Source organism: Eubalaena glacialis, chromosome 18, assembly GCF_028564815.1.
Source record: "Eubalaena glacialis isolate mEubGla1 chromosome 18, mEubGla1.1.hap2.+ XY, whole genome shotgun sequence".
Taxonomy (NCBI): domain Eukaryota; kingdom Metazoa; phylum Chordata; class Mammalia; order Artiodactyla; family Balaenidae; genus Eubalaena; species Eubalaena glacialis.
The window spans coordinates 17464085-17942751 of NC_083733.1; the positions used below are offsets into that span (position 1 = coordinate 17464085).

Here is a 478667-nt window from a genome sequence, read left to right on the forward strand (position 1 = left end):
CATCTTCTTGGTCTGCTGGCTTTCCGAATAAAGTTGCTGTTCCTTGCCCCAACAACTTGTCTCTTGATTTATTGGCCTGTCATGCGGTGAGCAGTAATGAGCTGGGACTCAGTAACTCCTTCTGCCTATAAAAGTCTTTTATTTTGTACAGCTCCTCGGAGCTCCTTTCTTCGTGCTAGATGGGATGCTGCCTGATTCATGAATCATTAAATAAAGCCAATAAGAGCTTTAAAATTTACCCAGTTGAATTTTAAGTTTTGGTGGTAGTGATGGGATCTGAAGAAGACTCCTGATGACTTCATAGACAACAAGAAACACACGTGTTGATATCCACAAATGCTTTGAGGTTTTTTTTTTTTTTTTTTTGGCCACGCTGCGCGGTACGTGGGATCTTAGTTCCCTGACCAGGGATTGAACCTGTGCCCCCTGCAGTGGAAGTGCAGAGTCTTAGCCACTGGACCGCCAGGGAAGTCCCTGAGTTCTCTTTCTTTGTCACTGTTTCTGAGGGCCATGGGTAAGTGCCTCTTGATACGAGCTCCACTCTCTGCATTGAGCTCCCGGTCTAACTGGCTTTCCAGTCCAGGATTCATGGGTTGATCTAGACTGACAGGAGTCTCTAACAGAGCACCAGTCCTTAGCCCTTGGTTAGTCTGTGGTCCCAGGACACAGCTTAATGGGTCAGTTTGAGCTGACACCTGGAACCCAAGTCCCCAGCCCTCAGTTAGTCTGAGGGCTCAGTTAGTCCCCCACCCCTTTTTTCTTTAAATTTATTTATTTATTTTGGCTGCATTGGATCTTCGTTGCTTCGTGCGGGCTCTCTCTAGTTGTGGCAAGCAGGGGCTACTCTGTAGCGGTGCGCGGGCTTCTCATTGAGGGGGCTTCTCTTATCGCAGAGCACGGGCTCCAGGTGCGCGGGCTTCAGTAGTTGTGGCACGCAGGCTCAGTAGTTGTGGCTCACGGGCTCTAGAGCACAGGCTCAGTAGTTGTGGCGCATGGGCTTAGTTGCTCCACGGCGTGTGGGATCTTCCCGGACCAGGGCTCGAACCTGTGTCCCCTGCATTGGCAGGCGGATTCTTAACCATTGCGCCACCAGGGAAGCCCGTTAGTCCCCTTTTGTTGGGTTCTGCTGGTTCGGTCTGTAGTTCCACTTTGGGAACCATTTGTGATGAGCACCTAAGGCCTTCTCTTGGCCAGTCCACAGTGCCATCTCCTTGGTTACTGCAGTGTCCACAGTTCCATTTCCTTGGTTACTGTTGGTTTCTGTTAATGTGCATATGGGGTAAAGGAATAATAGATCTATTGTTAATGGGCATCTTGAAGCCAAAACCACAAAATTGGTGGGCACAGGTTGAGCACTTAAAAGCTGTTAGAATGCTCGCCATCTAACTGTAAGAATCCTGTGTTAAGATAAATTGGTCATGGAATGGGATAGGTCAACACTAGGTCACCTGCCACCTCAAGAAATTTTCCATACAATGAGGTATATTGTAAAACACCACAAAATCCCCAGCCCTGTGGCACATCCCTCTTAGGTATTAATTTGGCTCCAAGAGACCCAAGGCTTAACTAAAGAAATGAGATCTTCACGTTTCAAAGAATTGAGCATGCACCACCTGGCACAACTGCTTGTTTTATGTCTAAGAACTGTGGTCCCAGAAGCTGTAGATATCTACTAAAATGGCAAAATCTTACTAAGGCAATTTAGAGTTGCAATGGCCATTATGGGCAATGTTCTAATTACACAAGTTTTTTCACTTTACGAAGTGCACTTGAAAGAATGGAACACTTATTTTTTTTTTTTTTTTTTTTTTTGGAACACTTATTTTAAGTGGTATGCAGAAGGCTCGGAAAGGCTTTAAGATTCCAAAATAACTTCACTGAAAGAGTCACTGCAAAAGGCTAATGAAAAATTAAAGGTGCAGTAGGTACTTAAAACAAAAGACTTTAAGACTGAGGTAGCTTCTACTACTCCTCTCTATCCTCCTTTCCCTGAGTACTCACAGTCTATTAGTCCTCTATCTGAATTGCCTTTCCACTCTGAATAAACTATAAAACTGTAACAAAAGTCGACCAAGTTAGTGACCTCACAGCTGCAACCAGTTCCAAGACCAGAAACCTGAAACACCTGGGACTCCCTCACTGCACCCTCCTAGGGGTCCATCAACAAAACACTGGCCCAGAATTGGTGTCTCATTTGCAATCAACCAGGACACTGTAAAAAAGATTGTCCTCAAAGGTTTTTGTCAAATCATTCTACACCAAATTGAATGGCCCCCATATCCACCCTTGAAGGAGGCCCCCAAGAGGGTGTCTCCCATGTGGATGGGACTCCAAGGGATTCTCTGGTAAACTCTACCAGTTATTCCCTTAAATATCCAAGGGGAAACTAAAATTAAAATTGGCGAAAAACCTTGCCAAATTCTGGTAGATACCTGGGCTACATTCTCTAATTTAAGCCCCATCTGCCCTGGAGCCTGCAGATGGGATCCTGGGAAAACTGACAGAAGTTGGCAAAAGATAAGAATTCTTACAAGAGCCAACTCTCCTGGATCTCTGTAGTGCCCAGTCAAGAGAGGAAGGTAAAAGTCCACGTTGTCCCTTCCTTTCCAAATTTAGACTCTCATGAATTTGGTTTTGAGGTACCCATTGGTTACTGATCTCTCTCTCTCAGGGACAGCTGTTGCCTTCTCATTTGTCTTGTTTTGTCCTGTGAACTTGGCTTGGCTTTCTGTCTGGTTGTCAGTCATTGCATAAGCAGGAAACTCAACCATCAGGTTGGGCGCCCCAAAATATGACTGGGCAGAAATGTGGGTTTCACCCTGTTTTCAGCTAGACATGGCAGACAGATGTGGGTTGCACTCCATTTGCAGTGAGGATCCTACCGACTATTGGCAACTCTCAAGAGAATTGTCTTTCTCTCTTTGGGCTGTCTTTGGGAAGGTTCTGGATCTTGGGGGATGGAGGGGGGAGTACCCTTTGCACTCTCTTTGGAGACTCCTCTTGCATCCAAGTGGTTGTTTAATACTGACAGGAATATTTACTCTCTGTGCCGGCTGAAACCTGACAAAATATTTGAAAGGATTTTTTTTTTTTTAAGCAGCGCTATGGTCAGAATTGGCCAAAACAGAAGCTGATATTCAGAGCCTGATAGGAATTTTGTGAGTGTTTTTTTTTTTAAGGCCTTTTCCCCTAAGCTAAATGAAACTATGTACCCAGGGGGAAAGAAAAACATCCCAAAGACAAACAGCTCTAAATCTAGAACATAGGAATCCAGGAACCTTTTGATTTCCATCTTAGTTGAAGAGCTTCTCCTTGCTATAAAGAAGCAAATTAAAGATAATGTAGTTGGACGGGTGGATCAGACCCTTGGTGTCAAACAAGATGCAACCCAATTTTTCCAGGAATTAAAAACAACTGTCCTTGTATTGAAAATTGGGTCTTTACAAGAACTGAAATGCAGCTCTAGAAGCAATTCAAAGCCCACCTTTCCTTTCTACCAATTCCCAAACCTCCCCTATCCATCTTAAAAGACTTGTAGATATTGTAAAGCATCTGGACTTAGGGAACAAAAGTCTTTCTTAGTGAAACTTACATTCTTTCTCTGTGCCTTTTGAGATGGAAATGTTCTACCTGGTCTCCTCTAGGAACCAAGGTAATTCTTATCAGAAGGGGGAAAAAGGTTATTTGAAAACTAGGCCCATGAAAAATCTTAAAAATCTTCACCACAAGTATTACTGAAAAGCTTTAGTTATCTGAGCAGGACACCTTAACTTATTCCATCTGCCAGAAATACAATTTGGATCCAATTGTTTTATTTTAAACTAGTAAAATTTGCATTATTGTACCTGTCCCATAGCTAAAATTATAAAATGAAATCTATAAGATCCTATTTGCATCTGTCTGTATGTTTATGTATGTCTATATGTTATAAATGTGTAATTTTTTTCTACCGCCAGATGGTATTATTTGTAGCGTTCTATTCAAGTTCCTGTGGTCTAGGATAATCTTTGGTAAATAAAAGCTAGTTTGTTTGTGGTTTAATTAAAACAGGCATGCCTTTAGAGTTGTCAGCATTAAATATAATACTTTTATTCTACCTAGGTTTATTAAAAGCAAAATAAGTTCATGTTATCTCTGTTACAGAATTTGTCAGCAAGTAAAAGAATTTAACATGATGGTTAGCTGTTTAATGTCTCATGAAATTTTCTTGAGCAATCTAAACATAATTTTTAAGAAAAAGTAAATTAAATAGATGTAAGATAAAATTTTAAAAATCCTCAAAAAATTAAAAATAGAGTTGCCATATGATCCAGCAATCCCACTCCTCGGCATATATCCAGACAAAACTATAATTTGAAAAGATACATGCACCCGTATGTTCATAGAAGCATTATTTACAATAGCCAAAACATGGAAGCAACGTAAATGTCCATCAACAGATGAATGGATAAACAAGATGTGGTATATATACACACACACACACACACACACATATATACACACACAGTGGAATATTACTCAGCCATAAAAAAGAATAATGCCATTTGCAGCAACATGGATGGACCTAGAGATTATCATACTAAGTGAAGTTAAGTCAGAAAGAGAAAGACAAATACCATATGATGTCACTTACATGCGGAATCTAAGATACAACAGAAATGAAGATATCTACGAAACAGAAACAGACCCACAGATACAGACTTCTGGTTGCCAAGGGGAAAGGGGCATGGGGGAGGGAAGGATTGGAAGTTTGAGATTAGTAGCTGCAAACTATTATATATAGGATGGATAAACAACAAGGTCCTACTGTATAGCACAGGGAACTATATTCAATATCCTGTGATAAACTATAACAGAGAAAAATATGAAAAATACATATATGTAAAACTGAATCACTTTGTTATACAGCAGAAATTGACACATTATAAATCAATATACTTCAATACAAGTTTTAAAAATTTATAACTGACCTTTTCAACAATAATTATGCTTCACAGTATGTGTACTTAAAAATAGTTTCCAGGAATTCCCTGGCGATCCAGTGGTTAGGACTCCGTGCTTTCACTGCCGAGGGCCCAGGTTGATTCCCTGGTTGGGGAACTAAGATCCCACAAGCTGCGCGGCGCAGACAAAAAAAAACAGTTTCCAAAATCTTTTTGGTACTTGAAACCTTGAAGTTATGCTGAGATAAGTTAAGTGATGGATATTCATTAAATATCTAGGTCATTTCCAAACAAGATAAAATGCTGGAACATTAATTACTGGTGTATCCACTTTTGGTTTTCTTTTACAGAGAAACTAAAAATATTTGGGTCTATTAGTAAATATCTTGTGTGCCACATAGAAAAATTTACTATGAGAAAGAATATACTTCTAGAAATTATAAAATGTATTCATAAATTTGCCAATCCATGGAATACTAGTGTAACAGACAGTCCACAGTTGCTTACTTCTTAGTTTCAGGAGGAATAAAAGATTCTAAGGGTTAAAAATTCTAATCAATATATGTAATTAAAATGACTTACTACAGCCATTATGAAAAACACTATGGTGGTTCTTCAAAAAGTTAAAAATTGAACTACCATATGAAACAGCAATCCCACTTCTAGGTACACATACAAAGGAATTCAAATTAGTATCTCAAGAGGATATCTGCACAACGATGTTCACTGCAGAATTAATCACAATAACCAAGATATGGAAACAACCTAAGTGTCTGTCAACAGATGAAAGGATAAAGAAGATATAGTAAATATATACAATGGAGTATTATTCAGCCATGAGAAAGAAATACTGCCATTTGCGACAACATGGATGGACCTTAAAGGTATTATGCTAAGTGAGATAAGCCAGACATAGAAGGACAAATACTGTATTATATCACTTACATGTGGAATATCAAAAAACTGAACTTGTAAATACAGAGAGTAGAATAGTGGTAACCAGGGGCTAGGGGGTGATGGAATTGGAGAGATGTTGTTGAAGAGTACAAACTTACAACCAGGAGATAAATAAGTTCTGGAGATGTAATGCACAGCATAATGATTATAGTCAACTCTACTGTATTATAAATTTCAAAGTTACTAAGAGACTAAATCTTCACTGTTCTCAATACAAAAAGGAAATGATAAATATGTGACGTTATAAAGGTGTTAGCTAATGCTACTGAATAATATTGCAATACATAAATGTACCAAAGCAACACATTGTACACCTTAAACTTACACAATGTCAATTACATCTCAATTTTTTAAAATTTTATTTCTATTTTTATTTTTTCATTTTTTGGCTGTGCCACACGACATGCGGGATCTTAGTTCTCCAACCAGGGCTCGAACCTGCTTCCCCTGCAGTGGAAGTGCCGGAATCTTAACCACTGGACCACCAGGGAAGTCCCTCAATTTTTAAAAACTACTTAGAAAAAATAACAGTTAAAGGGAACAACTGTATGAAAAGTAGATAAGGAAAGTAAAATGATTCATTGTTCCAGAATGAGAAAAAGGAAAAAAAAAAACAGGACAAGATCTGAATGGACATAAAAAAGTTATGAGGTTTATAAAAAAGGAATCCTGGGAAAGGAACTTTATGTGTAGTCAAGCTGGCTAAGATTGGAATGAATTTAAGTTTTTCTAAAAAATAAGTTTTAATATCAACAGTACACTGGTGCAAAATTAGAATTTAGTTTTCTCTCTGTTAAAAGAAAAAAGTTTTATTGGACTTTTGGTCTGCTTTTGAAAGATTGTGGAAGTTTCCTTAAGTCTTAAGTAATCTGCCCAGACAGCAAAGATTTTGTGTCTTACCAAAATAATTTACTGTGCATGTTTTCTTAAGTAATCAAAGACCTGATAAAGACAACACTGTCTTCTCAAAAGAGCTAAGTTTTGTTTACACTTAGGTAAATTTCTGTATTTGCCTTTAACATCATCTATTGTCATTTTGGTTAAATAGATAATTCACTATTATTTCATAATGATCTGTGATCCTATTTAATCAAATGTTCAAACCTTTTGACATTTTCCCCAAATCAGATTCTAAACAGAACCACAGAAGACCCAGAATCGCCAAAGCAATCCTGAGGAAAAAGAACAAAGCTGGAGGCATAACCCTCCCAGACTTCAGACAATACTACAAAGCTACAGTAATCAAAAGAGCATGGTACTGGCACAAAAAACAGACATATGGATCAATGGAACAGAACAGAGAAACCCACACACCTAAGGTCAATTAATCTCTGACAAAGGAAGCAAGAATATTCAATAGAGAAAAGATAGTCTCTTCAGCGAGTGGTGTTGGGAAAGCTGAACAGCTGCATTTAAATCACTGAAGTTAAAACACTCCCTCACACCATACACAAAAATAAACCCCAAATGGTTTAAAGATAAATATAAGACAGGACACCATAAAACTCCTAGAAGAGAACATAGGCAAAACATTCTCTGACATAAATCGTAGCACTGTTTTCTTAGGTCATCTCCCAAGGCAATAGAAATAAAAGCAAAAATAAACAAATGGGACCTAATCAAATTTACGAGCTTTTGCACAGCAAAGGAAATCGTAAACAAAATGAAAATGCAACCTATGGACTGGGAGAAAATATTGGCAAAAGACGTGACTGACAAAGGATTAATTTCCAAAATATACAAACAGCTCATACAACTCAATACAAAAAAAACCCAAACAACCCAATCAAAAAACGGACAGAAGACCTAAGTAGACATTTCTCCAAAGAAGACATACGATGACCAAGAGGCACATGAAAAGATGCTCAACACAGCTATCAGGGAAATGCAAGTCAAAACTACAATGAGGTATTACCTCACACCAGTCAGAATGTCCATTATCAAAATATCTACAGGGGACCTCCTTGGTGGTCCAGTGTGTAAAACTCCACGTTTCCACTGCAGGGGGTGTGGGTTCGATCCCTGGTTGGGGAACTAAGATCCCACCTGCCACGCAGCGCTGCCAAAAATATATATATATATGTATATGTGTATATACATATACATATATATATATATATATACACACACGTGCATGCACACACACACACACAAATAATAAATGCTGGAGAGGGTATGGAGAAAAGGGAAACCTCCTACATTGTTGATGGGGATGTAAATTGGTGTAGCCACTATGGAAAACAGTACTGAGGTTCCTTAAAAAACTAAAAATAGAGTTGCCATATGATCTAGTAATCCCACTCCTGGGCATATATCCAGAGAAAACTCTAATTTGAAAAGATACATGCACCCCAATGTTCATAGTAGCACTATTCACAACAGCCAAGACATGCAAGCAACATAAATGTCCACTGACAGATAAATGGATAAAGAAGATGTGGTATATATATATATATATATATATATATATATATATATATATATACAATGGAATATTACTCAGCCATAAAAAAGAATGAAATAATGCCACTTGCAACAACATGGATGGACCTAGGGATTATTATATTAAGTGAAGTAACTCAGACAGATAAAGACAAATATCATATGATACCACTTCTGTGGAATCTAAAAAAAATGATACAAATGAACTTATTTACAAAACAGAAACAGAATCACAGATATAGAAAACAAACTTATGGTTACCAAAGTAGAAAGGGAGATAAATTAGGAGTTTGGGATTAGCAGATACAGACTACTATATATAAAATAGATAAACAAGAAGGTCATACTGTAGAGCACAGAGAATTATATTCAATATCCTGTAATAAACTATAATGGAAAAGAATCTGAAAAAGTATAGAATGTATACACAAATTACTGAACCACTCTTCTGTACACCAGAAACAAATACAACATTGTAAATCAACCATACTTCAATTGAAAAAAAAAAAAAAAAAAACTAAATGTAGTCTTTTGAGCTCAAACTTACTTTAAGGCTTTCCAAAAGGGCCCAGGAAAATCTAAAGGATTTGTCACTCACTGGATAAGATGTTGAGCTAATTATATTTATTTGACTTGTTACATGGGAAGCAGTATCAAATAAGAAGTGATGTTAAACCTTCTTAGATTATATTTGTATGGATGCATGTTATTAACATAGGTATTTTAGAAATTATATGAAATTCTTAGAAATCTGTTATATCCTAGTACATTATCAGTCCTAATTCCAGTTATGATCTTAAAATTTTGTATAGCACATAAATAACCAGATTTCCTTGTCAAGTCCATTATAATAAACTCTCATCCAATCTTTAACCAAGGGCATTTTAAAGTCTTTTGTCACAGACAGTTGTTTTACTCTGATGCTTTGCAAAAAAGTCTGATTCATGAAAAGGACCCTAACAAGTACCCTTGATCACTAATACCTCGGTCAAATTACAAGGTGTTGAAGCTTGGGTGTATATTTCACGACTGAAGAAGGTCCACCTGACATCTGGTCCTGTGCAAACAGTGGAGACGTCAAAATCAAATTGACTAGGAAGAGAAGTAGCCAACTTCAAGGTGGACTGCTTCCTCCCAAGCTGTCAGATCAAGAACATTTCCACAACTCAACAACAAAAAAACAAATAACCCAATCAAAAAACGGGCAGGAGGGACTTCCTTGGTGGCACAGTGGTTAAGAATCCGCCTGCCAATGCAGGGGGCATGGGTTCAAGCCCTGGTCTGGGAAGATCCCACATGCCGCGGAGCAACTAAGCCCATGCGCCACAACTACTGAGCCTGCACTCTAGAGCCCGTGAGCCACAACTACTGAAGCCCACACACCTAGAGCCTGTGCTCCACAACAAGAGAAGCCACCGCAATGAGAAGCCCACCCACCACAACGAAGAGTAGCCCCCACTCGCCGCAACTAGAGAAAGCCCGTGAGCAGCAATGAAGACCCAACACAGCCAAAAATTTTAAAAAATAAATAAATAAATAAATAAAAATGGGCAGGAGTCCTAAATAGACATTCTCCAAAGAAGACATAGAGATGGCCCAAGAGACACATGAAGAGATACTCAACATTGCTAATTACTAGAGAAATGCAAATCAAAACTACAATGAGGTACCTCCTCACACCAGTCAGAATGGCCATCATTAAAAAGTCTACAAATAACAAATGCTGGAGAGGGTGTAGAGAAAAGGGAACCCTCCTACACTGTTGGTGGGAATGTAAATTGGTACAGACACTATGGAAAACAGTATGGAGTTTCCTCAGAAAACTAAAAATAGAATTACTATATCATCCAGCAATCCCACTCCTGGGAATATATATATCTGGACAAAACTATAATTCAAGCACCCCTATGTTCATAGCAACACTCCATAATAGCCAAGACATGGAAACAACCTAAATGTCCACTGACAGATGAATGGATAAAGAAGATATGGTGTGTGTGTATATATATATATATATATATATATATACACACACACACACACACACACATGAATAATGGGCTACTCAGCCACAAAAAAGAATGAAATAATGCCATTTGCAGCAATATAGATGCAACTAGAGATTATCATACTAAGTGAAGTCAGAAAGAGAAAGACAAATACCATATGATACCACTTATATGTGGAATCTAAAATATGACACAAATGAACCTCTCTACGAAGCAGAAACAGAGTTACCACAGAAGAACAGACTTGTGGTTGCCAAGGGGGACAGGCGTGGGAGAGGGATGGATTAGGAGTTTGGGATTAGTAGATGCAAACTATTACATATAGAATGGATGGACGAGCTCCTACTGTATAGCACAGGGAACTATATTCAGTGTCCTGGGATAAACCATAATGGAAAAGAATATAAAAAAGAATGTATATATATGGGTAACTGAGTCACTTTGCTGTACAGCAGAAATTAGCACAACATTGTAAATCAACTATACTTCAGTTAAAAAAAAAAAAAACAGAACATTTCTTTCCATTCTTCCTTCCCTCTCTGTCCTTTTCCCAAATCTTTTTTTATTTTTGGCTGCACTGTGCAGAATGTGGGATCTTAGTTCCCTGGCCAGGGACTGAACCCATGCCCCCCTCAGTGGAAGCCCAGAGTCTTAACCACTGGACTGCCAGGGAAGTCCCTCCTTTTCCCAGTTCTTACACCATGAAGATCTTTATGATTCTTTTGCCTTGCTCTGGCCTGGAAAGACAATGCCACTATTCACATATCTCAGGCCATTGCAAAGGGGGATAATCAAACCTCCAAATGACTGTTAGACTTGCCATGCTGCTGGGGATCCTGTAGTTCTACCCATCACAAACGTCTCCCTAATTTCTTTTTTTTTTTAATTAATGAATTTATTTATTTTTGGCTGCGTTGGGTCTTTATTGCTGTGTGCGGGCTTTCTCTAGATGAGGTGAGCGGGGGCTACTCTTCACTGAGGTGCACGGACTTCTCATTGCAGGGGCTTCTTTTTGTTGTTGTTGTTGTTGCAGAGCACGGGCCCTAGGCGCGCGGGCTTCAGTAGTTGCAGCACGTGGGCTCAGTAGTTGTGGCTCGCGGGCTCTAGAGCACAGGGTCAGTAGTTCTGGTGCACGGGCTTAGTTGCTCCACAGCATGTGGGATCTTCCCAGACCAGGGATCGAATCTGTGTCCCCGGAATTGGCAGGCGGATTCTTAACCACTGCGCCACCAGGGAAGTCCCCTCCCTGATTTCTAATGCCTCAGTTTCTCTGGAACAAACTTAGCTCCCTCTCTATTGTGTCACACCCCCTAGCCCTGGGGTCCATTTCCCTGACTCTGGTTAACAACCCCAAACCTGGGGAAACTTGCATCCAGGCTTCATACAAAGACACAAGGTAAGGGTAACCAGAATAAAACTGCCTGTGCAGTCTACAGACCCTTAAATTTTCCTGGTTGTCACCTTTCCAGTCTCAATCACGGACTCATACAGAGATTACCAGGAGGCATCATGATTCAAACTTTGCTTCCTTTGGCAGATCCCTACTGCCCAGGCTAAGAGTAAGTACAAATGAGGCTATGATCAAGGATCTCTCCTTAACTCTTGAAGATATCATAGAATCTGCTGCTAAAGCAATATCTGCCCAACAAAAATCCCTAGACTCTCTGGTCAAAGTTGTTCTTGATAATAGGAGAGTCCCTGACTATCTTTTGCTGAGCAAGGAGGTAATTGTGCTGTAGCCCATACCACTTGCTACACTTGGACTGACACTTCTGGGAAAGTTGAGACTCAGTCACATAAGACCATTGGATAAGCCAGTTGACTTTAAAAAGTGACTCCTTCTGGACTTCCCTGGTGGTCCAGTGGTTAAGAATCCACCTTCCAATGCAGGGGATGTGGGTTCGAGCCCTGGTCAGGGAACTAAGATCCCACATGCCACAGGGCAACTAAGCCTGCATGCCACAACTAGAAGAGCCTGCACGCCGCAATTAAGACCCGACGCAGCCATAAATAAATAAATGGATAGATAAATATTTTTTAAAAAGTGACTCCTTCAATAGGGTCTTTCTTTGACTTACATGATTCTGATTGGTTTGGGTCTTAGGGACCGTGGCTCTCAAATGCACTCCACTCCTGCTTATAAAAATCATAGTTGTCTCCTGGTGTACTGTATTTTCTCAGAAGTTTTTTTTTTTTTTTAATTTATTTTTTATTTTTGGCTGCTTTTGGGTCTTCTTTGCTGCACGCGGGTTTTTCTATGGTTGCTACTCTTCATTGTGCGCAGGCTTCTCATTGCGGTGGCTTCTCTTGTTGGGAGCACAGGCTCTAGGTGCACGGGCTTCAGTAGTGGTGGTGCATGGGCTTCAGTAGTTGAGGCTCACGGGCTTCAGTAGTTGAGGCTCACGGGCTCCAGTAGTTGAGGCTCACGGGCTCTAGAGCGCAGGCTCAGTAGTTGTGGCACACGGGCTTAGTTGCTCCGCGGCATGTGGAATCTTCCCGGACCAGGGATAGAACCCGTGTCTCCTGTATTGGCAGGCGGATTCTTAACCACGGCGCCACCAGGGAAGCCCTCAAAAGTTTTAAATGCATATTTGCAACTGCTAACCACCAAGCTAATGATTTCCCTAAGACTAGAATCTCAGAAGAGGATCAAAGTGAAAGACCGACTTCAAGAAAGTGAACACGATACAGCATTGTCAACTGTGAATAAATACCACACAGAGACTCAGCAAAAACTTCGAGCATTCCAGAGTTTAGTTGGGAGTAGCACTAAAGCCTGAACAATTTTTTTTTTTTTTTAATCACATCTCGCAGGCTGAGAGTTTGATCAAAACGAGGCATTGTTTAAAACAAGACAACAGGGACTTCCCGTTTCTGAGGGCCTAGAGTGGAAGCATCCGGGAGCGGCTGTTTCCCTCTAGGTTATTCTTTCTTCAGCTGTCTGGAGGGCACCAGTACCTCTCCTGAAATACTAGGGCGAAAACTATTTCCTGATTTTCTAATTCTACAGAATGTTCTGTATTTATCTGTAACTTAGACAAAAAAAAGGGGGGGAGCTAGTGAGGGAAAATGGGAAGATGTAGATCTTGTATAACTAGTATTAGCCTACCCAGTTAACCAAATCTCGAGGTGAACTGAATCATCCAGAGAATTTGTTTGCAAGTAACAGATGCATCCAACTGGCAGCACATTCCTTGAGGAATTCAGTGAGCCCAGAGGGTAGAAGCAGAATGCATGAAACTATTTAAGAGTCTGCCCTTATTTTATTTCCAATAGGTTTGCCTTGATTGCTTATTCTTCCTGCCAAAACGGTCATGTGGGTAAGATGTCTATTACTGCTAGAGATCTAGACATGCTTTACATTGACGTGATGAACCACAATCCCTTTCTTTCTGTGCCAGCTTTATCTTTTTTGTTATTAAGTTCTATGTTGGTCATCAATGAAACTGCAAGTTGACAGAGTACAGTTTGATCTGAGAGGTTAGTAAAAACTCTTGGTTTCAGATTGGCCTGAGTATGAAGCCAGAGAATTGTAGGAATGTCAGAGCAATAGATGGGGACAGAGTTCAGCCCCCGAGAGACAGGATGATCTGGCCACCAGAATGTACTCTCCACAAAGACAAAGATTTGTGTCTCTTTTGTACACTGATATATCCCAAATGCCTAGAGCAGTGCCTGGTGTGTAGTAGGTGCTCAATAAACCATGGTGGAGAGGCTGAGAGGATGGGTCAGTGAGAACATTAGCATTTCAAGGTGGGGAAAGAAGGTTGGCTAGTGTGGATGTGGGGTGGAAACAGAAAATGTAGGATGGTGGAGAAGGCACAAGGGCTTTCAGGACATAAAGAAGTGACAATGGATTGGGGGCATATCACTTAGGGCCTGAGATCTGAAAGGGAACCGGTGCAGGGAGAGAGAAGCACTAACAAGATGTGCTTAGCTGTGTTAGATGGTCGCTTTTGTCGATGTGCAGGATAAGAAAAACTGAATGATAAACCAGAGGTGCTGGTAATAATCCCATTTGTCTTTCAAGACAGCTCAAATGGCAACTCCTTCTGAAGGCCTTTGCTGAGGGGTCAGCCCTGAAGTGAACAGTTTTCCTCTATTAGTTATTAGTGTATGTGTCTTACGCCTTTCTTAGGGTAAATTTCAAGAAAGTAAAGCCTGTCATGTAGCTAGTTAAATGGCAGGAAGGGAAACTGAACCCTCCAAGTCCAAAAAAACTCAGATTTGGCTGTGAAAAATGACTTGGAAACAAGCGACTCAGGCTTGTGCTTTGGTAGTAAATCTCTTTCTTTACCCTTATCTCTGGCAAATACACATGACCGTTCTGTTAATTGCGAATGAATGCTCTGTTAATTGCCTATTCATAGCCTTTGACCATTTTTCTACTGGGTTGTTTTTAAGAATCTATATATTCCAGATACTGAACTTTGTTGGTTATATTTCTTGCAAATATATTCTTCCTGTTTGTATCTCGTCTTACTTTTTTCTTATTTTTGAAGGTAACTGTCATGCCTATACTGTAGTTAGTAGATGGTAAGCTCTTTGAAAGCAAGGGATAGATGTCCTGATTTTCTCATTTTCTAGGAAGTGCCTTTATGTTTTACTGCTTACAAAATGCTTGTTAGGGCTTCCCTGGTGGCGCAGTGGTTAAGAATCCGCCTGCCAATGCAGGGGACACGGGTTCGAGCCCTGGTCCTGGAAGATCCCACATGCTGTGGAGCAACTGAGCCCGTGGAGCAACTAAGCCCGTGCACCACAGCTACTGAGCCTGTGCTCTAGAGCCCGCGAGCCACAACTACTGGAGCCTGTGTGCCTAGAGCCCGTGCTCCGCAACAAGAGAAGCCACCGCAATGCACCATAACGAAGAGTAGCCTCCCACTCGCTGCAACTAGAGAAAGCTTGCACACAGCAACGAAGACCCAATGCAGCCAAAAATAAATAAATTTATTTTAAAAAATGCTTGTTAATGTTGATAAGTGAAAAAATATATATATATAAATAAAAAATATATTAATATATATATATATAGGTAAGGAGTAAGCCAAGAGAATAAAAATTGACAAAGCAGTATTTAGTAAACACTGATGTGACTAATGCAAAGATAAATCACAAAGAAAATGCATGTCAGAGCTTAATACACTCACATCGCTCTCAGTAGCGTTCAGTCCATGAGTTGATAAGAAAGGGGGGTCGGAATTTGTTGAGGCAGCCTCAGGAATTCCTTTCCATTTTCCCAGGCAGCGTCAGAAGCAGATATATCACTTCCGTAGCATTTAAATCCTCATCAAATTTATATTCCACCAAATCTGAGTTTATGGAGTCTGAAATGCCAGGACCAAGCTTGGAAATCCTCTTTTTTGGCAAGCGCCAAAAGCTTGCCTGAAGCTTACACGTGGCTGAAGCTTACACGTGGCTGAATTTAAGCCAGTAGGAGCTGCCTACACCAGGTGTGGTTAATACTGAAAGCAGGGCGAGAACTGAAGGCTTACACATCCCTTTCTAGTTAATTTTCTTCAAACAATACCAAAAAAAGTTGCAGGTGCATTCTCTCCCAGTTCCACCCACAGTCGCTGCTGTTCAGAGTTCTTAAGGTATGAAATTGTGGCACCAATTTTTGGGAGAACGGTGGTGGTAAACTTCCTTGCTCTGGTACTCCTCCCCACGCCCTACACGTTGTTGCATAGATTTATCTATGTCTATATATTTTTAAATTATTCCAGCTTCACCACTTAGTATGTACATTTGGGTAACTGCTTAAGGTTTCTGTGCTTGTTTTCCCATCCATAATATGAGGATACTAATTCTGTTTGCCTCATAGGGTTGCTGTGACAATTGAAAAAGAATACAAAGCACTTAGAACAGTGCCTAGCATGTAGTTAGCACCCTTTACATGCTGTTATTGCAAAAGTAAAGCAGGTTCCTTCTAACAACTTTATTAACACAAAGAAGGCCCAAGAAAAAGTTCATCTTTCCCCTCTGCCTCTACCCTCTTGCTATCTCTTACTTACCTAAGGAAACTAGTAACGGTTTCATGTGATCATTCCACATCTTTTTTTCCCCTCATACCAATATACTGCAAATCTACCTACATATATGTAGTTTCTTTTTCTTTTTTTTAAATAAAAGTGGATTCACATTCACTCATTTTATCATTTAACGATATATCCTGGATATCTTTCAGGGTGACTGTGTGTAGCTAACTCATTCTTGTTAAGAGCATAATATTCTGTAGTATGTGTGTATCGTAGTTTATTCAAATGTGCTCCAGAAATAGATAATCGGGGTTATATCTAATTTTTGCCAATGACTAGAATGGTTCAGTACACATCCTTGCTCTTCCATCCTGATGCTTTCAGTCTGTAGGACAGATTCCCCAAAGTTGGAAAACTAGATCAAAGATTTATGTGCCTTTAAAATGTTTAAAGATTCAGCCTGATTACTTTCCCCAAAGGCTGAGGCAACTCATATTCCCACCAGCAACGTGCCAGTTTTCCTGAAATCTTAATTGCCCTTGATGTTATTTGTCTTAAATTGTTTTGCCAATTGATCGGTAAATAATGATGTCTCATTTTATTTTATTTATTTATTTTTTTGCTGCACCACGTGGCGTGTGGGATCTTAGTTCCCTGACCAGAGATCGAACCCGTGCCCACTGCAGTGGAAGTGTGGAGTCTTAACCACTGGACCACCAGGGCAGTCCCATGATGCCTTATTTTAATTTGCTTTTCCTTGCACGCCTGACAGGGCACCTTCTCATTTGTTTATTGTTGTTTGCAATTTCCTTCCCTGAATCATGTGTTCATATCCTTGACTTTTTCTTTTATTGCATTGTCTTTTCCTAATAATTTGTAGGCATTCTTTGGGATTTTAACTCTTTGTGATGAGTTCTGGATATCTTCTCCTGATTGTCTTTTGATTCTGTTTATGGAACCTTTTGTTAAATACAAATTTTTGATGTTTATGTGGCTTTATCTCTCAGGCTTTTCCTTCATGGTTTCTGAATCTCTAGTCTTTCTTAAAAAGTAGCCTCTGTCCAGAGGTTATACAAATTCTCCCTTTCATCCCATACTATTCTTTTTTTTTTTTAAGGTTTTTAAAATAACATTTATGTCTTAAAAGTTAACATGTGCATAATAGGAAACCAAAAAATATTAGAAGCAAAAAACAAAGTTATCCATAATCACAAATAGTTTACCGTTTGATGTGTCCTTCTAGGTCTCATTTATGTAGGTAGCTACACAACTAAGCATCCATTTTTATGTAAATAAGACCATACAGTTATGTATCATGCTTTTTCACACATCACGAATGTCTACCATTTCAAAGTCCCAAAGCTATGAGTATTTTGACAACCAAGAATACACTACACCAACTCAGTCTGGAAGGGAAAAATGTAATCCTGCCTTACTTGGCAACAAAAATTTCATAAAAGACAAAAATGGCAACAGGCCTCTAGATAAAGATATTGGCAAGAGTTATGATTAAAATACTGCAGTCCCTTAATGTTCAATTAAAAATGAAACATAAAGCAACAGAGTGCACAAAGCATCCTATACTATTCTTTTTTTTTTTTTGGTGGGTTGTTGTTTTCTTTTTCTTTTTTTTTTTTGAATTTTTGAATTTTATTTTATTTATTTTTTTATACAGCAGGTTCTTATTAGTCATCAATTTTATCCACATCAGTGTATACATGTCAATCCCAATCGCCCAATTCATCACACCACCACCACCACCCACCGCCGCTTTCCCCCCTTGATGTCCATACGTTTGTTCTCTACATCTGTGTTTCAATTTCTGCCCTGCAAACCGGTTCATCTGTACCATTTTTCTAGGTTCCACATATATGCGTTAATATGCGATATTTGTTTTTCTCTTTCTGACTTACTTGACTCTGTATGACAGTCTCTAGATCCATCCACGTCTCAACAAATGACCCAATTTTGTTCCTTTTTATGGCTGAGTAATATTCCATTGTATATATGTACCACATCTTCTTTATCCATTCGTCTGTCGATGGGCATTTAGGTTGCTTCCATGACCTGGCTATTGTAAATAGTGCTGCAATGAACATTGGGGTACATGTGTCTTTCTGAATTATGGTTTTCTCTGGGTATATGCCCAGTAGTGGGATTGCTGGATCATATGGTAATTCTATTTTTAGTTTTTTAAGGAACCTCCATACTGTTCTCCATAGTGGCTGTTATCAATTTACATTCCCACCAACAGTGCAAGAGGGTTCCCTATCCCATACTATTCTAATAGTTTCATTTTTTAAAATGTAGATCTTTAATCTGCCAGCAAATTGTTGCTGTTTGTGGTGTGTTAGTGGGATAGTTAAAACCCAAAACTTTAATACAATAGACACGCTGAAAAGCACACAAGTTCTAAGTGAATTTTCACAAACTGAACACACACTTGTGTAATCTGCACCCAGATCAAGAAACAGAATACGGCCAGCACCCCAAAAGCCCATTTGTCCCCTTCCAGTCACTATCCCCTGATGGAGGGTAACTGCTATACTGACTTCTAACACCTTACATTAGTTTTCTAAGGGGATAATTTTATTTTCATGCAGATGGCTGCTTAAGTATGCCAACACCATTTATTAAATTAGCCACTGTTTTCCCAGTGAGTTAAAATGCCTCCTTTGATTGTTGGTACTTGTAAGGAGAAAATATATTTTTTGATGCAGTGGATGGATTGCATAACCCAATGTCTAACAAAGTCACGTCTTCCATTATGGATCCCAGCTGGGCTCCCCTGTAGCCAGAGCTTTGCTGGTTGGTGACTGATTTTCTCCATGTGCCTTGTGTGTGTCTAAATAGTTAGAAAAGCACTGATCCTACTGGCCCACTCAGAGAGGACATCCTTCAACTATGCCACGAAGGAGGCCGCCGTAGAGGCTTTGAAGAGGAAAGGATGGGAGGTCACTGTGTCGGACCTATATGCCATGAACTTCAATCCCGTCATCTCCAGAAACAACATCACAGGTGGGAGCAGCTCTCCCCTTGAATTAGGTCTTTGTGGAACTTCTCGCCTGTGGGTTCTCTGGCCCCGCCTTGGCCCCTCTGGGTCAGCCTCTCTTTTTCCTCTCTGCAGGTAAACTGGAGGACCCTGGGAACTCTCAGTATCCTGCCGAGTCTGTTCTAGCTTATAAAGAAGGCCGTCTGAGCGCAGATATTGTGGCCGAACAAAAGAAGCTGCAAGCCACAGACCTTGTGATTTTTCAGGTGTGGTTAAGACATCAAAAGGAGTGTTGGGACACTTGCGTTCTTTTTGTCCTAGACCTGGCACCTAATTAGCTATGTAATCTTAGGAAAGTTAACAGCCACTTGACCGCATTCTCTGTAGAGAAGGGTGATTACTTCAAAGGCCCAGTATTACACAGATTTACAGATGTCGTGAATCCGGCTGTATTATTACTCTTTGAAAATACGACTGTGATGGCAGAGATGACATGTGAGCCTTGAGCTTTTTTTCCCCAGTATGTTTAATCTTTTTCTTCAGTTAGTTATTTCTTGTGGAATCACTCAAGTTTGCAATTCTCCCCCGCCCCTGTCTCCATAAGCATCCTGAAAATAGTTTGTGGAGCTGCTATCTGGAGGATTTGGACTCCATAGAAAGTTCAATTAATTAATTCCCCTGAAGGGTCACTGAAAACGAGATACCTGAATTGGGCAGAGAATGATATTCATGTCCCCGTGGATACCCTGCAGAGAGTACATGGAGCCACTGCCACCAGTGGAGATGGAAAGCACTGCCTTCTTATTCTGTAAAAGAAAAGTCATTACTTTCCACATCTCCTTGGTGACAGGAAGTTAATGAAACAGCCCCAGGGAAAAGAACACAAAGGTCCCCCTCCCATCTGCTGTTTATGTTACTTCATACATTGGCTCCTCTGAGCCTCACAGTATGACTCTGCAGAAGTACCAGCCTGGAAGATGGTACACAGAGGGGCAGGCCCAGGATTCCATACTCCTGGGTGTGGCAAATCAGGTGAAGGTTGTCATGGTAACACAAAATCAGTGCTGACTGCTGGTGTCTAGGTGGAGTTATTTGTTGTTTTTTTATCTATCTCCCCACACTGCTAGGCATGTATCTAGGCTTGTAATCCAGGAGGTCTCAAAATGTTTCTTGTATAGTTTTGGGTGTCTGGAAAATGAAGACAGACTGACTTTTTTATTATGGACAATTTCAAACATACATAAAGAAGAGAAAATAGTAAAATGATGCATCCACCATCCAGCTTTAACTCTCAGTATCCCCTCACCCCTGTTTTTTCCTGGAGTATTTTAAAGAAAATCCTGAACATCATGTCAAAATATCTATAAAAATATCTATTAAAAATTTTGGGAGAGACATGCGTCTCTCCCAAAGGGACCTGGAGCCTGATTTTGGTATCTAATTGTGCTCAAAACTCTGCCTCAGGACAGAATCTACCTAGAATCCAGGTGTTAGAAAAAGCAGAACCATCAACCTACCCGGAAAGGTCCCTTGTCATACACGGCAGCATACGAGTAAGCAAACTCCCCTATGAGCACTCGCTCAAACCAGCCTTTCAGGATGGCAGGGACTCCAAACCACTGCAGGGGGGACTGTGGGACAGAGGACAAAGAGGTCAGATGGGGAACACCCCCAAAATAGACTTAGGGTGCTTAGCTGCTGCCCATGATGTCACCGAGGGGCAAACTTTCTTCAGGACCTGTCATCCCTTCTGGAGGAGTTAGCACATTCAAGAAAAGAAAATTTTAAAGAAAAGAAAATTATTGTCCTTGGTCAGTCAACTTGACACTCCTGTTTCTGCCTAAAAATACAAATATTGGGTGGGTGTGAAGAAAGCCACATGCAATAAGATTTGCTTCTATGGAATCACGTTTGGCAGCAAAGTCTGAACAGCAAGGATTGCAGGCAAAGTTGGCTTCAGTGTGTGTTGTCTAAATCAATATTTTCCCAAGAGCTTGCTTTTGTGGGTGTGCTTTCAAAAATATGAAATCTGTACCTTGTGCTCACGGATTTAAAATCCTATCATTTAGAATAAACAGAACCACTCACATATGCAAACAAATGATCAGTGTGACTTAAGTTCATCAGGGAATTGCCATGAGAAAGACCTATTGGGCCTCTTGTCCTGGTAAAAGCTAAGCAAGGACATACCAGTATTTCTTCTTCTCCTTGACTCACTTAAAGGCAATGACAACAGGAACATGCGCAGAGGTTAAAAAACAAAACTAGGACAGAGAAAAAATTTTTAAGACTTGATAGTTCTCTCTTTGAAGGGTGGTTGACCTACAGGAAAGGGGATAAGGAAGTAGAGTTTTAGGACACGACTGAGAATGAAACCTGTATTCTCACCCTGAATCTGCCAGTAATTTGCCTCATCAGTAAAAAGAGGGGCTTGAGGTATCTCTAGTAGCTTCTCACATTCTCACATTTATGACACTCCAATTGTGAGGGGCCAGATCTGCAGCTTTTAGGATAAATGTGCAGGTTGTTTAGGCAAGTAGATTTGGTCCCTTGTGAATGTTCTACAGTCAGGGCTGAAATAGAATTGGTTGGTTTGCCGGGTATTACAAGTTTACTCCCTCAAGTTGTTCTTGGAGGGACTTCCCTGGTGGTGCAGTGGTTAAGACTCCGCGCTCCCAATGCAGGGGGCCTGGGTTCAATCTCTGGTCAGGGAACTAGATCCCACATGCATGCCGCAACTAAGGGTGTGCATGCCGCAACTAAGGAGCCCGCCTGCTGCAACTAAGACCCAGCGAAACCAAATAAATAAATAAATATTTTTTAAAAAAAGGGGCCACCTATAGGATTAGGGAATTAATATTAACATTGGAGAATAAATGGTAAGAATAATTTATTAAGACTTGTCTAGTAATGTGGGGAGGCAGAGAAATGCACATGTGCATGCCTTGGCAAGGGTCAGCTGCCAAGAAGCTGAAACTCACCCTTAGGTAATAGAACTTCGGGCACTTTTGGCAGAGAATGCCAGGCTGGCACAGGTTCAAGGTTTTCTTCATTCAAAGAAGAGCACAGCTGAATAGGCTAAAATAGGTAACAACTAGGTACAGAAAGCACAAGGTGAGAGGGTGGAGCTATGAACTAATTTTCCAGGGTGCCTCAGGCCTCCACATCAGGGTATCCTGTTGGGAAACCCAGATTAACTTTTGTTGTTTGTATATGGTACAAGGTCTGTGGGGTTTGATCTGTGACTCACCTCTGTGCTTTGTGTATCCCTAGAGTGGTACTCTGCATTTCTGTGGCTTCCAAGTCTTGGAACCTCAACTGACATATAGCATTGGGCACACTCCCAAGGATGTCCGAATTCAGATCCTGGAAGGATGGAAGAAACGCCTGGAGAATATTTGGGATGAGATGCCACTGTATTTTGCTCCAAGTAGCCTCTTTGACCTAAACTTCCAGGCAGGATTCTTAATGAAAAAGAGGTACAGGATGAACAGAAAAATAAGAAATTTGGCCTTTCAGTGGGCCATCACTTGGGCAAGTCCATCCCGACGGACAACCAGATCAAAGCCAGAAAATAAGATTCACAAGACTTGATTTCCTTCTAAAATATAGCCAAATCTAGATTTCTTTCTTGGGGTTCCTTGACTTGCTTTAGTTTTTAAGATTTGTGTTTTTCTTTTTCCACAAGGAATGGATAGAACAGACTATATTCATACATTTTTGTATAGTTTTGTTAAACATAACCGATTCTATTTTTTTTAAAAAAATTTATTAATTTATTTATTTATGGCTGCGTTGGGTCTTCGTTGCTGCGTGTGGGCTTTCTCTAGTTGCAGCGAGTGGGGGCTACTCTTCGTTGCGGTGCACGGGCTTCTCATTGCAGTGGCTTCTCTTGTGCAGCACGGGCCCTAGGCGCGTGGGCTTCAGTAGTTGTGGCACGTGGGCTCAGTAGTTGTGGCACGTGGGCTCAGTAGTTGTGGCACGTGGGCTCTAGAGCACAGGCTTAGTAGTGGCGCATGGGCTTAGTTGCTCCACAGCACGTGGGATCTTCCCGGACCAGGGCTCGAACCCATGTCCCCTGCATTGGCAGGCGGATTCTTAACCACTACGCCACCAGGGAAGTCCCAAATGTAACCAACTGCTATCATGGCAAAATCTGATTAGGCTCAAAAGGCCTCTCAGGCTTAGGATGTAAAGCCAGAGAGAAAGGTGTAGAAAGATCCCAGACAGTATTCTTTAAGGTCCTCTACACAATTTAATTCCTCTCTTTAGAGATACATTTTTAGGAATAAATCTGGCTAGAGAGCATCCAACTCCTCAATGATCTATTTTTCTTTTAATTACCTCTCTGTGGTTTATGGCAGAAGGGAATTGCTCAGAGAAAGAAATGACGAAATCTGTCTGACCTAAGGGACTTGTTTAGTAATTACTACTCTCTGCTTGTTTGTGATATATATTGGCTTTAATTACTACACAATGACTATTATGCCTAATATGAGTGTCATTCTCCTTCAGCTTTTGTTGTTTCTATACAGTGCACACAGACATCTTGAAATGAAAAGCTAAAAAAAACCTCTTTACTTCAATCTTCTAATTTAATGTCTGCAAATAAACCAACACCTCTAAACACTACATCTGCTACAATGAATGAATTCATGAAAGGAAACAGTACTCCCAGTACCTAAAAACAGCTTGCCACAAACAGTACTTTACTTCAGATCCATATAACTAAGCTTCTGGAACTTTTTCCTGTATCATTGCTAAACTAATGACTTGCCTTTTAAGGATGTGTCTTGGTTTCATGAATTTAGGGACAAAATTGTAAGCCTAGAGTTTCGTTAACTTTGGTGAACAATTTTGGCGTAACGTTCTAACTTCTTATTTAAATGATTGAGGTGCATCTCTACTCACTGTTGGTATAACTTAAGTAGAAAATGATGAAAGAACACCCTCTTGTGGTGCATAGAAAGAAAACATGAGAAAATGATGCAAAGCAAGGTTGCATGAAACTGGGAACAGCCTCTTACCTGCCAAGGAAATGATAGCGTCAGGCTGGAGAACCTCATGTGCCAGATGCCAGCAGGCACTGGGTATTCTTTCCACAATATCCACAATGGCAGATGGCTGGGTGCTTCAGTTTGAAAACATTTGAAAATATTTACTGTTGCCTTCATCTTCACTGCAGTTTTATGTAAGTTTCTAAAAGTTCCAAATGAAATAAATAAAATCCATTTCTACAAAACAGACCCACACTCACTGGTTTCAGAGAAGCTAGTGACAGAGGCATTCAGGCAAAAGTGGAATCTACTGGGGAAGAAGCGATCAGAGGATTCAGTGATAAATTGTGGCCAGAAGCCTATATGGTGACTTGGCTTGACAGCTTGCCCAATAGGGCTGCTTCATTCTGAATGGCAAGGGAACCTACTAAGATTCTCTCAGGGAATTTAAAGGACATTTAAGGAGATCCAGGAAAGAGAGTGGTATAGAAATCAAGAAAAACACAGAATGCAATAAATAAATGCCAAGGAGCAATATTTATTCTGATTTGCCTGATTTATTCTGATTTATCTAATCAATGGGCCAGGCATTCTTCTAGGCACTGGGAATACAGCAGACAAAAAACCTTGCCTCATGAAGTTTGCATTCTAGTAAAGAATGATAGAAGAACAAATGTCAGTCAGGTGGTGATAAACGCTAGGAAGGAAGAGCAGGGTAAGAGGGTTAGAGATGGGATACGAGTTTTATACAGGGTGGTCAAGAAAGATCTCTCCTATAAGGTTATATTTGGGCAAAGCCCTGATAAAGTGAGAGAGTGATACATGTAGGTCCCTGAAGGAAGAGCATGCCAGGAGTGATGTGAGTGCAAACCCATGAGGCAGCAGCATGATCAGTATGCTTTAGGGAGAGCAAGGAAGTTAGTGTGACTAAAGCACAGAAAGCAAGAGAGGGATAGGTCAGACACAAAGCTGGAATCAGACCACAAAGGGCATTACAAGCATTGTGAAATGTAGAGATAGGAAGTCACTAGAGGGTTTTGAGCAGAGGTGTAACATATGACTTATGTTTAAATCTGGCTGGTATGTGAAGAATCAAGTATAAGGGGTAATGATAGAAGCAGGGAGAATTGTTGGGAAGCTGTTATGACAATCTAGGCAACAAATGCTTTGGATCAAAGTGATAGCAATAGATGTATTGAGAAGTGGTTGGATTCTGGAAGTATTTCAAAGGTCAGAGTAACAGGATTTGATGATGGATTGGATCAAGGTCAAAAAACAAGCCAACCAACCCTCAAAGGTATTTTGGCTTAAACAATTGGAAGAATGGAGATTCCATTTGCTCAGATGGGGAAGAATCTGGAAAGAGTACTGGCGGCAGAAGTTGGGAGTGGGAAGGGGAGAATCAAAATTTCACTTCAGACATGTTATTTCTGAGATGCCTGTTAAGACTGTCAAGTAGACAGTTCGATAATAGGAACCTGGAGTTAAAAAAGTTATGGCTGGAGATATACATTTGGAAATTTTCAACACATAGTCTATAAAGCAATCTGACTGGATGAGCGCACCTAAAAATTGAGTTATGATAGAGAAGAGATCTGATGATTGACTTCTAGGGTTCTCCAATGTTAGGAGGTCAAGAAGACGAGAATGGAAAAGGCCAGTGAAGCAGGAGAGATGAGTGCGGTGTCCTGAAAGCCAAGTGAAGAAAGTGTTTCAAAGAGTGTCATATACTGTTGATAAACTGAGTGAAACAGCCCTCAGAATTGACTTTTGGGTGGCCATTGGTGATGCTGATGAGCTATTTCAGTAGAGCAGGGTGATAAAACCTGATTGGAATGGGTTCAAGAGGATGAATGAAAGGAGAGAAAGTGGAAATAGTATGTATGGGGGATGTGTGGTCAAAGAAAATTGTTTGATATTTTTAAGAGATAAGGGACATTACAGAAAATTTATATACCAGTGGGTATGACTCAGAGAGAAAGGTTTTGATGCTGGAGAAAGAGGACAATTATATATGTATATGTATAACTGAATCACTTTGCTGTACACCTGAAACTAACACAACATAAAATCAACTATAATCCAATATAAAATAAAAATTAAATTAAAAATAAAAAAAAGAAAGAGGACAATTAAAGGAACAGGAGCATGTATTTGAAAAAGCAAAAGGATATGGATCCAGTGCACCAGAGGCAGAAGAGCAAAGTAGCAACAGGACTGGTACACTTATTAGGCACATAGCTCCTGTATGCCAGGAACTAAGTAGTTTTACACTGATTAATTTACTTAATTCTTCTAACAACCCTAAGAGGATCATTCATTTTTCTTTCCACTTTATAAATAAAGAAATTGAGGAATGGAGAGGTTAAACAGTAGGTATAGGAGCCAGAACTTCACCCAAGCAGGCAAACTCAAGACCCTATGCTTTTGGACTTCCCTGGCGGCGCAGTGGTTAAGAATCCGCCTGCCAATGCAGGGGACACGGGTTCGAGCCCTGGTCCAGGAAGATCCCACATGCCTCGGAACAACTAAGGCCGTGTGCCACAACTACTGAGCCTGCGCTCTAGAGCCCCCAAGCCACAACTACTGAGCCTATGCGCCCTAGAGCCCGCGTGCCTAGAGCCCGTGATCCATAACAAGAGAAGCCACCACAATGAGAAGCCCGCGCACCACAATGAAGAGTAGCCCCCGCTCGCCGCAACTAGAGAAAGCCCGCGCGCAGCAACTTAGACCCAACGCAGCCAAAAGTAAATAAATTTATTAAAAAAAAAAAAAAGAGCCTATGCTTTAAATACTATACAGGCAGGGATGATGACAACATGAAATAGAGCACAAGAGTATTAATCAATTGTCTTCCTGAGAGAAAGACCATTAAGTGTTGCTGTCGAGAAACTATAGCTGCTTTTATACTTCCAGAGTCCTTCTGTGTCCTGAGCAGGGATAAATGATGTTTGGTTCTTTTACAGGCCTAATTATATGGCTGCTGAGAATTGTCTGCTCCTCACAAGATAATACAGCAGGACTCTTACCAGCTTGGAGTAAAGCAGGACAGCTATCTCCCTTGTTCTGCACACTGTAACTTAAATTATGTAACCCAGGATTGCATCAGCCTTTCCGGCAGCCACTCATATGCAGTCCCATTTTCGGATCAGTCTTTTTGCCCACATACGCTGTTTTTTGGACCCCAGTACTTTTGATATTTATACTTATTTAATTTCATTTGGTTTTTTAAATAAATTTATTTATTTATTTATTTTTGGCTGCATTGGGTCTTCGTTGCTATGTGCGAGCTTTCTCTAGTTGCGGTGAGCGGGGGCTACTCTTCATTGCGGTGCGCGGGCTTCTCGTTGCGGTGGCTTCTCTTGTTGCGGAGCACGGGCTCTAGGCGCGCGGGCTGCAGTAGTTGTGGCATGAGGGCTTAGCTGCTCCGCGGCATGTGGGATCTTCCCGGACCAGGGCTCGAACCCGTGTCCCCTGCATTGCAGGCGGATTCCTAACCACTGCTCCACCAGGAAAGCCCAATTTCATTTGGTTATTACTCCTTTCCAGTGCTGCTGAAGTCAATAAATGCCAAAAGACAACTTTTAAACATATTTAGAACAATGGCAGCATTGTTGTCACTTTAGACTCCTAAAGTGACAACTCATTTAGATATATACATTTGGATGTGTTAAAAAATTCAGTCACTTTCACAGAATCAACAGACACTATATTTGATAAGAAGGTATAAGCATACTGTTTAAAGCAGTGCTTCTGAAGCTTCAGTTATTTACATATCACATACATGATATTCATGTATCACCTGTATTAGTATTTATTTAGTATTTGTCTTTGACTCACATTTCCCCACAGTCTAGTAAGTAGACACATTATATATTTTTCTAATGTACATCCAAACCTTATATATATATGTTTAAAAATAATGTTTACCCATGTATCACCTGAAATCATTTTGGGTACCACTAGTGATATATGTACCACATTCTGATATATATAGATGTAAATTACTTACAGAAAAATAAAAAGAGATTGCCTCTGGATGTGGGACTGAGGGCTGGAGAGACTTGGTTTTCATCAAAAGTACCTCCATAATACAAGATTTGTCACCACATGTATATATTGTTTTACTAAACATGAAAATTTAAACTACGTAAAACAAACAAAAATTCTATTACACTAAGTCACTTGGTACACTGCCTGGTACAATGTAACTATTCAAAAATATTTCTATATTTCATACCTTTTCCTACTGATTTTTTAAGTTCAATCACATACTCATGTCGCTCAAAACTGACATTCACGGATATGACTTCATTCATAAAATCTGAGGAAAAAAGACAGTTAACTACTACAAAATGAAAACTTTCAATGTTTTATTTTTGACTGCAGCTGTTTACAGAAATATAGTTGCAAGTATACAAATGTTCCAATAGAAGCAAAATATCTTTTTAATATTTAACAAGTTATCACAGATAGCTAAAAACATAGATGCAAATGAAATTCCCTCAGAGAATAAACTGAAAATATCTGGTGTCAGTGCTCTGAAATCCCAACTATGAAAGCCATATACACAAAAATGTAACCCTTACTTACATCATTGCAGGACAATGGAAGAAGGCAGTTCAGTGGTTGATCAGTGTGCTCAAGCAAATAAAATTAAATTAAAAAATTAAATGGCAGAATGGTAGCTAAACCACTTGAGAACAGGTTAATAACTGTAGTATATTCATTAAAAGACTAAGTAAAAGAAATGAATGAAACAGTAAAAATTGTCAAAAAAAAAGTAATAAATACTTGGAGCTTATCAATTCAGTGTAAGGGAACAAGGTGAGCAGATACATTCATTAGATCGAAGGAAATTAGCTCAATATCACTGGAATCAGTTTGTCGCTATGAAAGCCATAAACACTTCCATGCAGGACAGTTCTTTATTGGACACAGTCTGATTCCAAAGCCACTCTCAAACATCTGAGGTGTGTGTGTGTGTGTGTGTGTGTGTGTGTGTGTGTGTGCTGTCCTGAGGTTCGTTAGCTAAAATAATAATAATAATAATACAAACTATTTCAAATCAGGCAAGTTACTTCTGGAAAAAACAAAAAACAAAACAGAGTGATACGGTTAAACACAGAGCCTTTAAAGGAAATATCACAAGTCGGAGTTGAACAGAATTGTGGTATGGTATAATGCTTTGGATATACAAATACAGTATGCAATAAAGTGGGGAAGAGGGGAAGGGTAACAAGAAAGGAGGAATGTAGCTAGAGCATCTCCCAACAGCTTGCCTATGTATTTCCAGCACCAAAGTTTGCAGAGTAAGCCACTTGTATTTCCACCGCTAGTTTTAAGCAAAGACAGCAGTGGTGATTTTCATAAAGTGAGTATACAATTATTTTCATTTTGAAATGTTCACTATTCTTACATGAGTTTATTAATTGGTGATTTGTAAACACCAACAATTATGGAGGTACTGAATTATACAGGGAGATTAAAATGAATGAATAAATCTACTTATCTTATGGTTAGTTTACATTTAACAGGATGCATATAACTGGGAAGGGAGAAATGCTCAAATTAAATAATACAGTGTCTTGTTTAACATCTCATCTGAAGCATAAGTTACAAGGATAGTTATATTTCTAGTGCATCAATTCTCATACAAAGCAAGCTATTTTAAAAGATTTATCTATTAAAAAAAGAAATTAAATAAGGTGCTTTGTTGATCTGGCTAGCTATGTTGTTTAATAGCTCAGATACAAATGTAAATATAAGGAATGACAAATAATTTTGTTCTGAGAGTTGGTCTAGCTGGGCCAAAATTGTGGTCTGCTGGTAAAGTAAGAGGCAATGAAAAGAAAGCTTTTATTATCACTGCCCACAATGTATCCATTTTATGGATAAACAGGAGACTTTAGCACCCGTCAATTGTATTAGCTACTTAACTGTCATAATAGTTAAAATAAACACAGAACATTGCACCTATATATTTAAATCAGTCATTTAATGTAAACTTTTAAGTGGTATGAAAATGCCAAACTAAGTTAACTGAATTATCAATAACTAGACTAATTGTATATGTACATAAAATATACTGTATTTCTATAGGCAGTACTGAGAATAAATTATCATTGCCAATAAATGATTATAGATAACCAAGTTAAATTGAATTTATATTAAAAACAATGTATAACTGTGTCTGTGTGAGTGGGAAAAAAAAGCCCTTTCTAGATCTTACTGTATACAGTTTACACCAGTGGTTCTCAAACTTTAGCATGTATCAGAATCACCTGAAGGGCTTGTTAAAAAACAGATTGCTGAGTCCCACTCCAGAGTTTCTGATTCACTATGTCTGGGATAAGGCCCAAGATTTTGCATTTTTAACTAGTTCCCAGGTGATACGGATGTTGGCTGGTGGGCTGAGGACCACACTTTGAGAACCATTGGTTTATACATACTATATACGTAGCAAACTATATACTATAATGCTATTAATATGAAACAAAAAATATAGGAAGAGGGCTGGTTTTAATTAACTCTCAAACATATAATTAGAAAGCTGAACATTTTAATGTTTCTAAAATGATTTTCTGAAGTGTAATAATTTCCCCTTATAGTCAGTCACATTTCAAAGTCTTAAGTCCTACTATACATTTTAGAGAATATTCCCATAACATACCAAGTTGGCTATCCAAAATAAAAAGGGACATAAATATTCTAAACAGTTAAGATATACTCATCAAGAAGGAATCATCACTATACAGCATTCCTGACTTCTTTGGAATGATTAAAGTGCATAATATCATTAGGGTATTGAGAATATTGCATAAAGGTTTGCAGTCTTTAGTGCCACTAACAGTCACGGAAATACTCACATGGGGAAAGCAGCTCCATCCCTAAGCTAGTACTCTCCTGACCTGTTTGTTGCTGATGGCTCTTTCTTCAGGCACCACCACTATGGTAAGGAGCTGGAACACAGGCAAAATTAACAAAAAACAGAGGGATACTCAATCCAACTGTATTTGGCTGCAAGGAATTATTTTAGTTCTGGAGGGACTCAGATACAATTTCATTTCCTTTGACACTATTTTTCATAGGCAGATTTCTAAAGTTCTGATGGACAAGAAGTACACTATAATGAATTACTTGACTCCGTATGGTTAGAAAAATTGACCTTACTAAGCTTTACCTAAACTATGTGTTCGTGATTTATTTTCACCCATCTTATAATAAAGATCAGGGAAGGTGCTTCAAACACTTCCTCTCTGAAATTTAACTATCCACATTTGTGTACATAGTCTCACATATAGTAAAATTTTCGATAGCATTCAGATAAGACCTATTATTAGTTGGTCAAGATGAAGACAAATTTAGCTAATTTCTATAAAGGCTAAATAGTATAATTTTGTGATCTTTTACTTAGCCTCCTTCAAAGAAACAATTCTAGCTATGTATCTTTTCTGTTCCTCTTATGCCAAAGGGCATTAGAAAGTTATGAAGTTGTTTCTATGGTGATCAAGAAATGGAGAAAAGAATGACTAAATAGAAAAAATGAAAGTTGAGACTATTAAAGTCATTTGCTATGTGTTTTTGGCAACAATGAAAAATGAAATTACAAGAAAGGGGCACTAACATGGTAAAAAGGCACTTTTCCATAAGCATTTAATCTAGATATAAAATATTAATTTAAAAAAATTTCCTGAAAGAGAAAGTGGAGTAAAAATAGAATTTTATTAATAAATGAGGCTAGAATGACACGAAAACAAATGGGGATTAAAGAAGTAATTAGAGTACTGGGACAATTCGCAAATGATATTCTAGGTATTATTCTGATATTTACTACAGTATGAACATTATCTTCATGATATAGCTCTAGTGACACAAATAAGCAGAGAAGAAAACCTTTTTTTAATACATGTTGTGAGATTCTAAAGCTGATGAACGATATACAGTCTCTCTCTCTCTCTCATTAAGGCTCTCCATATAACCAAAGGCATGCAGATATAATGTGGCTGTCTTGGTTAGGGATGAAGCCTGTGGTCATGAAGCAGAGTAAAGCTAAAAGGTCTCATATAATTTTCAATTAATTAGAAAAAAAATCAACTGGAAAACAGATACTAGAACAGAAATTCTCACCAGAAAGATGAAACATTCTCAAATTACTCCTAGTGAATATTTATAAACCATGCTGAATTTGAGATTTTGATTATTAAAGCATTTAATTTCTGGTCTATAATTGTTGATGCATCTAAACAGATTTCACTTTTCCAAAATAAGCATCTATAATGGCTTAAATGGTCAAAAGGAATTATTATCTTAGTTCTGGAGGGACTCAAATATAACTTCTTTTCTCATTCCCTTTGACACAATTTTTCCTCGGCAGATTAACTGAGGTTCTGATGGGCAAGAAATGCACTATAATGAAATTCCCAACTACAGCATATACAGTATTACAAAAAAAAGAAAGGAAGGAAGGTCCCTCATTAATACTGCTTCTTTAATAAACAAAGCCCTTTAAAAACCTGTTCTAGGGAGACTGGCGAAAACAGATTTGCATTGGTTACATAACAACATGATACTCTATTTGTAATTAGAGTAAGGTAACATGATAAAGCTCAGAAGCAAAATATGACTTCTAATTATTTTCTCCCATGTTGGTGTGGATATATAATGGAATGACAATAAGGAATAAAACACACACACACACACACACGCACACTCATGCAGACACACAGGTAAGCTCCAAGCATTAATGTGAGTTGCTAAAAGCAAGAACAATTGAATGTAACAATAAAAAGGAATAAAATGTGGTTTATAGTTTATTTAGGTCCTTCTGCCATAAGTAAATTTAATAAATTGTTGTTTCCAAGGCCTCTGTTGGCTCATGGAGTCTCTCCTATATGTAGATATAACTTGTAACAGTAATCTTGAAACTGCGTTATTAGCACAAGTATCAACCACTGACTACTAAGCTAACTCTTCAATAAGACGAACACTTTTTGTAACCAAATAGTATGTTCTGAATGCTATACTTAACATTGACCTTTTAGGGGTAAGGAACACTTAACAATGTAAAAAAAAAAAAATCCATCATTATTGAATAAGAATATGGTATCTTAGCACAGCCCTTGTACAAATAACCACAAAACTTATGAAAATAAAAATTGGGTTTTCTGCCTCCATCCAATCAAACCACTACAGTTCAGGTGTATGTTCTGTTCTAAACTTAGATACTATAAAACAGAAAATTGGTCCCTGGTGACTTGGCATTGGCAATCAGCATTTTACAATGATAAACTTCTTGCTAAATAACAGAAGTCAGCACCCAAGCCAGACTTCTTGCCACCACTTTATCCATACAGCAGTGTTAACATTCTAACTGGAACCTGATGAACAAATAGACTTCCTGAGTCTCCTGTATAATCTCCTGGGAAAAAATTCAGAAAACTCAGAAATAAACTTACAGCATTTTATTTCTACTTCTTATTTTTATACCAGTGGATAAGCTTACTGACATGAGTCAACCCTCTGCAGTTAAGAGTTTTACATTTTAAAACTGAAGCACTGGATTGTGTGGTCCTTCTCATACCCTGAACTATACTGGGTAAATTTTCCTGATGGGGTGGGGAGAGAGAGATATATTGAGGAAAATGCTTTTGGTTTAGAGAATTTATAAAGTAGCTCTGGATATTACAAGATGGGGAAAATGTTATTAAAATTACAAACATGGGTTTTTTTTAGTGTCTTTATAAATAAAAGGCATAGACTACAGAAAGCCAATTAATAACAATAACAACAATAATAAAATATTAAATATATAGTGAGCAAAGACTGAATGGCTCATTCTTGTGAAACTCCACTTGACACAACTGCCTGGATGGGTTTCCTTACTCTAACGTTTTGCTGAGTGAAAGATCCAGCGAACACACAGTGAGCTGCCTTTTAGCCCACTAATCACATCAAGGAACCGCCTGATGGAATGGCCACAGATGAAAAGGTCATTTGTTTCAAAAGATACTTAAATACTCAATAGAGACATAACAAACCCCCCCTCACTTTTATCAGACGCCACGTTGTGGTAGAACATCAGACAAACTCACAAATTTACCACAAAAATGTGTGGCAAAAAAAGAATAGTTTATATATATGTATATATATAAATTTTCTATATTTATGCCAATGTACTCACTCAGTACAAATAGCAAAATAGTATACCATTTCCTAAATACAAAATATAGCTTTCCAAAAAAATGAAACACACATTAGATATAAACCATCCAAAACTTGAACGATTGAAAACTGTATTCAAAATTAAATGACCCAGAGTAGGTCTCTTTCTGAAAAGTTCCCTTCATATCGGCAAGAAGCCTGTACTACTGAAAACATAATTCAATGCCTCTCAATCAGAGAGAGAAAGAAAGGGTTGGGGGTGGAGGGAAGAATAAATGAGAACAAAGAGAACAAACAAATTAAAGAAGAGCACAAAGAACCAAGGAAGACCATCACAAAAAGGGGGAAAAATCTGACTGTATAAACAAAACCAACACCACAATTCCACAAAGTTCAGCTAAATGTATTGGATAGAAAAAATGAAAATAAAAAACAGAATTGTAGCCTTCAACAAACAATTAACAGGCTATTTTTTGTACACTTAAAAAATAAATGAAACGGACAAGAATGCCAAAACATCTTATCTACATATAGAAGCCACACACAATTTGGCCTTAAACTGTATTAACAGCTTTCTACATGCCAGAAGGAGAGTAAGACATAAGCATGTGTCCAGACAACAGGTTGTAGAGAGAAGCAGGCATCCCATGGGTGGTGAGAACACCCAAATCTGTATAACTAATGCTACAACTGCAAGTTCTGGAGTGTGTTATTTTGCTCTCTATAGATGTAACACAAATTAATTCTTTATATTAAGTCAATGATATGACCCTGTAAAGCCTAAGGCTTGTGGGAACCATCAGATAAGTGACCACTTCAAACTGTAAAGCACTGAGGTGACAAGTGAATTACACTCACTGCAGCTCAGGGAGAAGTGATGTTTCAAGAAATTTTAGTTTGTCTTTTTTTTTCAGATTAACATTTACACTGTTTCCTATTAGAGGGAAAAATTTGAAGACTTCAGAACAGCACCGTTCATGGAAAAAAAATGCATTGTTTCTTGTTTCTCAGGAGTCAGCTCCCTTCATTCCTGAAAGGATACCCCCCGGCCTGTGCTGCAGGAGTTGCTGGGTTACCCCAGATCAAAGTGGTCTTTTCATTTAAGTTACTACAGGATCACAAAGCTAGTAGTATATTACTAATTGTCTAAAATAAAGTGAAGAAGAGGAGAAGAATAGTATCGCTGAACATAAAAAGGGAATACCAGTTCAAGACTGGGATAAGAAGAAAACAGACTTGAATTACTCTGTCAGTTTTAACTATTGTAGGAGGATATCAGAACATAATTTACCATATATTATCCCCTTCATTTTTAAATAGAGCAAGATGTTTATATTTTTCTATGCACAGTTATGGCTAAAACCCTTAACAGAAACACAGAGAATTAACAACTCTCTGAAAAATAAAATCAATAGCATTCCAGCTGTTCCCAGTTTGTAAGTGTGTTGTCTGTGATAAAGAGTCCTCTTATCTGTGTAGAGCTCTTAATACAGCTTACCTGTCAGAATGTTACCCCTTCAGTTTCTCTATAAAAACTGAATAAAGATTGCTTCACTTTGGCCAATAGCTGTGCTTTTTATATTGAAAAATCACAGCCTAAGTTATGATTTGAACTTTTCTTTTTCAAAAGCCACTACTTGACTAAATGCAGGAAAGATAATCTGAATGAAGAACAAAAGTAAACATGAAACATGAATTATTTTCTAATAGCAATAATAACTGAGTGATCCAGCTTATCAATTTAAACTGTATTTTTAAAGAAATAATGCCTAGGAAAATAGCAACAATTAATTCTGTCAGCTGGAAACTCAAATAGATTCTCAGTCATCACTGTTATTAGGAATATAAAATAAAAAGATGTTAACAATGGTGGTTAATCACTGCAATAGGCAGCATAGGTGTGCTCTTTTGCAGTCAGAGTAAAATCCATCCATTTATTCAATCACAGTTTTTCATATTTTGTTTTCTTTTTAAAGTAACAGTTCAATAATCCTCATGGAATCACAAGATCTCAGGGTATCTTGAAATCAGGATTTTCTTCATGGAATTTCTAAAAAAAAGAAGAAGTTTAATATAACTCAATAGGGATGGAAAGCCTTTACAAAGTTCCCGTAGCCCTGAATGATCCCAAAGTATATTAAAGTACTACAAATGATACTTTATCATATTTATACTGTCAGACTTTTCAGATTCAATATTATTTCCTGAGGAATAGAGATATGAGACATAATTATATCTGATATATAGTACATTCATCAGATGTTCTGTCATTCCAAGGAAAAGAAGCTTAGAGCCAGAAGGAATGCCCAGTATTAACAATATGACCTAAGCTATCATTCAGAGTAATTTATTTAGGGTAAAAAAGTACCATCTTGTGAGAAAGCCATATTTTAAAAGATCAGAGTCCTAACAGTATTATTACTTAACTCAAATCTGCTAAGAATAATAAAATTTATTGATGCTTTTCAATAAGAAGCCAAAATGCAATACTCACATATCCAGTTAAAAGGAGCCAGTTAAGTTGTTCCCTTGGTTTTGCAATGAAACAAGCAAATCAATCTTTTCAATGTTCTGATTGGTGTTTATAGAGGATGCCAGTGGAGAATTCTCTGGCATTTGCTGAGAAAGAAGTGTTGTCACAGGTGGCTGGCCCTCGTTTTGTGGTTGGCCTGGCTGACTTATGGCCATCAACTGATCTGGCAATGTAGCTGGTCCAGAAGTTAAAAGCTGACTACAGTCTGCAGAGATATTTAAAATAGAGAAGCTACCTAATTAGTTATTTTCTGTTAAGATTCATAAGAAGGTATTTATTAGTGGCTGGGGTAAATTCATTACTGTGTTTGCTCATTATAGAGTTAAAAGCGAGGCACCTGACAGCCTCCAAAAAGGTTCTCATTGAACAGTAGTAGAATTCATCCTAGGTTTCCTCTAAGCAGTATAAAAATACAACAATGCTTAGTTATCACCATAAGTCCTATATAATTTCCTTGCTATATAAACATTTAGAGAAACATGGTTTTCTACCTCACTGGAAACTACTTACTTTAATTGGCTGAAAATTTTTCTGTCATTCTTACTTCATTTTCCTTTCAAGTTTATATCTTAAAATGGCAAACACATACATTTATATATGTTACCACATTTAATCCTTCCAATATCCTTTTCAAGTATGTAATATTACCACCACTTTAGATGTGGAAATTGAGGCTCATGCAGGTCAAATATCCTGTCTAAGGTCTCAGTCTGTAAGTGGTATAGCTGGGATTTGAACTCAATTCTGTCTAACTACAATCTGTGCTCTTAAAACCACTATGTTGTGCTTTCTTCTAGTAATAATAATGTGACCATTTCGACCAATAACATTTAAGAAATGAGAAATTAGAGTTTCTTACTATTTTGAATGCCAAATAAGAACATTCCTGAAGTCTGCTGAGAAGAGCCAGGAGAATTTTGTAGTTGGTTCATTGTGCCTCCTGTAGTGTTGTGAAATAAAGTAGCCTGTGGTTGAGGTGAAGATGTGGCTCCTTGGATTCCAGGCATGTTGTTCTGAGGGGAATAAAGGGGAGACTGTTGCATGTCTTGTTGGTTTATACTGTTCTGCAATGCAGACATGGATGCTGGAGAAAGGAAGAGTGTTACTTGCTGTTCTTGAGAACTGGGTGACCCTTGGACCAACTGAATCTGAGGAGAGCTATGGAACAAGGAGGTCTGTGATGATTCGGACTGGGCAGGACCTGGGTTCTGAAGTGAGGAAACTGTGGGCTGGTTCTGAAATTGCATGGGCTGCTGTTCTTGATTCATTGGGGCCATATTATTTTGTTGATGAAAAATTGACTGGTTCTGCTGCTCTTGATTAGCCATTGGATTTTGACTTGGGTTGAATATCATGTTTGGTGGTGGCTGCTTCTGAGATGCCATTGGAGCCATGGTATTCTGATTGCTGAATAAAATGCTCTGCTGTTGCTGCTGCTGTTGCTGCTGTTGCTGCTGCTGCTGCTGCTGCTGCTCCTGGGATGCAGAGTTACTCTGGATGGCAACCATTGAGTGCTGTGACTGGAAGATTGTTCCTTGTTGGTTTTGAGGCATTGGATTAGGAGGAAGGGAGCCCAGGGAAACCTGAGGCTGAAATAGACCTTGCTGGGAGGGTTGTGCCTGTTCTTGGGAAAGCATAGGGGTCTGGATGTGTGATATTGGAGCCTGCTGTTGGAATGCAGCTTGCTGCTCAGTGTTTGATGTTGACTGAAGTGGAGAAATTGAATTCTGAGCTGCAAAAAATGAAATCTGTTCTTCTTGGGCTACTGTGTTAGTTTGAAGATTATTCATTGTACTCTGGGAAAGAAATATGTTGGCTGACTGCTGGTCTTGAGGAACAGAAGAGCCCTGTAGCACAGCCATGGTATTTTGAGAGTGAAACATTGGAGGCTGCATTTGTTCAGAGGAGGTTGTAGAAGTCTGACTGTGGACAATAGGACTTGGACTATGAAAAATAGAACCTTGAGTTTCCTGGGAAAGGTTCTGAGCATCAGCAATAGGATTCTGAGGATGAAAGAGTTGAGCCTGTGAATGAGAAGACTGCTGCAAAAAATTCCCTGATTGGAGTGACATCATCTCATTACCTTGCTGGAATAAACCATTACCTTGCTGCTGGGTACCATTATTTTGAACGCTTATCATACTTTTTGTAGATGAAAAAAGGCTAACTTGAGGTTGACTGTCCCCACTATGTTGCATTTGGACCATGGTCTGAAAGACACTGTTCTGAATCTGTTTTGCTTGTGCTCCAGTTTCTTCTCCATCTGCTGAACTTGATGTCTGAAACATGGTAGTGCCAGGAGTTGCAACCTGCTGTGTGGTGGTTGTAGCAGTTTCATTTCCAGAAACTGCAGGAGGAGAAGAAAACAATTCACATTGCATTTGCATGTCCTCATTGGCTGATAACGCACTCATCATATGAGAAGTCTGCTGGTAAACTGGAGACTGCTGAAGGTTTCCATTTGCTGAAGCAGTTGAAGGAAATAGCTCTGACTGAATCTGGGCAGCTGCCTGGCAGATACTCTGTTGCATCTCTATCACCATTGCAGCTGATGATTCCATCACTTGCTGTTGCTGTTGTTGCTGTTGTTGATTAGATAATGTGTTTTCATTCTGTGGGTGAACACTTTCAGCTCTTCCAGCTATTAAATTATCTGGTCTGGTATGGACTGCTGGCTCTGTTGAGGAAAACATTCCAGGGCTTACGCTATTTTGAATTTGACTGACTTGTTGAAAAATGTCTGCACTAAGCTGTTCTTGAACATTCTCATTACCATCTGGAGCAGAAAATAAAACTGAAGATAACTGTTGTTGTGCCTCTAAAACTTGTTGGACCAAGTCAACATTTCCATTGCTGCCACTAGTAGTACTGCCTGTAAAACTTCCTGCCTGCAGCTGTTGAATTGTATTCTGTAGCTGCTGACTCACACTATTTGGTGATGGGAACATATTTGATGAAATCTGCTGCTGTAAAGTCTGTGCTTGTTCTTGTAGTGGTGACTGCTGCTGTTGCTGTGATGCCTCAGTCAGGTGTGACAAATTAACCACTGTACCATCTGACTGTAATACCTCTCTAGACTGAGTTTCTCTTGTCTGAAACTGTGTAGCCTGCTGCAGTAGTGCATCACTGTTGGGCAGCTGACTAGAAGCAGAAACTGCTGGAAAGGTACCAGGCTGTGAAATGTCCTGTGTTTGGATAGTTGTCAGGGTCTCTGGGTTGTATGCCTTGGGCTGAATCTGTTGTTGCTTTTCGTTTTCAGAAGGTAAGTGGGAAGATGATGATGATGATGAAAAAGACCCATTTCCTGCTATGTTAGAGATATTTTCTAATGTTTGTTGAGTGGATCCAACTGTCTTTGTAGTCTAAAAAATAAAAATCGCCAAATAACATGTACATATAAATATTAAATGAGCTCATATGATACTTCAAAAATTATTATTATTATAAAAACATATGCAGGGCCAATTTTCCCCTCTATATTATTATTTGGAAAACAGGTGTAAGACTGTGATTCTCAGTGATAACATTATGTCTTACTGTCATCGGGATTTTTAAATAAGTATTATAAGCAAAGATAGTCAAACAAGTAGAAGTAGAAGAATAATCAGCTGCCGGAGAGTAAGAACACAATAATTCTATGGTTCATGAATTAATAGCCAATTTAAAAATATCTCCATTTGTGGATCACTGGTAACATTATTGGGAGGGGGGAACAAAGGAAAAATGGAAAAGGAGTTATAGGAAAAGACTGGTGGAGAAAAGGAAATAAAATGTCTGTAGTTTTGAAAATGCTAAAACCAGTACTTTCATTAATACCACACATCACAAAGGTCTAGCTAATGTATTAATTCCTCCCTTGTCAAAAATGTATATTGGCGTATAGCTGATTCACTTTGTGATACAGCAGAAACTAACACACCATTGTAAAGCAAGTATACTCCAATAAAGATGTTAAAAAAATGTATATTGGAAGTTGCTTTGCAGGCTATTTTATTTGAATATAAAATCATTACTCTGCAAAGCAAAATTCATTAAGTGAATCCGAAGAGAAACAGATATAAAAGAAATAGGAGAAGTAAAAAGCATAAATATGGGGAAAAGAAATCAAACTACTCAAAATATAGCAATTTTTATATTTGAGGTTAACACGTGGGGCACTAGTCAATGCAGCTCACCTTAAAAATAGGGGAAGATCTTTTCTCTGCTGTTACTTCCATTGGAGTAACATCTTCACTCTTAATCACACTGCTTGATATGAGTGGAGTGATCAGAGCATTAGGAAGAATATTTACCTTATCTAAGTTACATCCAGCAGTTTTCATTGCTGCACACACATCAAAAAAAGAAAGAAACGTTTAAAATCACTGAAATCATCAACTATTTCATTCTACTGTGTGTTGACATTAGTCATGATTTAAACGTCTATTTTTTGATGCTATGATGGTAGCATGAGATACAAAACTGGTGTATCAAAATGTGCCCTCTTTTTTTTTTTTTCTTGGTCATGCTGCGCGGCATGTGGGATCTTAGTTCCCTGACCAGGGATTGAACCCAGGCCCCTTGGCAGTGAGAACGCGGAGTCCTAACCACTGGACCACCAGGGAATTCTCTGCCTTCCCTCTTTTTAAGTAGCAGTGCCCTGAGGACTCCTGCTAAGAGCCTGAGACTATGAGTTAAATATCAACAATTGAGCATTTCAGTTATCAAGTGATACTCCCCAGCACCCTTCCAAGGTGCCCTGAATTAATACACTGCTTAACATGATCATCATATATTATAGGATACAGCTTGGAAATCTCCAGGAGGTTCAAGCTACTCAATTACAACTGTTATGTTCTCCTCTTACTATCTGGCTGCCTGGCAGTATAAAGCCAAACTTTTTAAAGGCCATAGGATTGTCTGAACATTTCTTTCCTCAACAAAACTCAAGCTTCTCATTAAAAGATGCCACCAATTAACCCAACAGATTTCACTTTTCTAAATTAATGTCTTAGAAAACTTGAATTTGCCAAGTTGACACATGAACACATTTCTCTTTTAGATAGTACTTAAACTTCTGAAAAGAAAAAATTTTAAGTCTTATTTTAGGTTTACCAATTAAATTTCCAAAGCAAAACCAGCAAGTATTTTTCTACTTCCATCTACTTCCATTTTCAGAAGTAGTTATAGATTAACAACCAAGGAAAGGCAATACATAGCAGATAGGTAAGTTCTACCACTTCATTATAACTATTTTCCCCCTTGATTCTCTTTCTTCTTTTTTGTCTATTGAAGCCTGCCATTGGCACTTAGTGGAGCATACTGATAATCACTAATGGCAGTCTTCTAAATTGAACACATAGCCAAATTCTGATCTAAAAGTTTACCACTACTTTGAGACCCTGTGTAAAGAAATATAGATTCCCCAGAAGGCTCAGCTGTTAAACTTCTTTTTTTATTGAATTATAATTAACATACAATATTATATTAGCCTTAGGTATACAACATAGTGATTTGATATTTTTATACATAGATTTCTTAATTTGATACTGAGAAGAAATCCTGGCTACAAAGAGGGTTTTAAAATGGAATATGGTATATGAGCAGGATAGTTATCTTTGTAAATATTTTGATTTCAAAATATCTGAAACCTTCTAGTCTTTATTCAACTTGTCTCACAGCCAGCTGGCTAGAAACAATTCCTATGGAAATTGATTATACTGGGGGAGGGAAAAGTGCCCATTTAACTTTCCATATTCTATGCTTTATTACTCTAAGAAATGAATTACTTACTCATGAGTTCTCTGGACCTATTTTCACCTAGATACTATCAATACCAATATGATTCAACTCACAATCCAATTCTGTCTGAGACAAAGCTTCAGATCATGCACAGGGCAGGCATTTAAAAGTAATTCAGGCCCACCCCACAAGACAATTTGAAAGACCATTAGTGTTGTCTTACGTTGATCCTGTAATATCAACTGTTATTCTTGCTTTTGAATTCTATTAGAATGTGAGTTCCATGAAGGCAGAGATTTTGTTGTTGTTGACTGATGCATAGTAGGTAATCAATAAATATTTGTTGAATGAAGAAATGAATGAATGAATTTTACTTTTCCTTTATCGTAGTCAATTTAGTTTGTTGTGGGCTATTTGGTTAATCTTATAGTGTTACATATTTTCATTAATAGTATTTCTGGCCTAAAAATTTTCAGTATCTAAAAACAAGTTTATATTACATTTCAATTAGAAACTGCATATAAATACCCATTGACAAACAAATGCATCACCTACACAGTTACTGCTTAACAGATCTATATGCATATTTGCCCCAAATTTATTTAGGGAATAATTCTCTCCCTCTCCCTCCCTCTCTCTCTGTCCCCCCTCCCCTCCCCCTCCCCCCCCCCCTCGACCTCACTGCACGGCTTGTGGGATCTTAGTTCCCTGACCAGAGATCAAACCCCGGCCCACGGCAATGAAAGCCCAAGGCCTAACCACTGGACAGCCAGGGAATTCCCAGAGAATAATTCTTATTAGTGTGATTTTTCTTCTTCTGGAAAGTGAGAATAGGTGGAATAAGTTGAGCAGGAGTCTTTTACTTCTCCTAAGGAGACTATTCACAAATAGGTATGTCTACTAGCATAGACAAACAAGGAAAGGACTTTTTGTCTAATGCTCACTCAAAGATACAAGTCTTTCTATGGCCATATGCACAAAGTCTTTGTATGGCCAATGATAATTTAGTTTTCTGAGCCCTATTCTAGTCTGCTTGTTGTGTTAGCTTTGCATGAGCTCCAGCTGGAATCCTGCTGGTGCTGCCTGCAGGAGTGGAAGGTGCTTCCCTGGGCTGCCTGGTGTCATTAGGTGGGGGTGAGGGGTGCTGGACCTGCAGTAGGGAAAACCTTTCTCCTGGTATGTTCTCTGGTCTCCTGGTACTAATGGGGTTCCCATTATATCACTGTTGGTGCTGCTGGGGAAGGGAAGCAACTACATGGGCTGTCTTTTGCCACTGCGTAAAGGTCAAGAACTATGGGGTCTGGGCTGCATAGCTCTCTGCCACTGGGTAGAGGTTTGGGAGACCCTGGTCTAGTTTACCTTCTGCCCCTGGATTGCCTTCTGCCATTGGATGGATGGTTGGGAGACACTTGGTCTGGATCTTACTATGGCCCTGGTGGAGGGCCAGGTGCTGCCAGGTCTAGGTCTCTCTCCACTGTTGGGGGAAGGACAGAGACACACAGGGCCTACTGGTACCACCAGTGCAGGTGGAGGGGGCCTGTGTGCTGCTGCCTGCTGTGGGGTGGAGGATGGGTTGGCCCCCTGGGTTCTGCCCTTGCCACTCTTGCAGACATACTGACCTGCTGCTGCTGGCACATATGAGTCCTGTGTTTTGGGCCTCCTGGTTCCACTGTTGGCAGATCAGGTCCATTACTAGTTGGCGGATGTGGGGAATGGGGTAGGCTAACCCTTCCAAATTCTGCTGTTGCTATTGCAGGTTTGGGTAGGGGATGGGTTGGCCCCCAAACACTGCTAATGGGTCAGCTGCTGTCACTTGGTACGAGTCATCCCACTAAGTCTCTACTGGGCTTTCCCTTTCCTGATCTTTTGGCCAAAGAGAACAGGCTTTTCACGCTTATTCATAGATTTATTATTTTGTCTATGCCTGTTGCCAGTTCTGAGTTGCAACTGCTGCCCAATTCAGATAAATGGGAGATAAAAAGAAAACCAGGTAACTCACTTGCTGTTGTTCTGTAAATTCTAAGGTCTTCAGCCAGTCCTATTCCTTCTTTCTATATTTCAAAGTCCTTTTATACTGCTGAGTATTTCCAAGGTTTTAAGTAGATTTAGAAAGGAGGAACAGGGAAAAGTGAGTCTATACTATCTCCCCCACCACCCACTCAGGAGAAACAGCTTTATTCGGACTGAGAGTTGGAGATGAGAGGAGGACCTGAGAGAACATACTGAGCTAAGGAGTAGAGATTAGTTTCCAAAATGGCAGTCAGAGCTCATCAGCCAAATGGGCTCCACTTCCCAGCAGCCTTGCAGTAAGTGCAATCAATAAAAGGCCTGCTGGGAAATGTTTATTTGCCACTAAATCACCCAAGCATGCCACAATTACAAGAAAGGTACAGGTTGTTTTTTTGGTTTTTGTTTTCCATAATTAAATTTCCACAGCATCTCCCTAATCAAAAGTATTACAAAAAGAAGTAAAAAATCACATTTTACAGATCTTAGACTTGTCTTCAGCATTTTGCTCAAATTTCACCATCTTCAAAAAGTAAAACTCTTGTAAAACTCATCAGCTAAAAGTTCTATCCAAGCAGTGAGAATACGGCCTTTGCTAGCCCATGGCAATTCTTTTCCCATTTTCCCTAGCCAGTTAGGGTTGAAAAGCAGAGTGAGGCTCAGATTGCAGGGGTGGGGAGGGGAGAGACTCAAGGGCTAATTTCCCCCAGTACAAGATGGCATCTGAAGCTTGACGGGAGAGCACAACTGGAGGGACTTGAGGGAAGGGTCCAGGCCCTGTATTCAGTCAGAATCACTGCTGGAAGAGGAGGAGGAGGAGGAGAAATGCTTGCCATGTTTGTGGTGTTTGTGCTTCTTTTTGTGAGCTTTCTTCATTTCCTTCTGCATCTTCTTGTCGATCACCACTCCTGGTCCTACCATGCCAGGAGCCAAAGGATTCACAGGATGCATGCCAAGGGCAGGTGGTGGGTATGCAGGGGGGTAAGGACCTGAGGGTTGGCATCCTGGATACGTGGTTGTGGCACAGGATGACAGGGTCCACCAGGGGGAAAAGCTGGATTCCCCTGGGGTGATCCTGGGGGAGTGGGAAAGGGGCCTGGAGGAGAGGTAGGGTTGGCAGGTGGTGGATGGGCAGGATTGCAACCTCCAGGGTACCCGATGTTAGGGGATATGGATTTGGCCCTGGCTGCCCAGCATTGGGATTCCATATGTTCAGGTGTTTCCTCCGATCCAGGAATGGAGAAAGAAGGAAACTGAGGAATCCAGATGTCCCGTCACCTTTACACCACCGCCTGGGCTAAGTCTACACTATCTTGTCTCAGAACCCACAACTGTATCTTAATGGACTTGCAAATAATACTAAATGGCTTTTAGTATCTTTTCTTCCTACATTTTCACTATGTATTTAATGAGCCCTTACAAAGTTCCAGGCACTGTTCTAGGTTATGCGGATCCAGTGATGAATAAGATGGATAAAGCCCTACTACCTGGAGGTTACATTTTAGTGAAGGAGGAAAAACATACAAACAGTAAAGTCTGTACTACCTAGAAGTTGGGGGAGAAGTTTTAAGCCAATTCAAAAAATCCAGAAAGTAAATTATTATTTTTTATTTTGGCCATGCCGCATGGCCTGCGAGATCTTAGTTCCCTGACCAGCGAATCAAACCCGGCCCCACAGCAGTGAAAGCGTGGAGTCCTAACCACTGGACCACCAGGGAATTCCCCAGAAAGTAAATTAGACAGACATATTTAACCATCCCAATATCAATTTGAATTTATGAAGAATACTGTTATTGACAGTTTATGCCAAGTAATTTTTTAAAGAGTGTTCTCCTTCCATCCATGCCAAATAATAACAATTTTGGAAACTTAGAACAATCTTTGCTAAGTTTGTTGTCATCAAGCAGCACTTAGGTCATATACAAATACATTTGGTTAAAATATGAATTAAGATTTATAAGGGATGGAAATAATAGAGTAAAAAGAATAGAGTTTTGGGGGAAATCTAAGTTGCAACCTCTGTCAGTTTATTAGCTGTGTGACCTTGAGCAAATCACTTAACTTCTCTAAATTTTGGTTTATTTACCTGTAAAATGAGATTGAACTATATTATCTCTATGATTCCTACAAGCTCCTAAAACTTTTCACATAACTGCAACCAGTTAGAGAAAAACATATGCTGGCAACTATTTTTTCACATTCATCCAATTAACCACTCTTTACAAAGCTAAAACTGAGAGACTGCACATCAATACTCTATCCCTGGGTCCTAAACCTGCATCACAGAGGTTTTGAATGATCTGTCTAGAATTTTCACTTACATCTTCCTGTACATATATAGATATAGAAAACTTTCTGCAAGCTGTTAACAATAGTTTACACTGTACACTTTATCTTATTTAATTTGTATTACTTTTGTGTTAATATATACACAGTTGGGTAAAACTGAAAAATGAATCATGATGCTTTACCACTAGCCTTAATATCTCACTGAGCAGTTGTGCAGTTATCCCCCTTACTCTCCACCTCCCCCTGCAAACCCTCCCCAAGGAATGAGAAACTTGTTGCAGAGCGAAAGCTTTCAATGTCTGGCCTTAATGTCATATTTGTGTATCAAGTTCTAAATCTTACTGTAATTGATGGCTATTTTAAAGAATGTTATGTGGAGGATTATGCCATAACACAAATTTGAAAGTCATTTATGTTGCTCAGTCTTCATCATTAAAGCATACCTAATTAAATCTCTCAGAGGGCACCTGGGCATTATACCAAAGCTCTGATTTCAAGGGATCACAAAAATAAGCTATTTGTCAAGGGAAATTCCTACTTGAAAGCTATTGTTGGTTTAACTGATCAGGAATCTCCAATTAATAATACTGTATTTAAAAATGTCAAATGAAAAATTTTAACTGATAAGATAGTTTAGTATTCAATTTAATTCTATATCTTCATAAAATTATTTTACATGATTTCAGTTGATAAAATTGTCAAAATAAGAAGGTCTGAATTGTGAAAAATAATAATATATGTATGTGTGTTTCTTACCCATTTTTTAGGCTTGTAAGATTTTGATCAAATGACTAAATCATTTTATTACCAAAAATTAAATGTAGCATTTAAAACCTTTTAACCTTCACTATGAGAAATTTCACACTGGATTACATTAGGGTCCCACCAGCCTGATACTCTATGAAAGAAGCACGAAGGAATTTTTGGAGAAAAGCAGGAACACATCAAAGTTGGCAAAGGACAGACCACAAATGTCCCTGACTTTCTCTAATGATTGACTAATTATGGTATTATTCATCTAATAAACATCGTTTGAATTATTATTGCTTAGATGTTACCTTATACACTAAAGCTCGACCTGTCTTTTTAAATTCCTCTATGGAATCTTGATTTCCTCATCTGTGAAATGACAATCATAAATTTCCTACCTCATAGACTTTGGCAGATTAAATGAGATAATGCTGGTAAAGAGTGTGGAATGCTGCCTAGTATTTAATATATGTTTGAGAAACATTAGCCATGGTTATCCCTAGCAGAGACTTGTAAATTTTCCTGTAGTTAAATCAGATAATTATGCACTTACTTGTGCATAATTCCTAATTAATCTATTTTGGAACTGTTGATAGAAATTATAATGGCAAGCTATACTGAACTGAATATATATATGAATGCTGAATTTTACTATGACAATAGGAAAAAAAATCCACTGTATTTGATAAAATGTATTAAGCATATTATACCCCTTAAAAATATAAGTATACAAAATTTTAAAATTTAACTCATATGAATTTCATGGCAGAAAAATATAAGTAAAAGCTAGAATTACAGGAATAAATCAATGGCCATTATGCAATTGACATCTTCATATGTAATGGCACAAAAGCATCATAATTGAGAAACACATTATAATATCCTGAAGATATCTTCATTTTCTGTTTGGAAATAATGGTGTCAGAAGAAAGAATGGTACCTAAAGAACCTAAAGCAACTTTTTCAAATGCCAATAGTTCCTATTTTGGTCTCTTTAGTCTCAATGTCAAGTACTACTCTTATTGGCAGCAAGAAGCTTTATAAAGCTATTTTATATACATTATTGTACTCTATATATACTTTTAAGATTTTTAATATTAGGGAATAAAAAACAAAACAAAACAAAAACTCCTCTACTCCAACATATGTTAAAAAAAGAAGTTGTTTATATGGTAAATGAAGGGAAATATCAAGTTGGGAAGCAAATCTCTGCATTCAGTAAAGTCAAACAAGTATTTATTTTACAATATGGAAGATAACCTGCTAAGTGTTCCAAGTGCACAAGAGAAAATAAAATAGTAAGGTTTGCTAGAGAAAATATATAGCATCACTAATTTACAATTTTTGAGCAGAATTAACTTGGTACCTTTCATGGCCTCTTCGAAAGAGCAAGGTCTTGCCGGACTAGATATTTCCTTCTTCACGTTTACATTCAAAGCAGCAGCTGCTGCTATTAAGACAAACAAAAAGGATTAATGTATTTATTTAAACTTATCCTAACAAAACGTGTATCTTAAAATTCTTTAACTGGACTATCTTCTCACAAAGCACTATTAAATTATTTGTTTAGCAGAAATTCTAGGTTCAGATGAGTTTTTATAATCACCAGTCTACGCTCTAAAATGCAGCAGTCTCCCAGTGGGCAGAAGCATATGCTTACTTATTAAAACAAAATAAAAACAACCGCAACTTCAAAAAATCTTTTTTGTAACAGTACACATATTGATATGAGATGAGAAGACTGATATGAGATTTTTTAAACTTACCAAATATACTGTAACACTAGCATGAAAAAAAAATTCACCATTTACCTACATAAATGATTTATTTAAAATAATACTGATTCAGAGTCAATTGAGCTAAATTTTTTTAAAAACTGTGATGAATATACAAAATCTATAACATGATTATTCTTTTTAGCAAGCCTTGGAAAATATAATCTTTGCTATTATTAATGGAGAATTACTACACTACTATATCTATACATATCAAGTACATCTACTATGAAAACTTTAAATTTAATGAGCGTGAGAGTAGAGATCAGTTCTAAATGGTAAAGTTAAATAAATTCCAAATAAACAGGTTTTTACTTAAAATGACTGTTTAATAATTTTATTTAAATAGATGTTAATTTCTATTTTTCATTGTATTAATTTTATTTATTTATTTTATTTATTCCCTAATTTATTCAAAATGGGAATTGAGTCAACTTATTTTCAATTTATTCTTCACATGACAATGCAAAATGATGGTTATAGAGAATATAAAGAGATAGTTGACTGTGAATAAAGAGACAAAATGTACACACCTCCTAAGAATGAAGTTAAAAAATTTATCTAAGCATGCTGTGCTGCACATGAGGTCCAACAAATGATAATTTGAATGAACTATCAATTGAATGAAATTATCAATTGAATAGAATTGATGAGAAAAGAAATCCATAGACAATTTTAAAGCATAACATTAATTCTAACAATTACAGATTTAAAAATGGAAACTAATCTTTGAAAAATTTTTAAATTTCTACTTTTAAAACAAGTTTTAGTCATTTGTCTTTAGAGCAACAAAAAATTATGAATAAATATTTTACCCTCCATTTCTTATAGCAATTACTACTGCAGAGTCACTGCAAAAACTAAGGAGATTTCTGTGTCTTAATAGATGGAAGTAAAACAAATTAATGGCTAAGCAATGCTTCAGTGACTAACTGGCAATGAAACAAAGGTTTACGACTCTGCAAAGTAAGTGCCTAAGAGCATGTACATGCAATGTATTTTTGGCAGTATAGACTCAGAAGGCTTTAGAGGGGCTTGTGTCTGGCAGAGCATGCAGAGCCAGCCAGTTTATGTACACTTGAGCCCCTGCCCCAATCCTACTTTTAGACCGTGTACCAAGTATACAAGATCCCAAAATTTTCTGCACAACTACTCTATAGACCATGTGTGAAATCTTAGGCCTATAGGGTGAACAGAGCTTACGACACTGGCCAGTGCATCAAGGCCCTCCAGGTAGAGGATGGAGCCAGGAGAGGGAAAAGAAGGATGCCAGCCTGGGGACTCCTCTTTCTTCATGTTGTCATATCCCAGTTTGGACCTCCAAGCAGTTTGAAAATCCTCAATTCGAATCTGGCCTTCCAGGTTATTATGAAGGTATTTTGGTTAAATTAGGAGGATAGAATATACTTTATTTAATTATTTGTTATTTTTATCTATAACTTTTAAATATTTAGACAAAATGGTGTAGCAGTTGCCATTTCTACTCTTGACTCACAAAAATTATGCTGGGCCTTGTTCTAGCTGTTACAATTACTATACACCACTGACTATTCAAATGTTTAACCACAGTCCCTGGATGAATCATAAAAGCAATTAGTTTATCATAATGAGACGGTGCAAATTTTCTATAACCAAGTTTTCCTGAAATCATATTCTCTCACATGAACACCTAAAAAGAAGCTCACATTTTATAAAATATAAAAAAGTGAAATTGTGGGAAGATTCTTTAATTAGCTATATCATAAAGGCAGAAACTGAAGCATTGGATCTCACTATAAAATTTGCATATTATATATTTATTCAATTAAGAGTTTCTGAGGGCGACTGCTATCTATGATATATACAGTACAAGGGGGAAATACTTAAAAGAATAAACGTATGTTAGGGATTGCCTAAATGTGGCCAAATACAGCCAATTAGTGTAGGCTTTAAAACAGAACACTTAAAAGCTGTTTTATTTGGCAATTTATTAAAGGGAAATTTTTAATAATCAGCATTCATTACTAAGAAATGAAGATTCATAGTGCTGATGCTAAGCACTTCAAAGTCCTGAAGTTCTTTATTATTGATCATAAAACCAACCAAAAACAACAAAACCTCAGTATTTTCAGGATGGCGAAAACTTTAAGGCTATTCCCCCCCACACACACACACACTTCCTTCTTCCCTTCCCACACAAATATTTTAATTACTGTATGCCATTTTTCTCCCCCTATGAGCAAACTCCTCCTCACATAAATACTAAATGTTAATATTCAGTAACTAGCAGTTACTAAAATGCTTTAACTACCATTAGTTTTAAATCAAATTTTCTTGGATTTTTGAGGCCTTCTTAGAAAGAAAACAATCAACTATTTCATCTTTAAGTATAAACCAATATCCTCTTCCCTAGTTTTGTTGAAGCCAGTATATTATTTCCAAACTTTGTCTTTTTCTGTCTGAGATTTCTACTTGTGATCTTTTGTTCTGAGATAAATACTAAAAGGATTTCATTAGTGCTATACTGTGGCACACTTTTGTAGCAAACTGGTGGGAAATAACCAATGTTGTGAAACTCAGACATGATTAAAAAGAACAAAAAGGGAACAGATCGCATTAAGTGATAGAAAGTAATTATCAAGACTAGTTATAACTCTGTCCTAGCGACTGTTTCCATCACTTTTGTTGCCAGGGCTTTCTTTCCTTGCTACCATTTTTCACTTTGTACCGCACTGAATCCTGAACTATTTGGGAATAACATATTGGTAAATGTAAAGATATGGAAGAACTTCTACCTCTAAAGCATGCCTGAGATAGAATGGAGTAAACCATGGTAAGCATGGCAGAAACCAAGCCTAGGTCAACAAAACATGTGAAGAGTTTCCATTTCCAAAATGTTCTCTCTGCTTCTCCAGGAAAAGCCTTCTCTTCTTCAGGCAACTAAACTAATGTAGGCAAAAAACTCTTAGGACACTTCTTACCCAGAGATCTAAATTTATAAGCAACTGCTCTGGTTTCTTAAGCACCTGTTTTACCTAAATGCTTAAAATTATATATAAAATATTTATTCACCAGAAGTCTTTGATATTTTTGATAACACAAATTAGAAAATGTTACAGGCATATGATTCTATTTGTGATATTATCACTTATCATTCCAAGCTATCTCTCACCTCTCCCAAAATGCATCCTATAAGCCAGCCAGACTAAAAACTATCAGCAGTTTCTCAAAGTCGTCACTTTCGCCTTTCTGCACATAAGAGGTACTCAATGAATGGTAATTCTTACCAAGGAGTAACTTGTATGACAACTCTGGAGAGCCTGACTTCAGAGCATTTCTAGCTTTTCTTTTATTATTAGAGCATAAGGCAGAAACAGTTCCCTTAATATAAGAGTAAAAGCAGTGTTTGGTGCCCATCTTCTTAGGAAATAATGCCATCTTCAAAAAATACTGATATCAATTCATCTTAGCACACAACTTTCTCTTTTAAGTTGGCTGGTCTTTTTCATATTCTTCCAAAGAAATAGAAGTTAATTATTCCTTTTGATTCAGAACTTTTTATTTTGACATACCTGGGTCTGGAGTGTAAGTGAATGGCTGAACATCATGAGATCTTCCAGCATTGGTCACTACGTATATTCCGACTGATACTGGCAAAGTTATATGTTGGTCATGATATGGGGGAACCTTCACAATAAGATGATTCTAATTGAAAGAAAATTACAAGAGTCAGAAAAGAAGTAATGTTTAAATTAAAATTTTGAAATAAAATATTATAATTAAGTACATTTCCTTTTAGTTGTAAAGTTTAAAAATTCTGACTAGGGGAAAAAAACGTAGTATTTAAAAGCTCAGGTTCACGGGCATCAGGACATTAATCTTAAAACTGCTTTTAAGGTAAAATACCAATGTTTTACAATGGCTTACAAGGTCCCTGCCCTGTCAACTTTATCTCATTCCCCTTCTCCTCCAGCTTGTTACATTCCAGTCACACTGACCTTCTTACACTAACACAGTAAATTCATTCTTTTAACACACTAAATTCATTTTTACCTCAGAGCCTTTACAACTTTCTGTTCTCTCTCACTGGAAAACTCTTCCTTTACCTCTTCAAATGGCTAGTTCCTTACCCATTTTCAGGTCTCATTCAAATGTCATCTCCTCAGAGAAGCCCTCTCTGACCATCCTATTTAAAGTAGCACCCCTCTCCAATCTGACCACATAATCTTGTTTATTTCTAAAACAGCACTTATCACCACCTGAAATTACTGTGATTATCTGCTTGTTTTTTGTCCCTCTCCAACCACAAGAATGTAACCTCCATGAGAACCTAGGATGTTCTGTTCTTCATTCTATCTCCATGGTTAAGCACCTCACACAAAATATACTCAAATATATTTGTCGAAAAAAAGAATGAATATATATTCAGGAAAAAAATATGTCCACCAAGCATAATGTCAGTTACCATATGTTTTGTAAACCTTAACAGTGAGATGTATCAATACTTCGCAATGCAGTTCACTGCTTCCTAACAACTTTAATTCTCATTTAAAGTCAATAGGGTTCAGTTTACCCAAACCTCAGTAGATTAAAGTCATTTTTTTGTATGTGAAAATAGTGGTAGAAGCATCCTTTTAAGAGAAAGGAAGAGTTCCATAAATGCTTCAGCAGCACTTATTCTTCTTAGAAGACACAATGAACCACATTTGACTTGTTCTCTTCTTCCCTAGTATGTTATAGTATTGGGAAGGAATATCAAGGGGTAGTGATTATCCTTTTTATACTGAGTATGTGATATGCAGGAGGCCAATGGTGATAGCTGAGGATGAAGTGAATGTGATGACATTTTTTACTTAGTTAGACTATGGTAGTTGGTTGACTCAGTTGAATAGAACATGTGACAAATGAGGCCAAGATTTTGATTTTTGAGCACTTAATTTGTTTCTAAGCCATCTTAAAACACTCTCTGAAATAGTCACATTATACATTTAAAAATAGCTTCTTATTTATGGCATTAATAGAATGCTTCCTGAGTCCAGTTAGCCATCTCAAAAAAAATCACACTTTGAGAGACTGCCAGAAGCAGAGAGGAGCAGACACATTTCAGGAGACCACCTAATCTCCTGAATTCCAGCAAAGCAGAGTAAGTGCCAGCTCTCTTCAGCTCCTGGATTAGGCCCTGAGGCTGCAGAGAAAACTCAGAATAAAAATGGAGAAAGTGACATTTCAGGCTGAAATTACTAGACACCTCCAGGAAGTAGAGAAGGTAAAAGAAACCCAGGGAGAAGAACTGCCCTCAGTCCAGTGTGTTAAACCTTGGAGCAACCATGAGATTAGGAGTTTCCTACAAGAATGGGAACTCCTTGAAGATGAAGAGTTAAAGAAGAATTATCACATAGCATCAAGAATAATTGCCAGGCATCTCAAGCAAAGGGGCATAAATAAGAGCAGGAGAAAATGTCTCCAGATGTTAATAAACATGCAGGACTTATATTGGACCGTTCATGAAGCCAACCAGAGACCAAGGAGTGAACCCTTGCCATGTCCTTATGGAGAGGCCCTTCACAGGATCCTAGAACACAGAGGGGGAGAACAAGGACTTCTCAGAAGTGGCTGATGTCCCACCACCCGAGTACCAGCCCCCTGCGTGTGCCATCCCTGATTGCTTTGAGGAGCTGCTTGGGCTCCCCCACATATGATCTACATAGAGGATCCTCAGGTACCCAGATGGGAGCCCTGGAACATGTACCTTCCACAGTCAAGTCCATGCCTGTTTCCTGCATTTCTCCCCCTACACCCTGGCCCCCAGCAACAGTGGTCAACTCTCTCTGACACTGAGTCAGATTGAGAACTTAACAGTTGGAACCTGGATCCCAGTTTGATTCGAAGGACAGACAATGGACTAGCACAATTCTATACACTCATGACTTCTTTTTTCCTAGCCCAATGTAATGAGGGGAAAAAATGTGAAAATAAATGACTGTGACCCTCAAAAAAAAAAAAAATCACACTTCTAATTCAGGTGGAAAAACATATATAAATGTGTGTACATCCACAGGTATTAGGGGGCAAAAATCTGAATGCACATACTCAACTGCACATGAGGCCATCAAAAAATGTACCTGCAGTGATCCAACTTCTAAGAAACAGAATCTTAAAATCTTGCCCACCTTCCTTTGTTTAAACACTGCAACTACATCACAAAGCAGTCCTACCTACAGTTAAGGAGATGGTTGAATGGATGGACTTGTGAAGTATCTTCCCGGTCTTAAAATTACATATTTGGCAAACTCAATAACTGAAATTATTCTTCTGAATAAAAACTTGTTTCTTGGTAATTAGTAACAGAATTAGTATCTAAAAGTCAGATGCATATTTTATTTAAACAAACCTTTTACTCCACTTGCTTTGGAGAGCGTATTTAAGCAAATCTAATTTGAAACCTTTTATTTATTTTTTTAATTTATTTTATTTTATTTTATTTATTCTATTTTTTGGCTGCGTTGGGTCTTCGTTGCTGTGCGTGGGCTTTTCTCTGGTTGCGCAGAGCAGGGCCACTCTTTGTTGCAGTGTGCGGGCTTCTCATTGTGGTGGCTTCTCTTGTTGTGGAGCACGGGCTCTAGGTGTGTGGGCTTCAGTAGTTGTGGCACATGGGCTCAGAAGTTGTGGCTCGCGGGCTCTAGAGCGCAGGCTCAGCAGTTGTGGTGCACGGGCTTAGTTGCTCTGTGGCATGTGGGATCTTCCTGGACCAGGGCTCAAACCCGTGTCCCCTGCATTGGCAGGCAGATTCTTAACCACTGTGCCACCAGGGAAGCCCCCGAAACCTTTTAAAAGCCAAATGAACCTGTTTTCATACTAATTCTTCTTACTTCCTCAATCTGAATCCAGAAATTCTACAAGTGATTTGAATTAAAAACTAAGTAAATTGTAGGTAGTGATAGTAAGCTTTTTAAAAATACTACTCTCAAAAATTAAGAGCAATTAACTACCACTGAGCTAGGAGTACAATACAGACAAAACATACAACGGATTGGGAGACCTGTGGAGCAGGCAGAATGTTCTCTGAGGTAAAAAGAGAAGAATATCTGAAATTTAATTTCTTCATCTTTTAAAAATATTTATTTATTTTGCTGCGCCGTGTTTTAGTTGCAGCATGCGGGATCTTTTAGTTGTGGCATTCGAACTCTTAGTTGCAGCATGCATGTAGGATCTATAATACTTCCCTGACCAGGGATTGAACCGGGTCCCCTGCATTGGGAGTGCGGAGTCTTAGCCACTGGACCACCAGGAAGTCCCTGAATTTTAATTTCTTAGAAAAATCTGCTTGGATTCAAGGTAACGACTTTCTTTTTTCCAGCAGATAATCTTTTTCAGAGCTTATAAGCTCTGAAGTGGAAATGGTCTGATCAACAAGTTATACAAGAAATCATAAAATGCCAGAGTTAGAAGGAACCTCAAATAATCTAGTAAAAGAGTTTATCTTATGGATTAGAAAACTGGGGCAAAAGAGAGACTTGTCTTACACAGGTAACACAGATTGTTAGTGACAAAGCAGGTACTAGAATTTCAGTTAAGACTAGTCTAGCAGACATTATCTGATGGTAAATGTGACAAAGGAATGGCTGCTGAGTCCTACTATCTCTTCTTGACAGCATGTAGTAGCATAGGCTAGAGGAGAACATTCTGCATAGCATTTGTCTAGGTATACAGGAAGCTCCACCTTACATGATACTATGTAGTGAAGAATTAATTTAACTCAAAGTGAGGTCTAGTCTTTTCCCTTGGCTACTGGGAGGTGATCTCTAGGCCCCTAGAATGTCCTGTCTGACAGAAGTATCTTTGTTTGTTTAGGGGCTTTGGCCACTGAAAAGTCTAACAATGTAATTTATGAAGAGAGCTTTGAAACATGTCATATCATTTCCAACCTCTGGGGGAACTGGAGACTAAAGGTTAGCTGCACGGGCAGTATGTGATCCAACACAAATAAAAACTCTGAATACCAATAGCTTGGATGAGCTTCCTAATAGGCAGTACTCTGTATGTACTGCCTATGTTGTCACACATCAATGTGCTGAGAGGGTAAGGAATCCCTGAGGACAGGAAGCTTCACCTTCAGGACCCTCCCAGACCTTACTTTATGTGTCTCTCCCTTTGGCTGGCTCTGATTTGTGTTCTTTTGCTTCTCTGTTCTTTATGAACTGTACTTATACATACCAGTCTTCTGCATATGCCTTATATCTGATTTACTCATAAGTTTGTCTTTCTCTTTTGTTAGTTTCAACTTCTATGAGGTTGGTCTTATCTGCTCTACATACTAATTCTTAAGTCAGTTCTTTATCCTTGTTTTCAAACTTTTTTCCTTGTTATTTGGAAAACAATATATAGCAAGGTCCTATAAATATAGACCCTTTAAGTGTAACAAGTAGCGCTTCTGAATGCAAAAAGGTAACTAACAAGTATAAAACACCTGGCACATAGCAGGTACTCAATAAATGTTTCCCTTTGATTTAACTAAATAGTACGTTAAGATAATCCAAATCCTCAGAGCAAATAAATATTAGGAAAGAAATCTTTCGTTCATTAACAATGGTAATTTGCTAATGCTCTTAACTTTTTCAAATAGAGAACTGTCATTTCTAGCATCAGTGGAATAAATCTATTTCAGTTAAAGAAACCCAAGAAAGAAAATTTAAATGATTTACATCAACCCCATATAAAGAAGAAATCTGTTAATGCAGGAAAATTTTGGAGCAAAACTCAATTTCTCAGAGAGTAAACAATCAAACTATAAAAAGTTTAAATTATACCTGATGAAATAATTCCATGTCGATTTCAGCTTCCGACTTCCAAGAGTTTTCATCTGATTGAAATAAAAACAGTGACTTACTAAAACTGTGAAAAATTTTTTACTTTGTAGCTACAACTATATCTTTATAACAAAGTGAAACACGCAACAATTTCTAAGGCAGTATTGTGCCTACTTACCAGAAACATTTTCTTGGAAAATAACTTTAGTTCCTTTCAGAAAGTTCTTGCCGATTAAAAATACTTCTTCCTCTCCTTTCACTGAACAGCTATGTAAGCTCTTCTTTAAGATTTCTGGCACTCCTGCTGGCTGAGCTGTAGATATATATAAGCATTCCATAAAAAGAACCACCAACACTTACTTCTTATCTAAAATCAACTCTCAATTATCCAGTTCTATAAGTTGTCTTTGTTGACCCCTGAATTTGACTTCTTTTATTCTGCATATTAAATTTTACCATAACAGAAAGCAAAGAAAAAACAGAAAAGTCTGTATTAATTTTTAATAACTATTGTAAGATTTTATAGGGATGGATTAATGTCTGTGATGACATTTTAATTTATTAGATGTCATCTCTGTTTTCTCATTACATGAACAAAAAAAAGGTGTAAAGTATGAATTTGGTCATGTTTTTGTCTTAATATTTTTAAAAAATTCAATTTAGAAACAAATTTATCTCACAATCCTAACCTTAAAAATGTCAGCTATGCTATGCCATTACAAGACTTTTGAGGCAATGTGAGCCTATGGGTGGTATTGAGGGCATCTTTAAGGATCTAGACCCAGGACTCAGGCCCTAAACCAGAAGAACACCTGAAAACAGACTGAATGCAATTCAGAGTAATTCTTTCTACCAGGGTATCTCCTGGAAGTAGGATACCCTGAGGTTAAAGATAAAATGCACTTGTTTTTCAATTACAAAGACTAACTAACCACTAGTACAATTAACAAAGAGGTTGACTAGTACTGAGCAGGAGCCAGATCTAAGAAATTGTAACTGGCCTACCAACTTCCTCATGTCATGATTTCCTTAAGAAAATTTAATATGTACTGCTTAGTAAAACAGGTTCCAAAGTAAGCGTATCTGGGAATTACTGAGTTAAGCAAAGCTAAATGAACAATAGGATTTCTCCAAGCATTTCACATTCTGATGTACACTGTAAATATCCAAGCAGTGGGTATAGTACACAGTTCCCCCAACATATTTGACTCCAGAAACATTCTTCCATACTGACGCCTAAGGACTAGTTTTCCACCAGAATACTCTCTGGGATACTGGTTAATGCAAATACATACCTTTTAGGTACTCAAAAACCTGCTTCCTTAAGATTAAGCACTTTGAAATAGAATACACTATTTGTTGTTTTAGTACACCCTAACAACATATATACTGCAAAGGTAAACTTTAACATGGCTGTATAACTTATCAACTTCTAAATTAATGAGATAGTCTATTAAACTTTAGGAAAAGTTTAAGTTTTTTTCTCATTAAATACTTACATATTTAATAGTTAATTTTATCTTTACAAGAAAGTAATATGGGAAATTATCCTTGTCAAAATATTTACTGCCCCTCTTTCCCTAGGCCTGCCATTCCTTGTGGGAAGGCTCTTGCTCCACTCAACGTCATTCTTGCTCCACTCATGTAAGGACTGGTCATGTGACTTGTTCGTATAATGAAATGTGAACTGAAGTAATGTGCCACTTCCAGGCTTTAAGAGCCCCACGTGGTTCTACCATCTTCCTCCACTACAAAAATGGCAATATCCCAGAAAGGGGCAGCTTCTAAAGCCTGGTTCCCAGAGTGAAGAAAATGGAGCTGCTTCCAAACTACACCCAATATTATCATAAAATGAGGAAGAAGTAAAACTTTGTTGTGTAAGCCACTTAGATTTTTTTGGTTGGTTGTTACTGTAGCACCGTTTAGCCTCACTTGTTAATACAAACAAGTATCTTATCCTAATTCAATATCTGAATGGCAAATAATATTTTCAGCCATGTCTGAGTTTAAAAGAAATTGTGATTGTATAAACATATACACTGTCTGGAACCCACAGGGTTAATGTATGAACAGAATGGAAACAGTTACTGGTCGTACACTGGTAATTACATACCCTTTTAAAGAATTAAGTGAACTTAATTAAGTGAATTTATAACTTTTTGGAGTAACACTGGAACTAGATGCTTGTTTTTATACGACATTCAAGAAAAATATGATAAATATTATTTTGATTAGAAAACAATAAGAGGTGCAAAATTATATGCACATATTGTATTAACAAAATGAATGGAAAGTCTATAACCTTTCCCCCCCACTTTCAAAATACTATATGGAAATTCCACTTCACTCATGATTATCAAAACTTTTTTCCTACCTCATTTTTCCTTTTATGTATTAAAGGCTTAAGATGGCCAAATGAGGCCCCTCTGAAGGTACAATGTGTATTTATCTTTTATATATTTGTATTTACACTACACAAAGAACTAGTCTGTTCAAGATAATTTAACTTCTAACTTTTGACCTTAAAAGGTCTTTTCTATTAAAAAGTTTAATGGTTACCTAACAGGACATACTCCATACTAAACAGAACTGAAGTCAGGATTATTTACGCATTAACTGTTTTATTTTTATCTTTAAGTAATTAGTAAGCTGACTCTTGAAAGTGATCACATTGCTTTAAAAAACTGTAACAAAAAAAGCAGGCACCTTTCTGGTATTATAAAAAACAATGTGCTTTTAGATGCTGTTCAAAAAATAAAGCTGAGGGACTTCCCTGGTGGTGCAGTAGTTAAGAATCCGCCTGCCAACGCAGGGGACACGGGTTTGAGCCCTGGTCCGGGAAGATCCCACATGCCATGGAGCAACTAAGCCCGTTCGTCACAACTACTGAGCCTGCGCTCTAGAGCCTGCGAGCCACAACTACTGAGCCCTCGTGCCACACCTACTGAAGCCCGCATGCCTAGAGCAGCCCCTGCTCACCACAACTAGAGAAAGCCCTCGCGCAGCAACAAAGACCCAACACAGCCAAAAATAAAAAAAAATAAAGCTGAAAAAAATTAATGAACATCTGAATACTGAACATCTGAATACTGAAAAATAACAAAGCAAATATTTCAACCTGTCAAAAGAATTAGTAAGGCTTTTTAATGTCTGTGAAGAGAAGAAAAGTTTACTCAATGATATTACCCCTTCTCTAAAGTTGTGGAAGAGCTAGAAATAAGGAAAGTAGGAACTCGTTAAATTCAGTAAGATTTAATACAATAAGCATTAGTAAGACAAAATCTAAAATACATTATATTGAAGAAAGCTATGATTAATTTTGCCATATTAAAAAAATTATTATAGAAGGGTGGATACTAAAAAAGTATGAAAATTGATATTCTTAATTTGATCTAGTATGTATGTATTGTCTGGAGACATCTAAAGGTGTGAAGAATATAAAAGGGGATGATTCTTCTATCCCCTTAACAACAAACAAAAAGACAGTGGATCCAATGGCCACTGTTAAACCAACAAGTAGAAGCAGGACTGTTTTTCTAAGGTCACAAGGCACAACATGAATTCTGGCATTAGGCCTTCTTTCCATTGAGTGTCTCTAGATGGAAGATCATGTATCTGTTTCCTCTCCTCCCTTCCACCTCTAGAACCTTTTGGCCCCTCTTCCTTTTCTACCTCCCTCTCATCTTCCTGTTTCCTTCTACCTCCCATTCCAATTCTAACCCTTCTTACTAACCTATTTCCTTTTTACCTCTCATTCTACCCCAACTGCTCAAACCTGCCAAAAAGGTTATATTCACGGAAATAAACACAAACCATAAACCCATAATGGAACATAGAGTGGCTATGGTCATGCTCAAAGTATTAGATCATATAAAAGAAGAACTGCACATGCCCCACTAAAATTGAAACTCCATCCTAATAATATTCAAGTTGAGACATATTGTGATTTATAGTAAATTAGCACCTAAATTAGAAAAGCTTTATAACTCAATAAACCATCTACAGATTATTTATTCTGTCCCTATCTGAACACAATAGAATGGACATGGAATCTAGAAACTTTAAAAGCAGCATATTTATAACTGAACATTATCCAGAAATAGCCCAAGGAAATACTAGTATCAAAACAAATTTTTCGTAATAATGAAAAATAGAGAAATCCAAATGAGCTCTCTTTATTTTTATTTTATTTTTTAAAAAATTTTTGGCTGCATTGGGTCTTTGTTGCCGCGCGTGGGCTTTCTCTAGTTGCGGTGAGCGGGGGCTACTCTGTGTTGCGGTGCGCGGGCTTCTCATTGCAGTGGCTTCTCTTGTTGCGCAGCACGGGCTCTAGGCGTGTGGCCTCGGTAGTTGTGGCACGTGGGCTCAGTAGTTGTGGCGCACAGGCTTAGTAGCTCCGTGGCATGTGGGATCTTCCCAGACCAGGGCTCGGATTCTCAACCACTGTGCCACCAGGGAAGCCCCAAATGAGCTCTCTTGAGATCAGAAAGATATTTACTACTTTCTTTTTAAAATTAGGGTGTTTGCCAAGCTAACGTAGGGGTATAGTCACTTCTGAGATGAATTAGAAAGGAAGGGAAAAATAAGATTTACCAAGGGTGAATAATTTGACAAAACTAAGCTACAATTAAATAACAAAGGCTTTGTAGGTATCCTGGGGGTACCAAGGTCATAATACCCATAACGACCCAAAAGGAAATTCAAGTGAATGGAACTCAGTCTCTTCTGCTCTTTTGAATTCAGAAGCAAGGCCAAAGAAAATAATAGTTAATGAAAATCTTAAGGGATGTACAAAGGAAAAAGTTTTCCTATTTATTACTTGTAATAATACTCATTACAGGGAAACCAGACTATATCTTGAAGCACATACAACATGACTGAATTTAAATACACACACACGGACTTCCCTGGTGGCACAGTGGTTGAGAATCCACCTGCCAATGCAGGGGACATGGATTCAATCCCTGGTCTGGAAAGATCCCACATGCCACGGAGCAACTAAGCCCGTGCGCCACAACTACTGAGCCTGTGCTCTAGAGCCCACGAGCCACAACTACTGAGGCCACATACCACAACTACTGAAGCCCGTGCGCCTAGAGCCCGTGCTCTACAACAAGAGAAGCCACCGCAATGAGAAGCCCGCGCACTGCAACAAAGAGTGGCCCCCGCTCTGCGCAACCAGAGAAGAGCCCATGCACAGCAATGAAGACCCAACACAGCCAAAAAAAAAAATTACACACACACATCATTTACTTTCTATGCCAAGGTTAGCAAAGTAAGAATTTCATTTCCCACTATACTATAATACTTTAATTTGTAATCAGAACTCCAACTGCTATATATTTACAAAGTTCTGCTTACCTTATTGTTTCTTACATTCTAATACAAAACACTTAGAATCACAGCGATTTATCACACTATGAAGATGCTGTGAAAATCCTGTGCCTTTGCAATTTACTTCAGGCAAACTGTTCAAATTACTTTTTTTTTTAAATTTATTTATTTATTTTTGGCTGTGTTGGGTCCTCGTTTCCGCGCGAGGGCTTTCTCTAGTTGGCGGCAAGCGGGGGTCACACTCCTCATCGCGGTGCGCGGGCCTCTCACTGTCGTGGCCTCTCTTGTTGCGGAGCATAGGTTCCAGACGCGCAGGCTCAGTAGTTGTGGCTCACGGGCCCAGCCGCTCCGCGGCGTGTGGGATCCTCCCAGACCAGGGCTCGAACCCGTGTCCCCTGCATTGGCAGGCAGATTCTCAACCACTGCACCACCAGGGAAGCCCCAAATTACTTTTTAAATCAGTATAGGATAAGAGGAAACTACAAAATGCTACATTCCTTTTGAATTTTATTAGAAATTACCCACCTTTAATTTAACCTAGAAAATTTAACTATAGCTTTGAAAATGTTTCAAATTTTTCATGATCACAAGCTGGAGTATGAAAAACAACTGATATTTAGAGATATCAAAAGATTAATAGAAAAGGAAAAAAATTCCATATATTTAATATCTCCATATTTTCTTACTTACTACATAAAATCGGAGAAGAGGGTGTTTGCAGTGTCAAAGTGGAGCCATCTTTCCTTGTGATATTAACTCGAAAAACCAATCTGGCACGAGTGCTTTTTTTCTTGGAACCAGCAATTCCTATTCTGGCTTCAACATCAGCATTCCTCAATTTCAATATCCCTACGCAGTCCACCCTAATACAGAAAAAATATATTAACTGATATTTTCTGTTGTATAAATAGCACAATATTCTTAATCAAACAAGTTTTCTTTTTAAAAATAATTTGCTTCCTTGTTAATTTTTGAGTATGTAATATAATTATATGGTTCCAAATTCAAAAAACAGAGAAGGGTAAGTTCTGAATATTCATAACTTCTCATCTTGTCAACTTTTCATTTATAATAATAATGGAAAAAATAGTACAGAATTAAAATCACTATTTCAAAATCTGAACGTAAGTAATGGTGTAAAAGAGGTATTTTTGCTTTAAAAAATTAAATTTATCCTCTTTCTTTTTGCACCTAATTCAGATATTAAAATAGAGAAACGGATTTTACTTGAAAAAAATTAGTAACTGTCTCCCCCCAAAATGTTAACGCTGCACAGCCATTAAAACATATGTTATAAATAATATTTAATGTTATGGGAAAATGCTCATGATAAGTGAAGAGCAGGTTACAAAGCAGTGAGTAGAGTATCATCGCAATTTTATCAGAAAAAAGGATGGAAAAAATAAATGTCAAAACAGTAATTAGTTCTATTAAGTTGGAAGCTGGCGTTTGAGGGGTATGTTTTTAGCTTTTTATTACTACTCAATTTTATTGAGATTTTTATTAATCTGTATTTTCAACTTATAAGGAATAATTACTATTTTTATAATCAGTAACTCCCTATCTTCCACCATATACATTTATTTTTACAATTTCAAAAGTTAAAAATAAATAACCTTCACTAAATATGTTTCAAAATTTCCCTTTTCCAACTATACTCTTACTAACTTATTCAAAATGGTTTTCCAAAAAAAAAAACAAAACAAAACAAAACAAACCTGAAAACCAAGTAGAGAAAAGTCTTTAGCTATCCAATACGGATAATTACAAAACAGGTCTATCCCATATCAATATTTGCTGCTGTTACGGTTACCGTTAGAATTAAAGGTCCTTAATAAAAGGATTAAGGAAAGAAAATTAATTTAAATCATTTCTAATATATTTCAGGAAATGAAAATGCATAAGATGAAAAATAGGTAGTCTCAGGACATAATTTTTTTTTAACATAGGAAAACAGAAACAGAAGGTAAATTTAGACCAGCAATATGCTTTTTCATACCAAGATGGGTCAAGGCACCATGAATGATCTCTGTCAGTTTCTACTGCAAACACTAACAAAAGAGAATTTAGGAAAGCAAATCAAATTGTTTGTAATTTTATTTTTTAATGTTAATATTATTAATTCCAACATATAAGTCTGTATTATTTTGCAAAAAGCCAGCATTCCACCTGCCTTTTATATCCTTGTCTTTCACTATGGGAATTCTCTAGCAAAGGGCAAAAGAGTTCGTTTTCACCCATTACCATTCTGCAATAAACTATTATTTTTATTTGTTATGTTTAAAACATTTTAATACAATACTCAACATCTTTTATACATTAGAAACTAAAAAATTTTCCTGCCTACTGCAAAAGTGTAATGAATTAACAAAAAATTTTTTTACTAAGTACTCACGCTAGTGTCATATTGTTGCTCGGATCAAGGCCGACTTCTATAACAGTAGTGCCTTCAATGTCCACTTCTTTGCAGGGAGTTGTATTTCGCCCAGTTACCCTGCAGGCCTGATAAAATCCATGTGGTTTCACTCGACCAGAGTCATTGCCCACAAACACCTGCAACACTACCGGCTCATTATGGCCTTCCAGCTGGAGTGAGATAATATGGAGCATAAACACTAATCAGCATTTCAAATAATCTAATTGTAAAATCAAACATTTAAGACCAAGTCCTATATTATTATATTTATAACTGGATTCAATAAAGAAATAACAAGTCTTCCAGAAAAACAGAGGTAAAATATTTTCATAAAGGAAAATTGGCTAAATTTTTGCAGAAAACTCTAAGTTTTAGTTCTGCAATAATCACATTTTAATTAAAATTTTAGATGTTTAATGATAAATTATCATTTGTAATTAATTTGTACAACCAGATGAGAATGAATACACAATCCTTTAAGGTATTTATAAATTTACGGACTGCCAAAGCACGTGGGTCACTCAGGATTTACCACCACCACTAATGGAAAATTCACTAAACTGTGCTAGTGGCATCATTATCATCATCATCAAATGAGAGTACATCTACTAAATTTTTACTCTGTTAAAGCTGTTTGAGTAGGAAAGTGTTTGAAGTGCAGCTATATAAATACTAGGGGGATGGAGCTCATTTTCATAGACTAGATACATATATACAACATCACAAAATCCTGGGCCAAAACATTATGGTCTGAAAAACTGCTGGTTCAAACCAGGACCCATGGGTCATTACAGATCTCTAGCAAGCCTTCATAAATTAAATTATAATTTGTATGCTGAAGAATAAATAAATATTTAAAAGAACACTTGGGAACAAATGTTTCCAATGCTGGGTCTTGATAAGGTTTGTAAACACTGAAGCTGCTAATACAGAATGCAGAAAATCACAAAATAACTTGTACAATCCACATCAAAGTGCTTAAAAAAAACTCATATCTTTTCTATCCGAGAATAACTGTATCTCTGTATCTATGGGTATCATCATAATGAGTCAAGCAGCAAATAAGCAGTCTACCCAAATTGTTAGCAGTACCTTAGAACAGTGTCTGGCACATAGAAGGGTACGGTATTTGCTGAATGAGTGAATAAATAAACTTTTAAGATCAGCCAATTCACTCCTTATCACAGGCAATTAATCTAACTACTTCTGCAGACAAGTATTTAGACAAAGCATAACTTAAAGCCGGAGCAATTAGGTTAAAAATATTTACCAAACTATCAAAATGTCTGGTTAGACAAATATTTATACAAAGCATAACTTAAATTTCTCACTTGCCTGTTACTTGTTCTAAGATTGGGGGACTGAAGAAGGATTGGTGTGGTGAGTAGTAGAGGGGTAGGAATGATACTGTACATGTGACTATTAACAAACCGTATAATGGTCATGAGTAAGCTTCTTGATCCCAAGTTTCTACCATTATTTCTTTCAAGGGCTTCTTTCGTATAAAACGAAAGGCAGTTCAATTAAATATTGTTCAGCTAACACATTTACACAAACTGTATTTACAAGAATCTACCATGTGACTAGCCAAAATTCCTCCCTGTTTAGTATTTTGCAAGGGGTAGGAACATTTGTTAAATAAACATCCCCTACTCCACTTCTTTTGGTTTGTCTTCGAAGAGAAATAGTCTTTTTAATAAGGTATCCCAGGTGCTAAAATTTAAGTGCCCCCTCTTTTTTCTTTTAGTCTAAGTTCTGAAAAGATAAAGACTCAACTGATACCCTGTTTTTTAAACTGAAGACTTAAGTTACCTATCAACCAATTCTTTTCTGAGCTGAGTGGTCCTGATTGCTTTAGCCATCTCAAAAACCTTATTTTCCAAGTCCAAGATAATTTCTACAATATTTCTTTGGACTCACTTTAAAATTTCTTCTTAAATATAAGGTTTGGGAAGAATCTAAAACAGTTGCTACCAATGTCAAATATAAAGGGAAGATAATTCATGATTGCCATATATTTTACTTGTTAGAACACATTTTCATCTCTCCTTTCATTTAAACTAAAATTCAAAGGACATCAGAGTAATAATATTTGGCCTATAATTCAGTCAGACTTTTACTTTAATTTCTAATATATACAGCTATTAGTTTTATTTTAGGCAGCTCTTTTCTGGTTAAAAACAAAATAATAAGTAAAAGTAGATAAAATTCTTCATATATTGCTAACTAAAATAAGTACCTTTACTGTAGGAAAGCCTTGCTGTGTTCTGTCCTTTACTGAGCCACGACTACCCTCAGTTAGGTACCGAGCTCTGTGCTGGGTCTCAGGTTGTACAACTATCTTCAGCTCCTTTCCCTCACTTTTAACAGGATACTGTCCGCACAACATAGGGCTCTTCTTTACTCCTGTTCCTTTTTGGTTTTCCAATGTTCTGAGAAGTCAAAGCACAAAGTGGAAAAAGTATCAAAAAGAGTTTTCTACAAAAGTCATCTAAGATAAAGGAAGAAAGGGAATAGGCAATAACATTAAAAACAACTGATTATCTTACTGACAAAATAAAAGACAGCCTGAGGGACACTACATTCCATAAGTATCTTTAAAAATTTTGTAATTAAAAAGAATGTATATATGTATATAACTAAGTCACTCTGCTGTATAGCAGAGATTGGCACAACATTGTAAATCAACTATACTTCAATTAAAAAAAGTTGAAAATAAAATTTTGTGATAAAGTTGGACAGGGATGACAAAGAATGCATATGTGTGGCAGGAGGAAGGAAGACTGAATGCAATAAACCAAGAATAACAGGAAAGACAATAGCTAATGTCACTATAACCTTTCACATTGCACTTCATTCAAAATAAAGTTTAAAAATTACATATATGTGTGAGTGTTACATAAAGCTACAAGATTACTATTATTTTCTAATAGGACTTACAAAGCAAAAGAAAAGTGGGGGTAGCACAAAGACACAAACAAACAAAAAAACACAAAAGGCCTTAAAGAAACTGAAGGAACATGTACATATTCTTTTGGATATTTTCCTCAGTACATCAAACTGAGAAAATTATACTAAAAAAAAATCAGTGATTCAATTTTTATTTGGAAATTAGCTTTACTCTAAACAATCTTTCCCAGAAGTTAAATTTTTCAGAGTATTTTAATTTGTGATTAATTAAATAATTAAAGCCCTTAGCATATAAAAAATTTATAATCTGGGCTTTACAGATAGGCAATCTAACTTATTTTTTTAAATTGGGTTTCTAATGTTTATTTGTATATCATGCATTTGCTATGCAGAATGCATGTTCAAAGAAAAATATTTCAAATGGTGGTTAGGACTTCAGGTCAACACATTTAATCTGAAGTACTGTAAATATGTGATAAAAATAAATAGAAAACAATATTATTAGTTTAAAAAATTACCTATGTATATTTAAAAATAGAGTCAGGGCCTATAATGCTTTCTGTATGTCTTTCCCAGTCCTAAGTTTACACTCACATTGAAAATAAAGGAGCCAAGAGATGACTGTGGACAAAATCCTGTCCAAAAGCAAACAGGTCCTAGGAGAAATATTATGACTTCAAACATAGAGGAGCAATGGTGGCTAAGCAGCCTTAAATCTAGCTCTAATGTTTACCTCTTCATTTCTAACCAAGTTGTTGACTCAGTCACATCAATAATAAAGAGGGAAAAGGCTATGTTCTCAATGGAATTTGGGATTGGGGTGAATCCATGGCTAGGATGCAGTAAGGTATGCAGTAAGACTGACTGGGTGAGAGGGAAGGGTTCTGAAGGGAAGTACTTTGCTCAATCATCTTCATATTCCCTAAACCTTGCACAATTCCTGAAACAAAAGAGGCTGAAAAAGTATTTGTTGATGAAGGCAAACTTGTTGATGAAGTTTGACATAATTAAGTCAAAGATTACCTGTGTAAGTAATTTGAAAGGCCCTGGAAGAATAAATTCTATGAACAAAAGTATCAAGTCAAAGTCAGAACAAAGGGCAATAAATCCTATTTTTTCATCATTCTGGGTAGAAATTCAAATATTTGCACTGAATACAATGTGCAGTACTTTGCATACAAAATTCTATAATGATACTGTTTTATACTCATTAAAAAAAATCAAAGCAAAAATATTCACTTACTTAAACTATGTAAAAACATTCCCTAAATATGCACTGAAAGGGACTAAAAGAAAAAACAGCAAAATCTAATAGTTGTATTGATTTATTAGATTATAGGTTATTTATTTTCTTCTATTTTTCTGCATTTTTCAAATGTTTGTAATTAATATCTATTAATTTTATAATAGAAAAGGGAACACTTTACTCTGAAATATAAGGAAAATTTAGCATATCATTAATTTGGCAAGATGTGGCTTTTGTATTCATTTATGCTGGCCAAGCTAATATTTATGAGGGTAAATAGATGATATTGAGTTTTACTACTTCAATAAAACAAAATATTTCACTTGGGATGAAAACTTTAAGTTGATACAGTATACACATTATGGCTTAAAGAAGAATAGCACATGTAATCAAACAATTTCTGAAATGATACTTTTAGAAGCCCTTAAAACTAACTTTATTCTCTAGGCTTAAATGTAAAAATGGAATACATACATATTTAGATCCCTACCTGTGTAAAACAATAAAAACATCAACTAGTTCTTAGAAAAGCAGTCATTCAAATTACTAATTTTTAATGCATTATGGCTTAAGGAAAAAACAAGAAAATAGCAGCTAATTGTATGGGATTTTACTTCTAAGTGACTATCTAAAAAGAAAATCCACTGTCTTGGAATATTCTATTCAGAACTTAAAATGACACTAATTCCTTTGTGCTGCACATCCTTCTGGTTGCCTGTCACAAAAATAATTTTCACTATAAAATGCCTAAAACAGGTTTCACGTGCAGGTGACATCATATCTTAATTTCTAGGAATATCTAAAGAGACATTGGCTACTGATTCTCAGGACATTTAGGTGAAGAATTAAGAAAAATATGGCTAGGAATGTTTAAATACTGAGTAGTTTTTAAAAAATGATTTTGTTTTCTTAATAAACTCTTTCATATAACATTTTATTTATACAAAAATGCTATTTCCATCTTGAAGATCAATAAAAACTGCTGTACTCAACATATTTGAGGGTACATTTTCTATAATTTAGCATTATATAAATAGAAGTTTTATGGCAAAATTTCTTTCATGTTTCTAACATCTTTCTTATTGAAGAACATAGAACTTTAGTTTGAGATCCCCTTAACAATTGTTTTCAAAGGCCTATTTTTCTATATTTATATATGGTTTTATCCTTTCCTTAATATAGTTCTTATAAATTCAAAGTTTAAACTTCTTCTATCATTTTCATATGCTAGTGTCAAATATTTTTCCATTACCTAAGAAGCTGGACATTTCTTCTGCTGCTTGATGAGTTTCTGTTCCATGAATTATTTCATGAGAGATTTTGTCTTGACAAATGTTATTATACTTTCCCTGGGTAACCTCAAATCATTTCTAAGATATATCTATCATACAAAAGCAGAAGCAGAAAAGATGGAGGTCAAGATATCTCTTTAACAGCAACTGCAAATCATGTGTGTTGACCAACTGTAAGTCAAAATTTTATTTGTTCTTCATTCTGAACTTTAACATTTATTTCAATATAAAAATGAAAATCTCTCTTACGGAACTTAAAAAAAAAAAAACACTTTCTCCACAGAAGCCCGAATAAACACATACCTGTATTTAATGATAGACACATATGAGCCTTTTAAATCTGTGCTACTGCATTTCAGAGCATTTTTCTATAGGTAACAGTTCTACAGATATTGTTGACTCTGCTAATGGCAACACTTTAGGAAAGGGTATATGTTGTTTTCTTTTAGATAATTTCCTAATCTGGACTTTCTAAAAATGAAAAATATTTAAATGTGCATTTTAATTTACTATTATCACCCCAAAGGAGTTTTAAATGAGAGTAGAGAAGAAAGTAGTATAGAATAATCATTACTTAAATGGTAGATATTACTTTAAAAATATACTGAGAAAATATTTAAGGACAAGTTTAATACACATTAAGAATATTCTCTATAACTCTCAACCAGATTTTTAACTTAAAATATACCAATGATGTAATCAAATAGTGAAACAATCAAAAGCATCTCCATCATATTCTGTGACAACCTGAAATTGTAGGAGATCCTGGGTCAATTAAAGGACCATACATACCCTGCCACCCAAAAAAGTAATCTCTCAAGATCCAGTGAGTTAAATTCTATCAAACTATGTTGAATATACTGTAGGAAAATCTAATCAAAAGTCTAGCAATTAAATGTTACAATAAAAGTATTAAAGGAATTAGAAAGTTAAAAATAAGTCATAGTATTCTGTACTTCAGAAGTGAATATTCTGTAATATAGCTATTGAAATATATTTAGTGAGTGTTGTGAACTGGCAGAGATGAATGAAAACTCAAACAGGCACCATGATCCTGTTCTATCACCCTTTAGATATATAACCCAGAATCACAGAAAAAAAAAAAAGTGATACATTTATTTTTTTTAAAATGCTGAATTGGCATAATACATTAAAGAAAAAGCTTAAAATAAATACATGAATCTAAGTTGATAATCAAGCTATCAATTTAGTTTTTCTTGTTTTCATCAAATAAAAGAAAAAAGGGAAATAAAGTCTAAAATCTTCACAAAAATGGAAAATGACTGAATCATATGGGGAGACAATGTGAAAGGGAATACAAACTAGCCCTCTGTAAATGTTTGTTTTAGCTGGAGTCATTGCATCACTAGTTATTTCTATGAATAAAAATATTTTAAAATTCTTTTAAAGTATAAGTCCATTTGAAATTAAAAAATTATTTCTAAACAGATTATTTTCATTTTCTACTAAATCATACCCATACTAAGATAACTACTGGTAAAATCTACTGGTATTTTATTTTCTTCTCTAGTGAAACCTGATAATTTTAAGTTAAAATTTTCATGTTATTTCAATGATAAAACTAGTATCTTTGCTTTAGATGCAAACTTGAGCTGAGCAATTAAGAAAAATGAGGAATGATTTATTTTTTTGTTTTGCATAATGGTGAGAGAACTTTAAAAAAATGTGAATACCAACCCATTTCCTGCTTTTGAGTTGCCTTTGTTGTCCGTGGTAAGCTGAGAAAGCACATAGTGAGGTGCTTTGGCACTGTCGGCATCAAATATATCCATATTAGATTCTTCACAATCTCGTCGTTTGACCCCCGGCCTCTGCTTTGGATTTCGTTTTCGTGATTTACGAGGTACCTCAGTGTTATCATTGTAGGAACTGGTGCTCATGTTACTGAAGTTGGAGGGGGAATCCTCCATCCACATACTGCAGCTCTGCTCAGATTCCAATCCACACCCCTCATCCTGGCAGGACATCCGACTGTTATCCAGCAAGTCCTCAGGTGGTGGTGAGATGTACAAGACTGTGTGCCTCTTCGGTGTTGATGGATGCTGCTGAACTGTGTTACTGGTTAACTGCTTTTCACTTACCCCTCGGTTACTTACCCCCAAGGCTGAGGAGCAGCTCTCCACTTGCATAGCCTTGCTGTCGGTGACTGAGGTAGAATAAATGGTAGGGCTGGAAGAGGTGGTAAAGGAGCTGCAAGCACCGCCCATGGAGGAAGAGGAGGGAGCTGAAGAAGCATCTGCAGTGTACAATTTAAGAGTAAATACACTATACATGTTTTCACCTATGCTGGCTAGCAGTCCCATTGAAAATGTGATTTGTGAACTGATTGTTTTTCCCCAAAATGAATAGTTGGAATTTGGTTAAGTTTTAGAATATAAATGCTTCAAGCAATACAAGGCCTAAAAAATGCAATTTTTAAAAATGCCCAAATAGCATTATTTTACTTGTGTTATAATTGATAGATTTTTAAAAATCTAATTTAATGTTTTAAGCTGTAAAGCAAAAACAAAGCTTTTATTGCCTCAGCTGGATAGTTCCACTGAATTTTAATCATTTAAAATAATAAAAAAAAAACCCCAATATGAAATATATGCTTGTGGTCCACATTCAATGCCAATTAAATAATTCATTATAGAATTTGAAAAGTGGGACTGTGCTTAGCCACAAAATATTAAAATAAGTTTCTAACCTATGAAGCAGAGAACTACAGGTCATTTTTAATGCAGACACTCCCTGCTTCAGAGGCAAATCCTGGAATAAAAATATGAGAAAATAAATGAGAAAAGAGCTGCTGATTATTCCAGATATCAATTATAAAATGAGAAATAAATAGAAAAAATATATAATCAACTGAATTGGAGGCAAAATGGAACTGGTACCGTCACTATGATTGTTTTAAAATCTACAAGAATAAAAGTGAAGAAAGTTTGATTTGGAACATGCTGGGCTGTAGAAGATAAGCAAGTTAACCACTGAGGGTCTCCAGAAGTTGGAAGTGGCAGTTCAAAACCATGATCTCTAAAATAAATAAATCCATCCTTTATGGCAGAATGAAAAACAGAAGAAGGACGTATTATTGGATGGATTTTTCTTATTGGCAATTGGTTACCACTGTCCATTTCCTCTCTCTTTAAAAGGCCTCCTTCATTTTAACTATTAAGGGAATTTCTTCAGATGAGTAACAGTAAATTTTATTGGCTGAAGCCTAACAAAAAAGAGTTAAACAGAAAAAAATCTCTGGAGAGAACCAGAATTAGTTCTTATAAAAAGGTTTTTTATAAAACCATTTACCTATTATGCCTAACAAAAAAAGTCAAAAGTAGATCTTTTCAAAATGTGTGGCAACTGGCATAACAACTCATTGAAAAATACTACTACTAAACCCTTAACAACATAATATCAAGAGGCACACTAATAATGTTAAAGTTGGAAGTTGTCAGTCCTATACAATTTTATCTTGTATAAGATAAGGAAAGGTTTACAATCATAAACACATACAAAAATGAAAATAGGTAACGTGACAAACAACTAAAAATATGTTTAAATCTAAAATTAATTTTTATCTATAGCCATGTATGCTACTGTTTTAAAGTGGTGTGATAAACTTAAAACTGTGATGTGCAGTTATTGGAACTGCAACATCCACATCAATTATATAAAGAGTGAAATGTCAGAATGCCAATGTTTCGATAATCAAAAGCCAAGTGCCAAAGATCTATTTTTAAATTGAAAACATGCACCAAAACACTTAAATCATTTGAAAGAACTAAATTCACCCACAATTTTTCATTGCTGTCAAGGCTGAAGAGCACAGTTATTAATATTAGCCATCAATAATGAAATCTACATAATGCCACATGGAAAGACTTTTCTCAACTACCATGAGTTAAAGCACTTAGAGCATTTAGATGATACCAGTTCCATTTTCCAGTTTGTATCCTTGTCAAATGCAGTAGCTGAAATTGGAAAATTCAGTCACTTTAAACTGCATTCCAATTTAAAGAAAAATTTTTATCAATTTCGTATCATGCATTAATGCAATGTTTTCTTAGTAAATAAATATTTTAAAGGATTTGTAAAAACTACAAAATCTAGATACTAATGTCAGTGACAGTTTAAGAGCTGATTTGTAGCCACTTTGGGTTTAAATAACAAGGTTTTTCCTTATTTTTTGAAAAATATTACAGAATTCATTTTAGAAAAAATAGAGAAGGTATTATGTCTAACATTCCTCCATCTGTTCCAACTATTGGCAAAAAAGAAACTAAACGTCTTTGTGTGTATGAGCCTATGTTCATCATTTTCAGAGAAATACAAGTATGCAGCATGCAGTATTTGCAGTGGAACACACAAAGCATGCAGCATGAATTCTGTGAACTTGTATTTCTATAAAGCAGCTTTCCCCCACCCACTCTTTTTGAATCTAAGTACCATGCACATGAGAATGCAGAATATGAACATCTCAGGGATCCCTGTCCATGACAGACGGAAAGTTAGGTGAAATGTAATCATGAACTCAAAAGCAAGTTATATATTTATGAATTTAATATGCAAGATATAACCTAGCATTGCTCTTTGAAGTATGTGTGATTTTATCTTGCAAATCTTATTTAAAAATCATGGTTATAAAACCCAATTGATATAATTGTACATAAATATCTGTTCTGGGACAGGTATGCCAAACTGTGATCTCATACCCTACATAAGTTAAAATATTCTATACATTTTCCTTTGACACCTAACACACATTATGAATATTTTACCTGCAGTTTCCTGGATATACTTACTAAATAAAAAAGTTCATTAGCACAAAACTATAAAGCTGAAAACATAAACTCTGTCAAAAGACAGTAGTATCATTTAATTTTAAAAAAATTACTTTTTAAAGGTTACCTCAGTTTGATCCTAAATTACAAAGGTTCTACTCATTTTAAGAATATAATGAATATAAGACAAATTTTTTAAAACTATAAAACTCTTTACAATAGTATCATTATCCCTCTGATGATGATGAAAATGGTGTATAAGACCCTTCACATAAGCATGTTACATTCTGGTTAGCAAGACATCACCTAAGTGCATTAATAATGCCAGGTGAGGTGGTGAAGTAATAAGGGATAAGAACTATGGGCCCCTAGAGAGTATGGACAACATCTTTCTCACCTTAGACCCTCCTGACACCTAACATACTATGACTTGCATGTAGTAAAAATTCAATTTTTTAATTAAATTGATTTATGAGAAGCCAATATTTGATACGTATGCTGAGTTACATTAAAGTTAAACTGGTAAATAAATGTACCAATGTGTTCATAATGGACACATATCAGGTTAAAAAAAAAAAAAGATTTATACCTTACTATAATAGCATTAACGGATACAGGGAAGGTTCAGAAGTAACTTAAGAGTTTAATGGTAACTACTCACTATTTCTACAAAGAATGTGCTAATAACTTTCTTTCTTGAAACATACATAAGCCAAATTACCTACTTGTGTATTAATCCATAAATTCACTAAAAATAACAAATTCTTAATATTATCTATTAAAAAGTAAATGCATAAAATAATAGCAAGAACATTTTAGATTTCTAAACAGTAATTTGTCATTTCCAAGCATTCCCAGAAAAGCACAATGAATTCCTGGGAATATTAGAAATGTTCTTAAAATATTTACAAAAACGTTTTAATCTATATATTACTAAATTTCAAGAAATAGCTTAACTGACATTCCATAGAATTAAAATGCTAATGTAATCCTGCCTCCTCTATATATTCCTTTATAAACAAAATATGCTAACTACCCCTCCCATCCCTTTTTGGTTTTGAATGTCCATCTTTATCTGTTAGGAATGTAGAGACTATGTTTAATTGCTGCTTATTAAAATAAAAAACTCCAGCATAAAAATGTTTTAATAATTGCTTTCATTTTCTCACCAAGCAGAATAGTCATAATGTATTCTATTTTATAACCTTATAATTTATTTGTTTTTTAAATCCCTTACCAATCCTTCATAAAGTTGAAAGTTTCTTCCTCTTAAAATTATTTTCTCACCTAAGTAATGTGTGAATAAATTTTTATTGATTATTTATTTTATGAAAAAACTTATCTTTGAACTTAAAAGAATTTTATTATTTTTTATATTTTTATAAGATTTTTCTTTCTTTTTTTTTTTTTGATGTGGACCATATTTTAAGTCTTTATTGAATTTGTTACAATATCGCTTCTGTTTTATGTTTTGGGGTTTTTTTGGTCACGAGGCATGTGGGATCTTAGCTCCCAGACCAGGGATCGAACCCGCACCTGCACTGGAAGGCGAAGTCTTAACCACTGGACCGCCAGGGAAGTCCCCAAAAAGAATTTTATTTTTCCATAGCTTTTTCTGTGACCACAGAGAGCATAGCAACACCAAAGAGAAAACTGATAGACCATTTTTATAACTTACTGACAGAAATTTATAAGCTCAAAAGAATAATTTTTAAATTTATAAGTGAAGAAAAGCATCACATCTACAGTGTTCTATATCTAAATATAAAAATTTTAGATTTATTAGATTTATTAATTGGCAGTAGCCAATTACTAGGCCAAATGCCAGTAATGATGGTGAACTTAAACTGTATATTTGGCTTCTTTCAAGAATTGATGTAATCATTAAGGTTCACTATGAATATTCAAAGCACTTGGGATAAAAAGAATAGCAGATAATATCTTCCTGGATATTACAGAATTTGCAAGTGCAGTTTACCCTTGAACAACACAGGTTTGAACTGCGTGGGTCCACTTATTCACAAATTTTTTTTAATAAATACATACTACAGCACTATGGAACTTGTGGTTGCTTGAATCTGTGGATGCAGAGCCAAGATAAGGAGGGATGAGTGCAAAGTAAGTAATACATGGATTTTTGACTGTGCTAAGGGACAGTACCCCTACCCCCCTTGACCCCGTGTTGTTCAAGGGTCAACTAGATTATTAATTTGATTGGAAAGATGAAAATGGAGTTTTAAATGGTACCACATACAGAAACCCATGTATAGTTTATATACTGCTTTCTTAAACTGTATTTTAAAATTAAGAACTATTAGTTCTAGATTTGTAAACGAGAAATTATTTAAATTATCATTATCATTTTAGTGCTTTAAATACCATAAAAAAGAGATGATACTTTATGTGGAACTAACTAAGCTTTTAACAGAAAGCTTTGAAATTAGAAACATTCTTTAAAGTCCTCAAAAGAAACAAATACCTTTCACTGATTTAAAAAAATATGACAGAAATGACATTTAACTAAGCTTCCAAGATAAAAATGTGGTCCTTAGCATTTAAACATGCACTTATATTTTATAACTTCTCAACATAAGTGCAAAATCAGTTGAGTTACCTTAAAAAAGCTGTAAAAATTGGCAAGTGTGCTAAGTGAACCAATAGTGGAACGGAGAGGGAGTAAACTACTGACTGTTCAGAAAATAATAATAAAAATCAACACAGGTCATTTCGAAACAATTTCTGGTCTAAAACCCTTACTGTTCAGCCTCAGTAATTCTTTTTAAGTATTTCCATTTTTCTTACTGGTAACAATGACTTCAAATCTAAACATTTGTCTGATAAAAGTCACCAGATACAAGAACATATTTTCAGATCAAAGAAGAAAGATATTGAGAGAAAAAAATTATAAGGCCAACGTTCACGTTGCCAAGGGATTGAAAAATCTAGAACACACAAAGTGGCTGCAAACCTGCTTTGTCAACACCTTACATGCCAACCTTCGTTTTCTACTTTTCTTCTTCTTCTTCTTATAATATTAATGTAAAGTTTAAAACTTTACAAAAAAGTTTTAGTTTCAATCAGTATCAATCCACTATTTAGAAACAAAAAAAGAAAGGAAGGAAGGAAGAAAGAAAGAAAGAAAAAAGACTTAAGAAGAAGTCTGAAAACGAGACCGACCTATACCCTGGGTGAGATTGGATGGGTTAAATGTCTCTGGCACTATTTGTCTTCACTATTGACAGACACTGTCACACAACCCACCACACGATGCCTGTCTCTGAATGGCGAAGCTAGAATGCAAGTTAAGTGTATTAATAGAAAAAACAACTAGCATCCCAGCATATAAAATAAGCAATCCAGATTACTTTACCAAAAAACAAAAATAAAAACAAAACAAAAAAACCAAAAAACAAAAATTGTAGGGTCGATCCATTTAATTTACATGTTTAAAACAGTTCCAATTTCCCATTTGTACTTTTCCCACCCAACATAAGTTTACATGCTACAATAAGCAATGTTTTAAAACAAACTTTAAAAAATTAAATTATCAACATCCAAATAAATGCATGTGGGTAAATTTCTTATTCAAAATTTTTGTTAACTCATATTCACCAATTTGTTCTCCTGCTTACTAATGCAATCTAATCCATAAGCCAGAATGTTCTCTCTAGGTGTTTTTAAACTGTGCCTTTACCCAAATTCCCTTAAGTGTAAGACGATATGTTCTGACCAATACACTCAAGCAGTAAAAAAATATCTGCATTTTACCAGCAAAAGAGTAGTTTCATTTCTCAGGCCAACTTCCAAACACTTCCACATCCCACCCCCTCCAAAAAAGTTACTAATTTACACTTTTTAAAATTTTTAAAAAATTTTTGGCCATGCCACACAGCATGGGATCTTAGTTCCCTGACCAGGGATCAAACTCTTGCCCCTGCATTGGAAGTGAGGCATCTTAACAACTGGACTGCCAGGGAAGTCCTAATTTACTCTTTCAAATTAGATATGTTACTGTACATAAAACGTTTGATCCTAGAGGCTCTATTTAAAAAAAATAATTAGCACTATTGCTGAAGCTGAAAGGGTTGCTACTGATTTACTAGAGACCATCTTTCTCTCCTCCAGTCCATCAAACTGCCAGTCATAGATCTAATACTACACAATAATTACTCTCCCGCTTTTAATCTAAATTCTCCTAAAATAATTATTTTTACCTTGTCTGAGTGCCATTAATAAACATTCACAGAGTATTTATTAAAGAATGTTTCCTGAAAAATAAAATGCTTACAAAATTTGTAAGTGTCCTGACAGTGAGAGCAATGTTTTAAATATATATTTTGTCCTATTCAACCCTAAGTATTTAATCACAGTGTAAAATAGGTACTAGGTACATATTACACAATTTGTTTTTTAAATCCTTTCCTCTTGGAAGAGAAAGATGCTTTCTATCATCCAGTGATTTAAGTACTACAGGGTAGCATCAGTCACAGATACTGGGTGAAGAGACTAAAAAACCCAGAAAGAATCCTCACTCTCAAATTACTTAAACACAAAAGGGAATAACTATATTAGCTGATGACTACATTTATTGTTGTCAAAGACCCCAGGAAGAACAGGGTTTTTTTAACAAAAAGACAGCAATTATACTACTTGAAAAGTAATGTTTACTTTAAGACAAAGAGAGAGATTACCACCACATTAACTTAAGAACTGGAGAGAAAAAACAGTTCTGAGGGATGCTATTTGAAGGTCACTTCAATGCTTTATCATATAATACATTTTAAAATAGTTTAGATTAAATAATAAAGGCATTCCTGCCAACTCTAGTCCAATGGCTTCATATTTCTTCTTTTTTAGAGGTGACCAAAAAAGGGAAAATAGTATTTGTATCATTAAAATCTTCTGATATAATAATTCAGAATGGTTTTACAACTGGATCTGGATTACAGTGTACATTAGATCCAAATGTAGATAAAATGTCTAGACAAAAAACAGAAGTCATAAATTGCTCTACTAGAAGTTCTGATAATTGATCACGCAACTTTATCATTTCATTTTTTAAAAAGTGGGAAGAGAATTCTAGGAAGAATACTTAATCAGTCAACTTTACAGAATCATCCCTTTGGGAAGTGTCTGTTCTCCCTATGATTCATCATCCTCTAGCAATGCTTCTTTTATTTACAAGGGCTCCTAGTGAGAGAGTGTCAACATTAAAGAGTAAGTCAGAAAGGAAATCCCATGGCCCATGTGTTGTCTGATATGCAAAACTTCAAAATGAGGTAAAAAACAGACTGAGAATGGAAAGAAAGAAGCAAAATAAAGCTAAAAAACTTGTTTTTATAAAAATAAGATCTATTTTTTAAAACCTTACTAACAAATGAAAGGAGAAATCCATGTGGGAGGGAGGTCAATGTTTACCGAAAGATCACTGATTATCAGGCAGTATTAAGTATTTTACATATTTACCTTCATAATAACCTTAAGAAAAAGTTGTTGTTACTGTCTACTTACAGGGGTAATATGAGAAATTTACTGAACTTCCACAAGATTCTGTCTATATGATAGAAATGATATGATAGCAATCAGATTCAAATTAGGTCTTTATGATTCCAAAGCTCATGCTAATTTTATTATATTTCACATATGGGAAAAGAGAAATAATGTCACAGAAACAGGTGAAGTCTTTTGTTGTATCCTACCCTAATCAATTCCCCTCACTCCAGTCCCAGCTGGAGTGTTTTTATACAACTTTATTACTATTATTTATACAACTAATTATTATAAAACAATTAGTTATGGCAATACTTTCTGCTTATTATCAATCTTATTGGTAGCATAAAAAAAGTAAGCCCACTTCTATGCATTAATTTCTTAATGTGAAATTCTACAAAACACATAAACAAAAAAAGAAATTGTGTCTATTTGATGTATGTAATTTGTCTATGAATGGCTGAGAATCTGTGTGCAGTTTTAAAATGCTATTCTATAGACTAGGGTAATATAAAAATCTGCTTATTCTACCAGAAAATGAAAAAATCACAATATTTATAAAAGTTGCTAAAAATTAGTAAGAGGACCAAAAAAGGTAAACATTTAGGGAATAAACCATTAATAGGCCATGTGTACTTTTTTTGTCAGTGAAAATTTATAATATGGATAGTCTCCTGAATTGGTAATTGTTTCTGAATTAACCATTATGGCCCAAGTTTGCTGATGCTTTCCATTCTAATAATGCAGATGTTAGTAGTATACATCTATACATACGTACATACACACATATTTCTATATGTATAAATGTATGTATTTAGATTTACTATGTAATTTTAAAAGTCAGAATGAGGAGTAGAGTTTTTAAACATGTTGCTTACTTGGCAACATGTTTGTAGCTAGGATCTGACTTCCTTCTGGAAGTGGTCCAGTTTTCTAGGAAAAGTAGGAATGACCATATGGAATAACCAAGATCAATTCACACTTCAGCTCACAACATCAATATGTAGGTTACATAGGTGAATTACTTTTCCTGTTAATGGGCTTTGGGTTTAATCTTCGGAATATATACTACATAAATGGCCAAAATTCTGAAATATCTTAACCTAGTTAACCCAGGAGAGCAGTCAAAGGCAAATTTGCTCCTTAAATTTAGTCAACTCAAGAAAATAAGAATTACATAACTGCAAATATCTTCTAACACTAGTAAAGAAGTTACAATAAATTCAATGGGCTAAGTACTCTGTTGCTGTAAATAATTTTTATAAAAAATTTATATTCTTCTAGAAATAATATTCCTATTTTGTAGATCCTGAAACTTGCAGAAGAGAAGAAGGGGTATGGCTTTTTCAACTCAATATCCTACACACTGCCTAGTCCAGGATCTTGTGTTTCCCTAATTGAAATGACAGAACATTATGCTAAATTCCCTAAAGTATAATGGCAAGGAGAAAAGAACTTAGACCTTAGTGGGAAAGAAGAGAGGTATCTTGTGCCTGGAAGGATTGAGATATGATGATATGTAAATTGTCTAGTACAATTCCTATCACATAGTAGGAACTCAAAAATGATAGCTTATATTTTCTTCAACTCAGTTTTTGTATAGTTTTGTTGTTATGGATGGTCTACAAATTCCTATGATTTTAATTTAGGTGATTAAGGTGTCTGAAGTATTGGGATGGCCAAAAAGTTCATTCGGGTTTTTCTCTAACATCTTATGAAAACCCGAATGAACTTTTTGGCCAACCCAATAAATTAAAGCATAGCTGTTCTTTGATTATAGGACATTATTTAGTTCTCTAGTGTCCTCTCCTATGGTGTAAATAGCACACAGTTAAGTTCTTTCAGTATAGAAAATACCTGTTGGGTACTTGCTGTAAGCATAAAATTCAAAGCACTATTTAATAAGTCTCTTCCAACAGAAAAGTTTATTATATGGATCACTTGATGTAAAATTATTAACTTTAATTACAGCCTTTAAAAACTTTTGTATGTGCTTTATTAGTGTATATACCCATACATGCTAAAATCTGCTACCAAGTATTCATGTACTGAGATTATATTATTCCCGAACAGGACTAATATATAATTTCTGAAAGTAAAATAACAACTTTATGAAAACAAACAACAAAAGAATTACTAACTAGTTATTCCTAAGATTCTCTGGCTGAATTATAAAACCTATGGTTTGATTAATTCATTGTTTATTTCAAGAATTAGAATTAAAAAATTTTAAAGAAACCTGAAATAATTACCTTAGCAAAATATTTTGATATAAACTAATAAACATGATGCTACATCCCAAGATGAGGACAAACAAATAGAATTTAGGATAGAACAAGAAAATAATTTGATTTCTTAAAATGAAGATTAAAGTTCATTGTTCACTTCTGTGAAAGACGCCCTATTTTAAATAAATTAAGACAATCTAAGGATAAAACTGTAAACATATAAGTAGATTTTTAAAAATACTTGATTGGTATGTGAATTATACCTCAATAAAGCTGGTATTTAAGAAAAATATCTGCCGTATCTCTTTTCAAAAATCCAAAATTCTAGTGTAACTGTTTGTTTTAGTTCTCCTTAATAATACTTATATTTTAGTTCCTTCCAACCTATACTGTAGGATTAAAGAAACAAACAAAAAGAATACTTTCACAACTTTCATTTCTTCTTGGTCAACTCCTTATTTTGCCAGAATTTGTTATCAATTCATGTAGATAACTTTTTTTTAATAAGTGATCATTTTTAAAAATATTTATTTATTTATTTATTTATTTGGGTCTTCGTTGTGGCGCACTGGCTTCTCTAGTTGCAGTGAGTGGACTCTAGAGTGTGCAGGCTCAGTAGTTGTAGCACGTGGCCTTAGTTGTAGTATGTGTGATCTTAGTTCTCCCACCAGGAATCGAACCCCGGGCCCCCTGCATTGGGAGCGCAGAGTCTTAACCACTGGACCACCAGGGAAGTCCCTGGATAACTTTTTTGTGTTAGGAAAACGGTCTCTGTCTTAATTACTAAGAACCTACAATATTCTTCAGAAAGTCTGTACTTCTAAAACTTTTATTCATTTACATATTGAACCTCAAACTCCTAAGAAACTTTCTAGTGGGACAAAAACAGATGTCTTTTAAAAATGGGGAAGAGTACAGATTTCAGACTGTTGATTTTCAACTACACCTCCCAGATTGTGACACTTGGCCCTATGGAGAGGGGAGGAGTTGTGAGGAAGTAAACATCTTTCCCCCATTCCCAACCCTGGGTCTTACCAGATAAAAGATGTTATTAATGAGAGTATGTAAAAGTGTGAATAGTGTAGAGGCAGAAAAAAGGTTTAAGAGACATTCTTTTTACCCAGTATTCTGGATTGTGGATTAGCAGCATCATGTTTACTCATTCCTTCAGTAATACATAAAGGGAAAAAAATCTAGATTGGCGAATCTGAGAAACACATTTTTAATAATTAAATAATTTAAAATGTACATGAACACCTATATGCCCAGCCTCTAAATTTTAAAATTTAAATTGATTTAGAATTTGTGAAACACAAACCTTTATGGCAGAACTAGAAGTCTGTTCCCACCAGGCCCTCATACCTGATAGCAGCCAATCCGGCTCCTTCAAAACTCTGAAGAATTAACTACATCAAGAGTCATCATTTTTATGCATTTCATATTTAAACAGCAAATGCTATAGATTAAAAAAAAAAATCAAAGAACTCTAAATTAATGTATCTTTCCCTAAACATCTAGTCTTTTGGCCAGGAAACACTGAGTAACTGGTAATTTACTCCAAATCTCTCTTTGACATCTATGTCACCAAGGACATTAATATGTCAAATAAGAAAAGTAACTCTAATTATACATACTAACTGATATCCCTACTATAACTATTCGGCAATTTAAACTCTCTTACCTATAATGTTACATGACAAAGACTCTATTCTACCAATAAGACATTAGAATTCTAGAATAAGACTAGGTTGGTTAAAAGTAAACATGTGCAAAAAAAATTACAAATGACTTGGTTTTAGATCATAGAGACTTTCTGTGTGTGAATATATGAAAATTATCAAGGTCACCTCCTTACTCTCTTCACAATCTTTACAATGTCAATAACTTCTTGATCTAATAAGAATTCATTACTTCAGAATACTTCCTTTGGTTAATTCTTATTTTCATGATTTTTCAACTCAAAGCCTTCATTCTAATTTATCTGGAGAGGATTATGGAGGGAGGGAGGGAAGGAGGGACCTTCAACATTCCATTAGTGACTCAAATTCAAAAACTTTCAATATTTATATATAAAAACTTCTAAAATTGAGTTTGGTATTATTTCAAAGGAAGTGTCATTCTTTTTCCAAACCTAGCTAACATTTTTTCAGCTTTTAAAAGGAACTGGATCTACTGTCAACAGATGTTAAAAAGCACAGAAGAAACAGACTTTTAGTTCTATACAGATTCAACATGTCTTTAAAAAAATCTCAAAAGATACAAAAGAAATCAGTTAGTCAATTTCTACCTGTGGATTTAAAGTGAAATATTTCATTAAAATTAAAAAATATATATTTTATTATCTGATAACTATTTTAAAACTAGATTAAATATTTAAATTCCAGAAAAAATATTCAGTGCATATAAAGTGAAACCAGGTCATCTTAACAATTCAATTACTAAAATGTTCACAATTAAATCCACAGAATCTGTTAGAAAATGTCTGGCAACACATGAACAGTGAGCAGGGCTGGTAAGTTTCTTGGCCATGTTTAACGTTTTCCTGCCCTCAACCAGGAAGGCTGCACATTGCACTATACAGCTCAGGGGAAAGATTGGTACACAAGGTTAATTGGACTTAGGTTAATGCAAATAAGAAAAGTACCCAAAGTTCTACTATAGTACCAATATCCTCATTTAAATCACAACCTTCCGCTTCACTGTTCTTTTTGAAACAAAAAGAATTTACTGAAAACAATGTTCTGATGGATTTTAAGTACCATTTTAAAAGATGAGAGGTATCATATTAGGCAAGAAACCTCTAATTAGTAGGACAGATGAAACTTCAGAGTATATATATAATTTTCTAACTTTTTTAAAACACCAAACACACTTAGTAGTCTATAAACCCAACTAAAAAAAGAATTACAGTTGGGCAATCTAATATTACTGAAAGCATTCTTATTAATTTATCACTGATCAAGACATTTTTCAATTAGCTTGTCTGTCAATCTTTTAACTCAATCAAAATTTGAACCAATTTTATATAAAGTGTATGATTTGAGAGCTGATTAAAAATGAACTTGATAAATTTCAAACATTACTTTCCATACTTTTTCACTGATATAAGAAAATGTCTTTATATAAATATTACATTCAAACCTTCCATTTACTTTCAACTGAATTTAAAATAAGTATAAAGTCACATATGTTTTTAAATGTAGGGAAAAGGTTATAGTAACATGCTACAAACAGAAAAGACACTTGAGTGCTTGAGTCCTTTTTTCAGATTATACAAAATAAAACATTTTCCCCTTTGAGCAAATTTTTTAAAATAATTGTTTTATAGAGACTCAAATATAATTTTCTATCCATAGCTTGGTATTTAATAACCCTTTTATGTGCAGTCAACAAAAGAACTTTAAACTTGTTCCCATAGTTGAAGATAAGGCCCATTCTGGGAGATGGCACTAACAGATGTGCCAACGTGAAATTTTAAGAAATAACAGTTGTATCAAGAATATTGTATTGAAAGTTTTTAATGTTAAAAGTATGTAGTTTAAAACCTCCTAAAACAAACCCTCAAATCACACTCTTTGATATGAATTTTGCCAGCACTGTTCATGTTGACCAGATAATACTTTTTTTTTTTTTAAGTAAAATGAAATGCATACCAGCAGCAACTACAGCTGGAGGAGGCGAGCCTGCCTCACCACCACTTGTCTGACTCATTGATGCTACAGATGGTTCTCTAGATGGAGGTAACTGTAACTCCTTTGGGAGAAGATCATAGACAGATTCTGTTGGGGGAAAGGGAAAAAACTTTTTTTAAAAAGAGTATAAGTCAATAACCTAATTATGAGCACAAAATTAATGTCTTTTCACTCATAAGAAGAACTATATTATTCATACACACACACTAAACTTCACATAACTACTGTTGTAAAAATTATTAGCAAATATTTTTCTTTTATTATATACTTTTATTGAACTGAATAATGAATTTTCCATTCATTCTAACCCCTGTTTTCTTCTTGGCTTTATCCCTCATGCTTACAATGATCTACAGAAAAAGTTATTAAAATTTTAAAACTGTATAAAACTAGACAGAAGAGATGTCAAATAACCCAAGATGCTCCAATATCTTCCTTTGAAAAAAAAGAGGGTAACTTATCATCCTTTACATATGATGGTGTATATCAGCTTTAAATTGGCTTCTCCAATTAGACCACTAGTCTACTGCTCTTTTACTCAGCACCTTTATCAAATATTTTAATTTGCTATCATAATGCATTTTTCCCTCCTAAAGATAAAAAGAGGAATGTTATGGCTCAAGGAACTACTTCTTACTCTGAGGTATCTCCAACTCTAGAAAGGCACAAGTATAGGATACTCTTAAATCAGAAAGCACAAGTGCCTATATTAGATTATGATTACTTTTCTAACCCAGATTAAAGAGTACTGTATCTTTTTAATATATTTTATAATATTCTAATTGTCCATAAAATCAAATTTACATCTACTATTTAAAAATTATTTTATAGTTATTATTATATGGTTTTTGGACAGAAATAATTATCAAGATATCCACTAAAGGTAGTAGAATCAATGTTGGAAGAAACTTCAAAAGACCAGTTAGAATCATATGTTTATTTTCTAAAGAATCGAGGCACAGAGTTTAAGGGACTTGCCTAGTATTCTAAGAAAAGCAACATTCCAACAATTAAAGAAGATTATTAACTATTTGTACTAAGTGATTAAAAAAATAAAGGTAGCACTGTAAGACATTTTATCCTTGGTAGCAAACAATACTGTTAGTTAACTGATTACTGAATTCATAAATACTTTGATCCTCCCAGTTAAAATATGTATCCTGACTTTCATGTGGATACGAATAAGAAAGAATATCATGAAGGAAAGCTAAAATTAGAAGTTGTAGTATTAAATGATCTTCGTTCACAGTAAGGAATCCACTTAAAAATTTTTCTTTCAAAAAACTATTACCTAACACTTGAAATTTTCATCTTCAAAGCATTTAGCAAATTTTACATCTGTCTGAATATAATATGCCCTGACTAAAATTTTTCAGCTTGTTAAAATGTTGCTAAAAAACTTAAGTAGATCACTTCCATCTTTCAAATAATATAGGGAGGATAGTACGGAGAACCTAATTAAAACAGAAATGCCACATCATCAAACATAGATTTTAATACAATTAGTTTTCTCAATCCATGTTGAAAACGAGACCCTTATACATAGAAGAAAAGCATATTCAAGACCTTTTTTTGGGGGGGTGTAGGCAAATAAACAAAAAGGAAATATGAAAATAAAAATTAGCTTAGATAAAAAGAGAAAGTATCTACCAAAATGCATTTATGTCAAAGGAAAAAAAACTTAACCTCGTAAAAGCCCCATCACTAACCACATTTCACTTTCCCAAAGAAGGACACAGAGTCTAAATTAGAGGTATAAAAGCAATGTCAATAAAAATACATTGGAAAGTAACTAAATATAGAACTTGTTATATCTCAATCTTCCCTATAGCCTACCCCCAAACCAAAGTAATAAGCAAGTCAAGTGGAAGGTGTAGGAAGCATGGATTCATTCCTTCGCCAAAGGTTATTTTCTGATTAACTGACTCAACTATTTGGAAATTAGAGAAGTCAGAAGTTTCTTCCTATCTATCCAAGGAAAACAACAGGTAATACAGTCCTTACCATCACAGGCTCTGACTTCAGACAGAACTGTGTTGGCTCTGCTACTTTAAACAACTTCTCTAAGACTTAAATCCTCACTGAAACTCTTCTTTTACCCCATTATCTCAAAGAGATTCCCTCCAAGATATAACTGTACACCACGACCACATACATTGGTCTTACTCTCAAGCCTGCTTCCCATAAAACATAAAAAGATTAAAGGGATATAAATTATGCTGTTAGTACTATTGTCCTTTAGTCCTAAATTCAATCCAAATTAAACACTTATACAGACTCCACTAGCCAATGAGAGAACTCCTAAACAAGAGCATAGGTCCTTTAAACCCATGAAAACAACAAATAGTCCTCCCTCATGTTAAGTTGCCATATCTATTTTTCTTGTGTTAGCTTTTAAATCAGTTAAATAGATAAGAGAGGAATGAAATTCTAGATTTATAAACAAAGAATATGAAGAAAGAGAATGGGAAATCTGTAATGGAAAGGCAGTTTCCTGAGAAAAGACTTCCTTAGAAAACAAAACTGTAACCTCTACTACATTTTTTTTAAAAAACCTACTAGATTTTAAAAGAATCTACTAGATTTTTTTTTTTTTTTAAAGAGAGAGAATGGTTACAAGGTTTCTTTTTGGGGTGGTAAAAATTCCAAAATTAGATTATGGCAATGGCTACACAACTCTATAAATATAAATAACTAAACACCACTGAATCTGTACACTTTATTTATTATTATTATTTTTTATTTCCTTACCTAGAGGAACTTACAGTTTAGCAAAAAGGAATATTATGTTCAACCCTCAGTGCTCAACTTTGTATAATTCCATTTATATGAAATGTCTAGAACAGACAAATTTATAGAGAAAGAAAGTAGGTTGGTGGTAGCCTAGGGCTGGGGGAATAGAAGAAAGGTGGGTGACAGCTAAAATATATGGGCTTTCTTTTGGGAGTAGTGAAAATATTACAAAATTGATTGTGGTGACGGTTTCACAATGCTGTGAAGAGAATAAAAACCTTTCAACTGTATACTTTAAATGGGCGAGTTGTATTACATGTGAATAAGATTGTTAACAAAAACCCTGCATAACCCAACATTTGTTATCTCATATTTTCTGTGGACCAGGAGTCTAGGCATGGCTTAACTGGGTACTTTGCTTAGGATCTCACAAAGCTGCAATGAAGGTGTTGGACAGGGCTGTAATCATATTGCTTAGTGTTCAACTTTATCTATTTTAAAAAATTTATTGTATTTTTTATTTATTTTTTTATACAGCAGGTTCTCATTAGTTATCCATTTTATACATATTAGTCATACTGACATACATATATGTCAATCCCAATCACCCAATTCATCACACCACCACCCCTCACCCCCCGCCATTTTCCCCCCTTGGTATCCATACGTTTGCTCTCTACATCTGCGTCTCAATTTCTGCCCAGCAAACCGGTTCATCTGTACCATTTTTCTAGGTTCCACATATATGCGTTAATATACGATATTCGTTTTTCTCTTTCTGACTTACTTCACTCTGTATGACAGTCTCTAGATCCATCCACGTCTCTACAACTGACCCAATTTCGCTCCTTTTTATGGCCGAGTAATATTCCATTGTATATATGTACCAAATTTTCTTTATCCATTCGTCTGTCGATGGGCATTTAGGTTGCTTCCATGTCCTGGCTATTGTAAATAGTGCTGCAATGAACATTGGGGTACATGTGTCTTTTTGAATTATGGTTTTCTCTGAGTATATGCCCAGTAGTGGGATTGCTGGGTCATATGGTAATTCTATTTTTAGTTTTTTAAGGAACCTCCATACTGTTCTCCATAGCGGCTGTATCAATTCACATTCCCACCAACAGTGCAAGACGGTTCCCTTTTCTCCACACACTATCCAGCATTTGTTGTTTGTAGATTTTCTGATGATGCCCATTCTAAATGGTGTGAGGTGATACCTCATTGTAATTTTGATCTGCATTTCTCTAATAATTAGTGATGTTGAGCAGCTTTTCATGTGCTTCTTGGCCATCTGTATGTCTCCTTCAGCGAAATGTCTATTTAGGTCTCTGCCCATTTTTGGATTGGGTTGTTTGTTTTTTTAATATTGAGCTGCATGAGCTGTTTATATACTTTGGAGATTAATCCTTTGTCCACTGATTCATTTGCAAATATTTTCTCCCATTCTGAGGGTTGTCTTTTCATCTTGTTTATAGTTTCCTTTACTGCGCAAAAGCTTTTAAGTTTCATTAGGTCCCATTTGTTTATTTTTGTTTTATTTCCATTACTCTAGGAGGTGGATCAAAAAAGATCGTGCTGTGATTTATGTCAGAGTGTTCTTCCTATGTTTTCCTCTAAGAGTTTTATAGTGTCCAGTCTTACATTTAGGTCTGTAATCCATTTTGAGTTTATTTTTGTGTATGGTGTTAGGGAGTGTTCTAATTTCATTCTTTTACACGTAGCTGTCCAGTTTTCCCAGCACCACTTATTGAAGACACTGTCTTTTCTCCATTGTATATCCTTGCCTCCTTTGTCATAGATTAGTTCACCACAGGTGCGTGGGTTTATCTCTGGACTTTCTATCCTGTTCCATTGATCTATATTTCTGTTTTTGTGCCAGTACCATATTGTCTTGATTACTGTAGCTTTGTAGTATAGTCTGAAGTCAGGCAGTCTGATTCCTCCAGCTCTGTTTTTTTCCCTCAAGACTGCTTTGGCTATTCGGGGTCTTTTGTGTCTCCATACAAATTTTAAGATTTTTTGTTCTAGTTCTGTAAAAAATGCCGTCGGTAATTTGATAGGGATTGCATTGAATCTGTAGATTGCTTTGGGTAGTAGAGTCATTTTCACAATATTGATTCTTCCAATCCAAGAACATGATATATCTCTCCATCTGTTGGTATCATCTTTAATTTCTTTCATCAGTGTCTTATAGTTTTCTGCATACAGGTCTTTTGTCTCCCTAGGTAGGTTTATTCCTAGGTATTTTATTCTTTTTGTTGCAATGGTAAATGGGAGTGTTTCCTTAATTTCTCTTTCACATTTTTCATCATTAGTGTATAGGAATGCAAGAGATTTCTGTGCATTAATTTTGTATCCTGCAACTTTACCAAATTCACTGATTAGCTCTAGTAGTTTTCTAGTGGCATCTTTAGGATTTTCTACGTATAGTATCATGTCATCTGCAAACAGTGATAGTTTTACTTCTTCTTTTCCAATTTGTATTCCTTTTATTTCTTTTTCTTCTCTGATTGCCGTGGCTAGGACTTCCAAAACTATGTTGAATAACAGTGGCGAGAGTGGACATCCTTGTCTTCTTCCTGATCTTAGAGGAAATGTATTCAGTTTTTCACCATTCAGAATGATGTTTGCTGTGGGTTTGTCGTATATGGCCTTTATTATGTTGAGGTAGGTTCCCTCTATGCCCACTTTCTGGAGAGTTTTTATCATAAATCGGTGTTGAATTTTGTCAAAAGCTTTTTCTGCATCTATTGAGATGATCGTATGGTTTTTTTGCTTCAATTTGTTAATATGGTGTATCACATTGATTGATTTGCGTATATTGAAGAATCCTTGCATCCCTGGGATAAATCCCACTTGATCATGGTGTACGATCCTTTTAATGTGTTGTTGGATTCTGTTTGCTAGTATTTTGTTGAGGATTTTTGCATACATATTTATGAGTGATACTGGTCTATAATTTTCTTTTTTTGTAGTATCTTTGTCTGGTTTTGGTATCAGGGTGATGGTGGCCTCATAGAATGAGTTTGGGAGTGTTCTTCCTCTGCAATTTTTTGGAAGATTTTGAGAAGGATGGGTGTTAGCTCTTCTCTAAACGTTTGATAGAATTCACCTGTGAAGCCATATGGTCATGGACTTTTGTTTGTTGGAAGATTTTTAATCACAGTTTCAATTTCATTACTTGTGATTGTCTGTTCATATTTTCTATTTCTTCCTGGTACAGTCTTGGGAGATTAAACCTTTCTAAGAATTTGTCCATTTCTTCCAGGTTGTCCATTTTATTGGCATAGAGTTGCTTGTAGTAGTCTCTTAGGATGCTTTGTATTTCTGTGGTGTCTGTTGTAACTTCTCCTTTTTCATTTCTAATTTTATTGATTTGAGTCCTCTCCCTCTTTTTCTTGATGAGTCTGGCTAACGGTTTATCAATTTTGTTTATCATCTCAAAGAACCAGTTTTTAGTTTTATTGATCTTTGCTATTGTTTTCTTTGTTTCTATTTCATTTATTTCTGCTCTGATCTTTATGATTTTCCTTCTACTAACTTTGGGTTTTGTTTGTTCTTCTTTCTCTAGTTCCTTTAGGTGTAAGGTCAGATTGTTTATTTAAGATTTTTCTTGTTTCTTGAGGTAGGCTTGTATAGCTATAAACTTCCCTCTTAGAACTGCTTTTTCAGAGATCTCTTGGTTATTTAGTAACGTATTGTTTAGCCTCCATGTGTTTGTGTTTTTTACGTTTTTTTCCCTGTAATTCATTTCTAATCTCATAGTGTTGTGGTTAGAAAAGATGCTTGATATGATTTCAATTTTCTTAAATTTACTGAGGCTTGATTTGTGACCCAAGATGTGATCTATCCTGGAGAATGTTCTGTGCGCACTTGAGAAGAAAGTGTAATCTGCTGTTTTTGGATGGAATGTCCTATAAATACCAATTAAATCTATCTGGTCTATTGTGTTATTTAAAGCTTCTGTTTCCTTATTTATTTTCATTTTGGATGATCTATCCACTGGTGTTAGGGAGGTGTTAAAGTCCCCCACTATTATTGCGTTACTGTCGATTTCCTCTTTTAGAGCTGTTAGCAGTTGCCTTATGTATTGAGGTGCTCCTATGTTGGATGCATATATATTTATAATTGTTATATCTTCTTCTTGGATTGATCCCTTGATCATTATGTAGTGTCCTTCCTTGTCTCTTGTAACATTCTTTATTTTAAAATCTATTTTATCTGATATGAGTATTGCTACTCCAGCTTTCTTTTGATTTCCATTTGCATGGAATATCTTTTTCCATCCTCTCACTTTCAGTCTGTATGTGTCCCTAGGTCTGAAGTGGGTCTCTTGTAGACAGCATATATATGGGTCTTGTTTTTGTATCCATTCAGCGAGCCTGTGTCTTTGGGTTGGAGCATTTAATCCATTCATGTTTAAGGTAATTATCGATATGTATGTTCCTATGACCATTTTCTTAATTGTTTTGGGTTTGTTTTTGTAGGTCCTATTCTTCTCTTGTGTTTCCCACTTAGAGAAGTTCCTTTAGCATTTGTTGTAGAGCTGGTTTGGTGGTGCTGAATTCTCTTAGCTTTTGCTTGTCTGTAAAGCTTTTGATTTCTCCATCGAATTTGAATGAGATCCTTGCCGGGTAGAGTAATCTTGGTTGTAGGTTCTTACCGTTTATCACTTTAAATATGTCATGCCACTCCCTTCTGGCTTGTAGAGTTTCTGCTGAGAAATCAGCTGTTAACCTTATGGGAGTTCCCTTGTATGTTATTTGTTGTTTTTCCCTTGCTGCTTTCAATAATTTTTCTTTGTCTTTAATTTTGGCCAATTTGATTACTATGTGTCTCGGCGTGTTTCTCCTTGGGTTTATCCTGTATGGGACTCTATGCGCTTCCTGGACTTGGGTGGCTGTTTCCTTACCCATGTTAGGGAAGTCTTTGACTATAATCTCTTCAAATATTTCTTTGGGTCCTTTCTCTCTCTCTTCTCCTTCTGGGACCCCTATAATGCGAATGTTGTTGCGTTTAATGTTGTCCCAGAGGTCTCTTAGGCTGTCTTCATTTCTTTTCATTCTTTTTTCTTTATTCTGTTCCGCAGCAGTGAATTCCACCATTCTGTTTTCTAGGTCACTTATCCGTTCTTCTGCCTCAATTATTCTGTTATTGATTCCTTCTAGTGTATTTTTCATTTCAGTTATTGTATTGTTCATCTCTGTTTGTTTGTTCTTTAATTCTTCTAGGTCTTTGTTAAACGTTTCTTCCATCTTCTCGATCTTTGCCTCCATTCTTTTTCCGAGGTCCTGGATCATCTTCACTATCATTATTCTGAATTCTTTTTCTGGAAGGTTGCCTATCTCCACTTCATTTAGTTGTTTTTCTGGGGTTTTACCTTGTTCCTTCATCTGGTACATAGTTCTCTGCCTTTTCATCTCGTCTATCTTCCTGTGAACGTGGTTTTAGTTCCACAGGCTGCAGGATTGTACTTCTTCTTGCTTCTGCTGTCTGCCCTCTGGTGGATTAGGCTATCTAAGAGGCTTGTGCAAGGTTCCTGATGGGAGGAACTGGTGGTAGGTAGAGCTGGCTGTTACTCTGGTGGGCAGAGCTCAGTAAAACTTTAATCCGCTTGTCTGCTGATGGGTGGGGCTGGGTTCCCTCCCTGTTGGTTGTTTGGCCTGAGGTGACCCAACACTGGAGCCTACCCGGGCTCTTTGGTGGGGCTAATGGCGGCCTCTGGGAGGGCTCACGCCAAGGAGTACTTCCCAGAACTTCTGCTGCCAGTGTCCTTGTCCTCACGGTGAGACACAGCCACACCCTGCCTCTGCAGGAGACCCTCCAACATTAGCAGGTAGGTCTGGCTGAGTCTCCTATGGGATCACTGCTCCTTCCCCTGGGTCCTGATGCACACACTACTTTGTCTGTGCCCTCCAAGAGTGGAGTCTCTGTTTCCCCCAGTCCTGTCGAAGTCCTGCAATCAAATCCTGCTAGCCTTCAAAGTCTGATTCTCTAGGAATTCCTCCTCCCGTTGCTGGGCCCCCCGGTTGGGAAGCATGACGTGAGGCTCAGAACCTTCACTCCAGTGGGTGGACTTCTGTGGTATAAGTGTTCTCCAGTTTGTGAGTCACCCACCCAGCAGTTATGGGATTTGATTTTATTTTGATTGTGCCCCTCCTACCGTCTCATTGTGGCTTCTCCTTTGTCTTTGGATGTGGGGTCTCTTTTTTGGTGAGTTCCAGTGTCTTCCTGTCGATGACTGTTCAGCAGTTAGTTGTGATTTTGGTGCTCTCGCAAGAGGGAGTGAGGGCACGTCCTTCTACTCCGCCATCTTAAGCCAATCTCCTGTACACTTTAAATGTGTGAATTTTATAATATGTAAATTATACATGGGTAAAGCTGTTTTTAAAAAAAGAGAAAGAGGAATAGAATAAGAACAACTGAGAACTGCACCAGAGCGAGCTAGGTCTCTCAATGTTCCTAATAAACTTCATGGACAGAAATATCTTTTCATTTAGTTTCTATTTGTGAAAAGTGAAATTATGAAGGCTAAACTGCAAACTAATCTAATTTGCCTTTTAAGGCTCATCTACTGTATCAGGAAAATGCTACAGGCATAGGTATCCTATAGTCAGTAAAATATTTGATGAAAATCTTAAAAAGTTCTTACGAACAAGATAAGAAATGTAGATTTCATAAAACAGATGACTCTAAACAACACCACCCAAAAATGTATGGGTTCCCCCTTGAGGAATGTGGTTACTACATCAACAACTTGAACAAAGATACAGAATTTGCAAATGACATAGGCTTAAGAGGGATATATCATATGTCATAATTCATCACAGATAATGAAAGGCTGGAATACCTGTGCAAAGAAATAGTGAAATTTAATACAGATCAATGTAACAGCTGGTAAAAACTGCTCTTGTGCAATGTACTTAAATGCACTCACTCTCTTCCTCTTTTTCAAAATCTAGGAATGGTTTTACTTTTGTTTTCTAAAGAATTCTTTCCTTGGTCTGCCAGAATTGGGGTGACTGTTGTCTCATATTTTTTTCTATTAACGTTGTTAATAATTTGAGCAGTAATAATGCTTAATCAACTCACTTAATGGTTCATTATGAATTTTAGTTGACCAAAATCCCAATATAAGTGTACTGCTTAAGTACCCATGTAATAGACTTAGATAAAGTATGATAAAGTAAATAATTAGTTAACATAAATTATTATTTTTTTAAATAAATTTATTTTTTATTTATTGATTTTTGGTTGTGTTGGGTCTTCACTGCTGTGCGTGGGCGTTCTCTAGTTGCGGCAAATGGGGGCTACTCTTAGTTGCGGTGCGTGGGCTTCTCATTGCAGTGGCTTCTCTTGTTGCAGAGCAGGGGCTCCAGGTGTGCAGGCTTCAGTAGTTGCAGCACGTGGGCTCAGTAGTTGTCACTCGCGGGCTTCAGTAGTTGTGGCACGTGGGCTCAGCAGTTGTGGCTCGCGGACTCTAGAGTGCAGGCTCAGTAGTTGTGGCGCATGGGCTTAGTTGCTCCATGGCATGTGGGATCTTCCCGGACCAGGGCTTGAACCCGTGTCCCCTGCATTGGCAGGCAGATTCTTAACCACTGCGCCACCAGGGAAGTCCCAACATAAATTATGAACATAAGTGTATGAAAAAAGCAATTAGGCAGAACAGGGAACAAGTTCAGATCAAGAATTTGCCTTATGTTGGTGCAACAGTGCAGAGCCTTGGGCGATTAGAGGAATGAAATCATTTTCAGATATTGAAAGCAAACTAATGCTTCCCAATGTTTGGTGGGAAGGTGAACAATGTAAAAATGGGCTGACTGGTTGGCGTATGTGTTCAGTCATTCAGTAAACTCTAAATGATCCTTTTATGTCACTGATTATTTCTCGGCGAATTTGGTCTTTTACTCTTCAACACTGACTATATGGGGAGGAGAGGGTGGGAGTCCCACCACACTGCATCAAATTCAAGGAGACAGAAATCCTATCCTGCCTTTCACAAGGCAGTGAAAGAGAAGGAAAAGCTTGTAACTTAATACTGCAGCATTTTTTTTTTTCTTCTCAATTAGAAACTCTGGTTCCCTAACTGCTGATCAACCAAATCCCACTTTACTGTTTTATTTTACATGTTGCTCAGTTCCAGAAAAAAATGAAAAGACCTCAAATCCCCATACTCCTTCACTTTCCCCCAGAAGAGTCCAGGGAGATAAACAAATGGAACAGCTGAGAAAAGGCATGCTTTTCTAGTTCTTCCCTTTGCGAAATAACAACATTAATAATACAGTTACAGCTACCATTTATTGAGCACTTGGGGGTGGGGACAGGCACTGTGCAAAAGCTCATTGTATACATATTCTCACTTAATTTCAAAACAATTATGTGAGGTCCATTTTACCCAGAATGTGAAACTTGTATAATAGCAAAAAAAAAAAAAAAAAGAAAAAAAGAAAAAAAGAAAGAAAAACACATGTGATAAAACAAAAGAAGGGAATGATAAATATAAAGTTTAGGACATTAGTTTCCTTTGACGGTGAGACAAAGATACAGGACAAAGGAATAGCAGAAATAAATTGGTCTGGACACTGGGCTCATGAATGTTCTTTTTACTAAACTACATAATCTAGTCAAATCAATAAATACAATAAAAATTAAGGCTATGCATGGATAGTGCATAGCCTCACAGAGTTGCTATATAAGGCTTAAATAAGAAGAGCTGTTAAAAAGAACTCTGTAGAGACCTCCCTGGTGGTACAGTGGGTAAGACTCTGTGCTCCCAATGCAGGGGGCCTGGGTGCGATCCCTGGTTGGGGAACTAGATCCCACATGCATGCTGCAACTAAGAGTTCACATGCTGCAACTAAGAAGCCCACATGCTGCAAGTAAGACATCCACATGCTGCAACTTAAAAAAAAAATCCCGCAAGCCACAACTAAAGATCCCGAATGCCGCAACTAACACCCAGCGCAGCCAAAATAATAAATAAATAAATAAGTATTAAAAAAAAACTCTGTAAATTATTATTCCTTTTTAAGGAATTTTTATCGCCACTTTACCTTTGTTGACCTGATAGCTAACAGCATTCAATATTTAGCTGCTTTAGGGTCAGAAAGTAAAGACCAGAATTGTCAGAGCCCACCTACTCTTTAACTTTTCTGAAGACTCTTATTAACTTTCAGGTAACATAACAATTCAAATGTACACAACTAATACCACAGACTTAACTTCATGCAGAGATGAGCAATAAAAAGGGCGGGGGGGAAGCTCTGTAAATAAATTGAATTCAATTGTCGAGCAAGCAGCTAAATGGAAGTATCTGTGGTAAAAAGGATGATACTTTGTGTTGGGAATGCTTAAAAAAACTAAAAAAAGGTGAATTAATGCTCAGCACAGATATTAGTTATTCAAATAATGAATGCTCCCTGATATTAGATGCAAACACTCTAATACTGGAAAATGTATTTATAAATGTTTGTATTCTGTTTTTAAAATGGGATTTTACTTTTTTTGTTTTTTTTTTTAAACTCTGTATACAGGGACTTCCCTGGTGGCACAGTGGTTAAGAATCTGCCTGCCAATGCAGGAGACATGGGTCCAAGCCCTGGTCTGGGAAGATCCCACATGCTGAGGAGCAACTAAGCCCATGCGCCACAACTACTGAGCCTGTGTGACACAACTACTGAGACTGCGTGCCTCAACTACTGAGCCCACGTGCCACAACTACTGAAGCCCGCACGCACCTAGAGCCCATGCTCCACAACAAGAGAAGCCGCCTCAATGAGAAGCCTGCACACCGCAACGAAGAGTAGCCCCCACTCGCCGCAACTAGGGAAAGCCCACGCACAGCAACGAAGACCCAACGCAGCCAAAAGTAAATAAATAAATGAATAAATTTATATATATGTTAAGAAAAAGCAGCGCATTAAAGAATATTATAAAATAAATAAATAAACTCTATATACAAAGCTACTTTAGCACCCAAAAGAGTTAAAAGACTTTCAAAAAGTTCTTGCAAATGGTTTGGGAACTAACTGTCTTACTCTTCCATGTCTTATTAACTATCTCAATAAGCTGGTGAATCCCAAAGCTATGGTTTCACATCAGACGTTCTAAAACAAAATGCCTGGCACCTCCACTGTGCCAACATAGTTCTGCGTTGAAGAGAGACAGCAATCATTCTGTTAAAAACATTTTTAGGCTTGACAGTCATCATAGTTGGCATCATAGTTGGAAAATGTACTGGCTGCAGGTCTACCGGATATTTGTTTTCTAAAAGATTATTAAGTCCGAAAATAACTTGTAGGTGATCTCTGTTTTAATAAATTTTTCTCAGCTAAGTTTAAGTCAATTTACTAGTTTGCTGTTACTTATTTACTTAATCACATCACCTCTTCCTGATTATATTTTATTACAGTTTTCCTCAAGCTGGTATTCTACACTAATTTTAAACAATATACAGCAGCATAGATTACAACAATTTCAGGAATAAGAAAAATAAATTGAGTTCCACAATCATTTTAACATAGTACATCATATATTTTTTTCTAATAGGTATTACTTTTCACTTTAAAATTTCACAATTATTTGCTACATAACTTAACATTTATGATACAGAATGGAGTATACTATTTAACTAACCATTTTTGTTATATACTTTCTTAATTTATTTATTCTCAGAAGATGTTATTACTTAAGTCTGTTCTAGACAGAACAAGACTTTCAAAGTCCTATCTATGATCTAACTATCGAGTAAAACCTTTATGGCTTATTTATAATTTTCAAAGATCTTACAAGAATGCTTTTCAATAGAGCTTTAAGAACTGTAGAGTTCAGAGTCCAAGAGGAGTAAGGAGGACCAGGGTTGAGTGTCAGAAGCCCAGTGGAGTGAGAAGGGAATCCATAGTGGGGGTGGGGGTAGCAGAGGCCTGGCAAAGGGTTTCAGAGCCCAAGCAGGGTGAGTGGGAAAAGATAATCAGGTGCAGAATCCAAGCAATGTAAATAAAATATCCACAGCCTGGTGTGTGGTGTCAGAGCCCAAGCAGAATGAAGAATATATCTGGGGGGAGTGGGGAGGGGTGGAGAAGAGTGGAAGGGTGGGATGGAGTCCAAGAAAGCAGGATGAGAAGAGGGAAGCCTGACACACAGAGGGAAAACCTACTGTGGTGGGTTAGAGCCCAAGCAAAGTAAAAGTCTCCTGGGATGGGTAGACCAAGCAGAATGAGGATGGTTATCCATGGGAGGGAACGCAGAGAAGCTAGCATAGGGTGTCAGAGCCAGAGCATGGTGAGAAATGTACCCTCAAGGGGATGGCACAGGGTATCACAGCTAAAGCAACTGAGGTGATGGAGGGTAGCCAGCACAGAAAAGCAGAGCCAGAGCAGGGTGAGAAGGGTATTTGTGCAGGGGCATTTGGCACTGGGTGTAAGAACCCAAGCAGTAAGGAGAATGTCCATATAGTAGGGCTGCCTGGGCTGGATGTCAAAGATTAAGCAGGAAGCAGAGTGTGCCCATGAGGAGTGTGGAAGTCCAGAACGGGGATTAGAAACCCAAGCAGGGTGAGGAGGGCATTCGTGTGAGGCCTTCGAGCCTGAGCAGGATGAAGAGGACATTCCCATGGATGGACAGCCCAGCATAATATGCTGGAGTTCCAGTGGGGTAAGCAAGACATCCATGGGGGTTGAAGGAGCAGGAGCAAAGGGCACCTTTAGGTAAGAGTATCAAAATCCTAGTAGGGTGAGAGCTATAGGATGATATCTGCCTAGCAGGGCTGCCCAGTGTGGGGAGTCAGAACCCAAGCAGGGTGAGGAGGGTGTCAACAGGTAAGCAGGAGGGCAGCTCTGGGTGTCATAGCACACATGGGATGAAGAGAGCATTCCTACAGGAGGAAAGCAGCCACAGCCTGGAGGCAAGTCATGGGTGTCCAAGTTGGATAATTAGGTATCAACATGTACAAAAGAGGGAAGCAATGGCCATAGAAGCTTGATTACACAGAGGAAGATTGCTCAAATAAGTAAATATATTAAAATTAAAGGGAATCAGGTTTTGCAATGTTGAACAAAGGAGTTACAAACATAGGAAGAAAAACAAGAAGGAACCCTATGGTACTGAGTTGCAACTGGAAGTATCAGTATGAATTCATGAGAGAAAGATAGAAAAATAAATAAAGACATAACTGTATGTATGTATATAAGCATACATATATTCCCTAGCTCTGTCTTCTGAAAGATTCTGTGAGCAGCAGTACTCCAAAAGCATACTCATGGAAAATAAGCACACCTAGTATCCAGATCTTGGTTTCTAAATACTCTTTTCTACCTAAAGTAGCTAGGGCTTCTTTGAGAAATAGTTGATATCAGGACTGGGATATGGAAAGTACAAGATGAGCCTGAAATACATACTGTTTTGCTAAAAGTAAGGAAGTACTCAAAGAATTATGAGGGACATGTCAAAAGAATACAGAAACCATCTTCAAGAGGCTCTCACTAACCAATATGAGACAATATGAGCATGAAAATAAGTCATGGGAGTTCCCTGGCGGTCCAGTGGTTAGGACTCAGAGCTGTCACTGCCATGTCCCGGGTTCAATTCCTGGTTGGGGAACTAAGGTCTGGCAAGCTGTGCAGCACAGCCAAATAATAATAATAATAATAATAACAGATTATAATCTAATGAAAACATAGGAGTTCATACTGACATAAAATAGTAATGAATAAACTGCACGTGTGATGAGGAATGAGATATTTAAATAGTTTCAAAGTACAACTCTTACAAAATATTGATACTTACTGATTACAAAGGAGAAATAGGGTACCTTTAAAGTAGAGAAGTCTGACAGATACCATCTTAATCAAGTGATCAAAGTGAGTAACATCAGTAGTGACACAAATCAAAATTGCATGCCACCCTAGAGGATTTGGTAAGAATACATCATTATTTCTGTGGTATTCGTGCCAAAGATGCATAATTTGAATGTAATCATGAGGAACATTCCACAAAATAATTGACTTGTAACCTTCAAAAGTATCAGAACCATGAAAGTCCAGGAAAGACCAAGGAACTATCTCGGATCAAAGGAAACTAACAAGACATGACAACTAAATGGATATGTAACTGTAAACTGAATGCTGATGTTATACAGCAGGGGCCCTCAACCCCCAGGCCGCAGACTGGTAGTGGTCCACGGCCTGTTAGGAACCCGGCCGCACAGCAGGTGAGCAGCGGGCGAGGGAGCAAAGCTTCATCTGCCGCTTCTCATTGCTCGCATTACCGCCTGAACCATCCACCCCCCTCAACTGCCATCCGTGGAAAAATTGTCTTCCACGAAATCGGTCCCTGGTGCCAAAAAGGTTGGGGGCCGCTGTTATATAGGACATTACTGGGACAACTGGAGAAACCTAAATGGGGGTCTGAGGATTAGATGGAAAAAATGTATCAATGTGAATTTTTTACATTTTGGTGGTTATATTGTAATTATGTTGGAGAATATCCTTGTTTGCTGGCAATACATACTAAAGTATTCAAAGGTGATGGAGCAGGCATCATGTTGGCAACTTACTCTCAAATGGTTCAGGAAAAAAAAGTTCTTTGCACTGTACTCACAACTGTTATAAATTGGCCTCTCTCTCACTTTTGCTACCATTTCTGCCTAAAATCAATCAAACAAACAAAACCAAATATTCTGGTAGAGAAAGGTAGTCTGGGTTACAAAATATATCACAAGTTATCTTCTCCTGGTCATACTCACTTGTTTGACACCTTATATGCCACTCACAGGCTCAGTATTTTTAGCTATGCCATCCCCTCTTCACTAACATCCTCAACCTGATAGAACAACAATTAATTTAAACATTCATTCAACATTTATTTCGCTCCTGTACTGGACTAAAGACACAATATAAGAGAAAATCACTCATGAAGTTCACAGTTGAGAGAAAATAAAATTAGTGAAGTTTAAAATAACGCAATATGCTATAGATGGGAGAAAATATTTGCAAATGATGTGACAGACAAGGGCTTAATCTCCAAAATATACAAACAGCTCATACAACTCAACAACAAAAAAACAAATAACCCAGTCCAAAAATGGGCAGAAGACCTTAATAGACATTTCTCCAAAGAAGACATACAGATGGCCAAGAGGCACATGAAAAGATGCTCAACATCACTAATTATTACAGAAGTGCAAATCAAAACTACAATGAGGTACCACCCTCACACCAGTCAGAATAGCCATCATTAAAAAGTCTAATAACAAATTCTGGAGAAGGTGTGGAGAAAAGGGAACCCTCCTACACTGTTGGTGGGAATGTAAGTTGGTACAGCCACTAAGGAAAACAGTATGGAGGTTTCTCAGAAAACTAAAAATAGAATTACCATATGATCCAGCAATCCCACTCCTGGGAATACACCTGGACAAAACTATAATTCAAAAAGATACATGCACCCCTATGTTCAGAGCAGCACTATTCACAATAGCCAAAACATGGAAACAACCTAAATGTCCACCAACAGATGAATGGATAAAGATGTGGTACATATATACAATGGAATACTACTCAGCCATAAAAAAGAACGAAATAATGCCATTTGCGCAACATGGATGCAACTAGAGATTATCATACTAAGTGAAGTCAGAAAGAGAAAGACAAATACCATATGAGATCACTTGTATGTGGAATCTAAAATATGGCACAAATGAACCTATCTACAAAACAGAAACAGACTCATAGTAGACATAGAGAACAGACTTGTGGTTGCCAAGGGGGAGGGAGGAGGGAGAGGGATGGACTGGGAGTTTGCGATTAGCAGATGCAAACGATTACATTTAGAATGGATAAACAAGGTCCTACTGTATAGCACAGGGAACTATATTCAATATCCTGTGATAAACTATAATGGAAAAGAATGTCTTTATGTGTATAACTGAGTCACTTTGCTGTACAGCAGAGATTGGCACAACACTGTACATCAACTACACTTCAATTAAAAAAAATGCAATATGTGCTTTAATAGAAATATGGGATGTTATGCAAGTGGAGAAGAGGGAATCCTTAACACTATCCGTAAAGGATCAGAGAAGGCTGCACAGGGTATGTGACACCTGAGGTCAATCCTGAACACTGAAATGGGTATTTGACAAACATATTTGTGAAGAAGGAGGGGAAACTTAAAAGCAAATCTGAAAAGAGTATTTGTATTTTGGTTACTTCGGTTTTTCAAGTAATTCAGTTAAATTAGAATACAGTAGTTACATGGAGGAGTAACATGAGATGAGGCTCCCAAAGACATGGAGGGGCTAGATCATGAAAGGCCTTGTATAATCATTCTAAGCAATAAAGATTTTATCCCTCAGCACATAGGGAGCTTTTGAGTGTTTCAAGCAAAGACATGATAAGCTCAGACTTATATTTGAGGATGATCATCCTCCCAGGTATATGCAAAATAGACTAGGTCCTAGAGGTGGCAAAGAGTAAGTTTTTTTACAATCCTCTAAGTCAGAAATAATGAGGTCCTGAACCAAGGGAGCTGCAGTGAGAATGGCAAATAGGATACGAATTTAAAGGTGCTCAGAAAACTGATGAACTGAATTGGATGACTAGCGGCAAAGGGAGGGAGGGAGGGAGGAACGAAGGGAGGGAGAGGGAGAGAGGGGGAGAGGGAGAGAGGAAGGGGGTAGAGGGGGAGAGGGAGATGGGGAGAGGGAGAGGGGGAGAGGGAGAGAGGGAGAGGGGGAGAGGGAGTGGGGAGAGGGTGAGGGGGAGAGGGAGAGGGGGAGAGGGGGAGCGGGCGATGGAGAGAGAGTGAGACAGAGACAGAGAGAGAGAGAGAGAGAGAGAGAGAGAGAGAGAGAGAGAGAGAGAGAGAGAGAGAGAGAGAGATGGAGATGGAGAGAGAGAGAGAGAGAGAGAGAGAGAGAGAGGGAGAGAAATAGTTCCAAACAGCACACAGGAATTCTGGCACGAGAAAATTAATGGAAGGTGGTGCAGTTTCCCATGATAGAGAGTTTAGGAGTAAGAGTAAATCTGGGAAGACAATGAATTCCATTTTAAATGATGAGGCTGAGGTACCTATGGGGCATCCTAGTGAATGTATAAACAGGAGAGGGATCTAGCGATTGATGATGCTGGGCACATAGACTGCTTTACTTTTCTTTTTAATACAAATCCTATCCTAGAACTGGGGTAGAAAATTATTAATTTATTTAAAGTTATTGTTTGCTTGTAAAAATACAGATATGTATGAAATAAAAATAAATTTGCCCATGATCTCACCACCCAAAACACTAGTATATTTATGTTTCCCTTCCCTATTTTTCTATGCATTTTTAAAAAGTTGAATAATAATGCACATAAACTTAATATCAAACTTTTCATTGAATATAACTTTAATTTCTCATATGTACGGTAACTTTGACACCCTCATATTGCTAAGTATCATCTTTATGTCTATTTTCTATCTCTCCAATTAGCTGAAAACTCTTCAAGGGCAGAAACTGTGGTATGTCTTATTTGAATGACTGAAGTTTAGCAGTACCATACTTACAATAGGCACTCAATGTTTGCTGATGAGGTTATCAAAATACTAAAAAGTTACTGGGTCATAATTTTAAGTTATGAAATAAGCTTCAGGAAAATTTCTAATTTTCATATTATTTCAGAAACACTTCTAATAAATAAAAGAGGTAATAAATAACATATCAGTGGTGACAACACTGTACCCGCTAGAGAATGAAGCACAGTCAATAAATATTCTCATTCTTTTATTCATTCACTCAACAAATATCTACTGACTGCCTGATGTAAGAGAAGGGGGCTCCAGTGTCCTGTAATTTTCTACCCTTACTAGACTCACCTTTAATTGTGGCATTAGTACAATAAGTTCATTTCTGGAATATAAGCAGTAGAAGCATCTCAACACACATTTGTTTTAAAACTTTATAGTATATACAATATAATGTATACATACTTATAATTTAGCTTAATGTTTCCAAAACCAATACTGAACAGAGATCTGTTCCATCGCTTAACAGTCAACCATTTTATATAATCATATATTTAATAAACTAATGATGTACTTATCAATGTATGTAATAATCAATGAAAAGAAATAAATAGGATTTTTTTTTTCTTTTGGCTGCGTTGGGTTTTTTTTATTGTTGCTGTGCGTAGGCTTTCTCTTAGTTGCGGTGAGCGGGGGCTCCCCTTCGTTGTGGTGCGCGGGCTTCTCGTTGGGGTGGCTTCTCTTGTTGCGGAGCACGGGCTCTAGGCGCGCGGGCTTCATAGTTGTGGCTCGCGGGCTCTCGAGTGCAGGCTCAGTAGTTGTGGCGCACATGTGGGATCTTAGTTGCTCCGTGGCATGTGGGCTCTTCCTGGACCAGGGCTCGAACCCGTGTCTCCTGCATTGGCAGGCGGATTCTTAACCTCTTAGCCACCAGGGAAGTCCCGATAAATAGGATTAATGTTATATTACTTTATGCATATTATTTTCATTTTGAACTTGAAAAGACAGTTAATAAATGATGATTTGCTCATTCATTCATAAAGCACATTATTTAACTGTTCATTATGTGCCAGGCAAAATAATAAAGTAAATAAAATAGAGTTCTTAACTTCAATGTTACTTCTAATTGCACAGACCTTGGATTACAAGGTACCTCAGGAGTTTATTTTCTAAAAGAAGAAAAACATAATTTAATCACCACTAATTCATTTTGTGTGCATAAGTGCAGACACTAAAGTGACCTGTATCTATCTCTGTTTTCAAACATTCACAGTCCAGTGAGGTAGACTGCAAGTAAATACATAAATAACCAATGGAATCAGTACCAAGCCACAGATGTTATGTGCAAAAAAGGAAAGTAAAAGAAAACAGATATAAAGATGGCAAGGGAAGAATGGTATGAATAGAATTAATGTAGTTTTAGGAGATTAAAGTTCACATAAAAAAGCATAGAATTTTAGCGGTAGAAATGGTAAAAGTACTCAGTGTAACCCTCGGCTTTTACAAAGAAATTATGTTCCAATTAGGTTATGATTTGCTTAGCATAGCCAAGACTGGTTAAAGCTGGGTCCTGAGCAGGAGACTAGCTGGCTGAAAGATAAATTCTTTATCCAGCATTCCTGTCTATGCAGTTAGAAAGAACACTGAAGTAGAAACTCCATCTCTTTTATTTATTATATTATTACTGTGTGTGGCACATAATGGGCACTTCAATAATGTGTTTAGTGAATGAATATACGAATGAATGAGTAAATCATCTACCTTGATTGATTCTACTCAAACAATTCTAAAACATCATTCTTATTTTTACACTCATAATCTTAGTGAGGGAAAAGAAAATAACAAACAAAAATCTACCTTTATTCCTTGCTATCATTACCAAAATGTCCTACCACCTCAACTAAAAATGTCATTTTTCTACATTATTTCTGACCCCAAATACCCTATTCCCTCATGTCCTTTCTTCCAACTTCTACCCTATCATCATCTAAACTACCATTTTTCAAATGAACAAATAAAAACTACTTTTCATGTTTTAGGGTATTCATTTTCAGTGATTAAAGTTATTTCCTATCAAATTTCTTCTCTTCTATTCATGTAACATGATTTTTTTTTAATCTTCTTTTTTTGGGGGCTGCACCGTGCAGCATTTGGGATATTAGTTCCCCTACCAGAGATCGAACCCGCGCCCCCTACATCGGGAGCGCGGAGTCCCAACCACTGGACCACCAGGGAATTCCCCATGTAACTTGATTTTTTTCCTCCTTCAAGCCAATACTGAAGAAATCAACAAGGCTCACTTTGTCTTTTCTATTCTACACAAGGATTATCAACAACAAACAGGAGAAATGTGCAAACCTCATACTTTTAGACATAAGCTGATTGTTTACAAACATCAAAAATATCTGCCTACTGTGAGCGGCAATAAACGAATGACCAAGTTCATTATTTCTGCCTCTTAAGAGAGTGGCAATCAATAAGGAATATCAGAATTGCATATATAAATATGGTTTTTTTTCCCTGAATGAAGATGCCTGGGATTCCAGCATAGACCTACTGAATAAAGGTTTCAGTACGTAGGATCACATAATGCATATTTTTATGAAGCTCCACAGCTGATTCTGGCTAAGAGCCATTACTTTATTTTATTTTATTTATTTATTTTTTAACATCTTTATGGGAGTATAATTGCTTTACAATGGTCTGTTAGTTTCTGCTTTATAACAAACCCAATCAGCTATACATATACATATATCCCCATATCTCCTCTCTCTTGTGTCTCCCTCTTACCCTCCCTATCCCACCCCTCTAGGTGGTCACAAAGCACCGAACGGATCTCCCTGTGCTATGTGGCTGCTTCCCACTAGCTGTCTATTTTACATTTGGTAGTATATATAAGTCCATGCTACTCTCTCACTTCGTCCCAGCTTACCCTTCCCCCTCCCTGTGTCCTCAAGTCCATTCTCTACATCTGCATCTTTATTCCTGTCCTGCCCCTAGGCTCTTCAGAACCTTTTTTTTTTTTTAATTCCATATATATGTTAGCACATGGTATTTGTTTTTCTTTTTCTGACTTACTTCACTCTGTAGGACAGACTCTAGGTCCATCCACCTCACTGCAAATAACTCAATTTTGTTTCTTTTTATGGCTGAGTAATATTCCATTGTATATATGTGCCACATCTTTAGCCATTCATCTGTCGATGGACACTTAGGTTGCTTCCATGTCCTGGCTATTGTAAATAGAGCTGCAATGAACATTGTGGTGCATGACTCTTTCTGAATTATGGCTTTCTCAGGGTATATGCCCACTAGTGGGATTTCTGGGTCGTATGGTAGTTCTATTTTTAGTTTTTGAAGGAACCTCCATACTGTTCTCCATAATGAGAGCCATTACTTTAAAGCATGAAATTCAGCCTCAAACATACTGGCCTGAGTTTATTGTCTCTTTAAATATTGCTGGTGTTTTTTTTCCTAAACAGTATTTATATTTACATATCAAAAAGAGGAAGGAACGCTGTTTATCTTTCCTGACTAAAATGACAATTGCTATTTCACATGATGGCAGATAATTTTAGATATTTAGATTTGATACAACCATGTAGACTTTTAATAGTACCTAAAATAATGAAACAGCTTAGCTCATCTGTCATTTTCAGCCTGAGAGAAATTATCTAGAAATACTTCTTAAGGGCAAAAACCAAAGAAATTCAATGGGTAAAACTCACCCACTGACGGCATATGGTAGTCTTCCAGAACTCTCTTGGCTATTCTCTAATACAAATAATACTTGTTATATAAAAGTTTAATACTTTGTTTCTAGCAAAAAAAAAAAAAAATAGCTTGATTGTGAGAACTGACCAGATGTCACTTCACTGATCAATGAAGCCACTCTTTTCATTAATTTTGATAATGATTTTCAGTTGTCATTTTACAATAGCAAATGAAAGGGTAGCTTACACAAATCTTTGTGCCACAATGTGGTCCATAAACAGAAACAGAAACAGCTCTAGAAAACTGAAAACTGTTCTAAAAATAAATTATATCTAATAATATTACAGTTTAGAGCTTACAAAGTACTTTTATATTTATAATCATAGAATTGATATATGTGTAAAGTGCTTTGACTCTAAAGTATATATAAATAAGATGGATATTACTAATTTTAAAATTACTAATCATAACTTCAGAATAGATTCTTTTTTAGTGTTTTAATTTTTTATTAAAGCATAATATATACATATAGTAAAGTATACATATCTTAAATCTTGAACTTGAAGAATTTAAGCTAAGATTAAGCATCCATCATGCTTCCTCCCAGGAACTACCCCACAAAGTAACCAATCTTCTGACTTCTATCACTACAGATTATAGTTTTGCCTGTTTATAAACTTTATATAAAGAAATCATATAGGATATACCTCTCTTTTATACCTAGCTTCTTTCACTCAGAATTATGTTTGTTCAGTTTATCAGTGTTGTTATACTTACAGCAGTTCATTCATTTGCACTGCTATATATTATTCTGTCAAGTGAATATTCAACAATTAAATCCATTCTGCTGTTAAACAACTGAGTTGTTTACAGTTTTTACCTTTTACAAAAATACTGCCATAAACATTCTTGTATGTGCATATATGTACTTCCCTTGGATACATACCTAGAGTGAAACTGCTGAGTCAGAAGGTATGTGTATACTCAACTTTAATTGATACTGCCAAATAGTTTTCCCAAGTGGTTGTACCAATATACACTCCCAACATCAGTGTATGAAAGTTCTTGCTACTCCACAAGCTCAGTCATAAGAAAATGCTTTTATAATTTTTTTATATGTGATCTGGTAGAGATGGAATGGTATGACACTGTGGTTTTAATTCACATTTCCCTGAAAACTAATGATTTTGAGCACCTTTTCATATGCCTATTGGCCATGTGGTTATCTTCTTTCCTGAAGTGGCTCTTCAAGCCTTTTACCCATTTTTAAATTTGGTTGTCTTTTTTTTAAAAAATCAATTTGTAGGAGTCCATTATCTATTCTAGATGCAAATCCTATGTCAAATATACATATTGTAAATGATTTCTCCCATATGTGGTTTGCTTTCCACCCCCTTAATGATATCTTTATTCAACAGGAGTTCTTAATTTTAATAAGTTCAATCTATCAATCTTTTCATTTATGGTCAGTGATTTTTGTGTCCTTTTTAAGAAATCTTTGCATATCCCATGGACATGAAGATATTCTTCTGTTTTCTTCTGGAAGTCTTTTTGCTTTACCTTTCATATTCATATCTCTGATCCATCTGGAATTGGTTTTATTGTATTACTGAAGTCAAAGTTCATTGTTTTTCATATTGATACCCAATTGATTCATCAAGGAACATTTGTTTACACTCCAAAAATACAAGTCTCAGAGGCATTCACTTTCGGAAAGATGGAGTAGACACACTTTTCCCTATTCCTTCTACTAAGTTCAGCTAAAAACCTGGGACATTACATAGATTAAAAAAAAAAAACACACCTAAGAAGAGTGAAAGGTGGTGAAAAGAGGTAGACCAGCTAGGGATGGTAGGACCCAGGAATGATGCAGCAGTGAGTTCTCTGGGTTTTCTTTTTGCCTCATATATACCAGACTGGGTATCAGCGAGGCCAATAATCTGGAAATGCCAATGGGCACAGGCTAAAAAACCCACAAGTCATTTTTAAATCAGTTTCGATTTATTGATTTTTCTCGTTACATTTTGTAATTTTCTGCCTCTTTCCATGACTGGTGATTTTGATAAGATAAAACAAACTTTTAGAAACATGGTGATGATTTTTCATTGGATGCCAGACATTGAGAATTTTACCTTGTGTGCTGGATATTTTCATATTCCTATAAATATTCTTGAGCTTTATTTTAGGATATGGTTAAGTTATTTGGGAATAGTTTGATCCTTTCAGTTCTTGCTTTTTTAAGCTTTGTTAGCCATGACGAGAGCATGTTTAGTCCAAGGTTAATTTTTCTTTACTACTGAGGCAAGACCCTTCTTAGCACTACCCAAGTCTTAAGAGGTTTTCTACTCTCGCTGGTGCAAACAGGCATCATATCCAGCCCTCTGTGAGGTCTAAGCACTGCTCCCTGGAATCCTTTCAGGTAGTTCTTTCCTCAGTCTTGGGTCGTTTTCCCACATGCATGTAATGATCACCACTCAGCTGAATACTCAAAGGACCCTCTGCAGATCTCCAGAATTCTGTGTGTCCATTTCCCTCCTTTCTAATACTCTGCCCTGAGAACTCTAGCTATCTTGGCTTTCCCAGACTCCAAACTCTACCTCCTCAACTCAGAGAGACTACTGGGCTCTACTTGTACTTCCCCCCTTTCACACCAAATCCTGGAACTTTCTCCAGGGAGTAAGCCAGGGCACTTGTAGGGCTCATCTCATTTGTTTTTTTCCTTAAGGATCATTTTCCTTCATTGCCTGATGTTAAATGTAAAGAGAACCATTGTTTCATATATTTATCTGGCTTTTTAGTTGCTTCAGGCAAGAGGGTAAATCTGGCCCCTATTACTCTATCTTGGCTAAAAACAGAAGTCATCATATTATAATTTTAACCCATATTAGTTGTTCTTTACTTTAAAGAACTTTTTAAGGTTATTTAATTAAATATTTGATAAATATTATATGTGCCCTATGTAAGAAATACTGGGTTAAGCCCTTTGAGGTTAAAAAAAAAAGAGAGTCTTAATCTTGTAAAAGTACAAAAATACTCTGTACATGAAGACACATACAAGTGTACCCTTTGTATTCTATGCACAAAGGAATATTTAAAAGAAATTAAAAACACGGTAGGCTATGCCCTCAAAAAACTGAAAATCTAGTTGGAATAAGGTAATAATATATATTAAACATTTAGAGAATAAGAATAGGTTATACATTATTGACAATGATTATAATTAAAGCTCAGAGATCAGAGGCCAAGGTTTTGAATAATCAATAAAAGAGTCTTTGAATCTTTTGCATCAGAAGTTATATAAGTTATATAAGCAGCACAAACCTATCATAAGACCAGTCTACAGCAATAAGCAATTATCATAGACTCAGATATCTTCTAAAACCTAGTTTTGATTGTTCATAGCAGCAAGAGTGAAAACTAGGCTACTAAAATCTATAATTATGTGGCAGTATAACTATAAAATAACAGCACTAATTAAATACTTGTTGAATGAATATTTATATGAGTGCTTACTTTATGGCCATGCACCCTTATCCCTCTCCAGTCTGCTCTTTCCCTCCACACTCTCTAGATACAATGATTTTTCAATACTTCAGCAATGCACTCCCTTACCTTTATTTCTTTGCAAATGCTATTGTTTCTGCCTGAAACACTGACCTTCCCACAGCCCCTTTCAACTGTTACTTTTTCCAAAAAGCTTTTTCTAACCACTCCAGTCTTAGTTAGGTATCCCTCCTCTGTATTTCCTCTACCAGAACACTTATTACCCATCGTTCCACAATTACCAGTTTATCTACCTATATTCCTTATTATGCTACACGTGTCATGAGGACAGTGGCTATGTCCATCTCATTCACACTGTCTCCTCAGCAATAGCACAGTGCCTGGCACAAATAGGCACTCATTTGATGAAAGCATGAATGAGCAAGAAAACAGAAACTGTGGAAATACATAAGAATGCTGACAGACCATATAATGAATGAAGAGGCAGAAGGGTTAGAGTGAGAAAAAAAGCCAGGAAAAAAGCTAGAGAAGAAGAGTCAGAGGATAGCCTGGAGAATAGAGTGTCAAAAAGAAGAATCTTGGAAGTGGACGCCCGCAAATGAAAATGGCTCATTTAGTTCAAGTAAGAAAAAACTTGAACGAATGTGTTTACTTAATGTGGCAAAAGGTATTTCTTGATACCTTTGCCAAGGAAGTATCAAGGGAGTGATGGGGATAGAAGCCAGAAGGCAAAGAGTTGATGACCAAATGGAACTGAGGAAGTAAATGCAGTGTAAGCAGAAATATAGACTACTATTTCAAAAAGCCCTTCCAAGGAGAAGGAAAAGAACACTTAAGGAGACAGGGCCAAATAAAGGGTTTGCTATTTTATTGTGTGGAAGAAGAAATTAGGTATGCTTGACAGTACAAGGAAAACAGCCAGTAATGAGGAAAAGCTTGAAGATGCAAGAGAGAACATATAGAAGAGATTTAATTAATTAAGATAACACCATCAGATTTGACAACTGTGAATCATAACTGAATTTCCGAGAATGCCTGCGTGCTAATAAAGGTTTAAGGGACAATTAGATGGTGAAGAAGTTGAGATTAGCATAGCAATTAATATAATAAAACAGTTTTCTAGGGCAATGTTATAGAATTATACTACTAAAAGGAATTTGTTTTCTTTCTTTTTAAGTATAATTTCTTTTGGAATTGTATCATGTGCAGTGGCAACTCCATAGAAATCGTAGTTAAACAAAGTTTGGCACCTACTGCTATGAGCAAACAAAAACATGACAGAAAATAATGAAAAGGAAGAGTTGAAAAATATTAAAGCAAGGTAAAGTATGTCATGAAATCAAGTCCAGGAGATTGAGGGTGCCTTAGAAAAAGACTGGGCATTTCTTCTACTAACATGAAAGAAAAAGAAAACAGAAAATGAAAAGACCTAAACAAATTTTTGAGATGAAGAGGTAAAAAACTGAGGGACTTCGGTGGGAGAACATCAAAGTGCTCTAGAAGATAATTCAATTATATCTTTTTGCCAATGGCTGCGCTCTAGAAGCAGATGCTTAAGAGGCATGTACAAAATCCTTCTATACCTATTAATGTTTAAAGGGCCAATTATACTATATAGAGGAATTAGGGATTAAGACTCAGGGTAGCCACAACTAAGACCTGACACAGGGACTTCCCTGGTGGCACAGTGGTTAAGAATCCACCTGCCAATGCAGGGGACACGGGTTCCAGCCCTGGTCCGGGAAGATCCCACATGCCGCGGAGCAACTAAGCCTATGCTCCACAACTACTGAGCCTGCGCTCTAGAGCCCAGGAGCCACAACTACTGAAGCCCACATGCCTAGAGCACGTGCTCCACAAGAGAAGCCACTGCAATGAGAAGCCCGTGGACCGCAACAAAGAGTAGCCCCTGCTCACCACAACTAGAGAAAGTCCATGTGCAGCAATGAAGACCCAATGCAGCCAAAAATAAATAAATAAATAAATAAATAAATAAATAAATAATACTAAAAAAAAAAAAAAAGACTTGACACAGCCAAAAATAAATAAAGACAAACAAACAAACAAAAAAGACTCAGGGTATAAAACTTCTAATACTAGGGGGTGTTATTATTATTAAACAAAAGTACATGAATTCTCATTTGGCTTAAATCAGAAAGTCAGTGTCATGAGATACTATATATAGCAGATGGTTATTAGGTATTTCAAATATTATTGCAATCTTTTTTGCATGAGGGGGGTAGCGAGGAAGGAGAAAGCCACAAGGTTACATAGAAATGTATAAAAGCAGCATGATCCTTGTGTCAGGATACCAATTTGTTCACAACAAATAAGAGGTAAGTAGCATGCCATAATGAAAGAGCAAAGGTTGTGAGAACTGGGCTTTCATTACAGCTCTAGCACTTATTTTCTGACTTTGGGCAAGTTACTCATCACAGTAAGCCTTTGATTGTCTCATTTATAATATAACAGTAATATCTATCTACCTTGTAGAGTTGTGAGCACTAGCAATAATATGTGTAACATACCTAGAACAAATTGTCCAGCATAATGTAGGCATACAATATGATTACTATGCTGACAAGTAATTAACTCATTCAAAAGTAATTTACTGGGAGCCAAGGATACAAAATTGAATAACACAAAAAAGTCCCTGTACTTAAGGAATTTTTCTGTAATGAGAGAAACAGAAAAACAAGGAAATAATTTTTAACAATTCAAAGTGGGATGAATGCTATGACGAAAACAAATAAGAATCTGTAATAAAGAATAATATTTTAAGAGAAGATAGTCAGGGAAGGCCTCTCTGAAATGTTCCTGGAGATAAGAAGAATCAGCAACTCAAAGGGCAGAAACAGAGGTAAAATAATCTGAGGTAACAACATGTACAAAAGTCCTTAGGCAGGAAAAGACATGGCATGTTTGAGTAACTGAAAGGTGCACAATGTGCTTAAAACATAGTAATCAAGAGAGTCTGCTTCCTAGCATGAGATAAGGTTAGTGGGGATGGTAGAGGGCAGATCTTACAGGGCCTTGGCCTCTTTGATAAGGTCAATATAATGTTTATTAAATGGATGGATAGATGAACGGATGCATAAAACAGAATTCAAACTTCATACAAAGGACTCAGAAGAGAGAAATACCTAATGATGTGGCCAGCACCTTTAAAAAACAAAAATAAAAACAATGAAGTTCTACTTACACAAATCAGTTCATTTTTTAGGGAAGTGAAACGAAGTAAAAAATACAGAAATAATTACTATCGTCCTAGTAAGGCTAAAAATATAAACGTGAGGGTAAACAAGAGCTAAACACACACTAACAACACAGTACTGCAGCTGTTTCCCCAACCTAAAATCTCTCAACCTAAAATGTGCCAAAAGTTTACACGTGAACTGGTTATAATCTGTGGTTGTTTCTGCCATAAATCTATAAACTTTGTTATGAAGGGAGCCACAGCTGCTGAAATTACATGCATTCAGTGAGGGATTACCAGGAACCAATGAGTTATGGAGATATTAATTGGAGCTACTAACATAAATAAAAGTCATAATCCCTGTCCTCAATAGGGTGTGCAATGAGGAGGTGTTATTGAGATATTCTATGAGCATTACTTCTTTTACTCCAAAGGCAATCGGGTGAATACCTCATGACCAGTTCAAGATGACTAATTTCACTTTGAAATGCACAGCTCTTCTTTCTGCAGGTCTTGCACTTTCTACAGTACGTAACTGGACTTGCAGAAGTGTTCTTTCTGGCCTGCACAGTGTTCTAAAACATTCTGAATTAGTAGTCAACATTTAATAACGGGATTTTACAAAATCCAGATTTCTGGCTTCTCTTGACAAATCACAAGATCTGGCAACATTAAGTATATATTCCCACAAGGAAAACTTTTTTTTTTTTTTTTAGTCATCAATTTTATACACATCAGTGTATACATGCCAAACCCAATCGCCCAATTCGTCACACCACCATCCCCACCCCCCCACGGCTTTCCCCCCTTGGTGTCCATACGTTTGTTCTCTACACCTGTGTCTCAATTTCTGCCCTGCAAACCGGTGCATCTGTACCATTTTTCTAGGTTCCACATACATGCGTTAATATATGATATTTGTTTTTCTCTTTCTGACTTACTTCACTCTGTATGACAGACTCTAGATCCATCCATGTCTCAACAAATGACCCAATTTCGTTCCTTTTTATGGCTGAGTAATATTCCATTGTATAAATGTACCAAATTTTCTTTATCCATTTGTCTGTTGATGGGCATTTAGGTTGCTTCCATGACCTGGCTATTGTAAATAGTGCTGCAATAAACATTGGGGTGCATGTGTCTTTTTGAATTATGGTTTTCTCTGGCTATATGCCCAGAAGTGGGATTGCTGGATCATATGGTAATTCTATTTTTAGTTTTTTAAGGAACCTCCATACTGTTCTCCATAGTAGCTGTATCAATTTACATTCCCACCAACAGTGCAAGAGGGTTCCCTTTTCTCCACACCCTCTCCAGCATTTGTTGTTTGTAGATTTTCTGATGATGCCCATTCTACCCGGTGTGAGGTGATACCTCATTGTAGTTTTGATCTGCATTTCTCTAATAATTAGTGATGTTGAGCAGCTTTTTATGTGCTTCTTGGCCATCTGTATGTCTTCTTTGGAGAAATGTCTATTTAGGTCTTCTGCCCATTTTTGGATTGGGTTGTTTCTTTAATATTGAGCTGCATAAGCTGTTTCTATATTTTGGAGATTAATCCGTTGTCCGTTGATTCGTTTGCAAATATTTTCTCCCATTCTGAGGGTTGTCTTTTCGTCTTTATGGTTTCCTTTGCTGTGCAAAAGCTTTGAAGTTTCATTAGGTCCCATTTGTTTATTTTTGTTTTTATTTCCATTACTCTAGGAGGTGGATCAAAAAAGATCGTGCTGTGATTTATGTCAAAGAGTGTTCTTCCTATGTTTTCCTCTAAGACTTTTATAGTGCCCAGTCTTACAGTTAAGTCTCTAATCCATTTTGAGTTTATTTTTGTGTATGGTGTTAGGGAGTGTTCTAATTTCATTCTTTTATATGTAGCTGTCCAGTTTTCCCAGCACCACTTATTGAAGACACTGTCTTTTCTCCATTGTATATCCTTGCCTCCTTTGTCATAGATTAGTTCACCATAGGTGCGTGGGTTTATCTCTGGGCTTTCTATCTTGTTCCATTGATCTATGTTTCTGTTTTTGTGCCAGTACCATATTGTCTTGATTACTGTAGCTTTGTAGTATAGTCTGAAGTCAGGGAGTCTGATTCCTCCAGCTCCGTTTTTTTCCCTGAAGACTGCTTTGGCTATTCGGGGTCTTTTGTGTCTCCATACAAATTTTAAGATTTTTTGTTCTAGTTCTGTAAAAAATGCCAATGGCAATTTGATAGGGATTGCATTGAATCCGTAGATTGCTTTGGGTAGTATAGTCATTTTCACAATATTGATTCTTCCAATCCAAGAACATGGTATATCTCTCCATCCGTTGGCATCATCTTTAATTTCTTTCATAAGTGTCATAGTTTTCTGCATACAGATCTTTTGTCTCCCTAGGTAGGTTTATTCCTAGGTATTTTATTCTTTTTGTTGCAATGGTAAATGGGAGTGTTTCCTTAATTTCTCTTTCACATTTTTCATCATTAGTGTATAGGAATGCAAGAGATTTCTGTGCATTAATTTTGTATCCTGCAACTTTACCAAATTCATTGATTAGCTCTAGTAGTTTTCTGGTGGCATTTTTAGGATTCTCTATGTATAGTATCATGTCATCTGCAAACAGTGACAGTTTTACTTCTTCTTTTCCAATTTGTATTTCTTTTATTTCTTTTTCTTCTCTGATTGCTGTGGCTAGGACTTCCAAAACTATGTTGAATAATAGTGGTGAGAGTTGACATCCTTGTCTTCTTCCTGATATTAGAGGAAATGTATTCAGTTTTTCACCATTGAGAATGATGTTTGCTGTGGGTTTGTCGTATATGGCCTTTATTATGTTGAGGTAGGTTCCCTCTATACCCACTTTCTGGAGAGTTTTTATCATAAATGGGTGTTGAATTTTGTCAAAAGCTTTTTCTGCATCTATTGAGATGATCATATGGTTTTTACTCTTCAGTTTGTTAATATGGTGTATCACATTGATTGATTTGCGTATATTGAAGAATCCTTGCATTCCTGGGATAAATCCCACTTGATCATGGTGTATGATCCTTTTAATGTGTTGTTGGATTCTGTTTGCTAGTATTCTGTTGAGGATTTTTGCATCTATATTCATCAATGATATTGGTCTGTAATTTTCTTTTTTTGTAGTATCTTTGTCTGGTTTTGGTATCAGGGTGATGGTGGCCTCATAGAATGAGTTTGGGAGTGTTCCTTCCTCTGCAATTCTTTGGAAGAGTTTGAGAAGGATGGGTGTTAGCTCTTCTCTAAATGTTTGACAGAATTCACCTGTGAAGCCATCTGGTCCTGGACTTTTGTTTGTTGGAAGATTTTTAATCACAGTTTCAATTTCATTACTTGTGACTGGTCTGTTCATATTTTCTATTTATTCTTGGTTCAGTCTTGGAAGGTTATATTTTGTAAGATTTTGTCCATTTCTTCCAGGTTGTCCATTTTATTGGCATAGAGTTGCTTGTAGTAGTCTCTTAGGATGCTTTGTATTTCTGCGGTGTCTTTTGTAACTTCTCCTTTTTCATTTCTAATTTTATTGATTTGAGTCCTCTCCCTCTTTTTCTTGATGAGTCTGGCTAATGGTTTATCAATTTTGTTTATCTTCTCAAAGAACCAGCTTTTAGTTTTATTGATCTTTGCTATTGTTTTCTTTGTTTCTATTTCATTTATTTCTGCTCTGATCTTTATGATTTCTTTCCTTCTGCTAACTTTGGGTTTTGTTTGTTCTTCTTTCTCTAGTTCCTTTAGGTGTAAGGTTAGATTGTTTATTTGAGACTTTTCTTGTTTCTTGAGGTAGGCTTGTATAGCTATAAACTTCCCTCTTAGAACTGCTTTTGCTGCATCCCATTGGTTTTGGATCGTCGTGTTTTCATTGTCATTTTTCTCTAGGTATTTTTTGATTTCCTCTTTGATTTCTTCAGTGATCTCTTGGTTATTTAGTAACGTATTGTTTAGCCTCCATGTGTTTGTGTTTTTTATGTTTTTTTCCCTGTAATTCATTTCTAATCTCATAGCTTTGTGGTCAGAAAAGATGCTTGATATGATTTCAGGTTTCTTAAATTTACTGAGGCTTGATTTGTGACCCAAGATGTGATCTATCCTGGAGAATGTTCCGTGCGCACTTGAGAAGAAAGTGTAATCTGCTGTTTTTGGATGGAATGTCCTATAAATACCAATTAAATCTATCTGGTCTATTGTGTCATTTAAAGCTTCTGTTTCCTTATTTATTTTCATTTTGGATGATCTGTCCATTGGTGTTAGTGAGGTGTTAAAGTCCCCCCACTATTATTGTGTTACTGTCAATTTCCTCTTTTATAGCTGTTAGCAGTTGCCTTATGTATTGAGGTGCTCCTATGTTGGATGCATATATATTTATAATTGTTATATCTTCTTCTTGGATTGATCCCTTGATCATTATGTAGTGTCCTTCCTTGTCTCTTGTAACGTTCTTTATTTTAAAGTCTATTTTATCTGATATGAGTATTGCTACTCCAGCTTTCTTTTTTTTTTTTTTTTTAATTTTATTTATTTATTTATTTATGGCTGTGTTGGGTCTTCGTTTCTGTGCGAGGGCTTTCTCCAGTTGCGGCAAGTGGGGGCCACTCTTCATCGCGGTGCGCGGGCCTCTCACTATCGCGGCCTCTCTTGTTGCGGAGCACAGGCTCCAGACGCGCAGGCTCAGTAGTTTTGGCTCACGGGCCTAGTTGCTCCGCGGCATGTGGGATCTTCCCGGACCAGGGCTCGAACCCATCTCCCCGGCATTGGCAGGCAGATTCTCAACCACTGCGCCACCAGGGAAGCCCCCCAGCTTTCTTCTGATTTCCATTTGCATGGAATATCTTTTTCCATCCCCTCACTTTCAGCCTGTATGTGTCCCTAGGTCTGAAGTGGGTCTCTTGTAGACAGCATATATATGGGTCTTGTTTTTGTATCCATTCAGCAAGCCTGTGTCTTTTGGTTGGAGCATTTAATCCATTCACGTTTAAGGTAATTATCGATATGTATGTTCCTATGACCATTTTCTTAATTGTTTTGGGTTTGTTTTTGTAGGTCCTTTTCTTCTCTTGTGTTTCCCACTTAGAGAAGTTCCTTTAGCATTTGTTGTGGAGCTGGTTTGGTGGTGCTGAATTCTCTTAGCTTTTGCTTGTCTGTAAAGCTTTTGATTTCTCCATCAAATCTGAATGAGATCCTTGCTGGGTAGAGTAATCTTGGTTGTAGGTTTTTCCCTTTCATGACTTTAAGTATATCATGCCACTCCCTTCTGGCTTGTAGAGTTTCTGCTGAGAAATCAGCTGTTAACCTTATGGGAGTTCCCTTGTATGTTATTTGTCATTTTTCCCTTGCTGCTTTCAGTAATTTTTCTTTGTCTTTAATTTTGGCCAATTTGATTGCTATGTGTCTCGGCGTGTTTCTCCTTGGGTTTATCCTGTATGGGACTCTCTGCGCTTCCTGGACTTCGGGGGCTATTTCCTTTCCCATGTTAGGGAAGTTTTTGACTATAATCTCTTCAAATATTTTCTCTGGTCCTTTCTCTCTCTCTTCTCCTTCTGGGACCCCTACAATGCGAATGTTGTTACGTTTAATGTTGTCCCAGAGGTCTCTTAGGCTGTCTTCATTTCTTTTCATTCTTTCTTCTTTATTCTGTTCCGCAGCAGTGAATTCCACCATTCTGTCTTCCAGGTCACTTATCTGTTCTTCTGTCTCAGTTATTCTGCTATTGATTCCTTCTAGTGTAGTTTTCATTTTAGTTATTGTATTGTTCATCTCTGTTTGTTTGTTCTTTAATTCTTCTAGGTCTTTGTTAAACATTTCTTCCATCTTCTCGATCTTTGCCTCCATTCTTTTTCCGAGGTCCTGGATCATCTTCACTATCATTATTCTGAATTCTTTTTCTGGAAGGTTGCCTATCTCCACTTCATTTAGTTATTTTTCTGGGGTTTTATCTTGTTCCTTCATCTGGTACATAGCCCTGTGCCTTTTCATCTTGTCTACCTTTCTGTGAATGTGGTTTTTGTTCCACAGCCTGCAGGACTGTCCTTCTTCTTGCTTCTGCTGTCTGCCCTCTGGTGGATGAGGCTATCTGCTCCAGGGCGCAGCGTGGAAGCGGCTGGAGGCAGAAGCACCCAGGCTTTGTGTCGAAAAGGCTCATTTGCTCATCTTCAGGAAAACTCTTTTAGTGTGCTTTCCAATTACTGAAAGTACCATTCAGCCAATTTCACTGATTTAGAGTACACTGAGTTCTGTAGGCATCTGAGTTTTCAGTATCTACACTAGGAGTTTTATGACTGAGATCTTCTTATGAAATAAGAGGAGGGAAAGATAAAAGATGAGTCTTTCCTGAAGAAACTTTGCAAGAGCTTAAAAGACTAAAACGGTGGTCTCAACTTTCTTGATCATATAGATCATAACTTTCTTGATCCCTCTCCAGAGGCAAATTTAATATGAGAAAGAAACTGTATATGATAGTCAAGGGCTGGGAAGTACCTGATCTTCCAGAGGATGAAATAAAGAGGCAGTACCAAAACACTTTGTATTTTTTTTAAAAGTACAGACTTTCACAGAACTTAAAAATCTGATTTTTAAAGAGTTTATTTAGTGTACTTCCCTATGTTATAGATATAGGAACTGTATCTATATAGTTCATAGATACATAAACTTTATCTATATAGGGCCAGAGATTAAGAATTTGCCCCAAATCAGATAGTTGACAGCAAAATCAGAATTAGAAAGCAGTCTCAAAACCAACATTTCAATTTAACATTTACTAAACATCGAATATTTGTAAGTCTCCATGCAAGATGATAAAGATATAAATATGTATGACAGTACTTTTTAATATATTGCTTTTCCACTTTCTTTTTTTGTTAATATTTTTATAGGATTTCAAAGAATCCTATAAAGGCCACTTTTTTAAAAAACAAACAAAAACCCTACCCCAAAGAACTGAAAGCCGGTACTCAAACAAACACATGTACGTGCATATTCACAGCATGTGACTAGCAGCACTATTCACAACAGTCAAAAGGTGGCAACAACCTACATGTCCATCAGAAAATGAATGGATAAACAAATTGTGGTATCCATACAATGGAATCGTATTCACCCATAAAAAAGAATGAAGTACTAATAGATGCTACAAGGTGGATACATCTTGAAAACATGCTAAGTGAAAGAAGCCAGACACAAAAGGTCACATATTGTATGATTCCACTTATGTAAAGTAACCAGGTGGATAAATCCATAGAGACAGAACACAGATTGGCAGTTACCAGGGGCTAGGGGGAGGCGGAGGTGGGGAACAACTGTTTAATGCATACAGGGTTTCATTTTGGGTGATAAAAATGTTTTTGAGATAGATATATAGAGATAGTGGTTGCATAACACTGTGAATTGATCACTTTAAAATAGTCAATTTATGTGGATTTCATATCAATAGACTTTTTAAAGAACACTTCCTTATTTGACCACCAGGTGGAATATGCCACCTAAGTCAAAGTAGTTGCTTGTCCTATTAGGAAAAAATAAAACCAAAAAACAACAACCAGGGACTTCCCTGGTGGTGCAGTGGTTAAGAATCCGCCTGCCAGTGCAGGGGACACGGGTTTGAGCCCTGGTCTGGGAAGATCCCACATGCCGCAGAGAAACTAGGCCCATGTGCCACAACCACTGAGCCTGCGCTCTAGAGCCCACGAGCCACAACTACTGAGCCCGTGTGCCACAACTACTGAAACCTGCACGCCTAGAGCTGATGCTCCACAACAAAGACAAGCTAGCAAAACGAGAAGCCCGTGCACCACAATGAAGAGTAGCCCCCGCTCGCCGCAACTAGAGAAAGCTCGCACGCAGCAACGAAGACCCAACGCAGCCAATAAATAAATAAATAAATAAATTTATAAATATTAAAAAAAAAAAAACAACAACAACCAAAAAATCCCACAACCACAGACCACCTACTAGGTACAAATGTGGTGCTAGATTTTTTTTTTGTTGTTAAGAGTTAACTTTTATTTATTTATTTAATTTTGGCTGCGTTGGGTCTTTGTTGCTGCGTGCGGGCTTTCTCTAGTTGCGGTGAGCGGGGGGCTACTCTTCATTGTGGTGCGCAGGCTCCTCATTGCAATGGTTTCTCTTGTTGTGGAGCATGGGCTCTAGGCGCGTGGGCTTCAGTTGTGGCATGTGGGCTCAGTAGTTGTGGCTCACGGGCTCTAGAGCACAGGCTCAGTGGTTGTGGCACACGGGCTTAGTTGCTCTGTGGCATGTGGGATTTCCCGGACCAGGGATTGAACTCCTGTCCCCTGCATTGGCAGGCGGATTCTTAACCACTGTGCCACCAGAGAAGCCCCAGTGCTAGATGTTTTAAATATAAATTATCTCAGCAAATCTCACCAACAACCAGGACAGATACATTTATCATGGGGGGGAAGGGAGAGGCAGTTCTGGTACCAAATTAAGTACCATCTGAATGCCAGTTCTACTGCTTGCTACCATGTACCCCTGGACAAGTTACTTTCAGTCTGTTTTCTGATCCGTAAAATAGATGAGTTACGATGCTATCTACACTTCAAGGGTTGTTCTGAGGATTAAATGAGATAATTCAAGAATTTAATGACCCAGGCTCTTTGAAAGAATTAAACAAATTTTAGCCATTGTTATTTATATAATTAGTCATTGATATAATTAATCATTAATAGAGCTAACTGCATTAATTAATATTAATGCCACTGGAAATCTGTAACTGGTAGTTCTCTCAATCACCAAAAGCTGCTTGTATAAAGTGGTACTGACAAGTAAATTGTTCAAATCTCAAGTTCTTTTATTTAGAATATATATGAAGGAAATGATAATCCTGAAATTATACACATAACAGAAGCAGATCTTAATAGCAAAATACATTCTAAGTCCTTTAATGCATTATATAAATGAAAAACATGAAGAGGACTTAGAGGGCTGCAATAAATGCAAACACTGAAAATTAAAATCTGTGAGGAAAAATTAAAAAGATGGTATCATAAAAGTTTCAGGTAGGGGGACTTCCCTTGTGGTCCAGTGGTTAAGAATCGGTCTTGCAATGCAGGGGATGCTGGTTCGATCCCTAGTCAGAGAACTAAGATCCCACATGCCATGGGGCAACTAAGCCCGTGCACCGCAACTACTGAGCCCACGCCACAACTAGAGAGCCCATGTGCTGCAACTAGAGAGCCCATGCACTCCGGAGCCTGCGCACCACAAATAGAGAGAAGCCTGTGCACTGCAACGAAAGATCCTGCATGCCAAAACTAAGACCCAATGCAGCCAATAAATAAATATTAAAAAGAAAATTTTCAGTTAGTTACAATGTTCTCTTGGGTTGGCCAAAAAGTTCGTTCTGGTGTTTTCCGTAACATCTTATGGAAAAACTGGAATGAACTTTTTGGCCAACCCAATAATACATGAAGCTTCCTATTTTAACGTTTTAATATTTCATTAAATTATAAAAGTGATAGGCAAAAAAAGATATATAAAGGATATATCATTATGGAAAACGGGGATTTTTTAAGTATAAAGGAGAAAATTAAGTCACTTCAAATCCCAATTCTCGAGATAACCATTCTAACATTTTAATCTATTTCCTACTAGACTTTTTTTTTTAGTAAAATTGGGATCATAGTTTCATATTTTCCTTTTTAAAAATTTAACATTCATCATGGACATTTTCTTTGATCATTAACTATTCTTTGAATACATGATTTATAGTAATAGATCTTACGAACGTTTTATAGACAAAAGATAACAAAGATTTACCTTCCCTTAACTTAGAAAAGGAAATTCTAACATTAAATTGCATCCTGAAGGATTTTAATTAAATTTTTTAAAAACTAATTATTATTTCTTCTTAGTTATAAAATTTTCCCAAGAAAAAAAGGTATTATGCTTTAAACGTCTTTCATTTAACAAACTGGAAAGCTAAAGTTTAGAGTCCTACAACTACAGTAAGTAGCACAGCAAGGATTTGAATCCAGATCTGTTCTGACTCCAAAGCCTAAGCACTTAACCAAAACATTATAGGATGGTCTGGGTGTGGTCTTATCTAATTACATGTGGGCAGCCTTATTTAGTTACTCCATTCTCAAGATGAAGCTAAAAGACACACATCTGAAGGATTCCCTCGAAATTTAACAGCAGAACAAATTTAAAAATAAAAGTCAAATTTAAGTGCTTAGAATAGTGCTCGCCATAGACAAAACACTACATAAGTATTAGCTATTATTACTCACAGGAAATAACCATACTAGTACAGAAAAAAAAGTATCCATGGTGTTCTTTATAGTGATGTTTATAACGGTTAAAAAGTAAAATAAAATAAAAGCCCATCATCAAAGATTGGCTGATTTAAGTATAATTTGTTATTACACTATGGAATACAGTCAGCTCTCGGGCTCCCCAGGTTACACATCGTTGGATTCAACCAACCACAGTTAAAAAAAAAAAAAAAAAAAAAATCAAGAAAGTTCCAAAAAGCAAAACTTCAATTTGCTACAGGCTGGCAACTATTTACATAGCATTTATATTATATTAGATATTATAAGTAACCTAGAGATGATTTAAAGTATATGGGAGGATGTGTGTAGGTTATATGCAAATACTAGCTATTTTACATAAGGGACTTGAGCATTTAATTTTGGTATCCTTGGGGGTCCTGGAACCAATCCCTGGTGGATATTGAGCAACTACTGTACTTTGCAGCTATTATAATAATTATAATAGATCTATACATAATAATATCAGGAAGCAGATAAGAAAACAGGATGTACTGTATCCCATTTATGCAGAAATGTACAAATAAGTAGATGTGTATACATACATAGAGTACAGAGAGATATGGCTGAAAGAATAATTAACATGTTAATGGTGGTCATATCTAGATACAATGGGCTTTCATGTGATTCTTCCTTGTTTTGTACCTTTCTATATTTAAAAAATTCAAGATAAATAAAAATATAAATACATATTAATTATATAGATTAAACGTAAGGCAGCATTAACGGTGAAAAGAAACACAAATGAAAAAGACCAATGGAGGATAACTTCAAGGAATAGATGAGGTTGGATCTTGAAGAATTCCTTTACCCAGCCCTTGTTGTTTTTCTAACATATTCACCCTATTAATCATGCCCAATCCTCAATAACCGTAACCACTCATCTTCAATATTCCTGAATCATAGTGTCTATTCTTTTTTTTTTTTAATTTATTTTATTTTATTTATTTTATTTATTTTTGGCTGCGCTGGGTCTTTGTTGCTGTGCGCGGGCTTTCTCTGGTTGCAGCGAGCGGGGGCTACTCTTCGTTGTGGTGCCCGGCCTTCTCATTGCAGTGGCTTCTCTTGTTGCGGAGCATGTGCTCTAGGCGCGTGGGCTTCAGTAGTTGTGGCATGCGGGCTCAGTAGTTGTGGCATGCGGGCTCAGTAGTTGTGGCACGCAGGCTCTAGAGCGCAGGCTCAGTAGTTGTGGTGCACGGGCTTAGCTGCTCCGCGGAATGTGGGATCTTCCCAGGCCAGGGCTCGATCCCGTGTCCCCTGTATTGGCAGGCGGATTCTTAACCACTGTGCCACCAGTGAAGTCCTGATCTATTCTTTAATGGAGAAAATAAAAACACACAGACTAGTACTACTATGAATTTATGATTTTCCTCAGAGTAGCTCAGGAAATCTTTTTTTTTTTTTTTTTTTCTTTTTTTGGCCATGCCACACAGCTTTCAGGATCTTAGTTCCACCACCAGGGATCGAACCGGCACCCTTGGCAGTGAAAGCATGGAGTCCTAACCACTGGACTGCCAGAGAATTCCCTCAGCTCCCCCATCTTAAAGCCACCAACCTCTATCTATCATTCTTGACAAATGAGTGTTTATTGCTCCAGAGAGAAAACAGGCAGGCTATAAGGCATGAATTCCCCATACTTCCTTTCCTAGACACAAATTATCCTTACCTGTGTCCCTTTGGGTCCAAGAGAAGACGCAATCCTATGTACTAGATCCCTTTTTCTTCCTTGGTCCTTGAAAAGTTTCTTCTATTAATAAATTCCTATCCTTTATCTTCAACTCCCTCATTCCACAAGATTCCTATTCCTACTGTATCTCTTTCTAGCTTCCACTTTCCTTCACAACCACACTTAGTACAACAGCTGTCTTCACTAGCTACCTCTATTTCGTCTACTTACAGTTATTACTCAACCTACTACTACTTGGCTTCTGTTCCCACTAGTCCATTAAAATTTCTCTGTCATCAATAAACTCCTAACTGACTTATTTGCAACTTCTGACTCTACTACTGGAAACCCTTCTCTCCATTATCTTCTATTTCTTTTCTTCCCTCTTTGATTCCTCTTTAGTCTACTACTTTTTCCATTCCCCTTAAATATTTTGGGTGTTTTCCCCAGGGAAATGAATCCTCAACCTTCTTCTTTCCTATTTTTCTCCCTTGATTGTTAATTTCAACTTGAACCATAACTGCATGATATTCATAAGCTGACGACTATCAATGTTTGCTTCCAGTTCCAGATTGTTAGATATAAATACTGACTCAATATCTTCATTTGGATACCTATATAGACATTTCATCCTTAATGTGTCTAAAACCAATCTCTTCATTTACTTCTCCCCCACCCCACCAGAGTCTTTACCATCTCGTTAAATGAGAACTCCATTCTTCCAGTTTGCTCAGTTCAAAAATTTTGGTTATCATCTTTCACTTTTCTTTTTCTCTCACACTCCACACCTAATCCATGAGCAATTCCTGTCTGCTTTTCCTACAAAATATATCCAGAACTCCACCACTTCTTGCTACCTCCACTACCACAATCCTGGTCTACTTGTCTCACCTGGACTAATGCAAGCGCCTCCTAACTGAATTACTATTTCACTCCTATAGTTTGTTATCTACACTGTAGCCTGAATAATCCATTTAAAACCTAATTCGGATCACTCCTCAGCTCCCATGTCAGAGTAAAACCTAAAGTCCTTACATGATCTCAGCACACCAACATCTCTCTCTACAACTCTCCTCTTTACCCACTCTGCTCCAACCAAACTGGCCTCCTTACTAGTAGTTTCTTGAACATGCCAAGCACCTTCCCAATCTCAAATCCTCTGAACTTACTATTCCTCCATCTGGAAAATTCTTTCCCTAGATATTACCATAGCTTACTCCCTCAATTCCTTCAGGTCTCTGTACAAATGAGGCACCACTTCTTTGAGGCACTCTGACCACCCTATATAAAATAGCACCCACTAGCGCTTTATTATCCTTCCTAATCCTGCTTTGTTTTTTTCACTCCCTGCCATTTTTTTAAAAATCAAGATATAATTTACATAACAAAAGGGCACCCTTTAAACTGTACAGTTCAGTGGTTTGAGTTTATTCACAAAGTTTTACAGTCATCACCACTACCTAAAATTCCAGAACACTTTCATAACCCAAAAAGAAACTACATATCCATTAGCAAGTCATTCCCCACTCCTTCATGCCCCAAATCCCTGGCAACCACTAACTGACTTTCTCTCTCTATGGATTTGCCTGATCTTACCCTCTGACATTTGATAATTATTTGTTTATTGTCTCTTTCCAACTACCAGAATATAAACTGGTGAAGGCAGGAACTTTGTTTTCTTTAATTCTGTGTCCCCAGCATCTAGATTAGTGCTTGGTACATAGTAGGTGCTCAATATCCCACAAGCGTCTTAATTTCAACATATCCAAAATGGAACTCATTATCTTCTGCTGCCTTATTTTTAGCATGAAACTATTTTGAAGTAGCACTTACCAAAACTATGCTGAAATTGTGTCTGTCTGCCCTATTAACAATGGTAAGCCTCTTTAAAGCACTGAGCACAAAATATATTGAATAAATGAATAAATGGCCACCTCCCCAAATATCTTAATATTCAGTATATTAACGACCTAAATTTATGCTTAAAAATTAACTAAATACCATTATGGCAACAAATCATAATTTCCACCCCTCCATTCCTACTTTCTCCCTAACATCTTCTCTAGACAACAGAGATAAGTATTAAGGTCTATCAAGGGTAATCCTCACTTACTTATTTATCCTCTATTAACTTTGGGTCCAAGACCTACTTTAGAACACGTTGGAGGAAGATTAACCCACACATACCATAGTAGGGAAGCCAGAGTAGAAATGGTTGCAAAAGAATCTCATAGCCAGAGGTGATCTCCAAGATTCACCATGGTGAAGAGTGCAGTTACCTGTTTTCAACTATTAGGATCATGTGACCTTCACTGTACAAAGAAAACACAAGACATATGTAATAACTGTATAAAATATCACTAGTTGACTATGATATCTCTATCACATTTATTCAGCTTTCTATGATACCTGAGGGTCTCTTCTCTGCATCGTGTTGCTGATTCAGGTTATCATATCCAGCCTTGGTTTACCACATCTTGCACAGCTATACCTTTTCCCTCCCTTATTCTACTCTTCCCCAATCTCTAGCTCTATGATCCAGCTATACTGAATTTCTTTCAATTCTCCAACATACTAAGCTCTTGCTCATCTCCAAATTTTCCAATATGATAGTCTCCCCTTTGCCTAAAACATTCTTCCTCCAACACAGCCCCTCCACCTTCACCTGATGAATTTTTATAATTTCAGGACTGAGTTTGGATGTCACCTTCTATCAAAAGCCCCTCTCTGATTCCCTGGCACACTGGCACCTTCTCATGTCCCACTTCATCAATCTGTATTTCCCTTTCAGAGCACTTAGCATACTATTTTTAACGGATTATTTATTAGTTTGTCTCCCCAACTAGAAGGTAAGCTCAGTTAGGGCAGGAAACATATTTTTGCCTTTTACTATTATATGTGCAGTCAGTCAGTACATAAATGATCTTGGCCAAGGTTACAGAAAAAAAAAAGGAACAGATCAGAAGTCAGAATACCTTTTTTAAACCTAGCTGTTCTACTGATTAACAGTGCCAACTTGGGCCAAGTCTCTTAATCATTGGGGGTTTTCGTTTTATCATCTATAAGATGTAGATGATAACTATACCTCTCAGGTGCAAAAAGATTAAATGAAGTAATGTATATCAAAGTGCTCTACAAAGTTGTGGGCGAAGTGTAATACAAAACTAATGTAAGCTATCTACTTGCCCACTCTCCTATAATAGAAATAATCCTACTTGTTGTTTATCATAACATGGTAAGTCAGTCTATTAAAGTTAAAAGGAACTTTTCTCAAAATGAAATCAGATTTGGAAGATATACTAGAAGCAGAGTAGTTCCAATTCCAGCTCTTAGCAGTTTCAACTAACAAGCAGTAGATTTTTCTGAACCTATTAGTCAAGTGCTAATAGGTTAATGAACAACTAGGTAGACTGGAATAAATTCAGCCCTCTAACAGCTACAGCTGAAAACAGCACCTGGGAAAAAAGTTCTAACATGAAAACAGGTTAAAATGCAAGTTTTTATATTTAAAAAAATGCTGATAATCTTATATTCTTATACTGTACCAAAAAAATGTCATCGTCTCTTATAATAATAAACTCATTTCAATTTACGGTTTTCCTCCTCTAATTTGCTTCCTTTTCCTCATCCTATTCTACACACCTGCCAGTTTTAGGATTACAACCTTTATATCTATATTCTCAAAATTACTTTATTAAAAATGTAACTGTGCTGTAATACTAGAGGTGAATTAAAGTTATTGCAAATGCCATTCCAGTCTCCTTCTTAGATGTTATGTTTCACTATAACATCTTCTATAAAGACAGAGAGATATAGAAACTCAGTAAGAGTCACATTTTTAAAAACTTGACCAGTTAAAATAAAATTCTGACTAAGATTTGTTGTTTAGGGACTTCCCTGGCGGTACAGTGGTTAAGACTCCGCACTTCCACTGCAGGAGGCACGGGTTGGATCCCTGGTCGGGGAACTAAGATCCTGCATGCCGCGTGTTGCAGAAAGATTGAATTCATTTATTCATATTTAGTAAAGTTATACACATATCTATAGTCTTGAAAACACATTGGTAACCTAAAACTAGCTTATTCATTTTTGGCACTAATATAACTAGAAAAAAATGTAGTTAAATCTGGCATTTTCTCAACTCTTCACAAAAAAATAAAATTACCATTAATTTTGAATTTTAAAACTATGTCTGTCAAACACCCATTTCAGTGTTCAAGACTGACCTCAGGTGTCACATACCCTGTGCAGCCTTCTCTGATCCTTTACAGACAGTGTCAAGGATTCCCTCTTCTCCATTTGCATAATATCCCATATTTCTATTAAAGCACATACTGCATTACTTTAAACTTGACTAATTTTATTTTCTCTCAACTGTGAACTTCACAAAAATGATTTCCTCTTATATTGTGTCCTTAGTCCAGTAGAGGAGCTAAATAAATGTTGAATGAATGTTTAAATTAATTGTTGGTCTATCAGGTTGACAGTGTTAGTGAAGAGGGGATGGCATAGCTAAAAATACTGAGCTTGTGAGTGTGACATATGTATGGTATCAAAGTATGTATCAAAGTAAGTATGACCAGGAGAAGATAACTTGTGATATATTTTGTAACCCAGACTACATTTCTCTACCAGAGTATTTGGTTTTGTTTGATTGATTTCAGGCAGAAATGGTAGCAAAAGTGAGATGAGAGGGAGGCCGATGTAGATTACCTTTTTATGATCACGTATCCAAATATGAAGATGTGAAATAAGCTTGTTTTCTTTGATATATTCATTTCTTTGGAAATTGCAATCTTAAAGAATAAAATTACTAGTTATGGAATTGAGTATTTGGATTACATAGTAATTATTAAATTTTTAGTGAAAGTGTGTGCACATGTGCCTCTATGTACTTTTTGGAACAATCTTGAATTTATAAAACAGTTGTGAGTACAGTGCAAAGAACTTTCTTCTTTTTTCCTGAACCATTTGAGAGTAAGTTGCCAACATGATGCCACATCACCTTCGAATACTTTAGTATGTATTTCCAGCAAACAAGGATATTCTTCAAAATATTTTCTCCCATTCCACAGGTTGTCTTTTTGTTTTTTCTATGGTTTCCTTTGCTGTGCAAAAGCTTTTAAGTTTAATTAGGTCCTATTTGTTTATTTTTTGTTTTTAATTCCACTACTCTAGGAGATGGATCCAAAAAAATATTCCTGCAATTTATGGCAAATAGTGTTCTGCCTATGCTCTCCTCTAGGAGTTTTATAGTACCTGGTCTTATATTTGGGTCTTTAATCCATCTTGTGTTTATTTTTGTATATGGTGTTAGAGCATATACTAATTTCATTCCTTTTTTTTTTTGGCTGCGTTGGGTTTTCGATGCTGCGCGCGGGCTTTTCTCTAGTTGCAGCGAGCAGGGGCTACTCTTCGTTGCGTTGCGCGGGTTTCTCACTGCAGTGGCTTCTCTTGTTGAGGAGCATGGGCCCTAGAGCATGTGGGCTTCAGTAGTTGTGGCTCGCGGGCTGTAGAGCGCAGGCTCAATAGTTGTGGCACACAGGCTTAGTTGCTTCACGGCATGTGGGATCTTCCCGGACCAGGGATCGAACCCGTGTCCCTTGCATTGGCAGGAGGATTCTTAACCACTGTGCCACCAGGTAAGTCCCTAATTTCATTCTTTTACATGTAGCTGTCCAGTTTTCCCACCACCACTTACTGAAGACACTGTCTTGTCTCCACTGTATATTCTTGCCTCATTTGTCGTAGATTAATTGACCATAAGTGCGTCGGTTTATTTCTGGGCTTTCGATCCTGTTCTATTGACCTATATGTCTGTTTCTGTGCCACCACTATATTGTTTTAAAAATGAAAACATAACGATCTACTTGTATCTTAATCCTATAATGCACATGTAAAGTACTCAAGATCTGTGGATCTTTGGAGTTGGAGATGATGACAAGCTTATAGACACTTTACCAATTTTTGACAGAAAAACATCAATGACAACTAATTACCACATTTCATGCAAAAGAAAATAATTATAATTTCCCTTTTTAGGAAAGTTTAAATCAATTAGGAGGAAAATGAAGACTCCTATAGCAAATTTAGCAAAGGATAAGAACAGACAATTCAAAAAGATACACAATGGCCAATATATACATGAAAAATATTCAATTTTAATGGCTAAAAGAATAAGATAGCATAGCATATGAAAATGTAATAGTCTTTAAAAAATAATACTTGGTGCTGGCAAAGGTTCCAGGAAATTGGTATTGCTAATGGATATAAATTGGTAAAACCTTTTTGGAGGCAATAAGGCAACAGGGTCATTGTATTTCAAATGTGTACATGCTTTTTCCCAGTAATTATACTTTTATAAATTTAAATTAAGAAAAAATATATAGTTAAGTTTGCAAAGATATGCACATACAAAAATGCTCTCTGCAGCATTGTTTATAAAAATGAAAACCAGAAACATCCTAAATGTCATCAATAGAGTAGTTAAATAAATGATGGCAATGATGGTACATCCATATTATGAAATGTAATGTAGCTATTAAAAATAAAGACACAGATCTATTTGGACCACAGAAAACATCTATAACATATTGTTGAGTAAAGGAAGCAGGCTATAAACAGTATAAAACTATATAAAAATAATCCCATTTACAAAAAAATATATATATATGCATAGAAATATAATAGTGGTTATCTATGAGAGGTGGGATCTTTTGTAACTTTTATTCTTTGTATTTGTTATATTGTTTGAAGTCTTTATAATTTAAAAATAGCTACATTATGTTCCATTTATTAACCTAGAGTGGTGTCCAAAACATTCTAAGAAAAAAAGCACAATATGATTCTATTTTAGAAAAAAATAAATAAATGTAAAGTGTCCACATTGCGCAGAAAAGAACAATACAGAATGACATACATATGTCACATATGTCAAAATGTGAACAGCTGTTATCTCTGTATGGTAGGATTGTATATTATTTTCCTTTTCTACTCTATATGCTTTATACGTCATACAATGACCTACCTTTATTTGTAATAAGCATAAAAAGTATAATTGTACTATAATCTGAAAAAATTAAGTTTTCAATTTTTAAAAAATTTCTATTAAAAATATCTTAAACATCCCAAAAGAATAACCTGTCCTAAACAATTAACATTCTTTCCTTCAATATATCTTCGACTTTTCCTCAAAATATCCAGAGAAAATTGGAGATTCACATTCAAATAATGTTTAAAAGCACTAGCATAATGAAAACCATTATTTCATATAAACTTCATAATAACCCTGTTAGATAAAGAGAAAATGAGGATAAAAGGATAAAAAGAAATACAACTAGCAAAATGTGAAACAGGTATTTTAAAATACTATGTTTCTTTTTTTTTTTTTAAAGAGCTTTAACTTAAGCCATTTAAAAAATATATATTTATTTATTAATTTATTTATTTTGGCTGCACCGGGTCTTAGTTGTGGCCTGTGGGATCTTTAGTTGCAGCATGCGTGCGGGATCTAGTTCCTCGACCAGGGATTGAACCCGGGCCCCCTGCATTGGGAGCGAGGAGTCTTAGCCACTGGACCACCAGGGAAGGCCCAATACTATGTTTCCTAACTATAAATTCTGTACTTTTTCCCCCACCACAAAGGTACCTCTAGATTAACTGAATTGCAAATAAAATACAAAAGTAAGTTAATTTTTCCATAGAAGCCAGTCTGGTACCAACTATCTAAAGCTTTTTCCCTTCGTCTTATTCTCCCAGAATAAGAAAATGGAGCCTTAAAAAACAGACACTCTGGACAATACAATCATTAGTAAAGAAGGGATGGCTGGCAGCACAGTTTCTCTTGCACTGGCACAAATTCTTGTTTTCAAACCCAAGAAACTTTGGTACTCTTATAATTCCTAAAGTCAGATATATCAAGAAACCACCCAAAGAAATACGGCCATAAACACAGAATGCCCAAAAGACCAATACCAATGTTTATTCTGCTTTATTTAAGATGTGATGTCTTCCACTTTTTCTTGGCACTAATGATAGTAAAATAAAGGTATATTTTTTATTCCTTTCGAAAAAATAAGTAGAAACTATATTCCAGTAATAATAACATCAACTTAAGTAGCCTATGCTAGGCACCCATTCTAAGTACTTTACTTCTATTAACTCATTTAATTCTCACAGCCCTATGCTGTAAGCTCTATTATCAACAGCACCTTACAGATGAGGAAACTGAGGCAAAGAGAGGTCAATGAACTTGTCCAAGCTGCCACATAGCCAGTGTATAATATAACCTGAACCTGAACCCAGGCAGTCTTGCTCCAAGGCCCATATCTTTAGCCACTATACACACTGCACTCTCCATATTGTTAATATATTATTTTGGGAGAGAATATGGTAACAGAATGAGAAGAAAAGTTTTTTCAAATTGCCTTAATGTTTTTAAATTCTATATGGTCAGAGAACAAGAATATTGCTGTTGAACAAGAATACTGGCCCCATGGGATTTCCCTGGCAGTCCAGTGGTTAATTAAGACTCCGTGCTTCCATTGCAGGGGACACAGGTTCTATCTCCGGTGGGGGAACTAAGATCCCGCATACTGCACGGCACAGACAAAAAAGAAAAAAGGAAAAAAAAAACAAAATCAAAAAACAGAATACTGGTCCCACAAAATGGGATATGAAATGTTCCTATGTAGTTGGGCATTAGACCTTGGAACTGGATCCGCTATAGAGTCTCACGACATAACTTCTGTGTGATCCTTATTTCAATGGAGAAATTGAGTGAGGCAATAGAGCACAACTACCTGACTGAAATGTTAGAAAACAACTCACCTTTGAGACAATGTCTCAAAGACTCAATGTCTTTTTATACCCTTGGCCCAAAGGCAGCCATTTAAAAATATGTTTAGCAAAACTGAAAAATAATTACAATGGGACAATCTTTATCCTGTCAGGCTAAGGGGGGAAAAGGCTAGAAAAAGATATAGAATACAACTTGAAATTTACAGAACATTAAACTTAAAATATGACTGTCTAAACTACTTTAGAAGTTATTTTCTTCTTTTAATCTTCTAACCTGAGACAAAATAACTGTGAACAACAACTTTCCAATATTTACAAGCTGAAATGCAACTTAGTTTTATTTTAATGATACGAAGAAGAAATAATACTGTTCTGTAAATGTGAAACACCTCTCCTGAAAAATCCTGAACTTTGACTAATATGGTTTTTTGTTTTTTAATAAATGCTCAAACCTAAAATTATTAGGAAACCATTCTGTTGTATATCATCACCTAATTGCCTAAAACAAGATCTGTCAATTTACTGGTTCATTCAGAATACTTGTATTAAGTCACCTGGTATTTAGCACTCATTAAAATCTGTACTGAGAAGACATACAAATGTCAAAGTAAGGAGCTCTTGAGATATCTGGGGTGTCAAAGAGTCACCTATGATGAAAGACAAAATACACAGAGAAAGAATAATGAAAAACAAAGTAACTAAGTATCAAAAAAAACCCTTCCTGCTGCAGATCCAAAAAAAAAAAAGAAAGAAAGAAAAAAGACACTTCTCTTTTATTTCCTGGATTTGGAATTCAAGAGCCTTACCCTGAATACTCAAAGAAGAGATTTGAATCATCCTGAAGTTTCTAGTCAATCTTAGTTGAATACCTAAATTAGGAATATTGCTTTTTACTGTCTATTTATAGCTATTTTAACTCATAAAACTTTTTTACTCTCTTATTTTTATCCCTTGAATTTCCAAGTTGAATTTCCTTTGAATTTCCAAGTTGAAGTTTTATCTACATTTAAGGATCTTTAGGAATCCAAATGTGGATTTGCTTATCCATCCTATTATAGCACATCCACATTTGGTTGTTACAAAGGTACTGTTCTCACAGGACACACCATCCAGTCCCTTTATGAAGAGCTATGCTTACTACAATCCATGATCTCTGCAATATGCAATTAATGGACAAGTAGATGAACAATATCCTACTAAAAAGGAAGCAGGAAAAGAAGAGGTCCAACACACTGGGAAGGACCCTCCCTGTAATGCTCTGGTCTATCTTTGTTCCAGAACTAGACAGTGGTGAATATTCAAATAGTTCTTGATGGAAGAAGGCCTAGAACCTTTTTTCCCACCAATTTCCCTCTAAATTGGCATATCCAATGGATATGCTCTCTTCTGGGCAATATTATAGGGTCCAAACTACAACGATTTTTCCAAAAGACCTTAATTCTCATAGTTCACTTTTTCTGTTTTATTTTGCTCATATAATAAATGACTGCTAAATTTCACTTTTAAATCTATTTGATTTGGGAGATTCCAAAATATAATTTGTTTCTATGTTGGTTGACAGTTGATGTTTCTGAAAAGTCCTAACAAGTTCAAGAAATACTAGTATAGATGTATAGGAGAACAAAGCACATCTAAATTTAAGGGAAAATGCACTTTGGGTTTACACACAAATAAGCAAACAAGTATGGTGAGAACACAATGACTCGGTAGCTATCTTTCAGTTCTAGGTTACCTTTCTATTTTTAGAATTAGCAGCCATCTCCCCTCTGAAGTTTGCCATCTGAAGCAGCCCATTGTAATTCCAACAAATGAGTAAAGGCAACCGTGATTACAGACCTAATCTTAAGTATTCTTAGGAGTAAGTTGGTTTCTATTATTAGGGGAAATATTAAGCTTATAGTGTACTCGAGGAATCTATGATGCAATTAGTACTCGGTAAGAGCGCTAGTCATTCTACAAAAATTATTGTATAAATTACCAAAGTGCCTAATTTATACCTAAAACATTATTTATTCATAAAGCCTACTCATACACAGATTAATATGCCTTTACCAGTAAACATACAAGTACTGGTCAAGATAAATTTAACTTCACTAAACTGAAGTGATGTTCAACATTGAATCATGTTCAAGTTCTCTCACTTATTCTCAAACTTAAAACTTGAGCTGTGGCAATAATTTAAGAAAACATCCTTTTAAATAGAAAATATTTTAGCAGTTGAGGACCATAACAAATCAAAGAAAAATAAGTTAAGCACTTTCATGTTCACACAAAACAAATACTAAACTAGCCAGCAACGCCTCTTACTCAGGAACTCTGATGAATACAGTTATACCTATATTTAATGTAGCAGTATGTGAAATAGATGCATGTATATGTATACATGAATCACTTTGCTGTACACCTGAAACTAACACAACATTGTTAATCAACTATAAGACAAAAAGTTAAAATAAATATATAAATAAAAGATACCATTAAGAAAATGAAAAAAAAAAAAATCAAGCAGTTATCCAGGGTCCTCATTATCCTCTACTGTCTAATTAATAATACAAATACAAAGAGAACAACGTTTCAAGACAGTAGGGTTTATAGTTTCCACAGCTACAGAAGTGCATCTCACTTCACTTATGCAGTTTTTCTTCCTCCTAGCTCACTGTCACAATTCTGTGACATTTATTAGAAAACTGCAATCCTCTTGCTACTATTAAATATAAACATTTGCTTTCAGGAAATCAACAAAATGAATCAACCATGCATATTAATAGTCAAAAAAATTTCCAAACTAAATGAGGTTAATCTACTTCATGAATTTTTCAGTCATCTGTAGTCTAATCTTGCTCATCAAAATTTTGTTTTTGATTATTCAAGATGTAGCACACTCAGTATTTAGATCATTCTATCTACATTTAAATCACATTTAGATGATTTAGACAACTAAAATATACTGTGTTAAATGGGAAACTGAAAAAAGTCTCCCTTCCATGTGCCACCACACAATTACCTCTGTCTCAATAACTTTATAAAAAAAGTTAGTATATCTCAGTCTTAAAATTATTTTTTGTTTTTTTAACATTTTGTGTGTGTGGTAAAATATACATAAAATTTACTACTGTATCCATTTTTTTAAGTCTACAATTCAATGGCATTAAGTTCATTCACAATGTTGTACAACAATCACCACTAGTATTCATTTCCAGAACTTTTTCATTGCCTCAAACATAAACTCTGTACCTAATGAAGAATAACTCCTCATTGCCCTCTCCCCATAGTCCCTGGTGACCACTATTCCACTTTCTGTCTCTATTCTAGATACCTCATGGAAACTTACAATATTTGTCCTTCTGTATCTGGCTTATTTCAATTAGCATATGTTTTCATATGCTGTAATCCATGTTGTAAGATGATATCAGAATTTCATTCCTTTTTAAGGATGAATAATATTCCACTGTATGTATATACCACATTTTATTTATCCATTCATCTGTTGGTGGACACTTAGCTTTTACTACACTCAGAGTTGTGCAACCATCATCACAATACATTTCAGAATATTTGTATCACTCTCAAAAGAAACCCCAAGCCCTTTAACTATAATCCCCCTCACTCCCCTCCACCCCAGGAACTACTAATCTACTTTCTGCCTCTCTAGATTTGTCTATTCTGTAGATTTCATATAAATGGAATCATACAGTATGTGGTCTTTCATGATTGGCTTCTTCCACTAAGCATACTGTCAAGATTCATCCATGTTCCAGCATGTATCAGTAACTGATTCCTTTTTATGGACAAATATTATTCCATTAAATGGATATACTACATTTTGTTTATCCATCCATTCATTAGTTGATGGACATTTGGGTTGTTTCCATACTTTGGCTATTATGAACAATGCTGCTCTGAACATACGTATACAAATATACACGTATATTTTATGTGTACAGATGTTTTCATTTCTCTTGGGTATGTATCTAGAAGTGAGATTGCTGGATATGGTAACTCTATGTTTAACTCTTTGAGGAACTATCAGATTATTTTCCAAAGTGGCTGCACTGTTTTATATTCCCACCAGCAGTGTGTGTGGTGATTTCTCCACATGTTGCCAACACTTATTATTATCTGTCTTTTTGATTATAGCCATCCTACTAGGTGTGAAGTGGTATCTCACTGTGGTTTTGCTTTGCATTTCCCCAATGACTAATGATGTTGAAAATCTTTTTATATCCTTATCAATATTTAACATATTATTATTGCATCAGTGCTTTTATTTTAAAACATTTATATGTTTAACAATATATTAAAGTCAATATGTTCTTAAATATAACAAATATGTTTAATAGCACAAGCAGTATTTTGCTGCTATTAAACTAAATATACAGAAATAGTTGTCCTAATCAATAAAATGAAGTACAGTCTGACTCTTCATATTGTATTTGTTTATAGCCAGTCACCTAAGTGTTTCTCTCATTTAACTGACATGTTTTTATTTAAATATAATCAATTCCTGTGCTCAAGAATGCCAATCAGGTGCAGTCACTACAGAAAACAGTATGAAGATTCATCAAAAAACTAAAAATGGAACTACATGATCCAGCAATTCCACTTCTAGGTATTTACCTGAAGAAAACAAAATCACTGTCTTGAAAAGGTATCTGCACCCTCATTTTCACTGCAGCATTATTTACAACAGTCAAAACAAGGAAACAACAGAAGTGTCCATTAACAAATGAATGGATAAAGAAGATGTGATACACACATACACATACATACACACACACACACACACACACACACACACGTACAAGAATATTACTCAGCCATAAAAAAGAAGGAAATCTTGCCATTTAACACATGAATGGACCTTGAGGGCATTATGCTAAGTGAAATAAGTCAGAGAAAGACAAATACTATATGATCTCACTTATCTGAGTAATCAAAAAATTTTTTTCTTAAAAATTGAACTAGAAGATACAGAGAACAGATTGGGGGTTGTGGGGGCGGGGGAAGGTGAGGGTTGTGAATGAAATGGGTGAAGGTGGTCAAGCTTCAAGAGAACCTTCTTATTTGAGTATTCCAGATTTAGTGAACAAATCCACCTCCATTTTCATCTTAATTACCTAAACCTTTGTCTTTACCGATTAAATAGTTCCAATTTTTTAAAGGTCTAGGTTTCCACCTATAATCATTTTAATCCAATTATTATTCCAATTAAAGCTTTCTACATGGTTGTATATAACTAGAGCACAATCCTCTCACACTTCCAATACCATTCCTTCCTTCTTTTCTGGATGTGGTATTCATTCATTCAAGCACCTTTTGGATATAAGCGCTTGTGCCAGATGCTAAGAGAATGTGAGGTATAGTCCCTGTCCTTGAGAAAAATACCATCCAGTATAACTTTTTAAACAAAACTGGACTTTACTAAATGTTCTTTATGGTTTACTGCAGCTTTAATTCCATGGCTGATTCTAATATTGTACAATTACCTTACTGTGGTTTCGGTTTCATTTCCTGAACACACGCATAATCTGGTACTTTAATACCAAAGTTCGGGCTTGCCCGGTGGCACGGTGGTTAAGAATCCGCCTGCCAATGCAGGGGACAGGGGTTCGAGCCCTGGTCAGGGAAGATCCCACATGCCACGGAGCAACAAAGCCCGTGGGCCACAACTACTGAGCCTGTGCTCTAGAGCCCGTGAGCCACAACTCCGGAGCCTGTGCCCTAGAGCTCATGAGCCACAACTACTGAGGCCTGCGTGCCTAGAGCCTGTGCTCCGCAACAAAAGAAGCCACTGCAGTGAGAACCCCACGCACCACAATGAAGAGTAGCCCCCACTCAACGCAACTAGAGAAAGCCCGTGCACAGCAACGAAGACCCAACACAGCCAAACGTAAATAAATAAAATAAACTTATTAAAAAAAAAATACTAAAGCTCTCCTAAGTTTTGAGAGACCTTTCTCCAAATTATTTCCATAATTTTATTAACACTTAAAAACAATGATTAAAAAGAATAAAATACTTAAATGTTTAAAAAGTGTAGAACTTATACTCTGAAAACTACAAAATACTGTTGAAAGAAATTAAAGACCTAAATAAAAGGAAACTCATCCCATGTTCATAGAGGATAAGACTGAATACTATTAAGATGGCAATGCTCCTCAAGCTGACCTACAGATTCAATGCAATCCCTATTAAAATCACAGCTCTCTTTTTTGCAGATATTGAGAAGCTGATCCTAAAATTCAAATGGAAATTCAATGGACCCTGAATAGCCAAAACAATCTTATAAAAGAAGAACAAAATTGGAAGACTCACTCTTCCCAATTTCAAAGCTACAGTAATCAAGACAGTGCGTTACTAGCATAAGAATAGACATATAGATGAATAGAAAAGAACTGAGAATCCAGAAATAAACCCATATGCCTATAGTCAACTGATTTTCAACAAGGTTGCCAAGACCATTCAAAGGGAAACAATAGTCTTTTCAACAAATAGTACTGGGGGCAATTGGATATACACATGAAAAAGAACGACACACCACATACTGCACACCATAGACAAAAATTAACTCAAAATAGATCAAAGACCTAAACGTAAGAGCCAAGACTATAAAACTCTCAGAAGAAAACACAGGTGTAAATCTTTGTGACCTTGTATTAGGCAGCAGTTTCTTAAATATGACACAAAGCATAAGCAACAACAACAAAAAAGATAAAGTAGACTTCAAGAAAATTAAAAACATTTGTGCATCAAAAGACACTACCAAGAAAGTGAAAAGACAGCTCACAGAACAGGAGAAAATTTTGGCAAATCATATATCTAATAAGGGACTTGTATAAAGAATATATAAAGAACTCTTACAATTCAACAATGAAAAGACAAATAATTCAATTTTAAAATGAGCCAAGCCTTAAACAGACATTTCTCCAAAGAAGATATATTAATGGCCAATAAACATATGAAAAGATGCTCAACATCATTAGTCATTAGGTAAATATAAATCAAAACCACAGGAGACTGCTTCATACCCAACTAGAGATAGCTATAATCAAAAAGATAAGAGTAAGTGTTGACAAGAATGTGGAGAAATCAGAACCCTCATACATTGCTGCTGAAAATGTGAAATGGTGCAGCCACTGCAGGAAGCAGTTTGGCAGTTCCTCCAAAAGTTAAGTATAGAGTTACCATATGATCCAGCAATTCCACTCCTAGGTATATACCCAAGAGAAATGAAACACCTGTACACACAAAAACTTGTACACAAATGTTTCATAATAGCCAAAATAACCCAAATGTCCATCAACAAATAAATGAATGGATAAACATAGTAGTATGTATCCATCTAATGGAACATTATCCACCCATAAAAAGAAATGAGATACTGATACATGCTACAACATGAATGAACCTTGAAAACATTATGCTAAGTGAAACAAGAAGTCACAAAAGACCACATATTATATGATTTCTTTTATATGAAATGTCTAGAATAGGCAAATTCATAGAGACAAAAAGCAGATGAGTGGCTACCAGGAGCTGTGGATGTGGGAGGGAATGGGGAATGACTGCTAAATGAGTAAGGGGCTTCTTTTTGGGGTGGTGAAAATGTTCTGGAATTATATACTGGTGCTGGTTACACAACACTGTAAATGGACTAAAACTCACTGAATTATACACTTTAAAACTGTTAAAATGGGGACTTCCCTGGTGGCGCAGTGGTTAAGAATCCATGTGCCAACGCAGGGGACACGGGTTCGATCCCTGGTCCAGGAAGATCCCACATGTCATGGAGCAACTAAGCCCATGTTCCACAACTGCTGAGCCTGCGCTCTAGAGCCCACAAGCCGCAACTACTGAGCCCATGAGCTGCAACTACTGAAGCCTGTGCACTCTAGGGCCTGCGTGCCACAACTACTGAGTCTGTGTGCTGCAACTACTGAAGCCCACGCGCCTAGAGCCCGTGCTCCACAACAAGAGAAGCCACTGCAACGAAAAGCCCACGCACCTCAACGAAGGGTAGCCCCCGCTCACCGCAACTAGAGAAAGCCCGCACGCAGCAACGAAGACCCAACGCAGCCAAAAATAAAAAATAAAAAAATTTTTTAAAACTGTTAAAATGATAAACTTTATGTGCTATGAATTTCACCTCAATTAAAATAAAAAGATAATCAGGAACCAAGTCTTTAAGAATGTGGATTTCACCCTAAAGCCCATGGACACCATTATAGGATTTTTAAGTAAGCAATATGATTTGATTTGTATTTTAGGAAGATTAATCCTGCACAACATAGTGCTGTGAATGCCTAAACCTTAGTATATAAATTTAGCAACATCTGATTTGGGTGTTCAGAAGCTTATGCATAGTAATAAAATCCTGGTTTCTTGCTACATCTTGAGTAAGTATGTTTGCCAAATAACTTACCTGTAGATAGAAATTTTATTTTACTTATTTAACAAATACTTATATAGTGCTATGTGCCAAGCATTATTCCAAGTTCTTTAGAAATATTAACTCATCCAATCCTCATAATAAATATATGAGTCTACTATCTCCACTTTATAGAAGAACAAACTGAGTCAAGAAAGGTTAAGTAACTTGCCTAAAATCACACAGCTATTAAGTAATGTGTGTGTTTGAAACTGGGTTTCTATTCACAAGCCAGATAAATAAGTGGAACTTTGATTTACTTATTATTACCTCTACCACTTTTAATTTCTAAGAAAAACTTCATATTCTTCAATTTCAACTCTTCTGTTTATTTGTTCTCAATTCACTATGCACTAAATTTCTTTTTCTGTGCAGAATTTACAGCGTTGATTCTACCCATTCTTGTGAAGTTTGATTGAAAAACATTCTCAAGAAAGTTATTTTTTAGTTTTTATTTACTATACACTATAAACATGTTATTTATGTTTACTACAACAGAGTAGTAATTTGGTTAACTAATTACTTTCTGTTCTTCAACTACTTCATTACCCAGTTGTTTTTTTTTTAAGCAATGAGTTTTTTAAAGGAATTAAGTAGTAATTTTATCCAAAGCATGTTATTCAAATATTATATATAAATTTTCATCCTGTACTCAACATTATAGGTAAAAATAAACTAAGAAAATGAAAAGTTCTTCAAAAATAATTTTACAATTATAAAATTCAACTATACGTTTATATTTCCCATTCATTCACTCTACATTAGCCTAATAGTCTAGAGAGTATGACCCAACAATAAAAATGAAAAAGGAATATAGAAAAAAGTCTTGGAGGTCACAATACAATTTTATAAAAACGTACTCAAGTAAACTTTTGATTTACAGTGTTTCTAAAGTACTTATAACTGCCCATTACCTAGGCGCTTATAAATTGAGCCTATAATGTTCACAAGTTATAAATTTATAACTTGTGAACATTAATTTATTATCATTAATTACCATTTACAGTAGTATTTTAACAGTTAAGCACAAGATAGTACTCACTTACATGGGACAGAAAGCTCATATTGTTTTTACCTAATTTATGCTTAACCTACAGAAATAATCAGAGTACAAATAAGTACATACCCCCTACCTACATACTCTTCAACTCTATAACCCTCTGAAGACTTAAACTATTTTAAAAAGAAAGTTTAAAGTTTTAAACTTCATTTTACAGTTATTAAGTATAGGGGCAAACTATATGCTCAGGTATACTTCGCACAAAAGTATTTTCCTATTAACAAATAGGAACTTCATATTAACTTCATTCTTCATTCCAGATTGAATTACAAAACCCTTTAAAACTCTGTGTTATCACTGTTTATTTACATACAATCTCTTTTACTAAACTATAAGCAATATGTGGCCAGGATATATGGGTGAATTCACTTTGAGTGAATGAATAATAATATTATTATATTATTACTATGTTATAACTATAATAATATTATGACTAAGTAACCTATAACCTTGCACATAAGCATAAAAAAATCACCTCTAAAAAACTACACTTGGCTACATTACAGAAAATAGGAATATATAAGAGAATAAAAAATGCCGTATTAACTTTGTATCCTTTAAAAAACTAGTTTTCCTTTCTAGAAGGTTATGGTGGTTGAACAAAAGTTAAAGAGAAAAGAGTACACAGTGTATACTGTAAATATAGTGTGTACTGTATAAATCCATTTACACAAAATTCTAAAAAAAGGCAAAACTAATCTTTGGTAAGGAAAAACAGATCAGTTTTCCTGAGGGGCTGGAGTGGGCAGAATTTACTACAGAAGATCAAGAGGTAGCTTAGCTTAACGGGATGACTGAAATGTTCTGTATCTTGTCTGTAGTGATTACACACATGTATACACCTGTTAAAAACTCAAGGAACACTTGAAATGGGTGTACCTGTGTACCTCTATAAGGATGGTTTGTTTTTCTAAAAGAGAGGGGAAAGACAGAAAGGATACAAGTAACAGCAGAACCAACAAGCAAACTGTAGAGAGTACCATGAGAAAATGGAGACATGGGTAGAATGGGAAGATTGGGAAAAAAAAGAGAGACAGACAGTGGAAAGAAGAACCAAAGTAAATTAATAGGGCCCTATGCAAAATATCACTATTCGCATAGCATTTCATAGTTTTCAAAATCCTCTAACATTATTTCAGTTATTCTTCCTCACAACTCTTAGGTAAGCAAGACTGATGACAATGTCTCTGCTAAGGAAAAGGAATGCTTACATGATTTTCCACATGGTCTCAAGGCTTAACTAGAATTAAAACGCAAATTTTCTACTGCCTAACAGAATTTTCAGGAAGTTCAGAAACAAACACCAACCACGACAATAAATAGAACTAACTCCCAATGCTCTACGAGTAGTGCTTTTTCTGTTGCTCATCTCTTCTCAGGTTTAGTTACGCTCTGAAACATACCAGCAGAAATAGGGTGCAATGACTTCTATGCTTCCATAAAACTACTGCCAAAGAAATCAAGAGCCCCATGGCATCTTCCGTTTTTAAAGCAGTTCTCCTTAGGTGGTGGCTTGCTTACCCTTCCCCTTCCTTTTCACTTTTGAGCACCATCAACAGTCAAAACAGAGGTGGTTCAACCAGCAATGTGCTTCAGCTAAATCTTAAAGACACGCACCAAAGCCAGGAAATGATTTGCTAATTTTGAGTGCTAAAATATTCCTAAAAAGGGTCATCATCATAATCTTTACTGATTTTTATGTGTGGCTTATAGAATTTCTCTCCTTACTTTATGGGAACTGTTAAGCTAAAGAAATCTACACAAAGTACTCTTTATATACCATCTGAACAGTGGTGTAATCTTCTTAGGGCCTGAAGTGTAAATGCCAATTATCAAATGTTTGTATTGTAAGAAAGTAAGTATAAACTCAAAACTCTGGGGTAAAATAGTCAAGTTTCAAATACCAGCCTCCTCCACTAGCTATGTAACCTTAAGAAAATTAGTGAATCCCTCTGTACCTCAGTTTCCTCATTTATGAAATAGGGATACTGATACTATCTCACAGGACTTTTCTGAGGATTAAACGTGGAAAATATGTGTAAAATGCTGGTACACACAAATTGCTCAAAAAATGACTTCAATTATTACTAACACTGAATTTATTATTCTTTCTTCTCTTTACCAACACTGTTTCTTTTGACATGTCCTACAAAGACTGCTTTACATAGATTTTTTAAAACTAAAACTAAATTTATAAAGATAAGAGTAATCAACTTGGCTCACTATTTATTAGTAACTTTTCTGTTCTTGTCTCACTTTCAAACCCAAGTACCAAATTTACTAAAGAACTAATAATAACATTTCTGAATGGGAAAGAAGTGATAAGGATTCATGGCTGGCCAGCAGTAATAATCAGTACCTACTTATCAAGTAAATATTAAAAATAAAAGCAAGAGAAAAAATCTATTTTTAAGTTATTAAGAATAAATAAAAGTAACTGAAAAATCTCATGTATCACATCTTTAGTTCAAACCATCAAAAATATAGATCCTTCATCACAACATCAGGTTTTATTTACATTTGGAAGCTGAAATCATTACCTGTAGTTAATCCATAGACTATTTCTACCTTTTCATTCAAATACATGTTTATAATTAGTGTATTATACCTCATTAGTTTTTTTAACCTTGATTTTTATTAAGGCAACAGGAAATAAAAGACGTGACTCTCTTTCACGCAACTTGAAATAAAATCTTAGCAACAAGAAAAGAGCATAAGATAATAAGCAACATATCTATTGAAGAAAGTCTTTTACCTCTCATAAAGTTAGAATTATCCTCTGTCACTACATAATCTGGCCCAACTGATATCTCAGATTAATTTGATCTTTATTTTTTTCTAAATACCTGTTATTCTTAATAGAAAATAATCTGATGGGTCAAGTTTTTCTAATAAAAAGTGGCTATTTTTATATATAACATTGATCACAATAAGAAATGTTCATCTGTACTACCATTTTCAAGTTTTAGGGGACTCCTGGAATTAATACAGTAGAGTCAAGAATGAATCAAGAGCAGACCAAGGACCACCTGATTAAATATGAATTTCTATCCTCTTATTGTAACAATCAATAGAATTCCAATATTGAATAAAAATAAAAATTAAAAAAGCAGAGTTTAGGAAGAGACACAAAAACAAATGATAGGAAATCAGAGAGAGATGGATCCTAGAAACAAAAAGTTGGCATGAACTAGGTATGATTCTGTCATATGTTTGAAATTCATTTCCATAATTATTTCCTCAATAATATTTTTAGTTTATTAGGTATGGACCAATAGAGAATATTATAGATACTAAACAAGAAAAGAATCCAATAGATTACTTTTAATGTTAAATACTTTCAAAAAGTCCTTTCCAGTAAGATATCTTCATACATTTCATCATGTAAGAGTTAATGGCCTAACTACCTTACGAACACAGGCCCTAGGAAAGAAATAAATCAGACTTAATGGCAATTCAGAAATATTCCATAAAATCAGTAAAAAAACTGTTACTATTTTTAGGATTTTCATTTTTGAACTATAAAGTAAAATTATGCATGGTACAACATCAAACAGATTTAGAGTAGTTAAAAAAAAAGTTTATTTTCCCCTAACTGAATGTAATATTTCATATTTTCTTTTAATTTGATCCATATGTAATTTCTTTTTTTTTTTTTTGAAGGCAAAGGAAGAAAGCTTTTTTGTTTGTTTTGTTTTTTATAAATTTATTTATTTATTTATTTATTTTTGGCTGTGTTGGGTCTTCGTTTCTGTGCGAGGGCTTTCTCTAGTTGCGGCGAGCAGGGGCCACTCTTCATGGCGATGCGCAGGCCTCTCACTATCGCGGCCTCTTCATGGCGATGCGCGGGCCTCTCACTATCGCGGCCTCTCTTGTTGCGGAGCACAGGCTCCAGACGCGCAGGCTCAGTAGTTGTGGCTCACAGGCCTACCTGCTCCGCGGCATGTGGGATCTTCCCAGACCAGGGCTCGAACCCGTGTCCCCTGCATTGGCAGGCAGACTCTCAACCACTGCGCCACCAGGGAAGTCCCATATGTAATTTCTTAACTCACACTTTTAAAAGCATTTAAAATTTTTACTCCATTGTTTTTATTACTTTATTTCTTCCAATTTGCTTATATTATTTTTCCTGTTTTATCTGATTTTTCTACCATCTTATCTTATATCTCTATAGGTATTTCTAGAATGACCTGTTATTATTTGCTTATTTAGTTTAATTTTTAATCTCAGTTTTTATATAGCAAACTATATATGCCAAAATCAACATTTTTTAATACAGAAAGTGTAAGAAATGGCACCTTTTTTTTTTCCTGTAGCTGAACATTTTTTCCAGGCACTCCAAAGTAGAACCCTAGCCTTAAAGTCTGAACACTCTAAGTGTAAACCATTTTATTTTTTCAAAAATATATACAAACTACCTTCTTTAAAGAAGGTAGGGAAAATGCAAAAATAGAATCAAAAAGTAAAAATCTGTAGTATATACTTTTGTCCAGGATTTTTTTCTATGCAAGCTATTTTTAATATAATTGCAACAATATCTTTTATTTACTTATTTTATTAGGAGTTTCACATGTAATTATGGGGTCACCAGAAACATTATTTTAATGGCTACATATCATTACATTAAATAGCTAGACCCTTTTCCCATTGTCAGGCAATCACCAAATTAAATAAAACGGTATTAGCAGACTATGTAGGGTGATGGATGTTAACTAGACTTATTATGGTGATCACTTCCCAATATATACACGTATCAAATCATTGTTGTGAATTTGAAACTAACATAATGTAATATGTCAGCTATATCTCAAGTAAAAAAAAAAAAAAAAAAAAAAGAAACTAATTTCCTATTCTTGAAAAGGGGGAGAGGGAGTAGAAGGACCAGCATTGATATGAAAGATAAATGTGAACAAACTGAATAGCAAAGAGATTTTAAATCTATTTTTGAAGCTAAATACCCAACTGTAGGTTTTCCAACCTTGTCGTCCTTAAAAAAAAACAAAACAAAAAAACTGTAATTTGTAAAGCCTATGTTCTCTAAAAAGTTTAACAAATTGTATGATAATAATTAAATTCCATTCACACTGGGCTGACTTTTTTAGTTATTAGATAGAAATCTAGACTATTGGACTTCCCTGGTGGCACAGTGGTTAAGAATCCGCCTGCCAACGCAGGGGACACGGGTTTGATCCCTGGTCGGGGAAGATCCCACATGCCGCGGAACAACTAAGCCCGTGTGCCACAGTTGCTGAGCCTGCATGCCTAGAGCCCATGCTCCACAACAAGAGAAGCCACCGCAATGAGAAGCCCGCGCACCACAATGAAGTGTAGCCCCTACTTGCCACAACTAGAGAAAGCCTGCGTGCAGCAATGAAGACCCAACGCAGCGGGGGTGGGGGGGGGGGGTTAAACCGTTAAAAAAATACTTTGTTAAAAAAAAAAAAGAAAAAAGAAACCTAGACTATTGATGTAAAGCATACATACATAAATATTACTAGACAATACTTCATATTATATATCGTAGGGAGTCAGTACAGTATAGTACTTAAGAGCACAGATTCTGAAGTGAGGCTACCTGAGCTGGAATCTTGGCTCTACAACTTACCAGCTGTGTGACTCTAGGTAAGTTACTGAAACTCCCTATGCCTCCTTAGCTTCCTCATCTGTGAAATGGGGTAATAGTAACGATCTCAAACAGCTGTTATGAGGATTCATTGAGTTCATATTTGTAAAGTTCCTGGCACATAGTAAGAACTATATAGATGGCTGTTTAAATTTTTAAAATTTTAAATTTAATTTTTAAAATTTAGCTAACACTTATAGAGCTTACTATACACCAGGTTAAATGCTTTACATGAATTTGCCTCAAATAATCTTAACACCACCTCTGATGAAGATAATATTATTGCCCCCATTTAAAAAAGAGAAAATTGAAGCACAGAAAGATTAAATGACTAAGCTGAGGTCACACACAAACGTCAAACAAGGATTTGAACCCAAGTCTGACCACATAACCTACAAACTTAGCACAGATTGCTCTTATACACTAGGAGCAGTAGCCTCCTGCTGTACTATATCTTGCTGAAATAAATTAGAATTTTTTGTATTTCCTGGAATAGAGTATTCTAAAAAGTAATATAAAAAATATCACTATAATACAGAAGTATTTATACATGAAATGATTATGATGTTTGATATTTGCTTTAAAATAATACAGCTTGGCGGGGGGAGAGAGGATTAAAAAAACAAGAGTAGACATACTTTGACAGCTATTAAAGTTTGGTGATGGGTACCACCAAACCCATAAATAAATAAATAAACCCATAAACCCATAAATAAATAAAATGATGTGTTCATCATTTTATTCTCTCCACTTCTGTGTATTCTTTAAAATATCCATAATAAAAGGTTGAAAATAGAAATAGGGTACATAGATTAAATCCTTTCATCACACAAGCAAATAACTTTCTTATGATACCTTGTATCAAAGATATAAGAGAACATGACATACTTGATACTTATACATTTTACAATTTATATGTAATCCATAAAGGGTGGTCTTACTTTAAATAACTGAGTATCCTCTCAACCAAAATGAAAAATTAGTGAAAGTATTTTAGCATAAACATGTAAATATACATACTAGATTGTTGCCTGCATTTCCATCAACTTGTTAAAAATATTTGCTTAAATAATTAACACTCGTTTTTTTTTTCTTATCTTTCTCCTGCCTGATAATCTCTATGATTATAACACTCTGGTTTGCTGCCCAGAAAATGGATGAGTTTTTGTACAGACAAATATAACTCCACAACATGGTCACAAATTGAACAATACAAATAGAAACAACAAATCTGCTTCACTAAGAAACACTTCTAAAAATCCCTTGCCTCAAACTGTAGTTGATTTTTATACTAATATATACCATAGGTATATATATACCTATGGACTTTTTATAAGTATAAATATAATCAATAATTAATCTAAGAACTTTTATATGCTTTAAATTATAGTTAAAACAATTTAGCTGATACTTAAGGAAAAAAAATTTATTAAGCCAGACACTATACTAGGCATTTTCATACACATTAGCTCACTAAACTTGAGATTATATACATTTTTATAAAAGAACATTAAAGTTTAGAGAGGTAAAATCACTTGCCCAAGGTCACAGAGCTAAAGGTCACAAGTAGCTAAATTGGTATTCAAATTTAAGCTTAATTACAAAACCCACTTTTTCCCTTGACACCTACACTCAAGTCAAACTTAAATATTTAGGGCTTTTTTTAGTGGACCATAAAATGCTTACGTTACTGGTTACATATATATTTTACAGTGGCAGCTTGGCTTTGGGTAAAGAGCACCAACTACAACACAAAAGCACTGTTTGTTTCTACTATCATATGATTTTTTTCCCCCCAAGTCTCTTAATTTCAGCCTCAGGTTACTCATCTTTATAATAGGAAAATTAATATCCTTGCTGTCCAGTTCCCAGGATTACATGATTCAAAAATGACATATGTGAAATCACTTCAAAAACTGCAAAAACAACAAGTAGTCCTTTTTTTGTCTTAAAATGCTAAAAACAACACAGAATAATGTTTTCTAAAGTAATTGTCAGTTGTTTAAATTATTCTACACATTCTAACATTTCCAGAGCTTTCTAAAACCCTTTTTTCTAAGCATAGCTCAGTCATCATCTCTATTACTTGGCTTTCCTTATCCTTAAAAATGATGCAAGAGTAATGACATCAATGCTATTGTAATAAATAATTAATATGCCATTCTGAAATGCTCAGCATATGAAAGTTCTAAATTCTGACTTTCCAAACTAAATATGTGTTTGGTGTCACTCTTTTAGTTATGTTCATGATCTTAATGTTTGAGCCTTTTCATATTCAGTTTGTTTTGTAAAAAACTAGAATCAAGATATGGAATTCTAAAGTAGAACACCCAACACATAATTTTTAATAGTTTTGTGGGGTTTTTTCCCAAGGCTTCTCGAAACAGATACAACAGCTAACAAGGACATCAAACACAGCAACAAAATCCACTAAAACATTCAGCTGCTCTAAAAGAAGGATCAGGCTCTTTAGGAGAAAACTAGATTGTATGAGTTTGCAAAGTTTAACACTTTCTCATTTAAACTCCATTTCAGAGAAAGCCTTTGCATACTCACACAATATGCTTTAAAATGGCACTTTGCTGACCTTCCAATAGTCCAGCTCTATGAAAATTCTGTGATGGGTGTAACTTCAGAGAATCTGAAAAACACAAAAAGCATTAAGTACTTTTTATGCTGAATGACTTAAAAAAAAAAAAAAAGCCAAGGATAGCATACATCTCTTATATAATTGTCACGTATTTTTAAGAGCTAAAGTCCCTATACGTGAATATATTCTCGGCAAAAGAAGGCTGAATTGCCTCTACACTGGTCTCTAAACTTAGATTTTCATAAAGCATTTGTTTCACGGAAAATTATCTGATGATTACTGCACAAACGGTGTTAATGTCTTGACTATTTTTAGCACCCAACTGTACCACATTAGCCCTTCTCTAAGAATCACCTCTAGATATCGTCTCTTCCTTTTTGACACTCAAAACTACAATATTTCCAAACTACTTCAGGATGGTGACTGCCAACTAAAGTCATCAGAGCAACAGACAATGGCTACAGTTACTAAGTAGGACTCTGTGTACAAACTCAATCGTCAGTCTATAAAGTCCAGCACCTTCCAGAGAAAACCACCTCACTCTGATTCACTTCAACGATTTTAAATACACGAACGTGAAGCTGAAGCCCCCCTTTTTGCAGGGGGGTGGAATCAGCGGATGGATACATCAAATCAAAAACTGAAGAAACCCTGAATTTCTCAGGAAGGAGGTTCACAATGGCACACAATGTTTTTTTTAACATGGTAAAATAAATAGCTAATAGCCCAGTTATGTCTTTTGCCCCCTCCCAGTGATTTAAAAAGTGACTAAGAGTGCAGTGGGAGCATTTTGGTTTGATGGCCCTTGCACAAGGAACCTGTTCTAACACATTCTTGTGGTGTCCAGTATAGGAATTTAACCCCAGTAGAGATCAGCTCAAGTGTTAATATTTTATATCCCGGGAATCCCCTTCAGGCCTTAGCCAAAAGAATTTTAAAACGGGAAACTGTGTCCGATGCCCCCTCCCTGCAAGGAGCCCTTGAACGGCAACGAAAGAGAAAATTCTCAAAGGACAGCGACTGTGCCTGAGCCGGTACCCCTGGGACAAGAGAAGAATAAAACTAATCCACAGAGAGCACCCCTCTCTTTGTAAAACAGAGGCAGAAGTAAGTAATTAGAATGCCACAGAAGTGCAAAGAGAGGAAAAAAAGAAAGAAAGAAAAGGAAAGAAAATTCGGGCTCTTTCCAGCCATAAGATGACGAGGAAAGAAGGACGCCTGGTCGAGGGGGGCCGTCCCAACAAGGGGAGGGAGTGGACTAGGCCGGAGGGAGAGGGGGGCAGAACGACGGCGCACAAACAACCTGGAGGGGGAGAAAAATGGTGACCCTGCACCCAGAACCCGCTCCAGGCTACGCCACCCGTTTGGGGGCAACTTTGCCGGGGACGATGGTCCTGGTAAGAGGAGCCGTGGCGGCCGGATCGCGGCGGCCCCAGCGCGGGGCCCAGTCCGGGGTGATCCCCGAGCCGGGGAGGCCAGGGCCGGCCGCTCGAGGAGGGTGGCGGGGCCCGACCCGCCGAGGAGCGCTCAGAGCCACCGGGTCCGCAGAGACCCGGGGGCCGACGGCATTTGGGCCCCGTGCGGCCGGCGGCTCCGCGGGGGAGGGGCCGCCACTCCTCCCGGGCCCCTTCCACCAACCCCCGACCTCCTCGGCCTCTCCCCACCCCCCAAGACAGGCCATCCCGGCAGGGGCTCGGCAGCCGCCCCCGACCGGGACCCCTCCGGCTCCCCAGGGCTGGGCCTCCCCGCCCCCACGCCCCAGCCCCAGCCTGACTCACCTCGCGAGTAGAGAGACTTGGGTGACTCCAGGTCTAGGTCCGCGCTGAGCAATGAGATGAAGTCCGAGGGCATCGCAGCTCGACCCAGCCCGGCCCGAGGGCAGCGGGAGGGGGGGAGCGGCGGTGGCGGCGGCACCTCCTCTCCGGGACCGCGGGCACCGAACCGGGGGCGGCAGGCGAGGGCGGCTGCCGCTGCCTCCTCCTCGAGGGTAGTGACTTCCACCGAGCCGAGGACCGAGGAAACGGCGGCGGGGTGGAGGGGAAACTCCACGGGGACTAATTCTCGGCGAGCCAGGAGGGGGGTTCAGGGCGGGGAAAGGGAGGGGGAGAGCCAACGGGTCCGTTTCGTGCTTCTCCTCAGCGAAAACTGACGGTCGCTGCCGCCACCGCCGCCGCCGCCGCCGCTGACAGGAATCTGAGCCCCGCCTCCCGCGGGGCACTGCGCAGGCGCGGAGGGGGGGGGCGCCCCACAGCGGGGAAGAGCCCGGGCGGCGAAGGAGGGCGGAGAGGCGCACCACGGAACAGCATCAACAAGGGCTTCGCTTCCTGCGAACAGCGGCCTGGGGCTGCTGTTCCCGAGCAGGGAAAGGGCCCCGCCGGCAGGGAGGGAGGGAGGCTGGGAGGTGTCCGCGCCTGGGGCCCCGGGGAGGGAAAAGGTATTTACACCGACCTGGTGGCGGCGAGCCGAAGGCGGCCGGCCCAGCGCCGAGCTGAGCGCAGGAGGAGATAGACCTGGGGAGGGGGGGAGCCGAGGCGTCTGCGAGAAGAGGGGAAAGACCCCAGAGCCGGAACGTCCTGGGTGGGCAGGCTTGGGGTCTCGCAGGGGAATGGAGTGTCGTCGCTTGCACAGTCACCACCCCTTTGGAGTTTGCATAGCAATGTCTGAACTGAGTTGGTCAAAAGGCTGTCAAACTCATTTCTTAATTAGGAAATGACGGACCATATCCTGAAGACCTCGCGTTATTGGTTGTTTTTTAATTAAAGTACCCTTTCCCCTTACCTTTGCCCTTCCCCTTTTTTCTCTCCCCCCTCCCCCAACCTTTAGGGGCTGAAAAAAAAATTTTTTTTTTAAGTCTTTCTGATTGTGCTGGGATGGCCGGGTTTATTCGGTGTGGGAGATAAAAGTCGATTTAAAAATTGAGTCATATGAATCCACGTGACTGTTGTAGAGGAAAAAAGCAAACTTAAAAACCATTCTTCCAAACGGTTTTCATTTTTTTACCTTTGGACTAGGCAAGGATGGGGGTAGGACACATTTGAGTTTTTGCTATTCTGTTCATGGCGGCCAAAAGTTTCCGTTGCAAAAACTGAAAATCCTCACCTACACCGCAGACCGTTTCCTGACTCTAATAGACTTCTGAGAAATTTTTAATCAAGTTATTAAAATATCAATTGGAGTGCAGGGTATGCTACTTGGGAAGTAATTTTAATCTTGTGTAGAATATTGATGCCAGCGGTCACTGAGGCAACATTTTTAAGCTATTTGAGTTGGTTTAGTTTCTCTTATTTTATCTACAAAGATAGTTACAAAGCTTAAAAATTAGTGTTTTATATATATACATATATATATATATATGCATACATATGTATACACACACACAATTTATAGAGCCTTTCCCCTAGGAATTTGAGCAGTTCATCTGGACTTGGAGTGGTGGGCATGGGGGAGAAGCTCTCAGCAAAGGAGGCCCCTGTGCAGGTGTCTCTGGGGTGGGTCCCTCTGCAAAGCTTTACCCGCAGACCTAGAATTTAAACTTGTGTCATTGGAGTCTACCTATCTTTCCATCTGAACATCTGAGTCAGGTTGCCCAATTCTCTTTACTGCACTCTGTGTAGTAATCAACCCTGTGAACATTTTCTTCCTGTCAGAGGTAAGAAAGCTTTTCAGAACCACCCCAAGATGGCAAAGCAGAACAAGAAACTGTCCTCAAATCTACATCACCACTGTATGCTGTTGTAACAAGTCCCAACGGAAGTCCCTTCAAAACTGGTCCGAGTCCCACTCATTTAAGAGAGGAAGATTCAAACCCCACATTGCCCAACGGGCTAAGGCCTAGGCCAAAGCTTTTGAATCTGAGTAGGTGTAAACACCTGTTGGAGACCTCCCCCCTCCATTAGTCAATATATAATGTGAGGAGAGGAAATTGCAATGCACCAGGCAGAACCCCAATACAAAAAAAAAAAAAATGGGGTGAGTCACTCTGAGTGTATCCCTCTTCCCCAGACCTATGTAATCATTCAACAAACTTAGGGTATAGGAAATCCCCATTGCTGTTCTGACTCTAATTAACAAGTCAAGAATTGGCAAGGCCTCTTCCTTCCCCTTTCCCTCAACACTTCTCTGCCCTTTTGTGATTTTTTTTTTACCCCAGGACTGATGCTTTGTTGTTTATGTTAATCAGATTTCCCCTGATTAAGTAAGAGCAAAGTGAATAGGGGTCTCCCAAAGAGTGACTTGACCTAGACTGTGAATTCCAAGGGTTCTTTAAGCTCAGGCCCCACTCCATCAGCCCTGCATCAAGCAGTGATTATATCTAAATGAATATTTGAAAATTCAATGGTTAACTCCACCTCCCATCCTTTTACAGAGATACATTTTTTGGAAAAAGTGCTTAAATGGATAGTTTTCATGGTCTTGCTTCGCAATAGCATAGAGACCCAGATTTTCAGTTTGTACTTAAATTTTCAGTGACTGAAAACACACATAAATTCATTAGTAAACAGTGTTTGCTCTGCTCTGATCACAAAATACAATATGATCTTCCTGATATTCAGGGTTACCAAAAATAACTATCTGATCATTGTGTCTTTAGTAAATTACATGCTACCTCAAGTTCCAATGATATTTCCTTCTCTTGTCATTAATATCTCATTTGCTTCCCCTTCTATATGATATTAGAAATAATCTTATTTTATACTTTAAAAACCACCCTATCACCAAATCGCATACCTTCATAAAACTTTATGCACAACAAAAAGTAAAACTTTAAGCATATAAACTTTGGAAATTTCCTCTAACTGAAAATTACAATAGAATCATGGAACAAAACATAAAGCAGATTTAGTAGTTTGCAGAATTTCTTTACGTTACTTCCCAATTGTATCACATTCCCTAGTTATTCGATTAAAAAGTCACAAGAAGCCCAGATTCAACTACAAGGTTGTGTAAATTATGCAATAGAGTGGCAGTTCTTATATTGATGGTGTGTTCTTTAACCCCTCCTGGACCTGTTTAGGCCCTTAGTGAATTGTGTAGCTGGTTCTGCTCTCAATGAAAGAGGTTCAAATATCAACCACTGAAAAGGAATTAAACAAACTCATACAGAAGAGAGGAATGTGTTGTCACAAGATCTACAGAATCTTCATCACTGTAATACAATTAAGGCTGTTGAAATAATTTTAGTCACATGTACATTGTAGAGAACCTGCTAAACAAACACAAAACCTGAAAGGAAAATTTCTAGAGAGATCCGAGTCATAGACCAAAAAAGCGTTTAGACCACAAATTATCTTTGCCCCACCTCGGGAGCGCTCCTTAATAATGGAGAATTGGAACTTCCCTGGTGGCGCAGTGGTTAAGAATCCGCCTGCCAATGCAGGGGACACGGGTTCGATCCCTGGTCCGGGAAGATCCCACATGCCGCGGAGCAACTAAGCCCATGTGCCACAACTACTGAGCCTGCGCTCTAGAGCCTGCAGGCCACAACCTGAGCACGCAAGCCACAACTACTGAAGCCTACGCGCCTAGAGCCTGTGCTCCGCAACAAGAGAAGCCCCCGCGATAAGAAGCCTGTGCACCGCAACAAAGAGCAGCCCCCGCTCACCGCAACTAGAGAAAGGCTGCGCGCAGCAATGAAAACCCAACGCAGCCAAAAATAAATAAATAAATAAATTTTTAAAAAATAATGGAGAGTTGGTGGTGGTGGGAAATAGCAGTGACTAAATTTGTGCTGAAATTGTAACCAAATTCTTATTTGATTGTGTTTATGTGTCTATTTTCACCCTTAGAACATGTTCTAGCAAATATTTCTGAAGACGAAATTTGTTTCCATAGTTTTGCCATTGAGTTAAGAATATTCTCACCTCTTACATCTTTCAAAGTGCCGAAATCTGATAATCAAGCATCTAATTCACTTTGATGAAGTACTTTGGCACTTTATGAGTTGGTTGGTCTGAGTCGGAGTTTTCATTTGAAGTCTCATGGAGACAAAAGTCTCTCAAGATCTAGAATGATTTCAAGTCCCGAGATACAGTGCAATCAGTTTGAATCCAGCAGACTTAGCAGTGAGCAAGGAGGTAAATGCCAGAGGGATTCAAAGGGTGGATTAGGGAGGAGAAATTTTAATGGGAAAATAGAAACCCCTGAGTGCATTAAACCAAGAAAGGAAGACATCTCTAGGTCATCCCATCCCAACAGTAGGCGGGTTAGACTTATGCAAACTGCACAAGTTCTTATTCACACTGGTCTTGATACCACCACCTATGTTTGCTATGGTGCTCTTTCCACATCTAATTATAATATATATTGAGTCTAGTAGCCCTACCTCAGCTGTAATATTAGTTTGACCAAGAGTACAAATTAGAAGTGGTTTTACAATTTGCCATTACCCTCTCTCAATTCATGGAGTTTTAACCTGAGGTCCATGTCCTTCAAGACATCTGTGATCTCCCTAAACTTGTATACAAATTTTTGCAACTGTGTACCTACATACATCTCTTTCTTCGGGATGAAAGTCTTTAACATTCATAAGCTTTCTTAAAAAGAAATCCATAACCTGGAAAAGATGAAAAACCATTCCTCCATATGAATCAAATCCATTCTTCCCTCTTTCCACAAATGGGCTCCTGGAACTATGCTAGGTACAGGAAACACGAAGATTTTTACAGAGACGAATATGAGAAGTTCACTCTCAGCCTGATGAGGGAGATGACCTGTAAGTAAACAAACTCGCATTGTGACAGGTGCTAAGCTAGAGTTCTGTACAGGTATCTAGAAATAAATTATCCTTTTGCTTTCTTACCTGATAGAGGGGAAAAGGAAGGAATGTCACCTAACACATCACTCTTTCTCCTCCGCCTGCTATACCCCACAGCTGATATCTCTTTACTCCAACCCCAATTTCCTAAAGTGGTTAAAAGAGGCTAGATAATTGCAGGGCAAAGTTCTAACATACAAATGTTTACATTGTGATGCATCACAGCTATTATGTGTTGATACAAATATTCCAAGAAATACCTGGGCTTCATTGGACTTTGTCAGTAGATGGTCAAAGAATCAGAGTGTCTTTTTTTTTCAGCTTTGCTGAGGATTATGGCTAAATACTTAGGTTAAGGATGCAATGATAAAATAGTTGAATTGGTCATCCACAACTAAGCTCCAGAATTGAAGGGCTAAGTTGAAGTTATTGGATAAACTAGACTGACTTTAGAAATAATATATTCTACCTGAGAAACATTTGTTTCAGCCGAATAGAGAAATGTGGACCGCTCCAGACATGGGAAGCGACACACAAGGGATCTACCCACAGGTGTTAGAATCTAATTATAAAATATGAGGCTTAGAGAGAATATTCATTTATTTATTCGTTCAGTTTCTCTACCTGTAAAAATCCTACTTATCCTTCAAAGTCCAGCTCAGATATTAGTTCACCTGTGAATTCATCCTGAACCCTTCCAAGCAATATTAATTTGTCTCCCCTCTGGGTTCCCATAGCATTTTGTTCAAACTGTTAGTATAGCAATTATCACAGTGAATTACATTTCATGGATCCCTCTCTAATATATTGTGAACACTGGTTGTACAGTCTCTAAGAAGATCAAAATAAATAAAACACATCCTTGCCCTAAATAACTTATAATTGATTGTGAGCACATAATTTAGCACCAAGACAGAATGAAACAAACTCTCTAATAAGCCATTTGTAGATATTTTAATAGGAATTTGACACTGGGTACAGAGATGGATAGAATGAAAGGAGAAACTAAAAAAGTAAGAAAAGGGCAGAGGTGAAAGGCCTTAAATATTATGCCAAGGATTTTGTTCTTTATCCTATAGGCACTGGGGGGCCATTGAAGGTTTTTGAGGAGGTAAATGACCTGCCCGGAGCTCTATTTTAAGTAAATAACAGAGGCAGCAGTGTGGAGAGTAAATTGGCATCTGAGAGCCTGGAAAGAGAACCCAGGCAAGAGTGAATGAGGCCCTAAAGAGAAGAGTCTGAAAAAAATGGAAAGAAGGCGTTGTGTAGTATATATTGTGAAAGTGGAATTAGAGGAACTCAAAACTGCTTAAATGTTGAGTGAGGGAGAGAGAAATTCTGAGAATATTCAAGAAAAGGAGATAATGGGACAAAGGTTTGAAATATCCACCAATAGTTTCTTCATCGTTGGAGTCCAATAGCTTAACCTATCAAAAAAATATTTAACAGAGATGCAAACACCACTAAACATGAATTACCCCAAGAGACTTTATACTTAGTTATCTAGAGCAGCAAAAACTCTAACCAGAAAAGAAATTATCCTAGATTTACTTCTTACCAGTAGGAAATCCAAGTAAACAACTTGCTGAAACACAGTAAAAGAGTAAACTGATAAGAAACAAATCTACATGAGCTTGCATTCCCAATTTTCACTCTAAACATACTTCAGCATTAACATTTAAGCCTTTAAATGCTTGCTTTCAGAGTAACTGCATGTGGAAGAATTTCAAGAATCCTAAAGGCCAACAATTCTTCCGAAAAAAAGAAAAAAAAAAAGCCTTGTGGAAATAAAAAGCAGCCATGATGTCTTTAAAGAGGATCAGTTTGCAAACCTTCCATTCACGGAAGACTTGGGTAATAATGGACCTAAGGTTTACTCTGTAAGGCCTAGACCAAAAGCATTTAAAAGCCAGGTAAAAAACAGGCTAAGGGAACTCTGAACTTAGCCCCGGTTGTCTGAACTGGAGCCTTAAGGAACAAATAGATCATCTGCCCTTTATAGCTATTAAATAAGTATCCTTTTTGGGTGCAAGAGATATGAAAAGGGGGGAAATTCAGGAAGAGAAAAACAGAGAGAAAAACGCATGGAGGATTGATCTAGTAGATTTCCCTCCAGAGGGAAAGAGGAAGATGTAACCTGTATCACTGCTCTTGAGCAGGTTCACCCTAAGCCCCAAATCTGATTTCATCTGCAGAGTTGGGGGTCACCTTTAGAGTTCTCATTGCTTCTAGATAGACTTGGTATTTTCTCTGCAGTGTTCACATACCTCAGTGGTCAAAACCTACCCAAGGAGCATGTAATCACAGGATCCAAGGAAATATCTGACAGATATGTATTACTCATGGATGCACACACCTGTTTATGATAAGTCTATCAGAGGCTATTTGATGAAGTGGCAAGTGAACTGACTCGGAACCAGGAGTCCTCTAAGTTCTAGTTCTAAGCACATACTAAGCAGAGGATGTGCACTTTTGGAATGCCCAGCAGGCAGTCACACTTCTCCTGAGTAGTGTGACTTTCCTCCAGGGAGGAGTTTTGGCTTTCCCTCTGGACTTAATCCTGGGTGGGGTAAGGCTGGACCGGCTGTCAACACCTCACCACAAAGAGGAAAGAGCCTGTCTGAAGTGGAGGGAGCAGAGGAAGCATTGCCAAGAGGTGGAGAGAGAGGAAAAACAGAACCTGAAAAAGTCATTTGAGTCTCTGGAGGAAGCCATGCCTGACTTCAATGATCTGAATTGATAAATTCCTTTTTTTTTTTTTTTTTTCTTAAGAGGTTTGGGATTGGGTTTTCTGTCACTTCAAAGTGAGAAAGTCTTAACTTGATACAATCTGCCCAAGTTTATGGAACTTTTCTTGGGCTTTTGTCTCCTCTCTGTGAAATAAGTGGGTTAGATTACTTATCAGGCAGGCATTGTGTTTGGATGCTAGTAACACACACCAGTGGCTCACAGGTTTTATTCTTCTCGTGCAAGGAGTCTGGATTAGGCAATCCAGGGCTAGTCTTGAAGTCCCACGATGCCATCAGGCACACAGGCTTTCTCCTCTGCTAGGGTTTGAGATTTGGGCCCTTGTTCTCATGTTTGCAAGATGGCTGTCACCTCCAGGCATCCTGTCTGCATTCTAGGCAAGAGGAAAATGGAAGGGTAAAGGGCAAAAGGAACAACTCTGGTCCCTGCAACACCCACACGGTGGGTTCTACTTACATGTCACTGGGCAGGATTGTGTCACATGGTCATCCCAGCTAAAAGAAGGCTGGGAAATGTGTAGGTACATTAGATGGCTACACTGATGCTCTCTGAACACAACTGGGGGTCAGGTGGCAAGGAAGAGGGGGAGAACAGATGTTGGGTAGACATTTACAGACAATTACAGCGCCTGCTGCAGACTGCATAATAGCAAAGGTAACCTCTCTCTCTGAAATTCTGTAATTCTAATCATCTTTCTACTTCGTATTACCTAATCCTTTCTTTTTTCTTTTTTCTTTTTTCACCGTGCCATGCGGCTTGTGGGATCTTAGTTCCCTGACAAGGGATTGAACCCGCACCTTGGGCAGTGAAAGTGCAGAGTCCTGACCACTGGACCGCCAGGGAATTCCCTCTAATCCTTTCTTAATGCAAAAGAGCTAAATATTTTGCATAAAGGGAGCACATTTTAAAAATCTCAAATTTTGGAGAAGTAGCGGTACATCCCATAAATGAAAAGACCGTAGGTACACGTGAGATATCAGATTGTTAGTCAAAAACCCTTCACATTTATTTTCTCTTCTGTGAAACTTCCTTCAACTTTTAAATTTCAATCTTCAGGAAGCCTATTCCCACTCATCTCAACTATTCTGATGTCTTCTTTAATTGAACTAAGTTCTCTGATTTTTCCTTCATAGCTTCCAGTACTTCTCAAATGATTTAGAGCCTCATCTTTTATCTCTCCAACTAAATTGTAAACTCGTAAAAAACAGAGCCCAACACTTAGCACAATGCGGTGTTTGTAGAGAGCAATCAATAATGGCTGAATGAATGAATAATTGAAATCTGAATTTCTATGTCTTTTCTCTCCTCAGAACTCCTGTCCTCAATGCATGCTTGTTAACTGACTACACCTCAGGATCATTACCAAGGCAATTTGTATCCTAGGAAGCCAGCTTTAGAAAGCCTTTGATTTTCTACCTTTAAATCCTCTCCAGCATTGTACATTCAGGTCAGCCTCAGGAATCAGCACCCTAATCACCTCCCTTCGCCTAAGTGTTTCACCTAGACCCTTACTTTTTTTTTTTTTTTTTTTTTTTTTTTTGCCACGTGGCTTGCAGGATCTTAGTTCCCTGACCAGGATCAAATCGAACCCGGGCCCATGCAGTGAAAGCACCGAGTCCTCACCACTGCACCACCAGGGAATTCTCTAGACCCTTAACATTTTAACAGATTAAAGGTCTTACCTTCAGGAAATTCTTCTTATATCTAAATTAAATTCTGTACACTGCCGTGTCCTCCCCCTTCACTCTCTAAGTTGACAGAGCATAGTAGGTAACATGTTCGCCAATGCTTTATACAGGGCTGAGTGGATTGTTTCTTTTTTTTTAATTAAAAAAAAAGTTATGTGGGGGTTTTATACTGCTAAAGCAATAAGCGTTCATTGTAAAAACCAAAAATAATAGCAGAAAATATAAATAAGAAAGTAATAAATAACAATTAGTCAAAAACTCCTAAACCACCACATAGAGACGATCACGTACCATGTATCTTCCTGGAAATTTTCTATGTATATTTGCATTCTATATACAAAAATTGACTACACTATGTATACTATTATCCTGCCTTCTTGATGTAACATCAGTACACATCAATAAATATTTTTAATAATGTGTGATGGCAAAGGAGTACTTGACTGTAGAATCAATCCTAATTTATTAGCCAATCACTCACTTTTTTTTATGATTCTTTTTTTTAAATTAATTTATTTATTTACTTTTGGCTGCATTGGGTCTTCATTGCTGCACGCGGGCTTTTCTCTAGTTGTGGCGAGTGGGGGCTACTCTTCATTGTGGTGCACGGGCTTCTCATTGTGGTGGCTTCTCCTGTTGTGGAGCACAGGCTCTAGGCGCACGTGCTTCAGTAGTTGTGGCACATGGGCTCAGTAGTTGTGGCTCGCGGGCTCTAGAGCGCAGGCTCAGTAGTTGTGGCTCACGGGCTTAGTTGCTCCGCGGCACGTGGGATCTACCCCGACCAGGGCTGGAACCCGTGTCCCCTGCATTGGCAGGCAGGCCAATCACTTACTTTTGTCATTTAGTTTATTTCCTTTCTTGAAAACGTTTGTAAATACCACTGAGATGAACATCCTTGTAGCTAATCTGTATTTATAGCCTTTTCTTAATTATTTCCCTTGGATACACCCCTCGATAAGTTTTACTTTGATGAGCAGTAAGGAAAAACAATGTATGAAATAAGAGAGAATGAAGCAAGTCCATAGTAGCTTTTCACCATTATTTTGGGACCTAAAATGTGTTTGGCTTGCAGGTTCGAGGGCTTACTCAGCATAACGTAACGCAACGATTTTAACATATATTCCTGTAGCTCAACACCTGAAAATCCGAGCTCTCTGCAAAACACTGCAGAAATGCTGGTAGGGAAACTTAAAATCACAAAACACATAACTTCATGCTACATCAGAAACCATCCTATTCCAGCATCTAGTACAGACAAGCATGAGGTATCCAGTTAAGAAAAACACATCAGGGAGTTCCCTGGTGGCGCAGTAGTTCAGAGTCCGCCTGCCAATGCAGGGGCCATGGGTTCGAGCCCTGGTCCGGGAAGATCCCACATGCCGCAGAGCAACTAAGCCCGTGCACCACAACTACTGAGCCTGCGCTCTAGAGCCCACAAGCCACAACTACTGAGCCCTGTGCCACAACTACTGAAGCCCGCCTGCCACAACTACTGAAGCCTGTGCGCCTAGAGCCCGTGCTCTGCAATAAGAGAAGCCACCGCGATGAGAAGCCCGCGGACTGCAACAAAGAGTAGCCCCCGCTCGCCACAACTAGAGAAAGCCCGTGGGCAGCAACGAAGACCCAAAGCAGCCAAAAATAAATAAACAAACAAATAAACAAACAAATAAATAAATTTATTTTTAAAAAAAAGAAAAACACATCAGAGAAAAATTTTTAACTGAGAAAGTTTGGCCCATTAATTAATTATTGTTCTACTCTAAACTGAAAAAAGGCTGTCATTATCTGATTTGGTGGAGCTCAAAAACTATTAGTGCAGATGGAAAAGCAGAATATTTTGTTTTGAGTCTCTACTCTGCCACTTATAAAATGCATAAATCTCTTAAACACTCTGAAGCCTCAATCTCCTCTTCTGCAAAATGGGTTTATGATAGTACCTTTGTCATTCACAGTGTTATTACAGGGAAAAAATGAGCTAAACTGTGAAAAAGCACTTTGTGAAGTGTAATATTGTAACACAAATGTCACCAGTAATGGTTATTGTAATTGATGAAGTGTTGAAAAATTCAGGCTTTCCTAGAACTGAGTTTGTCACAAAGATTGGACAGCATAAATATAATCCTAAATATAAGAATTTAATGATTTGAGAGCACTCTATCAAACCTGCCATAAAATAAATATCTTATAGAAAAAAATACTTAAATCAACCTTCAAAAGATGAGGTTAAAAAATTCCTTTCAGTTCTATAAGTTCTTTTATTCTGTGACTCAGGTGGGAAGGGACACTTATTCTATGAACTTTTATTGTTGTTCAGTAGTTTATTCTTACATGGAAACTTAAAGGACCTAAACTTTATAAAAATAAGTAGCTTTTCAAAATGCAAAAAATGTCTCTATACTAAAATCATAAGCGCAAAAAACAACAGTATACGAACAAGGACTGAAAGATAGTAGGCAACAATAAGAATATTTACACCAAGATGGCAGCTTTACAGATTTTTCTTTTTAAAATTCCTGTTATTCATAATACACCATTTGAAATAAATTTTTAAATGTATAAAGAATTGTCTTTCCTCTTTGTCTTATCTTTTTCTTTTCTATTTCTTTAAAGTTTTTAATTACATGGGCAAACCAATTTAAAGAAATTCATCCCATGTTAACAGTACTTAGAGTTCTATGCCCCTTAATCAGTTTATTCTCATCCAACTTTCAAAATATTTATAATTAGGCAGGAAACATATCTTTCTAATCTATGTTCTAGAATAATAAAATCAATCTTCCTATCCTGGTTAGAAACAAGTTACAAGGTAAACAAATGTTATAGGTGAGGTGGAAAGAATATTGTAAAGGAGACAAAATTATGGTCATCTCAATCAATGCAGAAAAAACATTGTGTAGTATTCATTACTCAGTCGTGATGTAAAACAAAAGCTCTAAGCAAACTAGGAATAAAAGGGAATTTCTCTTATCAAATAAAGGTTTAATTAGGATACGCTTACCTGCAAATGACAAAATAGAAACAGTGGCTCAAACAAGATAAGAGTTTATTTCTTACTCATGTGAATCTGGGTGATCCAGATTGGCTAGCATGACAGCTCCAAGATCATCAAAAGATCAGCTATCTCCAATAAAGATGTTTAAAAAAAAAAAAAAAAAAAAAAAAAAAAAAAAAAAAAAAAAAAAAAAAGACCAGCTATCAAGAAGATACAGGGGCTTCCCTGGTGGCGCAGTGGTTGAGAATCTGCCTGCCAATGCAGGGGACACGGGTTTGAGCCCTGGTCTGAGAAGATCCCGCATGCTGCAGAGCAACTGGGCCCGTGAGCCACAATTACTGAGCCTGCGCGTCTGGAGCCTGTGCTCCGCAACAAGAGAGGCTGCGATAGTGAGAGGCCTGTGCACCGCGATGAAGAGTGGCCCCCGCTTGCCACAACTAGAGAAAGCCCTCGCACAGAAACGAAGACCCAACACAGCCATAAGTAAATAAAAATAAAATGACTAATACTCTAAAAAAAAAAAAAGAAGATACACCTGTCGGGACTTCCCTGGTGGTGCAGTGGTTAAGAGACTGCGCTCCCAATGCAGGGGGCCCAGGTTCGATCCCTGGTCAGGGAACTAGATCCCACATGCATGCCGCAACTAAGAGTTCGCATACCACAAATAAGGAGCCCGAGAGCCACAGAGCTAAGGAGCACGCTTGCTGCAACTAAGACCCGGCGCAACCAAATAAATAAATAAATAAATAAATAGAAGAAGAAGAAGGTATACCTGTCAACAGAAAGGAGGAGGAAAAGGAAGGGGAGAGCATTTCCCCTTTCCTTCAAGGATATGTACCACCTCTGTGTGATACATAATTATATCTTCTTGGCTGAAGCTTAGAGATAACCACATCTACTAACTGCAAGGGAAGCTGAGAAATACAGTATGCATTTCGGGTAGCTATATGATCAGCTACAGATCTGGGGTTCTATCACTGTAAGAGTAAAACAGATAATGGGAGACAACTATCTACCAAAAACCAACAGCAAACTTACAGCAAACATCATGGTTAGTGCTGAAAAATTAGAAACATTTCATAAAAATATGAAACAAGACAAAGATGCTTTCCTTTCTGTGCTATTAAACATCGTCCTAGAAGTCCTACCCAATGCAATAAGAAAAAATAAAAAAGAGGAATAAGGATTCAAAAATAATACAGAAAAATCTTTGTTATCCGCAGTTGAAATGGTTTTCTATGTAGGAAGTCCAAGAAAAACATCAGAACAGTTCAGCAACTTGCTGGTAAAAACAACATCCAAAAATTAAGAGTGTTGTTAAGGATAAAAAATATAATAAGAGCAACAAAAACTATGAGATACCCATGAATAAAGAGACAAAAGATGGACAAGACTTTTAAGGAGAAATTTACAAAACATTGAAGGATATAAAAGACGATTTAGGTAAACACAGACTACACTTAGTGAATAGAAGGACTCAATATTAGTCTATAATTTAGCCTATAAATTCATTAGTCTATAATGTTAGTCGAGAAATTCATTGTAATAATCAAAATTCCAAAAGGCCGTTTTATGGCTCTTGATAAACTAATCTTAAATTTCACATGAAAGAACAAGTATGCCCAAAATAGCCAAGATTATTTTGAGGGAAAAAAACAAGGAGGAGGGAACTTGACTTACCAGACCAGATAAGAAAAATTTATCATAAAGCCATATTTAAAAAACAATTCGACTTTTGTTTAGGGATAGACAAACAGATTAAAGGGACAAATGGCCCAGAAACAGCTGAAATACATATGGAAACTTGGCATAAAATAGAAATCGCATTATAAATCAGTGGGAAAAGATTAAAAACTCAATAAATGATGCTGGAACAATTAGCTACTAATACAAAAAATAAAATCAATTTGTTTCCTACCTTACACTAGATAAAAAGAAATTCCAGTGTGATGAATTGGGTGATTGGGATTGACATGTATACAGTGATGTGTATAAAATTGATGACAAAAAAAAAAAAAAAAAATTCCAAGTGGATTAAAATTCTTTAAGGTAAAAACGTAACCTGTAAAAATTTTTAGAACAAGGAATATCTTTGTGACATGAGAATAGGGAAAGATTTTCTACACAAGACTCAAAAGTACAAAGATAAAGAAAAGCACTTGATAACATTAAAATTTTAAATATCTGCCAGACCATATTAATATAATATGATAATATACCATAGAAAATATCAAAGGATACTTACAAACTGAAGATATTTGCAACTCAACACAACAAAATTAATAGATGACCCAACAAAAGATTAATACACTGAATATATATAAATTCCAACAAACATTTAAAAAAAACAAGTAACACATTATAAAAAATAGGCAAAGGTTGTGAACAAGAAATTCATCAAAGAGAATCCTGGATAGTCAATAAATATATGAGAAGATGCTCAATCTCACCAGTAACTAGAGGAATGAAAATTAAAATAACAATCAAATAACTGCAGGAGTAGAAAAAAATTAATAGACCTTATATTTTGAAATAGTTTTAGATTTACAGAAAATCTGAGAAAATAGTAGAGTTTCCATATACCTCATGCCCAGGTTCCCTGTATGTTAACATCTTATAAGTGTGGTACATTGTTACAATTAATGCACCAATATTGGCACATCATTATTCATTGAAGTCCACAGTTTATCCAGATTTCCTTAGTTTACCTAATGTCCTTTATGTGTTCCAGGGTCTCCCATCCAGGATACTACTTTACATGTGGTCCTTATGTCTCCTTAGTTTCTCTTGGCTTGACATTTTCTCAGACTTTCCTTGTTTTTGATGACCTTGACAGTTTTGAGAAATGCTGGACAGGTATATTGTAGGTTACCCCTCTATTGTAATTTGCCTGATGTTATTCTTGTAATTAGAGTGGGGCAATGTATTTTTTAGAGGAAGACCACAGAGCTAAAGTGCCATTTTCATCACATCATATCAAGGGTACATATCAACATGATTTATGATATTGATGTTGACCTTATTCACCTGGCTGAAGAGTAGAAACATTTAGGGACCTTAAAATTCTAAATTTAATTAGGACGAAAGGAAAGGAAATGAGAACTTTCATACACTGCTGATGCTGGTGGAAGTATAAATTGACAAAACAAAAAATAAGCAAATGAACAAACAAACCCCTCACTTTGGGTAGAAATTTAGCAATAGTGGTTGGAAAGTTGGAAATGTCTATACTCTTGACTTAGCAATTCCCCTTCTAGATTTGAGAAACTCTTACTCATGTATATAAGCATGCAATAACATGCTTATTGCAACATTATTTGTAATATTGAAAAACTAGAAAGTGGGAAGAGATGTCATCATTTAAAACGCTGGATCCATTGGTGCTTGAAGCCTGACCAGCTCCCCTGCAGCCCAGAGTTTTTCAATTACATGGCCAAATAAAATTCCACCTTAAGCCTGTTTGAAATGATTTTTCTGTTACTTGCAAGCTTATTGAGTCCTAACTGATATGCCTAGATATTATTGTCAAGTTCATTTATATCCATGCCCAGTTTTTTAAAATAGGAAAAAGGCAACAACTATTAAGCAAAGCCTAAACGCCTAGACCCTAGACCCTAGAGGATAATTAAACCACAACAGCCAACATCCCTGGGTTTACAGTCTACAAACTATTCCAGACAAGTCTTGATCAAAGAGCAAAATCAATAAATGAAAGAAACGAAATAAAAATAATACTTGAAACTGAAGAAAATATTTTTATAAAGTGATGTCTTACAAAGTGGCATTCATATAATCAAGGTGAAGTTTTTCTTTTCTTTATTTTAAAATAGGAAATATTTCAAATATGCAGGAAATAGATGCCATGTATCCATCACTCAGATTTAACAAATTCAACTTTTCCCTATATTTCTCCATATTTTTTAGGAAGACAGAAGACATTATACATAACACTGAAGTCTCCTTTCCCATCCTTTTTTCCTTTTTCTCTTCCTATAGTAACCACTATTCTGAAGTGGAGTGTGTCATCCCATGCTTGGTTTTATACTTTTACTACATATATGTATCTCATTGTTTGAATTTGCATTCTCTTATTACTAATGAGTTTGAACATTTTTTCAGATATTTATTGACCATTAAAGGTCTTCTCCTGTTTGTTTCCTTGGGCCTTTTTTTTTTTTTTCATTTGGGTTGTTTGTCTTTTGTTAGTCTTCCACATAGTCTGGATACAAATTCATTGTTGGTTATATGTGTTGCAAATATCTCCTCCCTATCCATAACTTGTCTTTGTCATGGTTTATGGTGTCTCAAGGACATTTGAAAAACCTCAGACTTGAAAGCCAAGCCTTGGGTAAGGAGGGTCTCATCCATTATACAGAGACTTGCTCCTAAGTCACAAAACTCTGTCCAACATATGAATGATGAACGGACAACTGCCTCTAAAATAACTAAAGAAAGCTCTTTGTTACAGGACCAGTAATCTGTAGGGTACTCAAAACTGTCCGAGAATCTGAGAATTAGTAAATGGTTGTCAACACATATTCTAATTTATGCCAGTATTCTTACATCAGAGATTTTGGAGTAGCCAGCTAAGCTTTCTTGAGTGAATTAGGCTTTCTTGAGTAGACACAAAAAGAAGGCCCCCAATTCAGATGCATTTATGTAATCTGAGGGAGTCATACCTTAAACCAATACTCAAAATGTGCTCCACATAGGACATTACTTCTTTGGGATGTTTATAGATGTTAGTGGCACAAGAGAGTTTTGCGATCACATATGTTTGGGAAATGTTGGGTTAAAACTCTTTTTCCCTTGGACTGGTTTACTTTTGATATCTTACTATGCACTGTGAATCAAGGGCTGGCTAGAATAGACAGGGTTCCCCAAACTCATTTGACCATGGAACATTTTTTCCATGGACTTATTTTCAGCCGTTAAGATTGGTTAAGCAGGATCAAGTTTTCGTTTTAAAGAATAAGGAGATAGTGGTAACAATAATAATAAAAGAACGAAATAATGCCATTTGCAGCAACATGGATGGACCTAGAGATTGTCATACTGAGTGAGATAAGTCAGACAGAGAAAGACAAATATCATATGATATTGCTTATATGTGGAATCTAAAAAAAAGGGTACAAATGAACTTATCTACAAAACAGAAATAGAGTTACAGATGTAGAAAACAAACTTATGGTTACCAGGGGACAAGGGGGGAGGAGGGATAAATTGGAAGATTGGGATTGACATATACACACTACTATATATAAAATAGATAACTAGTAAGGACCTACTGTATAGCACAGGGAACTCTACTCAATACTCTGTAATGGCCTATATGGGAAAAGAATCTAAAAAAGAGTGGATATATGTATATGTATAACTGATTCACATTGCTGTACACCTGAAAGTGACACAACATTGTAAATCAACTATACTTCAATAAAAAAAAGTTTTCATTTTAAAGGATAAGGAGATAGTAATAATAATAATAATAATAATTAATAATAATAATAATAGCTGTCAGTTCCTTAGTGTTTGCAATATTCCAGGTCCCATGCAAGGCACATTATTATCTCATGTCATTGTCACAACAACCTAGAGATATATATTACTATGATCTGCATTATAAATATGAGAAAAGCGAGGCTCAGGTATGCGGCTGAAGGTCACATAATTAGTAGTTGGACTGGAACCTCATCAAACAGCTGGAGAGCTCTCAGTGCTGGAGGGAAATGGCAGGGAGCACATGTGCCAGGCACAGAGTGAGTCTCGATATTCATATTATCATTAAATCTCATCAATCATCACATCCACTCTGAGGCAGATACTATTACTGCTCCCATTTTACAGATGAGAGAACGGAGGTTTTATTCTCCTATCCTGCTCAGGATTCCTATTCCTCAAGATGGATATTAAGATAAAGAACAATGCTGTAGTATCAGTATTGATACATTGAAGCAACACTATATGTCGCCAGAAATTTTTTAAAAACCTATAACTAGGAATAAATTTTTTTAAAAGCCACTCAAAAGATTACCATATATTGTTCATATAAAATATACGTATGTATCTCTCTATATATATGTATCTCTGTATATATATACTTACAAATACACACACACACACACACACACACATTCAAGAATGAACTGAGGGGGCTTCCCTGGTGGCACAGTGGTTAAGAATCCACCTGCCAATGCAGGGGACACGGGTTCAAGCCCTGGTCCAGGAAGATCCCACATGCCGCGGAGCAACTAAACCTGTGCGCCACAACTACCGAGCCTGCACTCTAGAGCCCACGAGCCACAACTACTGAGCCCACACACCGCATCTACTGAAGCCCGTGTGCTCTAGAGCCCGTGCTCTGCAACAAGAGAAGCCACCGCAATGAGAAGCCCGCGCACTGCAACGAGGAGTAGCCCCCACTGGTCGCAACTATAGAAAGTCCGCACGCAGCAATGAAGACCCAACACAGCCAAAAAAAAATAATAAGTAAATAAAAATAAAATTTAAAAAATAAAAAATAAAAAAGAATGAACTGGGGACTTCCCTGGTGGTCTAGTGGTTAAGACTCAGAGCTCCTAATGCAAGGGGCCAGGGTTCGATCCCTGGTCAGGGAACTAGATCCCGCATGCTGCAACTGAGAGCCTGCGTGCCGCAACTAAAGAGTCTGCATGCTGCAACTAAAAGACTCCACACGCTGCAACGAAGATCCTGCATGCCGCAACTAAGAGCCGGTACAGCCAAATAAATAAATAAATAAATAAATATTAAAAAAAAAAAAGAATGAACTGGAAGGGAAAATTCCAACCTCATGATAGGGGATGGTGGTTAAATCAGCCTTTAGCTTTATTTTCAATCTTTCTTTCTTTCAATAAAGAAACAAACAAAACAAAGATTGGGGGCTTCCCTGGTGGCGCAGTGGTTGAGAATCTGCCTGCCAATGCAGGGGACACGGGTTCGAGCCCTGGTCTGGGAAGATCCCACATGCCGCGGAGCAACTAGGCCCGTGAGCCACAACTACTGAGCCTGCGCGTCTGGAGCCTGTGCTCCGCAACAGGAGAGGCCGCGATAGTGAGAGGCCTGCGCACCGCGATGAAGAGTGGCCCCCGCTCGCCGCAACTAGAGAAAGCCCTCGCACAGAAACGAAGACCCAACACAGCCAAAATAAATTAATTAATTTTTTTAAAAAAGTGAACGCATTTAAAAAAAAAAGATTGGTAGCAAATATTACAAAATTAATGGTTATTTCTGAGTTAGCAGTGAGAATATAGGTCTGGTTTTTATTTTGTTACTCTTTGTACTTTTGTGTATTTTTGAAATTTCTCAAAATACAAAAGAATTTCTTAAAAAAATGGGAAGGAACTACACCAAAATAGTAATAGTGATCATCCTTTTATTCTTCCTTCTGCTTTTCTATCATAATTTCCAAAGATTTTGTAATAAGCAAATCTAGAATGGGAGGGAAACCACAAAATCATTTTTGTCTTGTTCTAAAGTTGTTTTTAGCAGACATAATCCTAGTATCTGGAGGTAATGTCAGTACAGAATCAACACTGAGCTATCATCTTATGCATTTTTATATACATTCTTCTTAATATAATCCCCAGTACTGAGTAGCTACAATTAAATAGGTGATGGAAAAGCCCATACTGTCCTAATATATCACCCACCCTGATCAGTGGGTTAAAGCCCTCTCATGAGCTTGGGAGTCATGAGGACATGAGTCATGGACAAGATATCAATGTCTATTGTGTCTTTAATTTCTAAGGAATATAATGTATATTTGCCTGCACAAGTGGTATTCTGATATCCTGAACTGAGGTTACTGGCCAGAGACAATGGACACGTTCAAAATAAATAGAAGTAAGTTATTTATTGGAATTAGATAGGGTTCCTCTTACAAACTATTTTGTCATTCATTGCATTGATATTAACAGTTGGGTAACAGCAGGTGTGAGTGGGTAAAATGACTCTAAATCACAGTCACGTGGGGCAAGTTAGAAAAATTGTGCATAGCATGGAAACCTTTTTACTTTTGTAACTCTCTGAGCAAGCAAAGCTTGAGTTTCCAAGTCTAGTGACAGATTTATTTTAATGTAATTGAATAATTGGAGTTTTCCACTGTCAGAAACTTTTATCCACTTCATTACTTAGAGGATTAAAAGAAAATCTGATCTGGTGTTTTATGGAGTTTTCTCTTCCCAGGGACCTAGAGAGGGAACAACAGGGAACACATGACCCTGGATATTATCTGTTTCCGCTGCATCTGACTGAGCACAGTATATACGAGATAATTGCCAAGAGTTTAAAGTCTGCCTCTCCCCTCTATTGTCTCAGAATGATTGCGTTTTAGAGCTGGGGGGAAAGAAACCTTAGAAATCACTGAATCCCTCTCATTTTACAGGTGAAAAAATTACGGCATGATTTTGGAAGGAACCAATGAAATTAAACTTAGGCATTCTCTATGACCCAGCAATTCCACTCTTGAGAGCAACCAAGGAGAAGCCTACGGAGATACTCAAAGATGTCCATTGCAGTATTGTTTGTAACAGAAATAATATTAATAATTAGAAACAACTAAAATATCCATCAGTAGGAGAGTGGCTAATAAAACATAAAATGGTCATATCATGAAGCACTATGCAGTAGATAAAAGGAATGAGCTGGAGTTAAGTAGACAGATGTCAAAACCAGAATGAATCCAAGAGCTAAGTTGCAGAAAACTGGAAAATTCATTTACATAAAAACTCATTAAAACAAAACAAAACAAAACAAAACTCATGGGACTTCCCTGGTGGCGCAGTGGTTAAGAATTCGCCTGCCAATGCAGGGACATGGGTTTGAGCCCTGGTCTGGGAAGATCCCACATGCTGTGGAGCAGCTAAGCCCGTGAGCCACAACTACTGAGCCCGTGAGCCACAACTACTGAGCCCGTGAGCCACAACTACTGAAGCCCCTGCTCCACAACAACAGAAGCCACCGCGATGAGAAGCCAGCACGCAGCAACGAAGACCCAGTGCACCCAAAAATAAATAAATAAATTTATTAAAAAAAAAAAAAAAACTCATACAACAAATGCATTTACCAGGGGCCTGACCTAATCTTTAAGGGGTAGATGAGGAAAGCTTTCCTGAGCATGTGACAATATTGCCTGCTCTTTTAGCCAAACATGGACGGAACATGCCTGCCATGGACACAATTCTGAATAAATAAGTTTATGCAGCAAAGGACATCTGCAGCAATGGTCTGCAGCAAAGGACATCAGATGTGACTTCTACTATCTAAAGCTCGCTCAACTGGCATAGCTTGGGCAGACTGCCATGAACTTAAGACTAAACCAGCTGGTAAAAAAATGGAGCCCAGTACAGGTCCTGTCCTCCTCACCAGAGATCTGGAGGTCATAAATAATAAAGCAAATTGAGAATAGAGGATTTACCATGTTTCTTATTTCTCTAAGAATTTGGACAAAATCTCCCTCTCCAACAAAAATACATCCTAGTAGACAGAAATGGAAAAGACCTGTTAGATCACCAAATACCTCCATCCCCAGTGACCACGGGAGTCAGGTGAGTCCCCAGTTGGCAGATGTGATCAGATCTTTGTTCCTTTCCTTAATGAGGCCAAAAGGGACTCCTTGGCGCTAAGGCATCTATTTTAACATTTTGAGAAGTGTGTTTTATTTATTTATTTATTTAAAAAATTTATTTATTTTATTTATTTATTTTTTGGCTGCATAGGGTCTTCGTTGCTGCACGCGGGCTTTCTCTAGTTGCAGTGAGCGGGGGGCTACTCTTCGTTGCGGTGTGCAGGCTTCTCATTGTGGTGGCTTCTCTTGCTGCGGAGCACGGGCTCTAGGAGCGCAGACTTTAGTAGTTGCGGCGCGCACGCTCAGTAGTTGTGGCACATGGGCTTAGCTGCTCCGCAGCATGTGGGATCTTCCCGGACCAAGGATCGAACCCGTGTCCCCTGCATTGGCAGGCGGATTCTCAACTGCGCCACCAGGGAAGCCCAAGATGTGTGTTTTAAAAGCGCCTCTGCATCCCACTTTAACGTCCTGATTCTTTTCTCCGCTGAAAAACGGTGTTACCTGGACTTAAGAGAGGGAGCTTAGCAATCTCTTGCCCTACCCATTTACTTTATACGTGAGAAAACTAAGGCCCAGAGAGGGGAATCATCTGACTCAAAGTTGCACAGCTATTTATGACAGAGGCATTCTCAATCCTCTTGATCTCCTCTTTCACCTACATTTGGGTGAAACATATATATTTTAACATATACTCTTTTGTTGTTCCCAAATTAAGAAGTGATACAGCTAAATGCAATGTGGGTGTGAGAGATCCTGGAACAGCAAAAAGACATTAGAGGAAAACCAGTAAAGTCTGAACAAAGTCTGAAGTTTAATAGTAGAAATTTACCAATATTGGTTTCTTAGTTTTGACAAATGTTCCATGATTATGTAAGATGTTACAGTAGGGGAAAGGAGGTAAGGAGTATAAAGAATCTCAGCACTATTTTTGCATGTCTTCTGTAAATCTTAAATAATTCCCCAATAATATTATTTTTAAAAAGCAATAAAGGTGCATTAAAATAAGTTCAAACAAAACAGAAGTATTTAAACAAAAACCAAAACGAGGCCTTGTGGAACCCCCCTACATTGTTGGTGGGAATGTAAATTGGTGCAGCCACTGTGGAAAACAGTATGGAGGCTCCTCAGAAAACTAAAAATAGAATTACCATATTATCCAGCAATCCCACTCCTGGGCATATATCCAGACAAAACTATAATTCAAAAAGATACATGCATCCCTATGTTCATAGCAGCACTATTCACAATAGCCAAGACATGGAAGCAACCTAAATGTCTGTAAACAGAGGAATGAATAAAGAAGGTGTGGTACATATATACAATGGAATATTACTCAGCCATAAAAAAAGAACAAAATAATACGATTTGCAGCAACATGGATGCAACTAGAGATTATCATACTAAGTGAAGTAAGTCAGAAGGACAAACACCATATGATATTACTTATACGTGGAATCTAAAATATAACACAAATGAACCTACCTGTGAAACAGAAACAGAATCATGGACATAGAGAACAGACTGGTGGTTGCCAAGAGGGGAGGGGTTGGGGAAGGGATGGAGGGAGGTTGGGGTGAGCAGATGTAAGCTTTTATATATAGAATGGACAAACAGCAAGGTCCTGCTGTACAGGACAGAGAACTATATTCAATATCCTATGATAAACCATAATGGAAAAGAATATTAAAAAAAAGAATGAATATATATGTATAACTGAATCACTTTGCTGTACAGCAGTAATTAACACAACACTGTAAATCAACTATATTTCAATTAAAAATAAATAAATAAAAATACAGACTTCCCTGGTGGCTCAGTGGTTAAGAATCCCCCTGCCAATTCAGGGAACACAGGTTCCATCCCTGGTCTGGGAAGATCCCACATGCCGTGGAGCAACTAAGCCCGTGTGACACAACTACTGAGCCTGCACTCTACAGCCTGCGAGCCACAACTACTGAAGCCTGCGCGCCACAACTACTGAAGCCTGCGCGTCTAGAGCCCGTGCTCCGCAACAAGAGAAGCCACCACAGTGAGAAGCCCACGCACCGCAACGAAGAGCAGCCCTCGCTCGCCGCAACTAGAGAAAGCCCACGCGCAGCAACGAAGACCCAAGGCAGCCAAAAATAAATAAATAAATAAATAAATTTAAATAAATACATAGAAATATAATATGTGCACAAAAAGAAGCCTTGTAATTCTGTCCCTAAATTCGAACCACTTTTAATAGCTCAGTGTGTCTCTTTCCAGACATTTTCTTTTATGTTTATTCAAACACACACATACAGTTTTTAAATATTCTATCTCATTTAACCCTTCAAACAATTGCATGAAATTACAATCAAATGAGGAAACTGAGGCTCAGAGAGGGTAATTAACTGTGCTCAGGGTCACAGCCAGTAAATATCTGGGACTAGCTTCAAAGCAGACTCTACCTAACTCCAAATCCATGCTATTCCCAGGGTCCACGAGGCTGTGCCCTGCACAAGGGCACTCAGCTCAGGGGTTAAGGGGGGCCCCCACTCTATGCTCTGTAAGTCATGCACACTGGCAAGGGCTGCATCTGCCCGGAGGGCAGGGGCCTCTTTTAGTTGGCATTAAGGCTCCATATGGAGTAGCATCAGCCCTCCTCGTTCCCTCTCTCCCATACAAAGAGGACAGCGATGCTGGCCATGGACATGATTCTTGTAGAAAATAGTGAGTGTAATTTTCGATGTGTTTTGTGTTGCCAGTGGTGAAGGGTGGGAAGAGGGGTGGATTCTGTAAATATCAGGAAGCACAGGGGCATGGCATTCCATAATATGTACTGGCAAGCCCATATTCTGCCAATGATGGGCACACGTTTTGGGTCCTCTGATGTTAACTAATAGCAAAGGATTCAAAACACAAAATATGTTCAGCTGTCTTTCCCAAAGCAATGTGCTCCACTCGCCAGGAATGGAATTTTCACACATTTAAGGTCAAAGTGAAATTTCTGGGAGGGATCTCAGTGAATCATAAAGCCAGTCACCACGTGCAGGGGCTCTGAATAGGAGGAAATCGGAACAACAATATGCTGAGTTTTTCAACGCTGGCCTGTGGGTAGTTCCTGAGCCCTGTGTGACCTTCCCAACAGAAAAATCACCTTTGGTTACATTAGCACAGCGGCATTCTGAAAAATTCACTGGCAAAACAACGTGTAAGTGTTGCCCCTTAGAAAGGAAGAAACTACACCTCTGTGCCAAGTCCAGCATCAAGTGCTTTTATCTGCTCTCACTTAATCCTCACATCTCTCTGTGACAAATGTACTATTTTTTTTTTAAGTAAATGGTGCCTCATCACCAGTGGTTAATTTTTTTAAATTTTATTTATTTTTGGCCGCGTTGGATCTTCGTTGCTGCACGCGCACGGGCTTTCTCTAGTTGCAGTGAGCGGGGGCTACTCTTTGTTGTGGTGCATGGGTTTCTCATTGCAGTGGCTTCTCTTGTTGCAGAGCACAGGCTCTAGGCACGTGGGCTTCAGTAGTTGTGGCGCGCGGGCTCAGTAGTTGTGGCTTGCAGGCTCTAGAGCAGACTCAGGAGTTGTGGCGCACGGGCTTAGTTGCCCCATGGCATGTGGGATCTTCCCAGACCAGGGATTGAAGCCATGTCCCCTGCATTGGCAGGCAGATTCTTAACCACTGCACCACCAGGAAGACCCTGAATGTACTATTATCGTCCCCATTTTACAGGCGAGGAAACTGAAACCCAAAGAGGAGAGGTGACTCACCTAAATACCACACAACTACTAAGCAGCTGAAAAAGGATTGCAATTCAGATGCGTTTGACTTGGAAGCAGGTGCTTTTTTCTAAATGTTTCAAAGTAACTTTGCAAACAAACTATATATACATTTTTAAATCTCTGAAGCCTAAAAAAATAAACCACTTCTACAGCATATGCTATCCCCACACTGTGGTTTATATTCTGAGACCAGATGGTAAAATAACCAACAGTCCTTTCCAGCACTCACACAAGTTCTGGTCACACTTTTCTACACTCAAGGAAGATCTAAATACATTGGATGTGGTACCCCAGAAACAGATTCCACATTTCAAACTTGGTATTACGTGTTTACCTTGCACCTGACTTTTTCTAAGATTTGCCCCATTCTCTCCTTAGTAAACAACCATGAGATCAACTAACATTACATTTATCTATGAAGCTTTCCTTTCCCAACATTTTATTATGAAAACCTTCAAACACATAGAAAAGTTGAAATAATTACATAGGGAACACATATACCCACCACCTAGATTCTACCATTGACATTTTACTATACTTAACATTTTTTACTGGTTTTAATAGGTGCCAAGAACTTTGCATGTCTCATCTCACTTATGCCATGAAGTTGGTACTATTATTACTCCCATTTAATGGATGAGGAAATTGAAGCTCAAAGAGTTAGTGACAGACAATGAGTTTGTCTACAAAACCACTACTCTGGTTATAGTCACAAAGAGGGAAGCCAACTTGAGCTGAATTTAATGGAATCTTATTAGTTCAGTTCATGTTAGAGGGTTTTTTTGTGAATCAGAGAAGGAATTTCCAGGTGTAAAATTCAGCAAAGGAGGCAACGTGTTGAGCAGGAAGAGTTTTTCTTTTGAATTCTTTATTTTAAAAAGTGTACAGCAGACATACATACACAAAGATGTTCACTGCAGTGTTATTTAAAATGAGAAAAAATTGAAAACGATCTAAATGCCCCAAATTAAAAAAACAGTTGATGAGGGTATGCTCAAAAGATGGCATACGATGCAAATGTTAAAAATTATCTTTCATTTGCCTCATAGAAATATTTGTCATAGGACATATGTGCACGATCCAAATGTAATGTGATAGTCAGGAATGTAAATGCTAAGATTTCATATTATTCTCTTTGGCATAGGAAAATAACAGATTGAATATCAGAATCTGAAAGGCACAGAACTCCAGGAAAAAAGGATCTGTGAAAGGCACTATCATCTAGGACATGTATTGGGTGCATTTAGTTCAGTCTTGAAAAGCCTAATATAAGGTACAACAGCAAAAACAACAAAAATCACCAGCATCTTTCATTGTGCACACATTTATCGAGTAATTATTAGATGCAGATCCTGGAGACTCCCTGGTGGAGAGAAAAGGTTCCTATCTTAGTGAGGACGACAGTCTATATAGGAAGTAATTGTCCTACCTCATCTCTGGATCACATCAAATGACTGGTTTAGGAAAGACTCCTCCATCTGATAATACTTAGAGCAGTGGTTCTCAAACAGGGGCGATGTTCCCCACCACCACCACCACCCAGGGCATTTGGAAATGTCTGCAGACACTTTTAATTTTTTTTTTTTTTTTTGGCTGCATTGGGTCTTTGTTGATGCGCGCGGGCTTTCTCTAGTTGCAGCGAGGGGGGGGCTACTCTTCGTTGCGGTGCACAGGCTTCTCACTGCAGTGGCTTCTCTTGTTGCAGAGCCCAGGCTCTAGGCATGCCGGCTTCAGTAGTTGTGGCTCATGGGCTTAGTTGCCCCGCGGCATGTGGGATCTTCCCGGACCAGGGCTCGAATCCATGTCCCCTGCATTGGCAGGCGGATTCTTAACCACTGTGCCACCAGGGAAGCCCAATGTCTGCAGACACTTTTGTCACAACTTGGCAGGAAGTGCTACTGGCATCTAGTGGGCAGAGGTCAGGGATGCCAATAAACAACCTATAATGCACAGAACAGCTGCACACTCCCCTCCCCGAGCAAGGAATTATCTGGATTTAGAGAGACTCTCAGGATTCTTTCTTGGAAGTTACAGAGAAGGAGAAACATGGAAACAGAAGGATGTCCCACAAGAAGATGGCAGCCTTTGGGGCATGTGTGTGCAGTGGGGGGAACAGGATTTAACTGGGTGATTTCAGAGGTTGTTAGGCAAACTCATGGGTAGAGACAGCTCCAAGTTTTTGAGAATCCTACTCCAAAAGTTAATTTGTAAATGCTTCTTTGGCATATCTTGGATCCCCTGCCTGCCTCCCTCCAGAAGGAGACCATATGGAGAAAATGAAAGGCTCTAGAGATAAAACCAGAGGATCTGGGTGGAATCCCAATTTTGCAACAATGAAAATCACTTTTGAGAAATAGGGATGGAAATGCTCCCACCTCCCAGTACTGAGATGAGAACAGGTGTTTGAACATGCCTGGCTCTCTGCAGAGGCTCAAAGGTGACATTGTCATCATTATTGTTTGTATGTCCACAATGTATCAGTAAGTGAAAAGAGTGGTTATAAAATAGAACATATTGTATGTGTCCAATTTTTGCTCAATATGAATACCTGCTGAGAATAGAGTCTAGAAATAATTGTATCAAATGGCTAACACACACTGTCCCTGAGTGAAGAGAAACAAAACAAAAAACAAAACAGAAACCAATCTATTACCTTTGGAATTAGATAGTGAATACATGTTGCTTAAACTCTTAAAATTCTTTTTCAAAAGATATTTTATGATATGAAAAAATACTTAGGATGCAATTTAAGCAAAAAACTAAGATAGAAATTTCATAGAGCTGGGCTGCCCAATAGGATTGCCACTAACCCCATGTGTCTGTTGAGTACTTGAAAGGGGCTAGTCCCGACTGAGAGGTGCTATAGCGTAGCACATCTCTTTTTGGCTGTGCAGCAGAGCATGCAGGAACTTCCCCAACCAGGGATCAAACCCATGCCCCCTGCAGTGGAAGCGTGGAGTCCTAATCCCTGCACCACCAAAGAATTCCCCCAAAAATATTTCAAAGACTTAAAAAGAATGTAAAATCTTTCATTAATAATTTTTATATTGATTGTATGGTGAAATGGCAATATTTTCGATTTACTGGGTTAAATACATTTTTAATTTTACCTGTTTACTTGCATTTTTCTTTAATGAGGCTACCAAAACATTTAAAACTACGTATGTGGCTCACATTTGTGATTCACGTATCTTTTGAATAGTGCTGTTTCAAATATAAACAATATAAACTTGACCGAAGAATGAAAAAAATACAGAGAAAAAAATTGAATGGAAAAATACCAAACTCATCACCATGATGGAGTCTAAATGATAGGATTATGGGTGAATTTTTTTTTCAGCTTCTTTACACTTTTCTGCGGTTTCCAAGTGTTCTGTGGTGGGCAGATATCTCTGTGATATCTAGAAACGGGCGCAAAGAGTCTAGACTCTCTCCTGTATTCCAGGACAAAAACTGTCCTTTCTTAAAATGATTGCATCATATGGGGACTGTTATTTTGTGGATTGGAAAATGACTTTGTAGCTAGCTGACCTCTCCTTTGGTCCTGGTTATAAAAGGGAAGGTCTGGCACACTGCTCCCCACTCTCCGGGGGGGCAGGGCGATCCTCCTGAGGTCTTCCCCACAAAAAGGGAACAGAGTGTGAAGACGTGAGGAGCAGCTCGGTGGATGCTCAGATCATCCCTGAGCAAGGAAATGAGTCAGCCGGTGAGTCAGCCCCGCTGCCCGGCTTTCGTTCTTCGTATTGTTCCACTTCACTGTTCCTCTCTGTCTATCACCCCTTCCCCCTAAACCACACGTGCGCCTCGAGGTGGCCCAGGCAGAGCGGGCTGAGAAGGGTGCCTGGGTGCTGAGTACCTAAGGCACATCCTTCACTGTGCTGCCTGTGGTCCCCACTTCATCTCCTCCCCCATTCACAACACAGGTGTCATCAGCAGTCTCACCTCAGAAACGAGGAAACTGAAGTACAGAGATCCTAGGTCAGGGGCTCACGGAGAGGAAGAGGCCAAGGTGAGATTCAAAGTCAGGCCTGACTCCAAAGCCGGTACACAAACATGGCAGAACCCACTGCTTGGCCTTTCCTAGAGCTCTCACCTAGGTCTACACCTGAGAATACCAAGAAGTAATTAACTAGCGTCTTTCAATTGCCCTACATTTCAGGTGCCCTGAAGTGGCCCAGACACCTGAAATATGGGTGGTCTGCTTGCTCTCTTCCAAAATATGTCTCTGGGAAAGAGTCTAAGAGTCTGATATCATTTACACCAAAGCATGACTTCAGACCTATAATTACTCCTTCAGGGAGCATCTGTAGGTGAAGTCCTACTCCAGCTGTGGGGTGAAAGACAAAAAAAGGGATTTCTCATTACAAATACCTCCATTTCATTTCTTTTTATGGCTGAGTAATATTCCATCCATTGGGAGACACGTGGGGAGAGCGATCCGAGGGAGAACGAGAGTGTTCTCAGTTCTGCTCCCTCCTGAGAACAGGAGCCCACCGACCCAAAGAGCTAAGTCTTTCCTTCAGTCTATCAGCAGGGTGGGTGGGGTCAAGGCCAAGTAAGCAGATGTTCACGTGATGTGGCTGCCACAGAATGCCACCCCCTCACAGATTCCACTGGAGGAGAGTCATGCCTAGGGATTAAAGATTTCCCCTTCTTTTAAGCCTTTTTTTATTATTTGTTTTGTAATTTAATGTTTTTATGGGTAATACGTTCACATAATTCAAAAACTTATACACCATTTATATAAATGTATATAAAATGATATACATTTTAAACCATGTGACTGTATTACACACACGTACACACACAGAAGTTATACTGAAAAGTCTTTCTCTGATTGGGTCCCCCACCTGCCCAGTTCCTACCCCACTCCCACGGTCACCTCACCACTGTTATTAGTTTCTTGTGTTATCTTTTCATACACACAAATAAGTATAAATATACATTGGCACGGACTGCCACCCTTCTTTCTCTACAAAAGTTGCAGGCTCTTTTTACAAAAGTAAAAATGCTGTAGAGAAGAACACACTGTTACTAACACTTTAGTGAAAAGGAGACTATAGCAATTTTCTTCCTGGGGGCACTGAGCCAGGCCCTTTTCCTTTGTTTTGACACAGAGCCCGTGCTCTGCAACAAGAGCAGCCGCCGCAATGAGACGCCCGCGCACGCACTGCAACGAAGAGTAGCCCCCGCTCGCCGCAAAGTCCTCATGCAGTAACGAAGACCCAACGCAGCCAAAAGTAAATTAAAAAAAAAAAAAAAAAAAAAAAAGTCTACTGAGGCATAACTTACATACAGGAAAATTCACCCCTTTCAGTGGACAGTCCTGTGAGTTTTGACAAATGCATACAGTTGTGTAGCCACCACTGCCATCAAGATACTGAAAGGTTCTATCACCACCCCCCTCAAAAAATTCTTTCATGACCCTTTGTAGTCATCCACTACCCCCATCCCAGCCACTCAATTTACACTCCCCTCTCCAGCCCCTAGCAACCACTCATACATTTTTTGTCCCTATGGTTGTTCCTTTCCAAAATGTCATGCAAATGGAATCATCCAATATGTAATCATTTATGTCTGCCTTTTTTCACTTAGCAGAATGCATTTGAGACTCATCCCCGATATTGCTGTGTATGTTGTGTGTATCAATACAGTTGACTTTTTTTTTTTAATTTATTAAATTTATTTATTTTTGGCTGCGTTGGATCTTCATTGCTGCGTGCAGGCTTTCTCTAGTTGCGGTGCGCGGGCTTCTCACTGCGGTGGTGTCTCTTGTTGCAGAGCATGGGCTCTAGGCGAGCGGGCTCAGTAGTTGTGGCTCGCGGGCTCTAGAGCACAGGCTCAGTAGTTGTGGCGCATGGGCTTAGTTGCTCTGCAGCATGTGGGATCTTCCCGGACCAGGGCTCGAACCCGTGTCCCCTGCATTGGCAGGAGGATTCTTAACCACTGCACCACCAGGGAAGCCCCCAGTACAGTTGACTCTTGAACAACACAGGGGTTAGAGGCACCAACCCTCTGCCCAGCTGAAAATCCGGGTATAACTTACAGTTGGCCCTCCGTATTTGAGGTTCCTCCGTATCCATGGTTCTGCATCCTCAGATTCTACCAATGGTGGTTAGTGTAATACTGTATTTACTATTGAAAAATTCTGCATGTAAGTGAACCAGCATAGTTCAAACCCATGTTGATCAAAGGTCAACTGTAGTTTATTCCTTATTTTCGGTGAGTTGTATTCCATTGTATGGATGTACCACAGTTTGTTTATGCATTCATCAGCTGAAGAACATTTGCGTTGTTTGCAGTTTGGGACAATTATGCATGAACTGCTGCAAACATTCAAATACAGTTTTTTTGTGTGTGTGAACATGCATTATCATTTCTCTTGGGTAAATATATAGGAGTGGGATTTCTGGGTCATATGGAAAGCATGTATCATCTCATTTTTAATCCTTACAATAGCCCCGTGTCCTGGTCTTGTTATTCTCAGAGGGGAAGTCTGAGGGCCAGAAAGGTTTAGCAGCCTGTATCCCACATCACCCAACAGGTAAGTGGCAGAGCTGGGATCTGAACTCAGATCCGATCAAAAAAGCCTCCTGGGCTTCCCTGGTGGCGCAGTAGTTGAGAATCTGCCTGCTAATGCAGGGGACACGGGTTCGAGCCCTGGTCTGGGAAGATCCCACATGCCGCGGAGCAACTGGGCCCGTGAGCCACAATTACTGAGCCTGCGCGTCTGGAGCCTGTGCTCCGCAACAAGAGAGGCCGCGATAGTGAGAGGCCCGCGCACCGCGATGAAGAGTGGCCCCCGCTTGCCACAACTAGAGAAAGCCCTCGCGCAGAAACGAAGACCCAACACACCCCAAAATAAATAAATAAATACATAAATTTTAAAAAAAAGCCTCCTCTGGTAACTGTGATATAATCCAGTTCTTTCTGCTCCTCTGTTAAAAGAGGTCAGAGACACATAAGGTATAAGGGCTCAAGGTATTAATGAAACACAAACCTTACTTTCTAATTTTGGCTCCTTTACAAGAATTCAGACTTCTAGTTGAGAGGAAATCCTAGCAGGGGCCCCTCTAGGGTGGTAGTACGCTCTATTGCCTCAAGAATACCAGCTTTCCCAAAGGGAATGATTCCTAATGTTTATGAGTGGGTCTGGAATGCTCTTAAAAGTTTATAGTTCACTTAACGTGCATCATCTCATCAGAGAACAATTTCATGAGGGGGTGGATCTGTCTCTCCCTGTAACCCACCCACAGAGCTACCGACAGCTGGCGAGCATTGTGCAGAGGGATCCTATTTGTGACCCTTTATTATTTCACTCTATCCTGAGTCGCACGCCCCTCCCTTTGTGCAATGACAACCTGGCAATTCCAAACACCCTCCTGGCATGCCTGGATTGGCAGGGTGGTGGCCTGGAAAGGACATGGGTTTGGGACTCCAGTTCTTCCCACGGGAGTTTCTTGGGAGTTAGGAGGGCTATATGAGTGCCCAGCATGGGACCTGGCACCCAGGAGGCTGTCAGCAAATGTTGGTCCCCTTCCCTTTCCCTAATAGAGAAAACAGGTACCAAGTCAGCAAAGAAGACACTGGAGGTTAGCTTCTGCCACCAACATGCCGTGTGCTTCAAGCAAGTCACCTCCCAACCCTGCACCCTTGGTCTCCACATGCATACAAGCGGGCCAGGTCCAAGTTCACACATGTAATGTAATTATACATGGAGCCTTTCTTTCAGCCTAAAGAAGAGGGATTAAGGGGGAAACTCCTTAATCTCCTGGCTGCCCAGAGGGCCCTGTCTTCTCCAAGCAGAGATGAGATTTTACAGCCATGGAGAGGAAGCAGTAGGGAGAGGCCTCAATCTTATTGATCACATACTACCTTACTGGATCGTTCTGGGGTGAAATGAGGCCATGTGTGTGAGCCAGAGGTCTCACATGAGTTCTGTTTGGGCTACACATAAGTAACCAACCTGTCCTGGTTTACGATGAACGTTCCACACTCCCAGGAAACCCCTCAGTCCTAGGCAAACTGGGACAGTTGGTCACCCTACCTACACACCCAATTTTTAAAGTCAAACTCATAGCCAAAGTTCAAAATTTAGAAGTTCACATTAAGCATCCCAAATGTCCAGAATCTCTTAAAAACTAGAGGATCTGGCAACTCTGTCCCCATATTTGTACATGGAAACAATGGGCTGGGGCTGAGTGGTAGCAGTCTTTTTAAGATGGATCAAGCACTCACCACTTTGCCACAGTCCCCATCACTCCCTTTTGTCTTACACCATCCATCTACTTCACTCATTGATACTACCCTGCCTGGCTCCTGTAGCACTGAGGTATGCAACCCTTGGTGTAAATTCACTCTAACCTCTGAAGAAAAAAATTTAAGAGATGAAACTTGTAAACATTGCCCCTAGATTGCTCCTTTTCAAATGGTCCAAGATAGGAACATTTTAGTGGCTACAAAGCACCATCAATCTTTTCATTAGTGTTCTTTATTTTAAAACAAAGTAATGTAAACTGTAATAATCTATACTGTTTTGCCATAAAACAACGTACTGTCATTCTCTAATGTAAAAGAAAATGCAAACTCAGATGTTCTCCTCCTCAATTGACCCTCAAGCACAAATTCTAGTTGCAAGTAACAGAAATGTAATCTAAAGCAGTTTAAGGAGGAAGAGAGAATGGGAGGGGGGAAGAGCAAGAAAGCGAAAGCGAAAGCGAGAATGAGAAAGGGAAAGAGAGAGAGAGAAAGAGAAAGAGAGAGAGAGAGAGAGAAATTAATTTAATGGCTTCTGTAATCAACCTACAGACAAGTGGGAGTGGGAGTTTGGATCCAGGGTCAACAGGATTCAGATACTCCAGCTCTGCCCAGCTAGGACTCTGGTCCAGATTCTCTCTGCAAATGAGCTTTAATCTCTCAGGCCAGCTTCTGTACACAGAGGTGGAAAGGAGGAAATGTAGCTCTGGGCTCCCATCTTTATCTTTTGAACCCCAAAAGGGGGGAGTGGTGAGTAATGATGATATTTGCTTTTCTACCAGTTAAAAGATCCAACTGGAAAAATCCTAGGGAAGAATTCTGATTGGTCTTGCTTGGTTTCTGTGGCTGTTCCTGGACCAATCATGGACCTAACCCAGAAGAAAAGAGGGATGAGTCTTAGGTCCAAATCACAGCCACCAACAGGTTGCTCTCTGTGGGTTTAAATGATCTCCAGGACTCTCCAGTCTGGGAAGCTCTTCTCTGCAGTCTAGTGTTTTGGTACCAATTATGGTAATAATGATTGCTTACTATGTGCCACGTACTGTTTTAATTGTTTTTGCATATATTCTCTCATTTAATCTCCTCATTGACCCTCTAAGGAGAGTTATTATTCCTGTTTTACAAATGAGGAAACTGAGACACAAAGTAGTTAAGTAGTTAAGCAACTTGCCCAAGTGGCAGACCCATGCTGTGAACCCAGGGGGTCAGGTCAGGAATCACATGGCCCAGTTGTATCACAGCTGCCTATCTGGAGACAGCTACCTACTAGACTATAAAATTTTTGTCACAAACGCCCATGTGCTGGCGGTGTTCAAAGGTGTGACCACTAATGGTGAGGCTTTCCATCTGTGAGTGTGGATGGGGGACTGGGTGAGAGGTCCCCCAGATTCCTGCCATGCTTGCTGCCTGTGCTGGGGAAGCCAGCTTTGATCTGCCGCTGAGCCACTGGGCACAGGCTATCTGTTCATCTAGCCCTCTGCCAGGCACCTTGGCCCAGACTCTCCTTCTGCTGCATTTTTGCTTCTCATCAAGTCTTTATCCAGTGACCCAAGCCCTGAATCAGGAATCAGAAAAAATCATATTTTGATTTTTGTTTTGTTTTGTGTTCCTCGTCCTGGCTCCGACTTGAACAGAATACAAATAGCAATGTGTTCCTTGTTTGGGTTTTAGTGGAATTCTATTCAGTCCAACAAATGTGTAGTGAATTTCTACTCTGAGCCTAACCATGAGGCCAGGATTAGAGCAATTAAATGAGAAGCAGACTCTGCCCTTAAAAAATTTCAGGCTACATTTTTTTTTAATCCCTGTTTCTAAATTGCTCCATTCTGGATTAGGCAAAAGCTTTCTTGATGGTCTGGGTCCCTTCAGTTTCTCAACTTTTGGAAAAGTCCTGTGGACCACAGCCAGCCTAAATGCTCTAAAATGCTGCTTTCATCCACAGCTGGGGTGTCTTTTTTCCCCTAAGACTAAATTAGACCTTTAAATCAGGCCTTGCGTAAGAGGCTGATAGCCTTCTCTGTTTACCACCCCTACGAAGTGAGTTGATTTGCTCCCTGTATCTTTAACCTATTATTCCCTCCTGGTTCACACGCCCTCTTTGGAATCCGCCTTTATCTGCAGGTCTTGGTAGGCTTAGTCAAGTTTTAATCACGTACTTTGCCTCCTGACCACAGTTGATTGGTTCTGAGGGATCACCTGACCCAGGGTACCCATCCATAGGCTGAGCTGAGCCAATCAGCTTCTCTTTCCTGATGTTCTGACCTATAAGGCTCAGAGAGCTGATAAGGATGACTGGCCCTGGAGTGGAAGGGTACTGTGGTGTTAGGTGTGAAGTTTGAGCCTGAGTAAAATCCTAGCAATCCTAGCAAGAGAGAGAAGCAAGGGAAGGGAGTTGCGCATGGAGAAAGTGGTAGACACAATCCAGGAGGCATTGCAGGGGGAAAGGAAGGGAGAAGAACCAGCTCAATTTACCACATCAAGCCTCCTGGTTTCCCTTTTCAACTCTACTTCCTAGCCTTGGATGTCTGGTACACCTTTCAATAGATATTCAATTAATTTGAGCGAGTTTGACACAGTCTCAGTTTCTTGCATCCCAACCAACTGTGATTAGAGCATCAAAAGATTTCTTCCATACCATCATTTGCACAGTTATTACAATAAAGTGCAGCCATCCTGCCCATCCCCAACAGATGGTGATGCCTTTTAATTCCTCTTTATATTTTCACTACCTTCCCTTGCCTCGGAACCTAGCAAACGGTCCGCGTTCAATAAAAGCTTGATGTGACCTCCTCTACATTTTTCTGCCTGGCTTTCCAGCCTTCCCCCGTCTAGCCCCATATCTAACCTCATTTCCCACTACTCCTCACTACACACCCTTCACTGTGGTTAAACCGGTCTCACCAAGACATCTGACTCATTTTCTGGGCTTTTCCTCATGCTGGAATGCCCTCCTCCCTCTTCCTCACCTATTTAATCCTCCTAATATCAGCCCCCTCCTTCTTCATTCCTTTCCTTTACTATTTACTGAATGCCCACTCTGTATCAGGCATTATGCTAAGTGCCAGACTACAGCAGAGAACAGAACAGATAGGCTTGCTGTCGCCATGGTGCTTCTGGTCTTGTGAACACTCTCTCTGAAGCCTTCTCCCACTCATCTCCCTCTTCTCTTACCTCTTGTAAGATTAATTCTTAGTACCTCACACTACTGTCAGTTCAGTTGCTTGGAGTTTGTTTTGCCCACCATGCCTCCTCCTGCTAACTGGATTTTATGTGCCCTGAGGGCTGGAGCCTCAATTTTGTACTTTTTCTATTTATATTTATGTGGCTCAGCATTGGGGACACCGTGGGCACCTCAAAAATAATTCTTCACTGCCTGGCTGCTTGACTGAAAGTGTCTCCTGCCCTCTTGGCCTGGAAGATGGAAGGACAGAGAGGTATTTGTCTGTCTTTGCAATCCCAGGAATAAACACCAGCCTGGGTTTCAGTTGATCCCAATAATCCTGGCCATAAAGCACCATCTAAATCCAAGGTAGAGACCAACAAATAGAGGTTTCATTTGTTCTGTTTAGTCCCAGGTACTCTGGGGGGAGGGCTTCACCGACCTCCTCACCACAAACCCACGCTAACAAACAAGAAGCCACTTCTCTCTGGCAGCCTCCTCTACAGCGTCCTTTTACCTACGAGTCAACTCTCTCGTCTCCAGGTTTTCTGAAAGACACCTTTCAGCTCTGTGTCTTTACTGGGTGGGAGGGAAAAAAAATAGGGGCGCTAGATTTTATTCTCTCCCCAGACATAAGCAAAGGTGGTTCATCCCAAACCAAGCCCAGCGAGCCCTCGCCACAGAATTTCTCTGTATAATGAAAGTTTTGAAACACAAAGTTACTCTTTTTACTCAGGAAGGGAAAAAATAATCCACCAACCAACCCCCAAACCTGCACTTGGCCGAAATCCTGAGGTCGACGGCAGGACCAAAGTGAATCATTTCTCTTTGCTCTGATTGCATCAGAGACAGGCGTCTGGGAGCTGCTTGGTCCCCAGCAGAGGCCTCACACCACATTTGTGCCTAATTCTGATTCCCTTTTTGTTTGTAAGCAGGGCCAACTTAATCAACGCAGGACAGGAGTTAGGTTCAGCTCAGCTGGTTGAGTCCAGGGACAGAGAGTTCTGAGGAAGAAGCTGTTGTACACATTTGGGGTTGTTCCTCCTGAGTCTAAAAATCAAGCCCAGCTAGCTCCATCTCTCTGTCCCATTTGAGATGCTCCATAATGCCTTCAACATGACGTCTTAGTTTATAGGTATCTCTTCACAATAATAACAGCCAGCAATTTTTGAGCCAAGTCTTCCTAAGTATCCTACCCTTGCTAAATATCATTTGTATGTTATTTCATTAGTTCCTAAAAACAAACAAACAAAACAAATAACCCCCCCACACACACACAAAAAAAAAAGCCCTATGGGGGGGGCTTCCCTGGTAGCACAGTGGTTAAGAATCCGCCTGCCAATGTGGGGGACACGGGTTCGAGCCCTGGTCCGGGAAGATCCCACATGCCACAAAGCAACTAAGCCCGTGTGCCACAACTACTGAGCCTGCGCTCTAGAGCCCGCGAGCCACAACTACTGAGCCTGCGTGCCACAACTACCGAAGCCCACGCACCTAGAGCCTGTGGCTTCTCTTGTTGCAGAGCAATGAGAAGCCTGTGCACCGCAGTGAAGAGTAGCCCCCGCTTAGCACAACTAGAGAAAGCCCACGCACAGCAACGGAGACCCAACACAGCCAAAAACAAATAAATAAAATAAATAAATTTAAAAAAACAAAAACAAAACAAACAAAAAACCCTATGATGTTCGTGCTATGGTTCTCTCTACTTTACAGAGATAAAACTGACACCCAGAAAAGTTAGGAGGCTTGTCTACAGCTAGTAACTGACCAACGCAGGACTTGAACCCATAGCAGCTGACTCCAAAACCAAGTTCTTACTCACTATGATAATGTTTCTCTCTTTCTTCTTACTTTTCCAAGGACTCCCCATTCTTCAAAGACTGAAGAAAATTCCATCCCCTCCCAGGTATCTTCAGGCCTCTCTGGTCTTCCCTCATCTGACTTCCTCTTACCTGTTAGAACCTCTCAGGCCATTCTGAAGGAACCATTCACTCACGCAACAAATACTGTACACCTACACAGACCAGGCACTGTTCCAGGAGACTCAGCAGCGAGCAAAACAGATAAAAATCCCTGCCCTCGTGGACTTTACATTCCAGTGGGGAGAGGCACATTCTAAAAATATAAATACATGAAAATATATGTATATTAGATGGCAAGAAGTGCTAGCGAGGCAAATAAGGCAGAGAAAGGAGAGAGAGAGAAGACGTGAGAAAATGTACAATTTTAAGCAGGGTGGCCAGGGCAGGCCTTACTGAGAAAGGGATACCAGACTTAAGCTCTAATAGACAAGAGAATGAGCCATGGAGGGGGAAGGGCGTTTGAAACAGAGGGAAGGGCAAGTGCAAAGGCACAGAGGCAGAAGTGTGGCTGGGGTGTTTGAGGAATGGCAAGGAGGCCAGTGTGGCTGGACCAGAACCAGTAAAGGCAAAGAGCAGTGGGAAATGAGGCGAGAGAGGTAAAAAGAGGAGGCCAGGGTGAGCAGAGCCTTGCAGATCGTTGTAGGGATGCTGGAAGCCATTGGAGGGTTTCAAGCAGACGTGCATTTTAATAGTATCACCCTGGCTGCTGTGTTGCGATCAGGCTGAAGGGGGGATGAGGTTGGGAGGCTGTTGATAATCCAAGTGAGAAATGATGGTGGCTCGGATGGAGGGAGCGAAGGCAGTGAGAGCAGTCAGAGTCTGGATGTATTCTGCAGTGAAGTCAGCAGGATTTCCTGACAGATTGGAGGTGGGAGGTAAGAGAAAGAGAGGAGTCAGGAATGACACCCAAGTTTTTGGCCTGAGCATCTGGAAGAACGCAGTTGCCATTTACTGAGCTCACTGTGGGAGGAACAGGTTTGGAGGAGGGAAATCAGGAGCTCAGTATTGGATATGATAAATGTGAGATGCCTATTAGAGATCTAGGTGAGCAGGTAGTTAAATAAACAGTTCTGGAGTTCTGGGGAAGAGATCTGGCTAGAAACACAAATGTGGAAGTCATTAGGGTGTGGGTGGTATTTTTTAAGCCACAAAATTGAGTGAAATCAGGCTTCCCTGGTGGCGCAGTGGTTAAGAATCTGCCTGCCAATGCGGGGGACACGGGTTCAAGCCCTGGTCCAGGAAGATCCCACATGCCGCGGAGCTGCTAAGCCCGTGCGCCACAACTACTGAGCCTGCGCTCTGGAGCCCATGAGCCACAACTACTGAGCCCACATGCCACAACTACTGAAGCCCGAGCGCCTAGAGCCGGTGCTCGGCAACAAGAGAAGCCACTGCAATGAGAAGCCCGCGCACCACAACGAAGAGGAGCCCCCGCTCACCGCTAGAGAAAGCCCGCGTGCAGCAACGAAGACCCAAAGCAGCCAAAAAAAAAAAAAAAAGATTATAAAATTGAGAGAAATCACGGAGAGTGAAAGTAACTAAAGAGGTGGGGTGTAAGGACCATGCCCCAGGGCGCTCAAACATTTAGAGGTCAAAGAGATGAAGAGGAACCAGCAGGAGACCAAGAAGGAACAGACAGGGAGATCAGAAGCCACCTGGAAGGGTCTTTCAAGGAAGAGGGAAAAATCAACTGTCAGACACTTCTGATGGGTCAAGTAGCAAGAAGACTGAAAATTCACCCATCTGATCAAAAGAAGAAATGTTTAATTAAACAGTTTTCTCGTTTTGTTTAGATGTGTATTCATTTAGACATCTCAACCAATCACAAGGGTGGGAGCAGCAGAGATTGATTTCCCCCGCAATGTACTTCTGTACCCTACTCCCCTCCCCCCATGCCTCCCCTCCCCTTCCCCCTGTTGTGCATCCCCACTCCTAACCCCACCTCTGACTTTGCTGGGGTCTAGGGGTTGACTCACCAGTCAAGGGAATCTTGGGCCTGACCTGAAACACCAGAACAGTCTCTGAGGCAAGTCACTGCTTCACAGATTTGGTGAAGGGAGTAAGCTGCTGCCTCACTTTAAAAAGAAGGGGTATAAGGGATAAAGTGAAGGTGGCAGAAAAGGAAGATGCAGACACCTGTGTAAAGGGAAGACAATTTTGCTTGTAAAGGATGCCTGCAGCAATTTTGTTGTTGTTGCTATCAGGAAGCAAAGGAATTTATCTTGGGGCTGCATGGCTCCTTGGTTTAGGTAAAGTCATTAATGAGCCTTTTCTAGTTCGCTCCATTCTGGAGCCTAGAATAGGGTAGATGTAGAGAACTAAATTCCTCTGCACTGAGTTTTTCCCTGGCAGGTGAGGGAGACAGGTGTGTCAGAGCCTGGGAACTGAGAGAAGAGAGATGGGAGAAAGATGGCTGGCAATGAATTCCCAGGGGTGGGGTGGGGCTGAGGAGCCTCTTTTAAGAGGAGTGAGGTCTAACATTCATTTTTTTCTGGAACTTTTTTACCGAAGTAATAATAGATACAGAGATAAATGTGTACCACTTGATAACTTTTCACGCACCCATATAACCAGCACTCCAGCCCTCATGTTCTCTTCCAATCATGACTCCACCCCAGGGCAATCACTATCCTGACTTCGAACAGCATGGACTAGTTTTACCTGTTTTTGTGTATTATTAAAGTGGGTCGTGCCTTTTAGTATCTGCCTTCTTTCCTTTTTTTAATATTTATTTATTTTTATTTATCATCTTATTTATTTTAGCTGCGCCGGGTCTTAGTTGTGGCACGCGGGATCTTCACTGCAGCGTGTGGGATCTTTAGTTGTGGCATGCATGCGGGATCTAGTTCCCTGATCAGGGATGGAACCCGGGCCTCCCGCACTGGGAACGCGGAGTCTTACCCACTGGACCACCAGGGAAGTCCCGGTATCTGCCTTCTTTCACTCAACATTATATTTGTGAGGCTCAACCATACTGTTGCATACAGTTATATATCTTCATTGCTGTAGACTCTTCCATTTTAATGATTATAATGCAATTGATTTATCCCCTCGACTGCTGATGGACATAGAAGTTATTCCTATTTGGGGGCCATTGCAAACAGTGTCGTTACAAACATATTTGGAGAAATCTAGTATTCACTTTTTTTTCCAACTTTTTATTTTGAAAATTTTCAAACATAGGAAATCGAAATAATTATATAGTGAACATCTATATATGAATTACTTTGGATGCATTTCAAAGTAAGTTGAACTTTCCCTAGCATTTCAGTAAACGTATCATCGACAAAAGTTTACTGCTTATTTATGGGTTTTCCTTTGAGGGAAGACTTAGACAAAGTGAAATGCATTCATGTTAACAGTATCATTCAGTGAGTTTGTAAAATGCATACACCTGTGTAACCCAAACCTCTAACAAAATCTAAAACATTATTGTCATCTAGAAAGTTCCCTCATGGCTTTTCCCAATTTTCCTGCACCATCATTGTGTTCTCATTTTTTTCACCATAGATTAGTTTTGCCTCCTTTAGAACTTCATATAAATGCAATCACACAGTATGTACTCTTTTGTCTAAGGCTTCTTTCACTCAGCATAATATTTCTGAAATTCATTCATGGTGTTGCATGAATAAGTAGTTTGTTCCTTTTCATCTCATGAATACACCACAATTTGTTTATCCGTCCTCCTGTTGACTGACATCTGGGATGTTTCCAGTTTTGAGCTTTATAAAGAAAAATGCTATTACCGTTCTCATACTAGTCTTTTTGTGGACATAGGCTTTCATTTCTCTTGGGTAAATAACCTAAAACCAAAATTGCTGGGTCGTAGGGGTATGTTTAGTTTCATATGAAACTGCCAGACCTTCATTTCAAAGTGGTTGTATGATTTTACACTCCTACCAACAAGATAGGAAAGTTTATACTGTTCAACACCTTTGCTAACATTTGGTAGTGTTCGTTCTTTTTCATTTAAGCTGTTCTGGTGGGTGTGTAGCGGTACCTTACTGTGGTTTTAATTTGCATTTCTCTGATAACTAATGACATTGAGCACATTTTCAAGTGCTCACTGGCCATTCATCTAGCTTCCTTTGTGAAGTGTCTATTCAAATTTTTGCCATTTTTTATTGGGTTGTTTGTCTTTTTTGCTCTTGACTTACAGGAGTTCTTTCTAAGTCCCAAATACCAATCCTTTGTCAGATAAATGCTTTCTTTATAAATAATGTCTCCCAGTCTATGGCCTGCTTATTCGTTTTCCTGTATAAAAAAAAAATCTTTGCTTGCCACCAAGTCACAAAGATATTCTCCTAGGTTTGCTTACAGAAGCTTTATAGTTTTAGTTTCTATATTTAGGTCCATGCTCCATCTCAAACTAATTTTTGGACAGAAGATAATGTTTGAGGTTCTTTTTTTAAAATATGGATATCCAGTTGTTCCAGCATCATTAACTGAAAAGACTCTCCTTTCTCTATTAGATTGCTTTGTTACCTCTGTCAAAAATTAAACCATCCTATAAGTATATTTCTGAACTCTCTATTCTATTCCATTAATGTACGTGTTGATCAGTTTTTAAAAAAGATTTATTATTTTATTTTATTTATTTTTGGCTGCGTTGGGTCTTAGTTGCAGCACGCGGGATCTTCGTTGAGGCATGCGGGATCTTTCGTTGTGCCGCGCGGCCTTCTCTCTAGTTGTGGCGTGAGGGTTTTCTCTTCTCTAGTTGTGGCACACAGGTTCCAGAGCGCGTGGGCTCTGTAGTTTGCGGCACACAGGCTCTCTAGTTGAGGCACGCGAGCTCAGTAGTTGTGGCGCGTGGGCTTAGTTGACCCGCTTGCATGTGGGATCTTAGTTCCCCGACCAGGGATCGAACTCCCGTCCCCTGCACTGTAAGGAGGATTCTTTACCACTGGACCACAAGGGAAGTACCCTATCCAGGGATCGAACTCCCGTCCCCTGCACTGTAAGGAGGATTCTTTACCACTGGACCACAAGGGAAGTACCCTATTTGTTGATCCTTATGATAGAATCACACTGTCTTGATTACTATAGCTTTACAGTAAGTCTTGAGATCAAGTAGCATGAGTCCTTCTAACTTTCTGCTTCATCTTCTTTTTCTTTCAGTATTGCTTTGGATATTCTAGGTCCTCCATATAAATTTTAGAATCAGCTTGTCATTTTAAAAAGAAGTCTTCTAGGATTATGAAAGAGACTTTGTTGAATCTCCGTATCAACATGGGTAGAATTGACAGATTAGCAATATCAGGTCTTCCAAGCCGTGACATGGTATATCTCTTCATTTATTAGGTCTTCTTGAATTTCTTTCAGCAATAATTTATAGTTTTCAGTGTGCAGGATTTGTCTTTTATTAAGCTTACTCCTAAGCATTTTATGATTTTGATACTATTGTAAATGGAATTGTTGTTTTAAATTTCATTTTTCCAATTGTTTACTAATGGTATATTAAAATACAACTGATTTTTAAAATAATAACACTGTAGCCTGTGATGTCGCTAATTCCATTTATTAGTTCTGTTGTAGATTCCTTAGTATTTCTATATAGGCAATCATACTATCTGCAAATAGAAGTTTTACTTCTTCCTTTCCACTTTTTATGTCTCTGGTCTTATAGCAGTAACTAGGCTCTCCAATACAATGCTGAATACAAAAAGTGAGAGTAGACATACTTGTCTTATTCATCTTAGGGGAAAAGTATTCAATATTTCACCATTAAATATGATGTTAGCTCTAGATTTTTCATAGATACCCTTTTTCAGATTGATGAAATTATTTTCTATTCCTAACTTGCTGAGAGTTTTTGTCACAAATAAATGTTGAAAATTTTTTTTACTACTTGAGATGCTCATATTTTTTTCTCTTTTTTCTGTTAATATGGTGAATTACATTGATTTTCCAATATTAGACCAGTCTTGCATTTCTGAGATAAACCCCACAGGTTATGACCCCTTCCTCCCCCTCTCCCTTTCCCCCTTTTTTTCTTTCTTTTCCAATGTCTTTGCAAGTTTTGGTGTCAGAGTTATAGTGGCCTCACAAAACAAATTGTAAAGCATTTCTTTCTTCTCTATTTTCTGAAAGAGTTTTTGTTACATTGGTAATATTTTTTCTTTAAGATCTGATAGAATTCACCAGTTAACAATCTGGGCATGGAGCTTCCTTTGAAGGAAGGTTTTTGATAATGAATTCAATTTATTTACTAGCTAAAGGGACATTCAGATTTTCTATTTTACCTTATGTCAGTTTTTGGTAAGATGTTATTTTCAAGGAATTTGCCCATTTCATCAACATGGTCTAATTTATTAACGTAAAATTGTTTATGACATCCTGTTACTAGCCTTTTAATGTCTTTAGTATCTGTAGTGATAGCCTTTCTTTTATTTCTGATGTTGGTAATTTGTCTTCTCTTTTTGTGTGAGGTGGGAGGAAAGTTGTTGGTCCATCTAGGGGTTAATTTTGTTGGTCTTTTCAAATAACCAACTTTTGGGTTTGTTAAATTTATTTACTGCTTATCTGCTCTTTTATAAATTCTGTCCTTCTCTTTATTATTTCCTTCTTATCATTTACTTTAGATTTACTTTGCTCTTCTTTTTCTAGGTTCTGAAAGTGAAACCTAAGCCTTTTTCTACTGTTCAGTTTTAAAGCTATAAATATATCTCTAAGAATTGCTTTGTTTTGTCTCACAGTTTGGTATGTCTTATTTTTATAATCATTCAGTTAAAATATTTTGTAATATCCCCTGAGGTTGTTTGGATTAATTATTTAGATCTGTACTGTTTAATTTCCAAGTATTTGGAGTTTTCTACATATATTATTACTGATTTGTAATTTCATTGTGGTCAGATAACATTCTCTGTACAATTTTAGCCATTTTAAATTTGCTGGCACTTGTTTTATGGCTCAGCATACGATCTACCTTGGTGAATGTATCAGGGACACTTGAAGATAATGTGCATTCTGTTGCATCCATTGTTCTGCAAATATCAATTAGATCAAGATAGCTGATAGTATTGTTCAAATCTTCTATATCTTTACTAATTTTTGTCGTTTTATAATTGCTGAGAAGCTGCTAAAATATCCAATTATGATAGTAGATTTGTGTATTTCTTTGAATTCTGTCATTCTGTTTTTCCTTCACACATTTTGAAACTCCGTTATGCATGATTGCTACACCTTCCTGGTGCTATTTGTTATTATAAGATTCCCCTTTTTATCTCTGATAATAGTCTTTGTCATGAAGTTTACTTTATTTGATCTTAATTTAGCCACTTCAACTTTCTTATGCTTACTGTTTACAGGATACATCTTTTTCCATTCATTTCCTATCAATTTTTCTTGTGTGTCTTGTAGGCAGAGTATAGTTGAAGCACGCATTTTTATCCATTCTGACAATTTCTGCTTTTTTTTTTTAAGTTTTTTTTTTTTAAGTTATTTATTTATTTATTTTTGGCTGTGTTGGGTCTTCGTTTCTGTTCGAGGGCTTTCTCTAGTTGTGGCGAGCGGGGGCCACTCTTCATCGCGGTGCGCGGGCCTCTCACTATCGCAGCCTCTCGTTGCGGAGCAAAGGCTCTAGACGCGCAGGCTCAGTAATTGTGGCTCACGGGCCCAGTTGCTCTGCGGCATGTGGGATCTTCCCAGACCAGGGCTCGAACCCGTGTCCCCTGCATTGGCAGGCAGACTCCCAACCACTGCGCCACCAGGGAAGCCCAATTTCTGCTTTTAATTGGAATGTTATAGACTATTTTTTTAAATAAATTTATTTATTTATTTATTTATTTATTTTTGGTGGCGTTGGGTCTTTGTTGCTGTGTGCGGGCTTTCTCTAGTTGAGGTGAGTGGGGGCTACTCTTCCTTGCGGTGTGCGGGCTTCTCAGTGCAGTGGCTTCTCTTGTTGAGGAGCACGGGCTCTAGGCATGCAGGCTTCAGTAGTTGTGGCACACGGGCTCAGTAGCTGTGGCTCACGGGCTCTAGAGCACAGGCTCAGTAGTTGTGGTACACGGGCTTAGTTACTCTGCGGCATGTGGGATCTTCCTGGACCAGGTATCGAACCAGTGTCCCCTGTATTGTCAGGCGGATTCTTACCCACTGCGCCACCAGGGAAGTCCCTGAAGTGTTACAGACTATTAACTTTTAATGTAATCATTGATTTGGTTGGATATAGGTCTACCATTTTACTATTTGTTTTCTCTTTGTCCCCTGGTGTTTTTTTGTTTCTCTCTTCTTCCTATCTTGCCTTCTTTGGGGTTAATTAAATATTTCTTTAGAAATCTACTTTATCTTTTAGCTTTTTTTGTTATGCTTCTTTGCATTTTTAAAGTGGTCACTGTACCCTCCTACACTGTTGGTGGGAATGTAAGTTGGTGCAGCCACTATGGAGAACAGTATGGAGGTTCCTTAAAAATACTAAAAACAGAACTACCATATGATCCAGCAATCCCACTCCTGGGCACATATCCAGAGAAAACCATAATTTGAAAAGATACATGCACCCCAGTGTTCACTGCAGCACTATTCACTATAGCCAAGACATGGAAGCAACCTAAATGTCTATCAACATAGGTATGGATAAAGAAGATGTGGTACATATATAACAATGGAATATTACTCAGCCATAAAAAAGAATGCAATAATGCCATTTGTAGCAACGTGGATGGACCTAGAGGTTATCATACTAAGCAAAGTTAAGTCAGGCAGAGAAAGACAAATATCACATGATATCACTTATATGTGGAATCTAAAAAAAAATGATAAAAATGAACTTATTTACAAAACAGAAACAGACTCACAGACTTCAAAAACAAACTTATGGTTACCAAAGGGGAAAGGTGGGGGGGGAGGGATAAATTAGGAGTTTGGGATTTACATATACACACTACTATATATAAAATAGATAATCAGCAAGGACCTACTGTATAACACAGGGAACTGTACTCAGTACTCTGTAATGGCCTATATGGGAAAAGAATCAGAAAAAGAATAGATATAGGTACATGTATAACGGAATCACTTTGCTGTACACCTGAAACTAACACAACACTGTAAATCAACTGTACTCCAATATAAGATAAAAATTAAATTAAATAAAAAAATAAAGTGGTCACTGTAGAAATTAAAATATATATCCTTAACATTTAACAGTCTATTTAGAATTAATATTGTGCCATCTTATATTAAAATATGTATTGTTACATTTTCATAAGTTGTAAACTTCACGATACAATGTTAAAAGTTTTGCTTTAAATATTCATAAGTATTTTAAAGAAATGAAGTATTTTCAAATGGTTTCTAATATTTATTCTTATATTTATTTGCCCTTCGTTCTTCCTGGAGATCCAAGTTTCTATCAGATATCATTTCCTTTCACCCTGAGAAATGTCCCTTTAGCATTTCTTACATAGCAGATTTGCTGGCAATGAATTATCTTAGGTCTTGTTTATCCAAACATATCTTTTAAAAATTTTAAATAGTTTCCTGTCCTGGACTGTGCTGTCATGCCCTTCTCTACTCCCCACAAACCTTCAGGAAAAGTCTGTTCCACAGAAAGGCTTGTTACTGGTACCTTGGAGAGGTGGGGAGAGAAGCTGTCTGCATGGGGCAAAGCGCATTGCCCAGAGAGGACTACAGCTACACGGGCAAGAAGTCCTGCAGGGTTAGAGAGTCAGTGTAGCAGAAACTGAGAGCAGGAAAGGACAGGGACAGTGCAAACCATCCTCCTTTCCCCTCAGGAGCATCCCAAGTTTTATATGATGATGCCCAAGTCTCTCATTTGGATGTTAGAAGAAAGGTAACCTCAGAAACGTGGAGCATTTGAGAACATTCAGAAGTTTAATTCAACTTGACAAGTATTATTAAGCTTATAGTGTGTACCTTTGGGCCTCCATTAGGACTTTCAGAAGCCTTACTTTTCATCCGGGGAATGTGAAGACTCAGCAGGAAGATTCCCTCCGCATTGGTCTGTGGGGTCAGCTGACTTCATGACAACACCTGGGAAAGCTGCCCACCAGCCAGAGGCTGCCCCATGAACAGGTAAATGTCTCCAAACGGAAAGAGTTAAAAACAGTTTCCTCTCACCATCAGTGATACCAGGGAAAGAAATTTTCCTGAGACATGTGTGGCTCAGCTCACCAAAGCCAGGCACACATGGGGTGGGTGGTGTGCGAGCTTCTTTCCAGCTTTCCCTGGGAAAGGTCTTCAGGACTAGGGCGAGGCAAGAGAGGCATTCACCTCAAGTGCAGAATTTAAGGGGGTGCCAAAAAATTCAGCAATCAAGATAAATAATATTTTACTGCAATGTTTTCTTTTTAAAAAAGGAAATCTCTGTGATGAACAAAATATCAAAATTTTAAATAAGACAGAATCTGACTCTGCACTTGCAGAACTTACATCATTTGTCATCTCCTGATCCCAACTCTGCTGGGTCTTGCCTTTACTTATAATTTTAGCATTTTGTTCATCATGGATTCTTTGCATTAATTTTGATTTTTTAAAACTATTCCATTAAAATGGCATTTATCTTGATTGCTTTGTTTTTTGCCACGCCCTTAAATTCTGCACCTGCCTCACCCTCGTACCAGCCCTGAACATCAGTAAGAACCTCTTTAAAATCCTTCCTTCTAACACCCCCATCCCACCAAAAGAAATCCACCAGCATACCATGATGATAAGAAGGCATTTTTTTCATATATAAAAATAAAAGGTTTCCTGGTGACACCAATAACAGCCAAATGAGGAATCTGGGTAAGTTCTTGGCACAGTCGTTCAGCTGTTTTATAAGTGGGAACTCTGAAAGACTTCTGGATCCCAGAGTAAAAATTCATATTAAAATGATCCTAAATTTTCTCATTTCAACATAAAAGACTAAGGGTTGAGGCTGAGAAATTAAAGAAATTTCAGTATATTTCATTACATTTCTTACAATGCACATTAACGTATTTGTTATGTATTCAAGGCTTCAGTTGGATAGAATAATTCAATCTCAGGTCAATACTTAGCGGTTGAGTATGGTCATCATGGGTGCCATTCATAACATATTGAGGGACTTCCCTGGTGGAGAAGTGGTTAAGAATCTGCCTGCCAATGCAGGGGACACGGGTTTGAGCCCTGGTCTGGGAAGATCCCACATGCCGAGGAGCAACTAAGCCCGTGAGCCACAACTACTGAGCCTGTGCTCTAGAGCCCGCAAGCCACAACTACTGAGCCCGCGTGCTGCAACTACTGAAGCCCGCACACCCTAGAGCCTGCATGTCGCAACTACTGAAGCCTGAGTGCCTAGAGCCCATGCTCCGCAACGAGAAGCCACCGCAATGAGAAGCCCGTGCACCACAACGAAGGGTAGCCCCTGCTCGCCGCAACTAGAGAAAGCCCGTGCCCAGCAACAAAGACCCAACGCAGCCATAAATAAATAAATAAATAAATAGGAAAAAAAAGAGATATTGAATCCCTTTTATTCAATGCCATTACATGTGGGTATAGGCAACATGGAGTAACTGTGGAACTTGAGATTGAGAATCCCCACTATATTACCTGTATCAACTTGAGCAAGTCACTAAATGTCCTTAGGTCTCACTTTCCTCATCTGTAAAAGGCTGCTACAATTTACCTTAAATACCATGTCACTTAAAAAAAACCCAACAATAATACTTACCTATATGAGATGATGAATGTTAACTAAACTTATTGTGGTAATAATTTCACAATATGTGTAAGTCAAATCATTATACCGTGCACTTTAAACTTATACAGTGTTGTATGTCAATTATATCTCAATAAAACAGGAAAAACTTTTAATCTGAATGTTAATGATACCTAAATAAAAAAAACTCTACAAGAGTGTAAAAACACCCCTATAATTTCTCTATCCTTTATTTATGCTAAATAATTACAGGCCATCTTGATTATGCTTGATCTCTAAAATTATAAACGCTAATTTTGAAAAATAAAGAATTGTTTCTAAAAGAACATTTTGAAAAAGGAAACAGGAATAAGCAGAGCCAGATATTGTTTTAAAAGTAATGGGAGTTCCCTGGCGATCCAGTGGTTAGGACTCTGTGCTTCTTTCACTGAGTGGTCTCGGTTCAATCCCTGGTCGGGGAGCTAAGATCCTGCAAGCCGCGCAGCATGGACAAAATAATAATAATAATAATAATTTTAAAAATAAATAAAAGTAATGATAACAAAACTTTTTGGAGCCCAACGTATAGGTCTGCATATGCCAAATGGGAATAAATTTAATTAATTTATTTTTTTATACAGCAGGTTCTTATTATTTATCTATTTTATACATATTAGTGTATATATGTCAATCCCAATCTCCCAATTCATCCCACCACCACCACCCCCCGTCCCCCCCACTGCTTTCTCCCCTTGGTGTCCATACGTTTGTTCTCTACATCTGTGTCTCTATTTCTGCCTTGCAAACCAGTTCATCTGTACCATTTTTCTAGATTCCACATATATGCATTAATATACGATATTTGTTTTCCTTTTTCTGACTCACTTTACTCTGTGTGACAGTCTCTAGGTCCATCCACGTCTCTACAAATGACCCAATTTCATTCCTTTTTATGGCTGAGTAATATTCCACTGTATACATGTGCCACATCTTCTCTATCCATTCGTCTGTTGATGGGCATTTAGGTTGCTTCCATGACCTGGCTATTGTAAACAGTGCTTCAATGAACATTGGGGTGCTTGTGTCTTTTTGAATTATGGTTTTCTCACGGTATATGCCCAGTAGTGGGATTGCTGGATCATATGATAATTCTATTTTTACTTTTTTAAGGAACCTCCATACTGTTCTCCATAGTGGCTGTATCAATTAACATTCCCACCAACAGTGCAAGAGGGTTCCCTTTTCTCCACACCCTCTCCAGCATTTGTTGTTTGTAGATTTTCTGATGATGCCCATTCTACCTGGTGTGAGGTGATACCTCATTGTAGTTTTGGTTTGCATTTCTCTAATAATTAGTGATGTTGAGCAGCTTTTCATGTGCCTCTTGGCCATCTGTATGTCTTCTTTGGAGAAATGTCTATGTAGGTCTTCTGCCCATTTTTGGATTGGGTTGTTTGTTTTTTTAACATTGAGCTGCATGAGCGGTTTATATATTTTGGAGATTAATCCTTTGTCTGTTGATTCGTTTGCAAATATTTTCTCCCATTCTGAGGGTTGTCTTTTCGTCTTGTTTATAGTTTCCTTTACTGCGCAAAAGCTTTTACGTTTCATTAGGTCCCATTTGTTTATTTTTGTTTTTATTTCCATTACTCTAGGAGGTGGGTCTAGGAGGTTGGCTGCGCAATGAAGCTTTCAGGATCTTAGTTCCCCAACCAGGGATCAAACCCACGTCCCCTGCAGTGGAAGCAGAGTCCTAACCACTGGACCACCAGGGAAGTCCCACGACTACTTCTAATCTGTAACTTCAGAGAGTTCAGAGTAGACGCTCTAGGCTGAAACACCAGTGATCTGGATTGATTAAAAAAAAGGGGAGAGGCTTAAAGCTTCAGCAGGGCTAAAGCTTCAGCAGGCAAAGGAAGAAGACTGCTCTTGACAGTGGTTGTCATTCTTAGAGGGTGGGAATATCACATTCTTAACAGGACTTAATTAGGAATCCAGGTTCTATTATTAATTTTCTCCCCAAAGTCTAATCTTTGTCAGGGTTACGAGTCATGATTCTGATTGTACAGCATTTGGTAGGTTAGAATGATTCTTTAATTATTTTAGCAGAACATTCCTTTTGCTCCTCCCTTTTAAGTCCAGCAGTTCTTTTCCACCATGTAGCCAGGTAAATCTCTTAGGACCTTCTCTAAGCACCTGGCAAAAGAGACACTAATATCTTAGTTGAAAAGAACAGGAACTAAACCCCTATGAGGTCCCTAGGATAGCTTGTCTCTTTATAATTTTTTTTATAACAGCCTTATTGAGATATAGTTCACATATAAAATTTACCTATTTAAAGTGAACAATCTCAATGGCTCACAGAGTTGTGCAACCATCACCACAACCAATTTTAGAACATTCTCATCACCACTCCACAAAGAAACCCTGTACCTCCGCAGCCCTAGGCAACGACTAATCCACTTTCTATCTCCATAGATTTGCCTATTCTGGACGTGTCATACAAATGAATCTTACAATATGTGGTCTTTTGTGGCTGGCTTCTTTCACTGAGCCTAATGTTTTCAAGGTTCATCCACGTTGTAGCATGTATCAGTACTTCATTCCTTTTTATGGCCAAATAATATTCCACTGTATGAATGTACCACATTTCATTTATCTCTTCATCAGCTGGTGACCATTTGGGTTGTTTCCACTTTTTTGGGCTATTGTGAGTAATGCTGCAATGAATATGTTGTACAACTTTTTGTTTGAACATGTTTCAAATTCTCTTGGGTATATATCTAGGAGTGGAATTGCTGGATCATGTGCCTCTTTACAATTTTCAATGGAATAATGTATCAATTATGTATTCCTGCACAGGAAATAACTCCCAAAGCTTCATGAATTAAAATAATAGTAACTTATCTCTCTCAGTTTCTGTGAGTCAGAAATATGGGAGCACCTTGAATAGGAGGGTCTGCCTCCAGGTCTCTCATGAGGCTGCAATTAGATGATGGTCTACGTGGCAGTCATCTGAAGGCTTGGCTGGAGCTACAAGATCCATTTCTAAGATGACACTCATATAGCTGGCAAGTTAGCTGGTTGGGGGCCTCAGTTCCCCTCTACATGGGCTTCCCCACTGGAATGCCTGAGTGTCCTCAAAGTAGCTGGCTTCCTCTAAAACAAGCTAGCCAGGAGACCAAGATGGAGGCTGCATTATCGTTTACGACTTAGCCTCATATGTGTCACTTTCACCATATTCTACATATGCCAGGCCTGATTCATGTGGGAGGGGACTAATTACACAAAAGGGGGGGATACCAGGGGAGGCAAGGTTGGAGCCATCTTGGAGGCTGGCTATTATGAAGAGGTTGACTTCAAAGCTCTATTCTCTGTTGTTCCTAAGGAGATGATCCAAATTTATAGACTCCAGGCAGGAGGTCAAAAAAATACATGTCAAAGTTTGTAGGATCCTAACATCACTGTGATTCACTCCCTCCATGTGATGAATTGAACCTGCAATGGAGCTTCCTGACTCTCCTGCAGGGGAATTTGAGGAGGAGAGCCTTAGTGTACTTAGTGCCTAACAGAAATAAGATAAAGAACTCCAAGCCTGCTGTTGTCCTTGGGTTAATGCCCCAGGTATTCACCTCTGGAAGTGCCAACACTTTGTCTCTCTAGCAAAACCTTCCTGGAATGTCGTTTGGGTTATTTAATCTACAAGTCAAATCCACTTTCTCTCCTGGCAAATCAGCAAGTACTTATTAGCATCTACTGTGTACCCAAGAGCAAACCCCAGGATCATTTGAGACCAGTGTAGATGGATAAGCCAAAAATGCCCAGGCGTGACCAAAATAGATTGTTGTCAAACCCACCTGTCTTGAGGCTTTAAAGGTAAGGAACTGAAAAGGTCTTTTTTTTTTTCTTTTTGAGTTAGCATTTAGAGAAGTGACAGCCACGAGAACGCTTTTAGATTTAAATTCGTTTAGAAAACTCCTGAGGACATGAAAGACAAAGAAAGACTGAGGAACAATTCTAGAGTAAAGACGTTAAAGACATCTATCTATAAAATGTAATGCTTATCCTCGATGAGATCCTTGATAAAGGGAAAACAGCTATAAAATACATTATTGGAAACTGGTGAAACTGGAATACAAACTGTAGAGTAGATAATAGCATTGGATCAATGTTACCTTTTCTGAATTTGATACTTATATTGTGGTTACGTAATAAAATTATTTGTTCTTAGGAAACACAAACTGAAGTATTAAGGGGTAAGTGTGTCTACAACTTATTTTCAAGTTGTTCAGAAAAAAATTCTGTATATATACACACACATATATGTACACACATATACATGGAAAGAGATAGAATAAATGCAGCGAAATGTGAACAGGCTGAAGGATATATGGGAAGTCTTTATATTATGTTTGCAGCTTTTCTATAAGTTTGAAATTATTTCAAAATAAAAAGTTTTTAAAAAGAAGGAAACTCCTGAGGGTCTTCTGTGAAGAACAGGATATACCGTGGTGTCATTGCTCCTTTGCGGAATATGGAACGGTAAATCATCGGGGTCAGGTGGGTGCCAATTCCCCACATGACCGAGCCAACACTGTGTCTAGGGTGCTGGAGGTGACAACTGTCTGAATTGACATCTCCTGGCAGTTATTAGGAACCCCAGCATTACCAAAACTTTGCACGGTCCTTGTGACCCCACAGTCAGCCCCTGGAAGTGGAGGTCTCAGCTCACTCCACCCTTGACCTCTGGTCTGACAGCCATCTGTACAGCTCCTCCATCACATCCCAAGCTTGGAGAGTGGCACCACTTGGCCTCTTGCTCCCCAAGATTGAGTGCGTCCTTCTGCTGAGTTGAGCCCTGGGTTGGAAGGCAGAAACGTCTCCTGTTCCCTCCAGATCAGAGGCAGCCTCGCCAGAAAGCCATAGTGCAAAATCCCCCAAGTTTCCAAGAACATCTCAGAGCCAGAGAGTTAGCCAAATGTCTTTGAGCTGGCCCAGAGTAAGAAATGCTCAGTCTCAGATGTCAGGGTGCACACCCTGATTCCTTTTCTACTAGGTGGGTAGGAGGCAGCTGGGAGCTCCATTGACTTAGAAGAAACAGATGCAATCAAGGTCCAGAGGATGCCCAAGTTAAATGCATTGGCCCTTCGCCCTTGCAAACTCACTAAATCTGAATTCTACAAAATAGTTTCAACGCCAGCCAAGCCCAAGTATCACCATCTGCCTCCCAAAGCCAACCCACTGACTGCCGATTAGCAGTGAGAGGAAGTGGAAAGGCCATCAGCCCCAAGGGCTTCAAAGTGGAGGAGGTCAGGAAGCTTCCTGACAAGACTCAATCACAGAACCCACGATGGGGACAGGAGAAGAAGGTCTTTCTAGTTCTTATGAAAGTGGTTACTAGACTGTGATGGCCCCAGGCAAGCCCACAGCCCAGTGGCCACCTGCTGGGGACAAAGACCGTTTACCTCCAGCTTGAATTCTATGATGTGTGTGGGGCAAGATCAGCCTTCCTCTGTTCACCATTCTAGAGGATGTTCTCAGCCTTCCTGACTACCTGAGACCAGGCAAGTGAATCACAGGTCCAGCACACAAGTTGTCAAGAACAGCATACCTTTTCATAGTACTTACCAAGTGCCAGGCACTGTTCTAGTCGCTTTACAGATAACAACTTGTATAACCTCCCAGTAACCCTATGAGCATGGTACTCTTATTATCCCCATTTGGCAGTTGTGGACACTGAGGCACAGAGAGGTAAAGTGACATGTCCCAAGGCACTGACCTAGTAAATAACGAAGCCAAGATTTGAACCTTGATGTCTGGCTTGCGTCTGTGCTTTTAAGCACTTCCTTATGTGAGGCCTCCTGGCTTGTTCTACATGCTGCTTCTGAAGAACCCATAAATGAGGAAATAATCATATTTCAAACATCATATATAGATAGGAAGAGATGGATAAGGGGCCTGTCCGCAAAGCAGGTTGATAGATGATAGGAAGAAGGAGCGGGTCTCACCATTCCGTAGTACACTTATCAACTGTACCAGATCATCCATCTGCCAATTCATTATTCACTCACTCTCTCATACTGAGGATTCAGGGCCTACTAGGTGTTACAGTGGGAGGGAACAAGAGGAGCCCAATTTAGTTAATGAAATGAAACCTGGGCACACAAACAGTGAAATAATCAGAGAAGGAGGATTTTAGGCAGACTGAGTGGTGCTGACGTCAGGAGCAGCGTGGGATCGTGGGATCGTGGGATCGTGGGATCGTGGGATCGTGGGATCGTGGGATCGGGAAAGGAAATTTGGGCGAGTTGTACAGGCACAAGTCCAGGAAGTATACACCAATCACCCCCCCCCCCCCAGGTTGGGGGACCTTCTTTAGTCCGCCCATATCCACCCACGCTCAGCAACCTTTTTTTTTTTTGGCCGTGCCACACAGCATGCAGGATCTTTAGTTCCCCGACCAGGGACTGAACCCGTGCCCCCTGCAGTGGAAGAGTGGAGTCTTAACCACTGGACCTCCAGGGAAGTCCCCACACTCAGCATCCTTATTTTAGCATTTCCCACACTGAGGTGAAGTTTCCTATTTGTTTCTCTGCCTGCTATTAATTTCTGTATCCCCAGTGCTAGGCTTGGACTAGTCACTCAGTGTTTGTTGAATGACCTTCTGAACGAAAAAGGCACAAGGTCCCTGGACCTCACTTTGACTAGCAAGGTCCTCGATGATCCCTGGCCCTTTCCAGCCCCAAGAGCACCTCATTCCACCCAAGGACTCCCTTTCTCTGCCCCTGTGCTTCTCCTAATGCCCTTCACACAGCCTTAGACACTGATCCCATTTTTCCTCCTCCTTCCCAAACCCAGACTTTAAGATAATCTACCAAATCCCTGCAGTTCCCACAAAGTGTGCTCCACTGGTCCCATGGGAGGTGTGGTGGGGTGCCCCCGTGGTCAAGGACATCTCCCAGATTACAAGTCACATCTCCCAGAACTCAGGATCACAGCGCACTTTAGCATCTCCAAGAGGTTTCAAGAAGTCCTGGGAGGACAAAGGTTTGTACAGGAGCTGAAAGGATGGCTGAGATGGGGAAGAGACTAATGCCCCCCATAATCCTCACAAGCACCACCCCCAGCTACTCAAATCTAAGTAAAGCCCCAGAGCTTGCTATGCAATAGCTATGGCTGTTTCCCATCCATTCAAATGACCATCCTTAGAGCCTTCTCATACGGACATTCCAGGGCCACCACTGGAAACAGGCAACGTTTGTCTTTTTTTGGGTGGGGGGATCATTTCCCAAGTCAGTGACGCTCTTTCCTTTCTAACACTTCAGCATCCTGGTCCTTAGTCTCCTTTCCCTCAGCTTCCTAAAGGATCTGATGCCCTTATTTATACTGAATTGTACATGACTGATAAAACTAGAATATGTCACCACTGAAGGTTTATTCTTGGTTTGCTCCTTCATTCCCACCCCAGATCCATTTTCTATCTTTCTTAGTTCTGGGGAGGCTGACTGCTGGGGACCGCGTTACCCAGGCCCCCTCACCCTGTGGCTTCTGGTTGGGTTGGCCAATGGAGCCACTGCCAGGAGATCTGAGGGCAAGAAGAGAAGAACATGGAGATATTTCATCCTTGGTGCAGCCTCACACCACTGGGCAGTGGCTGCATCTCTACAGCCTTGTCCCCCTCAAGGCGGCTCTTCCACAGCTCAGCTCTCACTGGGCTCCCTTTGGTTCTGCCACCCTAGATGCTAACAGCTGTCTGCTGTCGCAAGTCCCAGGGCGCCTCACCATCCCTGCTGGTTCTTTCCATCCTGCCCACTTCACTGTAAGTTGTCCTGCCATTAATTGCCTTATTTTATTTTTCAGTTACACCCTTTCGAGTGTACCGTCTGTTCCCTGCTAGGACTCTAATACAGAGTGTTCCATTTTTATCAGGTACAAGGTCCTAATTTGGCTTAAGCCAAAGCAATGAAGTTCTAATCGTAGAATCTGGGACCAGAGGGAGTCCAGAGAGAGCAGGTATTTTTTGATGGGGGAAGTGTGCTAGTGTATCTCAGTGCCTTGAAATCCAACTATATCAAGGCCCGGAAGCTGGCTTCAGAATAATTTTATTCTGTTCCACTGCCATGAACTAAGAAGCTGCTGCGTTCCAGACACGGTGCTCAGGCTTATGGGAACCAAGGACGATGGAGACCAGGCCCTGTGTCCAAGAGCCTCACACTCAGAGACACTCGAGCCAGGACAGAATGAAAGCCCTGGAATGGAATTGAATGTGACAGGCAGCCAAGCAGGGCAAAGCCGGCTGAGATAAGGACTTAATCAGAGTTCAGACAGAGAACAGTAGTGGAACAGCAGACGGAGGCTTTGTTCCAACGCTGGGGACCTGGGAGGACCTCACAGGGTGGAGGAGGAGGTCACACAGGACCTTGGAGAACCGTGAAGCCGGCCAATCAGCTGCCTCAGCGCACAAGCCAGAGTGGGGCCCCTTTCTACAGCCTCCTGGGGGAAGCCTTCTTGGACGCTCAGGCAGTTTTATTTGCTCTGGATTCTAACTGCACATCTACTTTCCTCCTACGGCTCCCACTGATTGAGGGCTTACCCTGTGCATGCACTGTGCTGGGGGCCTTTGCACGCATGAGCCCATTCAATCCTCCAATCCCCCTTGCAGGGGGTGCTATTCATCCCATTTTATAGCTAAGGAAACTGAGGCTCAGTCCGAGGGACCAGCCCACGATTTTATGAACAAGCCCTGGAGGAAACAGGATTTGAATCCAGACTGCCTGGCCCGGAAATGCACATTCTCAATCACTCTATTTTATCTGCATTGATTTCTAACTTGAGGCAGGGGTGGTACTGAGCACTTTGTATCAAGTATCTCATTTGCTCCTCACAGCGCCCCCATGAGGTAGGTCCGAGTATCACCCCCCACGTTAAGGAAGAAGAAACTGGCCACCAAGACGGTCCTTTCAAGGTCATGGTGGAGTCAAGGTTTGAACCCAGGAGACCAACTAGGAATTCATGCCTCCAGCCACTACCTTTGAGAGCAGGGCCTAGATTATTAACATTTTAATACACCTTATTTTGTAGAATGGCTTTAGATAGACAGAAAAATTATGAAGATAATACAGAGAGTTTCCTAATTGTTCTCGCTAGGACTTCCAATACTATGTTGACTACCAGTTGCAAGAGTGGGCATCCTTGTCTTGCTCCTGATCTTAGAGGAAAAACTTTCAGCTTTTCACCACTGAGTATGATGTTAGTGGTGGGCTTGTCATACGTGGCTTTATCATGTTGAGGTACTTTCCCTCTATAACCACTTTGTTGAGAGTTTTCTTCATAAACGGATGTTGAATTTTGTCAAATGTTTCTTCTGCATCTGTTGAGATGATCATATGGCTTTTATCCTTCATTTTGCATCCCTGGAATAAATGCCACTTGATCATGGTGTACAATCCTTTTAATGTATTGTTGAACTCGGCTTGCTAATATTTTGTTGAGGATTTTTGCATCTATGTTCACCAGGGATATTGGCTTATACTACAATTACCAACATTCTGCCACTCTTGCTTCATCTATTCCTCTACCCACTTTCCACTCCTACTCTCTTCACTGCTTTTCTCTTACAGCCTCCACCCCCTGCCTTTTTTTCCGGGGAGAAGTCACACATATTACAATATGCAAATCTTAGGCTACACAGTTTTAACAAGTGGGCACAGCTGCATAACACACACCCCTTTCATGATAGGAAGCATGTCCACTCCCACTATTTTTTTTTAAGTTTATTTATTTATTTTTGGCTGCGTTGGGTCTCCATTGCTGCGCGCAGGCTTTCTCTAGTTGCAGCGAGCGGGGGCTACTCTTTGTTGCGGTGTGCGGGCTTCTCATTGTGGTGGCTTCTTGTCGTGGAGCATGGGCTCTAGGCATGCGGGCTTCAGCAGTTGTGGCACATGGGTTTAGTTCCTCTGAGGCATGTGGGATCTTCCCAGACCAGGGCTCGAACCCGTGTCCCCTGCATTGGCAGGCGGATTCTTAACCACTGCGCCACCAGTGGTGTCCCACCCCAACTATTTTCTGTCCTATTTTCTAGGACCATCCACCCACCCCCATCCAGAGATAACCACTGTCCTGATTTTTTCACCTTAGGTTAATTTTGCTTGCTCTGAAACTTGATGTAAATGGATGCATATAGTTTGCACTCTTTTTTTTTTTCTTTTCTGGCTTCTTTCACTGTGTATAGTGTCTCTGAGGTTTACCCACGTTGTTGTGCGTGTCGGTATTGTATCCCTTTCTATTGCCGAGTGGCACTGCATTGAATGCATTTGCTGCAACTTGTTTATCTGTTTTCCTGTTGATGGGCATTTGGACTGTTACCAGTTTGAGCTGCTGTGAATAAAGCTGCTGTGAACATTTTTGTCCAAGTCATTTTGGGGTGTATGTTCTCATTTCTCTTGGATAAACACCTTTTTGTATGTTTCTGTATCCATCAATGCTGACGATCTAGTCAGTACTCAGAAAAAGTGTGGTAAAATGAACTGAGTCATGGAACTAAGAGCTGCGACGTGGCAATAATCAACCATTTCACATAGTAAAGTGCATGTCATATAGTAAAGTTCCAAAGTTGAGGGTGAATGCCAACAGCAAAGTCTGGATAAAAAGAAAGGACATCTGAGGTAGGGACTGAGTGATTCAGTCAAGAATTTTGAAAAAGAACAGCCTTTGAAGAAGAGCCAAAATGTAGAGACAACAAGGAGACTTCTCCTGCAAGGGACGGAGACTTTTCTCCGACATGCTGACTGGACTGGAGTCCTGCAGGGTGTCTCTGCTGGGGTCAAAATGGTGCACTTGGAGCAAAATCACGACGCCCAGAGTTTGTTAGTGAGATTCTTCACGATGTTTTATATCTTGCTGAAGAGCGTTCATACCCTTTGTTTTGTCCTCCCTAAATCCACTGCTGAACTGCCACACTGAGAGACTTTGTCCTGCCAGGGATAGTCCAGAACAGGAGACCATCCAGCAATCTTTTCTCCTTGGCGCTGGGAGATGTTTGTGTGTAGCTGGGAAATCTGGGCTCCTGCCATTAATTAGCCATGTGCGCCTTTGTCTCCAAAGTTCCCTCCAGCTCTGAAATATTACAACCTGGCAACTATACCTCTTTTTTCAATACATATTTTTTCTTATTACAAAGGTATATGAATTTACCATAGTTAGAAAATATAAATAACAGAACCGAAGAAAATATAAAATCACTCACCATTTCACCACTCAGTGCTAACTCTTATTAACCTTCACTCATTCATTAACACATATTCATTGAGTGCCTACCATGTGCTGAGCAGTTTGAAGTGTGTCTTTCTAGACAGTTTATATTTTAATGAAATCCTCCTGCTTTGTAACCTGCCTTTCACTTAATAGACAGTGGTGAACATAGTCTCACGTCAGTAAATATTTTTCTACAACGTTCCAGTTTTTCATGTTAATAAACACTCTTGGAGCTAGATTTTGAGAACCGTTACTTTAAGGTAATTCCCACAAGCAGAACTCCCAGATTAATTAGTAATCACACTTATGAGGCTTCTGGCAGGTGATGCCAAAATAGCCTGCCTCCCCAGCCTCTCTTTACATCCATCCACTCAGACATATGCACTAAAAAGGGTCCAGAACTGCGCTGCCCATTACAGCGGGCACTAGACATACAAGGCTGTGTATATTTAAGTTAAAATTAATTAAAATAAACAATTCAGGTCCTCAGTTGCACTAGCCACATTTCAAGCACTCCATAGCATATGCAGCTAGTGGTTACTGTAATAACACAGAAAACATTTCCATTATTGCAGAAACTTCTACTGGACATCGCTGGTCCAGATGTGATGTTTTATTGATGTTAATTATTGTTATTTCGGGGTAGAGCGATTTGGGGTGATTTTCCTTTTTATTGCACTTCTTGACCCCTTTATTTTATTTACTTATTTTTTTGGCCGTGCTGCATCGCTTGTGGGATCTTAGTTCCCTGACCAGGGATTGAACCCAGGGCCCAGCAGTGAAAGTTCCAAGCCCTAACCACTGGACCGCCAGGGGACTCCCTCTTGGTCCCTTTATAATGAGCATTTATCAATTATTGTTTTACATATATCATGTTTAAAAGCTTTCTGCTCTTTGGAAAGGTGTACCTCGTGCCCACTGGCCCCCTGTAGATATGTCTGATTATGGGAAAACTTCAGAGCCCTTATGTCTGGTCACTGGGTTTGAATTCTAATTTCCAAATTAGAGCTCCAAAAAAGTTGCACTAAGATTCTCTATTCAAATTTACTTACATATGCATAAAGAAATTCTGGAAGGATACAAAAAAAAAAAAAATTAGGATCATTACTTACCTAAGGCACACGGAGTGGGTGTCTTTGCAGATGAGGACAAGAATGGGAAGGAGATTTTCCATGTGACTGTATCACCTATTTAAAAATAGATTAAAAATAAATTTAAAATATATCTCATTAAATTACACAAATAGCATATGATTTAAAAAAAAATTAATAGTAGACAGTGAAATTCCTTTCCCCGAAGGTTATTAATGGCAGGTTTGTGAGAAGCCTTTCAGACTCGGGTCCGTTATGAACGATCACACATAATATCTTTTTTATATGAACAGGATCACGGGCACTTACGCTCTGCAGCGTGCTTCACACGTCTCTAAAATGTTATTCTGTCAGTGTACTTTCATTCCTTAGACATCACCAGAGTCCTACCTCCCTTCCTGTTGATGACAGCTGGAAAAAGTGGGCTTTTAAAGCTCCAGGACTTTTTTCTCTTATGTCTCCAGGTGGCCCTTGATAACACCTCCACGTCTCCTTTGAAAGCGCGTGTGTCAGACCCGTTTCCAGATGACGGCAGAGCTGGCATCAGTCGGTCCAGGTCAGTCCCATCCTCATGGACGTTGCGGCTTCAGTTCCCTTACTTCTCACCCTCTCCCCTCCTCAGGTGTCTCCTTGTCTGCACCGTTCCCAGGCAGCGGGGGGTGAAGGGAGTAAGAGCATTTCCAGGTGGAGCCTCGGGTCAGGGAAGAGGCAGGGACATGGGGCACGAGTCACCTCCAGGTCCCCCTCTTCTTCTCCAGGCAGCCACTAACAGTCCCCTTGCTTCCTCCTCCTATTTTTTTTTTCTTCTTTATTTGTTTGGCTGCATTGGGTCTTAGTTGCAGCACACGGGATCTTTCGTTGCAGCACGGGCTCTTTGTTGTGGTGCGCGGGCTTCTCTCTAGTTGTGGCCTGCAGGTTTTCTCTCTCTAGTTGTGCTACGCAGGCTCCAGGGCACGTGGGCTCTGTAGTTTGTGGCACGCAGCTTCTCTAGTTGAGGTGCGCATGCTCAGTAGTTGTGGCGTGCGGGCTTAGTAGCCCTGCAGCGTGTGGGCTCTTAGTTCCCTGACCAGGGATAGAAGCCACGTCCCCTGCACTGGAAGGCAGATTCTTTACCACTGGACCGCCAGGGAAGCCCCCTCGCTTCCTCCTCTTGTCCACCCCCAGTTCCAAATCCACTTCCAGCCCCTACTGTGCTGGACACATTCCTGAACCTTACTTGCATCTTTTTTTGCAGTTCTGTGATGGGTTTCCCACACTGACCTTGGAGAGTCCATTCCACACTCCTCCTTGGGTGCACCCTTGTCCAGATCTCCCACAGGAGGGGAGTAAGTGAGTAAGGGGCATTTCCAGAGGAGTGGGTGGGCCTGGAGTAAGTGTGGAGAAAAGTGGTGATGAAGGGTATGAGTCACCTACAGGAGTCACTGATGCTCCTGGAAGTCGCCCAATACCTGGACCTAAGAGAGAAATCCCAGTTCTGGGGCGAGGGGTGGTGAGTGTGCCCCTTCCCCCAGAGGCCCAGTAACTGGCCCAGCTTCAAAGACTCTGATCCTGGCCTCACAGGACTGGAAGCAGCAAATCCATAGAGACAGAAAGTAGACTCATGGTTGCCAGGGGCTAGGGTTGGGGGGATGGGAAGTGCCTGTCAATGGGTACAGGGTTACTTTTTGGAGTGATGAAATGTTCTGGCTAGTGATGATGGTTGCTCTGTGAATATATTAATAATCACTGAGTTGTACACTTTAAAAGGTTGAATTTTATGGAATGTGAATTGTCTCAATAAAAAAGTAATCTAGAGGGTTGCAAATCTATTGAGATATAATTTACATGCACTAAAATGTAAACTCCCATCTTAATGTAGAGTTCAATGATTTTTGACAAGAACCCCCATGCCGCCACCACCACTCTAATCAAAATGTAGAACATGTCCATCACCCCAAAAGTTCCCCTGTGCCCCTTCAGCACTTTTTTCAACAACACTGAATAGAGTAGAAACTATCAGAATTCATCACACATAGTAAGGAGTACTAGTTCATAAAATTTACATTGTAGATATATTTAAAGATATACACACACACATTATAGGGTTGTGATGTGAGTCACAGTCAAAAGGACTGAAAGTTCCTGTTGAAACATGCACCATGGAAGGCGTAAGGGGGTCGTGGCAGAAATGTTATGCACTTGCTCTGAGGGTTGCTATGCAGCTGGGCTCTCTACTCAGCACTTACATGCATCATCTCACTCAAGCCTTACAGCCACTTTCTATGATGTGCCTCATCACCCCATTCTGCAGATGAGGAAACCAAGGCTTCACGATCTCTGCTGGAAGCCAGATCTGATTTCAAAACTTACTGCCCATAATGCCTCAGTTTTCTCTTTATGGGTTTATAATTCCAGCTGAAATGTCAAATCCTGGAGGATGAAGACAGTATCTGTCAACCTCCGTTCAGTCATTCAAGAACAGCAAAAACGATAAGAAGATGAAGAAGAGGACAAAAAGAGGACACAGTCCTCCCTGCATGGAGCTTGCAGTCGAGTCACAGGTGTGCACACCCACCGGAGAGCTTGAAGCACCAAAGACAGGAACACAGTGTCATGTTTCTCTTTGTAACCCTGGGTGTAACTCTGGGTGTGATGGGCTGGCTTTTCCTGTGTCCAGTTGCTGGGAATGTTGCCCCAGCCTTTCTCTGAGACACTCCTGGGCAGTCAGACCAGGTGAACCCTGCAAGGCCCATTCCCTTCTGGGTTGTTCTGGAAGGCCCAAGACATGAAGGAGTCCTCGTGACACAAAGAGTCCTGAGGCTGCAAGGACCCCAGACCAGGGGTCTTGCTGGAAACACTGGAGCCCTCCAGAGTCCTCCTACCAAGCATTGGCCACAGAGCAGCAGGGGGAGGATTACAGCACAGATTCAACATGAGGGTTTTTGTCCCTGAATTGCGCCTCCATGATACACTGGTAGCCGCCATCAGTCTCTCATTTCAAAAGTCAAGCCAGATGGCATAAATCCTACCTTCCAGTTAGCCCTAATTGATTTCACCCTTATTTATTTGTTGCTAGTTAATGAGCCTATTTATCTCAAGACCCAAATCCTTCTTTCCCCCTTAGATTCTCTGGCATCATTAAATCTTCTAAACATTAGGAAATGTCTTTATTTTATTATTTTTAGGGAACGTCTTTAAATGCTAATCTTGGACATCACTGTATTCAGCACACCGCATGTTCTAGAAAAGTCAGGGGACCCCCAACAGAGACCAGTTTTCATCCAAGGAGTAGCTAAAACCCTGGAGTCTCGAGGTTACTAGGGCCTCCTCAGTGTTTTCACCTGGGATGGTGTGGAAAGACTTGGAATCACACAGACCTGGATTTGGATCCCAGCTCTGTCACTTGTTAGCTGTGACCTTGGGCAATATACCTAACCTCTCTGAACATGTTTTCTCATCTCAAAAACAAAACAAAACAAAAAACCCCACGAGCCTTGTAGGGTTACTGTGGGATTAGATGAGATCAAGGTATGCAGTAGGCACCTAATACATACCAGCTCTCCTCCCCACCTCCTGCCTGCCAAGGAGATTAACATTCTGCAAAGACAAAAACAGCCAAGCAACTTTCTGTAAAGGAGGATTTATATCTTCGTTCTTGTTTTTCCTGAAAGGGCACGAACAGGAAACCTTGCACTGGTAAGAACACCCTAACTTTGGTCCTTCCGCGCAGTAAAGTAAGGTTCCCACGGGGTCTTAACCGCCGTGCATTGTCATATATTATGTGATATGAACCAAGTGTGTTCACTGGAAAACGGCTGTCTTGCCATCTGTACGGCCACCAAGAGGTCCGAGCCACCATCTCCCACTCACCTGGATCATTCGTCAGCCTCGTACTGCTCCCCCTTCCGCTCTTGCTCTCCCAGAAGACACTTCTTTCCACGGAGGCCGGTTCTCAAAACGCAAATCCAATCACATCAGACGCCTGCCCCACACTCTCCGTTGTCTTTTCTGCAAAGCCCGACGCCGCCCATCCGCTGCCTACCTCTTCCGTCCCAGCCCCGACCTCCCCTCTCCCGGAAGCTGCACCAGCCACACGTGTTTTCCTTTTCCTCAAGCAGCCCAACTGGTTCCAGCCTCAGGGCCTTTGCAGCTGCTCCCTCCACCTGGATCTCTCCTCCTCCTCCCAATGGATGCTTCATTTTCAATACGCAGGTTTCAGCTCCAAGGCACCTTCTCAGAGATATCTTCTCTGATCATGTCCCCACCACCATCACATCCATCACTTCACTCTATTTTATTTTCATCCTTGCGCTTGCCGCTAACTAAAACTCTCTGGTACCTTGTCTGTCTGACTCACCGTGCACCCCGGTGCCTAGAACAGTGCCCGGCACAGGACAGGGACATAATTCGTGCCTGTTAAATAAATTAACCCAGGGAATTCCCTGGCGGTCCAGTGGTTACGACTCCAAGCTCTCACTGCTGAGGGCCGGGGTTCAATCCCTGGTCAGGGAACTAAGATCCCACAAGCCACGCGGTGAGGCCAAAAAAAAAAAAAAAATTTGTCTTGCCGTTTACAGTATAAATCAATGATCTTTGGGATGGTCTCTCCTCATATTAGAGCTTCTAGTGTGTAAGTGTCTAGACAGTCTTTTATTTTTGGCATTTTTGGCAAAGTGACTTGCTTCTGGAATTTAACAAAACCAGACAACGCCTGTCTCCCTAGTCTCATCCAAAGCTGTGCCACCTCTTCTAGAATCTGCCGAGACTCTGGCTGCCCGGCTCCTCCATAATAACCAGGCACGGATGAGATGGAGATTTTACAAATCCCACTGGAATATTCTGCTGCCTGAAAAATTGGAGCACCAGTGGACTGGAGACTTGAAACTGGAGACAGCCCAAATCTAGCCAGAGTCTCTGCTCCTCAGTGGGCTGGATACATGGGATTAATTCAGGCAGGAGCCAGGCAAGAAATGCTGGCCCCTGAGGACGGCTAAGAGAGGGAATTTTAAGATCCAGACGGAAAAGAAAGCTGGGGGCAGGGGGTGAGGGGTGGCGAGGTAGGGAGGAGCCACCCCTCCGCAACCCAGGGGTTCTGAACCTGCTAGGACTGATATTAAATATTAAATTGGGCGTATTTATGTGCATGTGTATGTATGTACGTTTTGGGAAGAGGGTCCATAGTTCTTACCAGAGTTGCAATAGGGTCTATGCCCTGAAAGGTTAAGAACCATGGATCTGGAAGGCATGCAATTAGGTTAGCGAATCATCATCCTAAACATGACCTGAGCCGAGACAATCACGAGAAAGGAAAAGTGCTTTGTGCTCCAAAGAAAACAAAAGCGATTTCCAACAGGAATTGGCTGTCACATTCTCTGCACTTGGAAAAAAAATCAACAGAGCATCCGCCCAGCCTGCCCAAGGCCCATCCCTAAGCCCAGGTCTCCGGGGAAGGCTTCGAGCCTTTGTTTTCCAGTCTGCGGGCAACTGGCTGGGCAGAGAGCCAGAGGGGAGAGACCTTTATGGAAGAAAATACAGAAGCGTGCCATGTTGTGTGGGCTAGAAGCACCCGAAGGTGCTGACTGAAAGTGCTGACTGCTACCGCAGGACCCACTAGGTGAGGAAGAATGTGCTAGTTGAGATTCAGTTCTCTCCTGACCCTTTGACTTGGCTCCAGCCACGATGTTGGGCCTGCTTTTTCCTCTGGGTGCCCTGGGCACCACAGTATTCATCACGGGCCTTGGTGCCTTTCTAAGTAGATTTTGGACCCTTCAGGGGTGGCAAGCCCACTTTTCTCCCTATGGCCACCCCAGCTATCAGACTGGAGCTCCTGCCTATTTAAGGCTATGTGTCACATCTGGTGTTCAGAAGGGACACTCCCTTCCCCTGCCCTTCTTGCCTTTGTAAGGGGAGGACCTGGGACGTGGCAGAAGGCCCAAAAAACGCTGGAAGGAGCCCCACAAGCAGGCGGGCGGGCCGGGAGCCAGAGCGCTGTGCCAGCACTTGGTGTAACCTCCAGGGAGGGTGCAGTCCACACACGTCCTGGCTTCCGAGAGGTAGGCACTGGGTGTCAGCCCGCAGCCATCGCCTCTCCTGCTCAGCCTCCCCATGAGCCCCGCGGAGTCTCGCTCGGCCTTGTTATTCTCCTGCGTCTGTATAGGTTCTATCTTTAATATATCCCAGCGAGGTTTCTTGATTTCCTCCCCCAAATCTGATTCTCCTCCAAGCTTCCCCATCTCAGCCTATGGCACCTTCATCACCCTGGGGCTCATCCTTCAGGTCGCAGCTAAACAGCACCTCCTCCTTGGAAAGACCTTCCCAGGAACCAAATCTAAAGGTCCGCCCCCCCGCCCAGCGCCACCAGCCACCCACCCCCCCACAAGATGCCCTCCTTCATGTCATTCTGTTTGTCGATCACGTTTATATTTACATTTCTATTAAGATATAATTCACATACCCGCTACGGCACACAATTCAGTGATTTTTGGTATATTCACAAATTTGTGAGACCATCTTCATCATCCCAAAAAAGAACCCTGTACCCATTAGGCTCACTCTCCGTTTTCCCTCCTCCCAGCTCCTGGTAAGCACTAATCTACTTTCTGTTTCTATGAATTTGCCTATTCTGGACATTTCATATAAGCAGAATGATATAATATGTGACTTTCTGTGTCTGGCTTCTTTCACTTAGCATAATGTTGTAGCATATATCAGTGTTTCATTCCTTTTTATGCTGAATAATATTCCATTGTAGGTACAGACCACATTTTGTTTATCCATTCATCAGTCGATGTACATTTGGGTTGTTTTCACATTTTGGCTATTATGAATAACGCTGCTATAAACATTCATGCACAAGTTTTGTGTGAACATATGTTTTCAATTCGCCTGGGTAGATACCTAGGTGTGTAATTGCTAGGTCACATGGTAATTCTATGCGTAACTTTTTGAGGAAGGATTCTGTGTTTTAAATGTGGGTCCCACAGCACTACACAGTACTTTCTTTATCTAGTAGCCCGAGGTATGGGCATCTGCATGGAAAAAAACCCAAACTGACAAGGATGTGGAGCAAAGGAAGTCTCAAACATGGCAGGTCTTCTCCTACTTACACATCCAAGAGACACCCTTGCAAATATGCACCAGCATATACAAACAAGGATGCTCCCAGTCATACTATTGGCCAAAAATAGGAAATAACCCAATGTCCATTCACAGTAGCTTGCATAAATACATTGTGACCTATTCATCAAAGAAAATAAATGAACTACAGCTACACATCACAGCATGGATGAGCCTCACAGTGTTGAAAGAAACAAGTCACAAGAAAATATGTATAGTACAATTTCATTTATATAAAGTTCCAAAACAAGTAAAATGAAATCATGTGCTTTAGGGATGCAAATGTGGGTAGAAAAACTATTAAAAGTTATTTCAACCAAAAAACAGGATATTGGTTACCTCTGGCAGGGAGAGCGGGAGCGACACAGGAAGGTCTTCTGAGGGGCAGCCAATTTTCTAGTTCTTGTCCTGGGTGATGAATACACCAGGGTTCACTTTGAATTACTTTTAACTGTACATAGGTACTTACTTACTCACTATTCTGAAAGTTTCATTTCACAATTCAAAGAAGAGGCAGGGGACTTCCCTGGTGGCGCAGTGGATAAGAATCCACCTGCCAATGCAGGGGACACGGGTTCGAGCCATGGTCCAGGAAGATCCCACATGCCGTGGAGCAACTAGGCCTGTGGGCCACAACTACTGAGCCTGAGCTCTAGAGCCCGCGAGCCACAACTACTGAGCCCACGTGCCACACTACTGAAGCCCATGCAGCTAAAGCCCATGCTCCACAACAAGAGAAGCCACCGCAATGAGAAGCCTGTGCACCGCAATGAAGAGTAGCCCCCGCTCACCGCAACTAGAGAAAGCCCACGCTCAGCAACGAAGACCCAATGCAGCCAAAAATAAATGAATAAATTAAAAAAAGAAAAAAAAAGAGAAGAGACAGAACAGAACCCAGATCTAGGGGTCAGGACACCTGGATTCCAGATCGGGTTACCACCAAAGAGCTGTGTGACAGAAGACAAATTGTCTCTCTGCCTCGACTTTCTTATCTCTAAAATGGGAATGATAATAACAACTGACACTTATTCAGGACTTACTGTTCCCAGGTACCGTGCTAAGTGTTTTCACATGTGTCATCAGTTATCAGTAATACGTCCCATGAGCACAAGAAACACATAACTGAAGCCGGCTTAGGCAAGAATTATTACATGGTTGCAGAAATGGCCTCTAGAACCTAAAGGCAGGGTGCAGCGGGGAACAGACTCTGGGGACTCTGTCTTGTATTGCTGCTTTTCCCTCTGGAACTGTTGCATACTTCTCTTCTGCTATAAACTGGTTGTTTTTGCATCTCATTCACATGTGAGAAAATGACCACCCACAACACCCAGGTTTATATCTTCTGCATTCAAGACACCAGCCAGACTAAGCCTGGCATCTCTCAGTACACATTACAAAGTTCGTTGGGAAAGGAATTCTTACTGCTTTAGTTTGGATCCAGCCTCTGCTCTGATCCAATGAACTGTGGCCAAAGGGCAGAGTCATACCACGCAAAAAGCCTGCCAGGGACGAATATCATGAAACTGGGGACTACAGATGGTTGGCAGTTCAGCCCATGGAAATTTAACCCTGTAGCGATGTATATTCCTAAGAGGGCAGCTCCTAGAATGGCAGGAAGAGTGGAAGAACCGACAACCCAACATCAATGGTTATTTCATCTACTCTATATAACAACCCAGTGAGGTATTGTGAAAATCTCCATTGTATGGATGAAGAGACTAAGAATCAGATTAGAGTCAGGGGTTTCCCAACAGCAGCGCTGTTGACATTTTGGCCTGCACAGTTCGTCGTGGTAGGGAACTATCCTGTGCATTGTGGAATGTTTAGCAGCATCCCTGGCCTCTACCCACTGGATGCTAATAGCACTCCTCCAGTTGTGATGATCAAAAATGTCTCCATATGTTGCCAAATGTCCCCTGGAGGTGAGAAACACCGACACAGGCTGAGTAAATTTCACAACACCGCTCCACGGGTAAGACAGAGACAGGATTCAAATGCAGGTCTGTCTGACTCTAAAGGCTTCTCTTAGTCACTGTCTCTCTTATGATCATATCTAAATTACCTACCTCATAAGGTTTAGCGAGGATATATTGAATGTGCAAGTGCCTTGAAGAGTTAGGGGGAGCAGAAATAAATTATCATGTCTCCACATTCTGATGAGCTTCCAGTTCTGTGTCAATCAGGACAGGGCTCCACAGTGCTAAGGAATTTGAATTCCATGGGTCTGACCACCAACCAGATTCCCCATTTAGTATCGTGATGTGATTACTCTCCAAAGCCTCTCCCTCATGAGGATTGACATTCCCAATGACTTGCTATCCCATGTCCAATTCCACTCTCCAACCTACAATTTACGGTAACTTTTCTTTTTTCCTTTGCTTTTTTTTTTTTTTTTTTTAACAGTAACTTTTCTTACCTGGTTTTCCTCTAGTGGTGCCAAGTCTTTTTCCAGATAATTTGGTCCCTAAAGCCTATATATTCTTCTTCCACAAACAACTAACTGAACATATTCCATCTCTTCCTCCATGAACTAGAGGTCTTAACCTAGGCTGCATGAGGTTCCGTGGTGCATTTACCAAACTCCAGTGGTTTCCCTGGAGTGGACCCTCCCATAACTAGAACGCCTCTCTGAGAATGTTGCTTGACCAAGCCCTACGTGGACAGACGCCAGCCTGTTAGTTTTCATTTTGGTTTGTTTCTTTATATATTAAATTTAATTAATTAATTATTTTTGGCTGCGCCAGGTCTTAGTTGCGGCGAGCGGGCTTCTCTCTAGCTGTGGCGCATGGGCTTAGTTGCCCCGCGCCATGTGGGATCTTAGTTCCCCTGCCAGGGATCAAACCCACGTCCCCTGCATTGGAAGGCAGATTCTTTACCACTGGACCACCAGGGAAGTCCCTTCATTTTGGTTTTTAATAGTCATTGTGACTGAATTCTAAAAATGATGAAGTCCTTCATCTGCAAGGCTGTGAGGCCCTCCCATTGGAACCCTAAGGGAAAACATTTTGGCTGAGATTAGAGAAGGCTGGCCACACACTAGTGACAGGGGGTCTTTACAATGAGCTTCTGTAAGTCTATCAAAGAAAGCACATCCCTACAGCTGAGTTTGGCTGCCAAATAAAATGACTAGGGTATGTCATTCATATCCTTCCAGTCAAGATATAAACAGTCTGTTTGGAGGTCTGGTTACAATATAGTATCTTTTAGTAAACTTTTTTTGTACTTGAAGTATAACCTACATGCAGAAAAGTACACAAATCATAAGTCTACAGCTCAATGAATTTACCCTGAAGTAAACACACCCATATAACCACCACCCAGATCAAGAAATTACCAACATTCCAGAAACCCCTCTCAGGCCCCCTCCCAGTCACTATCTCCACCCTCTCCTTAAATGTAACCACTCTAATTTTAATCTTATGACCTGCATATTTTTTGTGTACCTGATGGCCCAGATAATTATCTCTGGAGGCCAGAGTTAATCAGAAGCTGGGAGGACTGTTTCCCTATGAGTCATTCCTCTTAAGAATAGTTTATCAGCAAGGATGCTTCCAGCTGCAAGTAATAGAAAACACAACTCAAATGGCTTAAACAATAAGGAAATTTATGATCTCCACACAAATGGAAGTCCTGCTGTAGGGTGTGCTTCAGGGTTCATTGCATCAGCAGCTGGAGGCAACAAAGTCTCATGTTCTCTCATTCTCCACTCAGCCACCTTCGTGTTTGCTTCATTCTCAGGCTGGAAGCAGGGCAGCCATAGCAGTTATTTCTGTGGCTCTGGAGAGGAAATTTCTTCCAGAGGTTTCATGCCACTGGTGAGAATTGGGTCACATATGTAACCATGTGAAATAGAACTGTCCCAGCTGTCTCAGACTTACCATCTGGGATAGGATGGATGTTGAGAAGCCCACCCCAGTGCTCCCTACAGAAAGCCACAGAATAAAAATGGAAAACGTCTGGCTCCTCTAATGTATAAACATGCTTTATATTGATAAATGGTAACAAGGGTCATAAACAGGGGAGATTTGTGGCTGAACATACTGTTGGGGATTCAAGGTTAGAGGTAAGTAACTCTCTGGGAGGAGAGAATAAATTGACCGTGGCAAAATAAACACAGCCACTCCTGTCCCCCCTCCCCCGAACGTCAATGATCCTTCCTCTCTGAATTGCTCATTTGGGCACTGAGTCATAAACATATTCTTTAATGTTATTGGGATAGTGTCTGTTACCAGTGATGTTAAGCACAGAACATAATGTTTCAATATACTCTTAGTATACAAATCCTACCCCTTTACAAATCACATGATGACAGGCAGGGCACATGGAGCCCGTCATTTATTTTAGTTTAGTTTTTTTTTTTTTTTTTTTTTTTTTTAAAGCTCAGGGTAGAGCCCAGCAGTCCGTTTTTTTTTGTTTTTTTTTTTTTTTAATTTTTATTTATTTATTTATTTATGGCTGCATTGGGTCTTCGTTTCTGTGCGAGGGCTTTCTCCTGTTGCGGCAAGTGGGGGCCACTCTTCATCGCGGTGCGCGGGCCTCTCACCATCGTGGCCCCTCCCGTTGTGGAGCACAGGCTCCAGACGCGCAGGCTCAGTAATAGTGGCTCACGGGCCCAGTTGCTCCGCGGCATGTGGGATCCTCCCAGACCAGGGCTCGAACCCGTGTCCCCTGCATTGGCAGGCAGACTCTCAACCACTGCGCCACCAGGGAAGCCCTAGTTTAGTTTTTTAAATTTATTTTTGTCTGCATTGGGTCTTCGTTGCTGCACGTGGGCTTTTCTCTTGTGGTGAGGGGGGGGGCTACTCTTCGTTGCGGTGCGCAGGCTTCTCATCGCAGTGGCCTCTCTTGTTACAGAGCACGGGCTCTAGGCATGCGGGCTTCAGTAGTTGTGGCACATGGGCTCAGTAGTTGTGGCTCGTGGGCTCTAGAGTACAGGCTCAGTAGTTGTGGTGCACGGGCTTAGTTGCTCCACGGCATGTGGGATCTTCCCAGACCAGGGCTCGAACCCTTGTCTCCTGCATTGGCAGGTGGATTCCCAACCACTGCACCACCAGGGAAGCCCAACCCCGTCATTTAAATGCTACAAAGTGAGTCAAGGCTCTTCAGAACACTCCAGTTCCTTCAGTTACCTCGATGATACCCCAGCCATTCAGTCCCCCTAGATGTTTGAATATTCTCTACACCACCAATTTTTGAATAAATATGAGACTCATATATATACATATGTATTAATATTCACTTGCTTACAGTAGCTGGAAATGTAACAGGTTTACATCCCTTTTTTCAATGTGCTAGTCACATATTATTCAAACACAGATGAATACCTGTTGGTGAAATCTATCATCAAAGAAGATCTGGGTAGGTAAGCTATACACATCAGTGAAAAACAATCATAATAATGAGGGATACAAGAGTGATATTTTATGTTAAGTGGTAAAACATGTATGTCTGTGGATGATAGGACAGATAGATTTCAAAGATAAGGTATTAATTACACTGTATATGTATATACATTTTATATACATAAGTGTATATGTACCAATTATTTTATATTGTTTGAAAAAAAGGTCTCCAAATAATCATTCATAGTGGATAAATACACAACTGATAACACTCTTAGCACCATTAAGAAAGGATGAATACAAGGGCAATTCCAACTGAAGAGTAAAAAACCCAGCATATCCTTCAGAAAAATATTTGCCACAAAAGTAACATTCTTGAGAAAATTTTTTTCTCACAGATGTTTCTAATTTTAATTGCTACTATATTTTACAAGGCAACATATCAGCACAAATATTAAACTATCTAATATGCAAAGTTCTAATATGAGAAAGTACATCACTATAACGCACTAGATCTCAATGGGCCTAAACACCCTCATGTTTCAGAAAATGTACTTTTTACTAGAGTAAAAATATAATATCCTGTGAGTATCAATCATTTTACTTGCATTTTTGATATCTAACAGCCATCCAATATCCCCTGGATGTTTGAACATTCATTCTTGTTAGAATTCCAGTTTTCTCAAGAATGACACGAGGCAAATGTATTTTACTATTCCCCCTTATGTTAACTGGGAATGTATCTTATTTATAATCCAATATTACCCCAGTTTGCTTTTTGGTATAGGTTAGGCCATTTTGAAAGAAGTTGAATATGTCATGAGGCCAAGACCCAATACAGTCAAGGATCTTCTAATGGGGACATGAAATGTTAGGAAAAAGCCTCTGTTAATTTGCTCCATAAAAATCATATCAAGGTTGTAGAGATTTTAAGAGGAATGCTCTTTTCCTTCCATACCTGCAGAGGGCACATTTTCCACTTCACTATTACTCCACCAACCAGTCAAATGTATTCTGAGCATCTACTGTGTTAGAGCACTATACTAGGTACAGTGGAGAAACACAAAATAATGCCAATTGCCCAATCTCTGTCCTCAAAGACACTCCACTCTAGCTGGGAAGATTAACAGAGGGACTCGTCTGGTGCCAAAGAATGAAAATGGCCATAAGTGTGTGCCAGGCACTCAGAGAAGGGAATAGTGAATAGTGAACTGGAGTGAGGTTTCATGGAGAAAGTGAGACTTGGGTTGGACTTTGCAGTCCGGGTATGATTCAGCTAGACCAACATGATAAATATGCTGCCTATCCACTGCCACGCTTCATGCTTGCCAGTGTGGCTCCACTTCCCACTGAGCTTGGATCAAACACGGTGCTACATAGGGAGATCAGCCCGGTGCTTTGTGACCACCTAGAGGGGTGGGATTGGGAGGGTGGCGCAAGAGGGAGGGGATATGGGGATATATGTATACATATACCTGATTCACTTTGTCATACAGCAGAAACTAACACAACATTGTAAAGCAATTATACTCCAATAAAGATCTTTAAAAAAAAAACAAACATGCAGTGCTACAAGCAAACAGTCTAGTCAACTGCAATCAAAACTCAGGCCCAAAAAGAAAAAAAAAAAAACTCAGGACAAAACCCATTTGGGATGGGTGGGGGTGGAAGTTGGATATTATGGCTCATGGAAAAGAACTCTGAAGGGTACAAGAGACAGGAAAGGGCAAGGTGGAAGCAAAAGACAGTAGGAGGAGTGGCCAGCTGAGAGCTGATTGTCTAGGTAGGTAGTATTGGGTCAAATCATAGAAGATATTGAAAACGAGGCAATTCTTGAATAAAGAATGTGTTTAAGAAAGAATAACTTGGAAGGAATGTGCACAGGAGATACAGAAAATGACTGGGTACATCTGCTTAAAAAAAAAAAAATCTCATTTAGAAAAAGCCCAAGCCTCTGAACAGACTCATGGGTGATAATTTTTAATTTTCATGAACAAGAGATTTCTTAACTATCCAGAATTCTAGCTTAGAAGACATTTTCTTTCGGAAAGCATTGTTCCACTGGGTTCTTATTTACAATGCTGCTGTTGAGAAGTTGTGATATCACTTCCTGATTCTTCCAAAGTGATCTGCTTTTTCTCTTTGGAAGCTTTTAGGACCATGGTTCTCAACCCTCACCATGCATCAGGTTCCCCTGAAACAGAGCTTTTGTTTTAATTGATCTGTGGCAGGGTCAGATATTGGTATTTTTTAATGTTCCAAGGCGATTTCAAGATGATCCAAGATGTGGCCATGGTCAGTGGTTTTGGATTTTCTTATCCCTTCTGTTCTGAAATTCCACAATGATATGCCTCGGTAAGAGTCATTTTTCATTATTGTGTTGAGCACTCAGTCATTTCAACCTCAAAAATCATAATTTGTTCTGAGATGTTTTCTTTACTTTTATTTTATTTATTTATTTATTTTTTGGCCACACCTCGTGGCTTGTGGTATCTTAGTTCCCCGACCAGGGATCGAACCTGGACCACTGGCAGTGAAAGTGCCGAGTCCTAATCACTGGACCACCAGGGAATTCCTTGGGATGTTTTCTTGTATTATTTCTGTGATAGTTTCATTTTTCACTTCTAGATCTCCTCTTAATTGAGACAGGGTATCTCCTTGTATAAACTCTCATTTTCCATCTTTCATTTTTGTTCTACCTTGTGGGAGATTTCCTCTTTTTTATTTTCCATCTCTTCTACTGCTTTCTTTTTTTAATTTCTGCTCTCATTAAAAGACTTTATTTTGAAATAATTTTAGGCTTACAAAGACTTGCAAAGGTAGTCCCCTAATGTTAACATCTTACATAATCAAAGTACAATTATCAAAACTAAGAAATTAATGTTGCAACAATGCCATGAAGTACAGACTTCATTTGCATGTCACAAGTCATTCCACTAATGTCCTTTTTCTGGATCTAATCCAGGATCCCACACTGTATATGGTGGTCATGTCTCCTTGGTCTCCTCCAGTCTGTGACAGTTCTTCAGTCCTTCCTTGTCTTTCATGACCCTTGACACTTTTGGAGAATATTGGTTGAGGGTTTTGCAGAGTGTCCATCAATTTGGGTCTGTCTGATATTTTGTCATGATTAGATTGAGGTTACTAATTTTGGGGAATACAATAAGACAGGATATGTTCTTCTCAGTGCATCATTTCAAGGGTGCATGATATTGATGTGTTATTACTGATGATGTTAAACCTGACCGACTTCGTTAAGTCAGCCAGCTTTCTTCACTAAAATAACTGCTTTTCTCTTTTTAACTAGTAAATGCTTTGGGGGAGATACTTTTGACTATGCAAATATCGTTTCTTCTTAAGCTTTTGCCTACTAATTTTAGCAATCAAATTTGTAATTTCTAGAATTCTTATCCTTTGTTCCTTTTTAAATAGCATCCTTGGTTTGTATTCATGGATACAATATTATCTCTCTGAAGTTGCAAGTTTTTTCTTTTCTTCTGCATTATTTCTTCCTCTTTTTTTCCTATTTGTTTTGATCCCTATCTTTTGTACTAAAGCTTCCAAAAATGGTTGATAGCCCTTGGCTATCCGTTTATATTTAACTGTTAAGGAAGGCACTAAAAACCTTTTTACATGCTTTACATCCGAAGAGCTGATTGACTGAAGGATTTCACTGCCAGGTGCCCTTGTGGAAGCCGCCAGGTGTCAGCAGCTGTTGACCTCTTCTCTAGAACTGGTGGGTTTCTCCAGAGAGAAATCTTCCTAACCGCTGCCTGGGGGTATAATCTTGACTGTTAGTATTCTACAAGCCAAGGGGGTGCGGGTGGGGAGGTATCTCAGCAATTAGTATGAAATTCCACTTAATCCCCACTCACCATGGCCCTCAGCTTTGCCTTGTAATCAATCTCACATCAAGATCATCTCAGTTTACTGGTCTTTGATCTTCCAAAAATTTCCTGAGATCTTTCATTGACAGAGGTGTACTCTCTTATTCACTTTGTATCTTCGTTTATTCCTTACTCTCATCATTTATGTGGCTTTTGGAAGGGAACAGAGATAAGTTTGTCAAACTACTATGTTCAATCTGAAGCCCCTTACTGTTATTTTTTTTAGGGTGGTCAAAACCCATCAATATTTATCAAGTATAAAATTCTATGAACCGAAAAATGGTACAGATGAACCGGTTTGCAACTCAGAAATAGACACACAGATATAGAGAACAAATATATGGACATCAAGGAAGGAAAGCAGGGGGTGGGGGGTGGAATGCATTGGGAGATTGGGACTGACATATATACACTAATATGTATAAAATAGATAACTAATAATTGACATATAATATTGTATTAGTTTTAGGTGTACATCATGATTTGATATATGTATATGTTGCGAAATGATTACCACAATAAGTTTAGTTAACATCCATCACCACACAGTTATAAAAATTTTTTTCTTGTGATGAGAACTTAAAGAAAAAAAAATTCTATGAACCAATCTCCCATACAGAAGAATTCCAAATGATTTATGTAGATACTCCACCCTCAAGGAGGTGGAGCGTGGGCTGCCCATAGTAACTTCCTCCTAATACGAAACAGTACGGAAAGTTCCTTTCAAAGAGTAACTTTACAGAAAAGAAACCTAATAAACACCTATAATGGAAAAGAATCTGAAAAAAGAATATATATATATATGTATATATATATATACATATATATACATATATATATATATATCAAATCATTTTGCTGTACAGCTACAAACTAACACAATATTGTAAATCAACTATACGTCAACAACAAAAAAAAACCCTAATAAACACTACCTCATCCTTTTGATCAAGGTCAGTCTCATAAATCGTATTGATAGTATATACCCTTGATATGATGCAATAATAACAAATTACATCTAGAGCCTTCCCCCACCCCAACCTCAGTCTAATTATAAGAAAAATATCAAGTTCCAGTTGAGAGCATCCTACAGTGTACCTGACCAATACTCCTCAAAATAGTCAAGGTCATCACAAACAAGAGTCGGAGCAACTGTCACAGTCAAGAGGAGGCAAAGAAAACATGATGACTAAATGTAAAAGTAGAACAGAAAAAAAGATATTAGGTAAAAACTGAGGAAGTATGAATAAATTGTGGACTTTGATAATAATGTACTGATACTGGTTCATTAACTGTAACCAATGTACCACACTAATGTTTAAGATGCTAGTAATAGGGGAAACCGGGTGCTAAGTTTATGGGAACTCTGTATTATTGTCACAATTTTTCTAAATTTAAAACTGCTCTAAAAAATAAAGTTCATTTAAAATATTTCTAAGAAACCAATAAATACTGGCAGCTGAATTTATTTACAGAGAAAACAGAATGGGTTTGTGGGGATGCAGGAGTCAATGAGGTTTTTCGGTTGTTAGTGATGTGGGCAACACTGGGATTCATCTCAGAATTCTACTTACGAGTCCCAGATAATTCAACAAATTTGGATAGGTTGTTCGTTCAGACACAGCATGATAAACCATACTGAATCTGCTTAGCCCTTCCTATGGCCCAGCATAAAGCAGGGCACCCTGAGGGATGCAAAGACGCTTCCTTCAGAGGTTGTATAGTCCATTAATGAAGACACTTAAACAAAATACACAAAGTATGTGATAACAGTATCTGCCTTGGGTATCTGCTTCCCCTATGATCCACCCCTCCATTCAAAGCTGAGGAATGGGTCCTCCTGCCCTTGATGGGATCAGAAATGGACACTCTTGATACTATCTAGCCAACTACATTCTCACTTCTAAGAATTAATTTCCATAAGAGGTTTGGACTGGAAACTAATGTAGCCACCTTGATTCCTATTGGTCTTCTGATTCCTGGTCCTAGTTCTCATAAGGTCCAGTTGTGCTTCCTAACCCTGAGTTCCATCAGATGCTCATTCGTAACTGATTCATAACAAGTAAGTTCCCTTTTACCTGTTAGCTTAAATAGGTTCCTTACTTATGTATCTTATTCTATGACAAAAATAATCTGAGTGTGTATCTTTTTAAAGTAAAGAATATTTTTTCTTTGCAACGAGACTTAGCACAGAATAAAAAAATGAGTCTCTGCCCTATGAGAGCTTAGGTATACTTGGAGAGGCAGAACCCTTTGTTACCAAGGCAGGCATTTTAAGGTCAGGTAAGCAGCAGAGGCCACTGTAGTTAGGATATGTTTTAAAAACTAAATCTGAGCTAGCTTAAGACAAAAAGCAAATTTACTGACTCATACATGAAAGGTCCAGTGGTAGACTTTTAGCCCTAAATGAAGGTCAATAAAGATGTTCAAACAGAACTTCACTAGTTTGCATGCATGGTCTGGCTTAAAAACAAATCAGCTTAATTTCTTCCAAATGTTTTCTACAACAGGCTAGTGGGTACATTTTTGGACCATAATACTTAAAAATGAAGAGGAGCGTGGCTAAGGGGTCACTTACTAGTAAACCCTGAGACAGAGTACCACAGTTTAAAGGGGCAAGATGGAGTAGAATGAGTGTAAGAAAAATCCAAAAACTAAAAACAAACAAACAAAAAACACCTAAAAAAAAGATTCAGAAAAGAAAAAGCGGGTCACATTGGAAGTCTAAGAAAGCTCATTTTCCTGTGCTGCTCCTTATTAGATTTCTTGGGTAATAAGTCAGAGTGGGCAGGTTTGTGAGAAGATTCGTTTTTATTGTGGACATCATCCTATTGTTTTGTAAGTAATGCCACCTCCTTTTCTGAAAAACTTCAATGAGGAAACTAGAAAAAAAAGATCCCAAAAGTAAGCTTCTCTAAAGAAAAATGAAATTCAGGCACCCGGGTTTAAAAATTTTTCTCTTTCCAGGTCCATGGTGCTTCTAAAGTTAACATCAATGTTTCAGTCACAGATTAGAACCAGGAACAAACAATAGGAAACTGCTCTGAGACTGGCACTGATGAATCAAAAATGCCACTTGTCACACTTGTAACAAACATTTGTATTTGCATTTGTTTCTTAATTTAAGGTAAGGTGTTTCTTACCTTAAATTTACATAATTGAAATGACAATCTTCGACCTCAAGTTTTCAGGAATCAACCAGGATTTGTCAAGTGCCTGCTAAATACTCAGCATCAGGAAGAGTGATGTGAATTATTTTGACTGAAGGTTAAACATTAGATTCAAACACTAGTAATAAGAATGGGACTTTCCTTTCCTGTTAGTAATCCTCAATTCATGTGATAGTGAAAAAACCAAGCCTTAAGGAACGATGTCTCATTGGTAATGTTAGAAGGCTATCAGTATGTTTTAAAGGTAATTATACAAATGGTTTATTTACCTTGTTTTATTAACATAGTCACTAGAACTTCGATCTCAATGTTTAATTTTCCCCAACAGTTTAGCTGTTTCCAAGAAAAACAACCATTTGAAGACTGGCATTACAGATAACAACATATTATTACCTTGAACTGGCTTCTCTTTACCAGATGGTTTCAGTAAAAACAGAACTCCCCACCTGTCTACCTGGTTGCCACTTCACATCCGTTAATACAGCAAAAGTCTTGATTTCTGCCTCTCGGATTACCCAATGCGCAACTCACGTCAAGGAAAGAGCAGCAGTAAGAATCCTGAAAAACTGCAGAACTCCCCATCTAGTTACACTAAACCCAGCAGTAGCATAGATATCGGTGACTTTTATGCTTCTCAAATTCTTTTCTTCCAGAACACCTGAGAATTACAGAACCAACATTTCTACTTTAAAAAAAAAAAAAAAATTTTTTTTTTTTTAAATAACTGTAGGGATTTCCCTGGTGGCAAAGTGGTTAAGAATCCGCCTGTCAATGCAGGGGACATGGGTTCTAGCCCTGGTCCAGGACGATCCCTGGACGTGGAGCAACTAAGCCCGTGCGCCACAACTATGGAGCCTGCACTCTAGAGCCCACGAGCCACAACTACTGAGCCCACGTGCCACAACTACTGAAGCTCACGCGCCTAGAGCCGGTGCTCTGCAACAAGAGAAGCCACCGCAGTGAGAAGCCTGTGCACTGCAACGAAGAGTAGTCCCCACTCACCACAACTAGAGAAAGCCCGCACACAGCAACGAAGACCCAATGCAGCCAAAAAATAAAATAATAAGAGCAAAGCTAAATAAATGTAAAAAGAAAAAAATAACTGTAGTCAGGGAGAGAAAAGGAAAACAGTATCTTTATTGTGCGTAGTTCTAACAAACATTCACTGTGTGCACATTCCAGCAGAAAGAGACAAAGATCTTTGTTCAAAATATACTGAAATAAAATAGGTAAACAAACTTCATTACTGAATACACAAAAGGAATGTTAATATTACTCACTCAGAGGGTGAAGTCAAAAGGAAATTAAATAATCATAATAATGTTTTGCCTAAATAGCAAATGTAGAATATAGGTGTAGGCACAAAGCAGCTCCTAAAATTCATGAGTGGGATGCTAGATGTAGGGTAGGTGACTTGACAAATACCTCTCTACTTCTTGAAACCTCCCTTTGAGATCACCCCCACAAATTCCAAACCCAAGCTCTTCCAGGGCACAACCATCAAATGTGACTAAACTTCCCATTACTTCTGTGGTATTTGGCAAAAGAACGAGATGGTTAAAAAAAGAAGAAGAAAAAAAAAGATCAATCTCCTGTTGAGACAAGACATGTCTGAATCCATTCCTCCTGGAGAAGGAAGTAATGAACATTCAAGTTCTGCGTTTCTAAAATGGAATTTCATCAGATAGGTATCACTTAAGATTTTAAGCATGAGATACTACGTTAAGTAATGATATATCTGGCCTGTAAAGCATTTTTCACTTGGGAACCGAGTATATACTCAACAATGTTCTTATTTCACAACGTGTGGATTTGTGACAACGGCTGAAAGAACTTTACGGCTCAAATTATAGGTTCCAATGGATTTTTGTTGCTGCTTAAGTGGTCAAATTAGAACTAAACACAGTATAAACTTTATCTGTACCACTTTCCTGTCTTTACAAATGTTAAGTCATTTGGAAACCAAAACCAATTCCTGAGAGACAGGGGCAGGAAATTTTGGGACCCAGCACTAACATCCCTATTTTGGGGGCACTAATTTCCCCTCATCTCCTCCTCTTGTGCTCTCCAGCCATTATGTGTACAGTTTGGTGAGCGGCAGCAATGAGCCTTCCTTGGGAATAAACAACCGAACACCCCAGAGACATCCCAGGAGGTCCGGCTGGCCAACAGGGACTGGCTCCACTGTCTCTCCAGAGGGGTTTTCAGGACCCACCAATGTCGAGACTGTTTTGAGAATTCCTGTCTACTTCTTAAAACAAAAGTCCTTTTTGATGGATTCGGCTAACATACTATATTACTTTATTGTTTAGAAAAGAACCTCTGCAAACTCACACAAGCTCTACCTGGTTGTTTATGTAGGCAGCAGAATAATAGTAAATGGACCCAAAAGTGGTTTTTATAATACAAAGTGACATGATAGTAGCAGGAGATCAAAAGAAGCCCTGGGTATTGGATGGTTGAGACAAAGTCTGAAAATCTTTTCCTCTGGCTCTGAACAAAAACAAGTCCAGATATAAACAGGAAAAGACAACCAATATGAAATAGAAAAACATACCTTTTGCAGTGGTCTTTACCCTAAAAATATCAAAAAAACCTACAAATTTTACTTAAGAATATCGTTCTTTAACATTTCTTCTAAGCCAGATGTTTTTCAATTTTGGGGACTGCCAACGCACTTTTAATTGACCCAAGTTATCTTCTGGCTTAGTTTTAGCTTGAATGTTCCCTTTCCAGCTCCTCAATACTCCTTTGTTCTTCTTTTCTACCCCAGTGTGGGCCCATGTGATCATGCAACTTAATGATTACAGCAATTATATACCAATTCTTATTCAAGGCAACCCTTCCTTGCCTTCCTGGAGGAGCATCAAGTCACACCACCTCTGTTACACAATAACCAAAGATTTTTCTTTCAATAAATTGTCTTACAGTGGCATCTTATAATACATACAAAACATTTTCTAAAGATATAAGTTTTAGGGACTTCCCTGGTGGTCCAGTGGTTGAGGCTTCGCCTTCCAATGCAGGGGGTGCAGGTTCGATCCCTGGTCGGGGAGCCAAGATCCCACGTGCCTTGCGGCCAAAAAACCAAAACATAAAACAGAAGCGATATTGTAACAAATTCAATAAAGACTTTAAAAGATGGGCCCCATCAAAAAAAAAAAAAGATATGTTTAAAAAATTTACCCATATCCCTGACATATAAAAGTCAGCCAGAAAGCCCCTAAAATTTCTCCATAATGTCATAACCAAGTGTGCGATTAGCAGGTTGACATGATTTTTACAAACTGTGAATTCACTCAACTGCTAAATCACATGATACAAGACCTGGGTTGAACTTTTTCTTAAACAGTTTGCATGGGCAGACACCAGTGTGCTGTGTAGCTTCCTGTCCTGCCAAGTGCCTGGCAAGCAGGAATAGGGGAGGATGCTGAGCAGTGCCCGTGGTCCTTCCTGAACCACGCTGCTTCCTGCTGCATGTGACGATGGCTCAGAGTAGACTGGTCATCCTCAAAGGATGGGGAGAAAAATCACCACAGTTGTCGGCAGAAAACTCCCAGCAGACGGTCTCCTCAGGTGCTTCCACGGGGGCGGAAAAAGCAGTCAAATACACCAGAGAAAGTCCGAACCAAGGAGAAACAGTAACATAACTCTAAATAATAACCTACTCCTCAATGAAACAGTCATCTGAGAAAAAAAAAAAACTACCAGTTTTTTATTCTCAATGGAAAAAACAACAAAACCACAAATTGGAGCCATGGAGGTAAAATACACATGAAATGGAAAACATTCTCTTGTCCTGATCTTCCCCCTCTGAATGCCGCTTTACCATGGGAGTTATTTTACTGGGGCAAACAGAAGATTAAATACTGTACCTTTGATCAATTTGGAGTCTCTTACTTCTGTAAAAAGGGGAATAAAAAATTGCCAGTTGATAAACAAAAAAAGAGCAAAATCCTTTAACAAAACTGTAAAGCTCTAAACACATACTTATAAATTTATATTTTACCAATACAAGATGGTAAGGGGTTTAAAAAAAAAAAAGAAAAGAAAAGAAAAGAAAAAAGATGGCTAGGAACTGGTGCCAAAGTAAAGGATAAAGTTTTTGGTGCCTTTTTTAAACTCCTGTCCTAAAAGTAGTGTTTTTCAATATTTTTCAAAAAGAAAGATTACCGTGAATGCACTCTATCATCCCAATTCATCTCTTCCTCTCCCTGTTTCTCTCCACTCCCCATAAACAAAAGGGAAGCAGAGTTCTGCCCAGCACCATTTGGTGGCCTTAGGAGGTGGCAAGGGCTCCCTGCTACACTCAGTTTTAACAATATAAACAAGGAACAAGATCATTCTGCAGTTGTGTTTTAAGTCGCAGGTGTGCAACCTGACTTCATGAATTAAACCTCTTATGATAAATAATTAAGTCATAATTTTTAAAATAATATTTACTTAAAAGAAAAAGGGAAAAAGAAAAGCTTCAAAACCAGAGTGTGATGCCCTATTAAGTATGTCTAATGTGCATTCAAAGTACTGGAAAGCAGGCAACTTTACCAAAGGGCAATGTCACTAGGACACGTAGACTATAATTATAAAACAAAGTTTTGAAACATAAAGGTGCTCGTGGAAAAGAGTAAAGAGAGGAAACAAAGGCAAGGACACTATGAGCAGGTGCTTTGAGAATAAGGCTCTGAGAAATGACTTGGACGCTGGCCCCAGGGCTGAGGCGGATGTCTGGCCAACAGTCTGGGGTCCGAGGGAGAAAAATACAATTGGCAGGATTCGAGAAGAGGGCACCGTTGCAGCCTCCAAACAAGTGTCTAGTTCTCACTCCCAAGTGGATGTGCTTTCCAGATTTCAACAAGGTCTCCTCAGGAGGACTTGCTCTCCGCCATGTAGTAACGATACAGAAAACCTAAGAGAATAGCACCTACGATGGGGAAGATCCAATACGACCAGTAGCTAGATGTTTGGAGGGGGAGGGGGGAGAAGCAATAAAATCGTGAACATTTCATACCAAATGTTCCCTATCTTTCAACATTCACATTTTAATATTTTAAACATTTTTCACATTTTAATATTTTTATAGCAAAGAATTTTATTTGGAGAAATAAAAAAATCCAAAGATCTGGACTGAAGTTAAACAATAATTTTAAAAGGATTGAAAACGGAATGTATGGTATAATACCAAAAAAATATATACATATACACCTCAGTATATATGTTTTCACAAAGACATAAAGTGGTTATTTCTGGGTTACGGGATTATGGAGAGTTTAAATTTTTCTTTATGCTTTTTCACATATTCTATAATTAACATCTTTAAGCAGGAAAAAGCCACCATTTTATGTATGTAATTATAAATTTAGAACCAATGATACCTAATACAACTGCTGACGATATTACATCTGCTCCACATGTATTTTTAAAATTTAATCCTCACAACAATCCTATGAAATAGGTATTATTATTCTCATTTTATATATGAAATACAAGCTTTGCACCCAAAATCACAAAGGGAAGTTGGTCAAGCAGTCTAATTCCTATCCTGATTCCCATCCTCTTAATCCCTACTTAAGTTCAGACACTAATAAGGACACACACACAACATACTGATAGTTCTAATAAAGTTAAATAAATGGTAGTTGGCTTACAAAGTCCTGTAAGAAACTTTCCTCAGAGTTTCAGGACAGTCATTATTCTCCTTAAAATAATCCTTCCTGGGGATTCCCTTGGCGGTCCAGCGGTTAAGACTCTGCGCTTTCACTGCGGTGGCCCAGGTTCAGTCCCTGGTTGGGGAACTAAGATCCTGCAAGCCACACAGCTGAAAAAATCCTTCTTCTCTAACAGAGCTTATTAGTACTGCTAGTTTTAAGGTATAATTCCTCCATGATCCAAATGACCTGGCTGCCCCTCCACTTATGACATATGCAGTCTAGGTATTAAAAGGCTTTGAAGCCCAAAAAACCAGCTGAGGTTCAATAATAAAAATGATTCTCTTTGCCTAAACATGTCTAGCACTTTGTACATTTAAGTATGGCAGAAAGCTGTTCTGGACAAGTTTAGAATGTCAGCCATGTAGCTTTGTTTAAAGACACAAGCAAGTTGGTCAGTATGTACAACAGCAATATGGCACAGGGAAACTTAAAAAAGTAATCTCCCCAGAAGAGTAATGAATTCAGGTATCTTCCAGAACAGCCACAAGGGACAAAAGAGTTCAAAACACGGAAGATAAAGTCTTCAGTGCACAAGACTGAGAATGGTTGACCACCAATCCTCATATAATCCTTTGTAACTTTACGGCCACTGAGAACAGAACCAGAGGAAATGCACCTATACTGCACCAAAGGAGATACAGGTTCAACAACAACTTCCTGGACATAAGACAGAACTCTCTTCATTCAGATTTATTCAGGTTATTGCACATAGTTGTGACTCAGTTATTTTTATTGCTTTGAAGTATTCCACTATATGAATATCCCAGAATGAATTCATTCATTTTACTAATGAATGGTTATTTGGGTTGTTTCCAATATTTTAATATCTTGAATAATGTTGCTATGAGCATTCTAGTACGTGTTCACTGGTATATTTGTACACACATTTCTCTTGAGTATGTATATATCCCTAGAAATGGAACTGCTGGGTCAGAAGTTATTATATTGTCAAATTTACTTGATAATGCCAAATTGTTTTCCACAGGGATTGTACCCATTTACATCTCCCTAAGACCCTAAAGAGGGCCTAAGAATATTGGTAATACACTTCCTAAACAACTCCTCTTATTTTTAGAATTTTTAAAAATTTTCGCCAATCTGGCAGGTGTGAAATATACCCTATGATTTTAATCTGCATCTCTCTGATGACAAATGAAATTAAACCTTTTTTTCCCCATATGCTTATATTTGTGCTTCCTCTTCTGTAAGGTGCTTGTTTAAGTCTTTTTCTCATATTCTACTATTTTTTTTTAAAATTTCTATATTTATTTATTTATGGCTGTGTTGGGTCTTTGTTGCTGTGCGTGGGCTTTCTCTAGTTGTGGTGAGCAGGGGCTACTCTTCGTTGCGGTGCACGGGCTTCTCATTGCTGTGGCTTCTCTTGTTGCAGAGCACAGGCTCTAGGCACATGGGCTTCAGTAGTTGTGGCACGCGGGCTTCAGCAGTCGTGGCTCACAGACTCTAGAGCGCAGGCTCAGTAGTTGTGGCGCATGGACTTAGTTGCTCTGCGGCATGTGGGATCTTCCCGGACCAGGGATCGAACCTGTGTCCCCTGCATTGGCAGGCAGATTCTTAACCACTGCGCCACCAGGGAAGCCCTACTAAGTTATTTTTTAATTGATTTGTAAAAATTCTTCATGTATTCTACACAGTAATTTTTAATCAGTTTTAAGTGTAGTGTAAGTCTACTGCAAATTTATGGCCTGTATTTTCAAATTCTTTATGGAGCTTTTGGATGAGCATAAATCCTTAATATTAAGAAAGCTGAATTTACTAACAGTTTCCTTTAATTTCCACTTTTTAAAAATATTCTGTCCATCACCTCAAACAAAAAAGACATGGTATTTTTACGGGGAAAAAAGACACATTTTCTCTCTCTCTATGAAATGCTTTAAGTGGGATCTCAGAAAGATAAAATAGCTCTATATAATCTCTATAAATTTTTACAAGCCAAGGATTCTACAGTTATCTCAAGTAGAGACACTTAAGGGATGATAAATGTATACCTTTCAGGGCTAATACTACTGTGTTAGTAACATTACTGCAAGGGATAAGTAAACCTTTGAGAAAACACACATTCCTGAACATGACTGCAATACACAATTTTTTTCTTCTGTAAAATGTAATAATACATTTTTACATTTATTATTACATTTATAATATGTAAGGTAGGTGCAGAGTGGTTGTGAGGATTAAATGAGATTAGAGAGTGGTTGTGAGGATTAAATGGGATTAAGTTTTTAGTGGAAGTTGCATAGCTTGGCTGAGCTGCAGAGACTGTGGGCCTGAATTAACAGTAGTACTTGTCCATGCATACTTACCTCTTACTACATGTGATTCTAATTTTATGTCACAACAAGATTTAAAAATTACTCAAGGCAAGAACTTTTTTGAGATTACTCAAGATGACTAAAACTGTAAAAATTAATTTTGCTAAAGCTAAGGAACTACTGAACTTGCAATAATTTTGACCAAAAAAGAATGAGCTGTCAAACTATACTCTAAGTTATGTTTCACATGTATATTTATGGAAGAACCTCTTTGCCACACAGTAAGTTGAGCATAAGGAAATCTATTAAGGGAATACCAACCTTTTGCACGTATTATTTTTCGGAGGGTCCTGAAGAAGATGCATATTCAAAAACAAACAAACAAACAAACAAGATTAACACAGAGTATGTAAATCTTCTCGAATAGTCATGCAAACTCTGAAGCTAATAACAGAACTTCATCTTTCATGCAATTTGATGTTTACAAATCCATCTGCGATGGGAGGACTAGGAATTCTTTTTCTGATAATATACTGGTATTCCCTAGTAAAGAACCACTAATGAAAGCGTAGAGAAATGACCTAAATTCTTTTTATTTGTAAAAAACAAACAAACAAAAAAAGCCACTGGTACAAACTACATTGCAATGAATTAATTTGCAGTCACAATGGTAAGCCTCGTTCACTGGGGCTTGCCACTGGCAGTAGCTAAGATCACATTTTGTGAAAACACATTTAAAAAATAAAAACTCCTGTCTTGTAACATAGAGATCAACTGGGAAATGCTCAAAAGCATGCAGATGACTGCTTTGTGGCTTAGAGAAGTGAACTGCTTTACTCTCTGAAATCATATAGGGCTTATTTCACAATGAAAACAGCAAGAATGGAGTTAGGGGAAAGAAAATACCAAAATAAACTTAAAAACAAAAATTTGGCAGTAATAAGTAACGAGGTACTTATACATGCGACAACACTGATGAACCTTAAATGTTACGTGAACTGAAAGAAACCAAAGACCATGTATTATATAAAGTCCATTTACATGAAATGTTCAGAATAGGCAAACTGAGAGGCAGAAAAGTAGATTGGTGGTTTCCTAGGGCTGAGAGAAGAGGAGCTGGAGGGAAATAGGCAAACTGAGAGGCAGAAAAGTAGATTGGTGGTTTCCTAGGGCTGAGAGAAGAGGAGCTGGAGGGAAATGGAAAATGACTGCTAAAGGTTACGTGGTTTCTTTTTGGAGTGATGAAAATGTTCCAAAATTAATTTGTGATGATGGCTGCACAGCTCTGAATATACTAAAAACCCTTGACTTACACATCTTAAATAGGTGAACTGGATGGCATGTGAATTATACCTTAATAAAGCTGATACTAAATTTTTAAATTCAATTTATGTAAATAACAAATGAAGTTATGGATTTCGTTAATTAGTTGTATAATACAAAAAAGCCTGCTAACTTACTGCCAGAGGACAATAACCCATTAGCATAAGTTACTGCTGCCCAAAAGATCATCTCTGCCAATATGCAGTAATATGCCAGGGTATGGACACATAACTACAGATTTCAGTAACCTCCAAGATTCCCAAAAACCCTACATACATACTGGCCTAGATATTTTAGAGCAGACCATGAGATAAGTTTTAATTTCATATACCCAAAACATTGTCATGCAAATGAATACATGCCCCAAACCGGAAAGAAATCGCCTATAAGCAAGTAAAACTTCTAATAAAAAGTTTTAGATAAATCCTATTAATATACTACTACACTTCTTTGAGACCCCGATGATAACAATCTGGGACATTTCTCCTTGAATAGAATGAGTCAGGCTAGCTAAAACATGTTACGGTCAATCTTTGAAAAATACAGCAAGTGTTTTGCAGATTTGGAAGGCTGGGGTGGTAATGACGGTTGTGTGTGCATCTCACAACGTTGCCTTTTTAAAGCTTTTTTTTTTTTAAACTAACTTATTTATTTATTTACTTTTGGCTGCATTGGGTCTTTGTTGCTGCGCGCGGGCTTTTCTCTAGTTGTGGCGAGCGGGGGCTACTCTTCGTTGCGGTGCACGGGCTTCTCATTGTGGTGGCTTCTCTTGTTGTGGAGCATGGGCTAGGTGCATGGGCTTCAGTAGTTGTGGCACACGGGCTCAGTAGTTGTGGCACGCGGGCTCTAGAGCTCAGGCTCAGTAGTTGTGGCGCAAGGTCTTAGTTGCTCCGTGGCATGGGGGGGTCTTCCTGGACCAGGGCTCAAACCCGTGTCCCCTGCATTGGCAGGCGGGTTCTCAACCACTGCGCCACCAGAGAAGCCCAACGTTGCCTTTTTAAATATTCCACTACAGTAGCCAAGAAATAATTGAATTCTATCAAGAAAATTCCATGGTCTTTTATGCTTTCTTTATCCACAAATATACCAATGATTTATGGAACAAAAAATGTAGACTTAGTATTAAAAAAAAAAAGCGGAGGTAATCTGAAAGGCTTATGTGAAAGCGAAACGGAGTAATATATGTATTATGATGTTTAAACTATAACCACATTAAATCTGTTAGTTCATATAAATGGATTCTCTAGATTTCAAAGTTTTTAGCCTCTTTTACAACCAAAAGCACTGCTGTGTGCTAACTAGAGTGAGCCTCAGACAACGTAGTAAGCAAGTGAGAGAAGAAAGAGAGGGGGAGAGAGAGAGAGAGACCAGACGAATCAAGACCGTAATATACTGAAATTGTAATAGTTCCTAATAAGCAATAAAAATTTTAAAATATACATGGTTTCCTTCCTTCCTTCCTCCCTGCCTCCCTCCCTCTCTCTCCTTTAACTAAGTACCTCAACCCCTGTTTTAAGAGCAATCTAGGAAAGAAAAGAGAAGGAAGCTTATCCTCTTTAGAATACCAAGAGCCAAATAAATGCCAAAGTGACTCTGCTTTTTATCAACTATAAACGAAAGAGTTTTCTAAGGCACTGCTCTTGTAGCCAAGTGTCTCAGCCAAGTTTGGAAAGAAGCCAAATAAGTTATTTTTAATTTAACAAAATTAAGAAGAAAAGGGTTCGATTAACACAAAACCTTCCTTCATCTTCACCCTGCCATTCTCTCCGTGCACAGCTCCCCCGTTCTCATTTCCACTCCAGAACTCTGTGCTGAATCTAACAGATGCTTAGGTGAAATTCCTGCAGTTTATGATTGACTTTAATTTACCCCTGTGGGTGTTCAGGCATATCTTGGCTGGTTATGTTCTTGCCCACATTTTAATTTACATGCAAGATTGGTCAGGAGAAGTGACTGCTCTCCATCTTTGGCATGGATAGTAGTAATTGCAATACTATATGATTTTAGTTACAAGAGAGCAGTTCAAATCCAGAGTTCTAGCAAAAGCCTTACCAAGTGATTAACATGCATGCTTCTTTATTCCCCAATGAGTCTGGAATCCACTTCCAAACAACCAGATTGCTTTAAGTCTACTCTGATTTTAGTCCAAAATTAACAGAAATCAACTGTTTAAATACGGTGGTTCCTAAAGTTCAAGATTCATTAAGCCTTTAATTCCCTCATAAAATAAATAAGTAAATAAATATATTTATATACATACAAATACTAAACATGGACTTTGTAGGACAAAAGGAAATATTTCATAATATTTGAGTAACCTTTTTATTAAAGCTGATTATAACTGAAATTATGTCTAATATTCTCAAGCTCAATGATAAATCAGTTTCCTCACCTGTGAACTGAAAGGCTCAAATCAGATGAACCTGAATTCTAAAGTCATATTCAATTAACTCAACACAATTTTCTGACCCAAGTGCATTTTAGCAAAACCTACAAGAGCAGACTTCTAAAGATCAGAGAGAAGTTAATACCATTCTCCCACATCCAAGAAGGAAGACTGAAGGAGCACAACCACACAGAGATGTTTGTTTGCCAGCACGTACGTAAAGGTGTGTTCTTCCAGATACTCTCCCGAGAGACAGTGTGCCGTGAGCACTAACCCTCGCTGATGTGGTTAAAAGAATGACAAAGAAATGTCATAATTGGCAAACATATGGGAAGGGATTTGGGGGTCAGTGGGGGGTGATTTCACTATGAACCCTGTTTATGAAAAAACATGGGAGGAGGGCTTCCCTGGTGGCGCAGTGGTTAAGAATCCGCCTGCCAATGCAGTGAACACGGGTTCGAGCCCTGGTGCGGGAAGATCCTATATGCCATGGAGCAACTAAGCCCGTGCGCCACAACTCCTAAGCCTGCGCTCTAGATCCCGTGAGCCACAACTACGGAGCCTGCGAGCCACAACTACTGAAGCCCGCGCGCCTAGAGCCCGTGCTCCGCAACAAGAGAAGCCACCACAATGAGAAGCCTGCGCACCGCAATGAAGAGTAGCCCCCACTCGCCGCAATCGGAGAAAGCCCACGCGCAGCAACGAAGACCCAACGCAGCCAAAAATAAATAAATAAATAATTTATTTAAAAAAAAAAAAAAATGGGAGAACATATGCTTAAGGAATGGTGTACTTTGTCACCAGAACATAAACGTAGGAAGCAATGCGCCAAAATTATAGTTATGATGCATTCAAACATATAGACAGAGCGTTATGTGTATCTTCAGCCTAAACAGTTTATACTTAGACTTTCAGAGGTTTAAATAAAAGGGAAATATAAGGTATACAAGAAGCTTATGTTTTAATTCCTATATTGAATGTTCGCCATTCCAAGAGGATTCCAAGTATTTAAAATTGGAAGAAGTGGATTTTAAACCACAGGACACCTTCAGCAAATTTAATGAGTATTTGGGTGGTCTGGTAGTTTTTGCAGCTTTTTATTTAGAATAATTTGGTTTCTATGTGGCCAGAAACTTATGAAAAACAACTTGGGAACTTTGGGCTTCAAACACTACTGCAAAGGATTTTCCCCCCATAATACAATGGACTGTGTAACATTAGCTAACACTATATAAATTTTAGTTTTAGGTTCATCATACAACCTAAAAAGTCTGAGTTTTGAAAGTATATGATTTCAATATTTTCATGGCCATGTGGTGTGGATCTTGAGGACAGCCTTCTCATGATGCTCTAATGTACTAAAATTTCTTTCTAGATGAGAATACAGTTTAACAATTACTGTCTTGTAAAGCATAAATCCCTAGAGTCAGCCCAGTCACATAAATAATATTTCCCTGTACATAAGGGCAAATTCAAAGATGAAAAACACCTGCTAAAACAAATTTCTATACGACTCTCTCAAGAACCCATTATGATAAGATACATAAGACATCACTGAAGAAAAAAAATTAAAACACTCAGACACTAATTTACTGGGACCTAAGAAGTGAAAAACTTGTTATAACATTGGAGGGCTGATTTGCAAAAGATGTTACCTTGTCCTTCTGACATCTTGCTTTGCAAAACTACACATCATTTCTAAATAAAGCATTACAAGAAGACACTAAGCCTTCAGATTCCTCAGGAAAGGGTATTTTGTCTTTCAAGAGTGATCTTGCCATTACATTCTATGCTTTATTTCAAAAGATTACATTACAAAATACAAATGTTAGGGAAAAAAAAACAGGCAACAATGAAACCACCATACAAAATTCTTTGGTAAATAGCAAGCACTACTCATCTAAAGGGCATCTGCATACCCATTTTAAACGTTAATAAATTAGGTTGTAGATATGATAGGAATATTTAACAATTCTTAAAAGGAAATTTTTAGTATGATGCAACCAACTAACTACATTACATAACTATAAAGCATGCATTCTTTTTAGTTTCCCTCCCATAAAACAGAAGGTAAACTGAATGTTATGTATGTATAATACTTTACGTACATGTAATAGAAAACTGTATAACAAAAGTCTGTAGCACCTGGGAGAAAAAAATGTATCTGCCTTTAAATGCAAGTTATAAATTGCTTCTAACATAGATGGAGTTCACTAAATTTCAAAAGTTAAATTTTTTAAGTTAAAAAATGAAGTTTAAGAAACACGTTAAGGGACTTCCCTGGTGGCGCAGTGGTTAAGAATCCGCCTGCCAATGCAGGGGACATGGGTTCGACCCCTGGTCCGGGAAGATCCCACATGCCGCGTAGCAACTAAGCCCATGTGCCACAACTACTGAGCCTGCGCTCTAGAGTCCGTGAGCCACAACTACTGAGCCTGTGTGCCACAACTACTGAAGCCTGCATGCCTAGAGCCCGTGCTCCTCAACGAGAAGCCACCGCAATGAAGAGTAGCCCTTGCTCGCCACAACTACAGAAAGCCTGTGTGCAGCAACGAAGACCCAACGCAACCAAAAAAAAACCAAAAAAAAAACCCAAAAAAAACCATGTTAAGCCTTTATAGAGACAATCTTACTTCCTTAAAAAAAAGAAACAGATCAAATCCTGTTATAGCAAATGTCATCTCATCAAAGTTTTTGTCTATGGAATACTAAGTATTAAAGAGAATGAGAGAGATCTTTATAAATTGATAAGGAACAATCACTAAGATAAAATTTTTTAGTAGAAAGAAGCAAGGGGCAGAACAGCACCTATGAGATTTTTAAAGGAAGGGATGGTTGGTCTGTCTACTGATCAATCAGTCTATCTATCCATCCATCCACCTATTTATATTTATGTATGCACAGAATCTCTTTGGAAGAGTAAACAAGAAAATGGTAGCTGGTTACCTCAGGAGAAGGGGAACTGGGAGACAGAGTTGGCGATGGCAATCATTTTTATAGTACACTTTTTTGTACTATTTGAATTTTTAACCATGTACACCACAAACTACCCATTCAAAAAAGTTAAATGGAAAAATGGTCAGGTTGCTGGGTCTATGCACTGTAATGAGATTTGACTAGTGAAGCAGTTGAACTGTCACCTAGATAATATCTGTTGAATAAATGAATGAAATGGTGCCACTTTTTTTAGTCAGGTTAGCATTTGTATGTTCCTTATCTCCTGAACTGAAGGTAGACTGAGTGATAAAAATGTTAACCAAGAAGTAAACCCATAATCCAAAGACAGACCTCATGGACCACAAATGTGTCTAGGTTACTTTAGCACAGTAGGCAGGCAGGCAAACTGGCACAGAAAACACTGTTTCGAAGGTGAGTTTCCATAACTCAAAGCAGACCAGAAAAGTGTTAACTTAAGTATGAATGGAAGATTGATGGCTCTCAGCATGGGGACTAATCCAGCCAGGAAGAGATTTAGAGACAAAAAGGTTTTTTAATTCTAGTTAGTTATCTTTGACTGAAGCAGGTAAGAAAAACATCTGTTGCCAGATCTGTAGTTTTTAAGCTTTTAAGTTTTAGTACTGTAACAAACATTTCAGGGTCTTGAACCTCAGGCATTATCAGTCTAACAAGGAAACAATGGTGACCATCAATTATTTATTTACTCATGTCATAGGAAAAGCAGTATGAAAGGTAGTTTCCAAAATACTGGGGAAAAGTTTCTGATTTACACTCTAGAATAGCATGTTTTGGGTGTTTTTTTTAAAAAAAAGTTTTTTTGAGGGGGTGGGGAGGTAGTTTCAGGCAGGGAAGAGACATGGAGCTTGGAGCTGTGGAGGGAGGAGAGAAGCAGAAAAATAAAGGAAGAATGAAAATGAAAACTGTCGTATAAGGCAGAAGACACCTCTTAATTAGGCATTAAAAAAAAAAAAAATCACTTCCTCACAGAGGTTCTGAAACCTTAACCAAAAGAAAGTATTAATGAAATGAACTTTACATTTACTTCTTCATGGTGAATGTAAAAAAAAATAAGAAAAGAGACACCTGCAGCCTAGACACAGAAGTGCCTCTTTAAAACCCATGTAAGAAATAAATGTGAAGCATCAAGAATTTCTTCCTGGAACTAAAATCAGGCTGGACTATAGCTCAATGACAACCTATGCAGGTGGTCTTGGATCTGCCTGAAGTACAGCAGTGTGACTGGAAACACTCAATCATCAGAGTCTCTATTTAATGGAGACTATCCTTTGGGTATAGCAGACATGATAAGAACAGCCTTGAAAACACTGCCTTTAATCATTCTTTAAGCCAGGCTGGGGCCAAACTACATTTGGAGACTTCTAAATTTTTAAAGAATTTCACCAAATCTCACCAGCTAAAAGGGTTTCTTTTTCTTTATTTCTTACAAAAAGTCCAAGGCTCAACAGTTTTAATTTATCTGAGACATCTCTAGTTAATTCTTTGGCCTATATATAGAAGGCAGACAGTGCTTTCCACAGAAGAGAACTAAAGTTCCTTAAGTTTTCAAATGAAAAGATGGGCATGTCATTCAGCACAGTCTGGTGTTTGGCTATCTGGGTTACTTTAAGTGCAAATTCCCACCTCCAGAGATCATGAATCAGTAGTAGTAATGGCAGCTCAGGAAATATACATTTCAGAAAACACGCCAAGAGATTACAATACAAGGTGGTACAAGGAATAGAATTTGAAAAACACTGCTTGCTCTCCATTCCTAAGAATGGTCCTAACTACATACTATACTACCAAGGAAGAAAAATGGCAACAAGAAGCAATTGGTAGACTTCTAGACATTATAACTCCCCCACAATTTTATTTGTCTTAAATATAATGGGTGTTCTCACAGTGCTGTGCAGAAGTGGGTTATGCCTCCTGGATACAAGGTGCATCTCTTGTACAAATGGGAACATCCCTTGAATCAAATGTTGACCTCTGAGAGCAATGGTTTCTGGACGTGTTCAATATACCAAACAAGCCATGCTTAGTTCAAATTTTACCTTAATTACACAAGTGAAGATTCAAGAATGGATAGCACATGTGTTAGGAGGGGAGGACAAACAAACCAACAGTGCTCACAAAGCATTTAAAGAACTATTTCATGCCCCCTTCATAAACAATTCAACAGTTCAGAGTAGCAGAGTGCAGCAAGACGGAAGAGTTAATTTACACAAGCACTCTGGATGGCAGAGCAACAGGTGGCAGATACCATCAAGCAATCTCTTGAATTGAAAGAATTCTTGTGTCTAGGTCAACTTTAATTGCTGTGTCACACGTGTTCAGTAATACCAGCTCAATGAGGAAAGGGAAGCAAGAAGCTAGAAGGAGGAAAAGAGGAGGGAGCATTGCCTCCATGATGTTCTGGGTGACAACTAACTGCTGTCCCTTTAAATTACAGGGTAGGGGAAGAGTCAAGGAAAATAGCGAGAAAAAAGTGGGGGAATAAGGGAGATGAACCATCCAGCTTGTGGGAAGCAAAAATGCTTTCATATTTTCTTCCTGGTACATTATGCAGTACACATTAAGGTTTTCAAATATTTAATCTTTTGTTTTTACGGTATCACTGTGTGAATGGGAAGGGTGTGTAGGCCTATTTGAGCCTACACCATAGGGGACTAGGGACAGAAAGGCCTGTTCCAGTCAATTACTCAATTGTTCCAGTCTACAACTCATTCTAAGACTTGCAAGAGTAAATCGACCTTCCAATTCTTTTTCCAACACAGAAGCAATTATTATCATCTATACTATTAAATGTAAGAATAAGAAATACTTTTCTACAACTGAACCTATAAACTAATTTCTTTCAAAGCAATACGGGGCATGGCTTTAGAGTTTCAATTTTTTAAAAAAGCGAATAGAAGCATGAACAAAATGTTCCTACTGTTCAAGACTCAGCTATTCTTTTTTCCTGAGATAGTACTGAGTCCAAATTCCTGAAAAACAGGATTTTTGTTTGGGGGAAAAGTGAACACTTCTCTTGTTACAATACATTAAAGAAAAAAAAAAAAAAAGCAATTTTATTTGTGTAAATAGAAATATAAACACTTGAAAGACACAAGAGAAATAGAGGACTTCTTACCTTGCCATCACTTCCGGGTTTAAGGTCATTCTGTTTAAAGAGGAAAACAAATAATATTTTAAGACACATCTAAATGAACTCTCATTACCTGCTTATTTCTAACTTTGCAACATGAGACTACATTCTGGTAGTAGTAATTCCCTGGGAGATGCCAGGGTCTACAGAAGGGTACTGCCCACTTCCCCACCCCTGCATCCCTGACTCTGAGCATATCAGGGTCCCCTGTAAGAATGGTATGGTTTTAAAAGTCCATAGTTACCACTTTTAGCAATGAATTTGCACGAACAACCAAACCACTATTTTAGGTAGAGATATTAACTGCATTACAAAAAAAATCAATCAAAAATAACCCCACCTCCAAAATCAGTTCCTTTTCATAGACACTATACGTGTTGATTTACAGACAAGAAGCTCTATCTTAGCACAGTAAGGCTAGATGATTTTGGAGAAAACTTAGCCTGATGGCTGGGTTGAACGAATTTCCATTTTAGTAACTCATTCCCTCATCACGATCTGTGGCTGTTGGAGAGCTTCCTCTCTCTACAAGCACTCCTAGAGCTCAGCTAATTCTTACCGGATGCACATCACCAATATAGTACTGTTTGAGCATTTCTCTGGCATCAGAGGAGTGGCCTACATCTTCAAAACTTTCAGTTGCATCTCCACCAGCTTGTTCCAGCAGAACCTCTTCTCCGCCAGGATGCTACAAGGAAAAGATATTTACTGAAGAGAGGGCTGTCTGAAAAGCTAACTAATGTAAGCTACTTCCCCTTCCCCTCTCCTCTTTTCCATTTTCTCCCTTTAATGGCAGCAATGGGACGAATCAGCACTGCATACCCCATGACAGGATGCAATGGGGAGAACACAACGTAACTCCTGTGTCTTTTGGCCAAAAATGCATAATGTGGGTTTAACTGTGAGGAAACCTAGGACAATCGCAAATTGAGGGATATTCTACAAAACGACCAGCTGTGATCTCCAAAAATATCAAGGTTAGGAAAGCCAAAGAAAGACTATTATTCTATTCCTGCAACTTTTCTGTAAGTTTGAAATGGTTTCAAACTTTAAAGCTAAATAAATAAATACCAAAATAACTGCCTCTACACCTAGAACGCAGATTCTATCTATAACTTACATGCTATATACCTTGGATAAGTTATTAAGAAATTGAGATGTCTTTGTTTCCTTATTTGTAAAATGGAGACAATATGAGTACCTATCTTAACTACTATTGTGAGTATTATATGAGATAAGGATAGGAAATACTCTGTACTCAACAAGAGAAAGGTATAGTTAGTATAATGTGCTATCATCTATCATTTTAAAAAGCAGATACACATATGCATGCATATGCATGCATATGCATAAAATCTCTCCAGAAACATTTAAGGGAACCTGGTGGCTGGGAGACAGGTGCAAGGAAGACTTTTCACTGTACACCCTTCCAAAATTGGTTTCCCAAGTACAGTATTACCTACTCAGAAAACAATTTTTATTTATTTATTTATTTATTTATTTATTTATTTATTTTTATTTTTGGCTGTGTTGGGTCTTCATTTCTGTCCGAGGGCTCTCTCCAGTTGCGGCAAGCGGGGGCCACTCTTCATCGCGGTGTGCGGGCCTCTCACTATCGTGGCCTTTCCCGTTGTGGAGCACAGGCTCCAGACACGCAGGCTCAGCAGTTGTGGCTCACGGGCCCAGTTGCTCCGCGGCATGTGGGATCTTCCCAGACCAGGGCTCGAACCCGTGTCCCCTGCATTAGCAGGCAGATTCTCAACCACTGCGCCACCAGGGAAGCCCAGAAAACAATTTTTTTTAAATTGCATTTAGCACAGTCCCTGACTTAAACACTCAATAAACATTTACTTACAACTAGCAAATTTAGAATTTACACTATTTGACATATCTAGATTTACATTTTTGGAATATCAAGTAATGCTTTTAAGTAGTTACTTTTTTGTTGTTGTTGTTAGTTTCTGCTTTATAACAAAGTGAATCAGTTATGCATATACATATGTTCCCATATCTCTTCCCTCTTCCGTCTCCCTCCCTCCCACCCTCCCTATCCCACCCCCTAGGTGGTCACAAAGCACCGAGCTGATCTCCCTGTGCTATGCGGCTGCTTCCCACTAGCTATCTATTTTACATTTGGTAGCGTATATATGTCCATGCCACTCTCTCACCCTGTCACATCTCACCCCTCCTCAAGTCCATTCTCTAGTAGGTCTGTGTCTTTATTCCCGTCTTGCCACTAGGTTCTTCATGACCTTTTTTTTTTTTTCGTTAGATTCCATATATGTGTTAGCATACTGTATTTGTTTTTCTCTTTCTGACTTACTTCACTCTGTATGACAGACTCTAACTCCATCCACCTCACTACAAATACCTCCATTTCATTTCTTTTTATGGCTGAGTAATATTCCATTGTATATATGTGCCACATCTTCTTTATCCATTCATCTGATGATGGACACTTAGGTTGCTTCCATGTCCTGGCTATTGTAAATAGAGTTGCAATGAACATTTTGGTACATGACTCTTTTTGAATTATGGTTTTCTCAGGGTATATGCCCAGTAGTGGGATTGCTGGGTCGTATGGTAGTTCTATTTTTAGTTTTTTAAGGAACCAGTAGTTACTTTTTATAACAACCTTTCAAGCAGGAATAATATTATCATCCCTATTTTAAAGATGAATTCAACGGAAGCACAAAAACTCTAAGTGTAACCTCCCAGTCAGTCACTTGCCTCTGAGCTCCGTGAGGATAAGGAAACTTCTATTTTTGTCTCCTAAAAGGTCTCCACCCAGTGATGGGTCTCCCACCCCAGCATTAAGCATGCTGTTTTGAAGCAAGAGTTAGACAGCTGCCACTCAACTGTTGTTACATCTGAACCCTCTCAGCCCTGGTAAGCTATTATTTTTGGAATTGCGTCCCAACTTGCTCTATGTATCTAAAACTATGGAAGATATTTTTTCCTTATGACACATCCCAACTATTATGCTGCCTTTCAGAGTAAAAGGATAACAAAATGTCTTAGTGGTTTGAGATACTCCAGAGAATGGTTGAGTTTGACTCCCTACATAGCTCTTTCCACAACTATAAAGTATTTTCATTTTCACCAATCTCTCATCATAAATAAATAAATAAGCAACCCTTTTATACTTTTTTTCCTACTGTATGGGAAAAAAAAAGAATAACGAATCAACTATAGCTTTATAACAGAAATAAGTACAGTTAGTTAACATTTTGGTACATAAAACTATTTTTCCTGTCCATTCATTCAACCATTTCAATTATTATGCTTCAATTTTTATTGAGTACTTACAATTTAATGTACTAGGCAGTGATGAAAGGTTTTGTGTCTTCATAAAAATGAATTCATATGCTATATACTGTTTTATAGCCTGCTTTTTTTTTTTCACAGAGGCAAGGAGGGTCAGAGTGGTCAAAAAAAAGGGTTTAGTAAAATAACTCTCACTCCAAAATGTGGTCTTAATACAGATGGTTTAGAGCAAGCAAAAATATTTCAGGGAACCCTTCGTTACTGTTTTAGAACTCTATAAACTTCAGACATTATTTAAAATCAAATAGCAGCCCAGCCAGAGGCAATGCACTAGGCCTGAGGCCACAGCAGAGCCCAGGCCAGCCCTGAGCCAAGATAATGCCCAGGCTGCAGGACGGAAAAGTCCCTGAGGAGAATCCCAAGAGGAGCCCCAGTGCCCCAGGGAGGAGAAGCCCCGTGACCCTGGTCGGACTGGCTCTCAGTGAGCTGCTGTTCAACTCCGACATGAGCCTCTGGGTGATCCAGCCCATCTTTATCATCACCTGGGGGTGTGATCCACCACTAGGTGTCTATCCTACTGCAGAGTGACAAGAAGCTCACCCAAGAGCAAATATCTGAAATTAGTTAAGTCCTAATTCAAAGCACAGTCCTCAGGGAAAATGGAAATTATATTCCCAAACAGTCCTTGACATAAAAATGTTACTTCAACAACCCAGAGGATGGAGTTTTCAAAAAAAAAAAAAAAAGGGGGGGAAAATAATACCACCTTCTCCTACAACTGATCCCACAATGCTCACAGACGTGATGAAAGAGAATGTCACAAATGTCCTCGCTGTGATTCTTATTGGTGGATGGATCAACATGACATTCTTAGGCTTTATCACAAAGTGTTATTTCCAATGACCCTATGTAAGCCTACGCTACAGAAAGGAACCGAACTACCCATTATTAATAGCTGTATCCTGGTACTTCTGCTGTGTATTTGGGCTTCAGAGCATTCACTCTCCAAATGTGGGCCAAGATAATGCCAATGACCAATCAGGAATGATGGAGACACAGATGACTGGAGCAGCCATGGCCATGCCCACCACAGATACCAAGAAAGCTTTCAAGACAAAGTGAAAAGTTTTGGAGCTAACAGATCACCAGAGGGCACCAGGTGATGTCAAAGAGGAGCACATGGCCAAACGCCTCCACTTGGAAGGCATATTCAAAAATGAATTACAGACCTCTTTTTGAAGGCCAACCAGGGATTAGCTCTTGGGAACTTGGAGTAGTCCTTAACCTTTTAGCTTTTGTTTGCACTGGAGACTCACAGAATAAAAAGGAAAATGCATGAACTGATGGGCATGCAACAAGGATCATTCTTGTCTGACCCAGGTTCTTTTTTATGTTTGAAACTAGAAGAAACGAGGCCTGTGTGCTGGGTGACTTATAAGGAAAGAGCTATTTTTAAAATGTTTTAAAATTTCCTTCTGGTGCCCGTAGAAATGAAAGGCAGAGAAAGGGGGAAACTCAAGCTAGTGATAATATATAAAAACTTAGCAAAAATTCAATCTTCGGAAGAAACATTGCCAATTATAACTAATTATCATGTGCAATCAGCCTGACTTCTAGACCACAGTAAACTCCCGTTTTCTTGGGATCCGAATACCCTATATTTTTATATTTAATTTATGTGCTAGTATTTTTATAACTTCCTTTAAAAAACTAATAATTTTCATTACTGAAAATTTAGAAACTATGTATGAGCAAAACAAGTCTCTCTGTATTGTTCATTTTGAGCCTACAGAATGACATAAAGAGCAAATGAGTCAAAACTTTATTCAAATAAACTCTTTTTCAGAGTGAATACTCAGGGCCAGGGCAGACTTAGCAAACTTTCTATATCTCTTAATACTGTCCAGGGAAAGCTAATGACCCTGATATACTGCTGGATTCTCAAGTGCCTTCAGGATGACCAAAGATAGGTTAAATATGGGAGATTCTTGATCTGGATCTCAGAATATATTAAATACACAGGGGGGGAAAAAAAATCAATGGTTCTGTACTGTATTTAACCACTCAGCTGAACTAAGGACCCAGTTATTCTGGATATGAGAGTTTACATACTGTTGTAAGAAGGAAGATAGGGCAATTGCTGGCAGATACAAAGATAACGGTTGCCCAGGGATAATTCTGTCTGAATTAAATGTCCTAGGGAAGTAGCAGTGTGCCATTCTATACCAACAGTTAAATGTAATTTGCATGTTGAGTACTGTAATCAAGAATGAATGATTCTTGACTCAACAAATTAAACCATCTTGTTTTCTCTTTAAAATCAGTTTTATGGAAGTAAAACTGGGGAAGTCACAATAATATCTGTGGATTGTATCAATATCAATATCCTGAGTAGGATATTGTACTACAGTTGTGCAAAATTTTACCAGTACGGGGAAATGGGTAAAAAGTACAAAGGATCTCTCTATTATTTCTTTTATAACTGCATATGAATCTCATTATCTCAATAAAAATTTCATTCTAAAAAAATAAAATCAATTCCCTAAGTATATACTCGAGAAATGTGTATAGATATATGAACTTATACACACATACACACACACAAATGATCATAGCATCATTATTCATTATGACCCTAAACCTGAAACAACCCAATATCCATAAGGAGAATATGAATAAACTGGGGTATAATCATACAATAGAATCCTAATCAGCTATGAAAAAGAATGAAGCACTGCAATATGCACAAAAGAATATAATATATTGAACCAAAGATGCCAGACACAAAACAATATATACTGTGACACTCATTTGTAAAAAAGTTCAAAAATAGGCAAAACAAGGGATTTCCCTGGCGGTCCAATGGTTAAGACTCCGAGCTCCCAATGCAGCGGGCACAGGTTCGATCCCTGGTTGGAACTAAGATCCTGCATGCCGCACGGTGCTGCCAAAAAAAAAAAAAAAAAAAAAAGAAAAGAAAAGGGCAAAATGAATCTATAGTGTTAAAGTCAAGAGAGCCAGTACCTCTGGGAATGAGGAAGGAGGCAGTGATTGGGAGGGTCTACAAGGAGAGGTTCCAGGATGTTATAATGTCCTAGATGGTGGATATCCAAATGTGGTCACTTACTAGAGTGACACCATATGGCTAAATCTTAGGAATATATAAATAGTGGGAAAATAAGTTCCAAAATATCATAGACACAACTACCTTTGCGTATACTCCATGTATAGTCAAATGATCTTTGACAAGGGTGCCAGGACCACTCAACAGGGAAAGGACAGTCTCTTCAACAAATAGTACTGGGAAAACTGACTATTCACATGCAAAAGAATGAAGATGGACTCTTACCTTATATCATATACAAAAATGAACTCTTAATGGATTAAAGATCTAAACGTAGGACCCAAAACTATAAAATTAGGGGAAAAGCTTTTATGACATTGGACTTAGTGATACTTTCTTGGACATGACATCAAAAGCAAAGGCCACAAAAGCAAAAGTTGACAAATGGGATTACCTCAAACTTAAAAAGTTTTATACATCAAAGGACACAATCAGAGTGAAAAGACAACCAACAGAACAAAAGATATGTAAATCATAAGGGGTTAATATCCAGAGTATATAAAGAATTCCTAAAATTCAACAACAAATCAAATAACCTGATTATACAATGGGCAGAAGAGTTGAATAGACATTTCTCTGAAGATGACACACAAATGACCAACAAGCATATGAAGAGATGCTCAACATTAGTAGTCACTGGGGAAATGCAAATCAAAACCACAATGAAATACCACCTCCCACCCATTAGGATGTCTATCATCAAAAAAACAGAAAATAACAAGTGTTGATTTGGATGTAAGAAATTATAACCCTGGGAATGTAAAACAGTGCAACCACCAGCACCATCTATTTCAGAACTTTTTGTCTTGTAAAACTAAAACTCTATGGGGACTTCCTGGCAGTCCAGTGACTAAGACTCCTTGCTCCCAGGACTTCCCCGGTGGCGCAGTGATTAAGAATCCACCTGCCAGTGCGGGGGACACAGGTTCAATCCCTGGTCTGGCAAGACCCCATGTGCCGCAGAGCAACTAGGCCCGTGCACCACAACTACTGAGCCTGCATGCTGCAACTACTAAAGCCCACATGCCTAGAGCCCATGTTCTGCAACGAGAAGCCACTGCAATAAAAAGCCCACGCACCACAATGAAGAGTAGCCCCTGCTTGCCACAACTAGAGAAAGCCCACGCACAGCAACGGAGACCCAACACAGCCAAAAAAATTAATTAATTAATTAATTTTAAAAAAGCCTCTGTGCTCCCAATGCAGGGGGTATGGGTTCAATCCCTGGCCAGGGAACTAAGATCCCACAAACCACAGGGCATGGCCAAAATAAAACAACTCTCTGCCCATTAAAAGTTTTTTTTTGATTTAATATCTCTTTCATCTAATATTAGTATAGCCACCTCTACACTCATTTTGTTATTATTTGCATGGAATATGATTCCATTCTTTCAATTTCAACCTATTAGTGTCTCTGAATCTAAAGTGAGTCTCCTACAGATGGCATATAGTTAGACCATGTATTTTTATCCATTCTGCCAATCTCTGTCTTTTGACTGGAGAGTTTAATCCATTTACATTTAAAGTTAACTGCTGATACGGAAGGACTTACTCCATCAAAATGTCAGAGGACATTATCAAGAAAGTGAAAAGACAACCTACTGAATGGGAGAAAATATTTGCAAGTCACATATCTAATCAAGGATTAATATCCATAATATATAAAGAAATCTAACTTAACAACAAGAAGACAAACAATCCAATTTAAAAATGGGCAAAAAACTTGAATAGTCATTTCTCCTAAGAAGATACACAGAACGAATAAGCACATGAAAGGATGCTTAACATCATTAGTCATTAGGGAAATGCAAATTGAACCACAAAAAGATACCACTTTACACATGCTAGGATGGCTATGCCTGAAAAAAAGAAAAATTACAAGTGTTGCATGGAGAAGTTAGAACCCTCATCCATTGCTGGTGGGAATGTAAAATGGTACAGCTGCTGTGGAAAACAGTTTGGAGTGTCTTCAAATATCTAATTATAATATAATTACCATACGACCCAGCAATTCCACTGCTAGGTATATATCCAAATGAACTGAAAACAAAGACTCAAACAGACACTTGTATGCCAATGTTCACTGTAGCATTGTTCACAATAGCCAACAGGTGGAGACAACCCAGGTGTCCACTGAAGAATGGAAGAACAGACAAACAAAACGTGGTATACACATATCATGGAATACTATTCAGCCTTAAAAAGGAGTGAAATTCTGATACATGCTACAACATGGATGAACCCTGAAGACATTATTCTAAGTGAAATAAGTCAGATACAAAAACGACAAATACTGTATGATTCCATCTACATGTGGTACTTAGAACAGTAAAATTCACAGAGACATAAGGTAGAACAGTGATTACCAGTGGCTGGGAGGAGGTGGCAATGGGAAGTTATTGTTTAATGGGTACAGTTTCAATTTGGGATGATGAAAAATTTCTAGAAACAGTTGATGGTGATAGACACACAACAGTGTGAATGTACTTAATGCCATTGAACTGTACGCTTAAAAATGGTTAAAATAGTAAATTTTATGTTATGTATGTTTTACCATAATAAAAATAAAAATTTAAAAACCTAACCATGCTAAGTAAAAGAAGCCAGATACAAAAGGACAAATATTGTATGATTCTACTTATATCAGGTAGCTAGAATAGGCAAATTCACAGAGACACAAAGTAAATTAGAGGTTGTATCAGGGGCTTGGGAAGAGTGATGAGAGGGTAGTTATTGCCTAATGGTTACGGAGTTTCTGTTTGGGGTAATGAAAAAGTTTTAGAAATAGATAGTGATGTTGGTTGCACAAACTGTGAATGCGATTAATGCCACCTAATAGTACAGTTAAACATGGTTAAAATAGCAAATTTTTATGTTATATATATTTTACCACACACACAAAAAAAGCTAGGTTTACATACCTATAATTAACGTAAGCCCAAAAGTTTACTTTTGTCTGAATCACAGCAAAACAAAACAAATAAGACCAAGGAGTTTGGAGGTTATCCTCAGTCACCTAGATTGGTTGGTTACCAGTGCTACTCAAATCTATTGGACAATCATAAGTTTCTCCCTGTTTTTATTAAGTAAACCTAATATAAGGCAGTACACATTTCCCATTTTTTCTAGGATCTGCTTTGCTTTTAAATCTCATATGAATTTGCAAAAACGATTCTTCTGAACTGGATAGCCTTTGTGTTTTAAGACTAATGGATCTTGTCTCAGCTTTTAATGCATAAGCAATTATATAACACTATAAATATTTCAAATAAACTATATGGCAACCAAGATCATAAACTTTCAATTGATGAAACAATGCCTGTGATCGATTCATTTCTATCTCAGTCCAGCAATAATCAAGTGAAATACTTTATAGATACAAAGGAAACTTTGTAATGTCCCCTTGGGACGGGTTTTAGTCTGTCAATTGTCCACGGAATATATGGTAGGGAGCAGGGGAAGCCTCTTGGCTTTTCCTTAAGTTCATTTACTAAGTATTACTGAAAGGAGGACAGAAACTTGATGTTTTAATATAGAAAAGAAAGAGGACAAATTGCTAACAGAAAATAATACTTCCAGATTACTAATTCTATGGAAAGGATAGGGGACAGATGGGCAGAAAAGAGGAGAATGTGAAGAATGACAAACAGTTACACAATAAAAATCTTGCTGGGAAAAAATTACACAAATTCTCTGTGAATGGAAATTCCATGCTGATGTAATAAAAATGTAACAAAAGGGATATGCTAAAGATCACCTGACTTGGAAAATGAAATCTAGAAACATTACGATTATGGAAGCTGCAAAATTAGGCCAGGCTACCCAAACAGATTAGCAGAATACCTCATCAAAATAAGATATGGATGTTAAAGTTCTGGAGAGGACAAAAACTACTTCCTAAAAAACGGTCTGACAACACAGAGAAAGATAATAGACCTGGGTGGTGAACAGCAGGAAATGGTGCAGGTCCATAGGTATTTGCATTTGGATTAGAAAGAACCTAGTAAGGCAGGGGTGTCACCTAGGAGAGGTTAACTTGATGGCTGCCAGAAATGGTATAACCTTGGCAGTCACAATTGCTCACGGTCTGAATTTCAGGTCTGCAGATCCAAACATAACTTATTCCCACCAGATTACATACCCTTATCCCCACTATATTAGGTACCACTGCTACAGATTCTCACAATTCCTTAGGCATCTTCACGGTACTATCACAATTGCAATTATTTATTTAATGTCTTTCTTCCTCCACTAGACTATAAGCTCCCTAAGAACAGGGACCATGGTTGTCTTATTCATGGCTGTATTCCTGAACATAGCACAGAACCTGGAACATAGTGAGATCTAGGGGGCACTCACTCTGCCCTCCTTCCCTCCCACCTGCCCTCTCTCCCTCTCTGGCATGAATAAACCAAGGTCGATTTGTGATCAGGGCAGCTCACCTGGACAGTGCTGGAGGTTAAATTTTGCCTCATCTTATTTCTAGTCTTCCCTAGGACCAACCACTTGAGACCGTTCAAGGAAAGAAAGCATACTTGCTACAGACTTGGTAATTCCACAAGCTAGATAACAATCAAATTGCACTTTCTTTTGACCAGCCTTGGAGAAAACCAGTAAGAATTGTTATTAGTCAGACACTGAAGCTTTCAAGGGGTACCCTAGTGTGGCACCAAACAGAGCCTGCATTCTCCATCTTTCCAAAGGCAAGACCACTCTACCTTGCACGACAATTGCTTGTACACAGATCTCATCTTCCCAGCAAGTCCAAAGCATCTAATTCACCTTTAAATCTTCAGAGCATGTGTTAGTTAGTAAGCACTCAAAAGATGCTACAGGAAACAATTTTTTATTATTAATAAAAATAACCACTAACACTTACTGAGCTCTTTATGCCAGGTACCATGATAAGTCTTTATATGAATTACCTAAATCAATTGTCTCAACAACAACCCTGTGGAGTAGGTACTATTATCTCCCTTGAAGAGATGGGAAAAGGCCTTTACAGAGCACAACTGCCCAAGGTTACGGTAAAGTAGGAAACTGAACAAGACTCTTGAACCCCAAAGCCCACACCCAGCCATTACAATGTGTTATATATATATCACCAAATGTGTGTGTATATATATGTATGTATGTGTATATATATATATATATATATATATATATGCGTGTGCGTATATATATATATATCACCAAAATTCTCTTCAAAAGACACTTAAGAAAATGAAAAGGCAAAATACAGACTGTGAGAAAATATTCGCAATACATATTTCTGAAAGGACTTGCATCCAAAATATATAAAGACTGCTTTCCAGTCAATAATAAGAAAACAAACCAATTAAAAATGAGCAAGACTGAACAGACACTTTACAAGACATGCAAATGGCCAATTAGCCCATGAAGATACTCAACATCATTAGTCATCAGGCAAATGCAAGTTAAAACCATTATTATATACCAGCACACACCCATTAGAATGGCTAAAAGTAAATCACTGACAAAACATGTCAATGAGGATGTGCAGAAACTGGAAAACTAATGCATTGCTGGTGCGACTGGGAAAAGGTCTGGCAGTTGCTTAAAAACAAAAACAAAAAAATATGACCCAGCAATCTCACTCCTAGCTATTTACCCAAGAGGAATGAAAACATATGTCCACACACAGATTTGTACATGAAAGTACATAGCAGCTTTATTCGTAATAGCCAAAAATTGGAAACAACCCAAGTGTCAATCAACAGGCAAACAGCTAAATTTTAGTATGGTTACAATGAAATAAGAAGCACTAAATAGGAATAAATTGCTGATACACAGAAAAAATATAGATGAATCTCACAGATATGTTAAGCGAAAGACGTTAGACAAATAATACATACGGTTCTGCAGTGTTAGAAATCAAATCAGTGGTTGTATGGGAACATAGATGGTAGAAATGTTCTATACAGTGATTGTGATGGTGATTACACAGATGAGACATTTTTCAAAGCTCACTGAACTCCACATATAAAATCTGTACATTTTATTGTATGTACATTAGATCTCAATAGAGTTGACTTAGGCGGGGGAAAAAAACCTAGATAGCAAAATATTACTAACAACCCAAATGTTTATAAATATGAGACTGCTTGAATAAATTATAATCAGTCCAACAAATTCTATGAAGAATAAAGGAGTATTCCAGGTATGGATATGGAAAGACTCCTGAGATATACAGTTACATGAAAAAAGCAAGGCATATTTCAGCGAGTATTGTATGCTGTTACCTTATGGGTGAAAAAAAAAAGAGTGGGAGGAACTACATTCACTTTTGCTTGCATGTGCAAAACAAAACTCTGGAAGGATTCACAAACAACAGTAGTTAACTTTAGGAGGAGGTCGAACTGGGCAGGTGGGAGGAAGGCTTTTCACAACGTACCCGTGTGACCTATTCAAAAAATGAAAAAATTACCTGGGTTCCAGAAAAAAGGTACTAGTTCTAACTTCCCTCTATCACATTCCCAATCCTTCCAAATTATATCTAAGATGTGGAAGAACGTGGTTGTAAAACAGACCTAATTCCATACTCTATAGCCATGAAAAAAAACTGAGGCAAATCCTAATGTAATGGGCATAGGTTATCTGGTCAGACTGCCTGAGTTCAAACTCCACCTGTACCACTTAACATTACGACTTTGTGAAAGTTATTTCTCTGCTCCTCAGTTTTCTAATCTCTAAAATGGGTTGTTAGGAGGGTTAAAAAAGAAATTACATGTAAGCCATCAGAATAATAAGCACCCAAGAAATACTATTACTATTAAACCAAATCAATTAATAGACACTATAATTCAATTAAGGAATACTATGATTCTATTTCTACTTATACATATCTGTATACATTGGTATATGCACGGAAGATGTAGAAGGATTCAAACAAATTCTTGGGGTTTAAAGAGTTTTACTTTCTTCCCTTCTGTATTGTTTTTCCCTCCAACCTAGTATTCCCACTTATGCCAACAGTCACTAAAAATTACATAGAAAGCTTTAAAACAGCACTGTGTTAAGTTACTCTTTTCAGAAATGGTTAATTATACATAAAACAATGGCTTCCAAACTTTTCTCACTTGTGATACAGTAAGAAAACAAGAATATTAACTGAAACAAAGGTTCACAAAAACATGCTTTGTGAAACAAAGGTTCACAAAATCATACTTACCCTTGCTAAGAGAGATGCACTTTGATATGTTCTAGTCAATGTCGTCGTAAGATATTGTAACCATTTTTATGTGATTTTCTTTCTAAACAGAGGTTCACAAAAGCTGTACTTGACCTGTCCCCTCCTTGATCATGCTGACCTCATCTAATACTCTCCAGCCACCATAACCTCCCTCACTGTTCGTCAAACACACTAGATATACTTGTACCTCAAGGCCTTTGAACTTGCTCCCTCTGCCAGGAAAGCTCTTCCTGCAGATATCCACATGGCCAGCTCCCTTAACAGAAGGCCTTTATTCTAGTCATCTTCTTAATCAAGCTATTTCTGGCCATCATACCTAAAATTTCAACCCCTCATCTTCACGCCCTCACCCCATACATGTCCACAGCCCTCTCCTCTGCTGTATTTTTCTTCTTAGCACTTACCTCTTCTCTGCTTTATTTTTCTCCTTAGCACTTAACATAGCATATATTTTAGTTATTTACTCTGCTTATTTTCTGCTTCCCATAGATGGTAATCTCCACGAGGGCATAAATGTTTAACTATCCGCTGCTGCATCCTCAGCACCTAGAACAGTATCTGGCACTTAGTAGACACTTGATAAATATTTGAATAAGTAAGTGAATGAATGACTAGACTTGGAGTGAAGAAGAACACAGGGACAGAGACGCTGGAACAGGTAAGTTAGAATGGCTAACTGCAGGTAAAGATTGGCAACTCAAGCTTGAAGGGCCGCCCCTGGCACACCTGTGATGTCTCTGGCTCCATCAGCATGTGGTAAACCAGGCTGGCAACCACTATTCAAGATTAAACTAATGTCCACTACACGCACTGAGTGTTCCTTCCAAGTTCTTTATCTATTCTGAATCAATCAAGAAGAAACTGGGGGGGAAATGAAACCACAAATGAAAAACATTACTGGCCCATTATGAACTATGCTTTACCATGCATGCTACAAGCCACACTTGAAACTTATTATGAGGCATACCTCAAAGGACACAGCTAAGTCTAGAATTCCAAAGTAATACTATGTAGACAAGAGAAACCAAGGTATTTATCTAAAGCACACCCTGCCACTAATCAACTGTCTGACCAAAATCTCTCTGAACCTGTTTCTTATATCCCTGTTAAAATAAGGCTCACTACTATCCAACTCACTCTCAACTAGTTATTTTGAGGCTGAAATAACGGGAAAGCACTATTAAAAGCATAAATGCCATACACTCTACAAATACAAGAAGTTACTAAATTCTAAAATGTTAACTTACTGGCCACTAGAAAGATTTATTTAAAACGATGTCCTTAAAAAAAAAAAGGGGGGGACCAAAAAAAAAAAGGGACTTCCCTGGTGGCGCAGTGGTTAAGAATCCGCCTGCCAATGCAGGGGACACAGGTTTGAGCCCTGGTCCGGGAAGATCCCACATGCTGTGGAGCAACTAAGCCCATGCGCCACAACTACTGAACCTGTTCTCTAGAGCCCGCGAGCCACATCTACTGAAGTCCACGCGCCTAGAGCCTGTGCTCTGCAACAAGAGAAGCCACCACAATGAGAAGCCCATGCACCGCAAGGAAGAGTAGCCCCCGCTCTCCTCAACTACAGAAAGCCCGCGAACACCAACGAAGACCCAACGCAGCCAAAAATAAATAAATTTTATTTAAAAAATAATAAAATAAAACAATGTCCTTTTCGGGAAACTTTACGTTTTAAAAGTTTTTATACATTAATGAATCAGGATGTAGAGCTTTATCCCGTAGGCCCCAAATTAGTAGAAAACAAATTTTACTAGCACATTTGCTTCAGAAAGAGAACGAAGAGAAATAAAACTTTTTCTCAGTTATAGTAGGGTTATATTATGCAAAAACTTACAAGAAATTAACCATAAGATTATTAATCTATTACTCAAAATAAAATAATACACACCACAAATAAATAAATAAGCATTTAAAATATCCTAAACCCTCAGGGATTGGGAGTGAGGGGAATGACTGCAAAAAAGCAAGAGGGAACTTTTTAGGATGATGGAAATGCTCTTTCTTAATTGGAGTTGTGATTACATGGGTGAATACATTTGTCAAAACTCATCAAACTGTACATTTTAAATGGGCACAATTTATTGTATGTAAATTACACCTCAATAGAGTTAAACAAATTGAAAGTCTGTTTCCTTGAAAACAAAACAAAACAAAAAAAATCACTCAGTTGTACCAGGGTCTTGAGAACTTGTAAAACCTAAAAAAAAAAAAAAAGAAAAGAAAACCCTAATACAACAGGCTTGATTTACAAAAGAGGATGACAGAACCTGAGTCAATGGCCAAAAAAAAAAAAAAAAACTCAACTCATAACCTCTGGACTCAAGGTCAACTCAAAATAGAAAAAAGAAAGGCAGCATAATGGGGGGAAAGGAGGAGGCATCTCAGCTTCTTTTCAAGAAAATGAAAAGCAAAAATGATATTACTTCAGAAGGCATAGTGGAAAGAGCAGAGGTTTGGAGCTTTCAGACCTGGGTTCGAATGGCTCTAGGTTGTTAGGTGAGAGGCCCTGAGGCTCAGCTTCCCTTTCCGTAAAGTGGGCATAACGGTAACTCAGAGTTTAGCCAAGCACACAGTAAGTGCTCAATATGTGACGGAGGCATGGTATTACTGAAGGCACGAGAGTTTAGTGACGGCTGGAAATGCATGCACACCTAAGGCCCCCCCGGCCTCCGTCTCGGAGTGTCGTGCTCCCTTCCGTACGCCTCTTCGCCCTCAGCCAGGCCTCACTTCCCTCCCACACACACCCTAGCAGCGTTTCCGGGCCCGACCACCCTCGCCGCTGCAGCTCCCAGGGGCCGCCCACCTCCCGGGCCCCACCTCGTTAAGGAAGCCGGTGACATCGTAGACTCGCCCGTGGATCACCAGCCAAATCTCCTTCGGGCAGTTGCGTTTCGCCACCTCCTCCAATCGGTAATACGTGACGGAGGTCTCGACTCCTCGCCCTTTCCCATCGCTGCCACTTGCTTCCACAGTCGCCATGGGGCTGAGGTACCTCTTCTCCACCGCTATCCCGGTTTCCGCTGCCAACTTCCTGCAGGTAGACCTCGCGCTTAGTCCTCCCCGGCTTCCGTAACCCGGGCCCATAAGGGCAGCGGAGGCTCCTGGCAACAACCAATTACGCTTCCTAATAGTTCCTGGTTCGTTTTCTTTTCACCAATGAAACGGGGGATTCAATTTCAAATCCCACCCACTCCTTGCCCGATCCTAGGGGCGTAGGCCTGGTTCGAGATCCAACTTACCAATCAGGACCATCCATCCCCTCTAATCTCACCAATCAGATACCGTGATTTTGGAAAGGCGCTTAAGAGAGACACGTCGTCTGAAAGAGAAGTTTCTAAACTCGTCGTAAGGGCCTGCAGAATTCTGGAAGATGGGGCCGAATCATCATTTTCACGTTTCCCTTCCCTTTGCCGTGGATCCCTCCTGAATCACGCGGAACTCGTTTCCCCCCCCCACTTCCGGCGCAGCCTCTGTTCCAGCCCCAGATTTACATTTTTGCAGCCTCCAGGCTGTGATATGGCAAATCCATAGTAAGGCTCAGTTTCCTCCTCACCAGTAAAATGGGCATGATACACTCTACCTTGTAGAGAAATCTGGACGATTAAGTGAGAGAGAGTGTATACACATACATGCAGAGCGCTTGGCACATAGTAATCAATACATAAATAACAGGCGGTGGACCGAGGCCTAGAGACGGTGATGGGGGGTACGATATGTAGTATCCCAAGTTTGTGCCACTACTAAGAATCTGATATTGTTGTATGTAAGTTTTATCTTAATAAGGCTCAGGGCGGAGTGGGAAGGGGGGGATCTGATTTTTAAGCGAATTCTTCAGTTATCAGGACAATGTACACTGTTTTCGTTTCTATGTGTTCTAAAATAGTATTCGCCTCAACTGTCGCTGGCTAGAGGTTCCGGCATTTTCGAATTATGAGTTTGGTTTCTATGCAGTGTTGTTAGCTACTCATTTTTAACTGCCATTGCAACTGACAAACTGGTCATGGTGAGATGTCATTTTCACCGTGTCACTCTCGCATACCCATAATCCATCCCCAACCATTTCCACCATTCCCTTTAGTCTTGTGCACCAGCCACTGACCCCTAAACCTACTGGTATAAGCCCACATCTGTGATCATGCCAGGTCCACCCACTTAAGATACCCCCCTTCCTTCCAATGCCTACTCACCTTTCAAGGTCCTGAAATTCCTTCTTTTTCACAAACTGCTACCATTCTGAGCTCCGGTGATTCTATCTCCATATAGTACCTAAGCACATTACTATTTCAGAAATTTCTGAAAGAAACAAAACATTTACATATATATAAATTTAAGTGCTAGCAATAGAGATTTGTAGCAAATGCAAAGGGACACAGCTCTGTACACATATATGTGAAATGAACAATTCACACTTAACCCCGGTGTGTGTGAGTCAACTGAGAAGGCTATATTAAAAAATGCAGATTCCTGGGAATTCCCTGTCGGTCCAGTGGTTAGGACCTGGCGCTTTCACTCCGGGGCCCAGGTTCAATCCCTGAACGTGAAGATCCCGCAAGCCATGCGGCACGGCCAAAAAAAGAGAAGAAAATGCAGATTCCCTCCTGCCCAGACGTGGAGTGTCTTCCTCACCTTGAATGTTGGCTTGCTTTGTTACTTACTTTCGCCAACAGACTGTGGCAGAAGTGATACTGTGCAAGTTACGTCTAGACTTCAAGAGGCCTTGAAGTTTCCACCTTAACCATCTTAGAACACTTCATGATGCTGTGAAGAAGCCTGGGATTAAAGATGTCACCTACAAATTGGCATTTGCCATCTACCTCTACAAGGATCAAATTATGAAAGTCAGCAGCTGCTGACCTTCAACAGCCATTGAAAGGAGTTAGGCTGGAGATCAGGAATGAGGCACTCTGTGCTCTGGGAAAAACTGGCAGAACAGGTCTTCAGATAGATATTTTCAGGAGACAATTTTATGAGCCCAATTCTTGCATCTCCTCGAATCTAGAAAAGCACTAAAATCCTTCATGGTGACGTCTGCTCCTCATGACTAACAGTAATCTTCACGAGACTAGCAGAAAACTTCTGCAAAAAATATGTGCTTGATTGCATGTACTCCCCCTTCACCAAAATCACATATATACTGACCTTCCCCACTACCTCTTTGAAGCAGTTTCTCAGAGCTATCTGAAATGCTGTCTCCCAGGCTATAGTCCTCATTTTGCCCCAAATAAAACAACTCACAACTCTCACCTTGCGCATTTTTTTTCAGTGGACAAAAATCAGCCATTTAAGCTGTCTCTGCTGAGCCCACCCCTTAATCAACTTGTTAGCTGAATGCCAACACATGAGTGTGTTCAGGCTATATCAGCAGAATGGCCCCATCAACCCAAAGAATCATGAGAAATAATAAAGCATTGTTTTAAGACACCAAAAAATTTAAAAAGCAGATTCCTAGCCCCATTTCCAGAGATTCAGGTTCAGTGGGTCTGGATATAGAATCAGAATTTAACATTTTTAGCAAGTATTTTGAATGACTCTGATGCAAGTGGATATGGATAACGTTGGGAAACACTGAACTTTTTTTGGAAGCATTTTTTATACAATTTTTAAAGGTTACACTCCATTTACAGTTATTACAAAATATTGGCTATATACCCTGTGGTATACAATACATGCTTGTAGCCTACCTTACACCCAATAATTAGTACCTCCCACTCCCCCCCCATATTGCCCCTACCCTACCCACCCACGGGTTACCACTAGTTTGTTCTCTATCACCTGTGAGTGTGTTTTGTTTTGTTTTTTTAAAGCCTTTTTTTTGGCCACCAGGTATTGAACCTGGGCCCTAGGCAGTGAAAGTGCAGAGTCCTAACCACTGGACTGCCAGGAATTCCCTGTGAGTCTGTTTTGAAGCATATTTGATGTCTTTTCTCTCACACAGTGAATTAGTAAAATCACACAGCATTCCCTTTTCTACTTCCACCTCTAGGAAACTGAGTCCAACAGCTAAGAGGATAGCATGGAGGAAACTCTCAGCAAAGGGAGGGGTTGGACAAATATATCTGGAGTACCACGAAAGCAAAATCGGGCTTTCTGAGACTGGGAAGAGGAAAGTGGTTTGGGATTCCTCCAACAGCAGGAACCCCACAAGCTTCCTCAAAGGGACCTAGGCCAGTGACAGGATTTTGGAGGGGAAGGGCTACATGATACATGCAGAAAGATTGGACCCTCAGTGCCAGGGCTCCAGCTAGCAGACAGACTCGAGCTCCACTGTGGAGGCTGTCAGCTCTGCAGCAGATCTTTCAGGAAGCGACCAATGTGGACTGAAGACCAGAGGGCCCTTCCTGAATGTTTTGCACTATTACGTAAAACCCCTAAGGAGGAGGAGAGGAATGCTCATAAGTGACTGAGACTAAATTTGCCACCATCATGGCAACTGGAATTAGAATCAGATGAAAGTGGTTTTTTACAATGAACATTTAGGGACTTCCCTGGTGGCGCAGTGGTTAAGAATCCGCTTGCCAATGCAGGGGACACGGGTTCAAGCCCTGGTCAGGGAAGATCCCACATGCCGCGGAGCAACTAAGCCCGTGCGCCACAACTACCGAGCCTGCGCTCTAGAGCCCGCGAGCCACAACTACTGAGGTCTACACACCTACAGCCCGTGCTCCGCCACAAGAGAAGCCACTGCAATGAGAAGCCCGTGCACCGCAACGAAGAGTAGCCCCCGCTCACTGCAACTAGAGAAAGCCTGCACGCAGCAACAAAGACCCAACGCAGCCAAAAAAATAAGTAAATAAATAAATAAATTTATTTAAAAATAATAAAATAAAATAAATATTTAAATTTCTTTTTTAGGGACTTCCCCAGTGGTCCAGTGATTAAGACTCCGCACTCCCAATGCAGAGGGCCTGGGTTCGATCCCTGGTCAGGGAACTAGATCCCGCATGCCGCAACTAAGAGTTCACATGCAGCAACTAAGGATCCCGCATGCCACAACTAAAAGATCCCGCCTGCACGCCACAACTAAGACCCGGCACAGCCAAATAAATAAAAAAATATTAAAACAAATAAATTTCTTTTTTAAAATTTCAAACAAATAAGTTGAAAGAATAATACAATGAATTCCCATTTTAACTTAGATTCACCGATTGTTATTTTTCCATATTTGATTTCTTCCATATATGTTTATTTTTATTGTGGTCATTAGTAATGTTAAACCAATCCATTTCAGAGTAAGGTACACACATCATGACCCTTTACCTCCAAAGAATTCAGTATCTTCTATGAACAAGAACATACTCTTACATAGCCTTCATATGATTTTCAAGTTCAGGGAATTTAACATTCATATAAAACTATTATCTAACATGCTGTCCATATTATTTTCCAATTATTTTAATAATGTCCTTTGTGGAATTTTGGTGTGTCTGTGTGAGCCAAGATCCAACTCAGGATAATGTATTGCATTTATTTATGTCTCCTTAGTTTCCTTTAATCAGGTGCATTTCTTCAGCCTCTATTTTTCTTTCACGACATTGACATTTTTGAAAAGTATGGCTTCAAATTGAATTTGATTCAGGAAAATACTGTGGCCTAAATGTATTATAAATTCATATTCATAATTTATAACACATGATAGCCAGAAAGTCTAGCTTGGAATCCCTGTCCCGGCTACTCACAAACTTGGTCACCTTAGCCAGCTTTCTTGGTCTCTTTTTTTCCAAGTGGATACCCAGTTGTTCCAACACCATTTGATGAAAACAGTTCCCCATTGAATTGTTTTCATGTTTCTGTTGAAAATTGATTGACCATGAAAGTGTGGGTCTTTTTCTGAACTTTCTATTCTGTTCCAGTGATTTATTTGTCTATGCTTAATGCCAATTCCACACTGTCTTGGTTACGATTGCTTTATACTAAGCCTTGAAGTCAGTAATGTAAGTCCTTCAGCTTTGCTCATAGGTTTCAAAATTGTTTCTGCTACCCTAGATCCTTTATATTTCCAAATAAATTTTAAAATCTGCTTGTGGAACCAAGTGATCAAGGTTAACATCACCAGTGATAAATCATGTTGATAGCATGTACTCCCTGGTCTGTGCCAGAAGGGCACTTCCCCACTGTGGCATTCTTCCCCCAAACCCATAATCCCAGTCTAAACATGAGAAAAACATTAGGCAAACCCAAATTGAGGAACATTCTACAAAATACCTGACCTGTATCAATCAAAACTGTCAAGCTCATTCAAAAAACAAAAACAATTGGGCTTCCCTGGTGGCGCAGTGGTTGAGAATCTGCCTGCCAATGCAGGGGACACGGGTTCGAGCCCTGGTCTGGGAGGATCCCACATGCCGCGGAGCAACTGGGCCCGTGAGCCACAACTACTGAGCCTGCGCGTCTGGAGCCTGTGCTCCGCAACAAGAGAGGCTGCGATAATGAGAGGCCCGCGCACCGCGATGAAGAGTGGCCCCCACTTGCCGCAACTAGAGAAAGCCCTCGCACAGAAACGAAGACCCAACACAGCCATAAATAAAATAAATAAATAAATAAATAAACCCAAAGTTTTTAAAAAAACAAAAAAACAAAAACAAGGAAACAAGAAATTGTCACAGACCCAATTTGACTAAGAGACACAACAACTCAATGCAAAGTGGCAACCTGGATTGGATCCTAGAACGAAAAAAAAAAAGACATCAGGGGAAAAAACAGTGAAATTCAGATTAAAGTAACAGTAATGTACCAGTGTTGATTTCTTAGTTTTGACAAATGCACTATAGTATATTTACGATGTTAACTTTATGGGAAGTGGGGTGAGGGGTATATAAGAACTCTGTACTATTTTGCAACTTGTCTGTAAATCTAAAAGTATCCCCAAAATAATAAGGTTACTTTTTAAGATCAGCCTGTTAATTTCTGTACAAGAGCTTATAGATGAATTTATAAAGAATGAACACCTTAACAACCTTGAGGCTCACAATCCACAAACATGGTATACCACTCCATTTATTTGAATCTTTTTTCAATTTCTGGTTTGCAGAATAGAGGTATTCTACATCTTTTGTTAATATTATTTCTAAATATATTATGATTTTTATGCTATTATAAATGGAATCATTTCATTTTCCAATTGTTTGCTGCTATAATAGAGAAATATAATTGATTTTGTACATTGACTTAGTATCCTGTGACCTTGCTAAATTCACTTACAGTTCACTTACAGTGGTTGTTTTGTAGGTTTCTTAGAAATATCTAGGTAGCAATCATGTCATCTGCTAATAGAGACTGTTTTACTTGTTCCTTTCCAAACTGTATGCCTTTTTTTTTTTTCTTGCCTTATATCACTGGCAAGGACTATTTTACACTAGCATTTCTAGTAGAACACTGAATAAAAATGGTGAAATGAGCAACTCTAGCTTGTTCCCAATCTTAGGAGGAAAGCGTTCAGTCTTTCACAATTAAGTATGATGTCTAGATTTTTCAGTAGATACTCTTCATCTGAGAGAGGGAAGAATTCCCCTATCTACCTTGTTTCCTGAGGTGGTTTTTTTTTTTTTTCTCTTTAAATCATAAAAGGAGATTGAAGCCTGTCGAACATTTTTTCTGCATCTATTAGATGATAATCGTTTGATTTTTCTCCTTTATTCTGTGAATATGGTGAATTACTTTGAATAGTTTTCCAAAACTTAACCATCTTTGCATTTCTGGGATAAACCTCACTTGGTTACAATGTTAGTCTTTTTTATATATTGTTGGGTTCAATTTGCTACAATTTTTTTAAGGATCTTTGGGCTTATATTCATGAGGAATGCTGTTCTGCAGTTTTCTCTTCTTGACTGTCTTTGATAGTTTTTTTTCAAGCTCTTTGATAAATATTTACTGAGTAACTACAGCTAAGTACTGTGTCAATATATTAAACAAAACTCAGCACAGTGCCTGCCACAGTGTCCTCAGTAAATGCTGGCTAGTTTGGAGTTACAATTTCTAGGTGCTATAAATGAGACCCAGCTCTCAAGGAAATTTACTCTCTAAGAGGAAGATGGCATTTACCATATAAAACATTTTAACATTAACATTTTACTACCATATAAAACATTTCAACATTAACATTTTACTTTCACTGTTTTTACATATGTATTAGAAAATCCTCTCCCCATTGCTGTCCAGCTGTGTGCTCTGAAATTTATCTCAGATAACAGGCTGGTGTGTGAGATGCTGCTCCAGGGGAGTCGTTATTTACCTTGCAAGCTCATTTTACTGCTTTTGTATAAATGGTGGAAATGGAACAGGAAACTGTCAAGAAAGACACTGTACATGTTCCTTGAGAATAGAGCAAGGAACGAGGATTCTGTCCCATTTTTTTGCAGACGTCAAACACATTTCCTGGGTTCTCACACTCTTTTTGAGGGGAAGTTCCCCTTTCCTGTTCCAAGAATGGAATACAATAAGGTAGCCCTCAAATCTGTTCTCGCCCTTCTCAAGGTATTATGTCCCCTGGCAACCTATTTTCATCCCCTGCCAATGGGAAGACAAACTCTTAAAGCCATCACAGTCCAACACTCTCCTTCCCTTTCCAGAGCCAGGCCTGGCCATCCAGTATCAGGGAAGCTTCAGGAAACTGCAAAGTTAAGAGCCCATATTGTCCAAGATGTGGCCTCAGGGAGAGTTACTTGATTCCAAGCATCCTAGTGTTGTTCCAACCCCCAGGCCAGCCTAACCTCTCTGGCCTGTTGGGCAGCCTCTTCTGGAGCTTCCCCCAGAACCATCCTATTGAGTTTTATGACTGTGGGGCTCAATCCCCGCAGCCCAGCCCAGTTTCTAGAATCAAAAGAAACTGTAGCTGTGCAAACAGCCATCCATAAGGATGCTTTCTACCCTGGATTTTGGTTCCTGGCTTCAGTACACCCACTTTTCTTCCTTTTAATGTTTATTTGTTTTTAACACGTAGTAAATATTCATATGTTTCAAAAACAAAATTTATGTATATCTATATATATATGCACATAAATATATATATGTATGTGTGTCCTTACAATGAAATATAATTCAGCAGTAAAAATAGCATGCTAAAACATGGATGTACCTTGAAAGCATCATGCTAAATGAAAGAAGCCAATCACAACAGACCACATACTGTATGATTTCATTTATGTGAAATTTCGAGAAAAGGCACATCTGTAGAGACAGAAAGTAGATTTAGTGGTTGTACATGGCCGAGGGGGTTGGGAGAAATGGGGAGTGACCACTAATGGGTATGAAGTTTCTTTTTGGGGGGCAGTGACAATGTTCTAAAATTAGACTGCAATGATGGTTGCACAACCCTGTAACTATGCTAAAAGATACTGAATTGTATACTTTCAATAGGTGATTTGCATGGTATGTGAGTTATATCTCAATAAAGCTGTTGAGGAAAAAACAGACAAAGCTAGAGTGTTAGAAGTCCAATTCAGTGGTTAGGGGAAGGGCATGAGGAGGGGACTGAAAAAAGTAAAAAGGCTACAATACTTCCCAGACGTGGGGCCGACGAAAAAAATGGATGTGAAAAGACGTTAACACTTAGAAGTTCTTTATCCTGTGAGAGGTTCTTTTTGATGAAGATGATCTAGTTCAGAGACTGGATGATGCCATTGTTTTTACTACAGTCTACTGAGCCAAAGGCCACCTCGAAAAATTGTAATGTTTTATCCATAAACACAAAGTTTTCTTTAGGCTGGTTTTGCCCTCAGGATGCTTCAGTTGTCTTTGTTCAGTGACCTTTATCTAGTCTGTAGAGGATGAGTAGCAAGGCACAGAAAGCTCCTCCGTGACTATATTAATCTCTTCGTTGCTGCGCGCGGGCTTTCTCTAGCTGCGGTGAGCGGGGGCTACTCTTCGTTGCGGTGCGCGGGCTTCTCATTGAGGTGGCTTCTCTTGTTGCGGAGCATGGGCTCTAGGTGCGCGGGCTTCAGTAGTTGTGGTACACGGGCTTATTAGTTGTGGCTCGGGGGCTCTAGAGTGCAGGCTCAGTAGTTGTGGCGCATGGGCTTAGTTGCTCCGCGGCATGTGGGATCTTCCCTGACCAGGGCTCGAACCCGTGTCCCCTGCATCGGCAGGTGGATTCTTAACCACTGCACCACCAGGGAAGTCCCTAAATCAGATTTTTAAAGATATAATTTATATGCACTAATGTACTTTTTATAAACCATCATCCACATTCATTTAAGTAGACACTTTCTCAGGGGAGTGTCTGAGAGGAGTGAACAACAGTTATAGATTACGTGATAAATTAATAAATTAAGATAAGGGGTAGTAGAGGGAACAAGTTTTAAATTTAATTTTTTAAGTCCTTAATACTTCACAAGGCTCAAAACTAAAAAAAAAAAAAAAAATTAAACATCTCAATAAAAAGTCTCTTGACCACCTTTTCTATATACTTTCCGTTCCCTTCCACTCACCCACCCCAGATAATCACTTAATAATTTTTTGTGTATCCTTCCTGAGTTTCTCTATGCAAATGCAAGTAAATATAAATATTTATACTTAGTTTTACTCACATATATAAAAGGTGCTAAACATCACAGTTCTGCATCTTGCTATCTTAATGACATCTTAGAAATGTTTAGATAATAATAAAGTGCCTCATTTATTTATTTATTTATTTAAATTAATAGCTACTCTCTTTATTTATTTATTTATTTATTTATTTATTTTTAGCTGTGTTGGGTCTTCGTTTCTGTGCGAGGGCTTTCTCTAGTTGCGGCGAGCGGGGGCCACTCTTCATCGCGGTGCGCGGGCCTCTCACTATCGCGGCCTCTCCTGTTGTGGAGCACAGGCTCCAGACGCGCAGGCTCAGCAGTTGTGGCTCACGGGCCCAGTTGCTCCGCGGCATGTGGGATCTTCCCAGACCAGGGCTCGAACCCGTGTCCCCTGCATTGGCAGGCAGATTCTCAACCACTGCGCCACCAGGGAAGCCCACCTCATTTATTTTTACAGTTGCATAGTTTCCCATAGTTCAGTATTCATAGTTTGGTATGAATGTATCATAATTTAACTAGTCTCCTACTGATGGAGATTTGGGTTTCCAGTGTTTTGGAATTACAAATAATGCTGTAATTAATAACTTTGATCTTATATCACTGTGCACATGTACAAGAAGAAATGGGACTTCTAAGCAAAAGCACATGCATCCGTACTGTTAGCAACTGCACCAATTTATATTCTCACTGCCCTCCATAGCAATTGTACCAATCTATATTCTCACTGGCAATGCATATGAGTGCCAGTTTCCTCACAGCCGCACAGAGTGTGTTATCAAAGTTTCTGGAGTATAACAATCAGGCATTTTAAAAACTGTATCACACTGTAGGTCTGACTTGCATTTCTCTTATGAGTGAGGTCAAACAATTTTTTCTATACTTTAGAGTCAGAAAGGAATTTATCAACCTTCCATCTAGATCAATCTGAAAAATAATCTTAATGGCCAAGAATCTCTTCTGAGTTGCGATGGTTTGATTTCTACATGCCAAGCACAAGCTTACTTTAGGGGTATTCTCTCTGCCCAACTTCACATTTAGATTTTATCATTCTAATCTCTGGTTAAGTGTCAACCCCTGGGTGAGGCCTCGGTGAGCCACCACATCCTAAGTGGATACTTGCTCCAACGCATCACTCTGTTTTCTTTCTAGAGAGTTCATGGCTACATGATATTTTTCTTTTCTTTTTTACTCTCAAAATCAACTTTATTGGCATTCTGGAAACTAAGCAAAAGATTATAACAACTAGGTGAATGCTTAATCAAGGAAAAAACAGTTGAATCTCAGTCAGAGAGCTTTGTGGTGTTTTAACCTACCCTGTCCCATTCCCTACTCTTCAGTTTGGCAGAAGCTTTGACAAAAACAGCCCCCATTCCTAGTACAAGTTCTTAGTCCTGGAGGTAGTAGAAGTGACCTCATTCTTAAAGAATTGTGGTTGTTCACTTCAACCAGTCTGGTGGCTCCCTGAAGGGCCAGCTCAAAAGGTTTGCCCTCATTTTGCCTAACTCAGACCTCTCCCAAGTCTGAGGCAGCTACTTGGGGGGCATTTAATAGATTTAAAGGCAAATGTATTAGCCACTGCCTCCCAGGACAAGGAATAATGGTTGGGCAAACAACAGACCAACCAAAAACAATAATATTTAGGTGTAGGTCTCTTTGAGACCCTGATTTTAATTCTTTTGAGTACCTGGAAGTGAAATTGCTAGATCTTATGGTAATTCTATTTTTAATTTTTTGAGGAACTGTATACTGTTTTCCATAGCAGCTGTACCATTTTACATTCCCACCAACAGTGCACAAGGGCTCCAATTTCTCCACATTCTCACCAATACTTATTATTTTTTTATTTTTTCATAGTAGTCATCCTAATTGGGGTGATGAGAAAAGAATTTGGCCTTGCCACTGGCCTGCTCAGGCAGCCCCAAACCCTGAACCTTTATTCTTAAAGCATTTTAACTTCGCATTAACTTTGAGCAGTGGACGTGAGACCCACCCCCGGTTAAGTTCAGGTTAGGTTTGGGACACTGGGATATTTTCTTTCATCCATAATCATTGGATCTGGGCCTATAAATCAAATAGTTAAGACACAAAACACAAACAAGGTCGTAATTTGTTTCTTCCTGCCCTCTGTTTTTCTTGGCATGGAAAAACTCAAGCTTTTCCTGACTGGGGATGGGTAGTGACACTGGGGGGTGATTCATTAAAAGTGGCCTGAGTAACTGGCCTTTTATTTCTTCTCATTCTTTCCCCTTATTGTCCCAACTAATGTAAGGAAACACATTGAATAAAATAATTCTCCTGCTGATAAAGAACTTTCCCCTGACTCTTTGTTCACTTGCAGCTATATGCTCCCAGAATCAAAATCCTGGAGCTGGGGAGGCCACTGTGGTAGATGTGATGGGTATTTCTTTTTATTTATTTATTTTATTTTTGGCTGCCTTGGGTCTTCATTGCTGCACAAGGGATTTCTCTAGTTGTGGCGAGTGGGGGCTACTCTTCGTCGCGGTGTGCAGGCTTCTTATTGAGGTGGCTTCTCTTGTTGTGGAGCACGGGCTCTAGGAGCGCAGGCTTCAGTAGTTGTGGCACGCAGACTCAGCAGTTGTGGCTCACGGGCTTAGTTGCTCCGCGGCATGTGGGATCTTCCCGGGCCAGGGCTCGAACCCGTGTCCCCTGCGTTGGCAGGCGGATTCTTAACTACTGCACCGCCAGGGAAGCCCCTTGATTGGTATTTCTGATAGAGAAGGAAGGTCAAGAACCCTGGCTTATGGAAGCCACCTTTTTCACTCCCTTTTCTCAACAAAGTTATCGATTATGTTAGGAAATTGTTTCTGTCCCCGGTGATCCCGGCCACACAAGCAGGAGTTGGGTGTGGCTATGGGTAGTCACAGTTCCCTGTCTCTAAAATGTGTCTCATGACACCAGTACTTTCCTCTCAAATAAGTGTCATTAATGTCAACCATTCCTAAGGCCAGGAGAGACAAAAGGAAGTGGCAACAATAAAAGATACTCACTTAATAGTACACATAGATCATAGTATTAAGAGAAATAGCATAATATACTATTTTCATCTTTTACACTACATGCCGCTATTTTATTTAAAATATGTCTATAAATTTTTTAAAGGAATAAAAAATACATTTAAAATTATGTAGAGAGAGAGAAGGTTGGACAATAATAGACTAAAAAGCTAACAATAGCTATCTCAGGGTTGAGGGCTTCGAGTTGATTTTAGTTTTCATCTTTATAATTTTCTGTATCTTTTCAGTTCTTCTCACAGATTGTGTATCACTTTTGTAATCAAAAAGAAATTATACTATAGTGTTATTTTATTTAAGTTGATTTGTGTGCCTCCTACACCTCTGTGGAAGTGGAACAATTTATTTTCAAAGAGGTGGGTGTAGAAGGACACAAGTGGGACGGGAGAGGTAAGGGACAGATGTGACTATGCTCAGGGTCAGGGTGAGGCTGTGGAAAAATACCAGTGATGCCACACCCTCAGCATGGTTCTGGTCAAGGCTACCCCTGAATCACCCCACCACTGGCTTTTTTTTTTGCCCCCTCCAAGTGAAATAATCCCAGTTTCTCTCACCTATTGTGGTAAACCTAGCTGCCGTGCCTTTGATCATTTTTGTGGCCTCCCTCTGCGCCTGCTCCCAGCACTCCACGATCTCTGTGGATTCCCAAGGAGACAAGTTCCTCCTGTGGGGGACCAGCCTGGCAGGGGAGAGTGAGAGGATGAATCTGTGGGTCCCTGATACCCTAAGTGGATGGTTCTTGTTGACTTTTGAGAAGGGGCTCAATAAATAGCATGCCTCCTCCCTATTCAGGCTCTGAATCAATTGGTGGTCTGGGTGGTCAGGAGATGAATTATCTTCTGATAAGGCTATACATTGGAGAATGTAGCTGAGCATGTGAGCTCAATAGGCTTCCCTGAATCCTAGTTCAACAGACTTTCCCACAGTCCCAGGCAACAGTGGACCAGGGTGCCCTCCCCATGTGGAGGAAGAGAACTTGTGTTCCTTCCCAGCATCTCAATCCTAAGGGACCAGGAAGAGGATGACACTGGGAGACGCATGCCCAGCTTCTCCTAATGCTCTCCTTCCCCTAAGTGCAGGAGAGGGAAGGCATGAAGAGGAGCCTGGAGCATGATGACCCTCTACAGGAAGGAAATATTTGGAGTGAGGAAAAAGCATTTTCCTCTCCCAAAGTTCTTACTATTTCTTGGATTATAGAACATTTTGAGGATAGGAAGCAAGCTATAAACCACCACCTCAGAAAAGTGCATATAAGTGCTGGGCTTTGGTATTAATGATTTATATCTGCCTGCCTTTCCCTTTCTTCTGGTCTCTGTGCCCCATCTTCCCTGCGAGGAATTGTTCCTATTCTAGTGTATGTGAAGCTAGTGGGGCTGCCAGTCAGATGCTCTGCCTCCCCTCCTTACAGATGGGGCATGTGATCCAATCTGTCCAGTGAGAGAAGCTCATTTCCCTGGCCCTGTTGTTTTAGGAATGGGCACTTGATTGAAGGCAGCCAATCAGGGAACAGGACTAAGGGCAGGAAGATTGCTTCTTTATATGAATACTGAACTGGAAAAAAAGTAAAGCTTGGAGCTCTCCACAGCTGTTTTGTCTGCCAAGTGGCAAGACTCTAAAGAATGGAGCCCAACAAAGCAGAAAGATGCCCTGGGGATGTTTTTGACCCTTTGATCTAGTCAGAAATGAAATCTAGTCTTGTGGTTACATGAGCCACTAAATTTGCCCTTTTTTGGCTCAAGCTAGTGTCAGGTAGATGTCTATTCCTTGCAATGTATGTGCAAACACAGAACTTGGCCTCCACTTTCCAGGGGTGCTTAGGCTATGAAGCCCAAACATCCATTGGATGGGATGTTCAGAGCCCCTTCTGTTAGTGGTGCCCTTTATAAATTTGAAAATTGATCAAGTATTATTCTAAAAGATTCAGATAGCTCTGGCTACTGCATTTGGGGCACCAATACTTGTTTCTTCATGTTGGCGCCATTTCTGCTTGCCAGCAACTTGGAAACCATACTAAAAGCACAGGCTGGAAGGCCTATAGCTTGAGAGAAGACAAACAATATGGGTGTGCTGGAATGCAGAAAATGCTAGGAGAAAGTGAAAGTGACTGATCCTCTTTTCCTTTATATGTAATGGATGAGAGTTGGAGGTAGAAAGAAGAGAAAGACAATCCCACCCAACCCAAAGAGGATGTGTGGGCAAGTTAACATGCAAAATGGTGATAGGAGATTGATGCAGGGTGGTATAGAAAAAGCTATGGAAAAACAACAGCTCACTTTTTTTTTTTTTAAATTGGTTAATGGTTTGGGTTTTTTTTTGTAAATTTATTTATTTTAATTTTTGGCTGCATTGGGTCCTTGTTGCTGCGTGCGGGCTTTCTCTAGTTGCAGCGAGCGGGGGCTACTCTTCGTTGCGGTGCGTGGGCTTCTCATTGCGGTGGCTTCTCTTGTTGAGGAGCACGGGCTCTAGGCGCGCAGGCTCAGTAGTTGTGGCACGCGGGCTCAGCAGTTGTAGCGCACGGGCTTAGTTGCTCCTCGGCACGTGGGATCTTCCCGGACCAGGGATCAAACCCATGTCCCCTGCATTGGCAGGCAGATTCTTAACCACTGCACCACCAGGGAAGCCCAACAGCTCACATTTAATTAAATTAATTAATTAATTAATTTATTTATTTTATTTTATTTATTTATTTATTTTTGGCTGTGTTGGGTCTTCGTTGCTGTGTGCGGGCTTTCTCCAGTTGCTGCGAGCCGGGGCTACTCATCGTGGTGGTGTGCGGGCTTCTCATTGCGGTGGCTTCTCTTGTTGCGGAGCACAGGCTCTAGGTGCACGGGCTTCAGTAGTTGTGGCACGCGGGCTCAGTAGTTGTGGTTCGTGGGCTCTAGAGCACAGGCTCAGTAGTGGCACACGGGCTTAGTTGCTCCGTGGCATGTGGGATCTTCCCGGACCAGGGCTCGAACCCGTGTCCCCTGCATTGGCAGGCAGATTCTTAACCACTGCGCCACCAGGGAAGTCCTCACATTTTATTAAGCATTTACTCTAGGCTAGACATTAAACACTTCACATGCATTTTAACAATTCTAGGTGGGGGGGTACTACTGTTATTCCTACTCTACACAAGGTAAAACTGAGATGAGAGAGTTAGGGGTTGTAAGAGCATTCCACAGCCCCTGGAGGCAGGATTCCACATCAGGGTCATGGGAATCCTGCACTTCCTAACCACCATGTTCCCTCTCTAGTTAAAGACCCGAGTTAGAACCTAGCTTCTGTCACTTGCTCGTTGAGTGACCTTGGACAAATCAGCCTCTCGTAGCTTGTTGCCTCACCTGGAAAATTCAGATATTATACTAGATAACTTTTTTCTTAAAACTCTTTCAACTCAAAAATTCAAAAAAAAAAAAATTCAAAAATTGCAAAAACTTTTAAAACACCCCAACTCCCCAATCTAGGATTTATATTCTTGGCCTGAGCTTTGCCCCTAAAGACTGTATAGATTGGTTTTTCCCATGGATTTAGGATCAAAGGGCTCCTTTGGGTTATGTGTTCCTTTGAAATGGATTCAAAGGCATGCGTTTTCAAAGTGAAGGGGAAACTGGAAAGCCTTCATCCTTGCTGAGTGAATCAGCATCCCAGAGCACAGGTGACAAGTCCTGACCTATCCCTTCACTGTCTGATAAACCCACAGGTCACGGCTCTGAACTCAACCCCACTTTTCCTTCTTCCTGCCCCCTTTGTGGGCTTTCTGATAAGGTGCCCCAAGTCAGCTGTGACAGTGTTTTCTCTCTCTGCAAACAGTCCCCAGGGCGTGCACTCTGCCTGCAAGCTCCCCAGCTGCTTCCAGCTCTCCCTCTGCCCAGAGCCCTTTAATTGCTGCATTCCAACAAATTAGCCATGTGACAGAAGATTATTTTTAACTTCAATAGAGCAGCTCCCTCTCTTTTAATATATCATGCTTGGCCCGCATTCCCTCGGTGAAAAGGGCACCATCGGCTACTTCTGAGAACTTTTAATTACTCCAATTGTTTGCAAAACCCTTAGAAGATTAAAAATTTTTTTTTTCTTTCTCCTTTCCCAGTTTTCCCATTTGCTATTTAATGAAAGCTGAGGCTGAGTCCAACTTGGGTATTTACCAGCTTTAATGGGTCTCCCCAAATCCTCTCTAGCTGCCCCCATTCTCTGCAAGATAGTTTTTTTAAAGTGCGAACCCACTGGGGGATGAAGGGAGGGCAAGTTCCAGAGGAACAATCCCACATAGAGCCCCAGAAGGTGGCAGGACGGAGGTGGCTGGTGGCCTCAGGAAGACTGAGCGCTAAACATCTCTTAGGTCTTGGGACCCTCCAAGAGGATCCTGATGATCGAGCCCGACACTGAATCTGAGCCTTTTACCTTCAAGTAAACCACACAGAACAATGAGCATCTCAGGGACCACCATGTGGACCAAAGGCCCTGCTCCAGTTTTTCTGAATTTCCTAGACCCCAGATACTTCTTTAATCTCATGAGGCCAAGTGGGCAGTGTGGCCAAAAATGATTGAGGTTGTATCACCCACCATCACCTGGAAAGGTAGAGATAGAGTTGTATTTAAGTTTGACTCCCGCAAAATTGAGAAATGTGCGTTTTCTTATACCTGAGTTTTGCAAAGTAATTCATACAGGTTATATCAGTATGCGTATATCAGTATGCGTATCATTCCAGCGTATCATTTTCTATGCTATCCCCATCCGTTATCCACGGTTTCGCTTTCCACCGTTTCAGTTACCCGCAGTCAACCAAGGTCCGAAAATATTACACGGAAAATTCCAGGAATAAGGAATTTATACGTTTTAAATTGTGCACCATTCTGACTAGCTTGATGAAATCTCATGCCATCCTGCTCCACCCCACCAGGGTCGTGAATTATCCCTTTGTCCAAGTATCCACTGTCTATATGCTACCTCGTTAGTCGCTTAGTAGCCGACCCTGGTTATCAGATTGACTGTCATCGTATTGCAGTGTTCAAGTAACCCTTATTTTACATAAAATCGAATGTCGACAATTTAGTGCAGGTCAGTGAATCTCGAAAATAGCAAACACTCGTGTAAACTACCACCCAAATCAAGATATAAGTGTTTGCATCTCTTCGGAAATTTGCCTAGTACCCCTTTCCAGTCAGTGCCCCCGCACCCCTGAGCAGCCGCTGTTCTGATTTCCGTCACCTAGATTTGTCTCGTTTGATTTTGGAATCACACAGGGTGTACGTCTGTCTTTCTATGTTGTGTTTTTGAGATGCATCTGTTGCTCCAACAGTGTCAACCTGGGTGGTGGTTTTCTGTTGGATTTGCAGGAATAAGTGGAAGTGGTAAATTCAGGCCTAACCGGAGCAATTTCATTAATGACAGATTTCCTTAGAACAGGCTTACATCGACTGCCATGCACCACAGTACCATAGTTAACGCTATTTAGACATGGCAAGGTGCTTTTGATTAAAAAGAAGTCGGCAAAATGTACCTCACAGCTCGCCCTTTGACCCAGCTCTTCTGCATTTAGGAGTTTCTCTTACAGATAGATATAATCACACATGTGTGACATGATGTTTGTACAAGGACATGAATGTCAGGACTATTTTTCAGAGCCAAGGATTAGAAACAAACTAATGTCCATCAGTAGGAATCTGATTCAATAAATCATAATGAATCCAGACAATGGAACACTATCCAGTCATGAAAATAATTGAGGAGGTTCCCTATGCACTGAAATGAGATGATCTCCAAAGGGAAAAAAGCAAGAAGTGGAACAGTGTGTGTTCATTCACTTATTCAACAAATATTTATGGAGAAACTATCAATACAATATGCCAGGCACCACTCTACACGCTGAGGATATAACATTATACCACATAAAATCCCTCCCCTCGTGCAGCGTCCATTCTAGTGGCAAGAGTAGAAGAAAAAACAAACAAATGAAAATTATATTTGTATGGTGTGTTATCATTAATATAAAATAAAAGAATAAAAGTGGAAAGAAAACATAAATATGTTCTTTTATTTTATTTTATTTTTTTGGCTGTGCCTCAAGGCTTGGGGGATCTTAGTTCCTCGACCAGGGATTGAACCTGGGCCCTGGCAGTGAGAGCGCCGAGTCCTAACCACTGGACCACCAGGGGATTCCCAGTGTGTTCTTTTAAACATGCATAAAGTCTCTACTTTGGAGAAGATACTCCAGAAACTGGTAGCACTGGGGGAGGGAACTGGGAAGCTGGGGGACATGGACAGAGGAACAAATGTCACTTTATGCTCTTTGTATCTTCTGAATTTTAAAATTTTGAATATGTTACCTAACCCAGAATTAATGGGTTAGGTATTAATAATAATAATTATTATTAATATAACCCATAATTATAACCCAGGATATAATTACATTTTTTTTTAAGTTGGAAGAAGTATTTGGCAGTATTTCCAAGCACCTGGGCCCTCAAGTTGTGGGAAACGCCCTACTGTTTTTTAATCAGGGCAGGAGGAAAGGGCTAGCTCCTAGCTGTCACTCACTGCAGTCATGAACCGAAGTCATAGCATCATTCTGGGAAGATTAAAGAGGCACCAGGAGGACAGAAGGAAATAAAATCAATCTTGAGTATTTATAAAAGGCTTAAGCAGCTCTTTCCTAAATTTGAATTAATGTCAAGAGAGAATCATCTCAGGAAATGCGAGTTCCTCTCTTCAAACTTTTTGGGACCATCCCATTTGGGAATGAATTGCATAGAGCCAAGTTCTTTCACAGGGAACATCTGTGTGTAGGGAAGTGGAGGGATGGGGAGAATAATAAAAAGACCATCTGACACTGAACTTGGACACCTCTTATCTTTTTTCTCAGCTTCCCTTGGGTTGTATGGGAAGGAAGGTCTATAAAACACTTACGGTTTATCGTTTGGATTTATTCATATAACATGTGAAAGTGGCAATATGGAAGAGGAGCCTGATTGAAATCTGTACTCTTTGTGAATGTTTGTATTGCAGAAGCTTCCCAGAGTTGTTGGATGATGGCTCTATGATTACTGTCTCCTTGTGGCCTCTAGTCAACCAAAGTGGAAAAAAAAAAAGTTTGGCTTTGAATAACAGGTCTATAATTATTTATCTTATCTCACAATAAATTACCCCTTTTAAAATCCTACCATTATTTTTCTTATATTTTCATTAACTTTTAATTACTAGTTAATATAGGAATACATTCTTCTTTTTTGAAAAAAATTAGAGTGTTGCAGATAAAGTTTTGGTTGTCTTTAATCATTTCCTACAACGTTAATTTAATTGGTCTGGAGTGTGGCTGGCAAGTAGTTTCTTTCTTATAGTGATTCTAATACACAGCAAAATATGAGAACCACTTGTCTAACTGATACAGGACCCCAATATTTTTGGAACTCAATACCTAGATGTTATGGGAAATATGTATATGTATTTTTAATACAACAAATGGTTTTCTTTCTCTAAGTGAAAGCTGAGATTTGCCTGTCAAGACAGATTGCAATTTAGCAAAAGCACTTCCATAAATGTTTGGGTTTTGCAAATAAAAAGCCAATTTGCAATCCTGGAATGGAGTTTGGGACAATGAGACCCTAAACTTGTGTCAAAGTTGTCATTGTTGCAGGCATGTTGAACCTCTGTAGATTATCAAGATGTGGCCTGAGAGTGGGGATTGAGGAAGAACTGATGAAGAAGTTTCTTGGCTAGAGGCAGAGAAGGCTGTCAAGACCCTTCTGGAAGGTAAGGCTGAGACACTCAAGGACTATGCTGTCCAACACAGTAGCCACCAACTTCATGTGTTATTTGTTTTTTAATATAAGTGAATTAAAATGAAATCAAATTAAAAATTCAGTTCCTCAGTCATAGTAGCCACACTTCAAGGGCTCAATAGCCACATATAACCAGTGGCTACCATATTGGGTGCAAATATAGAACATTTCCATCATCAAAGAAAGCTCTCTGGGACAGTGCTACTGTAGAAATCACTTTACATGGTCTTATCCAGTTGCTAGTTTAAAATTTCCTTCCTGGGTCTTCCCTGGTGGCGCAGTGGTTGAGAATCCGCCTGCCAATGCAGGGGACATGGGTTTGATCCCTGGTCCGGGAAGATCCCACATGCCGCGGACCAACTAAGCCCGTGCGCCACAACTACTGAGCTTGTGCTCTAGAGCCCGTGAGCCACAACTACTGAGCCTGCGTGCTTCAACTACTGAAGCCCGCGTGCCTAGAGCCCGTGCTCCACAATGAGAAGCCACCACACTGAGAAGCCCGCGCACCGCAACGAAGAGTAGCCGCCGCTCGCCGCTACTAGAGAAAGCCTGCGCACAGCAGCGAAGACCCAACACAGCCAAAAATAAATAGATAAAATAAATAAATTTATAAAAAAATAAAGTAAAATAAAATTTCCTTCCTGAAATGTAATTACTTGCTCTTATTACCAAGTCTTCAACACAGTATTAAAATAATAGTAACAGCTAACATTTATTGAGCACCTACATAACGGTCAGTTTTCTTGGTCGCAGACAACAGGTTCCACTCTTGCTAATTTAAGCACAAAGGGATTTATTAAAGGGTATGGCTAGCTCACAGAATCAGTAAGAAAGTTAAGAAATAGACTCTAGGCTAAACATCCAGGAATGACTCCTAAAATTATACTGCAGAACTTGTTGACAAGCAAGCCACAGCCTCTGTCACCATCCAGAAGCTTCAGAACTGCTAAGCTGCCACCACAGCTGATGTTCTAGGATCACATTGCCTTTGCCATGATCGGCCTCAGCAAAATGGATGCTTCACACCTGCCTGTCCCTCCACGTAGCTCATAGCTCTAAAGTCTCACACAAATGGAATCTAAGTCATAAACAGAACCAGAGCCGCAAGGGAGTTTGAGAAATGTCGTGTTTATCTCTCCAGCCTCTGCAGTTCGGGAAGCGAGCTAGGATGGGGCTGGAATGGATTTGGAGCAAACCAGTCAGTCTAAAGTATCTGCCATGACCTGCTGTATGCCAAGTCCCGTGAGCATGCGCGATCGCATTTCTTTCTTACAAGAATTCAGGGAAGAAGGGCCTATAAATCAACCCTCCTTGACAGAGAAGGACACTACAGGAAATGGTGGGGCACACGTATGGTCTTAGTTGTGCTTGGGGAAGTTAGAAGAGGGCCCTCTGTCCACTCTGGGAGAGAAGGAAAGTGGAGCAGGGAGGGGACAGCTGCCTGGAGAAGCCAGGATGGAAGACGACTTCACAGGAGAATAAAGCAGCAGTCCCAAGGTGACAAAGGACAGCCAGAATGAATCTGAGAACTCACGAGTGGTACTGCTGTACAAATTCATGCCAGATTCCGGAGGCCCTGCCCTCTCCACAAATCCATGCTGCCTCTGGTGGAAAGAACCAGAACTTACACACACAACAAAGACACAAGAACACTTGCCTGGCTACATCCCAACAACCCCAGTTGCACCTGTGGCACGGAACAGGACTGCAAAAGTAAAGAACTCAGCAGGAAAGGCTTCCAGAAGGAGGTGAGTTTTTAGTGGGTTTGAGAGGAGAGGTGTTAGCGTATGCATGGCTGTCAAGAGGCAGAGGGTTTCAGATGAAAGAACTCATCTGTCCTCACGCCAAGACTCATGCCAAGGCTGAAAGGGGCAGCCACTGTAGCATATCAAAGCAGTGTCCTTGACTCAGGATGAAGGAGGTGAGTCAGTGTTTGGGAGAAAACAGTAAATAAATGGGCTGGGAAGGGAACTGATTGCAGGATAAAATCATGTGAAACCCTTCCTATGATTACAATTATATTCAAAAATTAGTAAAGTATGTATCAAAAATCAATTTGGAACAGAATGAAAATCTCGGGAGTGGGTCCTAGACATCTTCTAACAACCACTCGGGGTTGATTCTCCCGATTTGCCTGTCCTGAGGGCTGTTCCCAGTCTCAGCTCTCCTCCCCTGTGATGTAGCTCAAGCTTTTGGTGTATGGGGGCTGGGGCCCCTTTGCCACATCATTCCTTCCTGGAGACATCCTAGTAGGATCAAAAGGTACCTAAGCCAGGGAAAACAATAAATCTCAAGGAAATGGGACTCTTGGAGCTGGGAAATTCAGAAGAATTTGAGAAAGGGGCATCAACACCCCAGAAATGTGGTGGCATGCATGATTCTTATTTTGCTTAAGCTTTATCAAACAATATATTTTAACAAGTCTTTCCATCTGCCAGGTTCAATGTTAAGCAATTTAATAATACATTATAAATAAATAAATAAATTCTCTTTCAGTTTAAAAAAAATAATAATAATACATTACATCATTTAACCCTCAGAGCAATTACCTAGACTAAAGGGTATCCCCATTTTACAAATGAGAAAAACGAGGCTTAGAGGTCCCACAGCTAAGAACTGGACTCCACAGCCCACTGATTTAACCATCCTGCTACGCTGCCTTGATCTCTTCTTCCTTATTTGTGTTTTCCTATTATTTTTCACATGTTATGTTTGTATACTTGTCAGCTCCAAAAACTAGAAGTTTCTTAAAGTGCAATGATCAAGTCTAATTCATCTTTTGACACCCTTACCCCCAGCACCTGACGGAGACTAGCAAGCACATAGTAAGTGCTTAATATACGTGAGCTAGACAGAGCTTTGTGACACAATAATCATTCACCTTGTATACTTAAACCCAACAATTCTTGCAGATATTCAGTTTCCAGCTAGCAAGTAGATGAAGTGAATCCTTTCATTAATACAGGACCATGGTCAAGTGTGAGGGTCTTGGAGCCCAATAGTCACAGGTTTGAATCCTGCCCCAGCCACTTCTTAGGGGTGTAATCTTAGGCAAATGTTAAAAGAAAAAAAAAAAATTTACAATTTATTAAGCGTTATCCGTTAAAAAAAAGCACTGGTGTTGGGGCATGAAAAATAGCTGAGAAAGTTTATGATTCAGATGCTTAAATATATATATTAAATATGTATTTTACAAAAGTGGTAGATGCGTTGTTTCCCAGAAGAGTTCAGTGTCTTGCTAGCAGGCCTGCTGACCCTCTCAGGCCCCGCCTACTGAGAAAGACCCAGCAGCAAGAACAGGGACTAGTGGTTAAATGTTAACTTGTGTTTATTTCTCTACAACTGCCTGCTGTTTAATTTGGCCAACCCAGTGAAGATTCTTTCGTAAGCCTGTGTGTAATTTCTAAACACCAGACCTTCGACCTTTACACACATGCTAAACATTTATAGAGTGGGAGAGTTCTCCTTTTTCTCCATCAGTGGAGTGAATAAATACCAACATCCTCCCCTCCCCCCCCCAAAAGTATTCTTTGATCTACACTACAGATAAACCGATAATAATTCATCCTGATCAGCTAAGGGCTGTAAAGCAGATTCTTTGATAAGCCAATTAATTTCAGAGGGCACTGGGGCTTGTTTCTTCCTGATGCTGATTTAGATTCTTAAAGTCATAGAACTTTAGAGCTGGAAAGAGATCTTTTAAATTAGCTCGTCAAACTGTCCGATTTTAACAGACAGTTAAAATCTGTTAAAACCAGATGAGAAAACTGTGAGCTGCAGAGAGGGAAAAGGCAGTGTAGACACATGTACAGATGTTAAAGAAGAAAAAGCCATATAGGAATTGCTTTGTCACAACAATTTCTACAGCATTTTAAGTTTTCTGTGGGATTGCTTTTTGTTTTCCTTTATAATCTGGTGATGCAAGTATAGTGTTTGAGCCTGGAACTGGAAATCCGTGGACACTGATGCTGTTTTGCACTGACATCAGAAATATCTGAGAATCACTGCTGCCCCCTGCTGGAAATTTAAAATCTCCAGGTTATGTGGACTTCCTTTGAGTCAAAAAAATTAGAAAAGTAATATTTCCTTAGGTTAAGAAGTTTAAAAAGCATGAAAGGGTATAAAGAGAAATATGAACTCTGCCTCCTTTCAATCATATTTCCCAGTGATAACTGTCGTTAACAATTTTTTTTGGAATATTCTTCCATATTTTTTCTACTTATGTGTATTTGTATATATCTACGCATAAGTATATATATATTTTACACACAAATAGGACAATACTATATGCACTGTTTTGTAACATGCTTTTCTCTTTTTTCCTTAATTTATTTTACTGATTTTCAATACGTAATACATTCAAACTAATCTAATCTAATGCTATTTCAATTATACCTCATTTTATTTATTTGTATTTATTTATTTATTTATTTTTTGCTGCGTTGGGTCTTTGTTGCTGCGTGCGGGCTTTCTCTTTGTTGCGGTGCACAGGCTTCTCATTACAGTGTCTTCTCTTGTGGCTGAGCACAGGCTCTAGGCGCGCGGGCTTCAGTAGTTGTGGCACGTGGGCTCAGTAGTTGTGGCTTGCGGGCTCTAGAGCACAGGCTCAGTAGTTGTGGCGCACGGGCTTAGTTGCTCTGCGGCATGTGGGATCTTCCCGGACCAGGGCTCGAACCCATGTCCCCAGCATTGGCAGGCGGATTCTTAACCACTGCGCCACCAGGGAAGTCCCCTCATTTTTTTTAAAAAAAGACATATATCTTGAACATCTTCTCAAAGCAGTATATATTGACCAACCTTGTTTCTTTCAATGGCAGAATAATATTTCATTGCTTGGGTGTATCATAAATTATTTATTCAGTCCTCTTTTGATGGAATAAAATGTAAATCTCTATAAAAGTAAGGACTTTATTATTTTTCTTGTTGTTACTGCTGTCTCTTGTAATGAGAATAATGCTCAATAAAATTTGTTTAATGAATGAATGAACATTCTCCTAGTTTCAAGTATTTTTCTGTTTCAAAAATGCTGCCCCGAGCCAGCAAGCCGCAACTAAGGAGCCCGCTTGCTGCAACTAAGGAGCGAGCACAAGTGCCGCAAATAAGGAGCCCACCTGCCGCAACTAAGACCCGGCGCAACCAAAAAAAAAAAAAAAAAAATGCTGCCCCAAATAACTTTGTGTCTATATTTTGGGGCATAGGATAAAATCTAGGAAGAAGTGTAGGTTCAAAGGCATGCAAATTTTAAATTTTGATAGATGGTCAAATTGGTACTTTTAATGAAGAATGGGTCCAGAGGTTTAATAATCCTATCATTCCCATCCCTGACTGGGCATCAAAACCAGAATCCCCCAGATAATTTAATTTAAAATAAATCCTTTCTGCACATTCCTTCTCTGTTCTAATTCATTAGCTGGGGGGAGGGAATCTGTATATTTAACAGCCCTCCCCCCCCCCACCGTGATTCCAATGCACACTCAGGACTGGGTACAGCACATTACCTACCCACTTCTTGCTACACTGCAGCAGACGGAAATGTGCTCCTCTATCCTAATCTTAATATGGTTACTCATTTGTTATTCACCTGATGCTTATCGAGTGTCTACTGTGTGCAAGACCCTATGCTCTCTCTCCCAGAGGTAAGATTGTACAGGGGATGTGGTATGGATTTCGCCACTCCCGTGGGTGGTAGCGCTGGGGGTGAGCGGGTGAGTTCGTTGGCAGTATGTGTGTTGGCTGGTGGCTGGGGTTTGGGGAGGGAGCAGTGTGTGGGTGAAACTCAGGAATCCTGCAGCACTACAGTGGCAGGAATTTTTAAAAGGTCCAGCCCTGCCCTGGGTGACATGTCTGTGTCTAACAGACATGGAGCCAGCCCAATTCTAGGTCTTCTTAGGCAACTGCTACTGGGGGTCCCCACAAGCGACGCATGGGGCAGGGCACAGTGCTTTCCCTCTGGGCCCTTCTAAGCCAGATAAAATATAATGCAGATGAAACACACATGGGAAATGCGCCATGGACAGCCAACAGATTGCAGTCATGAAAAAGGATGACGGATTCCACCGTCATTCGCGACCCACCCAAATGTCACATCCTCTGGCAGTTCCTGACACAAGCAGGTGTGGTTTCCATGTACTCCACAGCACTTGAAATATAACAACAGAAAGAAAAAAGGAAAAAAAAAAAAAAAAACCTGCTACTACTGCTACCTGAGGCTTATTATGTCAAAACTTCTAGCTGTTTTACTGGGCGACCCCATTATATTCTCCCAATAGTGCAGGGAACTCAGGGAAGTTAAATGACTAGATAAAGGCCACACAATTTGTTTAATAGAGTGGTTTTCATAATTTTTCTGCTTGCACATGCCATCAAATGATTTTGAAAAATGGTGTATCCCTAGACAGAGACACACTTCTATGGCCATGTAATTTATAACAAAGGAGGCACCATAGAGAGTAGGAAAAGATCTTTTTAAAAAATGGTGCTGGGATCCCTGTATACCTACTGGGAAAAAAAAATGAAATTGGACCTTACTTCACGCCATACACAAATATCAAATCCAGGTGGATAAAGACTTAAGTGTGAAAGGCAAAAATCTACAGCTTTTTAGAAAATAGTATATATCTTCATGACTTATGAAGGAAAGGATTTCTTCAACAAGCCACTGACAGCGCTCATGATATAGGAAAAGAATGATAAATTCAATTACACTAAAATTACACAGTGGTTCTTAAGTATACTCCATAAAGAGTATAACAGATAAACCATAGAGTGAGAGAAGAGATTTGCAACAAATATAACAATATGCTCAACAGACGGCTGCAATATTAGGCTTAGGCAGCAGTGTTAAATGGAACTGCTTTGGAAAGCAGCTCGGCATTCTTTGAATGTATATTATATTTTACAAGAAAAAAAAGAAAAAGAAAAGAAACTACTGCCTAAGAATATGTATCTCCTTGCACATTTTAAAGTTGACATCTAAAAGTTTTTCATCTTATTTACTTTTTTTTTTTTTAAACTTGTTAAAAGAATGCCCATAGCAACCTTATATGTAACTGCCTCAAGGTGGAAACAGCCCAAATATCTATGGAGAATGGATAAATTGTGTATTTTCATACAATGAAATACTACTTATTAATAAAAAGGAACAGGGATGAATCTCAAAAACATGGTTATGCAAAAGAAGTCAGACACACAGAGTACCTACTACATGATTCTGTTTATATTAAATTCAAGAACAGACAAAACTAATGTTTTGAAACATTATGTATGAAACCCAAAGAGCAGTTGAGGATGCGGATTGACTTGAAAGAGGCATAACGGAACTTTCTGGAGTGGTTCATCATGTATTAACTAGATACAAAAGATGTAATTTCTGCACATTACAGATCTTAACATTTAAAAATAAAATTGTTATATCACTGTCATAAATATATCCAATGAAATATAAATACCATAGTGACTTGATATCCACTATCCATTTAAAAATAAAAAGATATGGACAGGGACTTCCCTGGTGGTGCAATGGTTAAGAATCTGTCTGCCAGTGCAGGGGACAGGGGTTCAAGCCCTGGTCCCGGAAGATCCCACATGCCGTGGAGCAACTAAGTCTGCGCACCACAGCTACTGAGCCTGTGCTCTAGAGCCCATGAGCCACAACTACTGAGCCCGTGTGCCACAACTACTGAAGCCCGTGCGCCTAGAGCCCGTGCTCCACAGAAGCCACCGCAATGAGAAGCCCACGCACCGCAACAAAGAGTAGCCCCCACTTACCGCAACTAGAGAAAGCCTGCGTGCAGCAACTAAGACCCAATGCAGCCAAAAATAAACAGATAAATAAATAAAAAGATATGGACAAGCCCTTATTGAACAGTCATTTGGTCTTCTGTTGTTGTTGTTTTGCTGTTTTTTGGGGGAGTTTTTTGGCCTCGCCGTGAGGCACGCAGGATCCTAGTTCCTGGACCAGGGACCGTATCCGCGCCCCCTGCACTGGAGCGCAGAGTCCTAACCCCTGGACTGCCAGGAAATTCCCCTTTTCTTTCCAGGTGTTTTTTTTCCCATACATTTTAAATCATTCTTTTTCTCCTTGAAATCCATGTCTCCCACCAAATACTACTCTGATGTAATATATTTTTCTGTTTGAAAGTCCCTTATTCATCACCTTATTATTCTGCAACAATGTACAACTTAACCTTAAAAAATATATTATGCCCACAAGGCTCTAAATATCAACAATCTTCTTTGGGCTTAAGTTAGCATTATGATTATTAGTTATACATTAATAATATTGATCAAAGCAGCATAAAATTATTCCCACTGAAAATTCATCTCTTAATGAAATGAGTAATGGGACCTTAGTTAGTCTTTTGAATTATGCCTTTATTTGCATCTAAACTCGGATTCTAAGCTAATAACATACATCACAGTAAAATTTAGATGGTAATGCCTTATCTTTTGCAAAGTGAGAGAAAGATGATTGGGACAGGGAAACACTCAGGATCTCTGACCTGGGTGTGTTCTCAGATAGATTAGTTTTAAGAATGAGAAAACATGAAGGCTGATCCCTCTTGAAAAGGCTTCATGCCCAGGGATACATGAAATTCCAGTTTGAAGACCTCCAGTTTAGAGTGCGATGGAGATGGAATTCTAACCCAGGTATGTCCGACTCCCAGCCTAGATTCTTTCAACCTGCCCCATACAATCATAATTTATTCTTTATCACTTTGGGTTGAAAAACCATTTCAGAAGAATTTATTTGCAGGGCATGGGGTAGTGGTGGGACTATAGAAATAATACATAACCATTGCTCAGAATTAAAATATAGTGTCATTATTTTTACATGTTGGTCCCCCCCATCCAGACCTTGAACTCCCTGAAGGCAAGATTAGTGTTTTATCTATAGAGTTGTATCCCTAGAACCTACAGAGCTTCTACTCACAAAGTGAGACCTCAATAAACGTAGAGCAAATGCCCGTGGAGGACAAGACCGTTTTTGAGTCTCTGACCTGCATGGATAAGGGACCCAGATTTGAAGAGGTGAAGCCAATAAGTAGCTTGGCTTTGCAGTTTAAGCTTCCCATTGTTTCCAACAGTTCCTTCCTCCATTCTTGGTTACGGAGAGTGTTTTCCCAAGCTAACATCCAATGCTTGGTGCCCTTGGCTTCAAGACAATTCCCTCGCTTAGCCTCCCAACTAGACTGCCTCTAATCCCACCTCAATGCCCCCCTCTATTGAATTTCTGTCACTCTCACTGCTGACCACAGAGAAGTTTGGCCTGGGGGGGTTGGGAGGGACTAGCCAGGTGTGTGCTTGACACAAATGTCCCATGTGCTGAATCAAAAGGCCTGAAGAACTCCAGTCCACACTGGGCTTCATTCCCTCTTGCTGTTCTCCAGCCCACAGAAGGCAGAACAGTATTTTGCAGACCTTTAGCACTCACATGTCACCTTCACAATATTTGGTACCTCCACAGGCCACCTGTACTCACATCACATTTTCTTTATATTACTCATTTTTTTTAACCTAAATACCTACTCTACTTAAGCTTTGTCCTGAGCAATAATATCCAACAGTAACAGGCTTGATTGATATATACATATTTCAAGTGCATGTTTTCAAAAATTCATCATTAATACTTTTAATGTTGGTGCACCATGCAAGACAATCTCATGTAACATATGACAGAAAATGCTGTCCTAGACAGGAAGTTAGACTCTGGAGCTCTCTTGAGCTTCTTCTATGAGTCAGGCACCATACTAAGGCTTCATAAAAGATAACATTATTGGAGACCTTTTCCCCCTACTCATTGTAGAAAATTAGGAAAACACAGAAAAGTCTAAGGAAGAAAAACTTGAAATCTCTTGTCATTCTGTCTTGGTTAATAGCAAACATATCTGGATCTAAAATCTGACTCAAACATATTCATTATGATATCTTAGACAAGTCACTTAACCTCCTGGAGTCTCAGTTTATTCATCTTTAACACTGGTAAAATGAGACCTCTTTTATAGGATTTTGGTGAAAATTAAATGAAATGACAGATGTAAGGCACCCTAGCATAGTAAGTGATAAATAGTAAATGTGCAAAAAAATTTTTATATGATTATTATTGCCATAAATTTGTTGTCATATTATATGTTTCTATCTTTTTCTCTTCTTATTATATCTTGAGCATGAAATAATCTTTGGGTCCATATTTATTTATTTATTTTATGGGGGCATAGTTTTTATTACCGAATAAAATTCCTTACTATGAATGACTTAGTAAATAATTTTATTATCAGATTGTTTCAGTTCTAATTTTTTGTACATAATAAGTAATGCTGTGATGAAAAATCCTTGTACTTAAATCTTGGTGCTCATTTATGATTTTTCCATAGGATAAGTTTCTAAAAAATGGAATTTTTATGGCTCTTGCTTTTTTTTTCTTTTTTCTGGGTTGGTCTCTGGAAAAGTTGTACTGATTTACCTTCTCAACAGCACTGGCTGAAAGTGCCTGTTTCACAGCACCCTCCCTGACACTGGGTATTATTTATTTGTTAGAACCTTACTGATTTAACTGGAATATATCAGGCATTGTTTATAGGCCTTATTTCATCTTCACCACCAACCCTCTGAAGGGTCCATTTGGTAGCCTCTTGTCCTTGATTGGGAAAACAAGGCTTCCAGAGGTTAAATTCTTACCCAAGCCAGTACAGGTATACATCGTTTTATTGCGGGTCACAGATATTGTGTTTTTGGCAAATTGAAGGTTTGTGGCAACCCTGTGTGGAGCAAGGCTACAGACACCATTTTCCCAAGAGCATTTGCTCACTTTGTTTCTCTGTGTCACATTTTGGTAATTCTTGCAATATTTCAAAATTTTTTATTAGCATTATATTTGTTATGGTCATCTTTGATCTACTATTGCAAAGAGATTAGGACTCACTGAAGGCTCAGATGACAGCATTTTTTAGCAACAAAGTACTATTAAAGGGGATTTCCCTGGTGGCGCAGTGGTTAAGAATCTGCCTGCCAATGCAGGGGACAAGGGTTCAAGCCCTGGTCCGGGAAGATCCCGCATGTCGCGGAGCTACTAAGCCCGTGCGCCACAGCTACTGAGCCTGTGCTCTAGAGCCCTTGAGCCACAATTACTAAGCCCACATGCCACAACTACTGAAGCCCGCGTGCCTAGAGTCTGTGCTCCGCAACAAGAGAAGCCACCGCAATGAGAAGCCGGCGCATCGCAACGAAGAGTAGCCCCCGCTCGCCACAACTAGAGAAAGTCCACACGCAGCAACGAACACCCAATGCAGCCATAAATAAATAAATAAAATTAAAGAAAAAGAAGAATGCATTAAAAAAAAGTACTATTAAACTAAGGTATTTTTTTTTTTTTTGCATAATGCTATCGCACACTTAATAGATTACAGTATAGTGTAAACATAACTTTTATATGCGCTGGGAAACCAAAAAATTCGTGTGACTCACTTCATTGCGGTGGTCTGGAACCAAACCTGCACTATCTCTGAGGTACTCCTGTTAAGTTGTTGGGCCAGGATAAGCCTATTTGGTCCTTAACATGCTGACTGTGGCTTTTCCCCTATACCACACTGCCTCCTGCTGGTGCCCATGGAGAGGGCATGAAGTCCTGAAATTCCTCAAATCAGATTCCTTAGATGAGAGTTAGGTATTTGTGATAAGGAAGAGAGTGATATTGGGACAACCATATAATGGTGGGACTTTGAAAAATGGGGAGAAAATTCATCAAGCTTTTCACTTAATATTTATGCAATTTATGTGAGTTATACCTTAACTTAAAAAAAAAGAAAAATGAGAAGATTTTTGATAGACAAGAGGAGGAAAGACTTTTCAGGCAGGCAATGGGTGAGTTAATAAAAATAGCTCACACTTACTGAGTCCTCACAACAAGCCAAGCCCTTCACTAAGGGCACTGGAAATAGTAATTCATTTAATTTTCATACAATCACCATGAGGTACCTCTATTATTTGTACTTGACAGATGAGGAAACAGGGGCACAGAGATGGTTAAGTAACTTGCTCAAAGTTACACGTCTAGCAAATGGAACAGTCAGGATCTGAGGCAGGTAATTTGGCTCCTGGTTAAGGCAGGCAGACTGGGATCACAAAGTAGCCACACTCACCAAAGATCTGTCAGACTGACAGGCCTCTTCCCCTATTCTGGAATGTTCACCATACAAAGATTTTGTCAGATCAGGATACTGTACAGATTAAGGTCCGTGTCTAATTCATTCAAGGATCCATCATGTCATTTCACGTCCTCATTGATGCTGCCACTTGCCCTCCTGAGTTGTCCTTTAGTGACCCCAAACTTGATCTTTGCTGATTCTAGTCCAGTGGGGTTGGTAGAACAGCTTTTGAAGCTAGACCAGTTACTGGGCCTCCCATGGAGGGGGCACACCCACCCACCCACCAGAAATGGGATTTCTCTATTTAGTCCAGATACTGGGTGGTGAATTCCAAGAGCATCAGAGATACCGATAGTTGGCTTACATCCTATGTCCCTACTTCCTTCCTACACCACTCAAGGCCTATCCAGTCCTTTGGAAATGCCCCTTACTCACCCACTCTTCTGCCTGTGGAAGATATGGTAGATGTGGAAGATAGTGATACACACAATGAAGAAGTGGGGAACAGGCTCTCCAAGGTCAGTGTGGCAAACCCATCACAGAAATGCAAAGAAGTAAGTAAGGCTCAGGAACACGTCCAGTAAGGTGGAGGATGGAAGTGGATTTGGAACTGGGGTTGGACAAGAACAGACTTGAAAAGGAGAAAGGGACCTCTCCAGGCCTATCTACAAGGATAGAAAGGGAGAAAAGAACTCAGGGAAAGTATCCTGTGCAGTCATAAGATTACGTAGTCAGCTGTTCTGTATCTAGAAAATCATGACACAAACACCTAAGAAATGGGAGGCAGCTGTAAGAATGTTCCTATTTGAGTAAATGTAGTTTGTTGGTGGACATGGAATTAAATTTCAGTAAATATAATTTGCTGGTGGTACGGTTTTTCAACATGTATCAAAATCCTTACTCACGTGCCTATTCAATTCCATCCAACCTCAAGAAATGTGACAGGCCCTGGGCTAGGTTCTGGGATGCAGGGTAAAAAAGAAGACAGAGTACCAGCCCCCAAAGGAGCTAACTGTGAAGAACGTATTTCAGGAAGGGTGAAGTAGGAGGTGCTAAGGAGGGAGCAGCAAGGGGATTTAACCTAATCCAGAAAGTCAAGAAAGGGTGAAATGTCTTTTAAGTGAGGCTTGAAGAACAGGAAGGATTTAGTTAGGCTGGAATGGACAAGATGAAGGCTCTGGGCAAATTGAGTAGTAGGTGAAAAGGAAATGATAGAAGTTGTATACACACACACACAAAACGTGAGCCCAAAATGAGGTTGGCAAATAGGCGAATTCTTCAGGCTTTAGAAGTCATTTTAAGGAGTCTGCACCATGTTCAAAAGTAAAAGGGAAGAGTGATGACTGATGAGTGAATGTTCTGATGCGTGTTCTACTGTGTATTCTTCGACTCAGTAATTCTACTTTAAGGAAATTATCCTAAGGAAATAATTATGAATTTCTGCAACGATACAGTTAAAAGGATGTTTCTAATATTGAGACTGTCTAGAATGGCAAAATTTTGAAATAACCTAAACGTCTTACAGTAGTGGTTTAGATAAAGAAGACGTTGGTTCATCCATATATTGGAATGCTATGTAGCTGCTAAAGATACTGTAGAAAAAAAAATTAATGACATGGAGAAATGCAAAATGAAGGTTATATAAAATATACATAGTATAATCTCAGTATTGCGTGCGCGCACGCACACACACAAATAGGTATACAAGACACTGGAATGCTATAAACCTAAATGTCAACTTACCTTTTCATGTGGGATTATGGCTGATTTAAATGTTAACGTGTTTATTATTTTTTCTAACTGTTCTAAATGTGCTATTTTTGTAATTTAAAAACTGTCTTAGAAAAAAGAATTTAAAAAAGAAAAACAAAAAACAAAAATTTAAAAAGAGAAAAATTTTAAGAAAAAGAAAAACAATTTTTTTCTAATTATACATCTTATATGTCTTAGAGGTTCCTGCGGTGCCGGCCATATTCTATTTCTTGACCTCGGCTGGGTTAACACTGGCCTTTTGCTTTACCTGTTAAAATGTAAACTTGTTTAATAAAGTTTCCTCTCTGCATTTTACATTTCACGATTTTAAAAATGTTTAATAAGCTGCACACATTTATCTTTCAATATTTTATACACAGCCCAGCGTCTCTAGTATAGCGTTCCACAACTTCGGAGCAAAGTTGACACCGCCAACCGCCGTTGGTTTACCCGTCTGGCCAGCATGGACTTCAAGTCCCAGCAGGCATTGCGGCCGACACACCGGGAACTACGGGGTCCGAGAGGAAGGCTGGGAGCGACCGGTCCTTGCCCTCCCAGAAGCCCGCGGGCGGCTCGGAACGCCGTCCGTATCATGGCCGCGGGAGCCGGGACGGCGGGCTCCGCTTCCGGCCCGGGCGTCGTGCGTGACCCGGCGGCGTCACAGTCGAAGAAGCGTCCCGGCAGGGAGGGCGCGCAGCGATCGGACGCGATGGCGGGAGGAGGCGGGAGCAGCGACAGCAGCGGGAGGGCTGCAGGCAGGCGGGCGTCCCGCAGCGGCGGGCGGGCTCGGCGGGGGCGCCACGCACCGGGGCTGGGGGGCGCCGCGGAGCGGGGCGCGGGGGAGGCGCGGCTAGAGGAGGCAGTCAACCGCTGGGTGCTCAAGTTCTACTTCCACGAGGCGCTGCGGGCCTTTCGGAGTAGCCGGTACGGGGACTTCAGGCAGATCCGGGACATCATGCAGGGTGAGGGCCGGGCCTGGGGAAGGAGGCTGGGGCTCCTGGGAAGGTGATCTGTGGGGCCCGAGTGTAGCGGCTGGGGGTCGCCGAGCCAACGATGTCTTCTTTCCCAGCTTTGCTTGTCAGGCCCTTGGGGAAGGAACATACCGTGTCTCGGCTGCTGCGGGTTATGCAGTGTCTGTCGCGCATTGAAGAAGGGGAAAATTTAGGTATGGCTATTTTTTATGTTCTTCTCTGGGCTTTACTTATTTAGGGTTACGTTGTTTTCAAACTTACATCCTAGACTGAAGGGTTCAGGGTTAAGGTGGGCTACTATGTTTCAATCACGGTGTTTATTCTCTGGCCTTAGTTTTCTCCACTTAGTATTCTGTTGGCTGCTTTTCTGTGTTTTTTATTTCCTCCCACCTGTTTCTTGCTCGCCCCAACTTTGTTGCTCTCTAAAGTGAATTATGTGAAGATGGCCATTTTTCCTCCATAGTAGAGTGTTTTTAAAGTATGAGCACTTTTTTTTTCTTTTCCTAAATTGAACTTGACAGCTGTTAAGCAAAATGATCTTTAGCTTCTGGCCGTTTGTATCTGATCCTGCCATTTGAGATACAGATGCATGTATTAAAAAATAACTTTTTATCTGTCTTGAAAATTAGTCTCTTGAAATTCATGGATTTGAATTTGGACCCTTAACATGTTTGTAAGCCTGTAGCCAGTATGTCAGCAAATTAAATGGAAATCTTACTATATTTGCATGTTTCTTTTCTATATATATATATAAATACATATATATTTGAACATAATTCTTCTGCTCTTTAGAAAATAGGTTAAAGTGAAAATTTTGCTCTTTGTCCTAGACTGTTCCTTTGATATGGAGGCTGAGCTCACACCACTGGAATCAGCTATCAATGTGCTGGAGATGATTAAAACGGAATTTACACTGACAGAGGCAGTGGTCGAATCCAGTAGAAAACTGGTCAAGGAGGCTGTAAGGCTCTATTTTAAATTTTTTTTCTTTTACCAAAGATCAGAGGTCTTTGAGGATCAGTGCTTATCTTTTTTGTGTGGGGTGGAAGACAAACAGGGATGGAGAGAGAGCAAGTGAGCACACTCAGAACACATAACTCACCCACATAGATGTTATTTCATCAGGTGACCCCTTCCTAGCCCAGACTTGGAAAGAACTGTTAATGGCAGGTGCTCAGCTTTTGTGATTTTGGTGGTCTCCCTAGTGGCCCTGGCAGGAGGGGCCACAGTACACAGGAAGTGAGTTGGCATTGAAGAATGACATTTTGTAGGTTATTATTACCATTCAGAGCAGCATCGTGAAAGGGCTAAAAGTAACTGGCCTAGGATCTTGTCACCCTTGTTTATTATAGACCAAGGAGAATAGCTGGTGCCTTGGGAAATGTGGGACTGCTTTGAGCTCTTTCATGCAGTTGCAGAAAGAGGCTTAGGGAACATTCCCCTTGAACAGACAGAATCAGAGGTGCTGAGATATCAGCCATTTTGAAAAACAGTAGTGGTAGAAGGCTGGCGCAGGCAGTGTTCTCGACAAGAAAAAAGCTTGTAGAGTGTCTAGGAATTTGGGACTGGAACTATGTCATGGCTCAGGTAGCTTCAAGTAGTGGAACTTATTTATATTTAAAACATTGAAGCAGCCATGGAAACCAGTCAGGAAAAGCTTTTTCTTCTCCAATAACCAAGGCTGGGGGTGTGGAAGCAGATGCAGGGGTGGGGACTGAAGGACAACAGCTCAGCATTGCCTTGGCGGTAAAAGTAAGGAAATTGGTAAGAAAAGATAACAGCACCTTGTAAAAGGATGGGATCTTGGGGGCGGGGGGGGGGGGGCGGTAAGGGACAAAACCTTGTTTAGCAAAGACTTTCTGTCCCTTGGCTATGTGCTGGGTACTCAGACACCCTGTTTAAAAAAATAGTTAAAAAACTGTGTGTGGGGTGCAGATATTTTATTTATTCAGTTAAGGACCTTGGGCAGGAACTACTGTTGGTCTTACAAAGAATGCTTAGAAAATTCCAATTCCAAGGAGGAATGATTGCAAGAATAGATTTTTAGTATAGGTAAGTCAGGTTTGTGTTGGAGGTAAAATACCAGAAAAGACATATTAGCAAGGGAGGAGAAATCCAGGGCTACTTTCAGAATAGCTAAGGATATTTTGGATGGGAAGAAGTGGTACCAGTTCAGGGTAATTCATGTAACTACTGTTAAGTAGCCAGCTAATTCAGAAATGTAACTCCTTCAGAACACAAGGGGTATAGATCTGTCTTCTGGCTGCTCTTCTGGTAGAGTCTGTGGGCTTTTATCTTTCAGTTGAATATTTATTATTTAAGTTCATAGATCTCTTGTTTGGGGGCTTCATTAGGAAAAATCTATTAGCAAAATCCAGATTCCCTTAAAATAGTCAACCATTTTCTTATGTTGACTCCCTTCTGCTTTTTCATTTTCCACCAGGTACCAGATCTCTTGTTACTATATTACTGTTAACTGCTGTGTAACAAATTAACCTCAAATTTAACAGCTTAAAACAATAAATATTATCTCTCAGTTTCCGAGAGTCAAGAAGCTGGTAGTGATTTAGCTGTGTTTCCTACTCGAGGTTTCTCATGAGGTTATAGTCAAGCTGCCTGCCAGGGTTGCAGTCATCTCAAGACTCAACCAGGGCTGATGGGTCTGCTTCCATGCTCCCTCACATGGATGTTAGCAGGACTCACTTCCTCGCTGGCTGTTGGCTGGAGACTTCAGCTCCTCGCCTCTCCGTAGGGCTACTTACAACGAGGTAGCTTGCTTCCCCTAGAGGATCCCAGAGAACAAGAGCCCAAGACAGAAAGCTGTAGTCTTTTATAAACTAATCTCAGAAGTGACATACCACTTCTGCCATATGCTCTTGGCCACACAGACCTGACCAGCTGGATTTGTGGGTGGAATGGCACTATGCAGGAGGTGGGTATCATTGGGAGCCATCTTAGAGGCTGGCTACCATAGTTACCTTGATATCCAAGTTATTAAATGATACCGTTATCACATGTCTCTTTGATTTATATTTTTTTTAATTTCTCATTTAGTCATAGAATTTGTTACCTTGGAATGCATAGGCTCATTGAGGCTTTTTGATGCATTTTTAAGATCTCTAAAGTATCACAGCAATTTATCTTAAAGTTTATTAAATTTTTTTAAAAGTTTATCAAATAAGCTGTTTGTTAAGTTAGAGCTTCTCAATGTATGATCCAGGGATCTTCTGCAGGTCTTCGGGACCCTTTCAGGGGTCAAAACTTTCTTTATAATAATGCCAAAATGTTAGTTGAGGTTTTCAGTGCGCTGACATTTACATTGATGATGCAAAAACAGTGATGGGTAAAATTTCTGGTGCCTTAGCGTGACCGTGACCAAGGCAGTGGTAAATTGTACTGGTAGTCATTGTATTCTTCATTGCCACATGCTTGCAGTTTAAAAAATAAAAAACAGCCAGTTTCAATTAAGAATGTCTTTGATGAAGCAGTAAAAATTACTAATTTTATTAAGTCTTGAGCAGACGTTTTTCCAGTATTTCGTCTGACAATATAGGAAGTTTTTCTGTAGCATTTCTGCTGCATACCAAAACATGATGGTTTTCTTCCGGATAAGTACTTGTGTGATTGAGTTGCATGCTGCTGATCTAGCTGCTTTTGTAATGGAATACCATTTTTACTTGAAATAACTGACAAACTTGGGTTATTCAGATGTGGTAATCTGGCAGTCACTTCAAGGAAAACAAGTGACAGTATTTGTTGGCAGAGGTAAAATTCAAGCTTTCAGGTGAAAATTAGAATTTTGGAAAACTTATATTCATGTGCTTGGTAGCTTCCCAATATTCAGACTTTTCTGATATGACTGATGGTGATATTAACAACTGTGATTTTAAAAAGATTTTTAACGAATGTATCAACATTTGGAAGATCATAATTCAGTAAACCAATAATTTCCAAATGATCGATGAATTGTACTGCAAAATCATTCATGGGTAACAGATCCATTAAAAGTGCAAGACAGACTAACAGATTTTAATGTAATAACGATGAAGAGTTCACTTGCCAAAGTTTGGTGTAGAGTCAAAGAAGAATGTCCACATTTTCTGAAAGAGCTATTAAAATACTACTCCCTTTTCCAATTTTATATCTGTGTGAGGCCAGATTTTTTAATATATTTCAACCAAAACAACATATCACAACAGAAGAAATGCAGAAGCAGATATGAGAATACCATCTTTCTTCTATTAAGCCAGATATTAAGGAGATTTGGAAAAATGTAAAACAATGCCACCCTTCTCATTAAACTTTTGTCTTATTAAATAAGTAATTTTTCATAAAGATATGTTATTTATGTTAACCTGTAATGAGTTTGTTATTTTTTAATGAATTAATAAATATTTTAAATTTTTCTCAGTTTTATATTTCTAATACAGTGAATACAACGGATATAACCCACATAAACAAAAGCTCTTTGGGGTCCTCATTAACAGTTTACAGTATAAAGAAAGAGTCCTGAGACCAAAAAGTTTGAGAATTGCTTCTGTAAGCTGATAATAATATTGAGACTACGTTGGTTTTCTTTTCATAACTAAAAGAGAGATGCCTCAGATTTCTGTGAACAGGAGAGAGTAACATATATGGCATGTTCTTGGGAAGCATTTAGGTGTTGCTTTTGCTGTGCACCTTTGGTAATAGCACCTTGATTTTCTTTGAGGACCTTACTACATTTGAGGGGCTGGTGCATCAGACACAATGTCTTAAAACTTTAATTCTTGAAACAAGAAGCTTTGTCAAGGCTTTTTGAGCATCTGTGCTTCCCATAACAGCCTGGTTTCTTTGGTGAGTTTGCTTTTTAGCCTTTCTTCACTTCTGTGAGTTTGGTTTTCTCTTCTTATGTTCTTTCTGGCCTTGCCTCCAACATAAACCTATCTCACCTATATTGAAAATCTGTGCTTGGAATTTCCCTTTTGTTTAAGTTAGCCAGAGACCATTGCTATTGCTTAGATGGTAAGAACCTTAACAGAAACATAAGAGAAGAAATTATACTTATTTCAAAAACTTTCAAGTTTTCAAAAAGCAAAGTTTGATCTCTTAAAAAACAAAAACGAAAAAACTTCCCAGGAAATTAATGCATAGTTTTAAAAAAGCTCACAGTACAAACTTCGGAGGCAGACTTTCAATTAACATTTTGAAAGCATTCACATTTCCTTTCTTGTTTCACAAATTAAGCATAGTAGGAGCTGTGTTCCAGTTCTGGGAAAGATAGATAAGCATATTCTTCTTTTTTTTTTTTTTTTTTGGCCACACCACGTGGCATCTGGGATCTTAGTTCCCTGACCAGGGATCAAACCTGTGCCTCCTGCAGTGGAAGCACAGAGCCTTAACCATTGGACCCAGGGAAGCCCTTCTTCTGTCTTTCTTAATGCAAGTATAAATCTTGGACAGAATGAATGGAGAACTCAGAAATGTAAAGGGCAGTAAGCAAATGGAGAAGACCAGAATATGAAGGTCCACCAAACTGGTGATGAGTAGATTACCATTTTTTCCCTTTCCAGTGTCACCAGGCCTGGACTTGAAGGATCCTGAAACCTGGAAGTACACCCCAGGTGTGGATAGAAAGAACTCCAAGAGAGGCTCTCTCTGGTCTGAAGAGCAGGAAAGGGTATCTGCTAAGGGTCAGAGAGGGTGAAAGAAATCTCTTTTTTTTTCCCTTTTTTCCCTTCTCTATCCTAGCACTCAGGCAATACTACACTGGTAGCAGCAGTGACCCAGTGATGACAGTGGCAGGAGGGCAGGCACCTAAACCTAAAGGAAGAGAATGCTTTCTCTTTAGCAGTGGAGCTGTGATTCCCAGAAGTTGAAGTGGATTCCATTCCTTTTTTTTTTTTTACTGTCTATCCTGATGCTTAGTCCTGGATGCGGATGCAGATGTAGTTAGTGTGTGACAGAATAGGGAAACTAAAGCCCCAGGAATGGAAGGCTGGTTCAATATTTGAAAATCAGTGAATGTAATTTACCCTGTTGGTCCAAAGGAAAAACCATATGATCATATCAATTGAAGCAGAAAAAGCGTTTGACAAGATTCAACATTAGTTCATGGTAAAAACACTCAGCACACCAGGAATAGAAGGGAACTTCCTCAACCTGATAAAAGGCATCTACAAAAAAAACTACAGGTAACATCATAGTTAATGGTGAAGAATGGAATGCTTTGACCTTAAGATCCAAAGTAAGGCAAAGGTGTCCGTTCTCACCACTTCCACTCTACATCATACTAGAAGACCTAGCCAGTGCAGTAAGTCAAGAAAAATAAATAAAAGGCAACAGATTGGAAAAGAAGGAATAAAATTGTCCCTTTTTCCAGATGACATGGCTATCCATACAGAAAATTCCATGGACTATACCAAAAAAGCTATAAGAAGTAAGTTTAGCCAGACTGTAGGATACAAGATCAACACATAAAATCAATCATATTTTCATATGCTAGCAGTGAAATGAAATGAAAATGAAAATTCTGCAATGAAATTACCAAAACAGTTATTTACAATAGCTCCAAAAAAGAAAAGAAAAATACTTAGGTATAAGTCTAACAAAACATGTGTAGGATCTGTATGTGGAAAAAAACAAAATGCTGATGATGAAATCACAACCTACTAAATGGAAAGACATACCCTGTTCATGGATTGGAAGACCTAATATAGTTAAGATGTCAGTTCTCTCCAATTAATCTATGGATTTAATATAATTCTAATCACAATCTCAGCAGGATTTTCTGTAGATACAGACTGATTCTAAAAGACATATGGTAAGGTTAAAAAAAAGACTAAAATAACGAAAACAATTTTGTAAAAGAAGAATGAAGCTGGAGGACTCACTACCCAATTTTAAGAATTACCATAAAGCTACAGTACTCATGACTGTAGATATATAGATTCGTGGAACAGAAGAGAGTCCAGAAATAGACCCACACAAATATGACTGATCAATTTTTAACAAAAAATGTGAAGGCATTTCAATGGAAAAAGATATTCAACGGAAAAAGGATAGTCTTCAACAACTGGAATTAAAACAATTGGATGTCCCTATGCAAAAAATAAATGAACCTTGACCTACAACTCATACCAAAATTGATTCAAAGTGGATCATAATCTGAATGTAAAATGTAAAGCTATAAAACTTTTAGAAGAAAACATGAAAAAAAAATCTTCATGTCCTGGACTTAGGCAAAAAGTTTTTAGATATGACACTAAAAGCAAGATCTACAAGAACATAAAGTGGACTTCATCAAAATTAAAACTTCTGTTCTGAGAAAAACACTGTTCAGAGAATGAACTCTCAAAGTGAACAAGAAAACAAACACCCCTATTTAAAAAAAACAACCAAAGAGAATACACAGATGGCAAATAAGCACATGAAAAGATGCTCATCATTTAGTCAATAGGGAAATACAAATTAAAACCACAGAAAATACTGGGACATACCTATGAGAGGGGCTAAACTTTAGAAACTACTAACACTAACAAGTGCTAGTGTGAATGTGGAGCAACTGGAACCCTCATACATTGCTGATGGGGTGCAGAATGGTATAGCCATTCAGGAAAACAGTTTGGCCATTTCTTATAAACATACATTTTCCAAATGACCCAGCAGTCCCACCCCTGGGTATTTACCTTAGAGAAATGAAGTTATGGTCACACCAAAACCTGTACGTAAATATTTTAACACCTCTATTCATAATCACCAGAGTTGCAGACCACCCAACTATTTTTCCAGTGGGTGAATGGATAAACAAACTGGTACATCCATACAACAGAACACTGCTTCATCAATAAGATAGCAGAAACTACTGATAATGCAACAACACAGATAGATCTCCAGGACATTATACTGAGGGAAAGAAGCCAGACTCAAGGCTACATCCTTTAAAAATTAAGCTGTGTGATTTCATATATACTGTATGATTCCATTTATATGACATTCTGAAGAGATGAAACAGTGAAAAGATCAGGGGTTAGGGATGGGGAGGAGGTGACTACAGAGTGCAGCACAAGGGAGGTTTATTGGATCCATGGTTTTTTGGTATCATTGTGGCGGTTACAGAAGTTGATACATGTGTTAGAACAGTATGCCAAAAAAGAGTTAATTTTACTTTATGCAAGTTAAATAACATTTTAAAACATAATAGGACCTGGGACTTCCCTGGCGGTCCAGTGGTTAAGACTGCCTTCCAATTTGGGAGGTGTGGGTTCGATCCCTGGTTGGGGACCTAAGATTCCAGTGCCTCGTGGCCAAAGAACCAAAACTTAAAACAGAATCAATATAGTAACAAATTCAATAAAGACTTTAAAAATGGTCCACATCAAAAAAAATCTTTAAAAAAAAACAACGTAGTAGGACCTAAATGATTTATAAAAAGTAAAACCTTTGTATGCTTCAAGAAAGTAAGTATAGTCTTAGTATAGTTTTTCTGCTGAAAATGATGTAAAAGTGAATATGATGATCTGATTACAATGAAAAGACTTATTTACTTTGTTCCCTCCCTGGCAGTAGGAACTTAGTGTTGTGCCTGTTCTTCAGAAGCGTTTGACACCAGTTTCCTTTGCCCTTTATGGCTGTGTTCAGCATGTGGAGGACAGAAGCACCAGAAATTTGTACTTTCTGAATTCCCTTGCTAGTCCTCCTTCTCTTGGTCTGTATGTTTCTCCTTAAATTCTTCCCTGTGAAGACTGAAAATATCTATGGACCAGTTTTCCTTCCCTTTTTCGTGTGTGAGATAGGTTTCTTTGAGACTGGATTTAAGGTAGCTACTTTATCCTGTTAGATAACTCCAGGTGGTCCCAATTTTTCCTCGCTTTTCTAATTTTTAAAAAAAGTGCACATATGTTTTTTAAATATCCTTCTTATTTTCAATCACTGTTATTTGCCCTCTACATATGTTCTCTTGGGGTTTCTTGACTGAAGGATTCTCCTTTTTCTCTGTGGCTGATGAGACCTTCTCATCCTACCTGAAACTTTGTCCTCTTTCTTTGCTGCTTGTGGCTGAGCTGGGTTTGTTTGTCTCAGCAATTCCCTGCACACTTTAACTGGAGTTGGCCCGCTGGGGTTTACAGTATGAGAGGCTGTGCTGGTTCTCCTAGCGAACTGGCCTCAGGCCTTTCCTGAATGGAACTAGCAGAACTCTGTGGTCAGCAAATTATTCCCCTCCCCCCCACCCCCCCGCAACAGTATCTCCTCCTCTCATTCCCCCCATTACATCAAAGCTTTTGCATCCAAAAAGAACAAAACCAATTGTTCTGGGGACCTGGGGATGACTCCTGTCCATTTTGCCTTTCCTTAGGAGGCCCTATTCAGATTGGGTAAATGGTCTGTAATCCAGGAGATCAGATTTTGCTTTATCAGCTATTTTTTTTTTAATCCAATGTAACGTTGAAAATCTACTATCTTACACACTGAAAGAGAGGGTATGGTTGTTCATACGCTTGAATAATAATTGTTAGTTTTTAAATACAGGAATTTGATAGAATATGAAAAAGTTCTTGGGTATGTAAGACTCAGTTTTACTTTTTAGTTGAGCTTATTTTGATATTTGATATTCTAATTATACCTTTCATTATTACAACAGTTTAAAAAAAAGTCTTTTTCCCCCTTTTGTAGGCAGTCATTATTTGTATCAAAAACAAAGAATTTGAAAAGGCTTCAAAAATTTTGAAAAAACATATGTCCAAGGACCCCACAACTCAGGTAAATTTGATATATTTTTGCTCCCATGACCTAAATCCAGCTCATTGCCTTTTGTGGGGAAACAGGGAAAGGGTTCTCTGTCAGGAATGTTATCTAAATATTCGCCTTTAAACATTCAGCACCTTGAGCATGTTGCCTTTTATATCCAGGATAACTTACTGTTAGACTGGCTTTTCAAAAATTTGTTTGAAAATTTACATAAATCATTTACTTGCCCATTCCTGTCAGGTTTCTGACTGAACTTTAGTGATCAGCACTGGTATTCACTTCTGACTTCACATAAACGCTGATCCTGCAGACTTGAGAATCTGCCTTGGTGAGGACTTAACTCCTCTATTTTCTGGTGTCAAAAGCTCTGTTGGTACCCTGCTAGTATTTTTTTTCCTTTATAAATATAAATTTTCAGTTTTTGAAAAGGTAATACATATATGTAATACAACATTCGAAAGGTACCACAAAAGAGCTTAGTGAAAATTCTCTCATGTCTGACTCAGCCATCTCGTTCCTCTCCTTAGAGGCAACCAATGTTTTTTTCTTTTATTCTTAACAGAGATATTCTGTGCATATGCAAGCAAATGAGTATGCATGTGTATATATATACAGACATACACATATATCCATTCTTCCTGTTCTTCCCATATACATATGTGAGCATATTCTACACACTAATTTGAGCATTTTGTAAATTGCTTTTTTCCCTTAATGTATCTTGGAGATCTTTTTATATTAGTACATAGGGAGCTTTTCATCCTTTTTGGTTTTCTTTTTTGGAAGTTTAAAAATCTTTATGTAAAAGTATAAAGGTACTTTAGATCCTAAGTTCTTCATCCTTTTTTTTTTATAGCTACATAGTTACCTACTGTGGCTGATCAGTAATTTTTTGACCTGTTCTACATTGTGGTAGGCTTCCCTTCTTATATGTGTACCAGTGATATTCATCGACAGCATTGTGAAAGTTCTGATAGCATTGTTTTAACTCATTATCATTGAATTTTTACTGGAGTTTTTCTTTCTCACGTTGCAAAAATTGGTCCTTTGTATAGAAGCTGAGAAATGATCTCCTGAACATTATCCGTGAAAAGAACTTGGCCCATCCTGTTATCCAGAACTTTTCCTACGAAACCTTCCAGCAGAAGATGCTGCGCTTCCTGGAGAGTCACCTGGATGATGCAGAGCCCTACCTCCTCACGGTGGGGCTTGGCCTTCTCTTCCCATAACTGTGATGTAGCCTGGAGGATGTGTAGGCAATTAGAAAAGGACAGCTCTTTTTTAAAGTGAAAAGAGTAAATGTGTAGAAAAAACTGAATTATATGTGCTATCTTTCTTAATTAAATGCCTTAAATATTCAGAAGCAGAGATCCTGGCAGAGGCAAATGCAACATTCCTGGTTTCCCTCACCTCCCATTTTTACTTCCTCTATGTGTGATTCATCTGTGTGGTTAAAGTAGGAGAACATTCAATTACAACTGATGGTGGTTCCCAAAGGAGATGAAATCTGAGTTAAGTTTGGGAGAGGAAGAGTGGTTTGATAGATGTGGTATGATGGGGTTGTTAACAGGAAGGAGGCATAACTGGAGAAAAGTGTGACTAGAGTATGATTAGCAAGAGAGGCCAAATGAAGACATACTTTAACTGGATCAAAGGGATAAGCACAAAGAATGGATGCAGTGAGGCTCAAGACAGCACAGGGAAGAATTAGAACCTAGTCTGTCATAGAAGGTGGACCATGAACTGAGTGAGAGGGTTTTTTTTTTAAACAAGGATTTTGAGAGTGTTCAAATTATCCTAGTTCCTAACAGTAGATCTGCAAGGCCCATATCAGGATAGTGTCAGTGATCCTAGCAATCATTTGGCAACTCTCGAAATTATTTGTAAAGCAGATGGTTGGGAGTGTTCAAGGAGCAAGTGTCAGGATACTTGAGCCTGGCCTAGGAACCTTTCCTTCATATTCAGGTAACTGGAAAATAACCTGTCACTGTCCCTGTTGAGGACAGAATTCTCAGCTCTTAAGATACCACTCCTTACAGACATGCAGTCTAAAATGGAATGACACTGGACTGACTGGAAATGTGTAAAACTTCAGTCTGAGGGTGACAGAGGAGCAGCTGGCGTTAGAGTAAGATTGGCCTACTCAGGGCTTCATTTGGTACAAGTAAGGGTTTTCAAAGAGCTGTTAATAGGCGAAACATTTGTGGAAACAGAGTCATGAAAAATTCTACACACAAACTAAAAGACATTAATGTAGACATCAGTCATCCCTAAGTTTCAAAAAAAAAGAAGATTTGACTTTTGCATATGACCCCAAAGGTCTATTAGGTATTCAGAAACTAAATTAGGGATGAGATTGGAAGGATAGAAGAGGAGATACAAAGTAAAATCATTTAAGTATTTGTTGTCCAAAATAACCTTTCGGAATTCTTGCAACGTCAAGATGCTTTTAGCACCACTCAGATTGAGTTCTCCTTTAGTACAGAAAACTGTGAGCCATTTTTTGAGGGAAGGAAGGGAGGAAGAAATTTGGGATAATTCTTGTAAGTTCTTTCCCTTTTTATGTCCTCCTCTAGTCTATGCCTAAATTGGATTTGTAAGTGAACATGCTTGCATATTGAGTATGTTCATGGTGAAAGAAGCAGAGTTAATGAAATTCTGTGACTTCCTCTTCCTCACGACATCTTTCCTTTCCCAGATGGCCAAAAAGGCTTTGAAATCTGAGTCTTCCACCTCAACCACAGTGAAGGAAGATAAACAGCCAGCACCAGAGCCTGTGGAAAAGCCACTCAGAGAACCTGTCAGGTGAGAGAGATGCCCTTTTGTGATGTTGGCTGAAACACTGGGGTCATGTGTGGGAAGCATAGTCGTCTTCTTCGAGCAGGATTAGTGGTTTGACCTCTTAACATGTTACTGGGTTACTCGTAGAAGGCACTGTGGGATATACAGAGCACATCCTGGGAAGATGGGAATATTGAAAACGGGATGTCAGATCCTTGGCAGAAGTTCCTGACTGGCTATTCCTCAAAGGTTCTTTCCTTCTGTTTCTCTCTCCTTGCCTCACCTGTATCTACTCAGTACTTCCCTGTTGATACCTTATCTCTTAATGCAGTGTTCAAACTTGTGAATCAGATTCCCAGGACCAGTTAACAAAGCAGAGGCCACACATTTAGATGTCTTTGCGGGCCCAGTAGGAGATGTAAAGGAGCAAAGTGGGTCTAGGATAATACAGTTGAGAGCATGGGACTGGGACACAGAGAGGGCATGCTTTCAAGCTTCGTGTGATTGTTGCTATGTGAGATGTCCAAAGATGTCCAAACTTCAGTTCAAATTTTTATGTGAGACGTCCAAAAAAAATTTTTTGAGATTTCCCAATTTTTGAATGTTGGCGGTTAGTCCAATTAAAAAAAAAAAAAAAACTTGAATAGCTTAGACAAGACACATCTGCCAGCTGGGTTTGGCCTGCAGGCTGCCAGTTTGCCCTCTCCTAACAGTTTTTACTTAAAACGTCCAAATGATAGATGAACTTTATTTTGAAAAGGCAGTTTCTCATTGTTCCAAGACCGTGTGGCACTCTTCTCACTCTGAGAATTCTCAAGATCCCATTTATAAGTGTACTGTAGGAGAAAGAGGGCAGAATGGAGACCAGTCTTTTACTTCTGTCACATGAGGGTTGGACTAGGACAGCTGGAAGAAGAGTTTAGACTTCAAGGTGAGATTGCTGGATTATCAGTTGGTTGTCCAGATGGACTTGTAGTTGTTAGGCACTACACAGAGTTCTTACATTGTGGAAAGCACCGCTTCAGTCCATGCAGACTAATGGGTTAGACAGCACACAGGCTGAAGAGGTCTCTGGAGGGAGCATCATTGGCCCTAGTTCCTTTAGGGTTCTCTTACTTGAAGTTTAAGCGCCATAGTTCAACTTACATATCATATTTAAAGCCTCTGCTTAACACACTTATAAATGGAAGCTTTTATAAATAAAGCTTGTATCACGCACCCTCTCTGTTTTTTTTTTTAAATAAAGAGTTCTCAACGTGAGGAATTTCTAATTTGGAGCTTCCCACTTTGAAAAAGTTGTGGCTGCTTGGACAAGCATCCACAATGGTGAAACTGATCTCTGTTATGTTTGTATTATTTGTAGGCAGCTACAGAACACTCCAACCACCATTGGAATTATGGCTCTGAAAGCAGCTTTCAAGACTCTGTCCAGTGCACAAGATTCTGAGGCAGCCTTCTCAAAACTGGACCAGAAAGATATGGTATTTCCTAATAAAGTGTGCCCACCATCACCAGCCCTCAAAAACAAGAGACCAAGAAAAGATGAAAACGAAAGTTCAGCCCCTGCTGAGGGTGAGGGTGGCTCTGAACTGCAGCCCAAGAACAAGCGCATGACAATAAGCAGATTGGTTTTGGAGGAGGACAGCCAGAGCACTGAGCCGAGCGCAGGCCTCGACTCCTCCCAGGAAGTCATTCCTGCTTCACCATCCAAGCCCACCATCCTCAACCAACCCCTCCCTGGGGAGAAGAATCCCAAGTATGAAGACCTTCTTTGTAGAAGTTTGGGGGCTGGTTGGTGGTCCTGGTTATGCCTGGTATTGCTTCCGGGAATGAAGTAACTTTCAGCTAAGTTATTCACCACCAAGGCTTGCTCAGACTGCTAGAATGTGACTCAGGGTGGGGAGTGACGTCGTAGCCATCCTGCCAGTTCTGATGCCCCGCATGTGGGCTTCCAGGCATTGCACTAGGCAGGAGTGAGGGTGAAAGGGTGTCCGAGCCTCCTACTCACCGCTGCTTCCATTTTTAGCAAACTTCTGAGTGCCTTGACTACTAAATATTAGTCTTGTTTGTTAAAGGAAGTTTGTTTGAATTGGGCCACGTTATACTTTGATCCTTAAAAGAGATTTATGAATATTTATAGTTTTGCACGTTCCATGAGCATTTGAGACTTGGCAAATTCAGTAATTACTAATCTCTCACATTCTGCTAGGTTCTGTGGGGCAGTGGTTAGAATACTTTCATTTTGCTCCCCATCATGACCCCCAACCTGGCTTTCAGTTTTGCTACCCTTTGTGCCCTCTTGTGGATCTTTCCTCTAGGCAAACTGGTTTGCTTGCTCTCCCTGGAACCCTGTTTCTACTACTGTACTCTTCTTGCTGCCTCTCATTCCCCACATTCGGACTATCATTCCTCCACCATTGCTTGTCAGAATCCCATCTGTCTTTCAAAGAGAAGAGAAGCTGATGTTGACTAAATACTTTGTGCGGGCCAAGCACTTTCACGTATTATCTTACTGAATATCTACACTCCTCACTCTGTGAGTGATTTACTAGCCCCACTTTTTAGGTGAGGAAGGTTCAGAAAAGTTACTAACTTAACCTGAAGTCACACAGATAAAAAATGGCAAAATTGGGCTTTGGGATTTTTAATCCCAGTCTTGACACAAAAGCCCATGGCCTGTATACCATGTACACCAAACTGCCTCTTAAAACTCTGCCTCCTCCATAAATTTCCCCTGGTCACCCTGCTGTAAGTGATCACCTCACTGATCTCCCAAGGTCATTGCCATCTCTACTACTGCTCTCTGTTACAGCTGTTTGGGGACCTCTGCCCTGGCATGCTTGTGCTGGGTGCCCTATAGGGCTGTGGCCTCTGATAAATGATTTATACTCGGGCACAAATCTGCACTATATGCACCACTTCCTGCATTTGGAAGTGAGTGAGTCATTGGCTGGGCAGGCAGATGCAGTCAGCACACTATTACTCTCATTTGATACCTGATCTCCTCTACCCCTCACAGCAATTCTATGAACTATAAGTATTGCTCCCATGAACAGACAAGGAAACTGGAGAGAGTGCATGATTACAGTGGTTTTATAAATGGGAGACTCTGTGAAGGTTTCAGACATATTCACCTCTCTCATGTGTCAAGGGTATGAAGTATGATGGGTACTCTCAAGCAGAGGTTGGCAAATTATGGCCCCTTGGCTAAATCCACCTGCTGCCTGTTTTTGTAAATAAAGTTTATTGGAACACAGCCACACCCATGAATTATGTATTGTCTGTGGCTGCTTTTGATGCTACGTTGAGTTGAGTAGTTGCAACAAAGACAGTAAGGCCTGCAAAGCTGAAGGTACTACTGGCCCTTTACAAAAAAAAGGGATCCTATGACCCCGGCTCTAAACGAAGCGTATGTGAGGTGCCTTGGGAGCGGCAGGGAAGAAGAGCTGGGCCTGGGCAGCAGAGTTGTGGGTGGAGCAACCTTGCAGAGGAGCAAGTGTTGAGCTGGCCTTGAAGAATGAGTAGGAGGTCATCCAGCAATATTGGGAGGTCGGTTCTAGGAAACAGGAGCCTCTTGAATAACAGCACGAGAAAGCCTGGTATGGGCCGGAAAATGTCATGTAGTCTGTATGGCAGGAGAATACAGGGCACAGAGAGGATGAAGGGAGAAAAGTCTGGATGGGTAGATGGGCCAGATTTTGAGTTCCTATTATATTCTATCAGGCAGAGGTTCTCAAGGGGGGCTTCATATCACAATTACCTGTGCAGTGTTTAAAAAATATATATTCCCAGGCTCCTGTCTACTGAATTAGAAGGGACAGGGGAGTGTTCTCTAATCTGCTTTGCTAACTGTGCCCCAGATAAGTCTAATACACCTAATCAGAAAGCCTCTGAGCAGACACCACTGAGGGCTTTTGAACAGACACTGAGGGAAAGGAGAAGAGGAGGGTGGCTGGAGACTGCTGCCCAGTGAGCAGTCAGGACCCAGGGGAAGCTGGGCCAGTGGAATCGGAGGAGGGGACGGCAGGATTAGGGTCTATCACCTAGACGGCAGGGCCACCACTACTAGATTTTTATATCCCCCACAGCACAGAACTAGTGCTTACTAGATAGTTTATTAACCAAACAAAGTAACAGTTCTTGGTTCTTGCAATTTAAGGGGCCACATGCAAAACTTCTATAAAAGGCTAGCAAAGGGTAAACATTTTAGGCTTTGTGTCTCTGGTGCATATTCTTGTTTTGTTTTTTTTTTACAACCTTTGGAAAATGTAAAAACCATTCTTAGTTCAAGGGCTATATAAAAACCAGCAGCCACAGGCTGTAGTTTGCCAACCCCTCTAGACCATTAAGTTTTAACTTCACCAGTTAGGAGCGCAGTGAGCCAGGAAGTGACCCGGCTTGCCCGCACGGCCACCTAACAGTTAAGATGAGGACTGAGGTCTCAGCCCCTTCCACAACATGAGAAGTTAAGAAATACCAAAATGTTTATACATGTAATAAATGCTGAGTTCGGAGGAGGAGCAGAAAGTTACCAAGTGATCTGCAAAGATTGTCTGCAGGAAGAGTGAATAGCCACTTAGGTGAAAATGATGGACCCTGAGGTTAAAATCAGTTTTTATCCCAGGACTTGGATAAATAGATGGAAAACTTAAACTGTAATGCTGTCTGACCTGTATTTATGAATAGTAATTGACACAGCTAATATCCTGAGAAGGAAAAACCTCGTGTAATATTTTTTTTTTTTTTTTTTTACTTTGTCTCAAGCAAATCAGTTATTCTTAGAAATAACCCTTTGGGGGATATGATCCAATTTAAAAATAAAGAAAAGTAGAGTCCACCATTTGTCCCAGCCACTTAGGTAACTGCATAGAAAACTCTTGGAACTCAAGGAATTTTTTCCAAGTTTATGCACTTATTAAGCAAACTGCTTTCATTACTCATTTGCAAAATACCCAGACAGCCTTAAAAATAAATTTTTTTTATAGCGGGGAAGGAAACAGCAGTTTGTCTCTACTCTCTTGGTCAGGTTTTTCGGTGACTTTGATCTATATAAATTCTTCAAAACTTAGTTCAGATACTTTCCATGTTTGTTTTGTAAAGGATGTTATAATTCTGAGGTCAGATTTGTGCTATGTTCTGTAAGAGTGACTATAATTTTCATTTATTTAATAACTTGGGTTTTGGATTATTTTTCAGGTTTAGGACTGTTTTTGGTTGCACCCAAGTACTCAAAATTTCATGTTCACAGGAATGATTCTTGTTTGCTTACTATTCTAATCTTTGATGGTATAAGTCCTTTACAGCTCTTTGATAATCTCATTATTAGTTTAGCTAGTATCTCTCCAGCTTCTATGAGGGTGTGTGTTACTGTGCCCGGTGTTTGGAGTAGACAAATGAGGATATGGTCCCTGCCGTCAAGGTGCTTATGGTTAAGGGTATGTCGTGATACGGTTGTGTAATAAAGTGGAAGCACTATCGTAAGGGCAGAGGAGCGGGGGCTTTTTGTATGTGTTGGGCAGCCTTCATTGAGAATGATGGCCTTGAAAGATGGGCAGGACTTCACCTGGCAGGGAAGGGAATCCCAAGGAGAGAGAACAGCAAATAGAGAGGCAGGAAAGCACAGAACTTACAGGAGGAAGCAGGAGCAGAGGGTGGTGTGGGTGTTGGTGGGGACAGGAGGAACTGATGGGAAATTGACGGGCCAGACTGCATGATCTTGATTCCCCCATATGGGCATTTAGGCTTCATTGTTTAGGCAGTGAGGAGCCATCACTTAATAGAGGAGGGATGTGGTAATTTTAGGATGATTGTTCAGGTGGCTTTGGAAGGGGAAGGGGCTAGGGGGGAGAGACTCCAGTTAAGAGGCTAGTGTAATACTGGTGAAAGGTATTGGACCATGGGCTTGGACTAGGGGAATGGAGAGGGAAAGGAGAACAGTCCAGAGATAGGAATAGAGCATGTCTGTGATGGAGGGGAAGGAGTTTGCAGCTCTAGGTTAGAAGAATGCTGAAATCTGTAATAGAGCCCAAACCAAAGAACCAACCAACCAAACAAACAGCAGGAAAATGAACAGATCGTTGAGGGGGATGGTGATGTATCCAGTGCTGAGTGTGAGAGATGGTCCTGCAACCTGGGGGATGTTGACATGGAGAGGCCTGGCCAGGTCAAGATTTGGGAGTTGTGTGTAGGTGAATCTCGAATGTGGTCACAGCAGAACAGGGAGGAATACAGGGCCACGAGTAGAGCTAAGGACAGAGTATGGGATGACCTGGGATGACTTTGTTTTACCCCTTGTCTTCTCGCTGATGTTCCCTCAGAGTACCCAAAGGCAAGTGGAACAACTCTAATGGGGTTGAAGAAAAAGAGACTTGGGTAGAAGAGGACGAACTGTTTCAAGTTCAGGGTAAGCCAGATGATTCTCATTGGTCTCTCCTTGACACTTGCTGAAGTGTAGGTGCATGTTACTGTCACATCAGTGTTCCAGAAATTGCTTGTCTCCAAACTAGAAAAAGTTTAAAAGTTCCTCATTGTGATTCATGAGGAATCAGTTTTATGTCTTTTCCCATTAAACAATGGAGACTATCAAAGCAACGCTTTATATTTAAAGAAAACTCCCGGTTTGGTTTAATAAATCCTATATTTAATTGTAGTTGATGTTCTGCCTAAGGTTTTTTAATTAGAAAAGGTAGAAGTGGTCATTCCTTACATATCTTACTTAAGTAAATAATCTCTTACCAGTTTCTATATATAAGTGTTTTTTTCTAAGATGAGAAACTTTACTTTTCCTTAATTAATATTGAACTTCATAGTATTTGCATTAGAATCTCTCCCACCACATATTTTGCACTCTGATGGAAATATATACACGCTAAACCTTAGTTTTGGAGATTCTGAAGACTTTTGTAACACAGCAGCAACAGTAATCCTTTGCCAACCTCAAAGGTTTTGCCCTTAAAAATTACCTTTCATTGGCAAAAACATAGTTGGCAAAATCAAGATTACACAGAAAATGGGAGAAGTAACAATAAAAGTGGCATTAAATATTTTAAAAACAGGATATAAAAATTCTAGAAAACATCCACTTCTGATGCAGTCCAGATTTGTCAGTTTCAGAAATCGGCTTCTACTATATTATGAAATACTTCATAATTTAAAAATAAATAATGTGCTCCTGTAAGTATCCCTTTTCCTGAGTCACCTTTCTTCACTCTTCAGGAAGCATTACTGGGACAGTGGCGTCTGCTGAGGCAGACACTGTAGCAAGTTTCACATTTATGCAACTTGGCCTTTTCTTGCAGCTTTTTAACTGGCTCTTGTTGGCTTGAGATGCCATGTCCATTATACTTGTATACCCTACTGTAGCCCTCTGGTCCTTTAAAATATTATCTTGGTCCCTGTTTTTGAGGCCTGATCTATTTCCATAGGGTGAGAGGGTAGAGTTTGACCAGATCTCACATGGTCTGTTGGAGTGGGAAGCAATAATTATTACCCCGTTCTTTTTGTTTGAAGAATTGAGCCAAATTTTTTAAAAAAAGTATTTATTTTATTTATTTATGTTTGGCTATGTTGGGTCTTTGTTGCTGTGTGCGGGCTTTCTCTAGTTGTGGCGAGTGGGGGCTACTCTTCGTTGCAGTGCGCGGGCTTCTCATTGTGGTGGCTTCTCTTGTTGCAGAGCACGGGCTCTAGGCACACGGGCTTCAGTAGTTGTGGCTCATGGGCTTTGGAGCGCAGGCTCAATAGTTGTGGCGCATGGGCTTAGTTGCTCCGCAGCATGTGGGATCTTCCCGGACCAGGGCTCGAACCCATGTCCCCTGCATTGGCAGGTGGATTCTCAACCACTGCGCCACCAGGGAAGCCCCCAGATTTTACTTATATCTAACAATCAGGGATTTGGAAATTCAAAAACAGTAAAACTGTGTTATTTCAAAGCAGTAATTAACAAGGGGTTATGAGCAGAAATTATATATATACACACACACACACTCAAGTATGTGTGTATATATACACACATAAATACATATATATATTACATACACATACATATATATATATATATGTGTGTGTATATATATATTAGGATTTTAAATACCACAGTTCCTCAGTAAGTTTAGAAAATGATAGTGGTTTTACTAAAGAGCCTGAAATCCATGATTAACCAACATTTATTGAATGCCTGATTGTAAAGTATTTGTTTTGTACAGATTCTCATGGACTGAAATGAGTGGTATCTTGCAAGCAGAGGACAAAACCAAATTATCCTTTAGTGATGTCCTTTCTTTTCTCAAAGTTTGTAAAATTTGAATCAAGTTTTCCCTTTGGGGACGTTCTATGTCTTTTTCTTGTGGTTTGTGCCGAGAAAGGTAAGCTCTGAAATGAGTCTACTTTTAATGTTTTCCAGCAGCGCCAGATGAACAGAGTACAACCAATATAACAAGAAAGCAGGTAATTTTAAATTCTCTTTTCTGGTTGTGTAGGCAGAAGAGAGATAAAATAAGTACCCACATCTCACAGGCATAGACTACCCATGCACCTGGTAAAAAATTTTATTTGTAATTTTCAGATAATCCAAACTAAGTTAAATATTTACTCTCTGGAAGAAAAATCTAGGTGGTCAGAAAGCTGACGCATTTCCTAACCATGAACAACACACGTTTGAAATTTTGAATGCAGAAATGGTTATCAGTTGAGGATGAAATGGCAGGACACTGAAAATTAGGAAATGTCCAAATCCACGGTGTTAACTTATATTCTGTATCATGTTTTAAAAGTATAAATCCTTCCTTTGGGTTCAGATCATTCTCCTAGGATTGAGTTTACCTCTTTACTATATGAAAATATAAATAAGTAGAAAGACAGGTTGTGATAAATCCTTTGCTTTTTTGTTTTTTTTGCAGAAGTGGACTGTAGAGGAAAGCGAGTGGGTCAAGGCTGGAGTGCAGAAGTACGGGGAAGGAAACTGGGCCGCCATTTCTAAAAACTACCCATTTGTTAACCGAACAGCTGTGATGATTAAGGATCGCTGGCGGACCATGAAAAGACTTGGCATGAACTGAAACAGGCCTTCATTTCCACAGAATTCACAGGAGCATGGTTCCTAATAATAGCCCCTGGTAGTCTGCTGTTTCTTTCAGAAGCTGGGCTGGGATGAGAATTTTGGGCATCTTCGTCCCATGTGGGGGAGGTCCCAGTTCCACTTCATCACAGTTGGAGATCATGGAGCTGAGAAACAAAGCCAAGTCCACCCCATGTCCTTGACAGAGATGACAGGCACATAGCTTGTACAGTGCCAGAATACCATTAGTATTTCCCTTCTTTAGTGGTTTGCTTGAATTTAAATCCCTGGTAATCAGTAGAACCTTCTCCTAGGAAATGGTGGAGTCTGTTAGGAGTCACTTTTGACTCCATGACCTGTTAAAACCAGCAACATGAGCATTATTTGGAGCAAACTTGTTCCAGGCAAAGCTTTGGCCTTCTGATGCACATGCAAAGGAACTTCATCTGTCATGAACCCAGGTTGATGAGAGACCAGTCCTGGTGGAATCAGAGTCCCTTTAAAAACTGTTTAGCCAGTTGTGACATCAACTCCTAGACGTGACTGCCTTGGCATTTGCTCTATTTGCTGGGCTATGTAGGCAGGTTTAACCTCCACTTCTCACGTGGTTGAACCAGTGTGTTTTTTGGTAAAATGGTGATTGTAGATAAGCTTAGCCCCTCTCCCCATCCTCTCTTCCCAATTCCCTTCTTTATGCTGGACTTTTAAAGCTTAAAAAAATCCTGATTGAGTATAAATGCCTAATTCCATTCTTTGTGAAATGGTTGGTTCTGCCTGATTCCCTAATTGTGCTGTGTTAGTGTCTTGCACTGGAATTCAACATTCCCTTCTCCTTTTGTACTGTGTTGTGCTTGCTGTCTCTCAGACATCCTTAAAGACTGTCTTTTTAGGAAAAAAGAATTTCAGTAAAGTGTTTTCTGTAATTTTTTAAAAATGAGAACTAATTATTGTCCATAACTTGTAGCATTCTTCATTAAAGTCTTGCTTCTCTCAAATTTAAGTAGCTGTTTAATTGCAGCTGAAAAGACGGAGGTAGCAAAATGTTGAACAAGCTTTGCTAAACCGTATTGTCCATGTTAAGAAGCTGATGTCAAACTGTATTGGATGTTCTAATCCTTGGAAGCTGTGCCATACAGAGATGTGAAAGTTTCCCCTTAATTTGTCCATTTCCTCATATAACGTACCTCCGGGGACAAAAGAATTCCTTTTTTCTCACTTTTGAGTGAGTGAAAGGCAAGATGTAAAGAAATGCTAAAGTTTAAAAATTCATCCTGTAGTTGAAATTTGTAAACTTTGTACAGCTTTATTACCTATTAACTACATGTTTGGGGGATGGGTACTGCTATTTTTCTAGCAATTAACCCCAAATGAAACTACAGTGAGAAGGCAAGAACTTGATCTCCACTGGATCTGGTTGTAGCTACTTGTGATCTCCCTCCAAACCAAGCTTTAGGATCCAGAAGCTTTTTACCTTCAACTCTCACATTGTTAGATGGCGCTCTCTAGGTAGAAGAATGACACTGTGATACATTTAAGGAAGCAAAATATCCTAATCGTGTTTCTCAAAATTTGAGACATGCATAGACCCATTAACATTTTTTAACATAACTTCAATGCTATCTTTATTATGTTATAAAATCTGTACAGACATAAAACTCTGCCTACGGTTTCTATAGAACTATACAACTTACCATGAACTGATGACTGTTTTGCTGAATCTAAGTCACTGCTCACCACATGAGTAGTGCTAGGACTGTGGCAGTGGTGGGACTCTGGTGGGGATGCCTGTGCCACTATGTACTGAGAAAGGATCCCACTCTCTCCCACCTTCACCTTAGTGAGACTGCTGCAGAGCCACTGTGCCTCCAGACTGCTGTGATGTCATCTGGCCTTTGCTGGAAGTGAACACAATTATGAAGTGTGTTCTTCATAACATAACACATAGCTTGTGACAGTTAAAGTATTACCACTTGGAGTCACTGTGATGCCTTCTGAAGCAATACTTGGTTAGAAGGTGCTCATGCTGTTTTAAGATTATGGCTGAGATAAAAACATTTAGACACTGTCAGAACTCAGAGACTGACAGACACACTGTCCTGATGGGTAAGAGTGTGAGGCCCACTCAGGGCCCCAGCTGTGCCAGCTGTGCTTGGAGATGGTGGGTTAGCCACTGGAATCTCTGGATGTCCATTTCCTCATCTCTAATGTAGTAGGTAATGGTACTTCCCTTGTAGGCTGTTGTGAGAATAAAATAAGATGCACGTAAATGTCTCCGCCGTGAAGTCAGCCTTTTTCCCCCTGTGGGTGCTGAAGAAGCCACAGATAAAAGAAAGATCAAGGGTTTGAGCAATATAATAGTCTTTTTAAAATTTATTTATTTATTTATTTATTTATTTAATTTATTTTTGGGGGCTGCACTGGGTCTTTGTTGCTGCATGCGGGCTTTCTCTAGTTGCGGCGAGCGGGGCTACTCTTCGTTGCGGTGAGCGGGCTTCTCATTGCTGTGGCTTCTCTTGTTGCAGAGCACAGGCTCTAGGCATGCAGGCTTCAGTAGTTGTGGCACGAGGGCTCAGTAGTTGTGGCTCGCAGGCTCTAGAGCGCAGGCTCAGTAGTTGTGGCGCACGGGCTTAGCAGCTCCGCGGCATGTGGGATCTTCCTGGACCAGGGATCGTACCTGTGTCCCCTGCATTGGCAGGCAGATTCTTAACCACGGCGCCACCAGGGAAGTCCCTATAATAGTCTTTAAGTGGATTTTGGATAGCTTTAGATGATTGTATCAGTCAGGTGGAAGGTAGCAGAATGAGGAGGATTATCAGTGGAGGGGTTTGACCACTGTCTCTTGCTCACTCTTCATCCATTTAAATTTTTACACACACTTCCATGCTGTGCTTTGCTCTCCTAAGCTGTAGCACCGGGCAGAAAGAGGTCTGTTGAAACAGGTGTTGCCCCTCACGTCTTATAGGAGCGACAGGTATCATCTAGCAATTTGATACGAATGAGAAAAATCTCCCCAGCCACTGTGTACCGAGAAATGAGTCCGTACATTCAGGTGGTTGTAAATAAATTTGCCTAATGTTTACCCCCAAGAGGCAAGAACTGAAAAATGACAGCCCAAAGGAGGGGTGGAAATCTCTCTTCTGAAGTAATAGATTCTACCTAGCACCCGTGAAGTAGGTCTGGTAAGCCACTGAGTTTTTGAGGTGAAAGCAAAAATCCTTCCTGTGAGCCAAACGTGGGGTACCATGCCAGTTCTCTTCTGGAATATCTATGTGTGGCCCTGAGACTGGCCTACGTGTGACTTGCAGAGTTAATGATTATCCCAGCAGTTGTCTGAACTGCTTGGTTCCACTGGGCTGCTGCAAGCAGTTAGAGCAGTCTCCAGAGAGCAGCATGTTCCCCTTGCTCTTTGGGGCTGGACTGGTGGTTCTGAACCTAGTGAGCTCTGCAAGGAGCCAGAAGACAGAACCTCTTAGTGGCTCTGGGGACCAGCCCCTCTTCCGTGGTGCGGATCGATACGACTTTGCCATCATGATCGCTCCAGGAGGCACAGAATGCTTTTGGCAATTTGCCCACCAGACTGGATACTTCTATTTCAGTTATGAGGTGGGTACTTGGTCATACTGGGGACTTGTTTTTCTTGTTTGTTCATTTCCTTTTGTAAAGGGGGTCAGGTTTTAAATGAACACAAGGTTCTAGTTGTCTTTATTATGCTGTGACTCCCCACCTGTTAATGAAACAGACCTGCAGTTAAATGGAAACTCTTGATGGATGAATAATCACTAAAACATATGGCTTGGCTTCTCAAATTGGGGGCTGTGGAAGTGTGCTCAAAGTCATGGGACAAACTGGGTGCCTCTTCCTGGAGAGGTAATCATCACACTTACTCGAGTTTAGAGATGAGAGGGGAAAGAATCCATTTTTTAAATGTTAAAATAATATGGATATGGTACCAAGTTGAATGAAAAGTCACATGAACTTTGGAGACAAACCCAGAGATTTCAAAGACGCTTCAGTTTATGAGGTTGGGGGAGCAACATTTACTCTCTTGCCTTTAGGGGTAATTCCAGCAAATTGGAGAATCAGTAACTCAAGGCTTCTCTATGCAGTCAGACAGACCTGTTGCTTTTAGGAAGGTAAATGTTTTCAAGTTGCCTGTTCGCAGGCCAAGTACTTTAATCCATGCTGTGCCCAAGGATGGTCTGCTCAACAGTAAACTTGGAAGCTGTTCATTTCCTTTGTTCTTTATCTTAGAAACCTATTAACTTTCTAAATTTTGTTTACAGAGTAAAAGACTATGTTGATCTTATTCCACTCCAATGTAACTTAAAATTTATTTTAAATTAACCTATCAGAGATTTTTCTTATCTCTGAATTTATAATAGAATAGTAGCTACTAGTCAGCTCACTGTAGCCTGGGCTTATCAAGACGCAGCTTGGAGGCAAGTACCTATTGAATGCCTTATTTATTTATTGTCAAGCATCAAATAAGCCCAAATCTGGTATACCACTGGGGAGGTCAAAACCAAGTGAGTTCAGCCAAGAACTCTACAGCCAGATTCATACATAACCAACATGTCAGTTGCATGGTCTGAGACATGTTTTCTTACCAGGGGTGCTATTGGCATTTGGGTCATTTCTTTGTCCTGCTTACTATTTCTAACACGGCAGGATGTTCAGCATTGCTGTCCCCGCCCCCCTTCCCCTACTCGCAACACCAGGGCAGCAACACCAGGGCAACGTCTCAGCCCAAATTCAAAGTGGGGGTTGGGCAGTACCATCCCTGATTGAGAACCACTGTGCTGATGGTCACTGGATGTCAATCTTACCATTCAGCTAGCTTCCTGATGATGCAGCAGGAGCTTTTCTCCCTCTTTAATGTGTCTCGGCAGGTTCAGCGGACACTGGGAATGTCACATGACCGGCATGTTGCTGCCACTGCACATACCCCACAGGGTTTCCTTATAGACACCTCTAAGAATGTTCGGGGCCAGATTAACTTCTCTACCCAAGAGACAGGTCTGTTTTCATCATCACGGCTATTATAATAATCATACGTTTCTTTGAAATTGGGAAAATAATGAGGAAATATTGAAATTAATTAAGTACCTGAGATGTAAAAGCTCTGGCTTTTTCACATATGGATGGTGAAATAGTAAGAAAAAGATTTAGCCTTCAACACCAAAAACCAGATTTCCTGGAGACTGCCAATGGCCAAGGACATTAATCAGCGGTCCACTGGCAGTTTGGAAGCAGTCTCCAGGTGACTAATTATTATAACTCCAGGGTCCAGAAGCTCGATTTTATCTTACCATCTCCAACGAACCAGATTATTGGAAAGTGATCAAAACAGGCAGACCCATTTATGATACAGAATTCCAATTAATAAATTTATTATGGGATAGTATTTCTTTCCAGCCATCAAAACACTTGAGCCAGTTATCAAAAAGCAGAACACAAGGAAATGCATGGCCATGAAAAATATCCACATTCTACAACAAAGCACTTCTCCAGTCACCAGAAAATTCCTACAGCCAGATCGAGCCTGTCCTCACCCTGGACGGCACCAGTTTGAACTGTCCTCTCTACCAGCCAGGTGCACAAAAAAAGACTATTTCTCAACAGGGACATAAGAGAATCCTTCACTGCGTGGCACAGGATGTTCAGCATTATTATGCAGCATCTTTGGCCCCTACGTGACATGCCAGTAGTGCCTTCCAGTCATTTCGACAATAAAATACACTGCCACACCTTTCCAACCCTGCTCCTCCGCACTCCTCCCCCATCACCACACGCGGGGAGGTGACCCCAGTTGAGAACAAGCACCAGTACATACCCCAACCATCAGCCCCCGTACAGACCACCTTGCAGGAAGTTACTCCAGTAGGATAGCTTCTTTCATTCACAAAGCATACATTTTTTCCCTACTTTCAAATTCAAGATGATATCCCAGCTCTAACGGTATGCAAGAAGCAAACACTATGCTCTTAATATGCTCTTGATCAGGAATTCCTTAAGAGATGTGGGAATTATACGCTGAAAAAGAGGAAGAAAACATTTTCTATCCAACATAGAGCTAAAGCTACTAATATTTGGCAAAACAATATTATTATAAATAATATTTAGTAAAATAAGTTTCACGTAAGATCAGTATCTTCCACATCAAAAACTGGATTTTGTACTTCCTAAGTAAAAAGAAGGTGCTATAGTAGCACATTTAACACTGGAGAACAGTTATCTCCAGGGAAATCTAGAGGGTGGGAGGGTGGGAGACCAAGACTTGGTAATGATCTAGGGATTCCTACAGGTTTTTATCAGCTTTGTCTAACAAATCAGCAAAATCGCTTTGGTTCTGTGCAAGTATACCTCAATTTTGGAGTCTTCTATGAGGGGCCTGAGATGGACCACAAAGAGAAAAATGAAAGAAAACAACTGAATGATACTTTGGATGCAATTGAGGTAATTGTTTTGTGGGAGAGAAACATCCATGGAAACTGACTTTAAATTTGGAGGAAAGATTAGAATTATGGGAGTAATATCATCTGAGTGAGGGCTCATTTGGGGAGAAAACAAACAGGCAAAGGGATTTGAAGCCTTTAATTAATTTTGTGACTTGGAGCTCTTGAAATTCCTCACTTGTTTTATACCAGGAATTGGCAAATAACGGTTCACAGGCCAAATCTGGCCCACTGCCTGTTTGTTTTTTAACTTAGATACAATTCACCACTTTAAGTGTACAGTTTAGTGGTTTACAAGGTCCTGCAACCATTACCAGCATCTAATTCCAGAATAGTTTCATCACCCCAAAAAGAAACTGCAGACCTATTATTCACTCTGTGTTCCCCATGCCCCTCAGCCCTGGGTAATCCCTCACTAATCTACTTTGTTTATATAGATTTGCCTGTTCTGTACACTTCATGAGTGGAATCATACAATGTGGCCTTTTGTCTTTGGCTTCTTTTATTTAGCATGTTTTCAAGGTTCATCCACATTGTAGCATGTATTAGTACTTCATTCCTTTTTCTGCATGAATAGTATTCTATTGTATATTTAAAACACCATATTTTGTTTATCTACTTATCAGCTGGTAGACATCTGGGTTATTTCCACTTTTTGGCTATCATGAACAATGCTGCTGTGAGCATTTGCCTACAAATTTTTGTGTGAACATGCTTTCATCTCTGTACACATATAAGCGGTATACTCTGCTGGCACATATGGTAACTTTTTACCTTCAGTGAGGAACTGTTATATTCCACAGTGGCTAAACCATTTTACACTCCCACCAGCAGTGTATGAGTGTTGCAATTTCTCCATATCCCTGCAAACATGTTACAGTCTTTTTTGCTATAGCAATCCTAGTGGGTATAAGTGGTATCTTTTGGTTTTTGAGTTGTGTCTCCCTAATGACATTGAGCATCTTTGCATGTGTTTTTTGGCCTTTCAGTTATCTTTTTTGGAGAAATGACTATTCAAATCCTTTGCCCATTTTAAAATCTGGTTATTTGTCTTTTTATGGTTGAGTTCTAAGAGTTCTTTATATATCCTGGATACAAGTCTCTTATCAGATATATGATTTGCAAATATTTTCTCCCATTCTCTGGGACCTCTCTTGACTTTCTTGATAGTTTCCTGGATGCACAAAAGCTCACTGCCTGTTTTTGTAAGTGAAGTTTGACTAGAACACGGCCATGCTCATTTGACAATTACAGCTGGCCCTCTGTATCTGCAGATGCAGAACCTGCAGATGCGGAGGGCCGACTATGGGACTTCAGCATCCTCTGCAGGTCCCGGAACCCATCTCCCCACTGATAATGAGGGACAGCTAACTGGACATAATGTCTATGGCTGCTTTTGTGCTACAGTGGCAGAGCTTAGTAGTTGCAAGAGACTGTATGGCCTGCAAAGCCTAGAATATTTACTGTCTGGCCCTTCAATAAAAATTTGCAGGCCCTTATCTTTTACCATATACAAAGAACAGAAGACATCACCCAGAAGGGCAATGATGTGCTGAGTACATGTCTAAATCTAGAGATACTCTGGAGGAACTTTCTAGTTTCAGCACTGAAGTTTTTCATTACAAAAATTATTTTTTTAAAACTGAAGTCCAGGCCATTTTTTCATAGACAACAAAACTAGCATTTATCAACAACTCCAATAGCCTACTTATTACATATCATAAAATCATATGTTACTCAACTTCCAGATAAACTAGGTTAGTGCTGGTGGGTACCCAGGTGAGGCTAGATGAGGTTAGGGAGGAACCCTTTCTGTATTTCATTTTCTGTCCTGCAGAAGAGTACACGAAAGGTGCAGAACAATATCTTTCACATGTGGCGATACTACAACTTCGCTCGCATGAGAAAAATGGCTGACTTTTTCCTACTCCAGTCAAACTATAACTATGTGAATTGGTGGTCGACAGCCCAGAGCCTTGTTATTATTCTTTCTGGGATCCTGCAGCTGTATTTCTTGAAGCGTCTCTTCAACATCCCAACGACTACAGACACAAAGAAGTCAAGATGCTAAGCTCGAACAACTACAGTGCCCTGGCTCTTTTCTTCTGGGGCACAAGCTCTCTCAAATCTTTGTAAAGTTATTGGGAAAAAATCAATTTTTCTTGTTAGAAAGTTGTAGCCTATTGCTCTCATCTACACAGGCAAAATCGCAATAAATAAAAATGTGTAAAGTTTTGACGTTGACTATTTCTAAAGTACACACTAAATGCTACCATCAAAATACTGTCCATCGTACTGCAGCCCCTTAACCTTCACTATGTCTATTTAGAAATTAACAGAGAACCTTGGAAGGGAGAAAAGTTGAAAAAAATGGGACAAAAACATATAAAACTGGGTTTTATATGTTGCATACAAAAACAGGAGTTGGTAGAGTGCTTTTTTGTAATTGAAAAATGATTTATTTTTAGAGATGTCACCTTTGGAATTTAAATTAAGCAGTATACGCACTAAAGAAATTGCTTTACAATACAGGTACTTAAAAATTTTTTCGTCTGTGATATGTTTTTCACTGAAAAATATTTTAATAATTCTAAAAATAATTTTGGAAGGCATGGGAGAAGGCTGGAGGAGCTAAATTATTATTTCAGGGTCCCTGATTAGTGCTTTTTGTCCAGTCCAGTCAGGTAATTAAAGATTTGTTAAGAATATATGTATAAATGAATCACTTTGCTGTACACCTGAAACTAATCCAATATTGTATGTCAACTATACTACAATAAAAAAATTTTTTTAATTAAAAAAAAAAAACCCAAAAGATTTATAAGAGAAATTGTTTTAGAAATCAACGTGATAAAAATAACATTCAGCCTGGGATCATACCATTCAAGAAAAAGAGCGAGAAAACTGCTTGTAAAAGCCAAGATAATATAATCAAATTATATTCATAAGATCCTACTCTTAGTAACAGAAATACTCAGTATAAACATTACAGAAATAATTCTTACCATTTATTCAACACTATCATTTGCCAGGCACTGTGCTAGGTGCTTTACGATCATGAATTCTACTTCTAAAAACTATTCTTAGGAAGACGGCTAGGCTGCTTTTTGAAACAGAAGGAAATGAAGCTTATTAAAGTTTAATGACTCATCTAAGGCCATACAGCTGGTAGATGTGAGAACTGGTATTTGAATCCAAGTTTTTTTTCCACACTACACAGCACCTACCGTAAAGAAAATCGGCAGAATAAACTGCTCTTACTGTTTTATCCAAATTTCATTTGTAAAATCCCACACATGACCTACTATTCTGATGGCAATATCTATCTTTCATAGTATTAATAAATAATTAAGAAAATTCATTACGTTCTTATCATGTGTTTGGAAAACAGTGTTATCACAGATAACAATAATACGCTATTCTTGTCCTCAGTTCCAACAATTTAGAACCTGTTGCTCAAAACAAGAAGCCCTCTGATTCAAATATAAAACACAGCATTCTAGTTAGTCAAAATCACAAAGATCCGAAACCCCGTTTTTGAGCCATTTCTGCATAATAAGAATCCAGCCTGCATTTGTCCATAATAGAATATTAAACTAAGAAGTCCCTGAAGAGGTCACAGTGTTGACAAAATTCAACATGATGGTGGAGCCTACACAGACACAGGAAACAAAGCTAGGCCCTTCCACACAGCCACAAGTCCTCGCGATGATTTCGTTTTAAGTCAATGTCTCTTCATGCCGCACATATTCCCCAATGTCTGCTTGATGAAATACCACAATCGCCATGGGGTCTACTTTCCTGCAGTCTTGTGTAGACTTTGCTGCCACCCCAAAACCCTGGGATTCAAAAGAAGAGACACTGATTCACTCAAGTCATTCCATAAGTACGTATTGAGGTCTGGAAACAACAAAGACGAAAAGATACAGTTCTTTGAAGAATTCAAAACGTGCTGAGAATTTAGTCTCTCAAGCGCAGACTGAAAATACATCCATCTTGAATAAAAAGATACTTGATTTTTTAACAGCAACCATCTCTACTCACCAAAGGGATGTCTGCCATGGAGTACACCACGACTCCCTGGTACTGAGAAGTATTTTCGGTGATTCGACCAAGTCCAGATTTCAGCACATGGTTCCCATACAGGAAGGATTGCTCTGCTCCAGGTTTTATCCACACTTTATACTGTAATAAAGAGAATTAAATCCAAGAGACATAAAAATGCTAAATAGTTAGACCCCTGCAGATAGGCTAACTGCTAGATCTATGGTTAATTTTTTTCTTTTTTTTCCTTATGAACTAAGGTTTTTTGGTTCTTTAATTTATTTTCTTTTCAGTTGAAGTATAGTAATGTACAATACTATGTTAGTTACAGGTGCAAAACATAGTGATCTGATATTTCTATACATTACAAAAGGATCACAATGATACAAAGTTATTGTATCTGTGTCGTGTCATCTGTCTCCATACAAGATTATTAAGATATTACTGACCATATGCCCCGTGCTATATATTTCACCTGTGAGGTTCGTTTGTCTTGTAATATGACTTTTAAAGAAAAGAGAGAAGGAGTCATGCTTCCCTTAATATGTTCACCCCCTTTAGAGACCTGCCAGGAGGTTCTTACCTCGACTCTACAATCAACTTCTCCCACGGGCAGTTTAACAGCTCTTTTTCTGTACCCCACTACGCTCCTCTTCACAGCCACCTATTTGCTTTTCGGTCTTGAGCTGGGTCTGCATAGGCTTTTCAGGTTCTGCTGGAGATAACTACCACTACGCGGCCACACAGGGCTCCTACTCCTGAGCCCCGACCACGCCCAGGCAGCAAGATGTACACACATCTCCAGGTGCTGGCACTGACCCTAAGCACCGTCAGGGACTCCGGCGCAGAAAAGGTGCCCAATTCTGCCTTCTGATGTGGCCCTCAGCCTAGACTTCCTCCATCCCTAGTGGCGGACTGAAATCACCCCACAAACCTTGGCATACGGTGCCAGGTAATCCAGAGCTGTGATGTGCAACCGAAACCTGTGGGTCTTCGTGAATTTTCCGAAGCACGTCCCCAGCGACACCAGCTTCTCACCGGAGATATTGGCGGCCAACTTCAAAATCTTCTCACTGAAGGGATAAAGAAAAAGGCAGTGTCAGATGAGGCAGGCTGGAGGGACCCAGGCCCCTACCCGGCTCCATGCTGCCTACCCGGCCCCGCGCCGCCTCACCTCACGTAGTACACCCGCTCGTTGTGCAGCCTGAAACAGTAGGTGCCGTCGGGCCTGTCGACCAGCAGCTGCAGATTCTCCCCGATGCTGAGAGCAAAAGGAGGACTGGAGGCCGCGCCCGGACTCGTCCCGGCACCGCGGCCCCCGCTCCACCCACGCCCCTCCCCGCCACCCACACACTCCCGCTTCTGCCCCGCGCACTCTTACTATTTTGCTATCTTCTCAAACATTACACGCGTCTCCTCTTCAGTCAGAGGCCGCATTTTCCCGCTGGGTTGGAACGCCGGATCCTCGTGCCTCAGTTACCGGAAACGGAAGAGCAGCCGCCAGCCGCTCCTTGGCAACCACAAAGCCTGCCTCTCTAGCTGCTTTCCAGTCGTTCCCCACGCTAGCGCCCCGTAACCTGGACGACTATCGGAGAAAGAAAGTGGGCCTGATGAGAAACCATAGAGACCGGAAGTGCGCCCGGGCTGCTTTGGGTTCTACGGAGTCAGCGCCCTCGCTGAGCGGGAGGGGAAGTGACGCTGCTGCTGAGAAGATGGCGGCGATGGCGACTCTCCCACCCTCGACTACGGCCACGGCAACGGCCACCGCGGCTGCTCTCGGGGAGGTGGAGGATGAAGGGCTCCTGGCGTCGCTGTTTCGGGACCGCTTCCCGGAGGCCCAGTGGCGGGAGCGGCCCGACGTGGGCCGCTACCTCAGGGAGTTGAGCGGCTCGGGGCTGGAGCGGCTGCGGCGCGAGCCCGACCGCCTGGCCGAGGAGCGAGCGCAGCTGCTGCAGCAGACGCGCGACTTGGCCTTCGCCAACTACAAGACCTTCATCCGCGGCGCCGAGTGCACCGAGCGCATCCACCGCCTCTTTGGCGACGTGGAGGAGTCGCTTGGCCGCCTGCTCGACCGCTTGCCCAGCTTCCAACAGAGCTGCAGGTGCGGCGGGTCCGGTGCTAAAGGGGCTTTTAATACCTGTAATCGCTATCATTTACGACGACAGAAATAGCTAACACTTAGATAGCGCTTACCATATGCCAGGTTCTCCTCTGAGCATTTCATTAATCCATTTAAACTGCACAGCAGCCTTCGAGGTAGGTATTGTTATTTGCATTTTGTGTATGAGGAAGTTGAGACACAGAGGTTAGTGACCGTCCCAGGGCACAGCTAGTAAGTTTCGAAGTCAGAATTGGAACCCAGCAGCACGTCCCCCACTCATAGGGCTGTTGTGAGCACTAAATAAAGAGAATCCATGCAAAGCACTTATCATTGGGTCTGACATAATTAACTCTACAATTGTCAGTTTAATATATGTGCATATTTATGTAAACCTATACACACAACAGACACGTACACACAACAGCTTGGACCAGAGGTCATCTGCTCTAAACCGTTCATTGATAGGAGGCTGACAAGGAAATCCTCCCATTTGGGGGCAGTAAAAATCATCATCAAAACAAAACAAAAAACTCTTCCTTTTTGACCCATATTCTCCCTCCCTCGACCCTCAATTCATTATCCCTAATTCTGCCTTCCAGCCTTTCGTGATAAAAGTTTAAGTTTTCTTTTGAGTCTTTGCATATTTGAGAATAGCTTTCATACTCTTCCAATCCCCTAGAATAGATGGAGGGCTTCACAAAGCAGGTGTCTGCAGTTACGGAGAAGAAATGGAGACTGTAGCAGGAACTGAGGTTGGACCATAGCATAGGAGAAGATTAAGAGGCTGAAGGAACTTGGGGGTAAGGCTGTAGTTCTAGGCTAGGTAGGGCATTATGAAAATAATAATAGCTGTTATTAAAGGAACATTTACTCCATATCAGGTCCTGTGTTAAATGCTTTATACACGTCATCTCATTTAATCCTCACATCCTTATGAGGTGGGTCCTGTTACTATTTTACCAATGAAGAAACAGTTCAGAGAGCCTAAGTACCTTGCCACAGCTTGTTAAGTGGCAGATCTGGGTTCAAATCTTTTTATCACTTATTAGTTGTGTGATCTTGGACAAGTTGCTTAAAATCTCTGGGATTAAAATTTCCTCAAGGGTAAAAGTACTTACCTAATGGGGTTGGTGTGAAGATTAAATCAGATAAATCAGCCCAGTGCTCAGTTCATAGTAAGTGCTTGGTATTTGTAGCTAAGGTTTGGATACAGAGAAGTGAACCACCAATGTACTCCTGATTGTTACTAGGAATTTTGTGAAAGAGGCTGAGGAGATCAGCTCCAATCGCCGAATGAACACCCTGACTCTAAACCGGCACACGGAAATCCTGGAAATCCTGGAGATCCCTCAGCTCATGGACACCTGTGTCCGGAACAGCTATTATGAAGAGGCCCTGGAGCTTGCAGCCTACGTACGCCGACTGGAAAGGAAATACTCCTCCATCCCTGTCATCCAGGTAGCCAACTTGCCCAGAGAGGACTCAAACTGATGTTCTTGTTATCAGTAATTCTGTGGTCATCACTGACCCTTTAGGCAGAAACCTTAGGGAAACTCCTTGCATTTTTCACATCAGTTTCTGCAAGGCAGGCAGGCTTGATCATAAAACATACATTCATTATTCAGTTAGCTGATAAATATTAATCATGTGCCAGGCATTGATCTAGGTGCTGGGGATACAATGTGGACAAAGACAAGTCCTTGGCTCTCATAAGCTGCTAGTTGGCAAATTAATAAATAATATCCTTTCAGATAGTGTTAAGTATCTTAACAAAATAAACCAGGGAATGGGGCAGGAGGCTAAGGTGGGTTACTCTAGGTAGAGTGGTCAGGAAAGGCTCTTCTGGTGAGATAACATTTAAGCTGAGACCCAGATGACGAGAAGGAGCCAGCCACATGAAGATGCGGGAGGGGAGAGCAAACCAGAAAGTGGTACGAACAAGTATAGCAGGCTAAGGAGAGAAGAAGTTGGAGTGTTTGAAGTATAAAGATAGCCATTCTGGCTGGATTGCAGTGAGCAAGGGGAGAGCATTAGGAAGCAGGTGAGGGCAGGAGAACCAGGCAGGGCCCGTAGGCCACAGTGAACCAGATCTTTGCTGGTGAACCTGTATGCATCAGTTTTAGGAAATCTACTTCATATGTCAGGACAGCAGTGGGAATGTTGGTCTGCAGTATTCAGGGTTAGTGGAGTGGGTTCCAGGGAGTGTCTTTCCCAGCGTGGTGACTCACCCCCTGTGTCGTCAGGGCATCGTGAATGAAGTGCGCCAGTCCACGCAGCTGATGCTGAGCCAGCTGATCCAACAACTGAGGACCAACATCCAGCTCCCTGCCTGCCTCCGTGTCATTGGCTTCTTACGGCAAATGGATGTCTTCACCGAGGCTGAGTTGAGGGTCAAGTTTCTTCAGGCCCGAGATGCTTGGCTCCGTTCTATCCTGACTGCCATCCCCAGTGATGATCCCTATTTCCACATCACGAAAACCATCGAGGCCTGCCGTGTCCATCTGTTCGATATTATCACCCAGTACCGTGCCATCTTCTCAGACGAGGACCCGTTGCTGCCCCCTGCCATGGGCGAGCACACCGTGAATGAGAGTGCCATCTTCCATGGCTGGGTGCTGCAGAAAGTCTCACAATTCCTGCAGGTGCTGGAGACCGACCTTAACCGAGGGATAGGCAGCCGTCTGGACTCTCTGCTGGGCCAGTGCATGTACTTTGGGCTGTCTTTCAGCCGGGTAGGGGCTGATTTCCGGGGTCAGTTGGCTCCTGTTTTCCAGCGAGTGGCTATCGGCACTTTCCAGAAAGCAATTCAGGAAACGGTCGAGAAGTTCCAGGATGAAATGAACTCCTACACCCTCATCTCAGCTCCAGCCATCCTGAGCAGCAGTAACCTGCCTGCTGCTGTTCCAGTGACTCAGCCGGGGACCCTGCAGCCGCCCATGGTGCTCTTAGACTTCCCACCCCTTGCCTGCTTCCTCAACAATATTCTGGTCGCCTTCAATGATCTGCGCCTCTGCTGCCCCATGGCCCTGGCGCAGGATGTGACTGCGGCCCTGGAGGACGCCCTTGCCAAGGTGAGCACATACTGTTGGCTCTCTTCTGGGGCCTCCTTTAGTAACAGGTGGCCAGACTTTTGTAATAAACCAGTCTGTGTGACAGTGGTGCCTGCTGACTTAGGTTTAGTGTGGTTTTAGAGGTTTTTCTGGTTGAAAAGCTCTGGTTAGTCCTCTTTCATGAAGTGTCTCACCTGTAGTAACGGTTCAGTAATATATTGATTTTCTATTGCTGTATAACAAACTCACACAAACAGCAGCTTAAAACAACACACATTTATCATGTCTCAGTTTCTTTCGGTCAGGAGTCCAGGCACAGCCTAAATGGGTTGGTCCTCTGCTCACAAGGTTGCAATCAAGTTGTTGGCCAGGCTGTGGACTCATCTGGAGCTCAGGGTCCCCTCCTTTCAAGCTCACTCACAGTGGCAGATTTCTGTTCCTTACAGTTGTAGGACTGAGGCCCTCAACTCCTAGAGACCAGCCCACTCCATAGGCAGTTCAGTGTGGCTTTTTGATTCTTCAGGGCCAATGGGAGAGCATCTCTCCTTGCTAAGTCTCCTTTAGGGGAGTCCTCAACCCTCTTTTAAGAGGCTCATCTAATTAGGGTAGGCCCACCCAGGATAACCTCCCTTTTCATTAATTCAATCAGCCGGTTAGGGACGTTAATTAAAACTGCCAAATCCTTCACCTTTGCCATATTCTGTGGGTTAGAAACAAGTCAGAGATTCTGCCTGCACTCAAGGGGAGGAGATTACACAAAGGAGTGGATACCAGGGGGCGGGGATTACAAGAGCCATATTAGAATTCTGCCTAATACAAGTAATACTACCAATATTGCTAATATCTGAGTATGGTGCACATTTTTTACACATTAAATCTTTAGATATTGGGTGCTGCTTATAATTGACGACATCTTACAGTCGCTGTCAGCCAGGTGGCAGTTGTGACGTGGTTGTATAAAATCTTTCTGTTGATGTCCTCCTGTAAGAAAGAACGAGGAAGCATGAGCAATGAAGCTTTTTAGGGTCAGTGAAATTCAGATAATAGTAATTAGCTAATATTCATCTAGAGCTTATTTCATGCCACGTAATTTATCATACTTTACACATATTAAAACTTAATTCTCACAACCCTATGAGGTTAGGTCCTGTAGCTGGCCCTACTTTATAGATGAGGGAACTCAGGCACAGAGGGCGTGGGGTGCTTAAGTAATCACTTAGAGGCCACAGAACCAGTGAGTGGCACAGCTGGAGTTTGAGCCCAGAACGTCTGGCACCAGAGTCTATGTTTGTTATTTACTTAGTGGTTTGTTTGGCCGTGCCTCTCAGCTTGTGACCAGGGATTGAACCTGGGCCCTCGGCAGTGAAAGCACAGAGCTCTAACCACTGGACTGCCAGGGAATTCCCCAGAGTTTATGTTCTTAACCCTATCACTGTGACACCTGCCTGTAATGTCAGCTAGGCTGTTATTTGTATGAGGAACTTCTTTTCCAGCTCTATTTTTTCCTCCTTCACAATTTCCTAGTGGTTCTAGCATTGTGGAACTTCAGAGGCCTTACTCAGTAGAAACCTTTTATAGTGTTGCTTCATCTTCCTGGATCCACCATAGTTCTGGTCCATCTCCCATGGGAGCCAAAAACAATGTATTCTGTGTATAATTTCATGATGCTCCTCCACTGGAACTGGAAACTGCACTAGTAATAAAACTAGTTGGATAAGAAATACATCAGTTAAGTGACAGAACTGTGAAGATTGACCACAATTGTGAATTTAAACAAGATAATAATATCATGTACTGTTTGGAACAACTTTCTTCGTGAAAACTTGAGGGGTGCACATTTGTACCTAGTTTTATACACTGCTGATGGTGATAGACTAACCCAGTGATTGATGGTGCCCTTGTCTCTTAGGTAACAAAAGTAATCTTGGCCTTCCATCGTGCCGAAGAGGCTGCCTTCAGCAGTGCGGAGCAAGAGCTCTTCGTCCAGTTCTGCACTGTCTTCCTGGAAGACCTCGTTCCTTATTTAAATCGCTGTCTCCAAGTCCTTTTTCCTCCAGCTCAGATGGCACAGACCTTAGGTAAGAGAAGGGAAAAGATTTTTAAAACTATTTTATTGACATAATTCACATACTAAATAATTCACCTATTTGTAAAATTCAAGGTTTTTAGTAAGTGTACACAGGTGTGCAACCATTACTATCATCTAGGTTTAGAAAGATCCCCGGTGTTCATTTGTGGTCATTCCCCAATCTTGCCCTTAGCCCCTGGCAGCCACTAATCTACCTTCTGTTGCAGTAGATTTGCCCTTTCTGGACATTTCTTATCAACAGAATCATACATTATGTTTATATCTGGCTAAGTGGAAGAAGCCAGTCACAAAAGAACCACATAATGTATGATTCCATTGACATGAAATGTTTACAGATGGTGTTTTTAAAATATTTTTTCGAATTTGCCTTCCCTTCCCTATGCCCCCTCTCTCTGTGTCTGTGAAGGGGGTGTGGGAGGCACAATTTCCCAAAGGGTAGTGGGCCAGTGATCCCACCAGTGGAGTGGCCGCTCTCTGCTCCCCCAGCTTTTCCTTGGGCCTGTCCAGGGAAGCCAGTGCCTGCTGAGGCTCTCCTGGTGCTTTCTTTCTCTATCCGTCCTGCACTGTGCTGTTCCCATTACCTTCAAAGTCTGGCTTTACCACATAGGTGCCTGTCCCGTATCACAAAGGTGATTTTTCCTGTATTGTAATATAGTAACTGTGTTTGTTACTTCCAATAAGTGTTTTTTTTTTTTTACCTGTGACACATCAATAATTAAATTTATTAAACGCTTTTTCCACTTCTATTCTTTACCATCTGGGCCAGGCATTCCACCCACTCAGCTCTCCAAGTACGGAAACCTGGGGCATGTGAACGTCAGCGTCGTCCAGGAGCCTCTGGCCTTTATCCTGCCGAAGAGAGAGATGGCCTTATGTCTAGACGACAAGGCGCTAGTCCCCGAGCTCACAGCTCCAGCACCAGAACCCCCCGCCGAGGGGCCAGTCCTCGAACCTTTCACCCCGGCTTTCCCTGACGGGGGGCAACAGGAGGTGGGATCCGCGGGACCGCCGCAGGCCGACGAGCCTAGTGCAGGCACTTGACAGGCGCCCCCTGCGCCCGGGCCGGTGCGGCGGTTACTGGGGCCCCGGCGGCCGAGGGGCTTACTTACTGCAGCGCCCGGCGGGAACGGGAGTTGCCGCGCGTGGGAGAGGCTGCGAAGGCATAATTAAAGGGAGAACCTCCTGGTTATTCTTGTAAATGCTTGATTAAACTATCAGAAATGGAATTAAATAATAAAGGTGATGGACGCCACCCAGAGGCAGGCTGCGAAGTGTGAGCGGCACCGGCGTTCCCGGAAGGCCCGCGGGAACTGTACTTCCCGGCGTCCTTGGGGGCGGGAGCTTCGGCTACGGGGGCCGGCGAGGGACGCGTGCGGGCGGGTGGCTAGGCTCCACGCGCCATGGGTCAGCTAGGGGCTATGGGGGCCGGCGAGGGACGCGTCCGGGCGGGCGGCTCTGCTCCACGCGCCATGGTTCAGCTGGGGGCTGGGCTGCTGCTGCGGTGGCTGCTGGCACGTGGCTGCGTGGGGCCGGCCTTGCAGTGGGGAGAGCGGGTAGCGGGCGGCGGCGCCCGGGCCTACAGCTCCACGCCCCCCCCGGATGGCCTCGAGGGCCCGGCGCGCCGGCGCTCCTACTGGCGCTACGTGCGGCGTCTGGTGCAGGGAGCGCCGGAGCCGCCGTACCCGCGCGTGTGCCAGGTCGGGGACCCGGCGCTGCGGGCCGTGGCGGCCCCGGTAGAGCCGACGCAGCTGGCGGGACCCGAGCTGCAGCGGCTGGTGCAGCGGCTGGTGCAGGTGATGCGGCGCCGCCGCTGCGTGGGCTTGAGCGCGCCGCAACTCGGAGTGCCGCTGCAGGTGCTGGCGCTCGAGTTCCCCGAGGCGCTCTTCCGCGCATGCGCCCCGCGCGTGCGCGAGGCCCGTCAGATGGAACCCTTCCCTCTGCGCGTGTTCGTGAACCCCAGCCTGCGTGTGCTGGACAGCCGCCTGGTCACCTTCCCCGAGGGCTGCGAGAGCGTCAGCGGCTTCCTGGCCTGCGTGCCCCGCTTCCAGGCGGTGCAGATCTCAGGTGCGGGGCGGTGGGGTCCCTGGGGCGGATGGGTAAATGCGTGCTCCCCTTTAACCTGCGGAGGCGGCGGCCTCGGATCCCACGAAACGGTTGCCGCAAAGTTCCAGTTACAGCGTAGACATGTTGATGGCTGATCAGCGGAGCCTACCTACCCACGAGCAGACCCTGGAGTGGACAAAATTCAGGACTGACGGAATGGGATGGGGCAGGAGGCGCCTGTGAGAGCAGAGCCAGCTCAAGTGGGGCACAGGGTTGGGGGGTTGGGGGTTTGGGAGGGTGGCCTGGTTCACCTGTTAGCTCACACCACGTCCTCTGCCCTGTCGCTCACCTTGTGTCTGTTTCTCTCTGTCTTACACACACACACACTCTCTTACAACCTTGTGTCTGTTTCTGTCACACACACACACACACACTTACAACCTTGTGTCTGTTTGTCACACACACACACTCTTACTTCTGCGCCAATTAGATCTGTCATGGTGGAATGGGAGAAGTCGAACCCGGCTTTGCCTAGCCCAGAGTGATAAGCCATTACCTGTCATACCACAGGATGTTTTGCAGTGTGATTCTTTGCTGGGGTTGGGATGATTGATCCTCTTGAGCAAGTCACTTGGGAAGATCATCTCATTTCAGCCCCATAGCGAACCCAGCAACCTACTTGTCAGAGTTGGGAACCAGGTTGAATACTTGGTAAGAGGCAGAGTTCAGACTTCTTTTCTAGGAAGGATAGGGGCTGCTGTCTGCATTCCCTTCTGATATTGCCTCTTGTAAACAGGAACAGCCAGGGGCAAGGAAAGGCTAAGTAGGTTGAGAATGATGTAGTTCAGCATGTCCTCAACCAGGCTGTACCTTCCTTTGCAGGGATGGACCCCGGAGGAGAGCAGGTGGTGTGGCAGGCCAGTGGGTGGGCAGCCCGCATCATCCAGCATGAGATGGACCACTTGTAGGGCTGTCTGTTCATTGACAAAATGGACAGCAAGACATTTACAAACATCCACTGGATGGAGGTGAATGACTAAAGCTTTCCTGCTGCATCTGAGGACCCTGAAAACCAAGACGCAAACACTTCGGCTTTAAGCTGGGCATGTCTTACCTGGCATCGACTTGGTATTGGCTCTGCTCTGACAGAAAACAATGGCCTGTCAAAGCATGCCTTCCTGAGTTGGAGGAAGATGTTAATGTTTGCCCTGAAATGAGCTATGGACAATGTATTGCCTTCAACTTGAGAAGAAAAATAACTCCCCTGAAGGAGTGGACATTTCCTGGCAATTTTGTATGGAGATAAAGACGGGGCGGGGGCAAGTAAATAGCCACTCTCAGTAGACATGATTTCAGAAAAGCTGTATCATCTGTTCCCAAAGCCAAGATTAGATAATGATATAGTCCCAAAACACCTGAAAGCTGTGTTTAAAAATGCGGATTAAGGCTGTGGTTGATCGTCTTCACCAAGTTCTTACGTTTACAAAGGGCTCATGTGTGTTACCTGCATAGTCTCCGTTTGTTTTGGATACCAGTTTGCCTGTGGAAGTAAAACACAGGACAGAATGTCCCCAGTTCAATGACAAAATTAACTGAGTATTCATACATTTTAACAGGTTCAGATACAGTTTAGGTCTCCAGCTTTTGCTTTCCACCTTTAACAGACCTGGGGAAGACTTTTCTGCTGAGATCTCTTAGGCAGCTGGTACTTGGCTCATTCTTTGGATGAAGGCCGTGGAGCAGGGCTGGGGGAGGGGTGATATAGGTTTCCCCCACGATCTGAAAGAAGAGTGTTCTGATGAAACCTTTCCTAAGCTGAAATAGCATAAATTGAAGAAGCAGTTACCTTAGGACACATCTTGCTAACAGATGCACAAAATAAATGGAGATAAAGCACAGATGCTCACACATACAGTTCAAAGCTATGGTTGCTTGATGCTGAGCGTAGCTCCCAGGGAAGGAGCTTGGCGGTGCCACTCTGGCAGCTCTGAGTGCGCACTGCTTCTATAATGGCTCACTGCAAAACAAAAGCTGAATGCTGTTTCAGCTTTCACCTTTTTCGTAGAAGTGAAAATCCTCTTCAAATTTCTTTCCATTAGTGAAAACAGGTACTAATACAGGTCTTTCATAAAAGCAACGCAGTGTAATGTGAAGTTTCGAAAAGTGGGGGACGCCTCTAGTTGAGAAGGAGCAAAGAGCCTCTTCCTGTCACAATTAGGGCAGAAACAGAAAGCAGAACTTGTGCTTCCTTGTCACCACACTTATTTTGAAAAAAATAAATTAGCATCATGGTGACCAGTGTTTTAGCTTTAAGATTCTGTCACAGCTTTGTCAAGAGGTTATGGAACTCAGTTCTTTTGATACTTGTCTTACCTCATTTTTATGTTGAGTTTTGCCATGCAGGTACTCTTACCAAAGTCCTCAAAATCTAAGTACCCATAGCGTAAGAAGTCCAGTAAGTTGTTTAGAGAAAATGTGTTTTAAACAGTAGTTAATTAAATGACCCCAGGAAAGACCCATTTTCCCCCATGGCTTTCTCTAAACAGCCAAGCCTGGGGACCTGTGAGGCCAAGCAAAAGAGAACTGGCTCTCTGTGCATCACACTTCAGAGAGAAACAGGGCCCAGCACTGCCCTGAGGTGAGGACAGAGACTCAGCCATCTGGGAATCTGTAGTAAGCTCTCACGTATACTGAAAACATGAATCCTTAGGAAAATTAGAATTCAGTGAGCCTCCTTTCTATTGGACAGTGTTCAGAAGCTCCTGCAGGATGGCATCAAAACATTCTGAAGATTCCTTACCGGCTCTACGGTTAACAGTCCTTAGTAATGCCTTTGTAATGCAGATCAGTAGTATTTGCCGGAAGCTTCCTGAATCAAGGCCTAAAAGTAAATGATTGCCCAGAGTGGACTGTGGAGAAAGCCTGAGACTACGCTGCTGACAATATATGAAATTTACTGTTGTAACCAAATCCACATACAAGGAAGGATTTGATCAACTAGCCCAAGACACTACAACCCAAAGACAACAAATTCTTGCATTTACAAGAAAGAAAATCTCTCCCACCTTGGCCAGATATATCAGCTGGAAAGCCACACACACAGATCAGCACCTTGAGCTAATAAAAGTTTTAGAAGTCAACTTCCACAGCGAAAATCAATGTACGCAGAAGGTTTAGAACAGAATTCCCAGGTAGGGAGGAAGTGAATTTCAGAGCAAGCACTTAGGGAAGGAAATTCCTCTGCACATATTAGCCACATTGAGCATAGCCACCGTGCCAGCCTCAGTAGTGAACAGAACATTCATTTGCCCTGTTACTGGTGGTAGAGAGAGAAATGGAAAGGCAGGGCAGCTGTGAAAGCTGTGACTAGAGCTGTGAGGATGAACCACAGCAGTCCTACAGTTTCTGCTAACCCGTGTGACTTGCCAAGGTGTTCAAGCAGTAGAAATAAGGAAGCAGGTTAGGGGAAAAAAAAGGCAAGAGCCTTCTGATTTAAGTAAAGGTAACCAGACACAACTAACTAAAATGAAGCAGTACAAGGAGGGGGTGGTTTATAGACCAGCAATTGGTGGCTGAAGGCACATAACTAATCAAGAATATAATGGGGGAGCTCCTGAGTGAGTGACAAAGATCCCAGCCACAGTGACATCTGGAGGTCAGGCCTGCTGATGCACCAGCACTGGAGAGGAACACTGGGCCTAAGCCTTCAAGGAACTAAGCAAAAGTTGGCTCAATTCAGCAGATGCTCCTAACCAGATCAAAGAAACACCACAATGCAAAGCTAACAAGATCAAGAGGGGCCACATAATCAGTTCTGGACCATTCTGGTTGAAGATACAAAGGAAGAATGCTAGGTTTTGGAGGGGGAGGAGAGCTACAGCAACCGGATGCAAGGCTGCTTCTGCTGCCCCTCAGATAGCACTTCCAGGGCTGCTAGCTCTGGAGCCCTGACTGTCTCACTATCAGGAGTCACAGATTCAAATGGCCACAGGGGCTGGACAGGAAATGCAAAGGAGTGAGGCAGTCCAGGTGGGGACGGGTGGGCTGGAGACCACAGTCCCCCTACGAACAAGGCAGCCCCTGCTCAGCTGCAGCTGATAGGCTGCCTCATGGGGATTCAGGTCCAGCGTTCCCTAAACTACTGTTTCAGAAGCCAGAGATCTAAATTTTTATGTCAACTCTTGACTTTAAATGTTGGCAGCAGACCAAACCAAAGCACAACTGCAGGCCACGTCTGGCCCACAGGCTTCCCAGTTTGCACCTCCTGATCTGGAGGCTGAACAACAAGAATCGCCCAGGTCCCTTTAACACCCCCACCACACTTCTGAGGCCTTGGGGGAAGAAAGGTCTCGTGAACCTGACTGGAGAACAGGCCCGGGAACTGCAGCAGATGGTGACGTTCCAGTTTACTTGCTACTCCACTGAAAAGAAGAGAGCAGACACCAGAGGCTCTTTCTAGTAGAAGCAAGTGTGGCCTTCAAAGAGCCCCAGACAAGAGTCAAAGATGAGATCACTCAGGTGGCTCAAGAAAGGAAAAGGATTTATTAGCCCATTTCCAGGACAGGGACACGGGGGCAGTGGCCGGGTTCAGTGTTCTCACATTCAGAGGGAAGAAAAGGCAGCAGGGAAACCCGCCTGACTGCCTTCACTCGTTCTCATCTATACAGCTTTGTGCTCACAAAAACCATCCTCTTCTCCTGCAGGGAGGACACAGGGCCCGGAGGGAGAGAATGGCTTGGCTTTACTCTTGGCCTTTACAGACAGAGCCTGGGCTGGGGACCCAGGGCATCAGCCATTCTGTTCACACGGAGCAAAACTTGGGTCTAGAAGGGATGGGCAGCAGGGCTCTGGCCAGCGATTCTGAAGGTCTGCTGCACCAAGCCCAAAGCACGGGCTGCTCCCGCTCCTTGACGCTTCAGGCAGATTTTAACTTTATTTATAAACAAGACGAAAATCCAAGCAGCATTAATTTAGGGGAACAAAAAATGGTTTAAAAAAAAACCATGGAGGGGCAGGACAAGGAGGTCGTGAGCATCCAGAAGAGGAGGAGGAGGAAGCAGGAAGAGCCAGTATTCCACTGGGTGCCGAATGTGCTTCTGCGTCTCCGCGGTTGGGGAGGCCCATCCTTCCTGCTCCCCCAGCTGATGGCCAGACAGCAGAGGGGACGCTGTAGTGACTTTAGGACAAGCCCTGGAGCCCTGTCTGCCCACTGACATGGGGAGTACCATGGATTGACCCCAATCAACTCCCACCTTCACCATCACGCATGTGAAGAAGGTTTTAACTCTCCTGTCCAAAGTCCTCTGAGAATTTCTTCACTTTCAGGAGGTCATCTGCATTCACGGTGGGCCGAGTGGTGGCCAAAGACCGGAGCATGTCCGACTGCAAAGACAAGTGCTTGCGGGTGAGGGAGGCTGGGCTCCAGGGCCTCAGCCTGCCTCAGTCTCAACCCCATGCAGTCCAGGGTGGGAAGAGCCCTGCCTCCGAGGTCACCCCCCAGCCCCTAATGCAGAACTCCCGTTGCCTGGCTTCTGCCTGAAGGCCTCCTGGGACAGGGACGCTCCCCTCCTGAGGCAGCTCATGTCATTTCCAGACGGCCTACTTCCGGTTGAGAGAATCTAAGTTCCCATTATTTCTTAACTCGTGTGAGAAGCTCTTTTCTAACTGCACGCCCACCACACCAGGCCCAATGGCAAACACTTGCCTCACAGAACAGGCAAGACCAGGATAAGGAGAGGCCAAGAACAGTCAGATGAGAGGCTGCCTATGCAACTGCACCAAATCAAACCGTGCTGACGTTTACTGGTTCCTCGTGTGTACAAAACAAGCTCTGTGTAGTCCTCTCTCCCAGCTGGCCACTTACCATGCAAACCACAGGCTCTAAGAGTTTGTCACTGGGGACATCCATCCAAGTCATCTCCATGGCCCCTGGGTCCCCTGGTGAGCATGGGGTCAGGAGGTCGTCGATCATAATGCTAGGGTTGGTGCGGGAAGGGCCACAGACCTGAAACCAAACAGGAGTTTGACTGGCTGGAGGGGTTGCCCCTTGGCATTTGGGGAAGGGGCAGGACGTCTCAGGTTTCTGAGTCCTAAGCAGAAGGTGATAGCATGGTATGAACAAATGCCTGGGTTTCTAGATCATCAGTCTGATCTGACTGATGGGCTCCTTCAAACCCTTGGGCTGGGCAGTCAGTGTGGCTCCAAGTCTGATTTCAGAGGTTCGTGATCAACATGCTATTCCAGCTACTATTCTCTGGAATCTCAATCTGTGGCCCAAATGCCTAGAAAGCTTCCTCTTCCTCACCAACTCCATCAAATCTCACCACAAGTGCAGTGACATCAAAATGTTTTTCCAACCGAAGGCTGCGTGCTCCATTGGCAACATCTCCCCAAATATCCCCAAAGCTCAATCCCTCCCATCCTTCAACTCCTGACTCAGTGTCACCCAGTATGGCCTATCCTTTAAGAGTGAAACCTACCCACACCCCCTCCAAACCTCAGAAACACCAGACCTCCCTCCCTGGCTCTGTCTTCCCCTCATCACCCTCTAAGAAATGAGTCGTTATTTTGTTTGTTGTCTCCCCCACTAGAAACGAGGCTCCTGTAGGGCAGGGATTTTTGTCTGCTGTGGTCACAAGTGTCTCCCCGACACCTAGAACAGTGCCAGGCACACAGTAGGACCCTCGGCGACACCTGACAAACATCTGCTGCGTGAATGGAGTTCCTCTTCATGGTGTGTGATTTTGTACCCATTGCTTTCAGACATGCAGCAGGGTCTACCATGCGCATCAGCACAGTGCTGACTGCAGGGGTGGCAGAGGTGACAGTCACGGTGCCCTGTCCTCTAGCATCACACAATCTGAGATGGTCACCCTCCAGCCAGAACTGCAGGGGAGGTGGAAGCAGGTGCAACCCCAGCCCCTGGAGTCAGAGAGCTCACCATGCACTTACCCTTGGCTCTCCAGGAGACCCAAAATGTGTCACCCAAGCAGCCAGAAAGCCAATATCCCCTTTCCTGTGACACTTTCTAAGCAATTCCTCGCTGGCCCGCTCACCTTTTTGAAGTGTGTTGCTGACTGTACTTTCCTCACGGGCTGCATGAGGGAATCCCGCACGATGATGCTGATGTCTGCGCCCGAGTAGCCTTCCGTCTTCCGGGCCAGCTCGTGGATGTTGGCGTCTGTGAGGTTGTGAGGAGTGCTCCCCAGATGCAACCGGAACATCTGGGCACGGGCAGCCTCCTCCGGCAATGGGATATAAATTCGCTTTTCAAACCTAGAGAGCCAAGCACATGGCAGGACTTGAGAGTGGATGGCGGGATGGTCTCAATGGAGAGGCTCGGGGGGCCCTCCAGAAGCCGGCTTCACTAAGGGCTCTGCAGACATGGAGAAGCCGCCAGAGAAAGGGGGTCAGGATGCACCCCCTGCTGCCAGCAGCAGGTTGACCGCGGCTGGAGACAGATCTCGGCCCCTGGCTCCTACTGGGGAAGACTCACCTCCTTCTAATGGCTGAATCCAAAACCCACGGGATGTTTGTGGCACCAAGTACCAGAGTCCCATCATTGTTATTCCCCACCCCTGTGGAGAAAGGGAAACACAGACGCCAACTCAACACCTGTAAGGATCAGTCAGAACCTGTGGGAAGGACCTCAGGGACTTTGCGTCCTGAACTGGAGCCGTCCCTGTGACACCACCGGCAGGGACCCGGCTGGCTTTACTTGGGTGAAGAGCCCTACGGCCCTGCCTGCCTTGGGAGGGGCGGAGAGGTGGCCGGCCAAGGCCGCAGTAACCTCTCCTCAATGAGAAGGAGCTAAGAATTGCTTCTCTGATATCCCCTCCACCGAAAGGACAGTCAGATCCAGCCACAGCTAAATAATGACGCCCTAGGCTGGCTTTAGGGGGGGACGAGAACCAGGGAGGGGACCCGGGACTGGCACACACCCTGCATCTGGACCAGGAACTCCGTTTTGATCCTTCGGGCGGCCTCACTCTCATTTTCGTTGCGGGATCCGCAGAGCGAATCCACCTCGTCGATGAAGATGATGGAGGGCTTGTGCTGCCTGGCCAGCTCAAACAGGTTCTTGACTAGCCTGTGAGGGTGAGACACAGGCTTGGGATCCAGACACCTGCACATATGCCCAGCCAGGGTCCCAGCACCACCTCTCCTCTCGCCCTTCCCTCGGAGAGGCTGAGACGACAGAAAAAATGGTGGTAACAAATCCTCTGGCAGCACTGCACCGAGAGGAAGAGCAAGCCTTGGCAACAACTTCAAATCCTGGCAGCCCCGTTCATTAGCTCTGGACTGAGGACAAGTCACTTCCCTTCCTCTCCGCCTCAGTTTGATCGTCTGCAAAATGGGAGCCGGTGTGGGGAATAAGTTAACTGTATAAAGTCCCCAACAGAGAACACTCAGCTGAAACCCAGTTACTGTGAGCGCCTTTCCCTTCCCTTCATGAGGACTCATGGTTCCCAAGTTCCCTTCCAGTCTCCGCTGGCTCTGTCAGGACCGTGTCCCACCTGACGAGCTAGCAAGATACACCTCTCCCGGCTACTCTTCCCTGCCATCCACAGGGGCTCCTCTGGGAGGTGATTCCAAGGGCAGGGAAGCTGGACCACGAGCAGCTGCCAGGGCTGCCAGGAGAGTGGAGCCTGGCGGCTGACTTACTTCTCACTCTCCCCCAACCACTTAGACATCAAGTCTGAGGAGGACACAGAGAAGAAGGTAGAGTTGTTGGCCTCCGTTGCCACTGCTTTGGCCAGGTAGGATTTCCCTGTGCCAGGGGGTCCAAAGAGCAGTATTCCCCGCCAAGGGGTACGCTTGCCTACGAGAAAGAATGAACTGAAGTAAGCTTCTTCCTGATTGGGGAAAGGGAACAGAAAAAAGCAGACGGGCCTTAGTCATGGTAAACACAGTCAGAAATGAAAAGTTCTACATGACAACTTTGCTCTAGGAGCAAAGGAGTAAAGGGAACTAAATCACCTGCCGAGGGCTTGATCCTAGCCCTGGCTCATGACCCCCAGGACCTGGCAAAGTGACACTGGCTGGCACTGGTTCCTGACCCTGCCTACCACTGAGATGGTCGAGTCAAAGTTCTAGCCACAAAAGTGTTTCTGACACTGGAGAGAAGCCAAGGAGTAGATGACCGTGATGAGCAGGCCCTGGGCCCTTGCCTGCTAAGGGCAAAAGGGAGCCGAGTCACCATCTGCCACCTGGACACCTTCATAGTGGGGGCCCTCAGCTGGCGGCCTCAGAAGCCTGATTTTTCTTTTTTTTTTTTTGGCCACGCCACGCGGCTTGCAGGATGTTACTTCCCCGACCAGGGACTGACCCGGGACCACAGCAGTGACAGCGCAGAGTCCTAACCACTGGACCGCCAGGGAATTCCCAGAAGCCTGATATTTTTGCATCTGGGCCTAAAGTGGCTCAACTCTTACCTGTGAACAAGTGTGGGAATTTAATTGGCAAAATGACAGCTTCTTTGAGGGCCTCCTTGGCCCCCTCCAGCCCGGCCACGTCATTCCACCGAATGTTGGGCTTCTCCATCACGACAGCACCTGCAAGATGAGGGCAGAGCCTTCGACTTGGAGCCCAACTCACCAGGGGGTCCTTGCCACGTCCCCCTCCCGTCACCACAGGCCTCAAGCCTCTTACCCATCAGCTGTTCTTGCAATTTCTTTTTCTCTGGATTATCCCCTTCACTGTCACTATCACTGCTGGAAAAGGAGACAGAAGATGACAGGCTGGGGCAAGAGGCAGTTGGCAAGGGGGCTCTCAGAGCAAGGCCAGGCTCTGGCTGCCAGCCTGGTGCTAAAAAGATGCTTTCCCTGCTCAACAGTGGTGAGAGGCCCGCAGACAGGCACCTCAGGGATGTCGGGGCCACACATCATCAGCACTCCCCTCTGGATCCTCCAGGAAACACTCTCATAACCCACCCTCGCTTCTTCATCAAGGGCGTAAGAATCGCGGCATGTGTCCTCTCTAGAAGGCTGGTGAGGGACCTGTGCTTTGGCTGGACTTCAAGAGCAGCCAGGCAAGCACTTGGAGCTGTTACTGGCCTTTCATAGGGACTCAAAACAGGACAGCAAGTGACTGTGCCTCCAGGGCCAATCCCTATTCAGACATAAGTAACTTGCCATCCTTAAAACTCTTCCAGCCCTCCTGGAGGTGCTTGTCCTCCTGCCCCTACCTCAGTGTGTTTCATACTCTGGGGAGTCTAAGCACAGGCGTGTCCTCTCCAACCAGGAGCAGGGCCTCCCCCTCTGGGGAGGCAGCTGACACACCACCTTCCTCTCTCCTACTCCCCAGCTGGGCACCCTCCCCTCACCTCCAGGACACCACTGGCCTTTGTGCTCAAACCACAGATGGGAGGTGACAGGCTGTAGAGGGAACACTGGCTTTAAAGTCAGAAACAGAGGCCCCGGGTGTGGGTCCAGACTCCATCAAGTACCAGCTCTGTGGCCCTCCCTGAACCTCTCTGAGTCTGCTGCCATATCTGTCAGATGAAGATGAGAATAACAGCAGCTGACATTTATTCAATCCTAACTGCGTTCCAAGCCCTCTTCTCAGGGCCTTACCTGCATCATCTCACTTGCTCCTTAGAGCAACACAAGGAGAGAAGTCCCACTACCTTCCTCCTCCTACAGATGAGGAACCTGCAGGCCCAGGAGGGTCATGGCACTTGTCCAAGGTCACATGGCTAGGAAGTGGCAGAGCCGGGCTAGATCCTGAGAGTCTGGCTCCCCACCTTGCCCACAGCTTTTCAATACAGATCCAATGAGATGATGTATTGATAAATGGAAGTTTCCTGTAAAGTGCTTGACGAAGGCAGCTGCAGGTATTATCACTATTATGAATAGACTTTCCCAAAAGGAAGGTGCCGGGGAAGTCCACAGCAGCATCAGCACCAAGATGACGGCAACACAGGAAACAGACACCTGTTCGTGGGGACTCTGGTCCCCACCAGGTCCTCCGCTCCTCCGTACTCACCCCTTGCTCTCGCTCTGGTTCTCTTTGACTGGCTTCTTGCCATGCTTCTCTTTATTTCGTAAATAATCCTTCAGCTTCTCTGCCCGGTCTAGGTACTGCATGCACTTGGCTCGAATGCTCTCCTTGGCCTTGTCGCTGTGTGCCTCATCTGCAAAGAGGAACCACGTAGGGGCCCCTTCGAGCCCCCGTGTGCCCGCCCTCCTCTCGCAAGGGCTCTGCGGCTGGGGAGGACCCCATGTGGGACTCACATTTGATAGCGTGCAGGAAATACTCCACAGCATGCTGGTAGAGCCGGAGTGCCTCCTCATAGTTCTTGGCTTTATCCTCTTCTGTGGCTTTTGTCACCAGATCAATGGCTTTCTGGAAAGGCAAAACACATAACCCAGTGCTTCCCAAGAGATCCAGAAAGCCCCTGGGTTCCAGGCAGCAGGAATACACTGATAAGAGATATTGCCAGGCCCGGGAATCTGTCAGTCACAGACCTTTATGTTGGCCTACTTGTCCAACATCAACTAGAAAGGCCCTGAAAGGAAGCTTTAAAAGACAGCCGTTCCTCTTCACAATACACTCATACAGTTAAAAGCAACCTTCTTCTCAGTCAAGCAGAAGCCTGATCAAATATCTCAGGTTAGGGCTCAAAGGGAGAGTTCACTTTCTATTTCACAGCTTCGGGGGAAAGAGAAATAGACCTGGACTGAGAGCCTGCAACAAGGCAAACCCCAGAACCACCTGATTGCTGTGCGGTTCAGCATGGAGGCCAGAAACTGCCCTTGACCTCATGGGCCAGAGAGGAGCCAGCCAGCTAGGAAAGTCCTCCATCGACACAAGAGGTTTTTTTTGTTTTTTTAAAAATTTATTTATTTATTTATTTATTTTTGGCTGTGTTGGGTCTTCGTTTCTGTACGAGGGCTTTCTCTAGTTGCGGCAAGCGGGGGCCACTCTTCATCGCGGTGCGCGGGCCTCTCACTATCGCGGCCTCTCTTGTTGCGGAGCACAGGCTCCAGACGCGCAGGCTCAGTAGTTGTGGCTCACGGGCCTAGTTGCTCCGCGGCATGTGGGATCTTCCCAGACCAGGGCTCGAACCCATGTCCCCTGCATTGGCAGGCAGATTCTCAACCACTGCGCCACCAGGGAAGCCCAGACCCAAGAGTTTTATGAGATGGACTTAAAGGGATCTCTGCTTCTTTCTACTGGCCCAACTCACTTCTCTAGGCTGAAAAGAGAAGATAGTTTCCCTAAAGTTGAGACCTAGGGAAGGGATGCTTAGACGTGTGATTCAATACACCAGTAGATCCAGGAGGAAAAGTGTGTGCTTACTCCAGAGGCATATATGAGCTGCCAGTGGAGGGGAGCGATCCTCTGGAACCTCCTAAGAACTCTGTGAGAGTCTCTGTAAACCTCTTAAACCCTGTAGGCCTGTACTCTGCACTGAACTTAAAGCATGCTGGATCTTTCAGGGAGCTGCCCCACAACTACATATCCAGTTTTAGAAACCACAGCTTTACCAACCCGGGAAGCACTACCAGAATTATCCTCTGCAGGCTGATACAGCACTAGACACCAGGCAGGCAGAACCCACTGCATACACACAGTTCCGTCCACAGTGAACAATAAGCCTCCTGACCAGCTCTTGGCAGGGCCTGGGCATCTGTGCAGCCCTTTCTCATCTGAAAATAAGAAGTCTCAGAAAGACACAGGGAGTGCTACAGAACAAACAGACTGGGATAGATTAGGCCAGGCTGATGTTAAACAAACTCACCAGGTTGAAGAGATGAGGAAAGGTGAGTGTTGGCTACTATTTTCAAGCTTCAGCTCCCTACAATACTTACAAATAGATAATGGCTAGGCACCCTGAACCTTCCTGCATAATTAGTTTAACCACAAGCTTCACGTGTCTACTCTCCTCCACGAGGCCCTTCCTCCAGATAGACATGAAAGGGGTGCTCCTATCACCAGTGGCTTCTAGTTTCCAGAACACACACCCCCAGTTCCTTGGACTTTTCCACTCTATACACTTTGCTTGGGTCTGTCCTTTTGAAAGGGGGGTTCAGAACGATACTCCAGGTATGCCCATCCCCTCCCTCCTTCTAGATACTCTATTAATTAATGCACCTCAGAGTACATTCGGTTGTTCTGGCAACCATAAATAGTTTTTCACATACAAGAGGACTGAGTTGCAACTTGGAGACGAACAGTTTTGCATAACAGGATGGAAAGGTGACAAATAAAACTACCAGCCCTGCCGAATCTATAGTAACAGGTGTGCCAAAGGATGAGGATGAAAGAAAAGGGTAACAAAGATGTGCTAACAGAGGAGGTGGCAAACTTTCTGTAAAGGACCAGAATGTAAATATTTTAGACTTTCCTGCCATACAATCTCTGTTACAACTACTCAACTCTGCCTTTGTAGCCCCAAAGCAGCCACAGACAATATGTAAACGAATGAGCAGAGATGTGTTCCAATAAAACTTTATTTATAGATACTGAAATTTGAATTTCATGATTTTCACATATCATGAAATATCCCTTTTTTCAGACACTTAAAAACGTAAAAACCTAGGACACGATGTTAAGTGAAAGAAGCCAGTCACACTGGACCACATATTGTATAATTCCATTTATATGAAATGCCTGGAATACGGAAATGCATAGGGACAGAGAGTAGATTAGTGTTTGCCTAGGGTTAGGAGGAATAGAGGGACCGGGAGGGGGGATGTGTGACTGCTAAAGGGGCCAGGGTTTCTTTCTGGGGTGATGAAAGTGTTCTAAAAGTGATTGTGGTGATGGTTGCACAACTATAAATATACTAAAAGCACTGAACTGTACACTTTAAATAGGTGAATTGTATGGCATGTGAGTTTTATCTTAATAAAGCTGTTCTTTTTAAAAAAGGAAAAAACATTCTTATCTCACATGTCCAATAAAAACTGGGCAGGTGGGATCTGCAGGCCATGTTTGTCGACCCGTGTGATAACAGCTTCTGCTGGTGGATGGTGGGGCTTGGCTTTGGACTCCAGCAAATTCCTGGCTTAGCACTCCACTGTATTCCACGCCTCTGTACCTCTCTTTCTGTCCACCTGGAGTAACCATCCCTCCTCCACCTCCAGGTATCTGCATGCCCCCCCATCCTTTGACCACCCAGCCAAATGCCTCTTCTTCCATGACCTCTTGCCCAACTCCCCCTAGCACTGTGTCTGTCATCACTTAATGAGCACTTAGTATGTAACCGACACTGTGTTAAGAATGCTTTACCTGACTTACTCAATCTAGAGCCACTGTCACAACAACCCTATACAGGGTATTACCCCACTTTACTGACGGAAAACCCGAGATTCCAAGATCAGCTAACGAGCGCCCAAGGTCACATGCTAGTGAGTGGCAGAGCCGAGATTCAAACTCCGGTCTGAGGCAAAACGGTTTCTGTTTTCCGGCCCAGCAAAGGCCGGCAGCACCTGGAGGATGGGTCAGTCATGCATCCAGGTGGCGCCACCCCAGCACCACCCGACGCGATCTAGGGAATGAATGAAGGGTCTTTGGCCGAGAAGAGGAAATCGGAGACCGTGGAAGGAGCGGGGGTTTGTTCGAAGGGAAGCAGGAGGAGGAGGGGAAGCCAGCGGCCCGACCGCGGGCCCGAGCTTCCCGGGTGTCGCTTGTGAGGCCCGGGTGAGGCTGATCCCCATGGCAGTCCCGGGGCGCCGGCTACACGTAGCGGCCTCGGGGCTCTGCGCGGCCGAGGGAGCCGGGCGTTCTGGACGGGAGGCGACCCTCGGCTCCGAGCGCGAGAAAAGAGAAACAGGCGGAGGCGACGACAGGGCGACGGGGCGAGGGCGCGAGGCCGGGGCTCCGAGGAGGCCGCCCGCCCGCCCGCTCGCAGGCCCCGCCGCGCCTCCTTCGGCCTCCTCAAGCCGGGCCGGGCCGGGCCGCGCCGCGCCGAGGTACCTGGAGGGTTGACGTTGTCATTTCATCTCCTGGGTCCGCCCCACACCCCGCGGCGCTGCTTGCGGCCTCGGTCCGGCCCCGAGAGCCGAGAAGCTGGTCCGGCGCGGGGAGCCCGGCGGGTCGGCGCTGGGCGCGGGTAGGGTGGCCGCTTGCAGGGGAGCCGAGTCCGAGGGCGAGCGAGTAGCGCGGCCCAGAGCGGTCGGGCCCGAGCTGCGCGGCTGCCCCCCGGCGGCCACGATCGGCACTGCAGGCGCCGCTCCCCGCCGTGGCTGTGGGACTAGGGCCCGGACGAGGCAAGGGGCGTGTCAGGGGTGGGGCGGGACTGGGGGCCCGAGGGGGCGGGGCCAGAAGCAGAGCGGAATGGAATCCTCACGTCCTGGATCCCACGTTGAATAAAACAGCACCTATAGGGCAGTTTTTACTCGCACAATAAGCCTGACTTCCCAGAGCTTTGGGTTCCTGATGTTTAATAGGGTATAATAATAATTAGTATCTACCTTGTCTACCTTTCGGAGAAAATGAATGAGCTAGCTAATGTAAACAGTGTACACCACACTGGGGCTCAGTCCCTGGTAACGGTTATAATGATGCCGGTGGCTCTGTCTGAAGCCAATTCTGTTTTCCTTTATACTACTTTTCTCCTTAGGAGAGTGATTTTCTTAGGCCTCCAAAGCTGGGGGCTCTACCCAGGTGAACTTAAGCAGAGCAGATTGGTTGTTCACATTCATTGAGTTCAGCATGTTTTAAAAACCAATAGGAAGGATCTAGTAAAGAAAGCTAGTCAACGGGAATAGGACCAAAGCCTAGGTGGGTGGATTGGCTGCAGACATTACAGTGGGAGCAGAGAAGATAGATGCCTACCTAGGCTGGCCAGAAGATAACAAGAAGTTGGGAGAGTACCTTTGGATGAATTCTGTTTTCTTGGTTCTTGGTGAATTAAAAGGAAAGAGAATCTGCTGAGAGAGAGGGAGAGAAGGTAGAAGGCCTGGGGTGTGAGGAGAGTAAGGATGGTTTGAAATCATTTCAAGTGAACTGTGTTAAGGGCAAACCTGGTAAAGGGTGGCAACTTCTATAAATGTATAGAGATGACAATTTGCTTTGGATTTTTCTCCCCGGTACTCAGCTGCTCGAGTGCGTGTTCATCCATGAGGCTGCCATGAAGATAGAGCAGCAAGGGAATTCACAGGTTTGGTGAGTGTGGTACTGCAATGGAATCACAGCCAGGTAAGGTGGGAAGTGAATAGGGAGAAAGTAAAAGTGTCAGTGGACTAATTGAGGACTCCAAAGATTGAAGGATAGTCACAGTGGGAACACACTGGAGAGGGATGCTTCAGTTTTTAATTTTGGAAATGGCTCTGTTTCAGGTATAACACAGTCGAGGGGCTACCATGGGAGCTGGAGGATGGGTAAGATGGAGCGAAGGGGCCATGATCACACATGGGGAGTTCAAGGAACCAAAAGGCCCGGGTGCTGAGCATCCCTGTGGACACTGGAGTCAGGATAATGGCAGGAGTGGCAGGACAAGGCCTTTGAGGAGTCTGGGTGAGATGAGGAGGCAGACACCCTCCAAATCATGGCTTCTCAGCTTCTACCCTGAAACACTGCTCTTTTAGACACTGATGGCTGAGTGGGGAGGCTTTCATTTGATGTCTGGCACCAATGATGTTATGTTATAGTCACTATACTTTTGCATCATTGAGAGCTCAGGGCTGGGGCTTTTCCAGGGGCCTGGCACAAGACAGATACTCAATAGCTGCTGGAAGAACTAATAATTAACTAAAGAATTAATAAGCAAACAAAAGAGAGGGACCTAACTGGTGGATAAACGTGAAACAGAGCAACTGAGAACATATTAACTCCACTTATTTGATAGGCTGTTCCAGCTGGAAGACAGAATTAAAATGAAAAGTCCCTACAATTAGAGAGGTTTGTATTAGCCTGCTAGGGCTGCCATAACAAGATACCACAGGGTGGCTTAAACAATAGAAATATATTTTCTCACAGTTCTGGAGGCTAGAAGTTCAAGATCAAGGTGCTAGCAGGGTCGGTTGGTTTCTTCTGAGGCCTCTTTCCTAGGCTTGCACATGGCCACGCTTTTGCTGTGTCCTCAGAGTCTTTCCTCTGTTCACATGAGCCATGGTATCTCTTTGTCCAAATTTCCTCTTCTTATAAGGACACCAGTCAGATTGGATTAGGATCCATCTTAATGGGATCATTTTAACTGGATCACCTCTTTAAAGGCTCTATTTCCAAATACATTCTGAGGCGCTGAGGGTAGAGCTCAATGTATGAATTTTGGTGGGATACAGTTCAGCCCATAGCAAGGGCTGGCGGGGTTGAGATCCACTGGCTGTGTTCATCTTCCCTTTGTGCTGCCTACTCTGCTCTGACCTCTTGCTTAAGCTTGTCTTGCGTGAGCCTGCTGTCCAGACACTGACTGCTTTACAAGGCAGAGCTTCCGGGAGGAAGCCCCGCCTCCTAGAGGAAGTTCTGTCCTGAGCAGCCGCTTCTGATGACGCGAAACCAGAACTCCTCCCCATCCTACTTGATCACTGGTCGTTGACCTTCTTGTAGGATGCTAGCTTGAAAACAGGCTCTGAGGACACCTCAGTTCTGCAGTGGTGTTGCTATTGCTGGGGATGGAGGTGTGAATGGAGGAGGGAAAGGGGGAATAAAGGCACTAAATCTAAGTTATTTGTGGGCTGGCACATGGAGCACGTTTAGGCTTGATTCTGAATCAGATCAATAACTTCATGTTCTAACTTTTTCAGTAGAGCAGAAATCAGATTCTCAGCTCCCACATTTTAGGTAGAAAGTCATTGACTTGCAAATGCCCAATTCCATTTGCTCTTTTTATTTTTATTTTTAATTTAAGTAGTTGATTTACAATGTTGTGATAGTTTCAGGTGTACAGCAAAGTGATTCAGATATATATATATTTTTTCCAGATTCTTTTCCATTATAGGTTATTACAAGATATTGAATATAGTTCCCTGTGCTATGCAGTAGGTCTTTGTTGTTTATCTATTTTATATATAGTAGTGTGTATCTATTAATCCAAAACTCCTAATATATTGCCCCCCCTTCCCCTTTGGTAACCGTAAGTTTGTTTTCTATGTCTGTGACTCTATTTCTCTTTTGTAAATACGTTCATTAGTATCATTTTTTTAGATTCCACATATAAATGGTATCATATCTGTCTTTCTCTTTCTGACTTCGCTTAGTATGATAATCTCTAGGTCCATCCATTTTACTGCAAATGGCATTATGTCATTCTTTCTTACGGCTGAGTAATATTCTGTTGTATATATGTACCACATCTTTATCCATTCCTCTGTCGATGGACATTTAGGTTCCTTCCATGTCTTGGCTATTGTAAATAGTGCTGCTATGAACATTGGGGTGCGTGTATCTTTTTGAATTAGAGTTTTCATCTTTTCCGGATATGTGCCCAGGAGTGGAATTGCTGGATCTTATGGTAAATTTATCTATAAGTTTTTTAAGGAACCTCCACACTGTTCTCCATAGTGGCTGCCCATTTGTTCTTTCTTGCACAGCACTTTTCTGTATTGGGTTCTGTTGATGCTGAGAATGTGGCACTTGTTGTAAACCCAAGCTTGGACCAGTGAATCAACTCTCCTTAGCCAATACAACCTCATAAAATCAGACTATACAAACTCCAGCATTCTAGGGCTCATGCCAAGGAGTAGGTTCTGAGCAATTTGTTAAGGAGCTTCTTGGTTAGGGGCATGAACAGTGTGGAGGAGGAGGAATAAAAACAAGGCTCAGGGCTTCCCTGGTGGCACAGTGGTTAAGAATCTGCCTGCCAATGCAGGGGACACGGGTTTGAGCCCTGGTCCGGGAAGATCCCACATGCCATGGAGCAACTAAGCCCGTGTGCCACAACTACTGAGCCTGTGCTCTAGAGCCCGCGAGCCACAACTACTGAAGCCCACGTGCCTAGAGCCCGTGCTCCGCAACAAGAGAAGCCACCGCAATGAGGAGCCCATGCACCGCAACAAAGAGTAGCCCCCGCTCGCTGCAACTAGAGAAAGCCCGCGTGCAGCAACGAAGACCCAATGCAGCCAAAAATAAATAAATAAAATAAATAAATTTATTAAAAACAAGGTTCAGGTGAGTAACATTGTGGAGAGGTAGGGCCAGGGCAAAATTCTGCTGAGATATCACACAAAGTGACTGATACCGAAATAAATGGAGTACTGATCTCCCAACATGATTCTTGAGAAACCACTTCTCACTTGCCCCTCCTCTGTGTGACTCAAAGTTTGATAAAGCTCAGATTGATCCAGTGATTAAGCTCCCATCACACAGATGGTCAGTGGTAGAACTGCACCGAAACTAAGTTTTTTAAGAGTTTGGAGTTGTACTAAATCTGTTTAAAAATGGCACCAGAAGAGGCTAAGATGTGACAACCAAACACATGTGATACTGGATAGGATCCTGTGCCAGAAAGGAAAAGGAGACATTGTTGGGATGATTGGCAGCACTTAAATGGGGTCTGTGGATGGGTGGTAGTGTTGTACCAAAGTTGACTTCCTGATTGGGAGGGCTGTAGGGTGGCAATACAGGAGAGTGTCCTTGTGTTTGTAAAGTACACACTAGAGAATTTAAGGGTGATGAGCATCATGGCAGAAAAAGACAAGAGAGGGTAATGGAACAAATGTAAAATGTTAACAATTGGGATATTTGGGTGACAGGGATGTAGGAGTTCTTTGTACTGTTCTTAAACCTTTCCTGTAAGTTTGAAACTATTTTAACATTAAAAAATGAAAAAAAAAATACAAGTCTAAAAGCAGTTCTTTTATTTACAGTATAAAGGTTACAAAGGTATATATGTATTTATATATATAATACCCTTAAGTTGCAAATTTCATTGTAATGTACAATGCTCTATGTTGATGTGCAATTCAAGGGAAAGTGTTGTCTATGCATTATACTTACAGAGTACACAGAAAGCTTTTTTATTATTACGAACACAAATACTGCCCTGTTTTATGCCATGGGTTTTGATTTGGTAGTCTGGTGATGCCAGAAGACTTGAGACCTAAATTTTAAACAACACTTAAAAAAGAAGTCTTGTTTAAATACAGGGTTCCAAAAGGAAGGAAAACACTAGAATATCACATACTTCTAATTCTTTGTAGAAGTGTCATCCTAGCTTTCTAAGTCTTAATACTTAAAAAAATGAGAGTTGCGTAGGACAGAATATATACAAGAGGGTATAATCAAAGTTTGCACAGATTAGCCAAAACAGGCCTTTATAGGTAGTGGTTTGCCACATTATTTTCTAAAGGACCTTGGGTCTGGTACCACAAGGGAAACAGATTCTTTGGGCACCCAGGTCTTATCACGCTGAATCCACCCAACAGACTGTAAACATAACACTGGAGTCCTAACTAGAGAAAAACAATCAGAAATTGGTTCTTATGATAGGGCAGATTTGCTTTAAGGTGTGAAGAGTATCATCAAGATTGATGATTGTGCCAAACCCAAAACTTAGTTTAAATCATTTCTCCTCCTCCAAATTCTGTTAATTCACAAAACAGAGGTGAAAAAATGTAACTGACACCCACCTGAACAGGACTGAGATAGAAGGAAAGCACTTCTTCCAACCTAGGATGAACAGACACTTAACATGACAATACTTATGTGCTGGTTCCAATAGTATACAATCATTAGCACCTGATTGTCAAAGGGTAGTTTTAAAGTAAAGACCAAGACATTGAAGGCATGACCTAATTTGTGTGCACAACTCCAGGATGCTGAAAACCAAGGGAAAGGAGCCCATGAGACTGTGTTCCCTATGCCATTCCAATCACTGACCTCTCAGGGCCTTTCCGGGCATGACAAAGGATGTTGCCTGAAAGGCTGCCTCTAGTGATAGATGGAAGGCAAGCTGGATAGAAAGGGACTGTTACTGAAGGAAAATATGGAAAAATTCACACAACTGCTCTTATTTTTTTTAGGTGCCCTTTCTACTGAGTTTGAATGTCCGAGTGTTCTAGAATAAGTGGAATTTTGCTAAGTTTTAAATAGCTTCATTATTTTGATCTCTCAGATGGAGCAACAGTCCATCTACCACATGTAAGGACTTTCAGCAAATGAGATGTTTAAAGGCTGTAAATGTGAAAATGACTGGGTCAGCACAATCTATAAAGTGGGTAGATGAAATATACATGTATCTTTTCTGTTTATAGTTAAAAGAAACTTTTCTTTAAAAAGACTTTCTCATTGATCCACTTTGGGCAATAGAGCTAACTTTTTGTCGTTGTTGTTGTAATTTATCTTACTAAGGATACTCTACACTAGTCTCCTTCTCAAACTAAAGCCTGATTTTGAATTAAAAAATGATGCATGATGAAAAGACCAACCTACTAAAATGTGCTTGGAGTTCTTTCATGCTGGCATGGACCAAAGACTGAGCATCCTTTTAAACATTTTCCAGTTTGCCAGATAAGCAGAACTGCAGATATGCTTTGGTAAAAATATGAGGTGGTTAATTACTTAACCTCCGACTGATAAATAGATGGCATGGTGTGATTGAGAAGTAATGGATTATGTGCTACTTGAGGGCAGGAACTTTCTTTTGGACCTTTCAGAGTGCCTGTGAAGAACTGTACATTAATAAATGCTTATTAGATGAAAGAATCCATGAATTAATATATCATTAACTAGGTTTGCAGTTTCAAAAATTTCTCTAGGGTCCCAAAGAACCTTTTGTCTATTCATAAGAGACTTCTATCACTTTGGAAGAGGTGATAATCAAGTTCCAAAGGTGTACATGTGACTAGGATAAAGAGGGACTCAAAAACTTTTGCATTTGTGTCAATGGCAGGGAGGTAAGATTATTACAAAACTGAGTAAAGTACTTATAGGACTCAGAAGTTAGAAATCTACCAGAATACCTAATCTTACAATAAAATGAAGTGTCATTTCTCTGTTATATCCTTTTAGTTTCAACCAATGTATTTTGTGGCAATTCAAGGATTACAGTTCATTTGGTAGATTTTTGTTGACTACAATCAAATGTTCATTGGAGAGCAAGCAATCATTTACAAACGGCATATTTATGCATTACATCAAATGTAGATTCACTTTTAAAACCAGAATACGCTTTGGTTCAGTCACCTAAAATGGAAAGGAAGAATAGAGGTGACAAGAAATTAAGCTCACGTTTATCAAGTTTATAAAAGAAGAAATCTTGTTAAAATATTTTTCAAGTTAATACATAACAACCATTCTTCCAGTTGGCAGTTTAACTAGTGTCAAAAAGAGACAGATGTGTTCTATGTGTCTATTAATTGTACCTTACTTTAACTTGAAATTATCACTGATCTGCTAGATGTGTGTATGTGTGTGCTTTAGAGAAAGGGTTTAAAATCAACCACTTAAGTAGTCTATTACTAGTGTAAAATAAATTTCACTGAATATCCTTATACCATAGGAATAGCTATATTGCTCAAAAACACGTAATCCTGATATACAGCATAATTATTTTAGAATTGTCTGTCATCACACATTTATTGTCTCTATGCCCAGCACAGTGAAATATATAGCTTAAAAAGGTGGGCAGGGGTTGGGGGACTGCTGCTGTCAGTTTTTAAAGACAGTATGTATAACAAAATAATTCTAGATTACCAAAAAATTAAAGTAGGGACACAGAGAGAATGGTAGCAGATGTCAGATTCCTCTACTTTGATCTAATGGAGAAAAAAAAAAAAAAAGCCACAATAAGAATTCAAATTTAAATGAAAGAGATTTCCAATCTCAAGGTAGGATATAATACCACCTGGCACGTAATATACCTGATAGAGATATATAAAACAAATGAATATGACTATAATCAAATTCAACTTAAAGTTTAAGCAGAATGCCAAAGAAGTCTCTTTCCCTTACACAGATATGCAGATCTCAACATGCTTTGAGACCAAACAGATCCGGCATTTTACTTCACTGGATATTGAAAAAAAATGACCTTTGGCTTTCTAACCAGCCATTTCATTCATGGCGTCGACAGTGGATGGCAGCGACATGGAAATGTATGCTGGATATTTGGTTGGTTTAAATATTATGTACAATCAATAGCTTATAACCAGTGAAAATAATAAGAACATAATTCAGCATAAGTGTCTAAGATACAAAAAAAGCAGAGAAAGTGCTTAAGTCTACAGGTCTTCCCTGAAAGCTTCAAAAATGTTTAACTCTTTGAGTAAGTAGGGCTTTTAATAGATTTTGCATAGCAGCTTACAAGATAATTTGAATTAAAAATATGGATATAAATTAAACAAGGAGACCTGGAGGTTGTCTCAAAATTAAAAAAATCCAATATAACCTTTTCTCAAAAGTGGACACACTTTTGTCCATCAAAACCATTTACAATGAAATGTGTTTTTTCTAGGAGAAACATAGTCTTGTCCAGATTCCACACAGTTTAAATTTTTTTTAAAGAGTAAATTTTGGTTTATTAGCTAAGTGCATTTAATCGGCTGAAAAAAGCTTTGTTACCATACTGTTAGGAGGATAAATTAAGAAAATAATCAGTAACACCTTTAATCATTTGTTGGTTAGAGAGATTCTTCCACTTATAAAAATATAAGAAATAAATAATTTGATCCCTCCTGCATGCAATAATTTTCAATAACAAACTTTGTGAGAGCACAGATGATAAAAACAAGCACTATCAGACTTTAGCTAGCCTAAGAAGTGCTAAAACATGGCTTTAAAATAGGTGAATGACATTTAAAGTAATATTTTTGATTCCTGTACATGTCCCAATATTTAATCTGAAACTCTACTAGGTAGCTGAGTTTATAGTTACAACTACCTAATAAATACTGTATAAACATACATTAAAGTATTTCTTCATATAAAATATTAGATACTAATTTCCAGGTAAGATTTGTTTGAAGACTTCAGGAAAGGACTCACCTTTTCCAGAAAAAGTATAATTGAGCCTTTTCTTCCTTTCCTTTTTTTTTTTTTTTCGGTGGGGAGAGGGAGCGGAGACGTTTTAGAGAATGAGGAGGAAGAATTTTCACACACCAATTGGCTGCTCGTAGGCATCTGTGTGGAATGTGGAGAAGACGTCTAAGCCCCGGGTCCCGAGGGCACAAGGAGTGTCCATCGGAATGAGGGGGCACTACTCTGCAGCTCCTTTCCACTCTACACATGGAAGCCCACCACATTCTCAATAATTTTCCTATTTCAAAGTGAAAAAGAAATGAAAAGTCAGCTGTTCTATAAAAGATGTGAAATATCAAAAATGCCCCTCTTCAGCTATCACTTGAAAATAATTTGCCACATTTTGGCGTCTTAATACAAAATACCTATTTATCAAGGCTGTCCCATTCATAAAAAGCACTTCATTTGTGGTTTGAAAATCCCACAAACACACTTAATTAAAGAACAACCTGGTCACCCATGACTGGAGAGCTGCTGAAGTATGTTAAACAAGCAGCTGAAGGGCTCTTGCTCTTGGGGCGCTAGTGGTCAAAGGAAACCCTCCATACACTTTGATTTCACATCAAGACTCAAAAGATACTAGAAACCTATGGATCTTGGTGCTATGACAGCTAAAGCTTGAGCAAAATGAGCCGAAATGCACACAATGCTTACCTCTCCTGCCCACATTTTAATGATACCTTTTAACAGATCTTTTTCATCTAAGGAATGAGCACCGTGGCTCAGAAGTTCTCCCAGAAAATATTCTCAGTGGCTTAGCCTTTCATACTAACACAGAAAACCTCACCAAATGGCTTTGCTGCAAAAGTCTGTAACTGCATTGTTCGACTTCTCAGATTAATAATACTCTCACTGCCAAAAGTGTCTAAGCTCCCTTATCTGAGGGTATTGTGTGTTGAGATTCTGCTTCCAGAAATCACAGCTGGATCTTCAAGATACTTTCTTCTCGGATTTGCAAACATATCCCAGATGGAACCAAACTTAGATTTATGAATTTTCAAAACATAAAAAAGCTCTTAAAAGATATATTCTAGTCTAGATTTCAATTTCCAGTTTTAAGTAGATCAGACTTTGGGGACTGGAGCTGGGGGAAGAACTCATTTATGGGGCAGAGGGAAGACAATGAGGTTACAATGTCCAACTAGAACTCTCTCTGCTCATGAGTCTGCTCTTTTATATGTCCCACCTATAGGTCAGTCTGCACTCAAACCAAATAGCTCTTGCTTTGCAAATAGTACATTTGTGGTTTTTTTTTTTTTTTTTTCTTTTTCATCTTTGGACTGCTACCCTTCTCCACCCTCCATAGTGCTCACGTCCTCTTATGGCATTCCTGATAACTCTAGTAAATGAGAACTATTCCTAGAACTTTCTTCAGAGAGCAGGGAGAACATCAAAGTCAGTGTTACCTTTTCTTTCAGATCTGGGAACTGTGCTAAACTTGACATTTTATATAGCTATTATACTATTTTAAATGTTTTCAGATATATACTCCTTCATAATTAGGAAAAAGAAGCTGAGTTCTCCAGTACCACAAAATCAGCAATCTTACTGCTGCTATGTCCTAATGATGATATCTGGCAATGCTTAGCAAAGCCCAGGTAGCTGTTCCATGGTCTCATCACCCTGCCCACTGTAGGATGCATCACTGAGCCAGCACTGAATTAGAGTTGCTGACGGATGCCACTCTGCTGCCACAGAGGGAGAGGGCCAGGGCCCGGATCCTGCATGGGCTCCCACAGCTCAAAGCAATGTGACATGATGTTTGTGCTAAAGAGCGAGCTGGCTTCACTGACAAAGTGTACTCTTTAAACAAGCTGGCTCTCCAGGATTTGTCTTCCTTAAAGAGATCTGCCAACTAAAAAAGATACCGTACTAAGGAAACCCACCTCAAAAATTATTGTTCAAAATTAGATAGATGATCTCCCTGGAATGGCAGTGATATCCAGTCATTCAAACTAATAAAGCTCCACTAACCCTAACCAAAGGCACATTTGGTAAGCAATAAAAAATGGCTTAGGCTAAAATGAGGATTTTCTTTTAAAATAAATTTTATCCCCTGGCTCCTACCAAAGATAAAATCAGAAAATCCTAAAACAAGCAAAACTTTTCTTTCAAAGCAGTGGTTTCCAACTTGTTTTTCAAGTTGGTCACTACTAGAAAGGGAGTGGAAGGCAAGGTAAATCAAATCTTGCAAGTTCTAAGTCTTAAAGTTAGTACTTATGAGTGGCAAAGCTTGTGATGCAGTGGGAAGTGATGGCCAGGGTGGGATGCAGGGAGAGCCATGACAGATGAAGAACCCTTTGGTGATGCAATTCAAGGACTTCCTAGGGTACAAGGAGTAAGTGAGGACAGTAAAATCCAACAAAATGTATAAACTATATGGAGTGACCAAGAAGCACGGGCTGCTGCAAACTAGCACCTGGTAAGAGATAGTTGTCCTTAGCAAAAGATCAAGGCTAAGCCTGAAACAAATTCTATTGGAAGAAGAAGAAAAAGAAAAAAAAAGAAACTCTTAGATGTTTGATTATGTCCAAAAAGAAAAAGAATGAGCCACCCTTCTTATCAAGGGAAATAAACCTAATTACTTAGAAACCACATTAGGAAACTAGACAATAAATCAACAGCCTTATTTTGGAGCTTACTAGAGTCCTAGAATTTCTGGCAAGGTAGCTTGAGAAAGGCAAGCTCTTCTTTAAACATGGTTACAGTTCAGCAGTGATTTGCAGGTCCTTGTCAAGGCACTGTGCTGGAGGAGAGAGCAAAGAGCTTTCTTTTTGTGCTTTTCTTTTCTTTTTTTTTTTGAGGTGGAAATACTTCTTGTGACATTCAAGGCTCTTTACTGATTTTTTTGCTGCTCATACAAGCAGTCCCATGCGAGTGACTTTGGCCGACAAGAATGTGTGCAACACAAATACTATCGGCTTCGGACAGGAGTGCAGGTCCATGGTCTGTGGAGAAAGGACATTAATTATCACTGCTATATACAGATGCTTTAATAAACAAATGTGCAAAATAAACAAATTTGGACATGATGTTCTACTTTTTAAAAAGAACTTGGATAATGGATGTGCCAGATTTATGGCAACTCTTGGGAACTTAGAGCCGCAAATGGAAGTGTACTCTTAAGTAAGGTTATTCTATGTCATAATTAAACACCAGTGTGAAATTTCACATCCACAATTAGGACACTATTGGCGGTGTATTAAATTCCACCATGCCACGTAGGAAGATGTAAAGGAAAGAGGAATATCCTATATGGAAACCACTGACTGTAAGTATATTTCCCAGGGGGAATCACAGTGAATTCAGCTGAAGTGTGACCATCTATGTGTATGATTTTTGATACCCCCTTATCGGTTTGTGGTGGGAATGACAACCCTTGAAGCTAGTTGGGAGGGCTAGTTATACCTTTCTAAGCACAGGTCTCTAATTTGGACAGCTGACACCAGATGAACAGGCTTTTGAAGTCCATGGCTATCCATAGTTTCCTAAAGGTTCATCATTTAAAATAAGATTTCTAGCCACAGTTTTCTCATTTGGAGTTTGAACTTCATTATCCCTAAGATCTGTTTCAGTTCTAAAATTTCAAGATTCTGTTTTCCAAATTTACACCTATCGTGACTGTGTCAATGGACATAAGATTTCACGTATAAGACAAGACTTGAACTACTGGCTCAATACTGATAAGAGAGAAAAGGCATGACTTTGACTTCCTTATCATGATTTCTGATTTCTGAAGTACACTTGACACACTTCTCTAGTTCTCCAAGGGGACTCATGAATTCCTGTTGATATTTCCTTTAAAGGACAAGGAAGTCAAAAAAGATGATGGCTGTATGTACATATCTCCATATCTTTTTTTTCTGATCAGCAGAATTTCTGTAGCAACTGTCGCTTTATTACTTTTAACTCTTATCCCAACAAATTGCTGATAATATCAATGGACAGAATTCATTTATTAAAGTTTGCCAGGTTTAGTATTTTGTACCTTATATTTGTTAAAAGCCTGTTTCTTAAAACGGCTATCTATTTTTTCTTTCTAAAATTCAAACAAAACTTTAAAAAAAGGGAATGATTTCCTAATGTGGGAAAAAGAAAAAAAACAATGAAACCCCAAAACCAAACCCATGCATCTTTGAAAACTGAAGAAGAATTTCCTGGCTCCAAATGGAATATAAGTCTGTAAGCCCATAGTTTTCTATAGAAGAGGTAAGAAGCAATAAGGACGAAAGAGAATACCTATTAGAATAAACATGTTTTTCAGAAGCACGCTTACCAGTTCTCCCTCAGGACCACCAAAATCCAGATACAGATTTCTGATGCCATCATCAGCAGACATTTTCAGCCTTTCGAAGGGGTAGCGGTACAATATGCTGCTGGAACCTCCATTTTCCCTGGAGATAGTGAACCCACTTTCATAGTGGACAGTGAGTCTTACCTCTTGGCCATTTAATGTGCAGCCTATTGAAGACAAGAAAAAACATCATTAATAAAGTTACTACTTCAGTTAGAAAGTGATAAAGGCTTCTCCTGACTTCTAAAAAGGGAAAAGAATCTTCTTGAGAATGTGTGATACCTAACCTATTTGGAACATCCTGAAGTGAGTTTTGTCTTGGTCACTCAAGTCAACATCTTGATTGAGATGAGGAAGAATTTCCATAACTTTCCTTGACATCTGATCTGATTTAGTTCAATTCAGTGAGTACCAAGTGAATACTTGTGCTGACAGTAGGCTATATATGGTACTGGAGAAGTAAGAGGTATGGTCCCTGCTCTCAACACCTCACAAACGATAGGCATAGACATGAAATCCCTAACTGCTTAAGGTAGATGGTATAGAACATGACTGAACACCAAACTGAATAAGGCCAAAGTCAAGGAAAGGTTTCCTGGAGATGGGACTTGAGAAAGGCCCTAAAAAACGGTCACACTTGATAGGTAGTGAGGAGTAAGAAGAAGGTTTCAAGTGGGCAAGAGGGAGGAACAACCAAAGGAGAAACAGCAGAGGCGCCTTTCAGGGGCAGTAACATGGACTGGTTGGTATTTGAGAAGTCACACTGTCAGTCCTATCAAAGATAAAATTCAAAAGATATATCTGAATTGATGGGACCAAAAAAACCGATCATCAAGACTGGCAAATGTCTTCTGTCAAGACTGGTGAAGTCCCTGTTTCACTAACACTTGAGCAGTTTTGTTGTCAGTACAGAGGCTACAAGTGAAAGGCCCTCTGCGACATGGGAATTAACAAAGTCCTCTGAGAGCTGAGTTTACAATCACCTAAAGGACCAGAGTCGAGCGAGGCTTGGTCACTGTGAACAGGAAGAATGGCTCCCAAACAAGCAAGTCCTCATACTCAGACCAATGTATCCTTGCGCTGGACATGAAAAACACTCAATTAGTCAAGGCAGCTGGCATGTTCAAGAAATAAGGAAAAGGAATAACAAATATTGGCAGTGTCCCTTTTCAGCACTACTCGAATAGGAGAGTTTTGAACAGTGAACTTTGAATATTAATTACCTTCAGAAAAGGAACCTGGTCGGGGGGGACATGGATAAAATTAACTACCTGTGGAAGTAATCCAATGCAATAATCCCTAAATGACTGGCTGAGGGGTTTGGAAGAAGAACAAAAAGATCCCAATCAAGGCAACCAGGGTACAGTTTTCAAGAGAATTTTATTCTATTAATATCCCTGAAGCTATAGCTTAGTAGGGTATTGAGGTCTGATGAGAAGAGAGGGGTCAGTTCTAGTCTAGAAAAGAAAAGCTCTAAGAATGAGGTCCACCCAAGTCCTTACAGCACTGGCTGGAGAAGGTCCAATACAGGCGGGCGAGGATTTCTGCCGCCTGCAGCTGTGTCCCTAGTGGAGCGAGATCTGGCCATCACAGCCAGCAAAGGCAAGCCATTAATCCTCAACAAGCTTTTTGTATAAGAGATTTCTTAAATGTTCTGCTTAGGATTGTTTCCCCTCAGGAGGGAAGGAAAGGAAAGGAAAGCAAAGGAAAGCAAAGCAAATGTCAGTGTCTGTGTGTGTTACTTTAAAAAAACAGAACACTGTTTAAGATTACCTCAACTTTGAAAAGGAGAAGTAAAGGTCATACTGAGTAGGTTTAGGTTTAGAACTCAGTTTGTCTAAAACATATAATACCAGATAATTTTGAATGAGAATATGAACTGGCCATAAAAATGTTGTGCATAATAGTCTTAGTTAAATGGCTTCTCCCTGAATAGTAATAAAACAGTTGAGGCAATGTGATTGCCTCACCCTCAGAGGGTCTCAGGAGTAATGAACCAAAGAGAAATAAGCCTCTGACTCTGATTTTAATGGGGGCGGGGGGGTGGGGGAGGGAGGGAGGGAGGGAGGGAGAGAGAGAGAGAGAGAGAGAGAGAAAATGTGTGTGTGTGTGTGTGTGTGTGTGTGTGTGTGTGAAGGGCAGGCACCTATGAGAAGTGGCCCTATTCTGATGGGACAGAATCTGGGCCTCACTAACAAAGCTCTGAGCTGGTCCAGGTGGCTTATTATAACCATCCTGATGTCTTTTTTTTTTTTATTTTTTTTTTATTTTTGCTGTGTTGGGTCTTCGTTTCTGTGCGAGGGCTTTCTCTAGTTGCGGCGAGTGGGGGGCCACTCTTCATCGCGGTGCGTGGGCCTCTCACTGTCGCGGCCTCTCTTGCTGCGGAGCACAGGCTCCAGACGCGCAGGCTCAGTAGTTGTGGCTCACGGGCCCAGTTGCTCCGTGGCATGTGGGATCTTCCCAGACCAGGGCTCGAACCCGTGTCCCCTGCATTAGCAGGCAGATTCTCAACCACTGTGCCACCAGGGAAGCCCCTGATGTCTTTTTTTAAAAATAAATTTATTTATTTATTTATTATTTTGGGCTGCGTTGGGTCTTTGTTGCTGCGCGTGGGCTTTCACTAGTTACGGCGAGCGGGGGCTACTCTTTGTTGTGGTGTGAGGGCTTCTCATTGCGGTGGCTTCTCTTGTTGCGGAGCACGGGCTCTAGGCACGCAGGCTTCAGTAGTTGTGGCACACAGGTTCAGCAGTTGTGGCACATGGGCTTGGTTGTTCTGCGGCATGTGGGATCTTCCCGGGCCAGGGATCGAACCCGTGTCCCCTGCATTGGTAGGCGGATTCTTAACCACTGCGCCACCAGGGAAGTCCCCATCCTGATGTCTTGATTCAACTAAAATCCTTTTGGAGGGCTATAAATCCATTATCCACCTCAATTTAGAGATAAGAAGTGGTAAGAAATTTTTTTTTTGGCTGCGCCTCATGTCATGCACGATCTTAGTTCCCAGACCAGGTATCGAACCCGTGCCCCTTGCAGTGAGAGCACAGAGTCCTAACCACTGGACCACCAGGGAATTCCCAATGCTAAGAAATTTAATATACTAATTTTATTGACAGGGTAGTTATTAGAAATATTAAAAGACATACAACAGCAGCATTCAAGGACAATCATAGGACATCAAATATTGAAGTTTAAAAGAGAGGAAGAAACTACAGTTTTTGAGGTAATCAAGGGAGGGAGATAAACAGTCAGCACTCAGAAGTGGGTGCTTTGTGCTCCTTGTGTCGGGTACATCGTGGATTGATGGTGGGCAGAGCTGAAGATAAGGGAAGCAACTTCATGAGCCTGGACTCAGAATAATCTGAAAACATACATGAAGACTAACTGTCCAGTGGAATTGTGAATTATGTTTTAGTTTTTTGGTTTGTTTGTTCATTAATTCATTATTCATATTTAAAAAAAATTCTCTGCCCTCATAAGGCAGCAGAGAAGACAGACAGGTAATCACAACCAATCTATACTGGAAAAAAAATGGTTTTGAGGACTTTTTATGTGTCAGACACTGTGTTAGGTGCAGGGAGATACAGAGCTGAACAAAAGATGGTTCCTGTTTAGACAAGTGAGAAAGAAAAGGAAATATGGATACAGCAGAATGAAGTAAGTGCTATAATAGAGAAATGGACAAAATACTGTGGGAGAATAGAGGAGGGGGAAGTAGATAAACTCTGGGGAATTGGAAAAGGCTTAATAGAGGTACTATTTCAGTTAGGTTTAATAAAAAGTACTTTGTTGGGTGTGTACTGTACACAAGAATTAGTTATCATGAATTTAAACTCATCTAAAAATGAAAATAATAAACTTTCAGGGTTTTCTGGAAAAATTTATTACCAAGTAATATGCAAAACAGCCAACCTCATCTCTTCTCTAATCCCTCTCACCCCAAGACCTTCAATACCCACCCACAATCTGGGGTAGGGGTCAGGAACAAAGTGATGATCAGGGGTGGGGTGGGAGACAGCAGAGGAGCAAGGCCTATAAAACCACATAAAACCAGGAATCTTGAGTTTCCCACATGCACTCATCCAAGCTCAGGCATTCTAAACAAAGTTCACTGATGAGACCTTATATGATGAATAAGCTGCACTTGAAAATTCTCTGACTTCACCTTTAAGGTTTCAATTATTGTACCCATTAATTTTTTAAATAATAGCTTTACTGAACTGTATGGTATCACTCATATGTGGAATCTAAAAAATACAACAAACTAGTGAATATAACAAAAAAAGAAGCAGACTCACAGATACAGAGAACAAACTAGTGGTTACCGAGGTGCGGGGGGGCCACATAGGGGTTGTGGGGTGGCAGGCACAAACTACTGGGTGTAAGATGGGTCCAAGGATGTACTGTCCAACGTGGGGAATATAGCCAATATTTTGTAATAATTGTAAATGGAAAGTAACTTTTAAAATTGTATAAATTTTTTTGAAGTTAAAATAAAATAAACAGACTCTTGGGAGAGCTGGGGGGGGGAAGACTGAGTGAGGCATTGAGGGGAACCCTAGAAACAGATGGAGGCAGAGGATGGAGGTTCAGAAGAGGGAGAGGAGGAGACAGAGGGAGACTGCAGGAGTTAAGCCCTGAGGAGGGCTAGGTTCCAGCTCGCTTGGAAAAAGACCCAGGAGGACCACTGGTGAGCTCACAGAGCACCCAAGGACTGTCAGAAATGAAGGGGCTGCTGCATGGTGACCCCACGGACCTCACCGAAACCCAGGACAGATGACAACGGTCACTGTCACGCCTGACACTTATTTCCCTGTTTGCTTCCTGACGAGTCTGTGACAACTTGAGGATAGTGAGTAGCTATTCTATTTAAAATGTTCATTAAACTGAATTCACTAAATTTTTTCCCTTTTCTCCCTCAAAATGTAGAATGTCACATGGTATTTTTTAAAAAAGCTTTATTGACACATAATTCACATACTCTACAATTTACCCATTTCAAGTATAAAACTCAATGGTTTTTAGTGTATTCAGAGTCGTACACACTCATTTATTTTTAATACATAGTTTTGACTGCTTAATAATATAAACGATTCTGGACGCAGTCTTCGCGGAGAGTCGCCGCGGTTTCCTGCTTCAACAGTGCTTGGACGGAACTTGGCGTTCGTCCCTGCTCCGGCCGGCCGCTCCGAGCCAGCCCGCGCCACCACCTCACAGCGCCCTCCAACCACCCCAAGGTCCCCGCCGCCGCCTCTCTTCGGCCGCCCGCCAGGACGACCGCGTGCCCCTCGCAGGTGTGCCAGCACTACCACTAGGGCTCGGAGGCCGCCATCAGCCTCCAGATCGACCTGGAGCTCTACGCCTCCTACGTCCACCTGTCCGTGTCATACTATTTTGACTGCGATGATGTGGCTTTGAAGAACTCTGCCAAATACTTTCTTCACCGGTCTCGTGAGGAGAGGGAACATGCTGAGAAACTGATGAAGCTGCAGAACCAACGGGGTGGTGGAATCTTCCTTCAGGATATCAAGAAACCAGACCGTGATGACTGGGAGAATGGGCTGAATGCAATGGAATGTGCGCTACACTTGGAAAAAAGTGTGAATCCGTCACTACTGGAACTGCACAAACTGGCCACTGACAAAAATGACCCCCATTTGTGTGACTTCATTGAGACTCATTACCTGAAAGAGGAGGTGAAATCCATTAAAGAATTGGGTGACCAGGTAACCAACTTGTGCAAGATGGGGGCCCCCGAATCTGGCATGGCAGAGTATCTCTTTGACAAGCACACCCTGGGAAACAGTGATAATGAGAGCTAAGCCTTAGGCTGGCTTCCTGTAGCCATGGGGATGACTTCCCTGGTCATCAAGGCAGTGCATGCATGTGTGGGTTACCTTTACCTTTTCTGTAAGTTGTACCAAAACATCTACAAGTTCTTTCCTTAGTACCATTCCTTCAAATAAAGTAATTTGGTACCCCCCCAAATAATAATAATATAAACTATTCTGTTTTTCATTTGAAAATCTAGAGTAGTGGTTCTCAACCCATTAAAGTTCCAAAAAACCTTTGGACCTTTTAATGCCCTAGCCTACTGAATTAAAGTCTATGGAGGAAGCAGAAACTAACACACCATTGTAAAGCAATTATACTCCAATAAAGATGTTAAAAAAAAAAAAGATAAAATAAAATCTATGGAGGTAGACCTTAGGTATCGATATTATTAAAAAGCTCTCCAGGCTATTTCACTGTGCAGTTGGGGTTGAGAACTACTGATCTAGAGCATTAACACCTGTTTTGGGGGTACAATTCTAGATGATTATGCTGACCTTATTTAATTGGGTAAATATAAGACACTGGGATTGGGAAAAGAGGGCCAATCTTTGGGCCCCAGCACAATCCATTATTTTCAGCCCTAGACTTCCCAGGAAATCCTCAAACTAAAATTCTAATATTTTTTCCAGCTTCTCAGTAATATTATATTATAAAATTCTTTATAATGACGGTTTTGGTGTATGGGACTTATCAATGGTTCATTAGGCAAAAAAATAAAAATTGTTTTTCAGGTTATACAAGTATGATACAACTTTAATAATTCAAACAACATAAAAGTAGCCTGCAATTGCACTTGGTGTTAGGGATGGAGTAAAAGCCGGGGGTGTCTTTGGCACAAATTACTCAGGAATAAAAGGCAATGCCCACTTCAACAGCTAAGATATGGGTGTACATCTCCACCCAATTCCTCCTCTCTCCCCTCTGTCCCTCTTCCAGGCTAAGACCAATCCCTCCACCTGTGTTTTGGATCCCATCCACTGGGATCCCAGATCCCAGACACTGCCCAAGGTCGATTATTCCTTCTCCCTTTTGCATTTTCAACACCTCCCTCTAAGTCAGATCCCTTCCATTAACTTTTTTAGATGTTCAGGTCTCTCTCATTATTATAAGAAATGCCACTACTCAACTCTTTACCTTCCTCTTTCTACCACTCCCCTCCCCTCCTCTTCATAGCAAAACGTCTTAAAAGAGCTGTCTACACTCAGTTTATCCATGGTTCACCTTCCATTCAACCCTCAGCCCTCTGCAAGCTGCCAGTGCCATCACACCCCTAAGCATCTCTCTCCAAGGGCACCAATTATTTCCATGTACCTAAATCTGACCCACGTCTTTAGCTCTTGCCTTGATACTTGTAGGACTCATTGTTGGCTGTCTACCCAGATTTTATTTCTCCATTATTCCTTTACAGCCAAACTCCAATTTTATTCAGGTTTCTAGTCTCTCCTAATGTGTTTCAGGGAAGGACGACCTCAACTTCAAGGGAACATAGCCTCTGGGCCAGTCAGAGCACAGCTTTCTCCTGGTGACTGCATTGGTCCAGGGTGTGCATATGAACCTATGACTGGGAAGAGAAGGCCCACCCCCCCCTTTACGCTTGCTCTCTCTCTTCTATCTAAAATACATTTCTTAAATGTTTAATCTAATTTTAGCGGGCATTTTCTCTTAATTCCAGCCTAAACCATCCAACTGATACATTTAACCCTACTGGCTATTCCTCTCCTTGAAATCCTCTTCCTTAGGCTTCCGTGACACTTACTGTCCTCACCTGCCCTGGTTTTCCTTCTACTGCTCTGGCTACTACTTCACAATCTGCTAAGTGGCAGGGACATTGGCTTTTTCAGACCATGGGGATATTGTTGAGTGTAATTACATATATTAAAGATAACTTTCTTTAAGTAGTTCCCTAATGGTAAAAAATTTAATAAAGCTAAGAGGAAAAAAAGGCTCATTAACTAATAATAAATAATAATAAATCTCATTGTTACACCAAGATGAATACTGGTAAATACAATCTATGTTTTCTACTTTGTGTCTTTTAAAATGAGAGACTGCTGGTGATTACCAATGTATCATGAAGAACAAAGACTCTAATGTTAGGACTTTCCTTGTGGTCCAGTGGTTAAGAATCCGCCTTCCAATGCATGGGACACAGGTTCGATCCCTGGTCGGGGAACTAAGATCCCACATGCCGCGGGGCAACTAAGCCCCGGCGCCACAACTACTGAGCCCACGCACTCTAGAGCCTGCGTGCCACGCTGCAACGAAAGATCCCGCGTGCTGCAACTAAGACCTGATGCAGCCAAAAATTAATTAATTAATTAATTTTTAAAAAAGAGCTCTAATGTCAAAGTAAGTCTATGCTGCAAGTCCTGTTTCTGCTGCTCTGGGGCCAGTTACTTGGTAGGAGGGCTCTGGGGGCTCCAATGTTTCCAGTAAGACCCTTTAGCGGCTGCAGAGCTGTGTCACCCTGGGCTCCTCTGGGTCTTCCAGAACAACCCAGAAGAGAGTGGGTTTTGCAGGGTGGGCTTTGAGTGGGCTGCCCAGGATGCTCTCAAAGAAAGGCTGAGGTAGTATTCTCTGTTACTGCATGGAAAAGCCAGCCCATCAAGTATAATCAGTGGGCTAATCACACTCAAGAGTTAAAAAAGAAGAACATGACGCTGTGTTCCTTTCTTATAGCTATTTGGTCAAAGGCATGAAGCAGGTCTTATTTGTTTCTATTTCTCTCATCACAAAGCATAGCACTTTGTAAACAATTAAACACTAAGCATTTGTTGATTTAATGAATTAAGAGAAACTGATAATGTATATGTCCTCCAGGAGTTTAATCTGCGCATAAGACTAAGTCATTTAGAGGAGGAAACGCAGGGGCTTAAGACACTGCATTTTGAAAAGATCCCAGTTCAAGTTCCAGCCACACTAACCCAAATTCCTTTATCTTGAAAATGGAAGTAATAAAACTTGCCTTACAGAGTTGTGTGTTAGGGTTAGATGACACATGTATCTCATTTATGACTTATAACAACCCCAACATGTACTTATTATTCTTTTTGTTTCTGTCTTTCCTTCTTCAAAGGAAGGGGCTACACCTACCTTATTTATTTTAGTATAGTCAGTAAAAGCAGAGTATATACTCAATCAATATTTGTTGAGTAGAGGAACAAAAAGGGATTCAAGAGAATTTCTATGAAATTGAGAACAACATGGTTAAAGCAAACTTTTTTCATATATGCTAACACTCTAAATACTTTAAAATGCCCATTTTTCTTCTCCTCTTGCACATTCTCTGCATATTTTTTAATGCAACTCCTACCTATATCTTCTACTTCTTATTCTTCGTATCACCAAGCTACAGAAATATAAAGTATCTTCATGAAGTTCATGTATGATTTAAAAACTTTAACAGCTTGGGTAATTGTTATGATGAAATTAAGCTTTTAAAAGCATACTTATTAAAGTTCAAACAACTACACACACTAAAGTGTATGTATTTTCATATTTTCAATTCCTGTGACAAATGGAAAACGGTCTTATGTACCTGAGGGTGTTAACTGCATTCTCTGCCTAGTCATCTTAAAGTTATATTTGCTAGAAGGAAAAAGTCCTTGTGTACCAGAAGGATTACTGATCAATTCTACTCTAAGTATAATCTAATAAAGGCTTAAAACTAAATACACATTATAAAGATAATGTATGGCATTCACTAGTCAAACCTTACAAGTAGTCACTGAAATTCTTCTAAATGTGTAAACTATAACCAAACACATAAGAGACCAAAAAAAAGCTCAACTGATTTCTTTTTGTCAACTTCCTGGCTTTCTTTAGACCATAAACACCTGAATATGTAGTACGATGTGCCTCAAATATAGTTTTAAATAAACCTTTCTGAATCTCCCAATAGTTTAACAGAAGGTGATAACATGCATCTGAAGGACATGCTGGCTTATGTATGTATGTGCACATACATGTATGTGTACACTAAGCATATACATCACGTTACGACATAGACTAAGTGCCTACACGCATGAGTACATGCATGCACGCATGTACGCGCACACACACACAAACACATTTTAAAGAAATTCTGGTTCTCATCAAAGCAGTTTACTTTCAGCCAGTTTAATATTTCTGGCACAGCTCTAAATACAGAGTAAGTGATTCATAAGTACATCAATTGATCTGAATTGTGGAAATGAAAGTATTACCAAGGTAATATTAAGATAGAGCTGTGAATGAGAACAAAAAAGTTCAAAGTTACCAAAAATTATGTTCTTTTGTCCATTTAAAAATATAAGGAACCAGGTGGTCCTTATTCTCCCTCTCCTCAAGCCATCTGTATTTAAACAACTGTGAGCCAAGGACTGAATAGATTTTGTATTCCTGTAATATGAAGTTTAGCTGCCAGACACCAAAGAAATAACACGAAACTAAAAAGTGTTAAAAAGCCACGTTGCACTCTTTGTTTTGGGAAGCGTATCTCTCAGGATCCTTGAAGAAGATTATGGTGACCCCATATGCCAGCAATAAGTGTGCTGGCCTGACCCCTGGGACTCCACACAAGAACACAGAGCATCCAGACTTTCCAACTGAGGACTTCCCCATCCCAGAGAGCACATTCTGCGGCCAAGACAAAAACCAGAGCCCCACAGTCCTTAATGTGGTGACCAACCACTCCATAGAGAAAATGGGTAGGAGACAGACAAGTGAGAAAGACACTGCTGATGTGGTGGCTTTGGTCAAAATCCAAGGTGGGATCTAGGCATTGGTGTCATTGCTTGAATCATCATTGTGGTTGTGAGGAAAATATAGAGTAGGTCCTAAATAGTTGAAGAATTGTGCTACTTTGACAACATTGAAAAAGCTGTCCTTGTGCCAGTGTTAGAAGATGACCCATGGAAATGCTGCCCAGGCAGTTCTAAAGCCATGGAGATCCCTAACTTTCCAAAAGCAATGGAAAGGAATATAAATCACAAGACATTTTGCTTTCAAAACATTTTCTCTTTTTGTATAGATTTTGTAAAACTAGGTTTATAAAATAAAATACATAGAAAACAGGAGCAAAACTAAGTAAACCAACTTGCAATCAAGATATTCAAAGTAACTAAAACCATATTAGAAACTGTAACTGTGTCTTCATTTTGACTACTCTCTGTTCTTGTTAAAATGAAAAGCAATCTGGAAATATCTATACATAACCATATACACAAATATACATGTATGAAACCATACTTCCAAATTCATATAGACAAGCCACAAGAGGGCGCTTCAACAATGGAAAGAGACCATGAGGCTTACTTCCTTTAGATGCTTATTTCAGTACCTACTGGGCAACACATTTTCAAACTTTGGAAAAGAGACTCCTATTCCAAATTCTCTTTATTTTTCTACAGCTATAAGCTTTGCCAGATGCTCATATTTTTAAGGGTGTCTATCCATGTTCCAAATCTTCTTAACTAGAGGGTCAATGCACCTAGTATTTAGTAAATGAGTCCTTACACTATAAAGATTTAAATAATGAACAGTAAAACTACCATGTTGTACAGAGAGTGTTGTAAATGTGTTCAGAGCCACATAAAAAGCTCATGAAAACTTTGCTATTGAAACAGAGAAACCCAGTTTCTTTCCATCGTGATCACTTTAAGGTGCCTTATTTCAGAACATTTTTAAGTCTGGCATACAGGATAATGGTTTTTACTTTAAAATAAAGTATAACAGTTCCATTTAATTACTATTAGAAATGAAATGCTAGGATCTGTACCTAGAGAGACTTCCTTGATCAGCTCAGCAGCAGCATGGCAACCCTGAACAAGTATCCGGGTCCAGGTCGATAGATCCCGATGCGTCTCCACCCGGAAGAGATGCATCTCAATGCCCTGCCGAGAGCCTGTCCTGGTAGCAAACGTAAGGTCAGATCCAAGTGAGGGTGATCGACATCCAGAGCCAGAATGAACCAACCTAGAACCACAAACAAAGATCAAAAGTAATTAATGCACTGTCAGAGGAAAATGTCAGCAATTTATGCTGATTAATAAGCAGAAAATTATAAAAGCCATCAGCAGTTTTTAGATAAGTATATTTCAAAACAAGATTATAGTCTTTGAAGTAGATACCATTCTGTTTTCCCATAAAATGACCCCTGGTGTCACAGGCAGAACACTAGGCTGGATGGCCCAAGGCCCCAGTTTCCCATTAGCTTTTTTTATGCTCCCAAGAGGCCACGCGTATCAAAAGAAGATTCAATTTTGATAAAGAAATAGGTCCCCACACATGCGTATCCTCCCCCATTATCAGTATCACCAGCATGGCACTTTTTTACCAAGGATAAACCTATACCAACACATCATAATCACTCAAAGTCCAGAGTCTAATTTAGGGTTCACTCTTGGTGTTGTGTATTTTATAGGTTTTGACAAATATATAAAGACATATAGCCATCACTATAATATACAGAGAATTTTCATTGCTCTGAAAATCCTTGGTGCACTGCTTATTCATCGTCCCTCTCCCTACAACCACTCATCTTTTTATTATCTCCACAGTCGTATTTTTTCCAAAATGTCACAGTATAAAGCCTTGTCAGATTGGCTTCATTCACTTAGTAATATGCATTCAAGGTTCCTCCATGTCTTTTCAGGCTTGATAGCTCATTTTTTTTTAGCGCTGAATTGTCTGGGTCTACCACAGTTTATTTATCCATTCACCTACTGAAGGATGCCTTGGTTGCTTCCAAGTTTTGGCAATTAAGAATAAAGCTGAGTATACCAGAAACTAACACATTGCAGATCAACTATACATCAATTAAAAAAAAAAGAATAAAGTGGCTATAAACATCTTTGCATAGGTTTTTTTTTTAATATAATTTTTCAACTCCTTTGGGTAAACCAAGGAGTGGAACTTCTGGGTTGTATGGTAAGAAAATGTTTGTAAGAAACCACCAAACTCTGTCAAAGTGGCTGTACCATTTTGCATTCCCACCAGCATTGTATGAGAGTTCCTGTTGCTCCATATCCTCGCCAGTGTTTGGTGTTGTCAGTGTACCGGATACTGGCTATTCTAATAAGTGTGTAGTGGTATCTCGTTGTTTTAATTTGCATTTCCCTGATGATATATAATGTGAAACATATTTTCATATTCTTATTTGCAATCTGTATATTTTCTTTGGTGGGGCATCTATTCATGTTGTCCTTGGCCCATTTTTTAATGAAGTTGTTTGTTTTCATTTTTTTTTTTTTCTTTGGCCTGTGCCCCATGGCTTGCAGGATCTTAGTTCCCCGACCAGGGATCAAACCCATGCTCCCTGCAGTGGAAACATGCAGTCCTAACCACTGGACAGCCAGGGAATTCCCAAGTTGTTTGTTTTCTTACTGTTGAGCTTCAATAGCTCTTTGTATTATTTTGGATAACATTTATCTGATGTGTCTTTTGCGAATATTTTTTCCTAGTCTGTGCCTTCTCTTCTAATTCTTTGACACTGTCTTTCACAGAACAGAAATTTTTAGTTTTAATGAAGTCCAGCTTATTAATTATTTCTTTCATAAATCATGTCTTTGGTGTTGTATCTAAAAAAGCCATTACAATACCCAAGGTCATCTAGGTTTTCTCCTGTTACCATCTAGGAGTTTTATAGTTTTGCAATTTACACTTAGGTCTATGATCCATTTTGAGTTAATTCTGGTGAAGGGCAAAATTTTTTTACATGTGGATATCTAGTTGTTCTAGCACAATTCGTTGAAAAAGACTATATTTGTTCCATTGTAGTGCCTTTGCTCCTTTGTCAAAGATTAGCTGATGATATTTACAGGGGTCTATTTCTGAGCTCTCTATTCTGTTTCACTGATCTATATATTTGTCTGTTCTTTCATCAACACTACACTGTCTTGATTACTGCAGCTTTATAGTAAGTCTTGAAGTTGGGTAACATCAGTCCTCCAACTTTGTTCTTCAATTTTGTGTTGGCTATTCTGGGTCTTTTGCCTCTCCATATAAACTTTAGAATCAGTTTGTCAATATCCATAAAATAACTTGCTAAAATTCTGACTGGGATTGCATTGAATCTATAGATCAATTTGGGAAAAACTGACGTCTTGAAAATATTGTCTTCCTATCATGAACATGGAATATCTATTTATTTAGTTCTTCTTTGATTTTGTTCATCAGAGTTTTGGAGTTTTCCTCATATAGATCTTGAACACATTTTGTTAGATTTATATTTAAGTATTTCATTTTGGGGGGTGCTAATGTAAATGGCATTGTGTTTTTAATTTCAAATTCCACTTGTTCATTGTCAGTATATAGGAAAGCAATTGACTTTTGTCCACTGATCTTGTATCCTGCAACCATGCTATAAGAGCTTATTAGTTCCAGGAGTTTTTTGCCAATTCTTTTCAATTTTCTACATAGATGATCATGTCTTCTGAGAACAAAGATAGTTTTATGTCTTCCTTTTCAATCTGTATATGTTTTACTTCCTTTTCTTGCCTTACTGCATTAGCAAGGACTTCCAGTATGCTGTTGAAAGGAGTGGCAAGAGGGGAACATCCTTGCCTTGGGCCTGATCTTAGTGGAAAAGCTTTGTGTTTCTCATCATTAAGTATGATGTTAGCTGTAGATTTTTTGTAGGTAGTCATTATCAAGTTGAGAATGTTCCCATTTATTCTTAGTTTACTGAAAGTTTTAATCATGAATGGGTGTTGCATTTTGTCAAATGCTTTTCCCGTATCTCCTGATATGATACGATTTTTCTTCTTCAGCTTGTTGACGTGATGGATTACACAAATTCATTTTCTTTTCTTTTCTTTTTTTTGTGGTGGGGTGGTCACGCCATGCAGCATGTGGGATCTTAGTTCCCTGACCAGGGATCAAACCCGTGCCCCCTGCAGTGGAAGTGTGGAGTCTCAACCACTGGACCGCCAGGGAAGTCCCTATGCAAATTGATTTTCAAATGTTGGACCAGCCTTGCATATCTAAAATAAATCCCACTTGGTTGTGATGTATAATTCTTTTTATACTTTTTTGAATTAGATTTGATAGTATTGTTTTGAGGATTTTTACATCTATGTTCATGAGAGATATTGGTCTGTATTTTTCTTATAATGTCTCTGTCTGGTTTTGGTATTAGCATAATGCTGGTCTCATAGAATGAGTTACGAAGTATTCCCTCTGCTTCAATCCTTTGAAAGAGACTGTAGGGAATTTCTTCCTTAAATGTTTGGTAGAATTCACCAGTGAACTCATCTGGGTCTGGTGCTTTCTGTTTTGGAAGACCTTACACTCTTCCCAAAAATTAACTCAAAATAGATCTTAGAGCTAAACGTAAAATGTAATAGTGTAAAACTTCAAGAAGACTTTTTTTTTTTTTAATAAATTTATTTTATTTTATTTATTTTATTTTTGGCTGCGTTGGGTCTTTGTTGCTGCGCATGGGCTTTCTCTGGTTGCGGCGAGCGGGGGCTACTCTTCATTGCGGTACGCAGGCTTCTCATTGTGGTGGCTTCTCTTGCTGTGGAGCACAGCTCTAGGCACGCGGGCTTCAGTAGTTGTGGCACGCAGGTTCAGTAGTCGTGGCTCACGAGCTCTAGAGCGCAGGCTCAGTAGTTGTGGCACACGGGCTTAGTTGCTCCGCGGCATGTGGGATCTTCCCGGGCCAGGGCTCGAACCCGTGCCCCCTGCCTTGGCAGGCGGATTCTTAACTGTTGCGCCACCAGGGAAGCCCAAGAAGACATTTTAACAGAAAATCTAAGTAATCTAAAAAGATACAACACCAAAAGCAGGATCCATACAGGAAAAAAATGATTAAGTTGGACTTCATTAATTAAAAACATTTGCTCTTTGAAAAACACTGTTAAGAGAATGAAAAGACAAGCCACAAAGTAGAAGAAAATTTATGAAAACATATACCTGGTAAAGGACTGTATCCAAAATACACAAAGAACTTTTTTTTTTAAGAGATCACTTTTTTTTTAAATTAATTAATTAATTAATTTTATTTTTGGCTGCATTGGGTCTTCGTTGCTGTGTGCATGGGCTTTCTCTAGTTGTGGTGAGCGGGGGCCACTCTTCGTTGCAGTGCGTGGGCTTCTCATTGTGAAGGCTTCTCTTGTTGCGGAGCATGGGCTCTAGGCATGCGGGCTTCAGTAGTTGTGGCAAAAGGGCTCAGTAGTCGTGGCTCGTGGGCTCTAGAGTGCAGGCTTAGTAGTTGTGGCGTACGTGCTTAGTTGCTCCGCAGCATGTGGGATCTTCCTGGACCAGGGATTGAACCTGTGTCCCTTGCACTGGCAGGCAGATTCTTCACCACTGCACCACCACGGAAATCCCCACAAAGAACTCTTAAAACTCTACTTGCCTATTCAATATTCATTCTCTCATTCTTCCTTAGAAATAGAAAGCTGCCTTTATCCCGAATGACAACATGCACAGATAAAAGAGTATTTCCCAAACTTCTTTGAAGAAAGAGATGTCCAATGAATTGCAAGCTGTTAATGGGTAGGATTACCAGAAAAGCCCCACAACTGGAGAACAAGGCAGCAGGTATGTGCCCCTTCTGTTCTTTTCCTCTTCTTCCTCCTGCCTACAATTTGGATATGATGGCTAAAGCTTCCAGTAACCATCTTGAGCCATGAAGCAACCTTGAAGGGTAGAAGCCTCTTGCTAAGGACGGCTGTTTTCTTTTACATAAGAAAGAAATAAACATCTATTTTATTATTTTATGTTACTTTTGCTACAGAGTGTGCTTCCTAGTGATCATAAATATGCAAATGATGTGTTAAATAGGCAGTCAGAATATAAGTCTGTGATTCTGTCTGGAGATATAAATTTGGGAGTTGTCAGTGTATAAGAGATATTTCAAGCTATGGTAACAGATACAATCACCAGAGGGACAGGGTAGTTGATAGAGAAGAGATCTGAGCCCTGAAATAAGCCAATGTTTAGAAATCCAGGGGACTTCCCTGGCGGTCCAGTGGTTAAGACTCTGCGTTTCCAATGCAGGGGGCCCGAGGTTCAATCTCTGGTCAGGGAACTAAGATCCCCCTTTTTTTTTTTTTTTGGCATGGTGCGGGCCAAAAAAAAAAGAAAAGAAAAAAAGAAATCTGGAAGATAAGGAGAGATCAACAAAGGGGGATAAGAAAGTGTGGACAGGGAGTTTAGTGGAGAACTGACAGAACCGGGAGAAACCACTAAAAAAAGGAGCTGCAAAAATTTTTTTTCAACTACTTTCAGTAATTATACTGTTGGTGATAATGTTGTAGTAGTAATAATAGTAGTACTATTCTGATATATAATGTGGGATAAAGCAAATGAGCAATTATGGGATGTTCTAATGTGATCATCTCTGGTGTCCTTAAGATCTGCAATTCTGGATATGGGAAAAAGGAAAACCAGATGTAAGACAGAAGACGTTAAGTGATTACACTGTAGTCTCAAACTTGAAATGGAGTATCAGTGTGAACTCACTATGTATTTTATGTTTAAAATATATATATATGTATATATATACACTTACACATACTTCCTACCTCTGTCCATCAACAAAGGCCTATAAACAATAACTAATCCAATAGCAACAAATGTAGTTAGTGCCCAAATTGAACCCCCATCCCCTCAAAAAAAAAAAGAGAGTGAGGCTTCTTGGAAAATGTCAGATCTAGAGCAGAAAATACACAAGTTAAGTCCAGAGTATTCTATCATAATGGATAATATGGCAATTCTCAAACACTTTTATATAAAAGTCCTGTCAAAAAGGCTGAGAAGTCCACCTGAAGAGCTACCACTGGCTAAAGATAGGACCATTTTTGAGCATCAACAAGGACAAACTACAATGGATATTAAACTTATAATTTCACAATGATTTTTTTTTAAAAATTGACTGGTTCCTCCAAAAGTTAAATATGTTACCATATGATCCAACAATCCCACTCCTAGGTATATACCCAGGAGAAATGAAAACATATATTAGCATAAAAATTTGTTCACAAAAGTTCATAGCAGTATTATTCATAATAGCCAAAAAGTGGAAATAGTCCAAATGTCCATCAACTGATAAGTGGATAAACAAAATGTGGTACATCCATACAATGGAATATTATTCAGCTATAAAAAGGAAACTTTGGAACTACTTGGTTACAACTCTTGACTCCCATTCACTTAAAATATGATACTACTCTACTACATTAAAAAAAAAAAATGATGCGCCATCTTTCTACTTTAAAAAGTGAGTTCTAGGGACTTCCCTGGTTGCACAGTGGATAAGACTCCGCACTCCCAATGCAGGGGGCCTGGATTCAATCCCTGATCAGGGAACTAGATCCCACATGCACGCCGCAACTAAGAGTTTGCATGCCATAACTAAGGAGCCCTCGTGCTGCTACTAAGGAGCTGGTGAGCTGTAACTAAGGAGCCTGCCTGCTGCAACTAAGACCCAGTGCAACCAAATAAATAAATAATTTTTTTTTTTTTTTTTAAAGTGAGGTCTAGGAACCCCCTGGCAATCCAGTGGTTAGGACTCAGCACTTTCACTGCTGTGGCCTGGGTTCAATCCCTGGTTGGGGAACTAAGATCCCACAGACTGCACAGTGTGGACAAAAAAAAAAAAAAAAGAGTTCCAACTCATTTGGCGGGGGGATAAGTAATAACGCCCCTTGAAATACTTTTAGATGTAACAAAATGAGAGCTTGAGCTAAGCATTTTGGGGAGAAGATTCAAATCAAGTATGGGACAGCAATGAAACAAAGTAGAGAAGAGAAAAAACATTGGGAAACATAAGCAAGAAAGACCCTTAGAGTTTCTATCATATGTCATACATATTCTGCCCCATGAGATGTTCATGAGAACAGGGTTTCAAGGTCAAAGATAATAAATGTGACATTCATGAACTAAAAACCATTTTCAGATAAAAGGGAAAGAACAGAGCTTCATGTGCCGCTCCCCATTGCTTGTATTACCACCTTAACCATCCCCGCCCCGCCCTCCCCCGCCCAGTCCATGGAAAAATGTCTTCCACAAAACCAGTCCCTGGTGCCAAAAAGGTTGGGGACCACTGGTTTAAAATATATTTTAAAAATCCCTTCAACTAACAGTGAAAAACTTGCAACAAATAAAATCTTAATCCCAGATGGCTTTGCTAATGAATTCTACCAAATATTTAAAGAAGAATCAATGCCAATTCTTTATAAAGTCTTCCAAAAAAACAGAAGAGGCGGGAATACCTCCCAACTCTTTCTATGAGGCCAGTAATATCCTAACACCCAATCCAAAGACATCTCAAGAAAAGAAAACTACAGACCAATATCATTTATAAATATAAGACACGAAAATCCTCATCAAATTATTACCAAATTGAATCCAGCATGACCAAATAAGATTTATCTCAGAAGTGCAAGGTTGGTTTAATGTCCAAAAATCAATATGTAATTGACTTATAAATTAATTTGATTTTAAAAATTATTTTTAAATTGACTGATTTATAAATTGATAAGTAAAACCATATAAATAGACTAAAGGACAGAACCCACATGATCACTGTAACAGACATGGAAAAAACATTTTAACAAATCCAAAACCTTTCCATGATGAAAATACTCAACAAACATGGACTAGAAGGGAACTTCCTCACCTGGATACAGTGTATCTATAAAAAAACCCCCAGAGCTAACATCATACTTAATGGTAAAAGATTGAATGTTTTCCCCCTAAGAACAGGAAAAAGACAAGGATGCCTGCTTACGCTACTTCTGTTAAAAATTGTACTGTGGACTTCCCTGGTGGTGCAGTGGTTAAGAATTTGCCTGCCAATGCAGGGAAACGTGTTCGAGCCCTGGTCCAGGAAGATCCCACATGCCACGGAGCAACTAAGCCTGTGTGCCACAACTACTGAGCCTGCGCTCTAGAGCCCGCGAGCCACAACTACTGAAGCCCGTGCGCTTCGGGTCTGCTCGGCAGTAAGAGAAGCCACTGCAATGAGAAGCACGCGCATCGCAACAGAGAGTAGCTCTCACTTGCCACAACTAGAGAAAGCCCGCGAGCAGCAACTAAGACCCAACGCAGCCAAAAATAAATTGAAAAAAAAAATTGTACTGGAGGGAATTCTGTGGTGGTCCAGTGGTTAGGACTCAGCACTTTCACTGCTGTGGCCTGGGTTCAATCCCTGGTCGGGGAACTAAGATCCTGCAAGCTGCACAGCACGGTCAAAAAGATACATACATACATACATACATACATACATACATACATACATAAATAAATAAATAAATAAATAAATAAATAAATATTGTACTGGAGAGTCTGGCCAGAGCAATTAGGCAAGAAAATGAAATAAAAGGCCAGAGCAATTAGGCAAGAAAATGAAATAAAAGGCACCTAGAATGGAAAGGAAGTGGTAAAAACTATCTCTTGTTTGCAGATGACATGATCTTGTACATAGAAAGTGCTAAGGAATCTACTAAAAACCTATTAGAATAATAAATAAGTTGAGCAAGATTGTAGGATATAAGATCAAGATATAAAAATCAATGTATTGATGGAATACACTAGCAATGAACAATTCAAAAAGAAAATTAAGAAAACAATTCATTTACAATAGCATTAAAATTTAATACTACTTCAGAATAAATTTAATGAAAGAAGTATAAAACTTGTACTCTGAAAACTACAAAACATTGCTGAAAGAAATAAAAGAAAACCTAAATAAATAAAAAGATATCCTGTATCATGGATTGGAAGACAATATTTTTAAGATGGCAATACTCCCTAGATTGATCTACAGATTCAATGCGATGCCTATCAGAATTTCATCTTTTTTTGTTTGTTTGTTTGCAGAAATCGACAAACTGACCATAAAATCCATAGGTAAATGCCAGAGATTCTGAATTGTCAAAATAATCTTGAAAAAGAACAAAGTTGGAGGACTCACACTTCTGATTTCAAAACTTACCACTAAACTATAAAATTGAGAGTCCAGAAATAAACCCTCACATTTATGATCAACTGATTTTTGACAAGGATGTCAAGGGACTTCAATGGAGAAAGAAGTCTTTTCAATAAATGGTACTGTGATAATTGGATTTTCACATGCAAAAGAATAAAGTTTGACCACTACTTCACACCATATACAAAAACTGACTTCATTTGGATAAAAGAATGAAATGTAGAGCTAAAACTATAAAACTTTTAGAAGAGAACACAGGATTAAGTCTTTGTGACATTGGATTAGGGAAAGCCTTCTTAGATATAACACAAAAAATGCAGGCGATATAAGGCTGATAAATTGGACTTCATCAAAATTAAAAACTTCTTTGCTTCAGATGACACTATCAAGAAAGTGAAAAGAGGGACTTCCCTGGTGGCGCAGTGGTTAAGAATCCTCCTGCCAGTGCAGGGGACATGGGTTTGAGCCCTGGTCCGGGAAGATCCCACATGCTGTGGAGCAACTAAGCCCGAGCTCCACAACTGCTGAGCCTGCGCTCTAGAGCCTGTGAGCCACAACTACTGAGCCTACGTGCCAAAACTACTGAGTCCATGTGCCACAACTACTGAAGCCTGCTCGCCTAGAGCCCATGCTCCGTTACAAGAGAAGCCACCGCAGTGAGAAGCCCGTGCACTGCTCACCACAACTAGAGAAAGCCCACGCACAGCAACGAAGACCCAACACAGCCAAAAAAACAAAAAAATCATATGTTCACACAAAAAGTTGTACCTGAGTGTTATAGCAGCATTATTCATAACAGTCTAGTCAAAAAAGTGGAAATAACTCAAATGGCCATCAACTGATGAATGTGCTATATCCATACAACGGAATATCATTAAGCCTTGAAAAGGAATGAAGTTGTGACACGTGCTCCAACGTGGATAAACCTTGAAAACATTACACAAAGTGAAAGAAGTCAGACATAAAGGGTTATATAACATGATTCCACATATATGCAATGTTCAGAATAGGCCAAATCTATAGAGCCAGAAAGTAGATTTGTGGTTGCTTAGGCCTGGGGGAGGGGAAAATGAAGAGTGACTACGAACGGGTAAGGAGTTTCTTTTTGGGGTGAGAAAAGTGTCCTAATATTGATTGCGTAACTCTGTGAACATATTAAAAAACATTAAACTTTATACTTTAAATGGGTGAACTGTATGGTATGTGACATATCACAATAAAGCTGCTAAAAAAGTAACAGTGAAGTATACATATGGAAAAAAAGAAGAGAAAGCAGTTCTCTTTAAAGTCATTAAACTATTCAACACTTTGTTTCATGACAACCATTTAATATAGTTTAATTTATTCACTTCTTCCAAAAATATTTTCCCTATTTTTAACAAGTTCAAAGTAGATCAGTATAACAGAACAAACACACTACCTCACTATGAGGAATCACTCAGCAGATAATGTTTTCCACATAGGATTTTTAAAAACTTGGGTGAGAAATGTATACCAAAGAGAAATAAATAAAATGGCTTGTTCTTAGCTTCACTGTAGGCTGTATACCTGAAATATTTTTCTACAAATTTGCTGGTTCCTTCCTTTACTCCTCTAGCAGTAACCTGAGCAAGATGACATCTAAGAGTAAATGGATGCGCCTTCACATTTCCTTTCATTGCCAGGGAGTCACTGCTGGTTCAGATAAAAGACAAGCGTGTGTCTCTCAAGGAAAAGGCAGCTTCTTCTGATCTACCAACTGGTTTAGCCAAGTTAATTACTATAGTTCTCAGCCCTGGCTCTACACTACAATCACCTGGTGCACAGCTTTTAAATATTACTGATGTCTGGCTCCCATCCTCAAACACTCAGATTTAACTGGTCTAGGGTGGGGCCCAGTCAACCTTATTTTACTAAAAGTTCTCCAGATGATTCAAATGTGTAGCCACAGTTGAGAAGCACAAAACTAATGGTTTGCCAACTTTTTGGTCCGAGGACCCTTCAACACTCTTAAAAACTGAGGGGGCTTCCCTGGTGGTGTAGTGGTTAGGAATCCTCCTGCCAATGCAGGAGACACGGGTTCAAGCCCTGGTCTGGGAAGATCCCACATGCCGTGGAGCAACTAAGCCCGTGCACCACAACTACTGAGCCTGTGCTCTAGAGCCCGCGAGCCACAACTGCGGAGCCTGTGTGCCACAACTACTGAAGCCCGCACACCTAGAGCCCGTGCTCCCAACAAGGGAAGCCACCACAATGAGAAGCCCACGCTCCACAATGAAGAGTAACCGCTGCTCGCCGCAACTGGAGAAAGCCCGCACTTAGCAACAAAGACCCAACGCAGCCAAAAATAAAAATAAATGAAATAAAATAAATTTATTTTTTTTAAAAAGTGTTTAAAAACTACTGAGTACTCCAAAACACTTTTCTTCATATGGATTATATGTACTGATATTTACTATAATGAGAAATTAAAACTGAGAAATTTTAAAAATAAAAAATAACAAACCAGTTAGATAATATAAATAACTTATTTTTATTAAAATAATATTTTCCAAAACAACAACAAAACATTAATGTGAAGAGTAGCATTGTCTTAAATTTTTTGCAAATCTCTTTAATATCCAGCTTAATAAAAGAGAGCTGAATTCTTTTTTTTTTTAATTTATTTATTTATTTATGGCTGTGTTGGGTCTTTGTTTCTGTGCGAGGGCTTTCTCCAGTTGCGGCGAGCGGGGGCCACTCTTCATCGCGGTGCGCGGGCCTCTCACTATCGCGGCCTCTCTTGTTGCGGAGCACAGGCTCCAGACGCGCAGGCTCAGTAATTGTGGCTCACGGGCCCAGTTGCTCCGCGGCATGTGGGATCTTCCCAGACCAGGGCTCGAACCCGTGTCCCCTGCATTGGCAGGCAGATTCTCAACCACTGTGCCACCAGGGAAGCCCGAGAGCTGAATTCTTATATGTGCTTCTGCATTCTGCTGCAGTATGCAGTTTAAGTATGCCGAGCCTCACACAGCTAGTCAGTTGGACAAGGAAGGAGTATTTAATAGCCTTTTCAGATAACTGTGGTTATCTTTCTGTCTACCAAACCAAAACTCAACAAGCGGATTCTTAAAGGTTAGTTGCAATGTAGGATCTGAAAACTTATCAATAAAGTTTTCATATCCTGTTACATTAAAAATCCTTTGGTCTCTCTTGCAGCTTGAATAGATCTTTCTTACCCTTGCATGATTTTGTAGCATCATGTATTGGTCATTTGGAATATATTTTTTCATTGAGTTATGCACATTTTCCAAATGTTAAAAGCATTTTATTATATCAAAAAGTCACATTTGCTAGTATCACCAATGATCTCATCAGACAAGTCTTTAAGTATTGGGAAGCTATCAAACTCACAGAGACAGATACTAGTTTTCCAGAATTCTAATTTTTGTTTGAAAGCTAGAAATTTATAATTGTTAACAAATACCATCAGTGTTTTCCTTAAATGACAAATTCATTTTGGTTATTTTAGGGAAAAAAATGTCTGACAAATACCCAAGTCTGACCAGCCACAGTTTGTCAGCCAGTTGTTTTTTCAAGTGAAAAATGGTGTTGCATGAAAAACCCCGCGAGTTCAACTTGCACCTCAACCACACATGCTTTCCTCTGCAACAATTCTCATACCTCATTATGCAGCCGAAGTGGACTCTGAGCACTTCCCACTTCATCTCACAGATTATTAACAAGATGAGTACTCAAGGGTTGAGATTAAATAAAACTAGTAATTTTTACTGCTTCAACAAAGACATTTTGAGGTTAAACTGGCATGTTTTCTCCCTGCAAGTCCATACAGTTTGGTGCCAACTGCCTTGATTCATGCTAAGGTACCAGCAATTTTACCAACCCTCAGTGCAAATGTCAACAATGAAAAAAGCAAACAACATCTTAGTATTACTGTGAAAATAGTTTCGAACTTACAGACACCCTGAAGAAGGAATCCCCAGAGGTCCATGAAAGTATAATTTGAGAACCACCTCCCTGGGCTGATCCCTGTAGAACCAACATGCCAATTACACATTAGCTATCTCAGCAAGAGTTAAATAAGTTTCAAAACTACTCCACATATGATCCAAGTAAGACAAAGTATGAGGAAAGTGACAGGGTGTATTCTACCATATTCAGTTTGATTGCTAATCCCAAATCAGACATTAAAAAATATAAAGTCCAGCAGAATTTTTCCTACAGATTTGATTATGAAATATTTGGCAGAGGGAATCTAATTCAAACCAGCTGCTGGACTCTTGCTGCACAGCAGTTGGTTAGAACACACTGCCAAAAGGCCCCTTAAGTGGGGAGGCCAGATGAGCTCATGCAAAGGCGCTTCAGCAGCTTTTGCCCCATAAGTCCCATAAGCACACCACCACTCAATTTTCCACATCATAAAGTAGCCACACTTTCTCTGGATCATTTTCTTTTCCAGTCAAAGAAAGATTATAGGAAAAGACTACAAAATTCACATCCTGCAAAATCCACGGCACCTATATCTATTTTTCTACCTGTATCCTGTACCTGGCTTTAACCTCAAGAAATGTGTAAAATAAAAATCCTCTTCATTTATCACTTTCATGTTTTTACTTAATTCCTCAACCATCCCGAAATATCAGCTATTAAGTAAACACACACACACACACACCTTTGGTTTCCAAGAATCTATAAATGTGCAAGCCAATATAAATGGTTAACTCATGTTAATTTATATCACCCTAACAGTGTTCTTTGATTTTTAAAATTTATTTTATTTATTTATTTTTGGCTGTGTTGGGTCTTCATTGCTGGGCGCAGGCTTTCTCTAATTGTGGCGAGCGGGGGCTACTCTTCGCTGAGGTGCGCAGGCTTCTCATTGCGGTGACTTCTCTTGTTGCGGAGTACGGGCTCTATGTGCGTGGGCTTCAGTAGCTGTGGCACGCGGGTTCAGTAGTTGTGGCCCATGGGCTCTAGAGCACAGGCTCAGTAGTTGTGGTGCACGGGCTTAGTTGCTCCGCGGCATGTGGGATCTTCCTGGACGAGGGCTCAAACCCGTGTCCCCTGCATTGGCAGGTGGATTCTTAACCACTGCGTCACCAGGGAAGCCCTTCTTTGATTTTTTTTTTTTTAATTTACTTATTTTATTTATTTATTTTTGGCTGCACTGGGTCTTCGTTGCTGCACGTGGGCTTACTCTAGTTGCAGCAAGCGGTGGCTTCTCTTGTTGTGGAGCACGGGCTCTAGAGCGCAGGCTCAGTAGTTGTGGTGCACAGGCTTAGTTGCTCCGCAGCATGTGGGATCTTCGTGGACCAGGGCTCGAACCCATGTCCCCTGCACTGGCAGGCGGATTCTTAACCACTGCACCACCAGGGAAGTTCCCTTCTTTGATTTTTGAACTGCAATTAATTCTTAATTTATCAGGGACTATCTACCTTTGCTATTGGATCATCAGAGTCCTTAATCTTTTCCTTCTCTATATGTTTATGTTACCCTTGTGTGTGTGTGTGTCTCATCCACTCATAAGAACATGTTCCAAAGTACTAGAATTAGTGAAAGTGAACATTCAGTCCTTTCTCATTACTCATATGTATCTCAAACTGCCTCTTTCCTCCACACTAAAATGACATAAGCACACCACTTTCTGGTTTTGCCTCTCTCTACTGGATACCTTCTGGTCTGGGTTCCTCCTCTGGTCTCTTTCAGTGGCGATACTCTAACCCCTCTGGGAGGCAGAGGATGATTAAGCCCCCTTAATTCTATCAAGAAGTGACTTCAACCAATTCCATCTGGCCCACACAGCCACATGGAAAAACTAAACCTCTCATCTGCCTGTCACCTTTGCTCCTAATCCACCAGTACTTCCTGAGCAAGGAGTGAAGAATCCTTGCTGTTTCATTAATTAATTAAGCATATTAAGAGGGACTTCCCTGGGCTTCCCTGGTGGCGCAGTGGTTGAGAATCTGCCTGCCAATGCAGGGGACACGGGTTCAAGCCCTGGTCTGGGAAGATCCCACATGCCGCGGAGCAACTGGGCCCGTGAGCCACAATTACTGAGCCTGCGCGTCTGGAGCCTGTGCTCCGCAACAAGAGAGGCCGCGATAGTGAGAGGCCCACGCACCGCGATGAAGAGTGGCCCCCGCTTGCCACAACTAGAGAAAGCCCTCGCACAGAAACAAAGACCCAACACAGCCATAAATAAAATAAATTAATTAATTAAATTAAAAAAAAAAAAAAAAAAAGAGGGACTTCCCTGGTGGTGCAATGGTTAAGAATTCGCCTGCCAATGCAGGGGACACGGGTTCGAGCCCTGGTCCGGGAAGATCCCACATGTCGCAGAGCAACTAAGCCCGTGTGCTACAACTACTGAGCCTGCGCGCTAGAGCCCTTGAGCCACAACTACTGAGCCCGTGTGCCACAACTACTAAAGCCCGCGTGCCTAGAGCCCGTGCTCCACAACAAGAGAAGCCACCACAATGAAAAGCCCGCGCACCGCAACGAAGAGTAGCCTCCACTCGCCGCAGCTAGAGAAAGCCCACGCGTAGCAACGAAGACCCAATGCAGCCAATAAATAATAAAAAACAAAAACAAATATATATCTGAATTCCTCACATTTAATATGAAACTTTCACTACTTGTAAAAACTGTTGGTTTAGAGCTAAGCTCTTCTTTTAACAATGTCAAAAAACCAATTATACTTTTTACACAAATTCTTCCTTGACATATTTTCACTTAATAATAAATAATTATTATAATTAAAGAAGCTAACACTTACTTGAGCACCTACAATGTGTCAGGTACCACTGTAGGCATTTTAAAAGTATTGACTCATTGAATACTCACACCCACTCTATCTCATTAGGGTCCACTTAACAAATGAAAAATCTGTGGCACAGAAAGATTAAGTAACAATGCTCCCAATTACCTAATATAAGTGGCTATTAGGAACTCAAACTCAGTTTAAGGACTGGTCTTATTCCCTTCTATTAAATCTTGTTGGCTTTTGGGGTTTGTTTTATTTATAACAGCTTTACTGAGATATAATTCACACACCATATACTTTACCACTTAAAAGTGTATATAGTTCAATGGACTTTAGTATAATGAGAGTTTTGCAACCGTCAGCACAATCTTAGCACATTTTCATTACCCTAAAAAGAATCCCTATACCCACTAGCAGTCACTCCCTATTTCTCCCAACTCCCTCCCCGCCCCCCGCCAAAAAAACCCCTGGCAACAACTAATCTGCTTTCTGTCTGTATAGATTTGCCTATTCTGGACATTTCATATAAATGCAATCATACAATATGTGGTCTTTTGCATCTGGCTCCTTTCACTTAGTATGTTTTCAAGGTTCATCCATGCTGCAGTGTATATCAGAACATTTTTTTATTGCTGAATAATATTCCATTGTATGGATATGCCACATTTTGTTTATCTGTTCATCAGCTGATGGACACTTGGATTGTTTCCACTGTTTAGGTGTCATGAATGATGCTGTTATGAACGTTCATGTATAAATTTTTGTGTGGACATTTTTCATTTCTCTTGGATATACAACCTAGGAGTGGAATTGCTGGGTCATACGGTGACTCTATGTTTATCCTTTTCGGGAACTTTCAGATTTTTCCACATCAACTGCACCATTTTACACTCCCACCAGTAGTGTATGAGGTTCTATTTTCTCCTACAACCTAGTCTACTCTTGCATACTATCTTTTTAATTATAGCCATCCTAGTGGGTGGGAAGTGATAGCTCATTGTGGTTTCAATTTCCAAGTCCCTGATGGCTAATTATGCCGAGCACCTTTTCATGTGCTTATTGGCCATTTGCATATCTTCTCTGAACAAACGTCTACTCAGATCCTTTTCCCATTTTTTAATTGGGTAATTTATCTTTTTATTATTGAGTTGTAAGAGTTCTTTATATTTTCTAGATACAAGTCCCAGATTAGATATATGATTTGCAAATATTTTCTCCCATTCTGTGGGTTTTTTCACTTTCTTAATGGTGACATATGAAGCAAAAAAGTTTTTAACTTTGATGAAGTCCAATTTATTTATTTATTCTCTTGTTGCTTGTGCTTTGGTGTTGTATCTAAGAAGGCTCTGCCTAAGCCAAGATCATTAAGATCTACTCCTGTATTTTTTTTCTAAGAGTTTTAAATCTTATTTATATCTTTTCCTTAGTTGCAAATTAATACCACACTGATAGTACCCACACAACCACCCCATTTCCTTGTTTAGTACCAAAGTACTTTGGTGGTCTAGGTCCAGTCTAGTCAATGTCCAGAAATTATTTGTTTATGAGATTGTAATTTCTATATTGAACAAAGGCTCATCTAGGGAATGTCATAGGTTTCTGCTCCATCCCTCCAGTAACACCCAGTTAAGGAAATGTCTAAGGATATAGCTACCCTCCTTGCGTTCTATGATCATAACTAGAGCATAAGCCTCTTCCATAAAATTTAAGCTTAAGAGATCTGGACAGTCATATTCATAAGCTCTAACGCTTTAGAAAATATAAATTTAATTGCTCTAATTATATCTACTGAGACATGTCTACATGTTTTGTTGTAATTCCTGTCATGCTCCCAATATAACTAAGACAGAGAAACTGTAATTTAAGTAAGAGAATTTATCTCAACTAAGATTTATTGAAGGCCTACTATACACGAAGCATTATGGGAAATGCTGAGCTAAATCATAGTTCTTGACCTCAAGGAGGTTATAATTTAGTGAGAATTTTAAAAATAAATAAATAAAACCAGAGAAACTGATGGTTAAATTCAGTCTTTTTCTTTTTTTTTTGATGTGGATCATTTTTTTAAAGTCTTTATTGAATTTGTTACAATATTGCTTCTGTTTTATGTTTTGGTTTTTTGGCCGTGAGGCATGTGGGATCCTAGTTCCACAACTAGGGATCGAACCCGCACCCCCTGTATTGGAAGTCGAAGTCTTAACCACTGGACCGCCAGGGAAGTCCCAAATTCAGTCTTTCTGAAGGATCATTATGTCCTGAAGGAATTAATGAGGGCACACTTCCCTAACTCTGGGGCTCAATAAATCCTTTATCTCTATTCTGTGATCTAAGGGCTCCAGCTCTAAATTACACAGAAACTCCTGAAAAGCTATGTGAAAATTATATTTTTACAAAAAGAGTGATATATGTAAGGGAACTTGGCAAATTGAAGGAAATCCTACATAACATAGAAGCCTTCCTGGAATAGAAGAATACTCTGCCTCACGTGACTCTCTGTCTGCTGAAAGCAGGAGCCCCCATACTGTTGCCCGTGGGACATACCAGATGGCTCCACCATTTAGCCTTTCTGACTACCAAGTATTTTCTGTGGGGCTCCCTTTTAATGTGTAGTTTTTGAGCTAGATCAAAACCTGATTCTTTTTTAAGCCCAAATAACACCGAATGTGAACATGTTTTCTAGTTTCACACTAGATAACTACTTTCTAGTTATTTCTTAAGACATCTTGGCCCCCAAATCTACATTTCTCTATTCTTTTCCCTTCCAACTCCTCACATTGGACATGCTAGAAACATCCTGTTCCTTCAGGTCAAATAAATGTTTATTTGATGGAATCAAAATTATGTACTCTTATACTAGAAAAAGAAGTTGAAGAATGTTTTGGTTGAGTTGTGTGGTTTATCCACAGTACCACAGTCTTGTTTAAATGATTTCATCACTCAGTCAAAATGCTGCCACAATTTCAGTGGTTTTCTAGTCACAGTCAATAAAGTAAAGGAAAAAAAAAACACTATTTACTTATCTTCATGACTAAGCAAGTCTTGAAAAGAGCAGTTAGGAAGCTGCTTCAACAACTTAAAAAATACACACAAAAATACTAGTGACAGAAACCATTTATTTTGAGCTAGGAGCTGCAAAATAATAAGGTTGTGAAAGAAAATTTTTGTCTAAATCAACTACATCAGCTACTTAAATGCTATTTTAGCCACCTAAAAGATAATAGAATTCATTTTAAAATTCTTTAGTAGATTTAGAGGAGGATAGACATTTTATTTTTTTGTCTTTAGTCTTACCTTGTGGCAACAAGAGGGTAGCTATGACACGGTGATGCCCAGGCATCCCTTGTCCACGGCATACAGTCATAAAGCAGCAAATCCTTCTCAGTCACAGCCATGAGGACAGGTCTCCACTGTTGTCTTCCACCATCTAGTTTTGCCTGTTACAGTGGTGAAATCCAGAAAGTAGAGCTAACTATAATGATCTGTAACTGTAAAAGTTCCTTCAGTGACGGCCTGAGATAGTGGGTCTCTATTCTGCTTCCCCTTCCTAACAGATGTGAGGAAAAGGAAACATCCCATCAGGTTCCTTCCTTCCCACCTGCAGGGATTCTCCACTGGGAGGTGTGAGGTGGATTGTGTAGTTTGAGAAAGCTCTCCCTGAGTGAGTTACAGACATTTTCTAATGATATGACACAGTTTTTTCCCTATTCCACAATAACTAATTATCACCAATTCTAATTAAATACATAGTACTCTGTTCAAAATGATAATAGTTTTAATATGTCTGATGTGGGAGTAACATCTTCTAAGTACAGGATAGAAACTATTACCAAATGAGGCTGTATAATATAAACATCATTGTTTTTCAAATATTTTTGATCAAGACCTACAATAAGAAATACATTTTACATTGCAACTCAACACATACATATAAATACTGAATTTAAAAATTTCCAAAACAACACAATTCCTATACTTTGTGCAACGTACTTCGCTAATTTCTATTTTATCTTTTTTAAATGCCGATATGACCAACTATACTGTATTTTGGAAAACACTGATATAAACTATTGTCAAAGAGTTCCCCATTATAGTTCAGGAAGTTTACGTTTCAGTTTCAAGTGTACCATTGCATTTAATTGCATAAAGCTCAGTTATCTCTATGATGGTTTAAAAACGTAGGAAAACAACCACTACTTATACCTATTGTCAAGGATCCAAGACTAAAAAACAAAAGACTATGCTCAAGAAAAGCCCTGGTATCATCAAAATGTTTGCCTTCATAAGATGAGACCTTTGAGCAGGGAACGCTTAACAACAGAGTATTTTAACCCTCATCTTTTCTGCTCACTATCACTGATGGCTTCAAGGTGAATTTAAATTGATGAATCACTTGTCTCTTATTTGTCTTCAGATCTGCTTTTTATTTTCTCTTCCTTAATGACTTCTGAAGGTAATTTGAACATGTCAGGGCACCTTAAGAATACATCTATAATCTGAAAAGTGACCTGAGTGGTTCGGTTCTGTGCTATAACATCTACCACTGGGACGCTTTTCTCCTAGCTAGAGCCATGAGCTGATTCCAGGAAGGGGAAATGAATTCCAGCCAGTGAAGTTACCCATGTTCGACCCTGTGCTGAAAGCACAAAATATATGACTCAACCCTGAGAATTCAAGCAAAGTATGGTAGAAATAATTAATACTTTCCTTACCAGTGAACCCAAGTTTTCTAAGACTCTATATTAGTCTAGAGTAATGTCTGGAGGGAGAGTGTCAGCTGTAAAGAGGTTCTCCTGGATTCTTAAATTTCGGGGTCATAGATACCCCGAAGGGATTTCTAGTTTATGTGCACTACTAAGTCTTTGTCTCTGAGATTGTTATGGATAATATTTCATAGGGAAAATAATGTAAAAATGTATCTTCCCAAAGGGATAAAATGACTATCTGATTTTTTTAATTAATTTTTTTTGCTAAGTTATAAGAGAGATTTTGAACACTAGATCAGAGTATATGCATTTAGAAAACCTAAATTAAATGTATTTCTTCCCAAAGAAGAGAAAGGAAAACTGCTAATGCCAATACAAGCCATATGCAATTTCAAGACAGAGAACTTTTTTTTCAATTAACAATTTTTAAAAAGTGTTTATTCTTTAGCTCTTTTGAGTCCTTAGTTTTTGGAGAATATCTTTTCCCTCTTCTACTTGCCATTGGAGAAAAATAAAACCGCAGTTTAAGTCATTCTGTTTGCCTATTTGCCTTAACTTATAAGGATACTGTTTGCTTTCACTGGAATCAAAATGCCGCCTGCTATATGTAGTATGTGTTTTTGGTTGTGGTACCAGTACAAGCAGCCTTGGGACTCCACTACTGAGGTGTTTTTTTTCCCCACTATCGAGTTTTTGGCCAGAGAAAAAAGGGATACTAAAGTTAGGGTTCTGGTTTGCTTGTGTTTCAATAACCACACATGCATACACCTGGCCAAACAATAGCCTTCTCCAAATTTTATTTTCTAATAACTAGAGTTGAGTAGCACTAAAGATGAAAAATTAATAATAGTTATTATTCATTCCCTAAATCTCTTCATCCCACAAATCTTTTTAAGAGGTGATGTACTTCTGCTATTTACGTATTTTATTATTACAATAGAAAACATAGAGCAAAAAATAAATTGTTCCACTAATCCTGATTTAGTGTATATGTTCCTAATTTGAGTCTTTACACAGTTTGAGAATAACCAGGGACAAGGTAGGAACTGTGAAAACAAAGCTTTCTTTGCCTGTCTTGGCTTTTCTACCAACACTCAAATGCTTAAAAATACTTATTTCGTAGGTAACGTATGTCCCCTCATTTGTTGGACTTAAAGAAGATTCCCTCTTGAGAATATAACCAACTAAAAGGTAAACTATCAGTCACATAAAAATAAGTATCAATAAAGAGATAGAAGTGTCTTGCACAGAACAGATTATCTATTGGTTACCAAACATCTGTAGCATAGGTTTTCCCTATTTTAAGCAAACTCAATTTATGACAATGTGAAATAACAAACAGATAAGTTAAGGAGAGATCATTTAAAGTTAAATAAATGATAACTATCTTTTCTTTACAACTGAAACAGTTTCATTCATATGCAAGCTTTTCAGGAAACACATCTATTGCTAAAAGAAATGCTTACCTATTTTAAAAAGATTACATGATCTAAAATTATCCTGACCATTTTCATACTCATAGAATTAAACAATCTTACCGTTAAAAAAGGCAACTCTTATCAGATACGTAAGTTTATTACAGTACCTCTGAGAAATGGTATCCAGTCTTGCTTGAACAACTTATTCTAAGTGTATTTGATTTGGGTAACCCAAACAACTACTTGGAAAAAGTAAAAATCATGAATAGTTTAGAAACAGCACTTTGGATTAGTTCCGTGATACTATTTTTAAAGAAGTTGAAACTTTTTGACTTCGTATTATTTTCCAACCCTGAGCTTGTGTTCTTGGACAGTATTTTATAGTTAATGACTTGTTTGCTTGCTTTTTGCACGTATATATGTAGACAAAGGAAAAAATTAGTGAACATCTACTATTTACAAAGCATTAGGCTAAGTTCTCTGCGGGCTAAAGATTTGGGAAAAATGTGCTCCTATCTTCCAAGAGCTCACAACTGAGTGGAGGAAACACACACATAAATACAGTCCATAAAGGGCAGATTGTGATGAATTTGTGGCTTTATTTTTCTCCTTTCTACTTTCTACTTGTCTGTATGTAGCATAAACCAAATTAAGTTCACTTTAAAGGTCTGGCAACCCTCATACGTTGCTGGTGGGAATTTAAATTAGTTCAATCTTGATGGAAGGCAAATTTGGCAATATTTATCAAAATTACAAATGCATATACCTTTTGTGGTAGTTTAAAAAGATGTCCACAAATTCTTTACCATTCTTCCCTTTAAGAGCCGGAGCCCTGGGGTATAGACTGGACTTAGTAACTCACTTCTAATGAAAAGAACAGAGAAGAGACTAGGTCATAAAAGGTATTGTGGCTTCCATCTTGTTCTCTCTGTCAGATCACTCGCTCTGACAAAAACCCACAGCCATGTCTCGAGGACACTCAGCCAATCTTGTGGAAAGGCCTGCATAGAAAGGAACTGAGGACTTCTGCCAACAAGCAGTAAGAAACTGAGACCTCCTGCCAACAGCTATATAAATGAATCCTGTTGGAAGTGGACCTGCCAACCCAGTCAAGCCCTCAGATGACTGCCACCCTTGCTGACAGCTTGACTGCAACTTCATGAAGCGTCCCAGGCCAGAACCAGGCAGCTAAACTGCTACCAGATTCCTGATCCTTAGAAACTGTGGGAGGTAAATGTTATTTCAAAGTCACTAACTCTTGGGGGTAATTTGTTTTATAGAGATAGATTACTAATATACCCTTTGAACCTGCACTTCTGGGATTTATCCTACAGGTATAGAAATATCCCCTGTTCTATGAACTAACAATCAAAGCTCAGGAAATGATGTAAAACTTTGGATAAACCCCTTTCTAACCAAAGTTTTACTGCTCACTACTAGAAACTTAACAACCAAATACATTCAGATAATGTGTTCCCTTGTTATCTGATCTATCTGAACTCAGGAACCAAAGAGTTTGGAAAGCACATGTGTGAAAGGACAAACTACAAAGTTATTCATTGTAGCATGTTTTGTAATGGCAAAAGATTATGACAACAAAACTGGGGGGTGTGCTTATTTAACTACAGCCACACAATGGAAAACTATACAGTTGTAAAAAAGAATGCTCTCTGTGCTTTGATATGGAAAGATCTCCAGGATATATTGCTTAATGAAAGAAACCAGCAAGGTATAAAGTAGTGTGCAAATATGCCATCTTCTTTTATAAAAGAGAAAAAGAAGAATATATATTCATAATTGCTTTTATTTGCATAAAGAAACTCTCAAAAGACTCAGTAGAAAGGAATGAAAGTGATTACTTCTCTGGGCACAAAGGGGTAGGAATTAGGTGGATGGGGGACCAGAAGGAGAGTAAGACATCACCTATTAACTTTTTATTCTGACCTTGGAACTATGTGAATGTATTACCTTTTTAAAATCATGAAGATTTCTAACATTGCTGAAAGCACAGAACAATTACCACTCAATCGAGTTTTTCAACCAGCATATAAAAATATAGAAACAATGATAAACACAACTAAAAGACTAAAACTTTCAAAGTCGTAAATACTTATACCATGATTTTCATTAGTTTCTTCTGCTTAGTTATTCTAATTATGCCTCCTAGAAATCATCACAGTACTAATTCTGTGTTCCAATTTATTAGAATCATTATTTGGAATGTTCGTAAAATTTCACGGCTGAAAAAAAACTAAATCAGTGGAGTCCAAAATCCACTACACAATCACCTGGGGAGCCAAATGAGATTTCCAGGCCCCACCGTCGGTCTACCAAATGTGAACGCTTGATGGGGAACATGAGGAGCCAGACCTGGGAAACTGTATTTAAAACAAAACAACAACGCAAAAGAACAAAAGCTGCCTGGGCTGATACTGATGCAATCCCTGCTCCCTTGCACACACGAAGGAACTAGGATGCAAAGATATGAAGGCACTTTTAAAAAGATCTAAAACCAGTGAAAAACAGAGCTAGCACTTGAACACTCATCTCTGAATCCCTATTCTGTCTTCTGTTTTCAACTCCCTCTGGCCCAGCTGACAGTGAAGGCCCAGAAAGAAAAAGGATGTATTGTAACATCATGTAGAACTTTTAGTCTCCCTTTTGCCAAATTTGGATCTAAACTAACTTGGATTATATCCTTCCTTTCCCTTTACCCAACATCTACTTAGGTTTTCTTGTTTCTCCTCTTTTCATTTTTCAGTTGTAGACGACAACTACACATGTGTTTAATGGCTTGTAAAGTGTTTTGTATATTTTATAATTTTCCCAGACCAGAGGAGTAAGCCTGTTGTCCCTGAAACTCTGTCAATAGACTAGTACAGGAATTGGGAAACTATGACTTGTGGGCCAAATACAGCCCACTACCTCTTTTTGTAAATAAAGTTTTATTGAAACAGTCACATCTATTCATGTTCATATTGTCTATGACTGTTTTCTTGCTATAATGGCAGAGTCAAGTAGTTGTAGCACTAATAGCCCTTTGCAGAAGAAGTTTGCTGATCCTATTCTAAAACCGTGAAAATTATCTTCAGTCATTAAGGATACAGATGTTACTAAGAACCCCTTTTTAGTTATGTTATGATGATGATTATCATGACAGTCAGTTCTTCTGGTGGAGGTGATAATTAGCAACAAACAACTAAACACTAGGGGAGGAGAAACAAAAGACTAACAAAAGATCTGCAAGCTAGACATCCAGGGCCTGACTGCATGATAAACATGACAGACATACGAAATGGGGGAACCATCCTGGCTCTGAGTAGTGACCCGGTGAGACCCTGCCCTGCCTCCCAGCCTACCTGTTCTGCCAGCCAGGCAATGTGCTTAACCTCCTTGCTGCCTCCTGCTGTACTGGTTGCACCAAGCATGGCATTGAGTTCAGCCAACACCTGTGGGAGGAGAGCCATTATGTTGGTGTGGATAGCTACGAACCAGGAGTGTGCTGTGGCTGTATCCTTGCAACGCAGGATCAACGTGTTCCTGCTATCAGGAGAATGTAGCTCTATCAATCTGTGTGGAAAAAGAAAAAAAAAAAGTGAGCTAGATCAGAAGCCATCAAACCTGCCACGGTTTAACATACATAACTGAAAATCTACTTTTACATTCCAGAATATAAATACTTTCTCTTAATTCCTTAGGGTCCAATTCCAGAGAAATCCACATGTGGAAAGATCATCATCGGAAAGACTAACTGCTGGGTCTGTTGTTTCAGTATTAATGTAATGATCTAAGATAAGGGAATCTACTGTAGAGTCTGTAGTAGAACACTGCACTTTGCCTTAATTTCCATGTCAAAGAAATGCAAAGTGTGCTTGCTGAATCCCATAGGCACATTGTAAAGAAAGAACTAATATTTTTTTAAATACTTAGAAAACTCTGGTATACAGTATTGCTAGGTATATAGAACCTACTGCCAAACAGTGAACTGAGATTTCCACTGTGTGAAATAAAGAAAATAGCTGAAGAATGACTCTTTATGAAAATTTGAAATTGTTTTTGAGGGTCTGGGTAACATTATATGATTAAATCATCCACTGAGTCATGGTAGAAGAATAGTTAAGAGATCTTCAACTCTATGACTATTATTTGTTAATACTCAACTGTGAACAATCTATACTTCAAAAGTAACCTTTAGGAATTATGTAAATTTTTTAAAAAGTACACTCAACAAATTCCTTATAAAGCAATTTGTTGGGTACTATTTTGTGTTTTGATCAAAGTTTTTGCCAAGATGAATTTTTAAAATCATTCAATAAATGACTAACATATATACACTGCTGTGTTCTAACAGTGAACATACATATCTTTTAAAATGGAAAAATAATTTGGTAGGCTGGAAACTGACAAACTGCCACTGACCAAGGAGAGATCTTTTTATTCTTTCATCTTTCTGAAGATAGTTTTTGCTTCCTTGCAGCACTGTCACCAGATCCCACACCACCTGTCAAAGATGACCAGTTTACATGTACACTAGCATTTCTGCCTTGAAGCTTGCATCCCTCTCTTTTGTCCTGTTTAGAAATTCCTTTACAATTCCAAATTTTAATTTGCCATACTTAATATGGCAAATATTCATTCTCATTTGAACTCTGGTCAGTCCACCCTTTCTTAAATAAACATTTATTGAGAACCTACTGTATGCCAGATACTATGCTTGACACTGTGTTAGAGATACAGCAGTGAAAAAGATAGGCAAAAAAACTAGTCTCTACTCTCACTGGGACTATCATCTAATGGGGAAGGCAGAAAATTTATAATTAACTAATACACAATTACAGGTTACAAAAACTACTTCTATAAAGAACTGTGATGACTACCACAAAGTTCCTGGCTAAAAAAGGCACTCCCAAGATGGTAGTAGCAAAGCAGGACTGCAATGGAGGCCTCTACACCTCTGGGGCACACTTACCAAGCTGGTGTCATGCTGTGAGACAATTTATAAACACATCTACGTGGTACCTACCTACTTACCACTCAATGCCCTCCCACTAGACTTACTCTTCTAGCTACCTGAAGGTCTAGCCACCAGTCTATCCATGTTTTATATGCCTTCACAGTTCTAGGGCAATAGCCAAGTAGGCCAGAAAGTTCTAGAAAATAGTCAAAACATAAAATAAGATCTGTGACCAGCCAAAACACTTCACAAAGCCCACACCTGAAGTATCTTTAGACAGCAAGTCATAAGCTATCCTGCTTTCTGTTTTAGTTACAGTTTGGATGAATTTATTTGATTTCCTATCCTATAGCTAAATACAGTGAGAAGTAGCTTGGGATTAAAATTTAGAGGGTTTTGAATAGCAGGTTAAGTCTGAATATTAATTGGTAAGCAACATGGAATCACTGAGGATTCTCAACAAGGGAACGATATGATCAAAACAATGAATTAAAAATAATTTTATGAGATATCTGTACACCTAGGTTCACAGAGGCATCATTCACAATAACCAAAAGGTGGAAACAACCCAAATGTCCATTGATGGAATGGATAAACAAAATGTGATATATATATATCCCACAAGCCACTTGGTGTGGCCAAAAAAAAAAATAATAATAATAATAATTTTATGGTGGGATGTAAGATGGATTACAATAGAGAAATGGCCTGGGGAGGTTTAATTGGACCCAAGAAGGATGAGACTACACAGAGCTCACCAGGAGGACCCACTCCTAGTCAGGAGGAACACCTCCATCCTAAAAGCTCAGCAAAAGTAGAAGAAGAAAAGAGATTTCTGACAAATAGCTTAACATTCATGTTGACCTTCATTTAGTCCTCTATATTACTTTATAATGTTTTTTCTTTTTAATGTTATTTTCCACTATATCAATTGTTGCCGTCATGGTCCTTAACATAAATATTTGTTGGCTAAAAAAATGATTATATTTTCTAAAAGAAAAATAGTTATACATTTATTATGGGAAGATTTAAAATAGCATATTACACTCACTCCCTGGCTCTGAACTCCTGGCAACTGCTGATCCTTTTACTGTTTCCAAGGAATCATACAGTACGTAAGCTTTTCAGACTGGCTTCTTTCAGTTAGCAATATGCATTTAAGGTTCCTCCATGTCTTCTGTGGCTTGACAGCTCACTTCTTTTTATCACTGAATAATATTCTACTGTCTGGATGAACCACAGTTTGTTTATCCATTCACCTATTTATTGAAGGACCTCTTGGTTGTTTTCAAGTTTTGGCAATTACGCTTAAAGCATTTGTGTGTAGGTTTTTGTGTGGACATAAGTTTTTGACTCCTTTGGGTAAATACCAAGGAGCACAACTGCTGGGTCACATGGTAAGACTACGTTTAGCTTTGTAAGAAACTGCCAAACTGTCTTCCAAAGTAGCCGTACCATTTTGCGTTCCTACCATCAATGAATAAGCCTTTCTGTTACTATACATCTTTGCCAGCACGTGGTACTGTCAGGTGGATTTTGGCCATTCTAATATGTGTATAGTGGTATCTCATTGTTTTAATTTGCAATTCCCTAATGGCATATGATTTGAGCACCTTTCATATGCTTATTTGCCCTGTAGTTCTTCTTTGGTGAAGTGTCTGTTCAGATCAGATCTGTTGTCCATTTTAAAATTGGGTTGTTTTCTTATTGTTGAGCTTTAGGAATTCTTTGTAAATTTTGGATATCAGTCCTTTACCTGATATGTATTTCACAAAGATTTTCTCCCAGTCTGTAGCTTATCTTTTCGTTCTCTTAACAGTGTGTGACGGTTAATTTTATGTGTCAACTTGACTGGGCTAAGGGATGTCCAGGTAGCTGGTAAAACATTATTTCTGGGGGTGTCTGTGAGGGTGTTTCTGGAATAGATTTGCATCATCAGTAGACTGAGTAAAGAAGATGGCCCTCGACAATGCAGGTGGGCATCATCCAATTCACCGAGGGCATGAATAGAATAAAAAAAGCGGGGGGGGGGCAAGTTTGCTCTCTTCTTGAGTTGGACAACCATCTTTTTCTCCTGCCCTCACACATTGGTGTTCCTGGTTCTTGGGCCTTTGAACTCAGGGTGAATCATAAGACTGGCTTTCCTGTTTCTCCAGCCTGCAGACAACGGATCATGGGACTTCTTGGTCTCCACAATTGCATGAGCTAATTCCTATAATAAATAAATAAATCTATCTAACTATCTATCCATCCCGTTGCTTCTTTCTCTGGAGAAGCCTAGTACACAGTGTCTGTTACAGAGCAGAAGTTTTTAATTTTAATGAAGTTCAACTTATCAATTTTTTCTTTTATGTACTGTGCTTTTGGTGTTGTATCTAAGAAATCACCACCAAACTTTAAAGGGAATTTTTAAAAAGCATAATCCTACAAGCTCAGGGAGAAGAGGAGAAGAGCGACTACAACAAAATTTTGGAAGCTGGCAAACAGACAGAGCAGACCTAAGAAAAGTGGGGAGAGTCAAATCCAAGCCGATCCATGTTGCAGAATCCTGAAGAGGCTGGGGAATTGGAGGCACCAGTTACCTCTGGAAGTGGGAGTAAAGCACTCAGCTAAAATAAAGAGGCCGGCTGACTGTTTCAGCATTCCCCACCCCCAGCGGCCAGTGCCCCACCCTCAACCCAGAAGAAGATTCATATCCACCCTCATTCCACCAAACTGAGTGCAAGAGCCAGTGATGTCCTTAATTTAGACCCTATACCAGGCTAGTTGTTTTCTACAGAGGCTATTTATTTCCAGCTGGTTGCTTTGGCACTGTAACCAGCTTAACATCCTTAATCGCATGCTAAAAGTTGTTGCAAAACCATGACAAAAAATTTCTTTCACTCCTCCTACTGACCTACTTAGCGCTAACGGCAGGAATCAGTTCATCCTTCTCCGGACACAAAACATTCACCTTCTGAAAAAGCCTTTATACCTCATACAGTTCCTGGGAGAGTGTCTCAGACACAGCTCCTTTGCCACAGTTTAAACTCTGAAAATCCCGATGTTAAAGATCCTACTTATTAATAACTGAAAGAAAGGAAAATAAGTCTGATATAAAATAAACTTAACCTGATTAAGCAGGAAAAGATCATGGGACCAATAGGCTGGAAAAAGATGAAAACAGGAAATAAAACAGTTCCCAGGACAGAATCACCAATTTTTCATGAAAAGAGAAATTTTGCAGTGTTTCTTAAAAAGTGATTGTAAAATAGAAAATTAAATTAGAAGAAACAGAAAATAAACTCCAAAATAGGACTAATGATTCTAGGATCCAGAAGTCTGCCTTTGAAGAAGCAGCCCCTAGAGCTGATAAAGGGGACAAAGTGTTTCCTAACGTCTACTGCTGTTTTAAAAGACAAATTCAAATGAAAATTCTACAAATAAAAGTTTGGAGGCAGTCTGCCAGTCATTGTTTGGGCCCACAGGAGAGAGGAGGAGACAGCTACAGTGTGAAGAGTTCTGGCCTCTGGTCAAACCACTGAGGATTTCCTGAGAAATGCAATTACATTCTGATCAGATGAATCAGATCATGTTTAGGTCCACAGAAGCATAGGATTCTTAAGTTTAGCCTGCTTATTTCTTCTGCTTAGTAAAGTCTTTGACATAACTTATGTGTTCAATTTAGTAATAATCATGTTGTTTTATATATCATAAAGCCAAAATTTACCTTTTACATGGAAAACAGCCAAAGTGAAGATGACCCAGACATTGTGAACCAGCTCAATGATAACAGATTTACATTTCCGAAAAGCAGCGTTTACGAACACCTTGTCCTCGCTAAACTCCGCACTGCCCACAATGCTGTTTGCTAAGGAACAGGCTCATGTTCTCTCCCTGGACTTTGTCATTATTTATTTAGCTTTCACTTTCCACAATGAACCGCTTATAACTATCAGAAGCATCTAGTGAGGTCTTGAGGACTAGAAGTGGAAGAAGCGAATAAACTTCCTCCCCCTCTTTACTTATTCATTCTGATGGTCAGCACTTTTTCTCAGCTCTAGACAGTGAAACTGAATCAATGTAGTAAAACAGAAAAAAAGGACACTTTCCTCTCATGTCAAATAAGTTTTTTATCTAGAAAGTGAAGTCTTTACATTAAAATGAAGGATGAACCACAAGGAGATTCCACTACACACCCATCAGAATATTTAATATTAATAGTTAATATAGTTAATATTAAAAAGACTGACACTACCAATGCTGGCAAGGATGTAAAGCAATGGAAACTCTTGCACACTGCTGGTGGGCATGTAAAATGGCACAACCACTCTGGAAAAAAGCCTGGCAGTTTTTTAAAAAACTAAACATACACCTACTCTTTGAGCCAGCAGTTTCACTCCTAAGAATTTATCCAAGAGAAATAAAAACGTATGCCCACAAGAGTTGAACAAAAATATTCACAGTAACTTTATTAATATTAGCTCCAAACTGGAAATAGCTCAGGTATCCATGAATAGGAAAATGGATAAAGAAACTATGTTATATTCATAAAACATAACGCTACTCAGCAATAAAAGAGAAAGAGCTATTGTTACATGCAACAAGAAGAATGAATCTCAAAATTCTTACGCTGAGTTAAATAATTCTATCACAAAAAAGTACATATGATATGACTACATTTACATGAAGTTTTAGAATAGTTGAAACAGATCTATGACAGCAAGTCAGAACAGTAGTAGCCTTGGAAGGTGGGAGAGGGAATTGACTGGGAAGGGGCAAAAGAAAACTTTCCAAGGTAACAGTAATGTCCTGTATCTTGATAGGCTTGGGTTACATAATTTTATGCATCTGTCAAAATTTAGGATTTGTGTATTTTATTGTATGCAAATATTGTCTCAAAAGAAAAAAGCTACAGCAAAAACACTGAACTCTATATGCATGCTTGAGTAGAGAGAAGTATTCTAATGTGTGCAATTCACTTTGAAATGCATCAAAGAAAATTAAGATGGATCGACGGATGGATAGGTGGGCCAATCCATGATAAAGTATATATAGTAAAATGTTAATGGTAGAATCTATGTGGTGGAAAAATGAGTGTTGACTATAAAATTCTTTCGACTTTGCTGTATGTTTGAAGATTTTCATAATAAATTGTTAGGGAAAAAATGAAGAATGATGGGAATCCACTTGCCTATGTAGGGCTTAAATACTAGATTCATAATTATTTTCCAGATTAGGGAACATCTAAGCCTATTCCTTGTCAGAGTTTTACAAAAGACTATGTGGAAGATTAAGATTTTCAAATAGAAATATGGTCAGTTATATAAGGCTGCAATGTGATAAATATCTTGGTGACAGATGTCCTGATGAAACTTATTTTTGCTGTTCATAAATGAACTGTTTTTCTCCATGGCTTTAAATGTTGCAGCTGTGTTACCTGTCATGACATTTCCTTTGACAGAGCTGAGATAAATTTAAGGATCAAAGAGCTCCAAGTGATTTTACAGATACTATCTTATTTATCCTTGAAGTAAAAGAACAGAGTTGAGCAAGCATTATTATGTCCATTTTACAGAAAGAAAAAAATAGGAGGACAGAGAAATTAAGGGACTTACTTAAGGTCACAAGGACACCAACAGCACCTATAATAATAATATATTGAGAGCATACTATGCCAATTTTATAACTGTTCTCTTATTTAATCCTCATATAAACTTTCATTTTATACAGGAGGAAACCAAGGCTTATGAAAACAAATAGTTTGCCTAAAGTTACAAAGTCCATCACCCTAACTTCAGTCTAATTAGTCAATGGCTCTGAACATTTTTTTCTACCAAGACACTTAGGATAGATGTTCACATTCCTGTGGGTATAACCAAAGTTACGTATAATTTTGCCAGGTACCTGCAATTCTACTGCTTTTCTTTTTCTCTAGAAAGCACACTGGAATGCAAGTAAGAGTGACATAAGAATAACCTTGAATCTCTTCCAACTTCTATTTTACAAAAAGCAGATCATTTGCAAATTTGGTATTTTTTTTTCTTTTTTTGGCCGCACCATGCAGCATGCTGGATCTTAGTTCCCCAACCAGGGACTGAACCCGTGCCCCCTGCACTGAGAGCACTGCACGCGGAATCTTAACCACGTGACCACCAAGGAAGTCCCCAAATTTGGTATTTTAAGTAACTTTGGAAACAAATTACTTTGCAGCATTAAGCCTGATAATCTGCAAAAGCCTAACTCTTCTAAGACCTATCCTTGTATAGTAATAAGTAGACTGATCATCTTACTGAAGAGCACGGTGTGATACAACTCTTGTAGCCCAAACTGCCCTCTCCTGTTGGTTCTGAAAACCTATTTCAAACTTGACCATCCACCGAATGTCTTTAGCATATACGCTAAAGAGAATGCAGCCCCAAGTTTTAATAAAGGTCAAGGTTATTGAGCTCTAAAAGATGTCTTAGTGGATGATAAACTAGCACCACTTTCAGCAATACAGCCAAGTCATATCACCTTCCTCCTTCCTTCTCTCCCTACTCCCACAACCCCAGCGTGCTATAGAAATATATCAGCAGCACTACAGGTGCTGTAGACTAAATGTTTGTGTCCCTGCCTCAAATTCATATATTAAAATCCTAACCCTGAATGTGACAAAATTAGAAGATGGGGACTCTGGGAGATGATTAGATCGTGAGGGCAGAGTCTTCACAGATGGGATTAGTGCTCTCACGAGAGAGACCCCAGGGAGCTGTCTAGATTTCTCTGCCATGTGAGGACTTAGCAAGAAAATGACCATCTATGAATCAGGAAGTGGGCCTTCGCTAGACACTAAATATGCCAGTGCCTTGATCTTAGACTTCCAAGGCTTTTCCCTAACTGTGAAAAATAAATTTCTGTTGTTTATAAGCCACCCAGTTTATGGTATTTTGTTACAGCAGCCTGAACAGACTAAGACAACAATCCATTCTCATTCTCAGAAATGACTTATAGGGACTTCCCTGGTGGCACAGTGGTTAAGGATCCGCCTGCCAATGCAGGGGACATGGGTTCGAGCCCTGGTCCGGGAAGATCCCACATGCCGCGGAGCTACTAAGCCCATGTGCCACAACTACTGAGCCTGCGATCTCGAGCCCGCGAGCAACAACTACTGAGCCCGCGTGCCACAACTACTGAAGCCCACGCGCCTAGAGCCTGTGCTCCGCAACAAGAGAAGCCGCTGCAATGAGAAGCCCACACATTGCAACGAAGAGTAGCCCCCGCTCGCCGCAACTAGAGAAAGCCAGCATGCAGCAAGACCTAAAGCAGCCAAAAATAAATAAATAAATTTATTTATTAAAAAAAAAGAAATGATTTATTATGAAGGGACTTAGCCTGAATACTTTCCTCAGCCTGACAATCAGTTGACAAATTTAATGGCTATTTGTTCTCTTTATCACATCGTAACTCTATTCTAATTCCTTCTCTATAGTCCTAACTACATAATTTTTTTTAAGTCCATGATTAACAGATCACAGTCTCTACATAAATATATCTCATTTGAGAAAAAAATTTTAATTTGTATTTAAGAGGCAGAGTTGATTATTTACTTTACAAATTAGATTCTTTTTTATTTTTATTGGAGCATAGTTGCTTTACAATGTTGTGTTAGTTTCCGCTGTACAACAAAGTGAATCAGCCACACATATACATATATCCCCTCTTCCTTGGATTTCCTTCCCACTTAGGTCACCACAGAGCATTGAGTAGAGTTCCCTGTGCTTTACAGTCTATTCTCATTAGTTATCTATTTTATACATAGTAGTGTTTATATGTCAATCCCAATCTCCCAATCTATCCCCATCGCCGACCCTGGTATGCATAAGTACAAATTAGATTCATACTGTATGAAAAAAAAAAAACATTTCTTTAAAGATCAAGCTGTTCTGTATTTATATATGACTCAATATACACACAATCTTTCACAAATAAACCTGTATATAACAAGAAGTAATTTCTATGTCTTGAACTTTTAAAAGAAAGCAAATAAAAACAATACAAATATATCAGAATGTAATTTTCAAAATATGTATACATGGGAATTCCCTGGCGGTCCAGTGGTTAGGACTCCGCACTTTCACCTCTGAGGGCTTGAGTTCAATCCCTGGTCAGGGAACTAAGATCCCACAAGCTGCATGGCGTGGCCAATATATATAAATATATATATATATTATATATTTATATATGTATGTATGCATACAAAGTTAGCAGTTAAGACTTTTTAAGCTACTATTTCTTGAGAACCTACTATGTGTTTGGCTCTATGCAAAGGGCTTCATGTGTGTTATCCCATTTAATCTGCACACTGAGTTAAGCATTATTCTTATTTTTTTTTTTTAATCACTGAGAATATGGAGGTTTATAGAGGTGAAGGAACTCGCTCAGAGCCTTCCTTGGAGCAAGTGACCTAGTTTGGATTCAAACCAAGGTCTGTGTGATTGCAGAGCTCAACTCTTTCCAGCATACACATAATATATTATAGAGCAGGAGCTTCCATGTCCCCATGGCCTAAAATGCCCAAGAAGGTCATTCAGCTTCTTGCTGTCTTCTGTGAACCATCCCATCCTGATTAGGCACCTGGCTGTGCATTCAGATCAGAGGAGACCATAAAAGCGAAAGTATATTATAAAAAGTTTATCCTTAACTATGTCTTTGGACTAGTTTCTTTATCTCTTTTTTTCCCATCTCTAACCTAACACTAGGTTTACCAGTACCACATCATGGCATTAATGAAGACAAAGTCATAGAACCCAAATGGTGATAGAACTAGGAGGGACATTAGAAATTATCCAGTCCAATGCTCTCATTTCACAAACGAGGAAACTGAGGTCAAAAGAAGCTAACCTGCCACAGTCACGTTACTAGTTGATGCAGTCTGACCTATAATGAAGATCTCTGATTCTTTACACTTACCATAGTATAAGGAATTTCCTCCTAGGAGATATTTTTTAAAATTTCTTGGACAAGACTTCTTCAATTATTAAGTACTATTCATAATGAATAAACTAATAGTAACACTCCAGAAAGGTTTAAAATGAAAAGTAGAAGCCTCTTCTTTCCTTCTACCTTCTAATCCCATTTCATTCCCCAGGCATAACCATCATTAAGCTTCTTGTGTGTTCATCCAAAATTGATCTATATATGTACATATACGTGTGAAGTAAGTTAAATATGGAAGTCCAAAAATGATTCTCTCATCTCAGACTGATGTTTTCCTCTATATAATTTAGTCAACAGTCATATTATTGCATAAAAATACGCAAAGGGAGAAAGTAATATTGCAACATATCTGTAAGTTTGCAAAGCTGTGAGTACGATGTTCTCCTTAGGTACAGCTCACCTGTTTTCCAGGTCCGGCATGCTTAGGTTTCTAGCAGCAAAGCACATTTTGAGAGGGATGACCTTCCTGTCCTTGGTGCTGTTCTGGTGTTTTGGAGAACCGGAGTCCTCACTGCCACTAAAGCTCGGTGACTGGGGAGCTGCACCTTCCCATGGCAGATCTGATACTAACGATGGCTTCTTGATATATGGTGTTACTTCTCGGATGAACTTAACTAATGAACAAAAATCAAAGAAGAAGGTTAGTATTTTTGCTTCCTATGAAAAATAACAACTGAAATATATACATACACGAACTATCTGGCATGAAGTGAAAAAATACATGAAGTTAAAGAGCCAGCACACAGAATCTTAGGATTGGAGGGTGCTTTAAGAACATGTAATCCAAATGATATACCACTGCTCTATCCTAAAAACTTTAACTTCTGAGTCTTTGCATATTGTTGCTTCTGCTTAGGACTCCTTTCTCCCTTTGTCGGCCTGGTCAACTCTACTCAAGAGTCACCTCCTCAGCAGACTTTCCTGTTCACTCTCTCCAGGGTATTACCATTACTCTTCTGTAGCAACCTCTAAGCACCCTGGGTTGTAATCCTTTGTTAATACTTCAGTTCCCCTGCTGGCTGCGAGTTCCCCAAAGGCAGGGTTTACAATTTATTCAATCGTGGTGTCTAACATCCAGACCAGTGCCTACTCAGTAAATGTTTGAATAAATGAGTGAAGGAAAAAATGAACAATTAAATACCTGAATTATCTCAGTAGTTGGCCATCATGAATGAATCTGGAGATAGATTCAGTACCTCCTGAGACAGCCCCATCTAGCTTTAGACAACTCAACATTTAGAAACTTGAAACTTCCACCCATTGGTTTGCTGACTACAGAGGCCACATCAAACTCTTCCACATGAGAACCCTTCAGATATCTGAAGACTGAGATTATCTCTCTCTTCTCCAGACTAAGCTATGTATCTCTATTTCAGTTCGATTCAACTCAGTCAACATTTTTAGCTACCTTCCAAGTATCAGGCATTAGGCTAGCCACTGAGAATACAAGAGTAACTTAGGCATGGACCCTGCCTTCAAGGAATGCCCAGTCTAGTAAGGGAGTCAGTTATGGAAACAAACCATTATAGCTTTGAAAAACAAGTACAAAAACATAGTCAAAAACAAGGTATTTCTATTAACGGTAGCCCCAAGTTAAGATATAGCTTTTAATATATGCAAAATGTTTTTCTTTTAAGTTCAATTTTAAGACATATAAAATATTTCTTTTACCTCATTCATGACTGGCAACTACTATCATTTGAGGCATTGTGCTCTTATTTCAAAAACTAGATAAACTGAAGATTGTTAAATCCTTTTTTAGTAAACTCTTTAAAAGAATTAAAATGTCAATAAATCATTGAATGTAGATAAATCGGTCACCATTTCCTCTTCTAACATCAATATATGTTACGTCAGTAATCTACCTCCTCTCAAATTCCACTGTGGTAGGTCATTAGAGTAGTATCATGGGAACTGAAAAACTAGAAAGATATGATCATTATCAATGCTTATCAATGTCATAATAGCTAGTATTAATATTTTATAGCATTAGAAGCTTTACAAGTCTATGAAACTTTACTAAGAAATAGATTACTAAATCTAAAAAATAATCAGCTATGTTTCTAAAAACATAGCTAACAAGTCTTTAAAATATTGTTTCTTTTTTGAATAGGTAATACATGCATATAAAACAAAATTCAGGGTTTCCCTGGTGGCGCAGTGGTTAAGAATCCGCCTGCCAATGCAGGGGACAAGTGTTCGAGCCCTGGTCCGGGAAGAGCCCACATGTCGCAGAGCAACTAAGCCCATGCGCCACAACTACTGAGCCTGCGCTCTAGAGCCCGCGAGCCACAGCTACTGAGCCTGTGTGCCACAACTACTGAAGCCTATGTGCCTAGAGCCCGTGCTCTGCAACAAGAGAAGCCACCGCAACGAGCAGCCCGCGCACCGCAACGAAGAGTAGCCCCTGCTCGCCGCAACTAGAGAAAGCCCGCACGCAGCAACGAAGGCCCAATGCAGCCAAAAATAAATAAAATAAATAAATTTTTAAAAAAAGAGAGAGAAAAACACAAAATTCAAAAGGTATAAAAGGTTTTATAATAAAGAGTATGTATTTCTAGCAGCCCAATTCCCATCCCTGGAGGCAATTACTGTATGGTCCTCCAGCAACAGGCTAAGCATGTATGAAAATAGACACACATATGTGTATATACATAAATACACACAATGGTAGTATATTATGCTTACTGTTTCCACATCTTGCTTTTTTTACTTAGTAATATTGATAATAATCTTTTATAAGCATAGCATCCTACCGCTCACTCTACACGATGTGGTGACAGAGAGGCCTTTGGAATCAGACCTTGTTCAAATACTAACTACTAACTGTGCTTGCTACTTCAGAGCTACGTGACCTCACTTGACAGTTCTGAAGTCCTCATCTATAAAATGGCAGTAACATTAAGCAAGTAAAAATTCTAGGCACATGCTAAACATTCAATAAGTAGTAGGTGCCTTTCTTCTCCTTCCCTAAATTAAAAAGCTAGAAAAGTTAAAAATTTTAAACAGCAATCAGTAGAAGAGGCAAAATTATTTTCGTATAAGTTATTCAAGAAGATCTGCTGAAGTTAAGCATAATTCTAGAAAATATAATAATGCTAATGCCAACATTTAGAAAGAGTTTGTGTGTGCTTGTATGTGTGTGTTCTTTCTATGTATAGTTATAATATGTGTATTTCTAGGTGGAGAGAGTAAAAGCTAACTACTTCAGGTCACCAAGGAGATTTTTTTCATCCTAGAAAAATGAGCAGGGGCGCAACCAGTGTATCCTTTGAGCAGCTGACTCAGGCATTCAATACATGCTTTAGTTTAGCTTTGTGCTTTCAAGAGAGAATTAGATCACAATAACTTTGGCAGAAATTCTTACAGTTTCTAGTCACTGCCAATGGCAGAGAGTTACTTTTCAAACATTTAAGGCAGTATACTAACTTTTGGGCTACTAATTGGGGGAAACTAAAGACATTCTAAATGACTACTCCTGAATACTACAGTGGTTAGAAAAGCCCCCTTTATGATACACTCAGAAGTTCGTTTGATCACAGAGTAGCATCAATGAGTTGATTACTACACATATTAAATATGTGTAATAAAATAAATAAATAAAGTAAATAAAACAGGCATACACACATAGCCTATTGCATGGCCTTATTAAAAGAGCAATGAGTTTCACTTGAGTTGATGACAATGGCACCCATACCCCCATCTAATTGGTTATCCATAATGGCTGGAGAACCATAAATAGACACCTGTTTCTAATTTACCTGAGATTCAGGAAAGGTGAAAAGTTAAGGTGCTCTGTCTGAGTCCTGTTCTTAGACCTCCCCAGTTGCCACAGTGCTTTAACCTGGATACCCGCCTGGATAAGTAAAGTCTCTACACCGCCACATGGCATTCAGGTCAACTCAGAAACCGTGATATGGGGACTTCCCTGGTGGCGCAGTGGTTAAGAATCCGCCTGCCAATGCAGGGGACACGGGTTCGAGTCCTGGTTCGGAAAGATCCCGCATGTCACGGAGCTACTAAGCCCGTGTGCCACAACTACTGAGCCTGTGCTCTAGAGCCCGCGAGCCACAACTACTGAGCCTGTGCGCCTAGAGCCCGTGCTCCGCAACAAGAGAAGCCACCGCAATGAGAAGCCTGTGCACCACAATGAAGAGTATCCCCCGCTCGCCGTAACTAGAGAAAGCCTGCACGCAGCAACGAAGACCCAAAGCAGCCAGAAAGAAATATAAATTAATAAATTAATAATAATAATAAAAAAGAAACCGTGATATGTGACTTCCCTGGTAGTCCAGTGGGTAAGAATCCACGCTCCCCATGCAGGGGGCCCGAGTTCGATCCCTGGTCGGGGAACTAGATCCTGCGTGCTGCAAATAAGACCCGGCGCAGCCAAATTAAATAAATAAATAAATAATCTTTAAATAAATTAAAAAAAAGAAACTGTGATATATTTCAGAGTTATTTCACTTTTCCTCATAGTTAAAGATCATCCTCAACATGCTTAAACTCTGATGTTTATAGTATTTTAGGTGTTTAGTTGCTGAAGTTAATCTTTCTTTTATGCACTGCTCGCTCTTATTGAAAATGAAGGGGGTTCTCCCCCACCCTAAAAGCATCACTATAATCCCTTCTCTTTAGAGTGACAAAAAACATATACATGTACTGTACACACACCTGGAAAGACATCTGGGAAGATTTTCAGCAAAATATCAATAGTGCCTAGAAATATGCATAGGACTGCCTTTTTTTTTTCTTTATGTAGTTGTGTATATTTGAAACTTTGATGAGCCCATATCATTTATACAAAAAACAAAAAACCTTATTTAAGAAAGGAAGAAAATTTATTCCGAAAACTTGCTCAAACTTTAAACATGGAACCACCTTAAACTAAAACCTTGTTGAACCGTCTAAAACTATAATGCACGGGATAGGATCCAAGATCCAACTGATTCTTACTGAATTCCATGCTCTAATGAATAAGGTTACAGGGGTCCATGTATATTAACAAGGTACACTGCTATCCTGGTTTGGGGCATTAGGCAGCATCTGATTTTAAACTGAATGCCATTTATGTGGCTTTTAAAAGCTTATCCAAAAGATACTTTATAGTGCAGAAGTAGCCTATGGCTGTGAACACAAATATTCTGGTATATCAATCACCTTCGCTTATAAACATCAATCTCTCATATAATCATTATTTTCCTCTCTAATTTCTAATGCTTATCATTTTCTTATCTCTTCAAGTGACCTTTACTATAAGTTTAAGTGAAACTAAATGGATCAGACAATGTAGGGAGAATCGTGCCAATATTTCCCCTGCTTTTGCAAACAAGTTTGTTTCTGACCTATCTTTAGGGTGGAAGAGCTGGCTTTTCATTTGTCTCACAAGTGAGTTACGTTGACATCACTGTTTAAGTATTCTCCCAAGAAGTTTCTCCTTGACCTCATCCCAAGCTCCTCCTCCAAATCAGGAATCTGATAGATGGCCACCAAAAGCATTAGGGAGGAATTACTTATTTTTCGTAAAAAGCCTTTTACATTCTCAACTTGCAGGTGCCTTTCAGCTCAAGTCTCTTGCCATTTAGGGTCTGAGTAGGCTGCACAGTCTAGGGTTCGGCGATGTAAACCTTACACATGTTCAGAGTGACTCTGATTTCATTATACCTTTCCATTTTAAAGTATCAATAACATTGCACATTCTCTAATTTATTGAGCTCCTGCTATGTGCCAGGAACTGTTTTGGGAACCTAGAATAATATATCCATGAACAAAACATGAAAAAATGAAAAAGGATAAATGTAATGAATAAGTAAATTATATTCTAGAAAAACAAAAACTTACATTCACATAAACTTATGTTCATATATGTTCACATATATGAATGTTTTTTATCAGCTCTATTCCTAAGTGCCCAAACTGGAAACAACCCAAATTTCCTTTAATGGGTGAATGGATAAATTGCAGTACAGCCAGGGAACAGAATATTACTCAGCAATGAAAAGGAAAATGAGGGAATTCCCTGGTGGCGCAGTGGTTAAGAATCCGCCTGCCAATGCAGGGGACACGGGTTCGAGCCTTGGTCCGGGAAGATCCCACATGCCGTGGAGCAAATAAGCCCAAGAGCCACAACTACTTAGCCCACGTGCCACAGCTACTGAAGCCCACGTGCCTAGAGCCCATGCTCCGCAACAAGAGAAGCCACTGTAATGCAAAGCTCGCAAACCGCAACAAAGAGTAGCCCCCACTCGCCGCAACTAGAGAAAGCCCACGCATAGCAACAAAGACCCAATGCAGCCAAAAATAAATAAATAAATAAATAAAATTAAAAAAAAAAAAGGAAAATTAACTGAGCAACTTGGATGAATCTCAAAGGTATTATGCTGAGTAAAAGAAGCCAGTGTCAAAAGGTTACATACTGCATGATTCTATTACTGAAAAGACAAAACTGTATGAAGACAGGCATGGGGAAGATGTGATGAGTTTTTTTTGAGCGTAGAACTAGCCTATATCCTTATTGTGGTGATGGTCACAAGAATTTATACATGGGTTAAAATTCACAGAAGTGTATACCATATGGGGGGTGGGGGGGAGCCAATTTTACTGCATAATTAAAAAATTAAAATTAAAATAAGTAAATTATATAGTAAGTTATGAAAAATTAAGTGTTATGGAAAAGGGTAAACAGTAAGGGAAGGCGGATCAGAGTGCTGCAAGGGGGTCAATTTGCGACTGTAAATAAGGTGGTTAGGTGAGCCGTCTTATGAAGACATTTGAGCAACGACTTAAAGAAGGCGGGGAGTCAGTCAAGGGAATATTTGGGAGAAGCATTCCAGATGAGAGAAAAGTGTTAAATTAAGTAAGGCCAGTGTGACTAGCACAGGGTAATAGAGGGGGAAAGAGAGAAAACAGGGACATAAGGGTAGAGGGAATGGGAGGCAGCTCATGTAGGTCACTGTAAGGACTGTGGCTTTTATTCTGAATTGGGAAGCCATTGGGAGGTTTTAAGCTGAGCAGTGATAAGATCTAACTTGTATTTTAATCATTCTCACTACTTTGTTGAAAATAGAGTGAAAGAGGGCAAGGGCAGAAGCAGGAAGACCAACTGGGAGGTTACTAAATGTGAGAGATTATGGTAGTTAGACCAGGGTGATAGGAGTGGAGGTGGTGAGAAGGGTCAGATTCTCTACTGAAGGTAGATCTACTCAGATGCCCTGATAGACTGGAGAAGGGGGTTGACTTATCCTTAGGGTGGATAAGGGGGCTGGGGAGAAGAGAAGGAACAGCAAAAGAGACAGGAGACCCATGAGAGACAAGTCTTCCATAGAAATACCGGCCTAAATTAGTACCAAGTTTACTCAAACTGGAAAATGCCTTGTCTTGATCTTACTCTCCCTGACTTGGTTCCTTCCTCTCTTTACCACTCCTTGAAAATAAAAACTTTATGCTTGCTGTTTCTATTTTCTCCTTTTGCTCCTTAATCTCTTCTGAATAAAACTGCATTCTAAAGACTAGCTCATGTTTTCTTACTCACCCAATCTAAAGGCCCTTTTTCTCAATCCCTATTCTTGACCATTCCAACATCTGACAATACACTCTATCAACTGTTTTTACTCCTCCTTTCTGACCATTTATTTTCTAATACCTGCTTCCTCCTCCTAGCCTTACAGTGTATTTGTTCCCCAAGGCTCTGATTTTAGCACTTTCTGCTCACTTTATCCTCTACTCTCTAGCAACTTTTTTTTTTTTTAATATTTATTTATTTATTTATTTGGCTGCACCGGGTCTTAGCTGTGGCAGGCAGGCTCTTCAGTTACGGCTCCAGGGCTCCTTAGTTGTGGCTCACCAGCTCCTTAGTTGTGGCATGTGGGCTCCTTAGTTGTGGCATGTAAACTCCCGGTTGTGGCATGCATGTGGGATCTAGCTCCTTGACCTGGGATCGAACCCGGGCCCCCTGCATTGGGAGTGTGGAGTCCTATCCACTGCGCCACCAGGGAAGTCCCTCTCTAGCAACTTTCAGTGCTGGATCTTTAGATTTAACATACATCTAGAGAACCAATTTCTCTTGTTGGCCCTGATTTCTTTCACCAGAGTGCTGCCCCAACCCTTCAAACTTAACATATGCCCATGTGAACCGATCTTCATTATCTTTAATCTCCTCCTGTGTGCATTGCTTTAGTTATTAGCATTAGCAGCACCATCTTTCTAGCCACACAGTGGCTAAACCAGTAGTGTAGCAAGTCTGGTATAAAGCCCAATAATCTGAATTTTATTAAAGCTCCCCCAGGTGGCTGATTCTCATGCCCATGATGCTTTGGGAACCACTTCTCTAAACCTTTGTAGACTCTTCCCTCTCCCTAGCCCCCATATCCAATCAAGTGCCAAACCATCTCATCCCACCTCTGCAATTTTTCTCTAATCTACCTACTTCCCTCAATTCCCACTACCGACATGCTCTGGATCACCCAAACCATTGTAATGGCCCCCCCCTTTTTTGGTAATTGTGGTAAAATACACATAACATAAAATTTACCATTTTAACTGTTTTTTACGTGTACAGTTCAGTGGCATCAAGTACTTTCACACTGTTGTGCAACCATCACCTCCATCCATCTCCAGAACTTTTTCATCTTCCCATACTGAAACTCGGTACCCTTTAAACAATAACTCCCCATTCTCTTTCCCCCAGCCCCTGGCAACCACCATTTTGCCTTCTGCTGGCCTTATCCTTTCCCCTCAGATAATTACACTGGCAAATACTGAAAAGAAAATGAAAACAAATATAAAAATTCCTGATTCTACCCCATTTCCTTCCACATGTTTTAGTCCTTTACTTAACATGGTAACATACATCTTCCCATGTTAAACAAATTCTTCATAAGCATCATTTAAAAATAGCTATAGAGCATTCCATCGTGTTTACCATAATTTATTTAAGCGTTCCCTAATTTATTGGGCACTTATTTTAAATAATGCTATAATAAATATATTTTTCAGGAGAGAAATTACTGTGTCAAAGGAATATTTAAGACTCATGATAAATATTGCAAATTTCTCCCCAAAAGGATTATACCATTTTATACTCCCACCAGCAGTATATGAGCATGTCCACATCAGTAGACTTGTCAACAGGAAGTAACCTTATTTAAAACAATCTTTGCTATTTTAATGGGTGAAAAATGGTATGTATATATGGCAACCCAATCTTGATCTCCTGCTTCAACAAATGCAGGATGTTATTATTTTCTTCTCTTTAAAAGCAGGAAATTCATGTCTCTATACTTTTTTGTCTGAAGACATGGGAGGAGTGATTTGTGAGTTACGACAGTGAGGAGTTACAGAACAATCACCAGAACCTTAAATCTAACACAAATTTGAGCAATACTTCTTTGGATTTGCTGTACTAGCATTTCCAAAGTCATACTTAATTTCCCATTATTGCCTTATCATTTAACTCTGTGAAGTTAGCTCCTTTTTTCTTGCTAGTCATCAGGAAGAAAAAATCCCCAGCAAAGAAACCAAGCATGTCCTCAGAAGCTGTACACGTGCTTATGTGATTTCAATGTTCTGCTTTAAAAAAATAACTATAGTTTGTGTTTGTCCTGAGATTTTCAGTTCACTTCATTACCCATCTTTCCTTCTCCATTTCACTCCAAGGCCTGTCCAAGTCAATAAAAGTAGGAGATGTATTCTTTCTGATGATCTCAAATTACTACTAAGATGACATGGAGAATTCAAGTTTCCTTTTAAACCTCTTAGCTACAGTGGAATAAATCCAAACAAACCAGAAATAAGGTATCTCTGAAATTCGTCCCCAGCAATTAAAATTTCAGGATTTTAAAATTATGGCCCTTTATAATAAATTTATGCAAACTGGCAAAAAAAGATATTTTTTTGGCCTAAATCAAATTCTAACATGGATATCTATTACTTTTATTCAAAAGTATTAGCTTTCACGCTTTTATGTATACAAACATAGAACAAACTAGATTGAAATAATTTGGGTCTTTGGACTCTTTACTGTATAATTTCTCCTTGGTAGTCTTCTTCAACTACTAATCTTATATGGTAAAACCAGTTGTGGGTCATTTATAAAGTAAATATTTAAAAAATGAATTTAAAGTGATTTTCTTTCGAATGTTTCTTCAAATTGCAAAAGAATATGCAAGCTTTTCAATTTTTTATAAAAAAAAGTTTTAAACACCTTAGGTTTGCATTTTTAAATGTTTTTGTAAGGAAGACAGCTACCGGCAGATTTCCCTGTGGAAACTACTAAATAGTAATTATGTGTGTTTAGAATCCTTTATATAACTAATCCATAAACAGGAGACACTGCATTTGAAAAACTACTTCAAATTACATATTTTTCTTTTCTTTTTGGTGTTGAGATTTATATTTATTTCCTATGCCAGATCTCTGTTTTTATAAGTCAATTCTACTTTTAGTACTTCTCCCTCCCCTGAAAGGAAGTACTGCTTTATGTGAAACAATGGTCCAATCTGTTTCATACCCTTTTTGCTTACTTCAAAACATACAAAGCAGAGGACTGTTGACAACAGTAGAAAAGTCTTGACCATCTATAGGATTAGAAAAAATAGAAAGATAAAGACTTTAATTTCATTTTCACTAGAGTAGAGGCAATGAGAAAGGCAATTTGCATAAGGCTGGTTAGGAATAATTTATATTGCTTCTTAGTCTCCTGCTGAAATATGAAAGTAGAGGCTAGTTTTGCTTTTTTTTTTTTTTAATAAACCCTATCAGATTCTTAAAAACATGGTAAAATGACTCAAACTCTATAAAACCAAAGGTAAAACTAAGGGTATCAGAGTTGCTAAGTGAAAAAAGTAAGCTCTCAGTTTTATGTTTTAGAAAATTATATATACATTTGTATGTTCATAAAGTACTCAAGAAAAATATGCCAATTCGCACCAGGACATGGAAGCAACCTAAGTGTCCATCGACAGATGAATTGATAAAGAAGATGTGGCACATATATACAATGGAATATTACTCAGACATAAAAAGAAACAAAATTGAGTTATTTGTAGTGAGGTGGATGGACCTAGAGTCTGTCATACAAAGTGAAGTAAGTTAGAAAGAGAAAAGCAAATACCGTATGCTAACACATATATATGGAATCTAAAAAAAAAAAAAAAGTTCCGAAGAACCTAGGGGCAGGACAGGAATAAAGATGCAGACGTAAGAGAATGGACTTGAGGACACAGGGAGGGAGAATGGTAAGCTGGGATGAAGTGAGAGAGTGGCATGGACATATATACACTACCAAATGTAAAATAGATAGCTAGTGGGAAGCAGCCACATAGCACAGGGAGATCAGCACAGGGAGATCAGCTCGGTACTTTGTGACCACCTAAAGGGGTGGGATAGGGAGGGTGGGAGGGAGACGCAAGAGGGAGGAGATATGGGGATATATGTATATGTATAGCTGATTCACTTTGTTATAAAGCAGAAACTAACACACCATTGTAAAGCAATTATACTCCAATAAAGATGTTAAAAAAAACTAAACAAACAAAAAAAATATGCCAATTCGCTAATAATGGTTATATCTACATTTCAATTACAGTGACTTCTATTTTTGAAGTTAACTATTTCTACAATGTTTGAACTTTTAAATAATAAGCATATGTTCTATTAAATAATAATATTAAAATTAATTTTAAATATATGCCATCAAATAACAAAGAAAAACATGGATTAGAACGTAATTTCAGAAAAAGATTCAATAGCAGAAACAACGACAATGGGGGAAAAGTCACTATTCAATAAATGCTGAAAGAACAGTGGGGTATCAGCGTGCAATTGTCTTATATCTGTATCTCACACCCTACAATGCATTTGCTAACCTACAGTTGATGCCCTTTGGATAATTTTTGTAAAATCACTGAAGTGTAAATACAGAGCAACAAATTTTAAAGTCAAATGAATCTCAGTTCAAGTCTTGATATTACCATTTAAATTTTGAGAGGTTTGAAGCACATAATTTACTTGCCTGAGCCTCAGTTTCCACATTTGTTAAACACTGAATACCACCTTCAAATGGCTGTTGTGGGAATTAAATGAGATAATGTATGAAAAGTGCCTACGCCTGTGTTTGAGTGTTGGAAGTACTGAATATCAGTGCGTATTTGAGTGTACAATTAATACAATATACTCTGGACAAAGTATAGTAGAGTAGACAGAGGCTAAGATATGAAATTGAATAGACCAAATTTGAATTTCAGTTCTATTAATTATAAACTTAATGATTTGGACAAATAATTTAACTTTTCAATCTCAATTTCTAATCCACAAAACTCTAATACAAACCCTAATACCAACTGTCCTGAATAACTGAGAGGATTAAATAAGATTAACTGATAAAATAAAAGTAAACTGGTTAAGAGAGCCTGGAAGATAGCAGGCATTAAACATACATAATCTACAGAATGGGATCATTATGCAACATCAAAGAATATCTGGAAAGGGTAGTTATCTCCAGAAAGACAGCAAGTCAATTGTTCTTTGTCTCCCCTTTCACAAAAAGATCAATTTTTGACAGCACATAGCCTTCCTCATTTATATTTCTGTAACATTCCACATATCACTATTAAGGCACTTCTCATATGTCACAGTTTCTGTTTTGCCCGTCTTTTCCATTTGACCAAGGGTCTTTGAAGGGATTAAAAGTCAAGACCACAAAAGTCAACGATAATTACAACACATCACTTCTATACTGCTTATCTATCCATGGTTCTTCACTTTTTTCTAGTCACTCCTCAGAACTGTGTTGCAGTCTGTGCAGGGCTATTTAAGGTCCTGAATACATTCTCTTGCACATTCATGAGGCAAAAATTCTTGTATTTTTCTAGCACACACACAATCTTTCTATGACTCTGGCTTGACATTACACTTGCTTCCAACCTTTCAGAGCAAGTTTTATCCCACTCCACATGACATCACTATAACAATATGCATACTAAGTTTTAGCACAAACGAATGTTATACACTGGTCAAAATTTGGCAGTATAAAGTGTTTATAGCAGAAATCACTAACATACAGAAGATGAACTGTAAATATTGGTTGGATGAATTATGAAAAATTCTGTCACAAATATAGACATATTTTGTAATCCTAATTTCCCTGTCCTGGGGAGATCATGAGAAATATTTATGGCATGGGTAAAAAAATCTAGTTAAAAACTGCTGCTAATAGCTCTAGATTAAGGATTTTTGCAGATATTTGAATAAAGGGTCTGTGTTCAACACCATCATCTGCTTTTTGAATAATATGTGGGACCGGTCACTCTCTCCATAGACTGAAGGTTATCACATAAATTGTATATGAATGATCTTTGTTGAGGTTCTCTTCAACTAAATTTGTTATTAGAACAAATCTGTCATTAGAACAAAATTCTATTTAATAAACTATTATCTACTTAAATACATGGTTTATGGATGAGCAGTTTGCTCTTGCAGTGACATGAAAATTTAATCTTATTATAAGGAGTCAATAATGGATTAAAACGTTCTTCTATAAGTAAAGAAAATCCTTGTCTCATAAATCCAATGTATATACTTTTATCTATTCCTGACATAAATGATAGGAAACAATTTTTTACTCTTAAAAAAAACTGTAATGTTCCCCCCTCTTCAACAACAAAGAACTCTCTCCTATATGCAAAGCATGTAGGATATTTAAAAAGTTTAATATACAGACTGTGTCCTCAAGTTGTTCAGTTGAGATGGAAAAGGAAGATATGTACCCCTCCCCCCCAAATAAAGACCAATTAATAAAGGAGAAACGACAAAAGGTAATATGTGATAAATGCTATAAAAGAAGTATAAATAAAATATTACACATAATTGGATGTAACAACAGCAAACAAAATGATATAACTGAAAAATACTTAATAAAAACACTAATAATGTTTTTCCACTAGACCAAAAAAAAAAAGAAATTCTAGCAGTTTAAGCACAAGGAAATCCTTATCCGTTGCAAAGTGGATGTCCCGGACTAGCTGGATACACCGGATGGTTTGTTTTAGATCGGCACTCCAAGTGATAAACTATAGACGGAAACAGAATATTAACCCAGCACAATAGCTGTGTTCAAGGGGTCAACAAGCACTCCATCCTGAACATCCAGTCAGTTACCACTGGGGAACAAGAATACCATCCAAGTTTCCCTCTCTTTAAACACTTTATAATTTTTCTTATTGTACAAAAGAACTGCTATTAGTAACTGCCAAGCTTTTGTTGTCACTAGGGATTTTCTGACCAGATTGGCAGAATTAACTGAGTTCAGGAAGAGGAGAAAAGACAAAGATGTGTTCATGTTCTTTCCCTCCTCATTCTTATATAACACATGACTAAGGAGTTCAGCTGTAGTGGACTGAGAATTGTCAGAGTGCACAGAAACCAGCTACTGTACTGAATGTTAAGCGATAGTGTAATGCACTGGTCAACCCACAACAAATTACTGTTTTCACTTATAATTTGTTTTATTACTTTTTAAAATTAAGAGGTAATTTTTAAAAAGCTGGAACAATTTGAACATCAAAAAAATAATAGTGGTATGGGATTATAAATATCCATGAGCCCACACTGATATAAATAACTGAATAAATAAGTAAATGGGAGAGATGGAACAGCTCTTATAGAAGAATTCCAATAAGGGAATTCCCTGGCGGTCCAGTGGTTAGGACTTTGCGCTCTCACTGCCAAGGACCGAGGTTCAATCCCTGGTCCGAGAACTAAAATCCCACAAGCCATGAGGTGCAGCCAAAAAAACAAAAAGAATCATTCCAATCAGTAAGTGTCATGGGACTTCCCTGGTGGCACAGTGGTTAAGAATCCGCCTGCCAATGCAGGCGACATGGGTTCGATCCCTGGTCCGGGAAGATCCCACATGCTGCAGAGCAACTAAGCCTGTGAGCCACGACTACTGAGCCCGCATGCCATAACTACTGAAGCCCGCACAATCTAGGGCCCGTGTGCCACAACTACTGAGCCCACGTGCTGCAACTACTGAAGCCCGCGTGCCTAGAGCCCGTGCTCCACAACAAGAGAAGCCCGTGCACTGCAATGAAGAGTAGCCCCCGCTTGCCCCAACTAGAGAAAGCCCGTGCACAGCAACAAAGACCCAACACAGCCAGAAATAAATAAAAAACTTAAAAATAATATGTTTGACTGTATATAATTTTTAAAAAGTGTCAAAGGAACGAGAAAAAGATAAAATCATCATTAGAACACTACAATAATAACTGTTGCAGGCCAGACCCACTGACAAATGCTAAAATTAGTGAAAAGTTTAAAGAATAAAGGGTGAAAGTTTAAATAGTTACAGGATACCTGCAGTCTCAACAAATCTCCCCCAAGATATTTATTAATTACAAAAGGGAAAATAGTAACTTTATGTGGAGAAATTCAACAGTAATCAAGGTTTACATCATTAGTATTAAGACATATTGATGTCATGCACCCTACCCTCCCATATATACTGAGAAGGATATATCACTTCTGTAGTATTCTTGCTCAAAAAATACATAGGCTCTGTGTATTCATGATAAACCAAGAGACACACCCAAATCGATAGACATTTTGCAAAATGATTCAAATGTTTCAAAATCAATTACCACAACAAGGTTAGTTAACACATCCATCACTTCATATAATTGCAATTTTTTGTGTGTGGTGAGAACAGTTAAGATCTATTCTCTTAGCAACTTTCAAGTATATAATATAGTATTGTTAACTATAGTTACCAGGTTGAATATTAGATCTCCAGAACTTATTCATCTTATAACCGGAAGTTTGTACCCTTTGACAAACACCTTTCCACTTCCCCCGCTCACTTTTACTTTTACTTCATTCTTAACGAGTCAGAGTAAATTTGAGAGGTCAGAATAATGACAAAACCAAAGAACAGTGTCATTCTAGAGGTATCTACATTTAATCCCAAAATTCCAAGACAAATATTCTTGTCAAATAATATTAAGTAATATTATAGAGCAGCTTTGGATACGTGAAAGTTTGCCCTTGCAATTGACAGCCAATTTGTGTCAATATTCACTTCCTATAATCAGTAAGAGTGCTTATCGTGAGATTATATTTATCTTCATGCATGCTAAATCCACCTCTCTCCTGAAGATTATTCTAGGAAAGGAGAAAGATTCACCAGTGTAGTAAGTACATTTGAATCATAGAGCTAGAGTCAATATAGCCTAAAAAAATTATCATATTTGAGAAGATTAATGAAATAGCTATCAATTTCAAGTGTATTATGTTTGGCCCCCTATACACACACACAGCCATCCAGAGTGTCCTGTGGACAAATACTAATCTAAAAATAGCTAACTTACAAAATTTCAGAGATAGAGGAGACCTTAGTGATAATTTTGTACAAACTGTTCATTTTTAAAGATGCTAAACTGAAACCCTATGAAAAATGAGGCTCAAAGAAATCAGAAAACTTCTTGCAAGTCACAGTCTGTGGCAAAGCCATGGCTAAAAACCCATGTCATCTTTTCCTGAATACATCCTTAACTTTAAGTTTGGTTTTTGAGATAGTGGAAAATCATAAAACACTATTTGTATAGATTACTCAGCTGCCAGTACAAATGAGTCATCACTCAAACTTGCTCACTGGGTCTGTATAGTTAAAAAATGGAGTAATCAGGTCTTATCTAAGATTAACATGATACTCTCACGTGTGTGAGAGCAAGTGAGCACTTCAATTCATGTTTCAAGAATGGGAAAAAAGAAAAAGGGCAAAATACGATGCTGGCTAACAATCTCACAGAAGGGTACATTTTATTACTATTACTTTGCCATTAGCATATTTTAAAAACGCAGGTCAGAGTCCTTTCACCCTGTGGTAATTCACTTTTTCTATATCAGACACAAGACTTTAAAATTAATAATCAGGGATCAATATTTAACTCCCTAGCCTGCCCACACTGAAAGCAAATGGTGCTCTCTGAGCCCTTAGCAGCACAGAGGAGACTGAACAGTCAGAACCATTGTGTCCTTCCCTGCCGTGGGCATGGCAGCAACGGCATGGGGACAGGCTGGTTGGAAAAGTGGCACGGTAGCCCCAGCCAAGTTACAACTAAATAAAAAGCTAAGATAAGAATACTATTTTTCAAAAGAAAGTTATTACTTTTTGGAAGAGACTGTGCTTCCGTGTGTCCATCCATTCAGAACTTATATCCATACTCGTGGCTTAATTTCATTTCTTTGTATTTGTTTCTTTATATATAAAATCATAAAACCTATCCTTAGGGGGTTATTGTGAAGATTAAATAAAGTATGGAAAAGGATTTTAGAAATTACAAAAGCCATACAAATTTGAAACATTACTATTATGACCTAATACAGAACCTAACAATCATTTTTACCAGTTTCAGAAATTAACACTGCACATGGCAAAAAGCACGGGCTCAATAAGCGTTGGTTAAATGAATTAGTGTACAAAGTGGTTAAGACCTCCTCCCAAGGAGCACTACCATATAACATAATGGATTACATGAGGTGGGAATTCAGAAAAATGACCACTGTGCCTTTCTGAGTCTGACCTAAGCATGGTGGAGAGCTACTATGAGGATGAATGAGATAAAGCTCACAAAGCAGACCAGGGCTCCGAGGAAATAGGCTCCTCTCAGCACCACCATCCCTGGATGGTGAATAAAATACATCCCATGTCTTCAAGAAGCTCTAGAGGACACAAATATTCAATCACCATCCTCACTACTCATTTAATGTTCAAAAACAGATTAAGTGTTTTGTTTTATGTGTATAATTTCATTTAACCTCACAATAACCCTATGAGATAGGTACATTATTACTCCCATTTTACAAATGAGGAAACTGAGGTCTAAGAGAAAAAACTTGCCATGTGCTACTCTGCCGTTAAATAGCAAAAAGAAAGACCAACCATGTACATACTACTATTATTTTACCAATGAATAAATAATTACAACTCAGTATATTAAGCACTATTACAGAACTATATATAGAATGTATTATACAAAGTAATAGGAGACTTGATCACTGAAAGATAGCAGAAGTGCCCCAGGCAGACAAGGTGGAAGTGAGCATGCCTGGCTGGGGTTATAGCATAAAGTCGAGGACACGAAACATTCAGAGAAAAGTAAGTAGTTAGGAAAGGCCAGAGTGCAGAGTTCAATGTGAAAAGCTGTGATCTGTTCTCGAAAGGTTGTTGATATTTAGTTAAGGGTTATCAGATACCATGAAAGGTAGCCCTGGCTGTTATGGATTATTCCTCTTTAAAGAGCTACCAAGGTAATTATACAAAAGAAAAGAAGTACTCTAAAAACTGTAAGACTTTTCCCCTCAAAGCAGAGCTTGAGATCACTACTGAAACACAGATCACAAACTTCATAATATAATAGATAAATGTATATTTTTAAAAAATTGAGTTAAAGAAAGGATACAACATAGATCTCGCTCACGCACTATTCACATCACTTGCGCTGTGAGTAGGACATTAGTATAAGTTGTGTGCTACAGAGCTCCTGCCCTCAAGTAGTAAAATGTAATCAGGTCAAAGGGTTGTCTGTTTGCACTCCAAAGATACCTGCACAGGATATCTCAAATTTGGCCCTAGCCTAATCTACGAACCTATGTAAAAAAATAACAAAAGCCACATAGGAAATCTTTTTCAGTGCAACTTGTTTCTTTATTTATTTCAAGTTTATACTGAAGAGTAGCTAAAGAATGATTTAACAGCATTAGGATCTTTACATTTGAAATGGTTAATTAAAACAACCTTAAAAAAATACACATACACACACACAACTATTGTTGACATTTACTTAAGAAAACAGAAGTTGTTTCTCTCCAAAGTATCCCAGAATATTCTCCTAAGCACTGGTCCAATGAATGTAAGATTTCTTTTTTTTTTTCTTCTTCTTCTTTTCATTGCTTTAAAACAACTTAACCTTTATTTTATCTTATTATTTATTTTATTATTATTTTTTTTTGGCTGCACCGCACAGCATGTGGGATCTCAGTTCCCTGACCAGGGATGGAACCCGCGTTCCCTGCAGTGGAAGTGCGGAGTCTTAACCACTGGACCGCCAGGGAAGTCCAACCTTTATATTTTTATTATAAAAGTACTCTGTAAATATTTTAATATTATAGAAGTACATAACATAGTAGATGAGAGGGCTCTGTGAAACCTCCCTAAACAGAAACAAGTCTGGGGAAAGGTGGAATCTTTAATTTTATATATTTTCCTAGTGATTAGGTTTTTAAAGTATTTGATTATTTTGTGATAAAAAGCTATTAAAATAATTAAATAATAAAAATGCAGCCAATTCCTAATTAACAAATGCTTACAGAAGACATTTTTCTGTAGGGAAATTGGAGATTAATTACCTACATCTTGCACAAATAGTACTACTTACTGGAGAGATGAGTAATAATGATTGCTAAGCAAAAAGTTAAAAGGTAGGAGCCAAGAGTGGCTTCCCATACTCCCAACACTCCCTAACGAGCATAGTTTAAATGGTTACATTTAAGTATTTTTAAGAAGCATTATTAGAAACTTCAGTTTTATTTGAGGAAAAGTCATTATCCCACTTTTCCTCTCTTAAATTCACCTAAAGTTACTGGAACCTTAAAATTCTTTGGGGGGGATCACTAGGGAGCCATGTGTGTAAAATCTGAAAGAAGTAGGCTGGAAATGCTAGATACTGAGAAGAGGAAATGGGAAGGAAAATATTATCCAATTAAAAGAAAAAGCCATGATGTTGCATCTCACAGACAAGATGCCAGAAGCACCCCCCACCCAGAAGGATCAGTGGGCAAGAGAAGGAAGGAAAGAGGAAAGATAAAACTGGAGGTCTTTCTCCCTGCCTTACTCGGGGTCTGTGAAATATGAATTCTGGTAACAACCTCTTCCCTGGGATGGGACTGAGGGCAAATGAAGAGGAAGTATTTCATATTACTTCCCTTGAACTCTAAGAAAGTAAATTAGGTCATGCATATGAGGATTCTCCTTTTGCTAAAAGGTCTGACTCTGTAAATAGCCAATTAAAAATATAGCTTCAGGGAAACAAACTGTATAAATACCATGACCATACGTGAACAACGCAGCAGTAACATCACAAATAATTTCCATTTCCACTTCCATAACTGAATTCAGGCCAACAGTCAAACTAACGATTTGAACTAAGTAGAAAGGTAATTTGATGCCAAGAAAGATGTGGTAAACTGAAGAGTAGAAAAATACTTGTTTAAGCCACAGACTATTTAATTGAGATGGATTATTGAAGGGGCCGATGTTGCAAATTTCCATATGTTGGTAGAGCATTGAAAATATCTTGCTTCAGTTTAAGACCGGATGTTCTTAAATATGTTTTAGGTTTCCCAAAGCTTAAATCTGTAGTCAGTTCATTTAGGTTGTGGGCAATGTATTTAACTTGAGATCTTTCCTCTCCATAGAGCAAAATTAATAAATAATCTGTCCCTGTGAAGAATTTGTGTTTCTGAAAGAATTTTAAATCTAAGCTAGGAAAGGCCTGAGGTGCTACGTCTAAAAGGGATTGTGGCAAAGTCTGACTTCTTAGAAACTACTGTCTCAACATGTTTTTCTTTTGAGGAGCAATAAAATTCCATATATGGAATAAGACCTGATGGCATGAATACAACCCAATGAATCTGGTGCCAGGTGGGAGATTTCTGGTGCTCCTAGTGACCTTATGGAAGCACAAGGACCGAGCAGCAATGCTATCTACTTCTGCTTCATCATACTCCGAGCAAAGGAGGACAGTCCTCACCATTCTCTAGCTTATAAGACAACATTAAGAGAAGGTTCTCAATAAATAACAGATTCCTATTGCAAAAGAAGAAGAAGAAGAAGAAGAGGAAGAAGAAGGAGGAAGAGGAGGAGGAGAAGAAGAAGAAGGAGGAGGGGGGAGGAGGGAGAGAAGGGAGAGGAGGGAGAGGAGGAGGAGGGGGAGGAGGGGGAGGAGGGGAGGAGGAGGAGGAGGGGAGGAGGGGGAGGAGGGGAGGAGGAGGAGGAGGGGGAGGAGGGGAGGAGGAGGAGGGGAAGGAGGAGGAGGGGAAGGAGGAGGAACAGGAGCAGGAGGAGGATGAGGAGGAAAGGGTTTGAGGAACTGTTTTAAATGGAAAATGCAAAAATCCAAAGGTTAACATTTTTAGAAATTCCAATAGTGCATCAAATTCACAACCTACATTTAGTGTGAATAGAACCATCACACTATCTTCTACTATAAGCTCTTTAAAGGTAGGAATTTTTGTTTGTTCAAAATAATTCCAACTAACCAGGGAGACGTGAGGACTTACTCCTGCCATCTTCATAAGCCTTAGGTGAAAACTGGGAAGGATAAGAACAACAAGAAAGCCTCTAAGCCAGAGAGAAGAGAGGAAGGAGACAGGGCCAGCAGCTACACACACTTAAACAAATAAGTAACTGCAAAGAAACTTGCCTAGGTCATGGTTGAATTTGATATGCTGGTAAGAGATCACAGAAAGGCTAGGAACAAAAAGATGTAGCTAAACATTATAGATATTCAGGTAATAGCTGAAATTATAGGAGCAGATGACCTAAACACTGGGTGTGTACGAGGGAGATGAATCAGGGCCTTATCAGCTCCTACTGCTTTGTTGACCTGCTCCTAAACTAGCTAACACCAGTTTCTCCAGACAAGCAGAATGAGATCCTAAAATGATCCAGGTATGAAGCATAGAAGGGAAGGAAGATTAACACTGTTTGAACACCTATTATGTGCTGGTTACTTTATATAATATATTTTATGTAACCTTCACAATCATTTGACTGAAAAAGAAACTGAGGCTTAAAGAGTGTAAATTATTTTCCCCACATCATGCAGAACTCTAGGTCTGCTTGGTTCCAAAGCCAATACTATTTCTACAATACAACGCAATTATCCACATAGATTCAGTTGGGTGTATTCTGCTCAACAGTACTTTTTCCTGCCCTGGAAGAGAGGCAATGCTGGCTTTCTGATCACCTTACTTTGTTGACCCACAGATTTCTGGACCTTTTATTTTCTACTGGACCATAATAAGCCACTGATCCCTAGCTCTTGCCTTGATGATAGCCCCCAGGCTGTGCCTATATTGGCTCATGACAGCTGTACAGCTTACTCCTATAGCTGAGGAGACACTGCTGAGACAGGATCATGAAAAGGCATGCATGAACAGCCAGCAAGTTAAAGACATGTAAAAGCAGAATTCTATGGGGGTCAAGACTTCTAACTCTACCATTCTCACTAGTGGAAGGGATAAGGAAAGAGTTCACAATAGTGGATATTTCAGAAATAATTTAAATCTATGGGATTTTTTTGTTATTTTGTAGCAGCAGCTTTATCTCCAATTACATTGCGCTCAAACAAATATTAAAATTCATCTTCCTTCTCACAGTAAATGCTGCAGATTATCGCAATTCACTCTCCACCCAGAACCAGAGAGGACAAGAGAAACCTGACTTGAGATGAAATATTTTAGGAAAATAAATAGCAAAATTGATCAATCGCACATGAATAATTAAGAGTTGATTGCTCAAAGAAAATGTTTTAAGACAAACTCAAGATTATTACCCTCCAAATAAGAAACCTAAAATAACTGTTCAAACTTTTTCCTGAAAATCTGAGAATAATTTCAGGTTGGTATTTTTTTTTTGGTAGTGTTCTTGTGAACAATAAACACAATCTAACAGGATTAACATTCCTTCCAGCTGTAATCTGTACCCTAACCTGGTTAATACCCAATGATTCAGCAACTGTTCCCCACCCCCAAATTAAAAATACATTCCTTTCATAAAGAATTTCAGATTTCTTCAAATGGATAAAATGAATACCTTACTAAGCAGTATTAAAGGATTTTATGTCCTTGCCTCCTTAATCCTTTCTATTTTGCCACTGCCCCCCCCATTCAGTACATCAACATCACAAAAATAAGTTAGCCTGCTGCTTTAAGTACAGATCTGCATTTAAGAAAGTCTTACAAGTTATAAAGACTGCTACTTTTGGTTCAGTGCATTTTCTCCCATTTATTAGTGTTAATGAGTGGTCCTTCCAGTTCTGTGACACTAATAACATTACAATGCTAATACTGTACAAGATGCTTGAATAAAAGGTAAGGCATCAAAATCCTTTATCTAATCATGCATTCACATATAATACTTCATTATGTCAATGGCAACTTTTAGGCCAGGATGCTATTTTCCTGAATGGAAAATATGGCTTTCCTGAATATTCTGCTTTAAAATCAGGCCCTTGGAGCCCCTGAAGGTGTAATGGGGGGCAATTACAAAAAACCAGAGAGAGATGACTCAGTTTGTCTCAGATTCCAATGACACAGCACTGAAGAGGGAACATACGTAAATAAATAGGCAGCAGTAGTGTTTAGTAAAGGGTTTGGTAAAAGTTACAGACAGTCTCCTGCCATTACCCCTCAAAGAGAAATAATGAGAATCTTTAAGGTAGAAGAAACTTACCAGTCAGGTGAGGGCTACATATAGCAAAGAAAAGTAGTCAATATACAAAAAATTATTTCAAGATGAATCGATTGTAGGTCTAAACTTGAAACACAACCATAAAGCCTCTGGAAGAAAACATGGAGCTTTGTGCCCTTGAAGTAGGCAAAGATTTCTTGGACAGGAAACACAATACTACCATGAAAGAAAAAATTTCAGCTCATCTAAATCCACCATTGAGAAATTGAGTAGACAAGCTACAGGATGAAAAAAATAGTCACAACACACACATCTAAAAACAGACCTGTGTTCAGAATATATAAAGAGTTCTACAAACCAACAACAAAGAGATAAACAACCCAGTAAAAATGTAGGTAAAAAGACTTGAACAGACACTTTTGATTCCATTCCAATAAATTTCAAGAATAGACAAAACTAATTTATGGTGAAAGATATTTTAAAATGGTTACCTAGGGTAGGGGTGGGGAGAGGAATTGACTGGAAATGGCCATGAGGGAACCTTCTGGAGGTGATGGAAATGTTCTATAGCTTATGTAGTGGTTACACAGGTGTATACAACTGTCAAAATTCATTGAAATGAACACCTAAGAACACATTATTGTATGTTAATTATACTTCAAGTTTTTTAAATGTTAAAGAGTCAGAATCAATCAAAGTGATAGTTAAGTGATCCAGCATAAAGAAAAATTGGACAACTTTTAAATTTTATCTGAATTTTTAAAATTGAGAAATATTTAAAATACACTAAAAATATAGAGTACAATACAATGAACATTCATGTAACTCAACTTTATCAATCTCAAAATTCTGTCCTATTTGTTCAGTTTTATTTCCTAACAAAAAGCCCCCATGAACCTCTCTCCCCGACTCCATTCATCTTCCCTGTGCCCTAGCATTAATCACATCCTGAATTTGGTGTACAAAAAATTTGTTATTTTTCTTGCATTTTTAGGTCACCTATATTTTAAACGACCTTTTCATACTTGAGGTTTGATGCCCTTCTTTCATTTAACAGACATACATAATACCAGTGATGTGATTGGCACTTTGTTAGGTACCAAGAACACAGTCTAGAAGAGCAGAACGGCTGACATAAAGATAATTTCATGCCAATGTGCAGATGCTAATAGAGAATATATTAAATTTTTTTGCATAAGAAAAATTCCGAACCTTGTCAAAATATTCCCAACATCTAAATTCCCAAATCATCGTGAATAAATTTGCTTGACAACAATGGCCAACACAAATAAATGTAATACACGTGTAAATAATTTCCCCCTTTCTCTAAAAGGGCACACTAAGAAGGGCAGAGAGGAAGGCTTTATTTGGCATCTAAGTCCCAGGCTTTGGCTTTTCTTTGCAATATTCATTAAGAGAGTCTTGCCCCTCATGCAGCTCAATATCAAAAAAACAAACAACTCAATCCAAAAATGGGCAGAAGACCTAAATAGACATTTCTCCAAAGAAGATATACAGATTGCCAACAAACACATGAAAGAATGCTCAACATCATTAATCATTAGAGAAATGCAAATCAAAACTACAATGAGGTATCATCTCACACCAGTCAGAATGGCCATCATCAAAAGATCTACAAACAATAAATGCTGGAGAGGGTGTGGAGAAAAGGGAACCCTCTTGCACTGTTGGTGGGAATGTAAATTGATACAGCCACTATGGAGAACAGTATGGTGGTTCCTTAAAAAACTAAAAATAGAACTACCATGTGACCCAGTAATCCAACTACTGGGCATATACCCTGAGAAAACCATAATTCAAAAAGAGTCATGTACCAAAATGTTCACTGCAGCTCTATTTACAATAGGCAGGACATGGAAGCAACCTAAGTGTCCATCAACAGATGAATGGATAAAGAAGATGTGGCACATCTATACAATGGAATATTACTCAGCCATAAAAAGGAATGAAACTGAGTTATTTGTAGTGAGGTGGATGGACCTAGAGACTGTCATACAGAGTGAAGTAAGTCAGAAGGAGAAAAACAGGGCTTCCCTGCTGGCGCAGTGGTTAAGAATCCGCCTGCCAGTGCAGGGGACACGGGTTCGAGCCCTGGTCTGGGAAGATCCCACATGCCGCGGAGCAACTAAGCCCGTGCGCCACAAGTACTGAGCCGGCGCTCTAGAGCCCACAAGCCACAACTACTGAAGCCCGCGCGCCTAGAGCCTGTGCTCTGCAACAAGAGAAGCCACCGCAAAGAGAAGCCCGCACACTACAACGAAGAGTAGCCCCTGCTCGCCGCAACTAGATAAAGCCCGCATGCAGCAACAAAGACCCAACTCAGCCAAAAATGAATAAATTAATTAATTTTTAAAAAAAAAAGAAAGAGAAAAACAAATACCGTATGCTAACATATATACATGGAATCTTAAAAAAAGGAAAAAAAAAAGAAAAAAAAATTGGTCAGAAAAACCTAGGGGCAAGAAGGGAATAAAGATGCAGACCTACTAGAGAATGGACTTGAGGATACGGGGAGGGGGAAGGGTAACCTGGGACAAAGTGAGAGAGTGGCATGGACATATATACACTACCAAACGTAAAATAGATAGCTAGTGGGAAGCAGCCGCATAGCACAGGGAGATCAGCTCGGTGCTTTGTGACCACCTACACGGGTGGGATAGGGAGGGTGGGAGGGAGGGAGATGTAAGAGGGAAGAGATATGGGGACATATGTAGATGTATAACTGATTCACTTTGTTATAAAGCACACACCATTGTAAAGCAATTATACCCCAATAAAGATGTTAAAAAAATAAATAATTATTGACAAGGGAAAAAAAAAAAGAGTCTTGCCCTTGTTCACTAAAGGACAATGAACAAACCTCAAGTTACACAGTAATCAGTAGCAAAATTAATTGCAATCTAGATTGCTCAATATTCCTTCTTCCTTAAGTGATTCTCTTCTGCTTGGAGAAAAAGATAGCTTTATAAATGCTGCCTGTGTTAGTCTAAAGGAGATTAGTTACTAGTTGTAATGAAGGGTAGGAGAGCAAAAGCTGATTTATCTGCAAATCTACAACATAAAATCTTTTATCTGGCACTTCTGTGTATCTCTCTCACAACAATAAAGTTCAGGGAATTCCCTGGCGATCCAGTGGTTAGGGCTCCACACTTCCACTGCAGAGGGCACGGGTTCGATCCCTGGTCGGGGAACTAAAAAAGCCTGCCTGCTGCGCGATGTGGCCAATAAATAAATAAATAAATAAAGTTCAGAATAAAGTATTACAAATGCTGAGGTTCCATCTGAATGATCAAAGAGAGATTTGCTATATTTTGAATATCTTTAGTATTAAAATTAATCTGATTACATTCTAATTCTCTGACAATCCATGTATTTTTTATATAGTCAGTTTATAGTAACTATAACTCTTAATTCTCTATCTCATATTTAGAACTATAAAATATGAGAACTAAAACGTATCTTATTTTTAATAGATAAGAAATGTAAGGCTTATAATGCTAACATTATTTAATGCTAACATTATTTTTTCCATTTTTCTAATGGCCATCAGAAATACTTTGCTTTTTTTTTTTCTTTCCAAAGTATTTTGTCCCGTCATGCTTCAGTTTGGGACCGAAGCATTTTTGGTACAAGACTCAGTTTCTGTGACTACACCCCGAGAGGTGGAGACACTTAAAGATCCCAAAGACTTCTTCTGAGTCCCAAGCATAGAGGAAGTAGGAAGGAATATGAGAAATAAAATGAGAATAGTGGGAGGAAACTGGTAGGTGGTAGAATAAGAGCAAATTAGATCTTCTTTCTCCAGCCACAATCTCCTTAGAGAGAGCAGAAGAAAAACATGCACGGAAAACATGTTTCTTGTCAAAATATATATGTGAAAATATACATACAAATATGGCTGTCTGAGAATACCTGCCAGACCTGGCTGCTACAATCCAGCTTGGTAGCATTTAAAACTATTTCACTTCTTTATTATCCAGTATAAATGCTTTACACTCATCTTGTGAGGACTGCCATTATTCTGTATCCTAAGATGAAATTAATGACTATTAAAATCAGCTCTATTACACTGTAAATGGACAAAGCAGATCAATATTAAAACCTCCGTGGTGAGCAATGACTTTTAGAAATTCACTTTAGTCTTTTTTTTTGTTGTTTTTCTGCAGAATTTATATTGCCCAGAGTCAGCTTAATTTTTTCAATTACTTTTACTTTATGTTCACTGTAAAAATAAATGCAGTTATGGAATTCCCCAGCGGTCCAGTGGTTAGGACTCTGTGCTTTTAGTGCCCACTGGGGCCTGGGCTGAATCCCTGTTTGGGGAACTAAGATCCCACAAGCCGCACGGTGTGGCCAAAAATAAGTAAATAAATAAAAATAAAGCAGTTTTATTCTAGAACGTAATCAATAATCTTTGAAGAAACTAATACAGAATATTTATCCTTAGTTTGGCCAGAATAATTACAAAAGAAAAATTGATTTTTGCATTACAAAGCAGTGAGCAGATAACGAATAAAATTGTTACAAGAATATCTAAGAAGTTGGTTTATCATTTTTACTAATACATTAAAATTATTAAAAAGTCAGTGTTTCAGAGTCTTGAAAATCAGCTATTTCATTCAATGTGTTTGCTAGAGTTTGATCACCTGCTTGTTCCCATCTTCGTCCTCTGGATGTCCCATTCCCCTCACATAGAATACCTCCATCCTCCAGACCTCCCACGCCCATTCCATGGCCTGCCCTTCTCTCACCTGAAACACATTCCTAACATTCGTCACTTCTGCACCGCAAGTTCTCTCAGCATTTGTCTTTCACTTGTATGACATGTATGAAACAATTTAGATTAATTTATGTGCAGCTTATTAGCATTCATAAAGCCATTTGGGGTGCTTCTTAAAAGTATAGTTGTTGGGCTCGTGTTTTCTTTCCATTTCTTTTCTCCCAGAGTGCCTAGCAGAATGTGGGTATTCAATGAGTTGAATAATCACATACAGCTATCTATTTGTGCCCAGCATGGAAAATCAGAGACAAGGACTGGGAGACACTAACAATAACCTTCAGACAGATGCAACAACACAGAATCCAGAGCATGATTTCCTGCACATTAAGCCAGTCATAGTGGTGTTTAGACTTGCTAGCTTCTTAACCTAAACTGATCCACTGGAGAAGCAATCTATTATAATGGTAAATAACAGGAGCTCTGGAGTCTGATAAATCTGAGTAACTACTGTGCCTCTGCCACCCAAGTGCTGTGACCTTGGACAAATTATTTAATCTCTACAGGCCCCAATTTCTTCATATTTAAGATGGGCATAATGATACCTGCCTCACAGGGCTGTTAAAAGAAATTGTGACAATGCATGTAAAGAGCTTAGCAGAGTAAAGCTCTCAGTAATGTCATTTATTTCTATTGTTTTTAACTTTTAAAACTTTACAGTTTAGCTACAAAAATATTTCAAGCACTATGGCTTCAATGTCTGCATTATTAAGAGTGGACATAAGTTTGCTTAGCAACCACTCCATTCCACATTTCATAGTTTGGTGATGCTGCCAATCTCAATACACTAAGGATGGGTACATGATGCAGGCCTAGATCATAGTCTCCATCATCTTGGAAATAGTAATACGTCCAAGGGGTAGGCAAGGCAGAGTTAATCAGAGTCCTTCCCAGAGACTGAAGGTGCTAGAAAAAAAACTTTCCTTTTTTAACAGGGGTTATTAAGTTAGGGCAATATATTCCTAGAACTGCCGGCGCCATCTTAGCTGACTACACAGAATTAGATTCTCCACAGCAGATGTTGCAGCCAAGATAATTTGAGCCTTTGGATCCCTCTGGACCTAAACGTAGATCCACCCCCAGTCTTAGGAGTTATATGAGGCAATACTTTCCAATTCTGCTCAGTTTGGTTTGGGTTTCTGCAACCAAAATAATTCTTACTAAGAAAACTGTGTATGTCTATTTTGATAGACAAAGATTTTTCTCCATCCCATTCTATCTCTAACTTCAGCGCCTGTCATAAGCTCTATATAGTTTTTTTGTCTAGTTATAAAATGATAATCATAATGTAATCTTGAGAAGTTGCTTGAAATGTATACAAAAATGATGTTCAAAATACCACTAAAAGAAATGCTGAGAATAATTTATTATTCACTTCAGAGTTTAAAGAGTCTTTGAAAAGCTCCACCTAGCTCACCTATACCCAAGCAAATGTATTCTTCTTGCTTTCCTTTTACAGCTGTCTGTAAAGTTTCTAAATCTCTCAACTAATACGGTAGTTTCTTGTTTAATCTCTAATACCATCTTCTGATGTTTTTGGAACATTGTAGTGGATGTCTGTTGTTTATGCCTGCCTACCATCCATTCCCCTTTCTTTTGGTAACATCACCTTGATTATCTTTTGAGAAACCCCCACTTTCAGTCCATGTGAAGCCGGGGGAGTTGCCCTATTCCCTGGCTCCAAGGTGAATACGTGACTTAGGCCTGGCCAATCAGAACGTCCCAAACCTCTTGCCACATGCTTGAACATGTATGAGTGAGGTCCAATATTTCTGGCAAAATGATTGGGAAAGAGATATTACAAGGACCTCAGTTCTCTTCAAAATTAATTTATGGATTTAATACAATTTAAATCGAAATCCCAAAGGATTTTTTTAAAGAATGATAAAATCATTCCAAAATTTATCTGCACAAATAAGTAACTATACCAGCCTGCAATTGTTTATTGTTATTTTTCAAATTCTTCTTGACTGGTGTAGTCCACTTGAATTATCAATTATTAAATGTTAAAGTTACAACATACAGTGTGGTTACAAAACACTCAAACAGAAAATCCAGAATCAGACTGCAGAATATAAAAAATTAAATATATACAAAATGGTGCAATTCAAATCAGCGAGGAAAGGACAGGTCATTCCTATGGTGGCAGATATGTAGCATATTGTACCTCACCCCGGCACACTCATTGCAGACATCACTAATTAAGCATAGCCTTTCCTGCTGAACCCGGATATGACTTTGGAATCCTTCCCCACATGGCACTCCAGGCAGCCCCACCAATCTATCCGACAATGCATCCAAGAGGATTATTTGACAAATGCTGAGATAATCAGCTATTTGGAAAAGTATATAAAGTTAAATCTCTTGCATACCTATGTTAAAATAAACTCCACGTAGATTAAAGAGTTAAATATAAAAAATGAAACCATAAAAGGACTAGAGCAAAGCTGCTGCAAAAGAACATTCTCAGAGAGAAACAGAGAAACTCTAAGACGAGGAGACGTGAGCAAGAGTGGAAAGCAGAGTCTCAGCACTGCCTGGGTTCGTGACATTTCTGAGGCCTAGCTGCTCAGCTTTTTCTGGAGTCCTGAGACCTGTCGGTATCTTTACAATACCTCCACCCTTTTATTTGAACTAGCTTGAATCGGTTTCTGTGCTTTGAAACCAGAAGAGCCTTGAATAAGGCACATGCATTTCTTTAAAAAAAAAAATCTGTTAGTTATCAACTGATTTTACTAAAAATAAATAAATAAGTCTTTAATTTGTCTGAGTCTCTTTCAATGAAAAATCAAAGCTTCCCATTTTCCAAATGTGAGGTGTAATATTTTATATACATGACAGATTAATTAAATTGAAAGATAAGGATTTAACTTTCTCATCTCTCTATCCCATCAAGTGTACTTTCATAAAGCATTCTAAAAAACTTGCAGGGGCTTCCCTGATGGCGCGGTGGTTAAGAATCCGCCTGCCGATGCAGGGCACACGGGTTCAATCCCTGGCCCGGGAAGATCCCACATGCCGCGGAGCAACTAAGCCCGTGCGCCACAACTACTGAGCCTGCTCTCTAGAGCCCGCGAGCCACAACTACTGAGCCCACGTGTCACAACTACTGAAGCCCACGCACCTAGAGGCTGTGCTGCACAGCAAGAGAAGCCACTGCAATGAGAAGCCCTTGCACTGCAAGGAAGAGTAGCCCCCGCTCACCGCAACCAGAGAAAAGCCCACGCGCAGCAACAAAGACGCAACGCAGCCAAAAATAAAATAAATAAAATAAAAATAAATAAATTTATTAAAAAAAAAAACCTTGCAAATTAAAAACAAGAGAGTAAAAGGCGGTAGAAAGAAAGAATGTTGCAGAAAAGCCAAAGTAATTTTTTTTAAAAGCTGCACTTTGGGAATTCCCTGGCAGTCCAGTGGTTAAGACTCTGCACTTTCACTCACAGGCCGGGTTCAATCCCTAGTCTGGGGAACGAAGATCCCACAAGCCACGGGTGCAGCCGAAAAAAAAAAAAAAAGGCTGCACTTCGCATATTCTTAACTAGTTATATGTCAAAGCATTCTAGCAATGTCTTGGGAGCCGGATCATAGAAACCAAAACAAATTTGAGTTTCATAACTCTTTACTCTTCCTAAAAGGTCAATCTACTGATACCATAATCACTGGTACTTTGTTTACATACAAAATTATTTCACGAATTTTGTTTTTACACTGAAATCAAGCATAAATTTTATGAAGGACTCAAGTGTATACTCCTTAGAATGGCAGTTAGTAACTAAATCAACTGTATTTCTCCAGACACAAAATATTAAACTCACCTGAATATACCATCATTTCTGCAGAAGAAGCCAACAACTCCTTTCACTAACCTAGGGAAAAAACCCTTTAAAGGAAGAATATGCTCTCATGCTGTGTGACTATGTAGTGTTTATAAACTAAAATTTTTCTTCTCAATCCCCATAGCCAGCTGACAGAGTTACACTGCCTAAGTGCTTTATAACAAAGCTAAGTGCTGTCCCTGGAGAGAAATCTCAGGGCTAATTCACTATATCCAACCTGCCCCCACATCCTGTCATTTCTTCCTTTGAAACAGTGGCTCTCAATTTTCCACTCCAACATCTCTGAGGCATCAAATGCCCGTGCTAGTAACAGAGGCCAGAGATTCTCTACAGGTATGCAATCTTTGGGTGCCCCAGGCAGTCAGAAGGAGGCTGTCTGGGTAGGAAAAGGTCCCCAGTGGATCTGCTGTCCCCTGGCAAGAAATCACCTGCTTTAAACTGTTTCTTGAATTGAATCTTCCTCTCTATTCTCAGGGCCACCACCATCACCCCCTTCAATGGTTATCACCTCTGCTTTGGATTGCTTTTCACTACAACAGCTGTAGTTTTTCCTACATTTGCTCTTTCCTCTTTGCACTACATCAAGCGCATCCACTGCTGCCAACCCAAAATTCTGTTCCCATCATGTCACTTCCTGGCTCAAGAATGGATTGCATCAGTTCCCCATCCCTTCTATCTCTCCAACCTCTCCTTTTCTCGGCCAGCCTTTTCTCCTTGCTGTATAAATATGTCCCAATTCTTTCCCTTAAAACAAAACAAAATAAAAAACAAACAACTACAAAAGTAAAATCCTTCTTGGATACTTTATTCAACTCTAGTTACCACCTTTGCTTCTTTTGTTTTTCTGAGAAACTTTAAAAAAGTAAGGTCTACTCACTGCCCTCTGCTCTTGTCACTCTGATGAAACTGCTCTTAACAGAACTCTAACAATCCTGTTCTCTAATCACCAAACCCAACGGACTTCTTTTTCCTTCTTGACTTCTCCAGCATCCGAAGATGTTGATCACCCCCTTCTTTTTGAAACTCTTGCCTCCCTGACTTCCACTCCCTGGACCATTTCTTTCCAGATTTCTCTTCCTCCACTCTCATTTTAAATGTAGGGGTTCTGCAGCGTTCCATCCTGTTCCTACTTCTCTTTTTAATTTGCACTCTCTTAATGATTACAGCGACACTTATGGCATTAATCACCACTTCTATCCTAACATCTCATAAATCTTCAACTCATTTCTGACATTTCTCTTGACTACAGACCTGTACCAGCCTTTTGCACCAGGTTGTCACACAGGTGACTCAAATTCAACATGTCCAAACCAAACTTCTTCTCTTCACCCAAAAAACTAGTTCCTCCCCCATTCGTTTTGGTTTCATAGATATCCACTTTCCCAAGCCAAACATCTCGTAGTTATCCTCCCTCTCTTTTTCCGTCCCCTTAGGTCCCCAAACTGATCATTTCAGTTGTTTCTATCTCCTTAACATCTTTCAGCTTCTATCTGTTGTTTCTATCTCCTTAACATCTTTCAGCTTCTATCTGTTGTTTCTATCTCCTTAACATCTTTCAGCTTCACACTGTCCTATCCAGTCTCACTATCCTAATGGTGTCGCAACAGCCTCCTAACTGCTTTCCCTTACGTCATGTCTTGAGCTCCTACACTCCCCATCTGCCACTCTTTCTAAGAGATTGCTTCTTTGTTTAAAGCACTCCTCATTTAAAGCATTTTAAAACCTGGGTGGCTTGCCAGGCCTAAAACTTTTTTTTTTTTTAAGTGTTTTTTTAAAAATTAATTAATCTATTTTTGGCTGTGTTGGGTCTTCGTTGCTGCGCGCAGGCTTTCTCTAGTTGCGGCGAGCGGGGACTACTCTTCGTTGAGGTGCGCGGGCTTCTCATTGTAGTGGCTTCTCTTGTTGTAGAGCACAGGCTCTAGGTGTGCGGGCTTCAGTAGTTGTGGCGCAGGGGCTTAGTTGCTCCGCAGCATGTGGGATCTTCCCAGACCAGGGAATGAACCCATGTCCCCTGCATTGGCAGGCGGATTCTTAATCACTGCGCCACCAGGGAAGCCCCTAAAACTTTTGGTAGTACACACTCATCAGCAAACATGTGAGTCTACACACTCATCCTACAAATATTCATTAATGCATACATATTATAGAATATATACAAAATGTAAACATCAATAATGAATGCGATAAAGATGAAATACATACACTAAATATATACCTGATGAAGTCATACTATCTTAGCTACTGTATGATTCAAAGTACAATACAGTCTCATATAGTTCATTATTCATGATAATGTATTAATCCACATTTCAAATAGTCTTCTTGACAATTTCATTTTTTAGGCTGACTCCTTGACAGGCTTACCTTGAAATGTGACAAAGAGCTCCTACTAGGAGAAATGTAAACTCTACGTTTTTATTATTTATACTGTTAGAATTATCTTCAATCCACGGTTTCTCTGTGCAAATCTTTAAGCCACTTGCTCATTTTGTGAAGATTAATTTAGTTAAAAGCAGATAATATATCATAAATCCACTCAACCAGGCTCAAGTAAACTGCAATAAGTTGCAATATGATAATAGCAGACAAATTAATAAGGTCACCACATTCAATTCCTGTGCTTTGTGAAGCTTTCACTCTTCCCTTGAGACATCACCTTGTGTATTGAGCGTGTAATGGCACTGTCTTATAAGACTGAGGAAGAGAACCAGGGTTTTTTATACATTAAATATTAATAAAACTCAAGTTCTTCTTTTTTTAGGTTGAAAATATAAACCCCACTAGTGACTACTGCTTGGCACTGCACACAATGCCCTTGATGATCTGGCCTCTGCCCACCTTTCCAGCCTGCTCTCCAGCTACACACTTCCCGCATCTTCCCACGCTTTACCTCTCTCAACACACCAGCTACTCATCACTTTCTTACCTCTGACATGCTGTCTCCTTTGCACTTCTACCTCTGCTTCCGGGGCACCATGTTCTCATCTCTTTTAAAGCACTTATCACAGCCTGCTATAATTGTTTCCCTACTAGCCTAAAGGGCAGGGATTACTCCCAATTTTGAATTCCCAGTATCTACCACAACACCTCGTTTGCAGTAGGTACTTAAGGTTGACTGATAGAATGAAAAAGCTCCAAATTCCTCTGGCCTGCTTTCAAGGCCTTGCATAATCTGGCTCCAATTTATCTACCCAGCTTAATTTTCTTCCCCCAAGTCCATTCCTGTTGTCCTTACTTCCTATCGTAGGTCATGCTCATTTTGGCTTTTGCTCAATTTACCTCCTCAACTTGGACTACCTTCCATCTTCAGAGAAGCAACTTGTCCTTTAAGCCTCAGACAAAATTATTCCTTCCCCAATGAAGTCACACTTGACTCTTCCATCCCCCAACTGATCACCTCTTCAGAGAACTCTTGAGGAGTGAGTACTACACATTTCAGCAATTACTCTCTATGTGGTGGTTTTCTCTCCCCAATTTCAGTCTAAGTTCTTTGATGCCAGGGACCACCTTGAACTTCTTTTGCACACTGATCTCTCACAACACACTGCAACATGATGATGCATAGGAGATGCTAGAAGTTCTGAATGACTGGTTGTAGATATCATGGTACAAGGGAGACAGCAGTGAACTGGGTTTCAGTCCGAGTTCCACCACTGATTACTTAGGTGACCTTAAACATGCCACTTAACCTCTTTGGTCATTAATTCTTCATCTGGAAGATGAGACTTTACAATTTTTTAAATTCCAGGTAAGATTTTTCCTCTTGCCCAAAGGAAACATTTTTCCCCTAAAAATCAAGAGAAATTCTGAGACCTTCGGTAACTCACTTAACATTAATGAACTTCAGTGTAATCAACAACAGCCCACTACCTCAAAGGACTGTGTAAAGGTCAAATGAGAAAATACACATAAAAATGCATAGATAATTTTAAAATCTGGATAAAAACAAACTTAAGGCACTGTCATACTATTTAGTGGGAAATGCAAGCAAGCAGCATCATCTGTTGTTCAGCTGGGTAGGAGAGTATGCTAGCCTAGCCAAGGACAGTGATTGGATCCTTGAATGACTCAGTCTGCTCAGCACAGCAGAACACTGTTCCATAGCCACAGGCTGCACCTCATCCCTTAGGTACAAAGATACACATTTGATCACAAAGTAAAGTAACCTTTATCCCGTAAGGACTATATAGCAGGGAATACATCAGTTGAAGTTACTGAGTTATCAATTGAGATCTAAATGAAAGCCTGGTTATGGTTTCTAAAAATGCTCTTAGAATTTTCGTAACCACTCTGTATTAGAACCAATAAATTTCTCATATTTTTCTAATAATTTAGAGGGCATATTTTAGCAAGAAGGGGAACTCTATAAGAAATAATCTGGTTACAAAGACATGGCTTCTCATATAAACATGTCTAATCATTCAAGTGAAATACAAAGAGGCTAGTTAAAAAGAAAAAACAGAGAAACACAAAACGTCCTGACAATTTAGTGGTTCTTTAAGAGCTAGACTGATGAATATACATGGCAAAGTCTCAAAGAAAATGTAAAATGTTTTCTCTAGGAGACTCTCAACTTTTCCAACATACAGTGAAGAAAGTGGCAGTGTAGGAACCCAAACTAGCTTCTTCAAATGAGCAGCCTAATAATGTCAGCAGTATTCGTTACACGTCCCCTAACATACACAAAGAGCCAGTCATATTATATAAGACACTCAAAATCTCAATCTATTCTAGATATAAAAATTGTTTTCAACTCTGAAATTAAATTTCATGTCAGTCCACTTCCTCTATACACCTAACTATTTTCTTTTCAATAGATTTGATAACAATACTTCTAGAATCATATTTACACAATAAAAGATGATTTCCCAACAATATTCCAATGAGAATTGCTTCAAAAATGTATTGATCTTTTCTCATATATCAAACCTTAAGCTGGGGACTTCCCTGGTGGTCCAGTAGTTAAGACTCCTCACTCCTAATGCAGTGGGCCTGGGTTTGATCTCTGGTCAGGGAACTAGATCCCACATGCCACAACTGAGAGCCCGCATGCCCAGACACTATAAATATCTTAGAGGAAAACATAGGCAGAACATGCTATGACATAAATCACAGCAAGATCCTTTTTGACCCAACTCCTAGAGTAATGGAAATAAAAACAAAAATAAACAAATGGGACCTAATGAAACTTAAAAGCTTTTGCACAGCAAAGGAAACCATAAACAAGACGAAAAGACAACTCTCAGAATGGGAGAAAATATTTGCAAACTAAGCAACTGAGAAAGGATTAATCTCCAAAATATACAAGCAGCTCATGCAGCTCAATATCAAAGAAACAAACAACCCAATCCAAAAATGGGTGGAAGACCTAAATAGACATTTCTCCAAAGAAGATATACAGATTGCCAGCAAACACATGAAAGGATGCTCAACATCACTAATCATTAGAGAAATGCAAATCAAAACCACAATGAGGTGTCACCTCACACGGTCAGGCTGGCCATCATCAAAAAATCTACAAACAAGTGCTGGAGAGGGTGTGGAGAAAAGGGAACCCTCTTGCACTGTTGGTGGGAATGTAAATTGATACAGACACTTTGGAGAACAGTATGGAGGTTCCTTAAAAAACTAAAAATAGAACTACCATATGACCCAGCAATCCTACTACTGGGCATATACCCTGAGAAAACCATAATTCAAAGAGAGACATGTACCACAATGTTCACTGCAGCACTATTTACAATAGCCAGGTCATGGAAGCAACCTAAATGTCCACTGACAGATGAATGGATAAAGAAGATGTGGCACATATATACAATGTAATATATTACTCAGCCATAAAAAGAAATGAAATTGAGTTATTTGTAGTGAGGTGGATGGACCTAGAGCCTGTCATACAGAATGAAGTAAGTCAGAAAGAGAAAAACAGATACCATATGCTAACACATATATATGGAATCTAAAAAAAAAAATGGTTCTGATGAACCTAGGGGCAGGACAGGAATAAAGACACAGATGTAGAGAATGGACGTGAGGACACAGATCGGGGTGGGCAGGGGGGAGCTGGGACGAAGTGAGAGAGTAGCATTGACATATACACACTACCAAATGTAAAATAGATAGCTAGTGGGAAGCAGCTGCACAGCACAGGGAGATCAGCTCGGTACTTTGTGAGCACCTAGAGGGGCGGGATAGGGAGGGTGGGAGGGAGATGCAAGAGGGAGGGGATATGGGGATACATGGATACATATAGCTGATTCACTTTGTTATACAGGAGAAACTAACAAAACATTGTAAAGCAATTATACTCCAATAATGACATAAAAAAAAAAAGAAAATGAGATCCAATAAAATATGTATACACATTAGAAAAAAAAAAAGAGCCCACATGCTGCAACTAAAAAGATCCTGAATGCCACAATAAAGATGTCACACGCAGCAACGTAAGAACTGGCACCGCCAAATAAATAAATTAAAAAAACAACAACAACAACAACTTAAGCTGGACACGATGCTCTTTCCTAACCTCCTCTGGAACACTTTTTGATGTGTAGTCTAATTCAAATATAAATTCTAGAAGCTTTCTGGATAGACCCCATTTCCAGCACACAGGATACAGTAAATTCAACATACAATATGATAGAAGAGTAGTCACCCCTTCATGCTGAGAATCTGTGAATTTCAGCATATCTTAATATCAGTGCTAAGAGACATTAGTCAAAACTACTAGTACACGGTTATTTGCAAGTTTTAAGGTTCTGAACAGCAAGTGTGAAGGAATAGGGAAAATCAGAGGGATGAAAAACTAAATGCAAAACTTAAGGATAAAAAAGTTGGCCTATACAAGAGATGACAGGAAAACAAGATTAGAAAAAGGTGTTTGCATGCAAGAAGTGCAAACTCATTCTTGAAGTGTTCACCTAAAACAACTTATTTTTATCATGTATGTCTTTTCAAGTAAAATGGAGCCTTGGATTTTAACAACTTGTTATCCTGGCTATTCTGAGAGTGCCTGTTAACTCACAGCATACCTTCATGACCTAGTCCTACCTTCCTCATTCAGACTTTGTTTTCATTACTGTTGTTTACTGCTGTATTCCCAGTCCCCAAAAAGGCTCCCAGCACATAAACTGTCAAATGAATAACAACCCTGTGAGGAGGTATTATTACTATGCTGGTTTTACAGATGAGGAAACTAAGGTGGAGCAAGGGTGAGTAACTTGCCTAGGGGTTACAAACCACTAGCCAGAAACATACCCAGGTCTAGCTGACCACAAAGTCCTCATTCGTCCTCTACCCTCACTGGGCAAAATGACTTCTTCCTGTCTCTCACTTGTGTCTTTACTGGTGGCAGCTTTCTCCTTAGGGGAAGGCTCAATTCAAACTTCAACTTCTCCATCAGCCTTTTCCTGGGCATCCTCAACCTCTGATGCCCACGACGGTCTTCTATAGGAGAGATCTATAGATCTATTCTCTATAGATCTAAAGTTCTATTCTCACACCGCTTTTAGCCCTTTGCTGTACTATTTCTTAACTCTCTCTTATCTCAACTCCAAACTTCTTGAGGGCAGGAATCAGATACTATCTTCAAGTGCCTCTGGCACGTGGTAGAGCTGAATAAATGTTTGATGTATGAATGAATAATCCCTACAAATCCATGAGATAAAAAAAACCCTTAGCTCACTCAGTTCCCTAACCACAGGCAACCAGAGACTAGTCTTCCTTTGCTTGGGGGTGGTAAGGGCATGCCTGAAATTCCCTGCCCACACCACAAAAGAGCATCACTGTGCTATGTTAAGGCAGTTTTTCAAGTTTTGAGACATCTAATGGAAGGACCATACAGTTCCAAAACTTTAAGGGCTAATCATAAAAATCCATCTTTTAAAAGTAGCTTTTGGACTTCCCTGGTGGCGCAGTGGTTAAGAATCTGCCTGCCAAGGCAGGGGACACGGGTTCGAGCCCTGCTCCGGGAAGATCCCACATGCCGTGGAGCAACTAAGCCTGTGCGCCACAACGACTGAGCCTGCGCTCTAGAGCCTGCGAGCCACAACTACTGAAGTCCGCATGCCTAGCGCTCGTGCTCCACAATGAAGAGTAGCCCCCACTTGCCACAACTGGAGAAAGCCCGTGCACAGCAACTAAGACCCAACGCATCCAAAAAAAAAAAAAAAAAAATAGTAGCCTACCTGGGACTTCCCTGGTGGCGCAGTGGTTAAGAATCTGCCTGCCAATGCAGGGCACACGTGTTCAAGCCCTGGCCCGGGAAGATCCCACATGCCATGGAGCAACTAAGCCCATGCTCTAGAGCCCGCGAGCCACAACTACTGAAGCCCGAGCGCCTAGATCCCGTGCTCCCCAACATGAGAAGCCATCGCAATGAGAAGCCCGTGCACAGCAATGAAGACCCAATGCAGCCAAAATGCAGCTAGTGTCCTGGATGGGACACTAGCTCTCAATTTTACATGTTTGGTTCAATTAAATCACTGTTTTCAGTGATTTTACATATTCTAAGCAATTTTATTTTTATATCCCTTGGCTTGAAAGTTCAATTTCATACTTCCCCACACATATAAGAACAAAAACTACTTGTCTTTTACAAAATGGGAAAATAAAATAGAACCTGTGTGTTAGGTAAATAGGCATTCAATAAATGTTATGCTGCCATTTGTAAACCCTCCTTCTAAAAGCACATGTGGCCTATTTTAGGCTAATGAATATTGGGAAGCATTTACTAGATGGATGACTTTCATTTAATTGGTATGAATACCAGGTTCAAATTATATCTAAACAAAAACTGGATTTTTAAAAAAATATGGGGTAAAGAGTTGAAATGTCTGCCCACCACCACTGAGCACCACATAAGTAGTACTACATTCAATATTCTGGCTCTAAGAATTTATAACCGAATTCTTAGCTAGCCCAATTTCAAGGTACACATTTATGGTAACAATTTTTTTACACACATACCACCCAAGCCATGATCTATAATTTTACTCCTTTTATTAGCACTAATTTCTGAGCAATGTCTAGCCCCACCTAAGTGAGATATAAATAAGATTTATAAATAGGATATTATAAAGGTGGGACACTGGAATTTCACAACTGGAGCACATTAAAATATTTACTTGGAAACTAACATTTTCCCAAATATTTACCAGCAGATTTAGAAAAAAGTGACAATCACTTTGCCAAGCTGGACTTCTGGCCTCTCAGTTTGATGACTGGTCCCTTCCTACCTCCACTCCCCACCCCTTCCCTTCTCTTCTTCCTCTGCCAGGAATACCCTCCTGACTCATCTCTGCCTATGTCCATCACTTCCTTGGAGACCTGGCTCAATATTCAGCTCCTTGAAAAATTCCTCCCTGACCAATACATTTTCCACTAACTACTTCCTAACTTTGCATTCCCTTGGCATTTATATAGTTTGCACTCCGTAATCTATAACTTGTAAGTTGTTTTGCACTTTTCTATCATTTCCCCAACTAGACACCAAATAGACACATCACCTTTTATATTCTGTTCTATACAGCCAGCAATAAATGCTTCTTGAATGACTGAAATCATCAGTGAAAGAAGGCCGATTGCTCAAAAATTTCTGAATATTACCTCCAACATGCATGAGTCCTTCAAGTAGATGAGATTTAATTTTGAGATTTAGTAAATCATAAATTTAGTAAATCCATAAATTCATCACAAAAGACCCAGGTAACAGATCACATGCATACTTAAAGAATAATCCTAGCTATTCAAACATAACTTGAGATTTAACATTTCAGGCTTCTAATAAGCTTAAAGCCTTGAGGCCTGTGAATGGTAGGAAGCTGGCACCAGTCTCCTGCAAAAGGGGCAAAACTCTAGTTGGCAGTAAATGTTCAAACACGTGAGCCTCCACTGTTAAACAAGGCTCATTAACCACACAAACTTGCTGTTTCAGCTTTCTGGCTTCAATGAAGTGCTATGATCTCCTTTGGTTATTGTTGAGAGCCAATGATGGGTTAAATTCCCATAAATTAACCAGCGTTTTGGTGGTTTGCCCAAGCATACCGCTGGCACCGGTGTGGATGAATTTTTTTTTTTTTTTTTTAACAGACCCGCCTGCCCTGGGGAGCCAGAGGTGAGCGAAGAAAGCGCCAACCCGGCACTTCTCAGGAGGCAAACGGAGACCTCCAGAGCTTCGTTCCGTCCCCCTCTAGTTCTTAGTGTCAGCTTATCGTGCAGAGGCGGGGCTTCCAGCACGGCTGCTTCTTACTAAATCTCAACCGAGTCTTCCTTGGGGATTGCAAGCCACACTTCGGCGGCTGCCCAACTTTTCCTGTAGGGAGCATCAGTTTTTCCATCCTCAAAGCCCCAGCAGACGGGGTTTGGGGAGAGCCGGGCTACCAGTAGAGAGGAAGGTGAGGACCCGGGGGGCGGGGGAGAGGGAAGGGGCTGGCCCAGCAAAGTGGGTAGGGTGGCAGAAACAAAGTGAGCGCCGGGTCAGCCCAGCGCCGCCCGCCCGCCCGCCGGCCCCGCTCACCCTCCAGCAGCACCTCCTTGCCCGCGCGCTTCAGCGCCTGCACGGCCTGGTCGTGGGTGGCCTGGCGCAGGTCGGTGCCGTTCACCGACAGGATGGCGTCGCCCAGCCGTAGCGCCCGGCTCTGGTCGGCCGCCAGTCCCGGGAAGATCTTGGAGATGAGGATCGGCATCCGGTTCTCGCGGCCGCCCTTGATGCTGATGCCCAGGCCGCCCGCCTCCTGCTTCACCACCCGCACCCGGCGCACGGGCGGTGACGCGCCCGCCTCGCCCGCCGGGCCCCGCGGCGGCGCGGGTGGGCTCGGGGGGCCCAGGCCGCGGCTCGGGCTCCCAGGCAGCGAGTCGCCCGCGCCGCCGCCGTTCGGGAGGCCGTTGAAGGCGGCCGCCGCGGGCCCGAGAGCGGGTTCAGGCTCAGCCGCCGCGGCGTCGCCCGTCAGGCTCAGGCTCTCCCCGCTCAGCTCGGCCACCACTCGGACCCAGCGCTCCCTCAGGAGCAGCTCCACCAGCCCCGCTTTGGTGGCCCGCGTCCACACCGCCATGGCCGGCCCCGCTCCCGCCGCCGCAGTCGCCGCAGCTACCCTCATTCCAGTCAGGCAACCTCGGCGCTTCCCCCTTCCCGCCCGAGGGGGCGGGCCCGCCGCCCCCCTTCACCGCGGTGATTCATTATTCATGAGGGGCCACGCCCACCTTCCGGAGGGGCGGGGAGAGGCCGGCCGAGCCGCTTCCGGGAGGTTAAGGAGTTGACCGCAGTCCAGTGGGTTACAGTTTACCGGACGTGGGCAGCTCTAGCGAAGTGGAGCTTGGTCTCACCTTCTCCCTCGTACGCCTCCGATCTCCCCACCCCCAACTCCTGACCTCTACCGTGCAATTCACCAGAGCTGCCTGGGCACGGAAAGCAAAATCAGCTTCGAGAGGCACTTTGCAATCCCGCAAGACCGAGTTGCACGTTCACTTGCATTGACTGGTTCGTTACGTATTTACAGAATGCTCCGCAGTGTGCTCCCTTTGAGGCCTGGAGAGGAGCTGGATAAAACGTGCCACAGGTGAGAGCTGGCGGTCTAGCGGGGGAGGAAAACGGAGAACCAACCAACCTGATGTGATATTATGTGGTTAAGTGACATGTAGAAAACGCCCTGAGAGCAGAGTAGAAGAAACATTTAGTTGGGCCTGGGGACAGCTTCACAGAGGTGACAGTGGAAGCTCAATAGTCCACCTAGGCAATAGGTCCAGAGGCATGAACCAAAGCATTTGTCACTCTGCTTTGTAATCCCGTTTACTTGCCAGTAATGCCAGAGGAGACCATATCTTCTTTAGCCCTGCAGCCACAATAGGTAGGCCTCAAAGATATTTGTCTAATGAGTTACTTAGGAAGATGCTAGAATTCCAATGTGAACAGAGTACAGGGTCAGTGGAGATGGCAGAATATGAATGTAAAAAGCCTCATAAAACCAAATATTGGAGTGTTTGGACTTGAATTTGTAGATCTAACTTTCTCACCCTGGAGGCCTTGGCCTTATGTTGGAGCAAGTGCATATGAGCCTCCCCAGAAACTGCACACTGCAGGGCCTGCAGCAGCTTTTATACAAAGACATGGGTGATACAATCCACCTGGTTCTTCCAGTTTCATGGGCTTGAAGAGCTGAGGAAACTGAGGCCCAGAAAGCCAAAGACTCTGGCTGGAAGCCCACAGTGGAGAAACAGAGACAACTCAGGTCTCCCATCCTCCTGGTCCAGGGCTTTTAAAAACAAACAAACAAAAAAACATACCCCAGACCTCAAAGATGAGGGTCCAGAAATCACGCTGCTGAGAGAGATCTCAAAAACGTGACGTCAATGAGCCCTCTTTCCTTTTTTTTTTTTTTGGAAAGAAAAGCAAAATCCCCATATTTTCATGTGTGGGGGGGTGCCAGCAGAAGAAGCGAGTACCAATTCCTGTAAAAGGGGCTATATACCTGCTTGCTCATGAAGTACATGTTGAAGCGTGTAAGCCATGTCCATGCACCACTCTGAATGCACATTCGTGTGTGGGCGGAAACTTTCAAACAGCCTCCTATACCAGGAGTTAAAACAATAAAAATAGAGACTGGAAATCACCCAGAGCCCAAATGAAGAAAGAATTCAAAATGAGAAAAGTATCTTACCCAAAAAAATCATTACAGCAGAATCCTCTTTGCAATTAGCGGAGCAGAATTTTCCAAGCTGCACGTGTCAGCAGAAGCTCAACCCTCCAGCCCTCTCCTAAATCAATTGCAGTGAGGCCAGCTCGCTGTTCCGGCAGGTCCCAATGTGCTGAAGTGCACCTGCAGTCACAGACATTTCTGGCTTTGCTCCAGCTGAGGCGCGAACCCCCAGATGCCTGAGTTATGTGAAATTTCTGCTTATTAGAGAGCACCTGGCAGCTGACTCCTTAGAGGATGAGCACAATTTTGAAACTTTTACATACGTAATTGCCCAGAGATTGGGCACTTGAGGACACCTTTATTAGCAAAAGGGAAGTGCTGGAAATTCTTTCCAAAAGTGTCAAGACCTTTTGGTCAGTAGAATTGAAGGAAGTCAGTGATCTTCCAAATAAATAGTAAGTGAGGGCACTTACATAAGGTAGTAATTTAATCCTGGGAAGAGGAAAGGTAATCGAGATTGATATTGGGATTACTTGGGGGTATTTACTTTAAAAATTATTTTCAAATATATCCATAAAAGTTTTCCAAACTATTGAGCTGTTTTGACAAGGTCTTGCATCAGAACCTAATTTTCCACATTCTCTTTCATCACTACAGATTGGCCAAACTCATCCAGTGTCTCCCAATGATGCCTTGCACATTCCTGCCAGAGTCCATCCTTCCAAACACTTCCTGCCCCTTTCAACCACTTTCCCACCGAGCAAGATCTCATCCCAGTTTTCCCTGGCTGCCCAGTTTGCTGGGATTTTTCCTTTGAACAATTTTATTCTATGCCTCGCTTGTTCGCCCAAGTAGATTATAAAATACAGGAGGGCAGGAACCACCCATTGACTTCTTTTTGTTCCCCACTCTTCCAAAAATACCGCCTTGCAGAGAAGGAACTCATTAAACATGTGATTGATTGAAATTCAGTGCCTCCTGCACTGTAGTCATTTCAAATAATCCCTCTGAAGGTTACTGGTTCCTTGCAGAGTGAAAATTACCATCTAGGAAATCTCAAGTAGTCAGTGGAAATCTACTTACGGTGGATAATGAAATCTGAAATAAAAAGGGTACACATCTGTTCCCACGGTTTCTTAGGGATGGCGAGACAAGCTTAGATAATTCTTTGAACAGGCGTATTATTTTATCTACCTCTAAAAAAGGGAATGGCTGAGGTAATTCCCAATCACCTTCCATTCCTGTCACCTATCAGTAGGTATTCTCCTCTGCTCAAGCTGTTATTTGTTTTCTCAGAACAAGGCAGGCATCATTGCTACTTCAAAATGAGGGGGTTGGATTAGCTCTCTCAGTTCCATGATTTCCTACAATTCTATTACTCAGGCTCTGATTCTATACTCTCTCAAAAGCCAGTGGTCTTTTTTTTTCTTCTCCCTCATAGTAGACGTACAATATAGCATGGTAATTAAAAGTACAAGGTTCAAATTGTAGTTTGGCCACTTACTAGTTATATGACAATGGTCAAGGGCCTGAGGTCATGGGCCTCAGTCTCTTCTTCAGAAAACTTCAGGCACCTTCTACCTCCAAGTGTGGTTGTAAGGGTTGACTGGGGTGATGTCTGCAAAGTGCTTAGCAACACTGTACCTGATGCACTGTAAGAGTTCCATAAAAAGTACCGCTGCTGTTATATTATTACCTGTTGACCTTTAGCAGCAGCAACAATAAAACCTTTAGTAGAAACTCTCTAGCTGAGAGTCTATACTTTATCTAGGAATGAGTCTGCCATAATACTGTTTGACTCCAGGCTTAAAGGGCAAATGGCCAAATTAATTTCGGTGACAAACAGATCTTGTGTAAAGCTACACTTTGGCTGAAAGGGAGTACATATTGCCAAAAGTCCGTCAAAGGAAAGAATTAGTGGATCTGGGGCTGCTTCCAAGGTTTGAGTGTTGTGTAATTTCATAAGGAAAGAGGGCCCCAGGCAAAACTGCAGCCCTTAGCAAGCCTGAAGGTCATACCACAAAGGCGGCCTGATGCCAGAGGAACAAAAGAGCTGCTCAATTACTACTAAAGAAGAGGCCAAAGGGAGAAATAAACTTGTAAGATAACCAATCCAACATCCAACTCTGAAAAAGTACCCATGCATTCTCTTCCCCCATTAGAGGCCAGTGAGATCAATTGTCCCTTTCAACAGTACTACTTTGCCTTCCGGGAGAAATATCCTAAAACGTATTTTTCTCTCCAGCACAAACATGAAGTGAAAGAGGAAAAGGTGCATATATCCTTTAGCTGATGCAAGCGCATTTTAAAATTCATCCTGCCAAGATAAATCACTATCCATATGAAACCCACAAAAATGGATTAACTATCTCAATGCGTTATAGCTATGAAAACCCACATCTGCTAACCACATTCCTAATGAGAAGCAGCTGGTGACAGTTTTGTTGCTCTGTGACTTTCTTTTTAGGAAAATATTAACAAGGATATAACAAGAAGAAGGTTAGTTTCATTGAATTCACTTAGTTATGGAAAATCACTGGTGTTTTTTATTGACAGTCATGGAAATTACATAATTTCCCATGAAATTCAAATAAGGTCCAAAAATAAAAATCCACTTTCCTCCCATACCAGTTCTAACAGAATTTCCAGTGCCTCACAATAACACTTGTAGTCTACTAGTCAGCGTAAACTCTCATTCTTCATATACCATTGAACACCAGCTTGTGTTTATTGATGCCTATGGCATTTCCAGGCCTTCGTCTGACATCTTTAACTTCCTCCTGAGTAAGTTAATGCAAACAGCCAACTGGGGAGGGATCACGGACCCCTTTGGGAATCAGCTGCCTACTGTGGACCCACCTCAGACAAATGCACATTTGTGTAAAACTCAGCATTCAAACTTGGGGGCTCACAAAGCTCCTAAAGCCCTTCCACAGACTCTGTTATGGGCTGAACTGTGTCCCCTCAAAATATACAGGTTGAAGTCCAGACCCACAGTACCTCAGAATGTGACTGTGTTTGGAGATAGGGTCTTTAAAGAGGTAATTAAATTAAAATGAGGTCATTAGGGTGGGCCCTAATCCAATATAACTGTTGGCGCAGAGATTAGGACACAGACACACACATAGGGAAGACCATGTGAAGACTCAGGGAGAAAAGGGCCATCTACAAGCCAAGGAAGGGGGCCTTAGAAGAAACTGACCCTGTTAATACCTTGATCTCGGACTTCTAGCCTCCAGAATTGTGAGAAAATGAATTTCTGTTGTTTAAGCTACCCAGTCTGTGATACTGTTATGGCAGCCCTAGCAAACTAACACAAACCCCCAAGTCAAGAACCTACACAACAGCCTGTTTTTTGCCTCCCTAACTTCCAGTCTCTTGTGTCCCTTACTTACACAAATGGGCATTTTTACTGTGCCATTCCTTTGAATCTGAGTGGTTCATAACTATATCTTCTACTGAGTGATAATTCTTAACCACAGACTTCAAGGCCCACTCCTACCTGGCCTTATTTCTCACTATACATTGACTTAAGGGCTCTTTATCCAAATCTACTTATCTAAGCTACTTAGCTTTCCTCTGTGGAAACCACTCTACACTTACCTTTCCTAGGAACCTCCCCTGATTCTTAGTCACCCTCCCAGGTGCACCCAGTACTACGGCCTGCCCTTCAGCCTCATTTTCCTCCATTTCCGACCTGTGCTGTGTTTCAGACACATGGAACTACTGGTGAACCCTTGGAGAGGCTATGCTCTCGCTTCAGACCTTTGCACTGAGAATGCTGCAGGAAGGCCTCTTTTCTTCTCCTTTCCACGTTGCTAATTACTACCCAATTCTCAAGGACTATCTCCTACCTTCAACCCACCGGTTAGGTGCCCCTTCTCTGTGCTCATCTCTAATGTTGATCGGCTTGTTTCTCTCCCCGACTAGGCTGTGAAGTTCTTGAGGGCTGAGATCATCTTAGCAGGCACTCAATAAATGTATGTTAAGTGAGTATTAAGTTCTAAAAACAAAGGACTGACACAAAGCTAAGCCTCAATATCTAGATTTGGGTACTTCCCTGGTGGCGTAGTGGATAAGATTCCAAGCTTCCAATTCCAAGCAGGGGGCCCAGGTTCAATCCCTGGTCACGGAACTAGATCCCACATGCATGCCACAACTAAGAGTTCACATGCCACGACTAAGGAGCTGGTGAGCTGCAACTAAGGAGCCGGGGAGCCGCAAATAAGACCTGGCACAACCAAATAAATACTAAAAAAAAAAATCTAGATCTGTGCTGTCCACTAAGAAATCCACTAGCCACACATGGCTATTTAAATTAAAATTAAAAAAAAAATTTTTTTTTTGGCTGTGCCACACAGCTTATGGGATTTTAGTTCCCCAACCAGGGATTGAAACCGGGCCCTTGGCAGTGTGAGCGCAGAGTCCTAACCACTGGACCACCAGGGAATTCCCAGATTAAAATTAAATACAATTTAGGGCTTCCCTGGTGGCGAAGTAGTTAAGAATCCGCCTGCCAATGTAGGGGACACGGGTTCGAGCCCTGGTCCGGGAAGATCCCACATGCCGCGGAGCAACTAAACCCGTGCGCCACAACTACTGAGCCTGCGCTCTAGAACCCGCGAGCCACAACTACTGCAGCCCGTGTGCCTAGAGCCTGTGCTCCACAACAAGAGAAGCCACTGCAATGAGAAGCCCATGCAAAGCAACAAAGAGCTGCCCCCACTCGCCGCAACTGGAGAAAGCCCACGTGCAGCAACAAAGACCCAACACAGCCAAAACTAAATTAATTTAAAAAATTAAATAAAATTTAACATTCAGTTCCTTTGTCACACTAGCCACATTTCAAGTGCTCAAGAGCCAAAAGTGTCTATTGTACAGCACAGATTCAGAACATTTCCACCACCATAGAGAATTTATTGGACAGTACTGATCTACATCATAAAATGCCTTGAGATATGAAAGAAAAAGATAACACATTAGGAGAAAAAGAAGAGGTCATGCATATGTAATTTACACAATTAGCCAAATAGCCAAAACACTAAAAAAGTGAGCAATCTCATTAGTAAACAGGGAAATGCAAAGTATAATATAATTTTTCACCCATTAGATGGGCTAAAACTAAAGACTATCACTACAATAGCAAAGTATAAGGAAATGAGTGCTTTCAAACCCTGCTGATGGACATACAGCCAACTCCAAAGGACAACTAAAAGTGAAAGAAAATGAACACAGTATGAGTTAGCAATTCCACTCCCAGGAATTAACCCTAGAGAAATACCCCCACGTGAGCACTAGAAGATAACACACTAGGTTGTTCATTACAACACTCTATATGGTTTACACATAAGACTGCCCACAGAACTCACCCTTAGAGCTAAATCGAGTGCTCATCCAGAGCAAGAAATGCTTAAACATCTTCTCTGCAGCCTGTGGAATGGAAAATCCTTTGCATACCATGACTGCTAATCATATTTACTGGGTCCCTACAGCCAAGAGACTGTGGGGGAATAATTGTAAGAATGCCACCTGGGCTTCTAATGAACCATTGTGTGACAATGGGAAAAATCCCTTTCTTCTCCTCTTGGTCTCCATTTCCATGAGTATAAAAATGAGGCCAAGGGCCACACAGTTTTCTTTCAGAAACGTTTGTGCCTCCCTCCCCCACTCCCACCCCCAACAACCTGAAGAGCTCTTCTTTTATCTGTATCATATGTTTCCGTTCAGAACAAAGTTCCATTTGAAGAAAGTTTCGATGCTTAAAAAAAAAAAGCTTTAAAACCCTCCAAACTAGACGATCTCTAACTTTCTTCCAATATTCCAAGATTTTAGTTTCTCTCAGTCTAATTTGCTGTAATCTCCCTGGTAAAGGTTGCATTATCCATTCAAAGATCCGATTACTAGCTACTAAATGAGAAAAGTAAATTTTTAAAGCATTTGAGTCAGGTTAGCAAACATGACCTTTCTCAAGTTGGTCTCAGATCAAAATTTTTCTGTAAAATTCGAGTATGAGCAGCAGTCTGCAAAATGCCTGAAAAAGAAACATAATGCGCCTAGGTTACACAAATCCCTAAAGTAAAATCACCCTAAAACACATGCACCGAAGTGTCCTCTTACTTATACTGCTTTGCCTTCCCCTTCCCCCAGTTTCTCTAACTTGCCCCAATCAGTTTCTATTTCATTTGTATTCAAAGTTCTCTACTTAGGGAGAATTTCAAGGCCCAAAGCTTTTACTTCCCATACCATTTATGGAAGTCCAAATCACTGGCTGGAAATGTTGCAAAGGAATGCTTTCTACTTTCAGACAGTTTTACTTCTTCACTCAGATGATCTGTGAGCCCTCTCCGTCAGAATTACACCCAACACAATCCACAAGGTTTCAGAATATGTTTAAAGTTAAGTAAATCAAGTCTTAAACTAGATTCCAGTTAATAAAGAGTCTCTGAATTTATAGCTCTACAGTCAGGGAAAAGCAAGTGAGTTAATATTTAAGGCATCCTAGCCTCCCTCTGGTCATATTCACTGTAGATCAGTGACTTGAACTTTGGTTTCAATCACACAAAAGAAGACCTAAAACATTTCTTAGAAAGGGCAGGATCTTCCAGTCCAGTCTACTTGTAATAGACTATTACTGTTTGTAATAGTGCAGTCTAATGCAGACTGGGAGAATATGTCTCACTAAGAAAATTTATTCAAGCAAGAGGAAAGGTATTTTACACAAATGACCTAAAAAGTTGCAGCTATTTGTTTAAATTACTCTTATCGCTGTAAAAAACATAAACAGGTGGGGTAGAGAAGTGGCAACCATTATAAACCTTGCTGTCTCTGTTCTCTCTTAGCAAACCTGAAATAGGCTGTCCTTCATATTATAAATTATTGGGCTCTGTTTCTCTCTTATCACCTCTGTTAATTCTCCTCCTACACACCTACTTTAAATTCTCACATTTTTTTTCCCTTTCCAAACTGGAGGGTGGGGTTCATCTCAGCAAAAATGTTTTTCATCAGCAATTTACCCATGATGTCATCAGAGCCCTCATATTTCTGTCTATACTACAGCCCTTCACCCCCGAAACAAACAAAAAACCGCACATACTGGGTTTCCACAGGCATGCAACAGAATACATCCACTGAGATGGGAAAGAAATCTATCTGCTTAGTTCAGGTTAACTTAGTTCTTCACTTTCTAATTTAAAAGATCACAT

The 478667-nt window shown here is 39.6% G+C and overlaps 10 protein-coding genes, 1 long non-coding RNA gene and 3 pseudogenes across 27 annotated transcripts; 7 read left to right on the forward strand and 7 right to left on the reverse strand.

The window, feature by feature from the left end:
* The first annotated feature begins 18854 nt into the window (after window positions 1–18854).
* On the forward strand, window positions 18855–22896 carry NQO1 (NAD(P)H quinone dehydrogenase 1). The gene is given in 5 exon segments (XM_061172423.1): window positions 18855–18861; window positions 19180–19344; window positions 19454–19584; window positions 22592–22787; window positions 22790–22896. Coding segments are annotated over 5 exon segments (606 nt in total).
* Window positions 22897–32015: 9119 nt separating this feature from the next.
* On the reverse strand, window positions 32016–224570 carry NFAT5 (nuclear factor of activated T cells 5). 5 transcript variants are annotated; one of them, XM_061174554.1, is made up of 16 exons: window positions 224448–224570; window positions 220620–220694; window positions 131520–131644; window positions 87697–87822; window positions 73237–73795; window positions 68330–68522; window positions 66070–66260; window positions 64365–64537; window positions 58519–58653; window positions 58341–58393; window positions 53106–53238; window positions 49146–49229; window positions 41188–41336; window positions 37872–40374; window positions 36974–37217; window positions 32016–36529 (listed from the first exon to the last, which is right to left on the reverse strand). In XM_061174554.1, exons 4-15 carry the CDS (start codon window positions 87752–87754, stop codon window positions 36982–36984), a joined length of 4467 nt encoding a protein of 1488 aa, XP_061030537.1. In that variant the 5' UTR covers window positions 87755–87822; window positions 131520–131644; window positions 220620–220694; window positions 224448–224570; the 3' UTR covers window positions 32016–36529; window positions 36974–36981. The 5 variants fall into 5 exon arrangements, with proteins under 5 accessions (XP_061030537.1, XP_061030536.1, XP_061030534.1 ...); XM_061174553.1 differs by lacking the exon at window positions 131520–131644; XM_061174551.1 differs by lacking the exons at window positions 131520–131644; window positions 220620–220694; window positions 224448–224570 and adding exons at window positions 155830–155883; window positions 157611–158086.
* On the reverse strand, window positions 45524–48340 carry LOC133078847 (proline-rich protein 13-like; annotated as a pseudogene).
* On the forward strand, window positions 54743–55381 carry LOC133078848 (putative uncharacterized protein MSANTD5; annotated as a pseudogene).
* A 16640-nt stretch (window positions 224571–241210) lies between the features above and the next one.
* Window positions 241211–274587, reverse strand: LOC133078334 (cytochrome b5 type B). Of its 2 annotated transcripts, XM_061173346.1 has the most exons (6): window positions 274319–274587; window positions 258445–258573; window positions 257871–257900; window positions 248392–248420; window positions 243968–243994; window positions 241211–243164 (listed from the first exon to the last, which is right to left on the reverse strand). In XM_061173346.1, the coding sequence occupies exons 1-6, from the start codon at window positions 274583–274585 to the stop codon at window positions 243068–243070; spliced, it is 579 nt and encodes a 192-aa protein (XP_061029329.1). In that variant the 5' UTR covers window positions 274586–274587; the 3' UTR covers window positions 241211–243067. The 2 variants fall into 2 exon arrangements, with proteins under 2 accessions (XP_061029329.1, XP_061029330.1); XM_061173347.1 differs by lacking the exons at window positions 241211–243164; window positions 243968–243994 and adding an exon at window positions 244009–245045.
* On the forward strand, window positions 261531–262274 carry LOC133078852 (ER membrane protein complex subunit 3-like; annotated as a pseudogene).
* Window positions 274588–275731: 1144 nt separating the features above from the next.
* NIP7 (nucleolar pre-rRNA processing protein NIP7) lies at window positions 275732–343288 on the reverse strand. 2 transcript variants are annotated; one of them, XM_061173557.1, is made up of 5 exons: window positions 343103–343288; window positions 342896–342982; window positions 342656–342794; window positions 341722–341862; window positions 275732–275794 (listed from the first exon to the last, which is right to left on the reverse strand). In XM_061173557.1, the coding sequence occupies exons 1-5, from the start codon at window positions 343156–343158 to the stop codon at window positions 275780–275782; spliced, it is 438 nt and encodes a 145-aa protein (XP_061029540.1). In that variant the 5' UTR covers window positions 343159–343288; the 3' UTR covers window positions 275732–275779. The 2 variants fall into 2 exon arrangements, with proteins under 2 accessions (XP_061029540.1, XP_061029539.1); XM_061173556.1 differs by lacking the exon at window positions 275732–275794 and adding an exon at window positions 340537–341516.
* TERF2 (telomeric repeat binding factor 2) lies at window positions 296185–332156 on the forward strand. Of its 3 annotated transcripts, none has more exons than XM_061173437.1 (11): window positions 296186–296545; window positions 309073–309654; window positions 309762–309857; window positions 310494–310624; window positions 319315–319401; window positions 320445–320591; window positions 322088–322194; window positions 323534–323926; window positions 328488–328573; window positions 330572–330612; window positions 331065–332156. In XM_061173437.1, exons 2-11 carry the CDS (start codon window positions 309156–309158, stop codon window positions 331221–331223), a joined length of 1746 nt encoding a protein of 581 aa, XP_061029420.1. In that variant the 5' UTR covers window positions 296186–296545; window positions 309073–309155; the 3' UTR covers window positions 331224–332156. The 3 variants fall into 3 exon arrangements, with proteins under 3 accessions (XP_061029421.1, XP_061029420.1, XP_061029419.1); XM_061173436.1 differs by having other exon boundaries at window positions 296187–296545; window positions 330569–330612; XM_061173438.1 differs by lacking the exon at window positions 330572–330612 and having other exon boundaries at window positions 296185–296545; window positions 331065–331230.
* Window positions 334598–339953, forward strand: TMED6 (transmembrane p24 trafficking protein 6). Its single transcript, XM_061173555.1, has 4 exons — window positions 334598–334825; window positions 336112–336238; window positions 337527–337678; window positions 339515–339953. Exons 1-4 carry the CDS (start codon window positions 334613–334615, stop codon window positions 339746–339748), a joined length of 726 nt encoding a protein of 241 aa, XP_061029538.1. The 5' UTR covers window positions 334598–334612; the 3' UTR covers window positions 339749–339953.
* A 43-nt stretch (window positions 343289–343331) lies between the features above and the next one.
* COG8 (component of oligomeric golgi complex 8) lies at window positions 343332–350208 on the forward strand. 2 transcript variants are annotated; one of them, XM_061173144.1, is made up of 5 exons: window positions 343332–343822; window positions 345073–345280; window positions 346066–346893; window positions 348782–348950; window positions 349728–350208. In XM_061173144.1, the coding sequence occupies exons 1-5, from the start codon at window positions 343332–343334 to the stop codon at window positions 350000–350002; spliced, it is 1971 nt and encodes a 656-aa protein (XP_061029127.1). In that variant the 3' UTR covers window positions 350003–350208. The 2 variants fall into 2 exon arrangements, with proteins under 2 accessions (XP_061029127.1, XP_061029128.1); XM_061173145.1 differs by having other exon boundaries at window positions 343393–343822; window positions 348782–348956; window positions 349695–350208.
* Window positions 347134–350695, reverse strand: LOC133078203 (uncharacterized). 4 transcript variants are annotated; one of them, XR_009697848.1, is made up of 6 exons: window positions 350644–350695; window positions 349914–350113; window positions 349716–349810; window positions 348752–348945; window positions 348431–348577; window positions 347134–347853 (listed from the first exon to the last, which is right to left on the reverse strand). It is a non-coding gene; the product is annotated as an uncharacterized LOC133078203 (long non-coding RNA). The 4 variants fall into 4 exon arrangements; XR_009697845.1 differs by lacking the exon at window positions 350644–350695 and having other exon boundaries at window positions 350071–350252; XR_009697846.1 differs by lacking the exon at window positions 350644–350695 and having other exon boundaries at window positions 349660–349810; window positions 350071–350252.
* PDF (peptide deformylase, mitochondrial) lies at window positions 350352–353299 on the forward strand. The gene is made up of 2 exons (XM_061173146.1): window positions 350352–351025; window positions 351887–353299. Exons 1-2 carry the CDS (start codon window positions 350362–350364, stop codon window positions 351970–351972), a joined length of 750 nt encoding a protein of 249 aa, XP_061029129.1. The 5' UTR covers window positions 350352–350361; the 3' UTR covers window positions 351973–353299.
* A 2228-nt stretch (window positions 353300–355527) lies between these two features.
* Window positions 355528–366095, reverse strand: VPS4A (vacuolar protein sorting 4 homolog A). Of its 3 annotated transcripts, XM_061172362.1 has the most exons (12): window positions 365930–366095; window positions 362239–362350; window positions 361991–362138; window positions 360656–360717; window positions 360439–360558; window positions 359669–359825; window positions 358945–359093; window positions 358500–358581; window positions 358060–358279; window positions 356868–357008; window positions 356257–356386; window positions 355528–356145 (listed from the first exon to the last, which is right to left on the reverse strand). In XM_061172362.1, the coding sequence occupies exons 1-11, from the start codon at window positions 365948–365950 to the stop codon at window positions 356285–356287; spliced, it is 1314 nt and encodes a 437-aa protein (XP_061028345.1). In that variant the 5' UTR covers window positions 365951–366095; the 3' UTR covers window positions 355528–356145; window positions 356257–356284. The 3 variants fall into 3 exon arrangements, with proteins under 3 accessions (XP_061028345.1, XP_061028346.1, XP_061028344.1); XM_061172363.1 differs by having other exon boundaries at window positions 355528–356386; window positions 360656–360714; XM_061172361.1 differs by having other exon boundaries at window positions 355528–356386.
* Window positions 366096–373204: 7109 nt separating this feature from the next.
* On the reverse strand, window positions 373205–469956 carry SNTB2 (syntrophin beta 2). Of its 3 annotated transcripts, XM_061172826.1 has the most exons (7): window positions 469350–469956; window positions 427133–427346; window positions 416180–416390; window positions 409991–410133; window positions 390796–390992; window positions 379188–379372; window positions 373205–377859 (listed from the first exon to the last, which is right to left on the reverse strand). In XM_061172826.1, exons 1-7 carry the CDS (start codon window positions 469927–469929, stop codon window positions 377767–377769), a joined length of 1623 nt encoding a protein of 540 aa, XP_061028809.1. In that variant the 5' UTR covers window positions 469930–469956; the 3' UTR covers window positions 373205–377766. The 3 variants fall into 3 exon arrangements, with proteins under 3 accessions (XP_061028809.1, XP_061028807.1, XP_061028808.1); XM_061172824.1 differs by lacking the exons at window positions 373205–377859; window positions 379188–379372 and adding an exon at window positions 384449–384784 and having other exon boundaries at window positions 469350–469934; XM_061172825.1 differs by lacking the exons at window positions 373205–377859; window positions 379188–379372 and adding an exon at window positions 384691–384886 and having other exon boundaries at window positions 469350–469934.
* Window positions 469957–478667: the final 8711 nt, after the last annotated feature.

Excerpts from the sequence above, each read along its gene's own strand:
- NFAT5 (XM_061174551.1), bottom strand. The coding sequence starts at position 157,683 with ATGCCCTCGGACTTCATCTCATTGCTCAGCGCGGACCTAGACCTGGAG. Across the intron at positions 58,654-64,364 it reads CTCTTCTCCGATTTTATGTA|CTCAGCCAGCAGGAGTGCCA; the intron begins GTAAGTAAGAAA and ends ATATATCTACAG. Across the intron at positions 37,218-37,871 it reads CTTATTTGGCATTCAAAATA|ACTGTAGTCAGCTTTTAACT; the intron begins GTAAGAAACTCT and ends ATATCTCTGCAG.
- LOC133078334 (XM_061173346.1), bottom strand. The coding sequence starts at position 274,585 with ATGGGCCCGGGTTACGGAAGCCGGGGAGGACTAAGCGCGAGGTCTACC. Across the intron at positions 258,574-274,318 it reads TCACCGGCTTCCTTAACGAG|CATCCTGGCGGAGAAGAGGT; the intron begins GTGGGGCCCGGG and ends TTTTCCTTGTAG. Across the intron at positions 243,995-248,391 it reads AAAAATAATACGTGCAAAAG|AAGTAAGAGACTCCAAATTG; the intron begins GTTGGTATTCCC and ends CCCTTTTTACAG.
- TERF2 (XM_061173436.1), top strand. The coding sequence starts at position 309,156 with ATGGACTTCAAGTCCCAGCAGGCATTGCGGCCGACACACCGGGAACTA. Across the intron at positions 309,655-309,761 it reads GATCCGGGACATCATGCAGG|CTTTGCTTGTCAGGCCCTTG; the intron begins GTGAGGGCCGGG and ends CTTCTTTCCCAG. Across the intron at positions 328,574-330,568 it reads CGAACTGTTTCAAGTTCAGG|CAGCGCCAGATGAACAGAGT; the intron begins GTAAGCCAGATG and ends AATGTTTTCCAG.
- TMED6 (XM_061173555.1), top strand. The coding sequence starts at position 334,613 with ATGTTCCCCTTGCTCTTTGGGGCTGGACTGGTGGTTCTGAACCTAGTG. Across the intron at positions 336,239-337,526 it reads CTTCTCTACCCAAGAGACAG|GTTTTTATCAGCTTTGTCTA; the intron begins GTCTGTTTTCAT and ends GGATTCCTACAG. Across the intron at positions 337,679-339,514 it reads ATACTTTGGATGCAATTGAG|AAGAGTACACGAAAGGTGCA; the intron begins GTAATTGTTTTG and ends TCTGTCCTGCAG.
- NIP7 (XM_061173556.1), bottom strand. The coding sequence starts at position 343,158 with ATGCGGCCTCTGACTGAAGAGGAGACGCGTGTAATGTTTGAGAAGATA. Across the intron at positions 342,983-343,102 it reads TTTGAGAAGATAGCAAAATA|CATCGGGGAGAATCTGCAGC; the intron begins GTAAGAGTGCGC and ends TTTTGCTCTCAG. Across the intron at positions 342,795-342,895 it reads GAGCGGGTGTACTACGTGAG|TGAGAAGATTTTGAAGTTGG; the intron begins GTGAGGCGGCGC and ends TTATCCCTTCAG.
- COG8 (XM_061173144.1), top strand. The coding sequence starts at position 343,332 with ATGAGAAACCATAGAGACCGGAAGTGCGCCCGGGCTGCTTTGGGTTCT. Across the intron at positions 345,281-346,065 it reads CCTCCATCCCTGTCATCCAG|GGCATCGTGAATGAAGTGCG; the intron begins GTAGCCAACTTG and ends CTGTGTCGTCAG. Across the intron at positions 348,951-349,727 it reads TCAGATGGCACAGACCTTAG|GCATTCCACCCACTCAGCTC; the intron begins GTAAGAGAAGGG and ends CATCTGGGCCAG.
- PDF (XM_061173146.1), top strand. The coding sequence starts at position 350,362 with ATGGGTCAGCTAGGGGCTATGGGGGCCGGCGAGGGACGCGTCCGGGCG. Across the intron at positions 351,026-351,886 it reads CCAGGCGGTGCAGATCTCAG|GGATGGACCCCGGAGGAGAG; the intron begins GTGCGGGGCGGT and ends CTTCCTTTGCAG.
- VPS4A (XM_061172362.1), bottom strand. The coding sequence starts at position 365,950 with ATGACAACGTCAACCCTCCAG. Across the intron at positions 362,351-365,929 it reads TGACAACGTCAACCCTCCAG|AAAGCCATTGATCTGGTGAC; the intron begins GTACCTCGGCGC and ends TTGCCTTTCCAG. Across the intron at positions 359,826-360,438 it reads ATTCCCACACTTGTTCACAG|GCAAGCGTACCCCTTGGCGG; the intron begins GTAAGAGTTGAG and ends TCTTTCTCGTAG.
- SNTB2 (XM_061172826.1), bottom strand. The coding sequence starts at position 469,929 with ATGAGGGTAGCTGCGGCGACTGCGGCGGCGGGAGCGGGGCCGGCCATG. Across the intron at positions 379,373-390,795 it reads GATCAAGGAAGTCTCTCTAG|GCTGCACATTAAATGGCCAA; the intron begins GTACAGATCCTA and ends TGTCTTCAATAG. Across the intron at positions 377,860-379,187 it reads GTGGTCCTGAGGGAGAACTG|ACCATGGACCTGCACTCCTG; the intron begins GTAAGCGTGCTT and ends CTTTCTCCACAG.